Raw genomic sequence first — 550,185 nt, forward strand, 5'->3', positions numbered from 1 at the left:
TTGCAACAGACAACATTAGTAACCACATCTGTTCTTAAAATAGGGTTAATAAATTGTAATAGTAAACCCACAGTAAATGTTAACTATGCGCCAGGCATTATTGTGACCGCCCCCCCCAAAATAATCTGCACTGACAGATGGAAGAGTTGACATCCAGGAAGGTTAAAGGAAACACTGTTTAAATACCACCACCAATATCTGTGTACCACGTCTTCATGCCAGGGGAGTACTATTATAATATGGATATTGCCTGCATTGGTTCAACAATTCAATGCAAATTATTTTATGAAAGAACAAGCACAAATTAATCTTATACTCTATTAAAATTCATCTCAGTTTGCTGCTGAATTTTTCCCTATTGATTATTATGTTGTAACACAGAAACAATATTGACATAATATTCTCATGACAAATATTAATGCACCAAGGATTATATAGTCAATACCAAGATACAACAAATTAATATTCCGTTAGCATTTTTTAACATCTTTTGAACTAAATTGGCTATAAAATTCACAAGCTTTACAATTTTAAAGTGAGTTTTTTTCCTAGGAGCGCCTATAATTCTAGTGAATATACATTGAATTTATATGTAACGCCAACCAGCAAGAGCTCTTACAACTGCCTCCTTTGACTCTTGTTAGTGCCTATAAATCCACATATGTTTTGCACCATGAACATTAATGCATAGAGACTACATGTGTTTTTACAATTATTTGTTGACTTTTAAGAGGAAAAAGTTTTAACTTTTAAAAATTATGTCACTTAGGAAATTTTTCTAGTCATTAAACTTTTAATTGAATATCATAAAGGTTCTATAATTGATAGCAAAACAGATCAGATACTCATTGTTTAATCTAGAAGAGACCCAACTGTATCTGAAAGTTTTATCATATGTTGACCGGGTGTGGTGGTTCACACTTGTAATCCCAGCACTTTGGGAGGGTTGGGCAGGCAGATCACCCAAGGTCAGGAATTCAAGACCAGCCTGGCCAAGATGGTAAAACCCCACCTCTACTAAATATACAAAAATTAGCCAGGCATGGTGGCAGATGCCTGTAATCCCAGCTATTCGAGAGGCTGAGGCAGGAGAGCCTGAACCCAGGAGGCGGAGGTTGCAGTGAGCCAAGATTGTGTCACTGCACTCCAGCCTGAACAACAGAGTAAGACTCAGTTTCAAAAAATTAAATAAAAATTTAAAAGTTTTATCATATGCTATATGCTTTATCTTATGAGTAGATTACACACACAAACACAGACACACACGGAAGTAGAATTTCTTTGGAGAGGAGTAGAAAGGCTATATGGAACCTGCCTTTTGTCATTAAAGCACAGATGTAGTAAAAAGAGTTAGATCTGTGTTCAAATTCCACCTCTACATGTTTTATTTTAGAGTAGTTACTTAACCTCTCCGACTTATCTATGAATTGATGGACAGCAGAGTGATAATACAAGGAGTAGAGACAATATATATGTGCCTAGCACACAGTTCGCACTTGACAAAGTCCTGGAAACACCATCATTATTCAGTTTAAAAGGCAAATGCTAAAACTTGTATTTTCTAAACCCTCTGTGAATCTGTCTTAATACAAAGAGAAGGAAGTCCCAACTGGTGAGTGATCATATATATGGAACGTGCTTGATATGACACAGTGAACCTTAAGAGACTTGTCCCCATAGTTTAGGGAAAAATAATTAGCCATTTAGGCATCTAATCCTTAAAGTGGGCATTAGAAGGTAGGAGGAGGAGAGAATATCAGTAGGTTTGGGGATGGGGCTGCAGAGAAGGTAAAGAAAAGGAACCTGAGAGTGGACTGTCTTGTGAACTGGGCTACCACACTGACTTGTCTGTATCTGTCTCTGCTGCTAGCTCCAGAGCAACACAAGATGCTGGGACTGTGCCTTCTTTATCTTCTGTTGGCCACAGTACCTAACACAGACCTTTAAACATGGTGCTCAGTAAAGTGTCAGATGAGTGGGAAGAAAGAATGAAAAAAGGTGAAGAGAAGCTGGAGAGAAAGGCAGAAGAAAGAAGTAGGCAGATGAGAAGCAAGAAGAGGTAAGGAAGAGGACGACAAGGAATTGGTTACTCTCTCAAATGAGAACCAGAAATTTCTACTCTGTAAACATTGCTCACATCTATGTTTTTGTGAATTTTTTAAAACTTTTTTTCTCATTTAATGGGTAACAGTTCTTTGATTAATAAAACTAAGACCAAGAAAGCTCTGCATAGTTGGAAGTATTGGAAGTAGAGTTATTTGATGGTGATGGCAGCTACACCAGTTCCCAAGGGTGGACTGGGACGGGACAGTGAGATGGGGGAACCAGACAGCCATCCCATTAAATGTCCCTCTGTGATGGCTAATCCTTCCCACTAACTCACACCAGCCAATCTAATTACAGCCTGCTTACATGAAGGGCACAACCAAATCTTATCTATTCCTCCATGTAATCCCTCTGAAAGTCATTTCTGAGCTTCAACCTTTTTGGCTATACCCACTGGATTCTGAGATTCTGAGTTCTTTCCTTTCAACTTCATTTCATACATAGCTGTAAAACCTTTTGCTGCTATCCTTCGTGCTTCAGAACGTTCATTAAGTCCTTTGTCCTGGCTTCCTTACCTGTCACACAAAATTTAAGTTGGGGAGATTAGTTTTGATCATAGTACTAAAGAAACTAAGGCCAAAGGTTAAATACCAGAAAAAGCTTATAAATTCCTGAACTCACAAACCTTGAGCGTGAAAAGAATTCTAACAATGACTTAGCACAACCCTCTTATTTTCCAGAGGAGATTATTAAGGCCTGGAAAGATCAAGTTTGCACTGGAAAAAAAAAAAGAAAAGAAAAGAAAAGCATGTATACATGGCCACAAAATGATTTTAAATCTTAGGCAATCATCTTGAAAATGCCTGTTTTGTATTTCCAGAAGTCAGGTAAGAATGAGGATTACATCACATAACCATCACCCTCCTAGAGGAGGCTGGGAAACCTCAAAGCTCTTAAAATTCTCTTCCTCTAATTGCCAGTCCCCTTCCCACTGAAGTATGTGTCCTAATCCTTAGCCCCAATTTGCATTTCTTACTTTTGTCAACTGAATGTTGAGGAGAGAAAGGCCAGAGAAAGATCTCAGATAGTATGTGTACTATAGAAGTGAGATACAAGGATTCTGGAGACAGATGGGGCTGGAGTTTACCTCTTAGCTGCCTCCCAGCCCTTACTTTGGGCAAGTTTCTTAACCCCTCTAAGCCTAAGTTTCATAGCTGGAAAAATGAGGACAATACTAGGTCCTACATTGTAGAGTTTTTGAGAGGGTAAGTGAGCAACCCTGAACCAGTCTTCCACTATAACCACATAGGACCTTGTTTGTAACATGCGGCACAGCCTAGTTGTCCCATTTCCCACGGTGAGTTTCTTCCTGGATGGGAGAGAGTTGGTCTTCTTCCCTAACCAATGACTTCAGTTAGGACTGCCTCAGTTCATCAGAGATGTTCTAATATTAAACCTCAAAAGGGAAGAAATTAGGGTCTCAAATCACTTTTATTCCCATAAGCTTCTTAGTACCTTGTGGAAATATGCTTTCACTCTCCCCACCCTACACGCACCAACCAGCAACCTCATACACCAAGGGCATAGGGGGTTACCATTGTCTGGCCAAACAATATCTTATTCTGCTGCTATAATTCATCTTTATTTCATGTACTTTCTTCACCTTTATACCATATTTTCCTATAGTATGGATAGTAAGAATTTGATTCTTTCATATTTAATCACATATTCTTTTTGTTTGTTAAGCATTTGTTTACATGAGTGTTTTTATATTGCTACATAAATAGGCATGTCTGTTAACATACATTAACATCTCTGAAAAGAGTCAGATATTCTCCCCAGAAAAGGATCTGAGTCAAGCTGATCTGATATGTCCAACACCAGAAACACACTTTTAAATAGCAGTTATTCTTTCTATGAGTGTTCCCACATTTCTTCTTATTGGGCAACCAACCCCATCAAAATGATAATATCATTTATTAGGTTACTATTATGTCCTAAGCATTTTTTCAAGTGTTACTTTATTTATTCTTCAAATAATCTTAATTTTAATAGATCAGCACCATTATTCCTATTTTTCAAATAAGGAAACTGAGGTACAATAGGGTAATGTCATCGGCAAAAATGTCACTCAGCTAGCAGACAATGGAGCCAGGATTCAAAACAAATCTGTATGGAAATGTCAGAGGCATTTGAACCAGAGCAACTCCATCTTGAATAGGAGCTCGGTAAATTAAGACTAAGACCTACCGGGCAGCCGTGTTTCCAGATGGTTCGGCATTCTCAGTCACAGGATGAGATAGGAGGTCGGCACAAGATACAGGTCAGAAGACCTTGCTAATAAAACAGTTGCAGTACAGAAGACAGCTAAAACCTACCAAAATCAAGATAGTGATGAGAGTGATCTCTGGTCCTCCTCACAGCTACACTCCCACCAGCGCCATGACAGTTTACAAATGCTGTGGCAAAGTCTGGAAGTTACCCTATATGGCCTAAAAAGGGGAGGCATGAACAATCCACTCCTTGTTTAGCATATCATCAAGCAATAAACATAAAAATGGGCCCAGCAGCCCTCAGGGCTACTCTGTCTATGGAGTAGTCATTCTTTTATTCCTCCACTTTCTTAATAAACTTGCTTTCACTGTACTCTATGGACTCATCCTGAATTCTTGCTTGCATCTGGATCAGGACCATCTTTTGGTAACAATTCTATAACTCATGCCTACATCATCTTAATTTACAGGATTCTCCATAAATGAAATATAAGCCAATGACTTAAAACGTGTATTAGTCTGTTCTCACACTGCTGTAAAGAACTAGCTGAGACTGGGTAATTCATGAAGAAAATAGGTTTAATTGACTCACCGTTCCACAGGCTATACAAGAAGCATGGCTACAAGGTCTCAGGAAAGGTACAGTCATGGTGGAAGGCGAAAGGATAGCAAGCATGTCTTACATGGTGAAGCAGGAGAGACAGAGAGTGAAGGGTGAAGTGCCACGCACTTTTAAACCACCAGATCTCATGAGAACTCACTATCACAAGAACAGCAAGGGGGAAATCTGCCCCCATGATAGAATCACCTGCCATCAGGCCCTTTCCCAGCATTGGGGATTACAATTCAACATGAGATTTGGGTGGGGACACAGAGCCAAACCCTATCAAAAGGCAACTATGGCAAAAAGTTTTAGCCTACGACGCAGAAACTCCGTAGCTGTTTGCTGGCAGAGAGGGTATACAGCAAAAGCCCAAGGAAGAGAGTTATGTGTAGGGGACACACTCACCAAGGCCTGTGGGCTGCAGGAGAAACACAGCTGTTTGGCTTACCGCATTGTTAGAGCCCTTACTTCTTCTCTCACTGACAAGTCAGCCCAGTATTAGGGAGACCCCCAGAATGGCAGAACTCTTGAAAACTTTCCATGAGACATGGCGTGTTGTAGGCTGTGGCAAATTTAGTCACAAGCTGAAAAAACATGTATAAAATGCAAATATCAAAATCATTTTAACTCAGAGGCTGTAACATTTTAAAGGAAAAATTTTAAAAGAAAATAAGTTCTATATATATGTACATGTGTATGTGGATAGATAGTATTTATACATAAATTCTACATTCTAAATATCTGCAAATGAGGCATATACGTATGTATACATATATGTACACATATCCCAATTAAAAACCACCTGTCAAGATTAGATACTCTATCCATGTTAGACATGACAAATGACAGCATTAGAAGCACTTGAACTTTGTACCACTTATCTGGGCAGCTACGTCAGAGAACTTGTGATCTCAGTAAGCCAGAGTTCTTGGGAGAGGGGCCTCATGGCACTCAGGAGACTCCTTGGTCCAGGCTACAAATACTGGAGCAGTAGTGCTGTCTCGACAAGGATGTTTATCCAGGAATTCATCTGACATTTGGTCAGAAGCTACTGAATTCCTTTAGGGTACTCTGGACTTGAACTCCTCTGCACCTGGAGAGCAGTAATAACAGGTGGCTGGAGTTGAAAAGAGCACCCCCAGAATTCCACCTGGGCACTACCCTTCCCTTGTTCCTGTTTACAAAACCAGACTTCCCATTAACTTCAGCCCAGCTTCATCCCCTGGCTCCTGTTTCTTGCCTTTGCTTTCTTTAATGAGGCCTTATGTTCAAGTCTGTGTCCAACCTTCAGTTCCATGAGCAAGGACTCTTTCTTTGAGCAAGTTCCATCCATGGATCTTGGTTTTACTCTGGCCTTGCCTTTGTTCTCAGCTCTGCTCTATACCTTCCTAGCATCCCACCCTCTCCAATATGTCCACCTTCCACCAACCTCACTTCTCCCTTATCTCTTCTCCAGGACTTGGGCTCGTGCCTGCCCACATCTGACGTGAGCTCCTAGCTCCTGTTCAACTGGAGCTGGCTCAGCTCCCCACCCAGCTATGTGAAAGCTAGAGGGCTGCCGAGTCTCAAGGTAAGCCCCAGCAGAGCCAAGGAGCCATTCTTCTTCCAAAATTCTTACCAAATACATAAGAGAGTCCCAATAGCCTTGCCAGAATCAAAGATAATTCATATCTCTATAGCAAGCTCTCTACATCTCTGTTCTCCATCCTACATTGTAACACACCCAGAGAAAGGAAGTGTTCCCTTGGAAATCAAGATTGACCATGCACCCACAATCTCAATCACTAACCTTAAAAGCCATAATGTCTTCAAATTTTTAACTGTGCGGGTTCACAATGAATGGAGAGGCTATGGTGTTATATTTTAATATCAAATAAATGTGTCATATTTCTCTTACTGAGAACTATTGAGGATTGAAGTGATAGAGTTGATTAAAATTTATACCAGAAACAAAACTAGTTTCTGAAAACTTAGTTCTACTGGAAGTAAAGTATAAGCTTAAAAAAGAAAAAGAAAAAAGAAGAGGAAAGGAAGGGAGAGAGGAAAGGGGAAGAAAAAGAAAGTGACAGGTCTTGTAGCAGCAAAAACTACTAGGAAAGCTTGGAGATTTTTTCCCCTCGTTATACAATTAATACACGGAGATTAATAGAAAACTTTTTAAAAAAAGAAGCAATTTTTAAAACTATTCCACCACCACAATGCATCTGAATTTTATGTGTTTTCTTCATCTTTATGCTATATTTGTCTTATAATATAAATCATAAGTATTTCAGTTTATTGTATACTCAAATGTAAATTTTTTTTTATTCGATAAGCATATGTTACATCATCTTTATAATCATTATTTGAATGGTTGCATAATATTTCACAGATTCCACAGACTGACCAAACTCTTTTACCTAGTTGTTACTGATGTATTACCTAGATACTCAATTGTATATTTAGGTTGCTTCTAATTCTTTCCTGTTTTTAAGTAACACTGCTAGTAATACCTTTACACAATTTTTCAACATTTAGATTATTGTTTTAGGCTAAGTGTCCAGAAGTGGATTAGTAAGAAAGGGTATAAACACTTTAATGGTTCCTGATCTATGTTCCTATATGTCTTTCAGAATGAATTTTTACCAATTTACACAAAAAGGTTTGATTTTACTGGACTCATCAAAATTAAACATTGGCATTTTAAAATTATTTTTTTATCAATTAACTCATTTTTTTACTTTAATTTAGCTCTCTTTGATTTGCATAATGAAAAAAATCATACCTTAATTCAATTATACATAAGAATTAAGGTATGAATTTTTTCATTCTCTTTACAATTTATATATATTATTTAAATGCTGTTGTAGGCAGAGAGAGTACTAAAGGAATTGCAGACACTTACCGAAGGATTACTTCCCTAAATGTTAAATAGATTTTATCAAAAGTTAAAATTTGAAATGCTCTTTTGAAAACCAGAAGATCTGAACCAGTTTTCTTGCTTCTGCATTTAATTTAGGATCATTTAATAAAGTACTGGTTGATCTTGAAAGTGTTATATTTGATATTTTTGGTAACAGAAGGAGAAAGAATAATATATTGGAAGCACCACCATTGCAGATTTGTAACAACAGGCTTGTCTTACAGGAGATGGGATGAAGCCATTTATATATCATTACTCTGGTCTTATTACTAATATTCACTTTGAAGCATTTATTATATTGTATCTTTTGCCTTCCTCTCCATGCATAAAATGTTTACTTATATGGTTTCCTAAAAAAAAAGTTTAAAAAATTATTCTGAGAATAGGTACTTGCCACCCAAAGTCACTCACTTGGCAATCGTAAAGAACAGGAGATGCTGAGGGAGAGAGTGAGATAAAGGATCAGAGAGAGGCGGACTTACCAATAGTTACACAGAATTCTCAGGACATGAAAGGTGAGAATATTCATTTCTAAAATTTTGGCTTAAAGAATATGAAACATTGATATTAAGGGCTAGAAGTAATCAGCAGTGCACTTGAGCAGGTAAAGAGAAAGGAGGGGGAGCTGGCAAGGAAAATGAAAGACTTAGACAAACGGTAGACATTCCATGTTCCTGCAGTTAATTGCAAGCCAACCAGAATCTCAACCAGGCACCTGGAGCCAAGTAAAGTAACAAAGTGTACTCAATGTCCTAAACCTCCTGTGTACCTCTGGTGAGGCCAGGGCTTAGTGCTTTCCCAAAATGATCTGTAGATTCACAGAAGCAACACATGTAACCTTCTGACAACAAATAGAGCCATGAAAATAGCATTGGCCTTTATGTCCACTGGCCCATGTTCTTGAAAAAGTCAACTTGGAACTAAAAGCAAACAAGCACTATGCCAAAAAAATTAAGTAACAGGCTTTTGACACATTTTATGACTTCCCGTATTTTGTGTGTTTTTAAGAGAGCGATTTATGCTTGTTCATTAAAAAATGATTGTTTTCCAACAACAAAAGATAATTTTTAAAAAATGTGGTATATTCATTTAATGGAATATTTATAATCTTTAAAATACATAACGACATGGGAAGATTTTTGATGTATTTTCAAGTAAAAAAGAACTATTATAAACCAGTGGAAATTGCTATATTTTTAAAGTGGGTAAAACCACGAGGCTCATACAGATAGAAAATAAACACATGTCAGAATTTCTATGTAACTCATTACTAGTTATTAAACAAGGGAAACAAGCAGATGTTACAACCAATTCAAAGGAGAAATTAAAGAACTGGAAATTTACATGGAGCAAATGAATGCTGAAATAAATTTACAAATGAACACAAAACTGGCTTTTTCCTGGGGATGAAGAGGGAGATTGTCTTTCCAACAGACAGAAGTCATTTGAAAGTCTAGAGACAAGAAGTACTTGCATTTGCAATAATTTGTCAGTAATTCACAAATTACAGAATTGAAAAATAACCTGATGAAAGACGAAGTCCACATCCCTAAGCAGTGATTCTCAATCTTTTTTTCACTATTGCCTTTCTAAGAAGATTTTTTTCAGATATCTTAACCTAATCTCCCCTACTCGGTGCCCTCAAAATTAAACACTAAGATATAAGGATTTTGTTGGGTACAGTTGAACTTCGGAGGGCCACAAACCATTATAATTGCTATTATTCTTTTCTGCCCCTCAGATCGAATTTTTGTCCCCTTTGGGGCAACTGAAAATCCATGTTGTTTAGGACAATACCCAGAGTCTATTGGAAGGAATATCTAGTAATCTCCGCAGCCTGTTTCAAAGTTTTAAATTACCTTTACAATACAATGATGTCATTCTTTAAAACCACCATATATGTGTGTGTCGGGGGCAGGGGCGGGTGTTAAAGTGTATTGCAGGAATCAGCAAACTACAGTTTACAGGCAGACTCTAACCTGCCCATTTTGTAAACACAGCTTTGTTGGTGACACACAGCCACACACAGAGTTTCTAATCATCTCCTGTCTTCTGTGGCTGCTTTCATGCCCCAACAGCAGACTTGAGTCGTTGCGACAGAGACCGCAGGGTCCGCACAGCTTCAAATATTTATTATTTGTCCATTGACAGAAAACGTTTGCCAATCTCTGGTTTATACTAGACTGTTGATAGAAATTGTCTCTAGTTAATAAGAAAATAAATTATTTTTCTTTACAAAAAATAACATCTCTATTTTCTATAAATGTTTTACTTATTGATGAGACAAAAACTCAAAATTATTTGTTACACATCAATCGTACGCAAAGCACTTGAAGGATAGAAGTATACACCATGGTTCCTGTTTTTTAAAAAGCTTCTAATCTCACGTTGCTGGGATAAAACGGTATATTTGCTATCAGAGTTGCATTCTTTTGCTGAAGTAAACTAAAAATAGAAGTAGATAGGGACCACTAAAGGGGAAAATAGTAATTGTAAATATGAGCCAGGTCAATGTCAACTTCTGGTTTAAACTTTGGCCTTCTGAGTCTTAAAAATAAAGGAAAATCAGATTTAATAGTTCATCATGACTGAAGTATTTGCTTCAAATTATAAAATAGGAAAGAACGTGCTTGTTCTCAACCTCTAGAGAACAGTATTTTCTCTCCATTCAAATTTTATACTCACTGAGGTCATGAAATTCAAAGGTACCCTAAAAACCACTGTGGGAAGATGTCTTCTAGATAGGTAATATTTCAAGAATTAAGCTGTCCTGATTCCCATAAATCTCTTATATTTTCCTGTTCACCTTTCAAGATATCATAGCTTAACAGAGCATCTCAAGGTATGTGTGGCATTCTTTTCAGTTCATTCTTGCCAGCTTCCAGAAACTTACTTTCCCAGGGACTTTATCCTTGGATGGGTCTCTTTAATACACGAATGACAATATCTTTGTTCCCATCATAATATAATTCTTATAGTATGAAGAAGCTATTTTTTGTAATGTAAGACTCTTGTATATAACCATCAATACCCAGGCAAATGATTTTTCTCATTGCTTAATTCTAGAAATTTGAGAACAGCATCCTCCAAACCAGCACACTTACAGAATAAGAATTTTACTTATTTGCAAGATATAAAAAGGTAAATAGATAAATGAATGAGTCTTGGGGGATCAAAAAAATAAATTTTTTGGTTGAAAATTCTCCAGGAAAAATAACTATAAAATCACCATTAAATCCAAATCAATTTAATAATTGCTTCGGACCTAATATATCAGCCTTTCCCAACCATGCGGTCATAAAACACTAAGGTGCTCCAATCGATCGTGTGGTGTGTCTCCAGTAATCTGTCTCTAATAAAGGCTAAAATACTGAAGTTTCCAATTTATTTACTATTTCAGAAATGATTACTGATTCGAGGTGACCCCTATAATAACTGTTGTCACTCACTTGCCTTCTAATACATATTACTGAATGAGCAAGAAAGTTGACGTTAAGGCCAACGATACTCCTATAGAGGCGTCTGGCATGTGAACAACATCTGTCATTTATATCATGGTGTACAGATGAGGTTCAAACTTGCAGCCGAATGGAAAGAATCAATGGGGAAAGAGAAAAATGGTGGAGGAGGGGAAGACAGAAGATGAGAAGGTGAAGCAGCAGGAAAAGAACAATTTGGTGAATGAGAAAGGAGAGCCCAAATGGAAACAAAGCAAAAAGAATCAGAAACCAGGAGAGAGTGGCTAATGGAAACCACAGGAGCAAAGTCTCTAAAACAAAATGGGTATAGAGGGCAGCATCAATTCCTGCTGAGAAATTCAGCAACTTTGCCGATGTGAGGCAATTAGATGCCCCTAGGCTGGCATTAAAGCCTGAATTGAAGAAACAGTTAAAGGAGGGGAAATAGAGCATCTGTAGACTCTTCCTTGCCAAAGCTTGAACTTGCTGAAAGTGAGAAAGATAGGATGGTGTTTAGAGAGAACACTAAGTGAAGGCAATCACTTTTAAGAATTGGAGAGACGTGGCTCAAGTCTGTAATCCCAGCACTTTGGGAGGCCGAGACGGGTGGATCACGAGGTCAGGAGATCAAGACCATCCTGGCTAACACAGTGAAACCCCGTCTCTACTAAAAAGTACAAAAGAACTAGCCGGGCGAGGTGGTGGGCGCCTGTAGTCCCAGCTACTCAGGAGGCTGAGGCAGAATGGCGTAAACCCGGGGGGCGGAGCTTGCAGTGAGCAGAGATCCGGCCACTGCACTCCAGCCTGGGCGACAGAGCGAGACTCCGTCTCAAACAACAACAACAACAACAAAAAGAATTGGAGAGACCTAAGTATGTATAGAGGCTCCACACAAAAACAAACAAGGATGGGTTAAAAATATCTTATAGAGAGGAAATACCCAATGGAACAAGGTTCTATTCCCAGAAAGGGCAGAAGGGGATAAGATCATGAACAAGGTTTTCTCTGTAACAGGAAAAGACACACCTCTTCCTCATAAACTGGAAGAGAGGAGATAAGAGGGTATGTATTTGGAGTTCAATTTCTTGTGGACAGAAAGCCATGAGATTCACATCCTGTAGACCTGAAAAAAGTTATCAACTGAGTGCGAAGAGGACAGGGTAGAAAATGAATGGCTGTTGTAGAACGTGGGAGAGGAAGATGAAGAGAAACAGCTAAAATTATTGCTCCAGCCTCTCACCACACCCCCAAGGCCCTGTATATATTTTCCAGAAGAAAGGAAGGAGGAGCTAACAAAGACAGTGGAGAGAGAATGGCCACAGTACTGGGAAGAAAGCTTTATTGTCACAGAAGCCATAGTAAGGAACACTTAAAAGAAGAACTAAATAGGGAAAAGAAGGAGCTGATCAATAGAATGCAAAACTAGCAAGAACTTTGAATGATACATATAGAGGAAACTTCCCTAGATTTGGCAATGAGGAAGTTATTAATAACTAAGTGAAATTTTCTATAATGGCAAAGATTAGACCAGATCTCATGGAGTGGTAGTGATGAGTTGAAGACAGTTATGGGAACATTCCACCTTTCCAGGAATTTTAGAAGTGAACAAAGTATTAGATGGGGTAACAGTCTGGGGAGATGGGATATTTTGTATATAAAAGAAAACTGAACATATATTCATGTGTTTGTGGCAGGGGTTGGAGGGTATGTGTTGAGTGCTACTATAACTCAACCACTCAGTTACCTTACAGGAATATTGTAAGAATTAAATAAAACACTTTATAAACTGAAAATTATCATTCTAATATTAAGTGTTATCATTTTCATTATACACAGATTCTCATTTATTGAATGTACAAAACATGTTCTTGCCATTCAAAATTCCATTTAGTGTTTTATATGAATGCAGTCATGAATCAATACACTTTATCATCAGAGTTCTCTCCTCATAGCCACTAAAATCCTTGACAGCTCTGAAAGATGAAATCTCCAGACCAATGAAACCAGCAATTGCCATCTCAGAACCTGAGCAGAGAAAAATAGAAACATTACATTAAGCTGATTTCTATGGTCCTCAGACACCTGCAGGTTATGGGGACAAAACACTGACTTCGGGAATTAGCTTGCTTTTTCATTCTGGCTTTCAGATCTGTTGCTAATTTAATGAAACCCATATTTCTGCTGGGCAAGACTCAGTTAAGTCTTAGGTCAAGTTTTTAAACCCAAGCCTTTTATCACACTCTGACAGCTGGGAAAATGACATCTGGAAAATGCCATTATCAGGGGAAAGCGGTGTGTTTTGCTTTGGGCTCTTTGGCCTGAGGTTTTCTGCACATTTGAAAAACCCCAAAGGAGCTAAGCAGTTTGCAGCTAACAGCTAGTAATTAAATTGAGTATTTGCCAAAATAAATAAAACTCATTAATTAGTAGGATTGCATTACATTCTAATATTTCAGCCAACTTTTTTTTGTAAGAGTAGGTTCTCAAACTATCAACTCTTGATATGAAATCAGTGGGCCTTTGGAACAGAACAATCTTTCTGTTTTGTGCAGTTTATACATTTGAGAGCAATTAATTTAACCTACCTGAATGTTAATTTTTTCACATAAACTGAAGATAAGAATTATAGTCATATGCCACTTAATGACAAGGATATGTTCTGAGAAATGCATTGTTAGGCCATTTCGTCATTGTGTGAACATCATAGAGTATACTTTTACAAACCCAAAGGGTATATATAGCCCACTACACACCTAGTCTAGATGGTCTGTTACCATACAGCTACTGCAGGCAACTGTTAACACAATGATAAGTATTTGTGTACCTACACATAGCTAAACATATAAAAGGTATAATAAAATACAATGTAAAAGATTAAAAGTGGCACACCTGTATAGGGCACTGGCTGTGAATGGAGCTTGCAGGAAGTTGCTCTGGGTGAGTGAGTGAGTAGTGAGTGAATGTGAAGGCCTAGGACATTACTGTATACTACTGTAGACTTTATGAAACTATATACTTAGGCTACACTCCATTTATTTAAAAAAATCTTTCTTCAAGAATAAATTAACCTTAGCTTACTATAACTTTTTATTTTATACGCATTCAAAAATTTTTAACTTTTTGACTCTGTTGTAAATAACACTTAGCTTAAAACACAAACCCATTGTCAGTGGTACAAAAATATTTTCTTTATATTCTCACTCTGTTTTTTTTGATTTTTAGAACTTTTAAATTTTTATTTGTTACTTTTAAAGCTTTTTTTGTTAAAAACTGAGACACAGACAAGTACATTAGCCTAGGCTTACACAGTACTGGGATCATGAAGATGTCATTCGGTGAGAAAAATTTTTCAGCTCTACTATAATCTTATAGGACCACCACCTTATATGCAGTCTGTTGTTGACCAAAATGTCACTGTGCGGCCAAATGACTGCTTTGGTAAAGAGGAACATTTGTACCTTCTTACAGTGTGGTAAGCATTGGGGATATCATCCTTGTCTTCATAGAGCTTTGGATATTCAAAATGCAATATTACTAAAATAGTATTTCCAGCTCTTAAACGTTGAAAACCTGGCTCTCTGAGATTAGCTATGGGTTTTGAAACAGAGACTCTGTGGAAAATTTGGCATTAGAACAGAGGCCACCAAAAATGAGGTGGGATACACAATAGCCTCTTAACATAGGTCTGTCTGGGAGAAGTCAGGGACAAGATGGAATGTGGAATCAAGAAGATTGAATGTTATTTTAGTGCACTTGTCATCACCCTGAAAATGCACTGGGTTTTGTAGATTTTGAAAGTTTTCATAAATATTTTAACATAGATTTAAATAATCCATGCCTCTTTACTCCTTTTAGTACAAATCAATATATAGTTTGTTAAAGTTGTATCTTCAGAATCATAAATAAAGATAACTTTATTTTAACCCTTATTAATTTAAGTGAGGCAACTTCAAGTTGGAAGACTTACATAAAATGATCAAATGTAATACTTGGCTAACTCATATTCCCCACGTCTAGTGAATTTCCTGGGCTGTCAACCAAAAAAAAAAAAAAAAAAAAAATCTGGTTTGAGCAAAAAGATGCTTAGTAAGGAACGAGGACATTCCTCTATGCCAGTCTTACATAAGAATCATATTGGCAGCAATTCTTTCAAGCCATCGTAGTCATATGCTGCTATCTGCTAAAGACAGGAACAGAAGAGCAATGAGTCACAGGCAATACCTGCCACACGCCTTATCCTCAAGGTAAATGCATGTCATGAGACAAGGCCACAGAGTCCCAAAATAGTCTGAGCCTGTCACCTGGTACCCAAAGTAATTATTCAAGAAATAATTGTTTCTAAAGGGACAAATTACCCCATCAGCATAAAATGACACTGTCATGAGACTGTTGGATAATGTCTTTCTTTTAAATAATTTTACAGTAATCACTCTGACATGAAAATTATAAATTAAAATTACATCAGCTAAAGGGAGTCAGGAATTGTTTTCTAAATCTCTCCTCAGTTCTAGTCTAGGTTTGAAATAATTCCCACAGAAGGACCACAGTAGGAGCTGGTCAAGATAATCCATGGGAATCAACCATGAGGAAAACTGAAAAGCAAGTGTCTCAGAAAGATCAGAAAGACTGGAGGCTTCCCACAGGGAGAAGTCAGGAGAAGACACTCCAGAGCCTGAGTTTTCGAGCACACGCCTGCTAGAGAGCCACGTCCTGTTACAGAGCACATGAAAGGGGTGTCTGAACACAGAACTTTAAACATAGGTGAGGATCAACTAACCTGAAGTTTGCTATATTAGTTTCCTGGGGCTGCCATAACAAATGACCACACACTGGTGGCTTCAAACAGCAGAAATCTATTGTCTTGAAGTTCTGGAAGCTAGAAGTCCAAAATCAAGAGGTCAGCAGATCAAGAGGCTCCTCCTAGAGGTTCTGAGAGAGAATCTGCGCTATGCCTCTCTCCTAGCTTCTGGTGGTTGCTGGCAATTCTTGGTGTTCCTTGACTTGTAGGTGCATCACTGTCATCTCTTTCCCCATTGTCACATGGTGCCCTCTTTGTGTTGGTCCAAATATCCATCTTTTTATAAGGATACTGGTCATTGAATTAAGATCTACCATAATCCAGTATGACCACATCTTAACTTGATTACGTCTGAAAGTACTATTTCTAAGTAAGATTACATTCACAGGTAGCAGTGGTCAGGATTTGAACGTATATTGTTGGGGTGGGGGGACACAATTCAACCCACAACACTAAGTCTCTCAGAAGTGACCCAGATGTCCACTACCACAGTGATGTGGGGCCTTCTGGCACAATGTGAGGAAACCATAGAATGCTAAGGATAAAAGCAATCTTAGCAATCACCACACCTAACCATCTTACTTCATAATTAACAGATCTTTCCAAAGCAGCAGTTTGTAACCAAGCACACTATTGAGACCCAGGGTACACAATCTATTGCAAGGGATGAGACAAGTAAATCATTATTTTTTAGAAACACTAAGTAGTGAGGATGATTTACTTTCCCTATGCACAAGGACAGAGGAACAGCTGTGCCCATAACCCCCTCACTCTCACTCACTTGTATTTCTTGTGTTGGAGAGACAGGAGGGACAATAAAGCTAAAGGTGCTGAGAATTGCCTGTAATCCACATGCGTCTTACCTCTGCTTCCAAGAAAGTATATCAAGCATTAGAATGTCATCCAGATGGGTATTCTAGTACAAAAATGGCTAAAAATCCCCATTCTGCAAAAACTGCTCTAGTAGGCAAAGATTGTGTGATGCACCCATGCACTACTCAGTTTCTGGACATGCACAGAAGAAACAGAAAGGGGAACTTGAGAGAAATATGCAAATGGCATACACAGTAGAGCACAACTTCAAACAAGGTGGCTTAGACAGGGTTGCAATGGAGAACAAAGAAAATGTGTAAAACATAGAATCAAAGGAAAATCTTCAGAAGGCCCCACTGAAGACCCTACCCAGACACAAAATGACTGTCTTCAGTCCTCTACCTTCCTGCAGGAGGAAAAGAAAGGTAAAGAACAATCTGTACCTTTGCCCTGCTCACCTGAGAGGCACTATAGCAAAGTGGCTATGACTAAGTTATCCACTCTAGGGATGATGTCAGTTCTGCTTCTGGAAGGCTGTGTGACCTCAAACAAGTTACTTTAACTCTCTGGGCCTTGGTTTCCTCATTTGTGAGGATAATAATAGGAACTAAGGTTGTTTGAAGGAAAAGGTTAATAGACATAAAATACTTAGAAAAATTTCTGGCACATAGTAAACAATAAATACTAGCTACTATTTTTATAGTGTTGCTTGTGAGGATCCAATGAAACATTTATAATTTCTGAAAGCTATAAAATTGACATTGTTACATCAGTAATAAAGGGAATGATATCTTCTTTAAACAGATTATTTTATACTTGATAAATATTTATGAGGCTCTTTTGACATATTTTCTTGAATTTAAACTCAGTTATAAAAGATAAACACTACTTTTTGAAATTCATGTAGGCATTTTTAAAATGTTTAAATCATTGAATATCTTATATTGGCCAATGTATAGGTACGGATTCATTATTTTGGAGTCTTGGAGTCTTTCTACATGCTCTCTAAAGTCACCATATTTGGGTAAAAGTCACATTAGACTGGTAACAAGACTTCAGAGTTCAAATTCTAGCCCAGCCATAAACAAACTGAATGTCTTTAGGCAAATGATTTGGCCTCTCAAAACCACAGTCTCCTTATACATAAAATTTCCAGGTGGGAGCAGATAATCTGCAAGACCACATACAATTATAAAATTCCATGAGTCGTAAGTTAGCACAAACATCATTATCTTTGTTTTCTTCAGGATACATTTTAAAAGACTTGCCTGAAATCAGACATTTCAAATTTCAAACAAACAGAAAACACCATTCTCCTGGCTCCCAGACTGGAACTTTCAGTTCACTGAATCTCCAACTTTTGAAATCAAGATGCCATAGAACTCCTCTACTATGTAAAAATATTGAAAATAAAGATAATTGAAGAAAAATAAACTCACAATTCTTAGCAAGTTGACACCACCTGAAAAACACTTTTCCTGTTTTAATCTTTCTCAGGCAAAAGGATACCTCTACTAGCTTGGCAGAAGCAAGGTCAAAAAATTTTCCAAAGGTGGATAAAGCCAACTCATCCTATTCATATAGCCTGAAACCAACAAACTAATTTTGCTGCTAGCCTGCATTGGTCTCAACACTGCCCGATTTTAAGAAAACTGCAATGGCTACCAGTACGTCACTCCACCTGTGTCTCACCAATGTGTTTAACACTACCCAACAAAAGTCAGCAGGAGGGACAGTGACATGGTTTGGCTGTGTCCCCACCCAAATCTCATCTTTAATTGTACCTCCCATATTTCCCACATGTCATGGGAAGGCCCTGCTGGAAGGTTACTGAATCACGGGAGTACGTATTTCCCATGCTGTTCTCATGATAGTGAATAGGTCTCACGAGATCTGATGGTTTTATAAAGGGGAGTTCCCCTGCACACACCTTCCTGCAGCCATGTAAGACATGACTTTGCTCTTCATCTACCTACCGCCATGACTGTGAGGCCTCCCAGCAATGTGGAACTGTGAGTCAATTAAACCTCTTTCCTTTATAAATTACCCAGTCTTGGGTATGTCTTTATTAGCAGCATGAGAACAGACTAATACAGTAAATTGATACCAGAAGTGGGTGTTGCTGTAAAGATACGTGAAAATGTGAAAGTGACTTTGGAACTGGGTAACAGGCAGAGGTTGGAACAGTTTGGAGGGATCAGAAGAAGATAAGAAAATGTGGGAAAGTTTGGTACTTCCTAGAGACTTGTTGAATGGCTATGACCAAAATGCTGATAGTGATATGGACCATGAAGTCCAGGCTGAGGTGGTCTCAGATGGAGATGAGGAACTTCTTGGGAAATAGAGTAAAGATCACTCTTGCTATGCAAACAGACTGGTGGCATTTTTCCCCTGCCCTGGAGAACTGTAGAACTTTGAACTTGAGACAGATGATTTAGGGTCTGGAGGAAGAAATTTCTAAGCAGCAAAGGGTTCAAGAGGAAGCAGAGCATAAAAGTTTGGAAAATTTGCAGCCTGATGACACTGTAGAAAAGAAAAAACCATTTTCTGGGAAGAAATTCTAGCCACCAGCAGAAACCTGCATAAATAACAGGGAGTCAAATGTTAATTGTCAAAACAATGGGGAAAATGTCTCCAGGGCATGTCAGATGTCTTCACGGCAGCCCCTCCCATCACAGACCTAGAGGCCTAGAAGAAAAAATGGTTTCATGGGCCAGGCCCAAGCCTTCCCTGCTCTGTGCAGCCTAGGTACTTGGTGTCCTGCATCCCAGCCACTCCAGCTTTGGCAAAAATGGGCCAAGGTACAGCTTGGGATGTTGCTTCAGAGTATGCAAGCCCCAAGCGTTGGCAGCTTCCACATGGTGTTGAGTCTGCAAATGCACAGAAGACAAGAATTAAGGTTTCAGGACCTCTGCCTAGATTTCAGAGGGTGTACGGAAATGCCTGGATGTCCAGGCTGAAATTTGCTGCAGGGGCGGGGCCCTCAGGGAGAAGCTCTGCCAGAGCAGTGCAGAAGGGAAATGTGGGGTTGGAGCCCCCACACAGAGTCCCCACTGGGGCACTGCCTGGTGGAGCTGTGAGAAGAGGGCCATCATCCTCCAGACCCCAGAAGGGTAGATCCACCAACAGCTTACACCATACACCTGGAAAAGCCACACACATTCAACGCCAGCCCATGAAAGTAGCCAGGAGGGAGGCTGTACCCTGCAAAGTCACAGAGGTGGAGCTGCCCAGGACTATGGGAACCCACCTCTTGCATCAACATGACCCAAATGTGAGATATGGAGTCAAAGGAGATCATTCGGAGCTTTAAGATTTGACTGCCCTGGCCGGGCGCGGTGGCTCAAGCCTGTAATCCCAGCACTTTGGGAGGCCGAGACGGACGGATCACAAGGTCAGGAGATCGAGACCATCCTGGCTAACACGGTGAAACCCCGTCTCTACTAAAAAATGCAAAAAAACTAGCGGGGCGGGTTGGCGGGCGCCTGTAGTCCCAGCTACTCGGGAGGCTGAGGTAGGAGAATGGCATAAACCTGGGAGGCGGGGCTTGCAGTGAGCTGAGATCCGGCCACTGCACCCCAGCCTGGGCGACAGAGCAAGACTCCGTCTCAAAAAAAAAAAAAAAAAAAAAAGATTTGACTGCCCTGTTGGATTTCAGACCTGCATGGCCCCTGCAGTCCCTTCATTTTGGCCAATTTCTCCCATTTTAATGGATATATTTACCCATTGCCCGCCCCCATTGTATCTAGGAAGCAACTTACTTACTTTTTATTTTACAGGCTCATAGGTGGAAGAGACTTGCCTTGTCTCAGATAAGACTTTGGATTGTGGAATTCTGAGTTAATGCTGAAATGAGTTAAGATTTTGCGGGGGCGGGGGGCTGTTGAGAAAGGCATAATTGGTTTTGAAAGGTAAGGACATGAGATTTTGGAGGAGCCAGGGGCAGAACGATATGGTTTGGCTGTGTCCTCACCCAAATCTCGTCTTCAACTGTAGCTCCCATAATTCCCATGTGTTGTGGCAGGGACCCAGTGAGAGGTAATTAAATCATGGGGGCAGGTATTTCCTATGCTCTTCTTGTGATAGTGGGTAAGTCTCACAAGATCTGATGGTTTTATAAAGGGATTTCCCCTACACATGCTCTCTTGCCTGCTGCCATGTAAGATGTGACTTTGCTCTTCATTTGCCTTTAGTCATGATTGTGAGGCCTCCCCAGCCATATGGAATTGTGAATCAATTAAACCTATTTCCTATATAAATTACCCAGTCTCAGGTATGTTTTTATTAGCAGTGTGAGAACAGACTAATACAGACAGTATATTGGCAAATGAGAAAAATAAGCAGAAAACATATTAAAGTCAATTATTTTCTTAGTGGTTATATTAACATCAGAGAAAGTAGACTTCTAGACAAGGAATATTGAGAGAGATAAAGAGGGACATCCCACAATGATAAAGGGGTCAATTTATTAAGAATATATGGCAATCTTAAATATATTTGCACCTAATAACAGATCTTTAATCTGCATGAAGCAAAAATTCACAGAACTAAAGAGAAAAAGGACATAGAGTTTGAGAGTTTTAACCATCCTTCTTCCAGTCATTAATTCAATAAATAGAGAAAATCAATAAGGATATTGAAGATTTGCTTAATACTATTAACCAACTTTATCTCTTTGATATTTATATAACAGAACAACCAACACCCTGCATAAAATACTTTTTTCAAAGGCATATGGAACAACTATCTAGCAGGATCATGTGATGAGACATAAATCAAATCTCAAGAATTTCAAAGAACTTAATAATACAGAATATTACCATGACTATAACAGAATTAAGATAGAAATCAGTTACCACAAGATACTTGGAAAACCTCAGAATCTGGAAATTAAAAAACCTACTTCTAAATAATCTATTACTCAAACAAGCAATCTAAATTAGAATATAATTCAAGCAAAATGCTAATGAAATCAAACTTTGTAAAATGCCATCAAAATTGCACTTAGAGGGCAATTTCTAGCTTTAAATGCTTATATTAGAAAATAATAAAAATTTATAAATAATAATCTAAGGCTCTACGTAGAGAAGTTGGAAAAAGAAAAGCTAATTAATTTAAATTAATTAGAAAAAAGAAAACATTAAAGAATGGAAGACAACAAAATGAGAAGCAGGCAATGCACAAAATAAAAGAGCTAAAAAAAATGAATTTTGAAAAAAAATTTTAAGGTGATCAACCCTGCGAAGATTGATAAAGTAAAAAAAGAGAGAAAAAAACCCTCACAAATTACCAGTATCAGGAATAGAATAGGGACATTACCATAGACCCTATGGACCTCAAAAGACTAATAAGGGAATATCATGAAAAACTTTATGCTGATTAATTTGCCAATTTCAATAAAATAGAGAAAATCCACTAAAAATACAAATTGTGAAAAATTATGCAAGAAGTAACAGAACATCTGAATAACCCTATAACTGTTATGGATGTTTAACTTATTTCAATTTTTCCACAGAGAAACATCAAGGCTAAGATGGTCCCATTGATGACTTCTGTCAAACATGTAAAGAAGAATAAATACCAATTATATACAAACTCTTTGAGAAAATAAAGTAGAAAGAACTTTCCCAATGCATTTATTGGAACAAGATAAACCTGGTGTTAAAACCTGACAATGACATTACAAGAAAAATATATAAAAATAACCCTCTTGAATAAAAATACAAAATTCTTTTAACATAATACTAGTAAATCAAATCTAGCTATATACAGAGTATAGTGCATCATGACCAGTAGGCCCATTCCCCTGAAGGCAAGATTAGTTTAACAATCAAAATTCAATCAATGTGTGTAGGCCAGGTGTGGTGGCTCACACCTGTAATCCCAGTACTTTGGGAGGCAAGGAGGACAGATCGCTTAAACCCAGAAGTTTGAGACCAGTCTGGGAAACATGGAGAAACCGTGTCTCTACAAAAAATATAAAAATTATGCAGGTATAGTGGCATGTGCCTGTAGTTAAGCTACTTGGGAGGCTGAGGTAGGGGGTTCACCTGAGCCTGAGAAGGTCAAGGGTGCAGTGAGCCATGATTGCACCACTGCACTCCAGCCCAGGTGACAGAGTGAGAGCCAATCTCAAAAAAATTAAAAAATAAAAATAAAAAATAAAAAAATTCAGTCAATGTGTCAATTAAAATTAAGGCTGTTCAGATAAAAATAATTTAATACAGTTTCCTTCAAAGCAAAATGTGAGGATAAACTTGAGAAAACACACTATCAAAGTTAAGAGTTTTTGAAGTCTGGTGGGAAATCTTTATAGGAGAGATTAGGAGAAGTGAGGGGGACTCCTCATACTGAATTGTCTCTTTTCATTGGAGGGTGCAATATAGAGGTTTACAATCACTGGATACAGATTGCTATGTACAGGCTAAAATGTCTACATGCAAGACAATCAGTAAAATTTTATAATTCAAAAATGAATCAGCATCCTTTTCAGTGTCAGTAGGCTATGCATTAATCAGTACATCAACAATTTGAGGAACTCATGACAAGATTCTTTACTCAGGAAGCAGGTGTCACCATGAATCACAAGACTTTTCCAAGGCAGATTAATTTGAAAGCCTGTTTTCTTTTAAACTGTCAAAATTGACCTCTGGTTTTCACTTTCCCTTTTTGATCAAAAATCTTCCCATAGAAGCATTGATGATCAATCTCTGTTTAGGTTACAGTGATAGACTTGCTTCATTCCTTGGTGCTAGGAAAGCTCATTCTCAGAAAGTCATATCCCTCAGTGGGGGCAAAGAACCTTGTTATTGCAGGTAAGGCAGATTGCTAGGAATGTAGGTCATGGACACAAGACTACATGCTATTCTCCTGAATAATGAATCATCGCCAGTTGCTGGGTAACCATAATTTTGACTTTAGATGCTGATCTAAAGCAAGCAGAAATGAAAATAATGAGTAACTTAATAGCCAGGAAAATAACAATTATGTTTATATTTATGGTTATGGTTATAATAATAACAATTTGAAGGCCAGCACAAAATAAAGAAGTTAGTCCTGAGTGTAACCAACTAAATAAGATACCAATTTATAGCTGCTCTAACTTGTTGAATCATCTCTAATCTTTAGAATTTCACAATTTTGTTTTCTTGGAAGAAGTAAAACAATGAGACATACATCGTATTAATAATTTAAATAGTGAAAAAAATGCACATAAGGATTAGAATTATAAAGAGAATTTGTATGCCAGAATTGGAAAAAGAGAGCCTATACCATTAGGGGACCAACTAAAAATCATCAAGAAGAAAATCAACTTCAGATTCTTCTTTAGAGACATGTTATAACCAGGAAATAATCCAGTATTTAGTCCAAAAAAGGGCAAATTTTTAAAATTCAAAGACAACAGTCAGGGCTAGAATCTAATAACAGTTCTCTTCTGTACTATAGTTCTCTTCTGAAACATGGTAGTTCTCTCTCCAGTCCCTTTTTCTACCAAAGAAAAATCACAGTGAGACCAATTTGTTTGCCATATAAGTTTTAGTCAGATTGCATTTGCCTTGTTTATTTGTATAAAGTACAGCAAGAATAGTGATTGGCCATAGAGACTCCTTTAAATTAGCTTTGCTGTAACTTTTTTTATAAGGATTTTGGGTTGGACTTTTAAAAGCCTTTTGAGCCTAAGTAGCCAAGCCAAGGATTCACTATCAGACTGTGCTTGTAATACCAGTGCAGATTAGGTGACTTCCCCTCTTCTTGAGGTCCCCAGAATATCTTGAGGTTCCTAAACCTATCCAAAAGTAGCATTCTTTACTTACCACAAGGTCAGAAACCTTGTAAGGAAATTGCATAGACTAAGTATCAGGCCCATATTTTTCCAAGTCTATTAGCCTCAATCTCAATTTCTCAAAGCAATCTTGTCCTATTTGAAAATACGACATTGTAGTTAAAGCTTTGAAAAATAACTAGTGTTTCCATTGTATCCTGTTACCTAAAAAAAAAAGATTCTTATTGAACTTATGCAAATAACTACATTGTCATAAAACGAGAATGCTTATGAATAGTTTCCAGATTCTGGATAATTCAAGTAGAGAGAGAAAGGTAAATGTTTCAGTTTTGTTTATAAAAGTATATTTTACCCAATTACTGTAGCTCAAAAAAAAAAAACTGTTTTCTTGACTCTGGAAAACAAAATATAAAAAGAATCAGCCATATTTCAAACAAAAAGTCATAAAAAATCACTTTAGTCCTCCATCAGTTTAGTTTCATATCATTTTTGTTCTGCTTGATTTTGAGTTAGCAATTTTCATGAATAAATCAGTTTTTTTTGTCAGAGTTCTGAAAGTTCTAGTCCATTGATCTTAAAGTTATCAGAAGTCTGTGCTCAAGAGCACTTGTTAGAGTCTTTTCAATAAAAAGCATTTTTGTACCTTAGCTGATTGCAAATAATTTTAGAGAAGAATTGAAAATATTAACTGTAGATGACAAAAACTTAGAATAGCCATGGTTAAAATCTGATGAAAGTTTCTAATAGATAAAGGAATGTAGTTATTTCTATTACATGGAGCATTTTAAGAAAACAACTAGAATCATGACTAACACCATCACATGAAGACCCTTAGACTTTTGTAAATTTCACATGATCTTTAGAATCTTTAGAATCTTTAGAATATTCACATTAATAACATAGTCATACAAATATAACTTCAGAAAAAAAAATAATGATCAAAATTATAAACAACATATTAGATTTTTATGAATTTATATAATTTTTGGAACATTTATATCAATAACATACCCATAAATATAACTGATTTTGATCCTGAGGAAACCTGCCAGGATATCAAAGTTTCAAAACACGTGATCAAAGCATAATCACAGGTCATTGTAAAATAACAGGTATTCATTTAACCAGAGTCAAGTGGACTTCAGAAGCAATACAGGAAGTTATATGAATGTGAAAACATTAATCCTTTTAAAACTTAGTTTTTTAAAGTAATCAGAGTCCTAATAAAGACAATGTAGAAATTATCTTGATAGAAAGAAGTTTCAAAAAGAAAAATTACAGGATTAAAAATTGAAATCTCTTGCAATTTTATTAAGAGCAAATTAATACTTCAAGAAAGCTTTGTTATTATAACATAGGGGATCAAATTCTTTAAGTTTTGTATTTGAGTATTTTTAATATCAAAGCTTCATCTTCAGAAAGGCATCCATAATTTTCATCTAATTATAGCCAACTTCATCAAACACAAGCTTTCATAAATTTTCTTTTCATAAACCTTATCATGACTTACTCAGACAATTGACAATATGCTGGGACTTTTTAATTTATCCTACATCTCCTCTTTCTTAAATAGTCATTTACTTTAGGAAAAACATATACAAGATTCTTCCTCATACAAAACTATTCTCCTTACTTTTTAACCTTCCCAGCCAAAAAGCCATCTTCATATCCATAACTATTTTTTTGTTTTCTGTTTTGTTTTGCTTTGTTTTGTTTTTGTTGTTTTATTATACTTTAAGTTCTAGGGTACATGTGCACAACATGCAGGTTTGTTACATATATATACATGTGCCATGTTGGTGTGCTGCACCCATTAACTCGTCATTTACATTAGGTATTTCTCCTAATGCTATCCTTCCTCCCTCCCCCACCCCATGACAGGCCCATGTGTGATGTTCCCCACCCTGTGTCCAAGTGTTCTTATTGTTCAATTCCCACCTATGAGTGAGAACATGGAGTGTTTGGTTTACTGTCCTTGCAATAGTTTGCTGAGAATGATGGTTTCCAGCTTCATCCATGTCCCTACAAAAGACATGAACTCATCCTTTTTTATGGCTACATAGTATTCCATGGTGTATATGTGCCACATTTTCTTAATCCAGTCTATCATTGATGGACATTTGGGTTGGTTCCAAGTCTTTGCTATTGTGACTAGTGACACAATAAACATACATGTGCATGTGTCTTTACAGTAGCATGATTCATATCTATAACTTTCTTTACATTCTTCTCTCTCCCATTTACTGGTTCCTTTTAATCTTGTTTCTGTTTCCTTCCTAAATCTATAATTTGAAGTAATCTTTAGGTAACATCGACATTGTACAAAATTATTCTTTTCTCAATAAGGAACACATTTTTATACCTTCTGATAATATGTTCTCATCAAAAACACATCTTACTTTTTTGGTCCTTTTTTTTATAGAGAGTTGTATATATTAATTAGAATTTTAAATCTTAGTAATTTTAAATTTTAGTGAAAACCTAAGAAGCAAGAAATCTAGAATTATCTGTCACATATCAGTTTTTTATAGATAAGAACCATTTTATAATTTCTAGAAACATGCTTTCTTATAACACAATTTTTTACCTTAAGTGGAAATGACCCAGACATTTAATGACTATCTATTATTTAAGATAACTTTGAGATCTCAAATAACATAAAAAATTCATTTATAGTAGTTTATCCCATTTACATTTAGTTTTTTTTTTAACAATTTACCTAGTTTACTTATGAGAACTAAGATATTAGACAAAGGTAGTCATCATTTCAAGTTATTTTCCTGTTAACCATTTTTATAGCCTATGAATATCAGGTGTTCACTCAAGAAAGACTATTAAAGTTAAATATTTGGATGTTTTGCCAATAACTCAGAAAATACAGCTGTTTTCATTAAATCAACAATATTAAATTAATCTTGTTTACCAAAAGATTTATTCAAGTCCTGTGAACTTGGAAAATATTTGGGCTTACTAATTTATGAGCACTCATTTATTTATAATCAATTTAGTACCATGTAGACAACATACAAATATAGATATGTACACATAAAAATACAGATAAATATTTTATAGCTTTGAATTTAAAATTTTAGTCATGAGTCAGAGAAAACTCACTAGTTTAAATGAAGAGTTTAGTTAAATTGTGCCTCTGAGAACAGAACAAGTTAAAGTTTATCTGTCCTGCATGGCCAAAGCCCTTACCACATGTTAGGGAAAACAGCGTAGCAAATTTATATCTCAAAGCATGGAGAAAGAATTTAAGCTTTCCAAAAGGCCAGTGTTTTACATCTCCAAATGACTGCAAAGTCCAACAGGGCATTTAAAGAACATTATCTGATATTGGGTAAAAGGTTTAATCAATTTTACTTCCACTTTAATGGGGATGGCTCAATATATTTCACCAACATGAGTGAAAATTGGGACCATAAGTGATCCAGCACAGCTTGCAATAAATTATCAATATCACTCATTAGTTCTGGTTTAGGAAAATTTGTTGGATCTGTATTTTTATAATCTCAGTAGTTTTATTATTCTGAATTATTCCATTTGCTCCTTCTGTTCCAAATTTAAATACATTTTCCCCTTTTGAGAGAAGGAAATGTGTGCATTGTGAAATTCTAAAAATCTCTGCCTGAGACCTATGCGAGTTGAAGGAACAAGCTGAAAGGAATGATTTCAGATAAAGGAGAATATGAAGGCACAGGACAGAATGAGGAAGAGCATTCAGAGGCAATAGGGAGAATGTCTCTGAAGTCTTATCTAATTTAGAAATAAGTTTCAAATATCCTTTGTTTACCTCTTGAATGGGGAAAACATTTTTTTCAGAATTTGTTTTAGAAGCTTCTAGGTGCTACTGGAAAGTAAGTCTCCCATTCAACTTGTCTGATTCTAAAACCAGTGTTTTCCAATTTGTTTTGAGTAAGACAAGCTATATAGTGGATCAAGTGTGCTAGTTACGAATCGTTCTTCCCAGAGGTTTCATGCAATGGGCCTAATAGAGTCTCTTAGGTGTCTCAGATTCCCAAATCACTTCCAAAGAAGTGGCAGGGTGCTCATGGGAAAGAGATGATTAGTCTTTATAAATCCTACCAGCTGAGCAAAAACTTATGATCATTCTTTATAAATCCCACCAGCTGGGCAAAATATTAACAGTGTAGGGGTTTTCCTATGAGACTACTCCATGTCATGGACAGTTCATCAGACACCTTTGTTAGTTTTTGCTTCCTAAGAGTCATTCGACCAGAGGAAGGGTCTTTTACCTTCAGAGCAAGAGTGTCCTCATGGGAAGGGAAGGGAAGGGAAGGGAAGGGAAAGGAGGGGAGGGGAGGGGAGGGGAGGGGAAGGGAAGGGAAGGGAAGGGAAGGGAAGGGAAGGGAGAAGGAAGAAGGAAGGAGAGAGAGAGAGAGACAGAGAGAAAGAAAGAAAAGAAAGAAAGCAAAAAAAAAAAAAAAAAGCTAAAGTTGTCTTGTTTCAAACCTCCAGGGAAACAATTCACAGAGCTCCTATTTTACCATGGCCTAGAACTAACAACAACAACAAAAAAACCCTCACCTTGAATTCATGGGAGTAACTCTAATTTTGAGAGAGTCTTTGACCTCTTAGCCAAGGAAAAAACCAGCTTCAGTAAACCAGAACTTTCACCAAGATGAGAGGTTTACTGATTCTGGGAGGAGCTCATCTGTAGTACCTAGTAAGGGTAACTGAGTTCAGGAATACAATGGGTCCATTGCTAGTATCAGCACAAATGCTGTAAGCCATGCCAGATGGTCTAGGGAGGTGACTGTGAAATCCTACCAGCTATGCCAAAATGTCGACCTAAATTAAGTTTGTTGAGCCAGAAATAATTTGATAGAGTTTTACTGGAAGCCAAATGTGAGGACTGATCTGAGAAGACACACACCAACAAAGCTGGGAGCATTCCAGAGTCTGCTACAAATTGGAAAACTTTTATAAGAGACTTTAGAAAGGATGAGAACTCCTCATATCAAGCTTATTTTACATTGGAGAGTACAATACAGAGGTTACAATCATTGGACACAGGTTGCAATATACACGCTAAACTATCTGCATGCAAGACAATCAATAAAACTTTATAATACAGAAATAAATCAGCACCCTTTGCAGTGTCAGTAGGTTATACATTAATCAGTACATCAACAATTTGAGGAACTCATGATAAGATTGTTTTTTTAACTTAGAGACAGTATGTTGCCATGAATCACAAGACCTTATCAAGGCAACTCAATTTGGAAGCCTATTTTCTCTTAAAGAAAAGTGTCAAGTGTGAACTGTAGGTCATCAAATGTAATTCACAATAACTGTATCCCATTAAGAGCGTTATAAAATGACAAAATTAAAATCGATTAATTCAGAAAACCAGAAATAGAAAGGGAGTATCTTCAATATAAATAAAAAACATATACAGCTAAAAAAATACATAGTTGGCCAGGCACGGTGGCTTACGCCTGTAATCCCACCACTTTGGGAGGCCGAGGAGGGTGGATCACGAGTTCAGGAGATCGAGACCATCCTGGCTAACATGGTGAAACCCTGTCTCTACTAAAAATACAAAAAATTAGCTGGGCATGGTGTCAGGCACCTGTAGTCCCAGCTACTCAGGAGGCTGAGACAGGAGAATGGCGTGAACCCAGGGGGACGGACCTTACAGTAAGCCAAGTTCGCACCACTGCACTCCAGCCTGGGCGACAGAGTGAGACTCCGTCTCAAAAAAAAAAAAAAAAAAGCTAACATTATACTTAGTGGTGAAAAACTGATACATTTCTCCAAAGATCAGGTAAGAATGGCTCTTTTCTTTATCTTTGAACTGGAAGTCTTAATAATAAAGCAAGGAAAGAAAACTTAAAAGCAAAGATTAGAAAAAAAATTAACATTGTCTTTGTTAATGACCTGATTTTATTCATCCAAAATCCTAAGGATCCATAAAGAATCTAATAAGCCATAAAACAATTTTTAGTAAATTCAAAGAAACCAAAACCATACCAACCACACTCTTGGACCATAGCATGATCAAAATAGAAATCAAGACTAAGAGGGTTACTCAAAACCATATAATTATGTGGAAATTAAACAACCTGCTCATGAATGACTTTTGGGTAACAATGAAATTAAAGCAGAATCAAGAAATTCTTTAAAGCTCATGAAAACAAAGATACAACATACCTGAATCTTTGGAACAGAGCTAAGCAGTGTTTAGGTGAACATTTATAGCACTAAATTCCCACATCAAGAAGTTAGAAAGATCTCAAATTAACAATCTAACATCACACCTTGAGGAACTAAAAAAACAAGAGCAAACCAATCCCAAAACTAGGAGAAGACAAGAAACAATGGAAGTCAGAGCTGAACTGAATGAAATTGAGTAGTGAAAAACCATAAAAAAGATGAACAAAACCAGAAGTTGTTTCTTTGAAAGAAAAAATAAGATTGATACACTGCTAACTAGATTAATAAAGAAAAAAGAGAATATCTGAATAAACACAATCAGAAATGCAAAGGGGACATTACCATCGACCCCATAAAAATACAGAAGACTTTCAGAGACTTATTATGAACACCTCTATGCACACAAACTAGAAAACCTACAAGAAATGGATACATTCCTAGAAACATACAACCCTCCAAGATTGAACCAGGAAGAAATTAAAACCCTGAATAAATTAATAACAAGTTTCAAAATTGAATCAGTAATAAAAAGCCTACCAACCAGGAAAAGCCCTAAACCAGACAGCTGAATTCTACTAGATATAAAGAAGAGCTGATACCATTCCTACCGAAACTATTCCAAAAAATTGAGTCAGAGGGACTCCTCTCTAAATAATTCTATGAGTACAGCATCATCCTGTATATTAGTGCATTCTCATGCTGCTCTGAGAACATACCTGAGACTGTGCAATCTATAACAGAAAAAGGTTTAATTGACTCACAGTTCCACATGGCTAGGGAGGCCTCAGGAAACCTATAATCATGGCAGAAGAGGAAGCAAACACATCCCCACAACCAGACACGGTGGAAGGAAGAAGAAGAATGAGAGCTTAGCAAAGGGGGAAGCCCCTCATAAAACCATCAGTTCTCACGAGAACCTACTATCACAAGAATAGCATGGGAGAAACTGCCCCCATGATTCCATTGCTTCCCACTGGGTACCTCCCACTGTGGGAACTACAATTCAAGATGAAATTTGGGTGGGGACACAGCCAAACCATATCATTCCACCCCAGGCCCCTCCCAAATCTCAAGCCCTCACACTTCAAAACACAATCACGCCCTTCTAACAGTCCCCCAAAGTCTTAACTCATTTTAGAATTAACCCTAAAGTCCAAGTCCAAAGTCTCATCTGGGATAAGGCAAGTCCCTTCCATCTATAAGCCTGTAAAATCAAAAGCAAGTTAGAGATTGATCATAAAACTGAAAACTATAAAGCTTCTAGAGGAAAATGTATGATACTATGTTTATGTTCTTGGGATAGGTAAAGATATTGTAGGCAAGATTAAAAAGTCTAAGCATAAATGAAAAATTATCAAATCAGACATCTATAAAATTAAAAACTATTGTTCATCAAAAACACATTAAGAACATGAATAATCCACAAACAGAAAAAATTTGTGACATCTTTATCTGAAGAAAGACTTATATCCAGAATATGTAAAGAACTACATATCACAAATCAATAATAAAAAGATAACTCTATTTTTTTAATGGAAAAACTTGAAGATATACTGGAGGAAAAAGAGGATACACAAGACAAATGGCCAAGAAGCACATGAAGAGGTGCTCAACATCATAGTCATCAGTGAAATGCAAATGAGAAGTACATTGAGAAATTACTACACACCCTCTCAAATGGCTAAGATGTTAAAAGTAATAATAGGAATATTGGCAAAGATGTGAAACCACTGGAACATTCATATATCACTGGTAGGTGAGGAAAATGCAGCAACCACTTTGGAAAACCATTTTTTGGTACTTTATAAACACACACATATATATATATATATCCCTACTTGTTTAATATTTCTACTCCTAGGAATTTACCCAGGACAAATGAAAACACAAAAATTTTTATAAGAATGTTCATAGCAGCTTTATTTATAATAGCTAAAAACTGAAAATAATCAAAATGTCCATCAATAGGAAAATGGTTAAATAAATTGTGATATAATCATATAATGAGATATTGTACAGTAACAAGAAAGAATGAAATAATGATACCCATAAAAATCTAAATGAACCTCAAAGATCTCAAAAACACTCTGTTGAGCAAAAGAATCCAGATGTCAAAGATATTCCATTTATAGCCAGTTCAAGAATAGTATAAATTAAACAGTAGTAATATAAATAAGAACATCAGTTGGGAGATGGGGAAGGAACTGACTAGAAAGGCACATAAGGAAACTCTACAGATTGATGGGAATATTCTACATCTGTATTGGGATGTTGATCACATAGGCACATACATTTGTCTAGACCCATCAAACTGTTCAGTTAAGATCTGTGCACTTTGTACATTAGTAAATAAAAACTAGCATTTCAAATACCTTATCTTGTGTGAAATATAGAGCAGATACGTGTTACTTTTTTTTTTTTTTTTGAGATGGAGTTTTGCACCTGTCACCCAGGCTGGAGTACAATGGTACAATCTCAGCTCACTGCAACCTCCACCTCCCTGGTTCAAGCGATTCTTCCTGCCTCAGCCTCCCGAGTAGCTGGGATTACAGGCGCCTGCCATCATACCCAGCTAATTTTTGTATTTTTAGTAGAGACAGGGTTTTGCCATGTTAGCCAGGCTGATGTCAAATTCCTGACCTCAGGTGATCCGCCCGCCTCAGTCTCCCAAAGTGCTGGGCTTACAGGCACGAGCCAACGTGCCCAGCCATGTGTTGCTTTTAAGAAAATAAAATAAAATGAAATAGCTACATTGGGTTGTGATTAGCAAGATGATTTTTACTTAAGACACTTGCTTGGGAGTTCCTCTGAATAAAATGATCCTTTAGTACACTGAAAATATGATTAGATTTTCAAGCACATAGTTTAAAACAGCTTTTTAGGAACATAAATCCTGCATAAAGAATCAGCTCAAAAATTGGAAAATATCTTAGTTCTTGGTTACAAAGAATCTCTCAGGTATTTAACTTAACAGTCCCAGAAGTAGATAACTTGAGATCATGTTCCAAGAAAACATTCCTCATGGTAGACATGTCACAACTCATGAGCTACCTATGTCAGTTTTTCTTAGCACATAGAAAATAAAATGTGATTCAATAGGTTCAAAAGAGCTATAGGAAGAAAATTCTGCATTTACAAGCCAATCTGGCTCTATATGCCATTTTTCTGCATGGGCAAGCATTTTCAGTTTTATCTTGATATATCTATTGCCATCTTTCTAAAAGCTGCTTTTGCACATGAAAAATTGTCACTTCACACATAGCGAAATACTTTAAATCTCCTTCACACATATAAAAAAAGTCACGTAATCTCTGAAAAGTTGGTTATATTTTTATCATTACTGAGAACTGATAAAATTAAATTATATAAGTTACATAAGTTTATATGAAGCTTACATATTACTAACTAGCTGGGGTAGGTGTGATCTACACATAATATGTAGACCTTTGTTATCAAAGGTGTTTCTAATTGCCTGTCTTCTCAGTGTCCTAATCACTAACCTTTAAAATCTAGTCATACCATGATTTACATAAAGATGAAAAACAAAGGATTGAAAAGATATAATCAGGATTCTGTTACTTAGAACAATGCCTTTTCTCCTCAGTAACAGACAGACACTAATACTACCAATGACATCCAATTCCATAAATAAGTGAGGTAAGTGGCACCTCTCCTGGGATTCAGTGTAACTCATCGCTGCCATTGGCCCTAACTCTGCTGACATTGCCAATGTCAGAGCTCATGGCCACTGTTGGGCAAGAAATAGAAGGAAACTTAACAGGAGATCCATGAACCTACCAATAGTGCTGGCCTAGATTTGGTCAAAGAAAAAGATGTGCAGTGCTACACCCAACAATTTGGTTATTCACTTCCTTTCTTAGCTAATACTGGATGGGGGGCAGAAGAAGCAGTTTAACTTATTGAACTGAGACACTACATTGGAAACTATTTGTTAACAGAAGGATTTGGTGTGCACCTGACCCATCTTGGGCTGTATCCAATCTAGTTACTAAAGAACCCGGGGTGCTTTGTAGAAAATGTCACTGTGAAAAGCAGTGTCACCTATTTGGCCCAACTCTAAAGAAGGAGTTAGGGAACACTAGAGTAATTTCTAGCATATAGTAGGCTATGAATATATATTTGTCGAGTGAATGGATGGATAAATGAATGAATGAATGAATAAATAAAACAAGGCTCTAGTACATTGTTGAGAAGCTTTAATACTTACACATAAAGTTAAGAATAATTTATTGGTTTCACTTGAACAAGTATATACACATAAAATAACAATACTAGCTACCATTTATCAAGTACCTGCTACATAGCTGAAGGAAAAGAAATAATATTCTGAAAGTATTAAGCTAGTAGATATGCCTTACTACTCCCTATCCAGTAAAAACAAGAGCTTTTTAACACTTTCAGGGAACAGATAAAGAAAAATGAAGTTACCATTCAGTTTTAACTTGCATATTATATTTGCTAGTTCCATTTTTAGTTTTGACAACCAGACTTTGTTGAGAGAGGATAGAAATTTCCAAACTCAAAAGGCTTCTCTTGAAAAAACCAAGAACCCCCTGAAAAGAAAATCAGGGAAATAAAGTCAGAAAGTGCAGCGTATAGGTTCATACAAATGGACACCAAAAGCGAGCAGGAGTAGCTATTCTTCTATCAGACAAAACAAACTTTAAAGCAACAGCAGTTTAGAATGACAAAGAGGGACATTATATAATGATAAAAGGGCTAGTTCAACAGGAAAATATCACAATCCTAAATATATATACATCTAACACTGGAGCTTCCAAATTTATAAAACAATTACTACTAGACCTAAGAAATGAGATAGACGGCAACATAATAATACTGGGGGACTTCAATATTCCATTGACAGCATAGAGAGGGCATTAAGACAGAAAGTCAACAAAGAATATTAAACTATACCCTGGAAAAAAATTGACTTAGCAGATATTTAGACAACATTCTACCCAACGACTGCAGAATATACATTCTATTCATCAGCACGTGGAACATTCTCCAAGATAGGCCACATTATAGGCCACAAAACAAGTCTCAATAAATTTAAGAAAATTGAAATTATATGAAGTATTCACTCAGACAACAGTGAAATAAAATTGGAAATCAACTACAAAAGGATACCTCAAAACCATGCAAACACACAGAAATTAAATAATCTGCTCCTGAACTACTATTGAGTCAGTAATGAAATCACGATAGAAATTAAGAATTTCGGCCGGGCACGGTGGCTCACGCATGTAATCCCAGCACTTTGGGAGGCCAAGGCGGGCAGATCACAAGGTCAGGAGATTGAGACCATCCTGGTTAACACAGTGAAACCCCGTCTGTACTAAAAATACAAAAAATTAGCAGGGCGTGGTGTTGGGCGCCTGTAGTCCCAGCTACTCGGGAGGCTGAGGCAGGAGAATGGTGTGAACCTGGGAGGCGGAGCTTGCAGTGAGCCGAGATGGCGCCACTGCACTCCAGCCCGGGCGACAGAGCAAGACTCTGTCTCAAAAAAAAAAAAAAAAAAAAAAAAAATTAAGAAATTCCTTGAAATGAATGGCAATAGTGACACAACCAATCAAAACATCTGGGATACAGCAAAGGTGATGCTAAGAGGAAAGTTCATAGCCTTAAATGCCTATATCAAAGAGTCTGAAAGAGCACAAATACACAATCTAAGGTCACCCCTCAAGGAGCTAGAGAAACAAGAATAAACCAAACCCAAACCCAGCAGAAGAAAAGAAATAAAGATCAGAGCAGAATGAATGAAATGATATGGAAACAAATGAAAAATATAAAAGCTTTTTTAAAAAGAAAAGCTGGTTCTTTGAAAAGATAAACAAAGTTGATAGACAATTAGCAAGATTAACCAAGAGAAGAAGAGAGAATATCCAAATAAGCTCAATTAAAAACAAAACAGGAGATATTACGACTGATTTCACAGAAATACAAAAGATTACTCAAAGCTACTATGAACACTTTCACATGCATAAGCTAGAAAACCTAGAGGAGATGGATAAATTCCCAGAAATATGCAACCCTCCAAGATTAAACCATGAAGAAATAGAAATTCTGAACAGACCAATAACAAGCAGCAAGACTGTAATGGTAATTTTTTTAAAATGCCAATGAAAAAAGTCCAGGACCAGACGGATTCACAACTGAATTCTACCAGACATTCAAAGAAGAATTGGTACCAATTCTATTGACACTATTCCAAAAGAGAGAGAAAGGGACTCCTCCCTAAATCATTCTTTGAAGCCAGTATCACCCTAATACCAAAACCATGAAAGGATATAACAAAAAAAGAAAACTACAGACCAATACCCCTGATGAATATGGATGTAAAAATCCTTAACAAAATACTAGCTAACGGAATCCAACTGTATATCAAAAATATAATCAACCATGATCAAGTAGGTTTTATACTGGAGATGCAGGGCTAGTTTAACATACGCAACTCTAAATGTGATACACCACATAAACAGAATTAAAAACAAAAATCACATGATCATCTCAATAGATGCAGAAAAAGCATTTGACAATTCAGCATCACTTTATGATTAAAACCCTTAGCAAAATCGGCATAGAAGGGACATAACTTAATGTAATAAAAGCCATCTATGACAAACCCACAGCCAACATAATACTGAATGGGGAAAAGTTGAAAGCCTTTCCCCTGAGAACTGGAACAAGACAAGGATGCCCACTTTCACCACTTCTATTCAACATCATACTTACTGGAAGTCCTAGCCAGAGCAATCAGACAAGAGAAAGAAATTAAGGGCATTCAAATTGGTAAAGAGGAAGTCAAACCGTCGCTGTTTGCCAATGATATAATCATATACCTAGAAAACCCTAAAAACTCCTCCAGAAAACTCCTAGCACTGATAAATGAATTTGGCAAAGTTTCAGGATACAAAATTAACATACACAAATCAGTAGCCCTGCTATATGCAAACAGTGACCAAGCTGAGAATCAAACAAGAACTCAACCCCTTTTACAATAGCTACCAAAATAAATAAATAAATGAAATACTTAGGAATATACCTAACCAAGGGGGCAAAAGACCTCTACAAGGAAAACTATAAAACACTGCTGAAAATCATAGACAACACAAACAAATGGAAATACATCCATGCTCATGAATGGGCAAAATCAATATTTTGAAAATGAGCATACTGCCCAAAGCACTCTACAAATTCAATGCAATTCCCATCAAAATACTACCATCATTCTTCACAGAACTAGAAAAAAACAATTCTATTACTCATATGGAACCAAAAAAGAGCCCACATATTCAAAGCAAGACTAAGCAAAAAGAATAAATCTGGAAGGATCACATTACCTGATTTCAAACTATACTATAAGGCTATAGTCACCAAAATGGCATGGTACTAGTATAAAAATAGGTATATAGACCAATGGAACAGAATAGAGAACACAGACATTAGGCCAAGTACTTACAGCCAACTGATCTTCAACACAGTAAACAAAAATAAAGTGAGAAAAGGACACCCTATTCAACAAATGGTTCTGGGATAATTGGCAAGCCACATCAAGTCACATGTAGCAGAAGAATGAAACTGGATCCTCATCTCTCACCTTAAACAAAAATCAATTCCAGATCAAGGACTTAAATCTAAGACATGAAACAATTAAAATTCTAGAAGATAACATTAGAAAAACCCTTCTAGACATTGGCTTAGGCAAAGACTTCATGACCACGAGCCCAAAAGCAAATGCCACAAAACCAAAGATAAATAGATGGGACTTAATTAAACTGAAAAGCTTCTGCACAACCAAAGAAATAATCAGCAGAGTAAACACACAACCCACAGAATGGGAGGATATCTTCACAATCTATACATTTGACTCAGGACTAATATCCAGAATCTACAAGGAACTCAAAAAAATTAGTAATAACAAACAATCCCATCAAAAAGTGGACTTAGAATATGAATAGATAATGCTGAAAAGAAGATATACAAATGGCCAAACATGAAAAAATGCTCAATATCACTACTGATCAGGGAAATGCAAATCAAAATCACAACGTGATACCACCTGACTCCTGCAAGAATGACCATAATCGAAAAATTAAAAAATAATAGATGCTGGTGTGGATGTGGTGAAAAAAGGAACACTTTTACACTGCTGGTGGGAATGTAAACTAGTACAACTACTGTGGAAAACTTTGTGGGGATTTCTTAATGAACTAAAAGTAGAACTACCATTTGATCCAGCAATCCCACTGTTGGGTATCTACCCAAAGGAAAAGAAGTCATTACACAAAAAAGATACTTGCACACACATGTTTTTAGCAGCACAATTCACGAATGCAAAAGTATGGAACCAGCCCGAATGCCCATCAGTCAACAAGTGGATAAAGAAAATGTGATATATATATATTCACCATGGAATACTACTCAAGCATAAAAAGGAATGAAATTATGGCATTTGCAGCAACCTGGATGGAATTGGAGACCATTATTCTAAGTGATGTAACTCAGGAATCAAAAACCAAACATCGTATGTTCTTACTTATAAGTGGGAGCTAAGCTATGAGGATCCAAAGGCATAAGAATAATAAAATGGACTTTGGGAACTTGGGGGAAAAGAGTGGGAGTGGGGGTGCAGGATAAAAGACGACACATTGGGTACAGTTTACACTGCTCGGGCAGTGGGTGCACCAAATCTCAGAAATCACTACTAAAGAACTTATTCATGTAACCAAACACCATCTGTTCCCCAAAAACCCACTGAAATGAAAACAAACAAAAAAACAAACTACAGCACTTATGCCCCATACCCTATTCCAGCTAGAGTCTGGAAAAAGCAATATACATTTAATAGGTCTAATTTCTCACCTTTTAAATTAAAATTTTAGAAAACTGATATATGCAAAGGGTTAAAACAATAAAAGTTAAATAAATTGAAAAATAATGATGTATTAAGTACCAGACAATATACTAAACTCATTACTGTTATTAATTCATGTATTAATCACAACTACTCTATGAAGCAGACACTATTTTTTAACCTACATTTCTTTTTGTGTAATGTCAAATTTTACTTTAGATATGGAGGGTACATCTGCAGGTTTTATTACAAGCGTATATTGCAACCAGGCAGTGAGCATAATACCCAATAGGTAGTTTTTCAATTCACGTGCCCCCTCTAGTAGACCACAGAGTCTACTGTTCCCATGTTTATGACTATGCATACTCAATGTTTAGCTCCCACTTATAAGTAAGAACTTAGAGTATTTGGTTTTCCATTCTTGTGTTAGTTTGTTTCCCCCTCCATCCATATTGCTGAAAGGACATGATTTCATGCTTTTTTATGGTTGCACATTCTATGATGTGTATGTTCCACATTTTCTTTATCTAATCCACCATTGATGGCAACAGGTACTATTTTCATACCCATTTTACAAATGAGGAAAATCCCATAGCTAGTAAGTGACAGAACCTGGACACACACTAGGCAATCTGGCACCAGAACCAGTACTCTTAACTCCTCTGGTAAACTAAAGCTGTATTTGTTTTCTTGCTTTTATTTTTGTTTTTGTTTGTTTCTTGTTTTTTTGAGACAGTGTCTTTGTCACCCAGGTTGGAGTGCAGTGGCGTGATCACAGCTCACTATAGCCTCGACTTCCTGGGCTCAGGAGATTCTCCCACATCAGCCTCCCAAGTAGCTGAGACTATTGGAGCATGCCACTATGCCAGTCTAATTTTTAAATTATTTATTATTATTTTTTTTTGTAGAGATGGGGTTTCACCATGTTGCCCAGGCTGGTCTCGAATTCCTGGGCTCAAGCAATCCTCCCACCTTAGCCTCCAAAACTTCTGGGATTATAGGCATGAGCCACTGCACCCGGCCTAAAGCTGTATTTGAATAAAATTAACTTTGCAAACTAGGAAACAGCCTATCTGGAATTTAATACAGTCATGTGCTGCATAACACCATTTCAGTCAATGATGGGCCATACATATGACTGTGGTCTCATAAAATTATAATGGAACTGAAAAATTCTTAAGGTCTAGTGACATTCTAGCCATGGTAACCTCCTGTCACATAGCATTACCTGTTCAATGTTTAGATAGTTTAGGTACACAAGTATTTACCATTGTGTTACAACTGCCTACAGAACTCAAGTACTGTAACATGCTGTACAGGTTTGCACCCTACCAGCAATAGGCCATACCATATGCCCTAGGTGTATAGTAGAGCATCTAGTACACCATCTAGGAGACCCATCTGTGGTACACCATTCACAGTTAAGGATTACACTATCAGGTAAGTTCACCTACTCAAATGCCTAGGGTCACCTTAAACCTATCATATCTTTATATCACCAGCTCTGAGCATATAGTTGAAATAGGTATACCCAGAATTTCTCAGAATCTGCACATTAGTTCCCTGAACTGTGGTGGACAAATAAAAATTCTTTGAACTCCTACTACTAAGACAAACACTACTTCCACCATCAAAGACTTGTAAATGCAGGGGTGGTGCATCTGTCATCCTCATTTCCTTTACCTCTTTGATCAGTGGAGCAGGCAGATGGAACTTACAGAATACAAGTAGATGATTATAAATTTAAGCAAGCGGTGACTCTAATTGTACCTGCTATTCTAGATGCAGTCACTTTACTTAAGTAAACCAAAATCGTCCCTAGTTCCTGACATGTAGCTATTCCTCAGGAAAATGCTTTTTCCTTTTTATCGGTATGCAGACACCAAAATCCCTTCTGGGAGGGGTACCAATACATCTTCATCATCTTTCTCACTTATGCCAACCTGCCGGCTCTGTGCTAAAATTTAGTCCATGCATCCCTTGATAACACCATCTCATATCTCACTGACCCCCTGTATGACAAAAAGAAGTGTACTATTCTATATGCTTTGGTAATACAATGTATATAAGAAGAAGAACAAGAATTGTAAGATAATATCATGATTTGTAACTTCAGTTTCTGGGAGGTCAATGATCTGGGACAAGTTGAGGTAGCGTCCCCAAAATGAGGGTACGGTTGCTAACTTTGAACCTTTTCTCACTGAAAAAGAAGTCAACAATTTTATGAATCTCTTTGGATTTGGGAGGCAACACTCCTATGTATGTGCTGGCTGCTCTGGTCCATTTACCGGATGACCTAAAAAAATTGCTAACCTTGACTAGGGGTACTCCTAATCAATCAAGGGCTTTCTGTCTGGTTTGAACCATAGCTCAAGCAGCTCTGCTACTTAACCTTTATGACCCATCAGGACAGATAGCGCTTAAAATATCAAATGAAACAATAAGGAAGTTAAATAGAGCTCATAGCAAGTCATGTGAAAGCCCCTAGGGCTTTGGATAGAAGCCATGCCCTTTTCAGCAAGTAATTATTCTTCTTGTGAGTAACACCTTGCTACTGGACTCTGACAGAGACTAATAAACAGATCATGGGACACCAGCTGACCATTGTGAATGGTTATCTCAGGTGCTTCACCATTAACTCAGTACACCCTGTAGCATATGATTAGCAAATGGAAGTGTTTTTCTACAGGCCAAAGCACAAACACAAACTTTTGCTCATTCTGAAAGCATAAATTTCATGAGCAAGTGGTTCATACTTCTGTCATATCTGCTTCCGACCTAATACCACCCCTCCTCAGCCCACAGTTATGACTTCAGGAGAGTGGTCTACGAGTCATGGACTACAACAGAAAAGTCTTGAACAGCATCTAGAGAAGGCTCTGTGTGATATTCTGGCACCATTTGAAAGGTTTGCTGAAATGTTTCACACCGATTTAGGTATGCTTCTGAGGGACTATGAAAAAGAGAAACCTCCCTGTGAGTAGAAACTTGAGAGCTCTTTTGTCCAATTTGCTTGTAAATAGCAATGGCTTGAGGTTAAATATATACAGGTTCATAGGAATGTGCTAATGGTTTGGTCAGATATTCAGATATTTGGAAGGAATGAGATGGAAGGATTGGAAGTAAGGTTTGGAGAAATGTATATAACTCTCCGAATGGACCCAGGTTGTGAGGATACAGGAGTGCTCACCGAAAGACCTAAGAAACAAGGATATTCCCCAACCCTGTGTGACCCAGGTATTGTCCTGCCTTCTTCTTGCAGTTATTTCCCTAACCCCAGATGGTTGCCTCTCACATGTGTACTGATCATCACTTAAAGACTCAAGGGGATCCCTCTAGAGATCTCTGAAGTGCTCTCTTTGTGGAGTCCTTCTTTACTACTCCACTCTGAAAATTTTAGAAGTCATGACTTCCCCAAACTCCGGTCTCCATCTCTTACACTCAGCAAGATGACCAGAGACATCCCTACCCTCACTATCAAACCTTTTGCAGATAGGAATCTAGTACAATCTTAGCACTTGTCTTATTTTCTTTCTCTCAAAGGTCACAGTCCTTCACTGCCTGTTGTCCAACACCTCAAACCATTAATTCGTATCATTTCTCTGGTGCTTTGTTGTTTCAAGCAGAGTGGTAAATCCAAACTCTGTCACTCCATCTTGACTGGAAGAAGGGTGCAGCTTCATTTTTAATGCGTGCCTGGAATTCCATTGATGGATGTACCCTGCTGGACTATATGTACTTGGTAGGACAAACCATGCCTTGTTGACTGTTATACCCAAAGTCTGAGGTATGATGGAATTTGACATATAGCAACATTTAATAAATATTAACTGAATAAATTAATATTGAAGCTGTTTCTATTTATTTTTTTAGTATAAGAACATTAATAAACAGATATTTTTGTACAAATCTTTATCGGAATTCTATAGTAGACATTTCTTGATGATACATGTTGGTAAGCATAAATATTGGCTCAAAGAGAAGGCAGATTTTAAGGCATTAATGTTTACTTCCAAATTGACCAAATGTAATCAACTTACATCTTCATTAGCTAATAAGCTTTTCATGAGTGCTTATTTCTCTATATACCTGACTCAACTGGATAATCCACTTACAAAATATTTCTTAATTTCATAGGTTTTAAAGAAGTTGTCTTATATTAGTTGTTACTGTGATTTCTTTGACACTATTGAAGTTTATCATATTTGTGTTTTTGTTTTCATTTGTAGTCCTTGAGCAATTCTATTGTTCAAATATTGTGTGAATAGTCTCTTAATCAAGTAGATAATGGGAACTTTTAACCTCTACAACATTCATCTTATATTCAGCACTACATCCAAAGCTTAGAGAGATATTTGGTTTTTATCACCCCTTTTCTACTGTCATGTTTAAAACAGCTCAAAGCCAGAGAGCTCATTTGCTACTATAAAGAATGGACAGTATGTTCAAAGGATCCAGCAGTTTGGCAGAATCAAAAAGCAAAGAGGCAAAGAAAAGAACTGTAATTAAAAGCACTTTCACAGGTCAAAAGTGTAAGCTCATTAATGTTTTACTGAGCAGATGGCATTAATGAGTAGCCAAAGATGCATGCTCATTATTATTGTCCCCATCATTGTTCCTTTGACATAAATGGCTCAGTAGATGTGAGATGCTTACCCAGATGATGAGATTCAATAATTAACATGGTACCTGGTCCCTTTTCCTACAGAAATACTAAATAGGGGCAATAAAGGAAAATGCATAAAATTAGAATAAGAAACATTCACACCTTATTAAAGAGATAACTTACCTCAGCATTATTTATAGTTACAAAAACACTGGAAATTTCTAATAATACAGTAAATGATTAACTAAATTATGGGACGGCCTCTAACTAAAGATATATGCTGTCATTAAAATACTATTTTTCTGCAAAATTGTTAGCAACATGGGAAAATGTTCATAACATGTTAATTTTGTTTAAAAAAGCCAATTGTGTATGCATTACAATCTCAATTACATAAAATACGTACAATTATAAATATATGTGTATGTAAAGGACTACCGATTGTAGAAAACACTAAAATATTAACTTTATCTTTGTGTAGGATGGTAATGAGTGTTTGACTTTGTTTTCTTCCTTTTACTTTTCTAACATATTCCACATATTACTTTTCTAACTGGAGAAAAACATCACCAGAAACTACTTTTTTAAAGAGAGAATTATATATCAAAGGCTAGTTTGATCACAGTAGTTACCTCTGTGAAGGGTGGCAAGACTGGGAACTTGCTTTGTCTGTACTATCAGAATACTTTAAAGCAAAAATATGGTCATCTATTACTTACATGATGAAAATCATTTTTTTTTTAACAAGGAGAATTGTGGATTATATTTTGGATATTTTCTTTATTCTGCTCCTTCATATTTAATATTCAAGTGTAAGGCTCCATTATAACTTTGGATTTAATATAGTGAAAAGCAGTCTCCTTAGTATTAGAGAAAAACCTTGATTTTTAGGCCAGGTCTACCACTTACTAACTGTGTGACCTTGGGCTAGTCACTTAACCTCTCTGTGCCCCAAAATTGTCATATATAAAATATTAAATTGATATTTTCCCACCCATCAACATGATTCTGATAATTCTTATAATTTATATGAATGCTTGTGAGCTGTAAAAATGCTCCCCCAATGCAAGGTGTCATTTGGCAGTAACAAAAATGCACTGCCACTGAACAGAAAGGACACTTTTCAAAAGTTGTTTAACTTTACCTTCTGAACAAGGGAAATTCAAAAAGTGAGGGAGCAGAGAATTTAAAGAAGCAGGATGAGGGAAGCATGAAATTGGGAAGAAGTAAACTCCCGTCACAAAAAAAAAAAAAGGAAAAATAAAAGCTAATCTCTCTCTCTCTCTCAATCTGAAGACACTAAAAGTTCAGAAAAGTAACTTGTAGGATATTCTCATGGAACTAGATAAGAACCCAGACTTCCAATGTCTGACACACTGAAAGTATCAAACTCATGTTAATATACTAGATTTCAGCAAGTCTTCTTGAAAATTCCATACAGGACAGCTCAACACCACTAGGCAGACATTAACTCGCTGGAGGAATGACCAACCCCATGCTCAGAACAAAGTGGGGACTCCAGCTTCTCTCCACACCAGCCCTACATCTACTTACTGACATGTGCTCCTGTTACTGCAGATGAACTGCCCAAGCTCCTGGGCGGTCCTGGTTGCCCTGGCATAGTTATCAATGGTACCCTCATTTCATGCTCAAATATGCCCTGGTCTGGATCACAAAGCACATGTGATTTATAGGTATATATCTTATATATTTTAACCTATCAATAAGCAGTAGAGGGGATAGGTGGGTACCGAGACAGATCAACCTGCTTACGGTCAGCACCAAGTCCTGAGTGCGATGAGCACTGTGTCAATAACTGTCAGCTCCCTTCAGCTGCCAAGGAATCATTTTGACCCTGGGATATGAACTAAAAAATGCCCCAGTGGAAGGAGCCAGTAGCTCATGGTCCATGTTTCACCTTAGAGTTCTCACACCCTCTCCTCTCACTAGCCAGGGCTCACAAAGATGATTCCCCATCTCCACCATTACCTAGCTTTTAGCCCTCAGACCTTGGCTTCCACTGATGGACATTTTGAGTCTGATTTGCTGCAACATCTTGATATATCTAATATCAATTATCACCTTGCCTCCAAACCAGCTCTGTCCTCAGATTTCCGCCATCCTATGAATGAAGCCATCTGTCACCCAGACCCAGGCTGCAGGGTCCTCTTCCACCTCTTCTGTGGCTCACCCCACCGCCTTCATCTCAGCCAGCTGCTCAGGTGTGTCAGTCACCAACCAACTTCAGATCTATGTGACTGGGAGACTCTAGAGACCTCTGCCCCTGGTGCCTGCAGAAGCTGTATTTGGAAAATCTTTCTACAAGTACTGTTATAATTACACCACTTCCTTTCCAGCACATGCATCCTCTAGAGTTCAGCCCAACTCATGCCTCCTCAAAAAAGCCTTCCCAACTCCTGCAGAAAGGCATTCTTCCCTCCTCTGGATAGCCATCAAACCTCTGATCTGTAGCATGAACTCAGCATTTTTACCACAGCCTACTGTTGTCTCTTCTCTTAGTTAGAGGATGGTATTTCTGAGGGCTAGGGTCCTATCTCAGACATTTTAAAAAATCTCCCGCAAATCTAATGTAGAGCTTGATGTTAAGTGTTTTCCCTGTTTGGTAAGCTGAAGCACAACCAAATTAGACGATGTGTCCACTGAGAGAGCTTCAGTTACAAAACTAGGATCAAAATGCAGGCCTCTGAGAACGTCTCTTCAATCTTCCTTTTAAAGCTGTAGAAATATTCACTAGATTAGTCACATACTCTAATTAATTTCATTAAACCCCTCTGAGCAGAAAAGATTCTCTGTAATCAATATATCTGAACAAATAGTTTCAAAGATGAAAAAAAAGTGATTCATTTGCCCTAGGTAACACAGCTAGACTTTTTGATCTTCTGGAATATATTTTTTATTTAAATATGTCTTCATTCTGGAAATACTATCTACATTTGTAATTGCTTAAAGGACAAATGGGTATAAGTTGCCTGAAAGAAATTAACATTTTTGACATTCAATATATCCATGAATAGTATATCATTTAGTTCCTCTTATTTTGAAACAGTCATTCAGGAAGCCTTTTGGTAAAGCAGGAAGAGAACTAGTCACTGAATATAATGTATTCCAGTCTGTCTAACACATAGCACCATCTAAATCTAATACCTTGTCCTTCAAGCATTTGTGTTTTGCTTTTTCCATGTCCCCTTCAAACTAAATTGTGATCTTCATGACAGCAGGAATATTGCCTATCTGCTTCTTCAACAACAACAACAACAATGCTTGGTGTTTGGGTGGTGAAATTTAGTTTCACTGGGTATTTGTTTCCTCACAGCTAAATTTAAAACACTGATGAACTCCAAGTTTTCTCTTAGATTCAAAAATCCTATTATTTATGTAATTTAATGAGAAGCATAAAAGAGAAGGTTAGCCCAGGCACAGTGGCTCATGCGTATAATCCCAGCACTTTAGCAGACCAAGGTGGGTGGATCATTTGAGGTCAGGAGTTCGAAACCAGCCTGGCCAACATGGTGAAACACCGTCTCCACCAAAAATACAAAAATTAGCCAGGTGGTAGTGGTGCATGCCTGTAATCCCAGTTACTCAGGAGGCTGAGACAGGAGAATCACTTGAGCCTCGGAGGTGGAGGTTTCAGTGAGCCAAGATCAGGACACTGCACTCCAGTCTAGGGGAGAGAGCGAGACCCTGTCTTAAAAAAAAAAAAAAAAACTGGCTAATTTGGAGTTCATAGTAACGAAAAATATCCTCAATTAGGGCAGCAGCTGTTCTAGTTAATTGGTTATATTCTATGAAATGAAATCTTTATTTTTCATGTTTAAATCACAAAGCAATATAACCAAGCAATCTTAGCCATATAATGCAGTTTAGCTATTTATGTTGTTACTTCTAGACTTTGCAAGGCTAGACCAGATTCTTTTAATGCCTAAGATACTTTAAAAGTCTCAGCTACTCAGGAGGCTGAGGTGGGAGGATCCCTTGAGGCCAGGAGTTTGAGGCCAGTTTGCTATGATTGTGCCTGTGAAAAACCGCTGCATTCCAGCCTGGACACTTAATAAGACCCTATCTCTTTTTTTTAAAAAAAGTTATTTTCTACCTCTTCAAGTTCATTGAGGTCTTAACAGACCAAGGTAATTTTATTAAATGGTCTACAGTAGTTTGTAGTTTTGAATTATCTCCTTTTATAAAATCCTTCTTGTCATCCAATTCTCAATCATTCTTACCATTTGCAAAAGTAAAACTTTAAAGTTAGAGATAATAAATGATTATTTGCATTGTAAAAGACTTCATAATTCCCCTCCTACAAGAAAAGTACTTGTAAAATTCAGCTAACTAGCAAGCTATCTTAAAACCTTTAAGAATTCCATTTATAAAAAAGATAATCAATTTTAAACATAGAAATTCAATGAAATTAAAAAACCAGTCTAACCACACTTTTGTTTCAAGCAAGAAACTGCAAATGCTGTCCTACATTTATAAAATGGAAAATATATCATTAGGAAAAATGTAAGAACAGGTTATCAAAAGGGTGATTTTTGAGGGTGATTCTTTATGAAAAGAAGGAATAAATGATGAACAGGAGCCGTTCTAGATTCACAAAGAATGCCAACTTAAACTTATTCATTTTTTTGATAGGAGTACCCACTAAACTGAAAGATCAAAAGAATACAATAGTCATGTAAGGATCTAAATTTCAGTATTTCTGGATAACCTTACTGAAAGCATAGTGAAATGTGAGCTGATAATCACAGTTAGCTGACTTCATCATTGAACGCCAAGAATGCCAATCAATACACTGATGCCAATTTAAAGGGGCTTGATACCATGTTCTGTCTTTATCCTTGTATTATGGGGGCTTGGAGATAAATGACATACTAAAGAAATGAGTGTGTAACAAGAAGTTATGTGGAATAGCAAAGTCATAAGATAACGAAGTAGCTATCCAAAATGAATTCAATAGAGCCAAACCAGGCAGTTAATTTTACATGAAGATTATGTGGGTAACCAGTCATCAGGAATCCGCAAATTAAAGCAATGAGATAATAACACTATACACATCTTTAAAATGTCTAAAATTGACAGGACTTAACTAGAACTGGAGATATGGAAAGCTAGAACTCTACACATTACTAGTAAGCATACAAATGGTACAACCACTTTGAAAAATTATTTGGCAGTATGGTCTAAGCAAAACATATTTACCTCATGACCCAGCAATTCCACTCCTGAGTATACAACCACCAGATATGAGTGCCTGTTTCCAAAAGGCGTGTACTAGAATAGTCGTGGTAGCTTTATTTTTAAAAGTCAAACAGTTGAACGAATAAATAGATTGTGGTATAATTCATACTATGGAATGCTACATAGTAATAACAAAGTGATTTTCAGCCTCACTCAGCTATATGAACAAAGTCACAGATGCACACATGAGAACTGGAATTGTACAATTTTATTTTTATGAAGTTCAAAACAGGCAAAATTAATCTACAGTGATAGAGATCAGAACAGTGGTTACATTTGTAGGATATTGACTATGAAGGAAGGTGAAACGACCTTTTAGGGTGGTAGAAAAACTCTCTATATTGCTCTGGGTGGTGGTCAAATGGATGTTTACATATGTAGAAATTCTTTGATCAGTGCACTTCAGATTACTGCCTGTTACTCTATGTAAATTATCCTTCAAGAAGATTATATATATACACATATGTATTAAATATGCATGTATGTATATGTATATATGAGTAAGTTAAAAACTGCATTCAGATTCAAATAAACAATTCTATTGGATAGAGGAGAAGAACCTAAACTGCTACACAAATGAAAATATTAACGGGTTTCAGTTGTCTACCTACATGACATGAGTAAGTGGCAAGGATAACAGCTAATGAGATCTTAGTATTCATAAAAATGTGGTGTCAAGAACTACTCTATTGGGCCTTCTCTGTAGTATTTAGACCACACCTCGGGTATTATGGTTATTTCTTTCTGCAAAGCTTTAACATCACAAATTGGTATGCTTCTAGAGAAAAATAACCATATGTTGAACATCTGAAGCAAGTCTGAAAAAGCTAACTAAGGCTTTTCAGCCTGGGGAGGAAAAAAAATGATTCAGAGGGGAACCAGATTTATCCTATGTATACTCAGAAGGCTGAAGTAGAATTAATAAGTAGAAGTCGCAAGCAGGTTGATTTTGATTTACTATAAGGAAGAAATTTCTAAATTATAAAGCTTCCATCAAATTGCTGCAAGAGGCAATAAGTTGATCAAACAATGACCAGACATATGCCTATGTATGTCAAGAAGGTACCTTTCTCACCCAGTCGGTTAAATAAGAAGCCCTCTAATAATCCTGTTAATTCTGTTACTCCATTATTTTCCCAATCAACATCAGTTTATGTAAACAGGAAAATTTGGCAGGAATATAGGAAATCCACAAGCAGCTTATTCTGTGCAGAAAGTCACTGATCATATCTTTCCACCCAAACAAGAGAGGCCTCTGTCCTATGGCTACAGACTTAATCACCGTTCAAAGCCTTCATTACTTAGAAGAGCTTTCCAAAGTAGATAAAGCACATTTCTGAGGATGATAAAATAGAAGGGGCGTCTCTTGACAATGATTTATCTGATTGCCCATAATTTAAACTATAACCATCTTTATATAAATCGTTTTCTTTTTTGGTTTATTTCCTCAATCTATATACCATAATGTAGATTATAACTGAAAGGGCAAGATATGTTTTATTGCTCTCATCATAATTGGGCAGAATGTACTCCAGAATCATTGGAACAATTTAAATGTCACTAGCAACATATAAATATATGTATTTTTCTTATACCTCCATTAACATTGGGTTTTGTCATTGTAATTAATTTGTTTCTAACTTAATAAGCAATAGTAGAGCTCTGAGTTGTTTCAACTAACATTTATTTAATTATTAGTGAAACCACACACTTGAAAGTATTGAAAGACTGGAAAAAATGCAATAAGCAATCCCGTAGTAATCCCATAATGTTCATTTTTCATTGCACAGATTGCACCTGTTTGAGCCAAATTGTTTACTGCTTAGACAGGGATTTCCTCTGTCCTCACAAGCCAAGTGGTTCCACAGGATGGGAAACCATCTTTCCTTGACATTAGGTGAACATCACATTGCAGTTTTACTGCCTCCTCATTATGCTGCTGTACTTTGTCACAGGACCAATTTTTCCATCCATGGTTATAGCAACAGCAAATTTCATTACATAGGTCCACAGTGGACAGCACTCCCATAAAGACTTCAGAGAATGCTGATGTGCCAATGCATACCAAAGAGAACATTGTTACAAACCAAATTGTTAACAGTGGTTGCGTCCATTGATAGGATTAGGGGTAACTTTTTTCTTTTGCTAGTCTGTATTTTCTAATTTTTCAACGGTGAACATGGAGTACTTGTACAAATTTAAGTTATCTTGGTCGGAACAGTGACAAGTGGGAGGAATATGAATAGAAAAAAAGTGAGAAAAGATTTTATCTCTAAACTATATTCTCTTTGTTGTTTTTTTTAAAGGAAAGAAACAATTCCCATTATAGGCACCATTGATGCATAAACTGTTACAAGCCATAGATCAAGGTGATGCAAAAAGTGTGGAAGTGGAGTTCCACAAAGACTTTGGGTTGTATTGCTGTAAAGGCACCTGCTTTTCTCAGGCAGAAGTAGGAAAGAGAAGGAGAAGACATATCTGTAAAAACCACTTCAAAGCCAATGAATATTGGATTTTATGCAACCATTTTTCTATTTCTGTCCTGAATGGCTTGAACACCAAGTTCATTGTCTATTACCAGGAAATACTCACGTGTAATGGGACAAAAGGCAGGCAGAGAACCATGAGCACTTTGACCTCATTGTAGGCCACTTAATAATCTTTCTCTATTTACATGTTCATATATAATTAAGCTTCAAGGGAAGTTATAACTGGGAAAAAAGATCCAAAAATGGTCAGTGGGTTATTCTCCCTAAGTTTTGACAAGGCATTATAGCTCCCAAAGCCCAAACAAGACCCAAGGAATATGTGTGCTTCCCGTTGCGAAACACACAAGGTACAGGCTCTTCCCCACTTCCTTAATCCTTCCTCATGTACTTGCAACCAAGCCAGAATGCTGGATGAGGGGGCAATTCCAATGCACTTTTGTTCTATAATAGCAGAAATATCATTTTTTACTAATGCACACAAGGGCATAATTATTAGGGTGTACCTCTTTTTAAAAATAGAGCTAAAATTACTTTTAACTGTAATTACTTCAGCAAAAAATCTGACGCCTCAATTCAAAGTTCAAAATGTACATTTAAAAATATTCACAGTGCTTTTTATAAAGCCATTTAACCTTAAATGTAGCACAAAATACTCTTTAAGGAAAACAGTAGATATTGGAAACATAGACTAATGAAATCAGGGGGGTTCAGATACCTCTTAGAAAATTATACACAGAGGGTGAAAATTTGAAAACAAAAATACCTTTTAGAAAAACGTTAAAAGAAACCTAATTAATAAAGTTCCACAAAGATGACCTTCAATTGAGGTACATTTTCAAAATCTATTCAAGTTGTAAAGCTTATCATATAGAGGCCTTGGGACATCATGTCAGACATTCATCAGGTCCCAGGGCTCAAGATGTAAAAAATAAAAAAAGGGAAGTGTGCCAACCTGTGTCTGGAAGGTTAGGTGGTGAAGTCTTATAAAGAGAGATGAGGTTCAGGCCAGGTGCTGTGGCTCACACCTGTAATCCCAGCACTTTCGGAGGTGGAGGCCGGTGGATCACCTAAGGTCAGGAATTCAAGACCAGCCTGGTCAACGTGGGGAAACGCCATCTCTACCAAAAATTCAAAAATTAGCTGGGTGTGGTAGTACATACCTATAATGCCAGCTACCCAGGAGGCTGAGCTGGGAGAATCGCTTGAACCCAGGAGGCAGAGGCTGTAGTGAGTCAAGATCATGCTACTGCACTCCAGCCTGGGTGTCAGAGTGAGACTCTGTCTCAGAAACAATAAAAACAAAGAGACAAGGTTCAACAGAGAACCAGCAGACCAGAATAGACTAGAAATTCGCTAGAGGAGAGAAATGTGCAGGCAGAGCCAAGGTCTCCACTGAGCACAGCAGGGCAGGGCGCCTGTGCCTGCAGCAAAGACAAAGTGAGCCAGCAAAGTCCAAGGGCAAAAGCTGGAGATTGCTAACTGGCTGGTGTTACTGCAACCTCAAGGAAAACCACCCCAGCTGCTAAAGGGATACATCTGGGCCCACACCTAAATGGACTTTGCTTCTCCAGAAACCTCTGAAGAAGAAGGAAAGAAACAGGTTAGCAGAACCAGTGTAGTCCAGCTCTGGAGAGTGGGAGTCAGGAGGAAACAGAGAGGAAGAGCTGGGGTATGCAGAGGCTCGGGGTTACCAGAGTGCACCTGGGCTTCCCTCAGCGAGGCGGAAGGGAAAACGCAGGGGCTTCTTAATCATTAACTGACTCCAAACTAAGGAAATAAGAAGGAGTGCATGTAATCTGTTCCCTGAAATTTCCTTTCAGTAATAAAGGAATTTTTGCACTAAAAATTCCTTTATTAGGAAGACGATTTGTCTGTTTCTCCTCTGCAGGGTAAACTACATGAGGGCACAGCGCACCCATGCCTCACAGAGCCCCTGGCCAACAGGAGAGTAGATGCTGATCCACTGAATGAAGGGAGAGGGACCTTCATTCATGAAGGAGTAGAGTAAGTCCATCTCAATAGGGAGTGAAAGGGGTAGACTTCAAATCCCAGGTGGTTTTTCTGGAGGCAAATCCCCTTCGATGCCTCTTAAGGGTTAGTGTTACCCTAAAGAAGCAGCGTTGGGAAACCTGCAAGAGAGCCTTCTGTTTCCATGAATCTTCTGCTTTGCTGAGTCTATTCAGCCCACAGCTGACATGCGCTAGTCCCCTAAACATGTCAGGCTTGACATTTATCATCACATTTTCAAGTTTTGCAAACCTGCTTCTAAACATGGGTTCCCTTTAAACAAAACTACAAAGAACCCTTTATATTACATATTTTCTTTGATTCTGCCTGCATTAGCAAGCCAGCAAGAAACATGGGCAGTGAAAGCTCCTGACCATAGTGCTATCCGGCTCCTTTCATGTCTCTGTGAGTTGTTTCTGTGCACTGTCACTTGGGAATCAAGCCTTGCACCAGCTACATGGCCAGAATTAGAATGGGACGTTCACTCTCTACAGACCTGCTATTGCTATACTCCACAACAGCAAAAGAAAGATTACAAAAACACAAATCAGATCTTGTAAACACTTCTCTGTATAAAACATTTCCCCAGCTTATCACTCTTACAATAAAATTCAAACTCCTTGTGATGACCTCCAAAGCCTTAAACGATCTAGTCCCATCCACCTCGCCAACCTCAGTTTCCACCTCTCTTTTCTCTCTTCCTCCCCATCCAAATGAGCTTAAATATGCTGTCGTCCAGGAGAATGGCCTACAACAAAAGACCTTATCATATTTTCTCTTATTTTACTGATTTTTTTTTAAGTTTTCATTGTTTCAAAAACTTTTAACACAGCTCTCAATCACTGCATAATCAGCATAACAAAATGTAGACGTGCAGTTATTTTGACAAGCCTGGATGAAAAGTTATGCTTCCAGTCTTGGTTTATGATTACTCTGTCACTTACATCACTCCCCCTTATTATCCATGCACCTATCATTCTCAGCTCCTAGTGATCACAGGGGCGGAGATGGTCAGAGCTAAGACCTACAGAGTAGACATCAACAATTCCACAAATATCACTGAGCAAATCTCTGCCCTTAAAAAGCAGGATCACCTCACAACAGAACATCATCTCATTATTTTAACACAGCACAGCTTTTTCTTGCTAAAAGGCATTTGGTCTATAGGATGGTTTGGTTTGGTTTTGAATTGCAGTGTTTGCAGTTGGTGCCCAGCTCACAGCTGGGTCTTCAAGCAGGCTCACTGCCCATCTCACCAACTGCTGCATTCTCTCATGGCTGCCAAGGAAAGAGCATTTTGCTGTTTCAGCATTCCAGGAGAGCATGCAGAAAACACAAACTCCAGGACCTTATAAATCAGGCTTCTTCACATGCTCTCAGTATGGACACAGCAAGTTTTAAATGCATCACAATGGACTTCAGGCTTTAAAATTTCTGGTTGGTGGCCAGAGAGAGGCCTAGTGAACTAGGGATGCCTATGCTTCTCCTGCTGGTAGGTAGAAGAGACACTTCACCATTTGGGAAGTGAACTTCAGTTATCACCACTGTCTCTTCAGGATTTGCTAAGAGCAGCAGACACCTTGTCTGCCAGAATGTAAGAGCATGAGAGGTAACAGCCAGAGCAGGCTGTCCTCAGGGCCCAGACAAGTTGGTTTTCTCTCCAGTCTTAGAGGCTTTCCATTGTTCTTGAAGATATCAGCCCATTTTCCATGGCCTCTCTTTTCAGTCTCTGGGTTGTTTCCTCTGAAACTGCCAGTGTGTAGGGGAAGCTGGTAAGATGAGTTGTTTAAAGTGTCTACTAGACTCTTTGCCTTTACTTTAAACCTGGCTCACCCACCACCCACCATGAGGCCAGCGGTCGACTATAGGAAGCCACTGTTCACCAATCACCATTGACCTGCTGGCCTTGATCCCCCCTCCATTCCAATTCTCCAGACTCTGACCCCTTAGTCTTAATCTTCCATTCCTTTTCCTGTTGGCTCCAAGGTTTCATCACTGAGTTTAATCTCTTCCTCATGACCTGTCACCTTTTCTGGAACACAGTTTATGTTCTCTGTCTCTCTCCTCCCTTCCTGATCGATTTGACCAACTCTTCCATCTCTTCCCCATGGTGGTTTCCAGCCCACCTAATGAGTGACCCTTGAAGATAAACTCAGACATAAAGATGTCAACAAAAGATTTAACTTGCCAGCTCCATTAACCCTGACAGCTACATCTCCAGCCCTTCCTCCCTCCCATTTTCCTATATCTTTTGTGCCTGAAAGCCATATTAAAATCAAAGTTATCTTTCCTCTAAAACCAGATTTATTCTGGATGATTTCTCTCTTTCTGTTCGTGGTACCATCATTCTTCTGCTCATAGAAGAATGTGAGCTGCTCATTCATTCTCACAAAAGTCAGCATACCAGCCTCCTTTTCACTTGTTTTCAACCCAAGGACTTCACACAAGCTGTTCCCTTTGCCTGGATTGTTCTTACTTTCCTTCGTTCCTGCCTCACTCCAACTCATCCCTCAAGTTTCACTGTCAGCATCCCCAAAACCCTTCCCAATTGCTTACTACACCAGTTTCCATTTCTCTGATAGTACATATTACCATTATAATCAAAATCAAGCTTGTCCGACCCACGGCCCAGGACGGCTTTGAATGTGGCCTAACACAAATCTGTGAACTTTGTTTAAACATTATGAGGTGTGTGTGTTTGTTTTTGTTTTTGTTTTCCTCACTAGCTATCATTAGTGTGTTTTATGTGTGGCCCAAGACAATTCTTCTCCTCCCAGTGTGGCCCAGGGAAGCCAAAAGATTGAACACCTCGATCTAAATATTGACTTGTGGAATTACATGTAGGATGTTGGTAAACTACACCTCCCAGTATAGTAGGCAAGAGCCACATGAGACTGTTGAGCACTTAACATGTAGCGAATCCAAACTGAGATGTATTATAAGTGCAAAACACATACAAAATTTTGAAGACTAACTACAATAAAAAGAATGTAAACTTTTACACTGATTACATGTCATAATATTTTAGCTATATTGAGTTAAATGAAATGTTATTAAAATTAATTTTACCTGCTTCTTTTGGCTTTTAAAAATGTATTTACTAGAACATTTTAAGTTATAATATGCATTCCCATTATATTTCTACTGGACTGGGCTGTTGTAGACCTTAAGCCCCATGAGAACAAGGCTATTTTGTTCATGACTGTAATCTCAGCTACATTAGCATAGGGCCTGGCACATAGTAACTGGATTGGGGAATATATTTTGAAAGAATAAGTTTTTCTAGACACCTGGTATTTAAATCTAGGATTCTCAGGCCAGGCATGGTGGCTCACACCTGTAACCCCAGCACTTTGGGAGGCCCAGGAGTTTGAAACCAGCCTGGACAACATGGCAAAACCCCATCTCTACAAAAATTTAAAAAATTAGCCAGGCATGGTGGCATACATCTGTAGTCCCAGCTACTTGGGAGGCTGATGTGGGAGTATCGCTTGAGCCTAGGAGGCGGAGGTTGCAGTGAGTCAAAATCACACCACTACTCTCCAGCCTGGGCAACAGCAAGACCCTGTCTCAAACAAGTAAAAGAACAAATAAGTCCAGGATTCTACTTCTTAGAAAAAGAGTAACCAAGGATAAACAATTAAGGTGAGGGAGTTAGCAGCTCCCCTCTCCAGCAGTTTGTGCTGTCTGCTTGCCATGGGCATTGGAGCATCTTTCAGCCTGGGAGACTTCATTATGGGACAAGATCTAAACAGTCAGGCTCAGACAGTTTGTCACTGGCTTAAATTGATAGCATATCCATCTGAAAGTACTCAACAACTAGGGTTACCTTTCAAATTATAGACAATGATGGAATAGAAAATAATAAAAGAATCTACATAGCGAGAAAGGAATTAAGGGTGATTCTTTTGATCTAAGTCATTTTCACAAGTATGATCTCATGAGTAATAAATAGCTCATTTTCTTTTCTCAATCCTTAGTATCAGAAAATTCTTAATCTGAATTCATTATAAAGCAAAACATTTAGCATGTGGGAAAACATTTGAATGTGGGAAAGATGAGTGTCTAAGAAGCCTAGTGATGTCCTGAAAGACCATTTTTCTTCCACATGAGTTGGCTCACTCACATTCACAGACATGACCATCACTGTGAAGTGACTCAGCAATTTCAAGTATCTGTATTGCGTTACACCAAGTTCCCATGGTTGGCATTAATAGCACATTGCTTGAGGAAGGAAGAAGCCAAGCTGTCCTGTGATCCTGAGGACTAATCCCACAAGAGAAGCACTGGTTAGTCACAGACAAGAGAATGGGGATTAGTAGCTGTTCAGCCAGATGTGTCAGGTGACAACTGGAAGAGAGTTGCTGAGAGCTGGGATGCCGGGAAGGCAGTCTACCACCAAGACTCCTAACACAAACATGCATTTCATCTGAAGCATCAAGAACTCCTTACTTGGCAGTATCACTGCCTTCCCCAATGACAATAGGAACAAAAAACATCACTTTAATGAGGCTTACAGAAGCGGAGAAAGCTACAACTCCCTCTTTCTGTCCTCATGTTTCAAAATCCACAGAGTTGAGAGACAACCAGATGGTATATCCTCAGAAGTGTCACAGTCATCCTTAAGCTTTCTCAAGAACACAGAAATAGTACTGGGCTAGAAATGAGAAGTTGGGATTCCTATTCCTCCTATCGGGTATTAGTTTGAGAATCACTGAGTTGACATGCATTAGGCCTGCTGTTCTGAGTGTTACCTTGGGACCGTGCTCACAGCAAAAATGACTTAAACAGCAACAGCCATATGACAGGATACCTCAGCTTCCCTGTGACTGAGGCTCCTATTGTTCCAAGAAAGTCTTGGAGGAACACAAGATCCAACAGGATGCCTTCATGTCCATGAGATCTTACCAACTCTACATCTGTCTTTCCCCACTTACCCAATAAGGATTCACACATTTTAGAGTAAAACTAGAGAAAGGAAAAACACTCAAAGTTTTTTTGTTTTTTTTTTTTGTTTTTTGTTTTTTTTAAAGACAGGGACACGTAAAAAGGGTACACAAGCCAAAGGCCCAAAGCAGGAACATGTTGAGCAACAAAACAAATAGTAGTATTGGATTTTAACCCATAGACTAAAATAAATACCTGTAAGTCCACACTGAGTAAGTAAATGAGTGAACAAATAAATTAGGGAGAAGAGACAGCTCTTCCTTACAGGAAAATTTCAATTAATGAAAATAGAAGAAATAGGGAAATAGAAAACAGCAATTAGAATACCACAATAATAACTACTGCAGGCAAGATCTAGAGATAGATGCTAAAATTAATGGGCAGAAGGTTGAGGAGAAACAGGATATTTGTAAAGTCTCAAAACATCTCTCCCAAGATATTTATAAATTTTAAAAGGGAAAATAGTAACTTTACAGAAGAGAAACCCAACAGATACCACCTTAACCAAGAGATCACGGCTAACAGCACCAGTAATAAGATACACTGACGGCTGGGCGCGGTGGCTCAGCCTGTAATCCAGCACTTTGGGAGGCTGAGGTGGGCAGGTCATGAGGTCAGGAGATTGAGACCACCCTGGCCAACAAGGTGAAACCCCATCTCTACTAAAATACAAAAAGTTAGCCAGATGTGGTAGTGAGTGCCTGTAGTCCCAGCTACTGGGGAGGCTGAGGCAGGGGAATCTCTTGAACCCAGGAGGTGGAGGTTGCAGTGAGCCAAGATCGCACCATTGCACTCCAGCCTGGCAACAGAACAAGACTCCGTCTCAAAAAAAAAAAAAAAAAAAAAAAAGATACACTGACATCAGGTATCCCACGTTAGACTCACTAAGAAGAACACTGACCTTACTTTGGCTGTAATGCAATTTTTTTACCAAAAATACAGAACCTCAATCTACTCACAAGAAAACATCAGACAAACCAAATAGAACCAAATATTTGACAAGTACTTTTCAGAAGCATCAAGGTCATGAAAGACAAGGAAGGACTAAGGAGCTGTCATGGATCAGAGGGGATTAAGGAGATGACAAGTAAATGAGACGTGGGCTCCTGAACTGGATTATAGAACAGAAACAGAGCACTAGTGGAAAACTGGTGAAATCCGAAGAGTCAGTAGCTTAGTTGATAGTATTGTATTGCTGTTAATTTTTTGGCATTGAAAATTGTACTATGGTTTTCTAGAATGGTAACAGCTGGAAAATCTGGGTGAAGAGTACACAGGAACTCTATATATTGGCAACTTTTATGCAAATCAAAAATCATTCCAATTAAAAAGTTTAAAAATGGAAATTAAAAATTTGAAGAGGCCTGGCGCAGTGGCTCACATCTGTACTCTCAGCACTTTGGGAAGCTGAGGCAGGTGCATCATGAGGTCAGGAGATCAAGACCATCCTGGCTAACATGGTGAAACCCTGTCTCTACTAAAAATACAAAAAATTAGCTGGATGTGGTGGCGGGCATCTGTAGTACCAGCTACTCAGGAGGCTGAGGCAGGAGAATAGCGTGAACCCAGGAGGCAGAGCTTGCAGTGAGCCGAGATCGCGCCACTGCACTCCAGCCTGGGCGACAGAGCGAGACTCCGTCTCAAAAAAAAAAAAAAATTGAAGTAAGGTTGAATCTTAAAATTAAAAGTGCCAGAAGACATTTAAAATGTAAAAGACCAATATATTCAACTAAATAAAATTTCAAGGAGATAAGGAGTTCACAACAGAAGGTAAATCAATGTACTGCTTCCTTCACTGAGAAAGTCTTGTATGAACAAAACATCAGGCAAATTAAACAGCATGTCTAGTGACCTGGTTGATTTACATTCTGACACAAACTTCTAATCTCCTCATAGACAGTCACAGCTTGCAGACAGTCACAGGTCCACAAACCACATTTGAGTAGCACCTTTGTGGACCATTATAAGGCCTTTGACTTGTATGTAGTGGAATAGGGAGTCCATTGGAAAGTTTTGAACCAAAGAATAATTTGATCTGACTTATATTTTAACAGAATCACTCTAACTCCTCCTTTGAAAAATGCTGACGCTCCTGAAGTGGCAGGCATATATGAAAAAAAAAGAAAAGAAAGAAAAAAAAGAAAAACACTGATGACTTGATGACTTGGACCACAGTTGGATACAGTGGAGATGGTGTGAAGTGTTTGGATTCTAGAAATATTTTGAAGCTAGAGTCAGTAGAATTTCCTGGCAGGTTGAATGGGTAAGAGACGGAAAAAAAGTCAACGACAACATCAGCGTTTTGACCACTGCAACTGGAAGGATGGATAGTTACTGTTCATTGAGATGGAAAGACTTGGAGCAGGTATGAGAAGATAAGGAACTTGGTTCTGAATATGTAAAGTCTGAAATGCATATTAGACACCTGAAAGAAGATATCAAGTAGATAGTTGGACACAAGGGTCTGGAGTTCAGGAACTTACTCTAATACCCTTCCTCTTCCCAATCCTCCAGCCTCTTCAGATCAGACCTAGATCTGCCCAAGTTATTTCTTGTAATTACTTATACCATGGAAAATCTTAAAACTATTGCTAGACGGAAATTGCTAGGAATCACTTTACATTGGTTATTCCTTTTAATCCTTACCATTTGGCCAAAGGTTAGATACTATTATCCCATTAAGGTAAGGAAACCAAGGCTTAGGGAAGACAAATAATTTTCTCAAGATCACATGGCCAGGAAGTAATAGAATGATTATTTAAAAACAATTCTGTCTGCCCCCAAGTTCCTGTCCTGTAGAATGCCTTGCTGTTCAACTGCTGGACAGTCTCCCTTGGGAAGGTGGTCATGGAGATTCTTGTTCACATGGGCAGTTTGACTGGGTTAGACCAGATGACTGTGAGATGCTTCCCGGCTCTACAATTCTAGGTTTCTATAAAATCTATTTTGACGTGGGAGTACATTTTGAAATGTTTTATGTCTTCTTTTTCCCCTGAAAAATCTCTGTAGGAAGGAACCAGTTTCCAGTTCAAGAAAGGGAGTGGGTACTTCAAAATGATTATGAGCAATGGACTTTTCCCTTCCCAACCCAGCTCCAATCCGTGGGCCTTTAAAATAAATTAAAAAAAAAAAAATCAGTGGTAAACCTATGGATTATATTGAAAAAAAAAATCCAATGATGTTATTACCACTACCTTCAGTAAACATGCACAAACATCCTCAATTTTATCAGAAAGCAAAGACAAAAAGTGAAGACAGCAGCTATTTGAATAAAAATCATGAATTGCTGCAGGTGTATTCTTTAAAGCACTGTTTCCATATTCTTCTCCTTCCCCTATGACCCTCCCAACAAGTAGCCCTTAATGACAGTTTCACTGTTTTTCACACCAAAAATGGCTTTCAAGTGTAGGGAAGTATCAGAAGGTCCCTGCTGGGCTGCCAGCTGGGTAAGTGTCACAGGTCACAGAACTCTAAAATGAGCTGTCTCTGCAACAAAGGGTCCATTTCCCTTGGAACAACTTCAAGGAGATGGCACACTGCAGCCCTCCTCGCCCTTTTTGTATTCCAGTTTGATTAAACTGGGAATTGTTCTGTGCTTACCACTGTTGAGAGCACCAGGTGGTGGATTCTAGAGATAAAGGATTATATAGATCCTTTGTTAGAAACAGACATCTCTATTGTGTGACTTACAATATTTTAGCACAAATGCCAGGATCTTCCCAGACAGCCTAACGGTTATGCACAGGAGACAATCAATAAATCTTATTCCCCACTCACTCACGGCAAGCGGGGGCTGCTGGTGGCTAAACATGGTCTAGCCACTGGCTAAAAATGAAAGAAACTGAAAAATGAGTATTTACAATGAAAGAAGTGAACCAAAGCAAGGAAGGAAAAAAGAAGTGTATCCAAGATGTAGCAGCAGTTGATCTTCATGGAACCCGGATGTCAGGAGAAATGAGATGATTTCTCATCTTGACCAGAAACTCCTTGTGGGACTGGTACCACGCTGGGTCAGCATTGTCTCCCCAGTCCCTCATGCAGGACATATTTGCTGAGGAGGTCTAATAACAAATGGAACGATGATAGCTAATGTTTATTACAATCGTTATTTCTGACTATAGTAGTTTTCTTTTGTTATTGCTGTGTTTTTGAGATGGGGTCTTGCTCTATTGCCCAACCTAGGGTTCAGTGGCCCAATCATAGCTCACTGAAACCCCAGACTCCTGGGGATCATAGCTCACTATAACCCCAAACACCTGGGCTCAGGCCATCCTCCTGCCTCAGCGTCCCAAGTGACTGAAACTGCAGGTGTGAGCCACCACACCCGGCTAATTTTTTTATGTTTTAGTAGTGACAAGGGCTCACCGTGTTGTTCAGGCTGGTCTCAAACTCCTGGCTTGAAGCATTCTGCCCTCCTCGGCCTCCCAAAATGCTGGGATTATAGGCGTGAGCTGCTGTGCCTGGCCTTTTTATTACTTTTCTATTGCTGTGTGACCAATTACCACAAGCCTAGTGACTCAAAACAACACACAGTCATATCTCACCATTCTGTAGTTCTGAAGTCCAAGAAGACTTGACTGGATTTTCTGCTGAGAATCTCACAAGGCTGAAGTCCGTGTGTCAGGCAGCTGGGCTCTTATTGGGAGGTTCTGAGAAGAATCGACTTCTAAGCTCATTCACATTGTTAGCTGAATGTAGTCCCTTGAGGCTGTAGAACTGAGTCTCCATTTCCTTGCTGGCTGTCAGCCGGGGTGTCTCTTAGCTCTGAAAGTGTCTATTCCTTCCCACTTGCTGCCCTGTCTCCTCAAAGCCAGCAATGGCACATCAAGGCCTTCTCACACTTGGAAACTTCCCGACTTCCTCCTCTACCAGCCCCTGAAGAAAGCACTCTGCATTTAAAGTGGCTCGTGTGATTAGATTGGGCCCACCCAGAGAATCTCCTATTTTAACTCAATTGTGCCTACATAACAAGGGGGAGTAATGTTTCATCATATTCCCAGGTTCTGGGGATTAGGGGAGAACATCTTTGAGGGGCATTTAAGGAATCTTGCATACTACATTGGCAGACATTGTTCCAAGTGTTTCACATTTAATAATCCATCAATCCTCATAACAACCCTGTGAGATAGGCTCTACTATCTTCCCCATTTTATAGATGAAGCACAGAGAGACCTTATTTGCCAAGGTCTCCCAGCCCGTATGTGGCAGAGCCTGGATTTCAACTCAGGCAGGCTGGCTCCAGACCTCTTACCCACCATTGTACATTGCTATTCAATTAACTGTTTCTGGAATTATTGAATACATGAATAATTGAATTTGGTGTGGGACTTGGAGACAGTGCTAAGGATGAGTAAATTTCTTAATTTGTATGGAAAATTTTGTGCATAAATTGTATGCTAATTGTGAAGGGAGTCTGCAGAATCTCAAAGGCATAGGTCTTAGAGAAGTGCTTATACCTGAGAAATTCCTCCAATACAATGCCTTCCCTTTTCAGTCTTCAGCTGTTAGTAAGCAGCAGCACTAAAACCGGAATTGCAAACATCTGAGACCAACGTGGAACTCTTGGAACTGCTTTTGACACTAGATCATCTCTTCCCTCTGTCACTTTCCTCCTTGGCCATGGCCCAGGGACAGATATTGACAGTCATGAGAACAAAGCCACTATGGTCATTTGGATTCTAGGAAAACAAGAAGAAAAATTAAGAGAGTCAAAAATTGAGCCGAAACAAACGCAAGAAAGGAGAATGATGAAAAACTGAAGTCATTCCTCAAGCCTGAAATTTATTTTACATGCTGTTGTCTCTTTCTGTGAATCCTATTGTCTATTGCAGGGGTGTCCAATCTTTTGGCTTCCTTGGGCCACAATGGAAGAAGAAGAATTGTCTTGGGCCAAACATAAAATACACTAATGATAGCTCATGAACTAAAAAATAAAAATTGCAACAAAAATCTCAAAACGTTTTAGGAAAGTTTACGAATTTGTGTTGGGCCTCATTCAAAGCCGTCCTGAGCTGCCTGAGGCCCGTGGGACACAGGCTGGACAAGCTTGTTCTATTGCTTACCTGGGGTGTAGTAGAAACAATACTTGATTGAAACTCAGAAGACTTGAGTTCCAGTCCTGGCTCTGTTTCTTATGTGATCTTAAGTCACTTAATTTTCTGGATCTTATTCATCCCATTTGTAAAATACAAATAATTCGTACTTCACGGAATTTGGGAAATAAATATGATAGTGAATGGGTTGTGTTCCCTTTACAAATTGTGAAGTACAATACAAATGTTACATGCCATTATTGCACCAGGTAACCAAGGGACTGAGGGAAGGAAGGGATAGTACATGCAGAGCCACCTGACGAAGAGGGTACTTCTCCCAGTGTGATGATCTAAAATCAACATTGGCTTAGAAAGAAAGAGAGTAAGATCAAGAAGCTACAGACTACTTGCTAGTCTTCTGAACATGCATTTTGCAAAATAAAATACACTTAAAGAGTAAAAACTAGTGTTGATATCATCTTTATGGGGAAAAAATGGAGGCAAAGAAAAATCATTTGCACAAGTGGCAGAGCTGAAGTCCGTTTTGGATATGCTGACTCTCAGTACAGTGCTTGAAGCCAAACTTAAATGTATCCATTCTATGTCTAAAATGTCAGGGGGAAAAATGGTATGCTGGTTAAGAGAAGAAATTATGTTGCTTGAATAAATACTGAGACTCAGTTGCATCAAATTAGATGGAATACCAAAATGTTCATCCTCTCAAACCTCTACAGCTAAATGGTCAGCTGTGAGTATCAAGTCATGTGATATTGATTGTCCTTAAAACAGTCATATAATCTACACCTGAGAGGAGAAAATAGTTCTCACGTGCGATATCTCTCATGACACTTTGATTTTGGCCTTGTGAGACCCTGAGCAGACAGCCTCGTCAAGCCTGCTCAGACTTCTGAACTCCAGGACTATGAGAGAATGAATGGGTGTTGTTTTAAGTCAATAAATTTATACTAAGCTGTTACACAGTAGTTTGTCTCAACACACCTTTTTTTTCCACACGGTAATCAAAAAGCTTAAAGAAAGTCACCTTGAGAGCACATTAGCATAAAAGTAATGACTACAATTCATCAGCTTCTGGCAAACTCACCATCGCTAACCAGCAAGTTCTAAAAACCCAGTGGGGGAGTGTACATGGCTTAAAGACAGGCAATCCAGAGTTCTCCAGCAACATCCCATCACCAGTGACATTAACATGAATATACTAACTGTTGTGCAATTAAGCTAATCAGACTATGCTGCAGGAGGGAGGAGCCAGTAAACAATGGAAAAATGAGCTATGGAAAGAATGGTAATAAACACCTGTATAATGTTCATTATGTGGCAGGCACTGCTAAGTATTTTATATATATTAACTTATTCAATTCTCTTAACAATCCCTTAAGGTTTTGACTCATTTAATCCTTTGAAACAAGCCTAAGTGGCAGACGCAGTAATTATTCTATTTTTCAGATGAGAAAACAGAAGAACACAGAGGTTAAGTAACCTGACTGAAGTCACACAGGAAGTGGTAGAATCAGGATTTAATCACAGACAATCTGGCTCCAGTGCCTGGGCTCTGAACCACATCATTAATGTAGACTATTGGCTGCAAGGTAGACTCACTGACACATTTATTCCCATTCCCTCAGAGATAGAAACAGGTCTGGGTTGTTTTCAGTGTGAGAAATGAGAATTCAAGCCATTTTTTAAAGAATGGTCAAATAAAGCCAGATGACTCGAGAGCATCCAAGCTAGAGACATTGTGGGGAGAGAAAAACAGGTTGAGATGGATAGGTTGATGAGAGGATTTCCTGGAGGAATCAAATAAGTAAAATTATTAATTGTTGCAAAAATTAGTATAAAAATTATATACTGTAAAATTTTATTTAATTATTTTTTAAATAGTGATGAAGTACATGTAAAACTTAGTTTTCTAGCTTTGCAGCCTAGATTAGTCCGATTTCATACTGCTATAAAGAACATCTGGAGTCTGGGTAGTTTATAAAGGAAAGAGGTTTAATTGACTCACTGTTCAGTATGGCTAGGGAGGCCTCAGGTAACTTACAATCATGGGAGAAGATGAAGGGGAAGCAAAGCACCTTCTTCACAAGGCGGCAGGAAGGAGAATGAACACAGGAGGAACTACCAACACTTATAAAACCATCAGATCCTGTAAGAACTCACTGTCAGGAGAATAGGGAAACTGCCCCCATGATTCAATTACTTCCACCTGGTCTCTCCTGTGACATGTGGGGATTATGGGGATTAGAATTTAAGATGAGATTTGGGTGAGACACAAAGCCTAACCATATCACCGCCAAACTTTCTTCCTACTTGAAATATCAGTTAGGGAGGAAATATGGCTTGAAAATTATATTCTTCCTTTACACTTACAATGAAATTAGACTTAATCTTAAAATAGGAAGACGAATTCCCAATTTCCTTTTCATCCCAAGAGAAGAGCCAGCTGACCCCAGGGGACACTCAACCCCATGGGGTCAGGCCACACCCCTTGAGACCCTCCCTAGGGCACCTTACATAAAAGCACCAACAGCTATGGCAACTGGGATGGGAGTGGGAAATATTGACTTCTACCATAGCTTCTCAACTATTCACCTGCTCCTAGATTCATGCCCATCCACAGTCATCCTCCCCAAAACCTCCAGTCATATTTCTAAAAGACAAATCTGATTATCTTCCTCTTCTGCCAAAAATCTTTCAAAGGTTTGCCATCAACTATGGCAAATTAGTCAAAATCTTTAGCATGGACAACAATGTCCTCCCTAAGCAAACCCCCTTGGAAAGCTTATCTTTCTCATCCCTGGTGCTGCATGCTGTGTGGTGGTCTAGAAGATGGAAAGGGATGATGCTTGCTGTATCAGCAAAATTCTTTGTAGATTATGATGTCTCTTAACCAGCTTCCTAGTCTTAATTTATGGAGGCTTTGGTAGAGGGACTCAAAAGATTCCAGTGGGGATTCACTGGGTAGGGAAAAAAAAAAAAAAAAAAAGCAGAGAGTATGTATTAAATCATAAAACACACATTTGCAAAAGTTGTCCTAAAGCTTTCCCAAGTCAGAAACTATAAATCCCCTTACAGCCATTTATTATACATTAGGGAACGCAGCTTTTTCAGATGTAAAGATGTAAAAAGTAAACATTTTAACTCCCCTTTTTTTTAAGTTCAGGTCTTTTAAAATTTACTTCTAAGTATTTGCCTTTTTGAATTCTGGTGAACTCAGCAGTGGTGGGGGCTAATCTAATTTAGAACCACTGTCTTTTCCTAGACTAAGGCAACCAGAAAGGAAAATCTCAATTGAAAATGAACTAAGAAATGTCTACATTGTTGATGGGGTGAAAGATGACTAACCTGCTAGTGGGCTTCATTATCATTGGAACCTGGGTCCAAAAACAAAACAAAACCCAATATAGGGCTTTGTGCAAAAACTGTTCTGGGAGTTAACATTGATATTTAATATATAACAATGATTCACTGAAACTTATTTGTATTATTTGATAGATACCTTCCTGGGCAAAAAGAGTCACTCCAGGTTGTTCTAAGTTACAAACTCCCTGAAAACTCAGAAGATGCTAATTTCATTTACTGAATATTAACTAACACTAAACTTGTTTGGAACTATATTTAGTACAGTAGTGAGACCACAGGCACCAACCAGCAAAGCATATGAATTTTCCTTTCAGCGTCTCAGTCTTGGCAGCACAGAGTGTTACGACAGTGAGAAAGGCCTCCTGCTTCACCTGAAGAATCTATCAAGAAATTTTATGACAAGCCTCAGAAGTGACATTTTGCACCTTCTCAATGTGGCATTGAGCCATTTCACACCAGTTGGAGAAAACAGTGTGCCTGTTAACAACATTTTTCATGGAAAAATTAGAAATCAACTCCAAAGCAACTGTAAATAGTACCCGTCTACCACAATTACTGTGCTTCCAACCGACACATAGTTCTCAGGCACAAAAAGGTAACAAAAATAATCTTAAAAAAGGAAAGAGGGGCCAGGCGTGGTGGCTCACACCTATAATCCCAACACTTTGGAAGGCTGAGGTGAGAGGATCACCTACGCCCAGGAGTGTGAGGCCAGCCTGAGCAACACCGCAAGACCTTGTCTGTAATAAAAATAAAAATTTTTAAATGTGTTTGGAAAAAGGAAAAATGAAGTAAAATGAGTTATAATGAAGTGCTCTTTCTCTGTAGATGCTAATCTTATAATAAAGCCAACTGGGGAATTCTATTTTTAATTAATATTTTTGAGGATTTTTTTTAAGACAGAGAAAATAACACTTTTACTGAATATCCAGTTTTGGATCCACATTTCATTTATTCATTCATTTTAAGTTCCAGAAAGTTAGGAATTTTTGCTGTTTTGTTCACTGCTGCATCCCTAGCTCCTGGAACAGTGCCTGGCATAAGGTAAGAACTCCAGAAATATTAGTCGAATAAATTCATTCATCAAATACATATCAAGTGCCTACGCTGTATCAGGCTGGGTGATAGGTCCAGGGATGTAAAGAGTTGCTCACAGTCTATAAAGTATACCCCTCCCAGCTCCAAATTCATATATCTAAATGCTTCCTTGAAATATCTAACAGGCTTCTCAAATTTGACATGGCCAAAACAGAGCTTTTTTCTGCAACTACTCACCTACCTCTTGCTCCAAATCATTCCCACCCTTGATAGGTGGAAAATAATTACCCCAGGACTTCTGATCACTTGATGCAAATATATGCCAATGAAGCACCAGTGTAAGGTTTCCTATTATGTATAGCTAGACACAATCCTAACTGATACATCATTCAAAGGGTAGATAGAAGAGAGGCAAGGAAGAAAACAAATTTTAAAAGGGCTTTCAAAGGTAGTAAGAGGACCAGGGAAGCAGATTAGATAGGAAGGTCAACTTGAAACCAGGGGACCACCACCATGTGGTCAAAAAAAATGAGAACATGATAAAAAGTGATTTTACTTGGCAGTTAGATGTCGGTTCCAACAGGAGTGAAAAGAAGAAAAGGAGATTAACATATTTCCGTTGTTCTATTTAGAGAGATATCTATGCTTTATTGACTATTAAATCTGTATATTCATAAAACTTCTTTGTTTAGCTTTACTTAAATGGCCGGAGAATCATGTACTAACATATCCCAGCTATCATGGTAAAGAAAACCAGTGGAACCTGAGTTAACCTCTAATAAGAGGAAGCAAAATTAATTGGCATGACTGCTTTCACCAATATCCCCCTAACTACAACCAGACTAATAGATCCTCAACAACAATGAAAGAGTCTATGAAAGAGAAGGAGAAAAGAAGGAAGAAGAAGGGGCGAGGGGAGAGTAGGAAGGAAAGAAGGAAGTGAGAAGGTCTAGAGGGAGTGACACAATGCCATTTGTATTACAATAGACAGTGCACATGCTAGAAGACAGCCAGGGAAGACTTCTCAGCAGAAGTCGCTCATAAACTGAGAGCTACAGACAGCAGAATTAATCAGGAAAGAATGTGAGGAAATGCTACAGGCTGGGTCAGGAAGGACCACGGAAAGTACATGAAGCATGTCTTAATCATCTAAAACATCTTTCTCGAGGTTTCTTTCCATCCTTGTGCTTGAACTTAACAGGTAACCTACTATTTTGAGTTACGCTGATTTGGTTTGTTTGGTAATTTGAAACACTGTCCATCATCCAAAGTCATTAACTGGATTTTACTAGTGGGTGCCTAGATCCCAGCTAATACCCCAGTTCCCAAAGCAAGGGTCTGGGAACTGCTATAGTAACATATGATAGTAACATGTTACTATCATAATATTTAGTGTCTTTTACTGAAGCATACCAGTGAACCCGGAAAAGAGAAAACTCTGAAATCATCCTAGTCATTTATTTGGATATTGATGTGCAGTCTTTCACGTATCACCAAATTAGAACACAACAGGGTTTTGTGGCAGCCCCCATATACTCACTGTACAATGCCAAGGAAAGCATCCAAAATAGCCTAGATTTAAGAGTAAAAATCTTTGTCTCTAATATAGATCCAAAAGATGACAAGCATAAGAAAAAGTTTCCTTTTGCACCTTGTGTTTACTCATCCTGTTTAAAAAATTGTTAGGGATTAGTGCAATGTGAAAGCAACATTTTGTACTTTGGGTTCTCAGCCATTTACTCCCCGGTAATAGCCAAAGAGGTGGGGGTGGGGAGGAATTTGATCAAGATTTGTAAAAATCCCCCTGTAACCTAATATTGAAAACTTTAAAGAGCCTTTCTGAAATTACCGTTACTAAAATATTCACAGCAGCCAAGCCTTCTGCTGAAATCCTTAGGCCCTGCTAAGTCAATGTAAGGGATGAAATCAATTACACAGGCTTAATTTGCAAAGAGAGAAAATTTAAACATCTAAACTGGGATTACTTAGTTTCACAAGATATATCCAGTTACTGAAGTTTTTATGAGCCCTGCATAGAATAAGTCCCCAAATATTTGTTTAAAGAGTTAACAAGTGAATGAGAATCTATGAATAAAAGTAAAAGAGGGAAGGAAATTCAGCTACAAGAATTAGCAATGTATAAATATGCTTTGAGTATTAGACGTTAAATACAGTTTAAATGCATGTCAGTATCCAAGTAACTGATGAGAGATGCCTGATATAAAATGAGCTATCATCTCAATGAGACTATTAAGAAAGCAAGTGACTGGAAACCAGGTTGTAGTACACAAGTCTTCCTTCTTCCTTATCCTCAGGCTCTTACCTTCTAATTGGTTTTTTTCCCCCTCTTCTCCAATCTCACTTCTGTAATCTCTGGTCCCCAATATTTTTGTGAAGTATCCAAAGAGGTAGAGGTAAAGACTCTTCATTCCCTTTCTGCTAGCAACACTCACACCTTAAGCTGGATGAGTCTGTTCAATTGTTCATTCATTGCTTAGTTGACTCAACAGCAAATGAGCAGCTGGGTCCCAAGCACTGTTCTTGGGCTAGGGTCAAAAACAACCAAAAAACACACTTGGTCCCTACCCTCAGGCTGCTTAGAGTCTTTGCGGGGACACAGATGAGTGAAGGACCAATTACAATACAAATAGAGGTATATTTGGAACTCTCGGAAAACACAGCCTAATGTTAGAATTTATAATCTAGTTGCGGAGGAAGGACATTTGAAATGTAAAGGAAATGAGTGTTGGTTAATGGTTCAAGAGAACCACTATATATTAGTGGTTAGAGGGATATTGGCAAAAGGAGGTAAGATCTAAGATGGAGTCTGGAGATGAGAAAGCATTAGTGAGGCGGAAATGCAGGGGAAATAGAAGGGAAATGTAGGAAAGGTAAATAGAACTAAATCTGCATTGAAAGACCGGGGCTGATGGATCCGTATTTTGAGGGAATCTGTCTGGATAAGACCTGTGCTTTACATCAAACAAAGCAAACTCACCACTTCGCTAAGCACAATCCCACTGTGCTTTGTCTGCTCACCAGTGGCCACATGGGAATATCCTCCCCATCTTGCCTCCAGTCCCACCCTTCCTTTAATGCATAACTTTGCAATTCATTATGTCCTGTCTTAAACCTTACATTTCTATGGCTCTTTTTAGGGTTCACATATGTGCTTTGTCAATACTTGTGATATCTGTACTGTTTCAAATGACCCTTCTCCTCCACTAATAGATTGTAAGTAGTTCCTTAAGAACAGGATGATCTTAAAACAACCTGATTGACATAGAATTGTCTTTGTCTTTGTTCCTGGTACAGTACTTTCCCAGAGCAAATACTTACTATTTATTAATTGTTTAGTAACACCGTTTGGGTAAGCAAAAATGACAAAATTATAACCCAAAACTACCTAGTCATCCAGGTTCTGGACTATTCTTAAGAGAGAAATGGAAAAAACTAATTTTTGTTGTTGTCACTTCCAGTGGATCTATGTGGGGATTCACTGTGATGAGAAAGTGAACAGGTAGTTCTGTTCCATAAACACTACACATTTGGACTAGAGGTCCAAATTGTTAGATTAGCATGACACTAAAACCATTATTACTTAAGAATAATTCGGGGTTGGGGTCAAATATTTATCCTCTTTATTGAGATGATGGTGACACCTAAATCTCCAGTACACCTGCAAATTCCAGAGGAAAGGAGGATTCTCCTCTATGACCAGTTGAAAAGAGAGATATACTTGGGACATGTGGCAGTAAATTTTCAAAAGATTGATGCCCAGAAATTGCAAGCAAAACTTCTAGTCATAATAAAATGATACTTGTAGCCAGCTCTCTTAGGTAAGTTTTTGAGACAAAAACAAAATTAAGATTGAACTTTGAGAAAGATTATTTTTCTTGAGGCAGCATCAGAGGACTTTGTACATTTCTTCAGTTCACTTGTTTACAAAGTTGTGGTTACATGTAGTTCAAAAGAAGTTTCAGTGTTCTGTAAGAAATGCTCAATGGCCAAAACACCCATTCCATGGCTCATAGGTAGCCTTCTATGAAATGGAAATTTCCACTAAAAGTAAAAATTATATTATCATACTGATACGGACAGGAGACAGGGAAATACTGGGTAGAAGAGGGTAGTTCCCCAGCAAAGGCCCTATCCTCAAGCCTGAAGACCTGTGGCCCTAAGTGAGGACAGGCATTTCTGTTTTCAGGCTCAAAAAGTTGCCTTTTGGCCCATCATGTCCCCCATCCTGCCCCTATATAAACCCAAGACACAAGCAGCTGAACATCAAGACCAGCAGACCAGCAACGGTGGAACAATGAAGCAGAGCAAGAGAGAAGAGGAGGGATGTCTGGATGCTGAGGGGAGTTCAGCTGGGGGTGGTCAGAGAAGAGTCTGACCACTGGATGGCCCATCTCCAGGGGAAAACCACCCTCCCACTCCATCCCCCGCTTCCAGTTCCTCATCTGTCTCTCTGAGAGTCACCTCCACCATTCAATAAAACCTTGCACTCATCCTTTGAGTCCACATGTGATCCAATTCTTCTGGTACACTGGGCAATAACTTGGGATACAGAAGGCTGTCACACTGCCCACCCTGCCCTTGCTATAAGGAAGAGGATCCACTGAGCTGATGAACAGACAAGCCATCTGCAGGTGGCCAATCTAAAAGAGCTTGGTAACACATGCTCACTTGGGCTTCAGGATTCACAGACATCCACCCCTAGATGCTGCTGTGGGGCTGGAGCCCAAAAGCACTCACACGGGCCTCTGCACCTGTGTGCTTCCCCGGGAGTTTGAGCTGCGGGACAACCAAGCAGATGACAGCCCTGTCACACGTCCTGCGAGGGGAATCAGGGAACTCTCCATTTCAATACTAGCATACCAGTGCTGATTAAGTGATAGGCTTCAAATGCATCTCCACATTTGGGGACTATCTAGCAGGACCAGCTCCTATGGATGATCATTGGCATTTGCCTGATAAGACAAGGTGTCTATTTTGCCATTTAGGGCTTTGCAGACTTTGTTATAAAGGAAGCTTAGATTCTTGCAGTACTCACTATTCTTAATATATTGTCTCTGAGAGACTTGTAATTTTTTTTACTAACTCAACAAACATTTATTGAGCACCTATCATGTTCCAAGCGCTGAGCTGTGGCAAAGGTGATTCCATTCTGGTCTTGCCATCCAGGAACTAACAATCCAGTGGTGGAGGCAAACATGTAAAACAGATAATTTTGCTAAATAGTGGTAAGTGCATAATAGAAGTAGGAGGAGAATACAGTGGGTTCAAGAGAAGCAAAGAAGAATATGAATCATTCTGGGAGATGTTAGACTACTAGAAGGGATATCAGTAACTGAGGTTACTGCAAACATTCCTCAATTGCTTTCTTGAAAAACACTTAATTTTCTATCACGAACTTTACTTAGCGATTAATCCCTTGATCAGTCATACGACATAAAAAGATTTTTTTTTTAATAAAGTAGGACAAACTTCACCACCTCCAGGTAACCCACCCACCTACTATTCAAAATGTGGGTCAACCCCAGTTTGACTCAGAGGGATCAAGCTCACTCAAAATACCCCAGAAATGCCCTAGTGACCACTGGTCACCTTTAATCAGAAAAGCAAGAGAAGACTTTGTCAACTCCAAAAGCAACCTAAAACACAGCTGGAATTCTCTGCACTCCCAAGGCCACTCACATTTACCTTCTTACCTTTCCAGGGCATAGTTGCCTAAACAGTGTTGATGGCCCTCTAGCCATAAAGTTAACATTCTCCAAATGTGCTCAAAACTCCTAACCATGTATCTCTTATGCACAGAATATTGCATATAATGAGAGCTCACTTACATTTGTACAATGAATGAATGAATGAGTTTTTCTATTTTTATTCACTTTATCAGGCTTTTCTCTCTATGTCAAATGGTATTTCCATGTCTCCCTCTCCTTCCTCTCCTGCTACAAATCCCTGCCCCCCACCATTATATCATCTGTTAAGCAATATTTGAAGGGAGATGGTAATAGGAAGAACAAGGATTCTGCAATTAGACATCTCTGATTCAAACCCTGACAACATTACCTTATCAAGTCACTCAACATCTGTGACTCCCAGTTCTCCACCTGTAAAATGAGAATGATGCCCCCTAATATATAGTATTGTTGTGAGAGAAAACAGTTATGTCTAAAGTTCCTGGTATGCTTTCGTGTCAAGCCCCAATGCTAATTTCTTTCCTTTTCTCAGGACTCAACTTAAATCCCTCCTCTTCTGAGAAGCCTGTCTGCTTACCCACTAAAAATTAATCTCTACTGTAGCATGGGAACACTTTCCCAGTCTCTGAATGCCTCCATGGGGAAACAAATCTACAGTTGAGAAACTTTAGACATTATAGAGAAAACAGGATAGGAAACTGAGGGCATTGTTAAGCCTGAACTGTTCTAAGTTCAGTAAAATAAAACCATAACCCAACTTGCTAAATAAAAACACTATCAATTTTATTTATGGCTCTTAAATTAGCAATTATGCCTACTGTAGTATTATTTTTCATTTACCACTCCCTGCTCATTAGAAGATTTCTAAAGAGTTCCTTGCCTTGTAATTGATAAAGCTGCTTGTAAATTCATTTCACTTTGAGGCAAATTATCCACATACTGCCAGAAGCTGTGTTTTATCTATAGCCAAATGTTCGATGCCTATCTGATTTTATGGCTCCCATTATCGACTCCTGCGTCTCAAGTTCCAACATGGTCTCCAAAACAAGGAAGCACACAGGGCTTGAGAAGAAAAACAGCTTTAAATAGGTTCTAATAAAGCACTGTATATTACTAGTGAGCAGCGGACAAACCCCCACTTCTCAGTGCTCAGGATGATGCAGTTTTCTTCAGTCCATGATAACCCCAGGCTTTAAGATTTCCTGACCTCCAATGCCCAAGGCTGCAGCCTGAAAAAATGAACTTTTTTCAGCTTCCTTTATCAACTTCTTCCAGTTTCATGGACAAAAACACTAGTCCTTGTGAAACCAAGCTTTTTGTTTTTTCCTTCTTCTTTATACGGTCTGATGTCAAATTAATGTTACTTGGTCAAGGCCCCACCGGAGTTACCACAATTGGGTGGAATCACTGAGAGAAGAGAAGTGCCTCCAGGTACTCCAAAGTCTCCTCTCCCTTAACCTATCTTTCACTGAGAGATGTGGTCCTCTTTCTGAGGACACCAATAAAAGTGTGATACGAAAGAATTTTAAAAATACAATTCTGGATTGAAGCATTAACAACTCTGTGCAGTATTCTGCTTTCTGACAGAGAACAACAAAGACCATTTTGTAAAAGGTATCTACAGCTGCCCACCACAGTCCTTACTGCCTTTTAGTGAACTTATACGGGACCATCATTCACTAATGTTTCACATGCTTGTGGACCAATTCATGCTATCTAGGTAGAAATTTATATAGATTTTTCTGTACTTTCTCCAATGAACACAAAAAGTAACTTTTCACGTCAAGATTTATCCTCTTCTTCTGAATCATTCAATAAACACTTAATTGAGTTCTGAGATACTGCAGTGAGCAACATAGACAATGTATTTTTTCTCATGGTGCTTAAATGTTAGGGTAGGACATGGACAACAAACAAGTACAGTTAGCCCTCCAATTCTATGGGTTCCTTATCCCTGGATTCAATCAAGCTCAGACCAAAAATATTCAGAAAACAAAAATGGATGGTGGCACCCATGATGATCATACACAGACTTTTTTGTCATTATTTCCCAAACAATAGCATATAACAATTATTTATACAACATTTACATTATATTAGGTGTGATAAATAATCTAGAGATAATTGCAAGTGTGCCAGAGGATGTGTGTAGATTATATGTCAGCACTCCACCAGTTTATATGAGGGACTTGAGCATCTGTGGGTTTTGGTATCCAAGAGGGATCCTGGAACCAATCTCCTGCAGATACTAGGGTACTGAGGGATGGCTATCAGCACTTAATTGCAGATAATGGTAAGTGCTGTGAAGAAAATTAGGCAGGATAATGTGTGTGTGAGAGAGAGTGTGAAGTGGGTATACGGGAAATTAGTACAGATGAGGTCATCGAGGAAGGCCTCTCTAAAGAGGTGACATTTAGCTGAGACCTGAATACTGAGAAGCAATCGTCCATATTCCAGACAGAGGAAATAGTGAATGGGAAGTCTTCAGGTAGGAACAAGATCAAGGAACTACGGGCCCTGGGAGAGCTCATTGTCATGTGTGCTTCTTCATGACTTTATAAACTTTATACATAAATCCTGTTAACCTTGATCTTTGTGGACAAAATAATGCAAATCACATCTATGAGTTTCTAGCCCTCTTGGTTCTTTCTGGCGCACTCCTTCAGGGCGAGCTGCAGACATCCAGGAATACTTGTTGATGATTAACACCCACAGATGATGAAAAACAGATTTTGCTGGTTGGTCAGCCATAAAATTCTAAGGAAGCCTGCCGGAGATTTAGCACAATCCTTAGGTAGCTGGGCCATTCATTTCTGTATAACTATTACCTTACCCAATCCCTCACCCCATCTCACCCGTCCCCAGGAACATAATAGCTGTGCTGAGTAATAACCTTTCTTAATCTGTGGGAAGTCAATAGTTAACAACTGAGGATTGCCTTTCACATTGCTTTTTGTTGAAATACACCTAAGACTCTCGGATGTTATTTGGGAAAAGCTCTAAAACTTAACCTGATAAAGAAATAATTTACAAAAAGATAAGCTTTGATAGATATTCCTGATGAGGCTGACTCTAGGCTTACAAAGCATTGTAAACAGTTATGAGTACAAACATATGGTTAGATAAAAGAAATAAGTTATGTTTGATAGCAGATAGTGTGACTATACTTAGCAACAATGTTATGTATATTTCAAAGTAACTAGAAGAGAGGACTTGAAATGATACCAGTACATAAAAATGATACTCACTCAAGGTGAAGAATACCCCAATTATCCTGATTTGATTGTTACACACTCTTTGCATGTAAAAAACACTCACAGTACCCCATAAATAAGTAAATTATTATATATCAATAAAAGGGAAAAAAATAACCATAAAATAGAAGCACATCATATTCCATATTAGTGATATTACATCCTCACGTTAAGAATGGATACGTTTTCTTCACATTCAATTCATTCATTATTCACACAGATGAATTCATCAGGCCTGAAATATACCAGTCTCTTAGACTTTTTCCCTAACCCAGTATAAACTGCTGCATTCCCAAGGTTATGGGAGCTGCCTCAGTGGTATCACCCTTGCTAACACTAGTGTGTGATACTTTCTTCCATTCACACATTCACTCGTTGGTCCACATACTTCAGGAGAATGATAAAATCTCTTTTACTTGTATGTTTACAGAAAGTCATCATAGCCTGTTATTGAAGAAATCTTTTTAAATACCCTGTAAGTCTGTACTGCCCTAAATTGACACAATCTACTCCTTTCTGTCCTGAAGTCTAAGCTAATGTTCAATCCCGGAGATGTTTTCCTTTTATGATGACATAATTAAGTGCCAAACATAGTCAAGAGACCTAAATTCCAGTCCTAGATTCATTTCTTCACTCACCAACCACTTATTATATATATATTATGCACCAGACTTTGCACCACTGGTAGGTTTTTTCACTTTGGGTAAGTAGCTAAATTGCTTTATCCCCTAGCTTTCTCATCTGTACATAGTTCTATAAAAAGGTCATTTACCAGATAATCTCTAAGGTCTTTTACAGTTTTAAATACCCTTACTTCTAAGTCCAATTCTAATGTCCATATTGTTTCTGAATCATACTTGTTTCGAAGTAAACTGAGTTTGTCTCATAGACATTTCCCATTAAAACAAAGGTCAGTACTGGTTATTTCTCCTAAAGCATTAATATAATTTCACTGGTTGGGAGAAAAATATATAACAATATTTCTGGAATTCAGATGAATATTTGCAAGAATTATCAATGAAGAAATCATACTTTATATATATATACACACACACACACACACACAGTGGCCATTCATATTCACGAGTTCCACATCTGTGGATATGGAGGGCCAACTAAGAAACTTGTACATACTGGGAGTTTGATGTCCTGGTGATAGGGGGTCCTGGAACCAATTCTCTGAGGATTTGGAAAGCTCCACTGTATATATATTCACAAGAGTTAGAAAACAATAATATGTTACAAATGTCTCAGAACCAGTTTCCCTAACAAAAAGAGAAGTATACAAAAATAAATATATTTTGCTGGTCATATTGTATATTCTTTCTCAGACTAATTTGACAATATGTAACAAGGATCATAAAACTGGTTGTGTAGATTAATTACAATAATAATCTTAATTCTTCATTTCACCATATCTTTTTTTTTTTTTTGTCATGGTATAATGTATTTTCTTTTATTTTTTTTAATTTTAGTTAAGTTCTGGGATAAATGTGCTGAATGCGCTGGTTTGTTACGTAGGTTTACATGTGCCATGGTGGTTTGCTGCACCTATCAACCCATCATCTAGGTCTTAAGCCCCACATGCATTAGGTATTTGTCCTAATGTTCTCCCTCCCTTGCCCCCATCCCCCAACAGGCCCCAGTGTGTGATGTTGCCCTACCTGTGTCCATGTGTTCTCATTGTTTAACTCCCACTTATGAGTGAGAACATGTGTGTTTGGTTTTCTGTTCCTGTGTCAGTTTGCTGAGGATAATGGTTTCCACCTTCATCCATGTCCTTCCAAAGGACATTATTTTTTATGGCTGCATAGTATTTCATGGTGTATATGTGTGACATTTTCTTTTTTTTTTTTTTTTAGTGGGTGAATTTTTTTTTTATTTTTTTAATTTTTTATTATTATTATACTTTAAGTTCTAGGGTACATATGCATAACGTGCAGGTTTGTTACATATGTATACTTGTGCCATGTTGCTGTGCTGCACCCATCAACTCGTCAGCACCCATCAACTTCTCATTTACATCAGGTATAACTCCCAATGCAATCCCTCCCCCCTCCCCCCTCCCCCCTCCCCATGATAGGCCCCGGTGTGTGATGTTCTCCTTCCCGAGTCCAAGTGATCTCATTGTTCAGTTCCCACCTATGAGTGAGAACATGCGGTGTTTGGTTTTCTGTTCTTGTGATAGTTTGCTAAGAATGATGGTTTCCCGCTGCATCCATGTCCCTACAAAGGACACAAACTCATCCTTTTTTATGGCTGCATAGTATTCCATGGTGTATATGTGCCACATTTTCTTAATCCAGTCTGTCACTGATGGACATTTGGGTTGATTCCAAATCTTTGCTATTGTGAATAGTGCCGCAATAAACATATGTGTGCATGTGTCTTTATAGCAGCATGATTTATAATCCTTTGGGTATATACCCAGTAATGGGATGGCTGGGTCATATGGTACATCTAGTTCTAGATCCTTGAGGAATCGCCATACTGTTTTCCATAATGGTTGAACTAGTTTACAATCCCACCAACAGTGTAAAAGTGTTCCTATTTCTCCACATCCTCTCCAGCACCTGTTGTTTCCTGACTTTTTAATGATCCCCATTCTAACTGGTGTGAGATGGTATCTCATTGTGGTTTTGATTTGCATTTCTCTGATGGCCAGTGATGATGAGCGTTTTTTCATGTGTTTGTTGGCTGTATGAATGTCTTCTTTTGAGAAATGTCTGTTCATATCCTTTGCCCACTTTTTGATGGGGTTGTTTGTTTTTTTCTTGTAAATTTGTTTGAGTTCTTTGTAGGTTCTGGATATTAGCCCTTTGTCAGATGAGTAGATTGCAAAAATTTTCTCCCATTCTGTAGGTTGCCTGTTCACTCTGATGGTAGTTTCTTTTGCTGTGCAGAAGCTCTTTGGTTTAATGAGATCCCATTTGTCAATTTTGGCTTTTGCTGCTGTTGCTTTTGGTGTTTTAGACATGAAGTCTTTGCCCATGCCTGTGTCCTGAATGGTACTACCTAGGTTATCCTCTAGAGTTTTTATGGTATTAGGTCTAACATTTAAGTCTCTAATCCATCTTGAATTAATTTTCGTATAAGGAGTAAGGAAAGGATCCAGTTTCAGCTTTCTACTTATGGCTAGCCAATTTTCCCAGCACCATTTATTAAATAGGGAATCCTTTCCCCATTTCTTTTTTCTCTCAGGTTTGTCAAAGATCAGATGGCTGTAGATGTGTGGTATTATTTCTGAGGACTCTGTTCTGTTGCATTGGTCTATATCTCTGTTTTGGTACCAGTACCATGCTGTTTTGGTTACTGTAGCCTTGTAGTATAGTTTGAAGTCAGGTAGCGTGATGCCTCCAGCTTTGTTCTTAATCCAGTCTATCATTGATGGACACTTGGGTTGGTTCCAAGTCTTTGCTATTGTGAATAGTGCTGCAATAAACATACATGTATGTACATGTGTCTTCATAGTAGAATGATTTATAATCCTTTGGGTATATACCCAGTAATGGGATTGCTGGGTCAAATGGTATTTCTGGTTCTATATCCTTGAGGAATCGCCACACTGCCTTCCATAATGGTTGAACTAGTTTACAGACCCACCAATATTATAAAAGTGTTCCTATTTCTCCACATCCTCACCAGAATCTGTTTTTTCCTGACTTTTTAATAATTGTTATTCCTACTGCCTGAGATGGTATCTCATTGTGGTTTTGGTTTGCATTTCTCTAGTGACCAGTGATGATGAGCTTCTTTTCATGTTTGTTGGCCGCATAAATGTCTTCTTTTGAGAAGTGTCTGTTCATATCCTTCACCCACTTTTTGATGGGGTTGTTGTTTTTCTTGTAAATTTGTTTAAGTTGCTTGTAGATTCTGGATATTAGGTCTTTGTCAGATGGATAGATTGCAAAAATTTTCTCCCATTCTGTAGGTTGCCTGTTCACTCTGATGATGGTTTCTTTTACTGTGCAGAAGCTCTTTAATTGGTCCCATTTGTCAGTTTTGGCTTTTGTTGCAATTGCTTTCCGTGTGTTAGTCATGAAGTCTTTGCCCATGCCTATGTCCTGAATGGTATTACTTAGGTTTTCTTCTAGGGTTTTTATGGTTTCACGTTTTATGTTTAAGTCTTTAATCCATCTCAAGTTAATTTCTGCGTAAGGTGTAAGGAAGGGGTCCAGTTTCAGTTGCCTGCATATGGCTAGCCAGTTTTCCCAGCATCATTTGTTAAATAGGGAATCCTTTCCGCATTGCTTGTTTTGGTCAGGTTTGTTGAAGATCAGATAGTTGTAGATGTGTGGTCAATTTCCAAGGCCTCTATTCTGTTCCATTGGTCTATATATCTGTTTTGGTACAAGTACCATGCTGTTTTGGTTACTGTAGCCTTGCAGCATAGTTTGAAGTCAAGTAGCCTCCAGCTTTGTTCTTTTTGCTTAGGATTGTGTTGGCTATACAGGCTCTTTTTTGGTTCCATATGAAATTTAAAGCAGTTTTTTTCTAGTTCTGTGAAGAAAGTCAATGGTAGCTTGATGGCAATAGCAGTGAATCTATAAATTACTTGGAGCAGTATGGCCATTTTCATGATATTGATTCTTCCTGGTTCACCTATGTAACTTCCTTTCACCAATGAGCTTTCTCTCTTTCCAATCAGGCTCCTTTGCCATCACCATGAGGACACGCCCACCTCAGCCTGAGGAGTGAATGTGAGAGACATCTGGAAGAAAACCAAGTCATTCCAGTGGGGACCAGCAGTTTCTATGAGTTAAGAAGATCTAGCCAGGAGTCCAGGAAGGCCAGAGCAGCTAGAATTTGCAAGGCAAAATACCAAAGAGAGAACGCTGCAAATCTGCAGAGCCCCTCTCAAATCTGTGCAGCACATGACAAGTAATGATCAGCACATGTGTGTGACGAAACTGCCCACGGTTTGGGAAACAACCACGCCCCAAAACGATTAGAAAAGATATTCTCTAGAGCTCACACAGAGCCAGAAACAGTTCTTGTTCCCACTAGCTAAAGTGAAAACCTCGTAATTCATGAGGCATCAGACAGCATGACTGGGGAAGGGCATGGCCTGTGTAATGGGGCAAAATCAACTCTGGACAAAATACCGCTTTGCTGTCACCTAACAAAACTTAAAAGCGAAACGGAAAGAATCAACCTATTTCTAAGTAATGTAACTGTGCCCTAGAACAAATCTCAAGAATATTTACAGAAATACAAAAATATCCAGTTCCCAACAAGGTGAAACTGATCATTTCTGCATCCAACGAAAACTTACCAGGTATATTAGTTTGCTAGGGCTGGGTGACATTTATTGTGTCACAACTCTGGATTCCAAAAGTTCAAGGTCAAGGTGTTGGCAGGGTCAGTTTCTTCCGAGGAACGGAGGGAAGGAAGAAGGGATCTACCACAAATTTTTATCAGGCTGCTGGAATTGGGGTAGGAAGAAAGTAGAATGGGGCCAAATAAGCCACTGGGACAGAAATAAAATTCTATTTTTTTAAATAATCTATGCCTTTTACAAAAGAATGTGAAGGTGCTCAGCAAGACACACACAATAATGAAATTAAAATCTAAATGGAAAGCAAAGCCATGAATATCTGGAGGAATTAAGTAAATATGTTAGCCTTAAGTGCTAACTTAGTTACTACAATCATCAATAAACACGCCTTGGAGCTTCCTGACAGCTGTAGCCGAAGGGGAAATACAGTTTGTAAGAAATTATGCTTTGTGTCAGGGAGAAAAAATTATTAATGCACAAATACTCACTGCCTTCCTCTACCCTTTCCCTAGATGTCTTTAAATCTTACTTCTCCCACCCAGGCTTTTGCTAGACCCTGGGGTTGGGGAGCGGGGATCAAGAATATACACAGTAATGGCCAGGTGCGGTGGCTTACGCCTGTAATCCCAGCATTTTGGGAGGCTGAGGTGGGTGGATCACCTGAGGTCAGAAGTTCAAGACTAGCCTGGCCAACATGGCAAAACCCCGTCTCTACTAAAAATACAAAAATTAGCCAGGCATGGTGGCATGTGCCTGTAATCCCAGCTACTGGGGGAGTTGAGGCAGGAGGATCGTTTGAGCATGGGAGGCAGAGCTTGCAGTGAGCCAAGATCGTGCCACTGCACTCCAGCCTGGGCAACAGAGTGAGACTCTGTCTCAAAAAAACAAAAAAAAAAAAGAAAATACACAGTTAGGAAACTCAGGTGTTCTATGTCACCGTCTGAAGGAGGAATCATACATTTTGGTACCCAAAAAGAGGAAGTAGGTTATCCCTTTCAGAGCATACGTAAATCCTTACTCCATCATTTTACACCAGTTAAATGCTTTATTTACCTTTGTCAATGAGCAGATAAGCAAGTGCTCTTCTGCAAAACTATAAATAATTAGAAGCCAAAATGGTGGAATGCTGAAATCATCATCTGCAAATTAGCAATGGCTATTTTTATATCAGTTTTTGATTTTAGGAGAAAGGAAAAGAATATATTCTAATCTACTTCGTCGGAACAGTTGTAATCAGCAGATGATGGAGATGACAAAACTCAAGTAATTAAACTTCTTTCTCATTTAAAAATCTATTATTCAACAGCAAAAGCAAAAAATACATCAGTGGATTTTTACTTTCGACCACTGGAAAGTGTTCTATCTCTAAATGGACTATCATTAATTTCTATAATATATATGATTAGGCAAACAAATAAAAAAGGAAATAATAAATATAATTACCTTAGAAAAGAATGTTTTGTAGCTTACTTGTTTCTTTTATGGCCTCAATATATTGAAAGATATGTGACTATGGAAATATCAGTCTATCTCTTTTTTTCTCTTACTCATTACTGTCAAGTCCTGCAGAATGCAAGATGGCACTGGAATACTGTGTTCCATTCTGTTGCATTAAGAGGCTTAACCCATTATTAAATCTCTGAGTTCTTTTGCTGGTCCTTTGGCAAACAGGTAAATAAATTGCTGGAAAAAGTCCTCATCAGTCATTTGTTCATTAAACTAATATTTATTGACCCTACTATGAGCCAACAAGATTCTATTAGGTGAATGAAGCAGACTAAAATCCCTGCCTTCATGGAGTTTACATCCTAGTGGAGGAAGGACAATAAAACAAACAAGTAGAGAGTTAAGTCATATGGTGATAAAAATGGAAGAGGAATGGGGTTGGGGAGAGGGCGCTAGGGAGGTGGTAGCATTTTAAAGGATGTGATAAGGTCTCCATGAGAGGATGCCTTATGACATTTCAGAAAAGATCCAAAAGGTGTGAGGGAGGGAGGCATGGAAATAACTGTAGAAAGAGCCTTCCACACAGAGGGAGCAGGGCTGGCAGGATTGAGGAATGGCAAGGAGGTCAGTGCAGCAGAATAGAGCAGTCTAGGGGATGAGTGCGATGAGTTGAATTAGGGAGGTGAGGGACAGAAGGGCAGGGTAGATTGTGGAGGACACTGTGGGCCATTGTTAAGACTCTGGCTTTCACTCTGAGACAGATGGGAAGTCACACAGAGGTTGAACTAAGGAGAAGCATAAAATGGCACATAGATTTTAAATTATTGTATGGTCATTGTGTTGACCACAGACTATAGAGGATCAAGGGGAGAAACAGGAGGCTCTGCAGGAAGCTGTTGCCGTTATTCAAACAAGAGAGAATGGGGGCTCAGACCAGGGGGTTGCAGCCTCCATGGTGAAAAGACCCCTGCAGATAACTTCCCACCCAGCTGTTCATGGGATTAAGAGATGCCACAGGTTGAGTCATATTTTCTTGGAAAAGTTTTCCTTAAAAAATAGTCAGCAGGGTGCGGTGGCTCACGCCTGTAATCTCAGCACTTTGGGAGACCAAGGCAGGCAGATTACCTGAGGTCAGGAGTTTGAGACCAGCCTTGCCAACATGGTGAAACTCCATATCTACTAAAAATATAAAAGTTAGCCAGGTGTGGTGGCGGTTGCCTGTAATCTTAGCTCCTCGGGAGGCTGAGGCAGGAGAATTGCTGGCAGCCAGGAGACAGATGTTGCAGTGAGCCCACATGGAACCATTGCACTCCAGCCTGGGAGACAGAGGGAGGCTCCATTTGAAAATAATAATAATAATAACAATAGTCATTGTGGTTTTTTGTGGTTTTTAAAAATTTTTTAATTTTTTGTTTTTTTGAGATGGAGTCTTGCTCTGTCACGTGGGCTGAAGTGTAGTGGCATGATCTTGGCTCACCGCAACCTCTGCCTCCCAGGTTCGAGCAATTCTCTGCCTCAGCCTCCCAAGTAGTCAAGATTACAGGCACCCACCACCATGCCCGGCTAATTTTTGTATTTGTAGTAGAGACGGGGTTTCACCATCTTGGCCAGGCTGGTCTTGAACTCCTGAACTCGTGATCGACCCGCCTCGGCCTCCCAAAGTACTGGGATTACAGGCATGAGCCATTGCTCCCAGCCTAGTCTTTGTCTTTAATAAAAGTATCGAATATTTTTTAAAGCCAAAAAAGCCAACATTTTCAAATGGGAAACTGGTATTAAAGGGTTATTGCTAATGAAATTAGAACCACAGCAATACATCTATTTTTAAAGGCCAAGGTTTATTCATTGCAGTTTCTATTTAGGCAACAATTAAATAAGAATTTTACTTACTTGCACCCTTACTGTGGAAACTCTTTCTTACACATAATTGGCTCACTTCCCTACCTTTGTAAATGTTATATAGTGAGCAAAATTAAATTAATTCAATGCTTGATGACTGAAGTTTTGCATTACCTCAGAATCCTACTTCTCACCAATAATTCATATTAAACAGATGTTTGGATAAAGATGTAAAAGATACATGAGATAGGCCTGAATTTATACTAAATCACAGAATATACTTTAGATATTTGATTATTTTTTAAAAATACCATGTATGTTTGATTTCTCGTTATTGCAAATTTTTCTTCTAAGAGTAGATTACAAATGAATTGTAGGTAATGGAATGATAGAGATCAAAATGTGGTTTTTCCCCCCGCCGTGATTCCCAGCGTTTGAGGGCCACAGTGCACATCACTTGCCAACTCTACAGATGATGATGACACTTACCAAATAAGTACTGAAATTTATCATCTTGTTTCTGAAATAAACATACTGTATTACAAGCGAGTGCGGTGGCTCACGCCTATAATCCCAGCACTTTGGGAGGCCGAGGCGGGTGGATCACGAGGTCAGGAGATGGAGACCATCCTGGCTAACACGGTGAAACCCCGTCTCCACTAAAAATACAAAAAATTAGCCGGGAGTGGTGGCGGGCGCCCGTAGTCCCAGCTACTCAGGAGGCTGAGGCAGGAGAATGGCGTGAACCCGGGAGGCAAAGCTTGCAGTGAACTGAGATCACACCACTGTACTCCAGCAGCCTGGGTGACAGAGCAAGACTCCATCTCAAAAAAAAATACTGTATTACTAAACTCAATCATGTTATCCAAATATAGATCAAAACATTCCCTTTCATGATAAGACTGTACTTCTATAGCCTCCCCTGCTGTTCTCACTCCAGCAACATTTTTGTGGCCTGACAGGACCGTTAACCAGATTTTCCAAGCAAGAATTATTTATATCCTCCTGTGCACTTCAGTGAAACTAATTTGAGTTGTCCTTCTTTTTCACTGGCTTCTCAATAAATCTTGCTGATAGTTTAAATAGAAATATCATCAAGTCAGGCTGGAATGTGGCAAAAATTACCATTGTTAAGCCCAGAGCTTAAGTGGTAAAAGAAAAAAGAGACTGGAAAATATGAGGCAAGAGCTTTTTGATAAACATGAGACACAACAGAAAATATGCAAAGCTTCATAGTATATGCATAAGAAAAAAATTCCAAAGGAATGGTCCAAACCTAGTGTTTTAGTTTTCTAGGGCTACCATAACAAAATACTGCAGACTGGGTTGTTTAAACCAGCAGTCCTTAACCTTTTTGGCACCAGGGACTGGTTTCATGGAAGACAATTTTTCCACAGCCCAGAGGTAGGTGGATGGTTTGGGGATGATTCAAACACATTACATTTATTGTGCACTTTATTTGCATTATTACACTGTAATATGCAATGAAATAACTATGCAACTCACCATAATGTAGCATCATTGGGAGCCCTGAGACTGTTTTCCTGCAACTAGATGGTCCCAGCTGGGGGTGAAAGGAGATAGTAACAGATCCTCAAGTATTAGATTCTCATAAGGAACACGCAACCTAGATCCCTCTCCTGCGCAGTTCACAATAGGGTTTGTTTTCCTATGAGAATCTAATGCTGCCGCTGATCTGACAGGAAGTGGAGCTCAGGCAGTAATGCAAGCAATGGGGAGCGGCTATGACTATAGTTGAAGCTCTCCCACCACTAACCTCCTGCTGTGTGGCCCAGTTCCTCGCAGGCCACGGACCACTATCAGTCCATAACCTGGGGGCTGTAGACCCCTGGCTTAAACAATAGTTATTCATTTTCTAACAGTCCTGGAGGTCAGACATCTGAGATCAAGGTGTCAACAGGATTGCTTTCTCCCAAGGGCTCTCTCCTTGACTTGTAGACAGTCATCTTCATGTTCACATGGCATATCCCGCAATGTGTGTCTACGTCTACCTTTCCTCCTTTCCTTGGCTTATAGTTGGTTGTGTTCTCCCTGCATCTCTTCACATGGAGTACTCTGTGTATGTGCATCTGTCTCTAAATTTCCCCTTTTTATAAGGACTCCAATCATACTGAATTAGGGCCCACCCTGATAACCTCATTTTAACTCTTTAAAGCTTCTATCTCTAAATACAGTCACATTCCAAGATGCTGGGAGTTAGGACTTCAACATATGAATTGAGGGGCCATACAATTCAGCTCATAACACACACCATTTAGGAAAACTATATGGAATACACCTGTTGTCACCTGTTAGCTGTTTAATAAACTATGGTTTTTGATTGTTTGAACACCAAAACTATGCTAAGCCCAGAATACAGCATTTGACATACTTACATGCAAGTGAGAGGCCTAAAGCTTAAGTTTCATTAGCTTCAACCTGGTATATCTGGCCCTGCCACAAAGAAAAATGCTACCTCAAAATCAAAACTCTTCTGTAAAGAGTGTTCATTCCTTCACCCACATCCCCTATTCACACACACCCGCCTCCTTCAGCTCTTGTATGTCTGTGTCTTGCTCTACATGGTCTCTGTTACTATTGCCTTACTTTGTCCCCCAGTCAGTTTAGATTCATAGGTAGCCACAGGATGGGCAAGTTAGGAGATTCAAGACTAGGGCTGTGCTTGAGAAACACCCAGGCCTCAGAGGGTATTGTCATCTTATTTAGAAAGGGACATGTATTTGGTTCCCTCTGCTTCTGAAGTTAACCAGAGGTCACATTTTTAGTGAATTAGAGACAAGTCTCCAGGATTTAGCATATAAAGACAAGCCAACCCTCTCATATACAATTGAGAAGTTGAGTGTGGAGGTTTGAAATGTAGTGTACAATTTACATAAAGAGTCCAAAGCCTTCTTAGGGAAAGGAACCAATATTACTGTGCACTTCCGCAGATATTCAAAGTTATGAAAGCAGATGTGATAGACTGAATAGGCTTTGTCCAAGTCTGAATGTCAAAAAAAAGGCAATGGGACTCTTGAGGGAAAAAGAGGCTTTAAGAGTTGAAGGAGACAAAAACAGACAGTGGGTCCTTGCTCTAAGATGGTCAGAAGGGACCTTGGTTCTGGATCCACCTAGACTTCATAGAGACGACACTGGTACCCCTACTACCTTTCTGAAGTAGCTACGAACAAGTGGGCAGGCTGGGAGACCACTGTTACTATGTAGCTGTAACTTTGGGAACACAAACCTTCTTTAGAACAGAATGTTCATAGCTGAATATAAAACTGATGATAGAGACAGATATTTTACACATTTGCCTTCCCCTTCCCCCTAGCCTCTCTCTTCACAGGGATCACTCTTTCTGCATAGCATTTCCTGGAACATCCAGGACCCCGTGAATCCCGTTCTTCCCACAAGGGGCAGTAGTAGTGGTTTTGGTGGCGGCAACACGCCTGGGATTCTGTCTCACCCCCAGCATCTGAGAATCCTTCACAGGCCCTATCTTAGGGAAGCTTTTTAGTATAGTGGAAAAGGATGTGGAAATACGGGAAACCTAGGTTTGAACCCTGGCTCCATCGTGTACCAACTGTACGGCTGTAAGTAAGTTAACTTACCTCTGTGAACCTCAGTTTCTTCATCTGTAAGCTGAAGTCACTGTGGGCAACAACCAAGTAGATTTGTCTAACATGCATAGCATGATCCCCAGCACAGCATGTGCTCTGAAAATTTTGGTTCCATAACTTTGCACTCCCAAAGACTTCCCTGGTAATGTTCGACCAATCACAAGTTTTAATTTGGAATACAGTCAAATTTAGAATGTAGCTGAAACAAGTCCTCTTATTATCACCATCACCTGTACATCACTGTTGTAATCCACTGCAAGCTATGGTCACACCGTTGTAAGGAGCTGTGAAGGATAAAAAGGCCATGCCCATCACAAATGGGGCTTAGGTTTGAACACTGAATAAACACTGAGAAATGAGATAAGAAAACTAGGCATCACTCAGCTTGGATTGAATAAAAAAAAAAAAAAAAAAAAAAAAAAAACCTCCCAAAACACAGATATGCGATGTGAATAAAAAACAAAATGCATATGAATCAATGACTAGAACCTGAAGTAACTTGCTTTGGAGCAGACAGGAAAGCAAACAAGCAAACTGGCTTCAAGAAACTTGACTGGCAATCCCTGCCTTAGATGGATCGTTTACTTCCTGTGAATTCTCTCCACCCTTAAGTACAGAGGTTGGGCTGCCTCACCCTACACTTATCTATGTTCACTTGTCATTCTGTTTCAGGTTTTAGCTCCCTAAATTCATTGTCAATTCCACCAGGGAAGAAGCAATTATTTGTTTCTTTGGTATGCTCCCCTTGAGTAGGAACACAAGAAATAAAAGGAAAAAAGGGAGCAAGAAGGAAGAAGGAAGGGGACAAGAAGGAAGGAAGAAGTAAAAAGAGAGCAGAAAGGAAGATCTGCTTCAAAAGGAGGCTGAACTTTGCAGCGAAGTATCCTGTAGCAAAGTATCTCCATGCTAGGAACCTGGCCAGCTGCAAACTGCTCTTGGCTGTTCTATTGAACTTGATGCATCCATCTTCCTATAATAGATACTTGTTGGAGGATTCAGTGTAAGGAAGCATCTGCCATGTTTGACCTGAATTGTCATCAATAAAGCAATAAACTCTTTTATAGCTTGTATTGGTCATTAGTGACTAATTAAATGTGGGAGATAAATGTAATATTTTCCAGGACAGCTGTTATACAAAGGGGCAAGGCGGCAGAAATAATTGCACAACTGCTTTTATAAAGAGCTTTGTCTTTGAATATAAATCCAGGTATTTTCCTATGATGGCAACACCTAAAACAAGAAATAAGTAACACTGGCAGAAGAACTTGAGAAAGAGCAGTTCTCAAGTCCCCTTAGACCCTACACCACTATGATAGAAGGGATCCTTACACCTGCCCAAACATGCTGCCTTCTAGAAGTAACCCCTCCCACTTCTTAAATTTTCTCAGCACACAGCTCATGAGGCTCTTATTAAGCACTGCACTGGATTTTAATCCTCTGTGTCTGTGTCTTTTTATTTCTACCATTTGTAGATTCTTTAAGGCAAGGACTTTTCCACATTTAACTCCGAACCTTACATAAGACCAAACTAGTGCTTTTTATTGAGTCTACAATAAATAAATATTTGTTGCATAAATTAATAAAATTTGCATTATCTTTTAGTCTGAAATTTGTTCTCTTATCTATTTTTTTTTCATTTGCGCTTGAGCCCCTAAATCCAATAACTCTATGTAGACTTTGTTAAACAAGCACCAGACAGCATGGCCTAATAGTGAAAACACTGGGTAGAGGAGGTCAGGAAACACAAAGTATAATTATGGTACTTTTTCTAAAAATAAAAGTGAACTTTGGTAAGTCACATAACTTTTCTACACCTTGATTTCTTTATCTATAAAATGAGGAAAAATAGTATCTGCCCTCCAAAGAAACAAGGGAGGGGAAGAGAGGAGACATTTACTGGGTGCTTATTATATGCCAGACACTGAGTTAGGTATACACACAGGAATCATCTCATGTGACTCTCTTAATAACTTTGTGTTTGTTTTCCAGCTATACAGATGAGGAAACTGAGACTCAAGTAAAGTAACTGCAAAAAGTTATTCAACTAATAATTGACAAAGTGAGAACACACAGTTCAGGTCAAGCCATTCAACACTTAGTGAGAGCCACTGAGCTGACACTATGACTGTAGTCAAGGATACAAGATAAACTAAACAGAACTGTTACTATCAAGAAAAGGAAACATATAAACAAATAATTATATGCGAGTATGCATTTAAGATTCCTTCCAACCACATCTGCTGCTTTTAATGAGACTGTGAAAGATCAAGTATGTAAAAGTGTCACCAAGTCAAAAGGTTTATTTTAAGTACCTGTGCCTAATACTGTAGAAACTCCACTAGGAAACATACTTTAAGTAAATAACTCTCAGTCATTGGTCACTGTCCTCAAGACACTTACAATCTTACTGAACATATTGGTGCTTGAAGTGGTGGACTTCATCTAGAAAACTCACTCACATGAAATAATACATTCTACTAAAATAATGAGCAAAATTGATATGAATAATTCTGCTTTTGAGAATGCTTGACAACTATAACAATGAAGATAAACAGTGTCTTTCCCGTACAATGAATACAGTGTTAACCACACATCAGGGGCTAAGGTTTTCTGAATATTACGTCACCTACTTACAATTAATCTCCAGGTTTCATTGGGTTTATAGTAGGAAATATTCCACCACCCATATTCTGGCTTTGGCCATATATTCCTCTACAATTCAAGGCACTTTCTGGTTAAACAATATTTTAACATTTTCATAATGGCTTGCTCACTTGAAGCAGTAATATTAACTTTTATTCATAAAATCTTCGCTTCTTCCCATGAACCCAAGAACTGAGAATAGTACACATGAAATTAAAATAACAAAACATATAAAGGAAATTTCAAAAGAAAGTCAAGCCAAAAACTAGGACATCATTAACTAGAAATTACAAAGCAAACGAGTTGTAAAAAGATGTTTTATATTTATCTTTCCTTTAGTACTTCGCTTTTGTATTGTTAGGGATCTTTTACAAGCATAATTTTCTTGAATCTCTTGTGTTATTGTTGAAGTGATATTTAAAGCATCCACACATAACCCACAGGCTTAAATTCAGTGACTGATACTTACATATTTATTATGTTAAAAATATGTGCAGTTTCAGAATGCTCCTCTCTCTGGTGTATCATGAGGATTTAATTTGGGTCCCACTATACAAAATAAGAACTGATTCCTTCTTTGTTCTGTAAGCATTTGGAAGAGAAGGCCTCGAAAAACAATACGTGGAAACACACCCACCTACCACCTTCTAAAAAATAGATTGAAACAGGTACCCCACTCTCTTCTGAACAGACAGAAGTCCACTTACTAGTAGTGAGTTTATATTTAATATTTCACAATTGTCCTGTGAAACAAATATGCCCTCTAGGAGTACCTTGAAGTTTCTTCAGATATTAAAAAAACTTTAAGAAAAGAGGGGTTTACTACAAGCTCAATACGCTCTACTTTGGTGATTGTTTAGGAAAGTTAATTGCTTATGAAAGGAATCATGAAAGAATGGGGCTAGAATTTTCAGGGCCTAAGTTAAGAAAGGTGTCATGAGGGTTGTGAGGGTCTAAGTCTCTCCATCTCTCCCCAGGACAGCCCTTTGCATGTGGGCCTCAGATGCTACCAGGTGGAGTTAGGTGTTGTCCCTCTTTGCTTTTAGCCATCTTGCTCTAAATTTTATAGGGATGAGAAATCACTTGGGAGAAAAGGCCTGGGACCCAGTTTCTCTTTATTAAAATTCATAGGGATTACCCAAAGTGATGCCTCAAAAGGTTATGCTAAAAGACAAATTATACAATCCAGATCTTATTTAAAAATCTACCACAAGGCTAAGCACAGTGGCTCACACCTGTAACCCCAGCAGTTTGGGCAGCTAAGGCAGGCAGATCACTTGACACCAGGAGTTCCAGACCAGCCTGGCCAACATGGTGAAACCCCATCTCTACTAAAAATACAAAAATCAGCCAGGCATGGTGGCAGGGACCTGTAATTCCAGTTACTTGGGAGGCTGAGCCACAAGAATCACTTGAACCCGGGAGGCACAGTTGCAGTGAGCTGAGATGTCACCGTTGCACTCCACCCTGGGTGACAGAGCAAGACTCCAACTCAAAAAAAAAAAAAAAATCTATTACAAGTTTCAAAAAGTAAAATTTTAATCCATTTATATTTTAAAGATAAAATTAACCAGCTAGCTACAGCTCTGGATCACAAACCCAAGTGGTTGTGTTTTCGGGTAATATAATGAAATAATATAATGAACGTCACACATCATGAAGAGGTCACATGGTGAAAGGCCTCCTTGCCCTGGCTATCCAGCCACCCTCTTCACTGACAGCCTTCCCCAGAGTAATCACTTTTTCCAGTTTCTTTGTATCTTTCTCGAGATATTCTAATCACATACAGGCATAAATGTGTGTATCACCTTTTAAAACACAAATGGAAACACCACAGTAATATTAATAATAGTTTTAGGCAAAAATAATCAATGGATGCTCAAATTAGTGGATAAGGAAGTACAATGAGTAACAGGATATTTGCATAGTCTCAAATTAACTCCCCACAAGACACTTGCTATGTTCAGAATTGTGTCCTTCCAAAATTCATACAGTAAAGCTCTAACCCCCAGTGTGATAATATTTGGAGTTAGGACCTTTGGGAAGTAATTAAGTTCAGATGAGGTTATAAAGGTGAGGCCCTTATGATGGGGTGAATGTCCTGATAAGAAGAGACAGCAGAGAGCTTGCTTTCCTTCTGTCTCCACCATGTGAAGACAGAGCAAGAAGGTTGCTGTCTGCAAGCCCGGAAGAGAGCCCTCACCAGAAACCAAACCCTTCTGGATATCCTGCTGGACCCTGCTGGATCTTGATGTTGGACTTCCAGCCCCCAGAACTATGAGAAAACAGATTTTTGTTGTTTAAGTCACCTAATTTATAGTATTTTGATATGGCAGCCCAAGCTGGCTAATTACAAAAGAAAAACAAAATAACTTGGCAATGGAGAATGCTAGCAGATACCACCTTAACCAAGTGATCGAGTTAACATCTCCAGCAACAAGGCACATCAACATTATGTGCCTCCTGATGTGCACTGTGAAGAGCTAACATCCCTTCTGTGGTATTCTTGCAAAAAAAAAAAAAAAAAATCAAAACCTGTATCTAATCATGAGGAAACCTTAGACAGTCCCATTTTACAAAATATCTGATGAATAGTCTTCAAACGTGTCAAGATCATCAAAGGAGAAGAAAGAAGATGAACTGGAGGAGCTATCCCTGATTAAAGTACACTGAAGGGCATTAGAGGAGCAACTGAAAAAAAATTTGAATAAAAATCTTCAAAGGTCTGTGGATTAGTTCATGTGATTTCATCAATGTTAATTTCCTAGTTATGTAACTTTTTATAAGTATAAAGTTATTTTAAAAAGAAAAGTAAATTTTAAAAATTAAAAACACAAGTGGTTGTGTTCTGTGTATTTTCCATCTTTCATTTCTCTTCTAAACTATGTCGTAAGCATCATTCCATGTCAGTATAGACACTGCATTTTTACTGAATGTGAACTGTTCCGCTGCATGGATTTATGTCTTTAATCAGTTCCTTATTAATGAATACTTTGAGCTATTTCCTAGCTTTTGCTGTTACAGTGTTGCAGTTAACATTCTTTTCAATAAGACTTTTTGTGAACATGGTAAAGCCACTCTAAATGCACAATAAACCAGTGTCCCCCTTCCTTTAAGAAAGAGGTTCCCCAACCTTTCTGGCACCAGGGACCAGTTTTGCGGAAGACAATTTTTCCACAGATGGGGTAACGGGATGGTTTCGGAATGAAACTGTTCCACCCAAGCATTAGATTGTCATAAGGAGCTCGCAACCTAGATCCCTCGCAAGCACAACCTAGATCCCTTACAATAGGGGTCATGCGCCTATGACAATCTAATGCCACAGCTGATCTGACAGGAAGTGGAGCTCAGGCGGTAATGCCTGCTTGCCGGCTGCTGACTTCCTACTGTACAGCCTGGGGTTTGGGGACCCGTGCTGTAAGACTTAGAATCCAGACCAAGCAAATGTTCAGGACAGAATAACATACGTGACCAAGCTCTTTATCAAAGTCAGAGTTGAGAAAAATAATACATGATTTATTTTTTGATATTATAAATTCTTAAAGTTGTGGTTAAAATCAAGCAGTTTTTAAGATTGTCTTATCCATTGAACATATATTCCTTGGCTTTTTACTTGTCATCTAAATTATTTAATTTAGGGGTAGAAAAAGTAAAATCATCACAAATGTTACTAGTTAAGGCATTTAAAAAAAAAATAGATGAAATTAATCCTAAATTTAAGATTCTAATGCACCTGCCTTCTCTGGTAATTAAGACTGTAACCAAATCTTTAGCGTACAAATCCACTGTTTTAATGACCGGAATCCTAAGGCATGTGCAAGAGTTTAAGATAAACTTAATAGGCCAGGCGCAGTGGCTCACCCCTGTAATTCCAGTACTTTGGGAGGCCGAGGCAGACGGATCACCTGAGGTCTGGAGTTTGAGACCACTCTGGCCAACACAGTGAAACCCTGTCTCTACTGCAAATACAAAAAATCAGCCGGACATGGTGGCATGCACCTGTAGTCCCAGCTACTCGGGAGGCTGAGGCGGAAGAATTGCTTGAATCTGGGAGGCAGAGGCTGCAGTGAGCCAAGATCGCACCACTGCACTCCAGTCTGGGAGACAGTGAGACTCTGTCTAAAAAAAAAAAAAAAAAAAAAAAAAACCCTAAATATTGCCATAAAATGCTAAAATGCACTTATCTACAAGAAATATTGTATCAGTAATCAGAAAACTCTGAACGCATTATCCCTCTCTCCTTCTCTCTGTACTGTAAACATAACCTTCTTACTGTCCATTTGCCACCTTAACTTACTTCAGCAAGTGGTCAAACAAGGCATTCTGATGCCAAGTCCATGCTTAAGGAAAGAGGAGAGATATTTTGAGCTTGTTCTTTCCCTTCTAAAGTCTTCCACACGTTTTTTATCATTGAAACAGCATCTATCAAGCACTATGCCGGGTATTTCGCAAAGCCAATGAACAGTTCCCATCCACTTTTTAGCTTATAACAACAAACCAACAGCAAATACAGCAAACCAATAAACGTGGGTTTTCTGCTGAAGGTCAAGTAAATAGAGCACTGAATGAGGTGAAGGACTGTTATTAGGAGTCCTTTATTTTTCCAGGAAGGTCTTCCTGGAAATTTCCAGATACTAGGATTCATTTGAGGAAAAAGCTAGGAAGCCATATTAATTTCCTCTGTCTGTTCTAACAAAGTATTACAAATAATAATAATTTGGTAGGTTTGAAAACAATGGCAATTTATTCTCTTGAAACCAGAAGTCCAAAATCAGTATCACTAGACCCAAATCTCCCTTATGGCATCCCAGAGGCTCTAGGGGAGAATCTGTTCCTCCCTCTTCTAGCATCTGGTAGCTGCCAGCTTTCCTTGGTTTGTGGCTGCAAACCAATATCTGTCTCCATGTTCACACTGACTTCCGTTTGTGTCAAATCTTCTTTTGTCTCTCTCTTATAAGGACACTTGTGACTGAATTTGGGGCCCTCCCACGTAATCTGGAATAATCTCCCCATCTTAAAAATCTCTTACTAAATCGCATCTGCAATGAGCTTTCTTCCATTTGTGGTAACAATGACAGGTCCCAGAGATTAAGATCTGATATCCTTGGGGACTATTATTCAACCTACTCCAGAGTTCCCTCCCTTTTGTGGGGAGCAGTGTTCTAGAAAGCTTGAAATCAAAGTAAGGGAAGTCAGTCGGTGCAGTGGCTCATGCCTGTAATCCAAACAACTTGGGAGGCCAAGGTGGGTGGATCAGCTGAGGTCAGGAGTTTGAGACCAACCTGGCCAACATGGTGAAACCCCATCTCTACTAAAAATAAAAAATTAGCCAGGCATGATGGCGGGCACCTGTAATCCCACCTACTTGGGAGGCTGAGGTGGGAGGATCTCTTGAACCAGGAAGCAGAGGCTGCAGTGAGCTGAGATCGTGCCACTGCACTCCAGCCTGGGTGTCAGAGTGGGGCTTCATATCAGAAACAAAAAAATGAACAAAAAGCAAAGTAAGGGATGTAGAGGCTCTTACCAACACAGCAATAAAGAGTTTGAGTTTGTGTTGCTTTTGTTGTTTATCAGAGTGTCTAGTTGAAGCCTTGAAAGTACTGACTGAGATAAAATGTAATTGGCAGGGGTTCTGGAGGAAAGGTGTGGTGACCAAGGAAAACCCAGGGATCACAGATCCCAGACTCATCAAGACTGTGGGCTGAGAACCAACAGTACTTTCACCTACTTATTCTGGCTTTCCTAGGGTCTACCTTGACACAGACCATCTTAGCCTCCCACTAGCGCCCCCAGGACTCACACATACTCCAGAGACAGCCACAGCAACACCCCCACCCTTGCCCACCCCCAGTGCTCCTTGCTGGATGGCCTTCTCCTTTCACAACTCTGTTTGCATTCCATTTCATTCTACTCTTTCCACCAGATGGTCTGCTTATTCTTATTATAGCTGAAAAGAATTCAGCCAGATTAAAATAAATCCTCTATAGTCATCACCTAAGTGTTAATGTAAGCCCAATGCTTGTCTTAATACCAATTTTTCTATTTAAAGTCTTAGTACAATGTCTTGGGGTGACAGGGGTGAACAGGATGACAAACTGCATGTTTTTTTATATACCTTTTGAATCAAACTAAGGAGACTAAGCAATTTTTTGGGTGGGGGACTAATGATTTTAAGTTCTTTTTACTGTAACTCAGGTGCTAGATAATATCCTCCACATGACAGCCTGAGAACAGCCACCAATCCTAGTTATAAGGGACTTACTGCTCTCTAGGAAATACAAGGGGCCTGTTCCAGGAGATGTTTCACAGGAGCACTTATGTGTGGCTTTGGCTTCTTGCCTATGGTATACTCCACCATGGTGCACAATCCCTGGGTTCCATGTCAGATCACCTAGGTTCAAACCCTTGCTCCAACACTCATCATTCTTGTAAATTGCTTCACAGAGGTTGCTTGAGGGTTCAATGGGATAACACGTTTTATGTGTCAATTTGGCAAGGCTACAGTCTCCAGTTATTCAATCAAACATTAACCATAGTGGTGCTGTGAGAGTATTTTGTAGATGTGCTTAAAGTACATAAACCTGACTATAAGTAAGGGAGGTTATCCTCAATAATCTGAGTGGGTCTGATTCAATCAGTGAAAGGCCTTAAAAACCAAATTGCAGTTTCCCAGAAGAAGAAGAAATTCTGTCTGTGGCTGGTAGCCTCAGCTCATGCCCCAGGGTTCCAGCCTGCCCTTCCTAACAGCCTCGCCTACAGAGCCCCCACAATCACATAAGCCAACTCCTCTCAATAAATGTCTATATATGTCCTGCTGGTCTTGTGTTTCTGGTTGAACCTTGACTAATGCAAGACAGAATGCGCAGGACAGACACTGACACAGTGCTCAGAAGGTTTTTGCTCCTATTTTTGTTGGTGATGGTGGTGGTAGCGGTAATAGTGATGGTGGTGTTATATAACATAAACTGGAGTTTTCCTATTCCTATTGGAAATTTTCCAATGCCCAGTATTCTGTCCCATTGACCCCAATAAGTACATTCTTTCTTGTCAGATCATGTGACTCAATGTTTCATTCAAAAAAATGCAGCCACTAAAAATTCTCCACTTAACAGACAAAACAACTCACATTCCAACCCATGTGATACGATTTCCACAGCCCAATAATTAAAACATGTCCCAGTAGAAATATGTGCTTTAGACAATCATTAGCTTGGAGAAATTTTTCATCTCTTGAGTATTAGAACAAATTCTACATTTACCTTTTTTTTTTTTTTGAGATGGAGTCTCGCTCTGTCGCCAGGCTGGAGTGCAGTGACACGATCTGGGCTCACTGCAACCTCCGTCTCCTGAGTTCAAGTGATTCTCCTGCCTCAGCCTCCCAAGTAGCTGGGACTACAGGCACACACAACCATGCCCAGCTAATTTTTGTATTTTTAGTAGAGACAGGGTTTCACCATGTTGGCCAGGATGGTCTTGATTCTTGACCTCGTGATCTGCCCGCCTCAGCCTCCCAAAGTGCTGGGATTACAGGCGTGAGCCACTTCCCCTTGCCTCTACGTTTACCTTTAAGTATTTTTTTTAAGCCTAAGAATTATATTATTTCCTTCTACTTGCTCTCCTTGTATTTTCAACATTCTTTCAAATACATTAACTTTCACCTCTTCCTTTCTTCCTCCGCTATTTTCCACTTAACATGGCAGAATTATTTCAACTCCATGAAGCTATCTACATACAGCAATTAATTCTCTGCTAATAGGTTTATTCTATCTGTAACTGACACAAGTTTGTGGCAAGAGCCACACAAGCAACTCTTAGACCTGATGACATCACATTTTCCACTGACCTAAATGTCTCGTGCAAATTTGAAGTACAAGATTGTTTTCACTTTTTTTTCTAATAGTCTCCATTACTTCATGACTACTTTGTCTTCCAGAAGTATGCTTTACTGGTTCATTTGACAGACACTTATCAAGAACCTGCTATAAGCAAAAAGAATGTGTCACCTCTCCTATTCTCATGGTGTTTTCAACATATATGAGAGATAAACACAAATAACTCTATTAGTTAGAAGATGTTGATAACTGTCATGAGGGTGGTTCAGACAGTGTGATAGTGATTCTGAGAAGTGAAATGTCACGTCTGGTTGATTGGGTGATTACATTGAGAATAGCCTAACGACAGCTTCTGAGATAATTCTTAGAATGTCTAGGATTTCAACAGGCTGACAAGGAAGTAAGAACCATTTCAGAGAATGAAAATAGCATATGAGCACTGAAAATGACTCATTTTATACATGAGGAAAGCAGACAAGAATTTGCCCAAGGGCGTGAAGCTAGTCAGTCACTATAAGAACCTCTAGCTGGTGGACCTCTAGCTGAGGTCAGAAACCCCAAGGAAGCTGATATAACACCTTTCATCTGTAGCTTCTCCACTCCTATAGTTATAGTGTGGGACTGAGACCTGAACTTTTGGGCCTCCCATGAAAAGGCCATCAAAACAAATTTCTCATACTTTATTCCCTTTTAACTCAACCACTCTCAGAAATCTAAGACCCTATCATTGATCCACACATCTCCCTCCAGTCTGGATCCCATACTCCTCCATTCATTCCTCCCACCTTCTCTATCCTCTCCTTTACTGGGCCACTGGGGACTCCCAGTTGGTCTTCACCTTCTTTTCCTAAATGAAACCTTTTCCTTCCTATAACCACAAACAAGGGTTGCTTTTTTCTTTATAACCCACGAACCTAGAGCCTGATTGGTGTCTTCCTAGCTCCTAGAACCATTTTCAAAGCTTTCTTTTGCCTCTTCTTCTTTAAAATATCCAGCTCATATCATTAGACCACAATTCACTCACATCTCCCTCCTTGTAGATGGCATATATCAACCTCCTGACCACTCCTCCACTCACTGGTGACATTTTTTCCAGTCCATTACCTTCATGTCCTCACTGCCCTTTGTGCCCAGACATCTGCTCCCACACAAACTCTTTTAATTATTTTCCACCCCTTCCCTCCTTCTGACTACCCCAGAAAACCTTCATACCTGATTAAATTTAACTCTGGCCAAATTCTGGTAACTGAATTTTGCTAAAGAAAACCATTCAATGCCACTAAATCGTTCCACCATAAATTCATGACTCAGAGTTCATGAATGGATACTCAAGACTTCCCCAGTGTGCTTGTTTTCCAGCTCTCACAGACAGCTATTTTATTCTTTCTCTTCCTCAAACATTCCTGTCTCATCCCAGCCCTTGACCTTACCTCCCATTTTCCTGAGAAATTAGAAGCCATTTAAATGGAGTTACCTTATCTTCTCATCGCCAAATCTATATATCTCCTTTCCTCTGTGCCTCTGCTTTCTACCTTATTTCCTGCAGTACTAAGGTAGATATGTCCTTTCTTCCAAAAAAGCCCACCTACTCCACTGGGATCTCCGAATCCATGTTCTCCCACTACTTTGCAATTATACCCTCTCTCTCCTATATCACCCTATTTCTCCCATGCTTCTGAATCAGTTGCATCAGATCTAATTTCTCCATTTATAAAAATCACCCTCCCTGGACCCAAGATACTCTCTAGTTATTACCCCATTTCTTTCCTTCTCTTTATAGCAAACATCTCAAAAGAATAACTCTATCTCCTGTCTCCACTTTCATACCTCCCAGTCTCATCTCAACCACTCCAATCAAGCTTCTATGTTCTTGTTGAGATCGCCAATGACCTCCATGCTACCAAATGCAATGGACACATCTTGTGCCTTCATCATGCTGAACTTCTTAGCAACATTTAGTGTTACTGATCACTCCTTAACTTTCTGAAACACTTTTCTCTTCCCAGAAGAGTGTCACCTGTCTTTTTCCTAATTTTCCTAATTTTCCTCTTACTCTGTCCTAATTTTCCTCTTACCTCACTGGTCTTTCACTCTTCAACTCCTCTTTTTCTACCTACCTCTGAACTTTGAAACAGCATTGGATTCTCTTCTTTTTCTCTTCTTACATTTGTTTCCCAGGTGACCTCATCTGAGTCTCTGATTCTAGTCACTTCCACCAGCAGAGCACAGATCCCTGACTAGGCCTCACAGTACTTAAAGGGACAAATGAGCCCAGATGGAAATTAGGCTGCACTCAACCAAGTGTACTCCCCACCAAAACTAGACGGGGTTCCCAAGGTCACATCCTGAGGCTCATTCACACACTCGGTTCTCCCCCATACAGTGATCTTTTCCCAGGACAGGGCATCACACAGACTTATCCAGAGCCATCCTTTGTGTTGAACTTCCATGCTCCCCACTCTGAAGCTGGGAAATCCCTCCTTCTTCCTCTCCCGTGTCTGCTTCCTATCGCAGAGTGAGTGAACTGCTTTCAGAGCACAGTCCCCATAACCACCTATTGCTTACACAGACCTGATTCTGCATCCAAGATTTTTTTTACACTGTCAGATCCTTACTTATACATTAAATCCCATTTTATGCTACCCTGTATATACATTGTTCACATGAAATTATTATCCTCTACAACCAACCACATTCCAAAAAATAATTGACCATTCATTCCTATGTGGCCCCGTAAAATACTAGCAGGGGATGCAATGTGGCACAGAGAAATTTACTTTTCCAAACAGGTAAAACAAAAAGCTTGGTTTAACAATAATAAGTACTTTATACTTGTGCATCCAAACACCACCAAAAAATCTATTTCTTTATTCTTGTTTTCCTTTGCAATAGTCCATTACTATGTCATATTTCAAAACAAAAGCTAGTTTCCATAGGAAGGGAAAACAGATTAAGTAATACAATGAAGAAAGGAGTACTGTGTGTAAGGTTTGAATGTGAAATCTTTTTTTTATATATTTTACTTTAAATTCTAGGTACATGTGCACAACGTGCAGGTTTGTTACATATGTATACATGTGCCATGTTGTGTGCTGCACCAATTAACTCATCATTTACATTAGGTATATCTCCTAATGCTATCCCTCCCCACTCCCCCTACCCCACGGCAGGCCCTGATGTGTGATGTTCCTCTTCCTGTGTCCAAGTGATCTCATTGTTCAATTCCCACCTACGAGTGAGAACATGCAGTGTTTGTTTCTTTGTCCTTGTGATAGTTTGCTGAGAATGATGGTTTCCAGCTGCATCCATTTCCCTACAAAGGACATGAACTCATCCTTTTTTATGGCTGCATAGTATTCAATGGTGTATATGTGCCACATTTTCTTAATCCAGTCTATCATTGATGGACATCTGGGTTGGTTCCAAGTCTTTGCTGTTGTGAATAGTGCCAAAATAAACATACATGTGCATGTGTCTTTATAGCAACATGATTTATAATCCTTTGGGTATATACCCAGTAATGGGATGGCTGGGTCAAAAGGTATTTCTAGTTCTAGATCCTTGAGGAATTGCCACACTGTCTTCCACAATGTTCAAAGTAGTTTACAGTCCCACCGACAGTATAAAAGTGTTCCTATTTCTCCACATCCTCTCCAGCACCTGTTCTTTCCTGATGTTTTAATGATCACCATTCTAACTAGTGTGAGATGGTATCTCATTGTGGTTTTGATTTGCATTTCTCTGATGGCCAATGATGATGAGCATTTTTTCATGTGTCTATCAGCTGCATAAATGTCTTCTTTTGAGAAATGTCTGTTCATACCCTTTGCCCACTTTTTGATGGGGTTGCTTGTTTTTTTCTTGTAAATTTGTTTGAGTTTTTGTAGATTCTGGATATTAGCCCTTTGTCAGATGAGTAGATTGCAAAAATTTTCTCCCATTCTGTAGGTTGCCTGTTCACTCTGATGGTAGTACAGAAGCTCTTTAGTTTAATTAGATCCCATTTGTCAATTTTGACTTTTGTTGCCATTGCTTTTGGTGTTTTAGACATGAAGTCCTTGCCCATCCTTTGTCCTGAGTGATATTGCCTAGGTTTTCTTCTAGGGTTTTTAATGGTTTTAGGTCTAACATTTAACTCTTTAATCCATCTTGAATTAATTTTTGTATAAGGTGTAAGGAAGGGATCCAGTTTCAGCTTTCTACATATGGCTAGCCAGTTTTCCCAGCAGCATTTATTAAATAGGGAATACTTTCCCTATTTCTTGTTTTTGTCAGGTTTGTCAAAGATCAGATGGTTGTAGATGTGTAGTATTACTTCTGAGGGCTGTTCTGTTCCATTGGTCTATATCTCTGTTTTGGTACCAGTACCATGCTGTTTTGGTTACTGCAGCCTTGTAGTATAGTTTGAAGTCAGGTAGCATGATGCCTCCAGCTCTGTTCTTTTGGCTTAGGATTGTCTTGGCAATGCGGGCTCTTTTTTTGGTTCCATATGAACATTAAAGTCGTTTTTTCCAATTCTGTGAAGAAAGTCAGTGGTAACTTGATGGGGATGGCATTGAATCTATAAATTACCTTGGGCAGTATGGCTATTTTCACAATATTCATTATTCCCATCCATGAGCATGGAATGTTCTTCCATTTGTTTGTGTCCCCTTTGATTTCATTGAGCGGTGGTTTGTAGTTCTCCTTGAAGAGGTCCTTCACATCTCTTGTAAGTTGGATTCCTAGGTATTTTATTCTCTTTGAAGCAGTTGTGAATGGGAGTTCACTCATGATTTGGCTCTCTGTCTGTTATTGGTGTGTAAGAATGCTTGTGATTTTTGCACATTGATTCTGTATCCTGAGACTTTGCTGAAGTTGCTTATCAGTTTAAGGAGATTTTGAGCTGAGACAATGGGGTTTTCTAAATATACAATCATGTCATCTGCAAACAGGGACAATTTTACTTCCTCTTTTCCTAATTGAATATCCTTTTCTTTGTCCTGCCTGATTGCCCTGGCCAGAACTTCCAACATTGTGTTGAATAGGAGTGGTGACAGAGGGCATCCCTGTCGTGTGCCAGTTTCCAAAAGAAATACTTCCAGCTTTTGTCCATTCAGTATGATATTGGCTGTAGGTTTGTCATAAATAGCTCTTATTATTTTGAGATACATCCCATCAATACCTAATTTATTGAGAGTTTTTAGCATGAAGGGCTGCTGAATTTTATCAAAGGCCTTTTCTGCATCTATTGAGATAATCATGTGGTTATTGTCTTTGTTTCTGTTTATATGCTGGATTACATTTACTGATTTGCGTATGTTGAAGCACCCTTGCATCCCAGGGATGAAGCCCACTTGATCATGGTGGATAAGCTTTTTGATGTGCTGCTGGATTTTGTTTGCCAGTATTTTATTGAGGATTTTTGCATCGATGTTCATCAGGGATATTGGTCTAAAATTCTCTTTATTTGTTTTGTCTCTGCCAGGCTTTGGTATCAGGATGATCCTGGCCTCATAAAATGAGTTAGGGAGGATTCCCTCTTTTTCTATTGGTTGGAATAGTTTCAGAAGGAATGGTACCAGCTCCTCCTTGTACCTCTGATCCTGGAGTTTTTTTGGTTAGTAGGCTACGAATTATTGCCTCAACTTCAGAGCCTGTTATTGGTCTATTCAGGGATGGGATTCAACTTCTTCCTGGTTTAGTCTTGGGAGGGTGTATGTGTCCAGGAATTTATCCATTTCTTCTAGATTTTCTGGTTTATTTGCTTAGAGGTGTTTATAGTATTCTCCGATGGTAGTTTGTTTTTCTGTGGGATTGGTGGTGATATCCCCTTTATCATTTTTTATTGCGTCTATTTGATTCTTCCCTCTTTTTTTCTTTGTTAGTCTTGCTAGTTGTCTATCAATTTTGTTGATCTTTTCAAAAAACCAGCTCCTGGATTTAATTGATTTTTTGAAGAGATTTTTGTGTCTCTATCTCCTTCAGTTCTGCTCTGATCTTAGTTATTTCTTGCCTTCTGCTAGCTTTTGAGTGTGTTTGCTCTTGCTTCTCTAGTTCTTTTAATTGTGATGTTAGGGTGTCAATTTTAGATCTTTCCTACTTTCTCTTGTGGGCATTTAGTGCTATAAATTTCCCTCTACACACTGCTTTAAATGTGTCCCAGAGATTCTGGTATGTTGTGTCTTTGTTCTCATTGCTTTCAAAAAACATCTTTATTTCAGCCTTCATTTCGTTATGTACCCAGTAGTCCTTCAGGAGCAGGTTGTTCAGTTTCCATGTAGTTGAGCAGTTTTGAGTGAGTTTCTTAATCCTGAGTTCTAGCTTGATTGCACTGTGGTCTGAGAGACAGTTTGTTATAATTTCTGTTCTTGTACATTTGCTGAGGAGTGCTTTACTTCCAACTATGTGGTCGATTTTGCAATAAGTGCGATGTGGTTCTGAGAAGAATGTATATTCTGTTGATCTGGGGTGGAGACTTCTGTAGATATCTATTAGGTCCACTTGGTGCAGAGTTGAATTCAATTCCTGGATATCCTTCTTAACTTTCTGTCTCATTGATCTGTCTAATGTTGACAGTGGGGTGTTAAAGTCTCCCATTATTATTGTGTGGGAGTCTAAGTCTCTGTGTTGGTCTCTAAGGACTTGCTTTATGAATCTGTGTGCTCCTGTATTGGGTGCATATATATTTAGGATAGTTAGCTCTTCTTGTTGAAGTGATCCCTTTACCATTATATAATGACCTTCTTTGTCTCTTTTGATCTTTGTTGGTTTAAAGTCTGTTTTATCAGAGACTAGGATTGCAACCCCTGCTTTTTTTTTTTTTTTTTTTTTTTTTGCTTTCCATTTTCTTGGTAGATCTTCCTCCATCCCTTTATTTTGAGCCTATGTGTGTCTCTGCACATGAGATGGGTCTCCTGAATACAGTACACTGATGGGTCTTGATTCTTTATCCAATTTGCCAGTCTGTGTCTTTTAATTGGAGCATTTAACTCATTTACATTTAAGGTTAATATTGTTATGTGTGAATTTTATCCTGTCATTATGATGTTAGCTGGTTATTTTGCTCATTAGTTGATGCAGTTTCTTCCTAGCATCGATGGTCTTTACAATTTGGAATGTTTTTGCAGTAGCTGGTACTGGCTTTTCCTTTCCATGTTTAGTGCTTCCTACAGGAGCTGTTGTAGGGTAGGCCTAGTGGTGACAAAATCTCTCAGCATTTGCTTGTCTGTAAAGGATTTTATTTCTCCTTCACTAATGAAGCTTAGTTTGGCTGGATACGAAATTCTGGGTTGAAAATTTTTTTCTTTAAGAATGCTGAATATGGGCCCCCACTCTCTTCTGGCTTGTAGAGTTTCTGCCGAGAGATCTGCTGTTAGTCTGATGGGCTTCCCTTTGTGTGTAACCCGACCTTTCTCTCTGGCTGCCCTTAACATTTTTTCCTTCATTTCAACTTTGGTGAATCTGATAATTATGTGTCTTGGAGTTGCTCTTCTCGAGGAGTATCTTTGTGGCGTTCTCTGTATTTCCTGAATTTGAATGTTGGCCTGCCTTGCTAGGTTGGAGAAGTTCTCCTGAATAATATCCTGTAGAGTGTTTTCCAACTTGGTTCCATTCTCCCCATCACTTTCAGGTACACCAATCAGACGTAGATTTGGTCTTTTCACATAGTCCCATATTTCTTGGAGGCTTTCTTCATTTCATTTTACTCTTTTTTCTCTTAACTTCTCTTCTCACTTTATTTCATTCATTTGATCTTCAATCAATGATACCCTTTCTTCCAGTTGATCGAATCGGTACTGAAGCTTGTACATTTGTCATGTAGTTCTCATGCCATGGTTTTCAGCTCCATCAGGTCATTTAAGGACTTCTCTACACTGGTTATTCTAGTTAGCCATTCGTCTAATCTTTTTTCAAGGTTTTTAGCTTCTTCGCGACGGGTTTGAACTTCCTCCTTTAGCTCAGAGAAGTTTGATCATCTGAAGCCTTCTTCTCTCAACTCATCAAAGTCATTCTCTGTCCCACTTTGTTCCGTTGCTGGTGAGGAGTTCCTTTGGAGCAGGGCAGGCACTCTGATTTTTAGAGTTCTCAGCTTTTCTGCTCTGTTTTTTTCCCCATTTTTGTGGTTTTATCTACCTGTGGTCTTTGATCATGGTGACGTACAGATGGGGTTTTGGTGTGGATGTCCTTTCTGTTTGTTAGTTTTCCTTCTATCAGTCAGGACCCTCAGCTTCAGGTCTGTTGGAGTTTGCTGGAGGTCCACTCCAGACCCTGTTTGCCTGGGTATCAGCAGCGGAGGCTGCAAAACAGCGAATATTGCTGAACAGCAAATGTTGCTGCCTGATCATTCCTCTGGAAGCTTCATCTCAGAAGGGTACCCGGACATGTGAGGTGTCAGTATGCCCCTCCTAGGGGGTACCTCCCAATTAGGCTACTCGGGGGGTCAGGGACCCACTTGAGGAGGCAGTCTGTCCGTTCTCAGATCTCAAAATCCGTGCTGGGAGAATCACTGCTCTCTTCAAAGATGTCAGACAGGGACATTTAAGTCTGCAGAGGTTTCTGCTGCCTTTTGTTTGGCTATGCCCTGCCCCCAGAGGTGGAGTCTACAGAGGCAGGCAGGCCTCCTTGAGCTGCAGTGGACTCCACACAGTTCGAGCTTCCTGGTGCTTTGTTTACCGACTCAAGCCTCAGCAATGGTGGGCGCCCCTCCACCAGCCTCACTGCTGCCTTGCAGTTTGATCTCAGACTGCTGTGCTGCAATGAGGGAGGCTCTGTGGGCGTGGGACCCTCTGAGCCAGGTGAGGGATATAATCTTCTGGTATGCCATTTGCTAAGACCATTGGAAAAGCACAGTATTAGGGTGGGAGTGACCCGATTTTCCAGGTGCTCTCTGTCACAGCTTCCCTCGGCTAGGAAAGGGAATTCCCTGATCCCTTGCACTTCCCGGGTGAGGCGATGCCTCACCCTGCTTCAGTTCACACTCGATGGGCTGCACCCATGGTCCTGCACTGTCTGACAAGCCCCAGTGAGATGAACCCAGTCCCTCAGTTGGAAATGTGGAAATCACCCATCTTCTGCATCGCTCACACTGGGAGCTGTAGACTGGAGCTGCTCCTATTTGGCCATCTTGACTTTTTATCTGGATGTGAAATCTTACATAGCTTTTCCAAAAATACCAATTTGGCTGGAACTTTATTATCTTTAATCCTGAACATGACATTTAAACTTCTATGGAGATAAAACTATATTACCTATAAACAAAACAAGCAAAACAGCAATCCCTTCCTGATTGAACTCAGGATGAATTTCTCTTGCAACACTTTTCACATTTGAGTAATGTACCTTTTTCTCTAGCCATTTTAAAATAGATTAGATTTGAAGCTCTCAAGGAGTCAAGTGACAACTAAACTAAAATAGGGTAGGAAGGAAGGTCTCATTCCACGTTCCTCAAAGCATATTCTACTGGCAATTAGTGCATTGGGCAGTAATAATGTTTATGACAAAGCCTATACTACTTTTCTTTGGGTTATGAATTATTTATTTATGACCTTTAATGAAAATCAGACACTGCCTCATTACTGTCCCATCCAAGAAGTTTGTCTTGCAATGAACTCTAGCAATATCTATTTTTCCCCCATTAGAGTGGTATGCATTTTAATAATTAGAAATGATATTATTAGGTGATCTGTTCAAGTCAATGTTTCTAGGACTACAAAGTTATGGCTAGCAGGTGCCAATTCATGTTATTGGAAATTTGGAGACTATATAAGAAAGAAGCACTAGAGCAGTCAGATTCCTGAGTCTTACTGACCATCATTAAATTAGGGACATAGGAAGGGGTCACAAAACAGCTGTGTTCCAACTTTGAGTGCCTTAAGAGCTCAGAAGAGGTAGACATTTATTATTGAATACCATATCCATTTCCTATTTGATCTTTGTGTTCAAGGAATATTCTTAAGCTAATAGTTCAATCAGATAGTGCACTATGATAAAGGCAGGAATGAGCTTGGGTGGCATAAACATTTGGAGTCAAGCAGACCTATATTTTAATCTCAACTCCGCCTTAGACCTTAGGTGACTTCGGACAAATGGAATAACCTCTTAGCTTGAATTCCTCTTTCTGAAAATCAGAGAGCTAATACATAGCCTCAGTAAGCCTGTAGTTTGGATTTAAAGATGTAAATGTATGTACTGTGCCTGGTTTCTCTCTCTTTTATTTTTCTTTTTTAGCCTGAGCTCCTTCCTGCCAGTCCTATGGGTTGGTCTCTGGGCACAGTAAGAAAAATTGAGGTCACACAGATTCAGCCTTTGACCTCTGGCAGATTAGGACAGCTGAGCCAAGGGAACAGCAGGTACAAAAGTCCAAATGCTACCACTTCAGGTAAGGCCAGTGCTCAGCCAGGCTGCAGCAGGTGGATAGGGCACCATGGTTCTCTTTTGGTGAAGGGTTCACCATGGTAGTGTTTCTTCTCAGGCAGCTGCTATGACCATTTGATGATTCTAGCCAGGAATTGCTGCACCCACCACTCCATCCAGGCCAGTGAGCACAAAGCTGTGCAGCAGGGTCTAGGGGTCTTCTCCATGTACTGCATAGGCCTTGGCCCACTCTCACTGGCTGGGCCACCATCTGGCTGCAGTTCCACCTGCTGCCAGGCTTCAGACAGTAAGTAAACATTCTCCCCATGGGTACTGTGCCTGGCTTCTAATAAGAGTTAATTCCCTTCCCTTGAACAATTTTACATCAGGAATCAGTGGTAGATTCCATCGTATCACAACTGCTCACTGATTCTCTTAGGTATTCAGTACAGTATTGGCCTATTTGTTGCCTCTTTAGAGACAAAAAGATTTCTAGGGCTTTAGAGTCCAATGATAGGCCAATCTCCATCTAATGACCCATTTCACAGATAGAACTCATGGCTCACAAATGGTTTTGTTAACCAAGACAATAAAAATATTAAAGCTTTTCTATAACAAAATAATGCCTGTGGGCCCAGCTACATTTTTTTTTAATTAGATGTAGATTTCTAACAATCATTGAGTTCACTAATGCATATGCTCCAGAACAAAGGCAGGCAAGAATTTTTTTTATTGTTAATACAGAATAGACAAGACTAACAGTATACACAACAATAATATTTCTGGGGGGAGCTGAAGTTTGGCAAATTTATTAAGAGGTTAAAAATGATCTATGCTTTAGACTCAACAAATAATATATTCTAATGAAATAATCACGGTTGTGCATAAAATTTTACCCATAAAAGTGCTTAAAATGCAACATTTGTAATAATAATAAAAAACTGAAAACTACTGCTCCAAAATAGATCATTGCTAATTAAATTATGTTATATCCATACAACATAGCTATACAAAGCCATCAAGATGATGTTGTAGAATACTGATAGAATGTTATAGAATATTGTAGAATAGATATTTTAGAAATATGTTAATAATTGGTAAAGCGAAAACAAATTATAAAATGGTATGAATAGCATTCTTCCATAAAGAAAGAGAAGGAAGAAAAGGAAGGAAAGGAGGAAGGGAGGAAGGAAGGGAGGAAGGGAGGAAGGGAGGAAGGAGGGGAAGAAGGGAAGGAAGAGAAGGAAGAGGGGGAAGAAAAAAAACACCAATATTAATAGTAGTTTACTCTGGACAGTAGAAATTTGGGTGTTTGTTTTTAATTTGCTTTTCTTTTTATAATTATCTGTTTCTTACAATGTATTATAATTATGTATTCAATTATGCATAAGTATGGTAATTTTGAGCTTAAGAAGTAATAAATTGTCCAAATATCCCAATCAGTTAAAACATCATGGGGAAAAAGAATAACAGACTAGGCAAGGTTGCTCACACCTGTAATCACAACACTTGGGAAGGCCAAGGTGGAAGGATCACTTGAGCTCAGGAGTTCAAGACCAGCCTAGACAACACAGTAAGACCTCATCTCTACAAAAAAATTATAAAAATTAGCCAAGCCTGGTGGTGTGTGCCTGTAGTACCAGCTATTCCTTAGGAGGCTGAGGCAAGAGGATTGCTTGACTCAGGGAGTTAGAGGCCACAGTGAGCCATGTTCACACCACTGCACTCCAGCCTGGGTAACAGAGTAAGACTCTGCCTCTAAAAAATAAAAATAAGGCCGGGCGCGGTGGCTCAAGCCTGTAATCCCAGCACTTTGGGAGGCTGAGACGGGCGGATCACGAGGTCAGGAGATCGAGACCATCCTGGCTAACACGGTGAAACCCCGTCTCTACTAAAAAATACAAAAAACTAGCCGGGCGAGGTGGCGGGCGCCTGTAGTCCCAGCTACTCGGGAGGCTGAGGCAGGAGAATGGTCTAAACCCAGGAGGCGGAGCTTGCAGTGAGCTGAGATCCGGCCACTGCACCCCAGCCTGGGCGACAGAGCAAGACTCTGTCTCAAAAAAAAATAAAATAAAATAAAATAAAATAAAATAAAATAAAATAAAATAAAAATAAAAATAAAAATAAATAAAAAAAAGAATAACAGAGGGGGAGGAAAGATGAGAACCTGTAAAATATAGACTACTCCCTGACAAATGTTTGGAGAAAATTTTTAAATGTGTGTTGTGAAAAATAGGACATTAGTTAATAATAATTACATAATAATATAATTTTTTTGCATGTGGGGTTTTCCAGTGAAAACCAGAAAATCTGGTATATAAATTCTAAAAGAGTGGTAACATTATTATAATATTATTAATAACAAATATTTTATTGTTCATAAAGTGATTTCAGACTAACTTCACTGCCTTTATTCAGTGACTGCTATGTTGATCAAAAACGGTACAGACACCATGTAAATAGATTTCTGCAAAGCATGTGGTGTTTCTCATAATATTCATTGGAGAAGATGGTGAAAGTAAACCTAAGTGGATTATAAATTTCCTGAACAATTGAAACACTCAGGAGATTCAAACACTTATATATTTAACAACTGCTCACATAGAGTTTCCTACACGCCAGACACTGTTTCAGAAATATTAGAGGCTTCAGAAATATTAAATTACTTAATTCTCACAATAGTCATAGGAGACAGGAGATGACAAAACCCTATTATAACTTCCTCTCTACAGAGGGCAGGTTAGGTAACTTGATCAAGGTCAGAGGACTAGTGAAGGGCACAGCTGGGATTAAAGCCCAGGCAGCCTGTCTCCAGAGAGGGTGCCCCTAAGCACCACACTATTATGCACATCTTCACGGCATATGGGCCATGATTATGCACTTAATACATTTTACAAAGCAAATTTTATATCTTAAATTTAGGACGAGAAAATACAACATGTTATATAAATATAGAATGAGAGAGACAGATTTTTAAAAGTTTGGATTTATTTCAGGTCCAAAATAATAATAATGTAGTAGCTACAAAAACTAATTAATAAATTTCCAGACTTCATTAACAGGGAAGAAGTAAGGGAGAGGAATGGAAGAAAAAAGAACTAGGTTTATTGATTGCCTATGGTGTATCAGATCATTTATACATAATATTTGTTTTTCGTTAAAATTCTTGGAAGTAGGTAATTGTGCTAGATTAAATGCATTATCAGCTTCAATGGCCTCCCTCTATTCACATCCATTACAACGTGATTTTTTAACTACTCCACCCCCATCAAGAGATGAAATCTTCACCTTTTGAATCTAGGCTAGATTTGCTTTGGCCAAAAAACTGCAACCAAAGTAATGTTGTGCCACTTCTGAGCCTGAGTCTCACAAAGCTGCCTACACTTCCACCCTCCCTTTCCTGGAACCCTGCTAATCTCCATAGAAACAAGCCCAGAGTAGCCTGTGAGGAGATGAGAAACCACTTACGTCATGACAGCTGAAGTCATCCTCGAGCAGACCAGCCCCCACCAACCTACTGACTTTAGATACGTAAGTCCAGGTTGGGCGCAGTGGCTCACACCTGTAATCCCAGCACTTTGGGAGTCTGAGGGGGACAGATCACTTGAGCCCAGGAATTTGAGACCAGCCTGGCCAACATGGTGAAACCCCGCCTCTACAAAAAAATTACAAAAACTTAATTGGGTGTGGTGGTGCATGCTACCCATCCAGGAGGATCTCCTGAGCCCAGGAGGTTGAGGCTGCAGTAAGCCATGATCATATCACTGCATTCCAGCCTGGGCAACAGAGTGAGATGCTGTCCCAAAGAAAAAAAAGAAGAGTCCAGCCAAGATCAACCAACTCTCCCATAGTCTCTAGGGAAATAATATACAGACTTCTTTTTAAATCATTACATTTTAGGGTGCTTTGTTACACAGCAATCGCCATATGATTCAGTATAATTTTGTTCTCTTATAAATGCAGAAATTGAGGTTCAGAGAAGCATTTTACCCTAAATCACCCAGTTTGTACGTGGCAGAAGTCAGCCCCAGTCTGTTTTATTTCAAAGCACATAACATTCAGATGTTAGAATAATCATCTCCCTGAGCTCTATACTAGACTGGCCATATATGAAGTGCTATATTTAATTCTATACAACCTAACACAAACCCAGAAGAAAATACAAAGAATTTTATGATGTCTATAAACTAAAACAAAAAAACAAAAATGAAAAAAATAAATAAATAAATAAAAGAGAAAGAAAGGTTTGCTGGTTGAGTACGGAAGCTCATGCCTATAATCCCAGCACTTTGGGAGGCCAAGATGGGAAAACAGCTTGGGGCCAAGAGTTTGAGACACACCTAGGCAAAGTAGGGAGACCCAATCTCTACAATAAATAAAAAATTAGCCAAGCATGGTGGTGCACACCTGTAGTCCCAGCTACTCTGGAAGCTGAGGGAGGAGGATTGCCTGAGCCCAGGAAGTAGAGGCTGCAGTGAGCTATGATTGTGCCACTGTACTTCAGCCTCGGTGATACAGCGAGACCCTGTCTCAAAAACAAAATAATAAAAAATAAAAAAAAGAAATAAAAAGAAAGGTCTGCTTAGGTTGGAGAAGATAAAGCTCATGGAGGACATAAATAGAGGGGCAGATTTTTTTCTGTTGCTCCTGTCTCATCTACTCTGATTCCTTCAAGCAACAGCTCCCTAGCACTCATGAAGAGACACATCTAACCACTTGTGCTCATTACTGGGTTTAGATGTTAATCTCAATCTTCCTGGTCTTCATCACATCAGGGCCTACTCAACCCTTATAGACTCACTTTGAGCTTCTAACAGCCTCTCTCAAGTCCATCTCTGCATCTTACCACAACTATACTCAGTGTGATGTTTTCTCAAATTCCTTTCCAGGTAACACGGTTCCCAGCTAGACTTGGCCTCCAAAATTGGTCTCTTTCACCACAAAAAGAAGCCTCCATATCACAAACACACTCACATTTTCTTTCCTGGCCTTGCTCCAGAGATCGACGCCTAAAACTAACAGGATTTCATCAGATTTTAGCTTAATAAAAGGGAGATATACCTACCAATGACATTTGTCAAGTAAAAGCACTAGCCCTTCATGACAATAAAGACCCAAATCCAGAAAGCATGGTATGTTGTATAAGGGAATCCTCCTCATGTGATAACTTGGATAGCATAAGGTACTGAAACAAACAAAACCCCCAAATTTTAGTAGCTTAAAACAACATAATATTATGTCTCACTCCTGTATCAATCCAATGAGAGTATTTCTAGCTGCCTGACAGCTTTCCTGAATATGGTGATCCAAGGACCCACCCAGTTCCTTCTGTCTTGTAGTTCCACCATCCTTTGAAAACATTGAGCATTTTGTTTTTTATTTAGTCTGCCTAGGAGGCAAGAGAAGACAAACTAGAAAAGGTACCCATTTTTTTAACCACCTCAGTCAACAAGTTATGCATGTCAGATTCCATTAGTGAGACCTAGTCATACGTCCCTATCTAGATGTAAGGGGAGTTGGGAAATGCAGTCCTTGGCTGGAAAGCCATGGCCCAGTAACTATTCCTCGCTACAGAAGGGGAATATCAATATTTGGTGGGCAGACAACCATTTCTACTGCCATTGGTAATAAAATAAATGGGCTCTAAGTTCTGTTTTAACTACAATGTTCACGACCCTCAACTTTCAGCAAGGTTCAGTTAAAAAAAAAAAAAAAATCCGCTTAAAAGTATCAATTTAGCCGGGTGCGGTGGCTCACGTCTGTAATTCCAGCACTTTGGGAGGCCGAGGCGGGTGGATCACGAGGTCAGGAGATCGGGACCATCCTGGCTGACACGGTGAAACTCTGTCTCTACTAAAAATACAAAAAAAAATGGCCGGGCGTGGTGGCGGGCGCTTCTAGTCCCAGCTTCTCGGGAGGCTGAGGCAGGAGAATGGTGTGAACCTGGGAGGCGGAGCTTGCAGTGAGCGGAGATGGCGCCACTGCACTCCAGCCTGGGCGACAAAGCAAGACTTCGTCTCAAAAAAAAAAAAAGTATCAATTTAACTGCAAACTCTTCACATTTCTAGTTGAAGATATTAATCAGAAGCTCTTATACTAGACCCTAAGGACTTTGAGAGCAAGAATTGACTCCTTCAAGCTTTGTATGCCTGGAGCTTCCCACATATAGTAGCTACCCATGGAACATTTGCTGAGTAAATAAACTAGGCGCTGGTTATCCTATCCCAGGTTCTTTTTTTTTTTTTTAAGTTGGTCTGCTTTTTATTTTTATATTTATTTACTTATTTTTTAACTTTTTTTTTAAAGGCAAGATCATTGAGACTTTAAACAAATTTTTTTTTTATTATTTTTGAGACAGAGTCTCGCTCTGTGGCCCAGGCTGGAGTGGAGTAGTGCAATCTCGGCTCACTGCAACCTCTGCCTCCAAGGTTCAACCAGTTCTCCTGCCTCAGCCTCCCACGTAGCTGAGATTACAGGCGTGCGCAACCATGCCCAACTAATTTTTATATTTTTAGTAAAGACAGAGTTTCACTATGTTGGCCAGGCTGGTCTCAAACTCCTGGCCTCAAGTGATCCACCCGCCTTGGCCTCCCAAAGAGCTGGGATTACAAGCATGAGCCCCTGTGCCCTGTTTTTTAACTTCTAAGTTCAGGGGTACATGTGTAGGTTTGTTATACAGTTAAACTTGTATCATGAGAGTTTGTTGTACAGATCATTTCATCACTCCAGGTATTAAGCCTAGTGCCTATTAGTTATTTTTCCTTATCGTCTCCCTCCTCCCACCCTCCAACCTTTGATAGGCCCCAGTGTGTTTTGTTTCCCTTTATATATCCATGTGTTCTCCTCATTTAGCTCCCACTTATAAATGAGAATATGCAGTATTTGGTTTTCTGTTCCTGCGTTAGTTTGCTGAGGATAATGGCCTCCAGCTCCATTCATGTTCCTGCAAAAGATATGATCTCATTCCTTTTTATGGCTGCATAGTATTCCATGGTGTACATGCAGCACATTTTCTTTATCCTGTCCCCACCATTGATGGGCATTTAGGTTGATTCCATGTCTTTGCTATTGTGAATAGTGCTGCAATGAACATACATGTGCATGTGTGTTCATAATAGAACAATTTATATTCTGCTGGGTATATAGCCAGTAATGGAATTGCTGGGGTGAATAGCATTTCTGTTTTTAGCTCTTTGAGGAATCACCACACTGTCTTCCACAATGGTTGAATTGATTTATACTCCCAATAACAGTGTATAAGTGTTCCTTTTTTTCCACAACCTCACCAGTTTCTGTTATGTTTTGACATTTTAATAATAGCCATTCTGACTAGTGTCAGATGGTATCTCATTGTGGTTTTGATTTACATTTCTCTGATGATCAGTGATGTTGAACTTTTTCCCATATGAGTGTTGGCAGAATGTATGTCTTCTTTTGTAAAATGTCTGTTCATGTCCTTTGCGTACTTTTTAATGGTTTGTTTTTCTCTTGTAAATTTGTTTAGACCTTTGTTAGATGCATAGTTTGCAAAACTTTTCTCCCATTCTGTAGGATGTGTTCACTCTAGCCAGGGTTCTTTATACAAAATGAATGTGAATCCATACTTGAATTCAATGTTGGGGGTGTTGTTTCTCAGGATAAATGTCTTCTATGCCTGTGTGCTCCTGCAATGCTAAGCTACTCATGGTTCTGTGAGAATGCAATATTTTGGTACTTCATTCATTTCCAGATACAGTCTCCTTTGCCTGGGTTGCCCTACCCCACATTCACCTGGAAAAGGCTTTCTCCTTCCTGAAGAGTTGGCTCAAGAACCACCACCTCCCCTCCACACCATTTAACCAATTCTCCCAGCAGACTTAAGCACCCCTTCCCCTGTGCTTCCACTATGACCATTACTATTCTTATCTTAATTTATAGGAATTACACATTTGTTTTCTCTCTGTCCATTAGATAAGGGTAGGAACCATGGCGTTTCATATTTATATTGGCAAAATCTTGGCCACTGTGTGACATATCAAAAAGGCTCAATTAATATTTGTTAAACAAATTATCACTGTTTTAATCTATTCTATACCTACATTAAAAGCATACAAATGTCTTGAAGAATGATATGCCCCCCTCTTTCATACTCTTTGCCCCACACATAGAGTGGTCTGATGTATTTTAACAAATCAGAGATGTTGAAAGCAGAAAATCTTCAGTACCTTATTTAAGGTGATAAGCTTCTAATACCATTCATGCTATAATACCCATGACTTTAAGCACAATGATACATTATCTGTTGCATCATGTTATAGTTTCATACTTCATTGGAACCTTAACTGGATATTAGCCAGTATTTTGTCTATGTGATAATTATTTTGGACATATTTTTAGTATTTTATAATTGTGCTACACAATTTATAAAGTTCAAAGACCCACTGCCTTCAAACTAAAATATTTATATTTTCAGATATTATCAAAGGAGATGAGAAAAAAAGAAATTAAATTTAACAGAACACCTATGGGGGTACTTGGTTGGTGGTAGCACTTTACATACTTACCTCATCAAAATCTTACATCAACCTAATGAGAGATAAACATTATTAACACCATTGAGATAAACCTAAGGCTTAGAAAGAATAAAACATTGTTAGAGCCAGGATTCAAATTCAGATGCATCAAGCTATGTACTAGGCTGAAGAGTGGTCCCACAAGATGTCAACATCCCAATCCCTGAAGCTTGTAAATGTTACTTTATATGGCAAAAGTGATTTTGCAGATATGATTAAGGATCCTGAGATGGAAAGATTATACTGGATTGTCTTGACGGATCCTAAATATAATCACAGGGACCTAGTAAGAGAGAGGCAGAGGGAATCTGATTACAGTAGAGGAGAAAGCAGTGTGAGCATGAAAGCAGAGATTGGAGTGATGCAGCCAACAGCCAAGGACTGCTGGTGGCCTCCAGAAGTGGCTAAGGTAAGGACTAGATTCTCCCAGGTAGCTTCCAGAAAGATCCAGCCTTGCTGACACCTTCCTTGATTTTAGCCCTCATGATTCATTTGGCCTTCTGACCTCCAGAACTGTAAGAAAATAAATTTGTATTGTTTTAAGTGTGGGATTTGTTGCACCAGCAACAGGAAACTAACATACATGCTCCAAACTTAAGGAGATCTTTGATTAAATCAGTTTAGTACAACAAACAAGGCAGAGTAATTAAACACCTCCTCTAACAGGAAAAGAAAACAGCTGGAGCCACGTCAGAGCACATAAGGAAGTTCCAAATGTGAACATCCTCCAAGAACACTTGAGCCATCATCATGACTATTCCAAAGTAATATCTGGAAAGCTTTAGCCAAGTGCTCTAGCAGATCTTCCCAGCTGGGAGGAAGGAACAGTGTGAGGGCCAATCCCCCAGGTAGCCAAGTCATAAACCTTGCAGAACTAAACCAAAACTTTAAACTGAGCCCACAAGCCTGAGGTGGCCAACACAAACCTCAGTAGAACTAGTTGTACTTCCAGTAGCAAAACACTTTTAAACAAGGGCCGTATTCCATTTGCAACTTTTGAGGTAAAGCTTTGTCTATGTCCCACAGTAGCCCAGGAGTGGAATTTACCAGGGAATGAGTAAGTCAGAAAAAAAGTTTGCAAACTCTGTGCCTAGCCCAGATGGAAAAACAAGCTACTGGCTTTAATGCAGTACATACTCCAGACCTTGAGCCAGTAATAGCCTCCTCCAGGATTGCATTTGGCATAAGAATGGGAATTATAGTGGTGTGAATTACACATATTTTCCAATGCAAAATAAGGACTACCACAAATTGAAAGAAAGTTTGTGTACGTCTTCTGTTGTTCATTAAGACAATTCTCACCGGCTCTCATGTCTGCTGTCCAGGGCTACCCTCTTGAGGGAAGTGACTCAAGCGGGAAACAAGCGCCAAGGCCAAGAGAAAACAGAATCTTCTGAATGAAATTAGCTTTTGTTTGCCTGCCACCTTTTGACCTTGATGGATATTTCTACATAAAAATATGTTCTGAAATATTTGGAAAAGGAAGGCTCAGAGGTATAAGCAATAAGGCTGTCTCCGTATTTAGTAAGTTTCCCTGGTAGAGGTGGACTCTGATCTGATTAAAGAAAAAACGAAAACATAACAAGGAAACTGATGGAAATCTACAGGGATTTTTAACAGTAAAGTGTTAAAGTAATGAAATATCTCACTGAAATCCTTAATGATATAGCTACTCTCAAAATTAAAAAATCTATTTATTTCTTCACCAATCTCTCTGAATTACTAACACTGTGGGTGTAACAATTGTCAGAAGTCCCATGAAAAGTACTTTAAATGCCTCAAAACAATCTTGACTATGACTTTTATATCAGACCAACTATAGCTTAGAAACTATCTCCTTCACACTAATTAAAATCAAATCAATAGGTAGTAATCAAGCATCAATTATTCACAAAACGATGTGGGAAGTACAACAATCAAAGTCAGTGCCCTCATGGGGCTTATCATCTACTAAAGAGAAAAGCAATACACATGCAAAACATTAAATAACAAAGTTTCAAATATGGGTTAAAAAATAGAAACCCATCACAAAGCAGTATGTGGTCAGTCAACACATGACTCCATAGGAAGGGGCCAGTGTGGGAGTTTAAGAGAGAAGGAGGTTAGAGCAGCAAGGTTAGATGGAACCTAGAGAATTCCGTTGTTTCTATTTTATCTCAATGTGGCTAAAGGCAGTAGGTAACTGGTGTGATGGGAAGTGTGAGACATCAGCTCCACAACTTGCCAGGCATCACACCTTGACAGTTACTTAAACACTCTGAGCCTGATTATCTTACTCTGCAAAATATAGATCAAGCCTACCTCCAAGGTTGCACTGAGGTTAAAGTGAGAAATGTATATAAAGGTCTCAGCAGATTGTAGATGCTCAATAAATATTAGTTGTTTTTCTTTCTGTAGTTATTTAGTCTTCAATACAATTTGTTTTCTGAGAGTGTTGTGGTATTTTGTTATTTTCCACAAACCCAAACATGTATTTTATCTCACAGGTCTCTTGAAGCATTATTTGTCTGTAAATGCTAATTACTTCCCAGTGAATTTTAGATTCCAGGAAACATGGAGAGTCCTGTTTAAATTTGTTATGCACCTTAAGCTGAGAGTAAAGTCACTAAGGTGCTATCTAGTTTAAGAGACGTAAAGTTTTCCCTAACTTCTAGACGCTTAAAAAAGATCTCTTTCATAGTTCAGGCTTTTAACAATGCAATGCTTCTCTCGTAGGTACTGGTCTTGCCACATGTTTGCTCTGACACATTAAATTACCTTTGCAGCATCAACCCAATCAGATAGAACTGAGTGCCAATGAGACAATGGCCCCCTCTCAGGCCTCCCATCAGTTCATGAGCTTTGCTCATTTCCATTGTCACACAGCATATGGAGAAAGCTAACCATCTGTCTTAGAATTTCTTGCCCATAATTACAAGAAAGACTGGGTAGGGCAGTATGGATACAATTAACACAGATCTATCACCAATACCAGGCATTTGTGTGGGGACTCCCTCCTGGGAGAGCTGGGCAGAGGCTCAGGGCTGAAAACCAGTGAGGAAGGAAAAGGAAGTCGCTTCTATAAGCCAAAGTTTAAATAAAATGAAAAATCCGTCATTGATTATGTGTTCTGCCAAATGCAGTCTTTTCCACTACAACCAATCCAGACGACAGAGCTGGCCCTCCGCTCTTCACTCTTCCCCCACCCCACTCTCAAGCTAACTTCTCCCTTTCAGTTCCAAGCTTGCCTGTGCTCTTCTCTTTAAGGTGGATTCCACCTAATAGGAAGAACCCATCTTTCTCGCTTAAAAATATCAACATTCATTTCATGCAGGCTCACACCTATGCCTCAATTCTGCTACCCTTGGTCTACACATTCTGCAGTTTCTGTCAATGCCATATGGAAAGGGAATAAGGCATGTGAAGCCACCAAAGCAATGAAGATGAGATGGTAGAGTACTTGACTCCCCTCACCCAGAAGGTGGCTAATGGGGTTGCCTGGATAGTGTCGTGGTGCTCCTATGACTGCCCAACCAAGTGTAGGATTCCAGCTTGATCATCATGTCCACCATGCAGAAAGTGATTCTCCCCTCAGAAACATTTTTTGAAACTCCTGCCATTGCCATGGGATAGAAAGAAGCCACATATTTCCTCCATTCTATGATGCATAATTTTCACTTCTGAAATTGGAGTGTGTCTTATAACTGACCTCCAAAGAAACTTGCCAGGAATGTCTTTTTTAATAAAATATTGCTATGAATATAGTGCTTTGTTATACAGTTAAGGGCATCTTCACATGAAGGAAATATGGTCCTTCCACTGAAGAGATTGGAATTTCAGTAGAGAACAGGCTTGGACTCAAGTTTAGAGGCAAGAAGCCCACAGATTCATGTCACAGAGCTCTATACTTAAAAATGGTAAAATAACAAATTTTATGTTATATATATATATATTTACCAAAATTAAAAAAAAATTAAGCCACAGAATCTGTAACTACCCCCTGGATGAACAGTTCAATATCGTGCAAGTGAGCCAGCATCATGCAGGGCTTATTGGAAAAAAAAGCAAAGTCCTCCATAGGAGCAAACTGGTTCTCTGCCTTCAAGCTCCTTCTTTGAGGAAGAGCACAGGCATAGGCTGAGGCATCTCTACAATTAGTTACCCAGGGTCTAAAGCAAGACATGGTTTTCCTACTCAGGTGGACAGACTGGAGAGTCACAGGAGATGATGGTAAACACTCTTCCCTTAGTCCTACCAGTCAAGAGTTTTCACCAGTTCACTTAGTGCAAAAGAGCTAGAAATAATATTGGAACCCACCATGGATTCTTCACAGTGCTCTAGTGCTTTGTGAATGGCTCTCTGGAGTAACAGAAAACTCCCTCTAGAGAGCCAGGCCCCCTCATTCACTGAGTCCCACTGTTGTTTCCAATAGGTGGTATGGATCCTAGCAGTTCAGCATTCCACTGTTGGTGCTGCTTGGTCAGAAGGGGTCCAAAAGGTGGTCAATCCATCTATCCCTCGTTTGGCATGTGGTACCATATGAAATGTTCAAGACTGGACATTGCTCAGCAAATCTGGCGTTCAGTGGGGCCAATGACCAGGTCAGGCATTGTAAGGGGAAATTTTGTTGTTGAACATATGCACAGCCTCCAGCCCTGACTCCTACCTTGTTCACAGAACACTGAGCAAGCACTGGGGTGGCCACAGAGGAGGCTGAGTGACATCCACAGGACAACTCAGCATGTCTACCCTTCCCCTGAGTCTCCTCTGCAGCAGAAGCTCTTTGGTCTGCACTCATGAGGAACATGCCCTGGGGCCGGCTCAAAGAGTATCACCCACTCGACCTCCGAAACCTCCTTGCCATCAACCTTCAAGTCTTCTCTCCTTTCAGGCAAAATGGACCCAAGGTGTACTTCTCAAAGTGCTGAGGGGATTTCTCTTCTCCTCTAAACTCCAGGGTACCTCAGCAGCCCAAGTCCAACTGCTATCAGCAGAGCCATCTGTAACCCTGTACCTAAATGAAGCAAACTCCCCATGAAGCCACAGGTGTGGGTGCTACAGGCATAATGGCAAAAACAATAGAAGCAATTCAAATGTCCAGAAATGGATGTTGGTTAAATAAGGTATGCTATATAGAAATAATAGGCATCCATTTTAAATGACGCTACGAATACTCGATGAGATAAACTCTTTGTTGCTACATGGTTAAATGGAAACATGCATATTAAAAACCAGTAATTATCTCTAAAGATGTAAAATTATGAAATATTACTTTTCTTCCTTCTGTTTATTTGCACATTTTGTGTACTATGAACATTTATTCGTTTTGTAACATGTCATTAAAATAAATTCTTTTGATAGACAAAACACTGCTACCAATCTTCCTAACAACAAGCATGTTTTGAGTATCACTGTAGGGTAGTGCTGAGGTCAGTTAAATGATTTAAATGCTTTTGCTTGCTACAGGGAGTATAGTAAACAGGGGGAAAAGTCATTTTCTGCACAAAATTGCTTGGAGTTATTTTTTAAGAGATCCAAGACATCCAACAGGACTTTCTACATTTCTGGACAACAAATTCAGTTCTCAATAAAATGCTTAATTCTAGTTAGCAAATAAATTTTTGGTCAGATACAGCTGATGCATACCTTTAGATCTATATCCCTTCCATAGTCCACATATGGTATATTTATATACATCTCCCTATATATATTATTAAGATTTAGAAAATACATTTACTTATTTGGATGCTACATGTTTGCTTTTATAACATACTATTGGCCATAACAATGACTTACTTGTTTCAAAGTTCCATTCTAACTTTGTTTCTCTAGAGAAAATACAATCTACTCTGTACTGATTTATTTGTTGATGGTGTCCAAGACGAGCTACATAGGAAATTATCTAAATAAAAATATGGAATGGACTCTCCTTAGCTAGAATTCCCCCTAAAGATAGACTTGGCTTTGCACTCCTACGTAAGGGTATTATTTTCAATTCTCTTATTTATGTCCAAGTCAGGCAGCCTCTCCAACAAGCTGACTGCCAATAAATAGACCCACATAAATGTATTAACAAAGTTCATCTTTGTCATTTGGGCCAGAGACTAAAAGGAGTATGGTACAGATTCCAAAAAGATTTTCTTCAAAAGTGTCATTTTTGTGTTTATTCACATTCTTAATTAGCCTTCACAGATATACATTCCGTTTCTTTTAGGGAAGTTTTGAGGTTATTTTAAAAGAGCTGCAACATCATAAAGAATGCCATATAATTTAGTCAAAAAGGTGTTTGCTTTCCCCCACGTTGTCAGTGGCTATTTCTGTCTCATCCATAAGCCCACACACTGAGAAAAATACGCATTTTTCACACCCTGGTGTGTGACCACTCCCCATACATTGGAGCCATACATTGGCAGATGGTTATTCCATCACCCCACCTAGAAAGAAAACAAATGACTGCCATTCAAAGAAAATGAAGGGTTTTAAGCGAAGTGGTATAAAAATAATTACCTCGATCATTTCTTCTGTAATTTGTAACATTCTATTTGACCCAGAACAGAGTGAGATGCATATTTCTTCCTTTCGAGGAAGCTATCTCTGTTGACACTCATTCATACACGATCATCCTGATTCTTCTCCCTCTCAGCATCCTCTGTTTCATTCCTGTGCAGAACTCTCATTGATTATAGACTAATCTATTGGAAACATTGGGAGGGTCCCCTTCCTCACCGTATGTGTCCCAGTGGTCTGAAATTGTATCTTTAGATATGATTCGTTCTAGGATCTTAAAGGCTTTTTTTTTTTTTTTTTTCAGTCTCCAACAATCTCATGAGAAGTCAAGAGTAAATCCTAGAAGCTGCTAGCACCCTGAGAGTGTGGAGACAACCTGCCATGTTAGGGGAAGGATTCCAGGGGAAGGAAGGCAGAGGAGAGAGGGCAGTGACAGAAATCTTACTGGAGGACAAATTTAATCTGACTTCAAATACAAAAGCATTTCTACAGGTTACCTGGCAGTTTATTTACTGCTATTAAACTCTCCTTTACATTCACATTTAAGCCAAAACAATGACAAATAAAAATACCAAAGCTATAAACACACTAGAGTCAGTAATAAGAAAAAAAGAGGGGTATTTTCCTTCTAGAGGCCCAGAAAGGGGATAAGGTAAAAGAAAAAAGGTTGAGGAAGTTAAGTACTTTAGAGGGGGTGGGGGCAGAAGTGTGCTGTTTTACTGAACTATGGCCAGTGTGCTTTGCTTTGTTTGTTCTCCACACTTCCTTCCCCAATTGCACCACATCCTTTACACTAAAAACCCCAATAGCACCTTCCCCAGTTGCACCACATCCCTTACACTAAAAGCAAAAACTTTGGTCAAAATGTTGTAGAGCCTGAAAAGTCAAAAGAAGGATCTCAAAGACTCCACCACCAAACAATGAAGGAATCACTATAGCCTTGTTCCCCCAGCCCAGAACCTCACATTCAGAGAAATATTAACACTTCCAAGGAAGACCCAGAACTCCACCCTTCTTTCTGTAAACCCCATGAGAAGCTCATTGAGGCTGGCCCTGGGCAAAACTGGAAGGGAGAGAACCTAAAGATCTGACCCCTCTGTCCTTCACTGCCCCTTCCCTACAGGCCTTTTCCAGAAACCACAGCCCACATTCTCAGCCTATCAACAGCATCCTGGTGACCAGGTACATTCTCATTTTATCATGAGATTGCTGAAAACTAAAGAAGGCATCAAGACCCCCATATGAATTTCTACTGATGCAATTTCAGACCTGTGGAGGAAAATATTTAACACAGAAAACGCTTTCTCAAGAGGGTGCCTTCAAAGTTCCCAGAGCTCTTGTGCCTCAGCTGACTCTCACAGACCTGAGACCGAGTGACCCAGCAGCTGTGGGCTCCTCCATTGACTCAGGCTTCATCAGAGAGCACCGTAAGTGCCATATCTCCTGCTTCAGACCACCTGAGGACCATTCTACCTGTATTATTCATCTGCTAGGGGTGCCATAACAGAATATCACAGTCCTAGCACGTAAAATATGGAAGAGATCCTCCAAAATGGAGAAACCTATTGGGGATATGCCTTCTGGAGTTTGATCAAGGAAGATGGACACAAACAGAAAAGAGAAACTGTCCAGAGGAAGCTGAAGGGTCTCCTACATTGCACCAGATGCTGTAGATGAGGAGGACCATTCCACTGCACGCATTCAGGACTGTAAACAGCAGACTGTGAGTGCGGCAGGCAGGGATAACCCAGGCTTGACAACTCAACAGAGTGAGTAATCTGCTGTTCTCCCAGACCCAGCAAGAGCATCTGGCATTACTTTAGGGCTGTTTCTCATTTAAAGCAGCCAAGCCACCCTTTTTTTATTTTTGTTTGCTTTCAGTAATAATAACAATAATAGCAGTAATAAAAATGGTACCACACATTGAACACTTGCTGTATAGCAAGCATTGGTTTAATTGCTGTCCCGTTTAATTCTCACATTATCTCTATTTTATATAGGAAGAAACTGAAGCACAGAGAAGTTAGGTGAGTCATCCAAAGTCACGCAGCTAGTAAGAAGAGCTATTATTTGAACCAGGAACTCTGACTACAGAGTGCTTAGCTACTTCTCCTCATCATTCTAACCTTGGGAGGAAATATGGTTTGACTAGAGCAATGTAGTGAGAAAAACATAAGCTTTAGCCTCACAGACTAGCGTTTAAATCCTAGCCCTATGACCAAGGGCAAGTTCATCTCTCTACACTTGGTTGCCTCCTATTTGAAGTGAGAAATTATTTATGAAAAGTAAAATCAAAGTAACTCATAAATAGTATCTATTATTATTACTATTATTTTTTTTCTCTCCTGGCTGTGTTCTATGATTAAATTTGTGACAATATAGACCAATAATATTTCAGTAAAATATAAAATAAAGTAGGCTGGGCATGGTAACTCATGCCTGTAATCCCAACACTTTGAAAGGCTGAGGCATGACGATCAAAACTTCAAGACCAGCCTGGTCAATGTAGATGGACCCAATCTCTACCAAAAATAAAAAAATTAGCTGGACATGGTGGTGCATGTTGTGGTCCCAGCTATCTGGGAGGCTGAGGCAGGAGAGCTCCTTAAGCCCAGGAGTTGAGGCCAGGAGGCTGAGGTTGTAGTGAGCTGTGATCACACCAGGGCACTCCAGCCTGGGCGACAGAGTGAGACTCTGTCTCAAAAAATAAAAGATAAAAATCATGAAATAAAATAAAGTAATACCTTTAATTGCAAGTTTACGTTAATTAGTACTAATTTAAAGCTGTCCTTTTAGCTCATTCTTCAGCAAAGGTGAAATGTAGATGGACCCTTCTTTTTCACCTCCTTTTTAAAATCACAACTGATTGCTTATTATGATTGCATTTCCATTATCCCTACAGCATCTCGATCCCGCAGGAAGGTAATGAATAATTTAAAATTCATGTTTAATTTATTACACATGCTTATGGCAACTATTTTCATGGACCGATCCTTGTTAAAGTTCTCAGAGGCCTTGAGGCACAGGTGGTTCCATTAAAAATGTATTTCTGTTTTCTGGAGGGATGCTGTTTTAAAGTGCTGGAATGAGCATGGTCATAGTTAATTGACAGTAGATGAGATGCTACCCTGTTCAATATATCCAAAGAAAAAAAAATTGCTTTTTTTCTGTCCCCAAATGAGCTATATGTCAATACTTCTTGTTTCCTTCTTTAGGGATTGTAATTAATACATATAACATAAGACAACATGACTGCTTCAATGATTTTTTGGGAAATTGTTAAAGGGAGAGTTACGGAGGAAAACTGGGAGCAGGGGAGAGGAAGAGTGAGGAATGTATGCTTCTCAGTAGGACCTTAGGAAGTTAGCATAGTTGGAAACAGCAAAGAGGCCAGGAGCTTTCTTGGCATTGTCCAGATGCTCTGAATGGAATAATGAAGATGGAGAGCACTTTGGTCTGGTCATGACCTCCACTCTGGGGCCAAGATGCATCCTCAGTCAGGTATCAGCCACTTGCCAGCAACAGAACTGAAGCCGGAACATAGTATATTTTTCTGCTGAACATAGTTCCATACTCTACCAAATGGTTTATGTTTCATTATCACTCAGCTTGAGTTTGTAGTCTCCTCATACCTAAATTGGGCCCCCTTACAAGCTTTCTATATATTGAGTAAATAGAGTTATTTATTTGTAGAGATGTGAAAACCCTGACTACAACAAAGGATGTCAGTTCCAATTAACATGGTGTGGGAGGCATTGGTTTTATGTGGATTAGCGTATATTAGTTTTTTTAAAGAATGTATCTACGGTTAAAAGTCTTCCTTACTTGATGTTTTTGTGCCATCAAAACTATGAGAGGTGTAAACAGCCTTGGAAAAGGCTCTTTTTCCCCAAGTGAGGGACTTAGGGAAGCTCTACGCTACTACAATACAGTTTTCACTTTACTTGCCAGACAGGTGGACCAGACTTAGGGTTGGCTCTAGAATTTTCTATCAAAATAATTATGATTATTCCCCAAAACATACCAAATTACTTCCATTAAGTTAATATGAACAATGGCCCAGGATTGAGAACGAAAGTTTAAGTGATCTATTTGTGAATATTCTCTGGGGTGAAAAATCATGTACATTTTTACAGAGACCTTATTTAATGCAGAGTATTAAAAGCAGCTCTTGAGAGCAACAATGTTGATTTCACTTATCATTATATCTCCAATACCTGGCTAGGGCATATAACACAGTGGGAGATTTCAAAATATTTGTTAAATAGGGAAAAGGTACATGCTTGAAAATAAGCACATTCCAGCATCCTAATTCATCTTATATAATATATTCAATTAGATAATAAATGTATTTTTTCTTTAACACATCAACACTGCAACTTGCTGTGAGGTTGGTCTTCTCTCAGTAGAGAGTAGCAATTAGCTTTGGAACAGACTTTTTTGTATACAGAGCATAAGAACACTAAGGGAACAATAAGAACATAAGGGGTCACTGCCCTTAATCTTTTCAAATTCCTTGATGTAGAATCGCATTAGCCATTTTAAGAATAAGACCTAGGAATTCCAGCAGCAGTAACCCATTTTACAGATGAAAAAGGAAAATCCAAAGATAATAATGACAGCTGACACTAACTGAGCACTTACTTATATATTCAATGCTTACAAATCCCTAAGTATACTATCTACCCTCACAGCCATCCCGTGAAGTAGGTATAATTTTAGTCCCATGTTACATTGGAGAAAACCGAAGCTTAAAAGTGTTATGTGACTTGCCAAATGTTACATGGCTTCCTAGTGGTGAAGACAGGATTTGAACCAAGGTCTGTCTGGCTCCAGAGTTCAGGCGTGTAACCACTGTCCTTTCCTGGCTCTGTGCTCTTCTATCTTCTGAAAGTCCATAAAGGAATTGATAAAATCCATTCCTGGATATGGTATACTTTAATGAAACAGGGTCTTCCAAGATCTCAAAACAAAAATTGTCTTAAAAATAAAAACAGGCCAGGTGCAGTGGTTCACACCTGTAATCCCAGCACTTTGGGAAGCCGAAGCAGGCAGATCACCTGAGATCAGGAGTTTGAGACCAGGCTGGCCAACATGGTGAGACCCCATCTCTACTAAAATACAAAATATTAGCCAGGCATGGTGGTGCATGCCTGCAATCTCAGCTACTTGGGAGCTGAGGCAGGAGAATCGCTTGAACCCAGGAGGCAAAAGTTGCAGTTAGCCGAGATTGCACCACTGCACTCCAGCCTGGGCAATAGAGTGAGACTCCGTCTCAATAAATTACAATACAATACAATACGATACAATACAATACAATACAATACAATGCAATACAATACAATACAACACAACACAACACAGAAGATGAATTAAAAGGAATTCTGGGGCCATGATCTGGGATCCTGCAATGAGGTTTGCTAACTCTTACTTCAAAGTCCTGGTCCCAAGCTTACAGTGTTTGGGCCTCTTGGGCTGCATATCCAGTTTCATTTCAAGCTGCTCATCAACAAGCCTCCTCTATTTAAATCAGGCTGGACTCCTTAAAATTCCTGCTACAACTTTTATGTATTCCTATCTCTATTCCCTTCCAGAAGCTGTTCTCCCCATTGGAAATGCCCTGCGGTAAGATAAATCTGGCCACTAATTCTTTAAAGTTCTTCCCATTAAAAGGCGGAATCTATTTCCCCACTCCCTGGGATCTGGGCTGATTTTGTGACTTGTTTTGAGCAATGGGATGTGGCAGAAACAACATCATATGTCTACCAAGGTTTGGCTTCTAGAGACCCTGTAGCTTCCACTTTCACCTTCTTTGAACAATGCTATCTGTGAACTAGTCCTTTGTTGAGGATGAGAGGCACCACATGGAGAAAGAGGCCCAGCCATCCAGCCATTACAGGACCCTCTCCCCAGGCCCCAGGCTGGCAGTGAGGTCATCTATGATGGGCCAACCCATCAACAATTGCAAACAGATGCAAAGTAGAAATGAGCTGTGCTCTGCCCAAATTGCCAAACCAAAGAATGGTAACGAATCAATGGCTATGGTTGTGGCCTTTAAGCTTTGGGGTGGTTTGTAAGCAGCAGTAGGTCACTAACATGTCTTTTTATTCCTTCTTTTCTAATATGTCCACTTCCTACTTGCAAACTGAGCTCCAAAGTCACTTCTCCAAGAAATATTCCTGGATGGAATCTTCCGTGACAAAGCCAGCCTCACTCAGGGCTAAGTAGATGGCCCTGTCTAATGTGATTCTAAGGGCACGGAGACCCCACTGTCTCCCTAAATACCTTCCCCATCCACTGGCTAATGCCTGGGATTTCATCACTACAGTATAATTGCTTATATAAGAGCATAATGCCTATTAAATTTTAAGATTCCCTGGAAGGCATAGCAAGTTTGTGCTTTTGATTTTGCTCTTATTATAAAAGCATACAGGAATAAAAAGTAATGCTAACATAAGTTTACTTTCCCAAAGAGAAAAAAAAATTTAATAATGTGGACCAACTCAAATGTAAGCCTTTAGAAAGATAGATGAAATAGTGATATATCTAATTTCAATGTTTAATTTATTAATTTAAGTAAATGTACATAAAGTCATATTGTATAAAACAACTCAATTTAGAAATATTTTTCCACTTTTCCATCCCATGAAGGTGTCTGATTTAAAGTTGCCATCTGTGTGTCTAGTGACAAGTGTCTTCCATTTCATGAGACATGTTTTTAGGTATCTGATAGTTTTCCAGACATAATCTTCTCTTCCATCTAATTTGTTTTTTTCTTTTTTCAAACCGTGATGCTGCCATTGCCAATTTTTATCACAAGCCACAAAACACTAAAACACTAAAACAATTTTTTGTTCCCTTCATCCTACAAATGTATATTTATGTTTGTCACAATGTAATCACTTATAGCATTGCTTGGTAAAAGGAATCTTCAGAAAGCTGGTTTACAATGACATTTAGAACTTGCAATTAATTTGGAGGCCTTTTCCCAAAGAAATGATTCATTAAATTTATGTTAATGCTTTCTGGTCCTTTATTTTTATTTTTAATTTTTTTCCTTTTCTTCCTCCTCCCTCCATGGTCCTTCTTTTAAAAAGCAAACAACCATAATTATCTAAAAGTTTATGATTTGTTAGGGTCAATTCAAGCTAATGTGTCCTCCCCACCTAGCACTTTGTGTTTCAAAAAAAGTCAGTGAGCACACCATAGTGCAAAGGACTTTGGAAGAACTCATATGCAACTCCTTTTCTGAGAGATACTGTCTGGGGGGGAAACCAAATTTTCTTATCTGTTATATATGAATACACGTTCATTCTAGAAACTTTGAACAATACATAAAATTAAGGAGGTGAAAATAAAAGTCATTCATAATGTTCCCAATTAGAAATCATGATTTCAACAGTTTGGTGCATTCTTTCCAGACCTTCTTTCTATGCGTTATTACATATTATGTTAAACTCAATCAGCTGTTTCTACTTATTACTATAACATACACATTTCCCTTAGTAGAAATTCTTTGTATAAAGATACGCCATTATTCACTCAAACTCCCTCCTATTGCTGTAGATTTAGGTTATCTGGGGAAACAGCAACATCTCAAGGCACGCACCACCACACCCGGCTAAGTCTTTGTATTTTTAGTAGAGATGGGGTTTCACCATGTTGGCCAGGCTTGCACCTTAGCATGAATGGTTTTAGATTATTTTTTCCCCTTTTACTTTATTGAGCATCTACCCAAATAAAAATATACCAAACATGAATAAAGGGAAGTCCCTGTCTCAAAACAGACAAAGTTATCAATAATTAATTGTGCCGGGCGTGGTGGCTCATGCTGTAATCCCAGTACATTGGAAGGCTGAGGTGGGTGGATTACCTGGGATCAGGAGTTCGGGACCAGCCTGGCCAACATGATGAAACCCCATCTCTACTAAAAAAATACAAAAAATTAGCTGGGCGTGGTGGCGGGTGCCTGTAATCCCAGCTACTCAGGAGACTGAAACAGGAGAATTGCTTGAACCCGGGACGCAGAGGTTGCAGTGAGCAGAGATTGCACCATTGCACTCCAGCCTGGGCAATAAGAGCGAAACTCCATCTCAAATAAATAAATAAATAAATAAACAAACAAATCATTGCATGAAATATGATGAGGACTTGAATAAAGGTACAGTCATGTGCCACACAACAATATTTTGGTCAACAATGGACTGCCTATACATCAGTGGTCCCTTAAGATTGTAATTTGTCTATGCTTAGACACACAAAAACCACCAGAGTATGTCCTTACTATAGAGTATAAAGACACTCTATGATGTTCTCACAACGAAATTGCCTAATGATGCATCTCTCAGAACATATCCCTGTCATTATGTGATACATGTATATCAAAAGCTGTATGTATACACAAAAAGCTCTGGCAACAAAAAGAGAGAAAGCTGACAGCTCAGGGGAGTGGTTCGAGGAAATGTCATGGAAATTAAAGGATTTGGGGACTTCTTGTTTGTTTGTTAATTGCTTCTTTTTAAAATATTAAGACTTAATTTTGAATATATTTGCAAGAAGAAATTTTTAAGACTCTTTCCCCATCTAAGTTCCCAGAACAGAGTACCTCTGCTGTGTGGAAACCAGCCAGGTCACACTTTGGTTATGCAACTGAAGGCTTCCTGAATTAGAGTCTTTTCTCTGAAAGCAGGTTTGGATGGGAGGGAAAGAGTACAGGGACACCTGGGGCCTGAAGGGTAGATCAAGAACGACACCAGGACAAGTGCCAGCAAGACAGGCCAGAACAAGCCTGGCCTCTTCCTTGTCTGGCTGGGACGAGCCCTGCCACTCCCATGCTCATCAATGCCTTGCTTTGCATTTCCGTGTCCCGCATGCAGCACAGTGACAGCCACTGATTGTACTCTCTGGTTCTTAATATATGCATGTCCCATGTCCTTCCAGTAAGTTCCTGGAGTTTAGTGGAGACAGCAATAATGTAACTGTGTTAAGCCCGTGAAGCTGGGTTCCACGCCAACTCCACTACTGACCGTGGGCTCTCTGTGACCCTGGGTTAACCCCAGCTCCCTCTGTGCTCTCATTTCTGCCCAAGCCACCTTGCTCTTCTCCTCTCTCTGTCTGTAGACATAGCCACAGGCAGGTGACGAATGTGCCCCTCTGACCACACTAACCCTACAGATTTTTCATCTCAGATCTGTTTCTTGCTTTTATACGGCACTTTGAATTTGACATTTGCTCACGCTCCCTTAAAAAACAACTTTAAGATAGTCAATTTATTTGTGAACAAATATCTAAAGAATTGATCACGAAATAATTCCTCCTGCCAATTAGCTTCAAGGACCCTATGGCATTTTATCAAATGCAAATATCCCTATAGCAACTATTTTTAGACATCAGACTGGCAGAACTGATAGACTTAGTTGATACCTTAGTGTGGGAAGGTAAAAGTAAAAGAAGATTGAAAACAATTGGTGCAATTTAGATGTCCTTTCTCTGCTTAGGGCACAGCCTTCTGACTGCGCAAGGTATCCAAGTCTTTTGTTTTAAGTTCCTCCTGCAGCATCAAGAAAGCTTCGTGTCTATCTCTACATTCCTCTTAGAAATAACCGAGCTTAGCTGTTCATCAAAATACTCCACTGGCTCCTATTTTGGAAGTGGCCTGGGAGGTGATATACACAAGGTATCAAGACAACACATACATGGCTGGTTGTGAAACAAAGAAACACCTCTGGGAAGAACCCGCCCCCTCTGCCAAAAAAATATTTAGAATAGAGGATAAAATTTCTCATAGAATTTCTCTCCCACAACCTCTGGGAGAAACAGCAGCGGTCGGCCAGATTTTAAATTTTGGTTTGAAGCCCTCCTATATCCACATGAAAATGCTTGTCCCAACCCTACCCCCGCCTCACAAAAAAGAATTGAATCTACTTGAAAGTCATTTGCTGACATTTCCAATCTTCTAATTCAGAGAGACCTGTTCAGAATAGATACTACCTACCACATTAGAGGATTTATAGAACATCATGCTACCTCTGCGGGGAAAAATATCTAAATATCACACAAGTCAGATAATTCATTCAGCCATTTCTCACCTTCTCCCGCCACATAATAAAGAAAAGTGTGAAATTCGCATTTTATTCTTATCAGTAATCGCTAACATTTATTGAGCACTTACTGTGTTACGGATTATACTTAGTCCTTTTCAGTTTTAGCTCATTTAATCGCAGTAGCCCTATTGAGTACTATTATTATCCCCACTTTATAGACGGGGAAGCTGAAGTTTGGCTATATAGCCAATAAGTCATAGAGCCAAGTTTTGTTACATAGTCAAGGTCAGAGAACTAGAAAGTGGCAAAAAGGGAAAGCAAACAACGCATAAGAGAAATTCCAAAGCTCAGCCTCTGAGCCACTGCACTAGAAGAATCTGGCAGCATGAAACACCTTGAATACATTTGGATTTAGGATGATATTTATTTCCAGTTTGACCTTGAAAAGAATGAACTGGGAACTCCCTGGTAATACCCAGGGCCTCCTAAATGTAGAGTGCTTTTAACCTTGTCATCACGTGCCTCTTGTGTGGGAGACAAGAAATGACCTTCTGGGCAGCAGGGGAAAGTGTTCACTCAACAGTGACAAGAAATACTTGAAAACTAGATTCTTATTTTTGTTTTAAGAAGTACTAAGCAAAACAACCAATAAAAAGGGAAAGGAGACATGGCCAGCGTTTGAACCTGCTCTCATAACTGCTCAAATTCTGTGCCTCTGTGCATTGTTAATATTTGGATGCACGCAGGGCTGGGGTGGAAATTGGTCTTAACACATACTGCGGTTTTCCAGAAACACTCACAAACCAATACATGTAACAGACATTCCATTTGTTAATGGGCACATATGTGAAAAACAGTATAGAAAAGAGGCTAATACTAGAAAATCGTTAAGTCCTTAACTTCAAGTGTGTTTATATAATGGACACTCAATGTTCACAACTTAAATTTGGGTATGTGGTCAAAATAATGCTTGGGAAACATTTTATTAAAAATTGAGTTAAATTGTAAAAAAAGGGAAGAAAGGAATATTTGAAAACTAACAAAATGAGGAAACAGTCAAACATTGGTTTAACCGCAGAAGGCTGATATAAATTAGAGTTATTTGTGTGCTGTGTTTACATTTATTGTGCAACATGACATCAGACTGCACAGATTTTATGCATTTGTTATAATGGTTTCGTTTTACAGCACCAAGGTCTTCCCACTGAACCTCTCAGACCACATGGGAGATGGCTAAAGAGAAGGCCTTGTCCAGTCCTTAGGCAACACCCCTACCTTGTCACACAGAATTACCCAGTGTCCAGATACAACCAAACTGATTACACCAGCAGAACAGCCAAGGAATCTGACTAGGACACACATTAACTGAAAGGCCTAGTTTGTGGGATTTTGAAAGCTTAAACAGGGAGAACAAAGAGATATTGTTCCAGGGCTTGATACTGGCCTCAAGCATTTGATACTAAACATGTGTAAGTTAGAGGTAATAACAGAGACCTTCGAAAAGTGTACAGAACATATTAAGTGCTTAGTAATCTTTGGGAAGCTCTGATGCCCAAGACTTGCTTTATTACCAGGGAGGAGAAAGAAAGTCATAGGGTCTCAGCTTAGAAGGGAGTTTGGACTGGAGAGCAGTTGGGCTGAGCATCTGAGCCTGTTGAGAAAGAGTATGCTTCAGGGGGCAAGAGGGAAGAGAAAGGGAACCCTCTCAAGAGTCTGTAGTATAATTATCACAAGGTTGTCATTTGTGCTTAGAAGAGTGTTTGTTACGTTTGTCTGAGATTTATTATAGAAGAAGAATATTGCCAATGCACCAGCATCTAAGTTATTTATGGATAACTAAGAAGCCAAGCATTCTGCCTTCGGTTCTTACATTTATCACTGACTTATTGTTTTATTCCTGGGAAAGCTATTTAATCTCTATCACTTAAATGCATCCATCAGTAAACTGTGGGGAAGACAACAGCCTCAGCCTGCATCCTAAGAATGTAAGAACCACACAAGATGGCTGCTGCCCATCAGGAGAGCCACCACTCAGCCCACTGAATTCCACCAAGCCTGTCATGAAAAATTCTTCTCTGCTACCACACCTGCCGGTGGAGGAGGGAAAATGAGTAGGTTGTGAAATCTCATGCAGTAATTCAAAAAGTAACCAAAGTGAGAAGAGTGGATGAGAATATGAATGGCCGAAACATCAAAGGAATTTGAGACAAATGATACAAAATAAAAGACAAAGCAAACATAAGACACAGATGAAAGCACAGTACAATATCCAAATAATAGTAAATAATATCCGAAATAAAAATAAAGAAAGTGCCCCACTTCCCAGTATATGATGAGGATGTAATAATAACAGTCATCGAGAAGCACAACGTTTAGCGCTGATTGTTAGAGTTTTGCAAGCCAAAGGCATAAATAAAAATAACAGCCAATAAAAAATTGACAGTTAAAATGGAGGTGGGGGGAGGATTACAGTAAAAGACAATGTAAAGGAAATCTTAGAAGCTTATTCCAAAAAATAAAAAAGATGTCGAATTAAATGAGGAGGGAAAAGTAACACAGTCATGAATATGGAGGATGTCTCTTTGGCATCTTTCTCTTTCACTGACTTTTCACTCCACTTCCTTAAATAAATGATTTCAGGGTATTGCCCATTTCTTCTGACTTTTAAAAATTGCCTTACAGAACCACAAACACAGTGACTCAGACTAATCAAATATTTGTAATGGTAAATGCAAAATGGCTAACTGAAGGGTGGTGGTTCTTGAAGAGCCAAATAAACTGATAGCCCACAAAGAAGAATGGGTCAGTGTTTACTCAGTGCTGTGCAGGGAGAGAGACTCTGGGGACACATTTTTATTTGGACTTTATGTTGTTGCCTTAAGGGTTCACTTCAAGGTGAATCAATGAATTGGATTTTTTTCTTAATCGGTGAAATTGAATACCAGATCATGGACCCACTGTGAGGGAACAAATTGAAGTAGCATTTGCATCTCTCTATGCCATGTTGTAACCAGCCCTGTGAAGTTCTATCACTGTGCCTTCCAGATGCCATTATGCAGCAACTTCTAGCCAGGCCTTATTACAGACCCCAAATGGGTCAATAATTTCTTCCATTCCTGAGCAGTGTTCTTCAATTGTGACTTTAAGAGAAACAAATAAATTCTGGGTTTTTTTATTACACCCTAGGCAAACTAATACACCAATTTTATTCTACAATGAGCTGCAAATATCTCAACTACTTACGGATATGCCATATACATATAGGTGTTATTTTAGTTCTGACCACCAATCTCTCTGACCACCAGTGGCTAAGTCGGCATTTCATCTCTATGTCTGTCTTCAGAGTCTTTATCTGATTCTGAACATATTTCACAGGTATGGTCACATACAACACAGACGTATGTCCTTCCAGATAACCTCTGAATTTACTTAATGGCCAGGGATTAAATAAAGCTTTACCATGCTAACTGAAAAAGTTCTTAAGCTGTCCTTACTATCTTCTATTTCCCAATGCCAGTCTGTAGAATATACAGAAAAAACTACGGGGGATCAAGTTCAAAACACAGATTTCTGGGGCCCATCTCCAAAGATTCAGAAGTAAGACCCAGAAACCTGTATGTTTAACATATTTCCTACAAGGAGTACAAAAATGGACAAGGGGATTGGCAGCATGGTGTAATCGTTACAAATACAAAGTGCCTGAACTTAAATATCAACTCCCACTTTTACTCTCTGTGTGCACTTGGGCAAGTGACTTTATCCCTCTCTGCTTTGCATGCTCATTTGGAGGCAGGAGGGTAGTTGGATTGATATGGTTTGGATGTTTTGTCCCCTCCAAATGTTGAAATGTGACCTCCAATGTTGGAGGTGGGCCTTGTGTGAGGTGTTTGTGTTATGGGGGTGGATCTCTCATGAATGGCTTGGTGCTGTCCTCACTGTAATGAGTGCTCACTCTGAGTTCCCACGAGATCTGGTTGTTTAAAAGAGTCTGGTGCCTCCTCCCTCTCTCTTACTTCTGCTCTCAACATTTGATAGGCTGGCTCCCCGTTTGCCTTCCACTATGATTGTAAGCTTCCTGAGGCCTCACCAGAGGCTGAGCAGATGCTGGCACCATACTTCCTATAGAGCCTGTAGACCTGTAAGCCAATTAAACTTCTTTAAAAACTGCCCAGTCTCAGGTATTCCTTTACAGCAATGCGAAGTGGATGAATACAAGTATATATGGCATTTTGTAAGTATCAAATGGGTTAAGACTTGTTGATCCTTGAAATGGTATTAATATCTTGAAATAATATTAATGTGTATTCAAAAAAACTCATTCCTTGCTTCATATACTTCTATGTGTTGTTTTGAAGGGTTTTTTTTCTTTTTTTTTCAAATAAGCATGTAATTACTTTTGTAATGTTTAAAAAAAATCTTGCCCTTCCCAGGGGATTTTGACACTAGGGGAAACTTGTACAAATCTCCCTTTGCCACTAGGGGATTTGTAAGCTAGGCTGCATGGATGATGGCACTCCCTCCTCCCCATCCTTTTATGCGTTTAGCTATGTTGTGTAGACCTTAGTTTTCTTCTGCCCCATGCTCCTTTTGCTGCTGCCCTGGGTGAGCGTCCACTCTCAAAGGTGATCCTTCTTCTTGGACTCTTGCTCCTTCAGGGCTGGCCTCATGCCTCCTAGAAAATTAAGCAAGGCCAACCCAACTGCTGGGCGACAGGCCACTTCTCCGCTCCCTGTCTCCTCTTCCTTATGCCACTAGCCAGCTTATTCCACAGGCTCATGCCCTACTCTACCCCACCCCATTTTGCTCTAACACAGAATCTTATAGCTTTCTAGTCCTTAGCACAAGTCCTAATTCTACATGAGTTTACTAATAGGGACAGGATCCTCATCCAGTTTTTTTTCATCATTGTATTTTAGTTCTTAGGACTGTTCTTGGCACATAGAGGGCAATCACTAAAACATTTTTAAATAGATGGATGAATAAATCCATCCACCAGGCCACTCCATGCAGCCTGACCTATTGACTGTCTCAGGCAACCCACCTGTGGTCAGATGCAGCCTGCACAAGAGGAGGGTTTGACCCGCAGGTTTGCCACGAGGAGAAATTCACTTATGGAGACAAAGCAGCCCTGTCTCTGGGATAGTTCCCATGCCGCCACTCTGCAGTTATCCCTCCCACAGCTACAGGAACAGGAATGGAATCGCCATGCTTCAAAAGGAACCCACTCTATTCTACTACCATCATTCCATCAGAAACATCTTGGAACATTTTAAACCCCTGTAGTCCTTCCAACCCATCCCCAGCTCAGACAGACCCATGCCTGAGAGGCCGGCAGACCAGCTCTCAGACTCCTCGCTGATGACAGGTCCTCTTTAAAGCCATAAAGTAACTTGTGACGCCTGATCACTGGATACAATCAAATGGCAATAGGTGCAAATTGCTTTTAAACAGTCCTGAGATTTGTGAATTAGCCAATAAATGCTTTTTCTAACAAAATAATCCACATATATTAGATAGTTTTGAGTTTCTTGGATGAGATATACTAAAACAAACATTACCTTTCATTCTAACGTAGCAGTGAAAGTAAATTATGCTCCAAATTCCAATCTATCAAAATGTAGGTATTTTACCTAGTTCCTGGTCTAGATCTTTAGCCCATTGATTTTCATCCTCAAGAAACACCAATTCATGTTATCTTGTCAAAGATGTAGAAGACTGGAAGGAATTTGTTCTAACTTTGCCACTTAGGATATGTTGCTTCCTCACCTATTAAATTTTATGTTTCAGTATTGTGAGATCATTTTCAAATTTCCTTATTTGAATCTCAAACTTTCACATAATTTCTCAGCATAAAGATAAAAAGGACAATTAAAATACATGCTTGCTGGCAAGTTACTCTTCTGATCCTGAGAACTGCATTTGCTTCACTTTCATCCTTCCTTATTAAGTATACTTCTAAGTAGTGACTTCATGAATTTTGCAACACACCACACCCTTGAAAGTGAAGGTTTCCACCGGGCAGGGATTAAACCTCTGTGTTGCTTTGCATAATGCTACCAGAGCCCTTATATTAAAAGATAGGCATCTTCCAGTGCCTTTTACTCTGCCCATTCCTAAAATCACAAAGCATGACCTTCATGTCTCAGGCTTCTATATAAAAGCAGGAAAATCCATTGCCACAGGATTTGCTGTACTTGTTGAATGCCATCATAAACTGTTGCAATATTTTGCTTCTCTGCTTACAAGGGCACACACCACAACTGGGCGTGTAGGATAGCGAAGAGAAGCACAATGACTCCATCCTCTATTGTTTCTGTACCTGCAGAGCTCATCTTAGCAAAGATACTTCATTCAAAGTCACCTTTTCCCCTTGTCATTACTCCTTCTTTTCTCAATACTAACCAGTTTTGTTTAGACTGAGATAATTCTGTCTCAGAAAACTTCTAAGTTATTTGCTCGCTAAAAAGAGAGAAAAGAAAAGCTGTCAGAACAAGGATGTTAACCAGGATTAAGAACATATTCAAGAAAACGCAAGTAACATACTTTTTAATTTCTTCAATCCAACTTCTAGCTAGGAAAAATATAGTAGAGAAATAATACAATGAAGGACAAACAAAAAATACGAATTATACTGACTTGTTTGCCAGGACCCCACAATTTCCTGTTTTATTCCTTTTACTCTGGCCTCTGCTTCTCAAAGATCCTTCACTGGTTACTCCCCATCTCTTTGGCTCCTTTTTCCTTTGTGTGTGTGTGTGGTTTTTTTGTAAACAGCCAAGGCTGTTAAATTGAGGGATAATTTATATACCACAAACTTCACTTGTTTTATAACATTTCCAGAAAGCCCTGGGGCTGCTGAGCAGCCCAGGCTCTCCTCCGACTGCCCCCGCCAAACTCCACATCATTCTGCTGGTCGATGGCCTGCTGGCGTGCCAGTGCCTGCGGTGTGCTCCCGGCGTCCTCTCGACTCCCAGCAGCTTGTGTGTTTGCCTGCTAGAATGTTAGGGTTTTTATAGGCACAGAATGGATGCATGGCAGGCCAGGGTGGTCTTGAGAAATGCAACATTTGGGCAGGAAAACAAAAATGCCTGTCCTCACCGAGGTCCGCAGGCACAGGCCAGGGGATAGAGCCCTAGCCAGGGACCACGCCCTTCCCCCATTCCATATCATTTAAAGGGATCATGCCCTGCCCTTCCCAGCACTTCCCTTCCCCCGTTCTGTATCATTACCAAGGAGCTTAGTCTTTGGACCACTTTTCTTTATACTCATTCCCTAGATTATCTCATCCAGTCTCCACATTTTAAATACCAGGTATATATTCTAATGACTCCCAAATCTAAAACCCCACCCTCCCCCCATCCCCTAAACTCCAGACTCATCTCTTAGATGTCTGATAGGTATTTCAAACTTAGCATGCTCAAAAACAAGTTTTGATCTTTACCTAAAACTGTCCCTCCCACAGTCTTCCCTAAACCAGCTAATAGTAACACTATATTCCAGTTGCTCATAAAACCCCTGGAGTCATCCTTGACTCCACTCTCCTCCCCACTCCTACAACAATCCATCAGAAATCCTATTGACTCAACTTGTGAAATATATCCAGAATCAGCCACTTTTCGCATCTACACTGCTGTCACCCAGGGCAAGCCACCACTTTCCTCCCCTGGTTTATCGCAATGGCCACATTACTGGTCTTCTGCTCCTCTTCTTACTCCCTACACTCAATTCTCAACATGGGAGCCAGAGTGATTCTTTTAAAACTTGAGTCAGACCACAGCATAACTCTATTCAAAACCCTGCAATGACTTCCCATCTCACACAGAACAAAAGCCAACATCCCTACCATGGCTTACCGGACTCTGACCACAAGCACTCTGACCTCAGCTCCTTGGCCTCTCCCCTTGTTCATGCTGCTTCAGTCTCTCTGGCCTACTTGTTTTTCCTCAATCTCATCTGCCTCCGAATCTTGACACTGATTGTTTCCTCTGCCTGTAAGACGTGTCACCAGAAAATTGGCTGATTTCTTTATCTCCTACAAGTCTTTGCTCAGATCCTACTTTTCAGTGAAACCTATCCACACTACCCTATCTAATACCATAACCTTCTCTGCTTGCCTCTCAATCCCCTTACCTTGTTCTATTTTTTCTTTTTGCATGGAATTTTTCATGCTTTAACTTGACAAACTACTTCTAAATTTAATGTGAAAGAGCAAAGGCCAGAAAAAGCCAAGAAAATTTTGAAGGAGAATAAAGACGAATATTATCCCTACCAGATAGAAAACTTATTATAAAGCCACAGTCATTAAATGGGTAGAGCAATAGTGCAGAAACAGAAAAATAGACCAATGGAACAAAGAGCCCAGAAACAAACTCATGTCTATACAGAAACTTGGGATATGACATGTTGGCATCACAAATCATTGACAAAGGAAAACTATTTGAAAACTTGTGTCAGGACAACTGGCTTTCTATTTGAAAAAAGATAAAATTAGATCCCTGTTTTACTTCATATACAAGATAAATTCTAGGGAGATTAAAGAACTAAACATAAAAAGAAAAACTTTCAACCTTTAGCAGAAAATATAGGAATATATTTATGACATCCAGATATGAATGTTTTCATAAACAAGACAAAAATGCACAAACTATAAAGAAAAAGACTGACATATTTTGCTACAGTAATATTTAAAAGTATGTGTATATCAGAAAGTACAATAAACCAAATTAAAAGATATACCACAATCTAAAAGATGGTACACAATAATGCCTCGTTTCTAGTATTTATGCATTTTTAAACCACTAGCAATTTAAAAAGAAAAGATAAATAATTCGGTGAAAATACTTTTAATGTTCAAGATAAAATTTAAATGTTGAAATATATGAAAAAGCAATTAATTCACAGTAGAAGAAATTTATCAGGCCAGTATACAAATGAAAATACATTCAATCTCATTAAATTAATATGCAATTAAAATGATGATACTCTCCAATTGGCTCTACAAAACATAAAAATAAGGCTGATAACACAAGGTGCACTTCATAAAGATGTAGAGGAAATTAAGTTGTTATACACCCTGGAAGGGTGTGTGAACTCACCTAAACTACTTTGGAGAATAATTTGGCAATTAGTATCCAATAAAGTTAAAAATGTATGTATCCTAGAACAATAGGTCCATTTTAAGAAGTGTATCTAGAGAAACTGTCATATATGCATATGAAATAGTGTACAAGCATACTCATTGCAGCTTTGCTGGTGACTGCAAAAAATAATGGGAAATAATTCAAATGTTCATCAACAAGAGAATGCATAGATATTACATGAGATGAATTTCATCAAAACAGTACATTTCAAAAACATAATTGTGAATTTTAAAACAATGTGCAAAAGCATGTATTGATAGGATATTAAATTATGCTAATTTTATAATAATAATACAAAATATTATTTATAAACATAAACACATCTACTAAAAATGTAAAACACATACATGGAAAAAATACATATGCTTTGCAGCAGATCACAAAATAGTCACAATTTTCCACCCCTCCTAGGAACCTACTCCCACTTACGATATGACTTTACTACTCCTTACATCAAAAAGCAAAGTGTATTTTCCCATTCCTTGAATCTGGTGTCTTTGTGATTTGCTTTCACCAACAGAATACAGGAGATGAAATGTTTTGCCAGAGGCCTTGCATTCCTCATTCTACTTTCCCTTCCCTACTTTCCCTCCTAGAACCCTGCTGCTACTTTGTGAATAAGCCTGGGCTAGCCTGCCGAATGATGAGCAATGCATGGCCCAGACAACCCCATTGCCCAGTCTGCAATCAGCTAACTGCCAGACATATGATTAAGGCCATACCAAGACAAGCCAGCACCCAGTTGACCTGCCACTTGACCACAGACACAGGGGCAAGCCCAGCTCAGATCAACCTAGGCCAGCTCATGTCCATAGAACCACCCAGCTGACCTATGGACTATGTGCAAAATAATAAGCGGTTGTTGTTTTAAGTCACTAAGTTTTAGGGGCGATATTTTTCGACACAGCAATGGGTACATGATACATGTGCTGTCTTTGGAACAATTATCTCTAAGGAAAGAAAGAAGGGGAGAATAACATGGGGAGTGAGCACCTTCACCTTTCACCTTTTACATTTATTTATTATTATTATTTTAAGACAGAGTCTCACTCTGTCACCCAGGCTGGAGTGCAGTGGCTCCATCTCTGCTCACTGCGACTCCACCTCCCAGGCTCAAGTAATCCTCCCACCTCAGCCTCCAGAATAGCTGGTACTACAGGCACACACCACCATGCCTGGCTAATTTTTCTATTTTTCTATAGACATGGGGTTTTGTCAGTTGCCCAGGCTGGTCTCAAACTTGTGAGCTCAAGTGATCCTCTCACTTTGGCCTCCCAAAGTGCTAGGATTACAGGTGTAAGTCGCCACTCCCAGCCTACACTTAATTTTTTAAGAATTTAAAAGTCCTCAAATCTCACGTTACATCTGGGTAGCAGCAAGTGGGGAGTCTGTTCTATTATTTTCAGGATTATTTCTGAACACCTGAAATGCTGCCTAATTGTTTAAAGAAGCATGCCGCCATCCTTTATATTTTTGTCATGTTCATATAAATATGGTAGAAGTAGAAAGGGCTGAAAGGTCTGGTTCACCGTTTGATTCTCATGTAGACTGGCTACACAGAAACTTGGAAATATTAGACCTTGACTTATGTAACTGACCTCATGAGCCACAGTGACTCAGACTGACCAAATATTTTGGTCACACCCCATTTTGTGGTAGAATATAAACATGAGCTAAGAGAAAAACATCAAACTCTCAATTAATTGCATTCAAGAAACAAATTTTCTTTGATGAAAAAAGATATTTTTAGGACAAAACAAACTGGTATCAAAGGTATTCTTTAGTTTTCAGATTAAGTGCTGGTGTCAGTGTTGATTCAACATACTTTTCTGATGTTCAATATTAAGGTAGGAGTGTGGTATGCTGCTGAAAAATATTTTCATCAAAGACGGAAATAAAATGAGTTTTCTATTTGATCTTCACTTTTCCAAAAAATTAATTGTGTATCACATACAAAAATGCTGATTTTATTGAAATAGAATTATTTCAATTTTGTTTCAATGTAATTCCATAATTAAAAAAGAAAAAAGAAAAAAAAACACCCTGTGAGAGGATGTAGGTATAGGAACTGTAAATAATTTATGCAGAATGAGGCCTGTCCATAAATTCCAAGCCCCCAGTGAAACCTATTGAAAAAGTTCCATTAATCTGCACAAGGCAAGCTATTTCTAAGGGGTCAATGTCCCTGATTTTGATGGGATCTTTTTACCCTAAACCCCACAAACAAAGTAAATGAAGTACCAAATTTTTACCTACAACTTTGGGTGAAAACATAAACAGGCAGTAATCAATCTCTCTGCAGTACTACAGCCAGTACTGCAAACACTTCTTTTATATGGAAAGGAATGGAAAGCTCTAAAGCCAACATCATTCCAGGTGATAAGAGATAAGAAAAGGCATTTGTGGCTAAAAGACAAGGTCTTCTGGGACTTGGGAGAGGCTGATGTGAGACAAACAGGGACTTGGAAGAGGCTGGTGTGAGACAAACAGACAAAACAAAACAGAAAGTACATGTTCTGAAGCAAGTCACATCACATACGAGCCTAGGCAGCAGAATACGTCAAGGCTACACAGAGCTGAAAATAAATTAATTTGATTTATAAACGGAGGTGCAAGGCTAACTCTCTCCAATTTACTTATTAATTATATATATATACACATACACACACACACATATATATATTTATATTTATGGCCTTTTTTCCTTTCTGCTGATTCTACCATTCATAAGTGATTACAATACAGTCTGTTAATCAGCTTTTTAGGTTTAATTTCTAACAAAGAATATCTGTAGAGTTTTAAAAATTAGTATAGCAGAAAGTCAGGATAGCAGGGTGAACCAAATTGCAAAATCACTTATCCCAATATTTGAGAAGACAAATCAAAAATCTATAACAAAAAACAGTAAAATAGAAATAGTACTTAGTATATACCAGGCATTATTCTAAGGACTTTATACATTTTAACTTATTTAATAATATCATATCTTTATGGAAAATAATATTATATCCTCATTTTAGAGATGTGGAAACTGAAACACAAATTATAGCTAGTAAGCAGCAGACCTGAAATTTGATTCCCAGTAGTCTCAATTCAGAGCTTGTGTTTTTAACCACTACACTATACTGCTCTCAGATAGACAAAATAGGCAAATAAGTGAAAAGCAAGAAAAAAAAACCACCATTACCAAACAAGGAAAGGACCAAAACTTATGCCTAAACAAACAAAACAAGAAATAAAAGGGATTGAGAAGGTATACTAATCCTATTCCCAATTACCAGAAGCAATATTGTATTAATATTTTGAGTGAAACAAACCCAAAAAATTCTCACTAATATACCTTCCCTCACCCAAAATAAACAATTTGGGGAGAGGTGAAACAGTGGAGTGAATAGGCAACATCAGGAGTTAAATACTCCAGGCCTTAACATCAGGAGTTAAATACTCCAGGCCTTATCATTTTCCAGAGCCTTGAGATTTTGTTTCTAAGAAAAGACCAAAAAAAAAATGAGCATGATAAAAATTAATGATATGACAGTGGCAAACACTACACACACAACCACACAAGAAAGGAATATGACAAATTAAGGACCCTATCTGGAAGAAATCACAACCTAAGGAAAATTCCCTGTGTGTGTGTTTGATCACAAACCATTAAAAGAACGTAAATTCAATGAAGCACCATCTCAATCAATCAATAAAACTGGAGAATAAAACAATTAAATAAGATGAAAAGACAGTTTGTAGAGTTATGAAAACTAATTGAGCACCAAAACTACACCACTGGAGTAGGGATCTGAAAACTATGGCCCCTGAGACAAATCCAGGCTACAGCTTATTTTTATAAATAAAGTTTTATTGGAATACAGCCACACCCATTTATTTATGTATTGTCTATGGCTACTTTTGCACTACAACAGCAGAGATGAGTAGTTGCAATGGAAACTTTATAGTCCACAAAACCCAAAATATTTACCAAGTAATCTTTCACAGAAAAAGTTTGCCTGGCTGGGAGCGGTGACTCATGGCTAAATCCCAGCGCTTTGGGAAGCTAACGTGGGAGAATCACTTGAGGACAGGCTCAAGACCAGCCTGGGAAATATAGCTAGACTCCATCTCTACCAAAGGAAAAAAAAAAAAATTGCCTAAAACATTAGTACATTATAAATGACCTGGGCCTTCCTGTCTGGGGCTCTTCTACCCCACTTCTGTGCTGCTACAAATACTTTCCTGTTACACTCTGGAATTGAATGCCCACTAGTTTTAAATGCAGTACAAGTTGGTTGGTCACACTTTGGACCTCTGGAACTTCAAACCAGGCACTTGGAAACTACCACATTATTAGATGCCTTGAAATACATAGACTTCTCACCCTCAGCTTAAGCCAAGTATCTTTGAGAACATATAATTATAATAGGTAGCATTTATTTTATCATTTTGGGGGGAAATAAGAGTCAACAAACATTTATTTGGTGCTACATGCTGGGTAATATTGTGCATTTTCAAGAATATAGGAAAAAATGGTAAAGGTGGTATATAAATAAAGTTTAGGCAATATTACCAAAGTGGAAAATATTTCCCTGCTGCATAGTAACCTAAAAAATGAGATGATAAAGGAGAAAAACCAGGTTCAAATTTTGTAACACTTTATTTATATAAACATGTTTTATTGGAAGTATCATTGCAGTAAACATTTTAGAGACTTATTTACTTTAATAATTTTCAGAAAAAAGTATTAGACTGTAACTCCAATTATGAAAGATTTATAATTCTTTCAAAAATTTACAAAGTACAGTGCAAATTATATGTTACTACTTTAACCTTGGCTAGGACTAAACAGCACATTTTATTTTCAGTGGTCATTGGACTGGAATTTACTACTTTGAGGCAAAATAACCCACTGGACTAGTCTGATACCAACTCCTCAAATCTCTAATCCAAGCTCCACAGCTCCCTTGAGCGTTTCTTACTATTGAACAGAACATAAGTTTATTTATTCGACAATAATTTTGAAGTATTGTCAAGAAAGCAATTTTTGTTCAGAAACATTTTTCAAAATGTACATAACTGACTGTAACGTCACTATTTTCTATATTCTCTGTGAGCATTACATTTCAATTTTTATCGCACTCAGTTGTTAAGGTGTGTCAAAATAGATATTGTCAGCTAATATAACACTTTAGCTTTCATTTTGCAATATTTATCCAATGCAAACCATGTTCTCCAGGCTCTGTGAGAGGAGCTGGATACACTAATAAATAAGTCACAGGCTTTTTGGAATTTAAAGTCAAGAGTACAGATGAGATCTTCCAAGATAGTTATGTAAAACAGGAGTAGAGAAAATGTTTCTTTTCATGTGCAAACTCTGATCATTTGATGACTGCCTGAAGCGTTTTTTAGAATTCTAGGATAGAATCAGGATTCGGAGAAAATTGCCAAAATCAATTAACAACGTCTGCTGTGGGCATGTGTGATTTGATGCATATTGTATGTTTATAACTTTTGGTAGCATTAATAGAAAAAAAGACCAAGTATGGAATATTGGATATCAGTAATTATGGTATGGGTGAAGGAAGAATAAGAATAGCAGAAAACTATTCAATGGCAACACCATGGAAGCTAGAGATTATAAAGTACAGTGCAAATTATATGAATTTATAAGAAGTGAATTTTCAGGAGGAAGTACTCAATAATGTCAATTTTTTTCCTTGCAGAAGAAAGTTTGGTAAATTATAATTCATTGGTGACTTCTCTGAAAGCAGTTTCAGTTGATTGGTAGTTGAAACAAGTATAGTGACTAAGGAAGTAAGAAAGTAGGCACAAACTACATAGTTCTAGAAATCTAAGATTCTTCACACTTCCTACTGCTTGATAATATACAATAATGCATTGGTTCTGGGCTTATTTCTTTTCTTTTTTCTTTTTTTTTTTGAGACCGAGTCTCACTCTGTTGCCCAGGTTGGAGTGCAATGGCATGATCTCAGCTCACTGCAACCTCTGCCTCCCGGGTTCAAGCGATTCTCCTGCCTCAGCCTCCCAAGTAGCTGGGATTACAGGCGCCCACCACTATACCCGGCTAATTTTTTTTTTGTATTTTTAGTGGAGACGGGGTTTCGCCATGTTAGTCAGACTGGTCTCGAACTCCTGACCTCAGGTGATCTGCCTGCCTGGGCCTCCCAAAGTGCTGGGATTACAGGTGTGAGCTACCGCGCCCGGCCTGGGCTTATTTCTTTGTTCACAATTATGTACCCTGAAATTGCAACATCTAGGCTGCATTCTTCTGGTACATCCATACCCCCATTATACCACTTTTCTCTGTAAACACAGATAGCCTATTTTACATTATTCTGATGCTACACTCATACATCTACTTTGTCTTTTACTTGCTAAATTATTGACTTTTATTTTTGCTAAATAGTGTCTTCTGTTTCAGTAACATGAAATATGCTATTACTATACAATATTTACAACTCCCAGGATATCAGATTAGCATTTCTAATGGCCTTCCTCAACTAAAGTTCAATAATGAGTTCTGAGTCTCAGAATCTAATTTATTAATCAATATCTTAGATTTTTAAAAATCCTTTTACAATATAAAAAATCCTCAATTTGATTAGGGTACTCTAGTGTAATTAATTCAGTAAGAAATATTTAATCTAAATCATACTGTGGAAAAAAGGAGAAAGAATATGTGCCTTAAATATGATTTCTAAGCCGGGTATGGTGACTCACACCTGTAATCCCAGCATTTCGGGAGGCCGAGGCAGGCAGATCACGAGGTCAAGAGATCAAGACCATCCTGGCCAACATGGTAAAACCCCATCTCTACTAAAAACACAAAATTAGCCAGGTGTGGTGGCACATGCCTGTAGTCCCAGCTACTCAGGAGGGTGAGGCAGAAGAATCACTTGAACCTGGGAAGTGGAGGTTGCAGTGAGCTGAGATCATGCCACTGCACTCCTGGGCGCAAGAGCTAAACTCCATCTAAAAAAAAAAAAAAAAAGAGTCATAATACTAAAAATATACAATCATGGGGTGAGTATAACCAGTTCCAATAGCGGATCATGGCACAGTTTGCCACACCTCATTGATGAGAACCTGGAAATACCAGTTTCCATTCACGTGTCAAGTCTTGTTCTAGGGAAAGAACTGTACACAGTGTTTCAGGTTAATCTGATTTTATCACACTTTTATACATCTGAACAAAAGAAATTAAATTGAGAGTCAGAGAAATTGAACAAATGTTATTTGCTGGGAGAAATAAACCATAAGCAGAGCTGCAAATCATGACCTTGAGTGTATTCTCCCCTCCGAGGTTGATGAAAATGATCAACTAACATGCCTGGGTCATAGAGGTGAATTAGATCTCTGAGTTTCTTTTCCATTCTAATGCTCTATGCCACTATGAGTCTACAAGGCTGGGAAAGCAGAACAAGATACACAGAGAAATTACAACAGAGATTAGCTTCAAACTCAGGCAACACGAAGAGAGCCCTTGTTTTAAAGATTAAGTTTGTACTTAGGATATTTAAGGAAAATGGCATGTAAATTCACTCAGAAACAAATACTGGTCAGCCCTTTGTTCAGTGTTTTTTTTTTTTTTTTTTTTTTTTTAGCTGTGGACCTATTATGAAGGTAAGTTACGGTCAACTAAAATGTGCCTATACAATCAAATCCTCCTTGTAAAAGTCAGGATGAAGGAAATGCCAATCTATTACATCATGCATCACTAAGTGAGTAACTTAAGCTATGTCAATAGCTTGTGTAACAAGAATAAATCCATTGTTATTAAATATTAGGGTAAGATTTGTGTCACATAATTTAAAAGTCAGGATCAAAGCTTTGTTGTGGCACATATAAACTACCAGCTTATGGCTTCATGATCACATTTTATTACATTAGCAAGATTTTTTCCATTTATGCTTATGTCTAGTAAATATTTAGTGTTAATTGGGGGGGGGAGTTCTTAAATATAGACCAATCTCAAACATAGCCAAAAGCTTCATTCTGCCAAGCAAGTCATTATTCATTCCCTAACTAAATTTTTTTAAAAATCTATCTTTGAACTTTATTCTTAATGACCAATTTAGTCAGATAAAAGATATAAGGTCTCTCACCTGTACTCTCATACTTTGGAAAGCCAAGGTGGGTGGATTGCTTGAGCCTAGGAGTTCGAGACCAGCCTGGGCAACATGGCAAAACCCTGTCTCTACAAAAAAATACAAAAAAGTAGCCAGGTGTGGTGGCATGCCCTTATAATCCCAGGGACTCAGGAGGCTGAGGCAGGAGAATCACCTGAACCTGGGAGATGGATGCTGCAGTGAGACACGTTCCCACCACTGTACTCCAGCCTGGGCAACAGAGCAAGACCCTGTCTCAAAAAATTAAAAAAAGAATAGATACAAGGTCAAATCACTTGGTTCTTTAGAATCCCCAAGTGAAATCTGTTCTAAACAGATGTATCAGGTTTCAGTTCGCATTTGCCAAAACGTCGAAAAAGAACCTCACCATATTTTCCATTTAAGTAATAACATATTCAATCTTTACTATGTTTTGATTGTACCAAGCATTTTACATGATTTATCTCATTTAATTCTTACAGTAATTTCAGGGGTAAATATCATTATCCTCATTTTACAGATAAGGTAACAAAGGTTTAAGGAAATTAAATGATAAAATGGCAAAGCCAGACTTTGAAGTCACATCTCTTAACCTTTGTGGCAGTGGAGAGATGACAGATGGAAGGTGAGCAGTTGATTTCAGGATAATAAGAACTTGATTTCATACAGGAAGGGGAACATCACACACCGGGGCCTATTGTGGGGAGGGGGAAGCAGGGAGGAATAGCATTAGGAGATATACCTAATGTAAATGACAAGTTAATGGGTGCAGCACACCAACATGGCACATGTATACATATATAACAAACCTGCACGTTGTGCACATGTACCCTAGAACTTAAAGTATAATAATAATAATAATAATAAAGAACCTGATTTCTAGCAAAATCAGGAAATTTGGAATTCTACTTACCTGATGTTGCTTTGGAACATCCATCAGGCATTCAGTAAATTCATAGTGATTGACAGCTGATTGATATACAGATGATAAACAGATGTTTGCTATTATAACCAAACTCACTGAGTGGTTAAACCTGGAATTCAGTGTGATTATCAAAGATGAGGAGAGTTTGATTATTATAGCGAAAAGATGTTATCATTCTTGTTCTACAAAAGAACAAACAGACACTGAATAAGGGTAAACAATTTACAGAAGTTCACAGAGTAGGAAATAAAGCCAGACACACATGCAGATCCTCCAAGACCAAGTCCAGCATTCTTTCCACAGGGCCACACGACCCTCCCAAAGATGGTTCTCTGGGCCATTCAGTGAGGCCACTTATCTATTGTAACCTCATTGTTTAGATCCTTAGTGATACACCAAGACTGTCTTGGATTTTTCCCCCAACCAAATATTCTGTTAAGTTATATGTTTGACCTTGAATATAGCCTTGAACTCAACTGGAGCCTTCCTACCAACAGAACTTAGAAAGAACAAAGGGTTTACACCTGATGATGTAGTGATGCTATCAGCACTTCAGTATGATGGAAGGAGATGATCACCACAGTGAGGCCTTGGAGCCTAGGACAAGCCCAGCATTTGGAAGGTATTCTATAATGTTTGCTTAATAAGTGATTGAATGAACACAACCATAGTGCCCACTTCTGATTTAGGCCAGTAGTCTCTGGTGCAGAGAGTATAAATTCCAAGGGATATATCATATGATCCACTGGAAAGTGGAAAGAAAATATTGAAATTTCTACATTGAATTTTCATCTCATATTTTTAAAAATTCTATTTTGTTTTATAATGTATATATTAGCATAGTGGTACTTGTAATTTTAAAATAAATGTATAATATATAAACATTAGGATTACATTATACAAAAGATTTTATTGATGGGGATGCATAAGTTTTTAAAATATAGAAACTTCTGGTTAAGATCAGTTTATCTACCTTGTCCTCTGTGAGCCTCATAAGGGTTCCAAAACACCTTATGTAGTGGTTTTCAAACTTTAGTGGGCATAAAAATCATTTGGATAGTTTGTTAAAAACGTAGATTTGGGGTTCCATCTCTTTATACACTCAGTTGATCTGTGGCAGGATCCCAGACTTTGCATTTTTAACCAACAACTAGCTAATTCTGCTCCAAGTGATCTCAGGAGAAACATTAACTCACAAGGCTACAGTGACCTGGAGAATCTCCTACTCTTGCCACCAACACAGATCAGATACCCCAATGTAGTTTTGAGAACTAAAGGGATAAATGTTCTCTTAGGTAGGAATAACCACATATTGCTTATGAGCCTAAAGCCTTGAATAAAAAATATAATTGTTATAGTAATTATAAAACCAGCCACCATTTATTAGACACCCACATCAGATAGCTTATTTCTGATTATCAGAATTCAATAAGGTTTCCATCATCAGCCTGATTTTACAGAAAAACAGGTCTTAGCAAGGTGAAGTAAGTTACCCAATATTTTCAATTATAGGTTGAGCATCCTAAATCTGAAAATCCAAAATCTGAAATGCTCCAAAACCAAAACTTATTGAGTGCCAACATAATGCTCAAAGGAAATGCTCCTTGGAACATTTCAGATTCCAGATTTTCAGATTTTAGATGTTCAATTGGTATAATGCAAATATTCTAAAATCTGAAAAAAAATGAGAAATTCAAAACACTCCTGGTCTCAAGCATTTAGAATAAGGAGCACTCAAACTGTATTTTTTCTAAAAGCTTTCAGGCCCAGAAGAAGAAACTTTCTTTACAACTTTCCAACAACTCATTATCCCAGTAATATATGGGAGACTTAGCTTTATGATCTTGATTCTTTTTCTGCATTAAGATTTACATGACGTAAAGGTTGCTGAGAATCAGATATCCAGTTTCCTCATTGCCAGCCATTATCTTGCCTTTGTTCATAATGACCTTGGAAAGTCCAGAGATTGCTTATCTATACTGTGCTGTAACAACCTACCTACAAAGAGATGTTAATTAAAGAGCATGACTCTTTTAAACACAAATACTCCAGGGTATTTATGTAGAATTTCAACTCTCATGTCATCAACTGGTATCTGTAAAATGGGAGGTTTGGAGTAAATATTTGGTCAAATCCTTCTATTCCAGAAGTTAGACAATTATAACTTTATTAGGCAATGAATGACAGTCATTTATTTAGGAGGCTTCTCCTAGTTGCAGTGCCCACATCATCACCCACCTTTCACATCTTCCAATGCAGACTCATTTGCTTCCTTTGAAAGCAAGTGAGTAACCCTTGGGAAGTCCACATCACCCCCAATACTATATTGGGTGCCAGAGGCATGAAGCCATGAAGCAACTTAGCAATACCAAGACACTGTAAATCTCAAAAATACAATTTAAAAAGCCATGTTAATTGCAGTCCTCCCTTCTCTCTTGGACTGTTCACTTTGAGGGAAACTAGTTGCCTTGTCATGAAGGCACTCAAGCAGCCACACAGATAGGTTGATGGCAAGATGGAAGAGGCTGAGGCCTCCAGCCAATAGCCATATGAATGAGCCAGCTTGAGCCAATGATGCACTGTCTTGGAGTAGACCCTAGAGACCCCGTCAAGCTTTCAGACAATGCAGCACTGACTGACACTTGACTGCAACCTCATGAAAGACCCTGGGCCAAAACCATCCAGCTAAGCTGCCCCCAGATTCCTGACCCTTAGAAATTATGAGATCATAAATGTTTGCAGCTTTAACTTTAAACACACATATTCACATACACAATAACAAAATTCCTAGGACTCACTTCTGAGATAAAAGGCCCAAAACAGCCCCTCAGAGATTTATCCTAGCAGGCAGTGTAGCCTGAACACCAAAACAATGTTTTATAATCATGTTTTGTTGACTCATATGCCAATGTCGGCAACCCCCAAAATGGGTTCAAGAATTAACACACCCTTAGAGTTAGGCTCACTGGTATGCACCCTGCAGTCCCAGCTACTCAGGAGGCTGAGGCAGAAGGACTGCTTGAGTCCAAGAGTTCTGGGCTGTAGTGTGCAATGATAATGCCTGCGAATAGCCACTGCACTCCAACCTGGGCAACTTAGTGAGATCATGTCTCAAAAAAAGAATTAACACACCCCTCCCATCCTGCAGCCTTCCTGGATCTAATCAGAAGGGGAATGGCAAGTGCTGGGGCAGTGTGGGTGTGCTTTTTTAACCGTAAACTCTTTGTTAGGTTCTGGCACCTCATATCAGATCATTCTGTCCTGAGCTATTCACCAAGCTTGTATTTAAGTGTCTTACAACTACATGCTTTCTACCCATAATAAAGATAGCTTCCATTGATCTCCAGTCTCTAGGAGCCTCTCAGAGTTTTCAAGGAAACTGGGTTGGGCTATGTGGTCTATGAGTAGGACATACATGCTATTTACACTATTAGGCCATTGCCGCTATCCTACTCTGTTGAGATTCCTAGGAATTTACACAAACAAGTGTCAAAAATGAACCATGTTTGGCCCCAAAGAAAGAGCAACGTAAATGAAAGAAGATTCTCATTATTCAAACAAGAAACTTGTGTCTTTGGACCTTAATGATACCTCTTTGTGACTGTTAACATGACCAGTAAGTTCTCTGGCTGGTGCAGCATGCTAGTGTAATAAGATAAAAGTCACCCTTGCATTTACTTGCTCCTTATGTGCCTGGGGCATAGCCTCACTACAGAGTTTATTCTCTAACTTCAAGGAGAATTCTGTTATGAAAAAGTGATGCTGTTGAAACTGAAGAATAAAGCCAAATATGTGTCAGTGGATAACTATGGTTGGAAAGGTTGTTTTTAACATTTTGGCTATGTTTTGCAAGTAATAGGTATTTTCTAAATGTGCACCGACCAAATGAAATGGCTCAGATACTATCTAGTAGCCTTTTTGATAACGAATTTTTCTTTTTCAATTCCACTGTCCTTCAGTGGAAGGACATAATTTGCATTGAGTTTCAGCAATGTGAGCATTCAGTAGTTTATTATCATTTGATTTCATAAACAAAAAGCAGAGTATGATATAACTTCTGTTGGTTTTAGATTTTAGTAATTGTTTTCTTTTGTCCCATGAAACTTTTTTTATGCTGAAAATGCATCTTAGAGAAGCTGTCACCTTCCCTTATCACTCTATTTGTGCCCTCCTACACCATTCTGAACAGGCCAGGTTGAACTCTTCTGCCACTAACTACCCACAGGACACCGAGCCTCAATTTCCCCAAGTTCATATGGGAAGATTTGGACATGGTGATTAAGGTCCCTTCTCATGGTAATACTCTATGGACACAAAATCTGGGTTTTGTTTTTTGTGTTTTTAAAGCAAAGCTGGCGAAAAATTGACCTTCAACCTCAGCTACAAAACTTAAGTACATTAAAAATAGTCTGGTTCAAGACAATTCCATATAACTTTCCAACATTTCCTCGGATTGTGTGCAACCTTTAAGAGCACTCAGCCTGTTCTTTTTAGCCTCTGCATTTGTTTACCTCCCACTCTCCAAAGAAAGGCTCTCTCCCCTGTGTGTTCCTTGGTTGAAGTTCGGCTAAAAAAAAAAAAAAAAAAAAACAACCTTATAGCATTGTAACCTGTTCGTTCCAATTGTTTGTAATCTGGCTGTGGCTATCAGATGTGGATTATGGGGAGAGTAGAGGTGAGCACATTGGTAGTGCTTTGGTCCATGTATATGTAGTCTTTATCTCATAATCAAATATCTTTCCATTCGTTTGAAAATATATCTGTGTGGCCAGGCACGGTGGCTCACACCTGTAATCCCAGCACTTTGGGAGGCCGAGGCAGGTGGATCACCTGAGGTCAGGAGTTCGAGACCAGCCTGGCCAACATGGTGAAACCCTATCTCTACTAAAAATACAAAAGTTAGCCAGATGTGGTGGCGCACGCCTGTAATCCCAGCTACTCAGGAGGCTGAGGCAGGAGAATCGCTTGAACCCAGGAGGCGGAGGTTACAATGAGCTGAGACTGCACCATTGCACTCCAGCCTGGATGACAAGAGTGAAACTCCACCTCAAAAAAAAAAAAAGAAAAGAAAATATGTGTGTCAGTCCTATTCTGGTTTGCTGTCCTATTCCTCAGAGGTCACAGGCTGACCACCTGGCAGACTTTATTTGGCCCATATAGATGTTTTGTTTTTCCTCCACATTCTAGGAGGACCAACCATTCCAGTTTGGCCTGGACTCTCCTTGTTTTAGCGCTGAAAGACCCATGTCCCAGGTAACCCCTCAGTCCCAGGAAAACCCGAATGGTTGGTTACCTATTTAAAATGTAGGCCCAAGACTTTTGTTGTTGTTTTAATTTTAAATTGGTTGTCAATATTTAAATAACAGATGATTTTACAGAAACATCCAGATTTCTGGCTTCTCTTTAAAAATGGAAATATCTGACACAACTGGACCCTCTTTCACAGCAACTATAAGCGGGAACTGAGTCGCAGCTGCCCCATTAGGTAAGTCATGTTATTTCCAGGGTCCCACAGGCCCTGCCACTTTATACTGCCCCCCAGACTGAGGTGGAACATCGACCATTCATTATTGCTCTCTGGCTATTGTTTTTCTTATGGTAAAGGAGAAAGTGAAGTTCCTTATAACTACGTTTCTATCACAAGGGGGAAAATGAAAGCTCTACCAATAGGAGAAAATATATTGTGTGTATGTAGAAATGAAGACTATTCCTACCTGTTAATAGTCCTGGCCCTCTGTATCTGGGTATGCAGCCTACCGATCCCTCTGGGCACTGAAGTCCTGACACACATCATGGGTTCTGTCATTTGTAGTTGATGGCGTGTGAGGTTGGTACCTTTACTTAGAAATCTGGCAGTGTTGGCCGGCACGCACAGGCTGCTAGCACTCCAGAAATATCACTAAGCAAGGTCTTAAACGCTTGGTCCTTCCTAATAGGAATTCAATTTCTATCACTTGCTTCTACTCCATGTAAAAATCAGATCAGCTTTATCTTCCCCACCAGGGATTTCTTGAGTTTCAGCCTCTAATTAATTTCTGTGCTTCATTCATCTTGAAGTCATTAAGAACTTTAGTCAAACACATAACCTATGCCTACTAATCGATTTTAATGTTCTTTCACATGGAAATATTTATAAAATGTTCATCTCCTATATTGAAAACATTCTTTTTCCTCACTGTACATTGTTATCTGGGTTTGCAGGGAGCTAATCTTCATCTGTAAATACTGAAAAAGCAACTAACCTGGAGGGAACAAGGTTCTCAGCTCTGTGGAAGCAGAGATGGTGCCCTTTTTGTGGCTCATCATTTTAATATTGGCACATACCTGGCCCATAGTAAGCATTCAAGTAGCACTGACTGATTGACTAACTGAATGAATAAATGAATGAATGCTCAAATGAAAAAATAAATGGTGCAAAAGGTGGTGGCCTTTTTTTTTTTTCTTTTTTCATTAGGGCCATGATGGCTACTGAAGAAGGTGTAGGCTTTGAGGTTGGAAAGATATGAGTTCAAACCCTAGTTATTAATCCCAGCTCTGCCTTCCCTTGCCAGATGTCTTTGAACAAGCAGTTCCTCTGAGCCTCGGTATCCACATTGGCCTAACAGAAATAATACTATCTATGCCTCATAGGGAAGCTATGAAGATTCTATGAGAAAATGTTCAAGGCCTCATACAAAGGAGGTACCCAATAAAGAGTAGCTACTTAAAAAGTCATTCACAGGGAAGTAGGACATGGTGGCTCACGCCTGTAATCCCAGCACTCTATGAGGCCAAGGTGAGCAGATTGCTTGAGCTCAGGAGTTCAAGACCAACCTGGGCAACATGGCGAAATTCCATCTCTACTACAAATATAAAAAAATAGCCGGGTGTGGTGGCATGCACCTGTTGTCCCAGCTACTGGGGAGGCTGAGGTTGGAGGATCGCTTGAGCCCAGAGGACAGAGGTTGCAGTGAGCTGAGACTGTGCCACTGCACTCCAGCCTGAGTGAGAGTGAGACCCTGTCAAAAAACAAACAAACAAACAAACAAAAAATGAAAGAAAGAAATCCTTAAGCTACCTCTAAGTGTGAAGTGCTTAAAATGGAGAATGCAAAAGTTTTAGAATTTTAAGTTTCCTAACTTTGATAAGATCACATTCTTAAAAAGCATATTCTAAAATTTTGTTTAGTTTTTTCTATATTTCTATATTTTTTGAAGTTGGGGCTCCCCAATTATTATTTCATATTGATTCTATTTAAAGTTAGGTTTTAAATATTTAAAACAGATAAACCAACAATATCTATAATTGCAATGGGCTTTTTAAGTAAAAAGCCCACGGATGCAAGGTTAAGAATAAAAGGAATTTTACTTGGGAGGCTGAGGAGCGGGGATTGTTTGAGCTCAGGAGGTCAAGACCAACCTGGGCAAAAACAAGACCCTATCTCTTAAAAAATGAAAAAGAATGAAAATAATTTGTGGATTTTCATCCCTCTAATATATGCATACACACTGTATATTATGTGATCCAGTAAAAATGAAAATAAATAATAAATAGATTCATACAAATAAACATTTAGGAATATCAAATAATAAAAATAAAATCAAGAAATGGATTTCTTTTTTGCCAATACAAAAATTCCCAATCTCAGCTTCTGTGCAATTAAAGCCCTCCTTAAGACTTAAGTTTAACCACTGCCTTATGTTGGAAATAAATGTACATGACCAGCTATGAAAAACAGTGCCTAGGCTGATTGATCTCATACTTTTCTGGTAAAGATAGAAGATGTAAACAGTTTCACTCTCCAGGACATCTCAGATCATGGCTTTATTGAGTTTAGTTTGTCAGAGACTGATACTTTAGAAATGGTGATGCCATTCATGGTCACAAACTTATGCTATTGCATCTTAGCGGAAAAGTAATAATTCCCGAAATTGTATGTACACTGTCCATTAGTATCAAGTAGAAGAATCTCTTGACTATTTGTTGTTGTCTTTGTTTTTATGTTTTGTTTTGTTTTGTTTTTTAAGACTGAGTCTTGCTCTGTCATCCAGGCTGGAATACAGTGGAATGATCTCAGCTCACTGCAACCTCCTCCTCCCTGATGCAAGCAATTCCCCTGCCTCAGCCTCCTGAGTAGCTGGGATTACAGGCACCCACCACTATGCCTGGCTTTTTTTTTTTTTTTTTTGTATTTTTAGTAGAGACAGGCTTTTGCCATGTTGGCCAGGCTTGTCTTGAACTCCTGACCTCAGGTGATCCACCCACCTCGGCCTTCCAAAGTGCTGGGGTTGCAGGCATGAGCCCCGTAATAGCGCCCAGCCCTATTTGGTTTTGTTTTACTGAGACCTTCTTGCCTGGCAAATATAAACTTGAAGATTCATTAACTTTTTAAAAATCACTCATCTGTCCATCCTAGGTACGGTGGAGTAGCAGACCTCATAGCCATTCTAACCTGTTTCCAATGTGTCCTCCATGCTGCAGAGACTGGAAAGCTAAAAGCCACATCTCCCAGACTTCCTAGTAGCCAAGGTTTTGTTCCACCAATCATGCGTACTGGCATGAGAGCTAGAAGACAACACAGATAAGCTTCCGCCGCTTTGGCGCTTCCTGTTAGCCAACACTAGAATGTTGTGTCTGGTTTTTTTGAGGCGGTTTCTGGAGAGTATTTATTTCTTCTGAGTCAACCTGCTAGGGAATTTTTTTTTTAATTGGAGAAAAGGGATATAAATTTTATTAACGTGCACACGGGGAGAACCACACACAGTCATTATCCCAGTTTCTTGATCTTGTCAGTTCCTAGTAGTGCTGACCTCCTTTTCATGCAGGTATTCTCTTTCCAGAAGTGGTCATTTGGTCCCAGAGCCAGCAGCTGACCCCTCAGTGTCCCTGCTTGGCTGTAGTTCTCCCAATCAAAGAAGAGCGATCTCTAACTTGGTGGCCCAGTCAGTGTGTGGTTTCCAAGGTGGTTCCTGAAAGCTCACTGTGGAGGCTGTTGTTGCAGCCTTCTCGATGGTGAACCACATTCTCTAATTAATCCCATTCTGTTCAAACTAGCTAGAGTAGACTCCTTTTTTTTTTTTTTTTTTGCTTCTGGACCTTGACACAATCCTTAAGCCCTTGAGACTCTCTTCCACCCTAAATTGATTGAAAGACAGGCATACCTATTCAATCAGCCCATCAACAATGGGCCCTGCACTGTTTTAGACTACTGTTTTAGATTACTGCCATAATAAACAAAGCAGATAATGTGGAGTGGTCAGGGAGCATTCATTTAAGGGAGCAGCATGGACATAAACAAGATAATCTCCTAGACAAATGTAATGCAGAAACTAAAACAGAGTAACAATATAGAGAGTGACTCTGGCTGGCAGGGAGGGTCATGTAGGATACAGTGATCAGGGAAGTCTCTCTAAGCAGGTGTCATTTGAGCAGAGACCTGAGTAACAAGTAAACAGAGACCTGTGAATACAGCTTTCCAGAAGTGAGATCTAAAAGAAAAAGGCTGAAAGGTGAGAAGGAGCTCCAGATGTCTGAGAGGTGGAAGAAAGGTCAGTGTGGCTAGAGTTTAATGAGCACAGAGGAACAAGTTCAGAGCACATTTCATTTATTCACCAGTGAAGTATCTGTTTGAGCACCTACAATGCATCATACCCTATTTAGGGTGCCTTCATTATATCAGTGGAAAATAGACACAAAAATTCCTGTTCTCATGGAGATTATATTCTATTGGTGGGGAAGGGAGAAACAATAAACAAATACATAGGTAAAATGCATATTTGCATTAGATCAATGATTCTCAACCAGGGGTGGTTTTGTCCCCTAGGAGACATTTGGCAGTGTCTGGAGACATTTCTGGCTGTCCCAACCTAGGGAGGAAAGTTGCAGGTATTGAGTGGGTCAAGGGTGGTGGTGATGCTGCTAAACATCCTGCCAGGCACAGGATAATACCCCGCAACAAAGAACTGTTCCCAAATGCCAATCATGCCAAGCTTGAGAAGCCCTGTATGAGGTGGTGGCAAGAGTTACAGGGAAAACAATCCAAGAAAGGCCAAAGGGATTTCCGGGGGCAAGGTGGAGGGGGTGAGGAGCTGTTCAGGGAAGAGCGCACCAGGAAGATGACATCTGAACATAAACCTGCAAAAGGAGCAGCAGTGAGCTGCTGTTGATATCTGCAGGAAGAGCATCACAGGGCAGGAAATGACAAATGCGAAGTCCCTGAGGGAGAAACATGTTGGGCACGTTCCGGGAGAGCAGGAGACCAATGTGGCAGGGGCAGAGTGAGCAAAAGGAGGAGGAGCAGAAATGAAAAGCTTACGGGACCCAGATGTGTCAAGCTTCAGCTTGTGCTCTGAGTGATCGGGAAGTCATTCGGGAACTTTGGGCACAGCAGTGACATGATTTCTGAATCCATTTTTGAAAGGATTACTTTGGCTGCTGTTTAGAAAATGATTCACAAGAGAACAAGGGCACAAGGCAGGGATACCAACTGGGCGGCATCAAGTAGACTGCAAGACAAGGAGGTGGTACAGATAACAACCAAATGTCTGGTGTAAGCAAGGGAAAGGTCTGAGATGCTGGGCCCTGAGATGGGAGAGCTGTGAGAGAAGCTGGTTTAGGAGGCAATGGAGATCAGGCATTCCAGGTTAGACATATGGAGTCCGAGATGCTGATTACAAATCCAAATGGAGATGTCACAGACTGTAGAATGAGTCTAGGGTTTACCAAAATCTGGGTTGGACATACTAATCTACTGGAAACAACAAACAAATGGCATCTAAAGTTGCAAGGAGCATAAAATCACCAAAGAAGTGAGCATAGAGAGTAGTAGTCTGAAGACTGGGGAGTTACATGGTGCCCAGATTATACAGAATGTTATCAAAATGCTAGAGGCATATGGTCTAGCCGGGTGCAGTGGCTCGCACCTGTCATCCCAGCACTTTAGGAGGCCAAGACGGGCAGATCAGTTGAGCCCAATAGTTCGAGACCAGCCTGGGCAACATGGCAAAACCCCACCTCTATTTTTATTTAAGAAAAAAAGTACATAATTGTTACTATACATTCCTTAGAGGAAAGCTAGAACCAAGATTTTTAAAGCAACAGTATCATGGATTAGTGGAGTTGTTTAAAGAATTCCATGGCAGGACCATAAACATCAACTAATTTAAATCCAAAATATTAGAGATGAGGAGGCTGATGCCCCACATAGCCAGGTCACAGAAGAGCAGGACTTTGGAGTGCCATTAGCTCGGGGTCCCACAGCTGATTATGGGCATAATCAAAACAAGAAGCTTAATCTCCTTTCTTATTCTAATGCTCTTTCTTCTTTGTCATGCTGAGAAGTCCAACTCAGAAGTCCAATTCAAAACAAAGAAGAAATTCTTCTGAAATAATCATTTCAACTGGGGGAGAAATTTGATTTGCTTACAAATATTTAATACTCACAAAACTTGTCTTATAGACAACTTGTAGCATAAAATTTCTATATCTTGTCAGTGCACCTCTCTATCCACAGAAGAATAAGAACAATCCTGTGTACTAAACTCAAGGATGAAACACCAATCTTGTTTTGGGGAGGTAAAATAAGCTCTCTGGCAACTGGTCCTGTTACTTTAGCAGCTAGGAGGAAAGTAAGGAAGTGAGTCAACATGGGGATGTAACTTGGTTAGCCCAAGATTTCATTCGTACCCTGCAATAAACAAGCCGACATTCAGAAAGCTGCTGTGTGTCCCTGATAGAATCACCCGTGAATGTTGTTAGTGCTAACAGTAATAGGAGGGAGAGTGATTCTGCGCTTTCCCTGAAGAGGACAAGAACTAATCTCCTTTTCATCCTTGTCTCAAATCACACTCACAAATATACACATTTATTTCCATGGAATGAAGAAAGACAGTGAGGACTGCTATGGTCCCACTGTACACAAAGGAACAAAAACATCAGAAGGGGAAGTGAGCTGGTCCTGCCATCCTGTGAGTCAGTGGTGAAAAGACGGTATTCTATCCACAGCTTAGCCACTGACCATGTATTTGCCATCTGTGCCCAGCAAGCAAACCCAGAGAGGCAGAGCAGACCCAGGTCTGGACTAGCTCAGCATAGGGGGAGATGAACAAGAGTGTACATTCACACGGTGAGTAGCCCATATGGTACAATGTGAACCAAAGCACCTCAGACCTCAAACCTCTGCTTTCAAGTATGCCAAGGTTCTCACTCTTAGATGCCATTTGTACACTACAGGACAAATTGTGGGTGGCTCATCTTTTTCCGTATTTCTTTTTTAAAAATTTCTGAATAAAAATACTTTTTAAAATGTCTCCTTTGTTTTTGTTTTGTTTTGTTTTTCAAAATGAGTATTTGCAGTGCTTTCCAGAACTCTGTTTACTTCCTTTCTTCCACCAGCATAAAATTACTCTGGGAACAGGAAATATGGTTTAGTTAGAAAACTGTATTTGTTGAAAAAGAGAAATACTAACTGCATCTTCTGAAAATCAAAGAGTGCAGTAATCTACATCTCCAAAGCAGGTCTTTAACTCCCCACTGTTGTTTCCTGGGAAACGGGGTTCTTAAGCAAGTAACCTGAATCTTATTGAATTATTTTCCCATGTAATACAACTTTGCTTATTTTCTAGGCCACTCTTGGAAAAGTCTTTCCAAATTCTACCCACACTTCACGGCTAAGTTCACATACTATCTCTTTCCTGAAACTTCCCTGATTATTCCTCTCAGGCAACATGTATGTGTGTCTTGTGTCTAAATTTCTCTACTAGGCTGAAATGTCCTTCATGTCAAGAGTCTAGTATATATTATTGAATCCTAGTCTCTCCTTATGGTATCTAACATGGTGCTTTTGTATAAAAACAGAGAAATCCCATATATTAATAGTTAGAAAGAGAAGGTTACTTGGTTACCAGACTGAAGGGGACATTCCTAGAAGATTATAGATATCTTTGGGGCATAAGTAAATATATCAAGAAAGTCTACTACCAAAATGGGGCCTTTAAATGCACTACATATCATGGAAGGTGTTCAGACAGAAAGTGAATAATCACTTATGAGATGTTAGACCGCAGCTGGGAAGGTAGACCAGATGACCTCTTGGCCCTTTCCAACTCTAAGTTTCAAAATGATTTTTTGAAGGATTGGTTAGCTGGATAACCCTGTTTTGCTATTGTCTCTGTGGACACTGCCACTATAGCAGGAAACTCTAAGAGCTTTTCCAAACAGCCTGATTGAAACACCCCAGCTTATAGCTTCTAAGGAATGCATCCTAGAACCTTCTAACTTTGACATTATCCTACCTTCACTTTACTTGGTCATCACAAAAGGTCATGGTTCAGGAAGACCACAAAGTAGTTGGCATCTGAACTCTTTAACTCTGAATCCCAGATACTAGAAATTTAAGTTCTATGTCAATTTTGCACTTACTTGCTCTGTGCTCTTGGTCTCTCCAGATACAATAGACAGTCTGAGAATCATTTTCCTAATATTTGCCATTGTTGCTTTTTTCTGTATCTTGTCAGTGGGAAATACTGCAGGGACTTTGGCTAGCTTCATTCTTTCTCAATAATTGTATGCGTCAGATTAGTGGCACAGAGGAAAAAGTAGCAGAAGAGTTGAAAACATGTCCATTGAGTATGCCACACTTCTTGATTGTTGGTGTTCCTTAAGGCAACATCCTCACTCTCTGAAGGACATGCCCAGAACACTACTGAGGAGGACTATGCCTAACACTAGGGAGGCATGCATTAGCAGTGGGATTTCAGGCATCAGGGGGATTTGGGGACCAAGTTAAGAGTGTTTCATTGTTGTCTGTCTATCTATTTCTGTTCTAATCACAACCCAGACCATAGTAATGCTAGTCCCTATGTGCTGTGTATGCAAATTTGTATAGAACAAACAGGTGAAGGTGTCAAAATTAATCAGGACTCAAACTGCAATATGTTATGATAACCTGTTTCTTTATTCTAATTGTTTTTACTACTTTGAAAGATTGATAAAGCTAAAAAAAGAAATGACAGACCTGTCACATGTTTCTTTCCACAAATCTACCTAACAATATAAGTGTTTTTGTGAGATTAATGCAGATTTCTCCAGCTATTGTTTTTATTACCACAAAGCTAAACACCCTATATATTAAATTCTAAAGTATAGTGATCACAAATTACTTAAATCACAAATTACTTAAAGTAATTCCAGCTAATTGAAAAACATGTTCTCCATTTAAAAATTATTTATTATATTTTCAAGAGCCTCTTTATTATCCTTGGGAAAATATGATCAGTGTGGACAACTGTGGAAGTAGTTACAGTGCAGAATAATCAAGCCACCTCTTATGTTAAACAATCCAACAAATAAGAGCAAAATCAATTATTGCTTCAAACTTTTTTTTTTTTTTTTTTTGAGATGGAGTCTCACTGTGTCACCCAGGCTGGAATGCAGTGGCACAATCTCAGCTCACTGCAAGCTTTGCCTCCTGGGTTCATGCCATTCTCCTGCCTCAGTCTCCCAAGTAGCTAGGACTACAGGCACCCGCCACCACGCCCGGCTAATTTTTGTTGTATTTTTTAGTAGACACAGGGTTTCACCATGTTAGCCATTCTTCAACTTTTAAAAAGTCTTCTCCCATGATATTAGACCAGGCTCAAGAAGACATGGTATTGATTCACAGCTTTTGCTTGAATACACTGAAAAGGCATATCCCAATAAGATTATCGTAAATCTAGCAAAAAGACAGGCTCAAGCCCCTTTTATAAGAATGAAAGATATGTCTAGGCACAATGGCTCATGCCTGTAATCCCACCACTTTGGGATGCTGAGGCAGACATATCCCTTGGGCCTAGGAGTTTGAGACCAGCCTAGGCAAATAGTGAAACCCCATCTCTACAAAGAATACAAAAATTTCACTCTGGAAGGCTGAGGCAGGCGAATCATGAGGTCAAGAAATCGAGACCATCCTGACCAACATAGTGAAACCCCGTCTCTACTAAAAATATAAAAATTAGCTGGGCGTGGTGGCGCACGCCTATAGTCCCAGCAACTTGGGAGGCTGAGGCAGAAGAATCACTTGAGCCCAGGAGGCAGACGTTGCAGTGTGCCAAGATCGTGCCACGGCACTCCTGCCTGGGTGAAGAGCAAGACTCCACCTCAAAAAAAAAAAAAAAAGAAAAAGAAAAAAAAGAAAAGAAAAGAAATTAGCCAGGCATGGTGGCACTCACCTGTGGTCCCAGTTGCTTCGGGGGACTGGAGTGGGAGGATCACTTGAGCCTGGGAGCCTGGGAGGCAGAAGTTGCAGTGAGTCAAGATCATGCCACTCCAGCCTGGGTGACAGAGCAAGACCCTGTCTCGAAAAAAGAAAAAGTAAAGAAAGATATGTTCACAGTATCTCCAGACCCTGCCTGACTTCCCTAGATGCTAAATCAAATACAGGATTCTGTAGCCTAGCACATGTTGGTTATTTATTAAATAACTATTACATTAATTCAAATAGCCACCAAATTGTGTTACTCAAACCAGCAATTGTGGGGGAAGGAGGACAATGTACTTGGATTTATCTTTTTCACCAAAGGCTTTAATTTCATCTGGTCTGTGGATCATCTTGCCATTGCATAAGTGCTACTATTGCTGTTGCCCATGCTGGACGTGGCCCTGAGTTCTTCACATCCACACCTTACTTTATGCTGACAAAAAAAGAAAAAGAATTGACACATCTCACTTCAGATGCTAAAGAAGTGAGGCATCTCACCTCAGTTACTATAAACTTGGTGTGTTTATACTGACACAAGTGACCAGAATCACATAAGTTATGGGACTTTCAATAATTTTTTAGGCAGCTATAAAGGAGGAAGCACATCCCTTCATTTTCCTGCTGAAAATCACCAACCAGGGCATGGAAAAATCCCAAATCCGGCACCTCTGCTTTAACCAGCCCTGCTGGCGTCCTGGCAGACCAATTTGGAAACCATGATTAATCTCTTAGTAAACAGAAAATAGGCTCTGGAGCCAAGAGAAGCCAAACTTGAGTCACTCCCTGGAGACTACATTTGGCCGATGTAGCTCTACCTCCTCCTCCAGGAGCTGGCTCACTTGCCTGGTGACTTTCAGCTAACAGAAAGGCCTTTCCATGGTGGCAGACTAGCACAGTGAAGCAGAGACCAAAGCATGGCTGCAGGTAATGACAATGAGCTGGGGTAACCCAGATCTATGCAGGGGTCACCATGGCCTATATGTATCAAATGAAATTGGCTGAAACCCTATCCTACATGAAATGGAAAACTCAGCAAGCTTCCCATTTTCTCCAGCAACTCAGGGCAAAGAAGACAATGTGTCTGAGTTTCTCTTTGTCATCAAGCGAAAACTTCATCTGGTCTGTGGGTCATGTTGCCTTTGCATAAATATTACTACTCTGTTGTCCATGCTGGACACAGCCCCGAGTCCTACACATCCACACCTCACTTTAGGTACTTCCCCAAAATACCACCCATTCCACGTTCTGGGTGTAACTAATTTTTATGGAAGATTCAGGGCAATGGAGAAAGTTTACATGGAAACACCAAAAAAAATTTAAAATATCATTGTTCTCCAAAGCCCTTCTACCACTCTGGCCCCAGAAGTTTCTGAGCGGTTGTCCTTTCTCCTCAGGCTCTGGCCTCCTGCCGTGCCCACTTCTTCATTTCCTGCGTCCTCCCCTCCCCTCTGTCTCCAGTTAAGCCTCTCTCTCTAATTCATGTCACTTTATGTAAATGTAATTTTGATTTCCCATCTCTTTGCAGACTGTGTCCTCACCTTGAAATCTTAAAACATTTTCCTAAAGAAAAACACCTCTTTTGCAAAGAGGAAATGTATGGCCCATGGTTCAAATACATTTACACAGACATACACCTGTACCTGTTTACCATCAGAAAACACAAGAGCAGCGGTACAAGCTTCCAGAGGGTAGGCCCACAGGACAAGAATGGTAGGACTGGGCAAAAGGTGAGGTTTTTAAAATGCATTTTAATTTTTACATATGAGTACTACTTTTTCCTTACTTTCCTAGGGTGTGAATTCACTGGAAATACTAAAGATTCTTGGTTGCTGTGAGACTGTCTGAGGCCAGGCGGGCCCCGAGAAGCCAGCTCCCACTACTCACCAGCATATACGTGGTGCTCCTGGCACCTCAGGCTGTCGCTTCACTTCCTCTGTCCCAACTGTTATTTCAGTCTCTACGCTTTTGTTCGTGCTGTTCCACTCCCGCCACTCCCCGACACACTCTTTTGCCTCCTGCAATGCTTTTCTACCTTTCACCTCCTGAATCACATCCATTCTTCAAGGTTTTTCTGCATGAAGTCTCCCAGATTGTGGCATTTGGTTTTATTCTTTCTCCTTCTTCTTTGTTTCATTTACATAGGCATTTCCTCCCTACCAGTAACATGTCTGGCACTTTCTCTGTGTTCCCCTAGATGAACTAGCACAGTTTCAGATGCACAATAGATGCTCAGCAATGCCTACTGAATTGGTTGAAATAGATCACTGTGTCTCTAAACCAGAGTGTAATTAACCACAAATATTAATTGCCCAGTTGAGGTCAGCTGAGGAAACCTGAAACCCTGGAAACAGCATTGTCAGGAGATTTAGGTAGTTTCTAATACCAAATCTAGTATCTACCTTTTTTTGTGACTTTGAGCCGATTATTTAACTTCTTTGAGCATCATTTTTTAACCTGTAATATAAGAAAAATAAAAATACTTGACCTGCTCATCTCATATAGTATGCAGTTGTAAGAATTAAATGGGCACATATTTATATATATATTCTTTATATATTCATATATATATAAATGATCTGAGAAGCATTGTGCAGAAGACAAATTATTATAAGTTCCAGGTGTTCCAGATCTCTTTTTAAAAGCTTGACTATTTTATCAAGTAGCATAGATTATATATAGACTATCTTCTAATATTTATTGTGAAACATTTTCCCATAAATAAATGCCAATATTATTTCCCAGAAAACATTTCCTTAGCCATAAAAAAGCTTTATGACAGCTTTCAAACCTATGCAAATCTCACCAATAAGCAAAATATGTCCTGTTTTTTTTCCCTTGTGTCAAGAGAATTTATTTTCTTTCCGGTGGGATTTGCTGTCATATGAAAATTAAGGTATATAAAGGCCATCTTTGATGCCAACATTATGAAAATTATTACACTTTAACATTTGATGGCAAGTTGTGTTGGGAAAAATGTTTAAGAGGTGGCAAATTTTACAAAAGGATCACTAATTTTAGATATTTAAAAAATAATAAAATTATATTTTCTCCTAAGACTCTAATAAATATTTAAGTGGTTTAGCATATATCTCCTCATTCCTTATGAGGAGTGTATTCATTTCCTGTGGCTTCTGAAACAAATTGCCACAAACTTAATAGCTTAAAACAACGGAAATTCACTTTTTCACAGTTCTAATTCAGAACTATGATTCGGACATTTGAAGCCAGTTTCACCGGACTGAAATCAAGAGGTTAGCAGAGCCACCTGTGTTCCTTCCACATGCTGTAGGGGAGAATCCATTCATTTCCTTTTCCAGCTTCCGGTGGCTGCCCTCATCCCTGGTTGTTAATGTGTCACTCTAGGCTCTGCCTCTGTGATCACACTGCCTCCTCCTCTTCCAAGTGTGTACTTTCCCTCTGTCTCTCTCTTAAAAGGGTCCTTGTGCCGATATTTAGGATTCATCCAGATAATCTAGGATAATTTCTTGTTTTAAGATCTTTAATCAGACCTGCAAAGACCCTATTGCCAAACAAGATAATATTTTATACGTTCCAGGGATTCAGATGCACTGTCTTTTGAGGTGCCATTTTCAGCCTATCAAACGGTGGTTCTCAAACTTTAGCATTCATTAACATTGTCTGAAGGGCTTGTTAAAACACTGGTTGCTGGGCTCCACTCCCAGAGCCTCTGACTCAGTAAGTCTGGGGTGGGGCTCAAGATTTTGAATTATTAACAAATTTCCAGGTGACAGATGCTGCTGGTCATGAGGCCACACTTGGAGAACTACTAGCTTATCGAAGCTGTAATAATTATCTTCTTGCTTGTTTTTCCCACTTTAAGCTATATGTCACCAACTTTTTGTGCCCATTTTTTGTACATATTCTAACATCAGAGGTTTTGACAGAAACAAGGCAGCAAGCACCTATTTTCTCCTTTCAGATACTGTCACACATTCCTCCAATTAGAGCTCTGCAATTAGACATGTCCAGAGATGAAAAATCTTCTATAAACTCATTTAATGCCACCATTGGTTTCTGTGAGAGAAACCACAGGATAATTAGTACACATTCCTTAGCCTGACATTCAAGGGCCTCCATAACATAACTTTAATCCCCACCTTTGGTTTGCAGCTAGATTATTTGCAGCTCCCCAAATGCCCTCTGCACACCTCTCTGAATAGAAGACTTCCTCATGTAGCTTCAGCTAGGTAGAATATCCTGTCATCACTGTTCAAAGTGCCAGCTCTGTCCATCAAAATCTCAAGGTCCCAAAGCCCAAATCATCTGCCTAGCCTTTTCCATTCAAATTAATATGGTCTCTCCCTTGGCACTGAACTCTCTAAAGCCCTTTGTAAGCTTTTTGTGATAATTGGTATAGTCTCTCTTGAATCATAATTACCTGTGCACTTTCTAATCCCTCTATGGATTTTAAAATTCTTTAGGATAAAGATTATTCTTTGTTTATGTTCGTTTCTTGAGTGGCAGTGATAAATGTTTGTAAAATTGGCAAAAGAATTTTGTCTGTTGTTTAGCACTTCTTATCTCCTCCAACCTCTTTGCAGTTAAAAGGCACACAGATGTCATGGTTGTCTTTTTGGTGACCCTGTAGCACACGACTTTGGGGGAACTCCTCCCACCCCATTCCAGCAATGTGGTTCTGACGATGGCTGTCAATCACAGTAACCCACATATAACCCATATTCCTCCCTATCTCCCCTACAGATGTGAGCCCCTTTCCTACATTTTTTACTTTGGCTTCTAGAGAAAATGAGCCCTTTCCTCTCATGGAAGCATCTGGGAATAGGTTGGCCTTTCGGGGAAAACAGTCTTCAGATAATGAGATGAACATACAATGAGAAGAAGGGAGATGCGAGTCCTTACACCATCAGATCTCCAGCAGTTTCATTTTATGGGCTAATACGGTTGCCATTTTGCCTACTCTGGTTCAAGTTAGATTCTGCCACTTTCAGTCAAGAGTCCTATCTAATAATCCATGTGAAGGGTAGAAGAACTCATTATCTTTGTTATCCTTTTAGATTATCCAGATGAATGTGAGGCTAAACACCACAATAGAGAGCTTCTAACCCTCTGTGTATGTAGATAATGCACTGTCTGTGATGATATTAGGTATAATGGAAACTTACACATAATTAATTGTTATGAATCTATAACAGCAGAAAAATAAAAACAGAAGAGTCCAACATTTTTTTTTTTCAGGAGAAATATCCCCAGGAATCTTGGTAAGGAAGGCAAATATTATTATTTTTACTTTTGATACCTTAAACAGGTAAAGCCCAGATAAGTCAATAGGTTTTAATAATGCAATGTAAAGATAACAAAAGAAATGATTCCTCTTAAAAGAATGTTAATAAAGAACCAAGAATGGTAGGTAGATAAATACATTTAGAAGATCAGAAAGACACATACCAAAGAAGCTGAACCAGACAAAGAGCAATTTTCCAAAAGTCATTATTTTTTCAATGACTAGATGTTTTTCTGTCTTTGTTTGTTTTTGTTTTTGGTAGAACAATGTGTTTTCTTTTGGATATATACCCAGTAATGGAATTGCTGGGTTAAATGGTAGTTCTGTTTTAAGTTCTTTGAGAAATCTCCAAACTGCTTTCCTCAGTGGCTAACCTAATTTACATTCCCACCAGCAGTGTATCAGTGTTCCCTTTTCTCTGCAACCTCACCAACATGCTTTTTGTTTTTTTACTTTTTAATAATAGCCATTCTGGTTTAATAATAGCTTTCATTGGTATGAGATGGTATTTCATTGTGGTTTTGATTTGCATTTTCTCTAATAATTAGTGATGTTGAGCATTTTTTCATGTTCATTGGCTGCATGTGTGTCTTCTTTTGAGAAGTGTCTGTTTATGTCATTTTCCTATTTTTTGAAATGAGGTTGTTTTTTACCTGTTGATTTGCTTAAGTTCCTTATAAATTCTAGATATTAGACTTTTGTTACATGTAAAGTTTGAGAATATTTTCTCCCATGCTGTAGGTTGTCTGTTTACTGTATTGATAGTTTCTTTTGCTGTGCAAAAGGTCATTAATTAGGTCCTACTTGTCAGTTTTTATTTTTGTTGCAACTGCTTTTAGAGTCTTTATCATGAAATCTTTGCCAAGGTCTATGTCCAGAATGATATTTCCTAGGTTTTCTTCTGGTGTGTTTAATTTTAGGTCTTATATTTAAGTATTGAATCCATTTGGAGTTGATTTTTGTATATAGTGAAAGGAAGAGGTCCAGATTCAATCTTCTGCCTATGACCAGCCAGTTATCCTAACACGATTTATTGAATAGGGAGTCCTTTCCCTGTTGCTTGTGATTGTCAGTTTGTGGAGACCAGATGGTTGTAGCTCTGCAGCTTGCTTTCTGGGTTCTCTAACCTGTTCTATAGGTTTATGTGTCTGTTTTTTGTACAACTACCATGCTGTCTTGGTTTTGTTCTCTGGCTTTGTTCTTTTTGCTTAGGATTGCTTTGGCTATTTGGGCTCATTTTTTGTTCCACGTGAATTTTTGAACACTTTTTTCTAATTCTATGAAAAATGATGTTGGTTGTTTGACAGGAATAGTATTGAATCTGTACATTGCTTCAGGCACTGTGGCCTTTTTAACAATATTGATTCTTCCTATCCATGAGCATGTGATGTTTCTCCATTTGTGTCATCTCTTATTTCTTTCAGGAGTGTTTTGTGATTCTAGTTGTAGAGATCTTTCATCTCCCTGGTTAGCTGCATTCCTAAGTATTTTCTTTTTTCTGTGGCTATTGTGAATGGGACTGCATTCTTGATTTGGCTCTTAGCTTGGACATTATTGGTATAAAGAAACACTACTGATTTCTGTACATTAATTTTCTATCCTGAAATGTTACTGAAGTTGTTTATTAGTTCTAGGACCCTTTGGGCAGAAGTTATGGGGGTTTTCTAGGTATAGAATCATATCATCAGTGAAAGGAGATAGTTTGGCCTCCTGTCTTCCTATTTGGGTGCTTTTTATTTTTTTCTCTTGCCTGACTGCTTTGGCTAGGACTTCCAGTACTATGTTGAATAGGAGTGGTGATTCAGCATTCTTTGTCTTGTTTCAGTTCTCAAAGGAAATGCTTCTAGCTTTTGCCTGTTCATCATGATGTTGGTTGTGGATTTGTCATAGATGGCTCTTATTATTTTGAGGTTTGTTCCTTCAATGTCTAGTTTGTTGAGGGTTTTTAACACGAATGTATGTTGAATTTTATAAAAAAGCCTTTTCTGTATCTATTGAGATTATCATGTAGTTTTTGGTTTTATGTGATGAATCACTTTTATCACACAAAAGTGATTTGCATATGTTGAACCAACCTTGCATCCCAGGGATAAAGCCTACATGATCACAGTGGATTAGCTTTTTGATGTGCTGCTAGATTTGGTTTGCTATACTTTGTTGAAGATTTTTGTATCTATGTTTATAAAGTATTTTGGCCTGAAGTTTCCTTTTTTCATTGTGTCTCTGCCAGGTTTCAGTGCCAGAATGATGTTGGCCTCATACAGTAAGTTAGGGAGGAATCCTTCCTCCTCAATTTTTTGGAGTATTTTCAGTACGATTGGTACTAGCTCTTCTTTGTACATCTGGTAGAATGTGGCTGTGAATCCTGCTGGTCTAGAGCTTGTTCTGGTTGGTTAAGTTTTTTTTTTTTTTTTTTTTTGAGATGGAGTCTCGCTCTGTCGCCCAGACTGGAGTGCAGTGGCCGGATCTCAGCTCACTGCAAGCTCCGCCTCCCGGGTTTACGCTATTCTCCTGCCTCAGCCTCCCGAGTAGCTGGGACTACAGGCGCCAGCCACCTCGCCCGGCTAGTTTTTTGTATTTTTTAGTAGAGACGGGGTTTCACCGTGTTAGCCAGGATGGTCTCGATCTCCTGACCTCGTGATCCGCCCGTCTCGGCCTCCCAAAGTGCTAGGATTACAGGCTTGAGGTTAAGTTTTTAATTACTGACTCAGTTTCAGAACTCATTATTTTTCTGTTCAGGATTTCAATTTCTTCCTGGTTCAATCTTGGGAGGTTGTATGTTCTAGGAATTTATCCATTTCTTGTAGGTTTCCTAGTTTGTGTGCATAGAGGTGTTTATAATAGACTCTGAGAGTTTTTTTGTATTTCTGTGGGGTCAGTGGTAATGTCACCTTTATTATTTCTGCTTGTGTTTATTTGGATCTTCTCTCTTTTGTCTTTAATAATCTAGCTAGTATTCTATCAATCTTGTTTATTGTTTCAAAAAACCAAGTTCATGTCTCAATTTCAATCAGTTCAGCTCTGATTTTGGTAATTCCTTTTCTTCTACTAGTTTTGGGATTGGTTTGCTCTTGTTCTTCTAGTTTCTCTAAGTGTAATGTTAGGTTGTTAATTTGAGGATCTTCTTAACTTTTTGTTATAGGAATTTAGCACTATAAACTTTCCTCTTAACATTACATTAGAATCTCTGAGTAAACAAAGATTCTAGTAATACTGTATCTTTGTTTTCATTAGTTTCCAAGAATTTTTTGATGTCTGTCTTAATTTCATTCTTTATTCAAAATCATTCAGGACCAAGTTGTTTAATTTCCACATAATTTATGGTTTTGAGAGATCGTTGTATTGATTTCTATTTTTACTGCTCTGTGGCCCAAGAGTGTGGTTGATATGATTTTGGTTTTTAAAAATTTGTTTGGAATTGCTTTATGGCTGAGCATATGGTCCATCTTAAAGTATGTGCTGGCGAGAATAATGTATATTCTTATTGCTGGATGGAGTGTTCTGTAGATGTCTGTTAGGTCTGTTGGTCAAGTGTCAAGTTTTGCTCCTGAATATCTTTGTTAGTTTTCTACCTCAATGATCTTACACTGTCAGTGGGGTTTTGAAGTCTCCCACTGTTATTGTGTGGTTATCTAACTTTCTTCATAGGTCTCTAAGAATTTGTTTTTATGAATCTGGGTGCTCCAATGTTGAGTGTATTTATGTTTAGGACAGTTAAGTCTTCTTGTTGAATTAAATCCTTTATCAGTATGTAATACCCTTCTTTGCCCTTTTTAATCATTGTTGGTTAAGTCTGCTTTGTCTGAAATAAGAATAGCAACCCTGCTCTTTCTTGTTTTTCATTTACTTGATAGATCTTTCTCCCTCCTTTTTTCTTGAGCCTACAGGAGTCATCCGATATAGATGGGTCTCTTGAAGACAGCATACGGTTAGATCTTGCTTCTTTATCCACCTTGCTACTTTGTGCCTTTTAAGTTGGGTGTTTAGTCCATTTACATTCAAGGTCAATATTGATATGTAAGAATTTGATCCTATCATCCTGTCGTTAGCTGGTTGTTGTGTAGACTTGATTGCATAGCTGCTTTATAGTGTCAGTGGGCTGTGTACCTAAGTGTGTTTATGTGTGGTAGGTATCAGTCTTTCCTTTCCATGTTTAGCACTCCCTTAACAAACTCTTGTAAGGCAGGTCTCATGGTAATGAATTTCCTTAGCATGTGTTTGTCTAAAAAGGATTTCATTTCCCATTTGCTTATTCAGCTTAGTTTGGCTGGCTATGAAATTCTTGTTTGGAATTTCTGTGCTTTAGTGATGCTCTATGTAGGCCCCTAAACTCTTCTGGCTTGTAAGGTTTCTGCTGAAAGATCCACTGTTAATCTGATGGGGTTCTCTTTGTATATGACCTGCCCCTTCTCTCTGGCTGCCTTTAAGATTTTTTTGTTGCACACTGACCTTACAGAATTTGATGACTATGTATCTTGGAGATGGTCATCTTGTATAGTGTCTTACAGGAGTTCTCTGAACTTCCTGAATTTGCATGTCAACCTTTGCAGCAAGGTTGGGGAAATTTTCATGGACAATATCCTCAAATATGTTTTCCAAGTTGCTTACTCTCTCTCCATCTCTTTCAGAAATGCCAATGAGTCATAGGTTTGGTCTCTTTACATAATCCCATATTTCTCAGAGGTTTTGTTCATTTTTTAAAAATTATTTTTTCTTTATTTTTGTCTGCACTGATTTGAGAGAGTGGTCTTTAAACTCTGAGATTCTTTCCTCAGCTTGGTCTAGTCTGTTATTAATGCTTCCAATTGCATTATGAAATTCCTGTAGTAAATTTTTCATTTCCAGAAGTTCAGTTTGGTTCTTTCTTTTTTTTTTAGATGGAGTTTTGCTCTTGTCACCCAGACTGGAGGACAATGGTGCAATATCAGCTCACTGCAACCTCCGCCTCCCAGGTTCAAGCGATTCTCCCGCCTCAGCCTCCCAAGTAGCTGGGATTACAGGAACTGGCCACCATGCCTGGCTAATTTTTTGTATATTTAGCAGAGGTGAGATTTTACCATGTTGGCCAGGCTGGTCTTAAACTCCTGACCTCAGGTGCTCTGCCCACCTCAGCCTCCCAAATTGCTGGGATTACAGGCATGAGCTACCATGCCCAGCCCAGTTTGATTCTTTCTTAAAATGGCTAGATTTGGAAGCAGCCTAAGTGTTCATGAACAGATTAATGGATAAAGAAAATGTGGTACTTATACACAACTGAGTACTATTCAGCCATAAAAAGAATGAGATTCTGTCATTTGCAACAGCATGGTTGGAACTGGAGATCATTATGCTAATGAAATAAGCCGGGCACAGAAAGACAAACATCATGCATTCTCATTTATAAGATCTAAAAATCAAAATGATTGAACTTCTGAAGAGAGAAGATACAAGGATGGTTACCAGAGGTTGGGAGAGGTAGTGCGGGGCTGGGAGGAGGTAGGGATGGTTAATGGGTACAAAAAAATAGAAAGTATGAATAAGACCTAGTATTTGATAGCACAACAGAGGGACTATAGTCAATAATAATTTAATTGTACATTTAAAAATAACTAAGAGAATAACTGGATTGTTTGTAACAGGAAGGATAAATGCTTGAGGGGATAGATACCCAATTTTCCATGATGTGATTATTACCCATTGCATATCTGTATCAAAATATCTCATGTATTCCAGAAATATATACAGCTACTATGTATGCACAAAAAATCAAAAGCTTAAAAATTTTTTTAAATTTTTAAATGGCTTCATCTTTCAACTGTTGGATCATTGTACTGGTTTCCTTGGACTGAGTTTCAACCTTCTCCTGTATCTTGTTGAGCTTCCTTGCCATGCAGATTCTGAATTCTATGTCTGTCATTTCAGCCATTTTGATCTTGTTAAGAACCATTTCTGGGTAGTTCGTGTGGTCATTTGGAGGTAAGAAGACACTGACTATTACAGTTGCCAGAGTTTTTGTGCTGGTTCTTTCTCATCTGTGTGGGCTGATGTTCCTTTAATCTTTGAAGTTGCTGTCCTTGAATGTGTCTTTTTTGCTTTTATATTTTTTGATGCCCTTGAGGGTTTGACTTTGGTATAAGTTGGGTTTACTCAATTGGCTTCCTTTCTGGATACTTTTAGGGGCCCAAGGGTCAGCTCAACACTCCTGGGCTGCATGTTCTAATTCTGTGGGGCTTAGACTGGGCCCGTGGCTTTGTTCTCTGGTTTCTTGAGATTAAGCACTGCTGTGCTGGAAGGGCCAAGGTGTTCCAGTCCAGTGGCAACAATAGGTCCATAAGGACTGCCAGCAAAAGCCTCTGATGGGGCAGCAGCAGGTGGGGGAGTGCAGGAGAGTGTGCTGCAGTGCAGAGGCCATGGAGGAGTGAGCAGCAGCAGGACAGTATGGCAGAGGGAGGGTATGGGCATGGGCACAGTGGTGAGGTGGCAGCAGTCCACACACATTTGCACACTGGCAGGACGGTGGTGGGTCTCAATGGGACTGTGCAGTGGTAGGGTAGCTGGGGGAGGCTGCAGGCAGGTGTCTGCCAGCTGGGGTGTCTGCAAAAGTGCTCCAGTGGGAACATGGCTGCTGCCAAGCATTTCAGTAGGGCAGCTGAGGCCTGCTACAAGTGGATGTGTCCAGGCCTGGACCCTAGGAGAGGCCAACAGACAGGAAGGTATTCATATCACACTGACCCTATCCCACAGGCAAGACTGCCCTGCTGTCTCCAAATCTGGCAGCTAACAAAGTTTACAGACACCTAGAGGAGTACGGCAAGCCTTGGGGGATGAGTACTCCAAGGTTATGTTCCAGTGCAGACATTCTCACACCAAACCGTCCAGGCTCTGTGCAAGCTAGAGCTCTGTCTCTGCCAATTCTCTAGGCAGTTCTCCCTGCCAACTCAAATATCTATCCATCGGGGTCGTGGGGTCTCCCATGGCTAGGATCCTGGAGGTCCACGGTGAGAGTGGGCTGCTCCATGCCTATTCCACTTACCACTTCCCTAAGAGCCACTTGTGGTCAGGATTGAGTTCCAGTGCTTGGCAACCCTGTGCAGGATTCCCAACTTTCTCTCCTTTCAGCCCCAGAGTCTGCATCCTCCCTCTATCCACTCTCAATGCCTTCTTTCCAAAGATCTGTTTGGAGTGTGCTTGTCTACTTGATGGTCTGGTCTCTCTTGGTGGGAGAAGGACGGAGAAGATCAGGAGAGGTCAGCCAAGGGGTGCAAAATTACAGTTAGGAAGAATAAGTTCTATCTTCTATTACATAGCAGAGTGGCCATAGCTAATAACAGTATATTGTACGGCCGGGCGCAGTGGCTGATGCCTGTAATCCCAGCACCTTGGGAGGCCGAGGCGGGTGGATCACGAGATCAGGAGATCGAGACCATCCTGGCTAACATGGTGAAACCCCGTCTCTACTAAAAATACAAAAAAAATTAGCTGGGTGTGGTGGGCGCCTGTAGTCCCAGTTACTCGGGAGGCTGAGGCAGAAGAATGGCATGAACCCGGGAGGCGGAGCTTGCAGTGAGCTGAGTTTATGCCACTGCACTCCAGCCTGGGCAACTGAGCAAGACTCCGTGTCAAAAAAAACCCAAAAAAACCAAAAAAACAGTGTATTGTACATTTCAAGATAGCTGGAAAAGAGGATATTGAAAGTTTTCACCACAAAGAAATGATAAAGGTTTGAGGTGATGAACGTGCTACATGCTAACTACACTGATTTAATCATTTTACCATATATACAGGTATTGAAACATCACATTGTACCCCATAAACATGCATGATTATTATGTGTCAATTATAAACAAAATAAAAGAATACTCATAGCTTTAATTTATAAACTTTGAATCATACTATATTATTTCTTTTTTTATTATTTCAAATATATATATTTCACTTAATGATGTATTTTGAGCATCTTTCCATGTCAATAGTCAATATTTCTGTACCTGTTTTTTTTTTTGTTTTTTGTTTTGTTTTGTTTTGTTTTTGAGACAGGGTCTCACTTTGTCACCCAGGCTGGAGTGCAGCGCTGCAATCATGACTCACTGCAGCCTCCATCTCCCAGGCTCAAGCAATCCTCCTGCCTCTGCCCCACAAGTAGCTGCACCTACAGGTGCACACCACCATGCCAGGCTAATTTTTGATTTTTCTTTTTTTGCAGAGATGGGGTTTTGCCATGTCACCCAGGCTTGTATCAAACTCCTAAGCTCAAGCGATCCACTCACCTCAGCCTCCCAAAGTGGTGGGATTATAGGCGTGAGCCACCACACCTGGCCTACCTATCATTGTTAATGGCAGTGAGACACTCTGTTGTGTTGATATAACTTATGTACAGTTTTCTTTTATAGGATATATAGATTATTTTTAATCTTTCATTACAACTACTTTGCAATAAATATCTTTACGAATCATTTCCTTCATCCTCAATGTTTTCCTTAGGACAAACTCCTAAAAATAGTGTTTTGTTTTTGTAGTATTTTGGGGTCAAAGGGAGTGTACATTTGTAAAGCTTTTGATATAAGACCCTATGTTTTTCTGAGGACCCTTTGAAACATTTGTATAGAATTTCAGCAACATGCCGGTGAAATATGGAGTCTGAAAGTGGCAGAACTACACTTAAAGATGCCCTTAATCATCCACTTTCAGAGCATAACTCTGAGGTGCCAGCAGGTCAATAATTTTTTTTTTTTTTTTTTTGACGGGACCTTGTTCTGTCACCAAGGCTGGAGTGCAGTGGTACAATCATGGCTCACTGCAACCTTGACCTCCTGGGCTCAAGTGACCCTTTTATCTCAGCCTCCTGAGTAGCTGGAACTGCAGGCACATGCCACCATGCCTGTCTAATTGTCTTATTTTCTTGTAGAGACAGGGTCTCCCTATGCTGCCCAGCCTAGTCTTGAACTCCTGGGCTCAAGTAATCCTCCCATCTCAGCCTCCCAGAGTGCTGGGATTACAGATGTGAGCCATTGCGCCTGGCCCTGATTACTTATTTAGTATATTATGTATTACCCTGAGAGTCTGAAAGACAACAGTTTAGTTTATATGTACAGAATACACCCTACAAGACTTTTCTCACTATTTTCTAATGTTGGTTAATTTGATTTAGGATTTGTTTCTTTGGATTGACATTTGGGTTGCTATTGCTATGTTTTAATAAGTAGACATTTTCTGGTTTAGCACAGTAAGATAGTAGTTTGTAATGGGATGGTACGCCAGCAAACTTCCACTCTACCAGTCTACAACAGCTAAGAGCTATACTTTCCATTTTGGTTACAACTAGGGGCGGCCATGTGACTTGGCACTGGCCAATGATATGCAAGCTGCAAGGATGTGAGCCCTCTCCTCGGCCCTTCTCCTCTTCCCACTGGTTGGAATGCAGATGGCAGCAATTGCAGAAGCAGCTACATTATTAGACCACAAGATGGAAACTTCATGTTGAGAATGGCAGAGCACCCAGATGGAAAGAGCCTGATTGATCCCTTGCACTATGAAATGGCCATATCAGCTATAGTCTATTTAAGTTCTACTATTTTGTGAGAAAGAAAAAAACTTCCATTTGTCTGACACTGTTATTTTGGCCTTTGTGTCAGGAGCTGACCTGCTATCCTAACACAGAAGATTTGAGGAGTTTGACCATTTATTTTCACTGGCCACTACCAGAATATTCCATGTGGCAGATTCAAATTGTAACAAAGATTTTTTCAGGTTAAATGACAAGGAATATCGTTGACAGCCAAGTAAGTGAAAGCCAAAATATTTTACTAAGAAATAGGTACAAATTATTTCACTATTTAATAAGTTTTTTCCTTTGAAACTAAAATCCACTTACAGTTTATAAAAGGAATGATTTGGTTCGCTGACTTTTTGGCTTGCTCTGTAGTGAGTGAAAAGTTAGACTCCATAGCTTTGGTCTCTGTTTGATATAGTTCTTGGTGATTCTATAGATTTCCCCAATGTCTTTCATATTCAGGGATATTATAAAGATAAAGCTTTATAAGAATTAACTCAAATTGCATATGAAAACATGCAAACATCACTTTTATAAATTCTAACCATACTTACATATTACCTCACAGGCTAAAAAGATCTAGATACCACTAACTAAATGATAATTTTTATGGTATTTAGTAAATATATGAAGTTGATGATATGTATATCCATGTTAGAGGTGAGGAACATGAGAAGAAAAAAGCAATTAGGTCACAAATGAGTTGATTGGTAGACACTAAAGATTTACCAAAATGGAGATCTTGATATACAGTTTATACAGTTGGCCACTGAACAACACAAGTTTGAACTGCTTGGGTCCACTTATACACAGATTTTTTTTTTTTTTTTTGAGACAGGGTCTCACCCTGTCACCCAGGCTGGAGGGCAGTGGCACGATCACAGCCCACTGCAGCCTCAGCCTCCCAGGCTGAAGTGATCCTCCCACCTCAGCCTCCTGAGTAACTGGGACTACAGGCGTGTGCCACCATACCTGGCTAATTCGTGTTTTGTTTTGTTTTTGTAGAGACAGGGTTTCACCATGTTGCCCAGGCTGGTTTCAAACTCCCGGACTCAAGTGTCTGCCCGCCTTGGCCTCCCAAAGTGCTGTGATTATAGGTATGCGCCACCGTGCCCAGCCAACAGAGGTTTTTCCATAAATATATTGGAACATTTTTTGGAGATTTGCGACAATTTGAAAAAACTTGCAGACAAAATGTGCAGCCTAGAAATATCAAAAAATTAAGAAAAAAATTAGGTATGTCATACATGCATAAAATATATGTAGATACTAGTCTATTGATCATTTACTGTCACAAAATATATAAAAGTCTATTACAAAAAGTTAAAATTTATCAAAACTTACACACACAGACCATTCATGGCCTCATTTGTAGTTGAGAGAAATGTAAACAAACATAGAAATGCAGTATTCACTTTAAACTGCACAAAATTAACTGCAGCAAATACTATACAGCTGTAATAATTTTGTGGCCACCTCCTGTTGCTATTGCTATGAGTTCAAGTGTTGCAAGTATCTGCTTAAAACACTGTGTGATGCTAATTATCTCCACGTGAGCCATTTGTCTTTCCAGTAGAATTGCAGTAAAAAGTATCTCTCACAGTTCTTGCCTATTTTTCACCGTGCTTAGTGAAATACCTCAAACTTGAATAACACCAAGGGACCCATACGAATGCCACCAATGATGCTGGAAGTGCTCCCAAGAATCAGAGAAAGTCATGACATGACAAGGAGAAGTTGAATTGCTTGATATGTACCATAACTTGAGATCTGCAGCTGCAGTGGCTGCCGTTTCAGACAGAGGATTCATCTTGGAAACAGAAGACATAAACTTAATAAACACAGAATGGTACCATAAACATATTTATCTTCTTTATGATTTTCTTAATGACCTTTTCTCTAGCTTACTTTATTGTAAGATGACAGCATATAATATAACATACAAAATGTGTTAAGCAACTGTTCAGGTTATTGGTAAGGCTCACGGTAGGCTAGCAGTAGTTAAGTTTTTGGGGAGTCAAAACTTATAGGAGAATTTTTGACCGCAGGGGCATCGGCATCCCTAACCCTTACATTGCTCAAGGGTCAACTGTACATAATATCTCCACACTGTATATCTATCTCTCCAGCTATAAATCTCTAGCATCCATTTCTTTCTTTCTAATAGCACCCGGAATTCCTTTTGGAGGAAGGAAACCCCCTAGGCAGTGTTCCATCCTGTAAATGCAGATGCATGTCTCTGTGGAAATGGAAGGGACCATATCCTCCCTGGCCCCTGACTCACCTCGGCCAAGGAGCAGGCAATGAGGAATCCACCAGGCAATGCTCTCCCTTGGCCTTTTGAAACTTGAGAGAGACACAAGGAAACAGCTGTGGCTCTGACCTCAAGAATTCTTTTTGAGTGCCCAAGGTTCCGGCCTATTTCCAAACCTGGCTCTCCAATATCCCATCAATTTTAAGCACAACACCACCGGCACCAAATCTTTCATGCCTATAAATATTCTTTAGCTTCAGTTAGTCAGTTTTTGTTAGCAACAGCCAAGGATTCTCATCATTATACAACTTCACATTCTCTAGCGAGTACTCTTTGTTAAAAACCTAAATAAGTGAATATATATAAAATTATGTTAAAAAATTTTATAGGGTATATGTCTATGTTTTGTTGGATACAATTCAAGAATTTTGTATGTGTATTTTAGTTTTTTCCCCTTTAAGATAAAAATACTTTCTGCCCGAAACTTTTTTTTTTTCTTTTTTTAGACAAAGTCTTGCTCTGTGGCCCAGACTGGAGTGTAGTGGCATGATCTTGGCTTACTGCAACCTCCCCATTCTGGGTTCAAGCAATTCTCCTGCCTCACCCTCCCAAGTAGCTGGGACTACAGGCACACGCCACCATGCCCAATTAATTTTATATTTTTAGTAGAGACAGGGTTTCACCATGTTGGCCAGGCTGGTCTTGAACTCCTGACCCCAGGTGATCCACCTGCCTTGGCCTCCCAAAGTGCTGGGATTACAGGGATGAGCTACCACGTCTGCCCGGTCTGAAAGTTTTAACATGTACTGTAACACTTAAGTAACTTTTTTAAGTTGCTGAATTATTCTTTTTTTATATACTAATTTACATCTTCTGAATTAATCTGTATTCTTTAAAATAATTAGTAAATATCATGGTACAGCTTCAGATTTTATCTTTTCCACACTAGGAATGCTAAACCAAATTGGGAAACAATTTAATAGTTAAAACCAGTAAGTTAGCACTCCTAATGCACAGAATTATTTGCCTCTGATTTGCACACTTTTCCACTTTACACATCAGCCAAGCGGAAACAACTGGTTGCTAAGCAACAGTTTTTCCCTCAACAACCAGAAATAGAATACATAGAAGGTCAATTTAAAAAAATATATAATACACACATATATGAAGTTAAAGAGGGCACGTGTCCCATAGTTTGGCTATTTGCCCAGAATTCTTGTCATGAATATTGAATTCATGATGACACTTTGTGAATTCTGGATACACTTGATGTATGAATCCTTGCATAACTATATCATTTTGTATTTTCTTCCAGTATGTTCCTTGTTCCTCGCTACTGAAAAACTGTGGAGTAACATGGAAATCAGGATTTTAAAGCAAATTTCTTTTGAAAAACTGTTTGTAAATTGTACAGTTAGGTTTTGTCGAACCAAGTCATTCTTAAAGTAGCATTAACATTCCTGTTGCACTACTGTTCTCTCTGTAAAAACTACGTATGTATTTAATGCTCTGGAAAGATATAGTCTGAGTGGTTAATAGTGACTACCACACGCAAATGACCATTCCCTTTCATATCTATGTATTCTTTACAAAGAAAATAATAACTGCTAGCAATTATTGGGTGTTTACAAAGTACTAGGCACTGTTCTAAGCTCAATGTACATATTAACTTGCATTAATATTCCCCACTTGGCAGATGAGGACAAAGCCTCGGAGAGGTTATATAACTTGCTCAAAGTCATGAATCTAAGAAGCTGCAGAGCCAGTATTTGAACTCAAGCAGTGAGGCTCCAGGTCTTCACCACTTCACTGTTCTGCCTTTTACAAGGTGGTTCCCATATTGCCTCAATACTTTCTTAAAAAATTATACTGCCCCAGGACACACAGAATTATAGTTATCTCTGGGTGCTTAATTCATTAGCAGCTTTTCACCACTGGCTTTAATCAGTTTCACACCAGCAGGAATCAAGAGCATAACAGAAATGGGAGGAGTGATGAAGATCAACATGTGGATTGATTCAGTCAACAGAGAACTAAAATTGTGCCAAATCAACGAAACCTGTGGCCACATGCTACACTTACTCAAAATAGATCACGCAGCTACAGAAGTTTCTAAGGAATCTCTTTAAATAAATACCATTTCTGGAATTGATTTTCTTCTTAAAGGTATATTTAGTGATTTCTTTTCAAAATGTACTTAGTATACAAAAAAAGAATATAAGACAAACATTATTATTCTTAGCAGCTAGAGTGAGATACTATCTTAATGAGAGCCAATCATTTGTTCAGAAAGTGTTTTATTTTGTCTGCTTAGACTCTGGGCGGACAAGGATTTGCACACCTGTGGTCTAGCTACACACAGAAGAATGTTGGATAAAATGTAGAGTTTTTTAAGTTTGGAAGAAGATTGAAAGAAAAGGAGACAGGGTAACTGACAGGAGAGAAGAGATGTCCAGTATGTATTTGGAGGTGAAATGCTTTGAGTGACAGAGAATCCCCTATAAATTCATAAAAAAATTTCCATATTTCTAAATAAATAAACATTATTTTCATTTAGAGTACTTGATAACAAATATCCTTTAAAGTAACTTTACCCTCCCTTTATATTGTTATTTAAATTTCTAAAGTGATACAAATTAATAAAAGCCATGTTCTGGTATATAAGTTTCTCTTCTTTCTCACTTTTGGGATCAATGTAGAAAAGATGAGTGTTTAACAGCAATAGAGGCAGAAATTATTTTCTCCTTAAATTATTCCCCCACGGAGGTAGATAAGGTATTCAAATAAAGAGAACTATAAATCAGACTGGAAAAAGACCACTGAAAACTTTGCTGATTAAAATCAATTTAGGAAAGACGTAAAATGCCAAATACACTGGTTGATCTCTTTGTTAGAACATTTTTGTGTTCATTCAGTCATTCATTCTGTGTTAGGACACTTCCCTGGACACTGGAGACACAGAAATGAAATGCACACTCCTATAGTCATACTCGAGAAGCAGTAGAAATGTATATAAACATGAAATTGCAGCTTAATGTAAAGCCTCCTAATGGAGGTAGAAAGAGGGTAGTGGGAACCTGTGGGGATGGATTGACCTCGTAGGAAAATGAGATCTAGGTCTTGAAGCATGAGAACAAATTTGCTAGAGAGTTAATAATATGTGCAAAGTCCCAGGAAGACATATATATGAGGTCAGCGAGAACTCTTTGTACTTCAGATTAGGCCAGGGAGACAGGATGGGGCTGGGAAGCTGGGATTTTATTTACTGTGTAGAAAATGTGGACTTTATCCTGAGGGCAACTGGTAGCTGACAGAGATGCCAGAAGACAATGAAGCATGTTATAAATGTCAATGTTATAAGTCATGACAACATACAAATAAAAACATAACTAAAAAAATTAGAAGAGAGTGAAACAATGGATGCATGTGCTAATGTGCTCAGTTTTCATAGCAAGAAGTCAATAGGTATATCTAAAAATCAGTTAGAAAATAGAGGCCATCTGTATTATGCAGTCATAAGAGACAACCAGTAGACAAACTGAATAAGCTAGACCTGACAAATATGAGAAGGTAAAAGACAGTAATTTAGGTACAGGGTTCTATGAGAATGCTTCCCATTCTCTACATCAAGGAGTCAAGAGATATTGCCCCGAGGTGATAAATCACGGATGAGACATTGGCAGAACTTAAAATCGCTGCCTCTGCAAAAGAACACTTGGTTAGAAGAGGTTTCTGGGGAACAAGATGTTTATTTTCATTGACTATGCTTTTACATAGTTTGAATGATCATTTTTTTCTTCTATGCTTATAGCTCCCACCTATAATCCTAGCACTTTGAGAGGTTGAGACAGGCAGATCACTTGACCAGGCAGACACACGAGCCTGGTCAACATGGCAAAACCCCATCTCTACTAAAAATACAGAAATTAGCTGGGCACGGTGGCATGCACCTGTAATCCCAGCTACTTGGGAGGCTGAGGCAGGAGAATAGCTTGAACCTGGGCAGTGAGCCAACATCACGTCACAGCACTCCAACCTGGGTGACAGAGTGACACCTTGTCTCAAAAAAAAATTATGTTTGCTTGAAGGAGAGAAATGGGGAGGGAAAAGGGAAGAGAAGAGAGAGGAAACAAAAGAGTGAGGAGAGAGAAAGACAGAGATTGGCAAAAGGCTACCACTAGGTAGAAATCTGCCTGGCATTGGTCAGGCAAGGTAGATATACAACTCCTACCCATCCCCCTTCCTAAAGCAGTCTCATCAAACATTTACCCAGGCCTTTTATCTTGAGTTATTATTCATAGTTTAACTAGGTCTTTGATTAAAAACAAATAGGAACTAGTCTAAAAGGAAACATATGTAGAATGTGCTCTACAAATTAAGATGACACCAAATATAAAATATTAAGTAGCTCTGACTTTTTTGAAGCAGAAGTAATAGAGTTACCAAAGTTATATTTTAGCTCCCAGCTTCACAAGTAAAATTGCTTAACATACCACATAAAATATATAAGTGCCATATTTTTACAACCATAAACTGAGATGTGAAATCTGACAATGAGTTTTTTTCAGAGCTGTGAATGTATTATAGAAAATGTCTGTTAGAAGTATAATGTTAAAAAAAAAGTTAACTATTAAATAAATCACCTTTATTGAAAAGAATATGATTCTAAAGAAGATCATTCCCAAGATCCTATAAGAAAGTGCTTTCTGCTGGACACAGTGGCTCACTCACACCAGTAATCCCAACTCTTTGGGAGGCCAAGGTGGGAGAATCGCTTCAGCCCAGGAGTTCAAGACCAGCCTTGGCAATATAGGGAGGCCCTATCTGTAAAAGAAATTTTTTTAATTGGCTGGGCATGGTGGCACATGCCTGTACTCCCAGCTGCTCAGGAGGCTGAGGTGGAAGGATTGTTTGAACCTAGGAGGTCAAGGCTGCAGTGAGCAGTGATTTTGTCACTGTACTCCAGCCTGGATGACAGAGAACAAGATCCTGTCTCAAAAAAAAAAAAAAAAAAAAAAAATTGAAATTGAAAGTACTTTCTGTTGATTTTGATACTTGGAATTATTTCCCTATATCTGGTGCAAAAGGCAAAAGGGGCACAGATGCTTTTTCTTTTTCTTTCATCACTTTCTCCAACAGCATTATTTATCACTGAACAATCTTTAAAATTCAATTTTTCACCTCCTCTCTTAGGAGTAGGCCTCCGAAGAGATGTTTATTACTCTTCTAGTAATAAACAACCTTCACTGATATAATGAGAAAAAACTGTCTTTAACTCATGCACTCATGATAAAACATAGACTCTGAAGACTTCAGTGAACTTAAAATAATTAGTACTGGTGTCATTTCTCTACTTTAGATATAGAAAACCTAAGGAACAAGACATGTAAAGCCTTTAATCATAAATTATAATGTAGATGCTAAGTTAACTTTTTAAAATTTCTTCGTAATTTTGTATGCATGTTACAGATGATTCAAATCTTATTAAAACAGTCTTAATGAGTTAGAATGAAAAAAATGTCATAGGAGTTTTAACTTTCCCTTGGAAATAACATCTTTCTTTTGTGACAAAATTCAAGCTAAATTTTTAAAAATACAGTTTAAAAAAATCAACAACAATCTGTTGGAAGATTTTGCTAAAAAGCAAAGAGCCAATATCCCTAAAAAGAAAAGATTCGTGCCATCATTCTGAGATAAAAAGAATGACATCAATTACACTCAAGGCAAAAAAATTTTTAAATGCTTCTTATGGTAGGATCATCTACATAATACCTGACATAACAAATAAGCCCCTCCTCTTCGCACGTAAAAACATATCTATATCTATATTCTATATAGATACGGATCTAACAAAGGAAATCTAAATGGTAACAATTTAGAAGCCACAGGTGAAGTTATAACATCACCCAGCCCCTCACTGGCCATCTTCATCAGGGACCATCTCCTTCCAGAGGGCCCTCTCCCAAGGAATGCTTTTTCATTGAGAAACTATTTTCTCACTAGCAAGAAATGATTCGGTTATTGTCTGTTGGGATGAGAAGAGCACTTATGTGATCAAGGGTAACTCCTACAAAACACTTTATAAATCCAAATGCTAACATGATTTTCCTTTGACCCTTCTATCTTAGCATGCTGACAATTCCAGCATCAAACATTCTCCTCTGGGCAGGGAGGGGAGGTGGTCAAGTGGAAGAGGTATTGAGAAGACACACATATACCAATAATATGTAACCCACAAAGCCTAAAACATTTTCTATCTGGTCCTTGACAGAAAAAGTTTGTCAACCCACGCTTTAGAGCCTAAACACTAAACTTTGAGAGCCCCTGCTTTAAGAATTTCAAACTCCACAAGCAAATCAAATAGAATCCTTGGTTCCTGCATAATGAATGATGTCAACAAGTTTTAGTTATGGGTCTGAGATATTGACTAGAAAAGGACATTTTTTCTTCTTGCATCTATTTGTTTGAATTACTGTAGATGAAATAATTGGCTTTGTGGCACAGAGTTGTCACTCAATCAGAATCATGTGCCATCCGTCCTATCACTGGGACTGGAACTGAGAACAGGAACAGGAACTTTCCTAAAGCCAGCAGTCCCCTGGGTCATGCAGCCCTGAGAATCACCGCTCAGCAGTAACACTCCCAGCCAGAAAATCAACTCAGAAGCTCTGAAAACTGAGAGTTTTCCATGCTTTTGGCTCTAAAACTCATTGTTGTGGAAAAACCTGAATGCAACTGATGTGGGCAATTTGCTGCCTTTACCCACCTAGTGTGGCTATTCACACTTTTGCTGCAGAAGTGTTGGCATGTTTGAGTACAGGGCACTACCCTAAAGTCTGCTGAGTGTGTAACAAATTGGAGTTCATGCACTGCCTTCTAAAACCTGAAGAAAAGAAATCAGACTTCTGAACACAGCTGGTCCCAAAGGCTTTCAATAGGGAACTATAAACCTATGTTTCATTTGATTATGGTTACAGCAAAAGAGGAACTATACAGGCACCACTACTTTGAAATGGGTGAATTCTTTTTTCCATGACACTCTCACGTAATAACCCCCCACCTTCAGTTTTTTAGTGTTTGCAAACACTAAAAGCCTAACATTAATTCCAGTAAACAAGTGAATGCAACATACTAATAGGTATCTCTTTTAAGAAGGATTGTGTTCACAGTAGTAACATCAGGGTTAAAAACACTACGAATATAAACAGAAGTGAGAAGAACTCACCAAGGCTGGAGTGCAGTGGGGGATCACAGCTCACTGCATCCATGAGCTCCTGGCCTCAACTCATTCTCCTGCCTCAGCTTCCTGATTTACTAGCACTAATAGGCACATGCCAACACACTTGGCATTTTTTTTTTTAAGTAGTGACAGGGCTTTACTATTTTTAAGGTTATACACACTCTTCTCTCTCCATTGTTACCACTTGAAATTTAAATGAATTTAAACCAAAAAATTATTTTTTGAGACCTTCTTACGTGCCAGGCACTAAGGTAGATACATTGTAAACAGAACAGGCATTTTCTGTCATAAGAAAACTAACAAGATTCATCTAGTTACTCATACATTTACACAAAAAATACATTTATTGAATGCCTTCTACAAACTAAGCACTATTCTAGGTGCTAGGGATTTGGCACTCAATAAGGTAGAGAAAAATCCTTGTCATCACAAATGCTACATCCTAATAGAAAGAGGTAGATAATAAGCAAAATAAAAAAATAAGTAAAATAAATAAATACAAAGCAGAGCAGAAAATGGGGAGTGCCAGAATGAGGGATGCAATTTTAAATAGGGGGATCAGAGAAGGCCTCACTGACAAGAACACATTTTAGGAAAGTGACAGAAATGAGAGACGGCCATGGATGTTGGGGGGTGGGGACTCCAGTCACAGAATTAACAGGTGTCAAGGTCCTAGGGTAGGGGAGAGTGCTGCCACCTTCGAGGAATAACAAGGAGGCCAGGGTGGCTGCAGAAGAGTAAACAAAGAGAAAAATTAGTAGAAGACAAGGTAAAGAAATGGGAGTAGCTCATGTAGGACCACGCAGGCCACTGTAAAGACTGGATTTTAGTCTGAATGAAATAGAGAGCCTTGGGAGGATTTTGAGCAGTTGAGCAGCTCACTAATACTTTAGAACTTTCTTTTTACCATGAAAGCACTGAGTGTGGAAGAACATCCAGTAAAGCGATTTCCCTCTACTAAGAGGTCCGTGAAGGCCTCCCTGAAGAAATGACATTGAGACCTGAAGAACTTGTCCACTGTGGGAGATCAGTTCTAAGGAAAAGGGAGGAGCACTCTCTGGCTAAGAGGACTATCTAATGGAAGGGAGAACAGAGCAAGTGGGAGGATTTTAAAGTCATGATAAGCATCTCATAATTCACCTGCTAAGAGTAATGAGTACAAAATTATTGAAGGGTTTTAAGCAAGAGAGTGACATGGTCTGCCCAGGGTTTATAGACACTGGTTGTTTTTTATAAAATGGAATAGGCGGTGTTTTTAAACTGCAGGTCATCACTCATCAATGCAAGAGGTTACCAACTAGCTTTTTAAAAAAAAAAAAAAAATGAAACATTAGATAACATCAGAATATCCCGCAAGCTGTGAGGGTAAGTATAGTTTGCAGGGAACTTGATTCTGTATACATACATATGTCTGAAGTTTGAAGTCACTTTGGTTAGAAGGAAGGACCTACAGAAGAGGAAAGCAGTAGAGACTGTGCTGTAACTTTAGTAAAGGTATTGCTGGCTGCTGAGACTAAATAGGGAGAGAAGCAAAAGGGCCCACTTAATGGATATGGGGCAAAGGGAAAGGTCAAGGGCAGTTTTAAGAACTGGATGGATGGAGGCAACATCACTGAAATTGAGAAGACAGGCGGAGGAAATGATTAGTTGAATTTTCAGCATGTTGCCTGCAAGACTTCACAATGGAGATTTTCAGTTTAACACACATGATGAGGCTGGATACTGAGATTTGGAAGTGGTCAGCATTAACTGTGAAACAAATTTTTTAAGGATTTCATGACAATTTATTTCATATAATGTTGTAGTCATCCCATGTAATATTTTGGGAGAAATTTATACTTTAAAAAATTGGTGGTATATCTGAATTCATATTTAATAGAGCATCCTGTATTTTATCTGGCAATCTTAGAGTTCAAGTCCCCTGACAACAGCAGTAGACATACCAGTTAGGACAGAATGACCACAATCCAGGCAAGAGGGAAGAAAACACTAAAACTAGAGTTTCATAGGAATTCTTTGCTTGACATTTTTTAAGAGACTGGGTCTCACTCTGTCACCAAGGCTGGAGTGCAGTGGGGGATCACAGCTCACTGCATCCATGGGGCTCAAGTCATTCTCCTGCCTCAGCTTCCTGATTTACTAGCACTACAGGCACACGCCAACACACTTGGCTTTTTAAAAATTTTTATTTATTTATTTTCTTGGTAGTGACAGGGCCTTACTATACTACCTGGGCTGATCACAAACTCCTGGCCTCAAGCGATTCTCCCGCCTCAGCCTCCCAAAATTCCGAGATTACAGATGTAAGCCTCTGTGCCTGGCCTGCTTGCTTAGTATAAACGCAAATTCTCAAATGTAAATTTAAATGATTAACTTTTAAATTATTTATAAGCACAATGCCATTCTACAGACTACCTCTCTGTCAGGGTCGGGATGTATACCAGGTGTCTTGGAGTGTGTGGCTGGCTCCAGCTATGGGGCTCAGAAGCATGATGGGCCCTGCTGTCTGCTATTGCAGATTCTCACAGAACACGTCACCCTAGAGAGGGAATTGAGAGCTGGTTGGGCTGTCCTAAAGGGACTTAAATGTGGGAAGAAAGTTCCGTTTGTGTTTTTCACTTCAATAGAACTTGTTTACAGTGTTGAACTTGACATAAAAACAAAAACTGAATGGTCTTATTGTAGATACAACTTTCCTTCAGGAAATGTTTAAACCACACACATTCTCAACATGTAAACCCATGATTTTAGTTATTTGGTTAAAAATAAAAGCCATGGAAAAACAAAATAAAAATAAATGCTACATATCAAAACTATTTCAAAATACATAATATTTTCTTCTTTCAGGGCAGCAGTGCTCCTACTGCCCTAAAGTTTCATATAATACACACTATAAATGGAATTCCATGGCCTTGATCTATCAGCAAACACTAAAGACCTCACTGTCCCTGGGCTCTGTCTCCAGAAGGCTCCTGGGAAAAAAAAAAAAAGAGCAAACAATTGCACACACATGGATGTATTCTCAAAGGGGATTGGCAGGTCCCACAATGACAGTATCTTGGTTTTTGTAGGCCCAAGTTCCATGAGCAGAAATGTCTACAATGGCAAAAGAATTTTTAAAAACTTGTAAATAGATGTGAAACAGAAACATGATTAAAAAACATCAGTGACATCTGTCATTTAATCACATGACATCTTCAACACTCAGATTCAAATGTAATTTCAGTAAGGGCAGTAATGCTAGTTGGGGCCCTGTTTTCTCTTCACAACGTGAGGCGAGGTGAAGAGTCCAAGGTAGCCAGTCAGTATGTTCAAGAGGATGCTGAAAGTATTCAAGCTTTTCATCTTTAATCTGCCAATAGCAGTTCAGTAACCAAAAGTGGCCATTTCAATTCTTCCATTCATTCAGTAAATACCTACTGAGAGCCAAGTTTTGATATGTGGAATTTATTTTTATTTTGTTTTTCCATGGCTTTTTTTTTTTTAAACCAAATAACTAAAATCATGGGTCTACATATTGAGAAGGTGTGTGGTTTAAACATTTTCCTGAAGGAAAGTTATATCTACAATAGGACCACATGCACTGTGATGGCACCTGTGCTTCAAGAATAGAAAAGGCCATTCTGTTGGGGCACAGTTTTCTGTGTCTTTGACATAGTGCTTGGACATGCTGAGTACTTTGAAAATGGAAAGGCTTCAGAAATAAGCCTCAGAAGTAAGCCTCAGAACTGAGGTCTCTGTCAGACATTCCCACCGCTGAATCTTTCTGATCTTCCCTCCCAAAGCACCAGGAGGTACTTCCAGAGGAATTTTCTTACCTAAGAAAGCTTCTTTCCAACAGCTTTCCAAAAATTGTCTTAAGACCTCCTCCCTAGGAATCTCATCAAATAACCAGGAAAAATCAATCTCAACCACCAAAGAGAAAAGAAAACAGTGGGAATTGTCACCATGCCCAGGCAGACTTTTAATCTATTCTTCTGAGGCAGTTCCTAGCAATTACCTGGGGGACTTTATCTGCATAAGACAAACTTTGTTCCTGTGCAGTTCTGCCCTAGATGGCATAACTTGTGCCATCTAGCTTCCAAAGAGTATCATTTACAAAATAACGTCTGCCTCCTGGGTTCATACATCACGCCCCTATGAAGAGAGTATTTAAGCCTCAACCATCTGGCCCCTCTTTGGGTCTCATACTGTGTGTTTGGCTTCCACGTTTATGCACGTCAAATGAATTTTTTATGCCTTTTTCTCCTATTCTGACTTTTGTCTGTTCATTTTCAGCAAACTTTCAGTGGGTGAAGAGGAAGCTCTCTTTCTGCCCCTACAATATGTAAAGAACTGTATTGCAGAAATCCACACTTTTAAACACTAGTCCTAGGTGCTATTAAACAAAATTCATGGAAGACCATTGTTTTGGGCTAAGTTCCTGCAGTAGGCCCCAACAGACCAAACCAAAATGGAGTCACTCATGCTAAAGTTCCATGCCACCAAATCAAAACTAAGTTGCTTATCTGACCTTCAGAGAAATCAGGAAAGAGAGAGGGAGAATAGCCAAATTCCCAAACAGGCCAGTTTTAGCCAGCATAATAAGGAAATCCCCTGTTTTTAACTCTTCTCAAAGTTTCTTGAGGCCCTAATCTGAAGTAATCTGATGTTAACCTATGAGTCTGTTTTATTATGCTGTTTCCTTGTTCCTGCTCAAACTACCTTTATAAAAACAGATTTTTCTGCCTTGCCCAGCTTAGCATCCATTTTTAGATTAGATACCACCTGATTCAAGAATTGCAAATAAAAGCCAATTTGATCATTTAAATTTGTCGAAATTTTGTCTTTGACAATGCTATCTTAAAAGAAAGTCAGTATACTAAAACCACCACATTGTACATTTTAAAAGGTTTAATCCTATGTGAGTTATATTTCAATTTTTAAAAAGGTGTTAAAAAATAAAGATAGGCATGGTAGTATGTGTCTGTAGTCCCAGCTTCTCAGGAGGCTGAGGCAGGAAGATCAATTGAGCCCAGGAATTTGAAACTACAGAGCACTATGATCCCACCATGAATAGCCACTGCATGTTAGCCCACACAACACAGACACACCTTTAAAAGTAAAATAAAATAACAGTTAATAGTTTTAAAAAGTGGGAAGCTAAAATATAATTAGATACTATCCTTTTTTATGCAAGTGCATAGAGGCAGTAAAATCAATACTTTTTAATTAACAAACAAACCTAGAAATTGTCAAGTTAACCTAAGATACTACCCCAAACCAAACAATATAATTAACATTTTTTTAAAAGACAAGAGAATGAATGTCTTAATTTCAGAGTAAAAACTGATTTCTGACTGCCCAGGAAAAACAAATAAAATGACTGACATCAGGTAAGAAAACAGAAAAGCAAGGTGGGGGAGAGTCTCTAAAATGAAAAGGTTTTCTGGATTCTTGGCCAGCTATTTTTAAAGGGAAATGATTTTCAAAATCCTTAGGAGTAATTTTAAGACAATTTTTAAAATAAAGGCTATGTAAGAACTGTTGGATCTTTTGTTCCATTACTTAGTAAATTTAAAAAACTAGAAAATTGTTTTATGAATTACCAAGTGCTATCGTTTGAATGTTTGAGCCTCGAAACCTCATACGGAAATTCGATCCCCACCTGCCGCCACTGCCACCCTGCCGTCAGAGTGGGGCCTAACGGGAGGTATTTGGGTCATGGAGATGGATCCCTCACGAATGGCTTGGTGCCATCCTCACAGTAGTGAGTTCTTCTATTAGTTACTACAAGAATTCCCGCAAGAGTTCCCCCAAGAGCTAATTGTTAGAAAAGGGCCTGGCACCTTCTCCCTTTCTCTTGCTTCCTCCTCACCATGTTATCTCTACACGGCAGCTCCCCTTCACCTTGCACCATGAGTGGAAGTTTCTTGAGGCCCTAATCAGAAGCAGATGCTGCCACCATTCTTCTTGTATTGTCTGCAGAACCATGAGCCAAATAAACCTCTTTATACATTATCCTGCCTTAGGCATTGCTTTACAGAAACACAAAGATACCAAGTCTGTGTTTTATAAATTACCACATCAAAATAATATGCAGATCTGAGTAAATCAAATTGCTTCCAAGGTTATCTAAAGCCCTACTAGGGTGTTAAAGAAAAAAAAATCATGACACTTATTAAAGATGGTAAGGAAGACTTTATTCAAGCGGGGCGGGGTGGGGGGCACCATTACAATGAGGTTTTTGTTATCAGGGGAACGAGATCAGGTTCAACTCCAAGTACAAGAAAAAGGGGGAATTTATAGACAAAGAGCACAGTGCAGGAGTAGGTGGATGGAAAATTGCCAAGAGAAAGCATCAAGGGTAAGGGGATTTGCTGGTTAAACAAACATAATGGGATTCTTGCTGGAGGCAGGTCAGGGTGATCTGATGTCACGTAGTGGATGGCGGAGGATGAGTATGTTGATCAGATTTTGAGGATGATCAGATATTAAGGTGGGAAATTCTGGCTAAACTGATTCAGCAGGATTCTTGCTAAAATTGGACACCTGGGGGACTTGCCCAAGGCCATAGAAGCCTGACTAAGGTTTGGTCAAGGGGAGATTCAGTAGCACAGATACAGCCCTAAAAAGGCACTATCACAGATATGGCTGTAAAAAGGCAGTTTCTCTCCTTAAGTTGGAAACCACAAGCAGGAAATGGTCTACAAACGCTGAGGTTTCCTTTCAGATCCTCCTTTTAATCCACAAGCTCAGCTGACCATGTCTTATGCAACTAAGCAAGTTTTTGTGGCAGGAACGAAAGTTGATTTAGGCCCTAGGAGTACCCCAGTCTGGCTCCTGGGTCTTCTGCTACCTGAGTTTGGATGACACAGTTATCTGTAACAAGGTCTTCAGGAAGACAAACTTATAAAGGTAAGCTGCTTGATACATTGTAAATATTTAACGAACATGAAGGCCTAATCTAAGAGCTGCAATCAGATCTTCCTGGACATGTCCCAGACTCAACTGGAGTAAGTGGTGGGGTCTAAAGAAGTGGTCTTCAAACTGGGGTACTCATAACTCTGGGAATATAAAGACTTCCCAAGGGTTCACAGGCATGAGTAGCTTTAACAGAATCAATGTTCAAATCCTCAGTTCCCACGTGTCCTCTCATAACACTGCTCTACAGAAGAGAAGTCTGCAGCAGCCTGTGGTTCCCTTTCCCACATCCTCTCTGCCAACCAAAGGCTCTGCAACCACTTTGTAAAAGAAAGTGAAGGCAAAGCCCCACTGGGACCTAATCTTCCTGTGTGCTTGCTCCAGGGGTAAACACCTCTGGGCCACCAAGCAGAGGGAGCAGGGAATGGAGATTTCGGGAGAGGTAGGGCAAGGTGAAGAAAGCCGCAGCAAGGCTCCATGCCTTTTCCCTCATTCTCTCTCCCACCCTCCCCAACATTGTGTCTCTTACATTCAGAAGTGAGGTTGCACAGACATGCATGTAATCACATTTATTTTCAGTAAAAATAAATAAATAAAGTCAACTTTTTCCTGACAGAAACAACCAGTCTAAACTGATCAGATAATTTGCTCTATGAACAATTCCTGACCTGAGACAAATCTGAAACTCTGTGATTTTAAGGAAAAGGTATTTAAAGCATGAAGATAATACTGCTAAATAAAAATCACAAGAGGCCACTGTTTTGGACTAAGTTTCTATACCAGGCCTCAACAGACCAGACAAAAAATCAGAATGGGATCACTCATACTAAAGTTCCACTCTACCAAACTCTAAGTATTTATTTGACCTTCTGAGAAATCAGGAGAAAGAGATAACAGCTGATTTTCCAAACAAGCCAGTTTAAATCTTCAATCAGCACGAAAAACTTCTACTTAAATCCTTAAACATATAAACAGTTAAAAGTTTTAAAAAGTGGCAAATTAAAATATAATTAGATACTATCCTTTTTTACACAAGTGGATATAGAGGCAGTAAAACTAATAATTTTTAATTAAAAAAAGTAGAAATTGTCAACTTACCCAAAGATAGTACCCAAAACCAAACAATATAATTAACATTTTTAAAAGACAAAAAAATGAGTGTCTTAGTTTCAGAGTAAAATCTGATTTCTGACTGCCCAGGAAAAACAAAGACAATGACTGACATCAGGTAAGAGAACAGAAAAACAAGAGGGAGAGAGAGTCTCTAAAACGAAAAGTTTTTCTGGATTCTTGGCCAGCTACTTTTCAAAGGAAATGTTTTTCAAAATACTTAGGAGTAGTTTCAAGACAATTTATCTTTTTTTCTCTTTTTAAATAAAGCCTATGTAAGAACTGTTGAATCTTTTGTTTCATTACTTACTAAATTTGAAAAAAAAACACAAAAGAAGTAGCCTGATGTTAACTAATCAGTTATATCTCTCTCTGTGTGTCTCTTTTTTTTTTTTTTAAGAGGGGTTCTTGCTTTGTCACACAGGCTGGAGTGCAGTGGCACGATCATAGATCGCTGTAGCTTAGAACTCTTGGCTTCAAGTGATCCTCCCACCTCAACCTCCTGAGTAGCTGGGATTACAGATGGAAGCCACATTTTTTTTTATTATTCTGCTTCTCTATTCTGCCTTACAGAAAAATAGCTGTGGAATGACTAATATACTCTTTGCTCTCTTTGCTTCTGCTTTCTTCAGCCGTCCTCTGCCTACAAAGCTAACTCCTTCTGCTCAGCTCATCAGAACACTTATTATATTTTTATGGTATGAAGTGTTGCCCAATTCTAGAACCACAATACAGCCAACTGAGTTATTTAAACTGTTTGTTGTAATTTTGTCTGTTGACAACATAAAATAGATCCTTTACACAATATGTTCATGTTGACTTGAAAATGTGCAGATATATTAAGTTTTACAAGTCTTTTAAAGCTTTTGAGAGGAAAAACTTTGAAGACTATTGGTCTAAGGAACTTAACTGAAAGGTCTATGCCAATTTATACATACAATTTAATGACAAGCACAGGTCTTCTTAAGGAAGAGTGACTTTGAATGGAGTTAGATTATTCCCAGCCCAATCCTCAGGAACTTGTGTCCACTTCAGGGGAAAAATAGTCTTACAAATAGGGCTGGTAAATAACATGGAGCCACATCGCCCACATATCTGTGGGAAACAGCTCAAACCAGCACAGTTTTAAGACAGACAAATGAGGGGTGAAGTACTAGCTTCATTATAGTATCTACGTCAAGAGCCACAGGGCACCAGAAATACCACAAGGTAGCCAGAGAGATTACAGAAATTCAAATGGCTGTCTGACAAACCTTGGGAACCTTCTACATTAGTTGGGAGAAGTTGCGGGGAATGGGATGTATGTGGTTCTAGCTCCCTCTATTTCATCCAGTCTGTAGGATCAGCATCTCATCACTGCTCTTGAGAGCTCATTGGGCATGGCCTGGGGAAATGCAGGTAACACTTTAGATAAAATGTCTAGAAGTCATTAAATAGACAATCCCTTTCTTCATTGTCTCCACCTCTAGCCTCCCTCTCTTCCCAATCAAATATGAGGAAACTGAGGCCCAGCAAAGTTGAATTGTCAAAAGTTCTGAAGCAGTGCCTGGTCAAACTGAGAAAGGAACACAGACATTTCCATTTCTGTTTCTGCTCAGCTCTCCTAATTTCAAGTCCAGAATTCTAGCCACAAACCAGACACTACTGCAAGTAAACTCTCAGAAGGACATTACTTTGTATTTTTCTCAAGTTGTTTTTTATGTCATTTGGCTAAGAAACAGAATTGGATGTGGACAACAAGCTGGGTGTGAAGCTGTAACTCTTCCTGACTCACCAGGTGCACCACTCCACTTGGGCGGCAGCTCACCCATCAATAGGACAAGCCCTACTAGGAGATGGTGGCAGGGATTTGTCTGGATGCTGTGTGATCAACGACACAATAAGTACTAGTTTTCTTCCTTCATTCCCAGTCTAGTATACCTCCTCTTGATAGTGTCACCTGTTGTAGGACTCTGGGGGATCCCTACGGGTAACAGAGGCCCCATTTGCAAAAGAAAAGAAAATTATTTATATAGAGAACTTCATCAAGAATTTTCAGTACTGCTTGGCAAAGTACAGATATTAACATGAATTTGATGCATTCATAGGAAAGACCAAGTATACAATCTCCAGCAGAAATTCTCATACAGACACTACAAAATTTGAAGACGTACACTTCATGTGCTAAAAGGTATTTGTAAACTTCTTTGTCAAGGACTCCTTTCTATGGGGTCCTGGGTTGTACCACATTTCTGCAAAGTTCACACTTCTAATCTAAATCAATGTTACTTGGCTCCCTTGTACACCAGTTTCTTCTAGACCTATAGAGTTATATATATTCTGCATGATTTGACAAGATCTTGTGAATCATTCTATTTCTCAAATTTTTGTTTCTGATCGAATCCAGCTCATAGCACCCTTTACAATCTAACATACTTCCAAGTATAACTTAGAAAGGGGATGGCAACTACAAGGATGGGGAGCTTCACACACTTCCCCCAGATAAGGCAGATATTGCTCATCAATTGCCACATTTGTTTCATGGATTCAGTTGAGGTTCAGTCTCAATTCTTCTCATCCTAATACTCCAGGCAACACTGACAACTAATTAGAATTGACATCTAAATATCTCAATTAAAATCTATTTGCTTGGGTAAGCATATGCACAGAAGAAAGAAAAAATCTATTTTTGACCTCAGGATTAGATTTAATCACTGAAAAGTAGTTCTTCAGGGTTTTTTGTATTTGGGTTTTTTGTTTTTTGTTTTTTGTTTTGAAGACGAGGGCTCACCATTTTGCCCTTGAACTCCTGGGCTCAAGCAATCCTCCTGCCTCAGCATCCCAAATAGTTGGGATTACAGGCATGTGCCACTGCACTGGCCTTAGAGTTTGTTGAGGATCCCAAATGTTATTCCCGGCACTTAAATGTTACATTCCCAATGGCAACATTCCTTAGATGACTCCAAAGTTCCATCTCTCTTTGAATACACATTAGAATTCTAACCTCCTGAGTTTTGACATGTACCAAGAAATATCTTCAGGTGTGGAGATAAGGGATGGTTTATCTACTCCCTCTTTTCCTTTCATTCTTTGAAGTGAGTAGACCTACTGTTTCCCAAACTTTCTACTAAGTTGGCCCTAAGGATTTTAGTTTGATTTAAGGTGGACATTATATCTGTTCATATTTTATCTGACTTATCCATCCTTCAGGACTCTGAAAAATAGTCACTGAATAGTTATTATTAAATATCAACAGACTTGAGAGCTTATATATGCCCCAGAGAAGGCAGATACTGAATGAATGAGCATAATTTCATGATAAATAAGCATTATGGAAAAGTAACTCCAAATCTTATATTTTTTTTAGGATTTCAGAACCTAAGGAAGAATCTTAGAGTTTGTAACAGAATCAAATGTATCTGGTTCAGCATTTTACCAAGAGTGCTCCTTAGAACAGAAGACCATAAGTTCCCTATATAAAAGGGATCCTGTAATCAAGTTTGGAGACCCTGAATCCAATGTTCTACTCAAATATTCATAGTTTACATTATCACATTAAATGTCGTTTAAAAAAATAGTGCAGTAAATAGATAGGCCTATTCAGTTGTGCCTAAGCCAAACTTCTGGGTAGCACTGCAACTTTGTTTTCTGTTATCTGTTAACAGATGGAATGACTCTTCTAAAGAACATGCTGTAGGAAGTCTGAATACGTCCAACCTCTTGCCTCAACCAGAAACAAAACTTACAATGTGAAAGACAATGACGACCTTTTATAAAACATCCTCAGGTCTGAAAAGGCTACCAATTCCTTTCATAACCTCTGTTTAATCCCCACAGGGTCAAGTTCTTCCTTTGTCTAATCGAACTCTCTCTTGCAACAATTCATTCCCTGCATGTTATCTTTTCCCTCTTACTCTCTCCCTTGTGGATATGGAGAAGTCAACAGTCTTCTCTTTAAGAAAACCATCCACAAAAGCTTAAAAAAAAAAAAAAAAAGCAAATATGAGAATATTCCTCCCTAGATTAATTAATTTCTCATTGCCTTTAAGAGAATCCAAATGCTGGGACTGCCCTTTCTATTTCATAGAATGGGTTGTTGCCTGATTCTAAAAAGTAAAAATAATAACAATAATAATAAGACAATTCAAATTCTAAGGAATAACAGTTGCAAGCAAGGCACCCTTTTCCCTGTTCACCTTCGTTTTTGTTTTGTTTTGCTTCAAGAGACAGGGTCTTGCTATGTCACCCAGGCTGATCTGGAACTCCTAGGCTCAAGCAATTTTCCTGTCTCAGCCTCCTGAGTAGCTGAGATTACAGACATGCACTACTGTGCCAGTTTCACCTCCCTTTCTTTGGTGTCCAACCTGCTTTCTTCTTACCCGCTCTCCATCATACTCTATTTAGGAGTCCTCAAATATACTGTTTTTATTTTGCCCATGTTTTCTAAAATGCCTTCCCCTATCCACCAGGTAAACTCATACCCATCTTTAAGTCTCATGTCAAACCCCACCTTCTCTGGAATCTTCCCTGATCACTGGCTCAGCTGCCCTTCTTCCAGGCTCCAATAGCATTTGGAATCTATCTTCCCTCAGCATATCACATATGTATCTAATATATATTAGATAAATTTCAATATCTAACTTTGACTCCATAGGACAAAACCTTACCACAGTACCTGCTGTATGATAAGCATGTAATCAACGTTTGCTTAAGGAATTAAACAAGCAGACTTGAGACTTTGGGATCAACTTTTCCGTTTTTAGCAAAGGAACCACCAGGACTTTCCTTATTTATCCTATTTTCTACCTGGTAATATTTTACTAGGAACCTCTCTGATTTCTCCACATTCCTATGAGAAGGAACCCAAAACGTGACCCTGTGCGTATTTTATGGTATCTGGAGCCTCAAGGTTTTTCCCTCTGACTGAATCTACAATGAATTTCATTTCAAAATTCATTATCAAATTTTGGTATTTCTTTCCACAAACATTTTCTTTTAAAAATAAAAGCAGGAAATTGAAGTTAGAACTTTGGACAAAGGAAGCTTCTGTTGCTCAAGTCAGATCTGCAGCAGTTGCTGTCGCCACCCAGAGTGGCCAGGGTCCTCTGCTAGGCCACAGCCCTTGCCAGCCTTGCGTGGCATGACATTGGAGAAGACCTTCAAGCAGTGCCACTCCTTTGAACAAAGAGTAGATGTCCCACTTACCTGACAGCAGCGTCTTACCAAAATCCCAGTGGCAAAAGAATGACACAGGGGTGAGAAGCAGCTTCCTGGCCTGGAAAACCAAGTAATTTTGTACGTGATCAGGTCAACATGAGTAAACTCGTCAAGATAATTAGAACGCCCTTACAGCTCGATGGTAATCAAGCCCTCTTCCTAGTGGTGAGCAGAGACAGCTTGGTGAATATTTCCATGCTGATTTCTGAAGTGTATGAAGGTGAGAAGGATGAAGACGGATTCCTATGTGTGACAGTATATACCTCTAGAGAGACATTTGGAGTGAAGTTATCAGTATAAGACTAGAAACACACACACACACACACACACAAATGCATCTATTCTAGAATGTTTAAATCCTTCCCAGAGTTGGGGGCGGGGGAAGGATAAAAAAGGGGATGTTACCAATTGAGACTGATCAGTTCATCTAATCACAGATCATCAAAACAGCAGTGTTGCCACCTAGGAGTTTAGAAAGTTGTGTTTGCATTTAAAGCAGAAAAACTGAGCTCTTAATGAGCACATTCAATTTTAGAAAACTATATTATTTATCCTAGGCTATCTTGTTTCCAAATTTTAAAAATTCAAAAATAAAATATTTTGCATTCTAAGTTGCCAGTGAAATAATTCTTCAAGTTCTTTTAATGCTCCTTTTTTTCCACCCCTAAATAGGCACTTGTAATTTGAGCAGTAACTTAAAGGCATTCAGAGAGACATCGAGTCTTCTCTTTAGGTTCATAGAACCTGCCACGTTTTATCAGACGGGTTCTTACCTAACTAGAGAAATCTGCTTAAGAAAATCTCTAAGCATAAATTGTCCAGGAACCCGCTCCAAAATACATATGCCATAAGCACAAAGCAGGGAAAATGGGGGCATATAAGAAAACGAGACTGACTGTGAACTGCTGTTAAAGATTCCTAATTCTTAATAGAAATATACCAAAAGGCAATGCTCTTGCAGTGTTAGAAATTTCTTATTTGATTTGCTCTTTAGACAGTTACACAGAAGAATACCACTACTCTATATGAATTTTGAATAATTTATAAATTTGGTCTAGTTTCTTTAAAAGCCCTAGAGAAAAAGAGGGGCATTTCTTGTTTTGTATTTTCTCTAATCTAAGAGCTCAAACTACTGCCTGCTTTGGTAAATGAAGAAGTAGTTGTATCCATTTCATTCTTTAGGACAGTATTAGAAACTACAGAAAATGAAAACTAAAATCATTAAAATGTAGATACATTCCTTTCTACCTCTTAGCACAAAGTTATAGATGACCCACATTTTGTGTTAAGTATGTGACTAAAATATATTATTAAAAAGCAGTTCAGTTACTACTTTTAGGTCAAACAACTATCAAAATTATCCATTCTGATAAAAGACTACAAATTGGGTTTAATGTACACTGCTTGGGTGATGGGTGCACCAAAATCTCACAAATCACTACTAAAAACTTACTCATGTAACCAAACATCACCTGTTCCCCGCAAAACCTATGAAAATAAAAAAGTAAAAATAATTTCCCCCACTCTGAGTGCAGGTCAGTTGTGAGGAAAACATAGCAAAAGGAAATATGCTCTTTACAAATATTAATGTCAAGAGTTAAACATCTTCCAAGCTCAAACTAGAATAAGCTACCAGTGCTTCCCACTGCCTACATGGGGTTCACTATTCACTATTTTCTTGGGAGTATCACAGAAAGATCACAGTTATACCACTTTAGGTTGTACATGTAGCAGGTCATAATTTACTCTGTGTACTGAATGTGTACGGAATACCTGTATCTGTTAGTGAAAATTATTTTCCGTAATGGAACGAGGAAAAGCAACATAACTGTACATGAGCCCTCAAGTGATCATTAAAGGGATTCCCATCACCTACTCTCCCCACTGCAGCTGCCTGTCCACATGTCTCACTTTCGATATGGACTATACTTTTACATTATGTATTTTGTTGTTGTTTTGTTGCTGTTGTTTTGCGACGGCGTTTCACTCTTGTTGCCTAGGCTGGAGTGCAATGGCACAATCTCAGCTCACCACAACCTCTGCCTCCTGGGTTCAAGCAATTCTCCTGCCTCAGCCTCCCGAGTACCTGGGATTACATGCATGCACCACCATGCCTGGCTAATTTTGTATTTTTAGTAGAGACAGGGTTTCTCCGTGTTGGTCAGGCTGGTCTCAAACTCCCTACCTCAGGTGACCTGCCCGCGTTGGCCTCCCAAAGTGCTGGGATTACAGGTGTGAGCCACCACGCTCAGCCAACATTATGTAGATTCTTAATCAGCCTGTCTGGTTTAGATTGTATATGTCATCACATCTGACATTCTTGTAACTACTATGTGATCAATAAGACTCCTATAAGAAATACTGCTTTAAAAAAAAAATACTACGTTGAGAGGTGACGTGTATCCCACATCAGTGGGCAGTCATTTATAGGATCTTTCAAACAAGTATATTTTTAATGAAATAAGAGTCACTAAAGGCACAACCATCAAAAAATAATGTCAGAACTTTGGTGGATGTATAAAGTCACGGTATTAGTGATAATTTCAGACATCTTCCAGAAAAGTCTCCCAATAGTAGCATTGCTAAGAATTCTCAAAGATGTAAACCATTTTGACTGGGCTATTACTTTAGAACTCTTTTTATTAGAGAACTATGTTTCAGGCACTAGGAGGAACACATACTTTTTAATGTTGAAGGACTTTGGGTTCTGTAAAAGAAAGTGTTTTTAGTACCTTTACAGTTAGGTATATAACATATATCAGAACATAAAACATTAATTAGGATAGTCACATACTTTATAAAGACTAGTGAAAATGATTACTAAAAATAATGTAGGCTGGGCATGGTGGCTTATGCCTGTAATCCCAGCAGTTTGGGAGGCCAAGGCAGGCGGATTGCTTGAGCTCATGAGTTGGAAACCAGTCTACGCAACATGGTGAAACCCCATCTCTAAAAAAATACAAAAATTAGCTGGGCGTGGTGGTGTGCACCTGTGATCCCAGCTACTCAGGAGGCTGAGGTGGAAGATGGTTTGAGCCCGGGTGGTAGAGGATGCAGTGAGCCAAGACTGTGCCACTGCACCCCAGCCTGGGTAACAGAGCCAGGCCCTGTCTCTAAATAAATAAATAAATAAATAACGCAAACCTACTTTTTTTTTTTTTTTTTTTTTGAGACAGAGTCTCGTTCTGTTGCCCAGGCTGAAGTGCAGTTGTGTGATCTCGGCTCACTCCAACCTCCACCTCCCAGGTTCAAGTGATTCTCCTGCCTCAGCCTCCTGAGTAGCTGGGACTACAGGCATGCATCACCATGCCCAGCTAATTTTTTTGTATTTTTAGTGGAGACGGGGTTTCACTATGTTGGTCAGGCTGGTCTCAAACTACTGACCTCAAATGATCCACCCGCCTCAGCCTCCCAAAGTGCCGGTATTATAGGTGTGAGCCACCGTACCCAGCCAAACCTGCTATTTTGGATTATTATGGAAAATGAATAAGAAAATTTCTCCAGCCACATATATAGAACAGTAAAATTCAGAATCACAAACATAACCATGCATCCAAAATAACGTTGGTGAATTTCTCAAAACAATTAACTATATATATATTTTTTTGTTCCCAGTAACCAGGAGAATCCCAGAATGGGACATTAATAAATTCTTTCAATTATCAGCACTCACTGGAATAAGTCCATCTTGAGAAAATATGCCAAGAACATAGCAGTTCTGATGACAATGCACCACAGGCAACAGTTTTAAGTTGAGAAGTGGGATGCATGGCAACAGCCAGGACTATTGGGTTACAAGTGATGAAAAGCCAAGTAACCTTGCTTAAAAAAAAAAGAAAAGAAAAAGAAAAAGGAAGTTAATTGACTTATGTAAGTATAAGTGAGCATTGACTTCATGACTGGATCCAGGACCAATGTCACTGTACCTTGGCCTTGGCCTCTCTTCATCTTACAACCCCTTTCCTCTTCACTGCTTTACTCAAAGGCAGCTTCTCTCCACATCATGGCCCCAGCAACACCAGGCATATATCTCCCAGATTCCTGTCCAGTCATTGTGCAAGGATTCATTCTAATTGCATCAATTTTGGTCACATATCCATTAACGAACATTCACTGTGGCCAAAGGGTTGTGGTCCCAGAAAGAGGAATGAATGCTAGACAGCCAGAAACCATAAATTTCCACCATGGTAACTGCATAACAAATTTTATATTGCTTTTGAGCTGTGTAAATACCTCAGATCCTAGTTCTTAAAAATTAGACATCCTGAATTCATGGAGCCATCTGTCATATCATCATGGTTATCTCAAATTCAAGTGTTCTCTTTGTGACAATTAAAGCATGCTAGCTTTATTTGTGAGAAGGTTCTTATTCAACAGCATGCTGCATGAAGTTTTGTTTTCTTTATATTTTAGCCTAAGTCTCAAAGCTGAAAATAAGAGACAATTATCCCCATATTCTAAAGAGAAGTGTCTGACACATCCACGCTACTTAGTATAAAAAGCCAGATCAGTCTAGTATTTATAAAACTCTTACCTACAGATTCTATATGCCAAAGTCAAAGAGAACAGGAATTCAAGAGTAAAGAATGTGTTGGCCTTTTTTCACCCCTCCTCATAGAGGGGAGAAGGGGAATATGGTTAGGCTTTGTGTCCCCACCCAAATCTCATCTTGAATTATAATTCCCATAAACCCCACATGTCAAGCGAGAGACCAGGTGGAGGCAACTGAATCATGGGGGCGGTTTCCCCCATGCTGTTCTCGTGACAGTGAGTTCTCACAAGATCCGATGGTTTTCTAAGGGGCTCTTCCTGATTCACTCAGCACTTCTCCTTCCTGCCACCTTGTGAAAAAGGTGACTTGCTTCTTCTTCACCTTCTGCCATGATTGAAAGTTTCCTGAGGCCTCCTGAGCCATGCTGAACCGTGTCAATGAAACCTCTTTCCTTTACAAATTACCCAGTCTCAGGCAGTTCTTTATGGCCATATGAAAACAGACTAATACAGTGTGTTATCTCCCAACCTCCCTCATAAAGATGGGAGGCACCTGCAGAAGGTGAAACAGACACCTAACTTCCCAGCAGAAGTATAATTTATCAGATGGTGAGATGAGAAAAATAAAGCAGAGTAAGGAAATGATGGTTGTGGGCATAGCCACTTGAGACAGGGTACTTAGGGAAGGCCTTGCTGATAAGGCAACATTTAAGCAGAGGCTTAAAAGTGAGGGAGCAAGCCACGTGGCTAGCTGGAGGGAAAAGCTTTAAGCAGAAAGAAGAGTAAATCCAAAGGTTCTTGCAACATGGTTATTATATTCTGGGATTGAAAGAAAGACACTGGAACTGGAAAGAAATGAGCAGCAAGGAAAGTGGCAGGAATTAAGAAGACAGATTAAAATGGAGTTGCCATTTACTACCATGTGGTAAAGAGTAAATTAAAAGTCAGAGGAAGATCACACTCCCCATGCCCACTATGGGTGCCTGAGCCTTGGGAGGTGGGGGAAGCCAGGGAGAACTTTGATACATGTAAGATTAAAGTCTTGATTTAGACCTAACTGTATTTGTTTTTCTTTTACTATCTGAAAATGAACCTTACACATCCAAAAGGACTAAAAAGTTTTGGGATCTTAAGGGTTATCTATAAGGCAAGAATGAAAGAGTTATCAGTGAATGTTTGAAGATCAGAAAAAAATAAACCCACTCCCCATTTGTACCCCACAGATTCTACCCTATTCAGTAAACTGGTTACTTTCTAAAAAATTAAAAACTTCACAACACATCTGTAAACTTCACGGTATTCAGCACAATGCTTCACACAAAACAGACACTCAGTAAATACTTGCTGTAGCCCATCAAGTAGACTAATATGCCATTTGGGAGAGCAAAAATGATGTGGTATTAGATTAGTGGTCAGATAAGAGAGAGGTGGGGTAGGGCTTAACCTTCTAAATTGCAAAGTTTAAAATTTGAGATTGTAGACTTTGCATATGGTCTTGACTTTTAATTAGAGTCACCTACAAACAACTTACTGCAAACTTGATAGAATGAGTAACCAATCTTTAGCATTGAAACTATGTTTGCAATTTGCTAGCTTCAAATGCACGGTGTAGACTCAAGGAAATACAAACAGCTAGTGTATTATAAAATGAAATAAATTGAACAGAAAGGATAGGATACAAAAAGGATACTTCTAAAAAGTGACAGACATCACTAAATTGGCTATTTCCATTTCCATTTTTGACTTAAATCAAAGTTTGTTTCCTTTTCACACAGAGGAAGTCTAGAGTTTGGGAGTCCAGAGCATGTATGGCAGCTCAAAGGTCACTGGGAGCTAGATTTGTTCTATGGCACTTCTCGGATCATCCTTGGTGTGTCACCTCATGGTCTAAAATGGTAACTTGAATTCGAGACACTTTTTCTAAGTCTATCAGCTCATTTGGAAGTAACACAGGAAGCACTGTACCCTTTTGTTTGTAAAACAAATATTTTAAAAAGCTTTCAATTCATTCTGATTGGCCTAACCTTTCAATAACTTGAATTTCATTCTTTATACCACTTTAAGTATGGCAAAGAAATGACCATGGTTCTTCGGGATCTCTGAAGATTTTCTTAACCTATATGTAACTGGCTTTTCTAAGGCATGTCTACATTACTGTTCCATTGGGTGAGGGGGCATCATGCTTTAAACTTACTGAGACCAATAAGAAATTATCTAGAAATTTCTATATACAGTAGTGACAATATGGTCAATTAATGAAGCTAATTTCCCAGTAGACAATCTGGTACTTTAAAAAACATACATAAAATATTTTTCTCTTTCATTTATACTTAACATGCAAATTGGACATCCATAAATTCATTCCAGATAGAGTAAAACTAATAAAATTCATTCCAGATAGAGTAAAACTAATAAAATTCATTCCAGATAGAGTAAAACTAATAAAAGTTTTATGACTCAGTAGATCCTGAATCATTTAAGATACTATAAGTTCTTGAAGAAAGCATTTTAAAATTTGACAAGATCCCCTTAAAAGCAAAGAAAATATTAGTTCTTTGCAGAAAAGGAAATTTCCTATTCAATTAAAATAAAGAAAATCACTTCTAGGCTGGGCACGGTGGTGCACGCCTATAATCCCAGCACTTTGGGAGGCCGAAGCGGGCAGATCACGAGGTCGGGAGATCGAGACCATCCTGGTCAACATGGGGAAACCCCGTCTCTACTAAAAACACAAAAATTAGCGGGGCGTGGTGGCAGGTGCCTGTAGTCCCAGCTACTAGGGAGACTGAGGCAGAAGGATTGCTAGAACCCGGGAGGCAGAAGTTGCAGTGAGCTGAGGTCATACCACTGCACTCCAGCATGGTAACAAAGCAAGACTCCGTCTCAAAAAAAAAAAAAAAAAAATTAAAAAGAAAATCACTTCTAAAAGTTCAATGCGTCTATTTTTTTTAGAAGATAAAAATTATGTGCAAAAACACTGGGATAAAAACTATGGTTAGATGCAAAATGAACCATGGTCTTTATCCCCATAGAGCACAAAACAAAATACATTTCCCTTTTCATCCCACAATAGTTTCCTATTAACAGAGAGAGCTACAAGAGGCACAGATGATTAAGACATGAATTCATTCAACACTTCTGAGATCCGAGGCACAGCCCATTTAGAAGTCTGGACTGCTGCCATGTACTCAAAGATTGTAATCTCTTCTTTTTTTTTTTTTTTTTTTTGGGGGGGGGGGACGAAGTCTCCCTCTGTAGCCCAGGCTGGAGTGCAGTGGCATGATCTTGGCTCACTGTAACCTCTGCTTCCTGGGTTCAAGTGATTCTCCTGCCTCAGCCTCTCAAGTAGCTGGGACTACAAGCATGTGCCACCACGCCCAGCTAATTTTTGTATTTTCAGTAGAGACGAGGTTTTCCCATGTTAGCCAGGATGGTCTTGATCTCCTGCACTCGTGATCCACTCACCTTGGCCTCCCAAAGTGCTAGGATTACAGGCGTGAGCCACGGCGCCTGGCCTCACTTAATTCTTAAATTTGTAAGTAAAAAAGTACCCTGCATTGGATTAAGTATCAAATAACTGTTATTAACGATGTGTCAGGGTTCACAGATTTGGAAGAAAAGCTATATATGCTGGAGTAAATGGAAGAAGCCTTAAAATAAATAAGTAAACAAATATTTACTCATAACACTATATGCCAAGTATATATAGGTTGGTGCAAAAGTAATTGCAGTTTTGGCCATTAGAAGTAAACATTTGCACCAACTTTAATTCTGTGAGATAAGTTTTATTGCTCCTATTTTAAAGTATAGAAAACAATCACCAAGAAGACAAGAGATCTGACTTAGGTAGTTGAGTAACAGAGCCAAGATTTGAGAATAGGCTTCAAGCCTAGCATTCTTTCCACTACACTAGCCCACTTCTTGGAAATGAAAAGGTACTAACTGGGTCTAAAAGGACAGGAGCAAGGTATTGAGAACACAGAAGTGCTATTGTGGGACAAGGGTGACTAAGGCATAGTGAGTGACCCAAATAAGGCCTGTTGGTACAATATCTTGCCGCAACAGTTTTCCTTTCACATTTTTCTTTTTAGTAAGATATTGGAGATGGTTGGGAAAGAAAACATTTCACTCAATAATTCTTCCCCCAATGGCATTGATTTTGGAGTAGCACAGTAGGAGGAATTATTTTCAAGGCACAGGAACTTCTAGCTAATGGTTTTCTGACTTTCTTTCATAGTTAGAAAGCTTAATTCAGGCCGGGTGCCCTGGCTCATGTCTATAATCCAGGCACTTTGAGAGGCCAAGGTGTGTAGATTGCTTGAGCTCAGGAGTTCAAGGGCAACATGGCAGAACCCTGTCTCTACAAAAAATACAAAAATTAGCAGGGGATGGTGGCATGTGCCTGTAGTCCCAGCTACAGGGAAGTCGAGGCTGCAGTGAACTGTGGTGATTGTGCCACTGCACTCTAGCCTAGGTGACTGGAATGAGACCCTATCTCAAAAAAAAAAAAAAAAGAAAAAGAAAAAAAGAAAAAAAGAAAAAGAAAAGAAAAAAAAGAAAAAAGAAAGTCCAGTTCACTCGACTCTTATAAAACATGATTTTCTCCTTGTACTTTACTCTGCTCCTCTTTAGACAATAAGAATACAAGAAAGGAGAACTTGTGTTTACAACCCAACTGCTCTGTCCTTTCTGTTTTCTTTGACTGAAGTAGTCTCTTGACTTCATGTTGAGTGATCACTTTACACAGGCAACAGTTGGCTACCTAGTCCAATTGAATTATTATTCTTTTTGTTTTTGTTTCCTGTAGCACTACTTCCTGAATAGTCCAACTGAATTATATTGGGTAACTTTCATTCACCAGGTATCCAGTTTTGAATGTGTTCACAACAAAAGATCTCTTTCTGAACTGAACTGTATAGATTGTGCTATATGTTACCACACTTTTGTCTATACATTTAATTTAGTGACTACATTAAAAACTCAGCTTAGTATAAAGGCTGCTTATTCCATGCCTTGCTCATTCTCAGCAATCAAGTTGATTAAAAAATAAGTTTTTTTTGATTGAAGCCCAGGCTATACATCAGAGTTCATGGCTGAATATGACATGTCCAAAGATAGAGCAGGCTTGAAGGTTATACAATGTTAGAGGATATATGTTTGAATGACATAAGAAGCTTTAACTCCTAAGAAACTGTTGAAAGAAAGAGAAACTATTAGGGAATCCTGGTTGTTGGATGAGGAGGCTGGAACTGTTCTCAAAAACATTAACAGAAATTATTTTAGAAAACTGGCAAAAAGTCATTAGTAAAATAGTTTGCTGGGATAATGTAACAGCTGCCAGGAAGAATTCAAGACTAAAGTATTCTGAGGCACGTATTTGGAGAATTATAACTCTTGGATTTTTATTTTTTAGAAAGGGGGTCTCACTATGTTGCCCAGGCTGGTCTTGAATTCCTGGGCTCAAGAGATCCTCCTGCCTCAGCCTCCCTAGTAGCTGGGGTTATAGGCAGGTGCCACCTTGCCCAAATCCTTGGATTTTTTTTTTTTTTTTAAGTACTCAGTTTGCCTTATTCTGATGAGGTATCTATGGAAGCCTTATCTGGAAAATGGAAGATTTTCTCTGAAAGGGAATACTAATTTAAAAAGCCTTTTTTTTTTTTTTTTTTTACAGAGGCATCAAGTTCTCAATTTGTTATACATTGTAACACAATTTCCAATGACCTACTTTAGTGGAAGTAAGTATGGAAGTCTTAAGACTTTTCCCTAGGCTTTTTGTGCCTTTTATGACACTACCATTTCCTTGTTTCGGCTCTTAAGACACCATTAATATAACCTAAAAATATTTTCAAGTGCCAAAAGGAAAGAAGAGAAAGAAATTAAGAACAGCAGCACTGACTGCAAGGGATGAAAGAAATATATGACAGAAGAGTCAGTCACTTAGAGTACAGGAGAAACTAGCAGACTGGAGGAGGCAGGCAAAGCATTGCTTTCTTTGCCAAGTCACAAATTGGCAACAGTTTTTCGTTAAGCAAATGACACCCAGAAAATACAGACAGTTGATCAAAAATAATGTAATGTGGCATAGAAGTTTTAAAATGTAAATAAGATTCCAACTGAAATTAAGACCATGACTGGTAAACTGAATTGCTAAGTAGTAGTATTGAATAAAATCAGCTTATCATCATTAGCATGGTTAATAAATAAGAGAGATGACCAATATATGAGGAGAAATGGAGCACGTTCACATGCCTAGAAAAGGCTTTTGTATTTGCAGTGGTTTTCCGGCTTCAGTAGGGGTACAAGATGCTAGGGTGTTTGTCAAAATGTAGGTTTCCAGGTCACTTTCCCAGAGACTAAACTTACCAATTTTAGGACAGGGTTTCTCAATCCTGGCACGACTGACATTTCAGGTGGAATCATTTTTTGTTGTGGGACCGTGTCCTGTGCCTTGTAGGATGCTCAGCAGCATTCCAGGTCCACTAGATACCTGTAGCACGTCTCCCCCAGTCATGTTTCCAGGGATTGCCAAATATTCCCCAGGGGAAAATTACTCGCTTCCTTTGAAAATCATTAGTCTAGGGTAAAGCCTAAGGACCTGCGTTTCTAGTAAGAATACACAGGTGATTCCAACAAATGTGGTCAGTGGACCACACTTAAGAAACAATGAACTAAGGTTTTATGAGTTGAACTATGTTCCCTCAACATTTGTATGTTAAAGTCCTAACCCCTAGTACCTCAAAATGTGACCTTATCTGGAAACAGAGTAGTTGCAGATTTAGTTAAAATGACGTCATACCGGAGTAAGGTGGGTCCCTAATCCAATTAACCCTGGTATCCATATAAAAAGGGGAAATTTGAACAACAGACACTCAGACAGGGAGAATATCATGTGAAAACTGGAGTTATGTTGACAAGCCAAGGAACTACCAGAAGTTAGGAGAGTCGTCTAGAGCCTTCAGAGGAAATAGGGCCCTGACAATACCTTGATCTCAGACTTCTAGCCTTCAGAACTGTAAAACGAATTTCTGGAGGGTTTTTGTTTTTGTTTTTTAGAGACAGGGTCTTACTCTGTTGCCTGAATGCAGTGGCACGATCACAGCTCACTGCAGTCTTGAATTCCTGGGCTCAAGTGGTCCTCTCGCCGCCACCAGTAGCTAGGATTATAGGTGTGAGCCATCATGCTTGACAATGTTCTGTTGTTTAAGCCACTCAGTCTGTTATGGAAGCCCTAGCAAACTAATACATCAAGAATAAACAAAACACAAGTCAGTTAAGGACAGAGACAACATCTGAAGCAGGATCAGGGTGAACAAGGAAAAGATGGCAGATTGACACCAATTCCTAATTTATCTTTCTCAGGACCTGACACAAAACAGGTACTCAAGAAATTCATACATTTTATTTTTATTACGCACTTTCCAAATAAAGCTTACCTAAGTACAGTAGTCACCCCCACCCCCTTATGCCTGGTGGTTATGTTCCAAGACCCTCAGTGGATGCCTGAAACCTCAGATAGTATCGAACTGTAAATGCACTATGTTTTTTCCTATACATATATACCTATGATAAAGTTTCACTTATAAATTAGGCACAGTAAGAGATTAACAATAACTTAATAATAAAAATAGAACAGGCTAGGCACTGTGGGTCATGCCTATAATCCCAGCACTTTGGGAGGCCGAGGTGGGCAGATCACCTGGGGTCAGGGGTTCGAGACCAGACTGGCCAACATGCCAAAACCCTATCTCTACTAAAAATACAAAAATTAGCTGGGTGTGGTGGCAGGCACCTGTAATCCCAGCTACTCGGGAGGCTGAGGCAGGAGAATTGCTTGAACCCTGAAGGCCGAGGTTGCAGTGAACTGAAATTGTGCCATTATACTCCTGGTTGGGAGAGAGGAGCAAAACTCTGTCTCAAAAAAAAATAAATAAAATAAAATAAAATAAAATAGAATAGAACAATTTTAAGAGTATACCATAATAAAAGTTATGTATGGTCTCCCTCTCAAAGCATCTTAGTGTACTGAACTCACCCTTCTCCTTCTTGTGATGTGAGATGATAAAATACCTACATGATGAGATGAAGTGAGGTAAATGACATAAGTATTGTGACATAAATAGAAAATTCCAGAAATAACTCATAAGTTTTAAACTGTGCACCATTCTGAGGAGCACAGTCCCCTCTGTCCCTGCCCAGACTGCCATTAGCCAGTTGCTGTCTGGGTTGTGAGACTGTTGCAGTGTGACAGTGCTTGTATTCACATAACTATCATTTTATGTAATAGTACCCCCCAAATGCAAGAGTAGTGAGGTAATATTTTTGGGCCATGGTTGACAAAATCTTGGAAAGTGAAACCAAGGATAAGGGGGACTGCTACATTAAGAGCAAAATCTTACAACATAATTTGTTACTTTAAGAGGTTGAAATTAGCCATCAAGTTCCCTGAAAGGCAAATGGAATGCATAAGTTATGCCATTATTCATAGAGAAGGTAATAAGAAAATTTGCAATTCCATACAAAGCAAAAATACAATGAGTGTAGGCACACTGTAGCTTTAAGAAAAGTGTTGACTGTTTCAGGTCACAAAGGCACTATTTAGAGTACAGCAAGTGTGACCATGTATCCAACAGGCCATGCAGTCATGTGCCTACCCAGAGTGGGCAATTCACACTCTCCCACTGGAAGGATGAAACCCATTGTATTAAAAGAGTTTGAAAGGTACGTACCCTGATAGTTTCATTTGTAATAAAAGTAAACATTGCTGTCAGTTATTATCAGCAAGACAAAACAAGAGCGCAGTGTCAAATGTCAGTCTTTTTCCCCTTAAGAAAGATATAAAAATCACACTAATAGACATCTTAGTTCTTGTTTCATCCTACAATTGAATTCTCAGTGGTGGAGTCGGGGGAGACACGCAAGAAATCTGTGAGGAAAAAAGGGGCGGGGAATAAGTCTCCTTGCCTCAAGATTTTAGAATAAAAAGTTGTAAACCTTCTATTGCAGATGAAGGCTCCCAAAATTTATTTTTCCTGCTTCCATAAGCATAAATAAAGATAAAAACGGGAAGAGGTATTGACAAAGAGCTCCTAGAATGTCTACAAATTTAGGTGAGTGATCAAACACAAAGTTAGGCCTAGACAGCTTAAGTGTCCTCCACAAATCAGGATAAGCGTAACAGGACATTAACCTGGAAGCCTTTACCAAACTCTAATTTGGATATAATTTTACCTCACTACATCCCGCTCCTTCAATCAAAAAACCTTTCCTGCCTGCCCTTCAGAGTCCACGAAGTTGCTGCCAGATCCCAGCTTAAATCACGTTTCGCTTTCACACATCTCCCTCCTGGGCAAGGTGGTGGGGTGGATAATGAAGTCTGGCACCTGGTCTAAAGGGCCCCAGGAGGTTAGGATAGGAACTACCACTTCTCAGGCCTGTTTTGTTTTTCCGGAAGAGGGCAAGACCAGTAGAGAACTGACTCAGCGTCTCCAACAAAAGGAGAGCTGCACGCAGACAAAACAAACCCGGGGGGGGGGGGGGGGGGAAAACTGGAAGTAAACTGGTGTTTGTGGCACCACTGATAGTATTATACCTTCTCTGACTTCTCCAATTGTTTTTTTCCCCAAGTGACTCAATCTTCTCACCCAAACCAGGCCAAATGAGGGGATAGTTGTTCGACTTCTTCTGAGAGTGCCTCTCTTCTTTCTCACACTCTGCAAGCCTCCTCCCCGCACACGCCACTTCCCCCCCGACCCCAAAGTTAAGGGCTCATGCCCAGCTAGATCCTAATGTCCACGGCGAGCAGCTGCAGTCTAGGGGGGTTGCCTAGAAGTAGGTCTGACGCCGAGCAATCTAATCTCCCACGTCTGATCTCTCAGGCTATTGTGCCTCGAGGGGAAGTCAGAACAGGTGAGGGCGGCTGGAGGGAACCAGTTCCGGGACAGGCAACGCACTGGACGAAGTGAGGGTGTGGGGCAAGGAACGGAGGGAGGGACAAACGCGCGATAAAGAACGAGGGCGCCCCCCGAGCGCCGCCTATCTCCTCAGATCACCTTGCGCTGACCTAGTTGCACCGAGAAAGAAGGAACCCGAGTCGAAGAGGGAGGAGGGCGGGGCGGGATGTGGGCGGGGCCGCGGGCGGGGGCGGGGCCTAGAGCGGGATCTTTATGGGGTTCGCCTGTGATTTGCAGATGGATTCGAGACGGAAGCGGGCTGGGAGGGGTTGGCGGCGGCGGCGCACGTGGTGACGTGCAAGGGGGTGCGGCGCGAGCGGTCGGCGGCGGCAGAGGCAGTGTCTCCCGGTCGCGCGTGGAGGTCGGTCGCTCAGAGCTGCTGAGCGCAGTTTCTGCGCCTGCTGCTTCGGCGCGGCTGTGTCGGCGAGCGAGCGAGTTCCCGCGAGTTCTCGGTGGCGCTCCCCACTCCTCTCAGTCTCCACGGACTGGACCCTTGTCCTTCTACTTGACCGCTCCCCCCTTCCGCCGCCTCCTGGCGCCTTCCGTTGGGCTGATTCCCGCCCGCTTCCTCCTGCTTCCCATCGAAGCTCTAGAGATGAATGTTTCCATCTCTTCAGAGATGAACCAGGTAATACGCGCTGGTTCTACGAACGGCAGATGAGGGAGAAGGCGCGGCTTGAATCCGAGATGAGGGGATGGCGCCGGCGGATGGGAAGAGGGTAGGAGGCGCGGAAGCGGTGTCCTCATCAGAGGAGGCAGCCCCAAGCGGCGGCCGCCGCCGCCGCCGCCCTCTGGGACGTGAAGCCCGCGCCGCGCTGGGCCGGCGCTCCAGCGCTGCCATGGTTGCCGAGTCGCGTTGGCGACCGAGAGCGGGCGCTGGCCGCCTCGGAGAGCGCGGAGGCTCGAACCCCTTTTCTGCACTGGCGCGGGGGAGGCAGGCTGGGAGGAACGAGAGTTTTTTGCTCGAAGGGTTTTGGGGGGCCTGGTTAGGGCGCCGCCGGGAGGGGATGACCAGCCGGAAGGAGGGCGCGGGACTCCCCGTTCGTGCTGTCAGGAGCGGACGCCTCTCCTTGGGTTTGCCTGGGGTGTGGGATTCTCTTCTGGAAGAGCTCCCGGGACTTGGCGCGTGTGGGCGGGCAGCCAGCCCCGGGCCTGGAGTAGGGTGGCACGGAGTCCCCGATCGCCGTGGGCCGCGGGGTCCTTTGTTCCCGCTCCACGTTGCCCGCTTTTCTTGCCAAGCGCGGGGAGAAGGGGGCGGGAGGAGGGAGGGAGCGGCTGCCCTGACGTGTCGGTACTGAGTGACTGCAGGGCTGGCCAATCCCGGGCGGGGGTGTGCGGGCGCTGGGGGCCTCGCCTAGCAGCCTTCGGAGTGGGCGCGGGCCTGACCGCGCGCGGAGGAAGGCCTGGGAAGCTTTTTCTTTTTTATGAAACAAGTGGCAAGATTTGCTCTTTTTCCGTCCCTCCACGCTTTTTGTTAAGTGTCTCTGATTATAAGCTCTTGATGATAGGTAGGAAGGTATCAGGCTGAGGGTTGAACCTAGGGTAAATTGAACCACTAGTTGAGAACTACATTTACTTCCAACCCCCCCCCCCAACCCCAGTCCGTAGTGGACGTATCTATTGGTTTGAGGCACCTGACATTTCAAGGAGAAATACAGATGTCCAAGAGGGCGCATTTTGTTCATGTCTGTTGCAGTGATGGAGCGTTAGAACACCTTGGCGTCAAGCTATTCGTTGAGTTGTTGTGATCTTCTGTCTACTAATAGATGACAACTCTGGAAGCCTAGTACCACTCTTAACAGATGAATAAGTACAGCATAGACTACAGTGCCTCAGGCCATGCTTTCTTTTAATAATTCTAGCACCAGTGATTGATTTAGGAAAAACAAAATACTGATGATTACTTTTAGGCTAAAGCCTGCTGACACTTCTGTCTTAAAGATACTGAAGGAGTAGTTGTATTGGTTAAGTCTGGACGTGAGGTAAACACGGACTTTAGAATTGGATTGAGACTAGTATCATTTAATGCCAGCTGGCAGGCTACTTATCAAGTCCATAATTTGGTAGCCAGAGGTAAACGGAACTTGAGCCACTGACCAAAGAGAGCCCTGGAATGGTTTTCCTGTGTTTTCCTAATAAATGAAATCTCTAGTTAACTGATAGATACTAATTTCTATAGCCAATAATTTGTAGTTGATTTTCTAGCTTTCCCCCCAAGACAAAACATTTCAGGTTTTAGTCTTAGTTTTAAATTAGTCTTTTTGGCTAGTTGGTTTTGGAAGGTGGGATTTTGTTTTTCTTGCTTGAAGTTGTTGTTAGATGGTAATTAAATGTAGTTTTGCAAATACGTTTTTAAATATGCTTTCCTGTTAAGGAAGTATCTTAATAATTGATATTAAGATGAAGTAACTCTAAGTCATTTCATCCACTTTTTAGCAGTGCGATTGTATAGTCAAATCCTGCAAATAGGAATTCTTAAAGGTTGGGGGTCTTCCCACCATGTCATGTTCTAGTGTGTGTGTGTAAATTGAAGTATTGTAAGAGAGTGATTTCTGGGTTTTTGTTAGAACAGAAAATACACACTTGTAAACTACAAGTTGTATATCTTGTAAATGTTTCTGAACCTATACTTAACATCATACTATTATATTTTTGTTATTAACATGCAGATACCTCAGCATTAGAACGTCTCAAACCAAATTCTTCCTTTCCTTCCCTTCTCCATGTAGCAAACTATAAACGACTTTGTGTTACGCTTTTTGGTAACTGATTTTAATAAGGATACCACATATCTTAATTTTGATAATTGATTTTAATAAGGATGCCACATATCTAAAATAAAATATCTTAAGTCCTCACTGCCTTAAAGGAGCACGGGTGTACAGAATCTTAACTGCCCTGTTTCCATGCTTTACTCATTCCTCTAGACCATCCCCAACATTTCTGCTAGGATGCCCTATGCCTCCTTGTTTAAATCCTTCATCTGCTTTCCATGCTTAGCATTGTTTAAACCTTGGAATTAGGCTTTCTTACTTCGTTGCCCACTATGACCATATGCATCCTGCAAATCTACAATCTGTTGAAACTGAAATAGCTGCCATTTCTGGAATATATTTGCTAATACCTTTTTTCCTTTCTGTTCAAGCTATTTTCATAGCTTGTTTTATCTTTCTGACTGCCCTGTGAAGTGTTCAAGGTTAGAGAACTGAGTTAACTTTTATTGTGTTATGATACGAGCATTCCATTTCAGTTTGTGCCTTCACATTTGGTGCAAATATGTTTGTGTTGTAGTGAAAGAATTACAAAACTATGAGCATGGATGGAATGAATGAGTTCAGTGAGTTTTCATATACATGGATGGTGAGTGATGATGGTTTTAGAGGTTACATTGGAAAGCTGTAACTTCTGGTTTTAAAAAGATTTGTTGATTTACTTTGTATTATAAAGTCTTTCCTTTAAAATTGCAGTTGATGGCTACTTGGTGGGAGCTGACTGCCCTCAAACGATTGCCTTTTGCTTTATCTTGCTCTTACTGAAGGCCAGAGAAAAATGTTAGCGGAGGACATATTGTGCCTTTTTAACAACTTTGATAAGGCCTGTTGAATTGTATTTCAGTTAAGCTAATCTTTCTGGGCTGTGAACTTCTTCTGGGTGTTATTAAAGCAGTTTAATTACTCATTTATGAGTCTTCGATATCCCTTGCAGTGGCCATAGAAGTATCCTGAATTTATCTGAATATATTGCATTTGATCCTTGTTTTCAGTGTGTAAGAATAGTGACCTAGGTGTAGATTTAGTTGAAAGTATATTTTAAATACCAAATAATTCTATGTTTTATATTCTTATATGACTCTGGGATGTTTGGGCTTTTGGTTTGGATTTTCAAAGAAAACAATTTTCCCCATTTTTTAAATTCCACTAGTTATCATGCTTGAGTTTTATAGACCAAATAAGATCCCAAGTCAGTTTGGGGAGTAGTTTAAAACTCTTGATTTGCCCTAGCTCACTTTAATGAAAGTAAATGTGAACTTTCAAAAACATGGTTTGCAACAGGAATTGATCTGATCCCCTCCAAAATTGATCTGATCCTTGAGGTGGGTGGAAAGTAGGAATATAGTGTATGAGGACAATAATTAAATAAAATAAGTTTGCATTAACTTAAATGTCATCTAGATTTGGGCTGGCTTTTAAAATCAGGTAGCTTTGTACTCTGATCAGTAGATATTAAAGAGATGAGGTTCATATTATGACCTTGATGTACTAAAAACGAGGTACTAATAATCTGTCATGGAATTAGAGTAAAAAATAAATAAAAATCAAGTACTAAATATAGGATTCATTTTACTACAAAACTCATAATAATATTGTACAAATTTGTCTGATGCAAATCACCCCAAAAATTCTCCAGTGTTTTCTCCAAGGGCTGCGGTAATTTTAACCATTTTTTTCCAAAATAAATTTAGGTAGAACATTCAATTTGTCAAATATAGTAAATGGATACCATTTTTGGTTTTGGTTAGATCAAGTTTACAAGTAAAAAATGAATAAAACTGGTCAAAGTTTAAAATAGTACCTTCATATTATCTTTTTGGCTTTTCAGAGGATGCATTTTAATATAACAATTTGCATGGGGACTCCTTCCTCTTACTCTTATTTTAAGAGCAGTTTATGAAACTGAAGTTAGGAGTTGCCAACTATGCCTGTGAGTTGACCATGCCAGTATATATCATATATATATGAAAATTTTCTTAGCTTGAGCCAGGTCTTGGCTGAAAATGTTTGAAGGTTTCTTTAGGGTAGTGTGTTCTCTCTGTGTACAAAGAATTGTGCATATTTGGAAAACGTGCTAGAACTAGTTTCTTGAGAAAAGCCAAATTAACTAACCTAGATAAAAGGTAGAGCAGAGGAAATCAATATTACCTAATGCTGTGATACAGTTTTAATGCAGGGGTAAGCATTCATAACAATCCCAACCTGAATTGGCATTCTTGGGTTTCCTTGACATGAAACCTGTTACAGAGAAACCTGTTAGGACACATGTTGAACTAAATATAGTAGGTTTGTTGAATTTGAACTGGACCAGCCTGCAGTGGAGTCCTGTGGTAAGTGATTATTCACTTGGACATAATTGTTAGATTTAGAATTGTTGTATTGATGTATAAGACAGATAATATATCCATAAAAATGAATATATTTGCACATATTTCAGGTAAGTTATTTCTTAGTTCTGGTTTCCAGAATTAATAGTGGTGTAATAGCAGTTCAGGTGATTAAAAAATAAGTACCATCTGAATTTGACACTAGTAATTGATGATGTGAAAACGAGGGAGGGAGAATAGGTAGGAGGACTGATTACCTTGAAGATTAGGTTTGAACCAGAATGATTCCATTGGTAGTTTATTACGGTATATGAGAAAAATGATCATACAAAGCACAGGCATCAGTATTTTCCCTTCTGTTTAGTTTGTTCTAACAAATTACTCATCTTTATGTTCAAGATTTTAGGCTAGTCCTGGTAGAAAGGAGATGGGATGGATACAAAAGATGAACAAGACAGAAGCTTTGCCCATGAGTCAAGGAAGATAAACAAGTATATATAAATACAGCATGAAATAGACCAGCTGGAAGATCATAAATACCTCTCAGAGAGGGTTCTATATGTGGAACATGAGGAGAAACTGCTTCCCAACTGGGAGCGTTTGGCAGAGGCTCTATGGCTGTAAAATTTCCTCTGGCATAATTTGGGTTAAGGGCCTTCCAGGTAGAGAGAAGAACTTGAACAAACTTAACAGAGTCTGGGAAGTGCAGAGTTCATTTTGAGGAACAGTAACATAGTATATATGCTTGGGAATAATGCCTAAGGTTGCTTGCTGGCTCAAAACAGATCGCATGTTGGCATATTAGTTGGAAATTAATAGTAAAGAATATTAGAGTTAAACAGTATTGACATTTGTTCTGTAAGTCTTGTGCTTTTATACCTCTCATAAACACGTCATTAGTCCCCGGTCTTTGGGAAAGGACCGGCTTTTTTTTTTTTTTTAGATCACTTGGGTTGTTACAAGTTAAATGAAAAATGTTTATGTGGAATTGCATTTGTGTTCTTTTTTTATGTAATGGGAATATTTTTGCCATTTAGCTCAAATCTCTTGAAGATCAGGACTTGTTTTACATGATCTGCTCTACCTAGATCAATGAGTCTTTGATCATTCTGAATAACTCAAATTTATCATTGTTATAGATTATGATGCACCATTATCACAGAAGAAATTCGTGTCTATAGCTTTTAAGGACTTGATTACATCATTTTCAAGCCTGATAGTTTTGGAATCACCATTAGAGCTTAAGACACATCTGCCTTCACTTCAACCACCTGTCTTCATACCCTGACGAAGTGCGCCTTTTAACACTCCTTTGTCCTTGGATTACTTAAGAGTTCCCAGAAATACATTTGCCACCAACAGAGTAGGTAAGTGAATATTCTCTGCCTAGTCCAGTATTAAGACATATTGTTTTTCTGAAGACGATATGTCGAGTACAGTAAACCTTTCATACTTTTTTTTTTTAAAGGCAGAGAAGTCAGTAATCATTTGAGTATAAAAAACATTTTCGTATTTTTCTTTTCTATATTTTGACTTCAAAGTAAAATTTCTTACTGCCTTTCTTTTTTTTAAATTAGAGAGAGAGGCTCTCACTCTGTTGCCCAGGCTGAAGTGCAGTGGTGGGATCATAGCTCATTGCAGCCTGGAACTCCTGTGCTCAAGTGATTCTCCTGACTCAGCCTTCCTAGTAACTGAGACTAGAGGTGTGCGCCGCTGCCATGACGGGTTTCACATTTTCTGTAGAGAGAGGATTTCACTGTTTCCCAGACTGGTCTCAAACCCCTGGGCTCAAGCAATCTTCTTGCCTTGGCCTCCCTATTACTGTTCTTTATTTTGTTTTTTGAGATGGAGTCTCTCTGTTGCCCAGGCTGGAGTGCAGTGGCACGATCTCGGCTCATTGCAACCTTTGCCTCCTGGGTTCAAGCGATTCTCCTGTGTCAGCCCCCACAAGTAGCTGGGATTACAGGCGCCCACCACCACGCCTGGCTAAATTTTGTATTTTTAGTAGAGACAGGATTTCACCATGTTGGCCAGGCTGGTCTTGAACTCCTGACCTCAAATGATCCACCTGTCTCGGCCTCCCAAAGTGCTGGGATTACAGGTGTGAGCCATAGCGCCCGGCCTATTACTGTTTTTTAATTATGCATTTTGTGTAGTCATTAGTCAGTTGTTTATAAGTAATGGTAAAATGCAAAAAAGTTTTAAGTTCCCATTTATATTTATATAATCTGATGAGATAAGTGATTTAGAATATATGAAAGGAACAGAATATAAGTTCATTTTTAATCATTTATGTTTCAAAACATTTATAAAAATCATTTTGTAGATACAGTGACAAGACTAATCAGACTTTTTAAGTCTGTGTATATGGCAAGGGAGGAAGAAATTAGGCAATTTTTTGCATATAAATCTTGACTGTATATAATTTTGAAGACTAGGAGCAAATTGGGGGCCCTTTAAGGAAACTGAAAAGGGGCAGGATTAGGATAAATAATAGTTTTTCTCACTTGTGGGTAAAGGAATGACAGGAGCCCAAATCCAAGGAAACCTATATGTACTGGCTATTTTACCCTTTCAGGCTTTTAGGTTACTTGTTATATGGGTTTGGGCAGGATGGAGTTTCATTTCCTTCCCTTCAGAATCAATTTGCTTAATAGGCATGGGAACCCGGCCAAAATTGTTGAGATAGCTGCTACTGTTTGAATCTTTTGAAAGTCTTATGACCAAAGTATTAGGGAACAAAGACTTGGACATTCAGCGCAGGTGTTGTTTCAGCTATGTTTTTGTGTGATGAAATTTTTATGTATCATTTATAGGATGGAATTTGAGAATAAAGAGACTGTATTACTCTTTAGCATTATATTTTTAAAACCATTATTTGCAAGTAAAATAACTCGGCTTTCTTTTCATTTAGCCAAATTTATAAGGAAAAATGATTCCCAATGGATATTTGATGTTTGAGGATGAAAATTTCATTGAGTCTTCTGTTGCCAAATTAAATGCCCTGAGGAAAAGTGGCCAGTTCTGTGATGTTCGACTTCAGGTATTTAAAATTTAATTCAAAATTTATAGAATTTTTTATTACTAAAAGCCATAAGTTCTTAGATTTGCTTATTTTCTTTTACATAGGCATTTAATGAAATGATTTTTTAAAAGAATACTGAGAAATGTAAGATAAAGTAATCTGATGCAGTAATTAGCTAGAGAAGCACATAATCCACACTACTTATAATTATAATTCTTCATAATTTCAGGTCTGTGGCCATGAAATGTTAGCACACAGAGCAGTGCTAGCTTGCTGCAGTCCCTATTTATTTGAAATCTTTAATAGTGATAGTGATCCTCATGGAATTTCTCATGTTAAATTTGATGATCTCAATCCAGAAGCTGTTGAAGTCCTGTTGAATTATGCCTACACTGCTCAGTAAGTACATTTGAAGTAAACCATATAACTAGGGAATATCTTCAGAAAATTCCAAGTCTTGCTACATATATTTAAATTAAGTGTGTTTTAAGGCTTTGGTATCATAAATAACTTTTTTTTTAATAGGTTGAAAGCAGATAAGGAATTGGTAAAAGATGTTTATTCTGCAGCAAAAAAGCTGAAGATGGATCGAGTAAAGCAGGTAGAGTATCAGAAGTAAATAAAATCACTTATGGAGTCTTATTTTGTGTTATTGCAATGCTGAATTTATCATGAAACATCTTGTTAGTCTCAAGGAATTGAAAATGTCCCTTTTTTCCCTCAGAATAGTCACTATGTTATTTTAACTGTTTGGCTATAATAATGTAGCAAGATCACACTTCTCAGATAACTTGGGCTAAAGTCTTACCCTTTCAGCAGTCTTCTCTGGTAGGGTGGCTATGTCAGCCTTTGATAGCATGAATTAAAATAAATGTTTTTCTTAAGAGTTAATCACATAACTTCTGTCCTCAATTCTGTGTTCTCCTAAACTTCCTGTGCTCTCTAAAAGTATTCCTTCTAGAATTTAATAGTAAAAAGTACTTTTGGAAAATAGGCATTTAATCCCCTAATGTATGGGGGCCAGTAAACTTAAGGCCTACCAGCCAGCTGCCTATTTTTATAAAGTTTTATTCCAGTACAACCATGTGTGTTCATTTACATATGGTCTAGGCTGCTTTCCAGCTACAATGACAGAATTGAGCAGTTGTGACAAACAGTATGGTCTACAAGCCTAAAATGCTTTTACTATCTGGGCCTTTAAGAAAATGTTTTATTTGCTAGCCCTTCTTCTAATACCACTCCTTGGCTCAAAAATCCTTCCTTAATTTACAGCACGTATCCCTGAATTTAGTATTCTAGATTTTCCCTAATATAGTCGCTGTTTTTCCAAAACTATTTCCTAGTTATCTTTTCTCCAACCAAATTAAATTGTTTGCAGCATCTTCTCTACTTCTGTCTGCATTCAATATCAATATCATCTCTCCTGTAGAGCCCAGTTCAGATATTGTTTCATGAAGCCTTACCACATTATTCTACTTGAAAATACTTATGTGAACTTACATAGCATTTCAATTTGTTGCATCTCTCCTTAAACTAAAACTTACATATCTGTATAGCATAATTTGATGTTTATCATTTGTATACATGTTATTACCACTATTACATTTGTTGTATTAAGACAGTGATTTTTGCTTCATCTTTGTATCTTCATATAGTGTTTACCACACTGAACATTAAATATTTGTTGAATAAAAGCTACGTAAGTGTTGGCACTCATATATTTCTTTTCCAAGGTTTGTGGTGATTATTTACTATCAAGAATGGATGTTACCAGCTGCATCTCTTACCGAAATTTTGCAAGTTGTATGGGAGACTCCCGTTTGTTGAATAAAGTTGATGCTTATATTCAGGAGCATTTGTTACAAATTTCAGAAGAGGAGGAGTTTCTTAAGCTTCCAAGGCTAAAGGTAAGGAGTGAACTCTATAAACAGATGTATACTATCTAGTTCCAGGCATGGAATCTTGGTCTGTGTTTCAAGCAAGTGAGTAGTGATTATGAAATGGTACATCGAAATTATACTGTTGTTCTTAGCAGCGTAATGAGTTTCTACCTACCAGTTTGTTTACTTTGTTTTTGATTACTGGTTCCTTACAAATTAGAGTAAATGTATGGAATGAATTGTGCATCTATGACAACTTTATTATGAAATTGGGAATTAAGCTGAGAACTAGAAGCCCAACACTGATCCATGTCATTGTTTTTTCCAATTCTAGTTGGAGGTAATGCTTGAAGATAATGTTTGCTTGCCCAGCAATGGCAAATTGTATACAAAGGTAATCAACTGGGTGCAGCGTAGCATCTGGGAGAATGGAGACAGTCTGGAAGAGCTGATGGAAGAGGTTAGTTTTAAAGTAAATGGGATTCAACCACTTTTAAAAATTATTTTGCTATAACATGAAGGATTCCCTTTCACTTTTATTTTATAACCATGACCCTAAAGAATTTAAATTTTGCTATAGGTACCCCTAAGCTGAGAAACAGGGGGGGTGTCCAGGTGAGCTGAATGAACTGTTCAGTTTGGTCTTCTGCTTTTCTTTTTTTATTTCTTTGCTTATTATGTGCTGTTAACTTTCTTTAAAGTAGCTTGTAATTTGCTTTAGAAATGGGAAGTGGTACTGAAATTTTCTGTAGATTCTTAATTTTTCTTCACAGGTTTTTGCTTTAAATTTGACAAGTAGGTAAAAGCTTCTAATGGTTGTTCCTCCCCATTGATTTATCTCCCCATAGGTTTATTAACAAAACTAGGATACCCAAGACTGAAGAAACAAGAAGAAACCTCAAGTGTATTGACACGTAAAGAAGCAGCAGTCCTGCCCCAGTTCTCCTAAGAAAAATCCGCTGTGGGCAGAGAACGATGATGATTTAATGGTGTTTACTCCTTTACAGGATTCTTGTCTTTAAAGCTGTGTGTTTTTCAATGGTGTTGTTCATACATATAGTCACTCACTTAACTTGGGCTACTTTTTAAAAAAATACACAAGATAAACAAAATTGATGGAGAAATGGTGGGAATTGAAAACACGCAGGTGGAGCAGTGGAGTAACCTTGAGTTTCTCTCTCCACTTAAACATTTCAGAGTTCCTTTGAGAGCTTACCAAATCTGTTAGGCCTGCAGAAACACGGTCATCATTATGTTCTAAAAGGGCTAACAGATTATCTTTAAATTCTATGATTCCCACTTGAAAGTCAGATGCATTTGCTATGTATTTGCATCTGTCAATGGAGATAACTCTACAGCTTGCTTGAAATTTTGCATTTGTTTTTTCTTTGTTTTTCTTGACATTGCTTACAGGAAGGAAATATGTTTATGCAAACCAGACCACTTATCTGCAAAGGTGTAAACTATATTCAGTATTTTATTGTAAATATGTATATTATTTAAGAGTATATATTGTACTAGTGCTTTTTTTCTTACTGTTATATGATAGAAGCTATGAAAAAAATGAAGATTTCTTTCAAGCCAATCAAGCCAACGACTCTTCAGCCAGTATTGAAAGATTTTGTATTTGATTTTGTTTTTTTGTTTTTGTTTTTTTTTTAATTTTTACCACCATGACATGTATTTTTCTTTACCTCCGGATCCTGCCAGAGTAATATGTCAAGAAGTTCAAGAAGCACACTGGAGGTTACCTTGAGGCGTTTGTGTAATCTGCATACTAGTGGAGTAGCCATGGTGACCGTAGCCACATGGGTGTTCTGTTGCTGTTTTGCAGGTTCAAACCTTGTACTACTCAGCTGATCACAAGCTGCTTGATGGGAACCTACTAGATGGACAGGCTGAGGTGTTTGGCAGTGATGATGACCACATTCAGTTTGTGCAGGTACACATTGCACAGTCTGAGGTAACCTCAGGTTAAAATTTGACTAGAGAATTTGATAGCATACTTAAATTTTCCTTTAATAAAGGAAAGTAGACCAATTTCATTGGTATAACTGGACAGAAACATTTTTGGGAGAAAACAAGCATATCTTAGAGTTAGTATTTTTGCTACATGAAAAGATATTAACGAATTAGGAAACCCTATTGAAATTTTTTTCTCATAAAGCAGGAATTACAAATAGTAAAGACCAATAAGATGGAACAATATAGAAATTATTTGGGAAGATTATGAAAAGTAGTTGTTTGTGGCAGGCATGACTGATAAACTCAGTTTTTTTAAAAAAGGGGCAGGGGGACTTAAATTGTTGATGGCTATGAAAGAAATTTTGGATGTTACCTTAACTACTGAGCTGTCTCACTGGAAATTAGAAATGGTATAGGTAAGATGGACTATACAATGTAATAAGTTTAAAAGTGGTTGATCATATGTTACAACCTGATCTAGATGTTTCTTAACCAAAATGAATTAAAATATAGTAGAGTTCCACTGTGCCAATTGAGTTACTTTGCATTTTATAAAATCCAATTTCATTTCTCCCCTACGGGTAAACACATAATTATTCAGACACATTATCAACAATTACTAGAGAACAAACTTCTCAGGTCTAAACTTTTTAAGTTTATGGACAAATACAGAAAAGTACACAAGTCATAATTGCCACACAGTGAACCTACCAGTGTAAACACTACCCAAATCAAGAAGAGAAGGTTTCTAGCATCCTGGCAGCCTTTCTCTTGCCTCTTTTTATTTGGCCTTTAGCTCAAATTATGTTTTTGAGGGACAAGCTATAAAGTAGTTGACTCAACCCAGACTGAGGAATGCTTTTCTTTAAAAATCAGAGGGTAAGTGGTAGACTTAGTAGTAGCCTATATGGTTACAAATTATCAGGTGTTAGCTCTCTGGTGTCCTGTGGCAATAGTGGGTGAATATCTTTATTTTCTAAAAGTTTTGGAATTTGAATTAGTTGAGAACTTAGTTTGTACATTTTGAATATATTGAGGATATTTTCCCCCTTAACTCTAAACATTTCGAGTTAACATTTTAAAAGTATGTTTTCAACATGCAGAGAGGTTGAGTGCCCAATAAATGGCAGGCCATAGTTCGGTATGGCAACACAAAAATGTGTCTAAGAGACAGTTTCTGCTTGTAGGACCTTCTAAGAGTGGGCAAAACAATACAGGCTTATAAGGGGTAGCTATGAAAGGCCTAAAGGGGAGGACACAATGAGACAGGAGAGAAGCCAGGGATATTTCACACAAGAGGTAACTTTTGAGCAGTCTTAGGATTTAGAGGAGTCCGCATAGCAGATAAAGGGAGAAGTGTTAGATAGCAAAGAGTATCGAATGGGGCTTATACTTTATCCTATAGGCAGTGGGAAGCCTTAGGTAAGACTACAGTGATATGAAAGTTATGCATTCACAACTTTAGTAATAGTGAAAAACTGGGGAACAGTCTAACTATTAGGTGGCAGTCTCTGGGCTGGGATATTCCAACTGATTTCTGGTTTTTTATTTTCTAAAATTGTTGCCTTGGACCCTTCCTGTTTTTATAACCAGATGCAGAAGATCAATAAAAGTTTGAGCCCAGTTTATAGACTATTGCCAGTAGTAGTTCAGGTTTTAAAAAAATGATGAGGGCTTAATTTAGGGGTATGAAGGAGAAAGGATGGATTTTTTATGTATGTCTATAAGTAGACATTTATATTAACAAAGGTTGACTTAGCAGGCCTTAGTGATTGCTTAGCAAGATGAGGGAAAAGGAAGAATTTGAGAGTAAGTGGGATTCTGACATGTGTGACTCATTAGAATGTGATGCCATGAATAGAGATCATGAATTGAAGAGGATGAGAGGGACACATGTTAGACTTCAAGAAAAGAAAAAGAACATTGAGAAGAAGCCATTAGAAAAGTTACAGGACAATAAGAATCTAATCATGTTGTAAAAGCTGCCTAAGGTAGGAGAAGAAAATTTGAAGGAGAACTAAACTGTACACTGTCAAATCCTCTGGGAGGTCATGTAAAATAAGGTTTAGGGATATATCCTTTACATATAAAGGATTTAACCAGCATTTCTATATTATGTTTGTTATTAGGCATTGTTATGAAGCATTGCTATAGGGCCTTTCTCTTCCACAGTCATTTTCTCTTAATTATAGTTTGTATATTAGAACAGTTTTCTTACCCCAATACAGCCTCAATGTAAGCATCATCCATTTGTGATATTTGGATCCCTTCTTCCCACAGGTTGGGATGAGGTTTTATGTACTTTGTAATTCATAATAATAGATAAGGTTAGATAAGTCTAACCTTATTTTTTATTCTTAATATTCATAGTATAAAAGTGATATGAACAGATGCATTCACAACTTTAGTAACAGTGAAAAACTGGAAAACAGCCTGTCATAGTGTAAATCTGTTTCATACTATGACGTAACTTGTCATAGTATAAAAAGGGTGGGGTTTATCTTCATAAGTCCTAGTCTTTCTTTTAGCTGTATTGCCTTGAGCAATGCGTATCTTCTTGAGTTTCAGTATTTTTATCTATAAAATGGGTAGATAATATCACCCTCACTGGACTAAAAAAGATGATGTAAATAAAGTATCTAGTAATACCTAGGTACATAATAAACATCTAAGTGGAATTTAATGATAACCATTGATGATATATTCCCTGCCTTTTCTCAAAATAGCCTATGTATGTTGTAACCACACTCAGGCCTAACTTTTGATATAGCTTTTTCTTATAGCTTCAAGTAGCTACCAAAATCTTTTTCTCTATTACTTGTTATGTGGCTTTTTGCTTCCACTAGCAACAGAAATTTCCATTAGAAATTTTACCTATCCTTGTGGTCTGGCCGTCTGGACCAGCGCAAGTGGGATGAGCAAACTAGGCCAGGAGCTGAAGGTGCTACCTGTTCATTTGGCAGTTCCTCTCAGAGTAGTCTTTACTCTTCCAATTCCAAAAGATCATATCCTTTGGAAGTGGCAAAGGCTAAAGTAATTGGAAGGAAACCATCATGGAAAACTCATACATGAGAACACATGTGTAAAGTAGTTCTCTTACAATTATTTGGATATTGGCAGCTTTGTTCATTTCTCCCTCTTTAGTGTTCCTGTATATTCTACTTTTGTGAATATTTGGTTGTTTTTAGTAATGTTTCATTTCTGATTACTGTTTCTTGTGTTTTGATGTAATTTTGTCTAGAAAACCACTCTATAATACCTAAAGAAATATTCTTTTAAGTGTTTCTTGTAATTGCCACTTTTTTCCTGTAAAGTACTTTCAGAGAAACCGGATGAATCTATGTCTGCTTACGTTTTGCTGGCATTGTATGAAGGATACCTGTACATATGATTTAGTTAGGTTTGACAGTTTCATGAAAATAGTGGGTTAAATGTATTCTCTGTTAATTCATACTATTTAAAATTTACAACATTCTTTTAGAAGATTCTATACTTAATATAAAAATCTGTGAGCTTATATCACTTATAGATTGTTTTTTTTCTTTCTTCTATTGAGGTCTTGATTTGCAACATGTTTTTCAAATTGTTAAAATTGAGCTTTTTCTTACCTAGGGTAATTGTTTAGGTGTAGTTGTCTCATCATTAAGTGGAGGTGGAAGTATGCCAGTAATTTGTGTCATTTGGAAAGTGCTGGCTTGAGTTAAAGTTAGTGTCCTATAAACGTCATATATAGGTGAAGGATACTCAGTGTTGTGGAATAGCTCAGGAACAAAGGTACATCAGATGTGGTCTTTGGCTAGGTTTCTGTAGCTACCTTTTGATTTTGCAGAAAAAGCCACCACGTGAGAATGGCCATAAGCAGATAAGTAGCAGTTCAACTGGATGTCTCTCTTCTCCAAATGCTACAGTACAAAGCCCTAAGCATGAGTGGAAAATCGTTGCTTCAGAAAAGACTTCAAGTAAGTATATGACACTTGCCAGTTGTTTTCAGCATTGTTTTCAGCTTACCTATGTTTAAGAAGGAGTGTTGCCAATTTAATACCTTTTAAATTGACTACTCGAGGAAAAAACTCAGAAGCAATTAAATTTGGAAAATGAGAGCAGATTGTTCCAGTCTGGGATGTGGAGACTGTGGAGTCCAATTCAGGATCATATACACCAACCAAAAGTAAGAATTACATCTTAAACCTGGAATTCTTGTGCTTACAGATAACACTTACTTGTGCCTGGCTGTGCTGGATGGTATATTCTGTGTCATTTTTCTTCATGGGAGAAATAGCCCACAGAGCTCACCAACAAGTACTCCAAAACTAAGTAAGAGTTTAAGCTTTGAGATGCAACAAGATGAGCTAATCGAAAAGCCCATGTCTCCTATGCAGTACGCACGATCTGGTCTAGGAACAGCAGAGATGAATGGCAAACTCATAGCTGCAGGTAAGAACAGAAGGATGAGTGACATAACAGAAGCAGTCAACTGGCTAAGCATGTAGATGGGCATTTTTGTAACATGCAAACTTTCAAAGAGAGGGTTTAATATGCCATCTTTCATGGCAATCCAATAAGACAGGGAAATAACAATACTATTGAATATGGCTAACCTTCAGTTCAATGTCTGTCTCTAATTTAAAAAAAAATTATGTCGTGGCTAAATTTTTCTAATTTTCAAGCCAAGACTTCAGCAGTTTACTTATACTGATAATGTTATTCTTTTAGCTATTACAAGCACTTAAAAGATCAACTAAGGCATCCCTAAAAAGTTTTAATACTTTTTCTCATTGTGCAGATTTCTTAAACTTACAGGACTAGAAACCATGGCCCAGTTTAGTACTTTAAACATAAGTCTATATGGTTTTATTTTTTACCAGGTGGCTATAACAGAGAGGAATGTCTTCGAACAGTCGAATGCTATGACCCACATACAGATCATTGGTCCTTTCTTGCTCCCATGAGAACACCAAGAGCCCGATTTCAAATGGCTGTACTCATGGTAAGCACATCATGTTCCAGGAGCAACCTATATTTAGCTTTTTCCTCATAACTTCAGGATGTTGGAAATTCTCATCTCTCACTTTTGGCATAGGGCCAGCTCTATGTGGTAGGTGGATCAAATGGCCACTCAGATGACCTGAGTTGTGGAGAGATGTATGATTCAAACATAGATGACTGGATTCCTGTTCCAGAATTGAGAACTAACCGTTGTAATGCAGGTAATAATTTTCTCCTGAGATATCCAGTATTTAAATATGATAATTAAATTATCAATATATAACTTTATTTTATACTTACATAGGAGTGTGTGCTCTGGATGGAAAATTATACATCGTTGGTGGCTCTGATCCATATGGTCAAAAAGGACTGAAAAATTGTGATGTATTTGATCCTGTAACAAAGTTGTGGACGAGCTGTGCTCCTCTTAACATTCGTAAGTTGATTTTTTTCCTTTTTTCATTTTTTTTTTTTTTAAGACCTTTAAATTAACAGTATGTGTAGTACACACTTAAAGTCTGGGAGATGTAGCAATAATCTTGACTTGACTTTTCTTGTAGGGAGACACCAGTCTGCAGTCTGTGAACTTGGTGGTTATTTGTACATAATCGGAGGTGCAGAATCTTGGAATTGTCTGAACACAGTAGAACGATACAATCCTGAAAATAACACCTGGACTTTAATTGCACCCATGAATGTGGCTAGACGAGGAGCTGGAGTGGCTGTTCTTAATGGTGAGTGTTGAGATTTGGAGAAGTGAAGAGTAGATAGTGGCAAGACTTTGTTCTAAAACTCTGAGAGAAAAGGTCAATGATAACTATAGTTGTACAGTTAAGAATTCAGAAGCAGTCATTTCTGGTGATGCAATGGAGATTAGGGTGATTTGTCCTTTAGAAATACATTTGCTAATCAAAGACTTATAATACTTGATATATAACTTAAATTAATTTGCCAGTCTTTTGATGGGTGCACTGAGTGAATTTCCAAGTCATTTTCTTCTATAAAACATATCCATAATGCATCATCTTGGATTTTGAGTTTCCCAGAGAACCAGAATTTAAAGAATCTGATCTGCAAAACAAAGTAAATGCAAATCCGTAGTCTTTTCCAACTGTCTACTCCATACCTAATTGGAAATATAACCTTTAGACTATTTTAACAAGTTTCCAAAGTATTAAACTTTTTAAATGTAGACATAGCTTTCTTTCCACATCCATTTTATTGACTTTTATTTAATGTCTAAGTATATAACCATAATTTAAAAGTTAGCATTGTTTTTGGTACCAGGCTGAATTTTAGTAGGCTTACGGCTCAACTGGTGAAAGCTTAAGGGTAGACACGGCCTATTGGCCTAGAGCCTTGTCAGTGTGGTTTACAGATACATAGAATGCAAGCTGGTTAAGTGATGGTCAAATGAAAAAATAATGAATTTGAGAATCAGTAATAAAATTTTTTCTAAGCTACAGAGTATTTATTGCTAACATTTTATCTATTTGAAGATAGTCATAACTCTGTTTCCAGAAGAAATTTCTGTACCACAATCATTTTATTTTATTTTTTAATTGAGACATAGTCTCACTGTGTTGCCCAGGCTGGTCTTGAACCCCTGGGCTCATGCAGTCCTCCCACCTTGGGCTCCCATAGTATTGGGATTATAGGCATGAGCCACCGCACCTGGCCCCAAAATCATTTTATACAGTTGGAAAGCCCTAAAATATTTTCCTGCTTTCCTATAATCTCTTCTGAGTCTTAATTCTGTACACTGGGCTGATACAAAGTCCAGTGCACAGAACTATTCTGGTTTGCTACTTAGTAGCTGCATCTGTAGGATAATTGACCAGCTTCTTCCTGCTTCTTTTCTTCTTTGAAATAATAGTAGTAACTACCACAGAGTTTTTGTGAAAATTGTACTTTATTTAGATGCTGCTACTGCTTCCTCTCCCTTCCCCTTTTAAGTTGCCTAAGTTCCATATGGGAGTGGTTTTTTTATTGATTTGATTCCCAGCTCTTAGAGAGTATTTGCCATATTAGTAGCATTTAATAAATTCTTTTTGACAGAATGAACAGGCATTTCTATTTTAAAAACCACTGATTTTTAAGCAAAAGACAGATTTAGGGGAGTTTTACCTTATTATACTTTAGTCTCTGGATTTACCCCATGTCATTTCTCTTTTAGGAAAACTGTTTGTATGTGGTGGCTTTGATGGTTCTCATGCCATCAGTTGTGTGGAAATGTATGATCCAACTAGAAATGAGTGGAAGATGATGGGAAATATGACTTCACCAAGGAGCAATGCTGGGATTGCAACTGTAGGGAACACCATTTATGCAGTGGGAGGATTCGATGGCAATGAATTTCTGAATACGGTGGAAGTCTACAACCTTGAGTCAAATGAATGGAGCCCCTATACAAAGATTTTCCAGTTTTAACAAATTTAAGACCCTCTCAAACTAACAGGCTTAGTGATGTAATTGTGTTTAGTAGAGGTACACTTGTGAACAAGGAGGGTGGGTGGGTATAGATGTTGCTAACAGCAACACAAAGCTTTTGCATATTGCATATTATTAAACATGCTGTACATACTTTTTGTGTTTATTTAGAAAGGAATGCAAAGATGAAGGTCTGTTTTGTGTATTTTTAAGACTTTGGTTATTTTACTTTTTGGAAAAGAATAAACCGAGAATTGATTGGGCACATCATTTCAAGAAGTCCCCTCTCCTCCACATTTGTTTTGCCAATTTGCACATTAAATGACTCTTCCCTCAAATGTGTATTATGGGGTAAGAGGGATAGGGTTTAAAGATGTAGACAGTTGGGTTTTTTAAGGGCCCTTTTTCAATAACTGGAACACTCTATAACAAAGGATACTTATTTAAATAGATGACATTGACTATTTTTGTTTTTATTAAAAGGAAGCTGACATGCCTACCAATATTTAATCTTTTATGATTGCCTTTTTATAACTTTTTATATTCTCAGCAGAGTGCTTTACCTATTGAAGTAAAATGTGGCAGGTTGGAGTTATTGAAGCAGAGTGGCAGTCTTCAAGTTTGCAGAGTAGGGGTCTTTTAAACTCTCTGAGTGCAAACTTCAGAGCTCTTGCCTCAGCTGCAGTTTTTTTCCTTCAAGAATGCAGTACTAACATTTATTTGAGTGGAGTTACTGAACAGTAACATAGGTGTGATTTTTGGTATTTGAAACACTGGTTTTAAATATTTTGACTTGTTGAGGGTTTTATATAGCAAGACATATAGCAGTAAAAAATAGTGTTTTATCTTCTATATAATCCCTGTTTTTATTATTAACAATCCTAAATAGCAGCCCTCAATTGTGAAAAAAAATTATTTTAAACTACATTAGGTTGTGAATGCAGGTTTTATCAGAACTATGTTTTTGTTCAGTTTATCTGTTCTTATGGATAAATATTGGTTGGGATGACTTGGTCTGTAATGTGTAGTGCTACACACCTAACTTATGGTGCCAAAATAGCATGTCCTAATGCTTGCTGCTGATGCAAACACATTAAAGGTACTTTGCAGGAAATCCTTGCACCATGGGATTAATATCCAGTTGCTGCTTGTACACTCATTCATTACTAAAAGTTTTGAGAAATTTTTTTCCAGTAATGAGCTTAAGAAATTTGGGGAAAATAACTCACCCGGCATCTTACATCTGAAATAAGGAATGATTGATATAAAGTTTTTTTTTCTCACAGAAGATGAGGCACACAGGAACCTAATGGGCCAACTGGGATGAGATGACTATTCAGTGATGACTATTCTGAGATGACTATTCAGTGGCTAACTTGGGTTAGGAAGAAAATAATTAGGTATTTTCTCCAAATGTTCACTGGTACTCTGCCACTTTATTTCTCTCATCTGTTACACAAAGAACCACCAGGAAAGGAAATAAGTTTGGTTGGTAACTCTGTAATGCCTAACACTGGTTTGGTTCTGGACTAAAACTACATTGACAGATTGAATTTGCCTAATATGATGACTGTTTTTAATATGGATCTGTATGTGTTCTATTCAGCACAAGGAAATAAAATTTTAGTTGAGGATTCAGCCTAAAATCCTTGAGATCACTTCTCATTTCATAAGTGACATGCTTAATGCTAATAATATATGCGAATACTTTGGGTCAAAGTTTTTCTGCATTACCTTGGATGCCAAAGAGGTAGTCTGGTGGCCAAAAAGTATCTTTTTTAAGAAGCTGTTGTAGCCAGTCTTCGTGAAGATGAGAAGTTTCCGTAAATGAAAAAAAGAAAAAACAGTACTCAATGGCCATTTGTTACTGTTAATCCGTATCTAAAAGGTACATACTTTCTTCAGAGAGGCAGAAAATGGCATAGCCTCAGCACAATTAAAAAAAACCTTTTTTAACCAGTAGGAATTTTTTAATCGTTTCAAAATAATATTGGTAATACCACACTTCTGGTTGATTTTAATAAAACACTCGAAATCTCCTAAAAAGGTAGCAAAACTATAAAATATCTAAAATTAACCAAATATTATTGGTTATACTCAGGCATGGATCTTTTATTATGAACTTTAAATGTAGGGTTCTGATTTTTGGCTTCTAGTGTGTCATGTACTTTACCACTGCTCAGCGTGTTTTCAAATTCCCAATAGTCATATTTTAGGGAAAATCCAGGATTTGGGTATGTGATATATCACTAGAATCCTTGCTTAATTAACAAATTAGGTATGTACCCTATTACCTCTCCTGACCTCAGAATTCTTAAAATTGAAGAAGGCAAAGGAGGAGCCCCAGTAGGACATTTCTGTAACTGCAGAGTTGCCTTCAGAGGAGTGAATATGATTCACGCAAAACTCAGTTGCTGTCGTAATTTAGACGCAGCTGCTTTTTGTTGCAAAGATCTGAAGAGTCAGCAAGTGAGACATAAAATACAAGGTTAATTAGGTGTAAGGGAGAAAGAAAAACACTCATATATGAATCCTTAAATCCTTGGTAAGGCTGAGCTACAAATTTGGTCCTGTAAACAGGTTTTATTAAGTTAAATCAGTGTCTCTAGGTTAAAAAGGAGTAATTGCTATGAGTTGCAGATATCCTTCATAATAAAACCGCAAGTTTCTCAAGAGTATTAATGACACTTTGAACAACAAGTAGAGTTTATAAAGAGGAACATACAAACTCACGTGAATGTCCTGGGTTCTTCAACCTATGAGCACCAATAATCTTGGCCAATAAAATACTCAACTTTATTAATAGCTCCACACCTTACTGGGGATTGAACAAAGGTGAGAAGCAAAACTCAAGCATTATGCTGGATCTGTGTGTAATGCCTTTAACAGAGGCATATATGAATAGAGGCTACACATTTGCTCAGGATGACCAAAGGGAATAACATAATTTTAACCAGAAAAAAAGACACACAGAAAGACCTAACTTGGAGTAATGAAACTACTGAGATGAACTGAAATATCCAGCAAGGTAATAAGATGAGATCTGTTAAAACAATTTTTAAATGGGTAAAATATTTGAAAACACTTTGCAAAAGAAGTGGATGCCACTAAGAACACAGAAAGATACTATCATAAATCAGTCATTAAGAAAATGTAAATTAAAACCAAAATGGCATACACCTACTGAAACTGAATATACCAAATTCTGCTTAGGTTGCAGAGCAACTTAAACTCTCGTACATTGCTGGAGGAACTGCAAAGGTGCACAGGCAGTTTAAAAAACGATCTATCCACTTTCTAATCTGTGACAAAGCAATCCCATTCATATTACCCAAGTGAAGGAAAATATTCACACAAACCTGTATGTGAAGATAGCAGCCTTATTCATAAACACCAAAAACTGAATTCAATGAAGTAGCCTTCCACCTGGTGAATGAATAAATTTGTACATCCATGGCAATGCAATACTTCTTGAGAATAAAAGAATGAACTACTGATATATGGGTAAGTCTCAAGCATCATGCCAAATGAAAAGCCAGACTCAAAAGCCTCCACTAGCTGGGCGTGGTGGCGTGTACCTGTAATCCCAGCTACTCAGGAGGCTGAGGTGAGACGATTGCCTGAGCCCAGGAGTTCAAGGCTGTAGTATGCTATGATATCTGTGAACAGCCACTGCACTCAAGCCTTGGGCAACATAGCAAGACCCTGTCTCTTAAAAAAACAGTCCCCATTTATATAGCATTCAGGAATGGAAAAACTACAGGGATGGCAAACACATCGATGGCCTCCTGAGACAGGGATGGGAGTTAATTACAAAGGGAAATGAGGGAATATTTAGGGGTGGTGTGACTTTAGTATCTTGACTTGATGATTACATGTTTGACAGAACTCACAGAACTCTACACTTACGAAGGAAAAGAAGTTTTGTTTTTCTAGCTTAACCAAAGTGGTACTAAACCTTTAAAATATCAAGCTTAGAAGAAGGGCTTAGAACATGTCCATATTTTACCTCATTAGAAATAAAGAACAGGATGTTGAAAATGGTTTGTGCTTTAAGATTGAACCAAGCTAGTAGCTCAGATCTGGGTGTCCACCACCTCACCTTCCAGGTTTATAATTGGTAATTCTGCTCAAGAATCTGTCCTCAGGGTTTTCAACATCCAGAATTAATTTGAGACAAACTACACCTAGTTCATAAACAAAGCTAGATCAGAATTAAGAAGGATTCCTGTCACAGGCCAAAACTCGTCTACAAACCCTCAGGGGGGCCAATTCTTGCTTTTAACAACAGCCAAAGATATTAAAGAATTGCATGAATATAGAGATGGATTTTTTAAAATACAAGTATATATAATTAATACTAAAACCCTCAGGAAAGCCAATACCTCGAGGTACTCTGGCTCCAGAAGAATCCATTTCGGTGGGGCATATTCCAAGATCTAAAAGAGGTATATCTGTTTGACTTTACTGAGTGGCTTTTCACCTGACAGACCAGACAAACTTAAAAGCTTTCAAGTCGAACTTTGGTAGGCAAAGGTAAAGTATGTCTTTTTTTTAAAGTAGGTGAGCCTGCAGGTCAATTTGTCAAAAATATTAACTAACCACAACTATGAGACACTAGACACAGTGTAGTTCCTGCCTTCATGGAGCTCAGTTCTATTCACTGGAGTGAGTTTTATTAGCAAAATACCCAATAAATAGGAATGTGACTGGCCTGTCCAATCTCGAAGTCAGAAAAGGGCCATGGATAGTATCACATCCTGAGAGGCTGGATGTAGTCACCACCCTTTGAGGAAAGAGGGAAATTCATCCCAACCTGTCATACTAGCTAAGGGAGCAAAAAGTCAAGAATATGAACAATGTGACCTAGGCTCTGAAAGCTGACCAAGACACCATCTAAATAAACCTGGATTGACAATGAAAGGACTTTTGCTCTCCCTTAAAATGATGTTCAAAGTATCAAGGACATAGAGCTTCAGATATGTCTTGTGTCACCTGGTCTTTCATGTGATAGTCAAAGATCCACAATATGAAAGTGGGATTAACCCATCTGTGAAGTTCTAATCTGTGCGGTCACAATTGACCATTGCAGGTCTTAACAAGAGGACCCTGTGGGCACACAACAGACTTCAATTCTTTAGCCAGCTGTTCCTTGGCTCAGAATATGGAGAGAGCTGGAGACCCTCCAAACCAGAGGATGTTCCCTGGTCTTCCCAGGAGAGAAATGAACTATCTTTTGTAAAAGTAAGTTTCAAAGGCCAAGTGTGGTGGCTCATGCCTGTAATCCCAGCACTTTGGGAGGCGAAGGTAGGTAGATAACCTGAGGTCAGGAGTTCGAGACCAGCTTGGCAAACACGGTGAGATCCCATGTCTACTAAAAATACAGAAAAAATTAGCCAGGCGTAATGGCGCACGCCTGTAATCCCAGCTACTTGGGAAGCTGAGGTATGAGAATTGCTTGAACCTGAGAGGCAGAGGTTGCAGTGAGCCGAGACCGAGCCACTACACTCCAGCCTGGGTGACAGAGTGAGACTCTGCCTCAAAAAAAAAAAAAAAAAGTAAGTTGCAAACCATTAATGTAAAGGAACTCTCAACCCCGGCATTACATGATTAGGACAACAAATAGAAAAGTAATAAAGTTTAAGATCATGAAAAAAAAACAAGACCTGACATTTCAAATGGAAGAAATAAAAGCTAAAACAAACATTTTAAAACAAATGATGTTAAATAAAAAAGACTAGAAAATTAAAAAGGGACACCTTCACATCTCAATAACATTGAAAAAGTTTTTAAAGACTGAAATAGACATAAGGGTAAATATGTGATAGGACTGAAAAGAAATTTTATGGAAAGGATTAACTATATCAAAGAGATAACAAAAAAAAAAAAAAAAAAAAGGAGGAGGTACCAGAACAAGGAAAAACAAAAACCCATCAATAACAACTAGAAGTTGAGGGATAAAGGTTTGAAAAAAGTTCTTTTTGTGGGAGTGCGCAGGCAACAGATGAATGTATATTTGGCTTCTCAGGAAAGAAAAGGAAAGGCAGAGAGCAGAGATGCCCTCTTAAAGTTTCTCCATTTGCCCAGAAGCTCATATCTCTGACGGCATTTGGAGCCCCCATCTGTGCAGCTGGTGGTGTGGTTTCCTAATCTGGCAAACCCAAAGTTTAACAGGTCCTACACCAACTAGTGAATATCCTGAACAAGTTCTCTTTTATTGGAGAGAGTCACTTTTATAATCACACCTTACATACATATCAGAAACAATTTGGAAGTAAAAAGCCAAATCTTACCAAAAATAAGTTATTTATTGCTTTAAAAAATAAACATTTATAATAGAATACCAAGTTCGATTTAATCTAATGTGTTAACAAAAGCATAATATATTCCAGTAAACAAGGATTTCCAACTTATCCCGTAACTAAAAAGTCAACTTAACAGTTGGTTTTAGCTAGAGGCAAACATCAGTCACTGCCACCAAATTCTATTACATAAATCTATTATGCTTCACATTTAAGGAGAAACTCAGCAGAGGGGTCACCCTGCTCTTCCCCACTAGAAATGCACTGAAAAGTGACAAGCCCACAGAAGGAAAGGCTGTATAAGGAAGTAGGAGCTTAAGTCAAATTTCTATTTCAATACCTTGAGGGAGGTGAAGGAGGGTGTTATTTTCACCAGGTCAACATGGATGACAGTTTGATCACAAAAAACGGCCCACAATAAGATTTCATTTGTGGAATACAGTGAGCATGATCATGTCCTAATGATTTCTTAGGGTTTGGCAGTGTCTCTGGTCACATGCCCATACCTAGGTTTGACAGAAATGCTAATACTGTACTCTGGGTCTTCCTCAGGTGCCACAGTGGCTCTTGCCCTAGGATGACTAAAAATACGTCTCTCCTTTCCTTAGAGATACTGGCTCACTATCAAGAGTAGAGGTAGGGAGGCATTGCGAACTCCAGAAGAGAGGAGTCTACGGAGTTTATTCCATAGTGGACACATTAGGCTTCTTAGAGCTTCAAAGAGATTGTCAGTAATAGGCGATCACCTTTTTGTACCTATGAAACTTCTTAAAATTCTCTTGGGTTTGGCCCAAAAGACTGACCAGATTGAAAACTACTCTGTTATTCTTAAGGACAAATGCAATTCCTTTAAAGTTACAAATCAGTACTTATATCCTATAGTTCAGCATGTCTTCACACCATCCCCTGTTTTTGGCCTCCATATAAACAGATGCATTGCACTGCTGCATGGTATATTCCATCTCAACCAGCTGGTGGCATCCAATGGTTAACTTTTCCCTAGGAGAAAAAGAAATGTTAAATCATTGCAAGACAGCTAGTCAGAGAAATAAAAATTCTTTTTCATTTTCTTTTATTTTACATTTTTAATTGACAAAAGCTATGTATTTATTATGTATAACATGATATTCTGAACTAGGTATATATTATGGAATGGCTCAATCAAGCTAAATAACATATGCGTTATTCTACACACTTATTTTTGTTGTGAGGACGTGTAAAATCTACATTTTTAAAATTACTATTTTAAAAAAAACCCTTTTTTTTAGAGATGGAGTCTCAGCATCTTGCCCAGGCTGGTCTCCAACTCCTGGGCTCAAGTGATCCTCCCACCATGGCCTCCCAAAGTGCTAGGATTACATGTGTGAGTCACCATGCCCAGCCTTAATTATTATTTTTAAAAGCCAGGGTCTCACTCCTGTTGTCCAGGCTGGAGTACAGTGGTGCAATCACAGCTCACCATAGCCTCAACTTCCTAGGCTCAAGTGATCCTCTAACCTTAGCCTCCCAAGTAGCTGGGACCACTGGTACACACAACCACACCTAATTTTGTTTTGTTTTGTTTCTTTTGGTAGTGACAGGGTCTCACTATGTTGCCCTGGCTGGCCTCATTCCTGGGCTCAAGCAATTCTCCCACACTGGCCTCCAAAAGTGTTGGGACGGCAGGCATGAGCCAGTGCATCTGAAAGTAGCCAAAGTCTACTTTCTTAGTGATTTTCAAAATACAATACATTGTCATCAACTAAAGTCGCCATGTTGTACAATAGATCTCTGAACTTATTTCTCCTATCTAAGTGAAATTTTGTGTCCTTTCACCACCATCTCCCCAAAGTCCCCCATCCTCCTAGCCCCTGGTAACCACCATTTTATTCTCTACTCATACTTTTTTAGATTCCACGTATCAGTGAGAACATGTGGGTATTTGTCTTTCTGTGCCTGGTTTATTTAACTTATGTCTTTTAGGTTCATCCATGTTGTTCCAAACGACAGATTTTCTTCTTTTTTTAAGAGTGAATAGTATTCCACTGTGTACATATCCCACATTCTCTCTATCCATTCGTTCACTGATGGACATTTAGGTAGATTCCATATCTTGGCTATTGTGAATAGTGCCGCAATGAACACTGGAGTGCAGATATCTTTTTGACATAATGACTTCATTTCCTTTGGATATATTAAAAATTCTATTCCAACTGTGTGGCTTACCCCTTGGATTAAAACATCTTAATATAAGCTCATTTCCTACTAAGAGAGGTCCTTCAGAGAGTAAGGTAGAACTAGATTGTTCAACCCAGCCCATTATATAAAAGGCTATGCTTAGGCATCCAGCTTTGCCTGTTGGTTGCAGGTCCACCACAGAAGAAGCCCTTATTCCTGAATTCTAGGAATCATACCAAGGTTGTCTTCCTGTTGGCTATGTAAGAATCTGTGCAACTAAGTGCTTTTATCTTCCAATGTTGTTTGTGCTAATAAATCATAATTGATAGTATTTTACCTCAAATATCAAAGAATGTATTTCAAACGCCAGTGTTAGTCCATTGTATTAAGAATTTTTATTTTTCTCTTATTTGGCTTGAGAGTAAAGTAGAGGCGGACTGGAGGATATTAAGAGGATGTACCTCCTGAAAGGAACAGATACTTGAGAGGGGTAAGGAAGTTGACAGAGTTTCAATTCTTAGAAAAGATTGCTGAGACAAGTTACCTAGCAGTTACCAAAGGAATGTTAGTGACCCTAAACCAAGGGTGGGGAAGCAGAGAGTGCTTAATATGTGCCATATCTACTTCACAATTTTACTTCAGGCAAAGCCAGCCAGGCTCTCGAAAGCTAACATGAGCCTACAAATTGTGGGATCCCAAACTGTAGGACACCAATCCATTATATCTAGCATCTAGAATTCAAAGTGTCAAAGAATTCAATTCCATAAATAACTCTTTTCATCTACTGGGAGATGGTCTATATAAGTTCACAAAGAGCACCAAACATCTAGTATAGTATCTGGTATGTTAGGTATTCAAAATTGGCAGTCATTTTTATTGTAACAGTCAGACTGTCATTACTTCCTTGGCTTCTGAGATAGCTCTGCCATATTCATGGCGCTGGAGAGAACCACTAGCTACCTCTCCCACTGGCCCTCCCACATGACAGATCGCTTGATGGAGGGTACAAAGGAAGAACTCAGGGGACGATCAGAACTCGGGACAGGACAAGAAGGAGTAGTGACACCACCAAAGTAAATAATAATAAAGTAAATGTACCATATTTGGAATAATCTCACTTCTTGACAATATGTGGTTTCTCTGAGACTGATTAAAGCCTGACTTTTGGGTGGCTCGCATCTGTAATCCTAGCAACTCAGAAGGGTGAGGCAGGAGGATCACTGAAGACCAGGAGTTTGAGAGCAGCCTAAGCAATACAGTATGACCTGCTCCCTAAAAATAATAATAATAATTTAAATCTGACTTACGGCTCTGTGTAACCCTCATCTCATTTTCTACATTTAAAGCTTAAAAATAGTGCTATGGTGCTGCCAATTCTTCACAACTACTCAAAAAAATGATTTTGAAACACTCTTAAGAGTTTCAAAATAGCAGAGATATAAATGTTTTCTTATAAACTTAAAAATGAAACAAACTAAAAGGATAGGCGCCTATTCCTGTCCTTATTTATTCCACATGTGAAAAAAATATCTTTCAGTAACTAGACTTTTGAATCTATTTCTGTATCTTATCTTTTTCTTCCCCTCACCCCTTGTAATTAAGAGGTGAGCTCTATCTTCTCTTTTCCTCCTAGCGGCATTTGTTTCTTAATTCACGTGAGTCAGTATTCTGACAATGGATTATCACCTACAGATTTTGCTGTAGCAAGTTCTGTCATCACTGGCTGACAAAAGTATTGGCTGTTTTTCATAGTGTCTGCTTGGTCTATACTTTTTATTAGATCATGATGATAGGCATTCTTAAGTTCCTTTTCCTGGTGGTTAATCTGTAGAATGACAGAATATTGGCTGCAGGGGCACCTTAACACCTCTGCTTGTCATTCTGCAGCATCTCCAGTGAGTCATCTCACCTCAGCTTTTCCCTCCTGGTGATGAGACACTCACTATTGTGAGAGGCAGTTCACTGATAGATAGTTCTTGCTTTATATTGGGCCTATTAAAACCATCTAGCTGACCTGAGTCTGCCTAAATTAAAACAAAAACTCTCTTTCCCTTCTTCCTCTGATAGTACAAATATTTTATGTCCCTATTTCTCTTTTTCCAAGTGAAACGATTCCAATTCCTGATCCTTTCGAGAAGAGAGCTCAAAACTGGAGGTTGCTTCTAGTTCTGCGATTCATGAGATTCTGCAAAACAACAGCCACTATTTCTCTAGATTTTCCTATTAACGGTATCAAATTTGCTTTGACCAAATCTCAGATCAAAATAACTAAAAATTTTATCAAATCAATTTAAAAATAATTCCACACAGATTTGTGATTCCCTTCCCATAACCAATTTGGTCAAAATGGCATGGTACTAGTGAATTTACATGATCTAATTCCAATGTCTGATGCAATTTTTCCAAAATCCAAGAATGAGGTCTATAATGGATACGTGTTTTACAACCCTCTGAAGTTTTCTATACATTTGCAATGTGTATCACAAATAAAAGAAAAATGGAATACAATGTAATATATAAAATATAAATATAAAAGCAGTATATAATAGCTAACATCAATGGTAAAAGAATGAATGCTTTCCTCCTCAGATCAAGAACACGACAAGGAAGGCTTCTTTCACTGTTCAACTTTGTACCATTTTGTACAACTTTGTACAACTTTGTACTATAAGTTCTAGCAACAGCAATTAGGCATGAATAAGAAATAAAAGAGATCCAAATTGGAAACAAAGAAACAGAATAATTTCTATTTGTAGATCCTAAAGAAGTCACAAAATAACTATTAGATCTAATAAATTAATTTAGCAAAGTTGCAATGTAAAAGATCAACACAAAAAATCAATTGTATTCCTATACATTAGCAATGAACAAGCAGAAAAGGAAATAAAACAATTCCGCTTATGATAGCATAAAAAGTAATAAAATACTTGGGAATCAATTTAATCAAAGAGGTATAAGACTTGTACACTGGCCAGATGCAGTGGCTCATGCCTGTAATCCCAGCACTTCGGGAGGCTGAGGAGGGCAGATCACAAGATCAGGAGTTCAAGACTGGCCTGGCCAACATGGTGAAACCCCGTCTCTACGAACAACATACAAAAATTAGTCAGGCCTGGTGGCATGTGCCTGTAATCCGACTTACTCAGGAGGCTGAGGCAGGAAAATTGCTTGAACCCAGGAGGCAGAGGTTACAGTGAGCCGAGATCGTGCCACTGCACTCCAGCCTGGGTGACAGAGTGAGACTGTCTCAAAAAAACAAAAAAACAAAAAACACTGCTAAAAGAAATTAAAGAATATCTAAATAAGAGAAAAGGCATCCTATGTTAATGGACTGTAATATTTAGTAAGATGGTAATACTCCCCAAACTGATCTACATTGTCAATGCAATTTCTATCAAAATCCCAACAACCTTTTTTGTAGAAACAGAAAAGCTGATCCTAAAATTCAGATAGAATTGCAAGGCATCCCAAATAACAAAATCTTGAAAAAGGAAAATGTTAGAGGACTTAAAACACTTGTCAATTTCAAAACTCACTACAAAGGAACTGTTACCAAAATAGTTTGGTATGAGCAGATAGACAGACATTCAATGGATCAGAACTGAAAGTTCTGAAATAAACCCTCACATATATGGTCAACTGATTTTCATCAAGGATGCCAAGACCATCCAATGGAGAAAGACTGGTCTCTTCAATAATAATGCTACTAGGAAAACTTGATATCCACATGCATGTATATGGATGGATGAATGCATGAGTGAAGCTGGACCCCTTACCTTACATCATATACAAAAATTAACTCAAAATGGATCAATGGCCTAAATGTAAGAGCTAAAACTATAAATATGTTAGAAGAAAATACTGGGATAAATCTTCATAACCTTAGGTTTGGCAGTGAATTCTTAAGTAGTCTTAAAAGCACAGGCAATGCAAGAAAAAATACACAAATAATCAAAATTTAAAACTTTTGTACACCAAAGGATACTACCAAAAAGTGAAGACAACTTACAGAGTGGGAGAAAATATGTGCAAATTATGTATCTGATAAGGGTCTACTATCAAGAATATATAACATGTTGAGCTGCCAGGTGTTGATGTGGTTAATAAGGACAAGGCAAACTAAAAGTAACAATCAAGTCTTTATTCACTTCTTGCCACAGTATAAGCAAGGGGCAAAATGAGAGGTGCTAGTTCTCCAGTATTTCATTACTTCCCTAGGAAAGGGTCAGATAAATATGCGCTGCAGGGTTGTCGGGGTGGGGCACACTGTCGCACTGCTGAGAAGCCCTGAAGAAGGCTGCTTCCTCTCTGCATCTTTATGAACCCAGGGGCCCATGGGGAGGCAGAGGAGGAAGGGCTAGAAGTGGAAAAATACTGAGTCAGATCAGAGAGAAATACCTTAGCCAAAGCCTCCCAAAGGAAGCCTAAGTGGAGGTACCTGGGAAGTGCCTCAGCCAACTCCCCCATCTCCCCATAAGAAGGCCTCCAAACAGTCACCTGAGCTAGGAATGCAGCTGTGTGTGAGCGTGGCTGCAGGGAGTCTCAGTCACTGCCAGTAAGTACCTCCAGAAAGTAGCATACACTGGCATGGAAAAAAAAAGAAACTTAACTGAGGAATGCAAGCCCATTTAAGCTATCAGGTCCAGAGAGTCACTGGAATGAAACAGCAGTCACATCACTTCGCCTTGAGCTAAATAATTATCTCTTGAAGCCACTTGCTATGTGGGCTCTAGGCTAACTGACAAGAAGAAGCCATAACTGCCATATGCTGGACACCCTAACTCATACCCTCTAATTCAACAATGTATAGCCAACCACTGAACAATGATATCCCTGTCAACTACTGAGAATTCCTGTCAAATAACTTTGTATCAGCCCACTCCTTGTTCTCTTTGCCTTTAAAAATTCGCTCGTAACAAGAGCTGAGGGTACACTCCTCAAGGCAACTTTAACACATATCGGGGCAGCTGTCTTCACTCTGGCTCAAGTAAACTCTTTATTTTTTTGTGCCTCAACTCTTCCTTTTAGGCCAACATTTCCTTAGGTATGAAGAAAGCAGCTTCCCCCATTGAGTTTGTCAGATAAAGCCTTGTAATTGTCTATAGTGGGTTCAAACATCACATGTAAGATTTTGGCCTGGGGCCAAATTCCTCATAAAGAATTCTAATAACAGAAAGAAAACCAATCCACTAAAAATGAGCAAAGGGCTTGAACAGACATTTCTCCAAAGAAGATATACAAATGGCCAAATAGCACATGAAAAGAAGTTCAGCCCCTTCCCTAATTAACATTAGAGAAATACAAATTGAAATCACAATGAGATACAATTTCATACTCATCAGGATGGCAATAACTAACCAAAACCAAAAAAACGGAAAATAACAAGTGTTGTCCAAGATGAAGAGAAACTGGAACTGTTGTATATTGTTAGTGGAAATGTAAAATAGTGTAGCTTCTGAGAATTCGAATCTCACCCAGGAATTCTACTCCTAGGTATATGACCCCTAAAATGGAAAAGAATTATAAGAATTCCAATATTTATACACAAAGAGCAATATTATTTATAAGAGTCAAAAAGTGGAAAGAACCCAAATGTCCATCAAGAGATGAATGAACAAAATGTGGTGTGTATATGTGTGTGTGTGATGGAATCTTATTCAGCCACGAAAAGGAATGAAGTATTGATATATGCTAAAATGTGAATGAACCTCAAAAACATTATGCTAAGTGAAAAAAGAGAGATACAAAGGTCACATGTTATATGTCGGAGATGGGGTACATCTGATTGCCTGGTGTCAGAAGTGTGTTGTGATGAGTTTCAGAGCAAGAAAAACAGTTTGGTTTGGTATCCGTCTCATACAGTCAGGTACTTTGAGGCCGATGTCACAAACTAGTTTATCATCTCATAAAGTGAAAAAAAAAAAAAAAACCTTAGAAACTTGCCTAACAAACATGTCAAAACACTTTATCAAGAACTTACAAGCCAGAAAAAAAGTGAATTAAATGCTGTACCTAATTTCTCATAAAGATAGAAGATATCACACAAGAGATCTGTTTGATAATCTCCTTAATTTACTATCTTGGATTTGAAGCAAACTTCTCGTCTGCTCAGGGTTAGCAGTGCTCAGACACTCCACTGGCAAGAGCAAAAGCTACTTCAGAGAGTCTAAAAACTGGAGAAGAGAAAACACCAGCTGAATTGCAGATATAAGCACCAAGGTTCTTCTGTATCTTATGGAATTCACTTTTCCTCAAAGCTGCTTTAATATAAAACCTTAATTCCTTGCTTTATTAGAACCCATCAAACAGGTTTATGTTCTTGAGCTACTTAATTATATACATATGCCAGGAGGGTGGCACACCCAACTCCATGGGGACAGAGGCTCCTCTGTTTGGGACTTTCCTGAACCTCACTCTATGGATCTCCTCTTCATCTACCTGTTCAATTGTATCCTTTAATTTACCCTTCATAATAAATGGGTAAATGTAAGTAAAATGTTTCCCTGAGTGCTATGAGCCACTCTAGCAAATTAGTTGAACCTGAAGAGGGAGTCATGGGAACCCCCAATTTATAGCCAGTTGGTCGACCTGGAGATTGTGGGGTTTCCTACTATACTCTCATATACTCCACTCAACAATTCTGACCCCAGGTGTGTGTGGGGTTTTCTCCACATGGCAACCAATTCTCCAGTGAACACCAACTCGGTGTACTAGAATTCAATTCAATTTTGACACTATCTGGAGTCAGAGTCAACTCCCACAGGTTGCAGGCTCGTCAAACAAGACTGCCCCCCGCTTCAGACAACAACTACAAGTAACAGTGTCACCTATACTTCTGACCAACTGGCTTATAAATCAGGAGGTCCCACAACAACTCCCTCCTCAGATTCAGTTTGCTAGGACAGCTTACAGAACTCAGGGAAATATTTATGTTTTACTCATTTTTTGAATAAAATACTTGGTATTACCAAGTATATGTTGGAAGGGGCTGGAGCTTCCATGACTTCTCTGTGTGTGGCACCTCCCAAGCAACTCCACGAGTCCAACAACCTGGAAGCTCTCTGAACCTGGTAGTTCAGGAAGCTTTTTTTTTTTTTTTAACCAAACCATTTAATTTTCTTTGAAGGTAAACAAAATATAAAGCTGGATCCCAAGCCCTAAGAATGCCAGAACTACATGTAGATCCAAAATGTGGTGTGATTTTCTCAACAGAGTTCAAAAGGGTCAGAATTCAAAAGCGTTAAAAGGCAGAGAATGGGTGGAATTCATGCACTCCATTCAGGAATTTTGTAAATTACCAGAAATAGACCCCAAGAGTCTTTTAAGGTGGGGGAAAATTCAACTCTTGGTTTTACAGGTAAAGAATGAAGAGTACCAAAAATGTTATGTTGACTTCTCTTAATTTTTCTCACACAATCTGAAGCCGGAGCTGACTATTATATCCTCAACTCAACAGCAGTTGAAACTGCAGTATTAGGTACAAGATCAGTCCCTCTATCCATTTGCTTCCATGTAATGCCACAGCAAGGGTGGTCAGAAGCAGAGGGCTGTCAGTAGAACAGCTTTTCAAAAAGCACTAAAAGCAAGCAAGAACCTTCTAGGAGCACACTGATTTACTTTATAAGGTTAATTTACAAATTTTAAAAGCCACATTTTCACTTTTTCTCCTTTTTCTCTTCTTCCTTTATAGCACTCTTTATGTTTTCCTTATCTTTATCTTTCTCTCTGTCATCTTTTCTATCCTTTTTGCTCTCTCCTTTTCCTGTCCTTCTCTCTTCTCTGCATCCTGGTTGGCAATCTTGTTGTTGATAAGGCTGTGCAGGGCAGCCAAAAACAGATGAGCAAGGCCACGTACATCACCTCCATTTGGTTGTCGGTCTTCAGGTGAAAGGCCTTGACAAACTCATCAGGGCTGACATCTGGCAGCAGGCTGAAGACATCCTACAGCAGGTGGATGATCTGATGGTCTATGGGTAGCTTGCCTGTCACTACTTTTACCTGGTAGCTCCTGATATCCAGAAGCGTGGAGTTCAGTCCCTTCAAGCCATGCAGAGACTTGGTTTATAATCTGCTGGGAAAGAGTGCCCACGGTAGTGTCTTTGATGTCTCATAACAAGCATTCGACTCTGACTTCCTCAGCTTCCTATGCTCTGGTTTCACTGGTCACAAGCTCAAATGTTTTTATGGTTGTAGTTCTATCCACATGAACTTCTTCCACTGAAATATATGCTTCTGTTGGCAGGCTCAGGTCCTTGGGTTTCACATCAATAATGACCAAAACAAGAGTTAGGGCAGTATCATTTCGTTACTTCACTGATGGCAATGGCATTCTTGTAAAGTTTATGGCCTGTGTGGTGCCACTCAAATATTCTTTCTCTGGCATTTACCTTCTTAAACATTCCATACATGTTTTCCAAATAATCTTGATCTAAAAATCAGACAGCATCATCTTTGTCATCTTCATAAAAAGGGACTTAGTCATTATCATAAAAAGGGACTGCAAAACTCTTGGACACATCAAGTATTTTCTTTTGCCATGACCCCAATAGCTTGCTTCTGGTTTCCAGCCTCGCCAAATCAGTTGAAGTGATCCACCACACTGAGCAGCAACAGGGGGTAGACCACCACCTTCTGCACCGCCAGCTCTGGCATCACAGCACACCCCATCCCTCAAGGCCTGGCTCCCTGCCACTCGCAAACACCGACAGCGGCAAGGACTCCTGCAGCTCCTCCAGTCCCAGCTTCTCCTATTCCAGTTTGGCAGCTGCTGCCACTTCAGGAATTTTCATGGAGAAGGCTTCATCCTACAGGCATGATGGATTTATTAATTCAACTTCAAGCCCCGCTCCCCTTCCCAGAGGATAGCGGGTAGAGCTGAATGTGTTAAGCTTCTAATCATGACTTGGTCCTTCTGGTGACCAGCCCCATCCAGGAGCCCACCAAGAGTTGCCTCATTAGAGCAAACAATGCTCCTATCACTTAGGAAATTCCAAGAGATTTAGGAGCTCTGTGTCAGGAATCCAGGTTAAAGACCAAAGATTAGAACAAAAGATTCTCCCAGAAATCCTATCTATAAGGGTTTTAGGACCTCTGTCACAGGAACCAGAGCCAGCAACTGTCATTAGTCCATTTTCATATGCTACAAAGAACTGCCCCAAACTGGGTAATTTATAAAGGAAAGAGTTTTAGCTGACTCACAGTTCATTCAGCATGGCTGGGGAGTCCTCAGGCAGAAGGGGAAGCAAGGCACCTTCTTCACAAGGCAGCAGGAATGAGAAGTGCTGAGTGAAGTGGGAAGAGCCTCTTATAAAACCATCAGATTTCATGAGAACTCACTCACTATCGTGAGAACGGCATGGGGGAAACTGCTCTCATGATTCAATTACCTTCACCTGGCCTCTCCCTCGAAATGTAGGAATTGTAGGGATTACAGGCATTACAATTCAAGATGAGATTTGGGTGGAGGCACAAAACCTAACCATATCAGGGCATAGATACATTTCTCATTATTTCACATCTCCTTATTGCAATAAGTATGGTGTGGCACATCAACAGTTTCCTTGTTTACAACTAATGCTTTAAAAAAAACAAAAACAAAGATTATCAAATTCAGACAATTTAAATAATTGTCTTAAACATTAAGTAACTGTCCTTCACATTCCCAAAGGGAGTCATCTATGTGCAAGTTAAATCATTCTTCTGTTTTCACCTCTGAGTCACAGGAAAATGGTGTCACCTTTCATCTGCCACAACTGGCCTCATATCTAGTATGAACCAGTGAAACCAAAAAACCCTCTCTCTTTTGGCAGCTTATTCAAAAAAATTTTAAGCTGTGGAGCACCCTAGAGACGCATATGGAAGATACTGGCAAATATACGGGCAAATAATTTCACAAAAATACCCAGAAGTTCTAAATGCTATTAACTGAAAGCTTGCTGAGCAGCAATTACCATTTTTCAATGCCTTCAAGATATTAAATATATTTGATTTCTCTTTAAAATCATCCTTCTGCGTATAAAAGAGGGTTTGCTGATTAACTTCATAGTTTAAATCTCTGACACAGTAAATGGAAAGAAAACAAAAAAAAAATACAACTACTTTAACTATGAATATTTGACCTGACTCCTGAACTTCTCCCCAATAAAAACCCTGCTAACTACTCCAAAAGTATGCTAAAATCAAAATAATTCTAGATGTCTACTAGGATCATGCTTCAAGAGATTGTGGCCTCCATGTATCTACAATAAGCTTTTTACACTAAAAAATATGGCTAAGATTGGAAGATGCTATGTTTTTGACACATCTCACACAATATTTTGTGGATTATATGTAAAAATCTATATGAGTACAACCAATTCACTGATAATCTGAAGATTAGGGCAAGAAATCATTTTCTCCCCCAACTATAACAGATTTGTGTATGCCAACTGGCTTCAGATTTTCTTGAAAAACTTATTTTGATCTAATGAGTTGGTGAACTTTCATAGTTGTGTTGAAACATTTATGTATGACTATCAATCCTACATCTGATATCCTCAAACAAACTTACCAGTCTGGAGCTTTAACAGAAGCATTTTGCTAGTTAACTTTGTCGCTAGACCTGCTCATAATATTTTGTAGCCACACAGGTACATATGTAAGTTATAAATAGCAAATGAACTGTGGTTTAGTGATACTTTTATTAAGTTCCTATCTTTTTAAAAATGTGTCCCAAATGAGGTTAAGTGTTACGCTCCTAATCTGATTTTGCCCATAAGTCTTGTGGTTTTTATTGCATGACTACACAATGCAGTGGCGACATTTACAAATGCACGTGTCGTGTTATAATAGAACTCACTGAAAACCAACTACTGCCCCATGTATCAACATGGATGAATCCTGATGTTAAGCTAAAATGGCATATGTAGTGGTGGAGGCTACTGGAAGGCAACAGTGAAGGAGTTAAACAGTTTTAGCTCCTCATAAATTTGCCTGGGTCTAGAATTAGAAGGATATCTTAGACTGTCCAGGCTGCCATAACAAAATATCTTAGATTGGGCAGCTTATAAACAAGTTAAATTTCTCACAGATCTGGAGGCTGGGAAGTTCAAGATCAAAGCACCAGCAGATTTGGTGTCTGGTGAGGGTCCTCTTCCTCACAGACTGTGCCTTCTATGTGTTCTCACATGGCAGAAGGGAAGGAATTAGCTAATGCTCTGAAATCTCTTTTATAAAGGCACTAATCCAATTCTCAAAGGCCCCATCTTCTGATACTATCGCACTGGGGATTAGATTTCAATGTATGAGTTTGGAGGGTACACATTTAGCCCACAGCAAAGGCTTCACAACTATACCCTGTGTATATAAGAATTGGATTTGTGGCTGGGCATGGTGGCTCATGCCTGTAATCAATCCCTGTACTTTGGGAAGCCGGGACAGGAGGACTGCTTGAGTCCAGGAGTTCGAGACCACCCTGGGCAACATAGTGAGACCCTGTCTCATTAAAAAATTTAAAAAAGAAGATTAAAACAAAGAATTGGATTTATAATACTTGCCCTTTTTGTTATGTATGAGTGCTATAAAACAAATTATTTTAGGGAAAAAAGTATAGTGTGATACATTTAAGTTCGAAAATCAGCAAAATAAATCAATATATTTTTGTTATAAATAATACTCAGTAAAACCATTAAAAAAAAAGATGAGAACTATAAAGATACAATCCCTCGAGAGAGAATAAAAGGGAGGTTACAGCTAGAATGGGTACAATTCAAGTTTGTTAGTTGAATGGTAGGCAGATGGGTATTTTTTATATCAGTTGTTCTTTAAAACATGGTCTGGGGACCACAGGGAATCTAAGACTCTTTCAGAGGGTATGCGAGGTCAAAGAAGCCAAAGCTATTTCCATAAAAAGACTAAGATGTGGCTGGGCGCGGTGGCTCATTTCTGTAATCCCAGCACTTTGGGAGGCTGAGGTGGGCTAATCAACTGAGCTCAGGAGTTCAAGACCAGCCTGGCCAACATGGTTAAACCCTGTCTCTACTAAAAATATAAAAAATTAGCTGGGCGTGGTGGTGGGTGCCTACAACCCCAGCTACTCAGGAGGCTGAGGCAGGAGAATCGCTTGAACCTAGGAGGCGGAGGATGCAGTGAGCTGAGATCGCACCATTGCACTCCAGCCTGGGTAACAAGAGCAAAACTCCTTCTCAAAGAAAAAAATTTTTAAAAAACCAACCAAACAAACAAATAAATAAAGACTAAGATGTGATTTGTCTTTTGCACTCTTGTTCTCGCAAAAGTGAACAGTAGTTTTCCAGCAATCCAGCCATGCTTATCACAACAGATTGAATGCAAAAGCAGTTATAAGAATCCCGCTGCCTTCTATTAAGTCAGTCATTAAAAGATTTGCAAAAATGTACAACATTGTTACTTTTAATATTTTCATAATACGTTATTTATCTTAACATGTGGTTATTTTTTAACGAATTAATAAACATTTTGAAATTCTCAGTTCTAAGTTTTAATTCAGCAAATATAGCTAGATAATGAACCATATAAAGAAAAGCTCTTTGGGATCTTCAGTAATTTTAAAAAATGTAACAGAATCTTGAGGCCAAAAAATTTGAGAACCACTTTAAACCTTACAGCTGATAAACACACAACACATGACCTTTTTGTATGTAGGAAATATTTCATATTAGTAAAGTTAAAAAAAAAAACATAGTGTAGTGAAAAGACAATGAAAAAACACATCACCACCACCACCAAGTGCTGCCGTATATGGAAAAGCTTGTTACAATGGTTTCTATCTATGTATAGATATGACTTACCTATATTCAGTCTGAGAGACACAATCATAAAGTTCCTGGGCAGTAAATTTGACATTTTTATTTACCTGAAAGGAACCAAGATATAGTTATTAAAAATTATATTAATTAAAATGAGTGATGATAGCAAAATTAGAGTAGCCCATATTCTGAGAGGAAAGTTCAAATTTCTAGTTACTGCATAAAAAGGATTAAATGGTAACAAGAAGAAGTGCAATGACCATAATGCTAACATGGAACTCTGTGCAAAAATATGAATCCCACTGTTACATCTTAATCTGTTAGTAGAACCAGCAGAGGTGAGATGGACCTAGACATAGTAGAGATCAAATGGACAGAAAAACACAGATAAGATTAGAAACTGCAGACAGTTCTATCTGGTTTAGGAAAAAGTCTTATTTATAGACATTTTCTAAAGAAATGTATTTTTCAGATTATTGAGGTCTACATGTTTAAACTTATAGGTTTAAGTTAATAAATATCTATAATTCAGAGATATAATTTATAATACCACAAATATAAAAATATTTCATCATATAAAAACTAGCTGTGGCACACATATGGAAGACACAGTGAAGGAATCTTTTATTTCTTGAAACTTGCTATTGATTTAGACAATATTCCTATTTATCTGCAAGGGAGAATCTGAAAACTTGCAGAGAAAAATTATTTTGATCAGATAACAAATAGCATATTGCCTAAATTTTCAGAAATTTAGAATTAGTAAAAGGAAACAATAAGGCTAATTTCTATTCAGTTTACTTAAGAAAATATTTCTAAGTGTTGCTAGCTGGCATGCATTTTTTGGTGAGGAAGAATGATACCACCCTGATTTAATGACTACTAATTTAAAGATTCATATCATAAAAGTCTTCTATATGATTCAACGTATTGCTTATTGGTAAAAACTCCATGACTTTCTTCAATGCTTTCATAGAAAGTTTACCGTATTTGTATAGAAAATGTTTTATTCACTGAAAGTTTAAAAATATACAGTTTTTTGGCCAGATGCAACAGCTCACGCCTATAATCCCAGCACTTCGGAAGGTCAAGGTGTGAAGATCATTTGAACCCAGGAGTTTGAGACTAGCCTGAGCAACATATGAGACCCTGTCTCTATTAAAAAACAATTATATATTTATATACACACACATATATATGGTTTTCAAATATTTAAATGAATATGGATATTTTGCTTAACGTTAGCATATATTTATATATTTACTAGTATTTAATTATATATTTGATATCATATTTAATGATTATATGAAATCGGTATATAATTTACCACAATTTTTATTAAAATAATCTTCTAAAAATGTTATAAAATATTCATTTAAACTATCAACCAGTCCACTTCTTCCTTCTTTACATGTTCTGCCTTCTCCTAAGGGCCGCTGATATTTTTACCATAGCCACACATTCCGGGACCTACAATGTATCAGAACACAGGCCACCAAATGTCAACACACTGCAGATATTTGGTCAGAGGATGAAGGGAATGATCCATTTTCTATCAACTGTTGAGAAAAATCAGCTGAAAAACTGACTTTGAACCTGTTAAATATGAATATAAAATAATTTACATTAAGCTTTTAAATAGTTTTTTTTTAAATATCTAGATTTATCTTTAGTTGTAAAAGCAACCATCCACATACATTTAGACGTTTATCCAAGAACACAGCTGGAAGTACAAAGGTGACATAATTCCAGGTTACAGTAGATAATTTACAAAGTAGGTAGTTACTTTACTAATAAAGAAAAACTGAAGTGCAGTCTCATGATGGCCTGTTTCACCATATTAATTAATTTTGACTACGAAGACATTTTCATTTACCCATATTGAGACATTTGAAATTACAACTGTTAAATATCACCTCCATGGTTAAATGAACAATTTTAATTTCCAGGGGAAAAAATAGCTAGAAGATGCCACTGTCAGCAAACATTAGAGTTGTGACTATAAAGTGAATTGTGAAATGCGTATCATTACTTTTTAACTGTGCTACTTACAATAAAAGCCAGATGTTAGAAATGGCTTATTTTTAATTTAAAAATTCAAGAAAAGGCAAAGGAGAAGTATAAAAATAGTCAAATTCCTTAAAAGATTTAGACAGTCCTACCATTGTTTTTTATATTAGACAAATATATCCAATGTAGTAAGTGATGTAGGAAAAGTAATTCTTTTAAGAGAAATGATTTTAAAAATCTGTGAATCAGTCAGGCACAATGGTGTGTGCCTGTAGTCCCAGCTACCTGGGATGCTGAGGTAGGAAGATTGCTTGAGCCTAGGAGTTCAAGGATCTAGTGTGTCATGACTGTGCCTGTGAACAGCCACTGCACCCCAGCCTGGGCAACACACTAAGACCCTGTCTCTAATATATATATTTTACATATATCTGATTCTTAGATCTACATATTTTTTTTTAATTTTTAAATTTCTTTCTTGTTTATATCACAAGATATCATCAAGCAAGAGATCCATATATTCTTATAATTAATAAGTTAGGTACTTTCTTCTAATACTCTTGGCAATAGAAAGTACTAAATTATAAAGAACTATGCCCCAGAATTTTCCAGCATATGTAATTTTTAAATTGTCCTATTGTTCATATATATTTTAGAGCTGGAGTCTTGCTGTGTCACCCAGTCTGGAGTGCAGTGGCATGATCATGGCTCACTGCAGCCTTGAACACCTGGCCTCAAGTGATCCTCCCACCTCCAGCCTCCTGAGATGCTGGGATTACAGCCACCGTGCCCAGTTCCACATATATATTTTTGTTAGACTTAATGTTTTGATTTGAAATTCAGAAAGTAAGATGAAATAATTATATGAATCATCTCAAAAGAGGAAGTTCTCTTAATAATCATATAATGTGGTGATAAAGAATTAAGGCTCTTATTTATTTATTTATTTGAGACAGAGTCTCACACTGTCGCCCGGGCTGGAGTGCAGTGGCGCGATCTTGGCTCTCTGGAACCTCTGCCTCCTGGGTTCAAGCAGTTCTCCTGCCTCAGCCTCCTGAGTAGCTGGGATTACAGGCATCCACCACCATGCCCAGCTAATTTTTTTGTATTTTTAGTAGAGACGGGGTTTCACTATGTTGGCCAGGCTGGTCTTGAACTCCTGACCTCATGATCTGCCTGCCTCGGCCTCCCAAAGTGCTGGGATTACAAGCATGAGCCACTGTGCCCAGCATATTTTAACTTTTTTGAGACAAGAGTCTCACTCTGTCAGCCAGGCTGTAGTGCAGTGGTGCAATCTCAGCTCACGGCAACCTCTACCTCCCAGGTCCAAGCAATTCTCCAGCAATTCAAAAAATAAGATGAAATAATTATATGAATCATCTCAAAAGAGGAAGTTCTCTTAATAATCAAATAATGTGGTGATAAAGAAGTCTCTTATTTATTTATTTATTTATTTGAGACAGAGCCTCACACTGTCACCTGGGCTGGAGTGCAGCAGCACGATCTTGGCTCTCTGTAACCTCTGCCTCCTGGGTTCAAGCAATTCTCCTGCCTCTCAGCCTTATGAGTAGCTGGGATTGCAGGCCCTTACCACTACTCCTAGCTAATTTTTGTATTTTTAGTAAAGATAGGGTTTCATCATGTTGGCCAGCCTGGTCTCAAACTCCTGACCTCAAGTGATCCACCTGCCTCGGCCTTCGAAAGTGCTGATTATAGATGTGAGCCACGGCGCCCGGCTGAATTAAGGCTGACTCCTACAAAGCCCATATAAACACCATTCGTTGCTTAAATAAAACTAGTTAACCATCACCCTCCCCCTTTTTTTTTTTGAGACAGGGTCTTGCTCTGTCAACCAGGCTGGAGTGCAGTGGTATGAACACGGCTCACTGCAGCCTTGACCTCCCGGACTCAGACAATCTTCTCATCTCGGCCTCCCAAGGAGCTGGGACCACAGGTGCATGCCACCATGCCGGCTAATTTTGTTTGTTTTTTAGAGAGATGGGGTCTCGCTGTGTTGCCAAGACTGGTCGTGAACTCCTAGGTTCAAGCGATCCACTGACCTCAGCCTCCCAAAGTGCTAGGATTACAGGCGTGAACCACCGAGCCTGGTCAAGACTAGTTAACACTTATCAAACACTCACTCTGTGCCTGGTACTTTTTGGAGCACTTTACATATTTTACATTACTGAATCTTTGCAGAATACAAATAATTTACCTACTATTGTTACTTTCATTTTACAGATGAAGAAATTGAGACAAGGAGAATTAAATAACTCTTCCTAGTTAATAAGTAGAAGAACCAACATTTAAGCACGGGTAGTTCGACCTCAGAGTCTATGTTCTTAATCACTGGCTTCTTAATGGAAGATGTGGCATACAAAAAGTTACAAAGAGCTAACCAGGAATAAAAGTGAAGAAATATACTTAAAGGAGTTTGACTTCATAAGAAATGTGAGACTTGAATATATGCCACATTCCTTCATTTAGAATGTTTTAAAAATTAAACACATACACGCACAAAATTGAAAGTAATAATGTTACAGGAAACATGAACAAAGAGCATCAAGCAACTAGAAATTGACAATCAACAGAATACTCACTTCGGTTCAGTAATGATGAGGAGAGCATGCAGGTTAATTTACAAAATACACTGAAGCCTCATTTAGTTCTACCTCCAGGGTTTATGTTGCCACTATAAAGGAAACTAAATTATAGCTTTCCTTTCCAGTCATAAGTATTTCTCAACCAGGAGTTCTTCCTTTCTGAGGTATTCTGGGTATGTAAGTTGGATGGGGAGATGGAATACTTTTGGTTGTCACAACTGGGATAGCTATAGGCATTTAGTACCTGATGTACAGGGATGTTAAACATCCTGCAGTGTTCCACACAACGAAGAACTGACCTGTCCAAAATGCCCGTAGCACCCCTGATGAGAAACAATTTCACATTGGAGAAAGCGTGTTATTTTAGGACTCTCATATTTTTACTTAGGGAATGAAAGAAAAAATTGAATATGTCACTGGCAGGGAGGAGGGGAGGAAATGGACAGTTGTAGGTCACAGGATAGGAAGTTGCAGATAGGTAGGATGAACAAGCCTACAGATCATACAACACGAGGTCTATAGTTAATAAGATTGTACTATATTCAAAATTTTTGCTAAAAGAGTACATTTTAGGTGCTCTTGTCACATACACAAAAAGGGGTAACAGTGAGATAACTGATATGTTTATTTACTTACCTACAGAAACCACTTCACTATGTATAACATATCAAAACATCCTGCTATACACCTTAAATATAGTTTTTTAAAAGGGAGAAAAAAGCATATGTCACTGACAAACTTTTATGGCATTCAATAATTTAAAGCAAGTATCAATTAAATAGCATTCCATTATGTTTTAGAACTCCTACTATGTTTATTTACACTAAAACTTGTTTAAAGTAGAAATGTGATAAATACTTAAAAATATTTCCCATACCTCATACTTGATTAGGAAGTTATAGAGGGTCTCAACATCTTGATAATTACTGTTTGGGGCCAAAATCCTAAAAAATAAAATAAAAACAAAGGGGGGGGGAATAAATGGTTTCAGAAAAAATCAATACCTTGAACTTTCTCCCCAAACATACCCATACCATGAGAGATAACTTACTGTTTGATAAGCTTAAAGGTTTATAATATTTTTAAAAATCAATTAAAAATTATAAAACCAGAAACTTAATTCAACAGAGGTCAACTTATTAAAATGTTTTTGCTTATTTAAATTTATACTTATAACATCAATTAATCAACAACTATAAGCATTCTTACACGTGAAGTTATAGTTCACATTTTAAATTACAATACAGATTTCTCAAAAAATAGATAGAAATGTGAACTGCATTTACACAGTCTATGCATAGATAGAAATGTGAAGTGCATTTATACAGTCTATGCATAGATAGAAATGTGAACTGCATTTATACAGTCTATGCATAGATAGAAATGTGAAGTGCATTTATACTTCATATCTGTTAAGCTCCAGACAAAGCTTGAGTATTTCCCACAGAAATGTTCAACCAGTCCAAACAGACAACTGATAAAATTAGCCACTTAAAAGATATCCTAATAAAATATTTTGATTAAATTCAATAACACTGCTTGAACTATCAGCCTACAGCTCCATGAAAAATCAATAGATTATATAAATTGTTGAAAATAACACCTATTTACAAAAAAATAACAAATGACAGAAACAGAAATAAAACAACTTTTTAAATTTATTTTGTTGAGACCAGGTCTCACTCTGTTGCCCAGGCTGGAGTGCAGTGGTGTAATTATGCTCAATGCAGCTTCAACCTCCTGGGCTCAAGTGATCCTTCCACCTCAGACTCCCAAGTAGCTGGGACTACAGGCAAGCGCCACCAAGTTGGGCTAATATTTTAAAAAATCATTTTTGTAGAGATGAGGTCTCCCTATGTTGCCCAGGCTGGGCTCGAATGTCTGGGCTCAAGGGATCCTCCCACTTCAGGCTCCCAAAGTTCTGGGATTATAGATGTGAGCCACAGCACCAGGCCATAAAAATAAAGAAGGGAAGAACATATTTTTCCCTCTAGTAGTAAAGTATTAATTCTCATTTTCTTATACTAAATATTTTTTCCATCCTTTCAGCATGAATACTGTTTTTCTTTTCGGAAAAAAAAAAAAAAAGGAAGTAAACCAGCTTGTCATTTTGGTACAGTGTAGTGCCTCTGAGTACTGTCTGCCTCAGCTGTGTGAGCTTTGTCTAGCTGTGTGACCTTTGGGGAGTTACTTAACTTCCATGTGATTTATCTTCTTATCTGTTAAATTAGGATAACTATCCCTACTTCATAGGGCTACTGCAAGAATTAAATGAGTTACTAGAAAAAAAGTCATTACAACAGCATATGGAATACAGCAAGTACTATATAGTATATGTCAATTATAACAGTGACAGTAACAACTATCATCATCATCTAATACAGATGCTCCTTGACTTATAATGGGGCTATACCCAGATAAACCCATCGTAAATTGAAAACATCCTAGGTAGGAGTGCATTTTGACTTGTAGTATTTTCAGTTTATGACGAGTTTATCAGAAGATAACCCTAACCCCATGGTAAGTCAAGGATTGTACTAAATGCTTTGCACCATCATAGAATTGAAAAATCCTAAAACAAACCATTATAAATTGGAAACCATCTGTAGTTTCAAGCCATAAAATACATAAACATTGATATAACTAATGAGAAATCAAGCCACCTTGGTTAGTTTTTAAATTCCTAATGGCTTTTAACACTGTCTCTGGGTCTTTATGTCCTTGCCAATACTTGATTCTGTCAGACTTGATAATTAACTGTTCTCAATAATCTTAATTATATCCTTAGACTATTTGGCCTTTATTATACTTGTGGGAGAGCTTTTATAAACAGTTTTTCGGGACACAGTCAGATTTTTAAAGGTCCCTTGGAGGGGGCATACATACAGAACATCTTTAAGAATATACAACAACCTCCATAAGAATACTATTTCATAGAAAAAGTTTTTCTCCCAAGTAATTTTAAAATACGAAAAAAAAAAAAAATCTTTTAACTCCCCAAAAAAGCCCTGAGGAATACCACATAATGAGAAGAGTCCATACATAATTTGCTTGGATAATACATATGGAGAAGGATCCATACATAATTTGCTTAAAACATGAAGACAAAGTTCTCTAGATAAGTTAAACCAATCCTTTAGAAAGGCAATGGGAAACAAACTAGTGTGTTCTAACTTGATAACCAAGTGAAAACAAACTATCAGTCATGTGGAATAATTTATACCTATTCTTTTGTATGGCTTCAGAAATAATCTGAACTCTCCATAAAAGAGGGTGAGAAAATTAGATAAAACAAGATGTTCTATATTAAGAGCCTAGTAAGTTTAACATACTATATTAGACTCCAGAGGATGAGACAAACTCTAGTGAATAACGTCCAACCCTCACAGTGTATTTGATGAGTAAATAAAAATGTAAAATATGTACTCAAGATGCCCAGATCAGAACAAGGGACTCTTTATTTTCTCATTCAACAACTCTTTGAGACCTGGGCCCTTGGATACAATGCTGAACGATCCAGAGTAGCCCAAAGCCTCACAGTTCTAAAGAGCACATGAAAGAAACAAATCCTGACCAGGCACAGGGAGATAATAAAGGAAGAAAAATATCTCATTCTTGTCCATTTGGTCATCTCTTCCAACTTTTCAATGGCTACTTGTAAACAGATTAAGAAACACAGGAATTTTAAGTTTCTAAGAAAGAAGTAATTTGTTCTAAATGTAAATATTTAGTTATTTCACAAAATATCACAGAATTGTATTCTAATGAAAAAAGGCTTATTGGGATCTCACCATCATTCAGATATATTACTTTTATAATCAGATAAAAAATATATGTTACTTTTTAAAACAAGGATATATATTACAGTATATGTGATAAAATTCGTTATTTTGAAAGATGGTTGGAGGTAAACTGAGCCCAGAATGGACTAAACAACTTTATTAAAATGCAGTCAACTTGGGGTTGAATTTAGACTTCATTACATCCTATGAATTCTGAATATGAGAGAATGGAATGTGGCCTGGCACAAAAAATTGCAAACTTTTACTCACTAGAAATACAGCTTGTTGAAAATACATAGAAAATAAAATAGAGAAAATGCCTTAGTAATTCCCCACACAAAAATTCTTGAGAGGTCAGCCTTCTCTAAAGTTTTCTCATTCTTTTTTTCTTATACCAGTATGAAGACAAAAGGCTTTTTGAATGAAAGTCCTAAAATCACCCTTCAATGGCAACTCTTTAAAAGAACGGTGGAATCAAGAAATTAGCCCTTGGGGAAAATATTTCTTAGACAATGGCCATTTTTTAAATTTATAAATATATTCACATTTGTCATTTAAAAAGAAGTTCATAACAATCACAGTAAGTATATATTAAATGCATATTTGCTCATATGCACATGAAGCTATGAAATATTTTAAAAATAAGACATGGTCCATTATCCTCAAGTGGTTTATAATCTTGAAATTTCACTCTTAAATTCTGGGATGAGTTTTTGGAAACAGATGTTGAAGCAGGATGTAATCCACAGCTCATAGCTGGATATGCTCTGGTTTCCTGTACGACAGCATCAATAATAACACATAATGACTTACTGAACACATAAGTCTGACCCTGCTTTACATACACCATCTCCCTGAATTTAATTATGTAGCCCAGCTTTAACACCCTAAATTTGGTTTTGCGACCTTGATCAAGTTGCCTGCTTTTCTGTATCTCGGCTCCTTACCTGTGAAATGGGGATAAAGTAGTGTTAACCTCATAAAGTTACCGTACAAATTAAGTAATGCATCTACAGTGTTTAGCACAATACAGTGCTCACAGTACATACTCAATAAATATTAGCTGTTATATAATAACCACTTTTCAGATGTAGAAACCAAGGTCCAACATTTTAAGATACTTGCCCAAGATTATACAGTGAGTGGTGGTAAATACTCAAATCTCCTTGGGTTTGATTCTGGGACTCACACTTTTCCCACCAATAAAAGGACAACCAACACCATTTTCTTGCCTTTAAATTATTTTACAAAATCAAATGAAATAAAGTCCATTTAAAATAGTTAAAGTATTGCTTTTATATGTAAGCAAAAAAAAAAAAAAAAAAAAAGCTGTCTTTTATCAAATGCTTCTGGCAAATTATTTCATGTATGTTCAAACACTAATGTAGTTGTTTTATCTTTATCAGAGCCACAAAGCAAGTTGGTTAACAGAACTGACACTCCCTAGAGGTCCTGACTCAGTCACATAGGCACTCTGAATATTCTATTTATCCATGAACAATTAGCATTAATGTTAATCTGAATTAAATGAATTTCATTTCTATATAACTCAATATCAGATAAAAATCAATATATCTCTTTAAGAAAAAAAAAAGACCATGCCACTCAAGGTTTAAAAAAAAATTTTCCCCCAAATGCCAGTCAAGGGAAGCAGTGGGAGTGGAGAAGAAATCTGTAACTGGTTGTGATAAACCGCCACTCAAGTTTTTAGAGACAAAAGAGAATAATCTGACTAAAATTCTTAAATGATGCACTAAAACGGACTAAATTTTCCATTTGAATTTTAAAAATTCAAATAAAACTTATCTCCTATTTAGAAAAAATAAAGTTGCAGACTCAGGAACAAGGAAAGAAATCTAAAATATTCCAGTTTAATATTTAATTCTAGAAATTCAAAAAAGTGAAATATATTCTTGGATATTTATAAATAACGACTTACAACCCACAGAACTGAATAAATTGTGGTCCCTTCTGGCAAGACAATGATTTACATTAATATAATATTTAAAATAGTTTTAGAGTGTGAAAAAAATTGAAGTTTTAAAAGGAATTGCAAGAAGTGGAAATGTTCACTATTTTAAAAACTCACTTTTATATTCTCTATAGCTAATAAATGAGTCAAGGTTTAAATATTATGAAGCACTTACATTGTTATTGAGGATAACAAAATCATTTATTGAGCATCCACTAAGTGCAAAGGACTGAATAAATGCTACCTCCTTTAATCTCTATAATTTAATAAAGCAACTCTTTCAACTCCATATTAGGAAACAAACACAAAAAAGGCTAATTATTATCTAGGTAACAAAGCCGGTGAATGGATAGAACCAGAATTCAACTTCAGACCACTTTGAGACTCAAAGCTCTGTTCTTCTCATTTTAATACAGTGACATGCCTGTACAATATTATCAAATTGGATTTTGCTGATGATGAATTTAAGTTATGTTGCTGATAAACTCAGTGAAAATTTATCAAATCCACAATGAGGAAACACTAAGGAAAAAAGTCTTGGATCTCAGACTACTTTCGGGGGGATTATTTATTTCAAGTAAAACTAAAATTATACATTTTCTATAGTTAATTTGGAAAATCAGCTATGCAAATGAGAGCTAGCCATCGGTCCTAGATTTTGAAAAAAAATGCCATATATAGTTAAAATGGTCAAAGAACAATTAAACAATTTAAGCAAAATTAATTGTTAAAATTTTATGTTTCTATTTTTCCTTCAGAGATAAAAATTTGTAAGCTCATTACACTAATTACATATAGGTTGACTATACTAATTACATATAAGTATTAAACATAAAAACTTTTGACAAAAGTTTGGACAAAGTTCAGAATTAAAATTTGATCTATTCAGAATACTAGAAATCTTTTATTTTTTAAGTTAGTTGTGGGAATAGGAAGAGTTTATAGATAATTTTAATGACTATATTTCAAATTTAACTTAAAAAGCAATTCTAGAGTAGGAAAATATCATTTGATAGTTAAAAGAACAGATTATATGTCTTAATGTTTGTTAGACATAAACATACATACAATTAGAATATACTAATAAATACCACAGCTTTCTGTTAATTTTGCAGAAGAGTTAAAACACAATATACACCATAAAAACTTCAACTAACCCTGTCTTTTATCTTGGGTCACCAGCCTATTCCTCTCCTGTATTTTCTTCATTAGCATTGAAACATAATAATATAATGGTTGTGATCACAGTCTCTCTGGAGCCAGCCAGCCAGAGTTAAACTCAGAGGTTTACTGCTTTCCAGCTAAGTGATATCAGATAACTTATTTTACCTCACTATGCTTCGTTTCTCATTTGTAAAACAGGGACAACAATAGTACTTATGTCACAGGGCTATTAAGATGATTAAATGAGTTAACATAGGTAACACACTTGGAACAATACTTGGCCAATAAAATATTAGCTACTACTATTATTATTCTATTTATCTTTGAAAACACCACAAATTATCACATAGCTTGTCAACTAAGAACCAAATGAACATTCAATTCAAGCTGTTTGGGGACTTGTTCTCTTCTCGTAAGGCATCTCCAGTGGTGAACTTTCACATCATTCATATGAATAGTAATGGGCTTCTCTCCTTAGTCCTGATATTGACAATAAACATCAATAGGAGAAATCAAGAAAAGTGAAAGGCAAAAGATGTCCACTATATACTTAACTACATTTTTAATCCCTATCGATTATTGTAAAAAAGGTTAAAAAAAAAAAAAAAAAGAGGAGCCAAGTGTGAACAAAACCATGATTGTTATCAGTAGAGAACCCAGTCTGTAAAATATTTTATGGACAGGAGGGAACATAGGAACTATGCCCTACCCACTGGCTACCAACTAGGTGAGGACAGACTGTTTCACACTACCAGAATCCAGGAGCACACCCAGAGGTAAAAGGTGATACTCTGATAATTAGCTGCAGCCATATTACTGAACTTTGCTGAGCTGTGATGGTGGCTGTTGTTATGGGCTGAAGTGTATTCCTCCAATATTGATATGTTGAAGCCCTAACCTCCAGTACCCCAGGATGTGGATATATTTGGAGATAAGGGTTTTACAGAGGTAATTTAGGGTAAAGGAAGCCATTGGCATGGGCCCTAATACAATCTTCTGCCAGGGTAAAAGATGTAAAATTCTAGTCCCAGTTTCATCTTTATGTGACTTTGGGTCAATCTATGGGAACTGAAATCAATGCCACAATTTATTGTTAGAAAAGTCATGAGAAGTGGACTGGAAATATTTGGAAATCTCTGACTGATGAAAAGACAGCTTGTGTTATCAAAAATCCATCTCGTTAATTAGGTTTAGTGCTCAGTTGAAACCATCTTCAAAAAATCTTAAAACACTGTCTACAAAACAGCATATTCTTATCTTAGCTAATGAGTCCATGTAGATAAGGTGTTTTCAAGCCTCTTCTGCGATATACTAGGCAAGCGAAGGATGGATTCTCATTCATGACTAAAGAGACATTTTTGGCAAAGTGATCTGAGATGAGCTGGTAGACTTAGGCCAGGGGACCATGGGATCCTAACATCATTATTAAGGAAATTCTGAAAAAAGCCAGCCACAATGCACCCCAAGAGTTCATCACAACACTGAGTTTCTTCAAATCCAGCACTTTTTTGTTGTTGGTTGTTGTTATGGGCTGAACTGTGTTCCCCAAAAATGTGTATGCTGAAGCCCTAACCTCCAATACCCCAGAATGTGGATATACTAGGAGATAAGGGCTTTAAAAAGGTAATTTAGAGTAAATGAAGCCATTGGCATGAGCCCTAATACAATCTGAATGGTGTCCTAACAAGAAGGGAAAATTTGGGCCCGGCACTGTGGCTCATGCCTGTAATGCCAGCACTTTGGAAGGCTGAGGCAGGTGAATTGCTTGAGCCTAGGAGTTTCAGACCAGCCTGGGCAACATGGTGAAACCCCATCTCTACAAAAAAATACAAAAATTAGCCAGGTGTGGTGGCACACACCTGTAGTCCCAGCTACTCAGGAGGCTGAGATAGGAGAATCACCTGAGCTTGGGGAGGTTGAGGCTGCAGTGAGCTGAGATCAGGCCACTGCACTCTAGCCTGGGCACAGAGAGTGAGACCCTGTCTCAAAAAAAAGAAAGGAAATTTGGATAAAGTGACACCAAGGACACATGTGCACAGAACAATCATGTGAATAGTCAGCCAAGCACAAGCCAAGGAGAGAGGCCTCAGAGGAAACCAACCCTGCTAGTACCTTAATCCTGGACTTCAGTTTCTAGAACTATAAGAAAATAAACATCTGTTGTTTAAGCCACTCAGTCTGTGGTATTTTGTTATGGTGGCTCTAGCTAACTAATATACAGTTGCTATCCACAGATACTGGTGGCCCAGCTTTGGGGAGCCATGTACCTCATGATTAGAAGCAAGATGGAGCATGTCCCAGAATATGAGAATGATGTGGAATTCACTGAGTAGTCAGTTGTTAAACACTTTCTTTGCTTTACTTTCTAGCATTATGCTTCCTTGGATGATAATCTTAGTACTTAGGATGCTGGTACTGCTGGAGGCCAGTTCTATGATCAGGATTAACCATGTACTAAAGGGAGCCAGAAACAAGTATGACAAATGGGTTCATTTCTTTTCTACTTAGTGAGGCTCTAGTGAGATTCAAATAGGTCCTCAATGAGTCCTGTGCCCTCTATGAAACCAGATACTGCCAGCTAAATCTACGCAATACTCACGATTCTCCTAATACTCTATGAATGTTCTTCTCTAATTGATTAATCCTACCTCACTATCAGGTATCTACTATTTTTCCACTGTAATATGACAAATAGGATCACTCTAGTTAATAAGGAGCAACTGAAGATAAGAGCTGAGAGTAAAAGAAACAAAAAATCGTATCCTTCCACCATTTATTCATACTGCCATTAAGATCTCAATATACCCAATCAGGGCTCAGACACAAGCTTATTACTGCCTCATTACAAGCATACCTCACTAGATGCAGAGACTGTTGACAATACATCAACAATATTAAAGAAATGTTCTATTTAGAAGAACCTCGAGGAAAAAAATTTTGAAGCATAAGAAAAATCCTTTTATTATACACATTTAATTGATCAACTTTGAAAGTGTACAGTTTTATATATTAGACTTTTCATAAAAACAGGACAAACCAAATTACAACATACTACCCCATACCCATAATGACTACTAGTTTAAAAAAAAAAAAGCATAAAATCACAGGCGTTGGTTAGGATGTGGAGTACTGCTGTTGGAAATTAAAATGTACAGCCAGTTGTGATGGAAAATAATATGGCAGTTCCTCACAATATTAAAAATAGGATTACCACATGGTCCAGTGTACTTCTGGTTATACACATAAAAAATTAAAAGCAAGGACTCAAATAGGTATTTGTTTATCCATGTTCATAGCAGTATTATTCACAATAGTCAAGGGGTGGAAGCAAACTAAGGGTCCACTGATGCATGAATGGGGAAAAAATGTGATATACACATATAATGGAATATAGTAAGCTTTAAAAAGGAAGGAAATTCTCACATACACCACAACATGGATGAATATTCAAAACACTACACTAAGTGAAATAAGCCAGTCACAAAAGAACAAATAGTGTATGATTTTACTTATATTAGGTACCTAGAGTAGTCAAATTCAGGTGGTTGCCAAGGGCTGAAGCGCATGGAAAACTGGGGAGTTAATGTAATGGGTACAGAGTTTTAGTTTTACAAGATGAAAAGAATTCTGTGGATAGACAGTGGTGATGGTAGCACAAGAGCAGGAATGTTCTCAATGCCACTAAACTGTATACTTAGAAGTGGTTAAGAAGATAAACTGTAAGTTATATGCATTTTACCATAATTAAAAATTTTAAATATTAAATTTTTTTTAAGGAGGGAAAATAAGGAAAATAATTTCTTGATAAAAGAAAATAAGGAGGTTTTTAAGGAACCAAAGACTTTGTAGAATTACTGTGGGGAAAGAGTCAAGAAAAATTTCATGTGTCATTATTACGGAATCACTTTTGCTCTAGTATTTATATTATTATGAACTGTTTTATCTTTTCATGTATAATCTAAGAAACATTTATACTACTGACTTGACCCTTTGTTTTTCCAAAGAAGTCTAATACACATATTCATAACACAACCCTTTCACTTGACCTTGTGATCTCCTCTAGGTACAATTACGTTCTTTTGCTATTTCTACTTCCTCACCTCCAAGTCACTCCTTGGCCTACTATCTAACATTTGCCCCAACATTCTCATGAAACTGCCACCACCAAATTCACCAGTGACTTCTGTGTTTTTCAATCTAATGGACACTTTTAAACCATATCTTATTTGGCCTCTCAGTAGTAGCATGATGCTGTTAAAGATTCATTTTCTTTTGGAACTTATTCATTCCTTGACAATTGTGAAGCTAATCTCATGAACTTTTCCTTCTACTCCTCCTCTTCAATCCTCATTAATAGTTCTATAGTATTAAACTGGATTAATTTACCTACACTGCACAGCCATTGACCAGTAAAATAAAAGCATGAGTACTCTAGCACCATTTAAAGATAAATGTCTTGGGTTCTCTCATCCTGTACCTAGCCTTATCCTTTGTTCTCCAATCCTTTCCAGTGTCTTCTAGACTCCTTCCTGGTTTTTACCTCAAATTTCTGGCATCACATTTGCCCCTTGGGCTAAAGGATGATTTCCCATATCTTGAGCATCTCTTTGGTACTACCTAAGCCATCATGTGCACTCATCCTCTAAAATAAATAACCATTGTTTTCCTTTCCCATCCTAAGCTTAAAAACAACAAGTACGCTTTGTAAGTTCCAAGGCATTTCCAAAGTACTCACCCATGCCTCTTGCTGTATAACAGATTAGATTAATACCCACTCTAAGAGATGGCTTGCAGACGTACTGCTGATAGAACCTTAGTGACTATCCACTTCTAATCAAGGTCATCAGGGTATCTCTTTAGGGAAATATGAATGTAATGTAAGTACTATAAAGAATCTTGAAATCTGTCCAATTATGTTTTAGATAACTTTACTAAGCTGATATAATTGACAAGAAGTAAGTCGTCTACATAGAAAAAGGGATTCAAGAACAAGAATTTCCCTATATAGGAAAAAGGCTGCCCTATTCGGCAAATAAAGCTTTATAGTAGAAAAGAGAGTACTTTAGCTTGAGGTCAATGTCCCCAGGAGTCAGCAAGAAAACTTTGATAGTAATCTAGTTTGCAGTGTAAACTTCCCTCTAGAAGTCACTCAATTTAGAAATATTTTGGTTCAGTTGGCAGTTACTGATCTCAACGTAAAAGTAAGTAGGCATTCTCATGTATCAGCCTCATTCTGTTCAAATCTGACTATTGTGAATCTAAGTTCTCAGTAAACTGGTAAAATACAATTCCTAAACTTGCAAATCTGGGGACTAAACTCTGTACTTATGACTCTGCAATTATGGTATGAAGATTCAAATGACCACGTAGTTTCTTCCTCTCTATTTATTCCTGCACCTATTAATTGCTGATAGTATGTTAACTACTATGTGAGATGGGAATATATCAAAAAGCAAAATATTTCCTTCCATCAAAGAGCTTCCAGGGTAGTCTGTCTTTAAAACAGGTAACATAAACAAGAGAAAGGCAGCACATGAAACTGATTAACATTGGCTGACTCTGAGGAGGAGAACAGGGAGCTGAGGTAAAAAGGGTGAAAAGAAAAACTTTCACCTTGTATTTTTCACCTTTTATTTTAAAATAACATAAAGGTATTATGTACATTTTAAGTGATCAAAAACTTTTTTTAATTGGGAAGAGATTCAGTGAATCAGAAAATAAGCCTGAGGAAATTATTCAGAAAGAAACATCAAAGAATAAAAGAGATGAAAAAAATAACAGTCAAGAAATATGGCTGCTACAATGCGGACAGCCAGGAATAGGAATTCCATATAAGAGAATTAAGGAGTATGGGAGAGAGGCAATATTTGGAGAGATGAAGAGTGAGAATTTCCAGAACTGAAGATGTGTCTTCAGACTGAAAAAAGCATACCACATCTCAAGAGAGATAAACAAAACAAAATCCATACCCAGATATAGTGTGATAGGATTGTAAACATAAAAGATATAGAGAAACATCTTGAAAGCATTCAGGAGAAAAGATGGCATTAGCTACCAAAAAAAGCAATGTGCTGACAGCAGACTTCCCATTTCCAAGATGACGGAAGATAATAAAATTATATTTTCAAACTACTCAGGGAAGATAACAGTCAATCTATAATCCATACCCAACAAAATTATCAATCAAGAATGAAAGCAAAATAAAAACACATCAGTCAGAGTAAGAATATTTACCATTAACAGATCTTCACTGAAAGAACTACTAAAATTTTGCTTCATTGAATAGGAAGCTGAATCCCAGAAAATGAGTAAAATGAAGGAAGCAAGGGAAATTTTTAAAAAAACTAATAAAGCATGATAAATAAGCATGACAAAGCTAAACACAACAAAAACTATTTTATATACTAACAAATAATTTGGGGTGGTGATTTAAAACAACATGGAACATTATATAATGCTAGAAAATAAAGACAGGAAAGATGAGAGGAGGGAGATCAGAACTCTTAAGTGTTCTAAGATGCTTGCTATATTCAGGATCTGAACAATACTGACACTTTAGACTTTATAAATCAAGTACACATTTATTAAGTTAAGAGTAACAATAATAATGAAACAAATAAAAGGTACAACCTCCAATCTAGTAGAGGGATAAAAAGGAGAATTAGAAAAACTAACAACAGCATATCTTGACCAATCTAATAAAAGGCAAAAAGAACAAAGAAAAAGTATGATAAAGAGGAAAGACAGGCTGATTCAAGTGTGGTGGTGTTTATAACTAATTGACCACAACCAGTTACAACAGATTTCTTTGTTCTTTCTCCACTCCCACTGCTTCACTTGACCAGACTTAAAAAAAATTAAAATAATAAAATAAAAACAAGAGGAAAGATTTTTAAAATGGTAGAAATTAGTCCAAACACAATATGCCAATAAGCACAATAAAAATATATAAATTGTTTTACTTATCAAACAAAAAACAAATTGTCAGATTGGATAGATAAAATCTAGCTGGAGAAAATAATGACTCCAAATGGTTGACAATAAAGGAAAGAAAAAATACTAATAACAACAAAAAGCTGGTCCAGCAGTATTAATATATGACAAAACAAACTTTAAGGCAGAAAGTCTCACTAGTAGTAAAGAGGATCAATTCACCAGAAAGATTTAACTTCAAAATATGCAAAGCAAAAATTGACAGCATTACAATAAGAAATTGAAAATCCCACAATTACAGTAGGAAATTTTTAACATAAATCTGATCAAATAAATCATAAAACTGCTCAAAGAGACAAAACTCAGCAAGTATATAATAACATGGACAACACAAAATCAATTTTTTCTTTAGGCTAAAGTGAAGCAGTGGGAGTGGAGAAGGAACAAAGAAATCTGTAACTGTCTGTGATCAATTAGTTGTAAACACCACTGCACTCAGACCAGCCTGAACAAATTTGATCTAATGGACACATTTAGAATTGATGTAGCTTTATAAAAAATAAAAGGAAAAAACAGAAAGCAGTTAGGTGGCACCAGTTCAGGTTGTTGTGGGTTTATTTATTTACTTTTTTTAGGTTTTCTTGGAGTCTGATATTTGCATCTTGCAAATTCAAACCACAAATGCTCTTAAATAAAAAACTTTTCCACGCACACCACCATTAGGAAGAACATCATTAAATCACTAACTTCTAAAGCCATAAAAGGATGATTTTTTAGTTTCAAGAATTTAGATTTACTAGAGATAGCCTATATTTAAGTATATCAACCTTGTCAAACAAAGAAAAATATTTCCAGGCCGGGCGCGGTGGCTCATGCCTGTAATCCTAGCACTTTGGGAGGCCGAGGAGGGCAGATAACCTGAGGTCAGGAGTTTGAGACCTGCCTGGCCAACATGGCAAAACCCCATTCTACTAAAAATATAAAAGTTAACTGGGCGTGGTGGTACATGCCTGTAGTCCTAGCTACTTGGGAGTTTGAGAAAGAATAATCACTTGAACCCGGGAGGTGGAGGTTGCAGTAAGCCGAGATTGCACCACTGCACTCCAGCATGGGCGACAGAGTGAGACTCCATCTCAAAAAATTAAATTTAATTTAATTTAAATTAAATTAAATAAAGTATGAGTTTAGTTTTAGACTTTTGGAGTCTAGCTGAAAATTTACAACTGAACCAAGTAATGGGCACGAAGGAGTTGGGATGACCTCACAAAGGGAGAGCGGAGTATAGAGAGGAAGAGGAGTGGTAGGCTACATCTGGTGATACATGTAGGAAATGTCCCAAAATTTTCTTCACTTAGCAGTGTAAGAACTATTTAATATTTACCATTAACAGGAAGGGCAGGAAAACATGGTCTAAAGATGAAGACAATAGCTTTACTGTAAAACCTTTTGTTGAGATTCAGAAAGAGCTAAAGTGCCTCTTAGAATCATTCAGATACACAAAAGGCCTTTTAAGCGTCTCACATTTTTATGGTGACAGCTACTAGGGAGGTTGAGGTGGGAAGATCACTTCAGCCTAAGAGTTATGCAGTGAGCTATGATCAAAAAGGTCTTTGGAATCCCTACCTTTTACAGGAAGGACGCAGCTTGAGGAGGCTCTTCAACTGCAGCTTCCTTTTCTTATGGAAAAGTAAATCAGAAGCCAAAACCAAGAGCCCAGAGAGCAGAGACAACAGCAGAGGTGAATAATTGCCAGGCAGTCAGGCTGAGCCCTTATAAAGTACTAGCAACATGTGCATGGCTGGATTTTAGAACTGCTAGTGACTTCCTGTGTTCCCCTTTTGGAATACGAACGTTGAGAGTATTTATAAACTACGGGGTGGGTGGTGGGGTATTAGTGTGTCTCTTTAGTTCACAGTACTTCCCATCTAGAGGAATGGTATTCAAGGAGCTCTGCTGAAGGAGCCACACCCAAGGAGCCTCACCTCAACCACACCTGGACCTGATTCAAATAATGAGATTCTGGACTTTAACCTAATCCCATAAAGGGATAAGACTTGGGGATGCACAGGTCTTGTCAGTTGGAGGGATGTAAACTGCTGTGACCTCAGGGCAGACTGTATTTTCCAAGATGGCCACACAAGATCTCTCATCCCACATGTTCTTACAGGGTAACACTGGCATTCCTATCAACAGGCAGGCCCCTCAACCTAGGCAGGTCTGTGACTGTAGGGGAAATGACACTATATGATTTCTGAGGCAACACCATTAACAGGCAACATACCTTTCACCTCATATTGTGGGACACTCTTGGAAACCAGCCTGCAGCCTGTGACAAAGCTCAGGTTACATGAAGATGCCACATATTGGCGTTTCACTTGAGAGGCAGCATCAGCCTGCCTTAGAGGTATCTCCAGACACTATCTGAATGCAGCTACACAAGAAATCTCAAGTGAGAATTTCCAAGATGAGTCTAGTCAACTCCCCAAACATTACGAAAAACAAATAATTGGTTGTTACTGTTTTAAGCCAATAAGTTTTGGGGTGATTTGTTATACAGCAATAGATACCAGAACATGAGAGTAGAGGTAAGGGAAATCAGTCATCAGCTAGATAAGCCATATGGTATGTAATTTCTTTTACAGTTAATCTTTTGATTGGTTTAGCACAAAAAAACTGCTGAACCGCTTTTGTCTTTATATATATATATATTTTTTTGCTTAGTCATATCTTCACTAGCTTTTTAGTGAAGGATCCTTTTAGTGAAAGTTCTACTGCATGTAGTTAAATGAAGGATATTTTCCATATCTCAGTATGAAGAGAGGAGAGAGATCAGTATCTCCATTGATGTAGACAGATATGACAGTGACAGCAGGAACCATCACCCCAGAACCAATGAAGGACACAGACCAGAGCTGGAGTGCAGAAATCCAAAAGGAATAAATAGGGTGTGTAAACAATGGTTCCTCCCCAGGTGAATCGTTCCAGCACAGAAGTTTCTAAGTTGAATAATTAACATATTAAATTTCTGAACATGGACTTCTATTTAGAATGACTTTCAATATAAAGCTGAAAATGCATGATATGAAAAATATGTTGGCCTGGATCATAAAATCCTATCCCTGCAACTTCTCTGAAAATCCATGTATTTATGAAAAAATTAATTATTGGTTAATTGTATTGAACGTAAGTTGAGTTTTGTTTTGTGTGAGAACATTGTTATTTGCACGTTAGTCCCTAAGATTAAACATGTAAGGAAAGAGTACAATTACAGTTTAATTGGTGGAAACACACTGAACTAAAGATGCCCTCTGCTTCTATATGGGAAATATATTACAGGGTCATATCCACTTCTCTTAATTGTTCACAACTGTTTCCAAGCAATCTGAAGGAACTGTTGACTTTTTGAAAATAACCATAGTAATCATGTACTATGATCCTGTATTGCAGAGGGAATCCTAACAAAGCACCATGAATGCAGAGAGTTTCAAAACGCAAAAAAGCCTGAAATAACTATTAATTTAGGCAAAGGAAGAAGAGACCCGAAAGAAAGCACTGTCACCAACTCATACTGTAAAAGCAAATAAACAAATAGTCTGCTTTTTAGGAAGGAAAAAAAAAAAAAAAACACTTCTAGAAGCAAATTAAATAAAATTTAGTTCCATGACTGAAATATTCTATTTTTATTTTGTAGCAGAGTTTGTTGAAACCTAAATGAAAGCTTACCCAGAAATCTCATTTATTTCTAAAACAGACAAAGGAGAGCCATACATACTGAAGCAGAGTGCAGGTCTGGAGAACAATGCACTCAGCCTTCTTTATGCTTTCCCGTGTCACCCTGAGAATCCAGACAGACCTCTACTGAGCCAAACTGAAATTTCCATGTATTAAGCTTCAGTACAACAAAAGTTCCCTTATAATCGAGGTAGCTTCATCTTTATGATACATAAATACGAATCTCACCAAGAAATTAAATAGCTAAACAACTTTTTTCCTAAACAACTTTCAATGCAAAAAATGAAAGAGCAGAAATAAGTCTAGAGAAAGCCTAAAGCATCAACAGTTCATTTGTCCAGTTACACATCCCACTATTTAACCTCCAGTATTTCCAACTGCTCTGGCTCTACTTTCCTAACATTCTATCTTCCCCTTTCTTCTATCGTCTCTGAACTTGTGCCTTTAGTTTAGTCCATATGTCAGACAGCCCCAGGTCACACATGTTGAAGTATCCAGAAGATAAGGTGGGAGTTCTGCATTAGGGAGGAATGGAGAGGTGTGGGCTGATTTATTGGCTTTCAATGTTCTTCAAGGCACTGCATTTTACGAATGTCTGGTTAGATGATTTACAGATTATATTACTTATCCAATTAACCTTCATCAAATGGGTAACAGTTTCAAGGATTCCAACAAGAAACCTAATGACTGAAGGTAATAATGATAAGGCAATCACACGGAATCAACAAGAGCTGATGCTACTATTTCTAGTTTGAGCATTTACCAGTCACAACAGAATGTAAAGAAAAATGATCTTAGAAGATCTTTTAAAAATTAGCCCCTGGTCAGGCATGGTGGCTCACACCTGTAATGCTAACACTTGAAGAAGCTGAGGTAGAAGATCACTTGAGGCCAGGAATTCAAGACCAGCCTGGAGGACATAGTGAGATCCCATCTACCAAAAATTTAAAATATTAGCCAGGCATGGTGGAATGCGTCTGTGGTCCTTCTTACTCAGGAGGCTGAGGCAGGAGACTCACCTGAACCCATGAGTTCCAGGCTGCAGTGAGCTATGATCACACAACTGCACCACAGCCAGGATGACAAAGTGAGACCCCATCTATTAAAAAAAAAAAAAAAGCTCTCCAAAATATGAACATAAGATATACAAATTAAAGGATATGGCCAGGTGCAGTGGCTCATGCCTCTAATCCTAACACTTTGAAAGACTGAGGAGGGTGGATAGCTTGAGCCCAGGAGTTGGAGACCAGCCTGGGCAACACGGCAAGACCTGGTCTCTACAAAAAATACAAAAGTTAGCTGGGCGTGGTATGGTAGGCCTGTAGTCCCAGCTACTTGGGAGGCTGAGGTGGGAGAATCACGTTAGCCATGAAGTGGAGGTCGCAGTGAGCCGTGATGATGCCACTGGACTGCAGCCTGAGGAACAGAGTAAGACTCTAAGAAAAGAAAAAATAAAAATTTAAAGGATGTGATACTAATCAGGATAGATCTGTCCCTCTGGCCATTTCTCCAACTACACTGGTATTTTAGGCCTGTAGAGATTAGCATTAACTCAGAGTCAGTATGTAGTAATCCCCTAAAAGGTCTAAGTACAGTTATGCACTGCACAATGACATTTTGGTCAACAACGGACGACATATATGACAGTGGTCACATAGATTATAATGTAAGACTGGGCATGGTGGCTCACACCTGTAATGCCAGCACTTTGAGAGGCCAAGGTGGGCAGATCACCTGAGGTCAGGAATTCAAGACCAGTCTGACTAACATGGTGAAACGCTGTCTCTACAAAAATACAAAAATTAGCCGGGCATGCTGGTGGGTGCCTGTAATCCCGGCTACTAGGGAGGCTGAGGTGGGAGAATCACTTGAACCTGGGAGGCAGAGGTTGCAGTGAGCCGAGATCCCGCCACTGTGCTCCAGCCTGGACAACAGAGTGAGACTCTGTCTCAAAAAAAAAAAAAAAAAAAAAAAAGATTATAATGTAAGATTATCAGCAAGAGTAGAAAAAAAATTATACTGGAACCGAAAAATTCCTATCACTTAGTAACTTCCTACTAGCACAACTCATTACTCATGTGGTTGTGGTGATGCTGGCATGAATAAACCTACCGCAGTGCCAGTTCTCTAAAAGTATAGCACATACAAGTAAGTACAGCACATCATACTTAATAATAATAAATAACTACGTGACTGGTTTTTTCTGTATTTACCGTATTTACTATACTATACTTTTTATCATTATTTTAGGGTATACTTCTTCTACTTATTAAAAAAGCTAACTAAAAAGAGACTCAGGTAGGTTCTTCGAGAGGTATTCCAGAAGAAGGCATTGTTATCATAGGAGGCAGCTCCATGTGTGTTACTGTCTCTGAAGACCTTCCAGTGGGACAAAACATGGCGGTAGAAGACAGTGACACTGATGATCCTGACCCTGTGTAGGCCTAGGGTAACGTGTATGTTTTGTGTAATAGTTTTTAACAAAAAAGCTTAAAAAGTAAAAAGTACATAAAAATTTTTATAAAAAGAAAAAAGCTACAGAGAAAGGATATCAAGAAAGAAAATATTTTATACAGCTGTACAATGTGTGTGTTTGTTTGTTTTCCAGGAAGCATAAATTTGAAAGGGGTGGTCCTTTTTTAATCGTATTTTTAAATTTAAAAAAATTGTTTTTAGAGACAGGGTCTCACTCTGTTGCCCAAGCTGGCATGCAGTTATGCAATCATAGCTCACTGTAACCTTGAACTCTTGGGGGGGCTCAAGCTCCTCCTGTCTCAGCCACCCAAGTAGCTGAGACTATAGGCACACACCACCATGCCCAGCTAATTTTATTTTTTTGCAGAGACAGCGTCTCACTATGTCACCTAGACTAGTCTCGAACTCCTGGCTTCAAGCAATGCTCCTGCCTTGGCCTCCCAAAGTGCTGGGATTACAGGTGTCGGCCACCATGCCTGGCCATTGTTTGTGTTCTAAGTTAAGTGTTATTGGAAAAGAGTCAAAAAGTATAAAAAAACCAAAAGTTTATAAAACTAAAAAGTTATAATAACCTAAGGTTTATTACTGAAGAAACAAAACATTTTTTAATTGAGTGGAGCCTAAGTGTACAGTGCTTATAGTCTATAGTAGTGTAATATCCAAGGCCTTCACATTCACTCACCCACTGACTCACCCAGAGCACTTCCACTCCTGCAAGCTCCACCGTGGTAAGTGTCCTATACAGGTATACCATTTTTTATCTTTTATACCGTATTTTTAACCATACCTTTTCTATGTTTATATATGTTCAGGTACACAAATACCATTGTGTTACAATTGCCTATAGTATGCACAGTAGCATGCCATACAGGTTTGCAATCCAGGAGCAACAGGTCATTTACCATACAGCCTAAGTGTGTAGTGGGCTATTCCATCTAGATTTGTATAAGTACACTGTATGAAGTTCACACAAGAACATGTATCCCCATCATTAAGAGATGTATGACTAGCTGGGGGCAGTGGCTCATGTCTGTTATCCCAGCACTTTAGGAGGCTGAGGTGGGAGGACTGCTTAAAGATAGGAGTTCAAGACCAGTCTGGCCAACATAGTGAGACCCCATCTCTATTTTTTTAAAAGAAAAAAAATTATATATATTAAAAAAGAGAGAGAGCGATGTATGAGTGTATTTCCCTTTCTCTAGAATATAGGCAGTATGGTAAATTGATGAAAGTCCATTAAAGAAGGCTGATCAATACACTCTATACTATTTTACACTCCAATAGTATACAAAACTGCTGACATTTTCAATCAATATTATCAATAAGGTTTATATAAAATCTGTGTAAGTCACTATCTTTAATAATAAACATAATTTTGATTATTTTACTTATTTGTCTTAGTTCAACAATTTGGCTGGGGAAAATATATAGCAACATGTTGTCAAAAATAATACATTAATTACATATTTAAACAGTAATAAACTAGCTTAATGTTAGCAAAAAAAAAGTGACAATTTAAACTTATAGCTCCAGTTACCTTATTGTTAAGAGTAAGTGTACCTGTTGATTCTAAAAAGGTTTAATATGCCTTTTTAACAGGGATTAGTGCATCAAAATGTTTAGTAATTCCAGAGGTTTCTGATATACAGTTAAGTATTTACTGAGTACCCTCTATGTGGAAAACACTGTCCTGAGTTAGAATCAACCTTTTCATATTATTGGAAAACACTCTTGAGGATATTGTATCACCTCTCACTACCGGCAGCTGGTTGGCCTACTGTGGTGCTAAAAGTTCTTTAGAGGCACAAGTGTGTATTTCCCGAAATAGATAAAATTAATCCTAGGCCAGACGTGGTGGCTCACACCTGTAATCCCAGCAGTTTGGGAGGCTGAGGAAGGTTCATTGCTTGAGTCCAGGAGATTGAGACCAGCCTGGGCAACATGAAGAAACCCTGTCCCCACAAAAAGTACAAAAAAATAAGCTGCGTGTGCTGGCACATGCTTGTAGTCCCAGGTACTCCACAGGCTGAGGTGGGAGGATCACCTGAGCCCAGGAGGTGGAGGCTGCAGTGAACTGAGATCACAGCACTGCACTCCAGCCTGGGCGTCAGAGTGAAACTCTACCTTTACCCCTTTTATATAACTGCTTTGTAAGAAGGGATTAGAACTGATCATCTGGCTTTATTCCACATACTTACTATATACTTGTTATTTAAGTTAAAATTATTATGATAGCCCTTATTCAGAACCTTCAACTGATTTCTCCCTAATTTCATTTCTTTTACTGGTGTTTAACATCACTGACTTATTAGGTCATTTATTCCATCTGGTGGTTTTAGCATTTCTTAAAACAAGACTTAATAGCAAGGAATTTTAATTAAATATCGAACAATAAGTCATTAGGTAGATTAGTCAGGTATAAAACAAGAATTTAAATAAAAGAATAGATTATGAATAAAAACTCCATAAACAAGTTAAAATATGTTATCTTCAAGAAGTAATCTTCATATTATATTCAATTGCTTAATTTGGATGTGATTTGAGAATTTATGATGGGATACATTTAACTCTGTCATCCAAAACTGAATTATACTGGCCAAGGGAACACTAACACCTAAGTCCACACTAGGGGCAGTGGGAATAACTACAACATTTCTCCGCTGATATTTAAGGTAAATAAAAGGTCTTTATTTCCAATTCTTGAATGACAAATGCTGGGACACACAGACAAGAGTTTTAGATATGTAAAATGAAATCCAGTTATTCTAAAAATTAAGTCATAGTGACCTATTATCTTCAGTAACATACAGACCCAGGTTTAAAAAAATCAGGTGGTTACTGAAAAATTCCGTCCGACTGATACATGAATGCCACATATTTTATCAGCTACTTTAATAAAAATTTTGTTACACATTACATATAAAATTTGATATACACATTAACTGCGTTTGTCAAACTGCAATATAATACCACAAAAGCTATTAATAAGATAACTGTCTATATTTTACATATATGATGTTATATAAGTCTATAATATCTTATAAAAAGAACTGTCTGCTTATACTCCTTGAGTCTAACTCTTCCTAGATCCTATCTTTCCTTCTACTAGCCCTAATTTACATAGTTGATCTAGAGAGTAATCTATAAGTAATAATCTATCCTTGATAAAGTAATCAAGGATAACAATGTAACCCGAAGAGACATTTGGGTGAATTACTGGAGGCTTCATCATCTTCTCTAGACATAAATACCTTTTTAATCTTCTTAATCTCTCTCTCTCCCAGTCTTTCTCCTTCCTCTTAATTGATTTTCTTATTCTTTAACCTTTCATAGCTTGCTCATCTCTCTTCTATACCTCTTTTAAAACCTCTACATTAGCTAGTCATCTAATGTCACAATGTAGTACAATTAGCATTCAGCCTTAAAAGAAGTCGCCTTCTATCACAAAGACTATAAAACACTCATTCAGTAATCACTTACTGACCATCTACTACGTGTCATTACCTGTACAAGGCTCCAGATACAGAAAAGTAAGACAGTTCCTGTGCTAGAGGCATTCAAAGTATTAGGGAGCTGATTATAAAATAAATTATAAAAAATAAAACTATTTTTTACAAAATGGTGGCATGAAGGATGAAGCAACAAAGTATTTTCATTTTTAAACAATAAATTGTATTATTTTTTCTTACTCTACAAAGCAACTGATATACTTGGTGGTGAAAGGACAAGGAGTGTGTTGAAAGTCTGAAAAGGTAACGCAGTGACATCTGAGGAGCCATGAAACCCTAGCGGAAGGGTGGGAGGTGAAGCCTAATTATCTAAAGGTGAAAAGGCCAAGCCTCAAAGAAAGTAGGTCAGACACAAACATGAATAAACCCCTCCACTCTAGATAATGACGGCTGAATATTTTGCACACTGCAATGAGTTCAGAATTTAAAAAAATCACTTCTCAACTTCAAAGGATGAAGTTTTTAAGGTCTTTATTTTCTACACATTAGCATGCCTCTGACAGAACCTTTAGTTTCAACAACTAGTTTAAAGAAGTAGCCTAAAGTGTGTTACCTTTGTGTAAACTAAAGGATGACCAATTCTAAATAACCTTTTCTAAAATCTTAAGAGGTCAACTATCAACATTTACAGTAAGTTAAAGAGGCTAAGTTAATAACATTTTATCTCAAAAGCAAAAATTAGTATCTTTGAAGCATATTAGTGGATCTGAAAAGCTACTGTGATTTTAAGGTTTCTTTTCCCAGAAATAATCCATAAATATACCATATATGGTCTGTTCTTATGTTAAAATGGGGTAGGGGATAGGAAAATTAATTTTTATAGGTTTAATAATAAAACAGAAAATATATGTAAATCACACCAAAACACCCCCAACTTCATGACTGCAATTATTTTAGAAAAACAGCTGTCGGCCGGGCGCGGTGGCTCAAGCCTGTAATCCCAGCACTTTGGGAGGCCGAGACGGGCGGATCACGAGGTCAGGAGATCGAGACCATTCTGGCTAACACAGTGAAACCCCGTCTCTACTAAAAATACAAAAACTTAGCCGGGCGAGGTGGCAGGCGCCTGTAGTCCCAGCTACTCGGGAGGCTGAGGCAGGAGAATGGCGTGAACCCGGGAGGCGGAGCTTGCAGTGAGCTGAGATCCGGCCACTGCACTCCAGCCTGGGTGACAGAGCGAGACTCCGTCTCAAAAAAAAAAAAAAAAAAAAAAAAAAAAGAAAAACAGCTGTCTAAAGTATTTCAAACTAAAGCCACAAGAACACGATAGAGGTTATTAAAACTTTGAAGATGAAACTCAATAAAAATTAATCATTTTCCTTTCCTAAATTGAAACTGAGGTTTTATTTTCCAAAATCCTGTTCTACGATGAAGTACAAATGCCCATGCAGCATATGATCATGTCCAAACACAACAGTTAGCAGTCATTTATTGCTAAATTTAAATACGACCAAACAAAATGACAGCTAGAAAAAAAACTAAGCTATATACACTTGAGATAGCTTTCAATATAAAAGCATGTCCTCAAAATGTGCCTAGTTATTTTAAAGGAATAGAAATTCCCTCTGCCTCTTTCCCACCCCATATATAATTCAAAATAATAAACCAAGAAACCACTCATTATCTCAAACATTTCAAATAAAGCTACTTGAGTTCATGAAACTCACGTATGCAAAGTTTTACATGTTAAACCAAACATATTTGGGCATAAACTAGTATATTTTTGGATTTAAAATACTACCTTTTGTTTTTTAAAAATAATTTCAACTTTATTTTATAAAGATGAAATACAAACATAAAACCTAAGCAAGTTAAAGTTTCTCACCTTCACCCTCCTTCTTCTCAGCTTCTAAATCAGGTAGCTCATTATCTATTTCACAGACACAGAAACATATCTAAAACACTTGTACTGTTGCTTTGAATATTAGCTTTCAAGTTGAAGCTGCACGCATTTAGAGTGTGCCTCAGAGTTGGATTACATGACCTGTTTAGTTAACTCTGTAAAGATGACAGTTTAAGCAAAAATATATGTAGACAATGTTTTTTGATCAATACACAAAGTAGAACTTTCCCTATTTTTAGAAATTTGCAATACAATTCTCCAATTAATTTTTGCTCCAAATGAAACTTTATCATGTTTATATACTAAGCAAAAGGTTTCTGTGGTCTTAAGAGTTACTTGATCAATCTAGACATAAGTTTACAAAAGTATAAATTAAGACTATGTAGTACTGACCAAAAATAAATCTTAAAACACTTCTGTCTATCTGAAAAAAAAAATGATCAACATTGTCCTTGGCTATCTAGTGGTTAGATAAGAAAACTATTAACAAAAGTCCTCAAATTAATACATACAAAAGAAAAGATGAGGAGAGAAGTAATTTCTAAACGAATAGCAAATAAGCTAATTAAAGTTCTTCTCCTACCCAAAAAGAAAGTGTTCAGAAAATACAGGAATTTGAAAAATCCTCACCCTTTTTCAAACTTTGCAAAATTAGGTATTTTGCTGTCAAATGTATAACTGTACCAACAACTGCTCCACTAATATTTTCAATCTTAACCACAATCATATTCAGAGCTTTCTTAAAACTGAAGTACACATTTTAAACATTTCAAACTTAACATATCAGCTTTAAGGAAAAAGCAAGATTAGGGCATGTAAACATAGTCAGAAAGTATTTTCACATACATCATTTCATACACTCTTCTAAAGAAGGTACCAGGATTCTCATTTAACAAGGAAAGGAACTGTGACTTAGAGGGTAAATGACATGCCCAAAGTCAGCTACAAGGGGATAAATCTAGAACTAGAACCCAAAGCTGTTAGTCTATCAAATATATTTTCATTCACTTCTTTAACTGAAAGGCCAAGCTAAAGGTCACTCGATTATTGAGCCCCAATGTAATAGTATATATGATCTACTATTTTTAAAACAGAAGGGAATAGAGCTAACATATAATCCCAGAGTATATATCTCAAAAGCAAATGATACTACATCATTTTAGCAAGCATCAAAAATGCTAATTTTCAGTCACTATAAATTGTGTGCAATTTCAATGTTTACAAAATTTTAAATCAATACTTAGCAAAAATAAATTTTTAAACTGAGCTTCTTTTAACATGATTTTCTTTCTTGAAAGATTTTAAGCACTACATGCACACTTGAAAAAATAATTATTACCTTTTATTAAATTTTAATTTAAATGCCTATTATCTGCAGGGTTTTAAAAAAAAAAAAAAAAAAAAAAAAAACTTCACAATTTTGTAGTTTCCTATTAAGTGAGTGGTGAGATAAGCAAGCCAGTTAATTCACAATGCCCCCTACTGGTAGCTCAAGAGAAAGCATTCTCTAATGTAACATTACAAAAAAGTACATTAGTTTTATTAAATGTGATCTCTCACCACCTGCACACAAATGCCCTGGAAAGCTTAAAAATACAACCTCCTTGCTATACACAAATACCTACAGATATTTTTATTTAAGTTAGATTGCCTGAGTTCAGGAATTTGAGGTTACAGTGAGCCATGATCGCTCCACTATACTCCAGCCTGGGAAACAGAGTAACACTCTGTCTAAAATAAAATTACCCCAGGTCACATGCTAAAAGGTAGCAGAGCTACCAATCTTTTCTTATCTCTAGTGCTAGGTGTCCTTAAGATGAAAGAGAAACAAATTATATTAGCCTTAAAATTCAAGTAATTATTTATTTTAGATACTGATTATGTAAGCAATACATGCTAAACCTTCTTAACCCTGGTCCCGCCCACATCAGTTGGGGAGTCTGTAGAAATGTCTGACCATGTCCCATGCTCAGATTCAGATTTAATAGGATTAAGGTAGGGCCTGAATACCGTTATTATTATTATTATATTATTTATTATACTTTAAGTTCTGGGGTACATGTGCAGAACGGGCAGGTTTCTTACATAGGTATACACGTGCCATGGTGGTCTGCTACACCCATTAACCCATCATCTACATTAGGTATTTCTCCTAATGCTATCCCTCCCCTAGACCCCGACCCCCAACAGGCCCCACTGTGTGATGTTCCCCTCCCTGTGTCCATGTATTCTCATTGTTAAATTCCCACTTATGAGTGAGAACATGTGGTATTTGGTTTTCTGTTCTTGTATTAGTTTGCTGAGAATGATGGTTCCCAGAGTCATCCATCTCCCTGCAAAGGACATGAACTCATCCTTTTTTATGGCTGCATAGTATTCCATGGTGTATATGTGCCACATTTTCTTAATCTAGTCTACCACTGATAGGCATTAGGGTTGGTTTCGAGTCTTTGCTATTGTGAACACTACTGCAATAAACATATGTGTGTATGTGTCTTTATAGTGGAATGATTTGTAATCCTTTGGATATATACCCAGGAATGGGATTGCTGGGTCAAATGGTATTTCTAGATGTAGACCCTTGAGGAATCGCCACACTGTCTTCCACAATGGTTGAACTAATTGCCACCAACAGTGAAAAAGCATTCTATTTCTCCACATCCTCTCCAGCATCTGTTGCTTCCTGACTTTTTAATGATCACCATTCTAACTGGCATGAGATGGTATCTCATTGTGTTTTTGATTTGCATTTCTCTAATGACCAGTGACGATTAGCTTTTTTCACATGTTTGTTGGCTGCATAAATGTCTTCTTTTGAGAAGTGTCTGTTCATATCCTTCACCCACCTTTTGATGGGGTTATTTTATTCTTGTAAATCTGTTTAAGTTATTTGTATATTCTGGATATTAGCCCTTTGTCAGATGAGTAGGTTGCAAAAATTTTCTCCCATTCTGTAGGTTGCCTGTTCACTCTGACCATAGTTTCTTTTGCTGTGCAGAAGCTCTTTAGTTTAATCAGATTCCATTTGTCTATTCTGGCTTTTGTTGCCATTGTTTTTTGGTGTTTTAATTATGAAGTCTTTGCCCATGCCTATGTCCTGAATGGTACTGCCTAGGTTTTCTTCTAAAGTTTTTATCGTTTTAGGTCTTATGTTTAAGTCTTAAATCCATCTTGAGTTAATTTTTGTGTAAGGTGTAAGGAAGGAATCTAGTTTCAGCTTTCTGCATATGGCTAGCCAGTTTTCCCAACACAATTTATTAAATAGGGAATCCTTTCCCCATTGCTTGTTTTTGTCAGGTTTGTCAAAGATCAAATGGTTGTAGATGTGTGGTGTTATTTCTGAGGCCTCTGTTCTGTTTCATTGGTCTATATCTCTGTTTTGGTACCAGTACCATGCTGTTTTTGTTACTGTAGCCTTCTAGTATGGTTTGAAGTCAGGTAGCGTGATGCCTCCAGCTTTGTTAGGATTGTTTAGGTTTTTGTTTTGTTTTGTTTTTTGCTTAGGATTGTCTTGGCTATGCAGGCTCTTTTTTGGTTCCATATGAAATTTAAAGTCGTTTTTTCCAATTCTGTGAAGAAAGTCAATGGTAGCTTGATCGGGATAGCACTGAATCTATAAATTACTTTGGGCAGTATGGCCATTTTGATGATATTGATTCTTCCCATCCATGAGCATGGAATGTTTTTCCATTTGTTTGTGTCCTCTCTTACTTCTTTGAGCAGTGGTTTGTAGTTCTCCTTGAAGAGGTCCTTCACATCCCTTGTAAGTTGGATTCCTAGGTATTTTATTGTCTTTGTAGCAACTGTGAATGGGAGTTCACTCTTGATTTAGCTCTCTGTTATTGTTGTAAAGGAATGCTTGTGATTTTTGCACATTGATTTTGTATACTGGGACTTTGCTGAAGTTGCTTATCAGCTTAAGGAGATTTGAGGCTGAGATGATGGGGTTTTCTTTTTTTTTTTCTTGAGACGGAGTCTCGCTCTGTCGCCCAGGCTGGAGTGCAGTGGCCGGATCTCTGCTCACTGCAAGCTCCGCCTCCCGGGTTTACACCATTCTCCTGCCTCAGCCTCCCGAGTAGCTGTGACTACAGGCGCCCGCCACCTCGCCCAGCTATTTTTTTGTATTTTTTAGTAGAGATGGGGTTTCACCATGTTAGCCAGGATGGTCTCGATCTCCTGACCTCGTGATCCGCCCGTCTCAGCCTCCCAAAGTGCTGGGATTACAGACTTGAGCCACCGCGCCCGGCGACAATGGGGTTTTCTAAATATACAATCACGTCGTCTGTAAACAGAGACAATTTGACCTCTTCTCTTCCTATTTGAATACCCTTTATTTCTTTTTCTTGCCTGATTGCCCTGGCCAGAACTTCCAATACTATGTTGAATAGGAGTGGTAAGAGAGGGCATCCTTGTCTTGTGCTGGGAATGCTTCCAGTTTTTGCCCATTCAGTATGATACTGGCTGTGGGTTTGTCATAAATAGCTCTTGTTATTTTGAGATACGTTATATCAATACTGAGTTACATTGAGAGTTTTTAGCAAGAAGGGCTATTGAATGTTGTCGAAGGCCTTTTCTGCATCTACTGAGATAATCATGTGATTTTTATCATTGGTTACATTTATGTGATGGATTATATTGATTGATTTGCATATGTTGAACCAGCCTTGCATCTCAGGGATGAAGCCGGCTTGATCATGGTGAATAAGCTTTTTGATGTGCTGCTGGATTTGGTGTGCCACTGTTTTATTAGGATTTTTGCATTGATATTCATCAAGGATATTGGCCTGAAATTTTCTTTTTTGTTGTGTCTCTGCCAGGTTTTGGTATCAGGATGATGCTGGCCTCATAAAACGTGTTAGGGAGGACTCCCTCTTTTTCTATTGTTTAGAATAGTTTCAGAAGGAATGGTACCAGCTCCTCTTTGTACCTCTGGTAGAATTCGGCTGTGAATCCATCTGGCCCTGGACTTTTTTTGGTTGGTAGGCTATTAATTGCTGCCTCAATTTCAGAACTTGTTAGTGGTCTATTCAGGGATTCAACCTCTTCCTGGTTTAGTCTTAGGAGGGTATATGTGTCCAGAAACTTATCCATTTCTTCTAGATTTTCTAGTTTATTTGCATAAAGGTGTTTACAAGTAGTCTCTGATGGTAGTTTGTATTTCTGTGGGATGGGTGGTGATATGTCCTTTATCATTTTTTATTGCATTTTTTGATGCTTCTCTCTTTTCTTATTAGTCTAGCTAGTTGCCTGCCATACAAGAGCTCCTGAAGGAAGCACTAAACATGGAAAGGAACAACTGGTACCAGCCACTGCAAAAACATGCAAATTGTATGTAAAGACCATTGATGCTATGAAGAAACTGTGTCAACTAACAGGCAAAGAAAACCAGCTAGCATCATACTGCCAGGATCAAATTCACACATAACGATATTAACTTTAAATGTAAATGGGCTAAATTCCCCAATTAAAAGACACAGACTGGCTAACAGAATAAAGAATCAAGACCCATTGGTGTGCTGTATTCAGGAGACCCATCTCATTTGCAGAGACACACATAGGCTCAAAATAAAGGGATGGAGGAATATTGTGAAGCAAATAGAAAGCAAAAAAAAAAAAAAAAAAAAAGGCAGGGGTTGGAATCCTAGTCTCTGATGAAACAGACTTTAAACAAACAAAGATCAAAAAAGACAAAGAAAGGCATTACATAATGCTAAAGGAATCAATGCAATAAGAAGAGCTAACTATCCTAAATACACATGCATCCAATACAGGAGTACCCAGATTCATAAAGCAAGTTCTTAGAGACCTACAAAGAGACTTAGACTCCCACACAATAATAGTGGGAAACTATACTACCCCACTGTCAATATTAGACAGATCAATGAGACAGAAAACTAACAAGGACATCCAGGACCTGAACTCAGCTCTGGACCAAGCAGACCTAATAGAAATCTACAGAACTCTCCACCCCAAATCAACAGAATATACATTCTTCTCAGCACCACACTGCACTTATTTTAAAATTGACCACATAATTCGAAGTAAAACACTCCTCAGCAAATGCAAAAGAATGGAAATCATAACAAACTGTCTCTCAGACCACAGTGCAATCAAATTAGAATTCAGGATTAAGAAACTCACTCAAAACTGCACAACTACACGGAAACTGAACAACTTGCTCCTGAATGACTACTGGGTAAATAATGAAATGAAGGCAGAAAAAGATGTTCTTTGAAACCAATGAGAACAAAGACACAACATACCAGAATCTCTGAGACACATTTAAAGCAGTGTGGAGAGGGAAATTGATAGCACTAAATGCCCACAAGAGAAAGCAGGAAAGATCTAAAATTGACACCCTAACATTACAATTAAAAGAAGCAGAGATGCAAGAGCAAACAAATTCAACAGCTAGCAGAAGACAAGAAATACCTAAGATCAGAGCAGAACTGAAGGAGACAGAGACACAAGAACCCCTTCAAAAATTCAATGAATCCAGGAGTTGGGTTTTTTGAAAAGATCACTGTTATTTTTTTAAACTCCCAGGTGATTATAGTCTGCCACTAGGGCTGAGAATCACTTGGGCCAGTGATGCTCAGCCTTCAGCTTGAATAGAATCACCTAGAGGATACAGACCTATAGGCCTCATGCCCAGAGTTTCTGACTGAATAAATCTGAGAGGGCCTGAAAATCTGCACTTTTAACAAGTTAGATGTGGTGACCATGCTGGTCTTGTGATTACACTTTGAGAACCACTAAATAAGCATATTGGCTAGAGGTTCTCAACCTTACTGACACATATGAATTACCTGGGGAAATTTTTAAAATCTTGATTGCCAGGCACACCCCAGACTAATTACATATGAATCTCTGGGGTGGAGGATCCAGGCGTCAATGTTTTAAAGTTCCTAAAATTAAAAAGATTTCCTTACAGCAGAGGTTTACAAAGCCATTAATATGCTAATAATACAAGTGATTTCCCCAGAAGGTGGTATAGTACACACTATTTCCAAAGTTTTTTGAACCAGAAACACTTCTGGCACATAATTAACAGCTCTGAATGTCCGAAATACTGGCCTATCAGATAATATGGAAACTGCTTTGCATGGCTTGAGACACGATCCTCCAACCTCAATCCAGCCTCATCTTTTGCCAACCCTTCCTCCCGCCACTGCATATATATATATATATATATATATATATATATATCCCTATTAAAATACTAATATCTTTTGATTGCAAGATCTGTTTTAATATGATTGAATTATTTCTACAGCTGTTTGGAGTCAGAGGTCACATCTTATTTCTCTTTGGTCCCCAGTGCCTAGTATGACACCAAGTATAGCAGGTGCTCAAGGAACATCTGCTGATTTATTAAATACAGATTTATAGCCTTACTTTCTGTAGAAAATACACTGTCAAAGATGGCTTTTATGCAATCTAGAGTGGACAAAAGTTTTTACATAGCTAAAATCAGAACTGAATAGTTCACCCTTATAGAGCCACTCTTATTTTAACAAGGCTTTAAATTATAAAGGGACTAGTTGCATTCAGAGGTAACATTTAACTTGTATTAGGATCTGCCATACTTTAAATTCATTAATAACTTAAGGGTGGCAGAAGGTTTAGATAACTTTTTATTTTAAGAATTATTTAGGCCGGCCGGGCACGGTGGCTCACGCCTGTAATCCCAGCACTTTGGGAGGCCGAGGTGGGCGGATCATGAGGTCAGGAGATCGAGACCATCCTGGCTAACGCAGTGAAACCCCATCTCTACTAAAAATACAAAAAATTAGCCGGGCGTGGTGGCGGCGCCTGTAGTCCCAGCTACTCGGGAGGCTGAGGCAGGAGAATGGCGTGAACCTGGGAGGCGGAGCTTGCAGTGAGCCGAGATCGTGCCACCGCACTCCAGCCTCCGCAACAGAGCGAGACTCCGTCTCAAAAAAAAAAAAAGAATTATTTAGGCCAACTCTGATCCAAAAAGAGGCAAAAATGCCTTCTAGATTAACAAGACAAAAATGCCTTGTATATTAACAATAGTTTCCAAAAACCATTAAAGAGAAATGAAAAAAAAAAAACTTCTGAAAATTCAAGTTTCTCAAACTTGAACATAGCAAAATCAACTCAGTTTTGTTTTTGTTTTAATTTATAAAGAACAGTATTTTTGTGTTGTCAACCTGTATATCTAATTCAGGTGAAACAATCTTGGTACATAATAAAACTGCAAAGGTTAGAAGTATCCTCCTTTAGTGCCACAAAAGAAAGCTATATTTCATGCTATAAAGTGCCAAGGTCTATTCTATAGCTTTCTGGCACTATATTTTCCATATGCATCACAAATATTTTAAATAATCACATGTGTATAAATTTTCAAAGCATCGTAAGACTATATTGCCTTTTTTTTTTTTTTTTTTGAGATTCCCCTGCCTCAGCCTCCCAAGTAGCTAGGACTATAGGTGTTTGCCACAATGCCCGGCTAATTTTTTGTATTTTTAGGAAAGCCAGGGTTTCACTATGTTGGCAAGGCTGGTCTCAAACTCCTGACCTCAAGTGATCCACCCGCCTCAGCCTCCCAAAGTGGTGGGATTACAGGTGTGAGTCACCACGCCCAGCAACTATGTTGCTTTTCAAACTTATTTCAGTTTGTAGTTCTGTAAAACTATATTGAAAGAAAAAAATCGCATTAAAATATTAACATATTTGTTTTCAAGAGCAATGATAATTACCTTAACATATATTTATTCCATAAGTAATTATGGAGTGCCCATTACATGACAGGCCCTGTTCTAGGAGTTATAGTTACACAATAATGAAAAAGTTCATGAAGTTTACAAGCTGGTATATTTTTTCTAGAGAGGGAAAAGGTGGAAACATTCTTGTGATCTCAACTAGAAATAGGGATTATTGGCAGAAGGAGGAGAAACAGTTGAATCTAAAAGTCATTAGTTTATAAAATTTGCTAGGTGACTCCTAGCAACTCTGAAAAAGTTGGTAAGCCTAGGAGAAAGAGAAAAGTAATAAGTAAATAACACTTTAAAATTAATAAAGTATTTACCTTTGAATTCCTTCAAGAATATCCCTCACAGCTGCCATTAACTTTTGAAGATATATAAAAGCTTCTTCAAATGATGCTATATTTGATGTAGTCAGAGCTGAATTTGAGCCCAATCTCTGAAACACATCCGTGCTAAAATAGAGAAAAAAAGATACTCATAGGTATACATACATATTTAAAGTAATTCAAGTATTTCTGTTGCAAACGTATAAAGTAGTATTTATTATCATTAATCTCTCAGAATGCTGATCTATTTAAATTAGAAGTAAAAGATAGTGAAATATGAAAGTCTGGGATAATATTCACGTAAAGGATCTAGTTCAGACACTATACAGGTCTAATCTAAAGTAATACTATGAAAGTTGTGTGATATTGTTTCATTCTAAGAGACCACAAGAGATAGAGGAGAAGTAATGCTATCAATATGCATTCAAGTCAGTACTCAGGATGAGACGGATGAAGAAAAAAATTAGAGATCAGATTATTCCTGTTGAAACTAGAAGTTTCCTAGTAATTTCACTTGTAGAAATTTATCATAAATTAATAACAGTTATTCACAATCAGGCAACAATTAGTAACACCTTAAATGTATAACAATATAAACAGTGTTAAATAATCAGTAAGTTGGCCACTTGATAAAATACCAAACTAGGCTGGGCATGATGGCTCACCCATGTAATCTCAACACTTTGAAAGGCCGAGAAGGGAGGATCACTTGAGGCCAGAAGTTTGAGACCTGCCTGGGCAACATCGTTAGACCCTGTCTCTAGAAAAAAATTTAAAAAGTAGCCAGGCGTGGTGGCACTGCCTGTAGTCCCTGCTACTTGGGAGGCTAAGGTGGGAGGATCACTTGAACCCAGGAGTTCGAGGCTTCAGAGAGCTGTCATCATGCCACTGCATTCCAGCCTGGGCAACAAAGTGAGACCCTGTCTCAAAACAAAACACACACACACAAAAAAAAAACACCAAACTACTAAAATGATGCTTATGCCACCTATGAAATAGAAAAATAAAAGTAGAGAAAATTTACTTTATAACATAAGGACAACAATGTAAAAATCCAAAACACATTATGCTTGGTTTGAATAGTGTCCCCCGATAACTCCTACATTCACCCAGAACCTCAGAATGTTACCTTGTTTGAAACAGGATCTTTGAGATGTAACCAGTTAAGTTAAAATGAGTTCATGCTGGATTAGAACGGGCCCTACTCTATGTGAAGAAAAAGGCAGAGATGGGAGTGATACAGCTGCAAGGCAAGGACTTCCGGCAACTACCAGAAGAAAAGAGAAAGACATGAAACAGATCCTCCCTCAGAAACTCCAGAAGAATCAAGCCTGCAGACAGTTGGATTTCAAATGTTTGGCCTCCAGGTCTGTGAGCGAAAATATTTCTGCTGTTTTGGGCCAGCCAGTTTGTGATACTTTGCTAGAGCAGCTGTAGGAAACTAATAATATTCCTAAAAAACATGGCTGAGTGTGCTTAATAAATTCACAATGTTGACTACAGTAGACTTTAGGCAGCAGCACTCAAGGGAATTTCCTTCCCTACTTTATACTTTCCAAAGTATTCCTTTTATAACTGTTGTAAAACACACTTAACATAAAATTCACCACTTTGAAAATTCTGAAGCGTATAATTCAGGGGCATTTAGTACACTCACAATGCTGTGTAACCATCACCACTATCTAGTTACAGAACATTTCGTTACCTGAAAAGGAAACTGAATCCGGGTGGTTACTCCCCAGGATTCTCCTCTTGCTCCGCCAAACCCCAGCAACCACCACTCTGCTTTCTGTCTCCATGGATTTACCTATTCCGGGTATTTGTGTGGTGCATTTGTTATTTTTTAGATAAAACCAAATTTATTTTATTTTAAAATATTTACAATTAAATTTTTTTTCTACATTTAAAGCCTAAAAAGAGAATGTAGAAAGAGAATATGTAATACCCACAGTCTACCAACCAGAGATAAGGATTACTAACATACATGGTTCTTTCTTCATCTTTTTCTGGATATACAAGCAAATTGTGTGGGTGGAGGTATGGTTGTGAGAGAGTGGTTGGGAAGGAAGGAGGAGACTGAGAGAGAAAACAGGAAACAACATCTACCAGGAAAGCCATTAGTAAATCAAAGTACTGTATATTAGATACTATCATTCCAAAAACTTCCATTATAATTTTTATATAGATTTATACAATTTAAGTAAAAGGATGAGGGCACTAAAAGCCCTTCCTCCAGGGTTTATCCTAAATGACAATATGTGGGAGAAATGAGCATGAGATGAGGATGAAAATAACCATACCAGTCATAGGATTGGCAGGTACAATCATTTTTTGCTGTGGGTACTACTATTTTTGCTCCTGTCTCTTGAGATGTATCAGCAAATCTTGTTTTTACCTTTAAAATATATCCAGCATTTGACCAATTCTTAACATCTCTCCCACAACTGCCCTGACCCAAATCATCAACATTTTCCACCTGGATTATCACAGTAGACACCTAACTCGTATCTTGCCCTCTTCCTGCCTCACCCTCATCACTTCACAGCCTGCTCTCAACAAGGCAGAGCAATCTTTTTTAAAACACAGGCCTGATCTTGTCATTTCTTTGCTTAAAATTGTTCTGGAGCTTTTGCTAAGAGTAAAAGCCCTAAATTCTTACAATGGCTTACTAGCCCCACACAATCAGCACACTGTCCCTCCCCACTTCATCTCCTCCTGCTCTGCCCCCTTGCTCCAGCCACACTGGCCTTTCAGTTCACCCAACGTATTAGACATGTTCTTTCAAGCTCTTTGTAATTTCTGTTCCTCTATCTGAAATGCTTTTCCTGTAAATAACTATATGCTCCCATCCTCACCTCCTTCAAGACAGTACAAATGTCATTTTTTAAATGAAGGTTTTCTTGAACACTCTCTAACACTGTAACTACCACTCCTCCCTAAATCCATGTTACTATTCCTCCATTTCTTCTTTCCTCTTAAGGCGTCATGATCAAATGACCTACTACCAAGTGCCTGAAAGTATGAAAAAAATACAATAAATACACCATTTTCCCTTGATTCTAGACTTTTATAGACACTGTGCAATGTATTAACTATTGGATCCATGGCTAAAATTTAGAGGTCCTTCACTTGAAAATGTATCTTTTTTTTTGAGACAGGGTCATGCTCAATTGCCCAGGCTAGAGTACGGTGGTGCGATCACAGCTCACTGCAGCCTTGATCTCCTGAGCTCAAGCAATTCTCTCACCTTAGCCTCCCGAGTAGCTGGCACTACAGGTGATGGCTACCACACAAGGCCAACTTTTTTGATTTCTAGTAAAGATGAGGTCTCACTACGTTGCCCAGGCTGGTCTCAAACTCCTGAGCTCAGACGATCCTCTTGCCTCAGCCTCCCAAAGTGCTGGGATTATGGGCGTGAACCACTGCATCTGGTAGAAAATGTATCTTAAGGTTGAAGAAAAACATACTGAGTGTGTGGATATATATTTTAAAGTGACATACTGCTTAAAGATGTTTACCACCGGTTCCCAAACTTTTTTGATATCCTTTCTTTTTGAGATAGGGTCTCACTCTGTCATCCAGGCTGGAGTGCAATGGCATAATTACAGCTCACTGCAGCTTCTACCTCCCGGACTCAAGTGATTGTCCCACTTCAGCCTCCTGAGTAGCTGGGACCACAGGTGCATGCCACTATGGCCAGCTAATTTTTAAATTTTTTTGTAGAGACAAAATCTCACCATGTTGCCCAGGCTGGTCTCAAACTCCTCAGCTCAAGCGATCCTCCTACCTCTGCCTCTCAAAGTGCTGGGATTATAGGCATGAGCCATCATGCCTGGCCCCAGGATACACATTTTTTAAAATGTCTCGCCTTTTTCCCCCCGCTAGTGCTGCTGGTCTTGCAGGTCTCTGTTCTGCAGGATGGGGTTTGTTAAAATTGTTAAGAATAAGGCCTACTTTAAGAGACACCAAGTGAAATGTAGAAGACGATGAGAGGGTAAAAATGATGACTATATTGGGAAATGCTTGGGGATATAGGATAAAAAAAAATACTACACACCCAAATACAGGATGATAGTTCATGTAACAAACAGAGATATCATTCGTCAGATTGCTTTTGCTTGTATAGAGGGGGATATGATAATCTGTACAGCATATGCAAACGAACTGCCAAAATAATGGGGAGAAGGTTGGCCTGAAAAATTATGCTGCAGCATATTGTGCTGGCCTGCAGGCTTCTCAATAGGTTTGGCATGGATAAGATCTATGAAGGCCAAGTGGAGGAGACTGGCGATGAATACAATGTGGAAAGCATTGATGGTCAGCCAGGTGCCTTTAACTGCAATTTGGACACAGGTCTTGCCAGAACTTCCGCTGGCAATAAAGTTTTTGGCACCCTGAAGGGAGCTGTGGATGGAGGCTTGTCTATCCTTCATAGTACCAAATGATTCTCTGGTTATGATTCTGAAAGCAAGGAATTTAATGCAGAAGTACACTGGAAGCACATCATGGGCCAGAATATTGCAGATTACATGCGCTACTTAATGGAAGAAGATAAAGATGCTTACAAGAAACAGTTCTCTCAATACATAAAGAACAATGTAACTCCAGACATGACGGAGGAGATGTATAAGAAAGCTCATGCTGCCATACAAGAGAATCCAGTGTATGAAAAGACGCCCAAGAAAGAAGTTAAAAACAGGTGCTGGAGAGGACGTGGAGAAATAGGAACACTTTTACACTGTTGGTGGGACTATAAACTAGTTCAACCATTGTGGAAGACAGTGTGGTGATTCCTCAAGGATCTAGAACTAGAAATACCATTTGACCCAGCCATCCCATTACTGGGTATATACCCAAAGGATTATAAATCATTTTGCTATAAAGACACATGCACTCTAGGCCGGGCGCGGTGGCTCAAGCCTGTAATCCCAGCACTTTGGGAGGCCGAGACGGGCGGATCACGAGGTCAGGAGATCGAGACCATCCTGGCATGGTGAAACCCCGTCTCTACTAAAAAGTGCAAAAAAATAGCCGAGCGAGGTGGCGGGCGCCTGTAGTCCCAGCTACTCGGGAGGCTGAGGCAGGAGAATGGCGTAAACCCGGGAGGCAGAGCTTGCAGTGAGCTGAGATCCGGCCACTGCACCCCAGCCTGGGCGACAAGAGTGAGACTCCGTCTCAAAAAATAAATAAATAAAAATAAAAAAAAATAAAATAAAATAAAATAAAAAATAAAGACACATGCACTCATATGTTTATTGTGGCACTATTCACAATAGCAAAGACTTGGAACCAACCCAAATATCCATCAATGATAGACTGGATTAAGAAAATGTGGCACATATACACCATGGAATATTATGCAGCCATAAAAAAGGATGAGTTTGTGTCCTTTGTAGGGACATGGATGCAGCTGGAAACCATCATTCTCAGCAAACTATCGCAAGAACAGAAAACCAAACACCGCATACTCTCACACATAGGTGGGAATTGAACAATGAGACCACTTGGACACAGGAAGGGGAACATCACACACCAGGGCCTGTCATGGGGTGGGGGGAAGGGGGAGGGATAGCATTAGGAGATATACCTAAGGTAAATGAGGAGTTAATGGGTGCAGCAAACCAACATGGCACATGGATACATATGTAACAAACCTGCACGTTGTGCATATGTACCCTAGAATTTAAATAAATAAATAAATAAAAAAGAAGAGGTGAAATTGTCCCAAAATGTCCATTGCTCAGAAGAAAGATCAGATAGCTCAAAAGAAGGCAAGCTTCCTCAGAGCTCAGGAGCAGACTGCTGAGAGCTAAACCAAACAATTTTCTATAAGGATTTTGGAGATAAAGAAAATATACTTACGGACAGCAAAAAAAAAAAAAAAAAAAAAAAAAAGTCTCAGAAGCTTAAATGAGAAACAGCAGGGAAGTTGCTTTTTTGTTTGTTTGTTTTTGTTTGTTTTAACTTGAATCAGGAGTAGTATCTAACACTTACCCAAATTCCTTGTAAGTAGAAAAGACACCAAAAACCTGACCTGATGAGCTACAAATTTGCAACTGATTTTTAAAGAGAGGGTCTTGTTGTGTTGCTCAGGCTGGTCTCAAACATTTGGTCTCAAGTGATCCTCCCACCTCAGTCTCCCAAAGTGCTGGGATTACGGGTATAAGCCACTGTTCCCAGCCTCACTCTAGTAGTTTTATATGACTAATTGTGCACAGGTCCTACCAGACTTTCAAATAAGCATCTTTACATGAAAGGTCCATGAATGATTATGTTGAAAAACTTCTATAATGTGTCTGGTACATAACCAGGCTTGAGAAACAGTAAGGTAGGCCTAAATACATATGTATTAATAAGGCAATATAAGCATTTTTGTCTTGCTGAAATGCTATTAAAGTCTATTATCCAGAAACTACGCAAAACTCTCTAGTATCCAACACAAATTCATGTACATTATAGGAGAACTCTAAGAAAGGACAGCTAAAATATCTTAGATATAGTTTTAATCTATTTTATTTTGAAAGTGGTAATCCCTGTCAGGGATATATGGTAACTTTCTGCTAACCAGAATGTCTGATTAGCCAAAACCTTAAAAACATGTTAAGATTGAAACAAAAAAACCTTTGCTTTACATGAAAATATAAATTTGTAAATATTATTGTTAGTTCTCATGCCATTTATTGTTATTTCTTTAGCGTGACAGGTTATAAAGCCAGTAGTTTATGTTTATGTACACTAAAGTACTAGAAGTATTTCTTCCTTTTAAACAAAAGTATTTATCTTCTTTTAACAAAATCTTACAATGAATAACAGTAACACAGTCATGCATCACTTAAGACAATGAGAATACATTCTGAGAAATGCACTGCTGGGCAATTTCATTGTTATGCAAACATCTTAGAGTGTATTTACATAAACCTAGATAGTATGACTGACTAGACGTCTATGCTGTATGGTATAGCCTATTGCCCCTTAGCTACAAACTGGTACAGGATATTACTATACTGAATACTGCAGGCAGCTGTAACACAATGTTAACTATCTGGGTATTGAAACATATGTAAGCATAGGAAAAGTACAGTAAAAGATACAGTATTATAATTTTATGGGACTACTGTCATACATATTCCACTGTTGACCAAAATGATGTAATGAAAGTGCTAAAAAAAAAAATGACAAAATTTTAGCTAGACAAAAAAAAAGAGGAGTGAATATGCAAATCGGAGATGAAAAGGACATTACCACAGAAATATGAAGAATCATAAGAAACTATTATGAATAGCCATTAATGAATAACTACAATAACAAGTTTGATAACACAGAAGAAACAGATAAATTCTTGGACACATACAATCTACCAGGATTCAATTATGAAGAAATAGGAAATCTGAACAAACCCATAACAAGTGAGGAAATTGAATCAGTAATAAAATTTTTCATCAATGAAAATTCCAGGACCTGATGGCATCATTGCTGAATTCTAACAAATATTTAAAGAAAAATTAATACCAATTTTCCTCAAACGATTCTAGAAAATTGAAGAAGCGGGAATACTTGTAAACTCATTATATGAGGCCAACATTACCAATTTCAAAACTAGACAAGGACACGGTAAGAAAAGAAAACTACAGACCAATATCCTCGATAAACATAGGTACGAAAATTCTCAACAAGATGCTAGCAAACTGAATCCAATCACGCATTAAAAAGTTCACTGCGATCAAGTGGGATCCATCTCAGGGATGCAAGAATGGTTCAAAATACACAAATCAATAAATGTGATAAACCACATTAACAGAATCAAAACAAAAAATGATAGGATCATTTCAATAGATGCAGAAAAAGCATTTGACAAAATTCAACATCCCTTCATGATTAAAAACTTCCAAAAAAATTAGATACAGAAGGAGCATACCTCAATGCAATAAAGGCCATATATGACAAACCCATAGCTAACATCATACTGAAGGAACAAGAACATCCACTTTTACCACTTGCATTCAACATTGTACTGGAAGTATTAGAGCAATTAGGCAAGAAAAAGAAATGAAGGGCATCCAAATTGGAAAGAAGGAAGTCAAATTATCCCTGTTCACAGACAACATGATCATATACATGGAAAACCCTTAAGACTCCACTGAAAATCTCTTTGAGATAATAAATGAATTCAATAAAGTTGCAGGACACTAATCAACATACAAAAGTCAATGGCATTTCTATATGCTAATAGTGAACTATCTGGAAAAGAAAACAAGAAAACAATTCAATTTATAATAGCTACCAAAAAAGCAAATCTAATCAAGGAGGTGAAAGATCTTATGTTGAAAACTCTAAAACATGGATAAAAGAAATAGAAGAGGATACAATAAATGGAAAGATGTCTCATGATCATGTATTGGAAGAATTAACATCATCAAAATAATCATACTTTCCAAAGTGATCTACAGATTTAATGCAATCCCTATCAAAATTCCAGTGTCACTCTTCATAGAAACAAAAAAAAATCATAAATTTCGCATGCCAAATTTGAATATCCAAAGCAATCCCTGAGCAAAAAGAACAAAGCTGGAGGCATCACACTACCTGATTTCAAAATATGCCACAAACAACCAAAAATTAACCAAGAAAAAAACAAACAATAAAATATACCACAAAGCTACAGTAACCAAAACAGCATGGTACTGGCTGGCATAAGACAGACACATAAACCAATGGAACAGAAGAGAGAGCCCAGAAATAAATTAACATACCCAAAGCCATCTGATTTTTGACACAGGTACCAAGAACACACATTGGGAAAAAGTCTCTTCAATAAATGGTGCTGGGAAAACTGGATATCCACATGCAGAAGAATGAAACTAGACCCTTACCTCTTACCATATAGAAAAACCAACTCAAAATGAATTGAAGATTTAAGTATAAAACTCAAAACTATGGAACTCCTAGAAGAAAACGTAAGGGAAATGCTTCAGGCATTGGATTGGGCAAGAATTTTAATAAGACCTCCAAAAGCATAGGCAACAAAATCAAAAATAGACAAATGGAACTACATCAAACTAAAAAGCTTTTACACAGTGAAGGAAACAACTGAGTGAAAAGACAACCAAGAGAATGGGAGGAAATATACGCAAACTATACATCTCGCAAGGGATTAATATCCAGAATATATAAGAAACTAACAGCAAGAAAACAAGATAACCCAGTTAACAATGGGCTGAAGGATAAATGGCCTTCAGCTCCATCCATGTGCCTGCAAAGGACATGATCTCATTCTTTCTTATGGCTGCTTAATACTCCATGGGGTATACAGGGCATTATCCTTAGCAAACTAATGCAGTAACAAAAAACCAAATACCACATGTGCTCAGTTATAAGTGGGAGCTAAATGATGAGAACACAAGGACACATGGAGGGGAACAGTGGACACTGGGGCCAATTGGAGGGTGAAAGGTGGGAGGAGCGAGAGGATCAGGAAAAACAATTAATGGGTACTCGGCTTAATGCCTGGGTAATGAAATAATCTGTCCAACAAACTCCCATGACACAAGTTTACCGATAAAATAAACTTGCACATGTACCCCTGAACTTAAAGTTTAAAAAATAGGCAAAAGACCTTAACATAAATTTTTCAAAAGAAGACATTCAAATGGCCACCAGGTATATGAAAAATGCTCAACATCACTAATCATCAAGGAAATGTAAATCAAAACCACATTGAGACACCACCTCACTCCAGTTAGAGTGGCTATTATCAAAAAGAAGAAAAGTGTTGGCCAGGTGTGATGGCTCACACCTGTAACCCTTTGGGAAACCAAGGCAAGAGGACTGCTTAAGCCCAGGAGTTTGAGACCAACCTGGGCAACACAGTGAGACATCATCTCTACAAAAAAATAATAATAATAAAAAAACGAGGTGGGAGGATTGTTTGAGCCCAGAAGGTCACTGCAGTGAGCCGTGATCATACCACTGTACTACCACCTGGGTGACAGAGTGAGACTCTGCCTCAAAAAACCAAACAAACAAAAAAACAAGTGTTGGCAACGATGTGCAGAAAAGGGAACACTTTATACACTGTTAGTGGGATTTGCAAATTAGTGGTGTCATTATGTAAAACAGTACAGAGGTTTCAAAAAAAATTAAAAACTGAACTACCGTCTGATCCAGCAATCCCATTACTGGAAATGAAATGAGTATGTCAAAGAGATGCCTGCACTCCTGTGTCTGCTGTAGCAGTATTTACAAGAGCCAAGATATGCAATCAACATAAGTGTCCAATAATGGATGAATGCATAAAGGAAATGTGGTACATCATATACACAATGGAATACTTTTCATCCATAAAAAGAATGCTATTCCGTCATTTGTGACAATGTGGATAAAACTGGAGAATATCATGTTAAGTGAAAAAAGCCAGACATACTAACACTACACGATCTCACTCATATGTAGAATCAAAACAAAAACAAAAACAAATACAAAAAAACGTTTATCTCACAGAGGCAGAGTAGAACAGTGGTCACTAGAGAACAGAGAGAGGAGAATGAGGAGAGGTTGGTCAACATGTACAAAGTTACAATTAGATAGGTGGAATAAGTTTTGGTGTTCTATTGCATAGCAGGGTGACTACGGCTCAAAGTAAAGTATCGCACATTACAAAATAGCTAGAAGAGAGGCTTTTGAATGTTCTTTTTTTTTTTTTTTTGAGATGGAGTCTTGCTTTGTCAACCAGGCTGGAGTGCAGGGTCACAATCAGCTCACTGCAACCTCCACCTCCCAGATTCAAGCGATTCTCCTGCCTCAGCCTCCTGAGCAGCTGGGACCACAGGCACACGACACCACGTCCGGCTTATTTTTGTAATTTTTTTTTTTTTAGTAGAGATAGGGTTTCACCATGTTGGCCAGGCTGGTTTCAAACTACTGACCTCAAGTGATCCACTCGCCTCTGTCTCCCAAAGTGCTGGGATTATGGGTGTGAGCCACCACGCGTAGCCTGAATGTTCTTATCACAAAGAAGATCATGATAAATGCATGAGCTGATAAATACCTCATGAAAAATGCATGATAAATGCATTACAATCGCCAAGATATGAAATCAACCTAAGGGTCCAATAACGATGAACGCATAAAGGAAATGTGGTACATATACACAATGGAATACTTTTCATCCATAAAAAAGAATGCTATTCTGTCATTTGTGACAATGTGGATAAACCTGGAGAATATCATGTTAAGTGAAAAAAGTTTTTTTCCCCACTTAACACTTAAAATGCATGAGGTATTCATTGTGCTCATTAGCCTGATTTGATTATATATCACATATATCTATTGAAACATCAAAATGCACCCCGTAAATATGTACAATTATAATGTCAATTTAAATAATAAATTTTTTAAAAATTCCCCCAAATTTAGTACCTGTTCTGATATATTGTAATCCAAACATTCTCTAGGATAGACCAGATTTCTTGATGCCTGCTGGGTTGGGGAAGATGAGAACTCGAGAAAACAGTGATTTCTTGATTATGAGACTTCATCAATGAAGTACCTTCCTGCTTTTTAGTCACTGTGTTTTCTGAAGAATTTGGCTTAAGTTTTGTCTTGACCTGGGGAAATAAGAATTACATAAAATGCAGCTAGTTCTTCATTTGCAGATGAGAAAAAGAGAATGGCAACTGTGCTTACAAATGTTCTAGCTTTCTGAGAAGTAGTGGCAATTCTTTTTCTTTTATTATGTACACAATATTATGTACATCAGAGCTAGAAAAGATATTTTCCTTTTCCATTTAAATCAAACAATATTTCTAATCTACTTATAATGATTTGTTCAGCTAACATGCTAATGTCAATTAAAGAATACTGCTTGAACATTTCTACATATGTGGTAGAACTGAAAGAGATAGAGGACCCCTAGAATACAAAGTATAGAGGTACAATCAAGTCTTGAAGCACCTAACAATTCAGTTTTAAGAAAATGTAAAGGGCTGCAAAGGGTTGTTTTAAAAAAATCAAGAGATAATTTAAACCTCAAGTTTTGGGTAATGGTGAACCACTGAAGGTTTCTAACTTAGGCAGTGATATACTCAGAAGTGCACTCTAAGATAAACTAAAACAGATGAAAGAGGAGGCAAGAAAACTAGTTAGGTTACTGAAATAATCCAAGAGGAGAGTCCTGAGAACATGGATTAGCTATAAAAAGGCAGCAGAATGAAAAGAAAAATAAAATGCATGCAAGAAATACAAAGATTTGGTCAAAGACTAGATCCAGGGAGTGAGAGAGACCCTAAGACATTCTTTAACCCAGATGTGTTAGAAGAATGATACAAATAGTAGGAACTTAGGGTGGTCATAAATCTAGAAGTGTGTGTGCGCGTGCGCGCACACACTAAGTAGATTGAACCTTCTTGATTACTTCTGCAGAGGAATGTATACAGTTTTAGTCAGTAAAAGTCAAACAAATACTTTATACAGGAATTGATGGAAATGCTATTTGATGTTCCACAATCACTGCAATTTTAAACATCACATTAACTTATGCATTGCTAATGATGGACGATACACTAAACATATCAGATATTACAGTGCAGTAGCAATAAACTGTAGTGAGTAGTATTTGTCTACGTTTCCAAATTTCATGGCCTCTTGTTGTAAAGCTAAGAAAAGAGGCTGCTTGCAAATAAGAATCTTCTTTGGATGAAGAGAATGTAAGTTTGTTTTTTAGGTATACATTGAGTTTGAGGTATAAAAAATTATCCAGGTAAAGATAGCTAGCAAGTAATTGGACATGTAGATCTGCAGCTTAAAAATACAGCTGAGGGTCATTCTCATGGAGACAAGCCTTAGGAGATGAAATAGACAAACTGAAGCGGGAAAAGTAGGAACTAGCAAAAATAAGAGGGGAAGAATCAGTATGCAATAACAATAGAAGACAAAGGAGTCAGGTTTCAGGAAAGAAACGATAGACACCACCAAGTGCTGAAGAAGGACTGAGAAGGAGGAGGAGAAGAAGAAGAAAGAGAAAAGAATAAGTCTGATAATCAGTAAGCAAATGACAACCTATGGTTTCTTTCAGTGGAGTGTGGAGATAAAATTCTACTGTAAAGGATTAAGGGGTAAGTGAGCGCTCTAGCCTTATTCAGTTGGCAAAAAAAAAAAAAGAAAACAAAAGAAAAAAGAGACAAGAAAATAAAACAAACAAAAAAAAGAGTGCAAAAATGAAAACAATGGTTAGAAATTGCTTTTTTTGTTGTTTTTTGGTTTTTGGTTTTCTTTTTTTTTTTTGAGACAGGGTCTCACCCTGTCACCCAGGCTGGAGTGCAGTGGCGTGATCTCGGCTCACTGCAACCTCTGCCTCTAGGACTCAGGTGATCCACCTCAGCCCTCCCCAGTAGCTGGGACCAGAGGTGCAAGCCATCAGGCCCAGCTAATTTTTGTTATTTGTTATAGAGACAGAGTTTCGCCATGTTGCCCAGGCTGGCTGGTTGCCCAGACTGGTTGTGGCTCAACCAATCCGCCCACCTTGGCCTTCCAAAGTGCTTGGATTACAGGTATAAGCCACCATGCCTGGCCATAAATTGCTCTTTAAGAAGTTTGGTAGTTGATGGAAGAACAGTGCAGTAAATAGAATGGCCAATGAAAAGTACGGTATTTAAGAATGGAAAAGATCTGAGCATATTTTAAAGCACAGTAAAAGAGATATACAATTGATTCCAGTTTTTTATATATATATATATATATACACATATATATATATATCATGTGGATATATATATATATCACGTGGAAGAAAAAAGGAAAAGTACCTAACAGAATGTACATTTTAACTATAAGTTTAAAAACTTAGTTTTTTAGTCTTTGCTCTATATACATACACAAAGCATATAAATACGCTTTGTAAACTTAAATAAAATCACTCTGTTTCTCTAGGCTTAAGTTCCCTCTGATAAAATGATGATTTCAAAGGATTAGCTTCATGGATTGCTAATTTAATACATATTAAATTTTTTTAATACAATTTCCAATACTATCAGTAGTAACAGTTAATATTTATTGAGCGTTTGTTATGTACTTTCTCAGAATTCCATATTTATTAGCTCATTTAATCCTAACAACTACCTATGAAACAGATACTATGATGATCCATATTTTATAATCAAGGAAACTGAGGCATAGAAAGGTTAATTAACTCGTCCAAGGTCACACAGATGACAAGACGCATGAACAGGATTTGACCTTTGGCAATCTGACTAGAATGAGGTTATGAACTCTCTCCATCTGTAAAAGTAAATGTTATCCTTCTTTATCTTCTGGGGCAAGAATAAAAATTAAAAAGATGATTCTTCCCATTTTTGCCTATTTACATTAAATTCTGAACTTAATAAATAGACAAAATGAAAAGACATTTTATCCTGAGATAATTTTTTATCACTAAATATATTTAAAATACAGCCCAGCATTTAGCTAATGCCTCTTTTCTTTAGCTCTTAAACAATAGTATATATACTACGCAAGTGGATTTCTTTATCAAACACTACATGCTAGACATTAAGGTTTCCACAAATATTAACTTGTTAATTCACACAATAATTCTAACGCCAGCATTATTATTACACTCATTTTACAAAAGAGAGAAATAAGGTCCAAAGAGTTTAATTAGAGGTTAAAAACACCACAACTCAGGACCCTGAGGCACATAAATCTAAAGCTTATTAACAAGATTGATTTTAATTACTCTACCATCTTAGTAAAAAGCAAGTCCTTTTTTTTTTTTTTTTTTTTTTTAGTGGTTAGAAGGCCCATAAAATAAAAATGTACGTATCCTTTTCCTATTTCTCCCCTCTTATATGAAAATCTGGAAAAGGCAGGGCACAATGGTTCATGCCTGTAATCCTAGTAATTTGGGAGGCTGAGGCGGATTGCTTGAGGCCAGGAGTTCAAGACCAGCCTGGACAACAAAGTGAGACGTAGTCTCTACAAAAAAATTTAAAACTTAGCTCGGCATGGTGGCACATGCCTGCAGTTCCAGCTATTCAGGAGGCTGAGGCTGGAGGATCATTTGACACGAGGTCAAGGTCAGAGAGAGCTTGATCACAACTCTGCACTCGGGCCTGGGCTACAAAGCGAGACCCTGTCTCCAGAAAAAAATCTGGAAAATGATAGTTTATCTCCATTTTAGTTTCTCAGAAGCAATCAAATAATGAACGTTCCTCTTCTTCTGATTTTCTACACTTAATAAATTAAGATTAGGTTGTTTTTACAGTTACTAGGAGATACCGCTTCTTTGGAGGTAATCTATTTGTTGCTCAAGTTACTGAGACATGACCAAATATATAAGACATATATAAAATCTAATACATTCTATAAAACAACTCCTGTTAAAAATATATTTTAAAGCATCAGTCCCCAACCTTTTTGGTAACCAAGACTGGTTTCATGGAAGATAATTTTTCCATGCACTGGTGAGTGGGAAGATGGTTTCAGGATGATTCAAACACAGTCCATTTATTGCGCACTTTATTTCTATTATTATTACATTGTAATATATAATGAAATAATTGGCCGGGTGCAGTGGTTCATGTCCATAATCCCAGAACTTTGAGAGGCCGAGGTGGGTGGATCACCTGAGGGCAGGAGTTCAAGACCAACCTGGTCAACACGGTGAAACCCCATCTCTACTAAAAACACAAAAATCAGCCAGGTGTGGTGGCAGGCACCTGTAATCCCAGCTACTTGGGAGGCTGAGGCAGGAGAACCACTTGAACCCGGGAGGTGGAGGTTGCAGTGAGCTGGGGTCGTACCATCGCACTCCAGCCTAGGCAACAAGAGAGAAACTCCATATCAAAAAAAAAAAAAAAAAGAAAGAAAGAAAGAAAGGAAAGAAATAATTATACAACTCACCATAATGTAGAATCAGTGGGAGCCCTGACCTTATTTTCCTGCAGCTAGACAATCCCATCTGGGGTGATGGGAGACAGTGACAGATCATCAGGCATTAGATTCTCATAAGGAACATACAACCCAGATCCCTCGTATGCACAGTTCACGACAGGGTTCATGCTCCTATAAGAATCTAACCCCACTGCTGATCTGACAAAAGGCGGGGCTCAGACAGTAATGTGAGTGATGGGGAGCGACTGTAAATACAGATTAAGTTTTGCTTGCTTGCCTGCTGCTCACCTCCTGCTATGCCAATACCAGTCATGGCCCAGGAGTTGGGGACCCCTGTTTTAAAGGACTATACTAAATCATAAAGTTCTTGGTTTACTCAGACAATCAACTGTTTCTAACACAAAAATAAAGGTGCAACACTTCAGAGTTCTAATCCTGGAAACAACATGGACAGTTTCGAGTAATCACACTAAAGCCAAATGTTGAGGGAAAAGCACCAGGAGGACGCTGGATTCTTTGCTACTCGTCTTCATGAATCTCTTTTTAATGTAGCAAATGAAACTCGAGATCCAGAAATAAATAATTTATTAACAAGTCAATGGTTTTTTGTTTTTGTTTTTTTGAAATGGAGTCTTGCTCTGCCTCCTAGGCTGCAGTGCAGTGACACAATCTCGGCTCACTGCAACCTTTGCCTCCTGGGTTCAGGTGATTCTCCTGCCTCAGCCTCCCGAGTAGCTGGGACTACAGGTATGCGCCACCATGCCTGGCTAATTTTTGTATTTTTAGCAGAGACGGGGTTTTGCCATGTTGGCCAGGCTGGTCTTGAACTCCTGCCCTCAGGTGATCCTCCCACCTCAGCCTCCCAAAGTACTAGGATTACAGGCATGAGTCACCACGCCCAGTCAAGTCAATAGTTTTATGTATGCAATGGGCAACATATATGCAGTAGGCATATCATTATCTGACAAACAACACAAAATTTTAACATCATATTTTCATGGTACCTCCCATCGTAGGTTTTTATTGATGAAAAGGGTTAAAAACTACACATTTTTTTAATTTCAATTAATCCTAAATTTTGTTTTATTCTCAATAATCTTAATTAAAAGACTGTTAAGACTAAGTATCCTGCACTTGCCATCTTTCACTACATTTTTTTCACTAAGGATATGATTTAGGACTCAATTTTGTGACAGGAAAGGAGAACACATCTTTTCCAACACAATCAAGGTACAATACTCATGCTATAACCCTCTAAATCCCTAGGCCCATTTTTTCCTACTAATAGTTCTAAAAATGACGCTTGCCATTAAAAAAATAAAACTACCAATGTTTTGGTCACCCCAAACCAAAAGATCATTTCACCCCTCAAATACATTCTTTCCTCAAGAATGATCACATAATTCCACTCAGTTTATTTAAAAAGCTGCTTCCTTTACTCCATGAAGTATTCTCTCAGCAAGGAAGTGCTTTCCTCATCAACTATGATTAATGTTAGCATCATCTAATCCTTTGATTACTTCATAGGTAGGGGACCTATTTGATATGAAAAATCAATGAGAAAAACCTGGACAATTCAGTTTCTCAGAGAAAAAAGAGAACACAATATCTATACTGGATAAAAGTTCCATTCATATCTCTTCTAGTAGTAGTGATAACTGAAGTTTTTTGAGCTGTTTATGCTACATAAAACTCTCCGATTTTTCTAGACTTGAAATTACAGGCCAGGCACAGTACCCCACAACTGTATTCCCAACACTCTGGGAGGCTGAAGCAGAAGGATTGCTTCAGTCCAGGAGTCAAGACCAGCCTAGGTATCAGGGCAAAACTCTGCCTCTACTAAAAATACGAACAATTAGCCAGGTGTGGTGGTACATGCCTATAGACTCAGCTATTTGGGGGGCTGAGGTGGGAGAAGCACTTAAGCCCAGGAGGTGGAGGTTGCAGTGAGCCCTGATCGTGCCAGGGTGACAGAGTAAAACCCTGTGTCAAAAAAATAAAAAATTAGAAGACTGTAATACCAGGGACAAAAATTACAGAGTTAAGTTTAAAAGATAAAAAGGCATCATCAGCTAAGATGGCTGCATGAGAATTACATGAAACTTACTAAAAACTGTAGTTACACAGGATATCCTTATTTTTAGAAAATGCAGATGGAAATATCCAGGGGAAAAAGGGCACCTAGGAGAAAAAGGGCATCCTATCTGCAACATACTATCAAATAGCTCAGAAAAAAACATAGATATGTAGATAGATGGACAGACAGACAGGTGGGTAGGTAGAAAAAGAAAACAATAAAGCAAACGTGATAAAATATTAACATTTGGAGAATCAGGGTAAATAATATATATGGGAATTCTTTGTACTGCTCTTGTAACCTTTTTATAAGTTTGAAATTATTTCAAAATAAAAAGTAAAACAAGGACAACAACATTACCAAGTAACACTGTCAAAAAATAGATTCAATAGGGTTTGAGAGAGTCTTGGCATCCGTATGTTTAAAACAATTTCCTAGGTATTTTTTATGTATGTGAGATCCATTGGCCTAGGGCACTGTAAATGAACAATCAAATAGCAATGCATAGCTTTCTTCCATCCATAAGTGAAAATAATATAAAATAACAACAACTGCTGTGACACTGCTTCCATAAAAGGATGTGTGTTTTATAACTTGTAAGAGTTGCTTACTCTCTATTCAATTCACTTAACATTTACTTAATGCCTCTAGTATGTTAGAATAAGTTAGAGTTAAATTATCCTTTATCTACTGTTGTCTGCTAAACACATTTTCAGAACATATATAATTAGCTACTCTAACTGGCATTCCAAAGGCATCTTACCTCTGCAAATGTCTGAAGGAGTTTGTTTACTTGAGCAAAGGTCTGTGGAAGAATACCATCATAATTTGACCTTGTACTGAAAGCATGTAACAAACTTCTAGAATCCTGAAGCAAGAATTTGACTGTTGTAAAATCCACTGCCTTATTAGCTGGTAATAGAAAATTAAGACAGAAAAATATGGAAGAATGAGTATACATCATAAAAATGTCTTTGGAACACTAATATTAATTTTGAAATTTAAGAAGAGTATACATTTACACCTATATGCCACTCCTAAGTATCCCTCTGGTACAAAAAGCAATAATTAAATAGATTTAGATACAGATAAAGTCCTTTGAGTTGATTCTGGTATTCTGAATTCAGATTTCAGCAGTTCTCTCAGCACAGTCAACTTCAAAGTAAAAGTAAAGTTAAAGAATATTACACTTCCCAGAAAAAAAGAGAAAATCACCCAAGAAACAAGTCAAACCACAGATTTCAATGCTGAGGTGATTTCACATAAGAGTACTATGGAGAGATCAGAAGAGTCAGACTGTACTGGTAAGCATGTCAGCTACATATGGTACCTCTCAACATCACCTCAGCTATCTACATAGTGATTTATCTTCAACTCCATTACATGAAACTTAATACTATGTTTACTAAAAACAATGAGTTATCTCTATAGGTACAACACAACTTCAGGAGAGAAAAAAAGTTTGGGCAACAGTGAGAAGCAGAAGAAGCCTGCAGAATTTTTTCTTCTGTAAATTAAAAGTGAGAAAATCTACAAACAATAATTTAAAGGTATAACAATTTTATCTCAAGGAACTAAAATTACATTAAATTCTCAAACTAGTTGGGAAAACTGGTGACAATAATTTCAAAAATTTCAAAAGTTATAAACAATAAAATTAAGTAATAATGTCATAAAACTCAGAACAGAAAAAAATATTTCCATTATTAAAGCAGAATGCTACCTAACGGTTTTCAAAATAACCATGCTACACTGTTGTTTACTTTTTGTTTTTATGTTCACAGTTTCAGAGACTCTATTGTATTCTGAAACATCAGCATGGCTTTTCATTGGCACTATGAGTTTAAAAAACAATAAGGAGTTCTTCTGTATCTCTTACACAAGAACTTGCTTGTGAAATCCTGAAGGGTCAAGTGAAATAAAAACTGTATCTTAATATTAATTCCACAATATTCAGAAACTCTAATCTAATGGTTATAGCCAAGCCTCTGGCTTCTCCTTTATCCAAAAATATAAAAAATAATAATAAAGCAAGTCAATGTATTTCCTTACAGGAAAACTTTCACTTCTTTTTAAAGCCAATGACTGGTTTAAATTCCTGTGGGTAATAAGAGATGCTACACACAGGACAGACTGTAGATTTGATGAACTTAGTAAATCCCCTGAGGAAGATATAATTGGACACAACTTCTTTTAAGGGTGCTTTTCCAATGTAAGGTATGTTTAATGATGCTTACATATATGAATTAATCATTTTATTTCTGTCTTACAAAAGTTCCTAAGATTATGAGGAAAAGGGTAATAACAATAATAAATCCAGTATACAGACACAACAAAAAAGGAAATCTACATTAATGAAATAGTCTAATGCTTATATAAGGCCAATAATTATTTAAAGCTAATATGAGTAACAAAGTCATAAAAGTTACTACTCATTTTCCACACAATTTTCTATGAACTAATCTAAGGATACATGCTTGGTATTCTGAAGTTATAATTCAAAAGCTGAAGGTATTATTAAAAGATAGTAAACAAGAACATAAATTGTGATTTTTCTAATTCAAAATTATCTTAGAGCGAGAGGCACTTTTTTTTTTTTTTTTTTTGAGACAGAGTTTCACTCGTTGCCCAGGGTGGAGTGCAATGGCGTGATCTCGGCTCACTGCAACCTCCACCTTCCGGGTTCAAGTGATTCTCCTCCTTCAGCCTCCTGAATACCTGGGATTATAGGCACCCACCACCACACCCAGCTAATTTTTTTGTATTTTTAGTAAAGATAGGGTTTTACCATGTTGGCCAGGCTGGCAATGAACTCCTGGCAAGAGGTACTTTTATAATCCCATGACATATTCTTAGCTCATTAAACGTTAGGCATCAGATTCTTTGAGATCAAAGACCAATAAACTATGCACATAATGATTGCAAAACAGATTTTTCAGCAGAAGATACAGTAATCACATCTTCACTTCTCTCCTTATTGTCAGTTAGAGCTGCCACCTACCACCTCTCAGCTGCATCTAAGAGCAGATCCCCCTGCCAGGAAAAACAGATGGAAGATGGTAACTAGATGCCTCATTTTTTACACTAAACTAACTTTGAGATTACACATAGTTTACAGACTTTCTCTTTTAAAAGATCAACTAAATTATGACCCCGGTAAAAGACACGAAAAAAGGTTCTACATGCTTTATAAAACTGCTTTGGAGAGATGTCCAATATGTGGTTCCATGTCCTTCATATACTCATATCACTAATAAAAAACTTCTACAACTAAAGGCAATGACGGGAAAGTGTCGTTCCTTAAAAAATTGGTAACTTATTAAAAATAGATATTCAGATGGTTGTAGATGTGTGGTGTTATTTCTGAGGCCTCTGTTCAGTTCCATTGGTCTATATATACTTGTTTTAGTACCAGTACCATGCTGTTTTTGTTACTGTAGCCTTGTAGTACAGTTTGAAGTCAGGTAGTCTATGCTTCCAGTTCTGTTCTTCTTGCTTAGGATCGTCTTGGCTATGTGGGCTCTTTTTTGGTTCCATATGAAATTTAAAGTAGTTTTTTCCAATTCTGTGAAGAAAATCAGTGGTAGCTTGATGGGGATAGCACTGAATCTATAAATTACTTTGGGCAGTATGATTATTTTCACAATATTGATTCTTCCTATCCATGAGCGTGGAATGTTTTTCCATTTGTTTGTGTCCTCTCTTACTTCCTTGAGCAGTGGTTTGTAGTTCTTGAAGAGTTCTTTCACATCCCTTGTAAGTTGTATTCCTGGGTATTTTATTGTCTGTGTAGCAATTGTGAATGGGAGTTCACTCATGATTTGGCTCTCTGTCTGTTCTTGGTTTATTGGAATGCTTGTGATTTCTGCACATTGATTTTGTATCCTGAGACTTTGCTGAAGTTGCTATCAGCTTAAGGAGATTTTGGGATGAGATGATGCGGTTTTCTAAATATTGATCACGTCATCTGTAAACAGAGACAATTTGACTTCCCCTTTTCCTAACTTAATACCCTTTATTTATTTCTCTTGTCTGACTGCCCCGGCCAGAACTTCCAATACTATGTTCAATAGGAGTGGTGAGAGGGCATCCTTGTCCTGTGCTGGTTTTCAAAGGGAATGCTTCCATCTTTTGCCCAGTGTGATACTGGCTTTGGGTTTGTCATACTCAGCTTAAGAGCTATTTACTTATTTTGAGATCTGTTACATCAATACCTAGTTTCTTGAGAGTTTTTGGCTTGAAGGGCTGTCGAATTTTGTCCAAGTAAATGGTGTTAGGAAAACTGGCTAGCCATATGCAGAAAACTGAAACTGGATCCCTTCCTTACACCTTATACAAAAATCAACTCAAGATGAATTAAAGACTTAAACGTAACACCTAAAACCATAAAAACCCAAGAAGAAAACCTAGGCAATACCGTTCAGGACAGGCATGGGCAAAGACTTCATGACTAAAACACCAAAAGCAAAGGCAGCGAAAGCTAAAATTGACAAATGGGATCTAATTAAACTAAAGTGCTTCTGCACAGCAAAAGAAACTATCATTGGAGTGAACAGGCAACCTACAGAATGGGAGAAAATTTTTGCAATCTATCCATCTGACAAATGACTAATATCCAGAATATACAAAGAACTTAAATAGATTTACAAGAAAAAACAACCCCATCAAAAAGTGCGCAAGGGATATGAACAGACACTTTTCAAAAGAAGACATTTATGCAGCCAACAAACACTCGAAAGAAAGCTCATCATTACTGGTCATTAGAGAAATGCAAATCAAAAGCACAATGAGATACCATCTCATGCCAGTTAGAATGGCAATTATTAAAAAGTCAAGAAACAACAGATGCTGGCGAGGATGTGAAGAAACAGGAACACTTTTACACTGTTGGTGGGAGTGTTCATTAGTTCAACCATTGTGGAAGACAGTGTGGTGATTCCTCAAGGATCTAGAACTAGAAATACCATTTGACTCAGCAATCCCATTATTGGGTAGATACCCAAAGGATTATAAATCATTGTACTATAAAGACACATGCACACGTATGTTTACTGCGGCACTGTTCACAATAGCAAACAGTTGGAACCAACCCAAATGCCCATCAATGATAGAGTGGATAAAGAAAATGTGGCACATATACACCATGGAATACTATGCAGCCATAAAAAAGGATGAATTCATCTCCTTTACAGGTACATGGACGAAGGTAGAAACCATCATTCTCAGCAAACTAACACAAGAACAGAAAACGAAACACCACATGTTCTCACTCATAAGTGGGAGCTGAACAATGAGAACACATGGACATGGAGGGGAACATCACACACCAGGGCCTGTCGGGGGGTGGGGGGCTAGGGGAGGGATAGCATTAGGAGAAATACCTAATGTAGATGATGGGTTGATGGGTGCAACAAATTACCATGGCACATGTATACCTATGTAACAAACCTGCATGTTCTGCACATGTACCCCAGAGCTTAACATCTAATAATAAATAAATAAAAAATTGGAGCCAGGATAGCATGAAGGAGGGGAGCTCATGCTTGCATTTCTGAGATAACAACTGTCTCAAGGATTTTCTTTAAAAAATCCCAGAAGAAATTCCTCCACAACCTTCATGTATCTCATGCTTTTCACGATACATGTCTTGCATGTATGCACGTATTTCTAAACCGGGTTTATCACTAGATATTCTTTAGGACTACAGCAGTTCAGATAAGACTCTCTCGAAAAAACATTTGCCCAGTAACAGTGTCTACACCAATGAACTAACGCCAGCTCTGGCTTTGAGCCTCAGGAACCAATAAACTCTTGTTTTTAAGCAGCTTGTATGAACTTCTTTTTGCCAATAAAAGCTTTCCCTTACTCTCTCCTCTTGAGGTGCACCTGTGGCTTGCCATAGCTATGCATCCTAGATTATAATCCTTTTTCCTTACTCCTGAGTAAATTCATCACCTTAGAAGATCAGAAAAAAAAAAAAAAGATATTCATCGAACATATTCCATAGATGAGACATAAGGAAATGACTAGGTCCTTTAAATCCCCTAGGGGAAATATTTATTTATTGACTTATTTTATTCATGGTTGACACATAATAATTGTACATATTTATGGAGTATGATGTGATGTTTTGACACATGTATACATTGTGTAACAATTAAATCAGCGTAATTAGCATATCTATGACCTTAAGCATTTATCATTTCTTTGGGATAAGAACATTCTCTTACACCTATTTTGAAATATACAATATGTAACTGTATATTCTAGTCATCCTACAATGGAGCAGAATACCAGAACTTATTCCTCCTATCTAACTGTAGCTTTTTATATTGCTCTATCTCTTACCATCCCCTACCACTGCACCTTCCCCATCTTCTGGTAATCACTATTCTACTCTTTACTCTTCTGAGAACAACTCATTTTCAAAGAGTTTACACTTCAAGGAAAAGACAGAGAATAAGGTACACCTATCGTAGAATATGCATTTTTTTTCCTTTTTGTCCTAGATTTTATGACGATTTTAAGGTTAAAATCTGGGCTCAAGTGCTGCAATAATTATTTGCATATGATTCATAATTAATCATCTCCTAGTCTTCATTATCTGGCCTTGGTGCCTTTAATAATTTAATTACTTAACAGCCCTCTTGTACTCAGGTACAAGGGTACTAAGGCATCACAGTTATGTTTCAGAAGTAGGCTGGATATAACTAATATATGAAATAATAAACACATTACTTCATGTGAGGACTTTGAAAAAAGCAAAGTACCAACTGAACCCTTAATAATAATCACACTTTGCTTTTTTATATTATGTATGTTTTTTGAGACAGGGTCTCATTCTGTTGCCCAGGCTGGAATGCAGTGGCACCATCTTGGCTCACTGCAACCTCCACCTCTCAAGCTCAGATGATCCTCTCACCTCAGCCTCCCAAGTAGCTGGGTCTACAGGCATGCACCACCACACCTGACTAATTTTTGTATTTTTGGTAGAAAGGGAGTTTTGCCATGTTGCTCAGGCTGGCCTTGAACTCCTGGTGTCAAGCAATTCACCCACCTTGGCCTCCCAAAGTGCTGAGATTACAGGCATGAGCCACCATGCCCAGCCTTTGCCTTTTAAAGGCATAATAAGACAAATCTAGTTATTTGATTTTGAAACAAGTCACCTACTGTTTCAAGACTAGTTTCCTTGATCATAAAATATAGGCTTTAATAACATTAGATCAGTTTTTCTCACATTTTTTTCCTCACAGCAGATAAACTTTTCTCCAAGTCCTATATAGAACCTCTATATATAAAGAAATTTTTAAAAGCTGCTCTGGCTAAAGTTGGGGTTAAGGGCCAAAGGCACCACCTACCGGGCTCCCCTTCAATCTATCCATCACCCATCTGTGGCAGCAGAGGCACTTCAACAAGTCAAAAGTTCTGTTCAATATAGTTTAAAAACCAACTAAGTTGTTCACTGTGGTCTCTTCCCGTTCTAAAATTCACTATACACCAAAGCCAAAGGTTTCTTATTCCTTATTCATATAGTTTAAATGGAAACCTTGACACACTATTTTGAAAATTAGTGCATGAAATGTGCTCAAAGTTTGTGTTAAACACTATGAGAAATGAAAAAAGTCTAATCAATTCTATTGGTGTATCTGAATAGACTGTAAAACATGGTTTTAAAAGTTTTCAAAGTAAACATCATCAAAAATTATATATTCACAATATCTTGAAATATCAACAACAATACCATTTACAGTCACAAGCTCTATGAGCTGCATCTGTTCATCCAGTTTCCACAAATACCTTTAGAAACTAGAAGTATAACTGATTAAGAACTAATTAACAAATTCTTCATTAATTTATCTTCACATTCCATGGAATATATCTGCTAATCTGACTTAATACCACACTGCTAAAGAGAAAAATAAAAGATTCATACCTTTACAGAGATTTTTATATAGGCTCTCAATAGTTAAAAGCAAGTTCTTTTCCATAACTAATCCAAATACAGCCAACCAGTGTTTTTTAAAGCACTGTAGTAAATGTAGTAGAGTCCATGGAGGTTTCAGGTACAGGATCTAAAGAGCGTGTAGAAAAAAATTAACAACTCTAGATTTATTATTCCTATTATTAAAAAGTACCTATTTAGGAATTCCTACATATATTTCTAAGCAAAATATAGTTAGTTGGATTCTTTTTAAATTAAAAGATGTAAAGTCAATCATAACAAAATTAAAATGCTAATTCCACCGCAAATTGCCTTTGTAAAATTCATATTAGTATTAATCTTTATTGTTTCAGAAACTGTGTGTGCAAAAAAGAAAACATAGTTCTAATCAGAGGAAACATAGTTTTATCAGCAAAGGTCCTTCAATCTACTTGTCAACACAGTCATCTCTATAAGAAAATTAATCTAATTATTTCATATAACTGGGGGATAATCCATATAGAAAAAAGATGTCCAGTGGCTCATGCCTGTAATCCTAGCACTTTGGGAGGCCGACATGGGCAGACCACAAGTTCAGGAGTTCGAGACCAGCCTGGCCAACATGGTGAAACCCCATATCTACTAAAAATACAAAAATTAGCTGAGCGTGGTGGCAGACACCTGTATTCCCAGCTTCTTGTGAGAATGAGGCAGGAGAATCACTTGAAACCGGAAGGAGGAGGCTGCAGTGAGCCGAGATCACGCGACTGCACTCCAGCCAAATTCCATCTCAAAAAAAAAAGAAAAGAAAAGAAAAAAAATGTCAATTATAATTGTCAGTTGCTACACTCTTGCGAAGACATGCCTATTAAAAACATTGATCATTTAATTCTGTAAGATGTCAACACTTTCTTTTCTGAATCATTCACATATATACAATTACTTGCCTTATCTCTACTATGAGATATCAACACTCCTAGTATCTTCTGATAATTCGTCATCATTTTGGTTCAACTTTGATAATATAATCAAGTAGCAAATACACCGTTCTGGCAAATACTAGAATCTCACTGAATAGCTGGAATAGATACAAGCTATGATTGATGGGAAATCATGTTTCTTCTGTCTATAAATGCTCACGCCTATAATCCCAGCGCTTTGGGAGGCTGAGACAGAAGGATCACTTGAGGACAGCAGTTCAAGACCAGCCTGACCAACATGGTGAAACCTCCTCTCTAATAAAAATACAAATATTAGCTGGGTGTGGTGTCACATGCCTGTAATCCCAGCTGCTTGTGGGGATGAGGCAGGAGAATCACTTTAATCTGGGAGGCAGAGGTTGCAGTGAGCCAAGATCATGCCATTGTACTCAAGCCTGGGCAATAAGAGCGAGACACCATCTCAAAACAAAACAAAACAAACATTGAACTTCTGAAATCTTTATTGTTAAATTTGGAGTTTTACTGATTGTTGAAAAGGTGTGAATCCAAAGAAAATTCAGAATATCTTGCTAATACAATCAACTTATACTCTGATGCTTACATTTACATGGCACAAGCAAAAATACATACTTCTTTTTCTGAATACATATTGCTAGGGAGATTCCTTATATTAGACATTTTGACTCAAATTAAATAGATAAGGTTTTTTTTTAATTCAATTTAAGCACCATGGGACAGTGCATCTGACACACAGCAGCTGGAAAATAAATACCTGTTGACTCAAAAAAAAGAATAACACATATTCTTAACATTTAAGAAATGTCCATCATTTAACTGTCAAAAAACGATTTCAAAAACTTGAAGAAAAATGTAACATGATACAGATTATTCAGTGAAGCTTATGCATTTTATACAAGTAATATTTCTTAAAATAACAAATCTTCAGCAATAAAAAAGAAATTTTCAACTAATAGAGTTCAACTAATCACCTCCATCCAAAGGTTTCCAAAAGCAATTTTCATTTCTGTTTCTAATATTGAAGATAAACCTGTTCCAAGAGATTTTTCAAGATCAGATACAATGCTCTCAAGTAGAAAGGCCAGTCCAGAATTTATAGATTCTTCCTCATAGCTCTCTTTCAAGGATGTTGTTTCTTTAAAACAAATAGTTACAGACTTTATTTAGAATGCTAACAGTAAATATTATACATATAATTGGTATATTGCCATAAACAGTAAACATTTTATGTATATGATATTTGAATTATATATAAAACAAACCAATACTTTATTTTCAAAACAATATTTAGAAACATGTATTTCTACTATAGTTGCTTTAGATGCAACATAAATATATTACTTTAACAAATGTTTTATCTTTTTAACAGGCAAAAAAAAATAATATTTTTACTCAAATAAAAATGTAAGAAATTTATGTGATATTTTAACTACAATTTAATTTTATTATTTTCCAAAAAGAGTTACAAGAATGCCTTAGATTTATTCACAACAAAAAACCAAGAACTATGGATCAAAATGGGTTTTTTTCCAAAAATTGAATATTTTTCTTTTTTTTTTCTTTTGAGACAGTCTCACTCTGTCGCCCAGGCTGGAATGCAGTGGCACAATCTCGGCTCACTGAAACCTCTGTCTCCCGGGTTCAAGCGATTCTCTTGCCTCAGCATCCCGAGTAGCTGGCAAAAAATGGAATATTTTTCTAAACTCAGCCTACATCAATAAATTTCCAGCTTAACTATCTTCATGCCCTCCTCTTTTAAAAAGAGCTTTTATTATTTTACGTGATATCATTTCAATAACATTACTTTTTAGATACTTGAAAACAACTGTAATTTTCTTATGGCAAAATTAAAAATATTAAGTGGCTTATCTCTACAACGTAGACAAGCTAAAGGCACACTACCCTTGAAAAACCGTAAACTAGAATATCCTGTTATTCCTTCAAAGGCCATTTTGAATATTATGACAAAAACATTATCTCCAAAAAGGGTAAATAAGTAGTATATATGTATATATGACTATTTACACAATTATATGTAAAATGCACATATATTAGAGACTTCAATAATCATTTTCTCCAAAGAGGGAAAAGGTGGGATGTACCTATAAATAATGTCAGATTTAATATAATATTTCTTCAAATATCAAGCTACAGAACAGATTATTCTGGTGAAAAAAAAATGAAATAATAATATTGCCCTTACTTCTTTTTTTTTTTTTTCTGAGACAGAGTTTTGCTCTTGTTGCCCAGGCTGAAGTACAATGGCACGATCTCGGCTCACTGCAACCTCCACCTCCCGGGTTCAAGTGATTCTCCTGCCTCAGCCTCCCAAATAGCTGGGATTGCAGGCGCCTGCCACCACACCCAGCAAATCTTTCTGTCTTTTTAGTACAGACAGGGTTTCCCTATGTTGGCCAGGCTGCCCTCGAAATCCTCAGGTGGCCCACCCGCCTCGGCCTCCCAAAGTGCTGGGATTACAGGCGTGAGCCAGCGCACCCAGCCTGTTACTTCTTAATTATTAGCCTAAAATTTAGAAAAGAAAACTATTACCAGATTCCAACAAGTTTCTCTATTGCTAGCTGAGTTTTTACCATATTAATAGAAGGCTATAAATAGAAAGCCAACTTAAAAAAGAAACTAAAAAATTATCTCTATGTCAACTAAATATCTCCTATAACTGCTATTAATTTAAAAGGAACACTCTGTTTCACTCGAAGAAAATCAAGGTGAAAAATAAAGGTATACTCTGCAAGGTACAAATTAGCATGTACACAGTGATTATAATGTAAAAATGTATGTAAGCATGCAGACAAAAACATCAAATTAATTTGTAAAAGTACATACAGAAGGTAATAATGTTAATTATGTTTTCTTTTGGATTACTATCATAACTTTCATTTATTCAATGATTTACATGCCAGCAAGTATTCCAAATGATGTTATTTTAAATGTACAAAATAAAAATTTACTACCGATTCTAATGTTATAAATAATCTTAGTGTATAAAATAAGATATATCTCTAATTATTTATAGTAAAAATACTACCTGCTTTCAACTGTTGCTTAGGAATACAAGGCTGATGACACACATCTGTGTTCAGAGATAAGTGTAACAACTCTGCACTCAATTCTTCTTTACTGAGTGACTTCACACCACTTATTAGGCCTTTGTTTCTTAAGTTTCTATCATCCCTAAGGTTGGGAGGTTGGGATTAGGAGGAAAAAATACTTTTTTATAAGGTAAACCACATGGCAAATCAAAACACATGAGATCTAGTCAGAGGCAGGTGATTCTCAGCCAATACATTAAGAAAGAATAACAACTTTTTTTAAAAAAAATATGAGCTTTGGGTACTAGGCACCATTCTAAAGTGCTTCATATATATATATATATATATATATATATATATATATATATATATATAAAGCTATTTAATCCTCACAACAAACTTCTGAGGTAGAAGTAGTATTAACTTCACTCCCATTCCACAGATGGGGAATTGAGGTATAAAGAGGTTAAATAACTTGTCCGAAGTTATACCCAGTAAGTGGGAGCTGGATTTGAATACAGGAATGTGACTATCCAAAGAGAAACAGAGAGCTATGTATGAGAAATAATTTACAGTGGGCAGACAAGTACAAATTTACTCAGATGAAGCATAAGACAAATAGCACGAACTTGCTGTTTGCTGAAAGAAATCAATATGATTAGAACATAGTGCATGAGACCAGTTTATGAGGTTACAGAGGAAGACAAGGGCATTAAAAAACAGGAAATTTAACGGCTTCAGTGGGGAAATAACATGATCTTACCTGTGTTTACTGAATTGTTTCAGAGGCCAGTAGGCTTCCAGCTTCTGTTAATGGCAGAGTAGTTTGGCCACACTAACCCTACTATGAATGAGAATTATAAAATCTAAACCAAAAAAAAAATTAACTATTTGAAGGTACTAGAGAGCAACGAATGTAGGCAGAAGCTGGAGTGGGATCTACCCTGAAGACACAGAAAATGCACAGTGAAAACTACAAGTCTCTTTTTACCTCAGGGCACTTCCCAATTCATCAAGTGTGACAAGTAGTAGTGACTGGAAATGTCAAAGAACCATGTTCGAGGTTGACCAGGGCAGCTGGAAAGTTAAGGGAGAGAGTGCTCTGGATTGGTGGTTGGTAAAACAGCCGAATAGGAACAGCTCCGGTATGCAGCTCCCAGCAAGATCAACGCAGAAGGCAGGTGATTTCTGCATTTCCAACTGAGGTACCCAACTCATCTCATTGGGACTGGGTAGACAAAGGGTGCAGCCCTCGGAGGGCAAGCTGAAGCAGGGTGGGGCGTCCACTCACCCAGGAAGTGCAAGAGGTCAGGGAACTCCCTCCCCTAGCCAAGGGAAGCTGTAAGGGACTGTGCCCTGAGGAACAGTGCACTCCGGCCCAGATACTACACTTTTCCCATGGTCTTCGCAACCCTCAGACCAGGAGATTCCCTTGGGTGCCTACATCACTAGGGCCCTGGGTTTCAAGCACAAAACTGGGCGGCCATTTAGGCAGACACTGAGCTAGCTGCAGGAGGTTTTTTTCATACCCCAGTGGCTCCTGGAACACCAGCAAGACAGAACCATTCACTCCCCTGGAATGGGAGCTGAAGCCAGGGAGCCAAGTGGTCCAGCTCAGTGGATCCCAGCCCCACAAAGCCTAGCAAGCTAAGATCCACTGGCTTGAAATTCTCACTGCCAGAACAGCAGTCTGAAGTCAACGTAGGACGCTCGAGCTTGGTGGGGTAGGGATATCTGCCATTACTGAGGCTTGAGTAGGTGGTTTTACCCTAACAGTGTAAACAAAGCACCCAGGAAGTTTAGACTCGGCAGAGCCCACCACAGCACCCCAAAGCTGCTGTAGCCAGATTGACTCTCTAGATTCCTCCTCTCTGGGCAGGGCATCTCTGAAAGAAAGGCAGCAGCCCCAATCAGGAGCTTGTAGATAAAACTCCCATCTCCCTGGGACAGAGAACCTGGGGGAAGCAGCGGCTGTGGACACAGCTTCAGCAGACTTAAGCGTTCCTGCCTGCCGGTTCTGAAGAGAGCAGTGGATCTCCCAGCACAGTGCTTGAGCTCAGCTAAGAGACAGAAGAGACAGACTGCCTCCTCAAGTGGGTCCTTGACCCTCGTTCCCCCTAAGAGACACCTCGAACAGGTGTCAACAGATCTCTCATACAGGAGAGCTCCGGCTGGCATCTGGCGGGTGCCCCTCTGGGATGAAGGTTCCAGAGGAAAGAACAGGCAGCAATCTTTGCTGCTCTGCAGCCTCTGCTGGTGATACCCAGGCAAACAAGGTCTGGAATGGACCTCCAGCAAACTCCAGCAGACCTGCAGCAGAGGGGCCTGACTGCTAGAAGGAAAACCAACAAACAGAAATGAATAGCATCAACATCAACAAAAAGGGCATCCACACAGAAATCCTATCCGAAGGTCACCAACATCAAAGAACAAACGTAGATAAATCCATGAAGATGAGGAAAAAACAGCCCAAAAAGGCTGAAAATTCCAAAACCAGAACACCTTTTCTCCTCCAAAGGATCACAACTCCTCACTAGCAAGGGAACAAAACTGGACACAGAATGAATTGACGAACTGACAGAAGTAGGCTTCAGAAGGTGGGTAATAACAAACTCCTCCGAGCTAAAGAAGCATGTTCTAACTCAATGCAAGGAAGCTAAGAACCTTGAAAAAAAGAAAAGGTTAGATGAATTGCTAACTAGAATAACCAGTTTAGAGAAAAAGATAAATGACCTAATGGAGCTGAAAAACACAGCACGAGAACTTCGCAAAGCATACACAAGTATCAATAGCCAAATCGATCAAGCAGAAGAAAGGATATCATAGACTGAAGATCGACTTAATGAAATAAAGCCTGAAGACAAGATTAGAGAAAAAAGAATGAAAAGGAATGAACAAAGCCTCCAAGAAATATGGAACTATGTGAAAAAACCAAACCTACATTTGATTGGTTTATCTGAAAGTGGCAGGGAGAATGGAACCAAGTTGGAAAACACACTTCAGGATATTATCCAGGAGAACATCCCCAACCTAGCAAGAAAGGTCAACATTCAAATTCAGAAAATACAGAGAACATCACAAAGATACTCCTCAAGAAGAGTAACCCCAAGACACATAATCATCACATTCACCAAGATTGAAATGAAGGAAAAAAATGTTAAGGGCAGCCAGAGAGAAAGGTCGGGTTACCCACAAAGGGAAGTCCATCAAACTAACAGCAGATCTCTCGGCAGAAACCCTACAAGCCAGAAGAGAGTGAGGGGCCAATATTTAACAATCTTAAAGAAAGAATTTTCAACCCAGACTTTCATATCCAGCCAAACTAAGCTTCATAAGGGAAGGAGAAATAAAATCCTTTACAGACAAGCAAATGCTGAGATTCTGTCAAAACTACAATGAGATACCATCTCATGCCAGTTAGAATGGCGATCACTAAAAAGTCAAGAAACAACAGATGCTGGAGAGAATGTGGAGAAATAGGAACACTTTTACACTGTCGGTGGGAATGTAAATTAGTTCACCACTGTGGAAGACAGTGTGGCGATTCCTCACAGATCTAGAACCAGAAATACCATTTTTAACCCAGCAATCCCATTACTGGGTATATACCCAAAGTATTATAAGTCATGCTGCTATAAAGATACATGCACACGTATGTTTACTGCAGCACTATCCACAATAGCAAAGACTTGGAACCAACTCAAACATCCATCAATGATAGACTGGATAAGGAAAATGTGGCACATATATACCATTGAAAACTATCCAGCCATAAAAAAGGATGAGTTCATGTCCTTTGCAAGGACATAGATGACACCGGAAGCCATCATCCTCAGCAAACTAACACAGGAACAGAAAACCACACACTGCATGTCCTCACTCATAAGTGAGAGTTGAACAATGAGAACATAGGAACACAGGGAGGGGAACACCACACACCAGGGCCTGTTGGGGGGTTGAGGGATAGGGGAGGGATAGCATTAGGAGAAATACGTAATGCAGATGACAGGTTGATGGGTGCAGCAAATCACCATGGCACGTGTATACCTATGTAACAAACCTGCATGTTCTGCATATGTATCCCAGAACTTAAAGTCTAATAATAATAATAATAAAGTTAAGGAGAAACTGAAGAAAAGAAACCACAGAGCAAGTGAGCTCCAAAATCTACATATAAAGTATGCCCAGAGAAAAACAACGTACTTCCAAGAGTCAAAGTAATCAACAGAACTAGACTTGGATACAACACAGATACTGAAGCTACCTGACAGCAAATTTAAACTAATTTTCATTAATATGTTAAAGCCTCTAATGGAAAAGGTGGAAGAAGGGAAAATCAAGCAGTTTTGCAGAGATGAAAACCACAAGAATAAAATGGAAATCCTAGCAATAAAAAACACATAACAAAAATGAAGAATGCCTTGAACAGGCTTGTCAACAGACCTGACAAAGGGAAGGAAAGAATCAACAAACCCGAAGGGAAGTCAAAAGAAATTACCCAAACTTAAACAAAAAGATAATAAAAAGATTTTGGAAAAAAAAAAGTATCCAAGAGCTATGGGACAATATATCAACAGTAATATCCTTATACTACCTGTGAAGCAGTGTAATATTTGAAGGTAGGCTTTGATAAGTAAAGATGTATATTGTAAACGCTAAAACAACCATAAGAAGTTTTTTCAAAAAAGTATAAATACGTAAATAATGGAGACAAAATGGTATCATTAAAAATGAACAATTAGTCGAAAAGAGAAAAAGGAAAAAAAGCACAGATGGAACAAAACAAATAGAAAATAATATGCAAAATGGTAAGATTTTAATCCAACAATTTAAATATGTATGGTCTAAACTTTACAGTTAAAAGACAGAAATTGTCAGACTGTTCAAAAAAGAACCAACTACATGATGTCTACAAGAAACTTACTTTAAATATACAGGCATAGATAGGCTAAAAGTAAAATGATACAAAAAGATATATCACATAAATACTAAGCAAAAGAAAGTTGGAATAGTTGCATTAATACTAGACAAAGAAGGCTTTAGAACTAGGAATAATGTCAGAACCAAAAAGGACATTATATAATTATAAAAGAAGCACTTCTCCAAGAAGACAAGCATGAACAATCTTAGATGTATATGCATCTCACTACAAGTTTCTATCTTTTTGCCTGAGGGAATTCTCTAATTCATCAATGGCTTTACCACAACAGAAAGCCACAGCTTTAGTGGCTTTCACAATACATGAAGCAAAACAAATAGAACTGAAAGGAGAAATAGACAAATCCACAATTATAGTTGGAGACTTCAATACTCCTTTCACAATGATCACAGAAAAAGTAGGCAACCAGCCTGGGCAAGGTGGCTAATGCCTGTAATCCCAGCACTTTGGGGAGGCTGAGGCGGGAGGATCACGAGGTCAGGAGATCAAGATCATCCTGGCCAACATGGTGAAACTCTGTCTCTACCAAAAATACAAAAATTAGCCAGGAGTGGCAGCATGCAGCTGTAGTCCCAGCTACTCAGGAGGCTGAGGCAGGAGAACTGCTTGAACCCGGGAGGCAGGGTGCAGTGAGCCAAGATTGCACCACCGTACTCCAGCCTGGGTGACAGAGTGAGACTCCATCTCAAAAAAAAAAGTAAAAAAGAAAAAAGAAAAGAAAAGAAAAAGTAGGCCACTAAGGTTACAGAAGACCTGAAGAACACTATTAACCAATTTGACCTAATTGAAATTTATAGAATACTCCACCCATAAGGGCAGAATACACATTCTGTTCAAATACACAGAAAATACTCACTAAAACAGACCATATTCTTGGCCAAAAAAACAAACTTTAACAAATTTAAAAGAACAGAAACCATGTAAATTATGTTCTCAATTCATAAAGAAATTAAACTACAATTCAGTAAAAAAAAAAAAAAGTATCTGAAAATTTTGCAAATACTTACAATTAGGCAACAAACGTCTAAATAACCTATGGGTCAGAGAAAGAGTCACAAGGGAAATTATAAAGTATATCGAATAGAATGAAAATGAAAACACAACATATTAAAATTTGTGAGATACAACTGCGGAAGTGCTTAGAGGACATTCACAGCAGTAACAAATAAGTGATATAAGTTTCCACCTTAAGAAACAAGAAAAAAAAGAGCAAAAAGGGCAAGAGAGTACTCTCTGGGTCAAGTGTGGTAGCTCACACCTATAATTCCAGCACTTTGGGAGGCCAAGGGGGCCGGATCATCTGAGGTCAGGAGTTTGAGACCAGCCTGACCAATATGGCGAAATCCCATCTCTATGAAAAATACAAAAATTAGTCATGCATGGCGGCACTCACCTGTAATCCCAGCTTCTTGGGAGGCTGAGACAGAAGAATCACTTGAACCCGAGAGGTGGAGACTGCAGTGAGCCAAGATGGCGCCACTGCACTCCATCGTGGGAGACAGAGTGAGACTCTGTCTCAAAAAAAAAAAACCACACAGGAGTTACAGACGTGTTGTATATATTGACAGGATGTGAGCTACACCGGTGCAATCATTTGTAAACATTGTACAGTTAAGATTTGTGCATTTCCTCAGCTACTTGGGGGGCTGAGGAAGGAGGATCACTTGAGCCCAGGAGTTTGAGACCAGCCTGGGCAACACAGCAAGACCCTGTTTCTAAAACATAAAATTAAAGAAGACAACACAGAACTGGCTAATTCACTGTATATAGATCATAAAGAAAAGGCAGGCATCAAAATTTACTCCCTGGTTTCTGGCTTTAGCAAATGGGTGGGAGATGACCCTTTTTATTCAGGTGTAAAAGAGTTGAAAAGAAAACCTCAAGAGTTCATTTACGGAGATGATAGGTTTCAGATGTCCATGAAACATCCAAGAGATATCAAATAAATAGTTGAGTATATTAGCCTGGAGTTTAGAAGAGCAATATGAATTGGAGATATTAATTGTGTTGCTGGCCCAGACTTAGGATTGTAAATGCAAGCACTTAGAATGATGCATAGTATATAAGTGTTATAAAAGTTTTTCTGATTACTATCACTACCAATTGACATTATCATCATCCATTTTAAGTGATATAAATATGTCCTCACAATAGTAGGTATGACTTATACAATACACATGATTATCACTATTTAAAGAAAATGCAAACAAACCAACCAAAAAAAGAGAGAGAGAAAAACAGGCTCACCACTTGGAACATGACTATGCCAGAATTAAAAGCAAGGTTTGACTATAAATTTTCAGTCACTAAAAAGTAATATATCTGTTAAGTCCCAAAAAACAGTGAATGTATAAATAATGAAGAATCGATAAAGTTTTGTCAATTTAATTTTCATTCTAAGTTGAACTAAAAAAAAAATTACACAACAAAGAATTACTTCTCAAATTTATCTCAAATTCAAAATGATTTATATATTATTAATTCTATTTCAGCCTTCAACAAACTCCAAAGTAATATGTCCTAGATCAAAATATAATTTAAAATCTAAAGACAGAAATCTCTAATATTTCCTTTAATAGCAAAAGGAATCACATTATCTTTGAAGATAGCTAAAATAGTAACACTGACCAGAATGTTTGCAAGAAGCATCTTAGGGCTGCTAATTTCTAAATAGCTCCATTTCACAGAAAGAATTTGAGCATTATCATGAAACTGTCAAAACTCCATTTTGCAGTGAATAAAATACAGATTAAAACTGCAAATTTCAAAGCATGATGTAGACTGATTTATAAAAAACAAAAAACTGCAAATTAAAATTGCTCTTCTGTCCCTTCAGAACCTTTTCTCATACATGATGAATAAAATTTTGTTTAGCATTATCTTAGTTTTATCCTTGAACTAAGTTATGGAAATATCAGTAGAGAGGGAAAAAGCAGGGGGAAGGGGGAAGGAGGGAGAAAACTCTTACTGAGATCCTACTATATATTAGGCACATTCTACGTCCTTTACATATATTAACAGATTAAATACTTACAATAATTTCATGAGGCAGGTAATATTATTCTTCCTGTTTATTTCACATGATGAAACTAAGTTAGGCAACTTGTCCAGGGTCACAATGCTGATAAACGACAGATCCAGGACTCGAAGCCAGGCAGTCTAACTCTGTAACAGGCACCCAGCACACAACTCCAACATAAACTACCCTATCTCCACTTCAGCAATATGTAAGTAAATAAATTTCTTGTCTCATCCTGTCAGACATCCTGTCAGATTCTGATTTTTAAACTATTTTGGAGGGATATTAAGTGCCTTTTCCCCTGCTTTTTCCAAGTTTTCTGAATTGTATAAAAATTAAATTGAAATGAAACTTCATCTAGTTGAGATCTCATTCCTCTAGAGCTCATACATTATAAGACTATCAGATACAAGTGGGTATGCTTACTGGCAGATTTGGAAAATTATGTATGTTTTTGATCTTTGGTATGCTGGATACAGTACGATTTTTTTTTAATTATTTGGTTTATTTTTAAAAAATAAAAAGTAAAATGACTATGAAACTCACGTGCACAGAATAACAAAAGAACAAGGGAATAATTCCTGGTGCTGGAGACAGCATTTTAGTACTCGATCATCATTGTTCTCATCACTCAATCCATCTGCAAATTTAATAAAGGCAATGGTCAATAAGTACCCTAGAAATGTGGGTGCCACAGAAATAATCTAGGCTGTATTTACAAAACAAAAATATCTAAGAGATTTAAGGTAGTTAAGGTATGACACTATGATGGTGGACACACGTCATTACACATTTGTCCAAATCCACAGAGTGTACAAAGCCAAGAGTGAACCTAATGTAAACTATGTACTCAGAGTGATAATGATGTCAATGGAGGTTCATCAACTATAACAAAGGTACCACTCCAGCGAAGGATATTGATAATGGGGAAGCTATGCTTGTGTGGGGGCAGGAAGTATGTGGGAAATCTTGTTGTCTTTTGTGCAATTTTCCTGTGAAACTAAAACTACTCTCAAAAACTCTATTAATAAATATAGCTCAGCTGGGCACGGTGGCTCACGCCTGTAATCCCAGCACTCTGGGACGCCGACGGGGGCAGATCACTTGAGGTCAGGAGTTCGAGACCAGCCTGGCCAACATGGTAAAACCCCATCTCTACTAAAAATACAAAACTTAGCCAGGTGTTGTGACAGGTGCCTGTAATCCCAGCTACTTGGAATCTGAGGCAGAAGAATCAGTTGAACCCAGGAGGCAGAGGTTGCAGTGAGCTGAGATTGCACCACTGCACTCCAAGCTGGACAACAGAGTGAGACGCTGTCTCAAAAAAAATTTAAAAAGTACATATACATATATGTATATGTACTTTTTATATATACATATATGTGTATATATATACTTTTATATATACATATATAAGTATATGTTATATATACATATATAAGTTATATATACATATATACATATATAAGTATGTTATATATACATATATACATATATAAGTATGCTATATATACATATATAATAAATATATATAAGAAATACATATTTCATATATTTATTTTATATATACATATAAAAGAAAACTTTTTAAAGACAAGAAAGCAAAATAATTTTTTAAAAACTCTGAATCTATAATTTACATAGCATATAGTTGTGGGTTTAATGTGGTTAGTTCGCTATTAAAATGGTCTAGAATATGCCTATTAGCAAACTCAAAGGAAAGAAATGTGATCAGAAGGCTAAATGTCAGACTAGAAACCAAAAACCATGAATTCTATTATCAATTCAGACACTTACAGATTATAAGTAACTTAACATTTTCTCAGCTTAAGAAGTCTGTGAACTAATAAGCAACTGTTCTACCAGTAACTAAACTAGTTTCCTGTGTGTGCTCTTCCTTAATCTCTAAAGCAACACAATTAGAGATATACAGGAGAATGAAATATGGGCCCTAGGAAGGCAACACAAAAAGTAATTCCTAACAAATGTTAATCAGTTGCTGACAGGGTACCCTCTGGCATTCTCTAAGCCTCAAAACATGTAGCAAAAATTCAGTTTTTGTAAAAATAATGCAGGCCAGGTGGTTGGTGCCTGTGATCCCAATATTTTGAGAGGCTGAAGCAGAGAGATCGCTTTAAGTCAGCATTTCAAGATCAGCCTGGGCAACATGGCAAGACTCTGCCTCTACAAAAAAACGAGAAAATTAGCCAGGCTCGGTGGCACACTTCTGTAGTCCTGTTGTTCCAGCTATTCAGGAGGCCGAGGAGGGAAGATCGCTTGAGCTCAGGAGTTCAAGTCTACAGTGAGCTATGATCATGACACTGCACTCCAGCCTGGGTGACAGGGTGAGACCTTGTCTCTAAAAAAATTAAGAACAAAATAATAATAATAATAATGCAATGTGTAGAAATTGGACCAAAGATAATGTTTCCCACAAGTCCATACACTACCTACCTGAGAACTCCCTAGGGTACTTATTAATAATACAGAATACAGGACCACACCCCAAATATATTTCTGGGTAAGAATCTTTGAAGCCTGGACCCAGACACTAATTTAAGCTCTTGGCCTGTCTCTTATACATTAAAATTTAAGACATACCAGCCAATTAGTCTCAACCTTGTCCCTGTTTATAATCATTTTTCTCTCAACTTTTGGCCTATATTACTTAGTCCTTGAATCCTTCAAATTAGAAAATTCATTCATTCATGCAACAAATATTTACATAGGGCTTAATTTGTGCCAGGTTCCCATGCTAACCAGATGGATATGCAAAGAAAAACTATTTAGGAGTTCATACTGGTGAAATCTAGACAGAGCTCAACTATATCAGGACATGAGTATGAGGAAGATAAGATTAAATTTCTTGATCAGATGACCAGTGAGCCAGACAGAAATATATCACAGTAGCCAATTTCCCTTAAATTCAGAGGGTAAATGCCATGAATAGTGCAAAATGTGTAACTCAAAATCATTAACTTTAAACAATTCAATTCAGCAGATAAAAGGAGGCTTAAAAGTAACAGTGCCCTGCTCTAAAGGTATCAAATTCAAGATTATCAGTAGTGCCACTTTTTCTAAAATATATGGAGCTGAAAAATAAACTGTAAGACTATTCATGAAATATTTAGTTATTCAACAAATACTTTTGAGCACCTTACAGGCGTGAGCCACCATGCCTGGCCTTTTTTTTTTTTTTTTAAGAGACAGAGTCTTGCTTTGTCACCAGGCTGGAGTGCAATGCTGTGATCTCAGCTCACTGCAACCTCCATCTCCTACCTCTACCTTCAAGTGCTTCTCGTGCCTCAGCCTCCTAGAGTAGCTGGGATTACAAGTGTGAGCCACTACGCCCAGCTGATTTTTGTATTTTTAGTAGAGATGGCGTTTGTCAAGTTGGACAGGCTGGTCTTGAACTCCTGACCTCAGGTGATCCACGTGCCTCAGCCTCCCTTCGGCTCACAGGCATGAGTCACTGTGCCCGGCCAATAAAATTATATATTTTTTATAATAAGGTAAAAATAATTAAAGGCAACAAATAGTTATCTGCCACTCCCCTAATAGGCATTTGTTCTGTATTTTTATATTTTTCATTGTATTTTTATTGAATGAAAAATGAAACAGTACAAACATGTACTGTTCAAAAGTGAACAAAACAAAGACTCTGGAAACAGACCAGTCTGGGTATGAATCCTTGTTTTCCCACTTACTAGATATGTATTCTTGGGCGAAGTTTCTAATCATGAGGAGTAAATGAGAACGTATATAAAGTATTTAGCCCAGTGTATGGCAATAGTGAATGCTTAAAAGTACCATGTATTTATTACTTAAGATTCAGCTTGGCCAGGCACGGTGGCTCATACCTGTAATCCCAGCACTTTGGGAAGCTGAGGCGGACAGATCACTTGAGGTCAGGAGATCGAGCCCAGCCTGACCAACATGGTGAAACCCCATCTCTAAAAAAATATTTTAAAAAATTAGCCAGGCATGGTGGCACATGCCTGTAATCCCAGTTACTCAGGAGGCTGAGGCAGGAGAATCACTCGCTTGAACCCAGGAGGCAGAGATTGCAGTGAGCCGAGATTACGCCATTGCACTCCAGCCTGGGCAACAAGAGTGAAACTCCATCTCAAAAAAAAAAAAAAAATTTAAAAGATTCAGCTTAAATGGCACCTCAACATCAATGACTGCTACTCACACACAGAATAAAAAATTCTATATAAATTATAGTTATTAAGATGTTTAATACCTAATAGAATTTAACCTCCTCAACAGCAGGGTTTCCCTTTCTCATTCACTGTTACAGGCCCAACATTTGGAACAGTGTCTGGTACAAATACTTGGCAAACAAATGAATCAATAAAAATACAATGAAAAATATAAAAATACAGAACAAATGCCTGATTAGGGGAGTGGCAGATAACTATTTGTTGCCTTTAATTATTTTTACCTTATTATAAAAAATATATAATTTTATTGGCCGGGCACAGTGACTCACGCCTGTGAGCCGAGGGAGGCTGAGGCACGTGGATCACCTGAGGTCAGGAGTTCAAGACCAGCCTGTCCAACTTGACAAACGCCATCTCTACTAAAAATACAAAAATCAGCTGGGCGTAGTGGCTCACACTTGTAATCCCAGCTACTCTAGGAGGCTGAGGCACGAGAAGCACTTGAAGGTAGAGGTAGGAGATGGAGGTCGCAGTGAGCTGAGATCACAGCATTGCACTCCAGCCTGGGTGACAAAGCAAGACTCCGTCTCTTAAAAAAAAAAAAAAAAAAAAAGGCCAGGCATGGTGGCTCACGCCTGTAATCTTAGCACTTTGGGAGGCCAAGGCGGGTGGATCACCTAAGGTCAGCAGTTAGAGACCAGCCTGGCCAACATAGTGAAACTCTGTCTCTACTGAAAATATAAAAATTGGCCAGGCATGGTGGCGCATGCCTGTAATCTCAGCTACTCGGGCGGCTGAGGAAGGAGAATCATTTGAACCCGCGAGGTGGAGGTTGCAGTGAGCTGAGATCACGCCACTGCACTCCAGCCTGTGCAATGGGAGCGAGACTCCATCTCAAAAAAAAAAAAAAAGTAATTAAAAATCTGGAAAATACAGAAAATATAAAGAAAATTAAAATAACTGATAAACCCATCAGGTAAATATCACCTCTATTCATCACTAATAAGTATATACACATAATTAAATAAATTTAGAATTATACTACACATATGTTTTAATCTTATGTTTGTTTTTATTTAAAATTATGTTATTAATGTTTTTCCAAATATAGTGTCCCCTCATATGGCTATAGGAATGTATGTAACTTCTCCAAATGTTATATAGGTTGATTCTACTTTTTTTGTCACATAAATAATGCTATAATGAACACTATTTATATAAATCACTGCCTGCATCTCTCACTTTTTTTAGGATACATTTCTAGAAAGACAATTATTATCCTTAGGCTTATTCAAGCACATTGCTAAATATTGCTCTTCTACAAAGTTACCAATTCATAGTCTCAAAGCAGTGCAGTGCTGTGAATCTTCCTAGTGGGTTGGAAGAGAGTAACTTTCTAAACCTAGAAGTGATAAAAATAAATCAGATATTTTTAAAAAATGAGAGATGAGTCTTATTAATCTGTATGAGCCTTTCATATAATGAGGACACAAGAGAATTATCACCTATTCTGACCATAAGCTATTAGGTAGTTTAACATATTAACCAATCTTCACAACCATTTTATGACATGGAAGTTATTTCCTTTCATTTCATTTATTCAGTTTCTTCACCTTTAACTTTCCCCAGGTTATGCTATAAACCCAGGTTGATATTTCAAATCCTATGTTCCTCTCACTATAGTAGATAAATACTATATCAAATAAATATAATTTTGGAAATAGTTAAGGACAAGGCTAAAATTATAGTCAACTAAAGCTACTCGACATGGACCATCTTCACTCAAAATTCATAAGCATTATATCTGGAACATACTAAGAGCTAATAAATATTTGTTTAGATAATGAATGAATGGTAGAGACTCTTTTTCTTCAAAATTTTAAGACTACACAAAAATTTTAGACTAAAGTAATTCATCTTAAGATGAATCTAATCATGGTTTTTAAAGTCTTCTCATAGTTAATACCATAATTGGATTCCTCTTAAGATGAATTCTTTCAAATCTTACAGTGAATATGGGTGCAGTGGACAGTACAAATCCATGGTATTTAAAATAATGTAAGTTTACCTAAATAAATAATTCTGAGCTGGGAAGAAACGAATTCTTAAAGAACGAAATAAATCTTCTAAATATATGTATAAACTCCACTGAAATAAGTGTTCCTTTACATATATTTTTCCAGCAAATTATATAAAACATAAAGAACATACTTAACTTTTAAGACTAAAGCAATTTTTAAATGACTTCATAGAAACTAATATTGAAAAAAATTCAATGAGGGGAAAATCTATAAACCTTTACTGTAAAAACACCTCATTCATTATTACCGATTATGACAAACCACAGGAAAACAACATCATCTCCATGGTACATTAACTACATACGGTGATATTAACGGACTAGAAACCTGGATCACTTACAGACTTCATCACTCAGCAATAGTATTTTTTAAAAAGGAGTCCGAAGTTCTGTGATATAGACAAGTATGCATACACAACTATACAGTCACTATCTGTGAAATATAGACATAATGTAAGAACATCTAGGAGAAGCAGAAAAATAAAAATCAAAGACTCTAAGCCACAAACCATCACAATGCCCCTTCCATTTCACATTCCAACGGGTTTAAATGTTTTAAAAGTTTTATACCATTTCCCTCCAATAATGAGTCTGCAGCCAAACAAGTATTAATCAGGAGGCACCCTGAAAGAACAATACTTACAATGTTTTTGGGATGCAAGTTGTATTGATTGACCCCATAGCTTTCTATCTTGATTTCTGAGACTCTCGTTGATGAAATGAACTGCAGGTATAGCTTTGTGCTGGGCATGTTTTAGTAGTTTTCCTTCCTTCATACGATCTAGCTCTTGCATAACGACCCAGGGAATTATTAACACAAGTTTGTCAAAACCTAAAAAAAAAAAGGATTTCTTAGAATTTAACAAACATTTATTGAGCTACTAAATAGAATTGCTGTCCAAGAGGTGAAAGTTTTAAAGCACACAGTCCTCCCTACCTTTGAGAAATTCAGAATAAATTGAGAGACAATATATTAAAAAACAGAAATTAAAAAGAGAATAATGTGTCAAAAGAATGTTAAAAAAATAAGCACTCTTGGAGATCAAAAAAAGAGTGCGTTCAGATTGCTAGTTTAACCTGTAAAGGCTTTTTTTAAACTTATAACACTGAATATGCTTAATGGAGACATATTCGTGGGAGAAAAAGCCACATCACTGTTAATATAAAATATCAACTCAGGGAAGAAAATCAGAATCTTTAAATATGTTCTGTAAATACCTGGTACTTCTGTTGTCTTCAGAATTCTAACAAATTTGAGATGATTCATCAGAATATTTGTGTCAATAACAATTAGAAGTTTTCTGTCTGAAGTATTATTTGCTAGAGAAAAAGAGCAAAGATTTCACGATATTTGATAATAGACTTACATAATGTCTAAAATTTTGATATCATAGAAGCATTGAAAATTCAATTAAATTTAAAACGCCTCTTTGTCTTGTTAACTATATCAGAGATTTACACAGTTGGCTAGACTCTAAAGTTGCTATCTATCTGGTCCGTATCTTTGTTGCCAAGTAAATTTCTCCCCAATCAATTAAGGGTCCTCTGGATAGGAACTGCAACCACTGTTTGGAGTGGGAGTGGGGTGGAGAATCATCTAAGTCAAAGTGGGCAGAGAAGGTAAGGGTTGGCAAAGCAGAAATACACAGGAAACCTGGGGCCAAGACTATGAAAAACCAGTCATGGAGAATGTTTTTGATAGCATTCTTAAGAGAAGTCCTTTAGACAATAAAAACAAAATTGCTTTTACTTCGATTCTTAAGAGAAAGAATAGTGATCAATGTTTAATCACCCACCAGCAGAACAGTATAAATTGCTTGTAGGTGGATTTTAAATTATGAACTGACTAGCCGGGGAAGTAATTATGTTTCTAACTTCTGTCATGGATCACTGGCAGCTGTGCTTAGTAATTATAAGCTAATTTTAACATATCCTGAGTGAATATAATCGAAAGATAAATATGTGTAAAAGAAAATACATGCCAGGTTTGGTGGCTTACACCTGTAATCCCAGCACTTTGGGAGGCCGAGGCAGGCGGATCACCTGAGGTCAGGAGGTCAAGATCAGCCTGGTCAACATAGTGAAACCCCATCTCTACTAAAAATACAAAAATTAGCCGGGCATGGTGGCACACGCCTGTAGTCCCAGCTACTCAGGAGGCTGAGGCAGGAGAATGGCTTGAATGCAGGAGGCATAGGTTGCAGTGAGCAGAGATAGCTCCAACGCACTTCAGCCTGGGTGACACAGGGAGACTCCGTCTCAAAACAAAAACAAAAACAAACAAAAAAAGAAAATACATAATAATACTAGCATTGTTACTGCATAGGATCATTTTAAGGTTCAGATAAGTTAACACACAGGAAAACATTTGAAAGATGAAAACTACAATGTGAATGTAAAGGTAGCATTACTATTTTTTTTTTTTTTTTTTTTGAGAGGGAGTTTTGCTGTTGGTGCCCAGGCTGAAGCACAGTAGCTCAATCTTGGCTCACGGCAACTTCTGCTTCCCAGGTTCAAGCCATTCTCCTGTCTCAGCCTCCTGAGTAGCTGGGAATACAGGCATGGGTCACCATGCCCAGCTAATTTTTTCATATTTTCAGTAGAGACGGGGTTTCACCATGTTGGCCAGACTGGTCTCAAACTCCTGACCTCAGGTGATCCACCCGCCTCAGCCTCCCAAAGTGCTGGGATTACAGGTGTGAGCCACCATGCCTGGTCAGCATTACCATTTTTAAAAACAGAATTTGAAATAGTACACTGACAGATTTTGGATAATCTCTATCATTACCTTCTCCCAGTAGCAAAAAAAAATAAATAAATAATAATCAAAATTTTACAACATGAACAAGAAATCAATAAATATAATACCTTCAAGCAATCTGCATTCTTTCTTCTTTTTTTTTTTTTTTTTTTTTTTTGAGAGAGAGGGTCTAGTTCTGTCACCCAGGCTGGAATGTGGTGGCGCAATCTTGGCACACTGCAGCCTCAACCTCCCAGGCTCAAGCAATCCTCCCACCTCAGCCTCCTGAATAGCTGAGACTATAGGCGCATGCCATCACACCTAGCTAACTTTATTTTCTATAGACACGAAATCTCACTATGTTGCCTAGGCTGGCCTTGAACTCCTGGGTTTGTGCAATCCTCCCATCTCAGCCTTCCAAAATGCTGGAATTACAGGTGTGAGCAACTGTATCAGCTATTTTGCGTTATTTCTGATCAGTGCTTTACGTAGTTGAAATTGTTAAAGTTACAACATCAAAAAAAAAAGACAACTCATAATCCTAATTACTGCCTCTTGACAGAAAAAGAGAAAATATATCTAACTATCTAATAATGTGAAATATGTAAAACTAATAAGACAAATATTGGATCTAATTCCTGTAGCTAAAAAAATAAACTATTACTTTATCATTCATTTCAAGTGAGCATATTTTTTAACATTTTTCATCGAAATATTATAAAAACTGAATATTGGCACATTAATTTTTAGGAAAGCATAGGAGAGCATAAACGTCAACATACAGGGTATACCAGAGGAAGAATGTACATCATCTTCTAAGTCAATTTCCATATTCATTAACTCTCCAGGTAAATCCACACTTTTTCCCACACGTGCAGCATGAAGCTCTTCTACTATCTGCATCTAAATTGTAAAAGACCCCAGTGAAATATTTTGAGTTACTTTGCAGATTGACAAGAGAAGAAAGCAATTAATTCTTAATTCACTTGAGATGGTTTATGGAAAGAAAAATTTTATAAAACTCTGAAGGCAGCATAGTAAAACAATAAAGATTTATAAACACACACATGGTTTTCAAAATAGTTTTCTTCTTACCTCCGCAACCTTATGCAAACAAATTATTTAACAACTTTGGATCTCAGTTTGTTAATTCACAAAATAGGAATCTTTAATATCTATTTCCTTCAGGATTTTTGTAAGGAATAAATGAAATAAGCTAGGTGAAGCTCCTTGCACAGAGTCAAATACCTAGACATTAAAGTAAGTTCATTCTCATTTCAATTCTCACTTTATTTTAGGAGTCAAAATTTTTTTATCTTGACTGTGAGTATTCTTCTTGAGATTTCTAAGATTATTTATGAACCATCATAAACTGAAATCTAGATCTTAAAAACATTCTCACTTCACAGAAATACTTCTCTGATGTAATTCTGACACAAAGAAATGAAATACAATCTAGCTTTAGATCAGAGATGAGACACCTTTCTTCTATCAAGGAGCACCTCAAAACAGAAAAATACAATTGACTGTCACAAATAAAAATCAATTAATATAGTTTGAGAGTTGTTTTGTTTTGTTTTGAGACAGAGTCTTGCTCTGTCACCCAGGCTGAAGTGCAGCGGCACAATCTTGGCTCACTGCAACCTCCATCTCCCAGGCTCAAGTAAGTCTCCCGCCTCAGCCTCTTGAGTAGCTGGGATTACAGGCATGCACCACCACGCCCAGCTAATTTTTGCATTTTTAGTAGAGACGGGGTTTCGCCATGTTGGCCAGGCTGGTCTCAAACTCCTGACCTCAGGTAATCCTCCCGCTTTGGCCTCCCAAAGTGCTGGGATTACAGGCTTGAGCCACCGTGCCCGGCCTGAAAGTCTTTAAATAGACAATTACAAAGTGTTCCACAAATCTCATCTTAACTTAGGACAAGTGAACATAAAATTCTATGAAGATCAGTCAGGGGACTCTGGTTGGGAAATGAAACAACCTTTTTAGGTAAACATTCATGTACTCTCATTTTCATTGAATAATGTTTTCATCTGACGATTTTTAAAATGAAGTAAAAACAGGTTAATGTCCTACTGCATTTTGGCAACCCTAGGCATAAACAGGGAAAGTGTCATAAAATTAAATCAAAATTCAGATTACTTGTGGGCCACTGGTTTCATGCTCTTTGTTCACAACAGATAACCTTACTAGAAACAAAAAGTACTAAGGTATACTTTTCTGAATAGTTTTGCATGACTTCATAAAACCTTACATATTGATTTAAATAGAGACATCATTGTATTTTCATATTATCAAGGTTTCTACAGTCATTATTTTTTATTAGAAGTAGGAACTGTTTGACTTAATTTCACTAAAAATTTCAAAGTAAATAAGAATATCAGTAACCTCTTGGTCTGTATCCTGGATACTTTCAGATGACACTGAAGAACATGGTGCTTCAAAACTCTGAAATGAAAGTAATTTCATTAGCTAAGAATAAAGCGTAACCTAAATAGGGTTTTTCAACCTTGTCACTATTAACCTTCAGGGTCAGATAATTCACTTTAGGGGTTGCCCTGTGCATTGTAGGATGTTTAGCAGCATCAGTGACCTCTATCCTCCAGAATGTCAGCAGTACTACCCACCTACCCCTACTCCCAAAATTTTTTTTTTTTTTTTAAAGACAGGGTCTCACTCTGTCACCCAAACTGGAGTTCAACGGCATGATTATGGTTCACTGCAGCCTCAACCTCCTGGACTCAAGTGATCCTCCCACCTCAGCCACCTGAGTAGCTGGGACCACAGGCACACCAACACACCTGGCTAATTTTTGTATATTTTGTAAAGATGGGGTTTTGTCATGTTGCCCAGTCTGGTCTCAAAACTCCTGAGCTCAAGTGATCCACCTGCCTCAGCTTCCCAAAGTGCTGGGATTACAGGCCTGAGCCACAGTGCCAGCCCCACCCTCAGTCTTGACAATCAAAAATGTCTCCTGGCATTGCCAAATGTCTCCTGAGGGGCAAAACTGCCTCCAGATGAGAAAGTGCCCCTAGAACAGAGAAGCCCCATTCTATCAAGTCATGAGACATGGTAGAATTCTTCATATACAGATTCATAAAAATACTATATTCTAAGAATAAAATTACATGCCACCCTAAAAAAAGAGAAATAATGAATGCAAAGGTAAACAAGTTGGCCTTCAGTGGTGAAAAATTTTCATCCAGGAGTAACTAAGCCATTTCTACAAGTGACATGATAAAACAACAAAAGGAACTTGAGGATTATAATAAGGCTAAAAAGGAAAAGCTGAAAAATGCACAGTTATATTATATGTAGTTAGAGCACCAGGGGGTTGTGTTTTATTTTTTGTCTTCAAAGTTTGAAAAATCTCTCTCCAAATTCCAATTTTCCACTGGCATTTCTTCTGAGTGGATGAGACCCACCTGACTCTATGTAACATACAGGTGACAGGAAACTCAGCAAAAGAACAATTGAACGAAATAATCTTCTAAGAATTCTCCAAGATAACGCAAAACTAACATGTATTTTATGGAAAGCTATTTCTGCTATGAACTACAAACACTATTCTTTGAGACAGAGTCTCATTCTGTTGCCCAGGCTGTAGTGGCATGATCTCAGGACACTACAACCTCCACCTCCTGGGTTCAAGAGATTCTTCTGCCTCAGCCTCCCAAGTAGCTGGGACTACAGGTGCCTGCCATCACACCCGGCTAATTTTTGTATTTTTAGTAGAGACAGGGTTTCACCATGTTGGCCAAGCTGGTCTCAAACTCCTGACCCCAAGTGATCTGCCCACCTCAGCCTCCCAAAGTGCTGGGATTATAGGCACAAGCCACTGCGCCCACACAAACATACATCATATGTAGAAATGTACATCATATGAGAAATCTCTGCAGCGCGTCGTACAGTTTCTTTTGGTCTCTATGTAGAATTACTACACAAACCAAAAGAGGTACATAGCAAGAATATTAAGTCGCATCATATGTAGAAATGCTTTACTGAGAATTCAGCTTCCACCCTAACTTTCCGGCTAAATGCTTTACTGGGAATTCAGCTTCTACCCAACATCAAACTTCACATGACATAATAACATACACTTCACAAACATAGGCTCATCATAGTTTTACTATTTCATGACCCTGAGATTCAGAATCCCTTCTCCATATAACTTTAAATCTTACTGATCTTTAAAGTTCTCTTTAAGAAGTGCCAAACAAGCCAGAGATTATTATCAGAACTTCTTGTGGCTTTTGACATTGTACATCTCTTTATTCTCTTCCTTTGATTACTATTACCCTTTGCTCTCTCTGTTCATGGGCCACCTACAGTGACTTCAATGAATTTTCTACCACCAAACAATCCAGAGAAGTTCATGCATTTAACTGTTTGCCTCCCCCACCATGCCTTATTAAATACATAGGTTGGGATAAAGCCTTTCCTGAGGATGACAAAAGGGAATATGGTAACGAAGATAATAATGGCTCTATCTACCAAAGTGATTCCAAATGGAAAACACAATTACATTATTTCCTTGACTGTGGTTCAGTGGCTGTCTTCCATCTACAAGATATGAGATAAAAACCAGTCTTTCCCATGATACAAAATCATCCATTGTCTAGAGACCCTGGCTTTCTCTGGCTTTCTCTCCAACTTGCTTTCCTACAGATTCTCTACCTATCTTGACTCTAGTCATACTGACAACCTATATGCTCATGTACCTTCCTTCCATGCAATTTTACAACTCTGTGCCATTACACACACTGGCCCTCTACCCTAGCTGGACAGCACTTCTAGTCCTCACCTGACATGTCCTTCGAGATGAGGCTTTAGAACTACCACGTTAGTGAGCCCTTCCTTAATTCACCCGGAGATTTATACTAACATCACACCCAATTCTTAGGACTCTGATATTTACTTCACTATAGTACAATCATATTTTTGTACTTACTAGTCTGCCTCCCTGGGACCTTCTTGAGGCTAACATCTTACTCATGTCTAAATCCCTAGTACCTAGAAAAATAATAGGTACCTTTAATAGCTGTTTGATAAATGAATTCCTACTTTACAGTCTTGTAAGAATTAAATGTAATGCTGTTTTTAAAAATAGACCATAAACCATAAATCTCTAGGACATTAATTTTCAATGAGGGGGAGGTTTGCAATTTGAGAGGGGTCTGTATCAAAGAACTATAAAACCTAAGAAACAAAAGAAGTTATTTTTTTCTTTAGAAAGCATAAGAGAATTACTAAATCCAGAAAATACAATTATTTTCCTTGTAAAGTACACTCATTATTTTAGGAAAACAATTATCTATTGAGGAATTAGTGGGTAAAACATAAAAACAAACAGGGTATTAAGATGATTATCTGCTGTCAATAATACGCTGAAGATAATATACACAAGATAAGGATATTTACTTGCTGTTTCTGTGTCTAAACGACTTTAAGCCTGATAATACTGCTATCAGAGAAGTTTTTAAAGAGTCTAAATTCCAATAACTGGAAAGTGGTCATGTAAAAACTGCTTCTTCTGCAACTTAATATTCTTGCTATGTACCTCCTTTGGTTTGTGTAGTAATTCTACATAGAGACCAAAAGAAACTACACGACACACTGCAGAGATTTCTCATACTATTCCTTAGATGCATAGCACAATGGGAAAACCAGGCAATGATACAATGATGATCACTGAACATACTGGCAACTTCAAGTTCCTTTCTTTCATTCTACTCTAGAGAAATGGTTATAACACAAGAAGAAAAACTGGAGGTTTTTCCTTTCAGAAAGCAGTGAAAACAAACTCAATTCAAACTCAATTCTTGCCCTCTTGGGGCCCCTTCCAGTTCACTTAACCTAAAAATACTCATCCCCAAGCTCTTCTAGCCTCCTTAGTTATAATTCCTCCATTTTTCATAAGAAATATCTTACCATTGCAATCCACAGTCTTTTTTTTTTTTTTTTTTTTTTGAGACGGAGTCTTGCTCTGTTGCCCAGGCTGGAGTGCAGTGGCGCAATCTCGGCTCACGGCAAGCGCCGCCTCCTGAGTTCACGCCGCCTCCCGGATTCACGCCATTCTCCTGCCTCAACCTCCCAAGTAGCTGGGACTACAGGCGCCCGCCACCGCACCTGGCTAATTTTTTGTATTTTTAGTAAAGATGGGTTTCACTGTGTTAGCCAGGATGGTCTTAATCTCCTGACCTTGTAATGTGCCCACCTCGGCCTCCCAAAGTGCTAGGATTACAGACGTGAGCCACCGGGCCTGGCCACAGTCCACAGTCTTAATACCTAAAAGCAGGCAGGCTTACCCATCCCTGTTTATCAGTGGTCTCTACATATCAGAATTTCTGAAGTTCTAAAGTTCCGAGGTTCCACAATTCTAAAAGTTCTCTTGAAGATAGTAACTTTATTTGCCATAGAAACAAAATTATAGAGATTAGGTTCTCAAAGTAGTCCATAAATGCCAATTACATTACATAATTTTAAAGCAAAATAGATGTGCCAAGCTGTCTAGCCTAGATCCCTGCTCATGTAGCTCCCTCTGCCTAAAATATCCCTGCTTCTCCCATTCCACCTCCCTTCACCGTCACCTAACTTCTACTCATTCTTTAGGTCTGTTTAAATGTTACTCCCTCCAGCCTCCAGTAAACCCTTTTTTTTTTTTTTTTTTTTTTGAGACAAGGTCTCTTTCTGTCATCTAGGTTGGAGTGCAGTTGCACAATCGGCTCACCATAACCTTGAACTCCTGGGCTCAAGTGATCCTCCCACCTCAGTCACCTGAATAACTGGGACCACAGACTCACACCACCACACCCAGCTAATTTTTATTTTTTTGTAGAGACCCGACTCGGTATGTTGCCCAGGCTGGTCTTGAATTTCTGGCCTCAGACAATCTGCCTGCCTGGGCCTCCCAAAACACTGGAATTACAGACGTGAGCCACTGTACCCAGTCCCCTCCAGTATACCTTTCTAAACTAATTCTTTCATGATGTACTAAAGCTATAAAATCCCCTGCTGTGTATTCTCTTAAGTGATAGGTATTTTACTTATCATATTTAAGGAAATTGCTTGTGTCTCTCTTCACTTGAATCAGTCCCTGAAAACAGACTGTGTTATCTCTTACAAGCTATTTTATTGCAGTGCCTGGTACACGGTGACACTGAAAAAAATAATCTGTTTAAAGACTATTCAGAATATTGTCCCCTGAGTGTTCTCCAGCATACAATGCTTTTTTCAAAGGACTATCTGTAGCTGCTTCTCACCACATTTTTACACATTCCCTTCTATTATGAATCCTTGATACCTGCCAAAATATCTGTCTAAAAAAGTTGGAATTAAAGAGAGTAAAATAAAGAAACCGACATATAACTTCATGAATAAATTTGAATCAGCCATCTATGATTATCATCAGTAACAGAAACAACTAAAAAGGCCATATGTAGTGGCTCACGTCTGTAATCCCTGCACTTTGGGAGGCTGAGCAGGAGTGAACTGTTTCAGCCCAGGAGTTCAAGACCAGCCTAAGCAACATGGTGAAACCTCATCTCTACAAAAAACACCAAAGTTAGCCCAGTGTGGTGATGTGTGCCTATAGTCCCAGCTACTAGGGAGGCTGAGGCAGGAGGATTGCTTGAACCCAGGAGGTCAAGGCTGCAGTAAGCCAGGATCGTGCCACTGCACTCCAGCTTGGGCAACAGAGTGAGACCCTGTCTCAAAAACAAAAAACAAAAAAAGAAAAAATACAGAAATATAGAAAAAACTTAACTATATTAATAAACTCTCAGTTAAAACCTATCTTCTTCATTTTTTACCACCTTACCTGGGTTAGGTTTTCACTAGAATGTGAATCATTACTTTCTTGACGGCCATAATGATGTTTTCGTTTCCACTCATGAACAGTCTGCTTATATGTGAAATCTGAAAGTAAATGTTCAGTTTTCTGCCTAGTTACATTTAATGAAACCTGGGAGCTTTCCAGGTATTCTTTTTCTTCCTGCTTAGTCTTCAACTTGTTAGAATCTAAATTGAAGACATTTTCTTCTACAAGTTTCTGGAGGGTTTCATGAGATTTTACAGGGATTTTGAAACTGATCTTCTGTCTTCTAGATTCCAAGGGTTCCTTCATTATCTTGTTGGAGTTATAATCCTGAGAAAATTGATTTCTCTTCCATTTCTCTAAGACACATTTTTCAGAATTGTCTCTAAATTTATTATTTCTTTCTTTCTTGAGTTCTTTCATCTTCTCTCTTTGAACAAGTAAATGAGACCATTTATTTTCACTTGCCTGGCCTTCGGCTTTAAGTTTCACATCACTGGCAATCTTAGGACTACTAAGGCTTTTAATTCCATGGTCAAGCTTGCTCCTAGCATTTGTCAATTTGATATCTTTATGTTTAAAGTCTACACATTTATGTATGTCTCTTTTAGTTCCATTTGAAGAAGGACTCTGTGAAATAATTTGATTGTCATTTGAATTTGATGCTTCTTGGAGTTTAATAGGTCTTTGGGATGAAGAACTGATTTTTGGTCTCCTTCTGAGAGTGTCAATTTCTACACTCAATCTGTAAAGCAGCACAGAAACCTGGGTTACATTATAATTATACATAATGTTACACGCTATCATTTTAGTTAGAATAACAGAATTGGGCTGACATTAAGCTTCATAAAAAGTAAGAAATAGCTACATTAAGAATTAAGTGGAAAGGATTACTCACTTAATGGTGTTAGAATACTTAGTTTGTTATTTGCAAAAAAATTTTACAACTTTAAATAGTACCAAACATAAATTCCAAATGGATTAAATATTTAAGTGTAAAATAATTATTATCATCATAATAATTTTGTACTTCATATTAAACCCTTAAAAACCAGTGAGTAAAAACAGAATGCATGTTTGATTTCTTTTTTTTTTTGAGACAGGTTCTCACTCTGCTGCCTAGGCTAGAGTGCAGTGATGCAAACATGGCTCACTGCAGCTTCAACCTCCCAGGCTCAGGCAATCCTCCTACCTCCCAGACTACCACGTAACTGGGACTACAGGAGCATGCCACCATGCCTAGCTAATTTTTGTAATTTTTTTGTAGTGACAAAGTTTTGCTATGTTGCCCAGGCTGGTCTCGAACTCCTGGGCCCAAGAGATCCACTTGCCTTGGCCTCCCAAGGTGCTGGGATTACAGGTGTGAGCCACTGTACCCCGGCCTATCCGATTGCTCTTTTTCTTTTTTTGAGATAGCATCTCACTTTGTCACCCAGGCTGGAGTGCAGTGGCGTGATCTCGGCCCACTCCAAACTCAACATACCAGGCTCAAGAGATCCTCCCGCTTCAGCCCCCTGAGTAGCTGGCACTACAAGTGTACACTACCACATCTGGCTAATTTTTGTATTTTTTTTTTTTAATGTAGAGACAGGGTTTTGCCATGTTGCCCAGGCTGGTCGAACTCCTGGGCTCAAGCCATCTGCCCACCTTAGCCTTCCCAGTGTGCTGAGGCTACAGGCATGAGCCACTACGCCCAGCCTGATTTCTTAATAGAGAACTTCCCAAACTTAAAAACAGTGGGATAAATAACAAAGGAAAACACTGATAATATGTGACTATTTACTTTAAAACCTTAGCATATTAAAAATTAATTAAAATGTTAAGAACTAGGAAATGGTATTTGTTAGATATACTAACTTCTAGCAAAATAATATGTTAATAACCTTACTAGCCTTAGTAAATAAAAAGTTCATCAAAAACTACTAAGATTCTAGAATAGGGCATAAACAAAAAATTAATAAAAGAAAATGGCTAATAAACATTTAAAAAAAGTTTGACTTCTCTAGTAATCACAGACATGCTAATAATAACAATAACATACCATTTTCTTCTTCTTCTTCTTTTTTTTTTTTTTTGAGACAGAGTCTCACTTTGTCGCCAGGCTAGGTGCAGTGGCGCAATCTTGGCTTACCGCAACCTCCACCTCCCAGGTTCAAGTGATTCCACTGCCTCAGCCTCCCAAGTAGCTGGGACTACAGGCACACACCATGACGCCCGGCTAGTTTTTTGTATTTTAGTAGAGACGGGGTTTCACCATGTTGGCCAGGATGGTCTCGATCTGACCTCGTGATCTGCCTACCTCGGCCTCCCAAAGTGCTTGGATTATAGGTGTGAGCCACCACAGCTGGCCCATACCATTTTCTTCTATCAAATTAGCAAAGATTTTATAATAACATCAAATCCTGACAAGGGGTTGTAAAATGGACACTCTCACATGTTGCTGGTAGAAATGTAAAACAACATAACAGTCCCACAAAGAAATCTGAATATAAACTAAAAACTCCAAAAATGGTCATTTTTTTACATCTGGAATTCCCATTTTAGAAACCCATACCAAGGTGAAAAAAATCAGAAATGAAAAAAATATTTAGGATTACTTATAATAGCAAAACAATCAGGTACAAAGTAACTGCTAAAATTTTGGAAATGACTTTAAAAAGTGGTATATTCATATGATGGAATACTATAGTTTTTTTAAAAGGATGTTTATGAAAAGTCTTCTGTGACATAAAACATATCGAAAATCAAAAACAAGCAGGATACAAATCTGTACATATAATATGGTCTCAACACCTTAAACAAGCGTAGTAAAAACACCAGAGAGAAAGGCACTAAAATGTTAGAAACAGCAATAGCTAGAGGTGATAATTATATTTTAGTGCTTAATAAAAGTAGATAATACTTTGTAGTCGGAAAAAAAAGGGGAAAAATATCAAACACAATCTATTAATTTATATCAGTAAATCTGTGCCTTTTCAGTGCCATCACTCTGGCAGGCACCCAAGAGGCAGTAGAGGACACAGCAGATACAGTCTTTACCCTCAATTAGGTTACAGCCCAACAGGAGTGATACACTTGACAAGTGACTTCTCAAATAATTAATTATGTAAGAGCAAACCATAAACAGAGTTTTTATAAGAGTTTCACCTGAGTTTCCATCACATATGCACGCATGAATGTAAGTATGTCTTTGCTTGTTTGACAGAGTCTCAATCTATCACCCAGGCTGAAGTTCAGTGGTGGCATGCAACTGTAGTCCCAGTTACTTGGGAGGCTGAGGTGGGAGGATCACTTAAGCCCAGGAGTTGGAGGCTGCAGTGAGCCGAGATTGTGCCACTGCACTCCAGCCTAGGCAACAGAGTGAGACCTTGTCTCAAAAAAAAAAAAAAAAAGTCCTCTCCACCTTCACTGCCACCATGGCACCCATGAAAAACCTTGTGGTAAAGGGGGGCAAAAAAAAAAAAACAGGTTCTGAAGTTCACTCTTGATTGCATCCACGCCATAGAAGATGGAATCATGGATGCTGCCAATTTCCAGCAGTTTTTGCAAGAGAGGATCAAAGTGAACAGAAAAGCTAGGAATGTCGGTGGAGGGGTTGTGATCAAAAGGGCAAGGGCAAGATCACCCTGACTTCCAAGATGCCTCTTCCTAAAAGGTATTTGAAATAAGAAATATTTGAAGAAGAACAATCTACAGGATTAGATGTGCATAACTGCTAACAGCAAAAACGGTTATGAATTACGTTACTTCCAAATTAACCAGGACGAACAAGAGGAGGAGACGAGGATTAAAATTCATTTACATGGAATATTTTATATGCGTTCTTGAATAAAACTTGGGAACCAAAATGGTGGTTCATCCTTGTATCTCTGCAGTATGGATTGAACAGAAAATTAGAAATCACAGTCAAAGGGCTTCATTTGGGCTGCCACACACTCATTTGTAACTAGACTTTTTTTTTTTCTGTTTGAAAATTTCAATTCTTATGGCAATACCAGAATAGAAGGAGATGGTGACTTCAAGGGAACTGACAACCACTGGGCAGGTAGATAAGGGTGTGGAGATGTAGGCTGCAGATAGTCACTGTTTTATTTTAAAAAGTATAACTGTCAATCGTCTCTGGTGCTTTTCTAAAAAAAAAAATGATTCAGGAATACAAGTGGGCTTCTCTCAATACTTAAAACAAGTGACATCTGTCTAAGATTCCCTGTGGAAAATGACAGTGTCAATAAAATGCAGGTTTCTGGGCCCTTCATCTTACTTTCATTTTTTTATTACAAATTTGTCTTGATATACACAGTTATGTATACTAATCATTTTCTTCCTATAGAAAGAAACTGTGCTCCTTCAGCACTGCTGTATAGTCCATCACCCACCATAAAAGGCTTGGAGAGAGACTGAAAAGTCCCAGGTTCTAAATTAAGTAAATATGTACAAGAATGAATTTACACATAATCTGTTTCTACAAGTCTTTGCAACAAACTGTCACTTTGGTTTCCAGCAGAGGGAGCCACAGGAATAGAGCTTCCAGATGTGGCCTCCTGTGTGGGGCCCAGAGTTAGGGGCCCTTCAGGCCGAGAGCTCTGGAGGCTCTCCTGAATGCGGTGGCACGAAGAAGTGACTGGGAAACCTCCCATGCCAGGGAGACAGGAGGTGCCCAGGATATAGCTGCTTCATGCTACTTAGGCCATGACTAGATTTAATGTCAGAAGTCATTGTACAAATAGTGGTGTGCCTCAGTGCATGCAGAGGCTAGAGAACCACCAGAGGGGGCTACCAAAGTTAGGATGACAGAATTGTTGCAGTGACTTTGAAAGAGACCCTGATGGCTTGTGGTGCCCTTCAGAAATTTGAACAATAACGCAGAAGTGTCTGCTCTGTTTTAGAATTTACGGTGTATAAAATTCATGTTTTTAAAAGAGCTTGCCTACAGTTGGTTTCCACACCTGAAATTGTTGTGCTCTGAGAGTTGCATAGCTGAAAATTCAATGTTCAAATTCTACCTTGGCTCCAATTTAACATTTGGTGCTTTGTGGATTGAGTTGAACATGCTGAGGCTTTGCAATTTCACTTGTGGTAATAACAGCGCTAGCATTTTCTCTTTCTGTGCAAATTTCTTTGAAGCATAATTGCTTGCATATTTCTTCTCTGCCTTCAGAGAAGGCAGTTTCTTTTTTTTTTTTTTTTTTTTTTTGAGACGGAGTCTCACGCTGTCACCCAGGCTGGAGTGCAGTGGCGCGATCTCGGCTCACTGCAAGCTCCGTCTCCCGGGTTCACGCCATTCTCCTGCCTCAGCCTCCTGAGTAGCTGGGACTACAGGCGCCCGCCACCGCGCCCAGCTAATTTTTTGTATTTTTAGTAGAGACGGGGTTTCACCGTAGTCTCGATCTCCTGACCTTGTGATCCGCCCGCCTTGGCCTCCCAAAGTGCTAGGATTACAGGCGTGAGCCACCGCGCCCGGCGGCAGTTTCTTTTAAACTTCACTGAGGCATCAATAGCTCTTTGGCAATGTCCCTCACCAAGATCATTAACTATAAGTTTGTGCCTTGAGTTTACAAATTTTACTTGTGTGTTGCACTGATGCTCCCATGTAGTAATTTTTAGTTTAGTTGTAAAAAAAATTAATCCTGGGCTGAAGTTTGCATTTCAGTTCTAAAAAAAAAAATGTGTGTGTGTGTGTAGAGATGGGGTCTCACTACGTCGCCCAGGCTGGTCTCAAACTCCTGGCTTCAAGTCTTCCTCCCACCTCGGCCTCCCAAAGTGCTGGGAATACAGGTATGACCCAGTGTGTCCAGCTTCTTGCATATATATATTTTTTTTTTTTTTAATTTTTTTTTTTTTTTTTTGAGCTGGAGTCTTGCTGTGTCGCCCAGGCTGGAATGCAGTGGCGCAATCTCCGCTCACTGCAAGCACCGCCTTCTTGCTTTTATTTTTATTGCTAATACATTTCTATGTATTCAAACCATGGAACAGGAATTACAGAAATGGTGTGCTATAACTGCCTTTCCCGATGATAAAATTATCTCTAGTTTTTCATCTGTATTATGGCTTTCACTATTTGCACACCAATTTCAGAAATTTCTCTTGAGTTGAATTAACAGGGATATTTCTACAAAACATTTTATATTTTACCCTCTTACATATCAATATAATATCAAGGGCCAAAAAATGTATCCTTAAACAAAAGGTAACTAGTTTGAAGTCAAATAGTGTTTTAGAAATTAAAATTTAAAAAAAAGAAGGATATCAGTGTAAAAGGACTTAAAATAGTTCAAAAAATGTAGCAAGGGATAGTCAACATAATATGAAATTAGTGCAAGAATATACTTCAACAGAGAATACCACAGAAGCAAAGTATCACCAAAAAACAGGAGATGATTCAGAAGAAAAACTGAAGAAAAGACAGAGGCAAGTTGAAATTTTTTGTTTTTGTTTTTTGTTTTTAGCAAACACTAACTGAGACTGTTGGGAAGCAGAACTTTTATTTATAATATTTAATGCTATCTTGTTTTCCCTTAACTTCTTATTTTTGGAGAAACCTTGATCTTACCAAGTTTTATCACACGTTATAACTTTGTATACTCCCCTATTAGCAGCAAGTACTTTCAGCACCAAAATTTCACTGAAATTTTTATCCAAAAAGTGCAGAAATTAAAGAATAATAATTTCCATTATTCTGACCATCATTCCCCAACGTCTCTAGCTATAACCACATACTGGTTAATAAACACGGTTTTAAAGCCATATCAATTCTGTAAGATACATACTCTCTTCATGGGTAATACGTGAAAATGATTTATCCAAAATCTCTAATTTAGCCTCATAACTTACTTCAGTATCGTATGCAATGAAGTTATGCATCTTATAATCATGTGCCAAAATCAAACCACTTGAGATAAAAATGTACATTTTAGTGTCATTTACACAATAGTTTTCATAGACTTTTATTTCACCCAACTCTTTCTTAAATTTATAGTAATATTAAGAGAATTCTATAATCATAATCAGTGATATAGCTAGAGATATTTGCATGCAAAACAGTCCTCTTCAAAGTAAATTAAAAAATTTTTTAATCTGAATATTTAGTCTAATTCTAAACCAAAATAGTAAAATTAAAAAGAAGAAATTTACCTTTTCTGTTCTTGTCTTCTTTTTATATTACAGTACAGAACATCTATATGATCTGATTTCTGAAATTTAAAAAAAAAGTCTATCATTTAGGAAACATTAATTGTGCACTGGTACATATTTTTTCCCACAGTTTATGATAGTGAATAGGCTGACACAATACTTTTAATTAATCCTTCCAATATTTTGGTGAGACAGATATTATCATCATCCCCATTTCACAAAACTCAAACAGAGGTAGGTATCTTCCTTAAGTCACAGAGCAAGTCCGCAGCACAGCAGTTATCTGAAACTAGATCTGTTTGACTCTCTCTGCGCTACCGTCCTGTCTCTCTACGTACTCCGAGGAAACAGGGCCAAGCACAAGAAAGATGAGAGAGACACAAAATATAATCCATGTCCTAAAGAGCTTAGAGCTTATGGTTTTACATAAAATAATAAAGACAAGAGAAGTCGAACATGTACAAATAACCTACTATAAGGATGTAACTAAGCGTCAAAGCAGAAGAGTCAAAAAATGCTAAAACAGTTCAAAATATCAACCACCTAAAGAGGAAAGATACCTAGGAAAACAGGTGGACAAAATAACCATAAATAATAAAGCTTGAGAGATGGGTAAAAGAAGAAGGCATTCTAAGAAACTGAGGATAACTGGTATAAATTCAGCAGAAAGAAAAAAAAAACAGCCAAGAAAAGATGGCCTCTTTCAAGGAAAGAAGGGAAAACAACAAAAAAAAAACCTGGATAGTTAAGATATGAACAAATTTGAGAGAGCCCTGAATGGCAAACAGTGAGTAAAGATTTTCAGCAGAGGAGAAATGGGATGAAATCGGTGTTTTAAGAAGGTTAACACTGCAAAAATAAAGAAACCCAGCTTAACTATATGACAACAAGTAAATTCTTAAAACACAATTCTGCATCCCTGGAACTTCCACTACCTTATCTTATACCCACCACAACTATGTAGCTAACCTGGATACGTACACAACTTCAACTTGAATGTGGTAAGTACGTTACCACTAACCTATGAATTAGTTTATTGTGTTTAATCTGCATCACTGTTTCTAATTATTTGTATAACAGTGGAAAGAACTCTGGACTTGGTTCTGTTGCTGTACACAGTTATGTGGCCTTGAAAAAGTCACTTAACCTTCTAGATTTCAGTTTCTGAATCTGAAAATGCAAACAATGTATCAGCCTCAGCTATCTCAAAAGGAGACAAATATAACCTTTGGGAGGCAGAGGCGGGCGGATCACTTGAGGTCAGGAGTTTGAGACCATCCTGGCCAGCAAGGTAAAACCCTGTCTCTACTAAAAATACAAAAATTAGATGGGCGTGGCACTGCATGCCTGTAATCCCAGCTATTAAGGAGCCTGAGGCAGGAGAATCGCTTGAACACGGGTGGTAGAGGTTGCAGTGAGCTCAGGTGGCACCACTGCACTCCAGTCCGGGGCAGCAGAGCAAGACTCTGTCTCAAAAAAAAAAAAAAAAGACAAATATAACCATATATGTGAGAGGACTTAAAAACTGTCTAAATGTATAGCCGTGTTGTCTTATCCCACATGGTAGGGCCTAACAGTACAAGAAATAAAAAACTTGACAAATGGTTTGGTGAGAAGAAAGAAAACAACACTGACTTTCTATTGGCTATGAAAAAGTATAGGAGGAATTTATATCACAAATCCTCTAACTGTCAATTAAAACTTTACTATAAATAACTTTTAGTTAGTTATGGTATCTAAACACTCACCCGTTTTCTCTTTTCTGATGAAACTGATCTTATAGAAGATGAACTACTAGAACTTGCTGAGGTTTTTCTCTCTTTCTTGTCCTAAGAATGCCATAAAGAAAACAAATTTTAAAAAGAACAAAATAAAGCACAGTATACACAGAACTATTTCATCACTAGTATTACAAATCAATATTTACATTCAGTAATGAACTTTGGTGGGGAACAATGTTTACAGATACACAAACTTTGGTAAAAGGAAGGCGGGTTCAACTAGAAGCCAGAACCCCTAAATGCTCACAAAATAGAGATGAGATAGGATACAGGTGTCAGAGCAGGAAGCCCGCTGACAGCTCAGATAAGGTTGTTGTGAGGTGGCACTGCCATGGTGAGAGTCAGTCTTCTACAACGCAAAACCACACATCCACTTATTTTTCACTGGATTCTGAATTCAACAGACCTAGGACAAACTTGTTTGAAGTACCTATCACATGTCAAAGACATTCTAGACAGTGGAGAGAGATGAATGAAAAAATAATAACAGTTCTTCATGAAGGTCAAAATCTAGTACAGGAATTTACAAATAAACAAGTAATATATTTAGTGTGTCAGGTGATGCTATGGAAAAAAATAAAGCAGAGAAAGGAAACAGGAAGGGCTGGGAGTCAGTAAAGCAGAGAAAGGAAACAGGTAGGGCTGGGAGTCAGGAGTGGAGAAGATATACCATTTTAAACAGAGTAGTCAAACCCCACTTACGAGTTGACATCTGAATGGAGACCTAAATGAAGTGAAGAAACAAACCATTAGAATATTGAGGGAAAGAGTTTTTCAACTCAAAGGGAATGCCAGCAAGGGCAAATCCCCAGAGGCAGAAACATGCCTGCCTTGTTGGAACAGCAGCAAGGAGGCCATGGAGCAGAAAAGCAAATTATGCCAGGAGAGTGTCAGGGGGATGGGATGGGGAGAGGAGGCAGCTTTGTCAACCCTGGTAAGGATTTTGGCTTTTATTCTGGATGAACTGGAAAAACACTGGAAAGTACTTAGCAGAGGAATAACATGATTGGACTTATATTTTAATAGGACCACATTAGCTAGTGTGCTGAGAACAGACTATAAGGAAGCAAATGCAGAAGCAGGGAGGTCATTTTGGAAACTACTATAATAATTCAGGAAAACAAGGTGCTTGGATCATGGACATAACACTAAAGGAGGTAGACTCTGCACACCAGTATACCTCGTTTTATTGTGCCTTGCTTTATTGTACTTCATAGATAATTGCATTATTTACAAATTGAAGGTTTGTGGCAAGTCCATTAGCACCATTTTTCCAACAGTATGTGCTCACTTCATGTCTCTGTGTCACACTTCGGTAATTCTCAGAATATTTCCAATGTTTTCATTGCTGTTATATTGCTATGGGACCTGTGTTCAACGATCTTTAATGTTATTATTATAGTTGCTTTGGGGTGCCACAAACTGCCCACAAGAGACGGCAAACTTCACTGATAAATGTTGCGTGTGTTCTGTTTCACCCATCACCCATTCACCAGTCTCTCTCCCTCTCCTCAGGCCTCCTATTCCCTGAGACACAAGAATATTGAAATTAAGCCTATTAACGACCCAACAATGACCTCTAAGTGTTCAAGTGAAAGGAAGAAGTAAAAGTCTCTCACTTTAAATCAAAAGCTAGAATGGTTATGCTGACTGAGGAAGGTATGTCAAAAGCCAACGCAGGCTGAAGGCTAGTCTTGTGCCAAACAATTAGACAAGTTATGAATGCAAAGGGAAAGTTATTGAAGGAAATTAAAAGCACTACTCCAGTGAACGAATAAATGATAAGAAAGAAAAACAGCCCTATTACTGATATTGGGCAAGTTTTGAGTGGTTTGGATAGAAAATCAAACCAGCCACAACGTTCCCTTTAGCCAAAGCCTAATCCAGAGCTAGGCCCTAACTCTATTCAACTCTGTGAAGGCTGACAGATATGAGGAAGCTTCAGAAGAAAAGTTGGAAGCTAGCAGAGGTTGGTTCATGAGGTTTAAGGAATGAAGTAATCTCTGTAACATAAAAATACAAGGTGAAACAGCAAGTGCTGATGTGGAAGCTACAGCAAGTTATCCAGAAAACCTAGTTGAGATCATTGATGACGGTGGTTGCTACACTAAACAGATTTTCAACATAGACAAACAGTGTTATATTGAAAGATGATGCCATCTAGGACTTTCATAGCTAGAGAGATGTCAATGCCTGGCTTCAACGGACAGGCTGACTCTGGTTAGGGGCTAATGCAGTTGGTGACTTTCAGTTGAAGCCAATACTTATCATTCAGAAAATCCTAGGTACCTTAAGAATGATGTTAAATCTGCTCTGCCTGTGTTCTAGAAATGAAACAACAAAGCCTGGATGACAGCACATGTATTTACAGCATGATTTACTGAATACCTTAAGCTCACTGTTGAAACCTACTGTTCAGGAAAAAAAAAAAAAAGATTCCTTTCAAAATATTACTGCTCAGTGGTAATGCACCTGGTCACCCAAGAGTTCTGATGGAGATGTACAAAGAGATGAATGTTGTTTTCATGCCTGCTAATGCGACATCTATTCTGCAGTCCATATAGATCAAGGAGTAACTTCAACTTTCACATCTTATTATTTAAAAAATACATTTTGTAAGGCTACATAGCTGCCATAGACAGTGATTCCTCTGATGGATCCAGAAAAAGTAAATTGAAAACCTTCTAGAAAGGATTCCCCTTTCTAGATGTCATTTAGAACACTCATGATTCATGGCAGTAGGTCAAAATAGCAACATTAACAGGAGTTTGGAAAAGTCGATTCCAAACCTCATGAATGACTTTGAGCAGATTAAGACTTCAGTGGAGAAAATAACTGCAAGAGAACTAGAATTTGAAGGAGAGGTTGAAAATGTGCCTGAATTGCTACTATCTCATGATAAAACTTTAATGGGGGCCGGGTGAGGAGGCTCACGCCTGTAATCCCAGCACTTTGGGAGGCCGAGTTGGGCAGATCACAAAGTCAGGAGTTCAAGACCAGCCTGGCCAAAAGAGTGAAACTCCATCTCTACTAAAAATATAGAAACATTAGCCAGGCATGGTGGCGGGTGCCTGTAGTCCCATCTACTTGGGAGGCTGAGGCAGGAGAATTGCCTGAACCCAGGAGGCGGAGGTTGCAGTAGGCCAAGATCGCACCACTGCACTCCAGCCTGGGTGACACAGTGAGATTCTGTTTCAAAAAAAAAAAAAAAGCTTTAATGGATTAGGAGTTGCTTCTTATAAATGAGCAATGAAACTGGTTGCTTGAGATTGATTTCTACTCCTGGTGAAGATGCTGTGCACACTGTTGAAATGAGAACAAATGATTAGAATAATATTATATAAACTTAATTGATAAAGCAGTGGTAGGGTTTGAGAGATTAACTCCAATTTTGAAAGTTCTGCTGTGAGTAAAATGTTGTCAAACCGAATTGCATGCTGCAGAGAAATCTTTTGTGAAAGGAGAGTCAATGTGGCAAACTTCATCCACAGCACCCTATCCTTCAGTAATCACCACTCTGATCAGTCAGCAGCCATCAACATCAAGGCAAGTCCCTCTAGCAGCAAAGATTATGATTCACTCAAGACTCAAATGATCGTTAGCATTTTTTTAGCAATGAAATATTTTTTAAATTTATTATTACTACTTTTAGAGATGGGCTCTTGCTTTGTTGCTCAGGCTGATGTGCAGTGGCACGATTCTCAGGCAGGAGGATCCCTTGAGCCTCAAACTCTTGGGCTCAAGGGATCCTCCTGCTTGAGCCTATAGTATTTTTAAATTAACATATGCACTTTTTTTAGACAGAATGCCATTGTACACTTAATAGACTACAGCACAGTATAAATGTAATTTTTATATGTACTGGGAAAACAAAAAATTCATGTGACTCACTTTACTGCAATATTTGCTTTACTGCACTGGTCTGGAACTGAACCCAAAATATCTCCAAGGTATGCCTATTATAAAAACAAAGCTCACAGAATTTGCTGATAGGTGCAGGCAGAGCACGATCACAAGGATTTCAGCCTAAGCAACTCAAAGAATGGAATCACAATTTAGTAAATTGGAAAAACAAAGCCTGGGTACCTGAAAGATTACAGTTTAATAAGATGAGGAGGAACTAGCAAAGGACACTGAGAAGCAGTCACCAATAAGGAGGAAAATCAAGAGAATATGGTATCTCTAAAGCCAGGTGAATTCCCTAGCAAGCAGACTCAGAGAAAAACAAAAAGCTTCATGAAAGTGTTTCGAGGAGAAGGTGTAATCAGCTATACCAAATACTGCTGATATGCCAAGTCAGATGAGGTCTTAGAAATGACCAATGGATTTAGCAACACAGAAACCACTGCTATAGGAGTGATAGAAAGAAAAAGTCTGACTAGAGTAGGTTTAAGAGGGAATGAGGGGTTAATTGCAAACCGCATGCCAGTTAATAACGGCAAATGGAGATGGGAAGTATATAAATTACACAGAGTACTGTATGGCCATGCTTCAGGGTTACCTTTCCAACTATTGCTATACCTACGAGACCAAATTAGTAATCAGAAAGTTAGTAAGTAAGCAAGGAACAAACACCAAAAAGTACACTATCTGGAACTTCATCCAGGTCATGAAAAAGTCATAGGAACTAACCTGCTACCACAGAAATCACTTTTTTGTGAATATTTACCTTTGCCAGATTAGTCTCTCATCTTGGACGTAACACAGCATCAACACTCTCTAATACTGATGATCAACTATCCAGACGATTCAGAGAGTATATAATAAAACCAATTACATGGTTTTTTGTTTGTTTTGCACTTTTGCTTCCTGGAGACAATACCCAGCTCATTTAGTGAGATATCCTAAATTTCATCTACCAAAACACTACTACTTTTTTTCTTTTTTGAGACAGGATCTCACTCTGTCAGCCAGACTGGAGTGCAGTGGTACGAACATAGCTCACTTCAGCCTTGGTCTCTGTGGCTCAAGCGATCCTCCTCCCACCTCAGCTTCCTGAGTAGCTGAGAACACAGGTGCACAGCATGTCGCCTAGGGTGGTCTGAAACTCCTGGGCTCAAGTGGTCCTCCTGCCTCCGCCTCCCAAAGTGCCGAGATTACAGGTATGATTCACCACACTCAGCCCCAAAACACTTCTTAAGGTAGTTTCTGAGAGAAAAAAGACATGGTAAGTATGTCTTCCCCACTATTAGCCTCAGCCACACAGCGCTGACCATTCTGACTGATGAGAACGCAATCCTAGCCAACGCTGAGGAAACTGAAAAAGGAGAAAACATGGAAAATGGTTCAATGTTGAGTTATTGCTAAGAATGAGGGGATATAGGGGGCTTAGAATTGAAGTCAGGAATACCTAAGCAAATTACTTACCTCTATATAACTAGTCTCTAAGCCTCAGTTTCCTCATCTGTGTAATTGGAATAATAGTACCCACCTCACACAGTTGTGAGAAATAAATAAAACAATGCAAGTAAAAAACAGGAAAAGTAAATGACTTTTCCTGGATCAGCTGGGCAGAACAAAATATTTACATAAATCATTATAGTAGTAAGGTGTATTTTTTTTCATTAAACAAAAATAAATTGTTAAAAAAGAAATGTATCTCTAGGTCAGTAAATCAAAATTCTTACTTTTTCACCAAAATTGGGTGATGAAGTGGTGGTGTCCTTCCTCTGAGACGTCTCTTTTTTCCCACAGGATTCTTTGCTGGACATCCTGAAAAGCTAACATAAACATTAAAAATACAGTACTTTTTTTGCGAGAAAAAAGAAAATAGAAATTTGTCTTCTTTCAGTTATATAAAGATTGCAGTTTTACAAAATGATCACTTTTTTTTTTTTTTTTTTTTTGAGATGCAGTCTCGCTCTGTCGCTCAGGCTGAAGTGCAGTGGCATGATCTCGGCTCACTGCAACCTCTGCCTACCGGGTTCAAGCAATTCTCCTGCCTCAGTCTCCTGAGTAGCTGAGATTACAGGCATGTGCCCCATGCCCTTCTAATTTTTGTATTTTTAGTAGAGACGGGGTTTCACCATGTTGGTCAGACTGGTCTCAACCTCCCGACCTTGTGATCCGCCCACCTCCCAAAGTGCTGGGATTACCGGTGTGAGCCACCGCTCCCAGCACTATGATTACTATTTTTTAACCATTCCCAAGATGACAAGATTCTCTCACTGTTCCACTTTTCTTCACTTACATTCTCCTTCAAAATTACCCATTCCGGCCGGGCGTGGTGGCTCAAGCCTGTAATCCCAGCACTTTGGGAGGCCGAGACGGGCGGATCACGAGGTCAGGAGATCGAGACCATCCTGGCTAACACAGTGAAACCCCGTCTCTACTAAAAATACAAAAACTTAGCCGGGCGAGGTGGCAGGCGCCTGTAGTCCCAGCTACCGGGAGGCTGAGGCAGGAGAATGGCGTGAACCCGGGAGGCGGAGCTTGCAGTGAGCTGAGATCCGGCCACTGCACTCCCGCCTGGGTGACAGAGCGAGACTCCGTCTCAAAAAAAAAAAAAAAACAAAATTACCCATTCCTCTCCTTCAGCTTCATCTATCACCTTTCCAGGAAGGAGTCTCAAACCATGCCTTGATCCCTGACTTCTCACATAAGCATCAGATCACCATTTTCAACTGACTCCAGGTTGCTATATTCTGCACTACCTACATTTCAAAGCCAATTAGTCATAAGTTTCATTTTCCCGAAACACCTCCAGTCATTCATTGAACAAGACTTTGGCAAATCACACACTTTTTTTGAGTCTTGGTGTCATTACTCATAAAATAGATAACCATCCCACCGGGTTTTTGAGGTACTCAAACAATGGATGTAAAATATATCTTGCAGCTGTGCACCTTGGCTCACTGTAATCCCAACACTTTGAGAGGCCGAGACAGGCAGATCACCTGAGGTCAGGAGTTCAACACCAGCGTGGCCAACATCATGAAACCTCATCTTTACTAAAAATACAAAATTAGCCAGGTGTGGTGGTGCATGCCTGTAATCAGAGGCTGAGGGAGGTGAATCGCTTGAACCTGGGAGGCGGAGGTTGTAGTGAGTCGAGACCGCACCACTGCACTCCAGCCTGGGTGACAAGTGCAAAACTCCATCTCAAAAATAAAAAAAGCATTAAAAAATATATATACATATACATCTTGCATAGGTTGGTACACAGTAAGGTCTACATATATACTTGCTTGTATGGCTGTCTTTCTACTAGACCCTGAGTTCCTTGAGTATGCTGTACCAAAAACTAAGGGGCTCATAAATGCCTACTGAGTGAATAAATGAGTGAATTCTTCTTCCTTGTAATATTAACTCTTTCATTCTGAACCACTTCCAATTCGCTCACTGTAGTTCCTCTGTTCACTTCCCATCCCAGTCTCATTTTTCCAGCCCTGCTGTGGACCAAGTAAATACTGTCAGTGGATGACAGTATTGTGGGCTATCCCAGAAAAACACTTATGTTTATTCGGACAAATGTTTTATATTTGTACTAGTGTGAAACTCCTATCGATTTTATGCAAATCAAAACATAAACTAAATGAGGGGAGACTTCCTGTGCTGGCCAGTCTCCTGCTGGATGGCTCCTGATGATTCCTGATGCTTGGTAATCACACACTTACGTAATCCCCTACCACAATGAATAGGGGTGACCTGTGTAACCAATAAGATATTGCTACACAGTAGTATGTGGCTAAATCATGTAAGACATCATGACTTCTACCTTGTCCTGTCTTGGACTGCTCACTCTAGGGAAAGCCAGAGTGTCATGAGGACACTCAAACAGCCCATGGAAAGGCTCGCAAGAGAAGAACTACTGGCCTCTTGCCAACAACCAGAACCAACTAAGGCCAGGCACGTGAGTGCGCTACCTTTGAAGCTGATGATCCTGCACCTCTAATCAACTGACATGACAGCAGCCCTGGCACATACCTTCACTGCAACCTCATGAGACCTAAAGCCAGATCAACCCAGAAAGTCGTTTCTGAGTTCCTGACCCACAGAAACTGTGGAGTAATAAATGTTTATTGTTATTTTAAGCTACTATGTTTTGGTATAACTTATGCAGCAGCAATAGATGAATAACATTTTTTTTTAATTCTTCAAACATTGAAGATTCCTTCTTCAGGATGTCTTACAAGCAGAGACCATGCTTAGAAATTGTTACAAAAATTCCCACAGAATCCACATACCAAAATCTAACCCTTTTAATCTGGTTTCCCGCTGGTATTAAATGACATTAACATACTGAATCCAGCTTTCAGTTAACCATCTAGTCATTTAGAAATAAAAAATCATCATGAACGACAGTTAAAAAAAAAAAAAGAAAGAAATGAGAACAAGAATTATTGGATGATGCACAGATATAGTTAGCATATCCGTAAGTTATAGTCAGTGTTATCCCGTTTTTAATTGACTGTTGAGCCATGAGTCAACGATACATTCAGGAATACTAGATAAAAGCTGTGCGGGAAGATCAGTAAAAGGGATTTAGGCCTATAACTCACAGAAGCTTCACTGGGATCATCTGTTCCCACTAAACTGGGGAGAGGTTAAACGCACACACACACCCCTCCATTATATATATTTCTTAAACTACAGGGGGAGGAGTTAACTTCCAGTTAGTGCTTCCAAGTGCCAAATAATGATGCTATCTCTTCCCCGGGGTTCTGAAACAAGTAGGTAACAAATAGACCAAGAAGACTGGCGTTTATCAACTTCATTAACTAAGAAAAGCTAACTGCAAGCGCGCGTCTTGTTCTTGAGACTAAATTGGGCTCCCTCTCCTGCCCTGTTGCCTAGAAGGTTCGGACCAAACCCAAGCAGGGGAGCCAGAAAGTTCACGTTTTTCTCCTTCCTGTCCCAGTGGATTTATCGGGGGGACAGAAGAAAAGAACGAGACAGCCTCGAATGTCAAGTAGGCACTAAGAGTGAAGCAGAGAGAAGTATGGGGGACAGGGGACTCACTAGCATATGCTTTGGGGATCTGAGACGCATCAAAATCAAATGACCCGAAGCTCTACCCACTCAGAGCTCTGGTTACTAAAAGCCTGAAAACAAGGCAAAATAGAGCAAAACAATTAATTTCTATCCACTGGTCACACCGCAGAACTGCTGACATTGGCAACAGGAAGACTAAAGCAAAAATAAAAACAAAGGAAAAGAGCGTTCAGGTCACGGTGTAGATGAGGGTGCGAAATGAAAAACAGACCCTAACTCCAAGTCAGCTGGAAGGACAGGCAAGCTCGTCAGCTGCTAGTAAACCGCCGCGGCCCGCGGGCTCCGCACGAACCGACCAGACCCCAACACTGGGCAAGGGGCAGCCCCGGAGGCAAGCCGGGCCAGAACCACACCCTCCATGGAGCTGAGTCGTCCCCGGATCCGCCCACAGAGTTGCCCCGCCCAGGTCCGGGTGACTCCTGAGTGCCCACTCCGGCCGGCCGCCCGCCGGCAAGCATACTTGGGGCGGGGGACGAGCGGGAACCTGCCCAGCAAAACGTCAACGCACCCCCCCCCCCACCCAGTTCCTACCTTACCAGCGCCGGCTGCGGTGGCGACTCGAAGCCCCAGGCCAAAGGAGAGGGACCCCCACCTCCCCCGACACACCCCGCCCCACCAACTGTATGCCCGCTGGGAAACGTAGTTCTGCGCCCGGATCCAGACTGCCTACCCACCGCTCCGCAGCTTTTGCTTAGATTTGCATTTACTTCCTGCAAGGCTTGCTCGCCGGCCCCGCCCCAGGCTGCGCAGTGTACCCTGGGTGCTGTAGTCTTTGTTCGGTCTGGTGGTTGGCCGGTGGGAAGGAGACGCACCGTAGAAACTGAACCCTCTTACCCAATTGGACGCCGTCCCCAGTACGCTTCTGCGCAGTTTGTGGTGGCGTGGTAACGCCTCGGGGAAAGGGAAGCGGACGGCATCTGGAGTCGCAGCCTGTGGCTATTTTCTATTTGGTCACTGGTTCTTCATCTTTTGTCTGTTGCACGCATCCCGCCCTCCCCACTTGCTTCCCTACTCCTTGGATCCAGCCCAGTGGGCACTCACGTCAGTTCTCTGACCCCGCCGTGAGCCCCGCTCCGGGTCCCCGGGCGGGCCTGGCACGGAGGCGGTAACTATGGAGAATATGGCGGAGGAGGAGCTGCTGCCCCTGGAGAAGGAGGAGGTGGAGGTGGCCCAGGTCCAGGTCCAGGTCCCGACCCCGGCCCGGGACTCGGCTGGGGTCCCAGCTCCGGCCCCGGATTCGGCTCTGGACTCGGCTCCGACTCCGGCCTCGGCTCCAGCCCCAGCCCCTGCCCTGGCCCAGGCTCCGGCCCTGCCCCCGTCCCTAGCCTCTGCCCCTGAGGAGGCTAAAAGCAGTAAGTGCAGGAGGCCCAGATCTTTCTGCCGCAGAAAAGAGAAAGTGCGCCTTGCTGGGAAGTAGGGGAGACCCTTCTTCACCGGGATGGTTTTTATGGGGCAAGGCAGGTTTAGGGAAATGGAGGGGAGGGAAGAGAGGCCCGTGTAGCGGCTAAAACAAGGGTACAGAGTGGGAGACGGCATCTTCATAAGCCACGAGGATGTCACGGTGAGGGATATGCGGAGGGCAGGAATGCTGCAGATAGAAGGAAATAATGAGGTTAAGGGCTTTTTCGTAAAAGGGAATCTTTTTAAGGTACAAAAATAGGAAGTTACACATAATTTGGTAGTTTCCCACAGTCCAGACTACCGTGGTTAACTAAGTTCTTTGAAATGTGACATAGTAACCGAGGCAACCTGTTTACGGTAGTAGATCCTAGCTGCCAACATTTATAAACCATTACTGTCAACTAGCTTTTCTGCTTCGACATACACAAGGAGATGAGTTTTTCTCATTTCAGTTTTTTTCCCCCTATGGGCAGCTTGCTTCCGAAGAGATTTTGAGGCTGAGTAGTAGTTTAGAAAAGAATCGACTAAATTTATGGATGTTTTCACCCATACATAAATACCAATTGAGTTTTGTACTCCATTCCATCAGAAATAGACTGTTGAAAATTAATGGCCCATATTATTGTGCTGCTCAATGTGCCTGCATGTTTTCTAAGTGGTGGTTTATTGGACCATATAGGAATTTAAAAGATTGATGAGTAACACTTTCTTAAGGATCTTCTAACATTTTAAAATGTAAGGTCTAAGAAAGACTTAATATAAGTTCTTTTAACATTTAGTTTGTGGTCATAAATTGACCTTTATGTGCTTTCTGAATTGGAATTTAAAATAATCTTTAATTCATTATTTTTCCTACTTCTAGGCCAGTTTTGAGTTTAATATTTATAAAACATTGGATATAGATAGGATTATTTTGCAGTTTTGAAACAACATACAAATTGTTATAGATTTCAGAGTAGGTCTAATCACAGGAAAGAAAAGCCAGGATGCTTGAGGTAAGCCCCTTCTCATCATATAAGATCAGAGCTTGTAGGTACAAAATAAAGCCAGTTGTTTCTTCAACTACAGTGGGTAGGGATGGGGGAGGCATGCGGAGCTGAGGGGGTTCTACTCTCCTAAGTAGCCTCCTACCTCACTTCCAGGTTGTATTTGTTTATATTAGTCAGAAGTGGTTCAGCAGCTTTAGGAAATGCATGCATTCTCCACCTCCCCACCATCAAAAATATGTTAAACATAGTAAAGACTTATCTGTATATTCCAAAATTTACAAATATGTAATTTGAGGAATGCATACCATATGGGAAACTGAAAATGCATTAGTAGGACAAATACGTAATGATTGAGAAGTCTGAAATGCATTTGAACTAATACATATATTAATCACATTTTAAAAATTATTTTTAGTTGGTCTAATTAGTCCTTTGAAATCAGTCATAACTAGGTAAGATAAAGATAACCTATCTGAAATAGAATTGAAAATTGAGGAAAAAGTAATACAAGTTGTAAAAGACCCTCCTTGCATGCTGGAGACATCTAATTTAACAAGAGGTTTGCCTGTTGACTTCTGGATTAATAGTGTGTTACAAAAAGCAGATTGAGTATTTTGCATACAGATTGTCTGATACGTATTATCTTAAACCAGAAGGTGATTTCAGAGATGTTTGTAGGCATATCATGAATGTTTAGATGTTCAAGAGTTTCTTCGGTAGTGGACCACAGGATTTTTAGTTTTCTAACTTAACCAAACTCCTTTCCCTTATTTTGTGTTATTTAATAGAATAATTTCAATAGGCACGTCTTTATTGATTGCTGTTTATCTTGTTTCACATACACAGATCTTTGAACTCTGGAACCGAAAGCCTTTATGGTTACAAATTAGATAGGTTAGTTTGTACACACGGGTTCATTTCTGGAATGTTACTGTCTGACCTAGCAAAAGATTTTTATGAAAGATGAAAAAGTTTTACCTGTTCATAGAAATTATATCTCATTATCACTCATTTGACCAGTATCTAATATAAAAAATTAACCAATATTGTTTGTTGCTCCTTTAAAAATAAAGTGAATAACCAGGCACAAGCCTATACCCCCAGATACTCAGGAGGCTGAGGCAGGAGTATTGCTTGAGCCCAAGAGTTTGAGGCTGCAGGGAGCTATGATTGAGCCACTACATTCCATGGAGGCTGGGTGACAGAGCAAGACACCATCTCTAAATAATAATATAAAAAATTACCTTTTAATAAATTTGAGCAGGAATGTCTGATAGTGCTGAATTGGATTCCAAAATTATTGACACAGTGTGCTACTGCATCCAAAAAGTCTAACGATTTTTTTAACTTCTTGTTTAACAAACTTTAGTGCCGCCTATCTGCAAGTTACTGCATTAGGCACTTGGCCATCAGAAAGATGAGCAAGGAATAGGCCTTGTCTTCCTGTTGCTTATTTGTGGGGAAAGTGAACAAGGACACAAATTATACAAATGGGTAAACGAACTGATAGTGAAGCTCAGAGAGAAGTAGGCAAGAAGATGCTAATATCAAGAATTGAATTTTAAAGTCTCAAGGTTTTAAATTGTATAACCTAATAACATAATGTTAGAAGGCCCTGTGGTTTATCCCACCATCTCCTGTCTCCTTGGGCTCTTTACCTATCAGTTTCTCCTAATCTTAATATATATTCAGTCCCCACTTTGTAATTGTTCCTTTCCCTTGGAATGCACATATATTCAGGTTCCCTGTACTTAAAAAAAGCAAGTTACAGTCTCATTCATTTCCTTTTTTATACCATCAAACTTCTCAAAAAAAGAAAAACCTAATTTTCTGTATTTTATTTCCCCTTCCAATTCTGTTTCTACTCCGAAACGCCTCACTGAACCTGCTTTTTCAAAGGTCACCAGACTTGCTTTCTTGATCTCTACAACTGTTTGTGATACTTTGTTGAACGTTTTGTGTTTATAGACTCTTCTCCCTTGGCTTCTGCATTATCTTGACTCCCCTTACCATTTATTCTTTCTGGATCTACTTTTCTGATTCCTTCTACTTAATTTTTCTTACAAATATATACATCTCTCATACCTCACTACCAGATTTTATCTATGTATAATAATCAGTAGCGGGTTCAGCAACATTGAGAAATGTATCCCCTACCCACTCCAATCAGAACATGTTAAACATATTTTAGACTTATGCATGTTATTTCCAAATTTACAAGCATTTTAATTTGAAGAGTGTGTAATGCTTGAGAAACCTGAAAGTGCATTAGTGGGACAAATATGTAATGATTGAGAAATCTGAAATGCATTAGAATTAAAATATAAATCATGTTTTAAAATTAATTTTACATAGCCTAGTTGTTTGAAGTCAGTCATAACTGGGTAAGACTGGGTCGTGGCTTTTTCTCCTATTTTTCACACTTTTTTCCTTAGGCTTTCTTATTTATTCTCATAGTTTCACCTAACATGTTACTTACGATTTGTATCTCCAGAATCCCTCCTGAGCTCCAAAAACAAATCACCAGCTGCCTATTGTACATTATTACTGGAATACTGTTCCAGTAGTACATCGAACACACTATGTCAAAAACTACATTTTCCTTTCTCTTTTCCTCTTCCTTTCTGCCAAAAGAGTTTCTTCTATCTTGTTTGCTTAATAGTACCATTATTCTCAACCACATAAACTCAAAATCTTAGAATCATCTTTGATTTTATCCTTCACCTTTACTTCTCATATCCCAAGTTCTGTTACTGTTTTTTTTTTCTTTTTTAACCTTTTATTCTGTTTCTTCCCATTGCTGATTTTCTCTGTTACTGATCTTTGGTGTTACTGGCAGAGAAAACCTCCTGAAACTCATTCAGATTGTATAATTCACTTCCTCAAAAACCTGCAGAGACTTACCATTACCTGAAGAATAAAGTTCAAACTAACTTGCATAGAATTTATGCTTTCCTTGGTCTGTACTGCATCTTTGGCTGCACATATTTCTACTGACTCCATCCCCCCAAATATACCACATTCCAACCAAGGGTGGGGTGGCATGGTTGTATATTTTATACCACATGCATTTGCTCATGAGGTTACTTCAGTTTATGAGGCCAGTTAGCAAATCTCTACTTACTGAAATTCTATTCATACCTGAAGTCTCAGTCAAGTGGCACTTCAGTAAAGACATTCTCAGAGTTACTTGTTAAAATTAATTATTCCTTCTTCTGTATGCCTGCATCATATTACATCTAGTGTTCATTTCATCCTATCTCATATGATAGAAGTTGACATATTGCCTTTTCCCACCTGACTGAAAGTTCTTTGAAGATAGAAAACATGGCTTACGTTTCCTTCTTCAGTATTTTGCATAGGAGAGAAACATTTTTCATAGAATTATTTTGACTAATTAGATAAAATTTTCAAACTAAATTTATGCAATGGGGTTTTCCCCCAACTTTTCATTCTGAAGCACACTTGTTATTTTATAAACCAAGTTGTAGCAGTATTCCCCATCTAGGTCCATAACACTGTGTTATAGGAAATAAACTTCTATACGACGTGATCAATAAAAATGGAACTAGAATACAAACTGTTAAAGCATAATCTTCTCATTTTTTTTTTTCCAGAGAGACACATCTCAATTCAAAGGCAGCTTGCTGATCTAGAGAAGTTAGCTTTTGTAACTGAAGGAAATTTTGACTCTACCAGCTCATTGAACTCAGATAATCTTGATGCAGGTATTTCCATGTTTGGGTTTTTTTTTTTTTTTTCATAATTTCTGATAATTTATCATCTTTGCATTCATGAAAATAAGTTTGATAAGAGTAGACTTGTTTATTCTTACTAAACTAGAACAGTGGTAAAATACAGTTTTTTATTTAGGAAATTGGCAGCCGTTTATGTGCAGAGTTGCTATGGAAATAAGTTATTTTACAACTCCTCAAAACAATTACAGTTTCACAGATGTCTAAGGGCTGTCTATTCAGCAAGTTAGGAATTGCATTTGGCTACAAGTAACAGAGGTCCCAAAAAACAGTGTCTTAAAAGGTTTATATTCTGCCAGGTAAATGAAGTCCCAAGATAGGCAATTTAGGGCTCGTGCGAGAGTCCCGCGTTATCGGTGCCCCACACTGCTGTCTTTCTGCTCTACTCTCCTCAGTGCTTGGTTTGCATCCTCAAGATCACTGACTGCTTGGTTTTTTTGAAGTAGGCAGTGTAAAAATAAAAATTGTACATATACTGTATTATACTAGATGTGAAAGATATTTGTTGGGTTAAAAATTATTAATATGAGCTGAGAGGTATGATAAGCTACTCGGGAGGCTGAGGCAGGAGAATGGCGTGAACCCAGGAGGCGGAGCTTGCAGTGAGCTGAGATCTGGCCACTGCACTCCAGCCTGGGTGACAGAGCAAGACCCCGTCTCAAAAAAAAAAAAAAAAAAAAAAGAAAAAAAAGAAAACAATTACTAAAGGTGTTGTTATTGATTCTTGCTGTATATTTTATTGCTTTAAGCCTGAATTTGAAATTTAGTTCTTTCATCTATACTATCAAAGTTTTTGAGATACATTATATTTCTAATTAGACATTTTGATGATACATAATCTTTTTGAGAATATGTTAATAAACAAGGAAGAACTTGTAAATTCAGTAATGGATACGGTGACTGTAACTATGCGCCCAGTCTCAGAACAGCAGTTATATCAGATCTATCTATTCCTTCCACTTCCTTCTTCCATTTTTCTAACTCCACATATTAACTGTTTTTGTTGCTGCCAGTTTAGTAGAGGAATACCACAGCAGATACTTTTGCTCTTTGTCCAATTCCTGTCCTTTTGGGAGTGTAACTGCTGTCCTTTCAGCTGTCCAAAATACAGAGTGATGCTCTCAGTGGCAGAAAATTTGGCCAGAAGGATATCATACAGTTTATCACTTCTTCAACCTCTTTGTTCCCAGTAACAACAAACACATCAGCTAGCCACAGAGAGGAAAATTTTAGGGTGAAAAAACAACCACTGATCATGTGCTACAACAATTACTGTGAACTATCTCCTGGGTCAAGAGTAATGACTTCTCCCTGAAGTTAACAAAGACTTTAAGAAGTAGGCAGGGGAGACCCCATTAACCTCTTTGTAGCTGAATCCAGGCATTAATAACTAGAATATTCTGTGGTTTACTGATTCTTTTTTCTTTTTAAGGCAACAGACAGGCTTGTCCATTGTGCCCTAAGGAAAAATTCAGAGCTTGTAATAGCCATAAGCTTCGTCGTCACCTCCAGAATTTACACTGGAAAGTCTCAGTTGAATTTGAAGGTTAGTATTTTTGTGCTGGCAAAGAAGTAATATATATGAAATTCAACATTTATTACCAGTTTTGGCATTTTATCATGACTATAATCAAATATTTTCAGTTTAAAATGTGAGGGGTTTAATGCCCTCATTTCTAATGTATTTAATAAAACACCATATAGCTTTATAGGCAGTAGAGATCTATATGACACAGTTTAGTTCTGCAAACATTTATTATGCATCTGTTGTATACTGAGTACTCTGGCCCTGGGAGTCCATTTTGCTTCTTGAACAATGTTTTAATAAGTTTTCCTTTTATTTTACACATATTTTGGAAGGTATAGTACATAGTAAAACAAGAAAATAAAATAATTTGTATGAATATTGGAAAATACAAGATAATATCTCTTTTTCTGCTGATGGCTTAAAAAAATCTACTAGAGTTAAGAGAATTCAGAATGGTGGTGGGATACAAGATAATTCAGAAATCTTAGCCATTTTCTACTTCAGATAAATGGAAACAGAAACAAATATATCAGTTATATCATGATAAAAATGACACAATTTGAGGGAATAAGTTCAACAAGATGACTCATCATGAAAAGAATAAAATCAAAGGACAGAAAACGAGAACTTTTCAAGTTAAAGGGCTTCCTAAGTGAATTATGTGAATTATTATAGCATTTTTGGGAAAAGATCTGACAACATCTTTTAAAATTAAAAATACACATATCCATCCACCACTCAGTTCCTCTGCTAGGAGTGCCTTAGAAGTAAAAGAATTGAGGTTGGACACAGTGGCTCATACCTATAATCTCAGCACTTTGCGAGGCTGAGGCGGGAAGATCACTTGAGGCCATAAGTTCAAGACCAGCCTGAGCAACACAGTAAGACCCTGTCTCTATAAAAAGTAAAAAAATTAGCCAGGCGAGGTGGCCTGTGCCTGTAGTCGCAACTGCTAGAGAGGCTCAGGTGGTAGGGTTGCTTGAATCCAGAAGCTTGAGTCTGCAGTGCCGTAATTGTGCCACTGTACTCCAGCCTGGGCAACAGAGTGAGACACTGTTTCTTAACCAAAAAAAAAAAAAGATGAAGAAGTAAAAGGATCAACAGGCACGGATAAATGTAGAAGGATATTCATTACAATATTAGTAACAAAAACTTAGAATTAAAAGAGATGATTGAATAAATTATGGGTACATACCATGAAATATTATGTAACCATTGAAATGAGTATATTAGATGTATACCAGGTAACTTAGAAGTATTTCCATGGTCAACTACTAATGAAAACAGCAATATATAGGGAAGGTGTTATAATATTCCATTTGGATAAAAACAAAAAGTCCCACCCTCAAAAGAAACCTAAGTATCAATCTTAAACATACGTTTATATTTGTGCATGATTATGTGAGCACAGAAATTGTAAAGTATGGTTGGAGTGTCAACCAGCCTTGATAAAGCAGCTAGTAAGAGACACCCAGAAAAGAAGTCAGAACTATGCTGGAACTATTTTGTTAGTAGTACTGCTAAAAAGATTATCACTAGTTATTTAGGGAAAGGGGAATTAGATACTAATTTAGGGGCCATCCTGTCTTTTAAGTTTAATTCTATATAAGAATGTATGATAAACCGGCCGGGCACGGTGGCTCAAGCCTGTAATCCCAGCACTTTGGGAGGCCAAGACGGGCGGATCACAAGGTCAGGAGATCGAGACCATCCTGGCTAATGCGGTGAAACCCCGTCTCTACTAAAAAATACAAAAAACTAGCCGGGCGAGGTGGCGGGCACCTGTAGTCCCAGCTACTCGGGAGGCTGAGGCAGGAGAATGGCGTAAACCCAGGAGGCGAGGCTTGCAGTGAGCTGAGATCCAGCCACTGCACTCCAGCCTGGGCGACAGAGCGAGACTCCGTCTCAAAAAAGAAAATAAAGAATGTATGATAAACCATACTGACTTCTTATGGAAAAAAAAAGCTCTCATTTCAATTAAAAGGATCTCTTTCATATTCTTTACTTAGATTATTGTGTTTTTTGTTTGTTTGTTTTTTGTGGGGTTTTTTTGAGATGGAGTCTCGCTCTGTTGCCCAGACTGGAGTGCAGTGGTGCAATCTCGACTCACCGCTACCTCCACCTCCCAGGTTCAAGCGATTCTCCTGCCTCAGCCTCCTGAGTAGCTGGGATTACAGGCATGTGTCACCACACCCGGCTAATTTTTGTATATTTAGTAGAGACGGGGTTTCACCATGTTGGTCAGGCTGGTCTCAAACTCCTGACCTTGTGATCCGCCCACCCCAGCCCCCCAAAGTGCTGGGATTACAGGCACGAGCCACCGCCCCCGGCCTCACTTAGGTCATTGTTTAGCCTTTAGGTTTGGTCTCCCTCCTCCAAGTTTTTCTCTTTTCTTAAATATTTTCTTGTGGTATTTCTTTACTTACTTATGGATGTGGTTCTCTCATGTACATTAGGCTGTTGGGTTCTTTCACATGGTATTGATCTGGTAGATGGTGAAGATATGATAGTTTTTTGTCTCGGTGAGCAGGTTTCAAAGTGGTTGACAAATAATTGAAGGTAGAAACAACAAGATCTGCTGAAGGAATGGATGTGAGGTGTGAGAGAACGAGCCAAGAATGCTTGGGTTTGGGACTTGAGCAAGTAGAGAAATGGAGTTGGCCTTTACTGAGCTGGAGAAGAGTGCATTAGGATCAAGTGTGGGAAAGAAGGCCAGAACCAGAAATTGTGGAATTTAAAGGATGGGATGCATCTAAGTGGAGATGTCAGGTAGCCCATAGGTTATATGAATCTGGAGTTCAGGAAGAATGTGGGGCAAAAGATACGCATTTGGGAGTTGCCAGAAGGCAGATGATATTTAAAGCCATAAGATCACATAAGTAACTAAAAGTACATATTGATGGAAAAAAGAAGTCATCCAGGACTAAATCTTGGAGCACTTCAGCATATACAAGTAAGAAATGATCTGATCTGAGGTATAAGAAAAAAGGTGTTAGAGATGACTTACAGGCTTTGAGTTAAGAGCAACTGTAAGGCGTTATCATTTAAAAAAAGTAAAGAGACCTGATGTGGGATAAATTATCAGTTTAGTCTTGACAAATAGGTTTTGAGATGCTGACTAGATAATCAGTTACATATCCTTAATAGGCAATTGGAAATAGGGATCTGGCTCTTAGGAGTGAATTAGTAACTAGAGCTATAATTTGGGATTCCTTTAATTGGAATCGTGAAAGGAGCTTAAGTTGCCAAGGAAATGAGAAAAAAGTCCCTTAGCCACCCAAGCCTATGGAATATCTACATTTTAGGGCATGAGAGAAGGAAGAGGACCTGTAAAGAAGATGAAGAAGGTTGGGAAGAAAACCAAGATAGTACCATGTCATAGATGAAGAAGGGTCTGTATAATGGCAAATATATCAATAGCATGAGGCAAAGATGAAGCCTAAAAAAAAGTCAAGGTGGCAGAGAATAGGATAAAGCTGAGTCCCAAAGACACTAAACAACTAATCCAAGATAAAACAGGTAGTCATGGTGGAACCAGAATTCAAACCTGGATCTCTCTGTATTTGTGTATATAGATACATATACGTAAATATGTATACATAGACATGTATCTCATGCATAACAATTATATAAACTAAAGCAATCTCATTTGAGTAATTATGACATTACGAATATAAGGTTAGTTCCAATTCTTATAAAATAAAACTTGCTTATAATTTTTGATAATTGAATATTTCATGAATAGTGATATGATAACCAGCTGTTCTTTATTCTAGGTTACAGGATGTGCATCTGTCACTTACCTTGTCGGCCAGTGAAACCAAACATTATTGGAGAACAGGTGATCCGATATTAGATTTATTTTTAAATTTAGGCCTTTTTAAAGAAAGCGTAATTTTTACTTACTGTGGAACTAAAATGTATATGTTCAGCAGTGTAGTTTACTCTAAAATTCTGTGTCTGAGTCCTTTCAGATTATCATAATAGGAAAACTATCATAGTATGAAACTGTCATAGTATGAAAAAAATAATTGCTATATTGAAGTTCTCATTTTATAATTTTTAGTTTAAGTCAGATAAATTGCTCCTTTGTGTTCAAAATGAAAATTAACTCATTTACTAATTTTGGAATGGAAAATTTAGAGAGTAGTTTTTTCTCTTAAAATTTTGCTCATGGAATAGAAGCTTCAATTTCTGTGATTTAGTAAATATCTTAGTGTGTTTTGATTTCATTCATCTTCCCCAAACCCTTCCTTTTAAGTTCAATCTTAGAGAATCAAGAAACTTTCTGAAATCTTAGTAACTTTTTAAAAAATACGTGTGTTTTATTTTTAGGGTAGATTTGATCTAAGGGGAATACAAACTATAAAATTTTTTAGTGACACTATCCTGAATGCATATTCACGTAATGAGTTCTCATTATTAAATTTTATTTTGAGTCACTAAAAGCAGCATAGTGTTGACAAAAAGGAAAATATTCTGAAAGTAGTAGTCAAAACAGATTCTGGTCCATCAACCTAGTCCAAGTACATATTTGAATATGATAATCACAGTACCATAAAGAACCTTGGGTAATGTGCTTGACGGTTTTCTATTTGCTGTAAGGTTCCAAGTAAAAAGGAGTTAGCAGCACTAAGAGTAAAAGGCATCAAAACTAGGAAAGAGCCGTTGAAGCAGTCTTTTTGTTCTCAGCTAAAGGAGAAATTATGAAGTGAGAAATTTTTTACTTAGAAAAATACGCTTCTAATTATGTCTCTTAACATTCAGTGGGGTACTGGAGCTGGCTCAAATTTTCAGAAATCTTTCAAGCTGGTGGTTTAGTATGGCCACCATTAAAAATTAAGTTATATAAGCCTAAAAATGAATGAGTTATATTAAAAAACAAAGATAACGAATGTTTACCTTTATCATTGTTCTGCTGCATTTTAATATTATCTGTGCACTTACAGTTATTTACATCTATTATGTCTGCTGGGTGGCAGTGCTTTGTAATGGTATAATAATGCACATCTCTTCCTAAATTCACATTCAGTGATGTTACACTGATAGCTTAAAATCTCTGAGAGTTGTAGTTTGAAATTGGCTATGGCAAAGTATTTATGCCACAGAAATCTGCAAATACTACAAATCGGGGCTTTATTTTCCTGGAGAGCCAGTTAATAAACATTTACCAGCACACCACTCCTAATATTATGCCATTTTTAAATGCAACTTATAGAAAATACAATTTTTTCTGATTGGAATGAATGGGAAAAGCTAGGAAATTAAATTTCTGGCCTATTGTAAAGTAAGGTTTAAAAGTATATATAAATACAGGTAAGGAAGTTAAGATCCTTTCAAAGTCACATGGCAAAATTAAAATTATCTTCTATACCATTAAATCCAAGACACTAATATACTTAAATTTGTAAACTTATACTTCTATTTCATTGTCTTAGTAACTTATTTAAATTAAATACTCTGTTTGATAGATATCCAGTAAAATGGGAGCCCATTATCATTGTATCATTTGTTCAGCAACAATCACCAGAAGAACTGATATGTTAGGACATGTTAGGCGCCATATGAATAAAGGAGAGACTAAATCTAGTTATATTGCAGGTAAGTTGAGCAATCTCATTAACATATTAATATGTAAATCCTTAAATAATGGTCCAGTTATTATTTTCAGACATCAGGCAGATAAAATAATGCTGATTTAACCAAATGATTTAATTCACTAGTCCATTACATCAGATTTTGGTTTCTTTCTGTAAGGTCTCCAAAAACATTTTAACATTCTCAACATATATATTTAATAAATGGTGTAGAAAAAGTAAGTGACACTCAAGTGACTATAGATATTTTAATGAAAGATTATAGAATTGTCTTCCCAGTGACAGCTTTTATACCCTTAACTGTCATGTATGTATTGTTAGAAAACACTAGGAAAAAAGATACAGTGAAATAAAGACTATTAGTGACATGAAATTATTAATAGCTTGTTACTACTTAGAGATCCCTTCTCAAGAATTAAATTAAGCACTAATGGCCCAAAGCATGTATTATATGTAATGAGTAACTTCTCTATGTCTAGAATGGCACTATGTACCATTCCTTTAAGAACTGAAAAAAAAATAGTCACTGAATTAATTTCTATAAAACTTGATTTTCTCACAGAACCTAAATTGAGAAAGGCTGATCTTGTGAGATCTGTGACATACCTCCTCACTGGGTAAAAAAGGATATGTAACACAGTGCTAGGGAAAGATACTATTATTTGGCATTTTAGAAAGAAATACATAGTTGCCATTTAGTTAACATTCTGACTGTAATGTTATCAAGAAATCCAAACATAAAGGATCTCAACTGTCTGACATAGCACATATCTCATTTCTTAAATATTTAAAACATATACGCGTATAAACACATCAATATTTCATCAGTTTATAGCAAAACGATTCTAACGTATTAAATGTAAAATCATTTTTTCATTATAGCCATTTCAATGTAATTTGTGACTTGAAATCATTATGAGAAAATATTCTGAAGTCTCCCATGTTCAGGAAATAGAGTGATTCTTAGTAAGCCTTGCTAGCTAATGGAATGCAGCCATATGGAGATATTCATTTTCTAACAATTACACCATAGTAAAATATATGTAGCAAACAATGTAGTGTTTGATGAAACACAAAGGTGTTTTAGGATTTTGTGCTTTCCTAGGGTGATTGTTCTTAGGTATCATAATACAGATGTATTGATATGCTGGGCAGTCAAGATAGTAAATTAACTTTCATTAATCAGATGTTTAACTGAGTGTTACTCTTTTGCAGAGAGTGCTGAATAAATCAGTTCTTTGGTTTTGGTTTTTTTACATCTGCCCAACCGTTTGCATTAACACAAAATAATATAAAGTTATTTTTCAAAATGTATATTGTTTTAGATGTTTAGAATTATTTTGTATTTTCTTGGAAATCTTTTGTTTGGAATTATTTTGTGTTGCCCTGGAAATCTTTTCTTTTTTCTGTCTTAGCTTCCACTGCTAAACCGCCTAAGGAAATTTTGAAAGAGGCAGACACGGATGTACAAGTTTGTCCCAACTATTCTATACCTCAGAAAACAGATTCCTATTTTAATCCCAAAATGAAACTAAATCGGTAAGCTAAATTGAAAATAGGGTTATGGGATGTTTCAAATTATTGTAAATGTACCTTCTCTTAACCTTTATGTTCTAATATGTTAAAATTTAGAACTAGGTGCAGAATAAAAATCATCTATCTTAACATTTTTCACAGAAGGATTGTTTCTTTTTTTCTATCAAGCCAATGTCTTTATTAGAGAATAAAATAGGTCTAACTTTATATAATTACTGAACAAGCTGGTACTTTTGTGAGCAAGTTTTGTTTATAAATAAATAAATACTTATTAATAAAAATCCAACTGGATTCATAGTTTAATTTCACATATTTTTAGTTCTTATAGTATTAAATTAGGAATATGTTTTTAGGTCTCCTTTTGAAATAGTTTGTACAGTAACTAGGAACTTCAATTCACTATTCTTAAATGAAATAAAATCTATGATGGTGAAGCATGGTAAAGTAAAGTTATTTCAGATTATGATTTCCTTCTAGGCAGCTAATATTCTGTACATTGGCTGCTTTGGCTGAGGAACGAAAACCCTTGGAATGTCTAGATGCTTTTGGAGCCACTGGTAAGTGAGGACACTTTTTTGGAACCACATTTTATTTATTTGATTTTACAGTATCTTTTCTTAGAAAATGTGTATGGGCAGTGATGTAAAAAATTAAAGATCCAAGACAAAATTTTTAATTTTTTATTGTGAAAAATTTTAAATATATATTAAAGAGTATAGTAAGTGAGTCCTGTGTATCCATCGCTTACTTCAAAAATTAGTGGTTCATGCTCAGTCGTTTTATCATTGTCCTCATACCTCATGTCATAGTCTTTTGATATCTATTAATTTGAAACAAATAACAGATACATCGTTTCATCTGTATTTCAGTTGAATCTCTAAAAGGTAAAGATTTTTTAAAAATAAAACCACTATACTATCATACTTTAAAAAATTAAGAATAATTCTTTAATATAAATTGTTTAGATATGCCCAATTATCTCATAATGTGTTTTAAAAATCAAGTCAGAATGCAGACAAAAATTGTATTTCAATTGTTTGATATATCTAAGTCTCTTTTAAATCTATGGTTCCTTCTATCATTTTCTGTGTGTGTGATAATTATTTGTTGAGTTAACATGTCTTTTGACCTATAGAGTTTCCCGCAGTCTAGATTTTTCCTGATTGTATTGTTGTGGTTCATATAACATGTTCTTCTATCTCCTGTATTTTTGTAAATTGGCCATTTGATTAGATTCAAATACAGTTTTTTTGTTTGTTTGTTTTTTGTTTTGCAGTAATACTTGTTTGCTGCAATCAGGCAGCACCTGATGTCTGGTTGTGTCTCTTTTTTGTGTTGTGATGATCACTGCCTAGCCTTTAGACAGTAGAATAAAGTGAAATTTTAAACATTGAGAATATTTTTCTCAAAAGACTTAATAGTAGAGAAAAGAAAATAGAAACAGTAGAAAATTTCTAAAAAGCCTCTGTACCCAATCCAAGTCTTTCTTCATAAAGATTATAGGAATACACTTTTGGGGAGTTTGTGCCAAAAGAGTGAAAGCATTAGTTAGCTCTCCTTCCTAAACTCTCCTCAGGGAAAAGTAGTGGTTAAAAGCATGGACTGCAGAACCAGACTGCCTGAGTTCAAATCCCAGCTTTATCACTTGATAATTGTATGACCACAGGAAATTGTGCCTCAGTTTGCTCATCTATTGAAAGAGGAGACTCCTGCCGCCACCGTGATGATCAGCATTAGTACTGTCTCAGTATAAATGTGGTAAAAGTGATGAGGTGATTTTTCTGATTATTTCCCAAGTCACTTGGATTTGAAATTTGAATCATGTTTTTACTCCTTGTTTTCCTGTTACTCTTCTCATATCTACTCAGCCACCAGGTCTGTTCTAATTTTTCTTTTCCAATATAACTCACATTTTCCATTCCATATCCACCAATTTAATGATTTCATAGCAAGCCTATTTCAGTAGCCTCTATATAGTACCCTTGTTTCCAGTCATTTCTCTCTTCCAATTTGTCTTGCCTATTACTGCTAAACAGCTATTCCTCTGAAGCACCACATTGTTACTTACCAATCAAAAAAGTCATTCATCTTTATTGCCTAGACTCCAAAGTTCTCAGACTACATTTAATATCTTCCATATCTGATCCTAACCTGCTTGTCCAAATTTATTTCTCAGTATTTTTCACCATATCCTTTTACTTTACTCTTTTGAGACAAGAGTTTCGCTCTGTCACCCAGGCTGGAGTGCAGTGGTGCCATCTATCTCGGCTCGCTGCAACCTCTGCCTCCCGGGTTCAAGCACTTCTCCTGCCTCAGTTTCCCAAGTAGCTGAGATTACAGGCGCCTACCACCACGCCTGGTTGATTTTTGTATTTTTAATAGAGACAGGACTTCGCCATGTTGGCCAAGCTGGTCTCAAACTCCTGACCTCAGGTGATCCACCTGCCTCGGCCTCCCAAAGTGCTGGGATTACAGGTGTGAGCCACCGCACCCAGCTCTTTACTCTTTTATAAATCTGAAGTCATTAAAGCTAATATCTAAGGAATATATTTCCAGCCTCTTCTTTTAATGTGCCTTTGTAAACTTAGATCAGGTCTGGAGCAGTCATTGTGCATGTTTTGCCATTCCTAAAATGAGGATGTGAGAACTTACCTCACAAGCGTGTTGTGAAAATATGAAAAATACATATATATGAAGTCCATAACACATGGTATTTTTCCATTTATGAGACACGTGTATGGAGAAGATGGTCAGTATTTCCAATACATAAGGGGTTTACTAATCTGTGTTGGCTGGGTTTATGTTGCCATCTCTCATTTTGTAATGAATGTCCTTTATAACTTTAGTAGATAGGGAAAAACTGTGAAAAGGGGCACTTTTGGTCTTCCTTTTAGATGATTAGAAATTCTTCCTAATCATTGGCTTACAAATTTGGTTTTTTGGTTTTGTTCTGTTTTTGAGATACGGTCTCAGCTTTGAGATAGGATCTTGGCACCATGTCGGCTCACTGCAGTCTGGACCTCCTAGGCTTGGGTGATCCTCCCACCTCAGCCTCCAGAAAGTAGCTGGGACCACAAGCGTGCACCACCATGCCCAGCTAATTTTTGTATTTTTCTGTAGAGATAGGGTTTTGCTATGTTGCCCACACTGGTCTCAAACTCCTGGACTCAAGTGATCCACCCGCCTCAGCCTCCCAAAGTGCAGAGATTACATGTGTGAGCCATCACACCCGGCCACAATTTTATTTATTTATTTATTTTTTTTAATTCACAACAGTGTTATGCAGTGTTTGAAAAGTGTTAGTCTAGAAAAGTTTTTCATATTTTGGTCCATGATGGTAAACTTCAGCAGAAGGAATTCCAACTTCCCATCCTCCCTTCAAGCAGAGTAATCCCATTTGTATAAAGTATTCCATGGTCAGAGAAAAAGCAAAAAAGAAAACATTTTCCACTATTCAACAAAATAAAAAAACATACATAGAGATTTTATTATACAAGGATCATAAAAAAGGTTTATAAGAAGTATTAGTGAAAATCTGTTAGACATATTTTTAGTTATAACCTTTCTTGAGAAGCTTTGTAGTAAGAAAGAATAAGATTCATGAAAACATTAAATTTTGAAATAATTTGTTATTTACAAAACTGTGTATTATCATTATACTGTTTTTATTCTTTAAAATTATTATTATTATAAAACTCATTTTCTTCCCCATTTTTCCTAAGGGATAATGGGATTACAGTGGGCAAAACACCTTGGAAATGCAGTCAAAGTTACAATCAATGACTTGAATGAAAACTCTGTGACATTGATTCAGGAAAACTGCCATTTAAACAAATTGAAAGTGGTGGTGGACAGTAAAGAAAAGGAAAAGAGTGATGATATTCTTGAAGAAGGAGAGAAAAATATTGGTAATATTAAGGTGACCAAAATGGATGCCAATGTACTGATGCATTTGAGATCTTTTGATTTCATGTAAGTAGAAAAAGACTTGCTATGTCACTTTCTAAACTTATCTGGAATTTTGGGGACGAGGGGTAGTTAAAAATTAAGACTGTTGTTGTTTATTTATTTAAATGAATGCCATTTTTTGGCCTAAGGTATGCAGTATGAAAATTTTCTAGTGTTTGAAATAAAATGCCTGGGCATGTCACTTTTCCTCTAACCCAAATTTATTTTTACATGTCTCATACATCATACTATCATTTTATTACTTAATTTCAAAACAGAATTGTGTACTTAAAATAGATTTGCAATGTCCTTTTAAATCCATGGAATTTTATAATTAGAAATAATTACAATGGTATAATTTTTGTTACTAATATGACTTTAAAATATATCTATATGCTTTCTGATTTTAGACATCTAGACCCTTTTGGAACGTCAGTGAATTATCTAGATTCTGCATTCAGAAATATAAGAAACCTTGGCATAGTGTCAGTGACTTCTACAGATATCAGTTCTTTATATGCCAAGGCACAGCATGTTGCCCGGCGTCACTACGGATGTAACATTGTCCGAACTGAATATTACAAGGAACTAGCAGCCAGAATTGTTGTAGCTGCAGTGGCAAGGTACCAAATCGCCAACGGTGTACTTAGTGTGTTTCAGTATTTGATAAAAAGATAATATTACAAGAAGTACTTATTACTCAAAACATGCACAAAATATAAATCCTGTATTCCTTATCTGTAATACTGGTTTCTAATTTTACATGGTATCTGTTGTAATTTTATTTAAAAGCTTATGCCTGAAATATTCAGTTTACTCTCCAATTAAAATGTTATTGAAATAAAGTAGTAAGAAAGAAAAGATTAAAGTGAAAGTTAATTTCCAGTTTATTTGAGCAATGTAGGATAAAGGATAGCAATATGAAAGGAAAAGCAAAAATTGTTTTGTTTTGTTTTTTCGCCATGTTGCCCAGGATGAAACAAACCTCCTGGCCAACATGGTGAAACCTCGTCTCTACTAAAAATACAAAAATTAGCTGGGCGTGGTGGTACACACCTGTAATCGCAGCTACGATTACAGGTTGAGGCACTAGAATCACTTGAACCCAGGAGCCAGATGCTGCAGTGAGCCAGGGTTGCTCCACTGCACTCCAGTCTGGGCAACAGAGTGAGACTCTGCCTCAGAAAGAAACAGTCATTTCTTTTATATCCATTCTATTTTATCTTCTTTATTTATATAGTTTGAATAAAATGATGGCTTACAAACTTGATTCTCCAAAATCATCTTACAAAATGGAAAGTTCTCTCCATTTCTCACCAGGATTTCCAAACAGAATTTGAAAACAGTTATTTTTAAAAGGGTGACTTTTTTGGAGCACTTACTATATGCAGATTATGCTGGAATAATATAATATAAACGGACATTGTGAATATAGATAATGGATGATCAGCTAGCTCACTTGCCAGCCCTAATACTAGTTTCAGAGCATTTAAGTGGAAATTTGTACCTCAGCATAAATACAGATTATTAGACTTCATAGACCTTCAGGGTTGTTTCTAATTACCTGAAAACTGATGTTTACTTTATGCATGCTAAGGACTTACTGCACATGCTTAAAAATGTTCATAATGTAATATCAGCAAATTCAGAGTTATATATATATATATAAATTAAATTTAGTATGTGACTGCAGAGTACATAAATGGTATATAGTTGAGCTTAATCCAAAAAGTCTATAAAATTAATGGTGGAAAGGAATTTGACTATTCTTTTTTCACTCAATTTTCAGTAGCTAGCATACCATCCTGCATATAGTCATTACTCAATAAACATATACTGTTTTGAAGAAGATTTTATAGGAAATAAAATAGATAGGAAGAAATGTGGTGGTGATGATAAGAAACAAAGTGAAAATGACTGAAAATCAAAAAATATTGCCCTATTGAGAGGATATCATAAGGGAAAGTATCTAGAAACTGAAGACCCTCCCAAGCATCTTTTATTTCCTGTGTTTCAATTTCTGTAAAAGTTATAGTAATGATCTTTTAAAAGCACTGCTAATAAGAATTGAATTTTTCTTGATGTCCCGTAACTTACCCATAGTCTATTGTCCAGGTTAATATTTGTCAGTATAATGCCAAACAAGGGAAAATGATAAGCCCACAAAATAACTTTAAAAAATTTATTATAGAGCTGCAGCCCGATGCAACAAAGGCGTAGAAGTACTGTTTGCAGTGGCTCTGGAACATTTTGTGTTGGTAGTTGTGAGAGTTTTGAGGGGACCTACTTCAGCAGATGAAACAGCCAAGAAGATTCAGTACCTGATCCATTGTCAGTGGTGTGAAGAGAGAATTTTTCAGAAGGATGGTAATATGGTAGAAGGTAAATTCAAGTTATATATTATGTTTAATTTATCTATAATCCTCCACTGAATAAGCCTTTATCACATCCCTAATTATACATATTATTGTCCTTTGATTTTAAAGATTACAGTGCTAACTTTGTTATTTCCTATACTGGATTTCCTTTCGTCAACAGACAAGACATTCGTGTGAGTTTATTAAAGTTATTTACTCATGCTGTACAATGTATGCTTTCTAGCTGTGCCTTCTATCAAAACATCTAGAAATAACTTAGTTTCCACTCTCAACTAATTTTAGGAACATAAGTCAGATTACTTTTTTTCCAGACTGTTACAAATCATTAATTTTATAAAAATAATTTTTCATGTTTCTGGCTGTGTATAAAAGCCATCAGTTATAAAATGCATTCAATAAACATTTATTGAGCCTCTACTATATGCCAGGCCTGGGGATGGGAAACAAGGAAAAAGCTGTAGTTTATGCCTTCATGAAGCTGTTTCTGTTTGTTTCAGTTCTGGGACATGGAAACAGTTGCTCATTGTTTTGTGTTAGGTTCTTGGTATTTTTTAATACGAATTTTTGAGTTTAGCACTTACTATGTTAAGTTGCAGATTTTTTTCTCATTTTGTCAAATTTTTTTTTTAATCTGTCTTGCAGAAGTTTTTTGTTGCTAATTGAATGTTTATATAGTCTGGATTTTGCCTGTAGTTAGAAAGAGCTTTCCTATTCCTAGACTATTCAAAGTAGATTAGGTTGTATTGAATAGTACACCTTTCCTCCACTGATTTGAAAATACCTTCTTTATGTTATACTAAAATTCCACATGTATTTGAGTTTGTTTCTAGATTTTCTATTCTGTTCCAGTGGTTAGATATTTATTCATACATGTCTATCATACTGTTTTGACTACGGAGGCTTTTCAGTGTCATTTAATATCTGTGATGGCAATCCCTACTCAGAGCTCTTTGTTTTCAGTGTTCCTGTATTGATCTTTTGTTAACCCCTTAATATAAAAGTAAATAATAACCCAGTTGGCATATTATTTTGATCACATTAAATTGGGGAGATACTGTGATTTTTGAAGCTTCCTACAAATATAATATACTTTTCATTTGTTCAGGTACTTTAGTGTAATGTTAACTGGTAGTGGTAATGGAGGGCATTCTGTCATATTCCTTAGTTTTGGTTTCCTCTAGTGCTTTCTATTTTTTTTATTTTTTTTCAGATGGAGTATTGCTCTGTTACTCAGGCTGGAGTTCAGTTGTGCAATCTCGGCCCACTGCAACCTCTGCCTCCCAGGCTCAAGTAGTTCTCCTGCCTCAGACTCCCAAGTACCTGGGACTACAGGCGTACACCACCACACCCAGCTACTTTTTGCATTTTTAGTAGAGACAGGGTTTCACCATGTTTGCTGGCTGGTCTGAAACTCCTGACCTCTAGTAATCTGCCCACCTCATCCTCCCAAAGTGCTGGGATTACAGGCATGAGCCTCTGTACCCAACCTCTAGTGCTTTCTGATTCAAGCATAATACTGGCTTTTCATCTGCAATACGTATCATTTATCACATTAAGGAAGAATACTTCATTTCCACTTTTATTGTATTTTGTCAAGATGTTGAATTTTGTCATAATGCATTTTCAGCATCTGTGGAGATGATTATATGGTTTTTCCCTTTAGGCTTACTAATTTGATTAATTGTAATAGAAGGTTCCAGTATAGAACCAAACTGGATTTTGTAGAATAAACTATTTTCAGGTAGTATTTTTTTAATATGTTGCTATATTTTATTTGCTAATTTTTAAAGGATTTTTTGTTTCAGTATTTATAAATGAGATGGTATATAGTTTTGTAGCATAATTTTAGGTGGGCTTTGATCTATCAGTTTACACTCCCTTCAAAAATAATTTGGAATGCTTCCCTTTTTTCAATTCTTGGAATTGAAAACTGATTTTTTTTAAAAAACTAGTTCTTAAGAACTAGTTTAACTAGTATTGGAATTATGTGTTCCTTAAAGGTTTAGTAATATTCACCTAGCATTTCTGTTTTATTTACATAGGGTTGAGCTAAGTGTTGTCTAATAATTCCTTTTAATCTCCTTAGTTCCTATGGTCATAGTCCCCTTATATACTTTCATTTATTTATTCTTTCTTCCATTTTTCTTGACTAGATAAGAGGCTAGTTTATATATTTTATTGTAATTGTTTTCTTTTTTTTTTTTTTTGTGACAGAGTCTCATTCTGTCGCCCAGGCTGGAGTGCAGTGGCGCGATCTTGGCTCACTGCAACTTCCATCTCCCGGGTTCAAGCAGTTTTCCTGCCTCAGCTTCCCAAGTAGCTGTGACTACAGGCGCATGGCACCATGCCCGGCTAATTTTTTCTATTTTAGTAGACGGGATTTCACCATGTTGCCCAGGCTGGTCGCGAACTCCTGAGGTTAGGCAATCCACCCGCCTTGGCCTCCCAAAGCGCTAGGATTACAAGCGTGAGCCACCGCACCCAGACTGTTTATTTTCCTTAATTAATGTCTACTTTTAGTAGTAAATATGTATATACTTCTGTAATTTGGATTTATCAGTTTTAAGTAATATCCTTTGGCTCCTTGATATCACAAATGATAATTAGCTTCTTGTTTTCCATTTTTCCCTTCCTAATTTTTGTTTGTTGTACCATCTCTATGTTATTAGAATGTGTAACACTTAACATTCTGTTTTGCTAGATTAATCTCTACATATAAAAATATTCTGTGTATGTCATCATTCTTTTTGCCGTAATTTCTATAGTCATCTCTTATTTGGTTAAATTTAACTTTCTCAGTTTACTCAATAGAGCTCATGAGAAAAATACTACTTTGTTTCCTTCATGTTCAAAGCTTTTCTTTCCCCAAAGTATGTCCAATAGCCTGTATACTTAAAGAGTCTAAAGAATTTGAGTGCCTTATAGAAGTTCTTATAATTTTTCCTTCTTATATATGTGACATTAATCAAACATTTTAAAGAATATTTGACTTGATAAGTGATAACTATAAAGCAATGATTTGTTTTTGCATTTTATTTGGAATCATACAGAACTTAGAATAAACAAGTATGTCCTACAAAGAAGTCATCTCATTCAGAATTTTTATCAATTTGTAATACACAGTTTAAAAAGTCAAATAGCTGGGTGCAGTGGCTCACGCCTGTAATCCCAGCACTTTGGGAGGCTGGGGTGGACGGACCACCTGAGGTCAGGAGTTCGAAACTGGCCAACATGGTGAAACCCTGTCTCTACTAAAAGTACAAAAATTAGCTGGGCATGGTGGCAGGCACCTGTAATCCCGGCTACTCAGGAGGCTGAGGCAGGAGAATCACCACTTGAACCCAGGAGGCAGAGGTTGCAGTGAGCTGAGATCATGCTACTGCACTCCAGCCTGGGTGACAGAGCAAGACTGCATCTCAAAAAAAGAAAGAAAAGTCAAATAGTTCCATAAGTCTTATTAATAAAAATAATAATCTCTGCCTGACTCCCTGAACAGTTAAAATCTCACAGCTGTTTCTTCTAATGCTTACATTCGTATTTCTAAATAACATGTTTATAATGCATCTAACTTCCTTCCATGGAAAAAGAGTATTTGACTTTTTAAACCAGTCCAGTCACATGCATGCTTTTCCCCTCTCCACTTTGGACTACATCAATATTTAGTGTTTGCGTTTTTATAAATAGATAAATATTGTTTGCAAATTTTATTTGCTGTCTATTGCTGTGTAACAAATCACTCCAAAATTATTGGCTTTAAACAACATTTACTATCCCATAGTTTCTATGAGTCAAGAATCTAGGCATGGCTTAGCTGGGTCCACTAGCTTGGGGTCTCTCACAAGGCCACAGATCAAGGTGTTGGTCAGTGGTGTGTGCCCTTAGTCCCAGCTACTTGGGAGGCTGAGGCAGGAGGATCACTTGAACCCAGTAGTTCAGGCTGCAGTGAGCTATGGTTATACCACTGCACTCCAGCCTAGGTGACAGACCAAGATGCCATCTCTTAAAAAAAATAAAAAAAAAAAGCAAGTCAGAAGAACCAGAGAGTGAGTGAGTGCCAGCAAGATAGAATAGGTCTTTTGTAACCTAATCTCAAAGTAATACTCCATTGCTTTTGCCATATTCTAGTTGTTAGAAATTTGTCTCTAAAACCAGTGCCTACTCAGGGGAAGGGTATTACATAAGGGTATGAATACCAAGAGGCAGGGATTATTGCTGATCATTTTGGAAGGCTGCTACAGCACAAATAAACCATATGAATCTGAGCATGGTGGCTCATACCTGTAATCCCAGCACTTTAGGAGGCCAAGGTAGGATTGCCTGAGGTCAAGAGTTCAAGACCAGCCTGAGCAACATAGCAAGACCCTGTCTCTACAAAAATAAAAATAAAAACTGATTCATATAATATGCTATAATAATGTTTCCTTTCTTATACAATTCTTTGGTAACTCTGGAATTAATACTTACTGTGCCTGTTACCTTTTTTAAAAAAATACTTTTTATAATCCATCCCTAAACTCTTTGCTACATTTTCAATGCTTCTTTCAGCATAGTTAAGCACATTAGGTAATCTTTGGCTACAAATTTCACTCCCCTGGAGACAGCCCTCGTGTTGTAGTTTGGATTGTTTGTTTTCTGTATCTGCTGAAATCTGTTGTCCAAGGTTTCTATTTAACCATCATCCTGGAAATTTTCTTTGACTTTCTTTTTGTGATAAATCTTGTATCGCAGATCCTTTGTATTTTCACACTTCCCTTGTTTACTTCTTCATTTTGAGTGGACACTTTTTCCTATAGATTGCGGAGAAGTATTGCATGGCTAAGTACAGAATTCTAGGATGGAAATCATTTTTTCCTCAAAATGTTCAAGGTATTATTCCATTGTCTTCTAGCTTCCAATGAGAAGTCTGCTGCTGTTTTTGTCTAGTCTGTTATATTATTTTCTCTCCGAATGCTCTTACAATATCTCTTCTAAGAAAACCCAATATTCCAAAATAATTTTGAGATAATATGTGTATGAATTCATCTTTTAAAATTCATTTTACTGGATAATATCTGAGTTCTATTTATTTATTTTTTATTTTTTATTTTTTTTGAGATGGAATCTCACTCAGTCACCCAGGCTGGAGTGCAGTGGCACGATATCAACTCACTGCAACCTTCACCTAGGTTCAAGCAGTTCTCGTGACTCAGCCTCCTGAGGAGCTGGGATTGCAGGCACATGCCACCATGCTCAGCTAACATTTGTATTTTTTACTGGAGACAGGCTCTCACCATGTTGGCCAGGCTGGTCTCGAACTCCTGACCTCAAGTGATCCACCCTCCCTGGCCTCCCAAAGTGCTGGGATTACAGGCATGAACCATTGCACCTAGCCTCTGAGTTCTTTTAAGTCAGAAACTTGAGCTCTTCAGCTCTGATAAATTTGGGGGGCAAGGGAGGTAATTTTTTCTTTTTCTGTTTCTTTTTTTTAAGACGGAGTCTCGCTCTGTTGTTCAGGCTGGAGTGCAATAGTGCGATCTTGGCTCACTGTAACCTCTGCCTCCCAGGTTCAAGCGATTCTCCTGCCTCAGCTTACTGAGTAGCTGGGACTACAGGCCTGTGCCACCACTCCCAGCTAATTTTTGTATGTTTAGTAGTGACAGGGTTTCAGCATGTTTGTCAGGCTGGTCTCAATCTCCTGACCTCAAGTGATCTGCCTACCTCATCTCCCCAAAGTGCTAGGATTACAGGCATGAGCCACCACACCTGGCCTTTGAGGGGTGTTATTTCTTGGACAAGTTTTGCCTTTCAAATTGTATCTGTTGTCTCTTTCAGGAACTCTGTTTAGTTTATATTTTGGATCTTCTAGATTAATCCTCTGATTTTTAAAAATATCTATACTGTTCATCTCTTTGACAAAGTTCTAGTTTCTACTTTATACTTTTTCCTTAATTTTTATTTTCCAACTCTTATTTAAATTTCTGTCATATTTTGTTCATTTCTAAGAGTTATTTTATATTTTTTTCACTGTTCCTTTTTTTCTTTCTTTAGGCTAGTCAAGTGATTATTGTTCCTTTTTTAATAGTGTCATATTATTGTTTTAGGGATACAAAATCTCTTACCTTTCTAAGAATTGATTATACTTGGGCATATTTTATATTTAGGGGAGAATAGGGGTTTTTTGTTTGTTTTATATTGTTGCTGTTGTTTTGTTGTTCAGTTCTCCTGTTTTTTAACTTTCTTTTTCTGTTTTGTAGTTTTGTTCTCTGTTATGATAGATCTCAAATGTCTTGTGGTCTTCGGTTGTCCACAGTGAAAAATTGTTTTGAAGCACTTGGGGCAGAGCTTATAAACCAACAGATTTGGCCAGGCATAGTGGCTCACACCTGTAATCCCAGCACTTTGGGAGGCCGAGGCGGGCAGATCGTGAGGTCAGGAGATCGAGACCATTCTGGCTACACGGTGAAACCCCGTCTCTACTAAAAATACAAAAAATTAGCCAGGCATGGTGGCAGGCGCCTGTAGTCCCAGCTACTCAGGAGGCTGAGGCAGGAGACTGGCATGAGCCCAGGAGGGCAGAGCTTACAGTGAGCCGAGATCGCACCACTCCACTCCAACCTAGGTGACAGAGCGAGACTCCATCTCAAAATAAAAATAAAAATAAACCAATTGATTTTACTGTGATAAGATACCAGTCTGCTTTTTTTAGTAAGACACCCCCAAATGCCAACAAGTATATATAGATCTTTTCTCTTGGATTGGTAAATTTTTCCAGAGAGGAATCAACCAATCTTCTAGCAGCCCTGGGAGAGCCACACTGGGGACAGAGACTGGAAAGCAGATTTTTACTGAATCCCTCTGTTTTCAGACATCTCACTCTCAACTGTAACAAAAACTAATGGTTTCATATCCTCAGTAGCTTAGCCTCACCAAAGATTAACTTCATCTTTTGGAATGCGGAAGACACAGAAGCTTGATTGTATTAAAGATGTGGAATTTTAACTGAACCCTTTAAAAAGTTGTAACCAGACCTCTTTTTTGCAATACCTCTCTACAGTCATCTTCAGAGATAGTCATTACCCTCCATTTTCAAACCGTTACAGGGTCCCACAACACTAAGGAACTTTGTGTTTTGTTGGTTGCCCATCTATCCATTTCAGGCTTACGCTTTAGATTTTTCTGGTCTGATAATCAGTTACCCCATTGTATGTGATACCTGCCTCTGAAATTTTATTGGCATCTCTCATGTTTTGTTACCTCCTCTCCCATTTTATTTATTCTTGTAGTTTAATTTTTGTTCCTTGCTGTCATTTAAGCGTTAAGAAACAGCAGAGATAGAGTGCATGTTTAATCTATTGCATTTAAATAAAAGTCTCCGAATACTTTTTAATTCCTCATCTGGTATTGCCTTCCTCGCTTATATACTGGTAACATGGAAATACTAGTTTTCTTTCTTCTTTACCGCTTCATTATTTGTTGCTGGTAACTTGAATTGATAGCCTTGGCCCTCGGAGAGGAAATTTGCTGATGCTAATTTAGATCTGAGAAATCCTAGCAAAGAGGCTTGGGAAAAGACAGGTTTGTATGATAAGATTATTTTGCAAAGTGCATGAAGATACAAGCTGATTAGTAATTCATTTATGCTGTCTGCCTGCGGTAAGTGGGTGTAGCTGACAACTATAGTATAAATTGCCATCTTGAATTGGATGATGCCTGCTTATAAGTATTTGTAGTTTAGTGATGTAATGGTTCAAGAGAAGACTTCTTAAGTGTACTCATATTTGAGGACCATAGTTCTCAACAAAACTTAGATCAGTGCTAACCACACCCTTTCATCAAGGCTTAGAGTTAAATGATACTGAAAAGTAGACCTAGGAGCAGTGAAGGACACTTTTAAGTAAATGTAAAATAAGATCTCATAACTATGCATTATACCAATAATTGTATTGAATAGCAGTGATATTATCATCTAGCAAGAAGCTATTGACCTGTGTTCCTGCCACTGTTCTTTGGTTCTGAATATATCTGGGACTGATTGATTAGATCAGTTCATTCCAAGAAAGTGAATGATCAACCCAGGAGTGGCCTAGAGTGGAGGGAATTAGTTGGAGAATTTCTGATATAAAATGACTATGTGAGCCTTGAGTGCATTTAAAAGTTCCTTAGTCAAATATTAGCCTATTTTGAAAACTAAGAATAGTGCTAGTATCTCCCCAATTTCCTTGTGATTATATCAGGCCTCTCATTCATTGCTTTTTAAGCCAAATTAGATTCTAGCCTACATTTGAAGGCTGAATATGAATCAAGCATAAGGAATAGAGCAATTCATTTTCTTTCCAAATTCAGAAGAGTTAACTTACGAGAAATATCTACATTTTGATTGGGATGTTGGTTATGTGGGTGTATATATTTGTTAAAACTCATCAACCGTTTTACATAAAATATATATATTTTATTGCACATAAATTATATCTTAGTTAGTTTTGAAATATGAATCTCTTGTAAACTTTATAAGACTTTCCTTCTTTATATTATTTAATGTAGTATAGTAAGTAAATATCAGTTACACCTCTAATAAGCCATTTGACATGGATTTCCACAACCTCTCTCAAGCTTTAATCCTCTGATCTGTATAATTGAGATTTTAACATACCTACTTCAGAGAGTTGTAAGGACTTCAATTAAAAAAATATATATGTGTGTGTGCGTGTATGTGTGTGTATATATATATACACACACGCACACACACATATATATGCATACATAAAATACTTAGCATAACACCTGGCACATAGTAGATCCTCAGTATATAGTAGCTGCAAATTATTATTAATATAATATATTAATATAACAATTACTACTATTTGTATAAGTCACTTCTCCTTTGACTTCTCCTTTTATTATCTTTTTACAGAAAACCCATATAGACAGCTGCCTTGTAACTGTCATGGAAGCATGCCTGGAAAGACAGCAATAGAACTTGGACCTCTGTGGTATGTGACCAGCCATAAGAACATACTAAAATTTGATTTATTGATTGATTAATTGCGGATTTTTATTATGTGTGGTAAAAAACACATTTAAATTCAATTGTTAAGTCTAGGCAAATAGTTATGACTCTTCTCCTCCTATGAACCCGAGGTGTTTAATATTTTGAGATTTTTCTCTACCGTCATTCTCTCTAGTTTGTGACAGAACTAAGAGGCAATGGAGATAAAAGAGAAGCCTGGATGATCTGGAAACTAGATAATTCATTTCTGAATAGTAAGAAAGAAGCTTTTTAAAATTGATCATTGTAGATCTAGCATGTGATTTTTAAATGATCACAATAACTTTTTATAGAAGAGCTAACTCATGTAAAAGGTCCTAGAAGAATTAGTTTTAAGTGAGAAAGGCATGTGAAAGTGTCTGCCTTTGTTTTAGGTAAAGTTATTTAGATGGTACACAATTGGAAATATTTAATGTGTATATGCTTTTGCATCATTGGTAACAGCTAATTGTACCTTAAAGTTGATTTGGGTTTTGTTTGTTTGAGATGGAGTCTCGCTCGTTTCCCAGGCTGGAGTGCAGTGGCGCAATCTCGACTCACTGCAACCTCCCTCTCCCAGGTTAAAGCGATTCTCCTGCCTCAGCCTCCTGAGTAGCTGGGATTACAGGCACCCGCCACCACACCTGGCTAATTTTTGTACTTTTATTACAGACTGGGTTTCGCCATGTTTGCCAGGCTTTTCTCGAACTCCTGATCTCAGGTGGTCTGCCTGCCTCGGCCTCCCAAAGTACTAGGCTTACAGGTGTGAGCCACCACACCCTGCCAAATTATTTTTAATCAGAATCCTTACCTTAAGTTTGTTACTAGAGATTCTTTTTTTTTTTTTTTTGAGACAGTTTCGCTCTTGTTGCCCAGGCTGGAGTGCAATGGCGCTATCTTGGCTCACCGCAACCTCTGCCTCCCAGGTTCAAGCAATTTTCCTACCTCAGCCTCCTGAGTAGCCAGGATTACAGGCATGTGCCACCATGCCCAGCTAATTTTGTATTTTTTTAGTAGAGACCAGGTTTCTCCATGTTGGTCAGGCTGATATCGAACTCCCAACCTCAAGTGATCCGCCTGCCTTGGCCTCCCAAAGTACTGGGGATTATAGGCATGAGCTACTGCACCTAGCCAAGATTTTTACAGAAATTCAAGATTCCTAACAACATTGTGACAAGAATTGCAAATTTCTTCTCATTACTTTATAAGGTCAAGGCTTAAGCACCTCCTAAACCTAGAAATCGACCCAAATGGTAAATGTCTTTGTGCTGATGCTCATTATTTTATCTTCATCTTATTAAATACTCTTAGATTAAGAAAGACCTAGCCAACCCTACCTTCTAGTTCTTCTAAAACTAGTTCTCACCTATAGCATCTGCACATTGATCCTACTCACTGATTCAGAACTGAGGAAATTAAAAATAGCAGGTTACTGGATCCAGAAGGAAGATTTCTAGCCTAACTGCCTTATTTTACACATGAAGAAACTATGGCACAGTGTTTTTAAGTGCTTGCTAAAACTGACCAAAAAAATTCATACCACAGCCAAGGCTAGAACTTAGGTTTTCTGACTCCCAGGACTGAATTCTTTTTTTATTTTTTGTTTTTGAGACAGAGTCCCACTTTGTTGCCCAGGCTGAAGTACAATGGCATGATCTTGGCTTACTGCAACCTCCGCCTTTTGGGTTCAAGCGATTCTCCTGACTCAGCCTCCCGAGTAGCTGGGACTACAGGCATATGCCACTGCACCCAGCTAATTTCTGTATTTTTAATAGAGACGGGGTTTCACCATGTTGGCCAGGCTAGTCTTGAACTCCTGACTCCGCCCACCTCAGCCTCCTGAAGTGGTGGGATTACAGGCGTCAGCCACGACGCCCAGCCTGAATTCTTAATAAAACCTTATGATTTCCACAGGAAAGCTATTGTGTTCATGTCTTTACACTCATGAGAATACCTTCCCCCTCTCTACCACCTCCAGTTCAAATTGTACTTTCTTTTTGAAGTCTCTCCTTAGTGCTTCAACCCAATATAATCTCTAAATTCCCTTTAGTGTATCTTCTATTGATCACATATTTGATAATTTAAGATCATATATTCTTTCATATATATTTGCTAACCCTAACAATAGTAACTACCATACATTGAGGATATATAGAGAAGTTTTATTGTTGGCCAGTCACGGTGGCTCACGCCTGTAATCCCAGCACTTTGGGAGGCTGAGGCAGGAGAATGGCGTGAACCCAGGAGGCAGAGTTTGCAGTGGGCCAAGATTGCACCACTGCACTCTAGCCTGGGCAACAGAGTGAGACTGTCTCAAAAAAAAAAAAAGTTTTATTTTACATTTCATGATGAGGAATACAAGACTCAAAAGTAGTAATTACTCAAGATTATATAGCTAGCCCAGCACAGTTGCACACATCTATAGTCCCACCTACTCAGGAGGCTGAGGCAGGAGGATCCCTTGAGCCCAGGAATTCAAGTTCAGCCTGGGCAGCATAGTGAGACCCTGTCTCTTAATAAAAAGATTACATAACTAGTAAGTGGTGGAGCCAGGATTGGAATCCAGTTTATCTTACTCAGAATTTCATTTTTGTCCATTATACCTGTGATTCTCAAATTAAATGGGAAGCATATCAGATTCACCCCAGACCATTTTTGAACCATACCATCACCACATATAATTCTCATATATGTGCTCCCCTGCCCTGTCCTGCCCCACCCTGCCACCATAAACACACCAGAATTAAGATTTTCTATTAGTGACTAGAATGTGCATTGTGAAAACCTGTTCATTGCTCTATTTTCCTGTCTAGATTTATAGGCTTTTGTAAGGTCAACGTTGTATATTTTATTTTGGTATATCCTCCACACACCCTTTATGTACCACAGTACTGTATACCTTATGAGAGCTCAATAAATTATTTTTTTTATTAAGGTAACGTACACATATAACATTTTCCTTCTTTACCATTTTTAACTATGTACTTCAATGATAATAAATACATTTATATTCTTTTACCCCTCTTCATCACTCTCTCCCTTCTCTCCTTCCCAGCCTCAGTAGATTCTTATTGACTTAAGTTTCCTTGACTAATTCTCCCCTTCCCAGCCTCAGTAGATTCTTACTGACTTAGGTTTCCTTGACTAATGCTACTAGTTTAGAGAACTGATATGATAAAATGAGTGGCAAATAGAAAATAAAAAGTTTTAGGCCAGGCATGTGGTATCTCACACCTGTAATCCCAGCACTTTGGGAAGCCAAGGTAGGAGGATCCCTTGAGCTCAGTAGTTTGAGATCAGCCTGGGCAACATGATGAGACTCCATCTCTATTAAAAAATAATAAAATACTCCAGCCTAGGCAACAGGATGGGACTCTCAAAAAATAATAAACAGTTTTAAATTAAATCATAAATTATTTTTTAATTTAAGTATTACTCTGTTATATAATTAATTATATGTCTTACTTAAATTGTGAAGACTTTTTTTTTTTTTAAAGAGAAATATTTCTCAAACCCAGTTCTCTGTATATTCTTTTCTTTTCAGGTCAAGTTCCCTTTTCAGTACTGGATTCCTCAAAAGAATGCTATTTGAATCACTTCACCATGGTTTGGATGACATTCAGACCCTAATAAAGACATTAATCTTTGAATCAGAGTGTACGCCTCAAAGTCAGTTTTCAATTCATACACCTTCAAATCTCAACAAGCAAGGTGACTAATTGAATACTAGCTTACTAGCTTTAATTTACTTACCAAAAATACTGTATCTTTTTCAATTGTATTTGATGTTATAATAAAAGCAATATAATTATAGTGTTTTTAGTAAATCCTCTCTAATGAGTCTAATCATAATCTGGTTAATTTTTTTTTTAATTAGATAGTTTTCCTCAGGCTTATAATCAGGCCTGAGATGAATAGATGAATGATGAATAGTATTGTTGATTTTGTTGCGTTTTTTTGGATACTGGGTCTCACTTTTTCACCCAAGCTGGAATGCAAGTGGCACAAACATGGCTCACTGCAGTCTCAACCTCCTGGACTCAGGCGATCCTCTTGCCTCAGCCTCAACCTCCTGTGTAGCTGGAACCACAAGCATGCACCACCACACCTGGCTAATAATTTTATAGAGATGGGGTCTCACCGTATTGTCCAGGCTGATCTCAAACTCCTGGGCTCAAGCAGTCCTCCCACCTTGGCCTCCCAAAGTGGCTGGGATTACAGGCAAACCACCATGCGCTGACAATTTTTTTTAAGATAACCTCCCTTTTTTGTGTATTTTTAATTTTACTAGATTTTTTTAAAAGAATTTAAAAAAAATAAAAAATTTTTATTACCCTAGATCTGCTTTCTAGAAAAAGAAACTTTAGGAGTAATGTGGCCAAAAATTATAATATCTATGGAGACACAGAAACTAGATTTATACTTCTCATTCAGTAAAGCTATGTGTTTTTTTTCTCTTTAGTACAAACAGCCAATTTTGTAGTTGTATCTTGACTGTTGATATAAAGGTGAGCCTATTGAATATCCTAGTGTTCTCATAAATAATTAGAAGCTGCTATTATAGAGGGTTAAACAATGTAATTTTTGCAGTTCAGTTTGGCCACAGAGTCTCTTGCATATTCATGAAAATAGTGTGGATGGAATTTCATAAAGTTTTATTTAAACTTTGAGTTGAGTTGCTTTATGTCATTCTGTAAAATATTTTCTTTTCCCATTTGCTTTTTTTTTTTTTTAGAAGAAAATGGTGTATTTATTAAAACTACAGATGACACCACAACAGATAATTACATTGCACAAGGTATGTATGCATATATGTGTGTACATTTGTACATATCAGGTCAAAATGGCATATAGCAAAAGGGTAGGAAGAAAAGAGATTGCCATGATAGCCTACTTAAAAATACATTTCATATTAAATGACAACAAAACTGTAGTAAAACTTGTTTATCAACATTCACACATTGGAAATTTCTGTTAACATATGCTTTGTTCACATCTGTAATATATGGTTATCCCTTTGAACGAACTGTATGATCTTGAATCATGTGAATAAAATAAGATCAATTTAGATATGATAAAGTTATATTTAATTTTATAGTTAAGATAAAATTTTATTCTAATTCTTTTTAAAATTGCTCATTAATATATGATTTATAGCAATTCCATTTAACCAGAAGACCTCATTCTCCAGCCAAAAGATTTTATTATATGGCCTTTCATATAATTTAGGATATGTGCATACTTTAAATATAACTGTGTTAGGCACTGTAAATTCATATCAAAAGGACGTTAAGATTTAAAATATCATTGCCTTAATGTCTAAGGTTTTGTTTTGCTTTTTAAAAAACTTTAGATTCCAGATGTGTTTTTGAATACAGATGAAAAGACGACTGTAGAGTGTTAAGTTTGAAAGAGCGGTGGCCTTTAGTTATAAGCTGTAATTTTTTATTAGTTGCTCAACAGTTTAGTGTTGACCTTCAAAGAAAGGAAACTTAAATTCCTTTTAATAGTATATAGTTTAAATACCTACTGTATACTCTTTCCAACAGCCATGTTCATTTGGCATCTTGATAACTTAAATTGATAATATTCTACCTAATTTCTCTGTTGATAACTTAAATTGATATATTTAATTTGATAACTTAAATTGATACATTCTACCTAATTTCTCTGTTGGAGGGAAGACAAAGAAGCATTATACACTGTAAAGAATATTAGATTTGCTGGGCATAGTGGCTCATGCCTGTAATCCCAGCACTTTGGGAGGCTGAGATGGGCAGATCACTTGAGGTCAGAGTTCAAGACCAGCCTTGCCAACATAGTGAAACCTCGTCTCTACTAAAAACACAAAAATTAGCCAGGTGCGTCGGTGCAAGCCTGTAATCCCAGCTACTTGAGAGGCTGAGGTGGGAGAATTGCTTGAACTTGGGAGGCAGAGACTGCAGTGAGCCAAGATTGCACCACTGCACTCCAGCCTGGGTGACAGATCAAGACTGTCTCCAAAAAAAAAAAAAAAAAAAATTAGATTTAAGATCATTATCCTACTGCAGGCGCTGTTATATAAACTCACCCAGGTCCCTCCCCTTCAGCAAAATTGTCTTAAATCCTTTTTAGGATAAAGTAAAACAAATAAGCTTTAAAAATATTTTCAAAAGCCAAGAGCACGATAGCACACACCTGTAATCTCAGCTACTCAGGAGGCTGAAGTGGGAGGATAGTGTGAGGATTGTGTGAGCCTGGGCAACATAGCCAGACTCCATCTTAAAAAAAAAAAAAATTGTTTTTAATCTGTGAGCCTTTCTCATATATAAATTAAGGAAATTAGACTAATTTTTGTGGGCTCTTCTATAACTCTTAAATTATATGGTTATTCTAAGGCCATTGGTCAACACATAAAATCTTAAAATGATAGTACTATGCAAACCCAAAGGAAAATAACTCATTCTGTCAAAGATACGTTATATGTTGATTGCAGTGCTATTCACAATAGCAAAGACATAGAATCAACCTAAGTGCCCATCATCAATGGACTGGATAAAGAAAATGTACATATGTACTATGGAATAATATGCAGCCATAAAAAAGAACAAAATCATGCTCTTTGCAGCAACATGGATGGAGCTCTAGGCCATTATCCTAATAAAACTAATGCAAGAACAGAAAACCAAAGCCCCATGCTCTCACTTATAAGTGGGAGCTAAACTTTGGGTACTCATGGACATCAGTGGGAATAATAGACACTGGGGACTACTAGATGGAGGAGGGATGGGTTGGGGCCTGGACTGAAGAACCACCTGCTGGGTATTATGCCCACTGCCTGGGTGCTGGTGTTATTGGGACTCCAAGCCCCAGCGTTACACAATTTACCCATGTAACAAACCTACAGATATACCCTTTAATTGATAAGGAAAGTTGAAATTTTTTGAAAAGGAAGAAATTACTGGGCCAAAAAAAAAATCTGTATACTGCTGATGATAGTCACTATTAAGGTATTACATCAGATTTTTTGCCTCAGATGCTCCTAAAACTTGTACTAAATCTGGGTATCTATCCTTTGACTAGGTGCCTCATTAGATTTCATGCAATTTCAAATTTTAGATTTCAAATTATAATTCTGATTTGATGGATGGATCCCAGGTTGTCCTTTTTGCTTTATGTTTTTATGTAAAAAGGCAACAATTCAGCAATAATTTATATTTATTTTGAATGTAATTTATCATTTTATGTATCAACTTTGCCTTTTTAATACTTTTTTTTTTAAGAGACAGGGTCTTGCTATGTTGCCCAGGCTAGACTCAAACTCCTGGGCTCAAGCGATCCTGCCACATCAGCCTCCCAAGTAGCTGGGACTATAGGTGTATGTCAATGCCCCTGGCACCTTCTGAATACTTTCCTTAAGCAGATGTTAATTACTTTCCCTGAGGACGTAAGGTTTGACCATAACATTCATATATAAATAATCAAGGATTGAACACCAGGCAAAATCTCATTATAGTATTGGATAGCTATCTCAGTTGTTTTCATGTTGTGATTTTTGGAAGGATACAGTTCTAAAATCTTACTTGCTGTCTTCCTTTCACTCAAAATGAAAAAACTAAGTGCTGTGATGAGAAATAGGCAATGAGATAATAACATTGACCTTTTATCAGTTTCTCTGTCCAAGCTCTCAAGACTTTGTGTTGTTTTTCTTTGTTTTGTGATTACGGAAGACCCACTATGTATCCAATACTGAGCACTCAGTAGAAATACAGGTATAAAAATGAAAGACATTGTCCTTAGGAACTTAGAATATAACTTGGGGAGAAAGGACTTTGACACACATTAAGGAACCATAAGAAAAGAAAAAAATGACAGAACTTAATCAAACTCTGAGTAGTGTAGTGTAGTATTACCAACAATGAAATCTGTGAAGTGACTGGCCCCAAATTCACAGATGGCTTCCTACAGGAGACAAAATAGAGTGTGACTTGAAGTTGAAGAAGGTAGAAAGGAAGTTCTGATTCAGCAGACAGTTAAATATGAAAATTACATAAGTGAAGGACAGTGAAAATAGAATATAAGAATTAAGATTGGAGAGACAGGTTGAAATAATGTGTCAGGATTTAGACTTGAGACAAATATATAGTTATAAAAGTATTTGGCTTGTAATTTTTAAGAGCATGCTAACTTTGTATGTGTATGTTGCAGGAAAGAGAAAAAGTAATGAAATGATCACAAATTTAGGCAAGAAGCAAAAGACTGATGTCAGTACTGAACATCCTCCCTTTTATTACAACATTCACAGACACAGCATTAAAGGAATGAATATGCCAAAGTAAGACACCCAGTGAATGACAAAGTATATATTTTATATTTTAATAATATTGTGATTTAAATAAAAATACAAAAACCTGATTATTTTTTCTTTTCTTTCCTTGTTGCAGGTTAAAGAAGTTTTTGTGCTATTTATCTCAAGCAGGCTTTCGAGTAAGCCGAACTCATTTTGACCCAATGGGTGTACGCACAGATGCACCTCTGATGCAGTTTAAATCTATCCTTTTAAAGTACAGCACCCCCACCTACACTGGAGGACAGTCAGAAAGCCTTGTCCAGTCAGCATCTGAAGATACAGTAACTGAAAGAGTTGAAATGTCAGTGAATGACAAAGCAGAAGCAAGTGGCTGCAGAAGATGGTAAACGTAGAAAAGAGTTGGTTCTCAGGTGTCTGTATAGATGGCCTAATAGTTCTCTATACCAACTGTAGTTCTTTTTCTGTTCTTTCAATTCAGTAGAGTAAAAATAAAAAGACAGTGTCATTTTCATTCAGAAACTGACCAGTTTCTAACTTAGCTGGTTTGGGAGCTTTGCTTTCCAAGTTCTTTTTGTTTTAAGGCACACTTAAAATTTTAATGGAAACATTTCATATGAAGCCAAGTCTCACTGAGATCACCCTACTGCTTAATCATTCGGAAAATTTTCACATGCAAAGTGTTTGGAATTTTATATATGTTATGAAAGCTATCTTTTACAATTCTTAATCACATCTCTGCTTAAACTGATTCATGATGTTTATGTTTTCCTATTTGTAGTGTACAAAATGAAGCTGAAGGCTCACATATTAAAATGACCCTGAATAGAATAGGAAGAACAATGTTCTTACAGGTCATAAATGTTTTTCACAATTAGAAAACTAAAATATGTACCCATTTTTAAGAAATCATACTTCTCCCCACATTGATCTTTTCATTTCTTACTAGCTTTTGAGAAATTAAATACTTGCCTGAGATAGAAGTACTTTATTTTTATAACTTTAGGGTCTAAATGAGTAAACTTCAAAGTAAGATTTTGTCAAAATAAATTGAGACCATTGTTCTAATACTTGTTCATGAGCACTGAAATCCTGAAGAGGGGAGATTTGGTTATAAATTAAACAGGTTGGGTGATCTTAAGTGCCTCAGTTAATGCACGTACAGTATTCATTTGGTTGGTTGTACTACCTCTCAGAAGTAAAATTTGTCACCTTATAGAGTGAGAGTTTTTGGGTTTGGGGGTTGTTTTTTTGTTGTTGTTTGGTTTGGTATATTTGGTTTTGTATTTGTATAAATTTTTTGTATAATTAGCCCAGGCTGATGTAACTATAAAAATTAGTTGAAAAAAAATATATTGTTTCCTTAATGGAATTTTTACTTCATTTGAATATAAGATTTTGGATGAAAGGATTTGGTTTAAAGTTTGGGTTTTTGTCTCAAGGATTTAATCCATATTTATCCGTAAATATTTCTTAAGGTATGTAACTTTTTACAAACATTAAGTCAGGGGTTGGGGGAGGAGGGGGTGGTAATTATTATAACTGAAAGGTTTAAATATACTACCTAAGAAAAAAGTACTTCTGTAACATATACCAAAAAATCTGGTGGATGGGCATTAGATGAATATAGAATATTAATTTTGCAGAAATGAAGGAAAATCTCTTTGTGCTATTACAGCATATTCCCAAGACAGTTTATTTTCCTTTCTCCAATTAATGTGGTCATAAATTTCAGTAAAATCAAGAAATAGGTGAAGTGCAAGCTAGTTTCTATAATGACCATTAAAAAAATTCTGCTCTGTAATTCTTGCCAGTTAAAATTATAACCTACAAATGAGCAGAATGAGTTTTTTGTTCATATTATTAAAAATAAAAATTAGTATAAATCCAGGAGGCAAACTATCCTAGCACTCAGATTATCTGATTTAATACATATTATTGAATATCAGTCCCAAATTTTGCTAAATGCTTATCAGCATGATATATGTTGATCAATGATGAGTAGGGCTTAATGCAAAGATCCTAATTTAATTTTAAAAACCTGTAAATTGCTGTTATCTAAAATATATGTGTATATTAATTTCACATATAAAGGCAGATTTTTCAAAGAAAAATTTGATAGGAGGTAGTTTAGAACTCTGTGATCAGGTACTACATCAACCAAAAGAGGAAATACTTTAAAAATTCCATTTAGCAACCTGAGCAATCTTATTCTCGTAACAATAGTAGTAATTTGGGACACTGCAAATGTTTATCACGTTGTAAAGTTACATCAGTTGTATCCTTTCATTAAAACTTGATAAACAAAAGAACCAGTTAAGGAAACCAGTGTGTTGACTCTGCTAGTTGCTAATGTTAATACTCTAGCCATACACTCAGGAAATGGGAGAGGTAACCAAGGGATGGGTTTGGGGGTCACTGTGGTGGACTTGGGGCAAAACTCCACTTCTACTGACTTCCACAAGACTCCACTCTGAATAAATGTGTGATATTCTGGTTGCCCAAAATTAGAACTAATTCAACACATTTGGTGAGCCCAAAAGGTCTAGGAATTTCTTTCTGCACTGTATAACTGCTCTGGTAAATGGCCCCAGATTACTCTGGAGAATGCTAAGAGATACCTAATACATACTTGTGATATGTCAGAGTCCTTTCTCCAAGGCCTCCAAAAATTGAATTAAGTCAGACCTGAAAATTAGATAAGGGCTCATGATTACTATAGTGGCTCAAGTCAGACAGTTTTTAGTAACATAAACCAAATAGGACTATCTATTTTCGTTCTTTAGATCACATGATCCTTCAGCCAAAGCCAGACCTCATGTTAGACTATACTGATTATCCTGTGGTTCCTGCTATTACAGTAACCATGCCCACCTTTCTAGTCTAGCAATTGAATGCACTACTTTGTCTCTGACACAATACAGTCTTGAAAATGCACATTGAATCATGGAGTGCATTCCCACTGAAGCATCTCCCACTGGCATCTCTGGCCTACAGACAGACTATACAGCTTTTCAGGAGTGCTGGTGATCTGCTCACCAAGTGTTTTTCTCAATGCCTTGGTAAAGAGAGTTGACTGGACTCTTATGAGGGATACAGTTAGAGGATCACTCATATGAAACCCTCCCCAACATGGCCCCTCTTCTTTGATTTCTTTTCTCTACATCATACCAAGGAGTTTCTGGCATACCATCTCTAATTTAGATGAGCCACTGCTGAGTCAAAATGTGTTTCCACCAAGTAAAAAGGACTACTTCGAGCTGTTCAGTCTGATAGACTGAGCCAAAATCTCTGCTATAGGTTTACCCATAATAATCATTTGACCCAATTTATGTCCTTTCTTTCAAGGTCCTACATACTCAGAATCTAGTTCCACAGATATTCTCCACCTATCAATATTAAGATCCAAAAAAAGACTCTTTCAGACCACACTTAGTATTTGTCTCCCTGGGACATGCTGGGATCTGACTCAAACTGTGTCCTGGAAACAATGAGGGATTGTAGGGATAGGACATATGGGCTTCTTTGTGCAAGGTAACTAACTCCTTTAAGTGAGGTTATTAAGGGATTGGTCAGTCAAGGTAACAAGCATATCTAAGGGGTTCCTTCACCTTCAAGTGGGGAGTTTGGGATTTAGGATACTCAACTCATCGAAGTCTTCCCAAAACTCTTATTCTCAGAATACCACTTTTTCCTGACCAGTTTCCCTACTCTTGTAAGACCCAACAAGATAGGGATTCTGCCAGCTTGCAGAATCCTAGGAAAAACATTCCCTAGAAAGTGGAATAGTAATTGTAATAGCTTATATTTATATGAGACTTAGTACTACACAGTGCTGTCTTTACATAGACTATATAATCCATAGCAGTAGTTATGATCATCCCCACTTCATAGAAAAAGAAACTCAAGCTAAACAAGATTCACTTATTTATCCAGTGCCACTCTAAAACTGGCTAGTAAAAGAACCAGGATCCAGTCCCGGGCCAACTTCAGAGCTCATGCTTTAGCCACTTGGTAATCTTCCTTTATTGAATAACACATAAAGATGTACATAAAATAGAAGATTACTTTAATACTTATTTGGCCAAAGGCAGTCCGGTAGAAACGTATGGAACAGAATTAATCACAAAAGAATAGTTAACCACTGCCCTATTGTACATTTTCCATTTCTAAAACCTCTTAACCACTATGCTTTATAATCTATGCCTATATAGAAAACACTGTTATCAACTTCGTTCTCATTTCCTATGGCCAATATTGTTCCAGAGCTTTAGTTTTAGATTAATAGAAAAATCACTGCAAATTCAACCGTTTGAAGCTAAAAGATAAAAGCCCATTGAACTCCAGATCTCTCTCAATAATCAGTTACAACTTGAAAATCTCAATACATTTGGTGAGAATCTACTCTCTGAAGTCCAAATCCGTAAAGATTTTGTTATATATAGTAAGTCCTCACTTACTGCTGCTGATAGGCTCTTGGAAACGTGACTTTAAACAAAATGACTTACAATGAAACCAATTTAACCATAGGATAATTAATATAAACAAGAATTAAGTCCCTACACCACATTCCTGGTCACAAAAACATCACCAAACTTCTAAGTAGAGACCCCAAACACTTCTAATATTAAACACTGAAATACATGTGAGCCATGCATACATCTAAGAAAGATCAATAAAAACAACATAATTTACCCAAGTTTTGGTAAATCTGAGTGACAGCAATTGTAATGGTGGGGGGTTTAAATTGAGTAATAAATGTTTGCAAAGCAAAAATTATAAGGAGCACATCCTACCACTGCACAGTTCAAACACAGTAACAAATATGGTGGGCTCACTGAGCACTGTTGTACTGCATCTTTTTTTTTTTTTTTTTTGGTCATAGACACCTTTATGATTATGATTTACTTCACAAATTTTTATTTTACAAGAATTTGTGTTCATTTACTCATTTTCCAACCTGTTTATTCCAGTTCAGGGTAGCAGATGGCCAAAGCCTGTCCCAGCAGCTCAGGGCACAAGGCAGGAAGCAGCCCTAGACAGGATGCCCATCCCATGGCAAGGTGCACTCACACACACACACTCACACTTATTCACACTGGCACATGTAGACACATCAGTGACCCAATATGGGCATCTTTGAGATGTGGGAGGAAGTTGGAGCACCAGGAGAAAACCCACATAGATGTGGGGAGAGCAGGAAGACTCCACACAGACAGCGGCGCCACCAGGGAAGTGATTATTTTTTGGTCATCAACATTTTAACAAAACACTTTTTTGAGGACCTGCTGTACTTTCAAAGATAAAGCAATTCATGTTTTACAGATAGAAAGAACCATAGACAACATCAACCCCTCCATCAGAGAAAACACTGCTAATGGGGTTAAAGAACTAAGATATTTGGCCAAGGTTACACCATATTTAGGTACAGAAATGAGCCAAGAGTGCAAGTGTTTTATTTTCACCTAGTTTTGGTTTGGTTTTGCCAAAGCAATACATATACATTATTTAGTAAGTCCAGTTAATTCTTAGGAGTGAAAGAGATAAGCTAAGAATCTACTTACTATTTTAAAATAATATACCAGGCTGGGCGCCATGGCTCACGCCTGTAATCCTAACGCTTTGAGAGGCAGAGGCGGGTGGATTGCCTGACCTCAGGGGTTCAAGACCAGCCTGGGCAATACGGTGAAACCCCATCTCTACTAAAATACAAAAAATTAGCTGGACGTGGCAGCGTGTGCCTGAAATCCCAGCTACATGGGAGGCTAAGGCAGGAGAATTGCTAGAACCTGGGAGACGGAGGGTGCAGTGAGCCAGGATCACGCCACTGCACTTCAGCCTGGGCGACAGAACGAGACTCCATCTCTTAAAAAAAAAAAAAAGAAAATAATATATCAATAGTATTCAATAGTATTCCTGTATTCCATTTTAGGCATTATCTATTAAATTCTAACTACAGAAGGCCGGGCACAGTGGCTCACACCTGTAATCCCAGCACTTTGGGAGGCCAAGGCGGGTGGATCACCTGAGGTCAGGAGTTCAAGACCAGCCTGACCAACATGGTGAAACCCCATCTCTACTAAAAATACAAAAATTAGCCAGGCATGATGGCACATGCCTGTAATCCCAGCTACTGGGGAGGCTGAAGCAGGAGAATTTCTTGAACCCGGGAGGCATAGGTTGCAGTGAGCCGAGATTGTGCAATTGCATTGCAGCCTGGGTAACGAGCAAAATTCTGTCTCCAAAAAAAAAAAAAAAAAATCTACAGAAGATACAGATGATTTAATTTTCTTAAACAATTTTTGAGACATCCATTCTATGATTTCTGATCTTTTTGACAGAGAGGGTGTGTGTGTGTGTGTGTGTGTGTGTGTGCGCGCGCGCGCGTGCACGCGTGTGCTTTCTGAAAATTTTAGCATCTTTTTATCCTATATTATGCTTGCTGTACATCTTTTAAAAAAAATTATTTGTGCTAGGCATTCTCTGGGTTCTTGAGAACTTCAAGTCCTGGCCGGGCGTGGTGGCTTACACCTGTAATCCCAGCACTTTGGGAGGCCAAGGCAGGCGGATCACAAGGTCAGGAGATCGAGACCATCCTGGCTAACACAGTGAAACCCCGTCTCTACTAAAAATACAAAAAATTAGCCAGGTGTGGTGGCACGTGCCTGTAGTCCCAGCTACTTGGGAGGCTGAGGCAGGAGAATCCTGAAGGTGGAGGTTGAACCCAGGAGGCAGAGGTTGTAGTGAGCCAAGATTGCACCATTGCACTCCAGCCTGGGTGACAGAGCGAGACTCCTCTCCAAAAAAAAAAAAAAAAAAGAAAAGAGAAAAGAAAATAAATTAAGAAATTCAAGTCCTTCACCTCAGAGTAATTTTCTTACATTGTTTAATAATTTTCTTTCCTTCATTCCATCTTTCTCTTCCTGAAACTTTCAGATTTCAGACCTTCTGGGTAGATTTATTTATTATTTTTTACTCTATTTCCATCTTTTTATTACTTTTTTTTTTTTTTTTGATATAAAGTCTTGCTCTGTCTCCCAGGCTGGATTGCAGTGGTGCAATCACTGCTCACTGTAGCCTTGATTTTCCGGGCTCAGGTGATCCTCCCACCTCAGCCTCCTGAGTAGCTGGGACCACAGGCATGAGTCACCACACTTGGCTAATTTTTAAATTTTTTGTAGAGATGAGGTCTCCCTATGTTGCCTAGGCTGATCTTGAACTCCTGGGCTCAAGCAGTCTTCCTGACTCAGCCTCCCAAAATGCTAGGATTATAAGCGTGAGCCACCACACCTGGCCTTTATTACTTTCTGTGATATACATTTCACATTACATTCTAGTACTTCTGTTAGGGTTATTTTGTATTTTTAAATTGATATATCATAATTGTACGTATTTTGGGGGTACATGGGATATCTTATTACATGTATATACAATGTGTAATCACTTCCCAGAGGCCCCCAACTCCAAATACTGTCATATTGGAGCTTAGATTTTCACATACGATTTGGGGAACACAAACATTTAGTCCATGGCATTGCATTATCTCTTCTTTCATCTTTGCATCTTTGTTTTTAAAAAAATTTTTAATTATACCCTTTGACAGCATCTCCCAATCCCTCTCTATACCCAACCCCTAGCCCCTGGCAACCACTGTTCTTCTGATTCTGTGAGTTTGACTGTTTTATATTTCACATGTGAGAACATGTAGTATTCGTTTATGTCTGGCCTATTTCACTTAGCATAATGTTCTTCAGTTTCATCCACATTGTCACAAATGACAGAATTCCCCTTTCAAACGGCTGAATAGTGTTCCATTGTATATATACACATTTTCTTAATCCAGTCATCCATCAGTGGACACTTATGTTGATTTCATATCTTAGTTATTGTGAATAATGCTGCAACAAAATTGGAGTGGCTGCAATAAACATAGGAATGCAGATATCTCTTTGACAGAATGATTTCATTTTCTTTGGATAAATACCAAGAGTGAGGTTGCTGGATCATATAGTTTTGTTAGAGAGAGGGTCTTGCTCTGTCATCCAGGCTAGGATGAAGGGGCACAATCATGATTCACTGTTGCCTCGAACTTCTGGCCTCAAGCAGTCCTCCTACCTCAGCCTCCCAAAGTTCTGAGATTACAGGCATGAGCCACCAAACCCAGCTTTATTGTTATTTTGTGGGGAACCTCCATATTGTTTTCCATAAGGGTTATACTAATTTACATTCCCACTAACAGTGTACAAGGGTTCCTTCTCCATACCCTTGCCCATATTTATCTCCTTTTTGCACAATAGCCATTCTAACAAATGTGAGGTGATATCTCATTTGCATTTTCCTGATTAGTAATATTCAGCATTTTTTCATATACCTATTGTCCACTTGTATGTATTCTTTTGAGAAATGTCTATTCAAGTCCTTTGCCCATTTTTTAATCAGATTGTTTTCTTGCTTTTGAGTTTTTCTAATTCCTTATATGTTTTGGATATTGACTCCTTGTTAGATGTGTGGTTTGCAGATATTTTCTCCCATTCTGTAGGCTGTCTTTTCACTCTGTGGATTGTTTCCTTTGCTGTATCAGAAGCATTTTAGTTTGATGCAATCACATTTGTCTATTTTCACTTTTGTTGCCTGTGCTTTTGAGGTCATATCAAACAAAATAATTGCCCAGAGCAGTGTCAAAAAACTTTTTCCCTGTGTTTTATTTTTACTAGTTTTACAGTTTCAGGTAGTTCAGTTCAGTTTTATAGTTTCAGGTCTTAAGTCTTAAATCCATTTTGAGTTTTGCTTGCTTTTGTTCTAGAACTATAGGTGTGCACCACCATATATGGCTAAATTTTTTATTGTTTGTAGAAACAGGATATCACTATGTTGCTCAGGCTGGTCTTGAATTCCCACCTAGATTGCCTTGAAGACAGAAAAACTTGGAAGAAATATGGATGTTAAATGTGACTCTTGAGAGGGCTAAAAAGGAAGTGAAGTACATGTTATAGAAAGCTTTTTATCTTAGAGAATATATTCTCATGAACAGAATGTTGGTAGAAATATGAATATTAATAAATGCTTCTGGTGAGGTCTTTGATGAAGAACCTAACAGTGGAAACTGGAGAAAAGGCAATCCTTGATATAAAGTGGCATAAAACTTGGCTAAATTAGTGGGGCATGATGGTATGCACCTGTAGTCCCAGCTACTCAGAAGACTGAGGCAGGCGGATCACCTGAGCCCAGGAGTTTGAGGCTGTAGTGTGCCATGATCATGCCTGTGAATAGCTACTGCACAGTAGTTATAGTTAAGAAAGACCATAGTGAGACCCTCTAAAAAACAAAAAACAAAAAACAAAAAAAAACAGGGCCGGGCACGGTGGCTCACGTCTGTAATCCCAGCACTTTGGGAGGCCGAGGTGAGAGATTGCCTGAGCTCAGGAGTTTGAGACCAGCCTGGGCAACATGGTGAAACCCCGTCTCTACTAAAATACAAAAAATTAGCCAGGTGTGGCGCTGTGCACCTGTAGTCCCAGCTACCTGGGAGGCAGAGGCAGGAGAATTGTTTGAACCCAGGAGGCAGAGGTTGCAGTGAGCTGAGATCACGCCACTGCACTCTAGCCTGGGTGACAGAGCAAGACTACCTGTCAAAACAAAACAAACAGAAAAACCCACTAAGTTATGTTTTACTGTTGGGTAAAAACTAGAACTTATAAGCCACGAACTTGGATATTTAACTGAGATTTTCAAGTAACAAGTGTTGAAGGCGCAGCCTGATTTCTCCTTGCTGCTTAGAATAAAATGTGAGAGGAAAGAGATAAATTGAGGAGGTAACTATTAGGCAAAAAGCAACCAGCACTTGAAGATTTTCGAGAGTCTCATCCTATCCTGATTGCAGAGGATGCTAAGTAACAAATATACTGTTGGAAAGGCATGCTGTGGAGAGAGGGCCAAGGGAGCAGCTGGACAACCTTTTGCTGAAGAGATTAGGTGTGACTCGTGGATGTAATCAACTGTCTTAGCAAAAGCCAGAAATAGAGATGGGGTTATCCAGGAAGGATCTATCAAGAGATAGGTCTATCAATCAAGACAAGATCTCCCTTGTCTAATGGCATGGACCTCCATGGGATGAGACATGGGAGACAGACAAGGATTTTGAGAATGTTATAGCAGCAGAAACATCGCCCAGCTTAGAATGAAAGGGACAGAGACTATACAAAATGCAAAAGGTTGTTGGACTCTCAAAATTCTACAGGCAGGGAACAGGCTGATAGGGCTACTCAACTGCAAACATGTGCTACCTTTTGAGAGGAAAGAAGAATAACTCCAAAAGCAGAGGCACAGGTGCAGAAGCAGAGGGCAGACAGGTGGCCCCCCTGGAGAGCCAAAGGAGCCTCCATGGACCCAGAGTGTGGAACACTATGACTCCAGAGAGCAGAGCATTAAGCTGCAGAGGGTAATTCTCAAGCTGTCAAACCTAATGGAATTTTCTCTGCTGGGTTTTGAGTTTGTTTGGGATCTGTGATACCTTTATTCATTCCTCCTTCTCCCTTTGGGAATGGGATTGGCTATCCAATGCTTGTCCCACCATTGTATTTAGGGAGCAGATAGATAGTTTTCTAGTCCACAGGTCTACAGATAGAAAGGAATTATGCCCTACGATGGATCATACCCAAGAGTATCACCCATACCTGATTTAGATAAGATTTGGGGCTTTGTGGGTTAAAAAATATTTACAAGAGGTATTAGATGTACAGGCTGATGCTGGAATAGGTTGATTTAGGGGGATGTTGGATTGAATGAAGGTATTTTGCATGTGGGACAGACTTGAATTTTGAGGGATCTGAGAGTGTACTATAATGAATTGAATAGTGGCCCCCAAAAGACATGCCTACTCAGACTTCAGAATGTGACCTTATTCGGAATAAGGGTCTTTACAAATGTAATTAAGGATCTTGAGATGAAATCATCCTGGATTAAGGTGGATCCTAAATCCAATAGCAGGTGTCCTTAGACAGAAAAGAAGACATAGACACAGAGGGAAAGGCCACGTGAAGATGCAGGCAAAGTCTGGGCATGGTGGCTCATGCCTGTAATCCCAGCACTTTAGGAGGCTGAGGCTGGTGGACCACCTGAGGTCAGGAGTTTGAGACCAGCCTGGCCAACATGGTGAAACCCCATCTCTACTGAAAGTACAAAAAATTAGCTGGGCATGATGGCACATGCCTGTAGTCTCAACTACTCAGGAGGCTGAGGCAGGAGAATCGTTTGAACTTGGGAGGCAGAGGCTGCAGTGAGCCGAGATTACGCCACTGCACTCCAGCCTGAGCAACAGAGCAACACTCCATCTTAAAAAAAAAAAAAAAAAAGTGGAGGCAAAGACTGGAGTGATACATCCAAAAGTTAAAGAATGCCACAAACTGCCAGTAGCCACAAGAAGCTAGGACAGTATAATGGAATGGATTCTCCCTCACAGCTTCCATAAGAAATCCACCCTACTGACACCTTGATTTCAGATTTCTGGCCTCCAGAACTGTGAGAACAAATTTAAGCCACCAAGTTTGGAATAATTTGTTATGAAAACCTTAGAAAATTAAGATAGGGTGTAAACATTCATTCTACCACCATTAAGTATGAAATTAGCTGTGTGTTTTTTCTTAAATGCCTTTTTTAGTACGTTTCCTTTTATTCCTCTTTTGTTGAGGTTTTTTTTTAGTCACAGAAGGTTGAAGTTTGTTTTCAAATGCTTTTCTGGATCTGTAATGGATGATTATGTCAGTTTTGTACTTTATTGGTATATTACATCAGTTGACTTGTTTGTTGAACCAACCTTGCATTCCTGGGATAAAAGCTACTTTTTTTTTCTTTTAACTTGTATATTTATAAAGAAGTCTTTTTATTAAAAAAAAAAAAAGTTATGTGATATTTTAAAATTTGTGTCCACGTGTTAATCACTAATATACAGAAATACTATTTTTTCTATGTTTATCTAGCATCTTTCAACCTTGCTGAATTTACTTATTAGTTCTAGAAGTGTTTCTACAAATTTCTGAAGATTTTATATGTAGACAATGATGTCATCTGCAAATAGGGATAGTTTTTCCTTTTTGATCTGTATGCATTTTTTCTTTCTTTATTCTCTTTTTAGAATTTCCATGATGAATAAGTAATGACAGCATACTTGTTCACAATCACAGGGAGAACTGAAGTGTTTCACAATTAAATATAATGTTAGCCATAGGATTTTTTTGTAGATGCTGTTTGTCAAGTTGAAGTTGCCCTCTATTCCTAATTTTCTGAAAGTTGTTTTTTGTTTTTATTGAGACAGGGTCTCACTATGTCACCCAGACTGAAGTGCAGTGGTGCAATCAGGGTTCACTGCAGCCTCAACCTCCTTGTCCTGGGTGATCCTCCCACCTCAGCCTCTCAAGAAGCTGGGACTGACCAGAGGTGCATGCCACCACGCCCAGCTAATTTTTGTAGAGACAGGGTTTCCTCATGTTGCCCAGGCTGGTCAAACTCCTGGGCTTGAGCAATCCACCCGCCTGGGCCTCCCAAAGTGCTGGGATTACAGACATGAGCCACCATGCTAGGCCTCTGAGAGTTTTATAAATCATGAATGGGTGTTGAATTTCATCAGCTGCTTTTTCTGCATCAGTTGATTTTGTTTTTTAGCTTCTTAATATGGAAGATCACATTAATTGAATTTTGAATACTGAAACTGCCTTGCACCTGGAATAAACTCCAAGTCATTAATACATAATTCTTTGTATATATTACTGAATTCTACTTGCCAAATTTTTTTTGATTTTTAGTCTATATTCATCAAAAATGCAGACTTGTGATTTTCTTAACTATCTGTCTGGTTTTGGTTTAGGGTGATAACAACTTCATGAAATAAATTAATGTTCCCTTCTCCCCTATATTTTGAAAGAGACTGTAGAATTGGCATTAATTCCTCTTTAAACATTTGGTAGAATTCTCCAGTGAAATCACTGGAGCTTGAAGGTTTCTTTGGGGAGTCATTAATTTGTGCATTCAATTTCCTTAATACTAGAGGGCTATGTAAATTATCTTTTTAATATCAGGTGTGTTGTGTTAGCTTCTATTTTTTAAGTAATTGGTCTACTTCATCTATCAAATTTACATGTGTAGAGTCGTTTGTTCTCTTATACTTTTGATGTCAGTAGGGTATGTAGTGGTAAGTATATCCCCCATTTCATCCATGGTGTGGATAATATGTGTCGTCTTTCCTTCTCTCATTTATCTTTAGTTAGAGATTTGTCCATTTTATTGATCTTTTCAAATAACCAGCCTTTTATTTCATTGTAATTCTCCTTTTATTTCATCTATTTCTGCTTTTATCTTTCCTTCCTTCTGCTTGGACCTTGAGTTTCTAGTTTCTTGAGGTAATTTATTGAGACTCTTCTGCTTGAAGGTATGCATTTAGTGCTATAAATTTCCCTCAACACTTTATATCCTATAAATTCTGATGTATTTTCATTTTCATTCAGTCCAAAGTTGTTTACTTTTAACTTCCCTTGAGACTCTCTCTTTGACCCATGGATGACTTAGAAACATACAAAAATTATTCGGCTGTGGTGGCGCACGTGCCCGTAATCCCAGCTACTCAGGAGGCTGAGGCAGGAGAATTGCTTGAACCCAGGAGGTGGACCCGGGTTTACACCATTCTCCTGCCTCAGCCTCCCAAGTAGCTGGGACTACAGGCGCCCACCACCACACCCAACTAATTTTTTGTATTTTTAGTAGAGATGGGGTTTCACCGTGTTAGCCAGGATGGTCTTGATCTCCTGACCTCGTGATCCACTCGCCTCAGCCTCTCAAAGTGCTGGGATTACAGGCGTGAGCCACAGCACCCGGCCTCAGCTGGGTCATGTTTTTAAACTAATTTCCCAATCTTTTAATTGGTATATTTAGACTATTTACATTTCATGTAATTATTGATATATTAGGGCTTAAGTGGGTTTTTTATTGTAATAACTTGCGTCATATCATTTCTAACCCTTTCAGCCTTAGGAAGACAGTATTTCCTTTGTGTACATTTGAGAAGACAAAGGCTTAGGATTTTGGATAACTAAACGTGAGGTAACTGAAATGCCAAGTGAGAAAAGGCATCTCTTAAATTCCCATTGTATTTCTATTGAGAAATACAATGTATTTCTGTATTTGTTGTATTGTTTTTCATTTTCTGCCTGTTACTTGAACATTTTTCAGAATTCTACTTTTAGAGTGTATTTCTGCGTAAACACTATAAAACCACATTTAGTGGTTGCTCTATTAGATAAAAACAACTTGTCTACTGATTTTACCAATTCAAGTGAAGTATAGAAAACCTACCTCCCTTTAACTATTCCTGTTTATAATCATTAAATATTAACTCTACATACATTTTGAACATCAATAGCATAACTTCTACTTCAGCCAACAAGCAACATTTAGAGAACTTAGGAGGAGAGTGTATTCAATTTAGTCATTTTTTTTTTTTTCTCATTGCGTCCTTTCTCTATATATCATGTTCCAGGGTTCCTTCTATTATCATGCCCCTCCTGTTTATAGAATTTCCTTTAGCCATTCTTTTTTGGGCAGGTCTGCTGGCAGCAAATTCTTCTCCCTTCATTACCAAAGGATGTTTTTTGCTAAGGTACCTGGATTAGCAGTTTCCTTTCAGCACCTGGAAAATATTCTGCAACTTCTTTCTGGCCTCCATGCTTTCAGAATGAGTAATAAGTATCCATTGTTTAAGCCATCTGGTCTATACGTTGTTATAGCAGCCTGAGCTAACACATTTATACTGTCTTTTATATTTATTCAGTTACCTTTTCCAGTGCTATTTCTTTGTGTGGACTCATGTTACTATCTAATCTTTCATTTCAGCCTAAAGAACTCCCGTTAGTATTTCTTGTAGTTAAGGTTTACTAGTGATAGTCTTTGTTTTTGTTTATGTGGGCATGTCTTACTAATTTCTCCTTCGTTTTTGTGGAATAATTTTACTGATAAAGATTTCTTGGCTATTTTTTTCTTTCAGTACTTGGGAATGTGCATTCACTGCATCCTGGCCTCTATGGTAGCTTATTATGAGAAGTGAGCTGTTAATCTTATTTAGGACCCATTGTTTGTGAATTGCTTTTCTCATGCTGTTCACAGTACTCTTAGTTTTGTGGATCTCTTTGAGTTTATATGGTAGTTTGTTGAGCTTTTTAAATGTGCAGGTAATGTTTCTCATCAAATTTTTAAACCTTTGGCAATTATTTCTTCAAATACACACTTTCTACCCCTTTACCTCCTCTCCTTCTGGAACTCCAGTTCTGGGTGCTAGTACAATTGACAGTGTCCTACATGTCTCTGAGGTTCCACTCCTTCACTCTTGTTTTTCAGACAGGATATTCTCAATTGGCCTGTCTTCAAGTTATTTCTTCTGCCAGTTTGAATCCACTGTTGAGACTCTAGTGAATTTTTAATTTTGATTCCTTTATCTTTCAGTCCACATTTCCATTTGGTTTGTTCATAATTTCTTTATTGGTATTTATTTGGTGAGACAGTCCTCTCTTATTTAGTTCTTCAGACATGGTTTTAGATCTTTGAACATGTTTTTAAAAGCTGACAAAGAGTATTTGTCTAATTAGTTCAACATCTGGATTTCCTCATAGACAATTCTGTTTCTTTATATGTCTTGTAATTTTCTGTTGAAAACTAGGCTTTTAAAATACAGTAGTCCCCCCTTCATCCTTGGGGATATGTTCTAAGATCCCCAGTGGATCCTTGAATCCACAGGTTGTACCAAACCCTGTACTTATGTTTTTTCCTACACCCACATAACTATGGTAAAGTTTATCAATTAGGCAGATCAACAACAATATACAATCATAGCAATATACTGTTCACAATTTCATGAGATTTGTCTCAACTCTGACATAGAAAAAAGATTTGTTCTTCTCACAGATCTTACCAAATTCAGCATAATTTACTTTTTCTTTCCTTATTAAGTCAAGAACTCATATCTTTTCACTTAACAGAAGCACTTTATGGCTTCTCTTTGGTATACCCACATTGTCAACATCACTACCATTGCATTTTGGGGCCATTAAGTAAAATGAACACAAACACTGCAATACTATGACAATCAACCTGGTAACCATAACAGGTACTAAGTGACTAATGGACGAGTAGCATATACAGCAAAGATATGCTGGACACGGGGATAATTCATGTCCCAAGTGGAATGGCACAAGATTTTCTCAGGCTACTCAGAACAGTGTGCAGATATTATGGAATATCCTGTCTGAAAAACAACAGTGAAGGAGTGGAACCTCAGAGACATGTAGGACACTGTCAATTGTACTAGCACCCAGAACTGGAGTTCCAGAAGGAGAGGAGGTAAAGGGGCAGAAAGTGTGTATTTGAAGAAATAATTGCCAAAGGTTTAAAACTTACGAGTTATTTCTGGGATTTTCCATTTAGTATTTTCAGAGTGCAGTTGACCATGGGTAACAAACTACGAGGGCAAAACCGTGGATACTGGGGAGACAACTGTAATACAATGTGGCAACTCTGGAAATCAGAATCCCTTTAGGTCCCCAGGGTTTGTTGTGTTTGCTGTTTAGTGGCCTTCTTTTGACTAACCCTGTAATGTGTGCATTCTCTGCTGTGACCACTGAAGTCTCTGCTTCATTAGCTTAGTGGTCAGCTAATAACTAGACAAACTTCTTCAAATGCTCTGAACCAGTAAGTCTCTGTCTTGCTAAAGCACTCTGTCTGGGATATGCCTTCAAAACTCCAGCATATAGTTTACAACTGTGGCTTTCCCTTCACTTTCTGCTGGCACACAGCCTCAATGCCAGCTACAGGTGAGGTTAGTGCCTTAGATTTTTTTCTTGGACATGCAAACAGTCTTGCACATAAGCGTGGCCTTTGAGATTCCCAGGAACATAATGGAACTTTTCAAAACCCTCTACAATTCTTACTTTTTAGTCAGCTGCTTTTTAGCCCCACATGCCTCAGGCAACTGCTATGTTAAACAACTGCAGGGAACTATTTTTCACAAACCCTATGCAAATAGAGCTTTTTAAGCAAAGTGAGCTGAGTCCAGTCAAAGACATGCTCAGAGAAAAGAGCTTTTCAGTGAGGTTCCAGACAGGTCAAGAGTGATAATTCTCTGGAGTGTGATTTTTGGGGGGGGGGGGGGGTTAAGGCTATTTTGGGGGAAACTGAAACTTTTCTGGATAGAAATACAATGGGAATTTAAGAGATGCCTTTTCTCACTTGGCATTTCAGTTACCTCACATTTAGTTATCCAAATCAGAATCCTGAGCCTTTGTCTTCTCAAATGTACACAAAGGAAATATTGTCTTCCTAAGGCTCAAAGGGTTAGAAATGATATAATGCAAAACTTATTACAAAGCTAACGTAATCAAAATAGTGTGGTACTGGCATAAGAACAAACATATAGACCAATGGAATACAACACCCAGAAATAAACCCTCACATATGATTTAGAACAAGAGCACCAAGATCATTCAGTGGAGAAAGGGCTAAGAAAACTGGATATCCAAATACAAATGAACAAAGCTGGACACTGAACTTTCACCATACACAAAACTCAAAATGGATCAAAGACCAAGAGCTAAAACTACAAAACTCTTAGGAGTATCTTCATGACACTGGATTTGGCAATCTTCTTGAATATGACACCAATAGCACAGCCAAAAGAAAAAACACACATACACTAGACTTCACCAAAACAAAAAAATTCTGTACATCAAAGGACACTATCAAGGGAATCAAAAGAAAACCCACAGAATGGGAGAAAATATTTGCAAATCATGTATCTGATAATGGATTACTAGCTAGAATAAAGAATGCCCACGACTCAACAATAACAGAACCCAATCAAAAATGGGTGAAGGACGTGAATACACATTTCTCCACAGAAAACACACAAATGGCCAATAAGTACAGGAAAAGATGCTCAGCATCACAAGCTATTAGGGAAATGCAAATTAAAACCACAATGAAAGGAGACATCCAATAAGACAGCTATCATAAGGATACCCTTTAGGATAGTTATTTTAAAAAGAAGAAAATAAAATAACAAGTATTATAGAGGATGCAAAAAAACCAGAACCCTTGTTCATTGGTGGTGGGAATATAAAAGAATGAAGCTGCTATGGAAAACAGTTTGGAGTTCCTCAAAAAATTAAACATAGAATTATCATATGATGCAGTAATTCTATTCCTTCATATATACCCAAAATAACAGAAGGCAGAACTCAATTATATACTTCTACAATAATGTTCACTGCAGTATTACCAAAAGTCTCCATCAACAGAGGAATGGATAAACAAAATGTGGCATATACATACAATATTATTCAGCCATAAATAGGAATGAAATTCTGATACATGCTATCACATGAACCTTGGAAATAATGTGTGATTCCACTTAACATGAGACACCTAAAATAGTCAAATTCAAAAAGAGAAAGTAGAATAGAGGTTGCTAAGGGTTAAGAAGAGAAATGCATTACTTTAATTGCACACAGAGTTTCTGTTTGGGGTAATGAAAAAGTTTTACAAGTAGACAGTAGTGATCATTACACAGGATAGTGAATTTACCTAACCCCACTGAATTACGTGCTTTAAAATGGTTACAATTGTAAATTTGATTATGTGTATGTTACCATAAAAAAAATTTAGAAATAAGTACCCAAAGCCTTCACACCACATGTGGTGAGCCTTTTGTTCCTCAGTTGAGATAGTGGTAACAGAAATTACTTAGATAATACTTTTTGAAACCTTGGTTGGTAGTGATGCCCAATAGCATCTCCTCTCCCCCTACCCCAACACACATCCACACACAAAATACACTCAATACCCTATCAAATACCTAGAATTATATTTCACAAAGGATTACACAACCAATAATTTCACTAACGATGCAGTTTATATCCTCCCATACTGACAGATAAAAACACATACATTCTCTAAGCACAAAGCTTATATTCACAAATAACTCTCTGCTTAAAGACAAAATTTCAATTAATCACAATGGGAATTTAGTTATTTAATGCAACTACTAATCTAATGTCATCAACAAAATCTAAGCAGTTTTATCACAAAACCAGGGTTATATTCAGTGGGCATGCATTAATAATCTATACAACTTTAACATTACACCAGAAAATGAATTGAATATATAAAAGTTCCCTTGATTTTTGGTGGTTTTAAAATTTCATGGCACAGATTACAAAAAAAAAACCCTGTAAAAACAGATTTTAAATATTTTCAATAAAATGGTAAAAAATTGAATATATACCTTTAAGTTTTCATACCGGGCTGAAGATTTAAAACATCAAGCTGGCCCCAATCTGTCAAAACTGACAGAGAAATATTTACAATGACTAGACAGACTTTAGTTACAAAGGTACTGGAGGTCTACACCCTCCTATCAAAAACCCTTTAGGGTTAATTTCTCAATGCAAACATGTCTTTTTAAATACTGTGATATATAAAGTTGGAAACATACCTAGAGTCTGGAGAGAGATGAAATACAACACACAAGTCAATCTTATTTCTGACCTGTCAAAAAAGCCTTCTGGCTCCCAAACACCCAACACTGTCCCTCAACATAAAAATTAAGAACAGTAGAATGACTTTACCCTACTGGCTGACGTTTTTCTACAGAATTATCTTTCACTACGTATCAAAGCAGGGCTCAAGGTCCATTAACCTTCTACAGAGTGTAGTTAGAAGAGCGCCAAATTTATAAACTGATGTGGCAACCCCAAAATGATATACTTTTCCAATGGAAACAAACTTTTTTCCATTGTTCTGTGTGCCATGTTATTCTTGAAACTTATGTGGCTACAAATAAGAAAAAAATTAGGGAAGTTCTGAACATATCTTGTACTTTTCATCAAGGCTAAAGTGCAAAATATCTCCATTATCTCTGGTATTTTAATGGGAAAAAAAATCACATATAATAAAGGAAATGAAGTGACAGCAGAACTAATACAAAAAAAGCACTCTCAAATATATACTTGAAGACTATATTTTACTACCAATTGAATTTTTCTTTCTTCAGCAAAATCTGTCAATGAACCAAGTTCTCATAGAACTTAAGATTTTGTTTGATTCTTTCCAGGACCAGAAATTCCAAAATTACGGGGAAAAAGAATGGAAAAAAAATAACATTGCATGACAATGGACACTAAGTTCATAAAGAACTTCTTTTTAAAATGAGATATTATGGAAGAAAATACCATGAAAAGAATAATCCTATGAGAATTGTTTTTAAGGACAGTAAATTTGAGCCTTGGGTCTTCATGAAGATACTACAGTTTATATAGAAAACTATAAATATACAAGACTCCGGGGGAAAAAAAGTCAGAATACATATTTAACTTTCTGCATGATTAAAAATCTTTTAAGGGGAGCGGGAAAAGGACAGCCAACTGAATCTTATAAGAATACAGAAACTGAAAAACTCCTGGGTCAAAAGGGTGCTCCAAGTGGAACCACACTTTGTGGGGGGAAAAAAAAAACAAGAAATTTTAGATATATTTTTTTAAAGGAAAGAAAAAAATACTGAATAATTGCAATCCCTTCCAAAAAGGAAATCTTAAATTAAGGGGAAAATATTTGAATAGCGTAAACGAGTCTGGCTCAGAAAGAAAATTGAACAACATATCCAAGATCTGTCCATAAAAGTAATGCCAGTACATCTTTAATATTAAAGAAATAGGCTATAAAAAAGTTCAGTCTCAGAATTGGTTTTTAAAAGCTCATTTGTGCTCCTTTGTAGGTGCGTAGTAAAGTTCCATGGGTTTATTCACTTTCCAGTATTTCTCACTGACCAATTCCAAAGAAAAAGAGCCATTTAATACCTAAAACAAAAAAGAAAGAAATTATGAAAACTGCACAAACTACAATAATGAAATGAAACTAAAATTGAAGTCCACAGAATCTTTTTTTTCAATCTTAGGAATAACTACTTGTTACTTAACACTGTGTTACGATTTTTTACATTATTTATTAGATTCTACCCCACCACTTGCCACTCAGTTGGTCAATGTGCTCCCAGTTTCAACAGCCTATTATTTTAAATACTCACAGTGAACTGGCCACTGGCTGTTGCTATATAAATGGTATACTGCTTCTCACTGGCTGTATCAAGGTTCATCTGGTTTGATTCACCTTTGCTTCGAAGTTCTTCTAAAGCTAACCTCACAGCCAGATACTTGGATAAGTGATCGACAGTGGCGTTACCAGAAGTCTTTATGTATCTAGAAGAATAAATAATTAAAAATTTCATTTCTAGAATATGCCAATGAGAAAAATGTACTTAAATTATGGAACTAATACATTTCTTAAAAACTAAGTAAAATGGAAATGTCTCAATTGTTGACAAAATAATATCAGAAATCTACTGCTCTACAATCTAAATTTCTTATTGGTAGGCACAGAAGAGGGAAAAGTAAACACTCAATATCTTACTGTCAGTCCACGAAAGCTTTACCTACCTTACCTTCTGCAAAATATGATACACAGTGACAAAAATCAAACAAATACACAAAGCACTAAGGGGGAAAAAGGAACAACATATCCCCCAAACCTGAATGACCAGAATCTGCTGGCTATAGCAGCAACAGAAACAGAATAGAAGCTAATTTCTTTGTCTAAGAATTAAAATGTCTTTTTAAGACTAAGCATAGAAATGTTCATTTGGGCCGGGTGTGGTAGCTCACACCTGTAATCCCAACATTTTGGGAGACTGAAGCAGGTGGATCACTTGAGGTCAGGAGTTCAAGACCAGCCTGGCCAACATGGTGAAACCCCATCTCTACTAAAAATACAAAAATTAGCCAGGTGTTGTGGCGGGCACCTGTAATTCCAGCTACTCAGGGGAGGCTGAGGCAGAAGAATCGCTTGAATCCGGGAGGCAAAGGTTGTAGTGAACCAAGATGGCGCCACTGTACTCCAGCCTGGGAGACAGAGCAAGACTCCATCTCAAAAAAGAAAAAAAGAGGCCAGGCACGGTGGCTTGCGCCTGTAATCCCAGCACTATGGGAGGTCAAGGCAGGCAGATCACAAGGTCAAGAGAACGAGACTATCCTGGCCAACATGGTGAAACCCTGTCCCTACTAAAAATATAAAAATTAGCTGGGCTTGGTGGCACGAGCCTGCAGTCCCAGCTACTCAGGAGACTGAGGCAGGAGAATTGCTTGAATCCAGGAGGCAGAGGCTACAGTGAGCTGAGATCACGCCACTGCACTCCAGCCTGGTGACACAGCAAGACTCCATCTCAAAAAAAAAAAAAAAAAAAAAGTGAATTTGAGGATTTCTAAAGCATAATATATCATTCAATCCCTCATTCAATAAATATTTGATGCTTATCTGTACTCAATGGCAGGCAGTGTGCTGGAGATATGGTGGTAAAGTGCCATTCTTGCCAGCATGAGTTTTAGAACCTATTGGTACTCTAGTATCATTGTTGAGAAATTTGAATGGGCCCCTTTACCTTCTTTACCAAGGACAGTCATTCCTTTCAGATGTGCAACTTTGGGTGGAAAGCACGAGGGAGGAAGGAAGAAAAGAACAATCTAGGCAGCTAGTAACTGAACCACCACAATCAATGGGATGACAAATATTGCTCCTACTTCTTACACAAGACTGCCTTTTACCTCCAAAGTAAACATTCTGAATTTAGATAATCTGAAACGAATCCACACACTTACCTTGTCTGTGCACTGTCATCTTTTTCCATAAGTGTGGGATGAGGCCTGAATACTAATTCAATTTCACTAGCACCATCCATTACTGGATCAATTGCCATTGCTGCATTGTTATTATCAAGCTCAAGCCCAGAATCATCAGATGTTTTGGTCCGTTTGTTACTAGGGCCTGCTTCCTGATTGCTATGTGTGGAGGCATTACTACAGTGTGAACTGTCACCGTTATCTTCTGCTCCACTACCATTTTCAATCTGTTGTTTCTTGCCTCGCTGCAGTCTAGTCAAGAGGGAAAAAAGGATGCATAAAATTTACTTTTAGGCCTTTAAAGCAACAAATCTGAAACATGTTTGCTACTGAACTTTAGAATTCCAAAACATACTGGTAACTGAATTTGCTCTGAGTTGGATGACATTGTTTCCCACATGTTCCTGAAAGGTCTAAAAAATGCTCTCTCACTCACAGGCAAACATTTAAATAATTTAACAACTGTTTCTATTCACTTAATAATTCTACTGGCCAGGCATGGTGGTTCGCACCTGTAAACCCAACACATTGAGAGGCCAAGATGGGAGGAGCTTGAGGCCAGGAATTTGAGACCTGCTTGGGCAACAAAGCAAGATCCTGTCTCTACCAACAACAAAAAACGTTAAGTAGCTGGGGGTGGTGGTGCACCTATTATCTCAGCTACTTGGGAGGCTGAGACAGGAGGATGGCTTGAGCCCAGGAGTTCAAGGGTGCAGTGAACTAGGATCACTCCACTGTACTCTGGCCTGGGTCAGAGTGAGACGCTATCTCTTAAAAATAATTTTCTTTATTAAACAAAAAACTTTAAGAATTAATTGACAAATCTTTATATTGTGATCATTTTATGTCATGAGGTTACAGGTCTGAAGAAAGGCATGATTCAGATACGAAAATGTAAAAGTTCTTAGGGAAGATATTTATGCCTCTTTAAAGAAATTCTTAAGGAAACAAAATTTAAGAAGAATAGTAAGTACTTTCTCCCTGCTGACCTTCCTCAAAGTCAGCTAACGCAATACAAAATGAATCTGAGGAAAATGCGATGGTATCTAAATAACCAATGTGGATACAGAAGCTGCTCTCTAACAAGCTCAGACACTAAAACTAATTACCGGGCAAGGCACTTTATATATACAATCTTGTTTACTCTTCAAAACAACCTGTCAAGGCAGTTACCATACTGTCATTTTCTAGTTGAGAAAAGCAAAGAAACTCAGGTACAAGATTAAATAATTTGCCTAAGGTTATACAGCTAGTAAGTGCCAGAGCTAGAGCTAGGATGTGAACCAGACCACATTATTTCTACCACATTGCCTGCCTCCCTAACTTTATAGATAAAAAAAAAAAAAGAAGAAGGAATATATGATAAAAAAGAAATATGAAAGAATACCTTGCATTTGTAAGAATACTGTCATTATGTTTATGGCCAGAACAAGGAAATAACAATCCAATAGTTAGGAAAGATGCTCAAGAACTCATGCTCCAAACAAAAAAAAAAAAAAATCCTGCTTGTAAAATTTATAGATCATTGCAAAACTAACAGGGGATGACCAGTATGTTAAATAAGAAACTATGATTCAAAAATATATAAGCACACATAATGGAATATTATTCAGCCCTAAAAAGGAAGGAAATCTTACCACATACAATATGAATAGACATGCTGAGGTCATTTAAGTAATATAAACCAGGCACCAAAGTACAAATACATAACTTGGTGGCCTATAGTCAAGTAAAAAGAGAAATTAATAATAGTAAATAACAACAACAAAAAACCCAGAAGTCCAAATACTGCATGATTTCACTCATGTGAGGTATCTAAGGAAGTCAAATTCATGAAACAAAGTAGAACGACAGTTACGGGAACTGGGGGGAGGGAGAAATGAGGAGTTAGTGCTTAATGGATACAGGGTTTCAATTTTATAAGATGAAAAGAGTTGTGTAGATTGGTTCCACAACATTGTGAATGTTCAGCTTTGAGGAGCTGATCATTAAAAAAAAAAAAAAAAAAGAATGTACTTAACACTACTGAACCCTACACTTACAAATGGTTAAGATGGAAAATTCTGTTATATGTCTTTTACCACGACTTTCGGGAAAAAAGGTACGAACAGGCTAAAATAATGGGAAGAAAAATTAATAGCACAACATAAAGACAAAAATATCTTCTAAAATCCACAACTAAAGCAAATGAAAAGTTATTTTAGTTGACCATAAATTACAATGACCTAACAGGTTTATTAAGACTCAATATATTTATTTTTATCCCATACCTCTTTCCAAAAAAGGATTGATGTGACAGAGCTACATTAATGTAACTGCAGGCAGCGTTTAAAGAATAATGTTCATATAAAGAACATTAATAATCTATTATATCCTACATTTATCAAATCACATCTATGATACTACATACTGTCCTGAGGGTAGCATTTTAAGAATGACACCAATCTTGAGTGTCATATGAGGAACAAAAAAGAAATGAGGAATGTGAATATTAAGCCTTTGGAGGGACATGTACGAACATATATCTATATAAAAGTATTTGAAAACACAGAAGTAGAATCTGAAATATATGTAAAAGTCAACATAAGCATTTCAACATAAGACAAACCCACACTGCTGCACACAAGAGACTAATTTTAATTCAATGTAAAGGAAGAACTTAAAAATTCACACATCGATAAATATTTACTGAGCAGCTACTACTTTAGGCCAAGCATGGTTCTAAATAATGGTGTTAATAAGAATCAATGATAGTGACATAGTCTCTTCCCTCTTAGGGGTCATATTCTAGTGTGGCAGGTCACACATCAGGGATTGATACGCGCTATGGGGAAAAAAATGAGGCAGAGAGGGTAAGGAATTATAGAGTCCTAGAATGGAAGATGACAACTGAAGCAGATACCTGCTAAGAAAGTGAGGTAGTGTGCCATGTGGATTATTTGGAAGAGGGTTCCTGAAATACAGTAGTGTAAGTACAAAGGCTCTGAGGCAGAAGAATGCTTGGTGAGTCTGAAGAACAATAAGGAAGCTGTAATAAAGTTGCCAACAAAAGAAAGGAGTGCCTATCACACAGCCCCACCACTAGAAATGTACAAGTAAAACCAAAGGAATATTTGCAAGGAGAGTCCTGCTTTTAGTAAAAGGTTAAATTGAACAACCATTAAAGTCCTTCCAACTCTTAGGAATGTAAAATTCTTTTAAAAATAAATATATTTAACATTTCGTACATTATACTTTGGTAAACAGAGTGGTAGGTCAGTTTAATACTGTTAGAAGGGAGCACATCTTTTAACCTTTAAGTCAGTGGTTTTTGACCTTGACTACACTGCAGAATCATCTATGGAACCTTAAAAGCAGAAATGCCTGGACCCTGATTACTGGGACGGGGATGATGCCTAAAGCTTTGAGATTTACAAGTTTTCTGAGTGAGTCTGATGTTCAGCCAAGGCGAAAACCACTAGACTGAGATGGGGCTTTACCATTATCTCCTTCTATGGAAAATAATGATTCTCCTTGAGGCCTGAATTAATCAGACAATAATGTCAAAGAGGAAAAGAAGATGAGGGTAGGGAAAATGCCCACCTGATATAGGGTCTTAGAAACCATCATTAAAGTCTTTTGGTTTTTAGCCTGAATCTGAATGTGAATAGAAGCTATTAGAGGGCTCTGAGCAAAGGAAAACCATGACCTTCCTTTCAATTTAACAGTTATCTCTGGCTGCTGTGCTGAGAACAGACTATGTGGGAGTAAGCACAGGAAGTAGAAAAACCAGTTGGGAACTTATTTCAATACATCAAATGAAAGACTGTTGTGGCCTGAATGAATCTGGATATACTATGGAGAAAGCAAAAGATATTTATTTATTTACAGATTGGAATACAGGATGTGTGAAAGAGATTTAAAAGCGACTCCAAGGCCAGGTGTGGTGGATCACGCCTGTAATCCCAGCACTTTGGGAGGCTGAGGCAGGCAGATCACGAGGTCAGGAGTTCGAGACCAGCCTGGTCAATATGGTGAAACCACATCTCTACTAAAAAATACAAAAATTAGCCAGGTGTGGTGGCGTGCGCCTGTAGTCCCAGGAGCTGAAGCAGGAGAAACGCTGGAACCCAGGAGGCAGAGGTTGCAGTGAGCCAAGATGGTGCCACTGCACTCTGGCCTGGGCGACAGAGCAAGACTCCATCTCAAAAAAAAAACTCTAAAGTTTTTGGCTTAAGCAAGTAGAATGATGGAGTTGCCATCACCCGAAATAAAATGAAGAGAAGTAGGGAGTAAGTTCAGTATTCATCATGTTAAGTTGGAGATGCTTATTAGATACCCATAAGGAGATGTGTCTAAAATTCAGGTAAGTCCAGGCTGGCTATATAAATTTGGGAGTCATCAGCATACAGATGGTAAATAAAACCATAAAACTGAGTAAGATAATTTGGAGACAGATTTTGACAGGAACAAACACTGGTCTCTGGGACACACCATCTTTAACAGTTAGGGAAATTGAAATAAAAAGTACAAAAGAAACAAGTAAAGGAACAGTTAATGACATACAAAGGTAACCAAGAGACGATGGCTTCCTGAAAGCCAGGTGAAGAAAATTATTTAAAGAGAAGGGAGAAATTAATTGTGTCAAATGCTGCTAAGTAAGATGAGGTCTCAGAATCTGCCATTAGATGGCACAATGAAGAGATCACTAATAACACTGATAACAGCAATATGCTGGGGTGGTGAGGATGAATGTCTGATTGGAGGAGGTTCATAAAAGAATGGGAAAAGAATTGGAGATACAACTCTTTCAAGGAATTTTGCTATAAAAAGAAGAGGAGAAATAGAATGGTAAGTTGAGAAAAAGGTAGGTACAAGAGAGATTCTAGTATTTTTAATGAAATACCCTATTATGCCTGGAGGCATGTATTATACCTGCATGAAAAGTAATCATGCAGTACAACTATTTGTTACTGTATTTTAACTTTTTCAAACAGTAAATTTAATTGTTAATAAAGTATTCAGAAAAATAGCTACCCTCTCTGACCCTCTTTCCCATATACCTGTTCATGGCCTGTATCTTCAGTCCTTCCTCAATGCTGTGACTGAGTGCTTGCTGATTATTGTGCTTGTTGATCCTGGCTAATACTCTCTCTTGATGAGCTTCATACTCATCACGACTTGGATAAATTTTGCTGATGAGTGCATCAAAGTTTGGGTCTGGCCTTAGTGATCTTTTGGAAACTAGTTTTTTCCGACAGGTAGGACATTCTTTGTTGCTAAATAAAAGGAGGGGAAAGCAAATGTAAACAATGCTAGTATCTTTGGACTAAGACAAAAATATCTGGCTTCTGGATATTCACCTTAATTCCAATACCTTTAATAAGTCACAGAAATGTAAACCAATTAACCTGAATTTCCTTGAAACTCTGACTAGTGGGTAAGCAAGATTCTGGAAACCTCAAACACTCTATACCACTTGTCAAAATAAAAAATTTGAGTATTTCCAAAGATAATTTATAAATAACCATCTTAGAAATAAAAATCTATTCTCTTCTAATTTAAACTGCCCCTTTAAATATCCAAGCTTTGCAAGAAAAAAATACCCACTAATATATATGTTAATTTATATGTAATAAATTATTTTATTGAAATAATACTTCCATAAGTATATTATTTTATATACTTAAGTGGAAAAATCATGGTTTTACGCTTTGTAATTTCCTCAAAACAAATACTCATCCTATGAAGTGTCTAAAAATCAGTGATTTCAATACAAAGATTTTCCTACAATTAAAACTTACACTTCAGAAAGATTTCTAGCTCTCAATCACTTATAGAAAATGTATTTCTCGGCTGGGTGCAGTGGCTCACACCTGTAATCTCAGCACTTTGGGAGGCCAAGGCGGGTGGATCACGAGGTCAGGAGTTCGAGACCAGCCTGACCAACACGGTGAAACTCCCCCTCTACTAAAAATAGAAAAATTAGCCAGGCATGGTGGCACATGCCTGTAATCCCAGCTACTCAGGAGGATGAGGCAGGAGAATTGCTTGAACCCAGGAGGTGGAGGTTGCAGTGAGCCAAGATCGTGCCACTACACTCCAGCCTGGGTGACAGAGTGAGACTCCATCTCAGGAAAGGAAGGGAAAGGGGAAAGGAGTAAGAGGAAAGGGGAAAGAAGAAAAAGAAGAAAGGAAAGGAAATGTATTTCTCGGCCAGGTGCAGTGACTCATGTCTGTAATCCCAGCACTTTGGGAGGCCAAGGCCGGTGGATCACCTGAGGTCGGGAGTTCAACATGCTGAAACCTGGCCAATGTGTTGAAATCCCGTCTCTAGCAAAAATAATTTTAAAAAATTAGCCGGCCATGGTGGCACAAGCCTGTAATCCCAGCTACTCTGGAGGCTGAGGCAGGAGAATCGCTTGAACCTCCAGGAGGCGGAGGTTGCAGTGAACCAAGATTGCACCACTGCACTCCAGCCTGGGCAAGAGCAAAACTCTGTCTCAAAAAAAAAAAGAAACAGAAAAAGTATTTCTCACACCCTGGAAAGCATTTTCATGGCACAATTTAAGCACCTAGTATAATAACTCTTTTCAACATACCCACTTCTAAGGGCTGTGATGATGCAGTCTGCACAAAAACGATGTAAACACTCCTTCGTAGTCATGGTGTTCTTCAACATATCCAAACAAATTGGGCACATTAATTCACTGTGTAGACTTCGAGGTGAAACCACAATTTCTAAGCCATCTGTTATTGCCTCCTGTAAAAGAGTCACTTTAAAATTAAAAGCTACTTAATTTTTTATTATGGACAAGCTCAAACATATAAAAATACTGGAAATGGTAAAAACAAACATATATGTACCCATCACCCAGCCACTGCCATTGTCAACTCACAGCTAATTTTGTTTGGGCTATAATCACCTACAGCTTCCCTCAGCCCCACCACCACTATATTATATAAATGCTCTTACTTTAATGCTAAAGATAACATATTCATGTATTTAAAAGCTTACTAGTGGGAAATTAGCCTGGTATAATAAAAAAACATTGAATTTGGAATCATATACCTTAGGTTAGATCTAGTTCTAGTCAAATTAACTAGCTTAGTCTAAATAATTATTTAACATTGCTTTCTTACCTGCAAAATGAGAAAGTTAGGGCTAAATTAACCCTTAGAAAACATCCATCTTCAAAAGTTACACCATTTTCACAATAAATTATATGTTTCATGCTGACCATGAAAATAAGATTCCAATAAAAGTAGTCTCTAGTTTATAAATAGCTTAATAGAATTTCATTTTAAAATACTTTTGAACCCCGAAAATTATTTTCCACAGAGCAATTTTATACAAAGTAGTCAGCTTCTCACACTAACCCAGAAGCTGATTTATACCAGAATATATCCAAAGTATAAAATGTATTGCTGTATCTAACTGTCATGCCTAAATATGTTTCTCTCCAAAATGCATCTGGAGTTCCAATGTAAAATTTCAGGACTTATCTCCCCTGCTGCAGAGTGATTAGTGAATCCTACTTGGTTCACTACCCTCTCCACAAGCTGGCAGTGAGAACATAGATTACTCAGCTCTAAAGCCACCAATATCAACTCCTATGGATTGAGGAGAGTTCTAGTACGGTGAGAATTGTAAAGCAAGATGCAGGTATAAGTAAGTGGCTTTCAATAGGTTCCTGTGCTTCCTGTTTCCACTGGCAGTCCATCATACTTGTGCTTTCTTTATATGGTCAAAGATAGATTACTCCACAAAGAAAAACATAGAAACTATAGCTATTGTTCATAAAGGGCTCAAGTATTAATAAAATATGCTTGTGAGGTTTCAGCTTCTCTATATATCCATAAATACACAAATATGAATATATACAAATATGAAATAAAAAATTTTCTTTTTCCCTTAGTTTAACACTTAGACAAACTTAATTTAGGAAACTATCACTCAGAGTATATTGATGACCCAGAGAGTAATCAAGTCGGTTCTCCTCTGCCTCTTTAGAACATGCCTAACAAAATCCCAACCCTGGATAAATTCAACCATCTATGTTCTCCGCCCGGGCTGTACTTGTGCAGATATGTAGCACTGTAGGGGAAGAGAAAAAGGGAAAACCACCTTGGTATAACTAAAAATTTCACCAGCCTCATATGGGTGTTCAACACTGTTCAGCAACTGGTTAATCTAACAAACTCGCTTTTCCTTTCTATACATTATTTTACACCTTTTCTTCTATCTGCTGACCTTTTTCCATCTTCACGTTCGATAAACTATCTTTGAGGTATTTCATTAAAAGAGAGTTCCTTCATTTCCTCTGTATGAAATCTATACATCATCTATCTCTCTTGTTATAAGGAGAAACTATACCTTGTCCTATCAAAGGTATATTCCTTTGTACCCTCTCAAAGACATTCTTCTTTTGATTATTCTATCTGCTCTCTGATTTCAGCCATCTCTCCTTCTCCATTGAATCGGCCTAAGAGATTAGAGTCTCAGCTTGGGCTGCGGCATAGTAAAACATGAATGATGCATCCTAGAGCTGTCCAAGGGGAGAGAGAAGACGGGCACTCTATCTCCAGTTTGTTTTTTTTTCTTTGAGACGGAGTTTCACTCTTGTTGCCCTCGCTGGAGTGCAATGGCATGACCTCAGCTCACTGCAAACTCCACCTCCCGGGTTCAAGCAATTCTCCTGCCTCAGCCTCCCGAGTAGCTGGGATTACAGGCGCCCACCACGGCCGGCTAATTTTTTGTATTTTTAGTCAAGACAGGGTTTCACCATGTTGGTCAGGCTGGCGCAAACTGCTGACCTCAGGTGATCCACCAGCCTCAGCCTCCCAAAGTGCTGGGATTACAGGCGTGAGTGAGCCACTGTGCCCGGCCTCTATCTCCATCTTATAAACACAACTGAAAACTCAATTTCACATTGGTCCCCAGTTTTTACTCCATTTCTAGGCTCCCCTGCATAGCTGAATTTCTCTGAAGAACTGCCTATTCATCTTCTGTCACTTCTACCCTCCCCTTATTGGGCCATATATATATAATTATCATATCCTTGATTCATCGTGTGAACCAATGATGAGATTGCCACCATGATTGCATTCAACCCTCAACCTTGTACAATCTACTCAGGTGAGCTTGCTCTTGTCAAGGTCACCAAGTATATACAGTCGACCCTTGGTATCCATGGGGGATTGGCTCCAGGAACTTCCACAGATATCAAAATCCTTGGATGCTCAAGTCCCTTATAACTTAGGCATATTCTCCCATGTACTTTAAATTAGGAATCCCAACCCTCAGGCCATGGACAGGTACTGGCCTGTTAGGAACCAGACCACACAGCAGGAGCTGAGCAGCAGACGAGGAAGCATTACCGCCTAAGGTCCGCCTCCTGTCAGATCAGTGGTGGCATTAGATTCTCATACGAGTCCGAACCCTATTGAGGACTGCACACGCAAGGGATCTAGACTGCATGCTCCTTATTAGAATCTAATGCCTAATGATCTGAGATGGTACAGTTTCATCCTGAAACCATCCCCTACCCACCCACCCACCCCCGATCCATGGAAACACTGTCATCCATGAAAATGGTCCCTGGGGACTGCTACTTTAAATCATCTCTAAATTACTTGTAATACTTAATACAATGCCCGTACAGCACCTCATTTGCATGGATTCAACATAGTACTTAGCACATGGAAAATTCAAGTTTTAGTTTTTGGAACTTTGTGAAAATTTTTTTTTCCTGAATTTTTTCAATTGTGGCTGCTTGAATCCACAGATGCAGAACCCCATATATGTGGAGGGCCAACTGTATTGTCAACTCTAATTTACACTTGTCTAACCTTCACCTTATTCAGCCTGTCACTAGTGTTAAACACTTTAACTACGTCCTCCTTGAAATAATTCCTTTAGCTTTTTTTTTTTTGAGACGGAGTTTCGCTCGTGTTGCCCAGGCTGGAGTGCGATGGCGCAATCTCAGCTCACCACAACCTCCGCCTCCCAGGTTCAAGCGATTCTCCTGCCTCAGCCTCCCAAGTAGTTGCAACTACAGGCGCCCACCACCACGCCTGGCTAATTTTGTATTTTTAGTAGAGATGGAGTTTCTCCATGTTGGTAAGTCTTCCTTTAGCTTTTAAATCCCTCCCCCCTCTCAAATACTGTTTTTCCTTCTTTTTCTCTGGATGTTCCTCTCAGTTTCCTTCACTGGTTCCTTGTCCATTACCTAATTTCTAAATGCTGAAGCAGCTCTGGATGAAGTTATAGGCCCTCTGCTCAATTCTCTGGATGATTTTATCCATTCCTATTGCTTAAAATATGCTGGCTGTCAATCCCTAAAATTTTATATTTAGTCCAGACTAATATAAAAATCATCTCTAGCTGGCATCTCTGCCTGCCTGTTGTATAGGAATCTCGAAATTAATCCAATGTTAAGCATGTTTATTGCCTTCAAACCTGCTCCTCCCCTAGTCTTTGCCATCATCTCAAAACAGTCTTCTTTGGTGCCTTATCGGTACTTATTACAGCAAGGAGGACTTGCCCAACTTTCTACAACTTCTCGCATGTGAATTTTATAGATATTTACTTGTTCAATGTCTATAAAGTCCATGGTTGGTGCTACATCTGTTTTACTCACCACTGTTTACCCAGTACCTACCACAAAAGCTTGTATAGAGTATTCAGATTATTTGTTCAATCAATGAATAAAGTGTTAACAAACATACAGAAGTCAGGAATGATTGAATATAAATTTATTATTACTGTATGTTCTATTTAAGTTTTCATGTTCTAAAAATGTATCCCAGTTTACATGTCTCATATGCCCTTTGGCAGTCATCTTAGTCATTACCTGAGGTGTTCGTTGTAACTCATATAAACTGAGTTCCCATGTTTTGCTTAATGGTTGAGTTCCATTTGTCTGCACAGCCTGAGACATTGCTGGAAATCAAAAAGAGAGAAAAACAATTTTAGTATTTGGAAGGGAAGTGCTATGGTCTGAATGTATGTGTCCCACCAAAATTCCTACGTTGAAATCTAATCTCAATGCAGCAATATTAACAGGTGGGGACTTTGGGAGGTGATCAGGTTATGAGGGCCCCACCCTCATGAATGAAATTAGTGCCTTTATAAAAGAGGCTTAACAGAAACTTTTGGCCCTTCCAGCATGTTCAGACACAGAGAAGCAGCTATAAGGAATAGGCCCTCACCAGATGCTGCATCTGCTGGTGCCATGATCTTGGAATTCCCAGTCTCCAGAACTGTAACACATTTCTGTTGCTTATAAATTATCCAGCCTAAAGTATTTTGTTATAGCAGGCCAAATGGATTAAGACAGGAAGTAAATCTCAAAACTGATTTTTAGTAATTGTTAATCTTGAGAATAAAAACAAATTATTCACTGGTTCTCAAAAAATAAGAAGAATAAAAACTCAAGAATCTTTTACACTTATAAATATGAACTACTTGACAGTAAAAGCCTACTGACTTCCAAACGCCTAAGAGCTGGCATACAGGAAGTACTTAACATATCAAAAGTGCTTAATTACTACTGAATGTATAGAAGATTATCTTAACCCAAAACAATAAATATTTTTATGAAATTCACAGTCATAGAACTTAGAACTAAATCAGGAAAATTTCAGATTCTTCAGCATAGCTATCTAGTCCAACGCTGCCCAAGTTAAAATATCTACTTTATAGCACTTTAAACCACTAGTCATTCTGCTCTACTTTCACAGCTTCACTCATGAAAAATTATCTTCAGAAAGCTCTTCCTAATGTTGAGACCCAAACTGCTACCTATTCATCCTATAGCTGTCCTCTGAAGACAAACTAATAATAATAATAATAATGATGATTAGTCTATAATTTTTCTACATGACAGTCTTTCAAATATTTGGAAAATGGTATCATATCCCACCTGATTTTCCTTTCCTTTTGGATAAATATCCTAGTTCCTCCTATTGTTCCCCATTTGACACCATTTCAAAGTCTCCTCACCACCCTAATTAATTTTGCCTCCTTTCCTGATATAAATGAACTGAACAGCATGAGACCAACTTCTCTGCTTGTCTTTGAGTAGGGGGACATCTAGTATAAATGTGGGGAAGAGGGTTCTAGATAAAAAACTCACTCCTGTGGGGCACAGAAAAATGAAGTGGCCCCAGTCATCCAAGTATTTAGTAAATATCTATCACTAGTCAAGCAGAACTGCCCCAGGGTCCTTGTCTAGAAGGAAATGCATGCAAATAGCTCAACTACAATCGATAAGACAAAGTCTAAGCAGGAATATAGACAAAAATAAATGGAATTATAGAGGTGGATTGGGGAATTTAAGGAGTTAAATAGGCTTTGGCAGAGATGAAATAAACCTTAAAAAGAAAGGCATTATCAATCCAACAGAGCTTAAAGGAAAAAAATAAATATATTAATAGAGATTACTATAGTGGAATGGAAGTATAAAAGAGGGTTCTAAGCAAATTACAGCACCATGTATGGACATGCTTGTGATTGGAAGATATTAAAAGTTTTAAACAGGGCCAGGTGCGGCGGCTCATGCCTGTAATCCCAGCACTTTGGGAGGCCGAGGCAGGTGGATCACTTGAAGTCAGGAGTTCGAGACCAGCCTGGCCAACATGGTGAAACTCAGTCTCTACTAAAAATACAAAAATTAGCCAGGTGTGGTGGCGCGAGTCTGTAATCTCAGCTATGTGGGAGGCTGAGGTAGGAGAATCGCTTGAACCTGGGAGGTGGAGGTTGCAGTGAGCTGACATCGTACCACTGCACTCCAGCCTGGGCGACAGAGCGACACTTAGTCTCAAAAAAGGAAAAAAAAAAAAGGTTTAAACAGGAGAGTAACATGATCAAATCATTCACAAAAACTCAAGTAGTATAGAAGGTAGAAGACTAGAAAGCAGCTAACAATAAAATCAGTGAGAGAAAGTTGTTAAAAACCTGTATGATATTAACTATCTGAACTAAAGCTATTAAACATGGACAGAGAGACAATTAGACCACTAAGTGATATACAAGACACTGGTATAAGAAAGAAGGGTCAAATCTGGCTCTGAGAAAGCAACTATTTTTTTATTGAGAGAGAACACAAAAGAAAAGTATGCATTAGAAGAGCAGTACAGTTGCTACACACACTGAGTTCCAGTTACAGACCACTAAAGTAGAGTGGTCCAGTAGATGGTGGGGGAAAAAAAAATTCCCATGCTTCCCTGAAGACACAACATGTCCCTCATTCCTGTACTCTGGAGCTAACGGTTAACAGACTGGTAATCACAGAGTTTGATTATTCAGTCATAGGCCCTAGCTACCATTTTATAAGTATTATTAGACACCTACTATGGCAACCCTCTCTTGTGAATCAAAGTGAAAGCTGCAAGCTTCTCCTGGTAGAATTCCTGCTATATGCATTCTTACTACAATCTTAAATTATTACACTTAGTAGGCTAGATGGCACAATTTCTCCAAGGATGATTTCTAGTCACCTCAGCTATTATGAAGAATTTGGGGCACATCAAAGGTAATACAGCTCAGAGAAGCTCTAGAAAGGAAAGGGAAAAAAGTACCAAATATACAATGGCCTTGTGTGACCAGCATGCCAAGGTCTTAAAATAAAACTGACTTGAAAACAGCATCCCTAAAAGATTCTCTTGCTAAAGTCAGAAGAGGGAAACAAAACCCCTCAAACTATCTGAAACGTGCCCTCCTTATGCATCTAACATTATCATGCTTTACCACCGCCATCAGCATATATTCCTTTTGTTCTTCTCTATTGCCTCCCCCAAAATCCTAAATGAACTATCCTTTCCTAAGGTCTTCTCCCCCAAAACAACCAATGACCTAATACTCATTTAAAATTGCTACAATGCTGCTTCTAGTGGTAAGCCAACAGAAACTGAATTAAGGCATGGTTTAAGGCTAACAGTTAAAGCCAACAGATAGCTAGAAGACGACTTAAAGACTGGGGAGGTACGGTGGCTCACAGGACTGCTTGAGGCCAGGAGTTCAAGATCAGTCTGGGCAACACAGCAAGACGCCATCTCCACACAAAAAAATTAAAAATTAGGTGGGTGTGATGTCGTGTGCCTATCGTTCTACACACTTGGGAGGCTAAGGCTGGAAGATCGCTTGAGCCCAGGAGTTTAAGGTTTCAGTGAGGTACGATTGTGCCACTGCACTCCAGTCTGCAACAGAGTGAGACCCTGTCCTTAATTTTTTTTTTTTAAGGAAAAAACATTAAAAAAAAAAAAAAAGTTGGGGCGGGGGCAGGCACAGTGGCTTACACCTGTAATCCCAGCCCTTTGGGAGGCCGAGACAGGTAGATCACTTGAGTCCCAGAATTTGAGACCAGCCTGGGCAACACAGCAAAATCCCCTCTCTATAAAAAATACAAAATGTTAGCCAGGAGTGGTGGCACACACCTGGAGCCCCAGCTACTCAGGAGGCTGAGGTTGTAGTGAGCTGAGATTACACCACTGCACTCCAGCCGGGGTAACAGAGTGAGCTCAGGTCTCAAAAAAAAAAAAAAAAAAATATATATATATATATACACACACACACACACACACACACACACACACACCCCTAATAATAGTGACTAGAGTAAGAAAAAGAGTTGGCCTGTAGTCCCAGCTACTCAAGAGTCTGAGGCAGGAGGACTGCTTGAGCCCAGGAGTTTCAGGCTATAGGAGAGACCCTGTGTGGGAAGGGAGAGGGAAGGAGAGAGAAAGTGAAGAGTGGAGGGGAGAGACATGAGAAATTGCCATCAAGACTTTATACTGTGGAACAGACCCAAAGTTAATATAATAAAAACCCTGGCTGTCTTCTTGTTCATAAGCTAAAACATAAAATACAGAACTTATAAAAGAAAATTAAAATGGAAAATTGCAAATTTGGATAATCTCCACTATGTAGCTGAAAACATTCAAAGAACCTGAGAAAACTGACAAAATACAAACTAAAACAAACATACAGCCCTTCGAATAAACCTAGCTATCAAAATAATTTTTAAAAATCAAAAGATATTTTATCCTCTAAGAATTAAAGACCTACTTATAAGATACTAGTAGATAAAGCAAGCAGAAAAATAAGAGGCTTTGTTCCATATTAGCAAACAAAGAAGCAGGGGGAAAAAACAATGGCCAGAGTCTATCCAATGATGCTGCTTTGAAGATGACTCTAGTTGTTGAATTTGAGGTGAATCATGTATAAATATAGATGGCCAGCTTCTATGTAGATATTAGGCTAGTGCAAATTAATTGTGGTTTTTGCATTGTTGGAATTCACTATTTGATACTGGAATACATTCTTCAATGTGGTTATGTTATACATCATTTTAATGGGCATTTCTCACTTTATTTTTTTTGCTAATGAGTTATTACTTGCTGTTTATGTGTATTTTAGACTATGGAAATGGAGTTAGACAAAAAACAAATCTGAGTGATTTTCTTATTCGAGTTCAAAATGGTTTGTGAAGCACTGGAGACAACTCTCAACATCAACAATGCATTCCACCCAGGAACTGCTAATGAACATACAGGGCAGTGGTGGTCCAAGAAAGAAGTTCTACAGGCTGAGTACGGTGGCTCACGCCTGTAAACCCAGCACTTTGGGAGGCCGAGGAGGGTGGTGGATTACCTGAGGTCAGGAGTTCAAGACCAGTCTGGCCAACGTGGCAAAACCCTGTCTCTACTACAAATAAAACATAAAAACAATTAGCCAGGCATGCTGGCATGTGCCTGTAATCCCAGCTACTGGTGGGCTGAGGCAGGAGGATGACTTGAACCTGGGAAGCAGAGGTTGCAGTGAGCCAAGATCATGCTACTGCACTCCAGCCTGGGCAACAGAGCGAGACTCTGCCTCCAAAAAAAAAAAAAAAAAAAATGTTCTGCAAAGGAGACAAGAACCTTGAAGATGCAGAGCATAGTGACCAGCCATCGGAAGTTGACAACGACCATCTGAGAACAATCATAGAAGCCGATCCTCTTATAACTACACTAGAAGTTACCAAAGAACTCAACGTCTACCATTCTATGGTCGTAGCATTTTAAGCAAACTGGAAAGGTGAAAAAGCTCGGTAAGTGGGTGTCTCATGAGCTGAGCAAAAATCAAAAATAGCACAATTTTTAAGTGTTGTCTTCTCTTATTCTACGCAACAACAATAAACCATTTATCCATTGGATTGTGACTTGTGACGAAAGTGGATTTTATTTGGTAACTAGTGATGACCCGCTCAGTGGTTGGACTGAAGCACTTCCAAAGTTCCAAAGTACTTCCCAATGGCAAACTTGCACCAAAAAAACAGTCATGGTCACCCTCTGGTGGTCCGCTGCCGCTACAGCTTTCTGATCCACTACAGATCCTGGCAAAACCATTACATCTGAGAACTATGCGCAGCAAATCGATGAGATGCACTGAAAACTGCAATGCCCATGGCTGGCATTGATCAACAAAAAGGGCCCAATTCTTATCCACAACAATGCTCAAATGCACGTCACACAACCAACGCTTCAAAAGTTGAAGGAGGCCAGGCACCGTGGCTCACACCTGTAATCCCAGCACTTCGGGAGGCTGAGGCAGGTGGTTACCTGAGGTCAGGAGTTCGAGACCAGCCTGGCCAACATGGTGAAACTCCTCATCTCTACAAAAAATACAAAAATTAGTCAGGCATGGTGGCACATACTTGTAATCCCAGCTACTCAGGAGGCTGAGGCAGGATAATTGCTTGAACCCAGGAGGCAAGAGGTTGCAAGTGAGCCAAGATTTCACCACTGCACTCCAGCCTGGGCAACAACAGCGAAACTCCACCTAAAAAAAAAAAAAAAAAGGTTGACAGAATTAGGCTACAGTTTTGCCTCATCCACCATATTCATCGGACCTCTTGCCAACCAACTACCACTTATTCAAGCATCTCGACAATTTTTTGCAGGGAAGACACTTCCACAAGTAGCACGATGCAGAAAATACTTTCCAAGAGTTCACTGAATCCCAAAGCATGGATTTTCACACTACAGGAATAAACAAATTTATTTCTCATTGGCAAAAATGTGTTGATTGTAATGGTTCCTATTTTGATTAATAAAGATGTGTTTGAGCCTAGTTAGGATGATTTAAAATTCACAATCCAAAACCTCAATTACTTTTATACCAAACTAACACATGTGCCATTATTTCTAACATATATCCTACTACAACAAAATAAATCTTTCAGAGAACCAAAACTACTCAGGAGGAATTTCTAAAAATCCATTGGAGGAATTTCTAAGAATTCCAAATGCTAACCCATGTCCCAATCTGTACCTGTTACCCTAGGACCAATTATAAGCAGAATACTCCTTCTGTCTACTGAACGCTACCCTGGAAAATTAATAGGAACTATCAAATAAAATACTCTGAAGTATTATTCTTCTAGAGATACTAGTTATCTTCCACATAACCAAATTATATCTGATTTGGATATCTGTACTCCTGTGGCAAATAAGACTTAGGAGTGATTGACAAGTCAGCTGCACTTCCAGAATTTCCTGGTACCATTTGGAAAAACTACAATTTTCATGACTTTGCAGAATTTTCTAGTTCTTCCTTATCTTTCTGTTAAGTCTGCATTAGAGTAATATGTTCTCTGGTATCTATAGTCTTAAATACTACCACATGGATGCTATCTTACCAGATAGTACAGCAGGTGAACCCGAGACCAAAAATAGGGGCAAAGTCTCGCAGACTGCCAAAATCATTATCTCAATTCTTACGAACATGTCACTAAACAGATACGCTCTTTGAGAATTAGTGTCTCTTTGCTTTAGATCAGTATACATCTTCATGTAAATTTAATTTAAATTCACTCTGCCCCAAAATTGTATTTAATCTTTCCTCTTCTGTTTACTGAGAAACTATATTTCTGCCTGTGGTTCCCCCTTGCCCAAACCAAGAATGTGAAATACATTTAGCTTCTGTTTTTCAGATCTCAATGAAAAGTGATTTCAATGAACAATATTTGAGAGTCGCCTATGTATAGATACTAACAAATACACAGAGTAGAGAAAGAGGAAAAGAACAAGAATGGGTGACCAAGATACAGTCTGAAAAGCTGAAGAGTAGAATGGAAGCCAGTAAAGAAGATACAAAGTGAGGTGCCACACAAAATGATCTTAAGGATTTTTTCCAGTGACAAGAATGTGCTCCCTAGATCACAACAGCCTAAATAATCTTTGTCACACAACAGAACAAGATCTAGGTCTACCATGGGCCTATCAAAAGACAAAATTATGACAAGTTTAAAGACACAATTGGCTTTTTTTTTTTTTTAAGATAGAGTTTCGCTCTTGTCGCCCAGGCTGGAGTGTAGTGGCGCGATCTTGGCTCACTGCAACCTCCACCTACCTCCCGGGTTCAAGCAATTCTCCTGCCTCAGCCTCTTGAGTAACTGGGATTAAAAGGCGCCCGCCACCACGCCTGGCTAATTTTTGTACTTTTGGCCAGGCTGGTCTCAAACACCTGACCTCAGGTGATCTAACCACCTCAGCCTCCCAAAGTGCTGGGTTATAGGCATAAGCCACCACGCCCGGCCCACAATTGGCTTTTATTTGGGCTCCTGGAATTGGACATCTCATTTTATAAAATAAAATGACTTCCAATGAGAGGAGAGGAGGTTGGCTTTAAAAGAAGAAAAAGGCTGAAGAAAGCAGAAACAGTACAAAAAGCAGACTGATTGTTTCAAAGACGCTTTCCTTTAAAAGGTTAAAACAGGGACTTCCTTATTACGAAGACTCAGACTGACTATAAACTCCTATTTTTTAGAAAACTGGCCTATTTCCAAGTTTGATTATGTGGCACTTAGCACAAGTGACTCCATTCTGGTTTGTTCTGATCTGGTGGGGTCCAGTGCAAGAGGCTAGTCTAGAACAATAGCCTCCATAAATGTTTCACAGGCCCAATTTCCAATTACAGCTCATTAATTATACTTCTGAATAAAAGATATGTCTCTACTAAAAATATAAAAAATTAGCCGGGCATGGTGGCACCTGTAGTCCCAGCTACTTGGGAGTCTGAGACAGGAGAATTGCTTGAAGCCGAGAGACAGAGATTGAGACAGAGGTTGCAGTGAGCCGAGATTGTGCCACTGCACTCCAGCCAGGGCAACAGAGTGAGACTCCGTCTCCAAAAAACAAAAACAAAAACAAAAAGAACCCATAAAAGATCTAGAAGAGAAGAGGGGCAGCCTAAAAGCAAGATAAAATACCCAGAAGACTAAAGGTTCATATTTCACCACACAAAATTTTAAATCCTGCACACAAAATCAACAAAAGACACTATGAGCAAATTTAAAAGATAAGCAATAGCTAAGAAGAAAGTATGTGCAACATATGTAAATTAACAAAGGACAATATCCGTAATATATACTAAGTACTACATCAAATCAATTTAAAAGACAATTCAATATAAGCAAAATCATGAATGACTAATTAACAGAATACATAACCAATACAATTAAATTGTGCTAAATTTCACTAATAATCAGTAAATTGCAAATCAAAACAATGTGTTCTATATAGGCTCTATTTTTTGTCTGCAATGTTGACAAAAATTAAGATGACTAATATTTAGTTGATATGGTTTAAGATTTATGGCCTCACCCAAATCTCATGTTGAATTATGATCTCTAATGTCGGAGGAGGGGCCTGGCAGGAGGTGACTGGATCATGGGAGTGGATTTCCCCCTTGCTGTTCTTGTGATAACGAGTTCTCGTGAGATCTGATTGTTTAAAAGTGTCTAGTAACTCCCCCTGCTCTCTCTTTCTCCAGCTCCAGACATCTAGGACCTGCCTACTCCCCTTTTACCTTCCGCCATGAATGTAAGTTTCCTGAGGCCTCCCCAGCCATGCTTCCTGTACAGCCTTGCAGAACCTTGAGCCAACTAAACCTCTTTTCTCTATAAATTATCCAGTCTCAGGGAGTTACAGTAATGCGAGAACGCTAGTGTTTAAAAGTGTGTGCATAAACAGGAATTGTCAAACCATCGGCAAAGTTCTGGGGAGAACAATTTGGCAGTTGAGGCGTAATTACAGTGTTTAGCATAAGAAATTTATTTCTTGAATGGAAAACGGTTGAATCAAGCTATATGGGGCCATTACACAATCTCTATGGACATGCTGTAAGAAATACACAACACAGTGGCTGATGTCTGTAATCCCAGCACTTTGGGAGACCGAAACATATATAGTCGTCCCTCAGTATCTAAGAGGGATTGATTGGTTCCAGGACACCCTCTGACTCTCCCAGATACCGAAATCCATGGATATTCAAGTCCCTTATATAAAAAGATACAGCATTTGCATATAACTGACACATACCCTCCTGCGTACTTTAAGTCATCTCTAGATTACTTACAATACTCAATACAATGTAAACGCTATGTAAATAATTGTTATACGGTATTGTTTAGAGAATAATGACGAGGAAAAAATCAGTACATGTTCAAATGCAACTATACCATTTTTTTCCCTAATATTTTCAACCTGTAGTGGGTTGAAAACACTGATACAGGAAGGCAGACTGTATTTGTTCTCTTTTTTTCCTTGTATTTCCTTGGTTCCTGGCACAGATCATCTAAAACCTTTGGAATCCCTGAGTCATAGGGGTGAGAGGAGCCACTTTTCTTATTCACAGTAAGCCTGTTTCAACCATACCTGAGTTTATGCTAATATGGTTACTCTAGGTGGACCCCTAGATAGATTCAGGACAGGGACTGGTTTCCAGAAGAACCAACCACAAGATTAGAGGGTCAGAACATTCAGTCCCATCCTACCCATACCACTAAGAAGAGAAAAGAGGTTGGAGATCCAGCTAATTACTAATGGCCAATGATTTAACCAGTCATGTCCATGTAATGGAATCTCCACTAGAATTCTTAAATAATGGAATTCGTGGAAGGTCAGGGTGCCAGAAGGGTGATACACTCTAACTCCATAGGATAGGAGCTCCTATGGTTGGAACCCCGACCTCACTCTCTCTACCTCTTAATATGCTATATCTTTTATAGTGTCCTTTTTATAATAAACCGATAAATGTAAGCAAAATGCTTTTCTGAGTTCTGTGAGCCATTCTAGCAAATTATCAAACCTGAGAAGGGAATTGTGGAAATCCCCAACTTACAGCCAATTGGTCAGAAGTACACGAGGCATGGGCTTAATGGCATCTGAAGTGGAGGCAGTCTGTTGTGGGGACCGACCCCTTAATGTGTGGAGTCTAGCGGTCACTCTGAGTAGCGTAATCACTGACCTGAATCAATTGTTGGATACCCAGTTGGTGACTAAAGAGTTGGAGAATTGTTAGTGTAGAAAAAAAAAAAAACATATTTAGTGTCAGAAATGTCGTGAGAAGGAACAGATTACAGAAGTAGATGTATTTCCACTTTATTATCTTTGATCAACATACAATAAAAATGTATGTTGATCAAATGATGTAATTCTTACCTGCATTCCTTATAAGTAACAGTAGACACATCAGGCTTAGAACCACAGTATAATATGCATTTTAACATACACAGGTACCTTAAACTATAGAACAATCACATTTATGTATCCTTTTAAAAACTCAATAAAATTAACTGCTGTAAATCAAAAGACAGTTATCTGAAAAATAGATTCCAATGAAACAGAATGCACTAAAAGAACAGACTGGAATACTCTCTAAAAATTGCTGAGTATATCTGCTCTTTGGCTGAATAAAAGAATAACACTCACTCTACTGTCTTAGCTGAATCCTCACCTCTCAAAGCAGCCTGTATCTGTCAAATGGTTCCTAAGTTTCGACACTGTAATAACTCTCTTAAGAAATTTACCCAGCAAAAAAATTTTTTTAATTAAAAATAAAAAGAAATTTACCCAGCAAAAATTCTCATACAGGGATAGAATAAGCATATGTATAAGGATGGTCATCACAGCATTATTTGTAGTAGCAAAAATCCCATAAAAGTCTATGTAAATAGAAAAATGGCTAATTAGGAAATGTCCACAGTACCGAATACTACGTAGTTATAAACACTGACACAGAACTCAATATATGTACACAACACACATTAAGTTAAAAAAAGCAAGTTGTAGAGCAAAATGTATAATTTCACTCTATTTAAGCAACCTAAATATATGTCATTCTGAGTTCCGTTCACTGTGTTCGTTTGTTTGTTTGTTTGTTTTTGAGACAGAGTCTTGCTCTATCACCCAGGCTGGAGTGCAGTGGCACAATCTCGGCTCACTGCAACCTCCACCTTGTGGGTTCAAGCGATTCTCCTGCCTCAGCCTCCCAAAGAGCTGGTACTACAGGCGTGTGCCACCACGCCCGCCTGATTTTTTGCATTTTTAGTAGAGATGGGGTTTCACCGTGTTAGCCAGGATGGTCTTGATCTCCTGCCCTCATGATCCGCCCGCCTCAGCCTCCCAAAGTGCTGGGATTACAGGCGTGAACTATATGTTTTAGCCACACTTGCCATCTTTTTCTTCATCAGTCTTGCAAAGATCATTCTCATTTTAGAGTCCTTTCACCAGCTTGTCCTTCTGCTTGGAAAGGAGTGATTTCTTCCCCAAAGATTTTCCCATAGCTAGCTCCCTCATACATTCTAAAGAAATTCTAACCTTTCTCTCATGCTCTCTCTTTTCTTAACCATAGCATTTTTATAGTCGCTAAGCTTTTTAAGAGTAGTTATCTCTTATTTACCACAATATCCCCAATACCTTGCACTGTACCTGGCATATAGTAGTCATTCAATAAATATTTGCTCAAGAACTCATCAATGGTGATAAATAAATAAAAAGAGGAGTTCAAATTAGGCAACCTCAACATTTCACATTTTCATGCCTAAAAAATAACCCAAAAACTCCTCAACATGGAAGTCCAGACATTCTTCACAGTCACCTTGGTTTATTGCTTCAACTGTGCTTGGAACCCCCACCCTAGCCAGCAGCTCAGAGTCAGCCCCCTGCTACCTCCTCACAGCACCCTCTAGCAGCCCCAAGGCTCCTACCACCACTTCAGTGCTACCTCTTAGCCGCCTCCCATGATGACAGCAACCCCTACCACCAGAACCATCAACTGCCAGATTAATCTCGAGCTTTGTCTCTACATCTACCGAATTCATGTCTTTACTACTTTGTCCACAATGATGTGGCTTTGCCATGATATTTCTTCACCAACATCATGAGGAAAGAAGATATAATGAGAAAGTGACGGAGCTGCACAACCAACAGAGAGGCCTAATATTCCTCTCGGTCATCAAGAAACCAGACCGTAATAAATAGGAGGGCAGGTTGAAGACAATGGAACACGCATTATACTTGGAAAAAAGCATGAATCAGTCACTACTGAAAATGCACGAATTGGTCTTTGACAAAACCACACACACTATGTGACTTCACTGAGATGCATTACCTAAGTGAGCAGGTGAAATCTACCAAAGAACTGGGTGACCATGTTCAACTTGTCCAAGATTGGCGGGGAGGTGGGTCTGAATCTAGCATGGCAGAGTTAACTCTTTGACAAGTACATCCTGGAAGACAGTGATGATGTGAAAGAAAACAGAATCTCGGGACTCTAAACTCACTATGCCAAAGGGAAAGTAAAGCTTAGGAACTAAGTCAGGCAATACTGCTTTCCTTTTGGTCCCAGACAGCTATAATTTCACAACCGAAACATATGTAGTCTCATCCATAAGCCACATTCCCACAACAATAGAGGGCCACATATCTCCCAAGATGGCTTCCTTCATCTTAATCTAAATCTTTCAGGATACGTATCTTCCCTATAAACCAGCCCGAAAACTGAGTTCTGTTGAAGCTCACCTTAACAATGTCAATTACCAGCTTATATCCACAGGTAGAAGACAAGGATAAAAACCAGAAATCATCCCTTGGCCTACCCTGAGATGAATGTATAATTGACTTTTTCCCCTACTCCCTCTTTTCACATGTAAAATATAGATATACTGAGGCTAATCAGAGCCTCACAAGAATGTAACCATTTGCCTCACTGCCTACCCTCCCTCCTTTAATCCTCCTGCTTGCTCTTTTCCCCTTTAAATAATCAAGTTCTCCCAATCCCCTTTGGAAAAAGCACAGGTCAGAGATGCTCCTGTGACTGTTTTTTTTTTTTTTTTTTCAGGGTACATCCTCAACCTTGGTTAAATAAACCTCTAATGACAGAGACCTGCCTTAAGTCACTTTTTGGTTAACAATGATGTGTGAATCCTTAGGCTCACTTCCCCATAGCCAATGGGGGTGACTTCCCTGGTAACCAGGGCAAGGTATGCATGTTTGGTTATCCTAACTTTTCTGTAAGTTGTACCAAAATACCCACTTAAATTCTCTCATTAATATCATTCCTTCAAATAAAGAACTTTGGCACAAAACAAACAAACAAAAAAAATCCAAGCCAAAACATGGGAAAAGGTAAGAGAAAAGAAAGATTTAACAGTCGGTTTATTTTCTATACAAAGAGAAAATATTTTCTACATTTCTGCATGGTCAGGTTATTTCTTAGCAAAGAAATCTATCCTTTGAAGGACAAAACTGGACATTTTAATTAATAATAGACAGTAAGAGACTTACCTCTCTGGTACTATGTGTTTACATTTCAAGGAAGATGAAACCTCAGACTATGGAGACATTCCAGGGGCTGTAAATTTTGAAACTAGTCTGATCTCCCTCCTCACCCCAAATATTGATTTATATTCCAAAGATTAAGAACCTAGGTTCCTCCTCAACCTTCTGCTCTAAGGATTAAGATTTATATTAGGAAGCAAAAGTCTATCTCCGTCTCTCAGGAGCTGGGGTTGAACAACATATATGCAAGTTCCCAGATTAGTATTTTCTGGTTCCTCATATATCAAAAGAATATCCTGCTCTCATCACATTGTCCTGGGAAAGAACTAGGGCAGAGGAGAACTGGTGCAGTTATTGCTGTAATAATTACTCTGTCTCTGCTCCAGAAATTGTATCTCTACTAGAAACTAAAATTTTAAATCCCCAACTAGAAACTAAAATTTTCATTCTACATTTTTCCATTAAAAACATATACCTGGCCGGGCATGGTGGCTCACGCCTGTAATCTTAGCACTTTAGGAGGCTGAGGCAGGTGGCTCACGAGGTCAAGAGATCAAGAGCATCCTGACCAACATGGTGAAACGCTGTCTCTACTAAAAATTAAAAAATTAGCTGGGCGTGGTGGCACGCACCCGTAGTCCCAGCTACTTGGGAGGCTGAGGCAGAAGAATCACTTGAACCTGGGAGGCAGAGGTTGCAGTGAGCCAATTATCACGCCACTGCACTCCAGCCCACTTCAGTCTGGCGACAGAGTGAGACTCCATCTCAAAAAAAAAACAAAAAAATTAATGTGTTTGAACTATTGGAAAATCTGTATTTGTATACTAGCTCAATTATACTATAGGTTAATATTCTGAAGACTAGTCTAAGGACCTAACCAATAATCACAACATTATTTCTACACAAATACTCACTTTGTATTACTTGGCAAACAAAGTATACTTACGCAGAGGTTCCCTAAAACACCATCTCTATCCCACTCCTATCCCACTCCTAAGTTACAATCCTTAAGTTAGTTGAGGGGAGTATGAAAATACTGCAGTCTACAGGAGTTAGATGTAGCAAAGAATAATACTGCAGTCTACAGGAGTTAGATGTAGCAAAGAATAAGGTTCATATGAAAAAAAATTAGGATAATACTAATTGAGGTTCCCATTCAACTCTTTGAGATCCCAAGACTCTTGAATCCTCTGACTAGGCCATACATTTGTTCCCAAGACCAATCAAGGAAAAACGGATCCATTTAACCATAAATTCCCCCAGAGTAAAGGCAGAGAACTATTTTAGGGATCCCTTTACATTATAAACCAACAAAAGAGACAGTCAGAAAGCATAGTAAATGATCTTTGGAACTGGATCAGCTTGGATTTGCATCCTAGCCCTAGCAGTCACTAGCTGTGGATTCATAGGCAAATTTCTCAAACTCTTAAGGCTTTTTTTTTTTTTAATCTGCAAAGTGATAAAAATTTTCAGGTTCACTGGCAAAACTGAATGAGATATTCATATGAAATACCTGGCACATTCCATACATCACAGTCATAAAACAGATGATATCACCTTCTCTATTATTTCAATTTGAAGAAGCACTTCTATTTCCTAGTCCCCTAACATGTAAAAGACTAGGGAAAAAATTATTTAGCTACCCCCAACTTACTGCGAATTTTACACTAATACTCTTTCAAAAAAATAAGTTAGAGAAGAAAATACGGAAAGTACTAAAATCTTTGGTTAATGTGCCTCATACGGCTGATTCAAGACTACTCATTTAAGGCTTATTCTATAACGAACAAAATTTGCCAGAAAGGGCAGATTTCTTTATTAGTTGTCAACTGTTAGTAATCTGTATGTAGCTAAATATTCGGTTCCTGGAAGCTTAAGGGAAAAAGAAACATACTGAACAGGAACATTTCTGGCTTAAATTTCATTAGAAATTAGCAAATTATTTATAAAATGTTTCTTGGATTACCCTCCTCCCTAGTTCCAAACATATATCCAATCTTTGAGGGGATTATGGTATTATAGAGTAGGCACACTGCTGTCTGATGATTAAGAGTATAGGGCTAGACCGGGTGCGGGGGCTCACGCCTGTTCCCAGGACTCTGGGAGGCCTAGGCGGGTGGATCATGAGGTCAGGAGATCGAGACCATCCTGGCTAACACGGTGCAACCCCAACTCTACTAAAAATACAAAAAAAAAAAATTAGCCGGGCATGGTGGCGGGCGCCTGTAGTCCCTGCTACTCAGGAGGCTGAGACAGGAGAATGACGTGAACCCGGGAGGCGGAGCTTGCAGTGAGCTGAGATTGTGCCACTGCACTCCAGCCTGGGCGACAGAGCAAGACTCCGTCTCCAAAAAAAAAAAAAAAAAAAAAGTGTATAGGGCTAAAGTATACAGAATCTCCATGGCCTTTACTCTTTGGTCAGACTGTCAATAAAACAAAGTCTCAAGTGAGACCCTGGCACGTGCTGGATCACTGTGAACTCACAGCTCAACTCTTAGATAAATAGCCTCAAATGTGTATTTTATTTCTTTCTTTCTTTTTAGACAGAGTCTCACTCTATCACCCTGACTAAAGCATGGTGATGCAATCACAGCTCACCACAGCCTTTATCTCCTGGGCTCAGGTGATCCTCCCATCTCAGCCTCCCAAGTAGCTGAGACTACAGGCACGCACCACCATGCCAAGTTGTTTTCTGTGTGTATTTTTTGTAGAGATGGCGTTTCATCATGTTGCCCAGACTGGTTTTGGGCACTTCTGGGCTTAAGCAATCCGCCCGCCTTGGCCTTGCAAAATGCTGGGATTACACGCATGAGCCATTCACCCAGCCAAATGTATATTTTCAACAGTTCAGGTGAAAGAGGAATTCATACTAAATAGCAGATTTGCAGGCAAAAGAGCTTACTCTGTGCTGTAAAGTTTTAGGAGTCTGAATTGTACTCTTACCAGAGTAGTTATGAGGGAGAAGGCAGCTATGAAGGAACTTCCAGATTGGATGAAACATTTTTCTCAAAAAAGGAACTTTAAATATAACATTTTGAGTGAAACTGTCAAGAGTTCTGCACCTAAAAATGTTTACCAGCTTCTTTAATCGTAAAAATTTTCTGGTCTACAGAGAGCATCTGAAATAAAGCTATCGTTTAATATGAGTGAGCTATAAATTATACTCCCAAAAAGGAAAAAGAGTTTAGGTACATTGAGTTACTTAGAAGTGTCCATTTACATTTTGAACAATGATTGCTATATTAGCTTTCTATGGCCACTGTAACATTATCACAAATTTGAAGGCTTAAAACAACAGTAATTTATTCTCTCACAGTTCTGAAGGCCAGAAGTCCTAATTCAATATCACTGGGCCAAAATCAAAGTACTGGCAGGATTGCACTTGGCTTCCAGAGTCCCTAGGGGAGAATCTGTTCCTTACCTCTTTCAGGTTGGGGCAAATGCCAGTATGCCTTGGCTTCTGGCCATATCACTCCAATCTGCCTCTGTGGTCAAACTGCCTCATGCTCATCTGTGGCTGTTATCTCCCTCTGCCCCTTCTCTTATAAAGCCACATGTGATAACATTTAAGGCCTACCTGGATAATCCAGGAGAATCTCATCTCAATACCATTAACTTAATCACACATATAAAGACCCTTTTTCAAAGTAAATTAACATTTACAGGTTGCAGAAACTAAAATGTAGGTATCTTTTGGGGGACATTTTTCAGCCTACCACACTGACCAAAGATAAGAGTGACTATAACCCATCAATGAATATAACCAACTTCCCACAGACAACACTTAAGTCTTTATCCTGCATATAAGCAGTTCCCTTAATTTCTTTTTAAACAAATGTGAAATACATTTCAGAAAATGTAACCACTTTACGGGAGACTGAGGCAGGAGAACTGCTTGAACCTGGGAGGCGGAGGTTGGCGTGAGCCGAGATCGCACCATAGCACTCCAGCGTGAGCGACAGAGCAAGACTCTGTCTCAAAAACAAAAAGAAAGAGAAAGAAAGAAAAAATAAAAATAAAAAAGGCCGGGCACGGAGGCTCATGTCTGTAATTCCAGCACTTTGGGAGGCCAAGGCGGGCGGATCACGAGGTCAATAGCTCAAGACCATCCTGGCCAACACGGTGAAACCCCATCTGTACTAAAAACACAAAAATTAGCTGGGAGTGGTGGCACGTGCCTGTGGTTCCAGCTACTCGAGAGGCTGAGGTAGGAGAATCTCTTGAGCCCAGGAGGCAGAGGTTGCAGTGAGCCGAGATCGTGCCACTGCACTCCAGCCTGGGCGACAGAGCAAGACTCCGTCTCAAAGACAAAAAAAAAAAAAGTATACTTTTAAATTACTTAGATTATCCCATTTTCCTACAAAGCATTTTTTTTCGTTTGACATACACTTTCCTAAGCACTATGAAACAAAGACAAACTAAGATGCCTTCTCTCTCTTTTAATGAGGTATCTTTTTCTCCCATAGTTACTGTTCCTTCTGCACACAGTAAAATAAAGGTCACAACTAATTAACTCTCTCAATCTTTAGCATTTTTCTTTTCCTTTTATGTCATATTACACAACATGTGAATGAGCAAATACTTTCTTCCTTAATTAAAGCAATGCTTGCTTACAGGATACAGGTGTTGGATTTTAGAAATTTATTCAAGACTAGGCAAACCAGGGAGCAATAATAAATTCTGAGTAAGCAATCCAACTGCCATCATAACATTGCCTGCAGTAACTATCACCTCATAAAAACCACTTTCCGCAGTTCAATCTAAAACTACAGCTGTAAAACAGACACTAATTTCTGTAAGCTTCTAAAGACACAAAGTGTTCTTTATTGAAAAGCTTGTCACTGTACTAAACATCTGGAATACTCATCTAAATTACTCTTGGTAACCTAATAGCTTCTTTATTTAAAAAAGCAATACCAATTCCAAATTAGATTGTATCTTTTCCACGATATGGAATATACAATGGGAAGCACTCCAAGGTAATTTGCCAAACCTCCATTATCCGGTCTTAAGTTTTTGAACACTAGTAATAAACTTAACATTTCTAGACTCTCTATAACTAAGTTGTGTTTACAAGGAAAATAAATATTTTTCAGATTTTTAAAGCTTCCCTTAAAATGCAGATCTAATTTAGTGTGATCTGTGCTTCCTACCACATTTCTCCCATCACCCATCACTATCTCATCTCCTCTAACACTACCCCTGACCCCACCACAGACATAAATACTTTAATAGCCCAATTTAATCTGTTTTTAAGGTTTCAAGATACACCTACCTATCAAGGTCTGAGTCAACACTCATTATAACAGTAGCAGCCTTATTTTCTTTCTGTTCCTTTGCATACCCATATTAGATACTAACAGACCCATAATGAAAACCAGTTGAGTTCAACAATTTACGAAACATTTATTAAGCTATCATGTGATAGAAAATGAGAACCTCTAAGAATGTATTGGCTACTGAGGCAGACAATCCTTGAACGTTTTCAATATGATTTGATAAATGCTATTTAAAAAAAAAAAAGAAGCATAAATAAGCAGTCAAATGGGAGAGGAGAAATCAGAAAACGTTTCCTGGAGAAAGAGACTCATCCTTGGAGGAAGAGTTTAAGGTTAAGTGAAAGTTAACCAAGTGAAGAAAGAAAGCAGTCCTGAAGGACCAACATAATAAGGAAAAGTACACTCAGCATTGCATGTCTGGGAAACTCCAAGTAGTTCACTATTAAACGACTAGAAAAGAAGTTAGGGAGTACAGACTCAGCACAGGGTGAGGCTGAAGAATTTAAATGTGAACTACATCAGTGAGGCCTAGTATGCGATACAAAGGTGTCAAGAAAGACTGACAGTGCAATGATTGAAGAGATCACCTTTGGCAATAATAAAGGACAGATCTGAGAAAGTCAAGGATCCTAATCTGTGCAATAATCTGAAGAAGAAATGAGAAAGGCCTACAGTAGAGCTGTTAACAAGAATAAATTAGAAAAGGCAGTGCTCAAAAATAACTAAATGGTAAAATACATGGGATACAGGAAATGAGAAAGGAAGGAAAGAAAGAAGGGCTCCTAAGCTTGTGGCTGTGTACATGTTGATACTAAAAAAAATGAGACAGTAAAGCAGGAAGTAGTATTTTTATCACTTCTATTCAACATACTAGTGGAAGTTCTAGCCAGAGCAAGTAGGGGAAAAAAAGGAAACAGAAATATAAGCCATCCAAATTGTAAAGGAAGTAAAATAATATCTTTGTAGATGACATTGTGTCCGGAGTTTATTCCTTCCAGTGGGTTCTTAGTCTCGCTGACTTCAAGAATGAAGCCGTAGACCTTTGCGGTGAGTGTTACAGCTCTTAAAGATGGTGTGTCCAGAGTTTGTTCCTTCAGAGGTGTCTGGAGTTTCTTCCTTCTGGTGGGTTCGTGGTCTTGCTGATTTCAGGAGTGAAGCCAAGGACCTTCGCAGTGAGTGTTACAGCTCTTAAAGCCCTAACAGCTCTTACAGCATCCCCAGTTGTTTGTCCCTCCCGGTGGGTTCATGGTCTCACTGACTTCAGGAATGAAGCCGCAGACCCTCAAGGTGAGTGTTACAGCTCATAAAGGTAGTAGTGCAGACCCAAAGAGTGAGCAGCAGCAAGATTCATTGTGAAGAGCAAACGAACAAAGCCTCCACAGCATGGAAGTGGACCCAAGCAAGTTGCTGCTGCTAGCTTGGGTGGCCAGCTTTTATTCCCTTATTTGGCCCTGCCCACATTCTGTTAATTGGCCCATTTTCCAGAGAGTCGATTGGTCCATTTTTACAGAGTGCTGATTGGTGCATTTACAATCCTTTAGCTAGACACAGAGCGCTGATTGGTGCATTTTTAGAGTACAGACTGGTGCATTTACAATCCTTTACTAGACACAGAGCGCTGATTGGTGCGTTTTTGCAGAGTGCTTACTGGTGGGTTTACAATCCTTTAGCTAGAAATAGAGGGCTGATTGGTGCATTTACAATCCTTTAGCTAGACACAGAGGGCTGACTGGTGCGTTTTTACAGAGTGCTGATTGGTGCCTTTACAATCCTCTAGCTAGACACACAGCACTGATTGGTACTTTTTACAGAGTGCTGATTGATGCATTTTACAATCCTTTAGCTAGACAGAAAAGCGCCCCAAGTCCCCACCTGACCCAGAAGTCCAGCTGGCTTCACCTCTCAACATGATCTTATATGCACAAAGCCCTAAAGACTCCACACATACACACAAAACTTTAAAACGCTGAATAAATGAAATTAGCAAAGTTGCAAGAAAAAAAAAAATTTCATTCATATACACTAACAATGAACAATCTGAAAAGGAAATTTAAAAAATTCCATATACAACAACATAAAACAATAATACTTAGGAATAAACTTAGTCAAGGAGGCAAAAGACTTGTATCCTGAAAATTATAAAACATTCTGAAAGACATCAGACATAAATAAATGGAAAGACATCCCATGTTCATGGATTTGAAGACAAAATATTGTTAAGATAACAATAAAGATGCTCCTTGACCTACAATGGGGTTACATCCCAATAAACTTATCATAAATTGAAAATATCTTAAGTCTAAAGTGAAACCATAGTAAGTTGAAAATATAAGCTTAAAGTGTTTTCAACTTGCAATGTTTTCAATTTAAGATGGGTTATCCAGATGTAGCCCCATCACAAGTCAAGAAGCATGCTGAATGCATATTGCTTTTGTACCACTGTAAAGTTGAAAAATCATAAGTCGAACCACTGTAAATTGGGGACCGTCTAGACTATCCAAAGCATTACCAAAAAAATCAAACTATGAAATCCTGTCAGTGTTGAAATAAAGTACCTATTCAGTAGGATTCTGTGAAGAATATACAATAGCTATTGTTACTGGTGCAATAAGACTAGCTATCCTATCCCATCCAACCTACATTGCTAAGAATAAAGTAGAAACTGAAGATTGTTCCTGAGGTAATAAACATTAATCATAACTTACTACAGAGAAGCTTATTTAGGGCTAGAATATGATATAAATTTAAGACAGATTAAAATATTCAATTTGTTAATTTTAAATGCCCTTCTGAATTAAGTCTCTAACTATGGCACTGTGAATAATAGATCCCTCAAAGGTATCCACGTCCTAATCCCCAGAATTTGTGCATGTTAACCTTACATGGCAAAATGGACTTTGCCAATACGATTAAATTACAGCTCTTAAGATGGGGAGATTATCCGGGATTATCCACATTTGGCCCAATGTAACGGCAAAGGTCCTTAAGAGGCAGACAAAGCGATGTGATGTGAGAAGCAGAGTCAAAGAAGCTGTTATGAAGGAGGCCAGGGCAGTAGTCCAAGAGAGCAATCTAAGACACTGGGAAGCTGGCCTGAAGATGGAAGAAGGGGCTGCAAATTAAAGAATGCAGATAACCTCAGGAAGTTAGAAAATGAAAGAAAATGAATTATTCCCTAGAGATTCCAGAAAGGTCACAGACCTTCCAACACCTTGATTTCAATCCCGTAAGACTCATTTTGGACTTCTTACTGCCAGAACTGTAAAATAATAAGTTCATGTTGTTTCAAATCACCACATTTTGGTAATTTGTTACAGCAACTATATGAAGCTAATACACCAGTTGAACCCTAATTATCAGGAGAAAATGGTAAGAGTGGGAGAAGGTGACAAAAAATGCGAACTTCAGTTTATTTGCTCAATAGTCTTATCTTCTACCAAAAAAAAAACAAATGCACCCACAGGAAAAGTCTTCCTTTAAAGAAGTAGTTCTCAAACCTGGCTATATATAAGGAATCATTTTTCATCTGGAGGGCTTTTAAACAGTTGTGATACCAAGGTTGCATTTCAGACTCACTGAATCAGTATCTTTACCCCTCATCCACCCCCAGTTTAAAAGCCAGTCAAATGGTTTTTATGTGCAGCCAGTTTTGAGAATCACTATTCTATGCATTCTGTGTAAAAAATTACTGTTTCAGTGATCTAAGAAACATCTGGCATTTCCAAATGGTACTTCCCCAAATAAAGACACTGCTCAGAATTCACTCATTTACAGTTACTGGTTTAGTATATATTTTGCTAACTTTAACAAGAAGAAGTTACCTTTGGCAAAAAGTTGCCTGGGACAAATTTCTAGAAGTGGAATTACTGGACCAAAGGGCAAGGAAATTTTTTTATTCTGATAAATACTGTCAAATCATTATACCAATTTACATTTCTACCAATTAGGGAAAAACAACAGTTTTTTTAAAACACCCTGTCCAATCTGATAAGTGGGAGGGAAATGATACTTCTTTGTTGCTTTAATTGGCAAGCCTCAATCATGAGATAAACAGAATATCTTTTCACAGTTTTATTGGCCTTTTTTTTTTTGTTTGGTCTACCAATTATTTATATCCATTTCTGTTAGTTCTTTTTTAAGTTAACATGTAATAACTCCTTCTTTTAAGGAAATCGACCTTTTGCCTGTCATGAGTGTTAACTTTCCCCATTTTGCTGCTTTGTCTTTTGACTTCTTCAGTACACAACTTTTATCTTTTATATATTTTTAGTGTACTTTTCTTCGGCATTTTCGGAAACCATACTCTAAAATTGTAAAAAACAACCACCTATACTTTCTTGTAATTTTTTTTATATTTAAAGAGGCTAGGATCTAGCTACTCCATTCCATGCAATGGGCAAGTTTCCCAACATCATCATTATTTAGTTCTCTCTTCTCCACTGATAAAGTTAGCATGCTCTTCTAACTCATGACAAAGATGGGGAAAGAGTGAGAAATATGTGTATATGTGAATATATACACATATATCTTATGTATATATAATATGCATGTGTGTATATCCGAAAATTGTAAAAGATAAGCTTAACACGATAACTTCCTACACTGTCAACAATAAATGATTGCCTGATTCAGGTATACAGAGTATATAAATTCCTTAATAAGGTTACAAAATATGAATGTAGGCAATGAGGACACTGTCCCCACAGCTGCCTTTGAAAAAGCAACACAACTGTCACAAAGCTACCTGCCTCTTTCTTCCTCAAAAACAGTTAAAAGTTCTCCCTAGCAGTTTTCTTCCATGTTTGTACTCAGCCTTGTAAAATATTTGCTGCCACAAGGTGGAGACAACTTGATTACAGTAATACTGGTTACTGAAACAGGGGTAGGCACAAATTTTCTATTATACAAATACACTCCAATGGTAAAGAATCACTGCTTCTAGATTCTTGTGTGAACCACAGGGCTAGTCACTTACAGCTGGGGGTCCAGTTTCCTCACTTGTAAATTTAAACCTTTATGTTAAGTAGCATCAAGAGCTCTCTAAACTCTAATATTCTGCGGATCAAAGCAGGCTAAATTAAATGTTTCTGACAGTGCATTGCCTAAAAACAGTCTTGTTCTCCTGAGCTAAGAAAATACTCTACCTTTAGCAATTTCTTTCAACTTGAATACTTCAGCCAACAACCAGTTGTTTCCTCCAATCTTCTATTTTCAAAGTCAAAAAGAGGAATATTGCATATTAAAATTCACGCATCTAGCCTACCCCAAGTCATAGCTAAGGGTTCCTGCCGTTTTTTTTCCACAGTCTTAAAGAGAATGGCTACTTCCATACTTCTCCACGTCCACCTGCCATAATTGCATATGTATTTGAAACAATAAGCTATCGATTTTCCTCTATACTGGTAGCCTTGGTGCTAAAGGCTGCCACATTTGGGGTTTTGTGATCTTGTGTGGTTTTTTGTTTGGTTGGCTGGTTTCTGCCTGAAATCAGAACCTTCCATTTCTGTTTCTTTTTTTTTTTTTTTTTTTTCCTTTTAAGAGATAGGGTCTTGAGACCATCCTGGCTAACACGGTGAAACCCCATCACCACTAAAAATACAAAAAATTAGCCGGGCATGGTAGTGGGCTCCTATAGTCCCAGCTACTCAGGAGGCTGAGGCAGGAAAACAGCATGAACCCGGGAGGCAAGCTTGCAGTGAGCCGAGATCACGCCACTGCACTCCATCGAGCCTGGGTGACACAGCGAGATCCGTCTCAAAAACAAAAACAAAAAAAAGAGATAGGGTCTCACTCCAGCACCCAGACTGGAGTGCAGTGGCTCAGTGACTCATAGCTCACTGTAACCTCAAACTCCTGGGCTCAAGCGATCCTCCCATGTCAGCCTCCCAAGTAGCTAGGACTACAGACTCATCACCACGCTCAGCTACTTTTTTAACTTTTTGTAAAGATGGGATCTTGCTATGTTGCCCAGGCTGGTACTGAACTCCTGACCTCAAGTGATCCTCCCACCTCAGCCTCCCAAAGCACTGAGATTACAGATGTGGGCGACCTTGCCCAGACTGTTTCCTCAATTCTTAACGGTCTGTCCCTCTGACAAGACATGTTCCTTATACCGGTACTCATTCCTCCTGGTTCTCATCTGCCAGGCTAGATTTTTTCATTTTCTCTAAGGATGTTTCAACCTCTGCTTGCCAAAGGAGTTTCCAGTCTACTGATTCATCCAATTTATTTGAATCTAGTGACCCATTAGTCATCTAAACCTCAGACTTTGGCATAACCCAGGCTTTCAGTCCTGAACACATACCAACTCTATTCCAAAAATTCATCACATTCTTAAAAAGGACTACCTTTAATTCTCCGAGTGCCCTTAGACCAAGAAAACCAAAGGATGTCAATAATTTCCTAAGCAGAACAGAAAAATTTTAAGTCCTTAAGTGAGCAAGGAAACTATCAACTTCAGTTCATATTCCTACCCAGATAATAGGAACCTCTAAACAAGGGAGTATACTGATATGGTGGCAGTATCCAGGTTACTACTGACTGTTGACTGCCACTCTATGCTGACACCACATATGATTGGCCCCAATAAATAAATCTGTAGACTTAATGACACACATCAGTTACCTGTATCTTTGTGATGGATATGTGAAACACAACTAAGGCATAAAGCAAAGCTAAAAGATTTACATAAATTTGAATTAAAGACAAAACAAAAAGTCAAGTCTAACTACTGACTCTTAGTCCAGGCCTCATATGCCATAGCATAAGTCAGCAGCTTCTGAAAAGTGGTATATTTCAAGATTGTTATCCTTTCCTGGGTAGATAAATGTTCATTAAGTGCCAATGTTAGCTTTAGCAAGTAGCAACGCAAGAAATCACAGTAACATTCCCTTGTGTCACTGGAAATATACTAACAAATTCTACTTTTCTGGGAAGGCCACAATCTAATGGCAAACTAAATTTGTGGTCAGGTAGAGACCTAAGAAAATAATCAGATTCAGAAAGATAATAAAGAGAAAAGCCGAAGGCTAATACCTCTACACTCTTCTAACAGGAACTGGACTAACCCATTCAAAAACCAGCTAAGGAATTCATTTCTAGAGATAAAAATATAATTTTCATATTATTTGACCAAGTAATCCCAGTTGTGGAAAACAATGCTATTAACGTGCTTAATGGTCTCACAGTAAATGTCAGAGGCAAGACTCAAACCCAGGTCTGTTTGAGTGAGAAGGCCATACGCTTAGCCACCAACCAAACATATTATTTATTACTACTGCTACTACAACAATAAAGCCACTAATATGAAGATGTCTGCTGCAATCAGGACATTTTTCCAGTCGTTCAATATAACAATACCATATGTAATGACTGAAGTACTTGTAAGGTAATGTGACTAGAGATAACACTAATTTGCATCAGCGCTACAAGGACAGCTACGTAAGTTATGTTAGAAGGTAATATGGGCTTGGTACTTTTTTCTCTCAATTTTTCAACTCCCATTATTATTGTTACCATATTACAATAAGGCACAGATTTTTTAGCAGTTTTAAGGCAAAAATAGCCAAGAACAGATAAGCAAAGAATGTGGTTCCCATGTCCCCTGTCACATAGGTAGATTTTCTTTTGCAGAAAAAGAAAAAAAAAAAACACTACTATGGAGTAGCAGCCAGACTGGGATTCAGGAGACTTCTATTCTCATTTTTCATTCTTGAAACAATTCCAAAAGGTAAACTAATTTAATCTCTCTCTTCTCTTCTGGCCTTGACTCCAGATTTCTGCAACTTGCAACAAAAAAGCTTAATCCTGGCAGAAGTAGCTCCAGAGGTTTCAAAGGCTGAAAGAAAGTCAGGGACCAGGAAGAGGAAGCTAGAACAAGAAACCAGAAACTACTAGAAGTTTTATAGTCTGATAAATCTAAAATTAGCATAATATTTAGGTTCACAAAAGCAGCAAAAGTATGGCACACTTCATATATACTGGAAATCAACATGACTTTAACCAAGTCAATATACAGACCTAAACCTCTTTATCCATAAAATGAGCATGTTTTAGGTGATATCTAAAAAAATCTACTGCTCTGGAAATAATGCAAAGAGCTCCAAACAACAAAAATACATATACTGAAATGCCACTTAGGGCAAAGCTACTTATAAACAACTAGACTTTGATAATCTTAACGTGAGTTCTTCAAATAATCAATATTAAAAAGAGAAAACCATTACACAATAAACAAAAACTTAAGAAGTTAAAGTAGCAAAATCCATTCTCTCAAAAACAAAACTCATTCCACATTACTTAACAATAAAGAGGAAGGAAAACTAACATTAATTCAAGACAACAGATGCCGTTTCAAATACTTTTTACAGTTTTCCCTCTACCTCTGCTTTTAACAAAATTCCTGTAATCCATGGTTTTTAACTGTTCTGGGTCTACATTCCCCTTAAGAATCTGATGAAAGTAAGGAACTCTCACCTCTGGGAGAAAAAAAGACATACAAAAACACATGCACACAAAATTACAGAGTACAGTTCTCCCTGAGTATCCATGGGGTTCTGAAGATACTCACACACCACAGACACCAAAAGCCACAGATGCTCAAGTCCCTTACATAAAATGGGGTAATAGTTGCATAACCTACACACATCCTCCCATATTCTTTAAATCATCTCTAGATTACTTATAGTACCTAACACAATATAAATGCTATGTAACTAGTTGCTAGACTGCATTTTCAAAATTTCTATTACTATTATTATTTGACACGGGGTATCACTCTGTCACCAAAGCTGGAGTGCAGTGGTGCAATCAAGGCTCACTGCAGCCTCGACATTCCCAGGCTCTGGTGATGCTCCCACCTCAGCCTCCTGAGTAGCTGAGACTATAGGTGTGCACCACCAAGCCTGGCTAATTTTTGTAGTTTTTGTAAAGACAGGGTCTCACCATGTTGCCAAGTCTGGTCTCAAACATCTGGGCTCAAGTGATCCATCCATCTAAGTGCTGGGATTACAGGCACGAGCTACTGCACCTGGCCAAAAATTCGTATTATTTTTAAACTGTTGCACTCTTACTTTTTATTGTGTGTGTGTGTTTTTTTTTCCTCGAGAGTATTTTTCCATCTGCAGTTTGTTGAATCCAAGGACACGAAACCGTGGATACAAAGGGATGACTGTATTCGTGGATCCTTAGAGACACCTGGACTGAAGGTCAAGAACATATGCTCTGCACTACCTAAAAAAGAATTATCAAGCCTACATGGGGAAACAGGCTATCTTCTTTCATTCCCTCTTTGTTTTCTTCAACTCTACTGCACAACAAGCTACTGCCATCAAAGACAGTCACAGATTCATTCTTGGAAAGGTAACCTTACAGAGACAACAAGTACTGCTTTACTTCCACCCCACTGCCACATGAATAATAGATGACCTTATCATCAACATAAACATAAATACAAATCTTAAAAAGCCTTATAAACCAACCACAAGGAAATGATTAAATACACTATGGTTCATACACCTGAAATATTAATCATTAAAAACGTTAACAAACTAGCTATGGCACAGAAAATGTGAATGATATTTAGATTATTTTTTTTTTTTTTTTTTTTTTTTTTTTTTGAGACAGGGTTGCCCAGGCTAAAGTGAAACAGTGTGATCATGGCTCACTGCAGCCTCGAACTCCTGGGTTCAAGCAATCCTCCCATGTCAGCCTGCAGAGTAAGTGGGACTACAGGTGTGCACCACCACACCATGCTAATTTTGTTTATTTTTCTTTTTCATAGAGACAGGGTTTCATTATGTTGCCCAGGTTGGTCTTGAACTCCTAGTCTCAAGTGATCCTCCTGCTTCTGCCTCCCAAAGTGTTGGATTACAGGCATGAGCCACCGCACCCAGCCCAGATTTTAAAACATACATAAATTTATATCTACATATAAAATACAGTTAAAACTATGTTTTAAACAAAATCAAACCAAAATCTAAAATTTATTTCCAAACGTAAATTGAGCAAAATGTGTAATTAAGTACCAACAGCATTTTTTCCTACTTCTCCAAATTTCCTAAATTTAAAAAATAAATTTTAAAAACGAAAAAAGCAACAACTGAATGCTATAACATTTTATTCAAAGACAATTTAAGTAATAATTTATGGATTTCCCCCCATTCTTAGCTCTTAAACTACTTCCAAAAGGACTAAGCAACATATTGAACATAGGGATTAAAAATAAAAACAATCCATTTAAGAAATGAATGATAGGCCAGGTGCAGTGGCTCACGCCTGTAATCCCAGCACTTTGGGAGGCCAAGGAGGGAGGATCACTTGAGGCCAGGAGCTTGAGACCAGCCTGGGCAACATAGCTAAACCCTGTCTCTACAAAAATAAAAAATAATAATAAAATAAATTAGCCAGATGTGATGGTGGATGCCTATAGTTCCACCTACTCAGGAAGCTAAGTTGGGAGGATCTCCTGAGCCCAGGAGTTCAAGGTTGCAGTGACCTATGATCGTGCCACTGCACTCCAGTCTGGGCAACAGAGGGAGACCCTGTCTCTTTAAAAAATGAGAAAACAAAAAGAAAAAAAAGAACGATGGATAACTTATCTTGTAAAATTTTTTTCTCACTGCACACCAATATTGTCTTAATTTTCCTAAATCAAGTATTCCAAAGATTACTCAAAAGCTTTCAGAACAAATTAAACTGACATTAATAATGTTATCTACATTATACACAACTATATTATCTTTTCAAGTAATGAAGAACTCTTCAAGTAATGGAGAACTCCCAAAAAAAAAATTTCAAGAGACTAACAAATTATCACAGAACAACCCAAACTGATAAATGGGATCTACATTTCAATGCAACTGTAACAATTCTAATAACATTAAGAACAAAGAAAGTTAGTCTTACTATTCTAGATAGTACTTTAATATTTGAGAGCCTTTAAAAACATACATTACAATTATATGAGGAAATGTTCCTAGAGGATAGCACCCCACAGCTATCTATATAAAAAGAAACCCACCTTGGCACTAATTCGAAGAGCCCTGTTTTCTTCACAAATATGCTAACTAAAAATTTTAAGATCAAGGACAAAAGGATAGGTTCATTAAAACTAAACAACAGATATAACTTCCAATCTTGCCAAGTATATTTTTAAAAGCAGAGATTTTCTGAATCTGATATAACCCTCATATAAAATGAAACTACAGGCTGGGCACGGTGGCTCACACTTAGCATAATTCCAGACTTTGGGAGACCGAGGCAGACGGATCACTTGAGTTCAGGAGTTCGAGTTCGAGACCAGCCTAGACAACATGGTGAAACCTCATCTCTACCCAAAATACAAAAATCAGCTGGGCGTGGTGGCGCTCGCCTGTAATCCCAGCTACTCAGGAGGCAGGAGAATCGCTTGAACCTGGGAGGCGCAGACTGCAGTGAGCTGAGATCACACCACTGCACTCCAGCCTGGGGAACAAAGCGAGACTCCATTTAAATTTAAAAACAAGGACAGACAAACAAAAAACTACAATAGTAATTTCCAGACAAAATAAACGATACAGGTTTAGCACCCCAATAAGAAAATCTAAAACTTTTTGGACATGGACATGACGCTCAAAAAAGTCACGCTAAAAAGAAATGCTCATTGGAGCATTTCTGATTTCAGATTTTTGAATTAGGGATGCTGAACTGGTAAGTATAAAGTAAATATTACAAAATCCGGAAAAATATACCTGAAATCCAAAATACTTCTGGTCCTATGGATCTTGGAAAAGGGATACTCGATCTGTAGAGCATGCTTTCCCTACTCCCTCAGGCCCTAGTCATTTAAACAATCTGCAAAGTGATAGTTTTTTTCCTACAAGTGTAACGAAACTTTTGGGGTGTTCTCTCAAGATATAATCAACACATGTATCCCAGGTGAAAAGAAACAGCCGGGTGCATTGGCTCATGCCTGTAATCCTAGCACTCTGGAAGGCCGAGGCGGGCGGACTGCTTGTGCTCAGGAGTTCGAGACCAGCCTGGGCAACATGGAGAAACCCCGTCTCTACCAAAAATAGAAAAAAAATAGCCGGGCGTGGCGGCGCCCGCCTGTGGTCCCAGCTACTCAGGAGACTGAGGTGGGAAGATCGCTTGACCCCAGAAGGCGGAGGTTGCAGTGAGCTGAGATGGCGCCACTGCACTCCAACCCCGGCGAAACAGACCCTGTCTTTAAAAAAAAAAAAAAAAAAATTAAAAACAAGAAAGAAAAGAAAAAAGAAACTGAGGCGGCATGTCAACCTTGAAAGACAATTATTTAGGAATTCAGGCCCTGCCTCTAGGGGCGTGTCCTCGGGGTCCTGGCGGCCGCCATTTTAGAGCTGAGGAACCCGCTCTCAGGAAGGGCACTCGTAATGGAGAAGAGCCAGCGTTCCGCCGGCCCGGAGGTGCCAGAGGCCTAGATGGGAGAGAAAGGCCTGCTTGCCAGCATGGCAAGGCCCATCTATCACCAGACGTGCCCCAGGACACAGAGCAGAGTGTCCAGCTTTGTCGCATTCTCTCCGGAGTCGCTTCTCATGCCAAATCACGGCTCTGCCACTTGCCGGTTATGTGAACAGTCGCGGAACTTAAGCCGCCATTTCCTTATCTGTAAACTGAGGGTCCGTTTTCCGCCATCAGATTAGCAAAAAGAAATAATAATATCCAGTTTGGTCCAAGGCATATTGAAACCCATTGTGTGCCGTAGCAGCTCTGCCAGGAGTGGATAATGAGCAAAACTTGGCATTACCTACAGAGATTTTTAAAGTATATATCCTTTTTCCCGGCAGTTTCACTTCTAGACACTAGTTATAGAGAAATAAGTACACATATGCAAAAAAAGTCATTTCTGAAGATGTTTAATGCCATATTGTTTGCATGCTAGAGAAACACTGGGGGGAATGTAGATTAACAGGAAACTGGTTAAGTAAATGCTGCTACATCCAATCTGGGTTATTAACATCCATCCAAGAATGAGCTACATCTAGGTATTTTTTGTTTGTTTGTTTTTTAATACAAGACATTAAGTTTAAAAAGGAGAACATTACGTATTATATAATCTTACTCAAACACAGGCACACAAGACCTAATACTAGTTAATGTCACGTGCACTATTCCTTTTAGATATTTTGGAGCCTATTATGTACCACACATTGTTTTGGATATTGGAAAATCAACAGTAATTAAAATCCCAGCCTTCTAGTAATGGAAGACCAAAAGAAAATGCAAATAATCAAATTCAGGCTGGATGTGGTGGCCAAAGCCTGTAATCCCAGAACTTTGAGAGGCCACAGTGGGAGGACTGTTTGAGACCAGGAGTCCAAGACCAGCCTAGGCAACATGAGACCCCCATCTCTGAAAAAAAGAAAGAAAATAAGAAAATTAGTGTGCACACTGGCACAATCCTATAATCTCAGCTTTTTACAAAGGCGGCTGAGGTGGGAGGATCACTTGAGCCCAAGAGTTGGAGACTGCAGTGAACTATGACTGCCTCACTGCACTCCAGCCTGGGCAACATAGCAAGATCCTGTCTCTTAAAAAAGAAAAGAAAAGAAAAAGGAAAATGAAGCAAAATGAGAAAATAATGACAGGAGTATGTAGATCAACATAAAAATAAATGTAGGGGAAAAACTAGAAGGCACGGAATGTAGGGAGACTACGAAGGGGATCTTTTTTTATGGAAATAACAATACCTTCCTTAATAAAGGATTAAATGAGATAAAACCTGGAGAGTTCCTAGCGCAGAGCCTGGTGTTTGAGACTTCAGTGTCTAGAGTCTGACTTGCCTAGGTTCAAATGTGGACTCTGTCATTTCCTATGTCTTGGAGACTTCATTTAAACTTCTCAATTCCTCAGTTTCCTTGTCTATAATGGAAATGTGATGTCATACCACCTCTTAAGAGTTGTAAGGATTTAGTAATTTTTAGATGTAAAGTACCTGGAACAGTGCCTGGCTCATATTAAGCATTGTAGGTGTAGTATCTCTTATTATTATCACCATCTCTTATTATCATTATCATTACCTGAGGCAGAGCTTTGAAGCCATACTTGCTGACCCTCAGGTAGTTCGTTCCTTCAGCATCTCCAGCTGATATTTGCCCAGCACTTCACGGCTTAAAAATTCAAGGAGTCTATGCCTCATTCAAACTTTTCAGCTCACCTAAAATGATAACCACTTCATTTTTTAAAAACCTTACCGGGGTGAAACGAACCATTTTAAATTGAACATTTAGTGGCATTTAGTGCATTCACAGTCTTGTGCAGCCACTAACCCTAATTCCAAAACATTTCCATTACTCCAAAGTAAAACTCCTTGCCCATTAAGCAGTTTCATCCCCATCTCCCAAACCTCTGATGACCACCAAGCTATGGATTTTTCTACTGTGGATATTTCACAGAAATGGACTCATGTATTATGTGGCCTTTTGTGGTTTTCTTTCACTTGGCATATTTTCAAGGTTCATCCACACTGTAACATGTATTAGTACTTTATTCCTTTTCATGGCTGAATAATATTCCACTGTAAGTTTATACCACATTTTGTTTATCCATTCATCTGTTGACAGACATTTCAGCTGTTTCAATTTTTGGGTATCATGAATAGTGGTGCTAGAAACCTGTGTGTTACATGCTGGATTGCCTATCCCCTACTTTGGGTACCTCTGGTTTGGTGGTAGGAGAGTTAAGAGTGGTAGGAGAGTTAAGAATGCTGCAGTTATTAGGAAAGGTCTCCAAAAAGGAACAAGAGGAAGGAATGAGTCTGAAATGGTCTGAAGAAGAACAGATATTCCATGATGTCAGATCAAACAGAGGAGGAGAATAATGGGGGGTGTCACAGGTGAGGGAAAAGGATCAGCAGCGGAAGGCTAACACTGAAACTTTCCTGGGTAATAGAATGTTCTTCTTAATTTGAGATGTGCTTACATGGGTGCATGCATATATATTTACATATATATGTTAAAATGTATGTATGTATGTAAAAGTTGTATTTGTATTTATACATATATACATGTTTATAATATACATATATACATGTTTATAATATGTATATACATATATACATAAAATGTGTATATATGTAAAAATTGGTGTGTATTTTTGTACACAGTTATACCTCAATAAAAAATTTTGAAAGATGAAAAAAAAAAGACATTATTTAAGGGGGGGATGCTACACTATCAACCAGATTTGTGACAAGTAGGGTTATAGGACATTCACAACTCCTCTCACACCCCATTAGCACCCTAAACACTTTTTTAAATATAGAAACTCAACAACTTGAAAGTAGACACAAAACCATCCCCAAGATCCAAGCCAGGGACCAATGGATCTCACTCTCACTTTTTCTTTCTTCACATACACCCCTTACATTTACAACGTGCTTTACTCTTTACAAAGACCCCTTTACCTACATTACCTCTTGTATCTTTTCAAATAATCTGTAAGGTCAGTGAGGGTGATATTTTTAAATTTTTTTTTTTTTTGACAAAAGAAAATAGGCTCAGGCCAAGAATCTTGCTAGTGGTGGAACCAGACCTAGAAACCAAGTCTCCTGCATTCAATTCTGCAACTCCTTCTACTATACACAATACTACCCCTTCTGTAATATAGTAAAGCCTTCTAGAAAACATTTGGCTGGGTTCCAAGACAGCTGTCCCAGACTGAATAAGACTCTATATAGCAAACAGTGTAAATAGTGAGGGTTTAATGCAATTACTGGCATGGAGGCATACATCTTTTTTTTTAAGTGAAGAATTAGTTGGTTTTAAAGTAAATCAACATGGTGTGTGAACGGTGGGGGAAACAAGCAGAACGTTCTTCTAAAAAGAAGTCAAAATGAAGTACTGTTGATGTGCACATTTCGCAATAGCGAATAGAGGTAGTGGTCATCAATACAGGAAGGAGAAAAAAAAGACAACAAAGAGTGGACAATTAAGAAACTACATAATGTTTTATTTTTGGGAACTGAAATGAGGAATTTCTCCTGATCCCACACCAAAATAACTTGAGATTGAGAACACTAGTTTATAAAATACCAAGAAGTAGGAGAGAATTTTATTTAGCCATGAAAAGGAATGCCTGTCAAAACTGCTGGCTCTGAAAGATAGGGGATCAGAAATCCAAAGCCCCATTTTTAGATCACCTATTGGTGCTATGCAGTTTAAATTAGCTGATTATTTTACCCTTTCAATTTTTCTATCTGTAAAATCAAGTAACACTTTACCCAAACTATTTTCTAATGACCTTGGAAGGAAGAAATGATGTCTAGAAAGGTAATGATCAATATTTTACTTCCATCAGCCACTGAAAAAAGTATTTCTCAAGCATCTACGTGCACAGTACTAAGCTAAAGTGCAAAGAAAGCACTGGTCTTTATAATCTAGATGAATAAAGCACAGAGAAATACAAAATAATAATTATGTGACAAAATTGAGATATCTCAGAGAAAAAGTTTTCACACGAGCTGGGTTGAACACAGCAGTCAGAAAGAATGAAATTGCATTTAATCAGGATAGAAGACAAAAAGAGTAGTTATAAAGTTTAGGTAGGCAGAGAAGAGGCAAGTTGGTTGCTATGTCCTTTGGGCTCCCAAAACACAGCACTCATTTGTTACTGCACTGAAAACACTGTACAGTAGTTTATTTGTTGTTGCCACTTAAACTATAAATTCCTCAAGGACAAAGACCTTGTTTGATTCATTTTTCTATTCCTCCTCCCTTGCATAGGGTCTGGCATACAGAAGATAAATATTTTTTGAAAGGCAATGTTAACACAGATGTCCCTATTTAAATTACTACATCTTAACCTACACTATTTGTCCACATCATTTACTTATTTATTGTCTCTCAACTCCAAAACTACCCTCCCAGACTCTATGTTGTTATGGCTGAGACTGCAACCATGTTTCACCAACTCCTTTGCCAGCTGGGATCTCATTAGGCTTTGCCAATAGCAGTAGTAAGTGAAGACTGGAACACAGGAAGATGGGAGAAGGGACAACCTTCCAGTTCCTGTCAGTAGCAACTGCAGTCCCTGACCCTGGCAGTTAGCAAATGGTTCCAGTCTCCAGGTTTTTGTGGTTCTCCCAGAACCAGCAGTAACACATGCCTTCATAAGTACTAGCAGCAACTGCACAATGCTGACCTACTCAAAAGTCCACCACCCGGTCCATAGAACCTCTTCTCTGAGCTCTTAGGTTCTGATTACTGTAATGTTCCCCCCTCCCCCGCTTTTGTTTTTTTTTTTTTTTTTTACATTCATCTAACCAACTCCCTATATTAAATCCTTTCTGTTGAAATTCCTACTGAAGTCGCCATTTCCTCTATTGTACCCTAGTACATTGTAAAACACAATAATTCTAACTGCTCTCAGATATCTTGCTGCTTCACTGAAGGGAAAGTAAACAAAATTTGGGTTATTTTATAAAAACTATTTCATAGAGGATAACTTGAAACCCTCTAAATTTGCTTCTGTTAAGCTGCAGCATAAAAATCACTTTTTGTGATTTAAACTACTACACTGTTTAAATGAGAGAGAAAATGAGAAATAATTTTACAAGTGCAAGTTATTCCAAACAGATGCACTCACCTCTGTTAATATAGTACATATCCTAGAAATAATGTGAAATGATAAAATTGTTCTGCTATTCCCCAGTGGTCCCAGTTCTCACATCCTCTGATACTGTGGCATGAGATCCTGATTTTTTTTTTGAGGCGGAGTCTCGCTCTGTCACCCAGGTTGGAGTGCAGTGGCATGATCTCAGCTCACTGCAACCTCCATCTCCTGGGTTCCAGCGATTCTCCTGCCTCAGCCTCCTGAGTAGCTGAGATTACAGGCATATGCCACTATGCCTGGCTAATTTTTGTATTTTTAGTAGAGACAGGGTTTCACAAAGTTGGTCAGGCTGGTCTCCAACACCTGACCTCGTGATCCACCTACTTCGGCCTCCCAAGGGATCCAGATTCTTAAATTTAAAGGCACTCCCCTTCGAATGCTCCTCCCCCCCCCCCCCCCCCCCCCCCCCCCCCGCCCCAACTGCAAGGTCCCTAAATGCAAGCTAACTACTTCACGCAGTGCTCAAAGAAACGGTAATCTGCTCCAACACCAAAGCTTAGCTGAACTTATTGGTATGTTGTTGTGCCTTCCTGAGGGATTTTCAAGCATGATTTTTTTTTTTTTTTTTTTACTAAATGTGATTTTCATTCTATGCATCGACTTTAGAATCTAACCTTTTCATACAACTCCACTCTATAGCATAGAAAAAAAAGAAATCCCCCTTGCAGAAGAGGCCATAAGTAACATATCTTTTAAAAACAAATGACCAAAATGCTTACGTTTTTCATTTGGCTCGTTACTTCACTTAATAGTATGCCCTCATTAGCAAATTTAACCCAAGGTTAATTTCAAAAATAACTTCACCACTGTACTTAATACGGATAAACTGATTTTTTAAAATTATGATAAATGGCAAACAGGTTAATTCTCAAAATGAAATGGGAGAAGGTAAATTTAAGCAACAGAAATCTTAGAATTTTTAGCAATGTCTATAGCTCCTGAGCATCCAACAAGATATATAACTAAGCCCAATCACACCACTCTGCCTCAGCTGCCTAAAAACCGTAAAGCAAAGGAGAATTAAGAACATGGCCAGTTCTACCGGAGTTGCTCCACACAACACAAAACTGCGTAATGGGTCACCTAAACTCTTAGCACCTATAGGGACTCATCACCTAGCTCCTACCTGGCAACACACTAACACTAGCCTCTACTTAAATGCCAAGAGTCTCATGACCACAATCAAAATATTTATGTAAGACCAATCAAACTGCACTTCCCACAAGAAATACCAGAAGACCCAGTAGACACAATAGGCAGAAAGGGCAGAAGACCAGTGGGCAAACAGTCAGGATATGTGGACCTTTAAGGAATGGACTGTGTAAATGCTATAATACCACCTTTGTACCCCAAATTATATGGGCACCTACTCAGTATTAAATGCAAAGAAACAGTCAATAAGTTGCTATGACAGCTAAGATGTCAAATAAATGACTCAATCAAGAAATTAACCATTGTCTGATGACAATGTCTTCTACAGCGTGTGCAATAAATAACACGAATTAAAAATCAATTGTAGATCTGTGGGCAGAGTACATAATCTCATATTTTTCCTTTCTTAAAAGCTGCAAACTCTGATGCATTTTTAGTTTATCCAGAATTTAATAAATGAGTTATTACAAAACTATGAAGCGCTTTAAGTCATACTAGAAACACTGCCATAATTTTAATAAAGTGCGTTTTAATGTTAACTCATTTCTCTTGCTGGAAGAAATTATGCTTCTTTGCTAATGTATAGAAATGAAACTGTCACTGAAACATCTGGTTATATATTATTCATTGGGCATATATATCACCTTTACTCCAAAGTCTGCATAATATAAATACAAATCATGAATAAATCAAATCAGAGACACAGACGCGACACCACAAACTGTAGGTCAGTAATAAAATTCCAAACATGTTTGCTGACCTGGTCTATATTTCCATCCATTCAAATCTGGGAGCTTCACACAGGCAGAGAAAAACTCCAGATTCCCAGTATTTTTAAAGTCTGCATGGTCTACATTATGTTAGTGATTGTAACTGGAAAATTTTCTATGCAACACACTTTACGATAACTAGCTTATTTTTCAAATATTCAGACGGATTGGCCTGACTCGGGCAGGTTTTTCCATAAATCTGCCTCTACTATAATTAACCTTAAATGTGGATGCCACAAGGATACCTGAGGGAAATAACTACAATCCTTACAAAAAGTGAGAGACCATATTCGCTGTGCTACTCCTAGAAAAAGGAGTCTCATATAATAACTACCTATTATTTTACTAAAAAGTAGGTTAAGAGTACAATCAAGATTTTTAAAGATACTTGTTGATTGTGAAAAGTAGAAATTTCAGGGGAAAAAGGGAATAACCAAGAGTCATATTGCTGCTATTTAAATACTTTATAAATCAAAGGATCAAATTTCACTATAAGAAGCAAACTCTCACACCAACCTAAGTTATTAAAATATTCAACAACTGCACTTAATGCAAAACAGACAGATTAGCTACCAATTAGACTAAGTATTCCAACTGATCATCTTGGAACTACCAAAAGTAGATTATGTAATGCAAATCGCTCGTACATTCGTTTTAAACATATCCGCGGTTTAAAACAGTGAAACCATGCCTTAATTTTTTTAAATTAAAAAACAGCGTATTACTAAAATGCTGAATGCAAACCTATATCCTTTTCACGGCACCTCAAAGAAAACTGACATCTTCAAACCATTTTATAATGTAAAGTTACATTCTCTAAAACTTCCGACAGCCTCGAAAAAGATACCCAAAGGGGCTTCAAATAGATGGGTCTATAATTGGTCTTAGCGGGCAAATAACTGAAATAAACCTCCAAGTTTGAGATGAATTTTTACTAACACCATCTCTGAAAGCAAGAAGGCGACTTCTGCAGAAGGCAAACGATTCTGACTAGCAGGACGTGGGCTCCCGGCAACAGTGGGTACTAGGATCTCAGCATGAACGACAGGGTTCAAAACGCGAAGCTTCCCGCAGAAACTAACCAAGACACCCCCTCCCCCCACGACTCCTCCTGGGTAAGCTCGCGGCTTTAGAAAGCAGCAACAGATACTCCCGAGCAGGAGGCGGCACTCCAGGAATGTGTGAAGCAGAAGGGGTCACCCCGAGGAACCCCGACGTCAAGCAGCTCCTCTACACTGGAACCCCGACTCCGACCCCCCAAGAGGAAGGAGCGATATCTGCACAAAGTGCCCCTACCCCACCCCCACGATGCAGAGACACATCCCTGGCTGCGAGGGGGAAGCCCAGAGAAAAAACCCGCATTCCACTCCGTCCGCCTCCGGAGTAGGGCTGCAGAGAGGCTGGGGCCCCCGCCCCCGGAGGCAAGGGGGCCGCGCTACAGCTCCGGCCTCCGCGCGGAGGAAAGGGTAGCGAAAGGCTCGCGGCGAAGGAAGGAATCCCGGCGCTTCGCTGACTGGGTCCTCCGCAACCCATCTCCCTTCCCTCCCACGACCCTCGAAGACACGGGAACAATAAGAAGCCGCTTCCCCCGCCGTCTCCGCCCCAAGAGCGGCCGGGGGCGGCGGCGGCGCCATGTCCCCTCACACCCCCGCGGACACACACCCCCCCTACTCCGCGGTCCCCGTCAGTCGCCTGCAACGCGGCCGAGCAGACGCGCGTCCCGGCCCGCCGCTTCCGCGCCCTTCGCCTCCCCGCCCGCCCCACTCACCGGCTCCTGCCCCAGCCGGGGGCTCCGCTGGCCGCGGCCGGAGCAAGACTCGGGTATGAGCTGCCGCGGCCGCCGGCGCCGCCGCACAATATGGCGAGCCTCGGCTTCCGCAATGGAGCTCGGGAAATACAACAGGGGCCGCTCAATATTCATGAGAGACTGAGGGGAAGCCGGCTCGGCCGGCGCTGCGGGGAGGGCGGGAAGGAGCGAGCGAGCGAGGGGCGGAGGCGCGGGACGAGGACGTGCACGGCGCGGGGAGGCCCGCGGCGCGAGGGGAGGGTGCGCCGCCGCGTGTTGGCCTGGAGAACCAAAGCCACCGCCCCGCCCTGGGCTGGCCGGCCACGCCCCCCCGGCGCCCACCGCGGCCCGACGCAGCCCCCAGGCAACGTCCGGGTGACGGCGCCTCCACCTCGTGCTTAACCTTTGCTTAGGTTCTTGTGCCCTGGCTTCGGCCCACCCTTTACACTGCCCTGGCCGGCCTCTGAGGTTTGGACTCAGACTTCTTTCTCGTGAGTTCGTCCTCTTAAACCTATCCCACCGGCGGAAATCCTCATTAAGCTTTGGTCTGCAGAACTTCACATGAACTTCGGCACCCTTCCACTCTTATACAACAAACATAAACTTTTCATCCTTGCAGGATAAAACTGCAAGTGTAATTACTCCAGGGAAAATGACCTTCCACTCTAAACTTAGCTTAACATTCTGATTGTGGTCATCAGTTCTTGCTATTTACCTTGCTGCTGCTTTATCCTACCTCCTTGGCCCCTTCCGGTATTATCTTCTGAACTTGAGGATTTACGAAGTAATGGATTAATAGATGTAATCATTACCTAAAACACAGCCAGTCAGTCTCCAGTAAATTATCCGACATTTAATGCGTATAAATTATGAGCTGAAGTAACGAAGAATGGAAAGTTCCCTGATCTCAAGATGTACTATTGTTGAGATGTCATGTTCTATTGAGAAGATAGCCAACAATACCAGACCGTAAATCTGAAGGCACTTGAGGCATAAACCAATGGACTGCAGTGGGAATCGGACAAACTAGGTTCATAACCTCCAATGTGTGTCTATGTGACTTACGTAAATTGCATAGCTCATCTGCACTTGATTTTCTTCGTCTGCGAGATGGGAGAATTGTATTGAATCCTAGGTCCTTTCTAGTTCTTTGACGCTCTAAAACTCTCTATAAGCAATTCCAAATAAATGATATGAGTTTACACAGGAATTTGGAAAAGAAAAATATCAATTCCAGCTGGTGTGTTTGGGGATGATTTCCTGAGGAGCCGGGATTTAAGATGGTCCTTGACGCCTTGGATGGGTGGAAAGAAAGAGGACAGGTGTTAAATACAGCACATTATGTATGCTACCTAACAATCCATCAAAGGAAGCAAGCATTCTTTTTCAGTGGCTTGAAAACTTTTGCCTACTATCTATAACTTTAACAAGTGACAGTTATCTGACTCTACAAGCCCTTCAAGGTTAAACTCGTTGCCAATGGCGGGGGGGGGGGAGGCTGGGTGTGTGGCTCACGCCTGTAATCCCAGCACTTTGGGAGCCCAAGGCCAGCGGATCACTTGAGATCAGGAGTTCGAGACCAGCCTGGCCAATATGGTGAAACCCTATCTCTACTAAAAATACAAAAAAGTTAGCCAGGTGTGGTGTTGCGCGCCTGTAGTCCCAGCTACTCGGGAGTCTGAGGCAGGAGAATCTCTTGAACCTGGGGAGGAGAGGTTGCAGTGAGCCAAGATCGTGCCGTGGCACTCCAACCCAGGCATCGCAGCAAGACGCCATCTCAAAACAAAACAACAACAACAACAACAAAATCAAAATAATCAGAGATGCTCTGCTTCTCTCTTCTTGTGAAAGTCCACTTTCTAGAAACTGCAGTTGCGGGAGCATCTCCCTTCTTCCTTCACGAGGAGTACATGTGTAGTTCAATTAAAGCAAGACAGGATGTTCATAATTTAGAATTTTTGCTCTAATTAAAATGCTTTTGAAAATCATGATGTGTGGTTAGATTAAGCAATTCAATTGATGTTGAGAAAAGTGATCATTTGTAGAAAGCGCAGGAACTTTATGGATGAAAGTTAAATATAGTGCTTAAAAAAGACTCACAGGAGAATTAGTGGAAAAATGGAAAACTTATGGGATATCTGGATTAAATGTGATTAAAAAGCTAGACCGCAGGCTAACATCCTTAATATGAAAAACACTCCTGACAAATTAATGGAACTCATTTTATCTATTTTATCTCTTACTCAGAAACTTGGTACTGGATCTTCCCTGACTATATTAATCAGGAAAGGTTATGTTATGGTATAGTAACAAACATCTCCAAAATCTACATGCCTTAACACAACAAAAGTATATTGCTTGGTTATGCTTCATGCTTCATGTGGATCCAACTCACTGTGTTCCCGTCACTCCAGGAACTAGACTGATAGAGACGCCACCATCTTGTAGCTGTATCACCCTGGAACACAGAAACTTATTCTCTGCAGCAGAGGAAGAAAATGGCTAAAGAATCCCCGTGAATTTTTCATAGCCTTAGCTTGGAAAAGAGAGCAGTGATCACATTTCATTGCCCAGAACTAGTTGTACAGCCCCACACATCTGCAAGGGGACTGAGTCCTTGAACTAAGTTCAGAAAGGGAAGCGGGGACATTGGTGAACAATACTAACGTCAGCCACCCTGACCTCACCACTCGGTTCCTAGATGCCATGGGAAAACTCTAAGAGGTTTTATTCTGTAACATTGGTTCTCTTGAGTGACCCCAAGAAACTTATGCTTTCAAAAGTAAACTCTCTTACTTATTAAGAGTTGACTGTCATGTAAATAGAGTGGACCTTCCATTTTCTTCCCTGTTGTTTTAATCGTATATTATATCGATGTAAACTCCATAGTAAATGTATCAGTAGTGATTCACATATCCAGACTACATTCTTTTTGCTAATGTTTTGACCTGACATAACGGATATCGTTCTAAAAAGCATTTTCTAGTAACACTCTATCTGCATGTACTGATTGGAAGTGATATTTGTATTTTAAATAGAAGAACATTAAATTAACACTACCTAATAGAAGTATATTATGGGTGACAACTAGATGAATTCTAGTTAAAAAACAATTGTCTTCCTTTAACACTTCAGAAGTAGTATCAGGTTAATTACATGGTGAATTGGGTAGGTATCTCTAAGTGAACACAAAAATTACCTCTTGGCTGGGCACGGTGGCTCATGCCTGTAATCCCAGCACTTTGGGAGGCCGAGGCCGGTGGATCACCTGAGATCAGGAGTTTGAGACCAGCCTGGCTAACATGGCGAAACCCTCTCTCTACTAAAAATATAAAAATTAGCCAGGCATGGTGGCACACGCCTGTAATCCCAGCTACTTGGGAGGCTAAGGCAGGAAAATTGCTTGAACCTGGGAGGCTGAGGTTGCGGTGAGCTGAGATCATGCCACTGCACTCTAGCCTGGATGACACCACCAGACTCCTTATCAAAAAAAAAAAAATTATATATATATATAAAACCTCTTAACTGGCATTCTGCTATAGTCAGGCTACAAAATTAAAACTAATTCAGCTCAACCAGCTTTTATTGAGCATCTAGTATGTGCCAAGCACTTTGTTAAGTACTTGGAATAAAACCATTAATATAACTAGGATATGAGTTCCTTGAAAGCAAAATTCTTGTTCACCAGCAGATACCTAGAGACTAGCACAGTGCTGGCACTTAGTAGATGCTCAATAAATAGGTGTTAAGCGAAGGACAGAATGGGATTCTTTGACTCCAGAGTGTATGTGAAATAGAATAGCACATATGAGCTTGGTTTGCTTCACTTTCATTACTTAACAGAGGAAGTTTCTGTCAAGAGTTTGTTTAGTCTCTCCAGAGGCTTTCTCTACTTAGGCAGTGTGTCTTAAATGGAAATTCACACTTGCCTATTCTATGTCTACCATATAAATTTATTTTCAGCCATGCTCCAAGCATTTAATGGTTAATACTCATCTGAGATGAAGACTGCAGGCCACCAACCATCTGTTAATGCTAAGCTATGTATGCATCACAGTTTATAAAGAACCTTTAGATCTGTTATTTCATGAATTTTCAGAACAGTTTTCCAAGATATTATTCCTACTTTAGGGAGGAGGGAAATGTGACTTCTGCAGCTCAATAACTCTCCCAAACATTGAGTTAGTAACTGGCAGAGCTGAGGCTCAGATCTTGGTCATTTGACTCCAAGTGCTGGATATATTCCATTCTGCCACATCTGCCTTGCCACTCTGTGCTGCACACACAACTGCAGTATCTTTCTTCTTTCTAGTAAGTGGTATATGAGTCAAACATATCTGGAGTTTCCCCTCAACATTGTTATTTATCCCAATCCTCTGATTCTCAGTGTAGTATCTTTCTTTCTTTTTTCTTTCTTTCTTTTTTTTTTTTTTTTTTTGAGATGGAGTTTCACTCTTGTCCCCCAGGCTGGAGTGCAATGGCGCGATCTCGGCTCACTGCAACCTCTGCCTCCCTGGTTCAAGTAATTCTGCTTTCTCAGCCTCCTGAGTAGCTGAGATTACAGGCATGTGCCACCACACCCACGTAATTTTTATACTTTCAGTAGAGGCGGGGTTTTGCCATGTTGGCCAGGTTGGTCTTGAATTCCTGACCTCAAGTGATCCGCCGGCCTCAGCGTCCCAAAGTGCTGGGATTAGAGGCATGAGCTACCATGCCCAGCCAATATGATTTTCAGGAAGCTGATCCAGTAATAGGAAACTAGCAGGTGTTGGTTTTATCTTCTTAGAAAACTTACTTTTAGAGAACAAAACAAAAATAAAAGTAAAAGGTAAGCTAAAAGACTGGAGGAGCTTGGGATTTAACCACTATGTATAGATACTATTGTTGAAATATATCCTCTACCAAAATCTTTATTTGCCATCTTTTAGATGTATTGTGCTTTCTTTGAAAGAGCCAAGTTAAGTGGGGACATTGTAGAAAGGCCTAGAGAGGCCTGTAATTCAAGGTGGCTCCAGGAAGCAGGCAACTCGAGATTTACAACCTTTTCAGCTGAAAAAATATAGCTCTAGCCACAAGCTCTAGTGAAGTTTTATTTGTATTTCAGCACAGTGCATTTCTGTTTGTGATACTTCCCTTGGCACTTTAATTCCTTTTTCTATTCCCCAAACAACGAAAATAATTGGTGCTACTTTTATTTGCTAACTGTTCAACTTAAAGGAGTTAAACAGGTTAAATGAGATGGGCTAGTTAGAAAGACTTTTGAGGAAAACTAAACAATATTGCTATTTCACTCCCATGGAGATTTGGAATGGTATTTTATATGTCCCAGATGTGGCCACATTCTGCCTAACATCTGTTAGTGTATTTTATTAAAATAATGAACTAACATGTGTTTGAAAAGCCAAAAGAGTGAATTAAAGTTTTCATTGTGATGCAGCATAGGTTGCTGCTTCTTTATAGTTCGTAATGGAAGTGTATACTATTGTGATATCCATTTTCAAATATAAAATAAAGTATGATTTAATAATTACCAGGTTTCAGTAATTACTGGCTTCTAGTAGGAAGAAAATTCAATCCATTAGAACAACCCTTTGCAGATTTTTTGTTTCTTTCAAAATGGTTACTGTGAGAGATGAGGTTTGTGCTTTGGCATTGATCTAGGAACATCAACAATCATCCTGGAAGCTAACAAGGAATAGATGATTCAGATTGAAACTCAGAACTAAAGTGGAAATTCCTCTAGTAAAGAAGGATAGAAGATCCCAATGGGAAAGTACAGATGAAGATTGCAAAATATTTCAATCAAATTACAGTTCGCTCAAACTGCCTTTGTGGGCATTTTAGTTTTTCCTGCTTAAGAGAAGCATGGTGCCAGAATGATTTTTTTGTGAGGTGAGAGAATGGAGGATAAAGACATCTCCTATCTAACACAGTTCATAGAAATATTTTTTGGTAAATAATTTAAAAGAACTGCCAAATCCCACCCATATAAGATAAGTTAATTTTATTTTAGACTATATCAAGATTTGGAAACTCTTGCAGTATCCATCTGCTGAGACATTAGCATTTCAAATTCCACAAAAGCAAACCACTTAAATATATATTGAAAAACATGCTAAAGTAGGTTATAATGTAGGTAAATTTGAAAAACCATTCTAGTCAACCTATAATACTAAGGTTTTTTTTGTGTTATATTTCTAGTCTTTCCATAGAAAATTTTTGTTTTATCAGTTTTTTAAAAATAAACACATTTTATAGGTCATGCTTATAAGATCAGAATTGACTGTGGTTCTGTATGTATTATGAAGACTACCACATAAGGAGTAAGATGGCATAAAGCTAGCTGTAAGTGTCTCCTCTTGTCATAGTGTCCTGTTAGGGATATATGGGGGCCTAATGCACCACCTTGTGTCCCTCTCTAATGCTTCTCCTCTGATGTAACTATAATTAATCCTTGTTCTGTAACAGCGTTATATTCAATTAGTGGATTTCCAATTCCATGACTTATTGGCAGGTACACATCCTTAGCTATCATTCTTCGTTCTTGGACTTTATCACATTAGCTGCCCTAGTTGGACCCTTTCCTAAAATTTGAAAGACTGCTGTGGGCCTGTTCTTAGTGCAGCTGTCTCTTCTTCCACATGGTCAGGTCTTAGCTAGTTGCCAACCCATTCGCTTCCTGACTTGGCCCTTTAATTTGATTTGGCTATATCTTCAACCCAGCCTTTAGCTTGGGGTTTGACACATAGTATATGTAAACTGCAGTACAAGCGTGTGTCATAAACATAATTCATGGTACTCCCATTCATGGCACAGAAAAAAACCCTTCTTCTCTATGCCATTCATAGCACAGAAAAAAACACCTTCTTCTCTATCAACAAATGCAGAAAGAAGTGGGAAAAAACTGAGAAGCAATGAGGTTGTCATCGTTGGTACTGAATACTAAAGGAGTGATTTTAGCTCAGGATTTTGGGTCACTATGTGATAATGTTGCAACTACCTAAAGAAAAATAATGACCAACAGGAAAGTTTATTCTTGGTGAACTATCAACATGTAGAACTGTATTTGGATGTTGATTTTAAAGAATCCTGTCAAAATACACTATCATTTAAAAGTACAAGTTTAAAATGCTATACATTAATCCTTATATTCCAATTGAAACTTGAAATTTGACCAGTTCTGTTCTTAAACCACATTTAGCATCTCTCTTTTTCCCCTGTTCATTCGCTTGGATTAGTAGTAGGCAAATACATCCCTGCCCTACCACATACTACTAATCCAAGCAAACATATACTAGTAGTATATCACTAATCCTAGCATGAGGATACCATGTCATTATTCGTCTTTCAATGCCAGTCATTATTCATCTTTATATGTGCCCCAGCAGTTGACACAATGCAATATACATTTACATAATATATGTATATATGTGCCTGTCTGTGTGTGTGCATATACGTGTGTATACACACACACACACACACACACACAAATATCTTGTTCCCAAGATACTTTTGGTATGGTTTTGAGTAATAATAACAACTACAATTTGTAAAAAGCAGTCACTAAAAATACCTGCTTTATATTAAACATTACAATAACATTTAGAAAATGCAAATTTAAATAGGAACAATTTTCTACTTAACCTTTTTTTTTTTTTTTTGGAAACGGAGTCTCACTCTGTCACCCAGGCTGGAGTGCAGTGGTGTGACCTCGGCTCACTGCAACCTCCGCCTCCCGGGTTCAAGTGATTCTCCTGCCTCAGCTTCCCTAGTAGCTGGGATTACAGGTGCCCACTACCATGCCCCTCTAATTTTTGTATTTTTAGTAGAGACGAGGTTTGGTCTTGAACTCCTGACCTCGGGTGATCTGCCCGGCTAGGCCTACCAAAGTGCTGGGATTACAGGGGTAAGCCACCACGCCCAGCCTTTACTTAACCATATTAAAGGAATCATAATACTCAATGTTTATAAACACAAATATTGCTTACATTACTGATGTTCACAAAAATGATACAACCTTTTAAGAGGACAATTTTGTGGTTATCTCTCAAAAATTTTTAAAAGCTTTAAATTCGTCTTTTAAAAATATTTTTAAAAAGAAGTATTTGTAGAGACAGGGTCTCACTATGTTGTCCAGTCTGGTCTTGAATTCCTGGCTCGAGCAATCCTCTCACTTCAGCCTTCCAGAGTGCTGGGATTACAGGCATGAGCCACCATGCTTGTCCTCTCAAAATTTTAAATGTGTATATCTTCTAGCCTAAGAAATGTCCAATTCTAGAACTCTTTCCCATAGAAGTACCCACACAAGTGTGCAAAGAAATGTGTACATGGATGTTAATTTTTGTGTTGCTTGTATTTGTAAAATATTGAAAATAACCCACTTTTTTGGCTAAGTAAATTTTGGTATATCCATAAAGTACTACATCATATAGCTGTCAAAAAGAACAAGATGGAGCCACAAGCACTAACATAGAAAGATATTAAAGATATATTAATAAGTAAAAAATCAAGTTAGCAATATGTTCCATATAATCCTGTTTTTATAATACAAAAAAAGTCTAAAGAATGTGCACGAAACTATGAAAAGGGACTGCATTTGAGTAGAGGAGAATTTCTGAACACTTTCATTTTCTAAATTATTTCTTCATTTCTGCATTGGTTTGAATGCTTCCCAATGAAATAAAAAATTGTATTTTATTACAAAATTGGTAAAGATACAATTATATATAAAAAGCAAACTGGTCTAATAAAAGTGAGTGAACATTTTAGCATATATCTACCTGTTATTAACTGCGAGAGTGTGGTAAAGAAAACAGCTGTTCTAGATCAAGCATCATCAGCCAAAACAAACAGAAAAGGTAGAACTTCAAAAGTCCTTGTTTCTACAGGTCTAGTTGTGTAGTGTCCTTGAAAATCAGGCATTCAAATGGCTTATTATTAGACCTTAATCTCTACTCCCTTGAACATTCCTTACCCTATTTAGTAAGAATTTAGGCTAAACAGAGACCAACCAATGACTATAGATCCCTCAAATAGCAGCAAAGAGTTCTAGGACCTATATAATTATCTTGGGACTCAATTCTCCTCCTACTAATTTATATCTCACAATCTCTAGGGAAAATATCAGGTGTTTTTTGCTAATTAGTCTCCTTAGCACTCCCTCAAGAAATTCCTACTGATTTAACACATGATTGCTGGAAGCAACTACACATGGTAGGTTGAGAATTTACTATTTGAATTTCCCATCTTATACACCTCTATTTCAGGGGATTTTAATTTTTCAGATGTTTTGAGATCACCATATGGTGAAAAGTTTCAACGATGTATCAGGCTTGTTTCAGAAGACTTGACGTCCCTCCAAATCTGGTGCAAATGGCTCGAGCGGTCACAGAAAGAGCACTGGCCACTACAGTTAGGATAGAGTGGGGTAAGGGTCACACAGAAATAGAGGCACCCCAGGACTGGCTGAAAAGGACAGGAGATTTGTCCAAAGTGGCCAAATGCCCAGAGCTGGAGCAAGAACCGAATACACAGGCAAGCAGGAAGTACGGGAAAGTAGGGCTTAGTATAAGTTTAAGGGGGTGCAAGGGACTCACCTGAAAATTTAATTGGGGGTCTGAAGCCAAGAACATAAAGAACAGCTATACCTCCTCCTCCAGTGGAGAGGATAGCAAGTGTAGTGGGGAATAAGAGAGAGGTGCAATATGGCTGATGTGAGCGGAGGCTGGCAAAGGGATACCCCTGACCTAGACTCTAGGTCCTAAAGTTATAAGTGGGCCAAGTCTAAAGACACATGCAAAACCCAAAGTTATTGGTGAGGGTCATGAAAAACAGAGGGTCAGTTAGGAAAATTAGAGATGCAGATGCAAACAGCTCATGAAAATTTGAAACAAAAGCTTTGAGATAGATGTGAGGAATCAATGAGTGAGATGAAAAGAGCCAGGGACAGTGAGATCTGGACATAAAATGACTGCACTTTATCTGGGTTCTCCTAATTTCTCTGACCCTCTGACCCACTCCAGCTCAGTCTCTTTTGTGGCATCTCATCATTCACCCCAAACCCTAAAGTTTTAGGATGTCCCAGGATTTAGTCTTAGGACCTTTTTTCCATCTTACTTTATACTCTCTTTCTGGGTAATCCTATTCAGTCACATGGTTCTAAGTACCGTCCATATGTTGACAACTTTCAATTTTCTCCAAACTTAAAGATCCCAGAAGTTTCTCCAGACTTACAGTCCTCTCCTCTACTTATTCGCCCCTCCTTTAGATGTCTGGTAGGTATCTTAAATATCAAATGCCCAAACCAGACTTCCTTTTCAAAATATAAACAAAGAGTAATATATGATGTTAACTGTCCTTTTATTTGTAGCTATAATATCTATGTTGCTTTACTAGTCCCAGGGGAATTAAAAGAAATTATTCTTTATAATTACTTAAAACCACAAAATAATTCAAATGTAAAATTAATGTTTTAAGTGTATTTACATGCATTTCATTTATACATTATTCCCTTATTAAGAGTCTATAAATCATCAGACTAATTTGGAGAGATGTAAGATATAAACCCTATCCTCAAAGAACCCAGCATCTAATGGGGTGAAGAGGCACATACCAAATGTTATGAGGCCAATACAAGTAAAGGCAATAGGAATAACTCCCCCTTACAGCTCATTATTAATTACACACTATGGAATAGCATCTCTCTTAGGACTCTAGTCACAGCAATATTAGTTTTAATCCTGGAAATTAGAAGAATTATAGGCAAATTCACAACTGTGCTAATAGCAAACAACCTCATAAACTCTGTGTCAGGTACAGTGCTAAATATTTTGTGTCATTTCCCTGAATCTTCACAACCCTGTGAGGAAATTACCATCAGTATTACCACATTATGCATTAGAAAATAAAGGTTTAAAGCATCTTAATACTTACCTGAGTCAACTCAAAATAACAGGATGGGCAAATCCACACCCTTAACTACTATTCTTTTTTTTCTTTTCTTTTTTTTTTTGAGACAGAGTCTCGCTCTATCCCCCAAGCTGAAGTGCAGTGGTGTGATCTCAGCTCACTGCAACCTCCGCCTCCTGGGTTCAAGTGATTCTCCTGCCTCAGCTTCCCAAGTAGCTGGAACTACAGGCATCTGCCACCACACCTGGCTAAGTTTTGTATTTTTAGTAGAGACACAGTTTCACCATGTTGGCCAGGCTGATCTCAAACGCCTGGCCTCAGGTGATCCGCCAGCGTTGGCCTTCCAAAGTGCTGGGATTACAGGTGTGAGCCACCACGCCTGGCCCCATCCTTAACCACTATTCTAAACTGCCTTTTCATAGTTGATGGGTCTGCTTTAACTAAAAAAATACTGCTTAAGTTTTTTTTTTTTTTTTGGAATATTTGTACTAAAATAAAAGAATAAATTTCTGAATAAACCAAATAGCTAATATTCCTATTATACTCCAGTAATCAACCTCTATTACTAAACATATTTGGGTAAAAAGGACTATAGGGCAAGGAGCCTAGCTCCATGAAATGGTGGGGTCAGTTTTCCAAAGGTCATAAAGACACAGTAGCAGAGATTGGTCTTTTCAAGTTTCCTGCTGATGGATTGCCTTTGAATATAAGCTTTTCATTCCAAAGGACATTCTGTGTTTGGGGCCCTCTGTTAGTAGTTATCCATAGGTAAATTAAGATGGAGAAATCATCAAATTTGCAGAGGCTAGGTGAATAGAAGCCAAAGCCTATAGGAATACAACCTTCCAAATTTATTATCTGTTTTGCATTGATTTACCACATATGGCAGAAACTTAAACCAGATGTATTTTAATGGAGGGGGCCATCTCATGACGAGAGCACAGGAATGTGGCCTCAACTTGAAAGTAGAGAATCAATACTTCTAGGTAGTTCAGAAGTTTCCTTTTATGCTGATTGCACACTAGAATAAAACTTTTCCAATCATCTTTTCAAATTAAGTGGGATTCCACTTCTTAATCTGGAAGTTGTTGAAACTTCTGGCTTTTGAAATTCAATTATTTTCATTTTCTGAAAGACCCATGATTTTCTGAGTAGTTTTTACTTAATCTAAAACAAAACATTCTTGGAAAATATAGCTTCAGTATATAAATATTTACATCTACACATCCCATTTTGCTCCATTCTCGTCTGGAATTTAGACATCACATTTTCATAGCTAGAATTCAATAACGCATCTTTGTCTGTCATCTGCTTTATTTTAATTAAACCAGTGTCTTAAAAACTCTATTATTTGAAGTCACATTTAAGTATTGAAAAATATTTCATTTTAATGATGTATGTTTAAGGAAAAAAAATTTCCACATTAGCCCAAAATGAATTTTGGATGCACAGTTATAAAACCTTTTTAGTTTTCAAAAATTTAAAAAGTATTCGTGGAGAAAAAAAATATTATAAATGCTTTAGTTTAGGAATAGTCTTGGAAATTAAAAATATACAATATGGGCCAGGCCAATGGCCTGTAATCCTAGAACTTCGGTAGGTTAAGGCAAGAGGACTGCTTGAACCCAGGAGTTAGAGTTAGCAAGACATTGTCACTACAATAATAATAATCATCATCATCATATGCAACAGAGAATAAATGTGCAGTCCTTTCTCTCTGAGAGAAAATTATATTGAAAATCATTAACTGATTTACAAGTACCTGTGATTTAGTTTTCACTATGGTTTCACAATACATTTACATGGTAAAACACATTTTTAAAAATAATTAGGCAGAGTGTAGGTGGTTCATGCCTTTAGTCCTTGTGCTTTGGGAGGTCAACGCTGGCAGATCCCTTGAGTCCAGGAGTTTGAGACCAGCCTAGGCCACATGGCGAAGCCCCGTCTTTACAAAAATTACAAAATAGCCAGATGTGGTTGCATGTGCCTGGAGTCCCAGTCACTCAGGAGGCTGAGGTGGAAGGATGACTTGAGCACAGTATGCAGAGGTTTCAGTGAGCTGAGATCGTGCCACTGCACTCCAGCCTGGGTGAGGGAGGCCACACCCTGTCTAGAAAAAAAAAAAAAAAGAAGTCAATTTAGAAAGTTTCTTCTATAGGTGAACAATCAAAGACCATCAGTCATACTGCTGATATGTACACATGTCCACACATACATGTGATTGAGTGCCAAAGAAAGTTAATTTACTCAAAACCAGAAGAAAAATCCCTCACTCTGTAAGGAGTTATCTGCGGGAAACTAAACACACACCTAATAGAAGCTATCTGAATACCTCATTGCATTGTCTATAAATTGCCAAAGCAATTGGTTCCTTTTTTATAACTTTATTCGATTGTGTGTTGAGCATTCATTGTATCCCGGACTCCCTTCTAGGCACGGGGGTGGGGGCACCAGAAAAGATGCATAAGTGATATATCTTCTTTGGCCAGTTTAGAGTAACCACAAGGTCATATTTCTTTCTTATGAAGGTAAAATTTACATATAGTAAAATGTGCATCTATTAAGTATACAAATGAAAGAATTTTAACAAATATATGTATCCATGTAATCAATACCCCAACCAAGACATAGTACATTTCCGTTCCCCCTAGAAGGCTCTTTCATGCCCTCCTTCAATCAGTCTCCCTTTCCCCATACACGATCTCGTTCTGAATTCTTTTTATCACCATAGGTTAGTTTATCTGCTCTTGAAAGTCACATAAATGGAATTTTATAATATCTATTGTTTTTAATCTGTTTTTAATCCCATTTAATGTTTTAGAGATTCATGGTGGTGTATTAGTAGTTCATTCCATTTAATCACTGTATAATATTCCGTTGTACAAACATACCACAATTATTTTTAATTCATAATCTTTTTGAGTGATATTTGAGTTTGTTTCAAGTTTTTGACTATTAGGAGTAAAGCTATTAACACTATTGGTCAAGTCTTTTTGTGTGTGTCTCAGGCTCTTGTTCTGTTGCCCAGGCTGAAGTGGTGCAGTGGTGTGATCACTGCTCAACACAGCTTCAACCTCCTGGACTCGATCCTCCCCTCAATCCTCCCACCCTAGCCTCCTGAGTAGCTGGGACTACAGGCATACACCATCATGCCCAGCTAACTTTTTTTTTTTTTTTCCTAGAGATGGGCAGTCTCACCATGTTGCTTGAGATGGTCTCAAACTCCTGGACTCAAGCGATCCTCCTGCTTCAGCCTCCCAGAGTGCTGGGATTACAGAAATGAGCCACTGTGCCTGGCAAGTCTTTTTGAGAACATATGTTTTCACTATTTGGGTAAATACCTAGGAGTTGAACTGCTGGGTCATTAGGTAGGTGTATAATTTTGTAAGAAGCTCTCAGTTTTCCAAAGTGGCTGTATTATCTCATATTCCCACCAGCAGTGTATGAGAGTTTCATTTGTACCACACCCTTGTCAACATTTGATAATTGTCAATTTGTTTAGTTTTCACCATTTCTGTAGGTGTAAAGTTGAAGTTTACTGGGGTTTTAATTAGCATTTCTTTGATGTCTCATGATATTGAACACCTTTTCATGTGTGTATTGACCATTTTTATGTCTTCTTTTGTGAAATGTCTTTTTGTCTTTTGCCTATTTTTTAATTGGATTGTCAATTTTTGATTTGTAGAAGTCTTTCATATGGTACAAGTTCCTTATCAGATATATGTATTAAGAATATTTTCTCACAGTTTCTAGCTTGCATTTTTTAAGACTTTACTTTTTAGAGCAGTTTTAGGTTCACAGTAAAAAATACAAAGATTTTCCGTATACCGTCTGCCTCACAAATGCACATCTCCCACTTTCAACATCCTGCATGAGTTTTACATTTGTCACAGCTGAATGCTTCTACACTGACACATTACCAAAGCCCATACTTCATATTAAGCTTCACTCTTGGTATTGTACATTCTATGGGTTTTGACAAATATATAATGGCATATATATATATATATACCATTATAGTATCATACAAAATAGTTTCCCTGCCATAAAAATCTTCAGTGCTCTGACTATGCATCCTCCCACCCAATAATCCCTATAAACCACTGATCCTTTTACTGTCTCTATAGTTTTACCCTTTCCAGAATGCCATATAGTTGTCATCATACAATATGTGGCCATTTCAGATAATTTTTTTCCTGCTATGTACCACCCATTTAAGGTTCATCCATACCATGTCTTTTCATAGCTTGACAGCTCATTTCTTTTTAATGCTGAATAAGATTTCATTGTCTGGATGTACTACAGTTTATTCATACATTTACCTACTGAAGGACATCTTTGTTGCTTCCAAGTTTTGGTTATTTTTAATAACTCTGCCATAAACATTTGTGTACAGGTTTTTGTGTGGACATAAATTTTCAACTCATTTTTATAAATACCAAGGAGAGCAATTGCTGGATCAGATGGTAAGAATATGTTTAGTTTTGTAAGAAATGGTCAAACTATCTTCCGAAGTGGCTACACCATTTTACATGAATGAGAGTTTCTTTTGCTCCATATGCTCACCACAGCATTTTATGATGTTAGTGTTTGGATTTTGGCTATTCTTTTTTTTTTTTTTTGAGATACAGTCTCGCCCTGTGACCCAGGCTGGAGTGCAGTGGTGTGAACTTGGCTCACTGCAACCTCCGCCTCCCAGGTTCAAGCAATTCTCCTGCCTGAACCTCCTAATTAGCTAGAATTACAGGCTTATGCCACCACGCCCAGTTAATTTTTGTATTTTTAATAGAGTTAGGGTTTCACCATGTTGGCCAGACTGGTCTCCAACTCCCGACCTCAAGTGATCTGCCCACCTAAGCCTCCCAAAGTGCTGGGATTACAGGCATGAACCACCCAGCCTGGCCTGAATTTTAGCTACTCTAACAGGTGTGCAAAGGTATTTCATTGTTGTTTTAATTTGCAATGCCCTAATGACATACAATATTGAGCATCTTTTCATATGCTTATTTGCCATCTATATATCTTCTTTTATGAGGTGTCTGTTCAGGTTTTTTGCCTATTTTTAATTGAGTTGTTTATTTTCTTATTGTTGAGTTTTAATGGTTCTTTATATATTTTAGATAATAGTCCTTTATCAGATATGTCTTTTGCAAAGAAGTCTTTTGCAAAGAAAACCCAGTCTCTGGCTTATCTTCTCATTCTCCTGATAATGTCTTTCACAGAACATGAGTTTTTAATTTTAATAAAGTTTAGCTTATCAATTCATGGATCATGCCCTTGGTGTTGTATCTAAAAAGTCATCACCATACCAAGGTCATTTAGGATTTCTCTTGTTATCTTCTAAGAGTTCTATTGTTTTGTGTTTTAAATGTAGGTTTGTGATCCATTTGGACTTATATGTTGTGAAGGGTGTAAGATCTGTGTTTAGCTTTCTTTTCTTTATGTGGATGTCCAGTGTTCCAGCAACATTTGTTAAAAAGACTGTCTTTGCTCTGTTGTATTGCCTTTGCTCCTTTGTCAAAGATCAGCTGAATCTACTTATGGGGGTGAATTTCTGGGATCTCTATTCTGTTCCATTGATCGTCCATGAGATCTGTAGTGATGTCCCCTCTTTCATTTCTGATATTATTAATTTGTGTCCTCTCTTTTTTTTCTTAGTTACCTCGGCTAGAGGATTATTAATTTTATTGATATTTTCAAAGAACCAGCTTTTAGTTTTGTTAATTTTCTGTATTGATTTCCTGTTTTCAAGTTTATTGATTTCTGCTTTCATTTTTATGATTTATTTTCTTCTTCTTAGTTTGGATTTAATTTGCTCTCCTTTCTCTAGTTTCCTAAAGTGAAAGCTTAGATTATTGACTTTGGATCTTTCTTTTCTCTTTCTTTTTTAAAACATATTTTCTTTTTTTATTTTTATTTTTAGTAGAGATTGAATTTCATTAATAATATGGTTTGGCTCTGTGTCCCCACCCAAATCTCATGTTGAATTGTAATCCCCAGAGTTGGAGGTGGGGTCTAGTGAGAAGTGATTGGATCATGGGGGCAGATTTCCCCCTTGCCTTTCTCATGATAATGAGTGAGTTCTTATGAGATCAGGTTGTTTAAAAGTGCCTAGCACCCTCCCTGCTGCTCTCTCTTCCTCTTGCTCCAGACATGTAGGACATGCCTGCTTCCCCTTCGCCTTCTGCCATGATTGTAAGTTTCCCAAGGCTTCCCCAGCCATGCTTCCTGTGCAGCCTGTGGAACTGTGAGCCAATTAAACCTCTTTTCTTTATAAATTACCCAGTCTCATGTAGTTCTTTATAGCAGTGTGAGAACAGACTAATACAGAAAATTGGCACCAGGAGTGGAGCATTGCTTGAAAATGAAGAAGTAGCTTTGGAACTGGGTAACAGGCACAGGCTGAAACAGTTTGGAGGGATCAAAATAAGCCTAGAAGATGCGGGAAAGTTTGGAGCTTCCTAGAGACTTGTTAAATTGTTGTAACCAAAATGCTGACAGTGATATAGACAATGAAGTCCAGGCTGAGGTGGTCTCAGATGGAGATAAGGATCTTGTTAAAAACTGGAGTAAAAGCCATTCTTGCTATGCTTGAGAAAAGAGACTGGCAGCATTGTGCCCCTGCCCTAGAGATCTGTGGAACTTTGAACTTGAGAGAGATGATTTGGGGTATCTGGCAGAAAAAATTTCTAAGAAGCAAAGCATTCAAGATGTGACCTGGCTGCTTCTAACAGCATAAACTTATATTGATGGGCAAAGAGATGATCTGAAACTGGAACTTATATTTAAAAGAGAAGCAGAGCATAAAAGTTTGGAAAATTTGGCCTGGCCATGTGGTAGGAAGGAAAAGACAATTTTTAGGGGAAGAATTCAAGCTGGCTGCAGAAATTTACAAGAGTGAAGAGGAGCCAAATGTTAATAGTCATGACAATGGGGAAAAAATGCCTGGAAGGCATTTCAGAGAACTTCACAGCAGACCCTCCCATCACAGGCCCAGTGGCCTAGGAGGGAAGAATGGTTTTGTGAGCTTGGCCCAAGGCCCCACTACCCTGCACAACCTTGGAACACTGCTCCCTTTATCCCAGCCTCTCCAGCTCCAGCTGTGGCTAAAAGAGCCCCAGATACATCTCAGGACATTGCTCCAGAGGGTGCAAGCCCCAAGCTTTGGTGGCTTCCATGTGGCATTGGGTCTGCAGGTGGACAGAAGGCAAGAGTTGAGGTTTGGGAGCCTCCACCTAGATTTCAGAGGATGTATGAAAATGCCTGAATGTCCAGGCATAAGTCTGCTGCAGGGGTAGAGCCCTCTTGGAGAACTTCTACTAGGGAAGTGCAAAGGGATAATGTGGAATTGGAGCTTCCACACAGAGTCCCCACTGGGGCACAGCCTAGTGGAGCTATGAGGAGAAAGCCACTGTCCTACAGACCCCAGAATGGTGGATCCACTGACAGCTTGCACTATGCACCTGGAAAAGCCACAGGCACTCAATGCCAGCCCATGAAAGCAGTCAAGGGGGTTGTACCCTGCAGAGCCACAGTGGTGGAGATGTCCAAGGCCTTGGGAGCCCATTCCTTGCATCAGTGTGGTCTGAATGTGAGACATGGAGTCAAAGGAGATTATTTTAGAACTTCAAAACTTGGCTGGGCATGGTGGTTCATGCCTGTAATCCCGGCATTTTGGGAGGCTGAGGTGGGCGGATCACCTGAGGTCAGGAGTTTGAGACCTGCCTGGCCAACGTGGCAGAACCCTGTTTCTACTAAAAAATACAAAAATTAACCAGGCCTGGTGGCACATGCCTGTAATCCCTGCTACTCAGGAGGCTGAAGAAGCAGAACCACTTGAACCCAGGAGGTGGAGGTTGCAGTGAGCCAAGATTGTGGCATTACACTCCAGCTTGGGTGACAGAGTAAGACTCTGTCTGAAAAAAAAAAAAAAAATTCAATGACTGCCCTGCTGGGTTTTGGACTTGCATGGGGCCTGTAGCCCCTTTGTTTTAGCCAATTTTTCCCTTTTGGAACAGGAGCATTTTCCTAATTCCTGTACCTCCATTGTGTCTCTGAAGTGACTTTTTAATTTTGCAGGCTCATAGGCAGAAGGGACTTGCCTTGTCTAATATGGGACTTTGAACTTGGACTTTTAAGTTAATTCCGAAACGAGTTAAGACTTTGGGAGACTGTTGCGAAGGCATGATTGTGTTTTGGCATGTGAGAAAGACATGAGATTTGGAAGTGGTTGGGGCAGAATGATATGCTGTGGCTCTGTGTCCCTGCCCAAATCTCATGTTGAATTGTAATCCCCAGTGTTGGAGGTGGGACCTGGTGGGAGGTGATTAGATCATGGGGGCAGTTTCTAATGGTTTAGCACCATCCTCCAAGTGCTGTCTTGTGAGAGAGTTCTCACAAGATCTGGTTTGTTTAAAAGTGTGTGGCACCTCCCCCTGCTCTCTCTTTCTCCTGCTTGGCCATGTGAAGATGTGCCTTCTTCTTCTTTGCTTTCTGTCATGATTAGAAGTTTCCTGAGGCCTCCCCAGAAGCAGAAGCCCATAGAACCCACAGAACCCTGAGCCAACTAAACCTCTTTCTTTATAAATTACCCAGTCTTGCTGGGCATGGTGGCTCATGCCTGTAATCCCAACACTTTGGGAGGCCGAGGCAGGTGGATCACCTGAGGTCAGGAGTTCGAGACCAGCCTGGCCAACATGATGAAACCCTGTGTCTACTAAAAGTACAAAAATTAGCTGGGCGTGGTGGCATGTACCTATAGTCTCAGCTACTCAGGAGGCTGAGGCAGGAGAATCGCTTGAACCTGGGAGGTGAAGGTTGCAGTAAGCAGAGATCACACCATTGCACTTCAGTCTGGGGGATACAGTGAGACTCTGTCTCAAAAAAAAAAAAAAAGCAAATAAAAATAAAAATAAATAAATTACCCAGTCTTAGGTATGTCTTTATAGGAGTGTGGGAACAGATTAATACAGCTATGTTGCCCAGGCTGGTCTCAAACTTCTAGCCTCAAGTAATCCTTCCACCTCAGCCTCCTAAAGTACTGGGATTAAAGCATGAGCCACCATGGCCAGACAGATATTTCTTCTTTTCTACCATATGCTATAAATTTCCCTCTAAGTACTGCTTTCTCTTCACTTTTCCCCCAAATTTTGATAAGTTGTATTTTCATTTTCACTTAGTTCAAAATATTTCGAAATTTCTATTGAGATTTCTTCTTTGACCCACGTGTTGTTTAGAAGTTTGTTGTTTAATCTCCAAGTATTTTTAAATTTTCCATGTATTTTTTCTGTTTTCAATTTCTAGTTTACTTTCATTGTGGCCTAAAAGCAGACACTGTATGTTTTCTATTCTTTTAAATTTGTTTACATGTGTTTTATTAGGCCAGAATATGGCCTGTCTTGGTAAATGTTTCAAGTGAGCTTGAGAACAATGTGTATTCTCCTGTTGTTGGATAAGCTATAGATGTCAATCATGTCCAGTTGATTGATGGTGTTGAGTTCAACTGTGTCCTTACTGATTTTCTGCCTGCTGCCATTATAAAGTACTTGTACTACCCGTGAAGTGGTATAGTGTTATTTGGAAGTAGACTTGGATTACTTGTAAATGTATTTGCAAACTCTAGGGCAACCACTTAAAAAAGCGATAAAAGGCCAGGTGCAATAGCTCACACCTGTAATCCCAGCACTTTGGGCAGCCAAGGTGGGAAGATCATGAGGTCAGGAGATCAACATCATCCTGGCCAACGTGGTGAAACCCCGTCTCTATTAAAAATACAAAAATTAGCTAGGCGTGGCGGTGCATGCTTGTAGTTCCAGCTACTCAGGAGGCTGAGGCAGGAGAATGGCTTGAACCAGGGAGTTGGAGGCTGCAGTGAGCTGAGATGGCACCACTGCACTCCAGCCTGGTGACAGGGCAAGACTCCGTATCAAAAAAAAAAAAAAAAAAAATGATAAAAGAGGGCAGCCATGGTGACTCATGCCTGTAATCCCAGCACTTTGGGTGGCCAAGGCAAGTGAGTCACTTGAGGTCAGGAGTTCAAGACCAGCCTGGCCAACAGGGCGAAACCCTGTCTCTACTAAAAATACAAAAACATTAGCCAGGTGTGGTGGCACATGCCTGCAATCCCAGCTACTCTGGAGGCTGACGCATGAGAATTGCTTGAACCTGAGAGGCAGAGGTTGCAGTTAGCCAAGATTGCACCACTGCACTCCAGTCTGGGTGACACAGTGAGACTCTGTCTCAAAAAATAAAAAAATTTTAAAAAAAGAAATATAACTAATATGCTAATAGAGTAGAGAAAATGGCATATAAACTGCTCAGTTAAAATCACAATAGGCAGAAAAAGGGTGGAAGACAAAAAAATAGGAAGAAAACAAGCAAAACAAATAGAAACCAGTAACAAATATCAAGATAGTAATCCAACTGTATAAAAAAATCACTTTGAACATCAATGGTCCGAATAAACCAATTAAAAGACAGAAATTATCTGAGTGGATCAAAAAACAAGAGCCAACTATATGCTTTATACAAGAAACCCACTTAAAATATAAAGAAGAATATTGAATAAAAGAAAATGTAAGGAGAAAGATATACTATATTTTCTCTCATTCCTGTATCATGCTAGTCACTCATTTGACCTACACATGAGCATAAGTATATATATATATATCCAAATAGATTATTGCTATTATTATTTTGAAAAAACTGTTATCTGTTAGATCAATTGAGAGTAAAAAAATAAGTTTTTGTTTCCCCTTCATGTATTCTTCCATGCTCTCCCTTTCCTGATTGTTCTATATCACTTTTCTTCTCTCTCGAGAACTTGTTTTAAAAAAAATATTTCTTGCAAAGAAGGTTTACTGGTAACAAATTCCCTCAATTTTTCTTTGACAGAGTTTTTATTTCTCCTTAATTTTGAAAGATAATTTTACAGGGTACAGAATTCTAGGTGAAAATTTTTTGTTTTTGTTTTGTTCTTTTTCTCAATACTTCAAATATTTCACTCCATCTGTTCTTGCTTGCTTGATTTCTGAAGATAAGTCAGATTAATTCTTATTTTTACTCCTGTATAAGTAAGGCATTTTATTCCTCTGACTTCCTTTAAGATTTTTTCTGTATCTTTGATTTTCTGCAGTTAGAATATGATATGCCTAGGTATAGCTTTTTTAGTATTTATGCTTTTTGGTGTTCTCTGAGCTTCCCAAATCTGTGGTTTGGTGCCTGACATTAATTTTGAAAAGCTCTCAGTCATTGGTTCAAATATTGCTTCTGTTCCTTTCTCTCTTTCTTTTCCTTCTGGTATTCCCGTTACACATATGTTATACCTTTTACAGTTGTCCCACAGTTCTTGGATATTCTGGGGTTTTTTTTTTCAGACTTTTTCTCATTGTTTTCAGTTTTGGAAGTTTCTACTGAGATACGCCAAAGTTCAAAGATTCTTTCCTTAGCCATGTCCAGTATGCTAGTGAGCCCATCAAAGGCATTCTTCATTTCTGTTAGTGTTTTTGATCTCTAGCATTTCTTTTTGATTCTTTCTGAGAATTTCCACCTCTCTGCTTACATTTCCTACCTGTTCTTGCATGCTGTCAACTTTATTCACTAGAGCCCTGAGCACATTAATCATAGCTGTTTTGAATTCCTGGTCTGATAATTCCAATATCCTTCCGTATATGAGTTCTGTTCTGATGCTTGTTCTGTTTCTTCAAACTGTGTTTCTTGCCTTTTAGAATGTGCTATGGCTTGAATATGTTCCTGAAAAAGCATGTGTTGGAAACTTGATCCCTGATGCAACAGTATTGGGAAGTGGGGCCTAATGAAATGTGATTAGGCCATGAGTCTCTGCCATCATGAATGGATTAATGCCATTATCACAGGAGTGGGTTCCTTATAAAGGGAGGAGTTCAGTCCCCCTTTTCATTCTGTCTCTCTTGACCTCTTGCCTTCTGCCAGGGGATGATGCAGCAAGTAAGCCCCAACTAGATGCTAGTCCCTCAGTGTTGGACCTCCTACCCTCCAGAACCATAAATCAGTACATTTTTGCATACTATAAATTAACCAGTTTCAGGTATTCTATTGTAGCAGCACAAAACAGACCAAGACACTGTGCCTTGTAATTTTTTACTTTCTTTCTTTCTTTTTAGAGATGGGGTGTGGTTAGGTTGCCTAGGCTGGACTCAAACTCCTGGGCTCAAATGATTCTCCCACCTCAGCCTCCCAAGTAGCTGGGACTGTAGGCATGCACCACTGGAGCCAGCTATTATCTTTTTCTTGGCAGATGGACTGGATATATTGGGTAAAAGGAAGTGAGGTAAATAGGCCTTTAGGAATGTAGTGTCAAGTTGTGGGGGGAGGAGAAGCATCCAATAGTCCTGTGATTAGGTCTCAATCTTTTAATGAGCCTGTGCCTTGGACTGTGAATTGCACAGTAATAATTTTTTCTCTCCCTTTAGTGGGACAGAATTGTTAGAGTGGCTGGAGTTGAGTATTTTCCTTCCCCAGGTTGGCTAGCCTCTGAAAAAAGCCCTAATTGTTTAGGCTCTTTAAAATAGTTTCTCTTGAGGTCAGGCCTTGTTAAGAACAGAATGCTCTGGTATATTTCAAATTATACTTTCCTTATTCCCCTTCTAAAAGCAGGTGGGGATTTTTCTCCAATATGCATTGTGAAGATCTGGTAGAGCTCTTGGAGGTAAAACTCACAAAAGTATGGGGACCCCTCCATGATTGGGTCCCCCTTGAATTTTTAACTCTCAGGATTGTCCACACTGGGCCTCCATTGATTTGTCAATTACAATTCAGATTTTCCTATCTCAGACTGGTTTCTGTGGCAATTTCTGCCTCTAGGTTTCTGTCCCAGGAACTTGTAATTCCCTATATTCATCTGTCTGTTTCTCTAAGCTTGGGCAAGCAGTTTGCCCTGTGACCTCACTTTTCTGATGGGTTTAAGAAGAGTTATTAATTTTTCAATTTGTTCAGCTTTTTACTTGTTAGAATGGAGCAATGACTTCAAAGGTGCTTATCTACAGGACTGAAAACTTAATTTGCCTTTTTAATTATCTTAATGGTGTCTTTTGATGATCAGAAGTCTTAAATTTTGATAAAGTCTAATTTATCCTTTTTTTTCTTTTATGGTTAGTTCTTTCAGTGTTGTAAAAAGTCTTTGCCTATCGCAAGGTTGCAAAGATATTCTCCTGTTTTCTTCTAGGATCTTTGTAGTTTTACATTTTATATTTCATCTATGATTCATGTCAAACCAATGTTTGTCTATGCTGTGAGGTAGGGTCAAGCTTTATTTTTTTCCATACATTTTTATAGCTATTTCAACCTCAGCTGTTTAGAAGAGTTCCCTTTCCCACTGAATTGACTTGGTGCCTTTGTAAATATTCAACTGACTCTATATGTTTGGGTCTATTTTTGGACTCACTATTCTGCTCCATTAATCTGTTTGCCTATTTTTATGCCATAATCATGTTTCTCTTTAATATATAAATTAAATCATTATGATCTCAGTTTCACCTTTTCATAGATTACCCTTTAAAGTTTACCCTATCCTCTGCCTTAAAACTCAGGATACACACTCATTCTTGAGGTCAATCTTGTTTTCATGTAACTAGTTCAGAGAGAAGCAGAGACTGTAATCAGCCCACCAACTAGTGTCTTTTGTTGCTGGCCTGGCTGTAGTCTGTTGTTGCTGGAAACACAAAGTCTCACACCCCCAGAGATCATCACTGTCCACTGCTGGAATGATCGCAGTCCCTGACCACTGCTTGTTGGAATTGCAGTTTTTCAGAGTATAAAGAGGAAAAAGCAGATATCGCCTTTACTATTATGATCACCATGCCACCGATGAGTCCTTCCCTTTAATATACACCCTTCTGCACAGCTGTTTTGACCAAGCAGTGCTATGGTGACCGAATCAAGAGAGTCTCTGGCCTCAGGTTACTCCTCTGGAGCCTTATAATATGCCCAGGTGCTCCAGCTTCTTAGGGGGCTGGGTCTCCTTTCCTTCCAGGTGAATTCAAGTGATACTATATATCTATATCTCTCTAAGATGTTCTCATAACCTAGAGTCTCAAAAGAGAAGAGGTTGATATCTGTATCCATTTTTCTCCCAGGAGACTTCTAAGGTCTACATTGGAAAAAATGTCATCTCCTTCCCAGAACACAACACAAGCTCCCCAAAGTATCATCATACTACAGCTAGTGAACTGATCGCCACAGGCCACATCTAGCCTGCAGCTGTGATTTGTTTTCCTGTCAGTGTCTTCTGGATTTGAGCCAATATTCTAAAATGGAGAGATTTTTAGTTAACAACATAGATAACCTAGCTTCCACACGACTTGGTGAAACTGGATCTGCATGCTGCATGGCCTCTGTTCATTGGAACTGAGTTGGGTTTACTCACTTGAGATCTCACTTAGAGCCCTAGTCACTTATATCTAGCTTTCCTCAGTATCAGCCTGGCTCCTAAAGCATTGTGTTTGTGAATTCTCTATCAAACCTGAGAACAAGTGTTCACTCCGTCACACATGCACGTAACTAAAAAGAACAGGTCACATCATTGATCTCTGAACAAAGCTCACCACCACAATAGATTCTAAATAGCTACCGCTAGGCTTAGAAGTAGCTGACAACTTTAATAATATCTGTTTTTGTTAACAACAAAAAGTTTAGATTTCCACTTCACCCTCCTACATTTATTCATCCAACAAATACTTATTTAGCACCTACTTTGTGACAGGCACTTTTTTTCTAGGCGCTTGACATACGTCAGAGCACAAAGTAACAAAAGTGCCTACCTTTGTGGCACTTGTAGTGGTTTTGGAAAGATAAAAATAAACAACTGTCATAGTAAATGTGTTAGCTATATAAAATATTACAAAGTGTGGCAGAGTATACAGGGAATGCTTGCCAAATGATCCATGTACTTTCTTATATTTCTTAGCCAGGAAGAACTGAGCCCTGGAGTATTCCAACATTAGGATGCTGGGAAAGAAATCAGCAAGGGAGCCTGTGAAGGCACAAGGAGTAAGGAAAGTGAAAAAGAGGAGAGTGGGGCATCCTGGAAATCAAGTGAAGAAAGGATGTTAGAAAGACAGAGTGGTCTATTATCAAATGTTGCTGACAGGCCAGGTAGAAGATGATTAGACCATCAGATTTAACTATGTGGAGGTCATTGGTGACCTTGAAAAAAGTTTTTGGTTGGGACAAATGCCTGATTGAAGTGAGTTTAAGACAGAATGGGTGAACAGAAATAGGAGTGAACCACAAATCTAGACTGGCAAAAGGAAGCAGGTAAATCCTACCAGGGAAGGAGTCGTGAGATGGAAACATTGTTTTTTTGTTTCATTGGTGTTGGTGGGTGTTTATGTTTTTGTTTTTGGTTTTGTTTTTTTTGTTTTTTGGGTTTTTTTGAGATGGAGTCTCACTGTGTCGCACAGGCTGGAGTGCAATGGCACAATCACCACTCACTGCACCTCTGCCTCCCAGGTTCAAGCAATTCTCCTGCCCCAGCCTCCCGAGTAGCTGGGATTACAGGTGGGTGCCACCATGCCCAGCTAATTTTTGTATTTTCCATGGAGATGGGGTTTCACCACGTTGGCCAGGCTGGTCTCAAACTCCTGACCTCAAGTGATCCATCTGCCTTGGCCTCCCAAAGTGCTGGGATTACAGGCGTGAGCCATCATGCCCAGCCAACTCACTGCCTCTTTATATGGGCCCCAGCAGTTGACACAATGCAATATACGTTTACATAATATATGTATATATGTGCCTGTCTGTGTGTGTGCATATATGTGTGTATACACACACACACACACACAAATATCTTGTTCCCAAGATACTTTTGGTATGGTTTTGAGTAATAATAATAACTACAATTTGTAAAAAGCAGTCACTAAAAATACCAGCTTTATATTAAACGTTACAATAGCATTTAGAAAATGCAAATTCAAATAGGAACAATTTCCTACTTAACCTTTTTTTTTTTTTTTTGGAGATGGAGTCTCACTCTGTCACCCAGGCTGGAGTGCAGTGGTGTGATCTCGGCTCACTGCAACCTCCGCCTCCCGGGTTCAAGTGATTCTCCTTCCTCAGCTTCCCTAGTAGCTGGGATTACAGGCACCCACCACCATGCCCGGCTAATTTTTGTATTTTTAGTAGAGACGAGGTTTCACCATGTTGGTCAAGCTGGTCTTGAACTCCTGACCTCAGGTGATCTGCCCATCTCTGCCTCCCAAAGTGCTAGGATTATAGGCATAAGCCACCACACCTGGCCTGTTTTTTGTTTTTTTCTTGACATGGTGTCTTGCTCTGTCGCCCAGGCATGGTGATCATAATGGCAAAGGTGATATATTCTTTTTCATTCTTATTTATTTATTTATTTTTTGAGACAGAGTCTTGCTGTGTCACCCAGGCTGGAGTGCAGTGGCGCGATCTTGGCTTATTGCAACGTCCAGCTCCTGGGTTCAAGCAATTCTTGTGCCTCAGCCTCCTGAATAGCTGGGATTACAGGCATGCACCACCACACCCGGCTAATTTTTATATTTTAAGTAGAGATGGGGTTTCACCATGTTGGCCAGGCTGGTCTTGAACTCCTGACCTCAAGTGATCCATGTGCCTTGGCCTCTCAAAGTGTTGGGGTTACAGGGGTGAGCCACCATGCCTGGCCAATGTTGGTGTTTTTTAAGAAGGCAGACCAATGAGCAAATTTGTATGCTGCTGGGAACAAGTCTAATAGAGGAAAAACCTGAGAGTGTTGAAAGAGAGAAGAGAGAATTACTGGAATGATACCCTTGAGTAGGTGACAAGGGGTGAGCACCAGTGTACAGATGAAAGAATAGCTTTAGATAAGAGTGTGGGTAATTCTGCTACAGAAACAGGAAGGCAGAGTGTGAGGACAGATGCTGGTAGGTGGATAATGATGGCGGCGATTGTCTCTGTGTGTTTCTCATTTCTACAGCTTGACACTAAGACTCTGACATCTTAATGGAGATCTTGAGGAACTGTGGACCACTAAAGTAACAATATTCTATAAATTTAAAATAGAGAGCTTTATTCTTAAAGGTACCAAAACCTGTAGGTGGGAAGCAGAGCTTCCAGTGGACATGAAGAAACAGTGCTTCAAGGAAGGGGTAAAAGGAACAGGAATTTATGCTGGATGGGGTACCCAAATAGATATATTTAATAAGCTATAGGGGACATCATGAATATTTATGAAAGAGAAACATGCACATGCACAACTGAGCTTTAGGCCTCTTCGTGGATCGCAGGTTCAAAAAATAGCAGTGTCGCCACGAGCTAAGGGTGGAGTTTTTAGCCCTCTGATGTCAATATGTGAAGCAGAGGACAGGAAACCCTCACTGTGCATCTTCCATAGATCAACCAGTACCACCCCATGGTTGAAGGTCTCTTATTAAGAAGGAATGCTGGTCAGTTGTGGTAGAGCAACTACGCAACATCCGGTCATGGCCTGCAATGACTGGCTAACAGCAATAAAGAAATGAGTCATTCATTTCTTGTTTTCCAGAGCTGGTTTCTGCTTACTCCTTAGGAAAGAATTCTGGTCAAAGGTTAATAAGGAAGGGGTATACTGAGGCGTAACCATCTTCCATTCTGCATGGCCAGTAACTCAGTGAACTTTTTCTTAGCTTTTAGGATCTCCGAGGACAAGGGGGACTGATTTAATCCAGCGAGGGAATGAGTGTTGGGATTATTTCTCAGAATCGCGGCTCTAAAGGCTAATGTATTCTGTGTAGGAATAAAAAACTGATGCAGGTAAAGCTGCATTTCTGTAGACTGTGTTTCCTTTGGAAGAATGATCCTTGAGTAGTAATGGATTCAAACTATGCCCTGCCAATAAACAGCTGCTTGTCCTTGTGGAGATGTGCATATTCTGGCCAAGTAGTTACTTCAGGAAGCAGACCTTGAAAACAGGAGGAATGCTGGTGACACGATTTGGCTGTGTCTCCACCCAGATCTCATCTTGAATTGTAACTCCCACAGTTTCCACTTGTCATGGGAGGAGCCCAGTGGGAGATGATTAAATCACAGATTTAGGTCTTTCCTGTGCTCTTCTCGTGATAGTGAATGAGTCTTACAAGATTCAACAGTTTTAAAAATGGGAGTTTCCCTGTGCAAGCTCTTTTTTTTTTTTTTTTTGCCTGCCACCATCCATATAAGATGTGACTTGCCCCTCCTTGCCTTCCACCATGATTTCTTCAGACTCATATCTCACCACAGAAAGGAATACAGGCATATGAGAGACATAGAAAGAAAAATCTGAGTTGGGATCAGACTGAATATGAGAAGTAAGAGTGAGAGAGGACTCAGATCACCGAGGTTTTGTTTGAGTGTACCAGAATCTCTACTCTGGGTAGCTACAGTCTCTCGGATGTTAGTGTTTCTGATAGGAAAAACACTTCAGATTTGTTTTATTAAAACGGCTTTTTTCTTCTTTAGAGACAAGATCTTGCTCCATCGCCTAGGCTGGAGTGCAGTGGCGTGATCTCAGCTCACTGCAACCTCCACCTCCCGGGTTCAAGTGATTCTCCTGCCTCAGCCTCCTGAGTAGCTGGGATTACAGGCACACACCACCATGCCCAGCAAATTTTTGTATTTTAGTAGAAACTGGGTTTCACCATGTTGGCCAGGCTGGTCTCAAACTCCTGACCTTAGGTGATCCACCCACCTCGGCCTCCCAAAGGGAGGTCGCTTGGGATTATAGGCGTGTAATCCCATGCTTGGGATTACAGGCGTGAGCCACCAAGCTTGGCCTAAAATGTATATACATATTTTTAACTATTGGGAAGAGCTTCAGACACCAGGAAGCTGGTTGCTCCCTGACAGATAAAGTTACAGAGCTTTAATTTGGTCTGGGAAAACTTTGTTCCTTAGCAATTAAGCCACACATTGGGAATGTGTTGGGAGAAAAACTTTTTCTCCACCAACTTGCTGAGGGACTGTGAGTTAACAGTTAACTGACAATAGACAGATTAACAGAAGAAAAGACAAAATTTATTCGCATGCTTGCAGGAACACACAAGCAAGTGGCTATCTGAATAGCGGGAGCAATGGTTTTATATGGCTGAATAATGGTAATGGCTGAATAAAAAAAAGAGGGATGGGGCAGAAGATAGATTTTCTAGGGAAACAAATGAGACAGTTGGTAATAAAGTTTGTTCATACAATTTTCATCCCTGGAGGTAATGGTCAGTGTCCTTGCTGGCTGAAAGGTCTCTGAGACAGGAGATTTATGACAACTTCATTCTAAAAGCTCTGCCTTTATCAGATAAGGGAAGCTCAAAAAAGGCTTCTTTCTGCATCGCGTTGGCTGTGTTCCAAATGACTTTAATTTAAGTCATCTTTATGCCATGTTGGTGGAACATGAGCCCTGTCAAATGCAACTTGTAAGCTCTAGTGTTTTGGAGCTTTTGTCGCGATGCATTAATTTAGTTCCATCATTCCAGCTACTCCTTTGACCCTAAAATTGCACTTATCTCTTTTTATAAGGCCAATGCTTTTCAAGTGTTGGGCCTCACAAAATGCTGGTATTCATAAGGGAATTTATGAGGGGTTGCTAGTTTGTGGAAAAAATAAGTAATTTTATTTTAGATGAATTGAGTTTCAATTAAAGGTAAGAACTCTAAGTGCAAATGTCCACTTCTGTAAATAGAAAACAAAGACCTGAGCTTAGGAAAGAAACTGGAAATACAGATACGGATTGGAAGGTCATGCATGGTCATAAGCTGAAAGGTGAAGGAGGTGAAGATCCCGAGAGAGGAGATGGAACTAGAAGGCTCTGCACTGAACCTTAGAGGAAGTTTACTTTTATACTGTGTGGGAAGGAAGAATCAGTGAGAGGATCAGAGAATGAAAGATGCAGTGAAGTCACATAAGAGGAAGCCTATGAGACTGTAGCCTCAAGAAAGCTGGGGAAATAGTTTTTAAATAGGAGAAGCCATGTTTACAGTCATACCAATCTGAATGTGCCCATCTCATCTGATCTCAGAAGCTAACCAGGGTCAGGCCTGGTTAGTACTGGATGGGAGACCACCTGGGATTACCTGGTGCTATAGGTCTTTTTTTTTTTTTTAATTATTTTTTTAATTTAAAAAGGAGAGGATAGTCAATAATAGTCTAAGCTGTCTTAAACTGAAGGGGTCTGTCAATAAAAAGAAGGCCAAAGGGCCAGGTGTGCTGGCTCACACCCATAATCTCAGCACTTTGGGAGGCCAAGGTAGGCGGATCACCTGAGGTCAAGAGTTCGAGACCAGCCTGGCCAACATGGCAAACCCCCTCTCTACTAAAAATATAAAAAATTAGCCAGGTGTGGTGGCAGGCGCCTGTAATCCCAGTTACTTGGGAGGCTGAAGCAGGAGAATCGCTTGAACCCAGGAGGCAGAGGTTTCAGTGAGCCGAGATTGAACCATTGCACTCCAGCCTGGGTGACAGAGGAAAAAAAAAAAAGGCCAAAGAAAGACAAAGAAAATGATACAGAACCTGGTCAGTTGAGCAGAAAGGAGCCAGAGTTACAATAGGCAATTAAGGTTGTAAAACAGGTTGCTTTTTTTTTTTTTTTTTTTTTAATGGGTAAGAGGGCATTTGATATACCAGGTTGCAAGAAAATGGGCAAATAACAGAAGGCCCATTACTGTAAGAAGGGGCTCAGGAACTGGCCCCAGGTTCAGAATCCCTGACAGAACCCAAATCTGTGGCACTCCTGCAGCTCCAAATTTTAGCTGAATAAGATGGAAAGCCTGCTACTCTTGTTGAATAAGTGATTCTGAAACCATGGAAATGTATATAAGGTAATAGTGTGGCTCATGTTTATAGAATGTTTATTTTTCATCTGTTTGAGAGATATGTTTTGTAATTATTGTGAAAATCTGTGTGTGTGTTGGTTATTTAAATGTTTAGGTAGATTGTGTTTTTTAGGTTTGAAAATTTATTCTGTCAGATATTTGAAATATTTGAATAAAATATGTAAAATACAAAAACATAGTTTAAAATATTTTAGGGGAATTTAGTCTTTTATTACTAATAACAAATTGCATATTAACCTAAGAACAAATCAAATCGTTCTTTAATTTTTAAAATAATTGGATTTATAAATAGAAGAAGTTGAACTTAATAATGAAGTTTTATTTTAGAAGGGGCCATGCGCGGTGGCTTATGCCTGTAATCCCAGCACTTTGGGAGGCCGAGGCGGGCAGCTACTGGGGAGGCTGAGGCAGGAGAATTGCTTGAACCCAGCAGGTGGAGGTTTCAGTGAACCGAGATCACATCACTGCACTCCAGCCAGGGAGTGAGTTGAGACAGCAAGACTCTGTCTCAAAAAAAAAGAAGAAAACATGGGAAAAATTCTATGACACTGAATTTAATAAAGATTTTTTAAATATGACATCCAAAACACAAGCAACAAAAGAAAATAAATAGAACTTCATCAAAATTAAGAACTTCCGTGAATCAAAGAACATCATCAAGAGAATGAAAAGACAACCCATAGAACGGGAGAAAATATTTGCAAATCATATATCTGACAAGGGATTAATATCTAGAATATATAAAAGACTCCTACAACTCAACAACCAAAAAGCAAGCAACCCAATTAAAACATGTAAAAATGTTCAGAAATGAAACAGACTTGAATAGAGTTTTCTACAAAAAACTATACAATGGCCAACAAGCACATGAAAAGATGCTCAACATTACTAGTCATTAGGGAAATGCAAACCCAAACTACAGTGAAATACCACTTCACACCCATTAGGATGGCTATTATGAAGAAAGAAAAAATAACAAGTGCTCATGAGGATGTGGAGACATTAGAACCTTTGTGCATTGCTGGTGAGAATTTAACGTAGTACAGCTGCTTCGGGAAACAGTTTGGCTGCTCCTCCCAAACTCAGGCAATCCTCCTGCCTCAGCCTCCCAAAGTGCTGGGATTACAGGCATGAGGCACTGTGTCTGGCCTTATTCTGCTTTGTTTGTTTGTTTGTTTGTTTCTTTTTAGATGGAGTCTCTGTCACCAGGCTGGAGTACAGTGGCATGATCTCGGCTCACTGCAATCTCAGCCTCCTGGGTTCAAGTGCCTCTCCTGCCTCAGCCTCCAGAGTAGCTGGGACTACAGGTGAGCACCACCTCACCTGGCTAATTTTTTGTATTTTAGCAGAGATGGGGTTTCACCATATTGGCCAGGCTGGTCTCGATCTTCTGACCTCATGATCCACCTTGGCCTCCCAAAGTGCTGGGATTACAGGCATGAGTCACCGTGCCAGGCCCTTATTCTGCTTTTATGAGGTACCTAGAATAGTCGAGTTCATAAAGACAGAAAGTAGAATAGTGATTACCAGGGGCGAGGGGGAAGGGTAGAATGGAGAGTTATTGTTTAATGAACACAGAGATTCTGTTTGGAATTATAAAAAAGGCTAAGGAGAAGGTGTGTGATGAGGAAGTTGAAGGCTTTGATTTTGATTGGCAGAAGTAGGCTATAATTGCAAGAAACATTTAGGGTGAGTGGTAGTGTTTTAAATTTAACTTAATATCAAGGCCGGGCATGGTGCCTCACACCTGTAATCCCAGCCCTTTGGGAGGCTGAGGCAGGAGGATCACTTAAGGTCAGTAGTTCAAGACCAGCCTGGCCAACATGGTGAGACCCCTTATCTCCACTAAAAATACAAAAAATAGCCAGATGTGGTGGCTCATGCCTGTAGTCCCACCTACTTGGGAGGTCGAGGCCGGAGAATCGCTTGAATCTGGGAGGCAGAGGTTGTAGTGAACGGAGATCGCACAACTGCACTCCAATCTGGGTGATAGGAGTGAAACTGTCTCAAAAACAAAACAAAACAAAAACAAAAACAAAAACTTACTATCTAAAGAGACAGAATGGGAAGAGATTGTAGATGGTGGAAAGGGGAGTAAGTGAGAGGAAGAAGTCCTGGGAGAAAGTAAGGGAAAACAGACGTTGGAATGAGGGATGCCTATTTCTCCAAGATGCCAAGGAGAAGAGAAAAAATATAAAGATATTTTAGAAGAAGAAAGGAGGAAAAACTGAAGGGATTACTTACAAATAACTTTGATCTCTATAAAGAAGGAAGTTGGATGTTAAATCGTCTTTGGATGAGGACGAGTCCCTAGAACATAAGCGTGTGCATGGCCTGTTTCCTCTGTCTCAAATGCTTTGCCCCCAGTCACCCATGCAGCTCATCTCCCATTTCCTTCAAATCCTCTTCTCAGTGAGGCCAACTCTAGCACCATATCTTAACCTGCTCTCTGCAGTCTGGAACCCCTTTAGCTTCTTCTTTTTCTCTTTTTCCATAGCTCTTATTACTGTCAAATATACTATATAATTTACCTACTGCATTTGTTTTCTGTCACCCCTCACCAGAATGTAAGGCCACAAGAATAGGGAGTTTTTGTCTTTTTTGTTTACTTAGAATGGTGCCTGCTGTTCAACAAATATTTGTTAACAAATAAAAAGAAAAGTAGATGTTGAATGGAGGCAAGAAAAAAAGGAAAGATCATTTTTGGAAAACTTGTAGTAAAGCTGATATTTACTTGTTTCAAATCATACAGCTGTACTAGTTGTTAAAATATTGACACACTTCTCTATCAGTTGGCAAGTATCTGCTGCTCAGGTAACCTCCGCTTCTCCCCCAGGCCTCAGTCAGCAATGAAAGAGTAAATGCAAAATGTACCTAGGTCGTCTCTCAGACCCTGCTCTAAAACCATATCAATTTAAGGTTGATGCCTCTGTCATACTAGTTGTTTAAAATTTTGAATATTATCCATGACATAGATGATTTTAAGGAATCAGTAAAAAATAACCAAATTACTGGGCATTACTGGGCAGATTATTGGGCAGCAGTATGGACCCCATTGAAGTGAAAAGCGTGAATTTATGGAAAGCCATGTCAACCAAGTTCGCTGACTTCCTCCATCAAGTCATCAGCACACAGAAAGTGACAATAAAGATGATTAAGATAGAGCAGAGATGGGCGTGAGAGTGGGGGTGGGAGATGGGCTAGAGATTTTAGTTGATAAGAAGAAGCTACTTGGAGTTGGCTGATAATGGGATCTGGCTGAGGGTTCAATGTCATTTTCCTGATGACATTTAACCAGACGAATGGATTAGATGACTTGGGAGGGCTTCAGTGATGACAGAATCCAGAGTGGTGGTCCCCTTACAACTGCCAGGGAGGACAAATTTTTCTTTACCCTCTTAGATTCAATTTTTGGAGGCTTTCAAGTGAAACTGACAACAGATTAGCAAGAAAATAGATTTAATCATTTATGTACAGGACACACATAAATTGGGACCTATATACCATTTCAACAGGGAAGGGGAGGAGAAGAGTATTTATGGGAAAACAAATGACTTTCTGGAAAGACTTACGGACTTTTAGGAGAATAGATGGGACACATAATAGTTTTGTGACAATGCCCATTTAAGAGTGGTGTGGAGACTTGTGGCTCACACCTGTAATCCCAGCACTTTGGGAGGCTGAGGTGAATAGATTGCTTGAGCTCAGGAGTTCGAGACCAGCCTGGGCAACATGGTGAAACCCCGTCTCTACAAAAAATACAAAAATTAGCTAGCCATGGTAGCACATGGCTGTAGTCCTATCCTAGCTACTGGGGAGGCTGAGGTGGGAGGATCGCTTGAACCTGGAGAGGTCAGGCTGCAGTGGGCCGTGATCATGCCACTATACTCCAGCCTGGGCGACAGAGTGAGACCCTGTCTCACACACACATACACACACAATTCTAGAGTAGTGAATTTTGGAGCCCTTCACTACACAACTCATTTGAGCTTTGGGACAAAAAACCAAAAAGAGTCAACTTCAATTATTTTTGTTCCTGTTGTCATATGTCTGAGGACCTTATCATTTCAATATTGAATTGAGACAATAACTCTTTATCATAGATTGTCCTGAGTGTTATAGAAAATAGCATAATGATACGAGACACACTGCCTGCCCTCAAGATGCTTATCATCTAGTGGGAGAGGCAACATTGATATTCTTCAAGCATGTCACTTGTAAGGTTGTGTATTATAGATTATAAATATGATTCGATTTTAAATTCTAGGAAACCAGTGTAAAATAGTGGGTCATGGGCAGAATCTGATAGACATCCACTGTTCTCTTGGATTTGATCACCTGTGTAATACTGCAGTTTCAGCTCTCCTAGAGAATTCTGCTTGCCAGTGAAAGTGCTACTTTGAGACTGTGTTGTAAAATGTTCAAGTCCATTTCAAATTTAAAGTATCTTACCATTGTTGTGATGAGTCAAATTATACCAGCTCTTGGCCACACCATTCTAAGTATCCTCTTTGGAAAGAGAAACTCTGAAAATATATATCTTTTGGCCAAGTGGCAATTTTTATACCTTCTCTTTTACTTTTAAAGAGGTTTTTGTTTATTTATTTATTTATTTTTTGGATGTTATTAGCAGTCTACACAGGATCTGTGTAACAAACAGATCCTATTTTGACTTCTACTCTAAATTATGTCTGTGTGATTTTAATTCAACCAGTGCCTACTTTTCAGTCTAGACACACATTTGCCTGACAGTAACAGGTGATATCATCTCTATATGGGAATATGCTCTTATTAAACACATTTGTGGTTGAAAGCACCATTTTTTACGTGAGAAACCATGTAGAGAGAGCTCTGCTTGTATTATGGGGGGAAGTCGGGGAGGGATGATATATTTCTTCCTTAGCTTATCATAATTAGAGATATTTGTGTGAAAATAGAATCTCTGTTGCTTAAGTGTTGCTCAGCTCCTGCTGATCTGTTCTCACTCACTGGCATAGTCCTTTGTAATATAATAGTTAGTTGCTGTGGAGATGATTATCCTGTCATGGAGAAAGAGACTCATGAATTCAAATGAAGAATGAGCAGCAGGAGCAAAAGAACTATGCCAAAAGCCAAGCACTTCATCCAATTTAATTTTATCTTGCCTTTTTAATATATGTTATGTCATAAAGTTGGATGTATCCACTTAAATAATATAGTTTCAGGGCTAATGATGAATAATGACAAAAGGCAAATTTGAAAGGAAAAGCAAAATATAATACTGACATCCTATACAGAGGCAAGAATGAGTTCAAGTTGTAGAAAATTCAACAAGAATAAACATATACTATTGGACCATGCCCTATGGTTTAAATAAACAATTAAGTATTTGGACACTTCTACTGCAGTCTTGATGAATTGTTCGGGTAATTCAGGCATCATTCAACAAGTAGGAAGCAGAATGTTGAGACAGAAAGAGAATGGTCTATGTATCAAACAGCTGATTTGAATTCCTACTCTGCCATTTACAAGTCATTGTCTTAGGATTCTGTTTCATCAATTATAAAACTGGGAAAAATTTGTAGAGTTGTTTTCATGGCTGTTCAACTGGTATGGACTCATATGGCCATGTCAGTCATTTACAGCCAATGACATTCATTCATTGGTCATTGCATTCATTCTAATGGGTTAGTGCCTGTTCTGTACTAGTTATTACATATTCCAAATATTATCTATGTTTGTCAGGGCAAGATAGGCTATGCGGTTATAACAGACAAATTCTGAAATCTTAGTGGTTTAACACAATGAAATTATATTTTTCGCTCCTGTAGATTCCAGTGTGGATTTGTCAGCTCACCTTCCTCTTGTGGCTGGTGGCTTCCAAGCCAAGATCATTATTGCAGGAGAAAAGAGGGATGGAGGAGGCACGTCAGCTTTTAACTTCTTTGGCCCCAGACACATGCTATTTCTACTCATAGTTCTCTGTTGGGAACTAGTCCCGTGGTCCCAATCTATCTGCAAGTGAAGCTGGGAGATGTGGACATTTTGCAGTCATTAGTGAGCACTGTAACTATCTCTGCCATATCACCCTTTGTTTTTGTGAGTATTAGATAAGATAAGGTAGACGAAGGATTTACAATTGTCTCTGATGAGCAACATTAGATGGCAAAGCTTGATCCAGGTTTAAGGCTTGGCATGAATAATGACATGGTTGAGATTTTCATTTTTACCTGAAACAAGCAAATAAGCAGAAGAAAGAATATTCATGAAGTGATAAAAAATACAGGGTAATACGTGTTGAATGCAGTGCCCCAGTGCCTCCACCTGCCTTGTTCCTTATGGAGGCACATCTTAGATCAGCAGCCTCAGCAGCCTGTGGAGGGGAGGAATATACCAGCTCTGAGGAGCCCAGATCAGAGGCTTGTTGCCTTTCAACTATTTTAGGGCTGGATGGTGGTAGTATGGTGAGTGAAAGGGATATGTCGACATGCAAGAGTGTGCCCTATTAACATAAAGAAATTTCTTTGCCTTGATACCTCAGTTAGGAAAAAAGAAAGAAAGAAAGAAAGAAATTTCTTGCTGAGTTATAGTTCTCTATTACACAATTTATTCCTCAGTGCATCTTTGAGACTGTATGAAAAAGAATGTCCCGAGTTTATACTTTGTGTCTATGGTAGAATTATGCTGGATATTGTAGGGTGTAATATAGGCTAAAGAAAAATAAAACCTAATCTCCTCTCCTAAATAGTTTATCATCTAATTAAGGAGATAGAAGTCTCTTTCAGTAAATACATCAATAAATAAATGGCAAAACTGTATGTATGAAATAAAGACAATTTTAAAATAGGGTAGGATAAAATAAGGTGTTGATTCTGAGGTACAAATGACCAAAACAAAAGGAATGAAAGAAGAGGAGAAGTACTAGGAAAGTTAGTATCAGTCAGGCAGCATTAATTTCCCATGGACGGTTAAAGAATATTGTAGTTTAGGTTCTGGTACCACAGCCAAGAAGTGCAGACATCACATTTAACAACAGGACTAGTGTTGGAGGCTGAGAAAATTTCAGCTCAGTTGCTGTGGACAAGGTAACACCAGCAGTAGCCTGGGTGCTGTGGAAATGAAATGTGGATGAGATATGCCCCTGGGGCATCTCAGAAATGTCAGAGGAAAACTGGGAAGGCACATTAAAAAGTGGGCAAAGGACATGAACACACACTTTTTAAAAGAAGGCATAAATGAGGCCAACAGTCATATAAAAAACCCCCTCAGCATCGCTGATCATAGGAGACATGCTAATCAAAACCACAATGAGATTTCATCTCACACCAGTCAGAATGGCCATTATTAAAAAGTCAAAACATAACAGTTGCTAGTGAGATTGTGGAGAAAAAGGAACGTTTATACACTGTTGGTGGGAGTGTAAATTCAACCATTTAGTTCAACTATTGTGGAAGAGAGTGTGGCAATTCCTCAGAGACCTAAAAACAGAAATACCATTCAACCTAGCAATCCCATTACTGGGTATATACCCAAAGGAATATACATTGTTCTGTCATAAAGACACATGCATGCATATGTTCGTTGCAGCACCATTCACAATAGCAAAGACATAGAATCAACCTAAATGCCCATCAGTGATAGACTGGATAAAGAAAATGTGGTACATATACACCATGGAATACTATGCAGCCATAAAAAAGAACAAGATCATGTTCTTTGCAGGAACATGAATGGAGCTGGAGGCCATTACCCTAAGTGAATTAACACAGGAACAGAAAACCAAATACCGCATGTTCTCACTTATAAGTGGGAGCTAAATGATGAGAACACTTGGACACATACAGGGGAACCACACACAATGAGGTCTATTGGAGGGTGGAGCCTGGGAGGAGGGAGAGGATTGGGAAAAATAACTAATGAGTACTATGCTTATTACCCGGGTGATGAAATAATCTGTCTAACAATCCCCCAAGGTGCACATTTACCTATTTAACAAACCTGTACATGTCTCCCTGAACTTAAAATAAAAGTTAAAATTAAAAAAGAAAAGAAAAACTAGGAAGACAGAGCTAAGGGCTTGCCATTAACCAGCAAGGGTAAAATGAGAAAGAAAAATTGTACAGTGTTGAATTCATACCAACAGGTTACAGAAATATTTAAATTATCTCTATAATTGTAATTGCTATCTTTATATAAAATAAATCTTTATATTGTATATTATAAGCATTTTCCCATATTACGGAGTCATATTTAAAACATAATTCATAATAAACAGAAAATAATACCCCTCAAGTATTAGATTATATGCTAAATGTTTAGAAATATACATTTTTCATTTAATTTTTATAATATTTATATGAAGTAGGTAAATTATCACCACCTTACAGATACAAGTATATGAGGCTAGGAGATGTTAAAGTCATGCAGCGAGTACTTGACTGAGTCAGGTGAAACCTTACAGTGTCTGATTGGAAAGCCTGTCCTCTGACCGTACTGCCTTTCATATTGTATATCATCATGTCAAGGTGCCACCACCTAATCAACTGCTTCCCCTACTGTTGAATATTTAAGTTGTTTTAAAGTTTTTAAAAAAATCATCAATAGTCTGTGAACACTTAAGTAGATCACTTAAGAACATTTAAGTAGATCTAAGGGTTTTCACCTTTTACATACACGAAAATGGTAACTGCCATTAACTGGTGTAGTAACCACTTCACAATGTAGATAAATATCTATATCAAATCACAGTGTATACATCACATATGTACAATTTTGATGTCTCAATTATTTCTCAATAAAGCTGGAGGGAAATAATCTAAGGTGAACATCCTTGCACATGCATTTTGCCATGTTGCATATATAAGATTTACATGTATACTTACACATGAATCTCTTTAACATTGATGCTTTATTAAAAAATAAAATTTTTAGGTTGAGGGGTACATGTACAGGTTTGTTATACAGGTAACTTGTGTGTCATGGGGGTCTGGTGTACTCATTATGTTGTTATCCAGTTGATAAACATAGTACTGGATAAGTAGTGTTTCTTTCTTTTCCTTCCTTCCTTCCTTCCTTCCTTCCTTCCTTCCTTCCTTCCTTCNCCTTCCTTCCTTCCTTCCTTCCTTCCTTCCTTCCTTCCTTCCTTCCTTCCTTCCTTCCTTCCTTCCTTCCTCTTTCTTTCTTCTTTCCTTTCTTTCTTTTTTTTTGAGACAGGGTCTTGCTCTCTTGCTCAGGCTGGGGTGTGGTGGCACTATCTCAGCTCATTGCAACCTTTGCCTCCTGGGTTCAAGTAATCCTCCCATCTCAGTTTCCCACGTAGCTGGGACTACAGGTGCTCACCACTACAGCCAGCTAATTTTTTGTATTTTTTGTAGATGTGGGGTTTCACCATGTTGCCCAGGCTGATCTTGAACTCCTGGACGCAAGCGATCCACCTGCCTTGGCCTCCCAAAGTGTTGGGATTACAGGTGTGAGCCACTGTACCTGGTCCGATAGATAGTTTTTCCATCCTCTCCCTCCTTGCACCCTCCACCCTCCGGTAGGCCCCAGTGTCTGTTGTTCCCCTCCATGTGTCCATGTGCTCTCAGTGTTTAGCTCCCACTTATAAATGAGAACATGTGGTATTTGGTTTCCTGTTCCTGTGTTAGTTCATTAAGGGTGATAGCCTCCAGCTCCATCCACGTTGCTGCAAAGGGTGTCATCTCATTCTTTTTATGGCTGCATAGTACTTTATGGTATATATTTACCACATTTTCTTTCTCCAGTCCACTGTTGATGGACATTTGGATTGATTCAGTGTCTTTGCTAGTGTAAATAGCGCTGTGATGAGCATACATGTACGTATGTCATTATGATAGAATAATTCCTGGGAGTGAAAATACTGGACATCAAACAGTTTAAACATTTTAAAGTTTTTGATAACATTAAACTTGCCAACTGAAAAGTTGTATCAACTACACTACAACCAATAGTATATAAAAATGATGATTTCCCTGAAACCTCCAGCACAATGGATATGGTAATTTTAAATTTTTTTGGTCAATCTAATGACAAAGCATCCCAAGCTCAGAACACCAATATTTGACTAGATTTGTGGCATTCAAGCAGCGCTTGGTGTTCCTCGCTTGGCATTAGTCTTTAATACAGTAACAAATGTCATATTAATTAACTGTAATTCATTTGCATACTTAACATTAGCCCCTCTTGAACTATGAATGCAAACCTATATTATAAAAATTAAGTCCCTGAAATTTATTTAATTCAGGTCAGCAACATTGCTCAGCCAAAGATGATTACTCTGTCTATTGGGAGACTTTTGACCAAACCATATTGGAAATTCCTTCTATAGAAGAGAGAGAAAAAAAATCACTATCCTTTAACATCTTTGTAGACAGGAAGTCATCAGGTATTCTTGTGTTTTTGATCTTCGGTATGGGTTTATGTGTGGAAGGACAGAGTAGAAGACTGGAGTGCTATTGTATAGTATAAATGAGATTTCAGGAAATGAAGGAGTGTGATGAAAACTGAAATTTTTCTTAAAAATAATAATTGCTAAGAAATGAGTTTTAAAAATATTTTGTATACTGTTTTATGTTTTAGGAGAAATAAAAACCTTCCAGGACTCAGTAAATAATGTCCAGAAAATATGTATAGCTCACTATCTAACACATAAATAAGATTATTATCTGAAAAATAAGGATTTTCGTGAGAGTATTAAAATTACTAGTGGCATGTTCTTTATAAAAAGTCTAAAATGCTACCTAATTTGTGTCTGTTCAGCTGACTAAACCACATTGTTAACAAGGAGGCTGCCTTAATTTCCAGTTTCCGATAAAACATACCTGGAGTGTAAACACGTATAGTAAAATGGAAAGCAGTAGTGCATAACAAAATCTCAGTATTAAGAGGATAGGCTTTTGAGTCAGAAAAAAATTGAGTTTATATCAAGTTCTGTCACTTCCTAGTTGTTTAATTTGGGGGCAAGGGACAGTTGTTTAACCATTTCTGCATCGTTTCCCAAACTATAAAATAGGGATGCTTACACTCACTTTGTGCCCAAGTTGGAAGGGTGAAAGGAGAATATGTACTTGAAATGACATGTAGATGACTATTAAGTGTTACTTATTTCATTATTCAGCATGTTTCTTGGTAGATAGACTAGTGACCCAGATCTGTAATTATTTAGCTACTATGGACTCATACTAATTTCACCTTATAGTAATTTAATTTGCTTAGTTATAATAAGCTGTCATTCTCACTGTGGGTACCATTAGGTGTGAAGTAAACAATCTGTAGCTCATTATTTTCAATTAACAGTAATACAAGTCAGGCTCCAGGAGATGAATAAAAAAGATGAAGAGCAAAAGGTCCAAGGGCACCAGAATATAAAATAACTCTTGAAGAATCTTGAGAAAATAAATTGTTTCAAGGTCGACATTTATTTGAAAATGAGATATGGCATTAAACATGTGCAGGAAATTTTATGCTTTGAGTGGACATGGGTTAGTGCTAAAGTCTTTAATATAATTCATTTAACAGCCCCATAATCTGTTAAATAGCCAAGTGATTTTATTTTTTGTGTATTTTAGGCAGCAAAATGAATAGCTCTTTAAGTGCTTTTTGATGTGTGAAGTAATACACTTTTTAATTGACACTAGTTAAGTATCCTTCATTTAGTAAAGTCTTCCCCGTCCGTTGATGGTATTTTTCTCTGACAAAGCAGAACATGTTTGTGAGTTGGTATCCATAGATATTATAATGACCTTTTATAAGTGTGATGACAAAGGATTTGATAATAATATGTGAACAGGTAAATATGAAGATTTACATGAAACGTAGCAAGGCAAAAAGTTATCTTTGTAAGTGGCACCAGAATGTATCTTAGAGAGGGAATTGTGTTACTTCAGAAAGGCATACTTTAATAGACTGGAGTGGAAGATGAGACTCTCAGTCGGGCCAGCAGGAGACGCGGGCAAAAAACTTAGCATAGATGAGAGGATTCTGAAAAGATGGTAGAGTAGGGAGCACCAGAAATCTGTCTCTCCATGTAGAGAACAATTGCATTGGCAGTCTGTCTGATGTAACTATTTTGGAAATCTGGAGTTTATTAAAGAACTGCAACATCTAGGGGAAGGCTCGATGGTAAATTGTGGTTAATTTGATTGGGTTTTTCGTTTGTTTGTTTTTGAGACGGAGTTTCGCTCTTTTGCCCAGGCCAGAGTGAAGTGGCGCGATCTCGGCTCACTGCAACCTCCGCCCCTCCGGGTTCAAGCAATTCTCCAGTCTCAGCCTCCTGAGTAGCTGGGATTACAGGCGTCCGCCACAATGCCTGGCTAATTTTTGTATTTTTAGTAGAGACGGGGTTTCGCCATGTTGGCCAGGTTCCTCTCAAACTCCTCACCTGGTGTGATCCACCCGCCTTGGCCTCCGGAAGTGTTAGGTTTACAGGCATGAGACACTGCGCCCAGCCAGTTAGGGTTAACATTAGCTCTTAGCATAGTAGCAGCTACCCATTCCCCACCCTTCAGCCCTGTGGCGGGCAACCGTGCTTGTGTATACAACCTTGCTTGTGTATACAACTTGTAGGAGCCAAAGTGAGCAAAACAGAACCTGACCTCCAAATATTTGGAATCTGTGCTCTGATCACTGATTGCTGCTTCTCAACACAGGGATGCTGACAAAGAAGTGGGGGCCATTGTTTTGCACTTCTCCCTGTATTGCAAGCCCCTCCTGCTGTGGCTGAAGTGATTTCCAGGGAATTTAAAGAGATGACACCTTTTTACCCCCCCTTCTTTTTTTTTCTTTTTTTCTTTTTCTTTTTTTTTTGTCCCTTTTGGGAGCCAGACATTGAAGAGTAGGACACTTGAAAGCAACTGCATATAAAAGGAGAAATTAGAAAGTCACCACAGATACCCAGGGGAAGGTGCAGGCTCAGAAAAGACCTGAGAAGACCTTAAGTTTACACCTTAGGCTGATTCTCGGCAAAGAAACCACCTACAATAATAAATACAAAAACAAAACCCAGCAAACTCTGGGAAGAAGAATCTAATTTCCAGAGTTCCCACATTAATAAATTCAAGCCTTCAATTTCCAACAAAAACAATACAAAGAAACAGGAAAGTATGGCACATAAAAGGAAAAAATAAGTAAATCAATAGAAACTATCCCTGGAAAAGACTTGATAATGGATCTACTAGACAAAGACTTTAAAAACAACTGTCTTAAAGGTACTGAAAGAACTAAAGGAAGATGTAGAGAAGGTGATGGAAATGATGTATGAACAAAGTAGAAATATCAGTAAATTGATAGAAAACCTAAAAAGAAACCAAAAAGAAATTCTGGAGCTAAAAAGTACAATGACTAAAATGAGAAATTTACTAGAGAGATTCAAAGGCAGATTTGAGCAGGCAGAAGGAAGAATGAGTGAGTTTGAAGACAGGACAATGGAAATTATCAAGTATGAAAAACAGAAAAGATTGAAGAAAAGTAGAACAGCGTCTAAGGAACATGTGGGACACCATTAGGCAGACCAACATATGACTTGTAGAAAGAGTGAAGGGCAGAGAGGATATTTGAAGAAATAATGGCTGAAACTGTCCCAAATTTGATGAAAGACATGAATATAAACACGTAGCGAACTTAACAAACTTCAAGTAGGATGAACTCACAGACTCACATTGAAACACAGTTTGATCAAACTGTTGAAAGATAAAGACAGAGAATTTTGAAAGCAGCAAGAGGGAAGTGACTCATTAACTTGAGTGATCCTCAAAAAGATTATCAGCAGATTTCTCTTCAGAAATGTTAGAGGCTAGAAGGCCGTGGGCTGACACATTCAAAATGCTAAACAAACAAAAATAAAAAACCAAAACTGTTAATCAAGAATCCTATATTTCTGAGTCAAGCAGATGGTTTGAGCCCTCCTAGGAGTTTGAGACCAACCTGGCAACATGACAAAACCCCATTTCTACAAAAAATACAAAAAACTAGCCAGGAATGGTGGCACATGCCTGTAGTCTCAGTTACTTGGGAAGTTGAGGCAGGAGGATCTCTTGAGCCCAGGAGGTTAAGGCTGTAGTGAGCTGTGAGTATGCCACTGCATTCTAGCCTGGACAACAGAGCGAGACCCTGTCTCAAAAAAAAAAAAAAAAATACTAGTTGGAGACTTCAGTACCCCACTCAGAATAGTGGATAGAAAAATCAGACAGAAGATTACGTTAGGAATTAGAGGACATAAAAAATAATAATAAAGCAACTAGAACTCACAGTCATGTGTAGAACCCAATGACAACAGAATACACATTCTTCTCAAGCACATGTGGGACATTTTCCAGGATAGACCATTTGTTAGGCCACAAATTAAGCCTCAGTAGAATTTTAAAAGATAGATGTCATATAAAATATCTTCTGTAGCCTTCTGTATTTTCTTTGGCTTTTATTTAGCAAAATTGACAAATTTATATTAAATTCAGAAGCTTACTGAGCACATTTCCTATAAGGCAAAATTAGATTATTTAAGATAGATGCTGTATAATGAGACGCTTAACTTCTCCATCAACAATTGAATCATTTGGGTGAAGGGATATGCACACTGCTCATCCGTAAGAATTGAAAGCATTTGGAATGCTTTTCTCCCTTAGAAGTTACACTAATATCTTCTAAACTTTTGGGGCAAAAATATTAACATAAGAGCAATCAGAAATAATAGGCAGGTGCCCTATCTGGCATAAATATTTGGGGACCTGAGTCCTGTACATCCTGGCTCCTTTTGCTCCAATTACTTATTTCTCTTGGAGTCACTTCTGTCATCTCTCTGGTCCCAGTACCTCTCAATGGAACTGTCTTACTCACACAAAACTTGAGTTAATAGAATCTAGCTTTTGACGTAGGTTTCTCTGGATGTTCCTCTCTCTGTCATCTGAGTTGAGCTGCCTTTCAGCTCCTCTGTCCTCTTTAGCTTCATAATCTATTTTTGATGTGCTTCTCTGGCTCATGCTCTTTATTCTCCTTCAGGTAGTAACTGTGTGTACAGGTACACCTGCATCTGGATGCTAGAACCAAGGAACTGTTCATTCAGACCTGTTTCCCACCTGACCTTCCCACCCATCTTGTATTGAGTTCATTCATCAGTCTGAATTCAGTTTTCTATCTGGTTCTCAGAGGAAGATTTGTTCAGTGACCTCCAACTTCCATATGCCTTTCTGCTCTACACAGAGATCTTGGCTAACTGATTATGGCTTCTGCGCTCAGCTTTCAGTTCTGGCCTTCCAATTGATGTTTCTCCTCCCCTCCTTACCCCCAGAACCTAATTAACTAGTCCTGATATATCCATGATTGCTCTTCTCTCTGCTTTTGTTTCCTAACTGCAAAAGGCACAATACATAAAAAGGACTGAGGTTCTCACACATGTCCCAACATGTATGAACATTGAAGACATTATGCTAAGTGAAATAAGTTGGACATAGAAGGACAAATATCCGAGACTGGTGGATCACGAGGTCAGGAGATCGAGACTATCCTGGCTAACACGGTGAAATCCCGTCTCTACTAAAAAATACAAAAAACTAGCCGAGTGAGTTGGCGGGCACCTGTAATCCCAGCTACTCGGGAGGCTGAGGCAGGAGAATGGCGTAAACCCGGGAGGCGGAGCTTGCAGTGAGCTGAGATCCGGCCACTGCACTTCAGCCCGGGCGACAGAGCGAGACTCCGTCTCAAAAAAAAAAAGAAGGACAAATATATGATTCTGCTTGTATGAGATACCTAGCGTAGACAAATTCATAAAGACAGAAAGTAGATGAGAAGTTAGTAGGTGCAGCCAGGTGCGATGGCTCTTACCTGTGATCTCAGCACTTTGGGAGGCTGAGGTGGGCAGATCACTTGACGTCAGGAGTTCCACACTAGCCTGGCCAGCATGGTGAAATCCTGTCTCTATCTCTACTAGAACAAAACCAAAACCAAAACAAAACAAAACACAAAAATTAGCTGGGCATGGTGGCACATGCCTGTAATCCCAGCTACACGGGAGGCTTAGGCACGAGAGTTGCTTCAACCCAGGAGGTGGAGGTTGCTGTGAACCGAGATTACACTACTGGGCTCCAGCCTGGGTGACACAGCAAAACTGTCTCAGAAAAAGTTACCAGAAGCCCGGCAGGGCCCGGTGGCTCATGCCTGTAATCCCAGCACTTTGGGAGGCTGAGGAGGGCAGATCACTTGAGCTCAGGAGTTCGAGACCAGGCTGGGCAACGTAGTGACAGCCCTCTGTCTACAAAAAAAAAAAAAAAAAAATTAGCCAGGCATGATGGCCCATGCCTGTAGTCCCAGATACTCAGGAGGCTGAGGTGGGAGGATTGCTTTAACCCGGGAAGTTGAGGTTGCAGTGAGCTAAGATTGCACCTCTGCACTCCAGACTGGGTGACAGAGCGAGACTGTCTCAATTAAAAGGTTTACCAGGGGCTGTGGGGAGAGAGGAATGAGGAACTATTGCTTAATGGTTGCAGAATTTCTGTTTGGGATAATGAAATGGTTTTGGAAATAGTGGTAATGGATGTACAACATGGTGAATGTAATTAATATCACTAAATTGTAGACTTAAAAATGATTGAAATGGTAAGTTTTGTGTCATGTATATAATTAGCATAATAAAACAAAACAAACATATACAATAATAACTCCTTGACTTTTTTAGTTTTTTATGGGGCTTTTCTCTTTTCTCCTGCCTCTTAAACATTAGGGTCCAGCAATGTTTGCTCCTTGGTTATCTTCTTTCCTTGTCTTGCTTCTTCCTCTGGGCATTCTCATCCAGTTTGCTAATGACGACGAAATCTATATTTTTGACCTAAACTTCTCCTGGGGGGCAGACCCAGGTTATTAAGTGGTTACTTGACATCTCTACCTAGACGCTCCACTGGCTCTTCAGTCTCAACATCCCCCAACAGAACACATCCTCTTTCTCCCAAAGCAGTATTTTCTTCTGTAAATCTTTAACTTTCTGTTCTCTACCAGTCATCATTTCTCAGATCAAGCACTCAGGAGTGTTTCTCCCTCCTTTTCCCACATTCAGTCTCTCACTAAATCTTACCTTTCCCACTGCATGTTGGCAAGCCCAGTTAGTATACCCAATAGCAAAGCCAAGTGGCTGGCCTGGTCCTAAATTTGCCTCTGTGCCTCTGAAAGTCTCCTCTGTCTGCCTGGACTGTTGGAGAATGACCCCTTACTCTTGGTCTCTTTTCTTTTTACCTTCAGAGTCTTTGCTCCCTTAACTTCAAGATCTGGCTGGAAGGTCACCTTCTCCATAAGGGTATTTGTTACCTTCCCTCTGCAATTCCCTTCTCTCTAGCAGAGTAATGTTTCTGTCTTTCTTGCCTAAGATGTCTTAATCCATTCAGGCTGCTATAACAAAGTATCACAGAATGGATGGCTTATAAACAACAGATATTTCTTTCTCTCAGTTTCTGGAGGCTGAGAGTCTGTGATCAGGGTGCCAGCATGGGCACGTTCTGGTGAGGGACTTCTTTCGGGTTGCAGACTCTAACTTCTCATGATATTCTCACATGGCGGAAAAAGGGAAAGAGGACTCTCTGAGGCCTCTTTAATAAGGACACTAATCCCATTCATGAGGGCTCCACCTTCATGACCTAATCACCTCCCAAAGGTCCCACCTCCTAATATCATCATCTTGGGAGTTAGATTTCAACATACGAGTTTTAGGCTGATGCAAACCTTCAGTTCATTGCAGGAGGTGTTCCTGTAAATCATTGTAAATTGAATCGTTTGATGACTCAGTTTAGTATGGCACTGAACATGTTACAAATTATTCTTACTACTTGTTATCTTATCTGTTGGTCTCCATCATCAGATCCTCATCTTCTCAGGAGGGGAAAGCTATGTCCAGCTCCTGAAAAACACCCTGGGTCCATGGGAGGTGCTCCTTAAAGAACTGAAATGTTTACCTATATAATCTTTCAGAGAACTAGACATGTTTTCAACACTTGAGGTTCATATACTTTTCAGACACTTCAATTTATCTTATGTTTCATTCCCCTTTGCTGCCAGATATTGCTAAACGGCTGTCACCTGACTACACAGTGAACTGTAGTTGTACTTCCCTCAAGCTTTTTGTGGTGGATACAGATGCTTTTCTGATAGTTCCAATGTCATATTTTAGTGGTTGTAAACTTATTGTGGCACATCTAAAGAGAGATATTACAACACAATCTGGATATAAGCTAAGGACTGAAAGAAAATCCTAGGGGGATCTCTGAAATTAGTGCTTCAGAGTGTTTAAAGATGCCACATTTTCTCAACGTCTGGCTTAATGACGACCTTAGCACTTTCTCAAAGCTAAAAATCATATGTATTTTAAAAATAAAAATGACAGACAATTTTATTTTTTAAAGTATTCTATCTGTAGTATAATTAGAGATGGCAGGATTCCAAAGCCTTTGGAACTTATGTTTCTGAATAAATGCTATCAAAGAGAGAAAGACTGCTAATTGCTTTTATCTTTTTTTTTTTAAATTTTTTTATTTTTTGAGACTTAGTTTCACTCGTCGCCCAGGCTGGAGTGCAGTGGTGCAATCTCGGCTCACTGCAACGTCCGCCTCCTAGATTCTAGCGATTCTCCTGCCTCAGCCTCCTGAGTAGCTGAGATTACAGGTGCCCACCACCACACCTGGCTGATTTTTGTATTTTTAGTAGAGAAGGGGTTTCACCATGTTGGCCAGGTTGGTCTTGAACTCCTGACCTCAGGTGATCCACCGGCCTTGGCCTCCCAAAGTGCTGGGATTACAGGCATGAGCCACTGCGCCTGACCTGCTTTTATCTTCTTAATACTAGTTTATTTTTATCTGTTGCAAATAGTATAGCTGTTGTATCAGCAAATGTTCTCTAGAGAAACAGAACTAATAGTATATATACATAAATATATATATACACACACACAGTAATACCCACACACACAGTAATACATACACACACACATGTTTTGTGTGAGCAGGGCAACTTCATTTAGAAGTTCTGAGACTGGAGAGACAACAGGAGTGAATCCATAGAGATTAGTAATTGGAGCCAAAGGAATCAGGTTATATAGGACCAAGGTTCTAAATATTTATGCCAGATAGGGCACCTGCCTATTATTCCTGATTTCCCTCTTGCTAATATTTTTTAAAGGAACTGGCTCATGCAATTGTGCGGCTGGCAAGTTTGAGATGTGTAGGGCAAGCCTGCAGGCTGGGAAATCTGGCAGGATTTCGATGTTACAGTCTTGAGGCAGAATTCCTTCCTTTCCAGGAGTCCTCAGTTCTGCAATTATGTCTTTCACCTGACTGAACAAGGAAACCCCCCCCCCCAAGGAGATTGAGGGCAATCTCCTTTACTTAAACTCGACTGATTGTAGATGTTGATCACATCTACAAAGTGTCTTCACAGCAATAGCTGGACTAGTGTTTGAACAAACAGCTGGGCACCATAGCCTAGCCGAATTGGTACACAAAATTTAACCATCACAGACACTCTAGCGGATATATTCATTAGCCTAGGATAATGAAAAACAATAGAATAATTCATCCATTGTGTCTATAAATTTCCCCACAAAAGATTTGAATGGTAAACTAAAAAGAAGTCTAACAAGGTAAATCTTAGTGGAATTCCCATGTTGTTGCAAGTACATTTTGAGTAGCTACAATGGGAGTTTTTCAATGTATGTACTTAGGAAGAGATCATAAATATGTATAAAACTACTGCTGTTATTTTTGCCTTGCTCTGCAACTTGACTTCCAAGTTAGAGCGCTTGCTTGAGGAAGATAATTAATTTTGAACTTAGATAGGCAGAGTTCAGCCTATTGAGCTATAGATTGAATGCTCTAGGATTTGCAAATTCTCCCAGTTGAATAGATTGTGTACCTCCCTTAGAAGACAACCCCTATCTTATTTATAAAATAAATAGAAATAGAGGATACAATAATGTATTAAAGTGTCTAGGACAGTGCCCAGCATCCAGTAGACAATAAATGTTTTCTTCACTCCTCCTACAATAGTTCTCAGAACTGCAACCAGGAAGAACCCTTGAGCAATGCTCCTGAGAGTTCATGAACTGGATAAGAAGATGAATCTTCTTTCTTTGTGAGCTTTCCATGAACCTTTAGCAACTTGTTCTCTTTCTTCTGACCATGCAAGTGAGCAGAAACAGAAAAAGTATCACCTTTCCTCCATTTTCTCACACACATGTGTGCATGCATTCATTCATCTGTCCACTTAACAAAACTTCACTGAATGCCTTCATGTTCCAGACATGGTGGTTGGTACTGGGGGTACAACACTACTGTCACTGTCTGTCATCATTTTTCTCAAGGGCTCAACGAAGATGATAGAAGTGACTAGGATGCTCACACATAGAACCAGATAGAAGGAAAAGAGGTAGACTCAGGGTTCTCCTGATAGTTTCATGTTTAATTATGGAAAGGATATGATGTTATCTGCAAGCATCCAGTAAATAATATTTTATAGTTCAAGAAAAATACAACATACTAAAACGGGAAAAGAGAGCAATAAAGGATGAAAAGTGTCTTAATGACAAAATATTTGTCAGTTGTTGCTGGCATTTGTATTATTCACTATTATGTTTCATTTGTTACTATAGATAGCCCAATTTAAATGGCTTACGTATCATTTAGAATAATTAAGTTAAAACATAAAAGAACAGCTTTTACTTTAAAGCTTCTGCTGCTTTTGTGCAAAATTAGGAATGGTGATAGTTAAACTTTAGTTCTTATTATATTTTGATCTGTCTGGAATGTATTTTTGTGTAAGGTTTGAGCTTTATTTTTTTCCAGATGGCTACCAGTTATTCTAGTAAAATACCATGCTTGTTAAACTGCTTTCAGCTATAAGTGGCAATAATCAACAAAAAATGGCTCAAACAATCAGTACATTTATTAACTCACATAACAAGAAATCTGGGATAAGGCCATTCCAGAGCTGCTTAATTCAGTAGTCCAATGATGATTTTAAGGACCTAGGTTTTTTCCACTTTCTTAGTTTGTTGATTTCATCCCTTTGAATAACTAAAAACTAAGGACGATGTCTCTTTTACATTGTATTGAAAATAAGCTTGGTGCTATAGTAATTTCATTTGATTAAGTAATGACACTTTTGCACCACTAAACTTAGATGATTACATTTGTAGAATAATTTCACACAGCAAATTAGAAGTAGGAATTACATCTTTCAAAACTTTCAGCTATTGTGTCCAATACAACAAATATGACTTTATAATTCCAATGGTGGCTATGTGGTTACAATCTGAAGTAGGATTTGGAAAAATTGGGTTCAACTTTGATGGAATTAGTCAAGAATTCACCAAATCCTGCAGCCCACCTGCACCTGAGCCCCAGCAACTAACTGCTCTCAAGTCACAGTGGAAGAAGCATCCCTGCTGTATCCAAGGCCAAAGGCGAATCTTCCTACATTGCTTTGTACATCATCCTTTGTTGCCCTCTTCAGGACTTCCTAACTCCATGGAAACATTTCTGAAAGCCATGTTTAACTTGCTGCTGCTTTGTCCTCACTCCCCGTTCTTACCTCACTACATGTCAATCAGGCTTTCCTTCCTCCATTCTCCCATTTCCATAATAAGAACAGTCCTTATCAAGGTCACCCATGAGACATGCGGGAAGCCAGATTCTTCTGTGTTCTTTCTCAGCCCTTTTGTTCTGGCTCCTCGTCCTCCAGAAGATCTCTCACAGTGCTCCAGACTGTCTCAGTCCTCCTTTCTTCTCTGACCACAGGGTTTCCCTAGAGCCATGGCTTTGAATATCATCTCTTTATTGATGATGTCCAAATCCATGTCACCTCTCCTGACCTCTGTTTTGAAGTCCAGACTTATCTATCCAACTATGTTTTAGCATTTCCATTTGAATGTTTAATAAAAATTTCAGGCTTACTAAACCTGAGAAAGTTGATTTAAAAAAATTTCAGACTTGACATGTCCAAAGCCGAACTAATCATTTCCCCATTCTCCCAAGTCATTCTTCCAGAGTCCTCTCTATCACTGTACATGGCATCTTCATTTGCCCAAATGCATCTAGCAGTAAGTCCTATAGGTACTTACAAATGTCTTGAGTCCAGCTACTGCTCACCCTCTCTACTGTCAATCCTAGTCCAAGTGAACACCATGCAGCCTGGATTACTGGGGCAGTATTCTAATTAGTCTTACAGCATCATCTCTTGCCTTATCCCAGTCCATTCTCCACACGGTAGCCTGAGTGATTTTTCTGAAATGAAAATTAGATAATACGACTCCTTTCCTCAAAACCTTTTGAATGCTGTCTCATCAGACCCTGTAAAAACCCACAACTACTTTTCCTGATACACAGTGCTCTACAGGGTTTGGTGTTGGCTCAGCTAACCTTGTCTCTATTCATTTTCTTCTCCTCCTCATTTTGGTTGAAACACTATGGCCGTTTTATTTTCATGAAACACATCAAGCTTGTTTCCATCTCAGACCCTTTGTACTTGCATTTCCAATACCCTTCCTCCATACTTTTGCTTGGCTGTCTCCTTGTCATTCAGGCCTCAGCCCCCATGAAAGTCTTCACAGCATCCAGTTCTGAGTAATCTAAGTCAACTGTGTTTCTCTCCACCCTCCATCATTCTCCATCCAAATGTTCTGTATTATTATTTTTGTAGCACCATTTTATCAAGGCCTGAAATTATCTTATTCATTTACATGTTCATCACTTTTCCCACTGGAATATAAACTCCTTGAAGGCAGAGACTTTAACTGCCTTATGCTCTGCTGTGTCTTCATTATCTGAAATAGTGTACACTACTTGATAAATGCTTGTTAATTGATTTACTACTCCTTTCTCTGTTTTGGGCAGTCACTTTACCTTTTCTGGTCTCAGTTCATTTACTATTAGGATGAGGAAGCTTGAAAAAGGGACACCTGAAAATTCCTTCTGGTTTAGTTCACAATGGGCATGTTTTATTACCTACAGCAATAACAGAAAAACTCATGTTGCACCAGATTTGCATCTATTACAGAACACTCATTCATTCAATAAACCTTAATTGAGCACTGACCGTAAGCCTGGTGCTGTTCCAGTCAGTGGATACCAAGCCATCACAATAAAGATCACAGTGCGTCTGTCTCAAAAAACCAAAACCAAATAAACACACAAACAAAAACTTCCTGACAAACAACAAAACAAAAAAAAAATCCCATTGAAAACCCAGAAGGTTGATGAGGCTATCCTTGTTCTCTAGCTCGTTTTCTACTGATACTTTCATGATAGCTGTCTCAATATTACTTAATTCATCTGCATTGGGCTCTCTCTAAATTAAAGTTATTATAAATTAACGGTAGTTAATTTCCAAGAATTCTAAGATTAAATTATATAATTTATATGGCTGTAACTTCAATAACAGTATGTAAAACATGGCCATTAAGGTTGCAAAATTTCTGCCAATCTGATTTAGTTCTAACCCAAAGTCTGCCATGTTTCCCAATTTAATTTCAGCATAACTTGAGCTAGAAGTTAGAATTTTATGAATCTAATTTTTAAAAAAATGAATAAAATGGGAGTACGATCAGACTATATTTATATATATTCAGATCATGATGTGTGGAATCACTGCTAATTCTCTTGCCAAGATTTGAGCCAGCTGCTTTTAAATATAAATTGGAATTAGTGTATATGTATAGTCAATAATTAATGAAATGTCTAGGATGAAAATAAATCATTTTCGAAACTGACTATAGAGAATAACAAATGAATGAGAAAAGTAAATTTTTATATATTGTGGCAACTGCCATTTGTTGGCATGTGCTGCAAATCACTCATAGAAAATGATCTGCTTATATTTGCTTTAATCAATTATATAAAAGGATATAGTATAACTATAGAATATTTTAATCTTGCACACAAGCACTATATTTAAAGCCTTCTATTTGTCAAAATGCTTTTGTTGGAAGACAGAAATCCAGTTCAAACTTGCTTAACAAACGCAAATGAGAGGATTTGTTTCATGTAACTGGGCAAGCCAGGGCTCAACTAATGAGATGTCATCAAAGAATTCTTTTCTTTCAATCAGGGTCTGTCCTTCTGGTAGACAAATGTCCACTTGGTGGCTCGAGATTCCTATTTTACCAACTTATTGACCCCAGGGGAAAGAAAGAGTTTTCTTCAATAACTACAGTAGGAAAATCCTGGGCAAGATCCTGATTAACCTAGTTTGGAAATAGACTCCCATGATGTGTTTTGAGGGCCCCATACTCCTAGATTACTCTTTTCCTTCTTCTCTTTCAATACTGTTACTCTGGCAGTGAGCTGATTTTAGCTAAATTTTACAAGGCATGCAATCTGATTATATGAATTCACCTTAAGATATTTAATACGATAGCTTTATAATTTGTAACCTAAATGAGTTGATAATTGGCACAATGTCAAAATAGGAAAAAGATTTTAAGGCAGTATGGATGCAGATAGTTTTAATTAGGTACAATAAGTCATGCCAGTGTAGAAGAGAGTTTATTTCTTCCATACATAAGGCATATAAATCTGGGCATTTCTGCCTCACTCCCTACACCATTTGTGAGTGAAAATATTTACAGGTCTATCAGAAGGAATGCTGTGGGAGTGGTCTGTCCTTGGTTTGGCAAAAAGGGGTACACTCTGTGTAGAGCATTGAAAAGCAATAATAAAACTAACTCAGCTTGCATTTTGAAAAATCACCATGTGCAGGAATTCTAAACAATGTTAGTGACATAATACCCTACCTACCCCACTTTAATGAATCAGTCCCACTGTTCCTACATGCCCTTGTGGTTCCACTACCAATAATTCTTCCTGGCTGGGCGTGGTGGCTCACGCCTGTAATCCCAGCATTTTGGGGGGCCAAGGCAGGTGAATCACTTAAGGTCAGGATTTCAAGACTGGCCTAGCCAACATAGTGAAACCCCATGTCTACTAAAAATACAAAAATTAGCTGGGTATGGTGGTGTGCACTTGTAGTCCCAGCTACTCGGGAGGCTGAGGCAGGAGAATTGCTTGAACCCAGGAGGAGGTTGTAATGAGCCGAGATCGTGCCACTGCACTCCAGCCTGGGTGACAGAGTGAGACCCTGTCTCAAAAAATAAATAAATAAAAACTTCTTCCCATCTCCCCATCCAAGCACAATAGAATAGAAATCAGAGCCCTGGCCTATTTCTCAGCAACTACTGACACCTGACTAAGAGAATTACTGTGCTGGCATTTTGCGCTGTAAAGAGAAGAGGGAACGATGACTCTAAGTCAAAAGAATGAAAAAAAACCATGTGCTTTACAAAATACAATTAATGTCAAAAATGTGTGTCATGTGCACATTTTGTGGGTACAAAGCTTACACATGGGTGCAAGTTTGCATGTTGAAATACTAGAATTGGCCCCTAAAATAAATTTAGCCGGAAAAGTTCTGTTCTCAGAGTCATTCATTTGTTAGCTGAGGAGAAAGAAGTTTGGATATTAATATTTGTAAGAAGTGGCTGAATAATTCCAAATGGCTGTTAAACTAATCTAGGTGTAGCAAAATGAATTTGATTTGGACCAGAGTCAGTGTTCTTTCCCACCCTGCCCGGTAGCTGTGGCCCCACGGGGAGTATCATCGGTGGCCCAGCAGGTGGCACTCTTCCCTTTGTGCACTAACTAAACTAACTTCCCCAAATACAAGGTCCTTCAGAGCCTTGACTTGAGAAGAACCCATATAATCTGTTTATCTTTGGCAGTAATATGGCTACAGTTTTCACAAGGGCAACTGTGCTGGTCTGGTATTTGTCAGATTTGAAGATTGGTGCCTACACATCTAAACGTTTCCTTGGTTCTAGAGTTGTCATCCTTAGTTCCAAACCTTTACTGGTTTCTGTTAAAATACTTGAACTTCTATTCTGTGTCTATGGTCTTATGCAAATACTAGAGGTCTATATATAATTGTGATGACTTACATTTGAAAAGCACATTGAGCAAGTGTTTCTCAACTTAAAGAATATCTTTTTCCAATAAAAATGCCACACAGTCCTGGAGTTCCCGCAACTTCAAGAGTCATTGATAAGCAGAAGTTGGATTTCATCTTCAACATGTTACCTCTAGAAAAGATTTTATTCAGCTTAGCTTTCTATAGTTTGTATTATGAAGACAGTTATTTTTTGTTGTTCACATATATAATTAAAATATAGTAATACACATTTTCTCTTTCAAAATTGTTATTAATACCTGCCCCTGGGGAGTTTGATATACTGGCCACAAAAGTATTATAACAAGCATATGAATAAAAAGGACTAGCATTGATAAAACAGTTAAAGTACCTTTTTGTTTATCACTAGTTATATACTAGCTTCATTTAGAGAATGCTAAATATGTAGGTATAGTCATATGTATTAAGTATATTACACATATGATCTTATTTAATTTTTGCAGATACCTATTTTGAAGATAAGGAATATGAAGTTTAGAAAATTTAAGTTATTTCCCAAGATCATGAGGCAAGCCAGTATCAGAATGGGGATTAAAGCCCAGTCTTTAAACTTTGAGCCCCTAAGACAGATTGTATTAGATTATTATAACCATCTTTTGAGGCAGCTAGTAAGTAAACAAACACATATTTTTTAAAAATTCATAAAATGACTTCCAAGTTAATCTACTTTGTATAAAAACCCTAGGTACAACAACCTATAAGAGATATTATTGATTAGGCTAGGCATTCTTTAGACATTATGTAAGGATAAGAGGGAATGAGGAAAGATGAGAAGGTGGCAGAGACAAATTTGATTTTTAAATTTGCCTGTGGTTAGGTCAATATTCAGAAAAGAAAATTCAATATAGAGCATAGGGAAGTATGTTTCAGTAATTTAATTTGCAATGTGTTTTACAGTAAAAGGGTTAATGTCTCTAATATAGATATAAAACTTTTCAATAACAATAAGATAAGAAATCAATAGAAAAATGGAGAAGTACAAGCATAGGCAATTCACAAAGAAGGAACACATATGGCCAGAAAGTCCATGGAAAAAATATTCTTCCTCATTAAAAATTTCAAAATTGAGCAACAGAATGTGACACCTATTTAGACTCCCAATTGACAAATATTAAAAGGAATAATAATAATAATGATAGGCTAATTTTAAAAGATATTAAAATGTCCAGTGTAATCTAGGGGTAGGGAAATGGGAATTACACATTGTTAGTAGGTGGATGAATTAAGCTACATTTATACAGTGAAATATCATTGACCTAGAAATAAATATTTAGTTAAGTAGAAATATTCCAAATGAAAAATTATGACACAGATTAAAGAATATATAGAGCACAACATCTTATTTTGGTGAATCAGTAATTCTAGTAAGTTTATATGTAATTATAAATTATAATTATGCATGTATTCATAATTACATGTGAATCTGAAACTGGTAATTGGGGCTATCTAAAGATATCAATGTTGGGATTTGGACATTTTTATCCATTTTTCTTATTATTTATCTATATTTTCTAATTTTTTATAGTACAACTTGGATTACTTATGTAAATAAACAAAATCAAGATTTAAGATAAAAGCATTATTACGGTTAAGAGGATGAACTCGAGTCAGACAAGCCCATATCACAGGTGACCTTAGATAAATTCCTAAAACTTCTTAACCTGGGCTTCCTCATCTGTGAAGTGGTGATAATAATAGGGCTTGCCTTAGTGGGTTTTTGTGAAGATTAAATTAGTAATGATGTAAACTACCATATGCACTTATCAATTAATCAATTACAGAATTTCTACTCCCATATCACAAGGCAGTATAAGGTACTCAGAGAAGTACAAAGAAGTTTGAAGTAGTCTCTGCTCTGCAGGCGGTTAAGTAGATAGATTCTACTAACTCACATGAGACCATGGCAAATAAGGGCTTTGTAGTTCTATGATGTGCAAGGGAATACACACACACACACACACACACACTTTAAAGATGTTAAATGACTACTGAACTAATTCGAGCCTTTGGAAAAAAGGGTGAATTTTATGGTATATGAATTATATCTCAATGAAGATGTTAAAAAAGTAATCATTTTAATATGTGATGTTTACCTGAAAGAAATGGTCCTAAGAGTATTTTAATACAAAATACAGATATAGTACAGAAACTAACATTGCAAAGGAAATTTTCTAAAGTAGCTGATTTGAATCATGTGAAATTGAATCTGGTTCATAAAGTTATTGAATTGCTTGGAGACTCATTTTTAGTGTGTGATTAATAAAATGATGCCCACATAGGATTTGCAAATATTAAATACTATGACTAAAATAATGAATTCCTTAATTTATCCTGTAAACCATTGGGGGAAAAAGAACTTTATTTGTTTGGGGGAAGAAAGGAAGCTGCAGCTCTTTCTTAATGTAACGTCCATAAGTTTCAAGGTCCAATTAAAATTTCACTTTCTCTAGAAAATTGCTTTCCTTCCTCACTCTTGCCCTTTCTAATAATATTAGTCCTAGCTTCCCTTTACTGAACACTCACTATGCTCTTGGGAATATGTCAAGTCATTCATAAACCTGATCAAACTTCATTTTGACAACAGTTCATGAGGTAAATGTAATTAGCTCCACTTAACAGATGAGACTGAGACAGGTAAGTTAGGCAACTTGACCAGATCACATGGCTATTAATTAAATCAAAGCTGGAACTGCCAGGTTACAAACCTGCTAACCTGTAATCCTCTACTATATGAATCCATCTGTAAAAATATTTTATTCTATTTTTTTGACTTTTATTTTAATTTCAGGGGTACACGTACAGGTTTATTCTATGGAGAAATTACCTGTTGTGGGGCTTTGGTGTACATATTATTTTGTCACCTAGGTAATAAGTATAGTGCTCAACTGGTAGTTTTTTTGTTTTGTTTGTTTGAGACAGGGTCTTGCTCTGTTGCCCAGGCTGGAATGCAGTGGCACAATCTCAGCTCACTGCAACCTCTGCCTCCTGGGGTCAAGTGATTCTCCCACCTCAGCCTCCAGAGTAGCTGGGACAACAGACACATGCCACCTTGTCTGGCTATTTGTTTTTGGTATTTTTTGTAGAGATATGGTTTTGTCTTTTTGCCCAGGCTGGTCTTGAACTCCCAGACTTAAGTGATCCTCCTGCCTTGGCCTCCCAAAGTGCTAGGATTACAGACATGAGCCACTGTGCTCGGCTGACAGATAGTTTTTTGATCCTTGCCCTTTTTCCATCCTCCACCCTCAAATAGGCCCTGATGTCTATTGTTCCCTTCTTATGTCCATGTGTACTCAAAGTTTAGCTCCCATTTATAAATGAGAACATGTGGCATTTGGTTTTCTGTTCCTGTGTTAATTCAGTTAGGATAATGGCCTCCACCTCCATCCACTTTGCTGCAAAGGACATGATCTCATTCTTTTTCATAGCTGTGTAGTATTCCATGGTGTATATGTACTGCATTTTCTTTATCTAGTCTACTGTTGATGGGCATATGGGTTGATTCCATGTCTTTGGTATTGTGAATAGCACTGCAATGAACATATGTATGTATATGTCTTTATGGTATAGTGATTTATATTCCTTTGGGTAAATATCCAATAATGGGATTGTTGGGTTAAATGGTAGTTCTAAATTCTTTGAGAAATTGACAAACTGCTTTCCGCAGTGGTTAAACTAATTTACATTCCCACCAACAGTGGGAGCTTTTTAATAACAGCTCTCTGACTGATATGAGATGGTATCTTACTGTGGTTTTGATTCATATTTATCTAATGATTAGTAATGTTGAATATTTTTTCATATGCTTGTTGACTGTGCATATGTCTTCTTTAGAAAAGTGCTTATGTCCTTTGCCCACTTTTTAATGGAATTGTCTGTTTATTACTTGCTACTTTAAATTTCTTATGGATTCTGGATATTAGATCTTTGTTAGATGCATAGTTCACAAATATATTCTCCCATTCTGTGAGTTGTCTATTTACTCTGCTGATAGTTTCTTTTGCTGTGCAGAAGCTGTTTAGTCTAATCAGGTTCCATTTGTCCATTTTTGTTCTTGTTGCAACTGCTTTTCGTGTCTTCGTCATGAAATCTTTGCCAGGGCCTACGTCTAGAATGGTATTCCTAAGTTTCTTCAAGAGTTTTTGTAGTTTTGGGTTTTACACTTAAGTCTTTAATCCATCTTAAGTTGATTTTTGCGTATGGTATAATATAAAGTAGGGGTCCGGCTGGGCGTGGTGGCTCACGCCTGTAACCCCAGCACTTTGAGAGGCTGAGGCAGGCGGATCATGAGGTCAGGAGATCAAGACCATCCTGGCCAAAATGGTGAAACCCTATCTCTATTAAAAATACAAAATTAGCTGGGTGTGGTGGCACACGCCTGTAGTCCCAGCTACTCAGGAGGCTGAGGCAGGAGAATTGCTTGAACCTGAGAGGCGGAGGTTGCAGTGAGCCGAGATCGCGCCACTGCACTCCAGCCTGGTGACAGAGCAAGACTCCGTCTCAAAAAAAAAAAAAAAAAAAGAAAAAAAGAAGGGGTTCAGTTTCAATCATCTGCATATGACCGGCCAGTTATCTCAGCACCATTTATTGAATAGGGAGAGTCCTTTCCCATTGCTTTTGTCAACTTTGTTGAAGATCAGATGGTATGCAGCTTTATTTCTGGGTTTACTTCTCTATTCTGTTCCATTGGTCTAAGTATCTGTTTTTGTCCAGTATTTCTGGCATACTGTTTTTGTACCAGTATTATTCTGTTTTGGTTACTGTACCCTTCCAGTATAGTTTGAAGTCAGTTCATGCCATGCCAACAACTTTGTTCTTTTTGCTTAGGATTGCTTTGGCTATTCAGGCTCTTTTTTGATTTCATACGAATTTTTGGAATAGTTTTTTTCTAATTCTGTGAGGCATATCTTTGGTAGTTTGATAGGAATAGCTTTGAATCTGTACATTGTTCTGGGCAGTATGACTATTTTAACAATATTGATTCTTCTTATCCATGAGCATTGAATGTTTTTCCATTTGTTTGTGTGAGTCCATCTTTGCACTCTGTTTCATCTGTGAATGTTTACAAATGAGTAGATAATGATAGATGAGGATAATCAGTCCTTTCTCAGAATATTCCTGAACAAGAGGTGACAAGCTAAAACTACACTTCTGACAGGAGATCCAAGCTAGTTTTCTTCAATAACAACAACAACAATAACAGTATTCTGAGGCACAATTATAGCTATTTATATAGTCAAAGAAATTCCTTCTTCAAGGAGATACACTTAATTCTAGGAGCCAACTAGAGTATTGAGAGAAGAGTTCAACATTAAATAATTCAATCATTGAGTTGTTATCTGGAAATGCTTGAGATCATAGTTTTTGTTGAGTACAGATTTTTACATTTTATTTTTCATTCATTCACTTATTCAGTGGTTATCTACTTATCTAGTGGACACTTATCTAGTGGACACCTACTACATGCTAGGCACTCTTCCAGGCATTTGAAATATAGCAGAGGACATAGTAGACAAAAATAATCCCTGCCCTAAGAGGGAAAATAATAATAAAAAAGAAAACAGAAATTTTGAGGGAAAAAGCCCCAAGAAACAACAATAAGAAAATCCCTGACCTTATAGAGTTTACATCGCAGTGGAGGAAGATAGACAAATAAATGTATGTTAGGCCGGGCATGGTGGCTCATGCCTGTAATCCTAGCACTCTGGGAGGCTGAGGCAGGTGGATCACGAGGTCAGGAGATTGAGACCATCCTGGCTAACACGGTGAAACCCCGTCTCTATTAAGAAATACAAAAAACTAGCCGGGCGAGGTGGCGGGCGCCTGTAGTCCCAGCTACTCGGGAGGCTGAGGCCGGAGAATGGCGTGAACCCGGGAGGCGGAGCTTGCAGTGAGCTGAGATCCGGCCACTGCAGTCCAGCCTGGGTGACAGAGTGAGACTCCGTCTCAAAAAAAAAAAAAAAAAAAAAAAA

At 38.4% G+C, this 550,185-nt stretch overlaps 4 protein-coding genes, 1 long non-coding RNA gene, 1 other non-coding gene and 3 pseudogenes across 12 annotated transcripts; 5 read left to right on the plus strand and 4 right to left on the minus strand.

Annotated features, from left to right (window-relative positions):
• Positions 1-113,740: 113,740 nt before the first annotated feature.
• LOC112615825 lies at positions 113,741-113,802 on the minus strand. Its single transcript, XR_003117478.1, has one exon. It is a non-coding gene; the product is annotated as a U7 small nuclear RNA (small nuclear RNA).
• A 91,433-nt stretch (positions 113,803-205,235) lies between these two features.
• On the plus strand, positions 205,236-216,922 carry LOC112611543. The gene is made up of 4 exons (XR_003116681.1): positions 205,236-205,314; positions 205,885-206,006; positions 207,339-207,619; positions 216,735-216,922. It is a non-coding gene; the product is annotated as an uncharacterized LOC112611543 (long non-coding RNA).
• A 4,883-nt stretch (positions 216,923-221,805) lies between these two features.
• IVNS1ABP (influenza virus NS1A binding protein) lies at positions 221,806-242,902 on the plus strand. The gene is made up of 16 exons (XM_025362591.1): positions 221,806-221,833; positions 222,115-222,505; positions 228,115-228,342; positions 229,890-230,018; positions 230,230-230,399; positions 230,526-230,601; positions 231,734-231,907; positions 232,215-232,340; positions 233,715-233,843; positions 237,675-237,804; positions 238,055-238,279; positions 238,711-238,832; positions 238,926-239,052; positions 239,136-239,267; positions 239,392-239,565; positions 241,008-242,902. The coding sequence occupies exons 4-16, from the start codon at positions 229,908-229,910 to the stop codon at positions 241,259-241,261; spliced, it is 1,950 nt and encodes a 649-aa protein (XP_025218376.1). The 5' UTR covers positions 221,806-221,833; positions 222,115-222,505; positions 228,115-228,342; positions 229,890-229,907; the 3' UTR covers positions 241,262-242,902.
• Positions 242,903-247,457: 4,555 nt separating this feature from the next.
• SWT1 (SWT1, RNA endoribonuclease homolog) lies at positions 247,458-374,932 on the minus strand. Of its 3 annotated transcripts, none has more exons than XM_025362529.1 (19): positions 374,798-374,932; positions 370,757-370,849; positions 365,097-365,177; positions 363,349-363,407; positions 356,221-356,962; positions 350,790-350,849; positions 349,193-349,304; positions 346,880-346,981; positions 346,305-346,493; positions 339,962-340,055; positions 331,454-331,599; positions 329,379-329,542; positions 327,461-327,599; positions 320,291-320,439; positions 312,981-313,168; positions 301,560-301,691; positions 267,972-268,038; positions 262,527-262,591; positions 247,458-248,562 (listed from the first exon to the last, which is right to left on the minus strand). In XM_025362529.1, the coding sequence occupies exons 2-19, from the start codon at positions 370,838-370,840 to the stop codon at positions 248,433-248,435; spliced, it is 2,703 nt and encodes a 900-aa protein (XP_025218314.1). In that variant the 5' UTR covers positions 370,841-370,849; positions 374,798-374,932; the 3' UTR covers positions 247,458-248,432. The 3 variants fall into 3 exon arrangements, with proteins under 3 accessions (XP_025218314.1, XP_025218323.1, XP_025218331.1); XM_025362538.1 differs by having other exon boundaries at positions 374,655-374,809; XM_025362546.1 differs by lacking the exon at positions 374,798-374,932 and adding an exon at positions 374,660-374,695.
• Positions 257,376-258,372, minus strand: LOC112609641 (annotated as a pseudogene).
• On the plus strand, positions 305,472-307,378 carry LOC112609648 (annotated as a pseudogene).
• Positions 359,634-360,045, plus strand: LOC112634256 (annotated as a pseudogene).
• TRMT1L (tRNA methyltransferase 1 like) lies at positions 374,863-414,871 on the plus strand. 4 transcript variants are annotated; one of them, XM_025362572.1, is made up of 16 exons: positions 375,003-375,309; positions 375,424-375,475; positions 380,131-380,241; positions 381,701-381,814; positions 385,573-385,637; positions 387,268-387,397; positions 388,809-388,932; positions 389,407-389,486; positions 392,652-392,901; positions 393,288-393,500; positions 395,069-395,259; positions 404,146-404,224; positions 407,804-407,970; positions 408,995-409,057; positions 412,447-412,573; positions 412,683-414,855. In XM_025362572.1, exons 1-16 carry the CDS (start codon positions 375,235-375,237, stop codon positions 412,933-412,935), a joined length of 2,094 nt encoding a protein of 697 aa, XP_025218357.1. In that variant the 5' UTR covers positions 375,003-375,234; the 3' UTR covers positions 412,936-414,855. The 4 variants fall into 4 exon arrangements, with proteins under 4 accessions (XP_025218366.1, XP_025218341.1, XP_025218351.1 ...); XM_025362581.1 differs by lacking the exons at positions 375,003-375,309; positions 375,424-375,475 and adding an exon at positions 374,863-374,977 and having other exon boundaries at positions 412,683-414,858; XM_025362556.1 differs by having other exon boundaries at positions 374,977-375,475; positions 412,683-414,871.
• A 16,599-nt stretch (positions 414,872-431,470) lies between these two features.
• On the minus strand, positions 431,471-486,815 carry RNF2 (ring finger protein 2). 2 transcript variants are annotated; one of them, XM_025364549.1, is made up of 7 exons: positions 486,489-486,815; positions 446,139-446,227; positions 441,885-442,045; positions 440,346-440,561; positions 435,283-435,555; positions 433,659-433,830; positions 431,471-433,431 (listed from the first exon to the last, which is right to left on the minus strand). In XM_025364549.1, the coding sequence occupies exons 2-7, from the start codon at positions 446,223-446,225 to the stop codon at positions 433,330-433,332; spliced, it is 1,011 nt and encodes a 336-aa protein (XP_025220334.1). In that variant the 5' UTR covers positions 446,226-446,227; positions 486,489-486,815; the 3' UTR covers positions 431,471-433,329. The 2 variants fall into 2 exon arrangements, with proteins under 2 accessions (XP_025220334.1, XP_025220344.1); XM_025364559.1 differs by lacking the exon at positions 440,346-440,561.
• Positions 486,816-550,185: the final 63,370 nt, after the last annotated feature.

This window comes from Theropithecus gelada, chromosome 1 (genome assembly GCF_003255815.1).
Source record: "Theropithecus gelada isolate Dixy chromosome 1, Tgel_1.0, whole genome shotgun sequence".
NCBI lineage: Eukaryota > Metazoa > Chordata > Mammalia > Primates > Cercopithecidae > Theropithecus > Theropithecus gelada.

Excerpts from the sequence above, each read along its gene's own strand:
- IVNS1ABP (XM_025362591.1), top strand. The coding sequence starts at position 229,908 with ATGATTCCCAATGGATATTTGATGTTTGAGGATGAAAATTTCATTGAG. Across the intron at positions 231,908-232,214 it reads TTAAGCTTCCAAGGCTAAAG|TTGGAGGTAATGCTTGAAGA; the intron begins GTAAGGAGTGAA and ends TTCCAATTCTAG. Across the intron at positions 239,268-239,391 it reads CTGTGCTCCTCTTAACATTC|GGAGACACCAGTCTGCAGTC; the intron begins GTAAGTTGATTT and ends CTTTTCTTGTAG.
- SWT1 (XM_025362529.1), bottom strand. The coding sequence starts at position 370,840 with ATGTCCAGCAAAGAATCCTGTGGGAAAAAAGAGACGTCTCAGAGGAAG. Across the intron at positions 365,178-370,756 it reads CACCCAATTTTGGTGAAAAA|GACAAGAAAGAGAGAAAAAC; the intron begins GTAAGAATTTTG and ends TGGCATTCTTAG. Across the intron at positions 340,056-346,304 it reads ACTTGCATCCCAAAAACATT|ATGGATTGAGTGATGAGAAC; the intron begins GTAAGTATTGTT and ends TTAAATTTGCAG.
- TRMT1L (XM_025362566.1), top strand. The coding sequence starts at position 375,235 with ATGGAGAATATGGCGGAGGAGGAGCTGCTGCCCCTGGAGAAGGAGGAG. Across the intron at positions 380,252-381,707 it reads CTTGATGCAGGTATTTCCAT|ACAGGCTTGTCCATTGTGCC; the intron begins GTTTGGGTTTTT and ends TTAAGGCAACAG. Across the intron at positions 392,902-393,287 it reads TTGAGATCTTTTGATTTCAT|ACATCTAGACCCTTTTGGAA; the intron begins GTAAGTAGAAAA and ends TTCTGATTTTAG.
- RNF2 (XM_025364549.1), bottom strand. The coding sequence starts at position 446,225 with ATGTCTCAGGCTGTGCAGACAAATGGAACTCAACCATTAAGCAAAACA. Across the intron at positions 442,046-446,138 it reads AGTTACAACGAACACCTCAG|GAGGCAATAACAGATGGCTT; the intron begins GTAATGACTAAG and ends ACTCTTTTACAG. Across the intron at positions 435,556-440,345 it reads AAGATACAGGCCATGAACAG|ACTGCAGCGAGGCAAGAAAC; the intron begins GTATATGGGAAA and ends CCTCTTGACTAG.